Source organism: Rhinoraja longicauda, chromosome 8 (genome assembly GCF_053455715.1).
Source record: "Rhinoraja longicauda isolate Sanriku21f chromosome 8, sRhiLon1.1, whole genome shotgun sequence".
NCBI classification, from domain to species: Eukaryota; Metazoa; Chordata; class Chondrichthyes; order Rajiformes; family Arhynchobatidae; genus Rhinoraja; species Rhinoraja longicauda.
In genome coordinates this window covers 11,014,408-11,591,123 of record NC_135960.1, presented here as the reverse complement: position 1 = coordinate 11,591,123, position 576,716 = coordinate 11,014,408, and the positions used below count along the sequence as shown (strand labels likewise).

At 44.6% G+C, this 576,716-nt stretch overlaps 8 protein-coding genes across 13 annotated transcripts; 3 read left to right on the top strand and 5 right to left on the bottom strand.

Moving 5' to 3' along the window:
• Positions 1–55,237: 55,237 nt before the first annotated feature.
• On the top strand, positions 55,238–106,592 carry klhdc3l (kelch domain containing 3-like). 2 transcript variants are annotated; one of them, XM_078404384.1, is made up of 8 exons: positions 55,238–55,287; positions 70,562–70,849; positions 91,191–91,273; positions 93,260–93,338; positions 97,078–97,127; positions 99,507–99,627; positions 102,043–102,229; positions 105,352–106,592. In XM_078404384.1, exons 2-8 carry the CDS (start codon positions 70,663–70,665, stop codon positions 106,115–106,117), a joined length of 1,473 nt encoding a protein of 490 aa, XP_078260510.1. In that variant the 5' UTR covers positions 55,238–55,287; positions 70,562–70,662; the 3' UTR covers positions 106,118–106,592. The 2 variants fall into 2 exon arrangements, with proteins under 2 accessions (XP_078260510.1, XP_078260509.1); XM_078404383.1 differs by lacking the exon at positions 55,238–55,287 and adding an exon at positions 65,388–65,450.
• Positions 106,593–121,757: 15,165 nt separating this feature from the next.
• Positions 121,758–271,771, bottom strand: epb41l5 (erythrocyte membrane protein band 4.1 like 5). Of its 2 annotated transcripts, none has more exons than XM_078403326.1 (24): positions 271,522–271,771; positions 221,376–221,480; positions 214,139–214,181; positions 211,447–211,525; positions 206,097–206,141; positions 202,361–202,413; positions 200,362–200,482; positions 199,817–199,904; positions 192,769–192,857; positions 190,486–190,555; positions 187,724–187,893; positions 184,464–184,570; positions 182,989–183,019; positions 178,378–178,417; positions 176,279–176,394; positions 154,331–154,500; positions 151,907–152,010; positions 149,807–149,908; positions 147,878–147,939; positions 145,066–145,173; positions 141,297–141,396; positions 130,519–130,596; positions 127,274–127,422; positions 121,758–124,401 (listed from the first exon to the last, which is right to left on the bottom strand). In XM_078403326.1, the coding sequence occupies exons 1-24, from the start codon at positions 271,699–271,701 to the stop codon at positions 124,347–124,349; spliced, it is 2,265 nt and encodes a 754-aa protein (XP_078259452.1). In that variant the 5' UTR covers positions 271,702–271,771; the 3' UTR covers positions 121,758–124,346. The 2 variants fall into 2 exon arrangements, with proteins under 2 accessions (XP_078259452.1, XP_078259453.1); XM_078403327.1 differs by having other exon boundaries at positions 145,066–145,170.
• A 9,307-nt stretch (positions 271,772–281,078) lies between these two features.
• On the bottom strand, positions 281,079–431,739 carry ptpn4a (protein tyrosine phosphatase non-receptor type 4a). 4 transcript variants are annotated; one of them, XM_078403321.1, is made up of 28 exons: positions 431,360–431,739; positions 405,310–405,380; positions 371,749–371,903; positions 350,786–350,893; positions 349,599–349,665; positions 349,432–349,510; positions 346,304–346,348; positions 344,720–344,772; positions 343,397–343,517; positions 343,194–343,281; positions 341,680–341,768; positions 336,386–336,449; positions 330,194–330,366; positions 328,973–329,041; positions 322,262–322,396; positions 312,734–312,892; positions 311,553–311,712; positions 308,157–308,240; positions 307,505–307,561; positions 305,903–306,059; positions 305,549–305,715; positions 304,112–304,202; positions 300,902–300,969; positions 299,899–300,045; positions 298,954–299,082; positions 294,285–294,433; positions 289,331–289,466; positions 281,079–286,004 (listed from the first exon to the last, which is right to left on the bottom strand). In XM_078403321.1, the coding sequence occupies exons 2-28, from the start codon at positions 405,344–405,346 to the stop codon at positions 285,918–285,920; spliced, it is 2,874 nt and encodes a 957-aa protein (XP_078259447.1). In that variant the 5' UTR covers positions 405,347–405,380; positions 431,360–431,739; the 3' UTR covers positions 281,079–285,917. The 4 variants fall into 4 exon arrangements, with proteins under 4 accessions (XP_078259447.1, XP_078259448.1, XP_078259451.1 ...); XM_078403322.1 differs by having other exon boundaries at positions 349,599–349,641; XM_078403325.1 differs by lacking the exon at positions 328,973–329,041.
• A 39,385-nt stretch (positions 431,740–471,124) lies between these two features.
• On the top strand, positions 471,125–473,283 carry LOC144596140 (fibrinogen-like protein 1-like protein). Its single transcript, XM_078404317.1, has 2 exons — positions 471,125–471,299; positions 472,640–473,283. The coding sequence occupies exons 1-2, from the start codon at positions 471,125–471,127 to the stop codon at positions 473,281–473,283; spliced, it is 819 nt and encodes a 272-aa protein (XP_078260443.1).
• A 9,533-nt stretch (positions 473,284–482,816) lies between these two features.
• On the top strand, positions 482,817–486,050 carry LOC144596192 (fibrinogen-like protein 1-like protein). Its single transcript, XM_078404382.1, has 2 exons — positions 482,817–483,003; positions 485,359–486,050. The coding sequence occupies exons 1-2, from the start codon at positions 482,817–482,819 to the stop codon at positions 486,048–486,050; spliced, it is 879 nt and encodes a 292-aa protein (XP_078260508.1).
• A 10,385-nt stretch (positions 486,051–496,435) lies between these two features.
• tmem177 (transmembrane protein 177) lies at positions 496,436–504,145 on the bottom strand. The gene is made up of 2 exons (XM_078404381.1): positions 504,029–504,145; positions 496,436–498,582 (listed from the first exon to the last, which is right to left on the bottom strand). Exon 2 carries the CDS (start codon positions 498,565–498,567, stop codon positions 497,629–497,631), a length of 939 nt encoding a protein of 312 aa, XP_078260507.1. The 5' UTR covers positions 498,568–498,582; positions 504,029–504,145; the 3' UTR covers positions 496,436–497,628.
• A 1,886-nt stretch (positions 504,146–506,031) lies between these two features.
• On the bottom strand, positions 506,032–509,857 carry LOC144596190 (fibrinogen-like protein 1-like protein). Its single transcript, XM_078404380.1, has 2 exons — positions 509,671–509,857; positions 506,032–506,681 (listed from the first exon to the last, which is right to left on the bottom strand). Exons 1-2 carry the CDS (start codon positions 509,855–509,857, stop codon positions 506,032–506,034), a joined length of 837 nt encoding a protein of 278 aa, XP_078260506.1.
• A 15,187-nt stretch (positions 509,858–525,044) lies between these two features.
• LOC144595739 (fibrinogen-like protein 1-like protein) lies at positions 525,045–561,553 on the bottom strand. Its single transcript, XM_078403318.1, has 3 exons — positions 561,516–561,553; positions 530,302–530,498; positions 525,045–525,733 (listed from the first exon to the last, which is right to left on the bottom strand). Exons 2-3 carry the CDS (start codon positions 530,486–530,488, stop codon positions 525,087–525,089), a joined length of 834 nt encoding a protein of 277 aa, XP_078259444.1. The 5' UTR covers positions 530,489–530,498; positions 561,516–561,553; the 3' UTR covers positions 525,045–525,086.
• Between the last annotated feature and the right edge of the window lie 15,163 nt (positions 561,554–576,716).

Genomic DNA, 576,716 nt, shown 5'->3' with positions numbered 1-576,716 from the left:
AGGAGCCAGGTATTTCGGGAACGTTATATTTTATTGTACCTCGGTTATCAGACGGGTCTAGTCTGCCGGAATGGCTTGGCGCCCAAACCTTGTCCTTATATACCTGGTCCCGGACCACCTCCCTGGACTGGTCCATTCCCGTGCCGAGGGGTCGGTAGAAGTATGGCCCGACCCTTGGGAGCCGCCACAACACCCTCAATAGCAAGAATATCCTTCCTCAAATTTGGAGACTAAAACTGCACACAGTACTCCAGGTGCGGTCTCACTAGGGCCCTGTACAACTGCAGAAGGATCTCTTTGATCCTATACTCAACTCCTCTTGTTATGAAGGCCAACATTCCATTGGCTTTCTTCTCTGCCTGCTGTACCTGCATGCTTCCTTTCAGTGACTGGTGCACTAGGACACCCAGATCTCGTTGTACGTCCCCTGTTCCTAACTTGACACCATTCAGATAATACTCTGCCTTCCTATTCTTACCACCAAAGTGGATAACCTCACACTTATCCACATTAAACTGCATCTGCCATGCATCCGCCCACTCACACAACCTGTCCAAGTCACCCTGCAACCTCATAGCATCTTCCTCACAGTTCACACTACTACCCAGCTTTGTATCATCTGCAAATTTGCTAATGGTACTTTTAATCCCTTCATCCAAGTCATTAATGTATATTGTAAATAGCTGGGGTCCCAGCACCGAGCCTTGCGGTACCCCACTAATCACTCACTGCCTGCCATTCTGAAAGGGACCCATTTATCCCCACTCTTTGCTTTCTGTCTGTCAACCAATTTTCTATCCATGTCAGTCCCTACCTCCAATACCATGTGCTCTAATTTTGCCCACTAATCTCCTATGTAGAACCTTGTCAAAGGCTTTCTGAAAGTCAAGGTACACCACATCCCTTTGTGGATGCTGTCTTTGTGGAGTTTGCATGTTCTCTCTGTGACCGCATGGATTTCCTCCGGGTGCTTTGGTTTCCTCCCACATCCCCAAAGACCTATGGCTTTGTACATTAATTGGTCTCTGTAAATTGCCCACAGAATGTAAAAAAGTGGATGAGATCATGGCATGACACAGAACTAGTGTGATCAATGGTCGGCATCAACTCAGTGGGCCTGTTTCCAAACTATCTCTCTAACCTAAACTGAACCGAACATGCCTGAGAACAATATAATCCCTTAGCTCTGCATTTCTCGTCAGCTATGTTCAATGGGAAAGAAACCATATGATTAGTACATAACACAAAAATGATGTGGTACAATTCATCTCTCTTCATGGAGATTTGTGGCTGGTTTGTAAAACATTGAAAATATTTACCAATCCACCTACCCACCAATATGAAATCCAAAAGTTAGATGGGTGCATTTCATCTGTAACTCAAAACCACATCAGTGTTTCCAGATAGAGACATAAAGAACTGCGAATGCTGGTTTGCAAAAAAAAAAGACTCAAAGTGCTGAAGTAACTTAACGGGTCAGCCAGCATCTTTGGAGAGCATGTTTGGAGTACAAGGTCGGGGACCCTTCTTCAATCTGATTGTGGTGGAGGAAGAGTAGAAACCTGGAAGAGAAACGGGGGCAAGCCAAAGCCTGGCAAGTGATAGGTGGATACGGGTGAGGGGAGATTGGCAGATGGTTGGACAAAGGCCAAAGATGAAAGGGCAAAAAGGGGGAGATAAGGATAAAGAAAGTGCGAATTGTGAAGCCAGAGGATGGAATCTAGGTGGAAGGGGGCTGAGCGCGAGGGAGAAATGGTTGCAGATACAGGTTTCAGGTGGAACAGGCGGGGCACAGAGAAGAGGTGGGGGGGGGGGGGGGGGGGGGGGAGAGGATATGTCCTGTTATTCTGCTTCATTCATTAATCTAAATGGTCGGTGGAGAAATGTCAACCACGATGGTGGTATTTTTGCCACCATTGTCAAATCCTGGAAAAGAAGGTAAAGTACCACCATATGCTTTTATGGACTTCATTTTAGGAAATCACCTCAAGGTATATTTTAGGAAAGGTGGGGGAAGGAAATGGGGTGAAAAGGCATTAGCAGAAATTGGGGAGAGTTGCTGTTCGGTTTAAAAGACCGATATCATATCATATCATATCATATATATACAGCCGGAAACAGGCCTTTTCGGCCCACCAAGTCCGTGCCGCCCAGCGATCCCCGCACATTAACACTATTCTACACCCACTAGGGACAATTTTTACATTTACCCAGCCAATTAACCTACATACCTGTACGTCTTTGGAGTGTGGGAGGAAACCGAAGATCTCGGAGAAAACCCACGCAGGTTACGGGGAGAACGTAAAAACTCCTTACAGTGCAGCACCCGTAGTCAGGATCGAACCTGAGTCTCCGGCGCTGCATTCGCTGTAAAGCAGCAACTCTACCGCTGCGCTACCGTGCCGCCCATACCGATATCAATACCGATATCTATTAACAACATAGTGTCAACATGTCTGAAGAAGGGTCTCGACCCGAAACGTAACCCATTCCTTCCCTCCAGAGATGCTGCCTGTCCCGCTGAGTTACTCTAGCATTTTGTGTCTACCTTTGGTGTCACCAAATACAGTGTTTGTTGGAGGATTGATAATTTTTTATGTATTAATCACAGTCACTTAAGATATCTCATCAACAGCCCTTTCCCCTGAATCTCAGTCTGAAGAAGGGTCTCGACCCGAAACGTCACCTATTCCATTTCTGCACAGATGCTGCCTGACCCGTTGAATTACCCCAGCATTTGGTGTCAGTCTTTTATTTCATCAAGAGACTTGATTGAAGTAGAATTTCCTAATTTTGCTCATACTGACATGAAATTGTCACCGCATGCAGCTGTTATTAAATCTCTCCTGACTCCCAACCTACCACACACCGCCCATTGATAGGCACAGGTTGCTGGAGTAACTCAGCAGGTCAGGCAGAATCTCTGGAGAAAAAGGATGGGTGACGTTTCGGGTCGGGACCCTTCTTCAGCCTGATGGATGACATTTCGGGTCAGTCTGAAGAAGGGGCCGGCAAAAAATGTCATCCATCGTTTTTCTCCAGAGATGCTACCTGGCCCATGAGTTACTCCAGTTGTCAATCTTCAGTGTAAACCTGCATCTGCAGTTCCTTTCTACACACACCACTCCTTTTTGTCTTAAGCTCCCAACCCCCCCTTCCCCCCCTTCCCCCCCCTTCCGCCCCCCCCTTCCGCCCCCCCCCTTCCGCCCCCCCCCTTCCGTTCCCCCCCCTTCTCCCCTCCCTTTCCCCCGCCCCCCTTCTCCCCCCCCCCCATCTCCCCCCCCTCACCCCCTCCCCCATTGCTTGTCTGTGTCCCAAGCAAGCAAATTGGGTTAACCTCCAACCATTTCCAATTCTGATGAATGCTCAGTGATAATCATTCTCTGTTTCTCTGTCAACGGGCACTGACTGGATTGCTGAGCAATTTTGCAGTCTTTTCTCTAGTTGATTATATTTGCTAAACTTGTTAAAACCATCAATTACTTTGACAGAAGTTTAGACAATGAAGCAATGAAATAAATACTTGAAAATGCAGGAAATATTCAGGAACTTGATCAATTTATAACCATTTTGTTTAGAATTTTTTTAGCAAACACTGATGAAATATTGAAGGCAAGATTTATTTTTCAGGGCATCGTTGGATTTCCAGCATTTTTTTTGTATTGCTAGAAAAAAATGTCTCTCATTGCATCCCCACCACATAAAATGATAGTTTTAAAATTAAGAGTTAATTAACCTTCATTGCCTTTGCGTTTCAATTATTTCATGGGCCATTGAATTTCACCTCAGCTGGCTACTAACTGATAATTCCTAATTAATTCCAGTTGTTTTTAGTTGTAGAATGTAACCCTTGTCAACTTGAATTTCTACCAACTGGATGAAGCAAACCAGAAGAAAATAGCCAAACCCAATGTCGCTTGGGTAAGGTTAAAGCACCACGAGGGTGGCCAAGAATGTAGTTATAATTGTGCATGCTAGTTGCAAATCATATTCCTCGCCAGGGAAAGAACCTTGGGAACTCAGTTCAGTTCACTTTAGTTTATTGTCACGTGTACCGAGGTACAGTGAAAAGTTTTTTGTTGCGTGCTAACCAGTCATCAGAAAGACAACACATGATTACTATCAATCCATTTGCAGTGTGTATAGATACATGATAAGGGACTGACGTTTAGTGCAAGGTAAAGCCAGCAAAGTCTGGTCAAGGATAGTCCGAGGGATATCAAAATGGTAGATTGCAGTTCAGCGCTGCTCTCTGGTTGTGGTAGGACGATTCAGTTGCCTGATAGCAGCTGGGAAGAAACTGTCCCTGAACCTGGTGGCGTGCGTTTTCACACGTCTGTACTTTTTGCCCGATGGGAGAGGGAAGAAGAGGGAGTGGCCAGGGTGCGACACGTCCCATGCTCGTTGCAAATCATGCTCCTAGCCAGGGAAAGAACCTTGGTAACCGAAACCTTATCCATCCCCCAAAAAGGGGGAAGAATTTCTGCTCATTGACGTCCAGAGGAAGTTGTTCATTAAGGAGGAAAACCAGAGGGTGGTGTGGACGTTAAACATGCAGATTCTTGAACTACTGGCTTGAACTTGAGTTGGAACATGGAACATAGAACTTTAGACTTTAGAGATACAATAGACAATAGACAATAGACAATAGGTGCAGGAGTAGGCCTTTCGGCCCTTCGAGCTAGCACCGCCATTCAATGTGACCATGGGTGATCATTCTCAATCAGTACCCCGTTCCTGCCTTCTCCCCATACCCCCTGACTCCGCTATACAGCACGGGAACAGGCGCTCCAGCCCACCGGGTGCGCGCCGACCAGCGATCACCCCGTACACGGTCATTAATCTACACGCTGGGCACAATGTACAATTTTACCGCAGCCAATTATCCTATAAAACTGTAAATCTTTGGAGTGCAGTCACAGGAGGAACATACAAACTCCGTACAGACAGCATCCCTAGTCAGGATTGAACCTGAGTCTCCTGTGTTGTAAGGCAGCACCTCTACCGCTGCGCCACAGTGCTGCCCCTGGGACCCCACAGTACAATAACAGACCATCATATTGGGCACAATATCTGTACCGAACATGATGCCATGAGAACACTAATCTCGCCTGCCTGCACATGATCGATATCCCTCCATTCCCTGCGAATCCATGTGCCAACCTAAAAGCCTTTCAAATACCACTGTATCCACTACCACACCCTGGCAGCACGTTCCAGGCACCCACCATCACTGTAATAAAGGTTGCCCCACTCATCTTTAAATTTTGCCTCTCTCTTCTCAAAGCTGTGCCCTTGAGGCCCTTTAGTCTTTGCCATTTCCACCCTGGGGTAAAGTATTCTAATCGCCTACCTTATCTATGCCGCTCATATACCTCTATCAGGCCCCCTCTTCACCCTACGGAGCTCCAGAGATAACAATTCTAGTGAGTTTAACGTCTCCTTGTGGCTAACACCTGCCTATTGCAGGCAGCATTCTGCTAAATCTCTTCTGCACCCTCTCCCAGGCCTGCACATCCTTCTTGTAATGGGGTGACAGTGGTAGACAATGGCCTCCTCCATTGTCAGAGTGAGGCCAAACGCAAACTGGAGGAACAGCGCCTCATATTTCGCTTGGGCAGCTTACAACCCAGCATTGATTTCTCTAACTTCAAGTAACCCTTGCATCCCCTCTCTCTCCGTCCCTCCCACCCTAGTTGTCGTACTAGTTTCACTGTCGTCCTGCTGAGTTTCACTATTTGAATCACTCATTATCACCTTCCCCACAACTCACAATGGACTCCAAGGTGGACTCCACCTTTCCTCGATCACCGTTGTTGGCTTTGATTTGTCATTTTGCATATCTTGCATTCATTTGTTCGATGTACCTTTTCATATCTCTCATTTCCCTCTCAGTCTGAGGAAGAGTCTCAGTCTGAAGAAGGGTCTCGACCCGAAACGTCACCTATTCCTTTTCTCCAGAGATGCCGCCCGACCCACTGAATTACTCCAGCTTTTTCTGTACTGTTCTATGTTCTATGTTTCTGTCTTCCTTGATTACCTTAATAAAAGGGCAGCACCGTGGCATTTTTGTTATAACTACTGCCTTACAGCGCCTGAGACTCGGGTTCGATCCTAACTACGGGGTGCTGTCTGTACGGAGTTTGTACGTTCCCCCCCCCCCCCCCCACCCGACCCGCGTGGGTTTTCTCTGAGATCTTCGGTTTCCTCCCACACTCCAAAGGCGTACAGGTTTGTAGGTTAATTGGCTTGGTATAAATGTAAAATTGTGTAATATTATCCCTTGTGTATGTAGGGTAGTGTTAATGTCCGGGGATGGCTGTTCAGTGCGGACTTGATGGGCTGAAGGGCCTGTTTCCGCGCTGTATTACTAAACTAAACTAAACTAAACTAAAAAAAATTAAAATCCCCGTGCCATCGGTCTGAAATAAAGGCAGAAACATGGGAGCAATGCTGATGTAAAGTGTTGAAAAATCACTTGCTTGGTATGTCTTCCTTCTGACTTGCTTTGAATCTTTCCAGTGATTTCTACTATTATCCCTTCATTCGCTCTGTGCCCCAAAATCCTTTCCGACTGAGCTTCCTGTGGTGGAGAATTCCAAAGACACACAGCTTTCCAATTCAATAAACCATTTAAGATGATATAGTCCATTCAAATTCTTGCCAGTTCTGTTTCAATTGCACTCACCCCAAAGCATAGATGTGGGATTAATTTGTTTGGCTTGACCTGATTCTCATACATGTGGGTCTTGTGAAATTTTATAAAGGATGATCCTTTTTCGATGACAATGAAACTCAGACATGCTGAGCTTTCCAAATTATAAATTAAAATCTTGGCAAGTACGTTTGCAGCAAACTTTATGCCAACATTCCTTCATGTGAAGCAGTACTTTACATGAAAATGGCACAGAATGGCACTTTATTTGCCACATGTACCGAGGTACAGTGAAATTCATCATTGTATGCGGTGGCGTACAAGTATAAGCACTTAGATGCATATTAGATAAGCATCTCAGAGAGAGTACAAGTGTATAGCAGTGGCACACTGAGACAGCATACAGAGTCAAAGATAGACACAAAATGCTGGACTAACTCAGCGGGACAGGCAGCATCTCAGGAGAGAAGGAATGGGTGATGTTTCGGGTTGAGACACTTCTTCAGACTCGCTAGCTTTCCACCATTTGGGCACCACAGCCCGAATACGGCCATATCGCCTTGTGTTTGGCTCAGGCCACATCCATCCAGCAGCTGGAGGATCAGCAGCATCCCACATCTGCCTGGCCCAAAACCTCCAGAGACATTCAGGGTTCTCATGTTCAGTTGAGTGTTCAATTGCCGGAATCCACACTAATCCTTTTAATTCAATTCCTAGCCACACAGGGTTCCAACTACCTTTGCAAATGATTTATGAAGCAATCGTCATACTTCCTTTTATCATTCATGACAGTTATTTTCCGCTCCGTGTGTACATAAAATATGTTAGGATCCAGCAGTGCAGCCCAGTGAATGCAACGCAGATACTTAATCCTTGAAAACTGGGCGGAAACATCTGTTCTTATATTGAAACTGAAGTAACTTTGGAGACTTCCAAATACAATCATTTCAATTTGGCTTGAAATCTGCAGATTGTCCAGGAATTCCTCAGTTATCCTGCATCTTGAAGCAGTTTCCTCCGTCATGTATGACTTAATCACTATAATATAAAATCCATGCACAAAACTAACCTTTCGTACTTACTGAAGGAGCTCTGGAAAATGTTTTATGGAGTTCACCGAACACCTGGGACGTTTGCAAATCCTAAACAAACAGTCCACAGGATGCAAAGGGCTGAGGCCAGCGGATGTTCACTGCCGAAGATAGACACGGAATGCTGGAGTAACTCAGCCAGGACAGGCAGCATCTCTGGAGAGAAGGAACGTCTGACCTTTCGGACTGAGACGTCCTTCTTCAGACTGAGAGTCAGAGGACACTGAGTCTAGAGATATGGAAGGGTAAGGTGTGAAAACGACAGATCAGAGCAGACGGTGATAAGGAAATGTAGAATGGTTCATTGTTAGCCAATGGGAAGGCGACACAGAGGCGTACAATCAGTAAAACTAATCAATAGAGCTTTATTTGTCATTCGGTACCAAGGTACCGAACGAAACTACATAGCAGTCACACACAAAAAAGAACACAAGACACATGACCCCAACACAAACGTCCATCACAGTGACTCCAAACACCCCTCACTGTGATGGAGGCAACAAAACTTCCACTCTCTTCCCCACGCCCACGGACAGACAGCTCGTCCCCGACCGACCCGCACAGTCCCCGCAAGGGGATGGAAGTCCCCGCGGCCGAGCCGCACCGGGCGCTGAAATGTCTCGCGGCCGAACCGGGCGGTGGAAGGCCCCGCGACCGAGCCGTGTGCAGCTAAGTCCCGCGGCCGAGCCTCACCGGGCGATGTTAGGCCCCGCGGCCGAGCTGCACCGGGCGATGGAAGGCCCCGCGGCCAAGCCGCACCGGGCACTGTTAAGTCCAGCGGCCGAGCCGCACCGGGCGATGTTAGGCCCCGCGGCCGAGCCGCACCGGGCGATGGAAGGCCCCGCGGCCAAGCCGCACCGGGCGATGTTAAGTCCAGCGGCCGAGCCGCACCAGCGATGAAAAGTCCCGCGGCCGAGCCGCGCCGGGCGATGTTAGGCCCTGCGGCCCGGGCACTGTTAAGTCCAGCGGCCGAGCCGCACCAGCGATGTTAGGCCCCGCGGCCGAGCCGCACCGGGCACTGTTAAGTCCAGCGGCCGAGCCGCACCAGCGATGGAAGGCCCCGCGGCCAAGCCGCACCGGGCACTGTTAAGTCCAGCGGCCGAGCCGCACCGGGCGATGTTAGGCCCCGCGGCCGAGCCGCACCGGGCGATGGAAGGCCCTGCGGCCAAGCCGCACCGGGCGATGTTAAGTCCAGCGGCCGAGCCGCACCAGCGATGAAAAGTCCCGCGGCCGAGCCGCGCCGGGCGATGTTAGGCCCTGCGGCCCGGGCACTGTTAAGTCCAGCGGCCGAGCCGCACCAGCGATGTTAGGCCCCGCGGCCGAGCCGCACCGGGCACTGTTAAGTCCAGCGGCCGAGCCGCACCAGCGATGTTAGGCCCCGCGGCCGAGCCGCACCGGGCGATGGAAGGCCCCGCGGCCAAGCCGCACCGTCAGGAGGACAGTCGGAGAATGAGAGTGAGGGAGGGAGGGAGAGAGAGAGAGGGAAAGCCAAGGTTACTTGCAGTTGGAAAAATCAATATTCATAGTGTTGGGTTGTAAACTACCCAAGCGAAGTATGAGGTGTTGTTCCTCCAATTTGCGCTGGGCAATCATTCTGACAGTGGAGGTGGCCCAGGACAGAAAGGTCAGTGTGGGAATGGGAGGGGGGGTTAAAGTGTTTAGCAACCGCGAGATCTCGTCGGCCTAGGCGGACTGAGCGGAGGTGTTCAGCGAAAGGATCGCCGAGCCTGCGCTTGGTCTCTGCTGGTAGCAGTGAGCCAGTGGGGAGATGTTCGACTTTTCCTTGACCACCTTTCGAAATTGAAGCATGATTGAAGAAATTTCTCTTTGGCTAGAAAAAAATTAGGTTGGCTCTCAAATCATCATTTTTAAGCATGTGCGGAAACAATAAAGTTATTCTTGCCTTCAAGGGATGCAAATAATTGGACAGTCAGAATCTTTTTCCTCAAGTTGGAAACGTCAAGGACTAGATGGTTTAGTTTATTTTATTGTCACATGTACCGAGGTACAGTGAAAAGTCTTTGTTGCGTGCTAACCAGTCAGCGGGAAGACTATGCACGGTTACAACCAAGCCATTCACAGTGTACAAATACAGGATAAAGGGAATAAGGTTTAGTACAAGGTAAAGTCCATTAGAGTCTGATTAAAGATAGTGTGAGGGCATAGCTTTACGGTGAGAGGGGCAAAGTTTAAAGGATACTAGACCAAGTGGACCCGTTGGGCCCAAACCTCTCCTGCATTGGTACAGCACCCTCTCCTCCCCCCTACCCCCTCCCCTCCCCTCCCCCCTGCCCCTCTCCCTCCCTCCTCCTCCCCTCTCCCCTCCCCTCCCCTCTCCCCTCCACCCTTCCCCCTCCCCCTCCCTCCCTCCTCCTCTCCCCTCCCCTTCCCCTCCCTCTCTCCCCCTCCACCCCCTCCCTCCCCCTCCTCTCCCATCCCCCTTTCCCTCCCCCCCACTCCATCTGCCTCAATCCCCCTTATCCTCCCTCCTCCCCCTCCCTGCCTCACCCCCTCCCTCCACCCCCTCCCTCCCTCCCACACCCTCTCTCCCTAGGAAATAGATTTAAACTTTAAAATGTGAATAACTTTAAAAATATAACACCGATTTCAATGAAACTTCTTCCATCAGCACCAAAGGGACGACGGTGAGTAAGGTGGACCTAAAATTGTTGCGCTATCGTGTACCGTTTCGGCTGTAGTTCAGGAACAAACAAACAAACAAACGAGAGTTTTAGTACGTAGATGTACGGGCCAGTGTTTTGTGAGAGGGGTAAAGTATAAAGGCGATGTACGGGGCATGTTCTTTGCACAGAGGATAGTGTTGGAGACAGCCATGATAGTGGAGGTTATGAGGCTTTTAGATAGGCACATGTATATGCAGAGAATGGAGAGATATAGGTCGTGCGCAGGCAGAAGAGATGAATGTATCTTGGCAACATGTTCTGCCAGACATTGTGGGCCGGAGGGACTGTTCCAATGCTGTCCTGTTCTATGTTCTATGTTCTAAGACAAAAATACAGGATGTACTTGGTAAGTCAGGCAATTGATTTTGGGGGGATAGAGCAAGAGGGAAAGGGAGAGAAAAAGAATTCACATTCCAGGTCAATGGCCTTTCATCAGAACAGTTACTCTGGCAAGTGTGCCAGAACATGTAAAATAAATTGGAAACACTGCACTTTGTTGATGTAAAAGCAAAATATTGGAGTAAATCTGAAGATGAAAGGTCACATTGAACTGGAACTTTAACGGTGCCTCTCCACAGATGTTGCCAGGTCTTTCTGTTAAAATCTGTTCTCCTAAATCCAAGGATCAAGTTAAACTGCTCTCCAAAATGCCTTTGCACAGTTAATGCAACCAAGCAGGTCATCTGATTTATCATGTGCATTTCAGTGCCATAGCACTGAGCCCAATAGTGCACATGCTTGTCCTTCATAATGCAATTATATTCAAATTGAATAGATACAACAGAGGTAATTTCCAGCGAATCTATGGATTTCCATGAAAGTCAATAGAATTGAGCATTGGATGAAAAACAAATTTAAAGAGTGATAGACAATAGACAATAGACGAAAGGTGCAGGAGTAGGCCATTCGGCCCTTTGAGCCAGTACAGCCATTCAATGTGATCATGGCTGATCATTCACAATCAGTACCCCGTTCCCTTCCTCTCCTATTAATTGCACAATTATTTTTGGATGGACACATGGATATGCAGGGAATGGAAGGATATGGATTATGTGCAGGTCAATAAAAGTTGTCTTGGTACCATGTTCAGACACAGGCGTTGTGAGCCAAAGGGCCTGTTCTGTGCTACCTTGTTCTATAGATGGACACAAAAAGCTGGAGTAACTCAGCGGGTCAGGCAGCATCTCTGGAGAAAAGGAATAGGTGATGTTTCGGGTTGAGACCATTCCTCAGACTGAGAGTTAGGGGAAAGGTGTATTAAAGTTATAAATACTACTTAGGACAAATGAGTGGAAGATATGCAGAAAGCAACAATAATCAAGGAAAGGTGGAGCCCACAATGGTCCATTGTTGGCTGTGGGATAGGTGATAATAGTTAAGAGGTCCTTCTGCAGTTGTATAGGGCCCTACTGAGACCGCACCTCGAGTACTGTGTGCAGTTTTGGTCTCCAAATTTGAGGAAGGATATTCTTGCTATTGAGGGGGTGCAGCGTAGGTTTACGAGGGTTAATTCCCGGAATGGTGGGACTGTCGTATATTGAAAGACTGGAGCGGCTAGGCTTGTATACACTGGAATTTAGAAGAATGAGAGGGAATCTTATCGAAACATATAAGATTATTAAGAGGTTGGACACGTTAGAGGCAGGAAACATGTTCCCAATGTTGGGGGAGTCCAGAACCAGGGCCGAATGGCCTACTCCTGCCCACCTATTGTCTATTGTCTATTGTCTATTAATGCAAATAGTGGAACTCAACAGGACGACAGTAAACTAGTACAACGACTAGGGTGGGGGAGGGACGGAGAGAGAGGGCAAGGGTTACTTGAAGTTAGAGAATTCAATATTCATACCGCTGAGTTGAAAGCTGCCCAAGCGAAATAAGAGGTGCTGCTCCTCCATTTTAAGTTTGACCTGACTCTGACAATGGAGGAGGTCCAGGACAGTTCCAATGCTACACTGTTCTATGTTCTAAGTTCTATGTCACTGAGTCAAAAATACAGGAAGTACTTGGTAAGTCAGGCATTGATTTTTTGGGGGATAGAACGAGAGAGAAAGGGAGAGAAAAATAATTCACATTTCAGGTCAATGGCCTTTCATCGGAACAGTTACTCTGGCAAGTGTGCCAGAACATGCAATATAAATCTATACCATGCATAGATACAATCAGTTCAAACTCAAGTACATTGGATAGAGCAAAGGGGAAGATACAGAGTGCAGAATATAGTTCTCAGCTTTTAACTACATTGTAGTACTTCAGTTTCTTCGACAAAATCCAATGTCCTCAATGGGGTAGAGGTGCATCAAACAGTACCCTAGCTTATGGAAGAATCATTCAGAAGCCTAATAACTGAGGGGAAGAAGTGGTACGAGTCTTTCAAGCTTCTGTACCTTCTGCTGGACGGGAGCAGGGAGAAGAAGGAATGATTGGGGTGGAACAAGTCTTTGATTATGTTGACTGCTTTTGCTTAAATTTGCCACCCATGGGCCTGACCTCAGGCAATTACAGAGCTACATTCCAAGGTGTAGTAAGAATAAATCACATAACCAGAAATGGCATTTCGAAATAATTTATGAAGGCAATTAAGATTTCCTGATAAAAAAATTGCATAGCCGATCAACTCCTATGTGTGATGCAGGCTGACATTGAAAGCATGGACAGCCACCTAAAAGGCACGAGACGGGGCATTAAAGTTTTCAACTTTAATTCCCCACCCACTCTGATTCTGATCTCCTTGTCCTCAGCCTCCCACGCTCTTCCAGTAGAGTCAATGTTGGTTTGACGAACAGCTTCTCTTCTCTTGGTAATGCACTTCACAGCTCTCCTGGCTCAACCACCAGACGAGCAATAGCAGATTGCAATCCTGCCATTTCACCGACACTTCTTCTGGAGCTGCGTGTGAAGACGCCCGGCGGAGCCGAACGATCGCCGCGAGAAGGTAAGGCTGTACTGAGAACCTTCGAAACTTTGTCAGCGCCAGAAATGTGGCCACATGGTCACAAGGGATAGGAGTAGAATTAGGCCATTCGGCCCATCAGGTCTACTCCGCCATTCAATCATGGATGATCTTTAGTTTCAGTTTTAGTTTTAGATACTTTCAGCGCGGAACCAGGCCCTTCGGCCCACCGGGTCCGCGCCGGCCAGCGATCCCCGCACATTAACACTATCCTACACCCACTAGGGACAGTTTTTACATTTTTCAAGCCAATTAACCTACAAACCTGTATGTCTTTGGATTGTGGTCACGGGGTCATCACTTCAGTCATCAATCTGAAGAAGGGTCTTGAACAGAAATGTCACCCGTTCCTTCTCTCCAGAGATGCTGCCTGACCTGCTGAGTTACTCCAGCATTTTGGGTCCACCTTCGGTTTAAACCAGCATCAGCAGTTTCTTCCTACACTGTATTATGGCCCTTCCCATTTGTCACCTCCCCCTGTCACCCCTTCACTTGCAAGTTAAAAATGGTTTTATCTCTAAGTTTTTTCCATTCCGATGAAAGTCAATTGAAAAGCCTACTTTTTCTCTGAGCATTTGCAGCATCTTCTGACTTTCTATGAGACATGGCAAAGTTTGTTTTGTTGGATTGTCCGCTGAAGTGCATTCAGTGTTGCTGTGATGGAGGCCTGAAATGTGCCAGCTGTTGGACCAGATCTGGTGACATGGTACATCAATTGATCTGTGCAGCGTAGGTTTACTAGGTTAATTCCCGGAATGGCGGGACTGTCATATGTTGAAAGATTGGAGCGACTAGGCTTGTATACACTGGAATTTAGAAGGATGAGAGGAGATCTTATCGAAACATATAAGATTATTAAGGGGTTGAATACGTTAGAGGCAGGAAACATGTTCCCAATGTTGGGGGAGTCCAGAACAAGGGGCCACAGTTTAAGAATAAGGGGTAGGCCATTTAGAACTGAGATGAGGAAAAACCTTTTCAGTCAGAGAGTTGTGAATCTGTGGAATTCTCTGCCTCAGAAGGCAGTGGAGGCCAATTCACTGAATGCATTCAAGAGAGAGCTGGATAGAGCTCTTAAGGATAGCGGAGTCAGGGGGTATGGGGAGAAGGCAGGAACGGGGTACTGATTGAGAATGATCAGCCATGATCACATTGAATGGCGGTGCTGGATCGAAGGGCCGAATGGCCTCCTCCTGCACCTATTGTCTATTGTCTATTGTATTCATTACAGGTGACCATTAGCATTTATTGCACCATCCAGTCAGTCAAAGATCATGAAATAGTCCGTTTTGGGCAGCAGGGTGAAGCAGCTGTTGAGTTGCTGCCATACGGCGGCAGAGACCTGGGTTCCATCCTGACTACGGGCGCTGTCTGTATGGAGTTTGTACATTCTCCTTTTGAATCTGTGGAATTCTTTGCCACAGAAGGCTGTGGAGGCCAAGCCAGTGGATATTTTTAAGGCAGAGATAGATAGATTCTTGATTAGTACAGGTGTCAGAGGTTAGGCAGGAGAATGGGGTTAGGAGGGAGAGATAGATCAGCCATGATTGAATTGCAGAGTAGACTTAATGGGCCAAATGGCCTAGTTCTACTCCTATTCCTTATGACCTTATGACCTTATGACCACGTGGGTTTTCTCCAGGTGCTCCGGTTTCCTCTTTATAGTTGGCTTTGCCAGTCTCTGTCTGGAGGCAAAAAGAAAAAATGCAGCCAGATGGTCAGATATTCCAAAATGCAGTGTTCCTGATGGAGGTACAGCATGTGTGTCGGGTGCCCTTGTGTTGAAGATGGTGTGTTGATGGTGGTTTGGCAGATACTTCTTCAAGAATGCCTTGTTAAAGTCCCCAGGGAAGATGAGGATGTTCTTTATTGAAAGAAAATAACTGCAGATTCTGGTACAAATCGAAGGTATTTATTCACAAAATGCTGGAGTAACTCAGCAGGTCAGGCAGCATCTCAGGAGAGAAGGAATGGGTGACGTTTCTGGTCGAGACCCTTCTTCAGTCTGAAGAAGGGTCTCGACCCGAAACGTCACCCATTCCTTCTCTCCTGAGATGCTGCCTGACCTGCTGCGTTACTCCAGCATTTTGTGAATAAATACCTTCGAGGATGTTCTTTATTTGTTGATCCCAGTGCCCAGTTCCTCAATTACCAGCTTCGTATCTACTTGCAGCCAGGATGATGCCAGAGATCTCTCTCGGTAGGTAGAATGGTTGGCACTTAACACTCAGATGTTCCAGGTCTCGGGAGTGGGGGGGGCTGGAATGGGACAAGACCTCCACATCTGAGCGCCACGATGAGTTTATCACGAAGTTCATAAGTTCATAAGTGAAAGTAGCAGAATCAGGCCATTCAGCCCATCAAGTCTACTCTGCCATTCAATCATGGCTGGTCTATCTCTCCCTCACAACCCCATTCTCCTGCCTTATTCTCATATCCCTGACGCCCGTACTGATCAAGAATCTATTTATCTCTGCCTTAATGAAGTGGACACCACCACCTCCTCCTTTGCCTGACGAGCTGTCCAGTCCATGAGGAAACCTCAGGCTGGAGCACCTTGTCTGGAGAGTTAGGACTGAGATGTGGCTCTGTGAAGGCAGAGCGCACAGCAGTCCGTCATGTCTCTCTGACACAGTAGTCTTGCACTCAGGTTTTCCATCGTGCTCTTCAGCAATTGTACATTGGCCATTGGGCCCCACGGTGTGTGCAGCGATAGAGTTGCTGTCTTACAGCGCCAGAAACCCGGGTTCGATCCTGACTACGGGTGCATGTCTCTACGGAGTTCGCACGTTCTCCCCATGACCTGCGTGGGTTTTCTCCAGTGCTCCGTTTGCCTTCCACACTCTAAAGACGCCCAGGTTTGTAGGTGAATTGACTTGGTAAAATTGTAAATCGTCCCTCGTGTGTGTAGTATAGTGTTAGTGTGCGGAGATCGCTGGTTGGCGCGGACTCGGTGGGCTGAAGGGCCTGTTTCCACGCTGTATCTCTAAACAAAACGAAACTAAAGATGCTGGGTGGTGGGTGGGAGAGAGGGTCATATGCCTTGATGCTTCAGTCTTACCTGGAGACCTTCTCGGTGACCATGCTTTCTAGCACTCTGGAGGCTTTCCCATTGCTTCCAGATGCTGTGCTTTCTATCCGGGCAGTCAGGTCTGCCGAGTCCATTGAGTCGGGCGGCACGGTGGCGCAGCGGTAGAGTTGCTGCCTTACAGCGAATGCAGCGCCGGAGACTCAGGTTCGATCCTGACTACGGGCGCCGTCTGTATGGAGTTTGTACCTTCTCCCAGTGACCTGCGTAGGTTTTCTCCGAGATCTTCGGTTTCCTCCCACACTCCAAAGATGTACAGGTATGTAGGTTAATTGACTGGGTAAATGTAAAAATTGTCCCTAGCGTGTGTAGGATAGTGTTAATGTGCGGGGATCGCTGGGCGGTGCGGACTCGGTGGGCCGAAGGGCCTATTTCCGCGCTGTATCTCAAAATCTAAAAAGAAATCTAAAATCTAAATCCGTCGAGTATTCATAATATCGCTAATGCATTTAAGTGCCTTCAAAACCCGCTTCCTACTGCTGTCATTCTGGATTTCACCATAAAAAGGGCAGAACATGAGTATACTCCTGCATGCTGTCTGCAAACTGTTGCCTCTCTCCAGTGCTCTCCATCCAGATTTGATAAACATTTCCATTCTCTGTTTCCTTACTTGGCCATGGACAGCTTTCGTGCAAATGGAAATATCCTTTTTTTAAATTGTGGAACAGGAGCCGTTGTGCAGACTTGACACAAATTGGAAGCTCTGCATTTGGAATTCCTGAACTTCTGCCATAATTTCAGGAGAGGTTTCGCGGAAGAATTCTGGAGGAGGTGTTGCAAAGACCTTCTGTGCATCTCCACTGAGAAACGTGCTAAAATGTCATCAAATGTTCAAATAGATGACAGAGAACCTTTGTGGCAATTTAACCTTAAAGCCATCAATTGGCACCTGACAGTTGGCTGGTTGTGTACTGTCTCTTTTCAGATTTTCTTGCCTCCCTTGAGATGGATACAATTCAACATGCGGTACAACACACCCAATTTTATCTATTACTAGACCAAGTGGACCCGTAGGGCCCAAACATCTCCTGCATTGGTGCAGCACCCTCTCCTTCCCCCCTCCCCCCTCCCCCTTCCCCCTCCCCCTCCTCCTTCCTCCCCTATACCCCCTCCCCTCCCCCCCCTCCCCTTACTACGAGTGTCAGGGGTTATGGGGAGAAGGCAGGAGAATGGGGTCAGGAAGGAGAGGTAGACCAGCCATGATTGAATGGCGGTACAGACTTGATGGGCTGAATGGTCTAATTCTGACCTGAAATCACTTTTCCTATTGTATACAAAGTAAAATGTGCTTGTCTTAAAGCAGTTGTGTAACAGTTATGGGCTGTTACCTAACTGTCCATAACTGGACACTTAAATAACAGCCTGTCCATATGATGGGCTCCATATGATGGTGCATGTTGTGGCCATAGACAATTCCATACACAGGCACTCCCCGACTTTACGTAACTTTACGGGTAAGTTACGTAAACAGAGAATGGTGACAAGTGGAGCATTTTCAAGGTTAACAAGCTGCAACATGTGGGTGTCATCTGGATTATTATTGTGGCCTCGTTTATTTATAATCCGCATTCATGGCTTAGATTAAGATCCTGAGAGTTTTGCAGCCACATTTGCTGATAATAAAAATGATAGGTGGGAAAGCAAGTTGCGAGGGCGACACATAGAATCTGCAAACGGATAGAGACACGGTAAAATTTGGCAGATGGAGCAATGGAGCCATGTGAGAAGTGAGAGGTTTCCACTTTGATAATAAGAATAGAAAAGAAGAATCATGTTAAATGAAGAGAGTAAGGGTGTCAGGGATGATGGGGCGAAGGCAGGAGAATGGATTTGAGAGGGAAAGATAGATCAGCCATGACTGAATGGCGGAGTAAACTTAATGGGCCGAATGGCCTATTTCTGGTCCTAGAACCTATGAACCTATGAACTTGTGAGACTACAGAATATTGCGGTACATTGGGATTTAGATGTTCTTGTACATTTAACACGGAAAGCTACCCGACAGCGAGAAATATATATTTAGGGAGACAAATGGAAATTTGGCTTTCATACAAAAGGGGAGGGATATAAAAGTGTGATAGCTTTGTCGCAGCTGTACAAGACGTTATCAGGCCGCATGCTTGCTGTAATGTACACACTTTAGGTCTCCGTTTGGCAAGTGTCGTACTCTTGCCTTTTGGAAAACCTGGGAATTTGTTCAAATTCAGGGAACTACATGACTCAAGATGTATTTCGAGTCATGTAGGCATCAGGGCAGCACGAGTGGCACAATGGTAGAGATGCTGCCTTACAGTTCCAGAGACCCGGGTTCGATCCTGACTATGGGTGCTGTCTGTATGGAGTTTGTACAATCTCCCAGTGTCCACGTGGGTCTTTGTCCGGGTGCTCCGGGTGGCCCCCGTTTCCACCCACACGCCAAAGACGTACAGGTTTGTAAGCAAATTGGCTTTGGTAAATTGTAAAATTGTCCCTAGTGTGTGTAGGTTATATACAGGATGATCGCTGCAGACTCAGTGGACCAAAGAGTCTGTTTCCACTCTGTATCTCTACAGTCTGAAGTATCCGTTTCCAATTTTTTCACTTGCATTTACATTTTTACAACATTTGGAGCTTAATTTTAAGATGAGTGAGATGGGATGGATTTGGGTTCAAGTGAAGTTAAAGTTTTTAAAATGACAAATCTGATCCTGACCCGTACTAAGGAAGCAACTTTTGGTTTCTGGGAGGAAGCACATTGATCAATCTGCTCTCAAGAGGGTTAGTCAGTGAAAGCTTTCAAGAAGGTTGCATGTCCAAATTGAAACAAACTATTTTTATTTTTAACCATTCCCACAGATTTCACTTGTCTTGAGACTTAAAGGAAGCAAAAAGATTCAGGTTTACAAATAAAATGTACTTTTTAAAAATGGCGGCACAATTGGACAACTGGTAGAGTGCTGCTTCACAGTGCCAGAGATCCAGGTTCAATCCTAACAACGAGGTACTGTCTATGTGGAGTTTGCACGTTCTCCCTGTAACCGCGTGGATTTCCTCTAGGTGCTCCAGTTTCCATCAGGTCATATGGTCATAAGTGATAGGAACAGAATTAGGCCATTCGGCCCATCAAGTCCATTCTGCCGTTCAATCATGGCTGATCCATATCTCCCTCCTAACCCCATTCTCCTGCCTTCTCCCCATAACCCCTGACACCCATATTAATCAAGAATCAATCTATCTCTGCCTTAAAAATATCCATTGACTTGGCCTCCACAGCCTTCTTTGGCAAATAATTCCACAGATTCACCACCCTCTGACTAAAGATGTTCCTCCTCATCTCCTTCCTAAAGGTATGTCCTTTAATTCTGAGGCAATGACCTCTAGCCCTAGACTCTCCCACTAGTGGAAATATCCTCTCCACATCCTCTCTATCCAAGCCTTTCACTATTCGTTAAATTTCAATGAGGTCCTCCCTCATCTTTCTAAACTCCAGCGCGTACAGGCCCAGTGCCATCATATGTTAACCCACTCATTCCTGGGATCATTCTTGTGAACCTCCTCTGGACTCTCTACAGAGCCAGCACATCCTTCCTCAGATATGGTGCCCAAAATTGCTCACAATGCTCCAAATTTGACCTGGGCAGTGCCTTATAGAGCCTCAGCATTACATCCCTGTTTTTGTATTCTAGTCCTCTTGAAATAAATTGCATTTGCATTTGCATTTCTTACTACCAATTTCCGCCCATATCCCAAAGACGTGAGAATTTGTAGGTTAACTGGCCTCTGTAAATTGCCCCTAATGAGTTGGGAGTCGTCAAGTCAAGTCAAGTCAAGTCAAGTTTATTTGTCACATACATATACAAGATGTGCAGTGAAATGAAAGTGGCAACGCCTGCGGATTGTGCTAAACTACAAAACAGAATAGATCTTTTTTTTTTTACACAAAAAATAAATGAATACAGTAAATTAAATTAGTTCCTGGTGATATGAGAGTTAACAGACCTGATGGCCTGTGGGAAGAAACTCAGTCTCATCCTCTCTGTTTTCACAGCGTGACAGCGGAGGCGTTTGCCTGACCGTAGCAGCTGGAACAGTCCGTTGCTGGGGTGGTAGGGGTCCCCCATAATGTTGCTGGCTCTGGATCTGCACCTCCTGATGTATAGATCCTATACATCCTATAGTGGATGAGAAAGTGGAATAACATAGAAGTATTGTGAACGGGTGAGTGATGGTCGGCGTGGAACTGGTAGGCAGAAGGCCCTGTTTCCATTCTGTACAACTAAACTAAACTAAACTAAACTAAACTAAACTAAACTAAACTAAACTAAACTAAAATGTCTTTAGAGTTGGCTTGTGTACCAAGAGTGGATCCCCAGCACATCTTATCTACTTCTCGTTTCACCTTCCCTCAGTCATTTTCTCTCCCACGTCTCGTCCCAGTCATATATTCTTTCACATTCTCATCTGCTCCTACAATCGTTTTTCCTAATACAAATTTCTTGCTCCAAACTGCAAAACCTGTCTCCCTTTCTGTGACATTTCCTCTATGACCACGATCTGCACCTCTCCAAACGGCAAAACACTCTAACACATTTCCCGCTCCCCCCCCTCCCCCCCCCCCCCCCCACCCTCATCATGATCTGCACCTCTAACCACAAGATACCTCCTAATATTATTACCTCCCCTCAACTGCACCCTTCTTCTCCGATCTTTGCCTCTATCCGGCCAACCAGTTTGCCAAATCCAAGAGTTCTTCATGCATTTGATACTTGCTCATCGTTTATTAATTGTTTTGTTTTGTGATTACAGCATGGAAACAGGCCCTTCGGCCCACCAAGTCCGCGCCGCCCAATGATCACCGTGCGCTAGTTCTATCCCACACACTAGGGACAATTTACGGAAGCCAATTAACCTACAAACCTGCACGTCTTTGGATTGTGGGAGGAAACCGGAGCACCCGGAGGAAACCCACGCGGTCACAGGGAGAACTTACAAACTCCATACAGACAGCACCTGTAGTCTGGATTGAACCTGGGTCTCCGGCGCTGTAAGGCAGCAACTCTACCACCACACCACTGTACTCCCACCATTCAAAGAGCAAAAGACAAAGCTTATTCAAGGAGCAAAAGATAATGTGAAAGAAGAACCCAATGAGTCAGGGGGCATCTGTGGAGGGAATGGACCTGTACCACTGCGCCACCATGCTGTCAATGTGTCGAAAGTTTTTCTTTTAGCGTTGTGTGATTTTCATTTTATTTGCCATTCTCCTGTTGCCTTCTTCCCATAAGTCAGTAAGACAAAGTCAATTTGATGACTCAAACACATTATCTCCATCTATTGAATCACAAAAAGGAAGTTTGAGGTAATTGTCATAGAGGTACGATAGTCTAACTCGTTGCAACACCAGTGGGGCTTCCACTGGCTAACAGTGCTGAAAAATGATACTGCTCCACTTTTAGGCTTGATTCCAAATCTGTTCAATGAGTTATAGTAAGTTGCCAAGTATACTTGTTCTTTTCTTTAAGTGTAGCCAAGAATTGTTCTGGCCACTATGTAGAACATCATCATAATTACATTCAGAAAGGATGTGTTTATGTGAAATTTGATCCCTGGTCTGCACTCAGTTAGTTGATCCTAATTAAGTCACAGTCAGGGAGTTATAACAGACCTCAGAATCCTTGGCCAGAGTAAAATAAATTAGCTCGAACTTTCTCCGCTGAGGCCTAGCAAGCGATTGCTGCAGATGAATATGACTGAAGACAACAATGGCCTCAGTCAACAGCCATTATCTATCTATTTATATTACTAAAACACTCATCTTGTATGTATGTATGCATGTATGTATGTTGTTCCCGAAATACAGCCAAAACGGTACATGATAGTGCAACAATTTTAGGCCCACCTTACCCACCATTCGCCTGCGGTGTGCTGTAGGAAGTTTCGTTCAAATTGGTGTTATATTGTAAAAGTTATTCACTTTATAAAATGTTATACTGTGAAAGGGCCCGGCAGCCGCCACTCCTGCGCAGTTGGGACCCGTTGATCTAATACTTATGTGTTCATCTTGCGTTACAATGGTAAGATGGCCGCCGGATCCGCGTGCGTGCTGTTGTGGGAGGGCTGCCGGGGAGGTCCGCCGCCCGTCCTGGCGTGCCCTGCGCCTGACCGTCCTCCTGTGGTGCAGCGCGGCATCAGAGAGAAGGCCGCCTGCAGGATGATCACGTGGCAGCACCTTGCGGCCGCTCTCCTGCTGCAAGCCACCGCAATGGCCGCCCGGGGTCGGGGTGAGTGGCTACTTCTCCCCTTTCCTATCCCCCCTTGGCCGCCCCTGGCCCACCACGGGGACCTGGCCGCCATGATGGCCGCCCGGGGTCGGGGTGAGTGGCTCCTTCTTCCCTTTCCTATCCCCCCTTGGCCCCCCCTGGCCCACCACGGGGACCTGGCCGCCAAGATGGCCGCCCGGGGTCGGGGTGAGTGGCTACTTCTCCCCTTTCCTATCCCCCCTCGCCCGCCCCCAGCCCTGGGGGAGACTTCCCAGCCGGCAACGGGTCCACGGGTCGTCTAGTCACCCATAAAATGTGGCCACTAGCATGAGGTATCGGTTAGTGCGGTTAGTGTCTTAGAATGGGAATGAGAAAAACTGTGCGTGACAAGACTTACAAAAAAAAAAAAAAATAACTGAAAATAGACAAAAAAGTGCTGGAATAACTCAGGGAGTCAGGCATGAGAAAAATGCCTGGAGACATTTTTCTGGAGACAAAATTTGCCTCCTGGAGGCAAAAGGTATGGAGAAAAAGGTATGTATGAAGTCTCGGGTCAAACCCTTCTTCGGGCTGAAAGTATAGGGGTAAGAAAAGGCCAGAACAATGCAGGGCCGGCAACAGATGACCATGTAAGGGTGGAATGCTCTGTATTTGTTGAGATATCTCAGTTTTTGAATGCTTTGAAAATAGCTCACTGTTATAGATTACAATTTGTTTTGCTTCAGAAGCATTATAATGACCATTTAACAGTTCAGGACGGACGAAGTTTGATTGGCTTAGATTACAAATAGATACCAGTTTGAGCACTGTTTCAAATATAGCTCTGCATACCAAATGTTAATAGAACCATCTCCATTCAATAAGCCTGTTATGTCTTTTAAATGCGAAATATCCCATTGTTTCATGTTGCGGTGAAGCAAAATAACATATTATCATATCATATATATACAGCCGGAAACAGGCCTTTTCGGCCCATCAAGTCCGTGCCTCCCAGCGATCCCCGCACATTAACACTATCCTACACCCACTAGGGACAATTTTTACCTTTACCCAGCCAATTAACCTACATACCTGTACGTCTTTGGAGCCCACATTTGGAGCCCATATTCAGCCCACAGCATTTGGCCTCACAAATTAGGTTTTGGACTCAAGTCGTAATCCATGTATTTCATGCATCCAATCCAACCTGACGGTTATGGTGCAGTGGTGCAGCGGTAGAGTTGCTGCCTCACAGCAAAAGAAACCTGGGCTCGATCCTAACTGCAGGTGCTTTCTGTACAGAGTTTGTACGTTATCCCCGTGATCTGCGTGGGTTTTCTCCGGGAGGTTCGGTTTCCTCCCCCACTCCAAAGTCGTACAGGTTGTAGGTTGATTGGCTTGGTAAAATAGCAAATTGTCCCTGTTAGAAACATAGAAACATAGAAAATAGGTGCAGGAGGAGGCCATTCGGCCCTTCGCGCCAGCACCGCCATTCAATGTGATCATGGCTGATTATCCACAATCATTACTCCATTCTGATTTTTCCCCATATCCCTTGATTCCCTTAGCACTAAGAGCTAAATCTAACTCTCTCTTGAGCACATCCAGTGAATTGGCCTCCCCTGCCTTCTGTGGCAGAGAATTCCACAGATTCACAATTCTCTGGATGAAAAAGTTTTTCCTCATCTCAGTCCTTATTCTTAAACTGTGACACCTGCTTCTGGACTCCCCCAACATCGGGAACATTTTTCCTGCATCTACCCTGTCCAATCCTTTAAGAATTTTATGTTTCCATAAGATCCCCTCTCATCCTTCTAAATCCCAGCGAATACAAGCTCAGCGTATTCTTTCATCATACGTCGGTCCCGCCATCCCAGGAATTAACAAGGTGAACCTACGCTGCACTCCCTCAATAGCAATGATGTCCTTTCTCAAATTAGGAGACCAAAATTGCACATAATACTCCAGGTGCGGTCTCATCAAGGCCCTGTACAATCTGCCGTAGGACCTCCTTGCTCCTAAACTCAAATCCTCTTGCAATGAAGGCCAACATGCCATTGGCTTTCTTCACTGCCTGTTGTGTGTAGGGTGGTGTTAATGTGCGGGGATCGCTGGTCGGTGTGGACTCGGTTGGTCGAAGGGCTTGTTTCCGCACTGAATATCTAAACTAAACTAAACTGGCGCTCCATTTGCAGTACTGATAGTGTTGCCTTGTTGGAGGTTTCAGATGAGACAGAATCTGGCAATGTCTCTCAGGTTGATGTGAGACATTTTGAAGAGGGAGTGATTCCAGGTAGAAATAATCAGCAGGCAAAATATAAATCATCTGGCCATATTTTCAGTGTTATTTCACTGCCGACTCCAACCAGGGATTATGCTTTGCAATATTATTCAATTTTCTGAAGAAAGATGCCATATAAGCCCTTACCATCAGAGCCTTTGAGTCATAGATTTATACGGCATGGACGCAGGCTATTTTAGTTTAGTTGACTTTAGAGATACAGCACAGAAACTGGCCCTTTGGCCCACCGAGTTCGTGCTGACTATCGATCCCCATACACTAACACTATCCTACACACACTAGGGACAATTTACAATTTCACCAAGCCAATTAACCTACAAACCTGTACTACTTTGGAGTGTGGAAGGAAACCAGAGCTCCCAGAGAAAGCCCACGCAGGTCACGGGGAGAATGTACTAACTCTGTACAGACAGCACCCGCTGTCAGGATCGAACCCGGGTCCCTGGCTCTGTAAGGCAGCAACTCTACCACTGTGCCACCGTGCAACCCAACTCATCCATGCCAACCAAGCTGCCTCATTTAACTTGTCCCATTTGCCTACATATGTCCCATATCCCTCTCAACCTTTCCTATCCATGCACCTGTCCAAGTGCCTTTTAAATCCTGCTATAGTATCTGTCTCAATTCCTTCACTGGCAGCTCGTTCCATATATCCACAAGTTAAAAAATATGCCTCTCAGGTTCTTATTAAATCCCCTCTCACATTAAACGTATAATTCTTGATTCCCAAGCCCTGGGTAAAAGGTTCTCTGTAATCACCCTATCTACCCCCCTCGTGACTTCATACACCTTTGGTGCAGCTTAGTCCAGAATCGAACTACAATCCAAAAGAAACATGAGTCCCACACACAAAAAGATCTGTCGATTGCATCGTTGAGTTTTTCACTTTCAAAACAATAAGTGCAATTGCAAGCATAGTCCCAGTTTTTCTGAGCCTTACCTCACTTGCAACTGGGGACATTATATCTTATGGAAAAAATGTATTTCAGAAGGTTTCCCGGCAGTTTATATTTATAATTTGGTATTTTAACTTTGGGCCACATTCATTTCAGTTTGGCATTGACGCTAAACTTACTGGGACAAATCGGAAAAAAACGACAAATCAACTTGGTGAAACAACCCTGGAAAATGTTGATCACTTTCGTTACCCGTGGAAGTCACCTCTCCTCCAACGTCGACCTTGATGACGAAATCCAACATCGACTTTAAGTGTGCTGGAACGGCTTTTGGACGTCTTCGAACGAGAGTCTTTCAAAATCGTGACATCCGAACAGACACCAAAATGTTAGTGTACAAAGCAGTGGTGATTCCAACGCTCCTGTATGCTCAGAAACCTGGACGAATGAAGGAAAAACATCAAGCATCGAAGCCTTCGTCATCAAGAAACAACTAGGATGGAGCAGTCACGTTGCTCGAATGGAAGATGAGCGTCTACCAAAACAAACCTTCTCCTCCCAGCTTGAAGAAGGCAAACGTAAAAGAGGCGGACAAAAGAAGAGATTCCAAGATGCCTGAAAAGCCAGCGTGAAGAAGAAATGTGAAATCAACAATGGGGAAACCAATGGCAAGGACAGGAAACTCTGGCCAACCATCATCCAAAAAGGAACAGCGACCTTCAAAGCCAACCGATGCGCAGAATTAGAAGAAAAGAGAAGTAAGCGGAAAGAGAGGCAGCAACAACCAAAGTCCGATCTGACATCTGGAATTACCTGCCCTGAATGCCGAAGAAATGTTCAAAGCCAGGATTGGACTCATAAGCCACCTGAGAGTTCTTAACAACAACGGAACGTAGATCATCATCCTCGACCTCAAGGGATAGCCACGACTGGGAGACCTGGAGTCCGGATCCAACGTCACACCAGGAAAAGAGTTTTGCAGCCCTTGAGTTTGACACAACAAACACATGTTTTTAATAAGAATCTGAGGGGTAACTTTTTCACACAAAAGTTGGTGGGTGTATGGAACAAGCTGCCAGAGGAGGTAGTTGAGGCTGGGACTATCCCAACATTTAAGAAGCAGTTAGACAGGTACATGGATAGGACAGGCTAGGAGGTATCTGGACCAAATGGGGTTTGGAAAGAGAGATAGATCAGCCATGATTGAATGGTAGAGTGGAGTCATGAGTCCAGAGCGATATCCAAGGCAATTTGAAATGTATTTAGGGAACTTTTTTTGTAAATGCCCACACTAGTTTTGTTTAATTGTTAGGGAATGGGTCTAAACGTTTTACACAATTGCAGAAAGTGAACACATTGCGTGTGTGTGCCCATGCAAGCACAGAATTCAGCCCGTTGGGCAAGGCCAAGCACACTTACAGCCAGAAAGGTGCCAAGTGAAGTAAAAAGCTTCCTGGCACTAAACGCACTTTTCCACAAACTGAACCAATTCGGAATTAATGTGCTTTCTATTTTCGCTAGCTGTAAGAGACAGCACTGCAACTGCAAATGTATAACATACAGCATGTCCAGAATTATAAAATGAACAATACCATATTTATCCTTTTAAGGCACCTATGGCGTTCTTTTTAAAGGATCCAATAAATTCTGATGTGAGATCATTCATCCGATGGCCTCAAGAATCTACTCAAATCCAAAGATAACCAAATGCAGGCAGGACATTAACGTTAATAGAAAATATCTGCTTGCCATTTCCTTTGAGTTCAGTAAATCACTACACAAGGTCTGAAGAATGCCAAGTTTACACAAATAAAAGTCTGAAACTTTTATACACAGAAAGACTGTCACAATATTCTTAAGCAGAATGCAGATGTGTAAATATCACCATATAATCATTGATATTTATGCAGCCTGTAAAAGGCATCTACTCTATATTCAATGCATTTGGTACCATTCTACACAAATGACATAATGCTCACGCCTGGATTATAAATTCTGGCTTACAGTCCTGATCAACAGAAGTTTGTTATTATACATACTTTGATTTTGCAAACAAAAGTGTTTTGGAACTGTGACATTCTGCAATTCATTTAACCATTTTTTAGCTTTCTAGCATGCAATAATTTCCACTGGATAATTTTTTTTTCCACATATCACACGTTACACTTCTGTGTCATTGAGAACAAAGCTAGACCACATCAGATTGATTTTATAGCCCATTTTCCTGCATTGGTTTGCAGAGATTTCTTTAATGATTCCTTTTTGACCGGGATCCTGACAAATTTTGTGCAAGACAAACAGGCCTTTGAAGAACAAGGATTCCATAAAGGCAATTGCGCGGTGCAGCCTGTTTTTCATTGAGCTTTATTCAACCCCCTCATCAGATTTAAAGCTCTTTCCATTCTACTCACACTTCAAAATAATTACACTGATCTCCATTGCGATTTGTACCTCCATCTTCATCCATCCAAATATCTTGAGTACAGATTGCAGAGAAAATCAAGTAGATACAAAGTAAATTCTTTTTTCGGACCAGATAAAACAATCACTAAAAGCATGGGGACGAAACAAATTTATCTCACTTAGTGAAATGCTCCAGGTTTTCTGGAGCGGGAATTTGTTGTAAAAACTCTTAACAGCATAATGACCCAGTTAATTATTACTATTTTGTTTACTGTTTTATTCGTTTCCACACTCCACGCCTAATCCACTCCAAGCAACAAGTCATAGCCAGTATGTTAGAAGGTGGACATCTGTAAGGGCAGCATGGCAAGGTGGTGCAGCGGTAGAGTTGCTGCCTTACAGCGCCAGAGACCCGTGTTTGATCCTGACTGCGGGTGCTGTCTGTACAGAGTTTGTACGTTCTCCCCATGACCTATGTGTGTTTTTCTCTGAGATCTCCGGTTTCCTCCCACACTCCGAAGACATACAGGTTTGTAGGTTCATTGGCTTGCTATAAAATGTAAAATGGTCCCTATTGTGTGTAGGGTCATGTTAATGTGTGGGAATCGCTGGTCGGCACGGACTCGGTGGGCTGAAGGGCCGATTTCCGCGCTGTATCTCAAAACTGAAATCTAAACTAAATGAATGGCTGTGAGGAAGTTTACAAGACAATTAGACTCATTGCGTCATAGAGTCTTACAGCGTGGAAAGAAGCCCTTCGGCCCATCTACACTAGTCCCACCTGCCTATGATTGGCCCATATCCCTCTAAACCTGTCCTTGTTTGCGAATTTTCTCTTTGGACTAAGCGAGAGACCTTTACAGTAGGCCTCATACAGAAACTATATTTAAATTAAATGACACCTGTCGTATTTGTGCTGGTGTTAGTATTGGTTTGTTATCATCATGTGTGCTGGGATTCAGTTAAAAACTTGTTTGCTTGCTATACTGTATGTACATGACCCATGTTTGGGTACAATAAGACCATATATGAGTACAACAGGTAGTGTACAAAGAGAAAGGAATCAGTGCTGAATATAGTGTTACAGCCACAGAGAAAGTGCAGGTAAAAAAATTGCAAGGGTCACAACATGGTAGATTGGGAGGTTGGGAATATATCTTTTGCTTATGAGTGGTTCGTTCAAGAGCCTGTTAAAAACAGGGCAGAAGCTGTTCTTGAATCTGGTGGTACGTGCTTTCAGGTTTTTGTATCTTCTGCCCAACGGCATGGAGGAGATGCAGAAATGAATAGGGTGTGAGTGGTCCTTGATTATTTTGGCTGCTTTCCCAAGGCACCTTGTAGTGTTGATGGAGTTCATCAGGAACAGGGATGGGGGGGAGTTGGGGGAGAGGGGGGGAGAACTATGCCTAGTTTCAATGAAAATTCATTAACTTGGTTTCTCTAACCAGGGATGACATCTGACCGCAAAGCGTTCCCAGCATTTTCTTGTGGTGGAAGGAACTGCAGATGCTGGTCTACACCGATGATAGACACAAAATGCTGGAATAGTTCAGTGAGTCAGGCAGAATCTCTAGAACTTCTCTCCGGAGATGCTGCCAATTCCGCTGAGTTACTCAAGCATTTTGTGTTCATTCCCAGCATTTTCTTGTTCATTTTCATCCATCACAGCTATGTATATGTTTAATGCCTCAGCATCCATGGCTGCTTGATATTTAGGGTCTCAATCATATTCATTATTCTTGTTAACTCATTCTTTGATCCTTAATTGGTTTTATCCCAACTCCCAGCGGAACGGTGGCGCAGCGGTAGAGTTGCTGCCTCACAGCGCCAGTGACCCGGGTTCGATCCTGACTATGGGTGCTGTCTGTGTGGGGTTTGAACGTTCTCCCCGTGGCCACGTGGGCTTTGTCCGGGTGCTCCGGTTTCTTCCCACTCTCCAAAGACGTACTGGTTTGTAGGTTAATTGGCTTCGGTAAAAATTGTAAAGTGTCCCTGATGTGTAGAATAGTGCTAGTGTACGGGGATCACTGGTAGGCACGATCTGAGTGGGCCAAAGGGCCTGTTTCCGCGTTGTATCTCTAAACTAAACTAAACTAAACACAAATGGATTGAATATTTATCAGAATTATTCAATTTCAAGAATAGGAAATAATTGTTTAAGATTCAAGATAATTGGTAACTAAGCTGAACAAGAAATTGGAAATATAGCTATACCACAAATGTTTATTAGCTAGAATGCATTGATGAGTGGCGTGGCAGCACAGCTGGGTAGAGCCGTTGTCTCACAGCGTCAGAGACCCGGGTTCAATCCTGCCCTCGGGTGCTGTTTGTGTGGAGTTTTTTTTTTCTCCCTCTGCCCGCGTGAGTTTTTTCTGGGTACTCCCGTTTCCTCGTACATCCTAACGATGTGTGGGTTTATAGGTTAACATATAACATATAACAACTACAGCATGGAAACAGGCCTGTCCGGCCCTACCAGTCCACGCCGACCATTCTCCCTGACCTAGTCTCATCTACCTGCACTCAGACCATAACCCTCTAATCCCCTCTTATCCATATACCTATCCAATTTACTCTTAAATAATAAAATCGAGCCAGCCTCCACCACTTCCACCGGAAGCCCATTCCATGCCCATTAATTGGCCTCTGTAAATTACCCCTAGTGTGTAAGGAGTGGATGAGAAAGTGGGATAATGGGTGTGATCAATATTTGGCGTGGACTCAGTGGGCCAAAAGGTCTCTTTCCATGCTTTTTCTAACTAAACTAAACTAAACTAAACTAAACTAAACTAAACTAAACTAAACTAAACTAAACTAAACTAAACTAAACTAAACTAAACTAAACTAAACTAAACTAAACTAAACTAAACTAAACTAAACTAAACTAAACTAAACTAAACTAAACTAAACTAAACTAAACTAAACTAAACACTAGTTCTAAGTTATCCCAATTGGGATGTGGTACGAAACCGGAGCATCCAGAGGAAGCCACATGGTCACAGGGAGAATGTGCAAACTCCACACAGACATTACCTGAGGTCTGGATCAAACCCAGGTCTCTGGGACCTCTGAGAGGCAGCAGCTTTACCAACTATGTCAACCATATTCCCCTTCCCACCCCTACCAGCTACCCCTCCTCCCCTTTGCTATCAGACTTTTGAAAAGTCCTTCCATACACTATGGTACTACCCGATTCACCTCTACCCCATTGTAGGCATTGGACTTTGTCTATGGAACTGACGCACCACAATACTGAGAACAATATTCTACACTCTGTATCTTCCATACATTTGTATCTCCGTACCTTCTATACCACAGATATTTGCTCTACCTATGGTAATTGAGTCTGAACTGATTTTATCTAGATCTGCTATATCTGAATTGAATGGATTAGCATGCAAAACAAAGCTTGTCACTGTACCTCGGTACACATGAGAATAATAAACCTAAAACCTGATTAAAATGTGAATCTCTTCTATACTACTATAATCAACTTAAGAAAAAAAAAATGCACTGGAATTTAAAATAAATTGTATGCTTGTGATCCATTTTTCTCTGAGCTTTTTTTCATTTCGTTAGTTGTGTAAATATTGAAGCTGAGGAAGAAACAAAAGACACATTTTATAATTACAAAGTGGATCACATTTGAAGATTGTTTGATTGGAAATTCCAGAATCGGATTTGGTTGAGTCGGATGCAAAATGATTTCTACATTACCAGCTGAGTGCAATGTTAAAGATTGAACATGTGGACTGGAATTTTATGCTGATTATTTTTGGGTGCAAGAAAACGTTTAAGTTAATTCAACGGTAGCATTGATTTGTAGATATTGCCCTACGAATTCTCTTTGTCTTCTTTAGTTCCTGTGAAAGATTTTGGTCCCTGTGTCTTGCATTTATGCATAATTGTTGAAAAGTACTTTCAAATTATTTGTTTAATTTTCATGCAATAATAGTGGCAACATCTACATGTTCCTAATCTAGTTATTTTTTTAAAAATCACATAGAAATTATTAAAAGATCAACACTTAATGCTGTCAAAGAGAGTCAAGTCAAGTCAAGTCAAGTCAATTTTATTTGTATAGCACATTTAAAAACAACCCACGTTGACCAAAGTGCTGCACATCTGATTAGGAAAAAAAAGAAACATACAGTGGCAGACTCTGCCCCCTTCATAACTTCATAAGTTATAGGAGGAGAATTAGGCCATTCAGCCCATCAAGTTGTATCTCTAAACTAAACTCTGTCATTCAATTATGGTCTGTCTGTCTGTCTGTCTGTCTGTCTGTCTGTCTGTCTGTCTGTCTGTCTGTCTGTCTGTCTGTCTGTCTGTCTGTCTGTCTGTCTGTCTGTCTGTCTGTCTGTCTGTCTGTCTGTCTGTCTGTCTGTCTGTCTGTCTGTCTGTCTGTCTGTCTGTCTGTCTGTCTGTCTGTCTGTCTGTCTGTCCCTCTCAACCTCATTCTCCTGTTCTACCCATAACCCCTGACACCCTTACTATTCAAGAATGTCAATCTCCGCCTTAAAAATATCCATTGACGGCCTCCACAGCCGTCTGTGGCAATGAATTCCACAGATTCACCACCCTCTGACTAAAGAAATTCTTCCACACCTCCTTTCTAAAGGTACGTCATTTTATTCTGAGAATATGGCCTCAGGTCCTAGACTCTCCCACTAGTGGAAACATCCTCTCCACATTTCAGAAGTCAAATTTGAGTGTCAGCCTCATTTCTCTTGGCCAGACTGGATAACGGGTGGCAAAATCTCTTCTCTAAAGGTGGCAAGTTAAGGACAGTATCATTAATAATGGCTATGTGCCTACAAGGTTGTTGTAAAAACCTCTCTGGCCTATTAATGGCCGTCAGGGAAGAAAATAAAATGTCAAAGAAAAAGACACAAAATGCTTTGACTAACTCAGCAGGCCAGGCAGCATCTCTGGAGAACATGGATAGGTGATGCTTCAGGCCAGGAGCCTTCTTCAGAGCCTCACCCATCCATGTTCTCCAACGATGCTGCCTGGCCCGCTGAGTTACTCGAGCACGTTGTGTCTTTTTGTAAACCAGTACCTGCAGTTCTGTCTCTAGGGAATCATGGAGTTGTACAACACAGAAATAGGGCCCTGAGCACTGTTTGTCAATCTCAACCCTTTTACCCATCTACGCCAATTCCATGATCACGAAATCTGCCATCTTTATCTGCTCTGGTCTGAATGCGACTTAAAACTCATCGACGTGGTTCAGTCTGAACTGCATTCCTACATGGCTTGCTTAATGGTGGGCAATTAAAGATAGACAATGACTAACATTCTATGTCTGCAGCCTATGAATAAAAAAAAGATGGAGTTTTACATCCAATCTAATATTTTCACAGACTTTGCTATCTTTTAGTTCCAGATCATTTAATGAACTCAAGTGAAATTGCCGTGGAGAATTCAAAGCTTTGTGCCTGGATAACCAAGTTTGGTAATTTAGTTACCATGTTACCTGAATGTCTTGAAAGTCAGGTCCAACTTGGAGCTCAAATTGTGGACTCGCTATTAAGTTTTTATTTTTCAGCCTAAAGAAGATGGAAAACATGTACTCAAAGGGCCAATTATGTTTTATTTTTATTTTTAACAAACGTTATAAGGTATTTCTGCGATTACATTTGTTATTTTTGCTCTGACAATATGGTTTCATTAATGGCTGGATTATTCGGGGGAAACATTGTTTTTTAAAATTTATTCAACTTCTGTTCTTGTTTGTTTCATTATTATGTTATCTAATGAGCAGTATGTTTACAGACCAGTTACACTGTGGCAAGTACGAATTTCTTTGCTTCCGTTTCGGTACAGATGACAATTAAACACTCTTGACTCTTGAAATATGAAAAGAATAAGGTTGCGTGGAATTTGGCAAATTCTGCACAAAATGCTTCGTTTTTTTAAAAACTTGAGAACAAGGATTGTTCAGAGTTGGTTTATTGTGAGTGCCTGGGAAGGCTACTTTGGGTTTGATCATTCGTGTGATCCTGATTAGCTTTAGTGATTGAAAACAAAAACAGACACGGGGTACAACCTCAGGATGATCATTTGATATTAAGGAAGCTGTAAGCCACAACTTCTGAGGGAGAAATTAAACCTTGATTATAACCATATGGCCTTTAAACTATTATTTTCCCTTTGGTGTGGCCTGCCCTTGTACTAGTCTGGGAACCGCAGTTGCAAACACATTATTTAAGAGACGTGTTGAGTATTTACAGCCATTTGTGAGTCTGTCCTGCAGGGCGGAGCTTAATGCTGGAAACTGAAATCAAACGTGACTTTTCGGATTGTTTAGCCCGGGTGTGGAATTTCACCTCACCTCCCACTCAACTATTATTAAACTCAAGCCACCCATACAAGGCTGCGTCCAGCCAGAGGCAATACTGAGTAGATGAGATCCCAATGAAGCCCGGTCATTGCACGCTCTGACTTGTTCACGGCAATTCCACTCCCTCAGCAACTCATTTCCAACTGAGGAGAGAAGAAGGAAATGCCCCCATTGTCCTCTTAAAAAGAAATGGCTTCAAGTTTTTTAACTTCCCTTGCTTCGGTGCAAGTATGGCTTCGCAGAGTTATACCAGAGATGGGACAAAGTCGAAGTAGTAGATGGTGACACGGGCGACTGCAGATACTGAAATCCTGAGCAAACGACAAAGAGCTGGAATTCACGAGTGTGGAAAAACGGATGGAATTCATTGCCGCAGATGGCTGTGACAAATGTGGGTCCCTTGAAGGCAGAAACGGGTGAAATTATTATGGGTGGCAAGGAAATGGCAGAAGAGTTGAACAGGTACTTCGGATCTGTCTTCACTAAGGAAGACACAAACAATCTTCCAGATGTACTTGAGGATGGGGGATCTAGGGAGACAGAGGAACTGAAAGAAATTTGCATTAGGCGAGAAATAGTATTGGGTAGACTGATGGGGCAGAAGGCTGATAAATCCCCTGGGCCTGATGGTCTGCATCCCAGGGTACTCAAGGAGGTGGCTGTAGAAATCGTTGATGCATTGGTGATCATTTTCTAATGTTCAATTGATTCAGGATCAATTCCTGTGGATTGGAGGGTAGCTAATGTTATCCCACTTTTCAAGAAAGGAGCACAAGAGAAAACGAGGAATTATAGACCAGTTAGCCTGACATCGGTGGTGGGGAAGGTGCTGGAGTCAATTGTTAAAGAGGTAATAATGGCGCATTTGGATAGCAGCAAAAGGATTTGTCCAAGTCAGCATGGATTTATGAAGGGGAAATCCTGCTTGACTAATCTTCTGGAATTTTTTGAGGATGTGACAAGTAAAATGGATGAAGGAGAGCCAGTGGATGTAGAGTATCTAGACTTTCAGAAAGCCTTTGATAAGGTCCCACACGGGAGATTGGTGAGCAAAATTAGAGCACATGGTATTGAGGCAAAAAGTTTGGCGGCAAAAACAAAGAGGCAGATTACTATCTCAATGGTGTCAGATTAGGTAAAGGGGAAGTGCAACGAGACCTGGGTGTCCTTGTACACAAGTAAGCGTGCATGTACAGCAGGCAGTGAAGAAAGCTAATGGCATGTTGGCCTTCATAACGAGAGGATTTGAGTATAGGAACAAAGAGGTCCTTCTGCAGAGACCATCTGGAGTATTGTGTGCGGTTTAGGTCCCCTAATTTGAAGAAGGACATCCTTGCTATTGAGGCAGTGCAGCGTAGGTTCACGAGGTTAATCCCTGGGATGGCAGGACTGTAATTTGAGGAAAGATTGGAAAGAATGGGCTTGTATACACTGGAGTTTAGAAGGATGAGAGGTGATCTTATAGAGACGTAGAAAATTATAAAAGGATTGGACAAACTAGATGCAGGAAAAATGTTCCCATTGTTGGGGGAGTCCAGAACCAGGGGCCACAGTCTAAGAATAAGGGGAGGCCATTTAAAACTGAGGTGAGAAGGAACTTTTTCACCCAGAGAGTTGTAAATTTGTGGAATTCTCTGCCACAGAAGGCAGTGGAGGCAAATTCATTGGATGAATTTAAAAGAGAGTTAGATAGAGCTCTCGGGGCTAGTGGAATCAGGGGATTTGGGGAGAAGGCAGGCACAGGTTACCGATTGTGGATGATCAGCCATGATCACAATGAATGGCGGTGCAGGCTCGAAAGGCCAAATGGCCTTCTCCTGCACATATTTTCTAAAAAGAAAAGGCCAAGTAATTGGGTATTTTTAAGGCAGAGATTGACCAATAGTTGATTGGTAAGGGTGTCATGGTTATGGGGAGAAGCCAGGAGAATGGCAGTGTCAAGGTTGTGTAGTGGAAGTTGCTGCCTAACAGCACCAGAGAACCGGGTTCGATCCTGACTATTATCTATATAGAGTTTGTACATTCTCCCCGTGACCTGCGTGGGTTTTCTCCGAGATTTTCGGTGTCCTCCCACACTCCAAAGATGTACAGGTTTGTAGGTTAATTAGCTTGGTGTAGATGTAAAAAAATTGTCCCTAATGTGTGTAGGATAGTGTTAGTGTGCTGGGATCCCTGGTCGATGTGGACTCAGTGGGCTGAAGGGCCTGTTTCCACGCAGTATCTCTAAATTAAACTAAACTAAATGGGATGTTGACACAAAATGCTGGAGTAACTCAGCGGGACAGGAAGCATCTTTAGAGAGAAGGAATGGGTGACGTTTCGGGTCGAGACCTTCTTCTAAAGAAACGTCACCCATTCCTTCTCTCGAGAGATGCTGCCTGTCCCGCTGAGTTACTCCAGCACTTTGTGTCTACCTTTGATTTAAACCAGCTTTCTTTCAGTTCTTTCCTAAACGAAATGGAGTTGACTGTGAAAGATAGATCAGCCATGATTGAATGGGGGAGTACATTTGATGGACCGAAAGTCCTACTTTGCTCCTATGACTTATGAACTTAGGAACTTACAGTATGAACTGGATGAACTCAGCATCTGCAGAGGTAAATGGACGGACAACGTTTTGGATTGGGACCCTCCTTCAGACTCAAAGTGTTGTTTGTCCACTTCCCTCCACAGATGCTGCCTGACCCTCTGAGTACTTCCTGCAGATTGTGTAGGAAGGAATTGCAGATGCTAGTTTACACCGAAGATAGACACAAAATGCAAAATGCTAACTCAGCGGGTCAGGCAGCATCTCGGGAGATAGGGAATTAAGGGGTTGGACACGTCAGAGGCAGGAAACATGTTCCCAATGTTGGGGGAGTCCAGAACCAGGGTCCACAGTTTAAGAATAAGGGGTAGGCCATTTAGAACGGAGATGAGGAAAAACATTTTCAGTCAGAGAGTTGTAAATCTGTGGAATTCTCTGCCTCAGAAGGCAGTGGAGGCCAATTCTCTGAATGCATTCAAGAGAGAGCTAGATAGAGCTCTTAAGGATAGCGGCGTCAGGGGGTATGGAGAGAAGGCAGGAACGGGGTACTGATTGAGAATGATCAGCCATGATCACATTGAATGGTGGTGCTGGCTCGAAGGGCCGAATGGCCTCCTCCTGCACTTATTGTCTATTGTCTATTGGAACGGGTAAAGTTTCGGGTCTATTATTTGTACTTTGTATCTTTTCATACCTCTAGTTTCCCCCACCCCCCCGGATTCTCAGTGTCTTGACACATAACGTCACCTATTCCGTTTCTCCAGAGATGCTGCCTGACCCACTGAGTTACTCCAGCATCTTGTGTTTATCCTGCTGCAGATTGGGGTTTTTTTTTTTGACCAAGTCGTAAATGACGACAACTCGACAGGATGCATGAGTAAACCACATTGTTAACCTGTGCTCAAAGAACTTCCTCATCCCAATATCCAATTTACGTTCAATTAGCACGAGTGGCGTGCTGTTCTCACAGAATCAGGTTACTGGAAGAATGATGGAAAAATTCACAGAGGGATTTGAAATCTGTCCTTGTGTGGGCCAGGAAACCGGACGGCATTAAGACACAGGAAGCAGTGGTTAGCGTGAGCTCTTTCATGGAGTGTAGGATGAGGAGGGCAGCCACTAATGCGTTGAAGCAAGACATTTAGAGAACAAAGGCATGGATGAGGTTCTTGCACCGAATTGGCCTGAGACAACGGCAGCACTGAGCAGAGGTGGAAAAGGGAGGATTACTCACACCTCGAGTATTCAGTTCTAAGCCCACCTCGGGCAAGGAAAGGAATTTTAATTTTTCTTTGAGCAGTTTGCCATCCTTCTGTTCAGGTTAGATTTTCAAGTTGATTATCCCAGACAATCTGGTGTCAGGGTGTCAGGACTGAGAGGTAGTTGAGGGGGTAGTTGAGGCAGGTACATGTCAGAGAAGATAGTTGAGGCAGGTCCAAAAACATTTAAAAGAAACTTGGACAGGTACATGGAATAGAGGAATATAAAGCAAACATGGGCAAATGGATAGGTTAGATTGGGCATGGATGAGTTGGGCCAAAGGTCCTGGTTCTGTGCTGGTTGACTCGATCACTGTGAAGGAATAGTCCCCATTTGCTGGTACGACTTTTAAAAGACATTTGGACATTTTATCTTGATTGGAAATGGTTTGGAGGACCATGGGTCAAATGTTTTCAAGGGGAATTGAGGATGGGGGAACCAAAGATGTCAACATCTCAAAACATAAATAAAAAGTGGTCATGCCTGTTAAATGTGTGCATATTTCACAGCTGGTTGATCGATTGCTCTGAGGCTGGAAAGCACAAATCCATAACGTGCAGTCCAAGGTTGGTTGGGTACCCTACTGCTTTATGCTGTATCTCAAACTACTTCGAAAGGCGTGTGGGGATCCTGATCCAGACCTAAAAATCCAAATAAATCAACAAACTTCTAAAACTTGCGATTAAACCAGGATTTTTTTTTTGTTGTAAACTCTACAATTGCATCCTGTGATTCGAATAATCAGCCATTAAATCGACTGGATAACAAATTAGCCAACAGCAAATGTGTCGTTCACATGACTTCACGTAAACGTTTCAGCAGCAAATATTGAGGGTTTCACGTTTAGTCACAGATGCTCCGTTTGAATTGGTGTTGCAGCATCTAAAGTCTATTAATGTTGTGTTATTTTCAATTACAGGGAGGCGGCACTTGCGAAGAAAATGTAGCAGAGAAGGATGTTGTTCATACCGTCAGCTGACCCAGAGATATCGCTCCCCATTTAATTGAGGCGGAGGTAGAAAGATGGCACGGCTGTTTATGTTAACACATCCCACAGGGGGAAAAAAAATTGACAATAATTTCATCTCCCAATGTGTGAAACTTCACATTCAATTCTTGCTGCTTAATCATAACTTCCAGTGTCAAAATATTGTATAATGTAAAAATAATTAAATACTTTTGAACCTGGAAATCTGAAACTTGCAACAAAGGACTTCAGAGAGTGGTGAAGGTGTGGAATTCTCTGCCTCAGAAGGCAGTGGAGGCCAGTTCGTTGGATGCTTTCAAGAGAGAGCTGGATAGAGCTGGATAGAGCTCTTAAGGATAGCGGAGTGAGGGGGTATGGGGAGAAGGCAGGAATGGGGTACTGATTGAGAGTGATCAGCCATGATCGCATTGAATGGCGGTGCTGGCTCGAAGGGCTGAATGGCCTACTCCTGCACCTATTGTCTATTGTCTATTGTCTATTGACTCACCGTAACTCGAATTCATGAAAAGACATTAATAGACAATAGACAATAGACAATAGACAATAGACAATAGGTGCAGGAGTAGGCCATTCAGCCCTTCGAGCCAGCACCGCCATTCAATGCGATCATGGCTGATCACTCTCAATCAGTACCCCGTTCCTGCCTTCTCCCCATACCCCCTAACTCCGCTATCCTTAAGAGCTCTATCCAGCTCTCTCTTGAAAGCATCCAACGAACTGGCCTCCACTGCCTTCTGAGGCAGAGAATTCCACACCTTCACCACCCTCTGACTGAAAAAGTTCTTCCTCATCTCCGTTCTAAATGGCCTACCCCTTATTCTTAAACTGTGGCCCCTTGTTCTGGACATATAGGCAAGGTACGATGGAGAGATAAACCCCTGTCCCACTTAGGCGATTTTTTAGGCGACTACAGGCGACTAGGCTGTCGCCACACGGTCGCTGGGGTGTCGCCTGTATGGTCGTGAGTCGTCTCCAAAGAGTCGTAGCCTTTTTCTGGTCATCGCAGGATTTTGAAATGTTAAAAAAATTTTGGCGACTGTAGGTTTGACGCCAATGATCGTAGCTTGACATCTCCTGACGGGGGCGCTGTCGTAGGTTGTCGCCTGGTGACGTAGGTTGTCGCCGGTGCTGACTTCGGTGAATTCCATTGGCGACTACCTACGTCAACCGGCGACGGGTACCGGCGTCAAAACCGGAGGCCAAAATGACGTGAATTGTCTTCAGTTGTCGCCGACAGGGCCATAGCTTGCCGTAGCTTGTCGCGGGTAGACGTAGGTTGACTTCAGTTGTCGTAGGTTGTCGTAGGTGCAGTCGTAGGTGGACGTCCTAAGTCGCGACGACTGGGTCGCCGGTTGTCGGTACCTTGCCGTAGCTTGACGTCGACTAGGTGGTAGGTTGTTGTAGCTTGTCGTAGACATTATCGTAGTGGGGGGGGGGGGTCCAGTCATCGGTTTTTGGGCGACCTGCTACGACTATGACAGTCGCCGACAGTCGCCTAAAAAAACGCCCTAACTGGGACAGGCCCCTTAGTTATCTTTACGGGTAAAAATTCCATATCCCCAATTCACTAAAACAAAAAAATATTTTATTGCATTAGGTTTGGTTGCCTCTGAGGTTTTATTGTTCCATTGTCTGTCTTCTAGTAAAATAAAAATCACATTATACTTTGCCAAGGTGCATTCTTTTCTGCGTTTGTCCACAGTGAATTATTAGCAATCACTCCAGTTACATGGGAATCCCCTATTACACTGCCACCTACTGTTTTAACTGATATCGCAGGCACATGAGGACAATTAAATATTTTTCCAAAATTCAGATTCAGGTTAATTCACTGTCAAATACACCAGGATGCCATGATGTTCTGGTTCGCATGAAGCTCATAGCATAAATACAATAAGCACACAGTAAATACAAAGACAAATGCAACAAAAACAACAGAATGATGCAAAGATTGTCGTGCAAAGTTGTGCAAAAAATAAGACTGAAGGTTTCCGACCCGAAGCATTGCCTATCCATGTTCTCCAGAGATGCTGCCTGACCTGCTGAAATAATCCAACACTTTGCATCCTTTTTTTTTACTAAATAAAAATAAAGTGCAATAACAGAATAATGAAATGAGGTTAGGTTAAGCGAAAGGGTGGTGTGTAGGAAGGAACTGGATATATTCACAAAATGCTGGAGTAACTCAGCAGGTCAGGCAGCATCTCGGGAGAGAAGGAATGGGTGACGTTTCGGGTCGAGACCCTTCTTCAGACTGAAGAAGGGTCTCGACCCGAAACGTCACCCATTCCTTCTCTCCCGAGATGCTGCCTGACCTGCTGAGTTACTCCAGCATTTTGTGAATAAATCGATTTGTACCAGCATCTGCAGTTATTTTCTTATACTTAAGGAACTGGAATTGCTGGTTTAAACCGAAGATCAACACAAAATGCTAGAGTAACTCAGCGGGACAGGCAGCATCTCTGGAGAAAGGGAATGGGTGAAGTTTTGGGTCATTCATTTATTCTTTGTACCTTTTCATACCTCTAGTTTCTCTCTCCCCGGATTCTCAGTGTCTCGACCCGAAACGCCACCTATTCCTTTTCTCCAGAGATGCTGCTTGACCCGCTGAGTTCCCCCAGTATTTTGTGTCTATATTAAGAGAAAGAGTACTTGATAGCACCACCTGGAAGGGAATGTGAAAGAGGTGATTGGCTCATGAACCTGATAGCCATGGGAGAGAAGCTGTTCTTAAGTCTGGACATCTGAGCTTTCAAGCTCCTGCATCTACTCCCATGAGGTAGAAGGGAGAAAAGGGAATGGCCATGATGGCAGCCATCCTTGATGATACTTCCAGCCAACTTGATGCAGGACACCATGAAGATGGACCAAAATGACAAGTCAGTGATGGACTTGGCAGTGTTCTTGGTCTCAACTATATCCAAACCCATTATGTGGTCTAGTCTTAACTACCCTATGGTAACACTGTTCAAGTGTAATTGTGAACAGATAATAAATATTGCCCCTGGACCATGAAAATGAACTCAAAAGTATTTTCAAAGGTTGTCATCTCCAATGGAACTCACTCCCTTTTTATCATCAGACCGAGCAATTCTTGTTTCTTTCTAATCTGACAGGAGTAGTAAAGATAAATTAACAAATTAAAAGTAGAGAGTCCGTCTTCAAGAAATCTTGACCTTCCTGGACTCGTTTGTATTTTCAATAATCAAGAAAACCAGTATCTGGTGAACAATCAAAGATATATTTTTCTCATATAAACTTGCCATTTTAAAGAGGTATAAGAGCATTGGCAAGGAGCAGCACAGTGGCACAGCGGTAGAGTTGCTGCCTCAAATGCCAGAGACACGGGTTCGATCCGGACTATGGTCTGTACGGAATTTGTACGTTCTCCCTGTGACCACGTAGGTTTCTTCCAGGAGCTCCAGCATCCTCCCACATTCCAAAGACGTGCAGGTTTGTTAGTTAACTGGCTTCTGTAAATTATCCCTAGTGTGTAGGATGCAAAACTGGGATAACATCGAACTAGTGTCCGGGTTGATTGTTGGTCAGCGAGGTCTCGGTGGCCCGAAGGGTCTGTTTCTACGCTGTATCTCTAATCTAAACTAAACTAAGAAAGAGAATATAACCAGGAATAGCCCATCTGGATCTTAGAGCTAGCTCTGCCAATGATCAAGAACATGGATGATCTTCTACCCCAGCACCATTTTCTTGCACTAACACCATATGTCTTGATTCCTTCATATCCAGATATCTATCAATATCTGATTTGAATGAAGTTATTGATTGAACCTCCAGTGAAAAATCCAAACGTTGACACATTCTCCTGAAGAAATTCTTCCTCACGTCGTCGGTCTTAACTCATTGACATACCCACTTCAAAACCTTGTCTCCAGACTCCTAAGTCAGAGGAAATCACTTCTCTGCATCTACAGTGAAACTCTTTCACAACTTTGTGAGTTTTTATAACATCTCCTCTTATTTACTTAAACTCCAAATAAAGTCTCACATTACTCAATCTCTCCCACACAGTAAACATAAGATTCTTGGAACCAATTGAACGAATTTTAACTGCCCTTGCTCACTGACCAGTAGTTTACAAGGCGATCGATGTTCCAGGTTGTGGTTTTTTAGCAATTGCGATGAAACCTTCTTCAAATCCTGGTGCTTTAAAAGCAAATATACCAATTTCAGTTTGAAGAAGGGTCTCGACCCAAAACGTCACCCATTCCTTCTCTCCAGTGATGCTGCCTGTCCCGCTGAGTTACTCCAGCATTTTGTGTCTAAATTCAGTTTAAACCAGTATCTGCAGTTCCTTCCTCTACCAATTTCAGTCCTAAACGTTTGATGCACCTTCACACCATCCTTCAATGCCTTGATTTTTGAAGTGCACCTAGACCTTTTGAATATCAATACTATCCAGTCTTTTATGTAGAAAGGAACTGCAGATGCTGGTTAATACTGAAGACAGACACAAAGTGCTGGAGTAACTCAATGGGTTCGGCAGCATCTCTGGAGAAAAAGGATGGGTCACGTTTCGGGTTGGGACCCTTCTTCAGACTGACTTCTTAGGTGTAAAGAAGGGTCCCGACCAGAATTGTCACCCATCCTTTTTCTCCAGTGATGCTGCCTGACCCACTGAGTTCCTCCAGCACTTTGTGTCTATTCAATCTTTAGCTATTTTAAAAAGTACTTTCCTTTTTTTGTCATGTGCAACCAAGTAGATAACTTCACATTTTTAAACATAATATTCAATCTGTCATGCTCTCCCCCATTCAGCTTGCCTATACCCCCTTAAAGCCTCTTTACATCATCTTCCCCATTCACAATCCGAATTGATTTTGTATCATCAATAAATCTGGAAATGAAAGATTTACGAGATCATAATAATAATAATAATAATAATAATACTAATACATTTTATTTGTCATATGTAGGTTGGCACAGGGTCAACGATACAATGAAATGTATTTGACAATACAACGGTCACCTCAGCAGTAATATTCCAAGGATAAATAAGATTAAAAAATGACATTAGGAAGGTAAAAAGACAATATTAAAAATAGTTAAAAAGGCAATATTAAAAAATAATCAACATATATGATTTGAAATGTGTTTATGAGTTCAGAAGCCTGATGGCCTAATGGTAGAAACTGTTCTTAAGTCGGGTGGTACACGCAGCCATACTCCTGTATCGTCTGCCTGACGGTAACAAGGAGAACAGCCTGCGTGCTGGGTGGCTGTGGTCCTTGATGATGCTGCGTGCCTTCCGCAGGCACCGCCGGTAGAAAATGTCCTGAATGGCCGGGAGACAGTTGCCAGTGATGTGCCGTGCCGTCTTTATCACTCTCTGTAGTGATTTATGGCTGTGGGCAGAACAGTTCCCTAACCAGACTGTAATGCAGCCCGTCAGCAGGCTCTCGATGGTGCATCTGGAGAGGTTTGGAAGGATGCTGGCGATATGAAAATCAGAGATATTTATACATTTTTCTTCCCGATAATGTTTCTTGCAACGCAATTTCACTGGGGTTTATCCTTAATCCACAGCTGCTTGGGAAAAGAAAAGTACTACATTTATATGGCACCTTTTACATACTTTTAATGAAGATCTTGAAATGTTTGACAGCCAGTGAGATACCTCTGGAAATTTAGCCTTTGTTGTACTGAGAAAAATATGGCAGCTCATTTGTAGACAGCGAGCTTGCTCGAACAATATCATAACAATGGCGATCTAATATGCTTTCAGACATATTGGTTGGGGATGAATATTGGACATGACACTGGGAAAATAACTCCTTTGTTCTTCATCAAAGTAATGCCGAATGCACTTTATCTCTCTCTCTGAGAGATCGGGTAGTTGCTTAATGTCTCCATTTGTCAAGCAATGTTTCAGTCCCTCAATACTGTACTGAAGTGTCAGCCGAGACGTTTGAGCTTACATTTCTGGAATGAGATTTGAATCCAGAGATGACTAACCAAGAACAATAACATATTGTCAAAACAAATAAAAATATAATACTACCTAGCAAATTGGATGAAAGATGCACTGTAGAATTAGTTACCGGCTGCAAATGCTTTTAAATGAATTGTAAGTACAAACATAAATTACAATAATATAATGTAATATAATAACATAGGTTGACAGATCAGGGACATTGTAAGCATAAATAAAGTAGAACACAATAACCAGTAGGTTATTAGTCTACTTTTTAAATTAAATTTCTTTTCATTGACTGCTGATTGGCACAATATCAAGGGAGTAATCTTAAACCAGAAAATACTATAATTTGTTTTGAGTTAAATGAAAGTTTAAAACTACTTATATTATGATTTCATTTCCCTTGCCTTGAACATTTAATGTGAATGAATGTCTTTTAATGCACCTTATTCGCCAACAATTAATCTTGAAAAGTGAGATGTTTCTGAGTAGGAAGGAATTGCAGATGCTGGTTTAAACCGAAGATAGAAACAAAAAGCTGGAGTAACTCAGCGGCACAGGCAGCATCTCTGGAGAGAAGGAATGGGTGGCGTTTCTGCCTATTCTTTTCCCAACAGGGCTGCCTGCTTTGCTGGGATGCCGCCAAATGGCCATGAAATGAGATGGTTCTTGGAAGTCTCTGTCCCAGGACTGTTCAAAGTGGAAGCAGAGCAGCAAGTTGGTAGAGGACCTTTGCCTTGCAGACACAGATACAGAGACACAGCGTGGAAACATGTCTGCTAAGATTATTAAGGGGTTGGATACGTTAGAGGCAGGAAACATGTTCCCAATGTTGGGGGAGTCCAGAACAAGGGGCCACAGTTTAAGAATAAGGGGTAGGCCATTTAGAACTGAGATGAGGAAAAACTTTTTCAGTCAGAGAGTTGTGAATCTGTGGAATTCTCTGCCTCAGAAGGCAGTGGAGGCCAATTCTCTGACTGCATTCAAGAGAGAGCTGGATAGAGCTCTTAAGGATAGCGGAGTCAGGGCGTATGGGGAGAAGGCAGGAATAGGGTACTGATTGAGAATGATCAGCCATGATCACATTGAATGGCGGTGCTGGCTTGAAGGGCCGAATGGCCTCCTCCTGCACCTATTGTCTATTGTCTATTGTCTTCCGTGCTGTATCTCGAAACTGAACTAAATGAAAAGGTCCTCTCCCAACCTGCCCCTTCAAGGTTCACAGCCGGGATCTAGGAAGTGTGAACCACTTGCTACATCTTGGAAGCCACCTCTTGGCAAAGACAGACGTCTAAGATAAAATCCATTACCCCTTCATTGCACTAACACAGCCTTTGGTTAATTGAGAAAAAGTATATTCGAAGATCAAGAGATCAAATCTTGTCCAACATTCATATCCTAACCGGTAGCAGTGGCAACCGGCTACATCCTTCTGATTCAACCATCAAGTTGTTGAAACAAACCTCATATCCCTAATCTTATTTCAGCAAAGGAACACTGCATATCACCCCTTGCACTACCATGGACTTGCTCTCTAATTGTGGTCTGCACTAATGTCTTGTTTTTGCACAGTCTTCTTTTTTGGTGTCCTGTATAATTCAGCTGTTATTTATGTATTTAGACAATAGACAATACGTGCAGGAGTAGGCCATTCGGCCCTTCGAGCCAGCACCACCATTCAATGTGATCATGGCTGATCATTCTCAATCAGTACCCCATTCCTGCCTTCTCCCCATACCCCCTGACTCCGTTATCCTTAAGAGCTCTATCTAGCTCTCTCTTGAATGCATTCAGAGAATTGGCCTCCACTGCCTTCTGAGGCATTGAATTCCACAGATTTACAACTCTCTGACTGAAAAAGTTTTTCCTCATCTCCGTTCCAAATGGCCTACCCCTTATTCTTAAACTGTGGCCCCTTGTTCTGGACTCCCCCAACATTGGGAACATTTATGTTTTTCTGTGTTGTCTGAGTCTATGCACCTGTGCTGCTGCAAGTATAGTACCTGTACCTCACCGTATTTGTGCGTGTGATAATAAACTTAACTCGACTTGAGTTGAGTTGACTTGACTTGAGACCTGGACCACCTACTGGAGTGATCTGGATAATACCAAATCCTCCAAAATTATTTGATAAGCTAATGCTAACGATCTCATTTGGACCACAATCTTGAGACATGGGACCAGTACTTCGGGCAGACTTCATCATTTAGATGCCTGACACCAGTCTCCCAAAAAATACATCCTATTCTGTGCTCATGGAAGAAGTTAGTTTAGTTTAGTTTAGTTTAGTTTAGTTTAGTTTAGTTTAGTTTAGTTTAGAGATACAACGAGGAACCAGGCCCTTCCATTCACTAAGTCCAGCGATCCCTGCACACTTACACTATCCTACACACACTAGGGATAATTTACAATTATACCAAGCCAATTAACCTACAAACCTGTACATCTTTGCTGTGTGGGAGGAAACTGAAGCACCTGGAGAAAACCCACGCATGTCACAGGAGGAACATACAAACTCCGTACAGACAAGCACTAGTAGTAAGGATCGGAAGCGGGTCTCTGGCGCTGTAAGGCAACAACTCTACTACTTCACCACCATGGGGCCTAGCAGGTGGATGAAAGAAAGGATTCAAGGATGAAATGCAACATCCCCATTGATTCTTGGACATCTCTGGCCCATGACGGCTCAAAGAGGAACGGGACCATTCTGGATGGTCCTCAATGCCAAATACCATGAGCACACAGAAACCCTGTGTTAAGGGGGGAAGTAGTGGACAACCTCACAATGGACCACTTCCCTGTTCATCCCAAAGGCTACCACCTGCCCTCTACGCGGACAAGTCTATGTAACCCACCATGGCCTCATTGACCATCTTGAGAACCACAAAATCAGAGTGGAAGTAAGCTATCCTCAATCCCAAGTGAGAAGAATATTAGGAGATCACAGATACACTTGCACCAAACACATTTCAATCTGTAAAATTGTGACGAACTATCTACCAGCTGAACAATATCTATCATCTTTTTTTCCTGGCAGTAGTACAAGGATACAAACATACGAATTTTCGGTTAGAATACAATATGCGTATTCCCCAACCATGGACGAGCCATAAGGTTCACTCCCAGGCAAAGTCCAAGCCTGCAGTATTCAAGTCAAATGATCCCAAGCAGTGTGAGAAATCTATCCATGATCTTGGCGGAGCCATTGAGATTGCCAAGAGGAAATTGCAAACTAACCTGGAGTCTCGAGGCAATAACATGAATATCCGTAGTAGATTGTGGCAAGGCTTGCAAGCTGCAAAGTGAAGGAGGGCAGCATCACTGGCAACAATAGAACCCTCCCTGGTGATCTCAATGCATCCTAAGCCCGCTTTGAACAGAAGGTCGGTGGTGAAATGCCACCCGCCCCACCAGTCTCGGGTGCACCTGTACCAATGCTGACTGCAGCAGACACAAGATCGGCCTTCCTGAGGGTGAATCCGCAGAAAGCAACTGATCCGATTGGAGATCCTGGCCGTGCATCCTCAAGACCTGTGGGAATCAGCTGCCAGAGTTATTCACAGACATCTTTAATCTCCTCTCTATATTGGAAGACCAAGCGCAGGCTCAGCGATCGTTTCGTTGAACACCTCAGTCAGAGTGAGGCCCAACGCAAATTGGAGGAACAGCACTTTATATCTCACTTGGGCAGCTTACAACCCAGTGGTATGAATTTTGATTTCTCTAACTTCAAGTAACCCTTGCGTTCCTCTCTCTCCGTCCCTCCCCCAGAAAAATAAGGAAGCGTGCCTTAATGACTACCATCCCGTGGTTCTGACATCCACCATCGCAAAGTGCTTTAAGAGACTGGTGATGGTGCACATTAATTCCAGCTTGCCAGCCAGACCTGATCCACTGCAGTTTGCTTACTGTCACTGCTGGTCCGAGCAGATGCCATCACCCTGGTCCTAAACTCATCCCTGGAACACCTAGACAACAAGGGCTCCTATGTTAGACTCCGACTTATCAACTATAGCTCTGCTTTCAACACCATAATCCCACTCAAACATCGCCAAACTACTGTACACAAAATGCTTGAGTAACGCAGCGGGACAGGCTGAAGAATGGTCTTGACCCGAAACATCACCCATTCCTTCTCTCCAGAGATGCTGCCTGTCCCGCTGAGTTTCTCCTGCATTTTGTGTCTATCTTCGGTTTAAACCAGCGTCTGCAGTTCCTTCCTGCACACTACCGGACCCAGGAATTAGATCCTTCCCCTCCCATTAGACCCTTGACTTTCTGATTCACAGACCTCATTTAATGAAGATAGGTGACAACATCCCCTCCACAATGACTCCCAACACAAGGATGCATTCTTCTATACCTCCTATACATTCATGGCCAAATTCAGCTCTCATGCCAGCTACAAGTTTGCAGTTGACACCACCGCAGTGGGCCGAATCATGAACCTTTCATCCCCTTACCTATTAAGAATCTAGCTATCTCTACATTTGTTTCTTCTTATATGGAGCAACTTCTTCCTCATTTCCACACACTTTGGCTGGGTCAAAGGTGCAGCCAGTACTTTATTCGTAGACAGAAAGTTCCAAGCATGCAAATAACAGTTAACGCAATGCTATTGTCTGCTGGACGTCAATCTACATTTCAACCTTTTCGAAGTGCTGGTACGTCATACCATCACAAAAAAGGCACTGGGTGGAGCTGTGTAAACTTTCATGTGCCCAAGCTATGTCTGACTTTTTGTGGGAAAAGTGGACCAGTATTTTTTTTTCTTTCTTACTTGGGGCCTTTCCCTCAACCCTATTCCATTACCTTCATGACTGTAATGGATCTGATTCCTGCACTCATGTCGAACCATTCATTATCTTGACCGCCAATTTTCAACCTGCTTTCACTCCTATAGGCCCACAGCTCGCAAAGTTATCTCGAATGGTTGTCAACAATTGCAGCAGGATCTTGATCGGTTGGAATGGTTGGTGGCATTTAATACAAAGAGAAGTTAGGCGTTGCATTTCAGGAGCGCAAACATGGGCGGAACATACACAGTGAACTGTAGGGCTCTGGGGAGTGTTGTGGAGCAGAGGGATCCAGGTGTACAGTTAGATAGTTTGGCACATTGGCCTTCATCAGTCAGAGCATTGAGTACAGACGTTGGGTGGTCATGTTGCAATTGTATAAGACGTTGGTGAGGTTGCATTTTGGAATATTGTGCTCAGTTTTGGACACCACGTGATAGGAAAAATGTTGTCAAGCTAGAAAGGGTGCAGCAAAGATTTACAAGGATTTTGCCAGGACTCGAGGACCTGAACTATAGGGAGAGGTTGAGCAGGCTAGGACTCTATCCCTTGGAACGCAGGAGGATGAGGGGTGATCTTATAGAGGTGTACAAAATCACGAGGGGAATAGATCGAGTTGACGCACATAATCCTTTGCCCAGAGATGGAGACTCGAGAACCAGAGGACATGGTTTTAAGGTGGAGATTTAATAGGAATCTGAGGGATAGCTTTTTCATGCAAAGGGTGGTGGATGTATGGAACGAGCTGCCAGAGGAGGTAGTTGAGGCAGGTACTATTGCAACGTTTAATGAAGATTTACACGGGTGCCCAGAGGGATATGGGCCAAATGCAGGCAGGTGGGACTACGATAGATGGGACATGTGGGCAAGTTGGGCCAAAGGGCCTGTTTCCACGCTGTAAGACTATGTGACTATGACTGCCCATCGTAAGATCATAAGTCATAAGGTTATAAGTGATAAGCCATAAGCCATTTGGCCCATCAAGTCTACTCCGCCATTCAATCATGACTAATCTATGTCTCCCTCCTAACCCCATTCTCCTGCCTCCGACACCTGTACTAATCAAAAATCTATCTAACTCTGCCTTTAAAATATCCACTGACGGCCTCCACAGCCTTCTGCTGCAAAGAATTCCACAGATCCACCACCCTCTACCTCAAGAAATTTCTCCTCATCTCTTCCAAGAAGAACGTCCTTTAATTCTGAGGCTATGACCTCTAGTCCTAGACTCTCCCACCAGTGGAAACATCCTCCCCACATCCTCTCTCTCCATGCCTTTCAATATTCTGTATGGTTTCAATGAGGTCCCCCTTCATTCTTCTAATCTCCAGCGAGTACCGGCCCAGTGCCGACAAGTGGTCATCGTAGGTTAACCTACTCATTCCTGGGATCATTCTTGTAAACCTCCTCGGGACCCTCTCCAGAGCCAGTACATCCTTCCTCAGATATGGCCCAAAATTGCTCACAATATTCCAAATGCGGCCTTACCAGCGCCTTATAGAGCCTCAGCTTTACATCCCTGTTTTTGTATACAAGCTCTCTTCATCCACTTCATCCTCCCAGGTTGCCACCTATAAGGACTCAATTCCATTCCAGACTAACACTGAATCTTGTACTCCGAAAGCTGTAAACATCTGAAGCAAAACCTCCCTACGTTTTCCCTTGCGATGAACAATAACATCCTGTTGCTTATCCTAATTGCTTGGCTTTGGAAGATCCTGCATGAGGCCACCCAGATTCCTCTGCATCTCCGAGATCTCCAATCTCTCACCAATTAGACAATATCCTTCTTTTTTTTCTCTGGCCAAAATTAACAACTTCACAATTTCCTTCAATTTATTCCTTTTGCTAGATATTTGCCTATTCATTTAACGCATCTGTATCCCTTTGTGTAGGCAGGAACTGCAGACCCTGGTTTAAACCATGGATAGACCCAAAAAGCTGGAGTAACTCAGCGGGACAGGCAGCATCTCTGGAGAGAAGGAATGGATGACGTTTCGGGTCGAGACCCTTCTTCAGGCTCTATCCCTCTAGATCCCTTTGCAATCTGCTTTCATCCCCTTCTTTAAATTAGTTTAGATTCGTTTAGTGTCACGTGTACCGAGGTACAGTGAAAAGCTTTTGTTGCGTGCTAACCAGTCACTGGATAGGCAACACATGATTACAATCGAGCCATCCACAGTGTGCAGATACATGATAAAAAGAATAATGTGGATACCAATTAGTGCAAGATAAAGTCCAGGAAAGTCCGGCCAAAGAGTTAAAGTAGGCATAAATGGATCAATGGATATCTTTAATGCAGACAGAGATAGATTCTTGATTAGTACGGGTGTCAGAGGTCATGGGGAGAAGGCAGGAGAATGGGGTTAAGAGGGAGAGATAGATCAGCCATCATTGAATGGCGGAGTAGACTGATGGGCCGAATGGCCAAATTCTGCTCCGATCACTTATGAATTTATGAACTTATAATAATAATAATAATAATAATAATAATAATGCATTACATTTATATAGCGCTTTTCAAACACTCAAATACGCTTTACAGGGATTTCTAGAACATAGAGAAGTGAATAAATAGATAAATAAGTAAACGAACAGAGAAAGGAGACAGAAGATGAGGTGACCTTCAGTGGTTGAAGGCAGTGCTGAAGAGGTGAGACTTCAGTGATGTTTTGAACTTATATTCCAGTGATGGGGAAAATTGGTGATCTCAGCAAAAAGGTGTTAATTCCTTTGTAGTGTAGTTCAGCAAATGCTAGGAGATCATACGATCAGTCCTATTTTTGTACATAATCAGAAAATGTTGGAGTCACCCAGCAGATTAGGCAGCATCTGTGAAACAAGAAGCAGTTATTGTTTTAAGTCGGAGGGATGCTGGGTGCTTCCAGCCTTTTCTGTTTTTATTTTGGATTTCCAGCATTTACATTTTCCTTAACGTCCATTTACTGTTTGCGTAATTAATTTAAAGTTTTTCATCCATTTCTGGCATTTCAAAGAGGTCGGTGTCATCTTAAACAAAATGTATTGCTTAAAAAAAATGATTTTTGGTAATTTATTTCAATTGAATATTATTAGACCTGAAGAATAACTTATCTTTGGCACTTCATAGTTTAGTTTAGTTTAGTGGTACAGCGCGGAAACAGGCCCTTCGGCCCACTGAGTCTGCACCGACCAGCGATCCCTGCACCTTAATACTATCCTACACACACACACACACACACACAGGGATATAAGAAAATAACTGCAGATGCTGGTACAAATCGATTTATTCACAAAATGCTGGAGTAACTCAGCAGGTCAGGCAGCATCTTGGGAGAGAAGGAATGGGTGACGTTTCGGGTCGAGACCCTTCTTCACTAGGGATAACTTTTACATTTATACCAAGCCAATTAACCGATAAACCTGCACGTCTTTGGAGTGTGGGAGGAAACCGAAGATCTCGGAGAAAACCCACGCGGTAATTGGGGAGAACGTACAAAATCCCTACAGACAGCCCCTGGAGTCAGGATCGAACCCGGGTTTCTGGTGCTGTAAGGCAGAAACTCTACCGTTGCACCACCGTGCTGCCCCATGCAAGATTCATGGAGAGTTTCAGTTCAGTTTATTGTCGCGTGTATTGAGGTAGAGTGAAAAGCTTTTGTTGCGTGCTCTCCAGTCAGCAGAAAGACAATACATGATGACAATCGAGCCATTTTAGTGTAAGGTAAAGCCAGCAAAGACTGATCAAGGATAATCCGAGGGTCACCAATGAGGTAGATAGTAGTTCAGCACTGCTCTCTGGTTGTGATGGGTTGATTCAGTTGCCTGATAACAGCTAGGAAGAACCTGTCCCTGAATCTTTAGGTGTGCGTTTTCACACTTGTATACTCTTTGCCTGATGGGAGAGGGGTGAAGAGGGAATGGCCAGGGTGCGACTCGTCCTTGATTTTGCTGCTGGCCTTGCTGAGGCAGCGTGAGGTATAAATGGAGTCGATGGAAGGGAGGCTGGTTTGTGTGATGGTCTGGGCTGCGTCCACAATTCGCTGCACCTTCTTGCAGTCTTGGATGAAGCTGTTCCCAAACCAAGCTGTGACACATTCTGATAAAAAATGCTTTCTATGGCACATCTGTAGAAGCTAAAGCAGAGGCATGAGTTTGACTTTAGTTTATTGTTTATAGCTTTTTATATTGTTTATAGCTTTTTATGATTCATTCTCATTTAAGCAGTCATGTCGCCAGGAAAGTAAAAGAGATGAAGCTGTGTATTAATAGTCTGCACTGGGAGAGCTCCGAAGAAGGGTCTCAATATACAATACAATACAATATATATCTTTATTATCATTGTACAGGGGTACAACGAGATTGGGAATGCGCCTCCCATACGATGCAATAAATTAATTAGCTAGTCAGTATTAATTTATACAACCCAGTGAAACAAATTAGAACAGTTTTAAACAGAATAAAGTGCAAGTACGTCTGTGCCGGATCACTGAGCGATATGACCATCCGGCTCAGCAGGACCGGTTCATAGAAGCTATGGCCCTGGGGATGAAGCTGTTCCTGAGTCTGGAGGTGCGGGCGTAGAAGGCCTTGTATCGTCTGCCCGATGGTAGAAGTTCGAACAGACTGTTGCAGGGGTGTGATGAGCCTTTGTGGATGCTGGTAGCTTTTCTGAGGCATCTTGTGTGGTAGATGCCCTCCAAGGCTGGTAGCTGTGTTCCGACAGTCCTCTGAGCTCTATGGACTACCCGCTGAAGAGCTTTCCTCTCTGCCTCCGTGCAGCTGAGGTACCACACAGGGATGCCATGCGTTAGGATGCTCTCTATGGTGCAGCGGTAGAATGTCGTCAGCAGCTGTTGGGGTAGACCAGACTTTTTCATTGTTCTTAGGTAGAACTCGCCCCCAGAAACGTCACCCATTCCTTCTCTCCAGAGATGCTGCCTGACCCGCTGAGTTACTCCAGCATTTTTTTTGTGACACCTTCGATTTGTTACCAGCGCCTGCAGTTATTTTCCTGCACTCTTGGCCTGACATTTTGGTGAGTTGTTAACCATCCGGTGCAGTAGAAGGCAGCACTGAACAACCCACGGTGGAGGCAACTCAGCAACCAACAGCTAGCAGGGCGGTGCCTGCGAAAGTGTTCAGAAGCTCCTTGGCGGATGTTGGGTGAGTGAAATGTTTATCCTCAACTTATGGCATGGCACCGTCTTCTGCGTTTCTTGCAATGAGAGTTGAGAGAGCAGCGGGAGAGTGTGGTCGCAAGGGAGGTGGGGGTGGGGGGGGGGGGGGGAGGGGGGAATAGAATGCAACTTTGCCCCAGATGGATACACTGCGAAATGTAGCAACTTTGTCAAAGGCAGCGGCGGTAGCAAAATTCCGTCAGAGACTGGAACTGTTACTTTATATCAAACCGCTGATATTATTATTATTATTATTATTATTATTATTATTATTATTATTATCTTTTAAATGCTGTTCGCATACATTCTGCCGACTTCCACATTAGGCTGTATTTGAGAGAGAAAAAACAAACATATAAAATGGCATAAACTACTTAATTAATTCAAGTCTGGGAAGGTTTTAACGGGAGGTTTGGGGGGAGTATTTTCCTCTGATTGTCAAGTTGTGTTCTCGGATGTCTCTGTTGGTTCATTGTTAGGCTCCCTGGCGCTAAGTTACCAAAGCACCGTTTGCACTTCACAGTCAGCAGCAGGTCCGGGCGTGCTGTCGTGTAAATTGATCCTCAATTAAGACGCGCTTGCAAAATAAATGTACGTGTGTCTGCTTGCAACAAAACAAAACGAAAAAAGACCCCAAAAAAATCCGTTCAGGGTTTTCTCGTACTGTGCATTTAACATGATTCAATTCTTGATCACAAGGCATTTCAATCCTGGGATCATCTATCACACATAGTGGTAGACTTGGCCATGTAAAGTGAAATTGACCGAAACCTCAAGCAAAATGTTGGGTTGAAATGGAAAAACAAAAATCTTAAAAGGGACGGAGGTTTGGGAAGGAATTGCAGAATTGGCAGCTGAAGGCCAATGTGGAGAAATCAGATTGAAGGGGGAGTCGAGAGGGTGGAATTGGGGCCACTCCGTGTATCTCAGAGGGCAGGAGGAGTTGGCAAAGACTTTTAGGGAGGTGTAAAACTCACAGTGTCAATTTTGTTTCGCGGTGGATGCAGCCAGCGGCGACAGTGGGAGAGAAACTGGAAGGATTACCTGATCCTCACTCAGTAGTTGTGGAAACCTAGATAGCCCTGGTATATGTGGAAAAGGGCCATTGCTCTGTGTTGCTTGCCCAAGCGACGAGAAGCTGCCTGTTGACTTATGAGCGAGAGTCCCAATAGCAAGTCTAATCACGTTCTTGCTTGAGCCTTGTATGCGTTTACGACCGACTTTGGGCATCGGCATTCTGCGCCCATCAGGCTTTACTTTTAAGAACTGCATATGATTTTCTTTTATGTTTAATGGCAATGTTGGGTATCAGGTGAAAGCAACAATGGGCTTGCGTGAACAGGGAGGGCTGTTGCCCAAGACAAACCCCATCCATCTCCTGCTTACACAATCGGCCGGGACACTTCGTACGTCAGTGTGACTCAGTCCAACATTGTCGACATAATTATGACTGTTCACATGGACAAATATCAGTTATGGTAAAATTCCACTGCTGGAAGTAGCAGAACTTGTTCTTGGTATTGGTGGTGCCTGGAGCATATAGAAGGGAGAGCAGGAACAAACCCTCCCTCCTTCCCTCCCCAATCTGTGTGCTCAACATGATACCAAGCTCAACATGGTACCAAGTTTAAACTAATCTCCTCTGCCTGCATGTGTCCCATATCTCCCCCCCCCCCCCTTTCCTGCATATCCATGTCTCTGTCTAAAATGCCTCTTAAACACCGCTATCATTTCTACTTCCACCAGTACGTTTGACAGCACATTTCAGTCGCCCACCACTCTCCCTGTTTAAATAAAATCTGCCCCAAACATCTGGCTTAAACTAATCTATCTGCCTGCAAGTGATCTATACTCCTCCATTCCCTGCGCCTATCAAAAAGGCCTCTTGATCAAATGCCACTATTGTATCTGCGTCCACCACCATCCTAAGCGGCATTTTCCAGATACCCACTACTGGGCACTCTCTGTAGGGGAAAAAAAACTGCAATTGATTTAGAATTTACTAATTTACTAATAGATATAGGGTGGAAACAGGCACTTCAGCCCACCGAGTCTACGCCAGCCATCGATCACCCCATCATACATTAACCCTATCCTATACACTAGGGACAATTTACAATTTACCAAAGCCAATTAACCTGCAAACCTGTACACATTTGGAGTGTGGGAGGAAACCGGAGCATCCAGAGAAAACCCACCCTGTTACAGGGAGAACGTACTAGGGTCGATGGGCATGTTGGTCGATGTGGGCCTGTGTCCAGGCTGTTTGACTCCATGTGGGGGGGAGGGGGGGGGAGAGAGATTTGGCTGACCTCAACCTTTCAATGAGTAGAAAGGGAGAATTTGGCCAAGAATTTATTGAAATAGTGACTTTGAGATGGGGTTGCACAAAGTCACATTGCCGGATGATGAATAGAAGCGGTTGTAGAGTCAGGCGATGTTATGTAACAGGAAATAGGCAGTCTTGGCTCAAATTTCTGGTTCAGTTTGGGACACTTGTCAGTGAGAGGGATGGTATCAGTGGCTGTGGGAATAGTTCATGAGAGGACCTGGGATGATTGTTTTACACTAAGCATCATTTACTTGATGGAAATTTAAAGTCAGAGGGGGAAAGTTTAAAAGAGATGTTCAGGGCACTTTTTTTACACACAAAGAGTGGCTAAACAGTTTGAAGAAAATGGCAGAGATGAGAGTAATTGAGACAGAGTGGTTGCTGTCAGAGTAGATAAATAAATTGACTTAGGGAAAATGTGAGGTAGATATTTTTTTATTTTTTTAAAAATGTTTTTTTGTGTGTACGTGTGTGTGTGTAAATATACATACACACATATATATATATATATATATGTGTGTGTGTGTACATATACACACACTGACATTTTTTCCCTCATTTATTATATGTACAGTGTACTATGTTTACATATTCTGTTGTGCTGCCGCAAGTAAGGATTTCATTGTTCTATCTGGGACATGTGACAATAAAACTCTCTCTTGACTCTTTCGACAAGGATGACTGCTGAATGAATGGCTGAACTTTAGCTTTTAGAGATACAACACGGAGTCTCGGTCTGAAGAAGGGTCTCGACCCAAAACGTCACCCATTTCTTCTCTCTGGAGATGCTGCCTCAGAGGTCCCGCCGAGTTACTCCAGCATTTTGTGTCTATCTTCGACGGAAACAGGCCCTTCGGTCCACCGAGTCTGAGCCGACCAGCAATCACCCTGTACGCTAACACTATCCTACACACTCGGGACAATGTACAATTCTACCCAAGCCAATTAACTTACAAACTTGTACGTCTTTGGAGTGTGGGAGGAAACTGGAGCCCACGCGGTCACGGGGAGAACATATAAACTCCGTACAGATATCACCTGTAGTCAGGATTGAAACGGGGTCTCTGGCCCAGCAACTCTTACCGCGTTGCCTCCCTTTGTCCAGCTCACTGAAGGCTGAGGCTATGTGAAGAGCCAAAGCTATCTCGTCTCCCCCAAGGAAGCCTGGTTGTTTCTTGAGCTGCCACAAACCACACATCCACTCCGACCCTTCCCAAATTTATGACACAGGAGAAGGCCGTTCAGCCCATCTACCCATCCACAAGCGAATTGCTGGGCATGGTCCCACTTACTAACATCAGCTGCATAGGCCTACAGATTTCACCACTTTGAGTAGACAGCCATGTTTTTAAAGGTAGACAGAAGGTGTTGGAATCTTGAGCAAACAAACAGCAACGTGCTGGATGAACTCAGCAGGTCAGGCGGAATCTATAAAAGAAAATAGAGTGATGATGTTTCGGGTTGGGACACTTCGGCAAGACTGGACTTGAAAAGGGGAACCAACCCAAAATGGCAACAGTCTATTTCCCTTCACAGTTGCCTACTCCTCACTGAATTCCACCAGCAGTTTTTAAAAAAACTTTTTAGATGCGTTGAAAAATTCTGCTTCTTCGGTCTTCTCAGGCAATGGTCTCCAGAGTCTCACCACCCTCCAAGTGAAAACTCTTTACTCCATTTCCCTTTAACCCTCATGTAAATTATTTTAAACCGAAGATGAGACACAAAAAGCTGGAGTAACTCAGCGGGACAGGCAGCATCTCTGGAGAGAAGGAACGGGTGACGTTTCGGGTCGAGACCTTTCTTCAGACTGAAAGTCACGGGAAAGGGAAACGAGAGAAATAAATAGTGATGTGGAGAGATAAAGAACAATGACTGAAAGATATTCAAAAAAAGTAATGATGGTCAAGGAAACAGGCCATTGTTGGCTGTTTGATGGGTGAAAACGAGAAGCTGGTGCCACTTGGGTGGGGGAGGGATAGAGAGAGAGGGAATGCCGGGGTGACTTGAAGTTAGAGAAATCAATATTCATACCACTGGGCTGTAAGCTGCCCAAGAGAAATACGAGATGCTGTGCCTCCAATTTGCATTTAGCCTCACTCTGACAATGGAGGAGACCTGGGACAGTAAGGTCTGTGTGGGAATGGGAAGGAGAATTAAAGTGTTTAGCAACCGGGAGATCTGGTAGGTCCAGGCGGGCTGAGTGAAGGTGACCGGGAGATCAGGTAGGTATCGGTGTAAAGAGACATGAATGTTTTATTGTCATATGTCCCACAACAGAACCATTAAATTCTTGCTTATAGCAACATTACAGATATGTAAACATAGTACTCTGTAAATGTGTAGGAAAGAACTGCAGATGCAGGTTTAAATCGAAGATGGACACAAAATGCTTGAGTAACTCAGCGGGGCAGGGAGCATCTCTGGAGAGAAGGAATGGGTGACGGTTTGGGTTGAGACCTTTCTTCAGACTGATGTCAGGGGAGTGGGCGGTACAGAGATACTTTGTAAATATATACACATATACATGCACACACTGATCTTTTTTATATATTGAGGGCGTGCAGCGTAGGTTTAAAAGGTTAATTCCTGGAATGGCGGGACTGTCATATGTTGAAAGACTGGAGCGACTAGGCTTGTATACACTGGAAGGATGAGAGGAGATCTTATCGAAACGTATAAGATTATGAAGGGGTTGGACACGTTAGAGGCAGGAAACATGTTCCCAATGTTGGGGGAGTCCAGAACCAGGGGCCACAGTTTAAGAATAAGGGGTAGCCCATTTAGAACTGAGATGAGGAAAAACTTTTTCAGTCAGAGAGTTGTGAATCTGTGGAATTCTCTGCCTCAGAAGGCAGTGGAGGCCAGTTCTCTGAATGCATTCAAGAGAGAGCTAGATAGAGCTCTTAAGGATAGCAGAGTCGGGGGGTATGGGGAGAATGCAGGAATAGGGTACTGATTGAGAATGATCAGCCATGATCGCATTGAATGGCGGTGCTGGCTCGAAGGGCCGAATGGCCTCCTCCTGCACCTATTGTCTAAAGTAAAAACAAAAAAATAATGCCCACAAGTCTATATCATTTGGAGTCTATTTGGAAGGTATAGTGTTTAATACCTTGTGGGTGTAGGGAAGAAGCTGTTCCTGAACTTGGACGTTACAGTTTTTGGGCTTCTGTACAATCTTCCCAATGGCAGTAATGAAATGAGAGCATGGCCAGGGTGATGTGGGTCTCTGATGATGCTGGCTGCCTGGTCTCTGGTTTTCAACTCTTCTCCTACACTGGATGGATCCTTTCTATTCACCACCTCCGGATCTCTCTGAATGTTATGGTCGTTTCCTCTTTGAAATCTGTCGCCAACCTGATGGACAGAGTTTCTCACAGGTGTCGGTATAGGTATATAGGAAAAGTATAAAAGTGGAATTGCCAATAATTCAATTAGCCCTTTCGGACTGGAAGACCTTTAGGAAACCATTGAGGGATGTGAGCATGTTCTGTGTAAATGCAGGCTTCACGTGGATGGTCCGATTGCAATCATGTATTGCTGTTCCGCTGACTAGTTAGCACGCAACAAAAGCTGTTCACTGTACTTGGGTACACGTGACTATAAACTAAACTCCCAACACGTTGAAGCGTTTACTATCTCCTCCACCTGTGGCAGCCAGGTTTAGTTTTTAGTTTAGTTTAGAGATGCAGCGTGGAAACAGGCTCTTCAGCCCACTGAGTCCACGCCGACCAGCGTCCCCACACACTAACACTATCCTACAAACACCAGGGTCAATTTACATTTATACCAAGCCAATGAACCTACAAACCTGTACGTCTTTGGAGTGTGGGAGTAAAGCGAAGATCTTGGAGAAAACCCACGCAGGTTACGGGGAGAACGTACAAACTCCGCACAGACAGCACCCGTAGTCGGGATTGAACCCGGGTCTCTGGCGTTGTAAGGCAGCAACTCTACCACCATACCCTTGTTTCAAATCACCTTTTATTTTCACAATGTCACAAGGTCATTTACATCATTAAATAGTTATTCCCATCTGTTTAATGTTTCTTTTGGTTGTTCCCGACACGATTTGTCAGATCCACATGGGATTATATTACACAAGCAGATAGGTACACATGCCAAATCTCCCTGGTGCTCTCCCTCCTCTCTCTCTCAGGCTATCGCTGTGTCGACATGACCGCGGGCGTTGTCTCCCCGGCAAGGGTGGATTGTATTCCAACAGGGCAGATGCTGCAGCGTGTAATGTTCATTGCTTTATGCTGTGAACAATAAACTTCATAAACAATCCATGTTTCTATTTAAGCATCCCTCCCCTCCCCGTGTACAGTCAATTTGTGCAACGAACTGCTGCAAAAAAACTAAATAATACATGCACCATAGCACGGCAAGTGAACCGTTACTAATATAAAGAACAAAATTTATTTAGTCATTCATGACCCCACACCGCTCAATGGCTAATTAAGAATTTTGTGAAGTGCAGTCAGTGTGACTATCATAAGCCATTCACCACTTGTACACTATGACAGATGGTCCTTTACAGTCCAGTCAAGAGTGTTTAATTGTCATCTGTAGCTTGTTAACGTAATAAGACCGATAAGATATAACAGATCAAAAATACAATAAACCGATAACTAATATAATAGCATAACCATAATAGTGCAAAAAAGTCTGTAGTACAATTTAAAACACAGTCCGCAGAAGATCATAGTTGCTGAGGTCACTGTTGTGTAGTGTTTAAGAGTCTGGTTGTTATAAAGGACTGAGCAATTGGCAGAGTTGTCTGCTTTTTGTCCCCCAGCAGTTTATGCTGGTGTAACGATTTCAAAATTAGGTTGACAAGAAACAGGATGTTGTCAATAAATGTGAATTCAAAAGGGAACGGAGGGCAAAGGGAAGCAAGTCGTTTTGTTTCCTTTTGTTTTAGAGATACAGCGCGGCAACAGGCCTTTTGGCCCGCCGAGTTCGCACCGCACAGCGATCCCCGCACGTTAACACTATCCTACACACACTAGGGACAATTTACATTTATACCAAGACAATTGAACCGCCAATTAACCGACATTTGGAGTGTGGGAGGAAACCGAAGATCTCGGAGAAAACCCAGGCAGGTCACGGGGGGTACGTCCAAACTCTGTCGAGACAGCACCAGTAGCCAGGATCGAACCCCAGTCTCCGCCGCTGTAAGGCAGTAGTTCTACTGTTAAGCCACTGTGCCTGTTGAATTCCTTACCAGAATGGAAACGTGTAAGCCCTTCACTGCACATAACGTGCGGTGTAGATTGGGGAAGGGAAATTAGATCTACTACCAAATTTCCTTTCTACATTGTATCTCGTGCATTCATGATTTCTAGGAGCAGAATTAGGCCATTCTGCCCATCTTCTCCGCCATTCAATCATGGCTGATCTATCTTACCCTCTCAACCCCATTCTCCTGCCTTCTCTCCATAAACCCTAACACCCGTACTAATCAAGAATCTGTGAATCTCCGCCTTAGAAATACCCCATGACTTGGCCTCCACAGCCGTCTGTGGCGACGAATTCCACAGATTCACCACCCTCTGACTAAAGAAATTCCTCCTCATCTCCTTTCTAAAGGTACGTCCTTCTATTCTGAGGCTATGGCCTCTGATTCCTAGACTCTCCCACCATTGGAAACACCCTCTCCACATTCACACTATTAAGGGATCTATGTTGGTAGATTTATTTAAATAACTGAAATCCAATTCCCTTGCCACAGGGCATTTGAACTCCAGTCTTAGATTATTGGTCTAGGCTTCTGAATTTCTAGTCTGCCAAGAGTGTTTCGTTGTCATAAGTACCAAAATAGAACAACAAAATTCACACTCGCGGGAGCAGCACAACAGGCTTGGAAACACAGCTCTCAATGGATAATATACAGTGCCCTCCATAATGTTTGGGACAAAGACCCATCATTTATTTATTTGCCTCTGTGCTCCACAATTTGAGATTTGTAATAGAAAAAAAATCACATGTGGTTAAAGTGCATGTTGTCAGATTTTAATAAAGATAATTTGTAAACATTTTGGTTTCACCATGTAGAAATTACAGCAGTGTTTAAACATAGTCCTCCCCCCCCATTTCAGGGCACCATAATGTTTGGGACACAGCAATGTCATGTAAATGAAAGTTGTAATGTTTAGTATTTTGTTGCATATCCATTGCATGCAATGACTGCTTGAAGTCTGCGATTCATGGACATCACCAGTTGCTGGGTGTCTTCTCTGGTGATGCTCTGCCAGGTCTGTATTGCACCCATCTATAGCTTATGCTTGTTTTGGGAGCTAGTACCCATTCAGTTTTCTCTTCAGCATATAAAAGGCATGCTCAATTGGGTTCAGATCGGGTGATTGACTTGGCCACTCAAGAATTGGCCATTTTTTAGCTTTGAAGAACTCCTTTGTTGCTTTAGCAGTATGTTTGGGATCATTATCGTGCCTTACAATGAACCGCCGGCCAATTAGTTTTGAGGCATTTGTTTGTACTTGAGAAGATAGGATGTGCCTATACACTTCAGAATTCATTATGCTACTACCATCAGCAGTTGTATCATCAATGAAGATAAGTGAGCCAGTACCTTCAGCAGCCATACATGCCCAGGCCATAACACCCCCACCACCGTCTTTCACAGATGAGGTGGTATGCTTTGGATCTTGGGCAGTTCCTCCTCTCCTCCATACTTTGTTCTTGTCATCACTCTGATATAAGTTAATCTTCGTCTCATCTGTCCACAAGACTTTTTTTCCAGAACTGTGGTTGCTCTTTTAAGTACTTCTTGGCAAATTGTAACCTGGCCATCCTATTTTTGCCACTAACCAGTGGTTTGCATCTTGCAGTGTAGCTTCTGTATTTCTGTTCATGAAGTCTTCTGTGGATAGTGGTCATTGACAAATCCACACCTGACTCCTGAAGAGTGTTTCTGATTTGTCGGACAGGTGTTTGGGGATTTTTCTTTATTATAGAGAGATTTCTTCTGTCATCAGCTGTGGAGGTCTTCCTTGGCCTGCCAGTCCCTTTGCGATTAGTGAGCTCACCAGTTTTCTCCTCTTAATTATGTTCCAAACAGTTGATTTTGGTAAGCCTAAGGTTTGGCTGATGTCTCTAAGAGTTTTATTCTTGTTTCTCAGTCTCATAATGGCTTCTTTGACTTTCATTGGCACAACTTTGGTCCTCATGTTGATAAACCGCAATAAAAGTTTCCAAAGGTGATGGAAAGACTGGAGGAAAGACTAGGTGCTGAGAGGAGACTACCTGCATTAAGGAGGCAATGAAACATACCTGAGCAATTACAAATGCCTGTGAAGCCATGTGTCCCAAACATTATGGTGCCCTGAAATGGGGGGACTATGTATAAACACAGCTGTAATTTCTACATGGTGAAACCAAAATGTATAAAAATGGCCTTTAATCAAATCTGACAATGTGCACTTTAACCACATGATATTTTTTCTATTACAAATCTCAAATTGTGGAGTACAGAGGCAAATATATCAATGATGGTTCTTTGTCCCAAACATTATGGAGGGCACTGTAAAGAGCAAATAAAAATCTCATCAAATAAAAAGCCAATATAGTGTGTAAAAAAACAAAGTTCAAAGTCCCTAGTGCAACGCAAGACTTTCGTAATTCAGAGTTTAGTTTGGAGTTCGTAGTGTTCAATAGCCTATAGGTCATTGAGAAGAAGCTGTTCCTGAACCTGGACATTGCAGTTTTAATGTAACTACCGTGCAACATAAGGATCGTGCGTTGAGAGTTACAGGGAGAATGAAGCACTGGAACACTGGCATTTGAAGTTGGTAAGTTCTAGAACATGGAAGGCTGGATGTGTGAGGTTGGGTGGGTGGCAGTTTGAAAGGACAGGCAGCAGACTTTCCAACCCGATGGTTCTTGCCCACCCACCTCTTGCCTGGAAAGCCAGAGCCGATCACAACACACACCTGCCTGAGGCGGCGGGGATGCTGCTTGGTTGGACCTGCCACTGCTACATGGGGGAGAAAGCCGAGAGGTGGGCCGAGCAGCATTTGCCAGCTTCAGAACCAATTCAAAGTCTTAACTGTCTAAACTAGGGCAACACCACACGCAGCTGGTAGACCTGCTGCCTCACAGCGCCAGAGCCCAGGGTTCGATCCTGACCTCCGGTGCTGTGTGTATGTGTGTGTGTGTGTGTGTGTGTGTGTGTGTGTGTGTGTGTGTGTGTGTGTGTGTGTGTGTGTGTGTGTGTGTGTGTGTGTGTGTGTGTGTGTGGAGTTTGCACGTTCTTGTGACCGCATGGGGTTCCGCCGGGTGTCATAGAGTCAGGTGCTCCACTTTTCTCCCCCATCCCAAATGGGTGCAGGTTTGGTAGGTTAACTGGGCCTCTGTGAATCGCCCCTAGTGAATAGGGAGTGGATGAGAAAGCGAGATAGCATAGAACTAATTTGAACGGGAGATCGATGGTCGGCGTGGACTCGGTGGGCCGAAGGGCCTGTTTCCATGCAGTTTATCTAAACTGCACACCGCTCCTATGCCAACAACATGTGAGGGGTGGGGAGGGTTATAGACGAGGGTAGCAGTCCCAGACTATTACAGACAGGTTGTATAAAATGTTGTGGGATATGAATACTGTTAATCTGTTAGGATAGACCAATCTAATGTGGAGAGCAGATTGAGAAAAATAATCCCCAGTGACAAGCTGCTCAAAATAGTTTGCTGGTAGAATTAATAGACATTGAACAGCAGAGCACAGGACCAATCCCTTTGACCCACATTGTGTGTGCCAAACATGATGGCAAATTAAACTAACCTGATCACCCTGCACGTGATCCACATTTCTCAATTCCTTGCATATCAGTGTGCCTATGGAAAAGCCTTTTTAAATGCCACTGTCGTATCTGCTTCCAACACCAGCCTTGGCAGTATGTTCCAGTTACACACCACTCCCTGTAGCGGGAAATAACATTGCCCTAGATATCTTTAAAATGTTCCCCTCTGACCTTGTAGATATGTTCTGTGGTTTTTTAACGTTTTCGTCCTGGGTCTACCCTATCTATGCCTCTCATATAATATTATAAACTTCTATCTGGTCTCATAAGTTCATAAGTGATAGGAACAGAATGAGGCCATTCGGCCCGGCAAAAACAAGGAGGCAGATTATTATCTCAATGGTGTTTGGTTAGGTAAGGGGGAAGTGCAGCGAGACCTGGGTGTCCTTGTACACCAGTTACTGAAAGTTGGCGTGCAGGTACAGCAGGCGGTGAAGAAAGCTAATGGCATGTTGGCCTTCATAACGAGAGGGTTTCAGTATAGGAGTAAAGAGGTTCTTCTGCAGTTGTATAGGGCCCTGGTAAGACCACATCTGGAGTATTGTATACAGTTTTGATCTCCTAATTTGAGGAAGGACATCCTTGTAATTGAGGCAGTGCAGCGTAGGTTCACGAGATTGATACCTGGGATGGCGGGACTGTTATATGAGGAAAGATTGAAAAGACTAGGCTTGCATTCACTGGAGTTTAGAAGGATGAGAGGGGATCTTATAGAAACATATAAAATTATAAAAGGACTGGACAAGCTAGATGCAGGAAAAATGTTCCCAATGTAGGGCGAGTCCGGAACCAGGGGCCACAGTTTTAGAATAAAGGGGAGACCATTTAAAACTGAGGTGAGAAGAAACTTTTTCACCCAGATAGTTGTGAATTTGTGGAATTCTCTGCCACAGAGGGCAGTGGAGGCCAAATCACTGGATGGATTTAAGAGAGAGTTAGATAGAGCTCTAGGGGCTAGTGGAATCAAGGGATATGGGGAGAAGGCAGGCACGGGTTATTGATTGGGGACGATCAGCCATGATCACAATGAATGGCGGTGTTGGCTCGAAGGGCCGAATGGCCTCCTCCTGCACCTATTTTCTAAGTTCTATGTTCTAATTAAGAATCTATCAATCTCCACCTTAAAAATATCCATTGACTGGGCCTTCACAGCCTTCCATGGCAAAGAATTCCACAGATTCACCACCATTACTCCACTATTAAATCAAATTATGGCTGGATCTGTTAGATTAGATACACACATTTGGAAATTCCAAATTTGGAATATGTGTCTGTATTGATGCTACATCTGCGAACAGGGGAAGTTTCTTTAGATATTTAAGGCTGTTCTGCCATTCAGTTAGATCATGGCTGTTCTCTGATCCAATGGTAAAAATCCTCCCCATATCCCAGTTTGGGTAAAAAGTATCTTTCAAAACCAGAATTTAAAATTACTGATTTACTCAGTTTCGACAGTACGTACTGGACTTTTATCTCTACTTGTTTGCCAAAGTGTTTCCATAACATCACATCTTAAAGTTCAGCTCTGATTGACTCTGTGGGGACTATAAACAGCAACATAGGACATGAACATGCATTCCCTTGAGCATTTACCTCTGTTGCTAGTGGAGAGTGCAATAATAAGTTGGCTACGCTATAGATGTGCAGGAAGGAACTGCAGATGCTGGTTTACACCGAAGATAGACACAAAATTCTGGAGTAACTCAGCAGGACAGGCAGCATCTCTGGAGAGAAGGAATGGGTGACGTTTCGGGTCAAGACCCTTCTTCAGACAATGTCTGTATTCTGCTCCTATCATGTATGACCCAATGAGACCTGATAGAAGTTTATAATATTCTTCTTTAATATTAGAAGGGTCTTGACCCGAAATGTCACCCATTCCTCTCCAGAGGTGCTGACTGTCCTGCTGAGTTACTCAGCATTTTGTGTCTATCTTCTAGTTAAGCTATAGAACTAGTATCTAAAAAGCCTGGACTGTTAGTTTTGTAAACTGCACTGTTGACCTGGACTGTTGATCTTGAGAGATGAAGGCCATGTTCCACCACTGGCGGGCCTATGGAACGAGCTGCCAGAGGAGGTAGTTGAAGCAGGTACTATAAGAACATTTAAAAGACATTTGGACAGGCACATGGATGGGAAATATTTTGAAGGATAGGTGCCAAACATGGGCAGGTGGGACTAGCGTAGATGGGCATCTTGGTCAGCATGGACAAGTTGGGCCAAAGGGCCTGTTTCTGTGCTGTATGACACTAACTTTGACTTTATGCTAGTGGTTGGGCAGCAAGGATAGACACAAAAAGTTGGAGTAACTCAGCGGGTCAGGCAGCATCTCTGGAGAAAAGGGAAAGGTGACGTTTCAGTTCAAGACCATTCTAGACAAGGCACAGGCACAGAACTAATCACAGCCGGCACTGATGACTCAATAGAGAGCTAGATAGAGCTCTTAAGGATAGCGGACTCAGGGGATATGGGGAGAAGGCAGGAACGGGGTACTGATTGAGAATGATCAGCCATGATCACATTGAATGGTGGTGCTGGCTCGATGGGCCGAATGGCCTACTCCTGCACCTATTGTCTATTGTCTATAACAGTGGAGTCCACAATGGTCCATTGTTGGCTGTGGAAGAGGCAATAGTGAAGGGATTCAAACAGTGTATGAGCAGCTAGGATTTTATTCCTTGATGTATGGGGAGGCTGAGGGGTGATCTAGTAAAATTATGACGGACATTAGGTAAATGCACAGTCTTCTTCACAGGGTAGAGGATTCAAGATCTAGAGGGCTTAGGTTTAAGATGAGAGGAGAAAATTTAATAGGAACCTGAGGGTCAATTTTTCCACACAGAGGGTGATGAGAACATGGAATGAGCAGCCAGAGGAAATTAGTTGAGTCGATAAAATAAGAACATTGAAAAAGGGTCCCGACCCAAAGCATCACCCATCCTTTTTCTCCAGAGATGCTGCCTGACCCGCTGAGTTCACAAGTTATAGGGGTAGAATTTGGCCATTCGGCCCATCGAGTCTACTCCGCCATTCAATCATGGCTGATCTCCGCCTCCTAATCCCATTTTCCTGCCTTCTCCCCATAACCTTTGACACCCTTTCTAATCAAGAATTTGTCTATCTATGCCTATCCACTGACTTGGCCTCCACAGCCCTCCGTGGCAATGAGTTCCACAGATTCACCACCCTCTGACTAAAGAAGTTCCCCCTCACCTCCTTTGTAAAAGTGCGCCCTTTAATTCTGAGGCTATGACCTCTGGTCCTAGACTCTCCCACCAGTGGAAAAATCCTTTCCACATCCACTCTATGCCTTTCATTATTCTGTAAGGTTCAATGAGGTACTCCAGCATCTTGTGTTTATCTTTTAAGAACATTTAAAAGTCAGGTTTCTCAATAAGAACACTTTCGAGAGATGTGCGCCAAATGCAGGCAAATGGACTAGCTGAGATGTGGGATCTTGGTCAGCATGGACGAGTTGGGCTGAAGGACCTGTTTCCCCTGCTGTATGGCTCTATGATCCTAAAGATTGGTATCGGGGGGGGGGGGGGGGGGGGGGGGAGATGCTCAGAGATTTGCTGATGAAGCCAGAAGCTTTCAGAATATAGAAAGTATGTCTTTAAAATGTTTTATTCAGATTGCGAAACAAAATCTTGGCACAGAAGTGAAGCACAAAATCTATTATCTCTGCTGCGTTTGATACAGAATATTTTTAGGAAAATTCACATGGATGTTTGTGCCCAGTTTTTTTGTGCCATTGTGGTGTTGCTGCCTTACAGCGCCAGAGACCTGAGATCGATCCTGATTACAGGTGCTATCGGTACGGAATTTGGACGTTCTCCCCGTGGCCTCCGTGGGTTTTCTCCGGGAGCTCTGGTTTCCACCCACGTTCCAAAGACGTACAGGTTTCTAGGCTAATTGGCTTGGAATAATTGTAAATTGTCCCTATTGTGTGTGTGTGTGTGTGTGTGTCGGATAGCGTTAGTGTGCGGGGATCGCTGGTCGGCGTGGACTCTGTGGGCCGAAGAGCCTGTTTCCACACTGTATCTCTAAACTAAACTAAACTAACCCGATGCAAAAAATTAATAACCGCCTTCTTTCATTTCTAGATCATCGTATGGTGCTCATCCAGGGCTTTTGCAACTGACCTAGAAGTACAGCGCCCCACGCAAGTCATCATGATTGTTCCATCTTGGCCGTTCATAGCTGAATGACCTGGCTACAGCAGAACGTTATGTATAAGGGATTTGGCCAGCCTGTATGGAGACATCTCTCCCAGACCAAAGCAGCTCCAGTGGAACGGTATAAACATGGATGTTGCATCTACATGGGATATATTTATCTTTACGGAGGCCGAAGGCAAAATGGGCTGAAGGATTTCTGGAGATACAGCATTGGTAAGATATTGCAAGTTTATTTGATTTTAATTTAACTTGTCCTTGGTGCTTACTCCCAATGTTCCCAATGTTGGGGGAGTCCAGAACAAGGGGCCACCGTTTAAGAATAAGGGGTAGGCCATTTAGAACGGAGATGAGGAGGAACTTTTTCAGTCAGAGGGTTGTGAATCTGTGGAATTCTCTGCCTCAGAAGGCAGTGGAGGCCAATTCTCTGAATGCATTCAAGAGAGAGCTAGATAGAGCTCTTAAGGATAGCGGAGTCAGGGGGTATGGGGAGAAGGCAGGAACGGGGTACTGATTGAGAATGATCAGCCATGATCACATTGAATGGCGGTGCTGGCTCGAAGGGCCGAATGGCCTCCTCCTGCACCTATTGTCTATTGTCTATTACTCAACTTATTCGTTCATGGGATGCAGATGCCGCTGCTGTTAATTCTCTCCAACTGCACTCTGAAAAGAGCAGCAGCTTGTGGGCGGCACAGTGGGGCAGCGGTAGAGTTGCTGCCTTACGGCACCAGAAACCCGGGCTCGATCCTGGCTACGGGTGTTGTCTGTACGGAGTATGTATGTTCTCTCCATGACCTGCGTGGATTTTCTCCAGGATCTCCGGTTTCCTCTCACACTCCAAAAACATACAGGTTTGGAGGTTAAGTCAAGTCAAGTCAAGTTTATTTGTCACATTTATTCACAAAATGCTGGAGTAACTCAGCAGGTCAGGCAGCATCTCGGGAGAGAAGGAATGGGTGACGTTTCGGGCCGAGACCCTTCTTCAAGTTTATTTGTCACATACACACACACGATGTGCAGTGAAATGAAAGTGGCAATGCCTGCGGATTGTGCACAAAAAGGAATAACAGTTACAGCATATAAATAAAGTTAATAAGTTAATATAGAGAAGACAAAATTTAGTCCCTGGAGTTATAAAAGTTAACAGTCCTGATGGCCTGTGGGAAGAAACTCCGTCTCATCCTCTCCGTTTTCACACCGACCAGCGGTCCCCACGCCTTAACACTATCCCACACACACGGGACAATTTACAAATATACCAAGCCAATTAACCTACAAACCTGTACGTTTTTGGAGTGTGGGAGGAAACCAGATATCATGAAGAAAATCCACGCATGTCATGGGGACAATGTACAAACTCCGTACAGACAGCACCCATAGTCGGGATCGAACCCGGGTCTCTGACGCTGCATTTGCTGTAAGGCAGCAACTCTACCGCTGAGCCACTGTTCCGCCCGTTCTGCGCTTAAACTAAAAAAACAAAAAATCTAAACTATGCCACCTCAGAATGCAATCAAGAATCAACCATGTACAAGCCATCCTCGGGTAACGAACTGCTTCTGTTTTTACAGGCTCTGTATGTTGGTTTTGTCCATTAGTCAGGAGATGGAGGAAAAATCATTAAGTTGCTCCAGCACTGTGTGTCTTTTTTGTGGGTTTACTTTATTGTCACATGTAAGGTTCCTTGTTTCTACAAAAAAAATCACGTTGTGATAATCATGCCTCCACAGTATTATGAATGACAGAGAGAGAGAGAGTGTTCTGCTTTCCATAGGAATGAAAGTATGTACATATATTGAACTTTTGAACTCGGTAATATTAAGGGAGCTTGTATGTGGATCTGAACACACGCAGAATTCACAATGGGTAAGGTTGGCAGATAAAGGAGCATTAAATTATAGTGTTAATACTTTCAAATCAGCATTGACCGTTAACTAATGTGCCGCCTGCCGGCCATTTTAATTCCACTTCCTCTTTGCACACCGGGTTCTCTATCCTCCGCTTCCTCCTCTGCCAAGGTGAGGTCAAATGCAAACTGGAGGAATGGCACCTCATTCAGCCTGAGCAATCTCCAACCCAACAACATAAACACTGAATTCTCCGATTTCAGGTAACCTGCACCCCTTTCCCCATCTCTCCGATCCTCTCTCGTAGCCCGTTCTTCTCACCTTTCCCCCCAGCTCTCTATCGTTCCCCCTCCCCACACACTCCCTCTTCTATTGCTCACCCCTCCCGTCCTTCATTTGTTCCCGTCTGTCCTCCCCTCTTCCCCCCCCCTCCATTCAGTTCCACTCTTCACCTCATTTTCCCATCAGATTCAGAATGTGCACCCTTCTGTTCTGCACTGATCACCTCCCAGCCTCTGTTCCCATCTCCACCCCTCCCTCCTGCACCCCAATGTTGTCTGCCCATCATGCACCTGTTAACGGCAATATGCAGGAAGGAACTGCAAATGTGTAGGAAGGAACTGTCGTTTCCCTTTCCCCCGACTCTCAGTCTGAAGAAGGGTCTCGACCCGAAACATCACCCATTCCTTCTATCCAGAGATGCTGCCTGTCCCGCTGAGTTACTCCAACATTTTGTGTCTGTTTTTGATGTAATGCAGCATCTGCAGTTCCTTTCTACACCGAAACGTCACCTACTCCTTTTCTCGTCCTCCCCTAGCAAACGGCTCACAGTGGCTTGTTTCCTTTATCATCGCTACTTTTTTGTATATCCACAGGCACACTCCCACCTGCACCCTCCGCTCTGCCGCTGCCAATCTCCTATCCCCCCACATCCGGACCAAACTCAGATCCTGGGGGGACAGGGCTTTCTCCATCGCTGCTCCCACTCTATGGAACTCACTACCCCAAACCGTTAGAGACTCCTCCACACTCACCACATTCAAAACATCACTGAAGTCTCACCTGTTCAGTACTGCCTTCAACCACTGAAGGTCACCTCACCTTCTGTCTCCTTTCTCTGTTCGTTTATTTATTTACTTATTTATCTATTTATTCATTTCCCTATGTTCTCTAAATCTCTGTAAAGCGTCTTTGAGTATATGAAAAGCGCTATATAAATAAAATACATTTATTATTATTATTATTATATCTCGACATCACCGCCTATATCTCTCGTTCCCCTTTCCCCTGACTCTCAGTCTGAAGAAGGGTCTCGACCCGAAATGTCACTCCTTCCTTCTCTCCAGAGTTGCTGCCTGACCTGCTGAGTTGCTCCAGCTTTATGTGGCTACCTCTTAGCTGTATCTACATGTAGCTTCCCTTTCTGAAGAATGCGTCATCTGTCTACTTTACCTCAACAGATGCGGCCCAACCCGTTGAGTTCCTCCAGCTACTCTCTTTTCCATTGTAACTAAGTGCCTCACACCACTAACTATGGATGTCTAAAACTGAAGTGGTGGGCAGAGTACTGGGAGATAAATAGGTTCACAAACGGAGAGCTGGCAGAGCTACTCCGAGACATATGAAGCTGCTGGAGTTTGATTTCCGACGTGGTGTGGGATGTGGCTGGGCTAAAGAGGGGGTGTATTTTAAATCTACTGGATGATTTGCTCAGTCGAGTGCTCTACTGATTAGACTGTAAAGTTCACTGGGTTCTGTTAGCGCTCCTGATTGAACCATGAAAATTGAGGTTGGCGGCAGGGAAAAGTAGATCATGGGCGTGTTTTAACACCGATGCACAAAGCAAGCATTTTTACACAATTTAATTCTCAAAAGTTTACTAGATGCTCTTGCATGGAGGTACAAAATGGGAAGCGGATGTTCATTTGCACAGCAGTGGAGTTGCTGCCTTAACAGCTCCAGAGACCCTGCGTTTGATCCTGACCACGGGTGCTTGGATTTTGTACCTTCTCCCAGAGACCGTGTGGGTTTTCTCTGGGTGCTCTGGTTTCCTTCGACATTCCAAAGACGTGCAGGTCTGTAGGTTAATTGGCTTCCGTAAATTGGCCCTGGTGTGTAGGATAGAACTAGTGGACGGGTGATTGTTGGTTGGCACGGACTTGGTGGGCCAAAGGGCCTATTTCAACACTGTACCTCCGAATATCAATAGTTTAGTTTAGAGATACACGCGGAAACAGGCCCTTCGGCCCACCAAGTCTGCACCGACCAGCGATCCTCGTACACTAGCACTATCCTACAGACTGGGGACAATTTACTATTTTTGCGGAAGGTAATTAACCTGCAAAACTTTGGAATGTAGGAGGAAACCAAAGCACAAACTCCATACAGACCGCACCCGTAGACAGCCAAACCCGGGTCTCTGGTGGTGTGTAAGGCAGCGATTCTGCCGCCACAGATTGGTTAAATAAAATGACCATTCTCAGCAATTGGAGAATTGTTCTCTGACATTTTTCTTCCTTGTTTCCTTCTTGTAAAGATTGAAAGACGCTCCTGGGGCGTGTTAACATCATTTCACGAATCGTTAAAACATTTCTCCTCGGTTCCTACTACGTGATTTTTATGAGTCAGAGGCACCAGAAATGCATGGAATTTAATTTACCATCTGATCTTTCAACAGCTTTCATAGAATTGCAATTGTTGTGAAGTATCAGATGGGAAGCAATCTTGTCCAGTTAATGACTTGAGTGGAGAAGGAATTGTGAAGTAAAATGGGATTAAAAGCAGCAAATTGGTAAAGATTAGATTTGCACTGTTCAGATTTGGGACACGTTAAAAATAATTATAAAGTACCTTTACTGTCATCCAAAAACATGTTTTTGGACGAAATTACGTTACCCACAGTCAACAATGAGAGGCAATAAAAAAGAAAGCAATAAAACACACAATCACAAAGACCAACATAAAACAAAAAGCATCCATCACAGTGAGTCTCCCCCAGTCACCTCCTCCTCTCTTCCCTGCCGTCATTATGTTGGGAAACCAGTTTTAGGTTTCCTACTTCCCTGTCACATGGAACTGAACAGATGAGACGGCTAGAAGTAAGGCCCATCAATTACTGTGAACTAATGTGACTAATCGTTCTTCAATAACGTCCACAATGTGGTAGAGCAGACTACTGGTTTAACATGCGTAAGTGCATTTCTTTGAAGGTAGACAGCAAGTGCTGGAGTAATTCAGCGGGACAGGCAGCATCACTGGAGAGAAGAAATGGGTGACGTTTCGGGTCGAGATCCTTCTTCGGGAGTTACTTTAACGGGCTGTGGACAAATTTGTCACCTTCTGCAAAAGGATTGCTCATTTGAGTCTTCATCTGAGGTTTTTGATCATGGGGTCGTAAGGAAGAAGAGTAGAATTAGGCCATTTGGTCCATCAAGTCTACTCCGCCATTCAATCATGGCTGATCTATCTCTCCCTCCTAACCCCATTCTCCTGCCTTCTCCCATAACCTCTGACACCCTGTACTAATCAAGAATCTATCTATCTCTGCCTTAAAAATATCCACTGATGGCCTCCATAGCCTTCTATGGCAAAGAATTCCACAGATTCACCACCCTCTGACTATAGAAAATTCTCCTCATCTCCTTTCTAAAAGAATATCCTTTAATTCTGAAGCTATGACCTCTAGTCCTAGACTCTCCAACTAATGGAAACATCCTCTCCACATCCACTCTATCCAAGCCTTTCACTATTCTGTATGTTTCAGTGAGGTCCCCCCTCATTCTTCTAAACTCCAGCAAGTACAGGCCCAGTGTCGACAAATGCTCATCATAGGTTAACCTATTCATTCCTGGTGTGGCGGCTCCCAAGGGTCGGGCCATACCACTACCGACCCCTCGGCACGGGAATGGACCAGTCCAGGGGGGGCGGTCCTTGTACTACATATATAAGGACAAGGATTTGGGCGCGAAGCCATTCCGGCAGACTCGACCCGTCTGATAACCGTGTAATAAAGCATAACGCCCCCAAAATACCCGGCTCCTTGCCTTTATTTCGGGCCTCTCTCGACGCGCCACATTGGTGACCTCGACGGTCCATTCACAGTAGGATGGACACAAGATCGAAAGCCGACGCGTTGTCTCGCCCCGCCATCAATGCCGTTTTAGAAGTGGCGCCCGGCATTGATTATTCTGCCCTGGCGGAGGCCCAGCTAACGGACGGGGAGATGCCCGCCTACTGGACTGCCATCTCTGGCCTCCGCCTTGAGGATGTCCCCCTCGACCCCGGAGGAGCGACGATACTGTGCGATGTGTCAGCAGGTCAGCCGCGCCCCATCGTTCCGGCCACGTGGCGACGGAGGGTGTTCGACGTGGTCCACGGGCTGGCTCACCCATCCATCCGGGCGACGACCGCTCTGGTAGCTGCGTGGTTCATGTGGCACGGTCTGCGCAAGCAGGTTGGCCACTGGGCCCGCACCTGCATTCCGTGCCAGACGGCGAAGATTCAACGCCACGTCCGGGCGCCACTCCAGGTGATCGGTCTACCCTGCCGGCGTTTCGACCACCTGGACGTGGACATTGTGGGCCCTCTCCCGCCGTCCAGGGGTATCACCCACCTCCTCACGGTGGTGGACCGCTTCACGTGGTGGCCGGAGGCCATACCGCTGGCCGACAAAGCCACAGGCGCTCGTGCGTTGGCCGCGCACTGGATCGCTCGCTTTGGGGTGCCGGTGGTCATCTCGTCGGACCGGGGGCCACAGTTCACCTCTGAGCTGTGGTCGGCCATGGCCCACCTGTTGTGCGTGCGGCTGCACCACACCACGGCCTATCACCCGCAGGCAAACGGCCTGGTGGAGAGGTTCCACCTGCAGCTGAAGACAGCGCTGAAGGCGCGACTCTCCGGCCCCGACTGGATGGACGAGCTACCATGGGTCTTGCTGGGCATCCGGACTGCGCCCAAGGAGGACCTGGCTTCGTCATCAGCGGAGCTCGTATACGGGTCCCCGCTCACGGTGCCCGGGGAGTTCGTGCCCTCGTTGCCGGGGCGAGAGGAACCGCCCTCATCCACCCTACAGCGCCACCGAGAGCGAGTTGGCAAGCTCGCACCCGTGCCGACGTCCCGCCATGGGACATTCCGCCCTTACGTGCCATCGGCCCTCCGGGACTGCGCCTTTGTGTTCCTGCACCGTGACGCCCACCGGACGCCACTCCAGAGGCCGTATGATGGCCCGCACCGGGTGATGGAGCACGGACAGACAACCTTTGTTTTGGACATGGGGGGCCGGCCGGAGGCCGTGTCAATTGACCGCCTGAAGCCGGCCCACTTAGACATTGACCAACCTGGTGCGGGTTGCCCAGCCTCGGCCACGAGGTTGCCCACCTTTGCGGGTCCCACCACCTGTCCAACTGTGCCTCCGCCGGCCCCTCTGTCGACCGATTACCGTACGCGGTCCGGTCGGGTTGTGCGACCACCAGTGTGCTTCGTGCCTCCGGTTCTGGGGGGGGGGGGGGGTCCTGTGGCGGCTCCCAAGGGTCGGGCCATACCACTACCGACCCCTCGGCACGGGAATGGACCAGTCCAGGGGGGCGGTCCGGTACTACATATATAAGGACAAGGTTTTGGGCGCAAAGCCATTCCGGCAGACTCGACCCGTCTGATAACCGTGTAATAAACCATAACGCCCCCAAAATACCCGGCTCCTTGCCTTTATTTCGGGCCTCTCTCGACGCGCCACACTGGGATCATTCTTGTCAACCTCGTCTGGAACCTCTCCAGAGCCAGCACATCAGATATGGTGCCCAGAATTGCTCACAATATTCCAAATGGGGCCTTACCAGCGCCTTATAGAGCCTCAACATTACATCCCTGTTTTTGTAAACAATCCCCCTTGAAATAAATGCTGGCATTGCGTTTGCTTTCAGGAGATTCCAGGACAATATATTGCTTTGCCTGCAGATTTAAAAAAATTAACACGACTAAACATTAAATATACAAGAAAAACAATCACAGCATTTATTTTGTTTGCAACTAAGAGATAAAACGATTTATTCTCTGAGTAGTTATGTAGATGAAGGAACCGAGATGAGAAAACATTTCTTCACACAGAGAGTGGTGAGTCTGTGGAATTCTCTGCCACAGAAGGTAGTTGAGGCCAGTTCATTGGCTATATTTAAGAGGGAGTTAGATGTGGCCCTTATGGCTAAAGGGATCAGGGGGTATGGAGAGAAGGCAGGTACAGGTTACTGAGCTGGATGATCAGCCATGATCATATTGAATGGCGGTGCAGGCTCAAAGGGCCGAATGGCCTACTCTTGCACCTATTTTCTATATGTTTCTATGTTAACAACATAGCACACTTTAATATATAAACCTTGTGATTTGCGTAACAAAGAAAGAATTATTAACAACGGGATCAAGAGAATTCTTTGCGGGATCTTTCAATTGTTAAACAGTAACATCAACTCTAATTAAATTGAACACACTGCTGGGGGTTGCCGTTAAAGTATTAGCGGGACATAGATCAGCTAGAGGAATAGGCGGAGAAATGGCAGATGGAGGTTAATCCAAGCAAGTGTGAGGTGAGATGCTGCCCGGGTGTCATTTCGGGTCAAGACCCCTCTTCAGACTGGTTAGGGATAAGGGAAATGAGAGATATAGACAGTGAAGTGGAGAGATAAAGAACAATGAAAAGGAAAACAATCTAAAGGGACCCCTACTGTACTCCCTGTACACACATGACTGTGGGGCCAGGTTCAGCTCAAACTCCATCATCAAGTTTGCTGATGACACTATGGTGGTGGGCCGGATCTCCAACAACGATGAGAAGGCCTACCGGGAGGAGGTGGCTGATCTGGCACTCTGGTGTCAGGACAATAGCCTCCTCTTGAATGTCACTAAAACAAAGGAGCTGATTGTGGACTTCAGAAGGGCTAAACATCCAAGGACGTACACGCCACTGGAGATAAATGGGTCTATTGTGGATAGGGTGAGCAGTTTTAAATACTTGGGAGTCCGCATCGCAGAGGATCTGACGTGGGCAACGCACATTGCCGCACTGGTGGGTAAGGCTAAGCAGCGCCTTTACCACCTTAGACAACTGAGGAAATTCAGAGTGTCTCTGAGGATCCTTCATTGCTTCTACTCTGGGACTGTAGAGAGCATCCTGTCCGGCAACATTACAGTCTGGTTTGGGAACAGCTCTGCCCAGGACAGGATGGCCCTGCAGAGAGTAGTGCGTTCGGCAGAACGCACCATGGGAACTACACTCGTCCCCCTGCAGGACCTATACATCAGGAGGTGCAGATCCAGAGCAAGCAAGATCATGAGGGACCCCTGCCACCCCAGTAACGGACTGTTCCAGATGCTACGATCAGGCAAACGCCTCCGCTGTCACGCTGTGAAAACGGAGAGGATGAGATGGAGCTTCTTCCCACAGGCCATCAGGACTGTCAACTTTTATAACCCCAGAGACTAAATTTTTGTCGACACTAATAGTAACTTATTAACTTTATTTATATGCTGTAACTGTAATTCTTTTTGTGCACAACCCGCAGGCATTGCCACTTTCATTTCACTGCACATCGTGTATGTGTATGTGACAAATAAATTTGACTTGACTTGACTTATGGGTTGATGGCAAAAACCTTATCAGCATTGATGCGCAGAGGGATCTTGGGGACAAGGTCCATAGCTCTCTGAAAGTGGCAACAGAATTAGAGAGAGTAATAAAGAAAGCATGTGTAAGAAGGAAGTGCAGGTGCCGGTTTAATCCGAAGATAGGCACAAAAAGTTGGAGTAACTCTGGAGCTCTGGCAGTATCTCTGGAGAGAAGGAAGGGGTGACCTTTGGGGTCGAGATCTTTCTTCAGACTGGTTAGGGATAAGGGAAATGAGAGATATAGACGGTGATGTGGAGAGATAAAGAACAATGAATGATAGATATGCAAAAAAGTAACGATGATAAAGGAGACAGGCTGTTTGTCGGGTGAAAACGAGAAGCTGGTGCGACTTGGGTGGGGGAGGGATAGAGAGACAGGGAATGCCAGGACTACCTGAAGTGAGAAAAATCAATATTCATACCACTGGGCTGCAAGCTGCCCAAGCGAAATATGAGATGCTGTTCCTCCAATTTGAATAATGAAAGCACATAGTATGCTCACCCTCATTGCTCAGGGTCTTGAGTCAGTATTGGTCCAGCTCTATATGACTTAGGTTGGCTGCATTTGGTGAATTACGTGCAGTTCTGGTTGCCCCATTACAAGAAGGATGTAGAGGGTGCAGAGAGGTGCAGCAGAATGACGCCTAGATTAAAGGTAGATACAAAATGCTGGAGTAACTCAGCGGGTCAGGCAGCATCTCAGGAGAGAAGGAATGGGTGACGTTTCGGGTCGGGACCCTTCTTCAGTCTGAAACGTCACCCAATCCTTCTCTCCTGAGATGCTGCCTGACCCGCTGAGTTACTCCAGCATTTTGTGTCTACCTTCAATTTGAACCAGCATCTGCAGTTATTTTCCTACACACCTAGATTAAAGGGATCAGCCGCAGAGAGAGAGAGGATGGACAAACTTGGATTGTTTTCTCCAGAGCACTGGACGTTGAGGGAAGACCCGATGGAAGGATATAAAATGATGTTGGGCCTCGGTAGGGTTGACATCAGAACCTTTTTCCGAGGGTGGAAATGTCAAAGACTAGAGGGCATGAGAGGAGAAAAGGTTAAAGAGATATGTAGGGCAGGTTTTTCTTTTACACAGAGGGTGGTGGGTGCCTGGAACAAACTGCCATGGGCGGTGATGGAAGTTGATATGATCGTGGCGTTTAGGAGGCCTTCAGTTGGGCACATTGGATATGTAGGGCATGGAGCGATACTGATCATGTGCAGTATCACTGGCCTTCCATCACAGTGAGGAGGGACTGGAGGAGACTCACTGTGATGGATGTTTCTTTTTGTTTGGTGTTAGTTGTGATTGTATGTGTTATTGCATTTTTATTGATTAATCTTATTGGTCTTATTGTTCAACTGCGGGTAATGTTTCATTTTACTACACATTTATGTGTATGTAACAAATAAACGACTATTGACTATTGACTATTGGCAGATGAGATCAGTTTATTTTGGCATGTTTGGCACAGGCAGTGTGGGCCAAAGGGCATGCTCCTGTGATGGAAGATAGATACAAAATGGAAGAAAGATACAAAATGCTGGAGAAACTCAGCGGGTCAGGCAGCATCTCAGGAGAGAAGGAATAGGTGACGTTTCGGGTCGAGACCCTTCTTCAGACTGAGAGTCAAGCCTTTCACTAATCTGTATGTTTCGATGAGGTCCCCCCTCATTCTTCGAAACATGTGTGTTCAGTGATGTTGCCCACATTACGCGAAGGACATTTATGTCCTGGTAATGGTGTAGTGGGTGGCAAATGAGTCGGGCTGGGAAATGTGAGGAGCCTTGTAATAGAGAATGTTATCTTACGGGTGTGATGAATATCTATAGGGCAAGCATTGTCTGCACGTGTTGTCATTCCTGAGATTGCTGTCACAATAGGGGCTGCCAAGCTGCTCCCCCGTGCTTCCTCTTTAGTTTGTGAAATAAAGTTATAGTTTTAGATCGAGGGCGGCTCGGTGGCGCAGAGGTAGAGTTACTGCCTTACAGCGCTTGCAGCACCAGTGACCCGGATTCGGTCCCGGCTGCGGGTGCCCACGCCAGCCAGCCAGCCAGCGTGCCCTGTACTCCCAACACTATCCTGCACACTAGGGACAATTTACAATTTTACCAAAGCCAAATAACCTACAAATCTGTACGTTCCTGGAGTGTGGGGGGAAACCGGAGCACCCGGGGAAAACCCGCGCAGGTCACGGGGAGAGTGTACATTCTACGCACGGACAGCACCCGTAGTCAGGATCGAACCCGGGCCTCTGGCGCTGTAAGGCAGCAACTCTACCGCTGCGCCACCATGCTGTGCCATGAGGGCGTGCAGCGTAGGTTTACTAGGTTAATTCCCGGAATGGCGGGACTATCATATGTTGAAAGACTGGAGCGACTCGGCTTGTATACACTGGAATTTAGAAGGATGAGAGGAGATCTTATCGAAACGTATAAGATTATTAAGGGGTTGGACACGTTAGAGGCAGAAAACATGTTCCCAATGTTGGGGGAGTCCCGAACAAGGGGCCACAGTTTAAGAATAGGGGGTAGGCCATTTAGAACTGAGATGAGGAAAAACATTTTCAGTCAGAGAGTTGTGAATCTGTGGAATTCTCTGCCTCAGAAGGCAGTGGAGGCCAATTCTCTGAATGCATTCAAGAGAGCTGGATAGAGCTCTTCAGGATAGCGGAGTCAGGGGGTAGGGGGAGAAAGCAGGAATGGGGTACTGATTGAGAATGATCAGCCATGATCACATTGAATGGCGGTGCTGGCTCGAAGGGCCGAATGGCCTACTCCTGCACCTATTGTCTATTGTGAATCTGTGGAATTCTCTGTCTCAGAAGGCAGTGGAGGCCAATTATCTGAATGCATTCAAGAGAGAGCTGGATAGAGCTCTTAAGGATAGCGGAGTCAGGGGGTATGGGGAGAAGGCAGGAACGGGGTACTGATAGAGAATGATCAGCCATGATCACATTGAATGGCGGTGCTGGCTCGAAGGGCCGAATGGCCTCCTCCTGCGTCTGTTGTCTATGCCACATCATAGCATTATGGTAGATCTTTTCTGTCATTATTGTTCCTACGGGCAGTGTAACACTGTGTGTTCGTCTGCTTGCTGCCTGGGCGGGGAAAGGCAATGACTCACCTCGGCCTGCACTCCTCGAAGAGCCTCTCGACCACAAGGTGCCCCCTGTGTGGGGTCCATGTCCATCCTGACTGAGGAAGAGCCGGCACAGGTCTATGCGGCACCAGGTGTCAGATCGAGAGAGGACAGTCTGTACAAATGAGCACACTCGGCGCACATGGAACAAATTGCCAATAATGAGTCTGAGGCAGGGTCTCGACCCGAAACGTCGCCCATTCCTTCTGTCCAGAGATGCTGCCCGTCCCGCTGAGTTACTCCAGCATTTTGTGTCCTCCTTCGATGTAAACCTGCACTTGCAGTTATTTCCTACAGATTGACAATAAATGCAGCTGCGTGTTTGATTTCAGGAGACTGTTGTGTGAAAAAAACCATCTGATGGCGAGATATTCAAGCCATACTGGCATCTGATGAATCTCGCTTTGGTGACTGACTCATGGAGTCACAGAGTCGTGAGCAGATGACCTGCAGCAGTATTTCCTGATCCTCTACATTCCTCTATCTGAAAGCTACTGAGTTTGTTCGTGGTGAAGACGGTCTTGTCATTCCAGCACGGCCAATTATATCACACTCAACTTACTTTTAAGTGCTGGCGAACCTTCACCTGATGAAACTCGTGTCGTACAGTGTTGGTGGCTGTTGTCACAGAGGTGTACGCCCATCGAAACAGGCCCTCAGGCCCATCGGAACCACGCCAACTATTGCACCCGTGCGTTGCTAGCCCAATTGCTCACGTTTGGTCCATAGCCTTAGGTTCCTTGGCGATTCAAGTGGCTGCTCGTTAAGTGCTGCAGGAGCACCGGTGGCGCAGCGGTAGAGTTGCTGCCTTACAACGCTTGCAGCGGCGAAGACCCGGGTTCGATCCCGACTACAGGTGCTGTCTGTGTGGAGTTTGTACATTCTCTCTGTGACCACGTGAGGTTTCTCCAAGATCTTCGGTTTCCTCCCACGCTCCAAAGACATACAGGCTTGTCGGTTCGTTGGCGTGGTATAAGTGTAAATTGTCCCTAGTGTGTGTAGGATAGTGTTAATATGCAGGGATCGCTGGTCGGTGTAGACTCGGTGGGCCGAAGGGCCGGTTTCTACACTGTATTTCTAAACTAAACTAAACAACCTGCCTCCACTACATCCGCAGGCTCTCTCCATTTCCCTTTCTATTCCTGGTTTACCTGGGCCAGCAGGATGATTTGTTTTGAATTCTCTAGGAATTGCCCTTCTGGAGGCATGGCACAGGTCCCAATATTAAACTGCTTTAAGTTTAGTTCGGAGCACCCGGTGAAAACCCATGCAGTCACGGGGAGAACGTACAAACTCCGTACAGTCAGCACCCGTAGTCAGGATCGAACCCGGGTCTGGCGCTGTCAGGCAGCAACTCTACCGCTGCGCCACTGTGCCAACCAAAACTCTTACCTGTTCCTCTGGGAAGATGACTTCCACGGTGAAATTGCACAAATCAACTTAAATGCCCTGTTGCTGCACAGAAGCATGCCAATTGATTGTCTAATTCTACATAATAAGACCAGCCTCGAAACAAAAATAAAATACTGCAGATGTCCAAAGTCTGAAATAAAATCAGAGACTGATGGAAACACTCTGCCAGTCAGGCAGCGTCTGTGGAGAGGCGATGAGAGACTGCGGGCTGAAATGGACCAGATTCTGCCTGGCACCTGCAGCCCCTGAGCAACCCACAGTTACCAGGTTAAATGCAGGTGGAGGAATGAGGTGCAGCAAGTTCTCTGAGTCAAGTAGTCCTTGGGCTGAGATCCTGACCCTAGAACCTCGAGCAAAAAAACCAAGTGCTGGAGGATCTCGGCGCGTCAGGCAGCATCTGTGGAGGCAATGGACAGGCGATGCTTGGGTTGGGTCCCTTCTCCAGACTGATTGAGAAGGGTCTCGACCCGAAACGTCACCCATTCCTTCTCTCCCGAGATGCTGCCTGACCTGCTGAGTTACTCCAGCATTTTGTGAATAAATCGATTTGTACCAGCATCTGCAGTTATTTTCTTATATATAAGATTATTAAGGGGTTGGGCACGTTAGAGGCAGGAAACATGTTCCCAATGTTGGGGGAGTCCAGAACAAGGGGCCACAGTTTAAGAATAAGGGGTAGGCCATTTAGAACTGAGATGAGGAAAAACTTTTTCAGTCAGAGAGTTGTGAATCTGTGGAATTCTCTGCCTCAGAAGGCAGTGGAGGCCAATTCTCTGAATGCATTCAAGAGAGAGCTAGATAGAGCTCTTAAGGATAGCGAAGTCAGGGGGTATGGGGAGAAGGCAGGAACGGGGTATTGATTGAGAATGATCAGCCATGATCACATTGAATGGCAGTGCTGGCTCGAAGGGCCGAATGGCCTCCTCCTGCACCTATTGTCTATTGTCTATTGATTGTACAAGTACACCACCGATTTTCTGGCAACTGATGGTCCGGCACCCCCTTTAATCCGGACAAAATTCCAAGAACATTGCGTGTGGGGCAGGCTCTTTAGGGACATGTGCCTACTTGCTGTAAGAGTTGATTGTTTACTTCTTCGTCAATTGTTAATTCTTCAACAATTCAATAATGCTTTATTTAACTTTACAGCAGTCCTATGGTGGTTTAGAGAATCAGGAGGGGTATAATTAGTGGTCGGAAGTGTATTGTTGAATTATTATTACGTGTTCCGACAAGGCTCTGAAACCAAGGTTGCCGGAAAATCGATGGTGTGCGTGTAGTCGTGGGGTAACAATATCTGCAGTATTTCCATTGGATGAACTTAGAGTCGTAGAGTGATACAGTGCGGAAACAGGCCCTTCGGCCCAACCTGCCCGCACCGGCCAACATGTCCCAGCTGCACTAGTCCCGCCTGCCCGCATTTGGTCCAAATCCATCTAAACCTGTCCTATCCATGTACCTGTCTAACTGTTTTTTAAATATTGGGATAGTCCCTGCCTCAACTACCTCCTTTGGCAGCTTGTTCCATACAGCCAACACCCTTTGTGCGAAAAAGTTACCCCTCAGATTCCTATTAAATCTTTTCCCATTCACCTTAAACCTATGTCCTCTGGTCTTCGATTCACCCACTCTGGGCAAGAAACTGTGCATCTACCCAATCTATCCCTCTGATGATTTTATACACCTCAATAAGATCACCCCTCATAAGATCACCCCTCATCCTCCTGCGCTCCCAGCCTACTCAACCTCTTCCTATAGCTCAAAAGCTCTAGCCCTGGCAACATCCTCGTAAATCTTCCCTGCACCTTTTTTCGGCTTGCCTTCTCTGTGCCCTTTCCAGTCTGGGCCTTTCTGTGGAGATCCGTAGCAATCCATCAGACACAAGGCCATATACCCACCACCCTTTGTGTGAAAAAGTTACCCCTCAGATTCCTATTCAATAATTTCCCCTTCACCTTAAACCTAAACTTTAAAAAAATAATCAGCTTAAAGGTGGGTTTACATGGACTGGTATAAAATTGTGGCACAGAAGTTGGCCATTCAGCCTGACGAGTGAATGCTGGCCAAAAATGGTCTCTTGACACAAACCCATTTTTGAGCTATCAGTGTCTAACCAAGCAAGTTCCAACTCTTTGGATATGCATCCAGATACCTTTTTTAAAAATGACAAGGGTTTCTGCACTAATCTTTCAGGTATTGAATTTTAGATTCCAATTACACGTTGAATGAATAAAGAAATCCTCCACTCCTCTCTAATCCTACTAATCCGCTTAAGTTTATGCCCTTAGTTACTGGCTGTTCTGCTAATTATTCATGTTTTCACTAACTAAACAAATAGAAATCGCCAGGGCATTATTTCCTCTGATATAACAGGCTAATTAACCAGTTTTTTAATGGACGATTAAAAATGCACAGAGTTTGCAGTTGAAATATTTGTTGACGGTATTGCAAATGTGCAAGGTTTGTCCAAGGTGAAGCAACATTGATAACTTTGGACAGACGTTTACATTTTGGTACAGTTGGACAACAGTAAGTTTTTTTTTGGTAAGTGTATACCCTCGTAAATCAACATTGCAGTTGATATCTCCAGCCCATATAGAGCCATACAGTGTGGAAACAGCCCCTTTGGCCCAACCCGCCCACACCGGCCAACAATGTCCCAGCTACACTAGTCCCACCTGCCTGAGCCTGCTCCATATCCCTCCAAACTCGTCCTGTCCATGTACCTGTCTAACTGTTTCTTACATGTTGGGATAGTCCCAGCCTCAACTACCTCCTCTGGCAGCTTGTTCCTTACACCCAACACTATGTTGAGTCACCGCAGTAAATTAGGATATCCCAAGAAGATGGGGGTGCAAATGTCTGCTGTTTGGAGTTGAGAAGGATGAGGGCGACCTTATTGAGTCAGATAAGATGCGCACGGGTATCTCAAAGGTAGATGTTGAGATGTTTCCACTTGTGAGAGAGCCTCGTTGGACACAGTTGCAAGGTAAGGGGGTGCTCATCTGAAAATGAAAATAAGAATTTATTTACACAGAGGATGGTGAATCTCCAAAATTATCTACCTCAGCGGATTGTGGAGGCTAGATTATTAGAAGTATTTAAGGTGGAGACAGATGCATTTTTGTTTGAGTAGTTGAGGGTGCTGAGGTACTGGCACAGACGAAGAGTTGAGGCCAACAAAAGTCGGCCATGATTATATGATACTTGACCAAGTGGACCCGTTGGGCGCAAATCTCTCCTGCGGGCCTCTCCTGGGGCAAACCTCCCCCAACTGACGATTCTGCGGCCCGGCAACCCTCTCCAACTGACGAAGCCCATTGGCGGGCGGGGAGTGTCTCCTGGGGCCGTAAGCGAGCGAGGGTGGGCTTGAGAAGGGGGTAACAGCGCTGCAGACAAAGCGAGCCATGGACCCAATGCCTGTCCTGCATCGACGTAGCACCCTCCGCTCTCTCACTCCCGCTCCACCCTTCCCTACTTACCCCTACTCGCCCCCACTCCTCCCCTCCCCAAACCCCACCCCCCCTTCCCCCCCACTCCCCCCACCACCCTCCCCTCCCCAGCCCTATTTGCCCCCTTCCCTCATTAAATGGGCGGCGCTCCCCCCACGTGGGACGTTACTCTGGCGGGTCCCGCCCCCGGCCGTCATCTCGAGGACCCCCCCCTCATTGGCCGTCACTCGGGCGGGTCCCATTGTGACGTCACACTCTGTACTTGGCAAGAAATTGTTTTTATAAGGGAATTTTAAACTTTAAAATCACTGTGACATTAAAAATATAAGACCAATTTGAGTGAAACTTGGATGAAAGGGTCTCCATGACGAAGGTGAGTAAGGTGGTCCTAAAATTGCAGCGCTTTCATGTGACGGGGGCACTAAAACACAGCCGATAACAAACATCCTAACATATGATGTTACATCCTACATCGACCCTCATAACAAATGACAAACAGAGAGTTTTCGTAATATATATATGTATTATTATATATATATATATATATATATATAGATGGAGGGCAAGCCCAAGGGCCAGGTGGACTACTCCTGTTCCTATTTTCTCATGTTGTGTGCAATGGATGATTGTTCGTGACCGTCACCAGTCCCAGGCTTAACGGCATTGTGTGGATTGTGTCAAATTCATTCACAAAGGGCAACTTTTTTCACAATCTCGTTTGATCATCGGGAATTGGATCATCCCAACGTGAGGGCTTGGACAGTCGGCAGCGGCGACCGCGGTGGTTTAACCGTGGTTCAACGGTGGTTCAAACCGCGGATGAACAAAGAGGAAGATGATTGAACATTGTAATCTTCAATCACAGTGAGGAATGTGGAGTCCGGCTGTGGTGGATGTTCATGTTAAATGTTATTTTATGTGGCTGTGTGTCTTGTTGCTTTTTACTTTGTATAGGCTGTATATTCAGTCTGAAGAAGGGTCTCGACCCGAAACATCAACCATTCACTCTCTCCTAGATGCTGCCTGACCTGCTGAGTTGCTCCAGCATTTTGTGATACCTTCGATTTGTACCAGCATCTGCAGTTATTTTCCTACACTAGTATGGCTGTATGGTAACTCAAGTTTCACTGAATCTTAATTGTTACATGCGACAATTAAATTGAATCTTGAATCTTGAATCTCGTGATCGTGTCCAGGTCAAGTAATAGCCAGTCATGATTAATCAATTGCATAACAACAGTTTTATGAGGCCACTGCAGTTAAAAGTAAAACCACGTCAACAAGGATTTCCTTCCCCAAACTGCAGCAGTTAACCTCAGCAGCACCGCAGTAATTTTTACTGATATCAGATTTCCTCTTCAAATTCTCACACTGCACAGCTGAGAATTTAATTTGTCATAAGCAGGGAATGGAAGACTTATATTCACTGGAATTTAGAAGGATGAGAGGGGATCTTAGAAGCATAGAAACATAGAAAATAGGTGCAGGAGGAGGCTATTCGGCCCTTCGAGCCAGCACCGCCATTCATTGTGATCATGGCTGACCGTCCCCAATCTATAATCCGTGCCTGCCTTCTCCCCATATCCCTTGATTCCATTAGCCCCTAGAGCTCTATCTAACTCTCTCTTAAATCCATCCAGTGATTTGGTTTCCACTGCCCTCTGTGGCAGAGAATTCCACAAATTCACAAGTCTCTGGGTGAAAAAGTTTTTTCTCACCTCAGTTTTAAATGGCCTCCCCTATATTCTAAGACTGTGGCCCCTGGTTCTGGACTCGCCCAACGTTGGGAACATTTTTCCTGCATCTAGCTTGTCCAGTCCTTTTATAATTTTATATGTTTCTATGAGATCCTCTCTCATCTTTCTAAACTCCAGTGAACACAAGATATATCTCTTAGGGCCAACTGAATCAGGGGATCATGGGGAGAAATCAGGAATGTGGTATTAATTTTGGATGATCAACCACGATCATTTTGAATGGCGGTGCTGGCTCGAAGGGCCAAATGGCCTACTCCTGCACCTATTTTCTGTGTTTCTATGCGCATCATATGCAGGCAGAGGAGATTAGTTTAACAGAGCATCATGTCTGGCACAGACATTGTGGGCTGAAGGGCCTGTTGCTGTGCTGTACTGATCCATAAGATACCTGAAACATTAAACCAGACACCCGGTTTGCTAATTCACTAATATAGTTGTACTTTATCTTGTGGGTTTGTGGGGTTAATGGCCTCTGCTGATTACCCCTTGTGTGTAGTGAGTCAAGAGTGTTTTTATTTTCCTACTGGACCAAGTGAACCCGTTGGGCCCAAAACTCTCCTGCATTGGTGCAGCACCCTCTCCTCCTAAACTCTCTCACTAGTGGAAACATCCTCTCCACATCCACTACATTATGTTAATCAAATACGTTAATTAATTGGATGCTTACTTGTTACTTCACTTCATTCCTTCTTTCAAGTTGTGTTTATTGTCATGTGCACAGTGAGCTATGCACATATGCACTAGTCAAGTGAGGTACAGGTACGATGAAAATCTTGCTTGCAGTGGCATCATAGGCAGAGAGATTACGAAGGGTCTCGACCCAACACGTCACCCATTCCTTCTCTCCAGAGATGCTGCCTGTCCTGCTGAGTTACTCCAGCTTTTTGTGTCCGTCTACGTTTTAAACCAGCATCTGCAGTTTTTTCCTACACATGATTCAAGAACATGATTGTTATTGGAAAGTAGCTGTTCATGAAACTGGTCTTCCATTGGCACCTGTAATGCACTAACATCATGGTTGTAGGAAAATGACTGCAGATGCTGGTACAAGTCGAAGGTATCACAAAATGCTGGAGTAACTCAGCGGGTCAGGCAGCATCTCAGGAGAGAAGGAATGGGTGACTTTTCGGGTCTCGACCTGAAACGTCACCCATTCCTTCTCTCCTGAGATGCTGCCTGACCTGCTGAGTTACTCCAGCATTTTGTGATAACATCATAGTTGTAGTCATGTCAAAAACACATCCCCTGACGGCGGTGCATTGCAATACCAGTTGATGTCTTTGTATTTTGCAGCTCAAAATGAATGGGAAGAACTGGACTATGCAGAGGGAACTCCACCGGAAGAACTAGAGGAGCCCTCACTAGTAGCTCACAATGTAAGTGCACGTGATCCGATGCTCTTGTTAGAAGTGGAGCAATTTCAAATAGGATTCAAAGCTATTGGAATGGGACATCAAAATCCTAAGGCGTTATATTTAAAATATGTCGATGTTTCAAGATTACCTTTTTGCTCGTCAATGTAAATGGGAACGGCGTCGAGCCAGCACGGTGGCGCAGCGGTAGAGTTGCTGCCTTACAGCGCAAGAGACCCGGGTTCGGTCCTGACTATGGGTGCTGTCTGTACGGAGATTATATGCTCTCCCCGTGACTGCGTGGGTTTTCTCCGGGTGCTCCAGTTTCCTCCCACACCCCAAAGACGTACAGGTTTGTAGGTTAATTGGCTTCGGTGAAGATTGTAAATTTGTCCCTGGTGCGTAGGATAGTGCAGTGTACGGGGATCGCCGGTCAGCGTGGACTCGGTGGGCCGAAGGGCCTTTTCTCTGCGCTGTATCTAAGCAAAGCTAAAACTAAACGTGATCAGACAACATACCTGTCTGATGGTATGAAGAGATAAGAATTGAAGGGATATAACACGTGCTCAGGGAGGGGGGCAGGGAGGCAAACAATAGTCTGGGGCAAGAGGGTTGTTCTCACTGTCTCTCATGATTTCAGAATAAGCTGATGGATGGCTCGTGTTCAATTCCCCCCCCCTTGCTTGTGTTCACCTATGACCTGCCAGGCTTTGTCCTGCCCCCTCCAGTCTTCCAGCATTCTCTCCACCCCGACCCACTGCAAGCTGTCTCAAGAACGGTCCTGAGCCCGAAACGTCACCTAGCCATGTTATAGACAATAGACAATAGGTGCAGGAGGAGGCCATTCGGCCCTTCGAGCCAGCACCGCCATTCAATGTGATCATGGCTGATCATTCTCAATCAGTACCCCGTTCCTGCCTTCTCCCCATACCCCCTGACTTCGCTATCCTTAAGAGCTCTATCTAGCTCTCTCTTGAATGCACTCAGAGAATTGGCCTCCACTGCCTTCTGAGGCAGAGAATTCCACAGATTCACAACTCTCTGACTGAAAAAGGTTTTCCTCATCTCAGTTCTAAATGGCCTACCCCTTATTCTTAAACTGTGGCCCCTTGTTCTGGACTCCCCCAACATTGGGAACATGTTTCCTGCCTCTAACGTGTCCAACCCCTTAATAACCTTATACGTTTCGATAAGATCTCCTCTCATCCTTCTAAATTCCAGTGTATACAGGCCTAGTCGCTCCAGTCTTTCAACATATGACAGTCCCGCCATTCCTGGAATTAACCTAGTAAACCTACGCTGCACGCCCTCAATAGCAAGAATATCCTTCCTCAAATTTGGAGACCAAAACTGCACACAGTACTCCAGGTGCGGTCTCACTAGGGCCCTGTACAACTGCAGAAGGACCTCTTTGCTCCTATACTCAACTCCTCTTGTTATGAAGGCCAACATTCCATTGGCTTTCTTCACTGCCTGCTGTACCTGCATGCTTCCTTTCAGTGACTGATGTACTAGGGTGTTGTTGTACGTTCAGATCTCGTTGTACGTCCCCTGTTCCTAACTTGACACCATTCAGATAATACTCTGCCTTCCTATTCTTACCACCAAATTGGATAACCTCACACTTGTCCACATTAAACTGCATCTGCCATGCATCCGCCCACTCACACAATCTGTCCAAGTCACCCTGCAACCTCATAGCATCCTCCTCACAGTTCACACTACCACCCAGCTTTGTATCATCTGCAAATTTGCAAATGGTACTTTTAATCCCTTCATCCAAGTCATTAATGTTCCCCAAGGATGCTGCCTGTCCCAGTGCTCAGTTACTCCAGCACTTTGTGTCTTTCCTTAGCGAAGCAGGAAGGAGCCCCTGCACGTGCTGCCGAGTCGATGATGTGACCGTGGCGAGAAGTGGCTGTAATTTTAAAATGTTAAGATAGGAAAATGCGATATTTTTGTGAAATTTTATTTCCAGACGTAATTTTAGTTTTTTTTAAATTTTGGAAGGGAATAATCTACGTGTATGGTGGAATGATGGACTCTGCTTATACCCAGGGGAAAACCCCCCTCTGGATCTATGATATCGGTAAGAGAAATATGTTTCAGGAGCTGCCGTGGGATTGAGTGGTTGGATATCCTGTATTCCTTATGTATAGAAATTTGTGATCAGTGGCAGAGTTGCTGCCTTACAGCGCCGGAGACCCGGATTTGCTACTGACCGTGGGCGCTGTCTGTGCAGAGTTTGTACGTTTTCCCTGTGAGCCCTTTCTTTGGATTAAAGACACCAGTTGCTAAAGACACATTTTGGCTGCCTTAAGTTCATAAGCTATATGAGCATAATTAGGCCATTCGGCCCGTCAAGTCTACTCCGCCATTCAATCGTGGCTGATCTATCTTCCCCTCACTGCCCCCACTCTCCTGCCTTCTCCCCATCACCCCTGACACCCGTACTAATCAAGAATCATTCTATCATTTAGGAACGTAGAAAACATAGAAAATAGGTGCAGGAGGAGGCCATTTGGCCCCCTCGAGCCAGCACCGCTAGCTTTAGGAACAAGAGGCTGCCAGGAAGAGGGAGGGGCTCCAACGTCCACTGAAAGGGACCCAGAATTATGGAACCTCCATCATGGTGGACCTCAGATGGAGTCCCGAGAGTTTTTCATTGCCCGTGCACTTCACTTAGTCATTGCCAACATTCCTGAGATTACACGCCTGAAATAGGCACTCCTTTGAGACCGCTGACATGGCCAAAGACTATTTGGTGGACCAGCTAACGGTTCATGGCTTTAGTTTTAGAGATACAGCGCAGAAACAGGCCCTTCGGCCCACCGAGTCCGCGTCGACCAGCGGTTCCCGCACATTAACGCCACCCTCCACACCAGGAACAATTTACACTTACACCAAGTCAATTAACCTACAAACCTGTACGTGTTTGGAGTGTGGGAGGAAACCGAAGATCTCGGAGAAAACCCACAGGGAGAACGTACAAACTCCGTACAGACAGCACCCGTAGTCAGGATCGAACCTGGGTCTCCGGCGCTGCAAGCGCTGTAATGTAGCATCTCTACCGCTACGCCACCGTGCTGCTCTTCTTTACAAATGTGTGATATGTGGGTGGCACAGCAGTAGAGCTGTGGCCTCACAAAGCCAGAGACCCGAGTTCGATCCCGACTACGGGTGTTGGCCTTACGGAGTTTGCAGGCTCTCCCTGTGACCACCTGGTTTCACTCCGGGTGCTCCGATTTCCTCCCACATCCCAAAGATACGCAGAATTAACTGGCTTTTACAAATTGCCACTTGGTGTGTAGGATAGAAATAGTGTAAAGGGTGATCGCTGATCGGCCTGGACTCAGTCGAGTGAAGGGCCTGTTTTCACGTTGTATCTCGAAACTAAACTGAACTAAACTTCATGAGAATTTGTGGGCCGAGTTAGTCCAGCATTTCGTGTCTACGTACAAAAGTGTCATGTGCACCATCTCCGGAACAATGAAATTCTTACTTGTGGGAGTGGAAGCAATTCATCCTCGATCCCAAGAGACCGCTTAACAAGGTTGGCCCGGGGGGAGTGGAAGCTCTCATTTAGCATGTCCACATGAAAATCATCATTCCTGTGCGAAAATCCCTTGTTTACTGTCGAAGTTTCCCCTGTAAACTTCCTGAGCTTCCCCTCTTGCATGCTGGTGAAAAGCACACGGGGACATCCAATTAAACCAGGTTTCTTTTACGAAAATAAACACGAAACGATGGAGTAACACAGTGGGTCAGGCAGCTTCTCTAGAGAAAAGGAGTAGGGGACTTTTAGCTTCGAGACCCTTCTTCAGACTGAGAGTCGGGGGATGACAAACAAGGAAAAGGGAAATGAAAATGCACCGATACAAAATACATGGTTTCTGCAGTACTGTGAACCTTGAAAGATCTGTTTGAATTGCACACACAACTTATTGCACAACTTGATATTCGGAAATAAATTTCTTCTTTCTCTGGGTCATGGTCCAACGGCTGATAAACAAAAGGAGAATTCTTCCAGATTTGAGGTAGCATGCTGTTTTGTGGTAATTGAAAATGGGAAGAAGGCTCCTTTGTAGATTCAGTCATGGGTTAGTAGTATATCAGCCGCCATATCATTTTACTGTTAACCTGAGAGTAAACCGTCAGAGCTGTAGAATCTAGTGAAATTATTGTACTGTGTGGGAAGAAACTTCAGAAGCTGGTTTAAACCGAAGATAGGCACAAAAAGCTGGAGTAACTCAGCGGGACAGGCAACATCTCTGGAGAGAAGGAATGGGTGACGTTTTGGGTCGAGACCCTTCTTCAGACTGGTTAGGGATAAGGGAAACGAGAGATATAGACGATGATGTAGAGAGATAAAGATGTGCAAAAAAGTAATGATGATAAAGGAAACAAGCCATTGTTAACTGCTTGTTGGGTGAAAACGAGAAGCTGTTGTGACTTGGGTGGGGGAGAGGGAGAGAGAGAGAGGGAATGCCGGGGTTACTTGAAGTTAGAGAAATCAAATATACCACTGGGCTCTAAGCTGCCCAAGCGAAATATGAGATGCTGTTCCTCCAATTTGCATTTAGCCTTACTCTGACAATGGAGGAGACCTAATACAGAAAGGTCAGTGTGGGAATGGGAAGGAGAATTAAAGTGTTTAGCAACTGGGAGATCAGGTAGGTTCAGGTGGACTGAGCGAAGGTGTTCATCGAAACGATCGCCCAGTCTACGTTTGGTCTCGCTGATGTACATGAGTCCACATCTTGAACAACGGATACAGTAGATGAGGGTTGGAGGAGGTGCAAGTGAACCTCTGCCTAACCTGAAAGGACTGTCGGGGTCCCCGGACAGAGTCGAGAGAGAAGGTATAGATAGGGCCAGGCGTTGCATCTTCTGCGGTTGCTGGGGAAGGTACCTGCGTGGTTTGGGTGGGAAGGGATGAGTTAACCAGAGAGTTGCGGAGGGATCGGTCTCTGCGGAAGACGGAAAGGGGTGGAGATGGGAAGATGTGACTAGTGTTGGGATCCTGTTGGAGGTGGCGAAGATTTTTGAGGATTATCTGCTGTATGCGACGGCTGATGGGGTGAAATGTAAGGACCAGGGAGAGACTGTCCCTCTTGCAACTGTGCTGATTGTGCTGATGAGAAAAGGACTTCATTTAAAAAATGTTCTGATAGTAAAACACAAAGTACATTTTAGATAATCAGCGATATGCAGTTTTTTTCAAAGTGACTTTTTTCTTTCATTTTTTTAAAACTAAATTCGCAATGAAAGATTTCATTCAGAGGTGAGTAAACAGTTAAACGCCCTCTGGAGGTTCACGAAAGTAATAGCACGTAACAACAGCACAAAAACACATTTTCCTTGAACCATATCTCTTTTGATGTCTCGTTTTCTTACCTGACACTCCATTATCTCTGTGTCTTCATCTCCCCTGACTCTCAGTCTGAAGAAGGGTCTCGGCCCAAAACGTGAGGTGAGAAGAAACCTTTTCGCCCAGAGGGTTGTGAATTTGTGGAATTCTCTGCCACAGAAGGCAGTGGAGGCCAATTCACTGGATGAATTTAAAAGAGAGTTAGACAGAGCTCTAGGGGCTAGTGGAATCAAGGGATATGGGGAGAAGGCAGGCACAGGTTACTGATTGTGGATGATCAGCCATGATCACAATGAATGGCGGGGCTGGCTCGAAGGGCCAAATGGCCTCCTCTTTCACCTATTTTCTATGTTTCTAGGTCACCCAGTCCTTCTATCCAGAGATGCTGCCTGTCCTGCTGAGTTACTCCAGCATTTTATGTCTGTCTAGTACTAAAGGAATGTTTTATTTTTAATAGGTGCGGCAAGATGGGCTTGGTGGCATGAGACATTTTCTTGTGAGCCGGCGGTAAGAAATTCTACTCATTTTGCGTGTGTGAAGGTGCAGAAGTTTACATGTCTCTTTCAGATTAGACATTAAACCAAAGCTCAAAGTGTGGCACTGCTTTGAAAACAAGATATGCCACTTGACATTGTCAAGTGATCGCTTCAATATTTAACCTTCAGCTCAGCCCACTTTACTAAAATACAGATTATTGCTCATGATTGTATTGCATGTTATGGTGCTTGTTTGCAGACTGATTACTATGTGCGTTACCAGGTACAATAGTGGCATTTTTAGATATAGATTTTAGAGATACAGCGCGGAAACAGGCCCTTCGGCCCACCGAGTCCGTGCCGCCCAGCGATCCCCGCACACTAACACTATCCTACACCCACTAGGGACAATTTTTACATTTACCCAGTCAAACTCCAAAGACGTACAGGTTTGTAGGTTAATTGGCTGGGTAAATGTTTAAAAAAAATTGTCCCTAGTGGGTGTAGGATAGTGTTAATGTGTGGGGATCGCTGGGCGGCACGGACTTGGTGGGCCGAAAAGGCCTGTTTCCGGCTGGATGATGAATTAACCTACATACCTGTACGTCTTTGGAGTGTGGGAGGAAACCGAAGATCTCGGAGAAAACCCACGCAGGTCACGGGGAGAACGTACGAACTCCGTACAGACGGCGCCCGTAGTCAGGATCGAACCTGAGTCTCCGGCGCTGCATTCGCTGTAAGGCAGCAACTCTACCGCTGCGTCACCATGCCGCATTGAGGCTTTTTAAGAGGCTTTTTGATAGGCACGTGGATATGCAGTGAATGGAGGGATGTAGATCACGTGCAGGCAGATGAGATTAGTTTATCTTGGCATCATGTTTCACCACTGAATCTGGAGATGTGCGTTTTCACACTTCTGTCCCACTCGCCTGATGGGAGAGGGGCGTAGAGGGAGTTACCGGGGTGAGACTGGTCCTTGGTTATGCTGGTGGCCTTGCCGAGGCAGCGTGAAGTGTAAATGGAGTCAACGGGAGGGAGGTTGGTTTGCGCGATGGGCTGGACTGCGCCAAAAGTTATCTGCAATTTTTTGCGGTCATGGATGGAGCGGATGCAAACATTGGCCCAGAATCTTGCTCGGGTGCCTTGCGCAGGGACTTTATCAGAGGATAGATGCAAATGCTGGAACTGGTCAGGCAGCATCTCTGGAGAGAAGGAATGGGTGACGTTTCGGGTCGAGACTCTTCTTCAGACTGAGAATCTGGGGGGGGGGGAAGGAAGAAAACGAGAGATATAGATATATGCATTCAAGAGAGAGCTCTTAAGGATAGCGGAGTCAGGGGGTATGGGGAGAAGGCAGGAACGGGGTACTGATTGAGAATGATCAGCCATGATCACATTGAATGGTGGTGCTGGCTCGAAGGGCCGAATGGCCTCCTCCTGCACCTATTGTCTATTGACCGGGATATAGAGAGATATAGAATAAATGAATGAAAGATATAATACAATACAATAAATACAGAGCTTTATTGTCATTCGATACCGAGATACCGAATGAAATTACATTTTCCAGCAGTCACAGAACACAACAAAAAACAAAAAGAACACAGGACACACGACCCCAACACAAACATCCATCACAGTGACTCCAAACACCCCCTCACTGTGATGGAAGGCAACAAAACTTCCACTCTCTTCCCCCCACGCCCACGGACAGACAACTCGACCCCTACCCAGGCGACCGACCCGCACAGCCCCCACAAGGGGATGGAAGTCGCCGCGGCCGAGCCGCACCGAGCGCTGAAACGTCCCGCGGCCATACCGGGCGATGGAAGGCCCCGCGGCCGAGCCGCACCGGCGATGTCAAGTCCCGCGGCCGAGCCGCGCCGGGCGATGGAAGGCCCCGCGGCCGAGCCTCGCCCCGAGGAAGAGACCTAAAAAAAGAAAGGTTTCCCCCACCCCACCCCCCCCACACCCCCCACACATACACAGCCAAAAACAAAAACCACCCCAACACCAACACACAAACAAAAAGGGAAAAAAGACAAGCAGACTGCCAACGAGCCGCAGCCGTTAGGCGCCGCCACACGTGTAAGATATGCAAAAATGTATTGATGATAAAGGAAACATGCCGTTGTTAGCTGTTTGCTGGGTGAGAAGGAGAAGCTGGTGCGACTCGGGTGGGGGAGGGATGGAGAGAGAGGGAATGCAGGGGTTACTTGAAGTTAGACAAATCAAAAATGATACCACTGCGCTGTGAGCTGCCCAAGCGAACTATGAGAGGAAAATATGAGGAAATCAGAGGAACAGGCATTAGGTACTGTGCCTTTTCTGCCAGATTACTGTGCATGGCATAAGATGATTGAAAAGAAAGTGTAAAAATAATGAATAATGGTTACCTTTGCTTCTTCAGAAACAGGCACCCAAGAATCGGAAGGGGCACACTGCGGTGGTATTTGAGGCTCAGATGTTCGTGTACGGAGGTTATGTTGATATAATGGGACCCTCTCAAGAATTCTGGAATTTTGGCTTTGGTGAGTAGAAGTTGTAGAAGGCTCAGTGCTCAGAGCAGAGACTGATAGATGTTTGAACTACAAGGGAATCAAGGGTTCAGGTGCGGGCAAAGGCACATTGAGGTCAGGAATGGATCAATTTTATTAAATGATGGAACAGAATCAATGGGTGACCAGCTCCCTGCTGTTCCTGTCCCTCGTGTTCTTATGAGACATGGAATTGTCCTCCCATGGAAGGAGGACACCTTCAAAGATCAGAAGAGTGGGAAACTAAATTAATTGTCACGTGCCAAGGTGATAAGACAGGTTTTAAGGCGCAGAGCCGGGAGAGTTATCTCTCGGTTATCGATGTGATCTCCTTTTGAGAAAGGGTCTGTAGAAGGGTCCCGACCTGAAACGTCACCTATCCATGTTCCCCGGGGATGTTGCCCGACCCGCTGAGTAATTCCAGCGCTTTGTGTCCTCCTCGCGTAAAACATTGATCTCTCAAGGAAATACGTGAATTTGGGAGGCCTATTTATTTTTACAGCCGGTGAAGAAAACCAAAAAGCCACCGTTAGTGACTTTGGGGTCGGGACGGTGCTGCGAAAATAATTAATTGTATGATAGCCTTTGGAATTGGCAGTATTTGTGCAGCAGAGGGCCTGTGCTGAGCCTTGCGTTGCACAAACATGGCCAAAGTGCAGCAGCTGTGGGGATAGTTTCAGCTCATGGTCTTATTTTAGGACGTCAGGTGTTCATTTTCACCACTTGCTTTCTCTTAATTAATGGTTTGAGCGTGCGGACTTGTTTGTGCATTGTCTGGGAGCAGATTAAGGGGCCAGCTGGCGCCTCAGGAGGTCACCCTTTGGCCAAGGCCTCTGTTGGGTTGGCATGATAAGAACAGAAGTTAGGAGCATTGTGGAAATGGTCAATGTGAAATTAAATGAAGCTGTTGCCAGGAAGAGGCAGGAGAGCATTGAAAGAGGGTTTTGACTTTTCCAAAGTCGGGAAGCTCTTCATGTCAGGTCTGCACGTCGTGTCAGGCGAGGACCACAGAATTGGTCAAGACCCAACCCTAGGAAGTAAGTTTGGGTGACAGTGGCACAGCCCGTACCAGCCCGGTGTAGAAATAAGGAACTGCAGATACTTGTTTTACAGAAGAAGACGGGCACAGCGGTAGAGTTGCTGCCTGACAGCGCCAGGGACCCGGGTTCGATCTTGACCAAGGGCTCTATTTGTACGGAGTTTGTACCTTGTCCCTGTGACCTGTGTGGGTTTTCTCCGGGTGCTCCGGTTTCCTCCCGCACTCCAACGACGTACAGGTTTCCAGGTTAATTGGCTTCGGGTGAAAAATTGTGAATCTTATCAAAACGTATAAGATTATTAAGGGGTTGGGCACGTTAGAGGCAGGAAACATGTTCCCAATGTTGGGGGAGTCCAGAACCAGGGGCCACAGTTTAAGAATAAGGGGTAGGCCATTTAGAACGGAGATGAGGAAAAACATTTTCAGTCAGAGAGTTGTGAATCTGTGGAATTCTCTGCCTCAGAAGGCAGTGGAGGCTAATTCTCTGAATGCATTCAAGAGAGAGCTAGATAGAGCTCTTAAGGGGGTATGGGGAGAAGGCAGGAACGGGGTACTGATTGAGAATGATCAGCCATGACCACATTGAATGGCGGTGCTGGCTCGAAGGGCCGAATGGCCTCCTCCTGCACCTGTTGTCTATTGGCTATTGTGAATTGTTCCCGTTGTGTAAGATGATGCTAGCGTATGGGATTGCTAGTCGGCGTGCCGAAGGGCCTGCTTCTGCTCTATATGTCTAAAGTCTAGAGTAAATTAAACTAAAACCCTCTGATTTTATAAAATGAGCAGTCGTTCTGTGAGCAAAGTAGACACGGAGCAGAAAGACGATAACACCCACCAAGTCGGCAGGAGTGGGAGAGATTCTGCATTGTTAAGGTCATAAGGAATTTCGATTTTTTTTAGAGATACAGCGCGGAAACAGGCCCTTCGGCCCACCGAGCCCGCGCTGCCCAGCGATCCCCGCACATTAACACTATCCTACACACATTAGGGACAATTTTTACATTTGCCCGGCCAATTAACCTACATACCGGTACGTCTTTGGAGTGTGGGAGGAAACCGAAGATCTCGGAGAAAACCCACGCAGGTCACGGGGAGAACATTCAAACTCCGTACAGACAGCGCCCGTAGTCAGGATCGAACCTGAGTCTCCGGCGCTGCATTCGCTGTAAGGCAGCAACTCTACCGCTGCGCCACTGTGCCGCCCACAGAATAGAAGTGGAATTGGGCCAATCAAGCCTACTCCACCATTCAATCATGGCTGATCTATCTCTCCCTCCTAACCCCATTCTCCTGCCTTCTCCCCATAACCTCTGACACCCGTACTAGTCGGGAATTGTTGTTTCAAGGTTGTGATGTTTTCTCTGCACCAGATGCCAAGGACTGGTGCCCAGTGTTGTGCTCTGCTGGTGACGTGGGGCCTGGACCACGATACAGTCACTCTGCAGTCGTCTACTGCAGCGGGATGTACTTGTTCGGCGGACTGGTTGGACTTGTGGAGCAGAATGACTTTTGGAAGTGGGATTTCATCGGCAGCACCTGGTCCAAGATCAAAACACGGTAAGTGAAATCAGAGCGGTGCGGTGGCGCAGCGGCAGAGTTGCTGCCTCACATGCGCTCGCAGCTGCCGGAGACCCGGGTTCGATCCCGACTATGGGCGCTTGTCTGTGCGGAGTTTGTACGTTCTCCCCAGTGACCCACGTGGGTTTTCTCTGAGATCTTCGGTTTCCTCCCACACTCCAAAGACGTACAGGTTTGTAGGTTAATTGGCTTGGTAAATGTAAAAAATTGTCCCCAGTGTGTGTGCATGGGATCGTGCTAATATGTGTGGATCGCTGGTCGGCACAGACCCGGTGGGCCGAAGGGCCTGTATCTCTAAACTGAACTGAAACTATACATCAACCAAAGCATATTATCCCAGATCAAATGGTGCTTTCATTGTTACATGTGCAAATGCACAGTGAAATTATTTTCTTGCACGCAGTCCTGTACAGTATTCCCATACCTAAGCATATCCCCGATTAGCAAGTGTACAGGAATAGTCTTCTGACCAGTGCTAAGTCTGTGAAATATATCACTGAGTTAATTCGTACCAAAATGTATGCAACACTGACGTAAAAATCATGTTGGCAAATGCGATACCTTTTTCAGTTGTTTAACACCATTTGTGGTTTTTTTAAAAATGGGAAACGCACGTAGTTACTAAAAATATATTTGCATACTCTTGATTCAGTGGCCTTTACTACTCGGTAATGTGAAAGGCCTTTTGGTTCTTTTAGAAATCGGTTCTGCCTGACTTTCCTTTCTAAACTTTCATTTTCATACTTTTAAAAGCTGTGTGATGTTGGCTGTGCTTCATTCTCACTCATTCCTCGTGGTTAGAAGGCTGATGGTTTCTGTCACATTTCAGAGCAATAAGCACAAAACCCATAGGCTGATAGCCCGGTGCAGCACTGCTGTTTTGTAACCTATAGTGGAATAATGGTAGGTGCAGGAAGGAAGGAACTGCAGATGGTGGTTTACACCAAAGATAGACACAAAGATAGACACCATGGGCGGTCACAGTGGCGCAGCGGTAGAGTTGTTGTCTTACAGCAAATGCAGCACCGGAGACCCGGGTTCGATCCCGACTACGGGTGCTGTCTGTACGGAGTTTGTACGTTCTCCCCGTGACCTGCGTGGGTTTTCTCCGAGATCTTCGGCTTCCTCCCACGCTCCAAAGATGTGCAGGTTTATAGGTTAATTGGCTTAGTAAATATTTATTTTAAATTGTCCCTAGTGGGTGTAGGATAGTGTTAATGTGCGGGAATCGCTGGTCGGCGCGGACCCGGTGGGCCGAAAGGGCCTGTTTCCGCGCTGTATCTCTAAACTGTAAAATGCTGTAACAGTGGGAAAGGCAGCATCTCTGGAGCGAAGGAATGGATGATGTTTCGGGTCGAGACTGAAGATGTCGAGACTCTACTCGGATGTTAAAGCATTTTATTTCTTAGTTACAAACAAAATAAATGCTGTGACTGTCTTCCTTATATATTTAATCTTTAATCAGCCTGAAGAAGGGTCTCGACCCGAAACCTCACCCATTCCTTCTCTCCAGAGATGCTGCCTGTCCCGCTGAGTTACTCCAGCATTTTGTGTCTATCTTCGTTGAAAAGCGATATGCTTGCATTGCAACGGGATTTGACTATAAGAGCAGTGGGCATCTGGAGGAGGATGGATGGGGAGACATGCCTTGAGTAGTGTGAAGTTTGTTTCATCTTGTCTAAGGAAGGAGCAGCCCTGGAATGGGTTTAACAAGGGTTCTCGGGAATGGTTCCTGAGCTGAGAGACAGTTTGAGAGGGCAAGAGAGTGAGCTGAATATTCTCTGGAGTTTGAAAAGAATGCAAGATGACATTAAACACTCACAGAGTGGGCTTGCTAAGTCAAATTTGAAGAGGCTCTTTCCCAAGACAGGAGAGTGCAGAGGTCAGGGGCATTGTTGTCAGAACAGAGCAAAGAGATTTCTTTACTCGGGAGTTGTAAATCGTTGGAACTCAACCACCCAACGGACTGAGAATATTCAAAGCTGAGATTGATAGACCTTTGGATGATGGGGAATCATGTTCGTAAGACACAGGAACAGAATTGGGCCATTCGGCCCTTCGAGTCTGCTCCACCATTCAATCATGGCTGATCTATCTTTCCCTTTGAACCCCATTCTCCTGCCTTCTCCCTGTAACCTTCGACGTTCTTACTAACCAAGAAACTATCAATCTCCGCTTTAAAAATACACAAAGACTTGGCCTCCACAACCAGCTGTGGCAATGAATTCCACAAATTCACCAGCCTTTTTTCTAAAAGTACATCCTTTTATTCTGATGCTGTGCCCTCTAGTGCTAGACTCAGCCACTACTGGAAACATCTCCACATCCACTCTATCTAGGTCTTTCATTAAGGGATCAAGGATATAAGAAAGCAGAGTTGTTTGGCAGGAAAAGATTACCCATCATTTAATAGAGGCATACGGCACGGAAACAGGCCCTTTCGGCCCAATTTGCCCACGCCAAAAAACATGCTCCATCTGCACCAGTCCTACCTGCCTGCATTTGGCCCACATCCCTCTAAAACTGTCCTATCCATATGTTTCGTAAATGAATGACTGACACAACAGGACCATTTACCCCTCTCCATTTGTTTAGTTTAGAGATAAGCGCGGAAACAGGCCCTTTGGCCCATCGGGTCTGACGCACGCACGCACGCACGCACGCACGCACGCACGCACGCACGCACGCACACACACACGCAAACACGAAATCGGAGCCCCCGGGGAAAACCCACGCAGGTCACAGGGAGAACAGAAGGTAGTTGAGGCCAGTTCATTGGCTATATTTAAGAGGGAGTTAGATGTGGCCCTTGTGGCTAAAGGGGATCAGGGGGTATGGAGAGAAGGCAGGTACAGGTTACTGAGCTGGATGATCAGCCATGATCACATTGAATGACGGTGCAGGCTCGAAGGGCCGAATGGCCTACTCCTGCACCTATTTTCTATGTTTCTATGTACAGACAAGCACCCGTAGTCAGGATCGAACTTGGGACTCTGGCCGCTGCGCCACCATGCTTTCCCAGGTTCTTGTACTAATGCAGCTTCTGGTTGTGCTGCCATCTTTGCTGTAAATAAGCTGACGAGTTCTTTTCCTTCTCACAGTTCTGGGCCTCGCCAGTTGGTCGGGCACTCTGCCGTCGTGTATCAGGACAGCATGCTGATCTTCGGAGGAGGGAGGAACCACAACTGCTCCAGCAACAGCCTGTGGAAATTCCGACTGACGACACAGGCGTGGGAGAGGCTGAGCCCAGGAACGGAGACGGCCCCTGCCGCCAAGATTTACCACTGCACGGTGGGGGTCGGTCCCAGCTTCCAGGAGACGCGTCCCGACGGCGCCCCTCCCATGACGGCGTCTCCCAGCTGCACCTGCGTTGAGAGCAACACCCACCCGTGCGACCAGTGCAGCGGGCAGCAGCAGCAGCAGCCGGTGGGGCTGAAGGGCGCCTGCTGCTTGAACTTCTCCACGCCGGACGTCGCGGAGCGCTGCAGCTCGTCGCCGGTCAAGCGAAGCGCAAACCACGACAACATTGAGATGATGACCTTCAGCGTGCAGTCCTCGGAGAGGAGCGAGAGGCTTCAGGGGTCAACGTGGCCCTTGCCCGGCACGCCGGAGGTACTGTGGCCGCGCCAAAACGCGCACCACCTCTCGAAGCCGCCTCCTCCTCCGCAACACAGCGCCAAGGAGCACGGCGAGAACGGGGTTATAAAGGATGCCCAGCCAGTGAGCACACACTATGGGGGCCCATCACCCTTATCAACTGACCACCTTCCAGAGGTTCTTCTGGTAGTTGGTGGTAAACCGATATCTGAACAGAGGTACATTTCATTGTGGCAGATGAAACTCTGTGAAACATTTTTAAAGTGCTAAGAAGTCTATGCGTGCGTTAACAGACAGTTTTGGACAAGCTTAGTTACAGAGTGATCTAACATATTTATTTTGTACTTTGTGCCAATAATGCTAAATTTAAAACAAACATTTTCTAAAGAGCTTTTATTTTTATGGATGTGTTCACGCCTTAAGCTAATATGTGCCGATAAACTAGTTGTACATTTTTAGAATATTTTTCTCATCAAAGCATTTCAGGGCTACCCAGTGATGTGATTTGTTCTATCAGTTCACAAATCTTTCACTTGTGGAGGTCGCTGCCAGCTGGAGTATGCCGTAGACGGACACAAAATTCTGGGGCAACTCAGCAGGACAGGCAGCATCTCTGGAGAGAAGGAACGGGCAATGTCTGAGAATCATCGCTCCTGCAGCAGGCTCAACTCCTGCCACAGTGGCTCTAACACCAGTGCAGCGCAGTGGCGCAGCTGGCAGAGCCGCTGCCTCACAGCACCGGAGACCCTGGTTCGATCCTGACCTCAGGACGGTGGGGGGTGGGGGGGGGGGGGAGCTCTGTGTGGAGTTTGCACGTTCTCCCTGTGACTGCGTGGCTTTCCTCTGGGTGTTCCGGTCTCCTCCCACATCCCAAAGACGTGCAGGTTTGCAGGTTGCTTGGCCTCTGTAGATTGCCCATCCAATGTGCAGAGAGTGGATGTGAAAGTGGGATAACATGGAACCGGTGTGAGAGGGTGATTAAAATGGTCAGCGTAGACCTGTTGGGCCACAGGGCCTGTTTCCATGTTGTATCTTTCCATCAATCGATCAATTAAACTCAAATGAGTTGTCTCCGATGTGAAAGCTAGCACACGTATATTTAATTTGTGAACGGGATCTAGAGGAATTGGGGTAGCTTTTGGCTGGTTGTGTAGAGACCAGCCAAAGTGCGTAAATGCAGAGTTATTTCTTGGCAAAATACTCAAGGTACCAAAAATCCCACTAACCTTTGTGTTGTGAGACAACCTATGCTGGTCAATAATATCAAATTTTAATGCAACATTTAAATGAGTTTAATTTTGATCCCTAAGTGTCCCTAAAGCTTAATAATCGTAGGATCCGAGTGATACAACACAGAAATAGACTCTCTGGCCCACGTGTCCATGCTGGCCATTGGGTATCCTACACTAATGCCATTAGCCTGCCAGAGAAGGTCCATAGCCTTCTGCAGCATGGCGTTCAGGTGCTCGTGCAGAAACCTCTTCAGTATTGGAAGATTATCTGCGTTCACCATCCTCTGTGTCCCCAGTGTCGCATAGTTACTCTGACTTCCAAATAGCACCAGGAATTACCTGATGGCTTCCTTGGCATCCCGTGGTAGCGCCAGGAGTGATTGGGTCGGAATTCTTTGATCACAAGGCCTAAGACTTCTGATAGGCGAAGGATTTGATTTTTCTCTTCGTAGCCGATGCCATTTTCTAACATTGACATTTTCATTTGGCAACGGCATCGACAAAACTGATTATATTCTACTCACAATTTTAAAGTCCTGTACGAAGCAGGTATGTTTGGATTAGCTGGCATGTTTGCACTGTAATATTCATCTCACGGTGCAGGTGCTCAGTTTAGAATGCTCGTCGTGGATGAGGGGTCAGAGGCAGTCTTTGTCTTTAAGATAAAGACGTCAAAAGAGGGCGGCACGGTGGCGCGGCAGTAGAGTTGCTGCCTTACAGCGCTTGCAGCGCCAGAGACCCGAGTTCAATCCCGACTACGGGTGCTGTCTGTACGGAGTTTGTACGTTCGGCCCGTGACCTGCATGGGTTTTCTCCAAGAACCTCGGTTTCCTCCCACACTCCAAAGACGTACAGGTTTGTAGGTTAATTGGCTTGGTATAAATGTAAATTGTCCCTAGTGTGTTGCAGGATAGTGTTTGCGTGCGGGGATCACTGGTCATTGCGGACATGGTGGGCCAAAGGGCCTGTTTCCGGCTGTATCTCTAAACTAAGCTAAACTAAACTAAAGAGCGCTCATTTGATTTGGAGTCAGCATTGCAGTAGCTGTTCTCAGGTTTGAGATGGCAAAAGCACTTGTGCTCCAGCGGGGGAGAGATGGAAAAAGCCCATGTAGAGAAGCATAGACATAGCGACTGTTTTACATAGATAGATACAAAGACAATAGGTGCAGGAAACATAGAAACATAGAAAATAGGTGCAGGAGTAGGCCATTCGGCCCTTCGAGCCTGCACCGCCATTCAATATGATCATGGCTGATCATCCAGCTCAGTATCCTGCACCTGCCTTCTCCTGCCATACCCCCTGATCCCTTTAGCCACAAGGGCCACATCTAACTCCCTCTTAAATATAGCCAATGAACTGGCCTCAACTACCTTCTGTGGCAGAGAATTCCACAGACACCACTCTCTGTGTGAAGAAATGTTTTCTCATCTCGGTCCTAAAAGACTTCCCCCTTATCCTTAAGCTGTGACCCCTGGTTCTGGACTCCCCCAACATCGGGAACAATCTTCCCGCATCTAGCCTCTCCAACCCCTTAAGAATTTTATATGTTTCTATAAGATCCCCCCTCAGTCTTCTAAATTCCAGCGAGTACAAGCCCAGTCTATCCAGTCTTTCTTCATATGAAAGTCCTGCCATCCCAGGGATCAATCTTGTGAACCTTCTCTGTACTCCCTCTAAGGCTAGAATGTCTTTCCTCAGATTAGGAGACCAAAACTGTACACAATACTCCAGGTGCGGGGATCGCTGGGCGGCGCGGACTCGGTGGACTGAAGGGCCTGTTTCCGCGCTGTATCTCTAAATCTAAATCTAAACAAGATAAAACAAATATTCCTTCACTTGCCAGGGCAGGCTTTCTGAACAGAAGAAACTAGTGTTTCCATTCTAAAATTTCTCGTTTATAACAGAATTAGGCCATTTACCCTATTCTCCTGCCTTCTCCCCATAACCCCTGACACCCGTGCTAATCAAGAGTCTTATCTATCTCTGCCTTAAAGTGCTTGATATTGCTGTTATAGATTTGGTTATCATTTGTATATCTGTATCTGGTTCCACGGGTTTCAGAGGACAGATTGAGCTCAGCCTGTGTAGCCACATTTGCATTAACATAGAAAATAGGTGCAGGAGTAGGCCAATCGGCCCTTCGAGCCAGCACCGCCATTTAATATGATCATGGCTGATCATCCAGAACCAGTACCCCGTTCCTTCTTTCTCCCCACATCCCTTGATTTTGATGGCCCTAAGAGCTATAATTAACTCTCTCTTTAAAACATCAAATGAATTGGCCTCCACTGCCTTCTGTGTCAGCGAATTCCTCAGATTCACAACTTTCTGGCTGAAAGGAGTTTTTCCTCATCTCAGTCCTAAATTGTGAACCCTAGTTCTGGACTCCCCCAATATGGGGAGCATTATTCCTGCATCTAGCCCGTCCGATCCCTTAAGAATTTTATATGCTATTTCATATGTTTCTCTAAGATCCCCCTCATCCTTCTAAATTCCGGTGAATACAAGCCCGTCCAGTGAATATTAAGTCTGCCCACTCTGCCCTACATCATGTTAACACTCAAGAGAAACGTAACAATACAATGTGGAGACTTGAGCAGGTTGTTTCTGGAAATGCCCTCAACATATACTGTAGTTCATCAATCTTCAACCCATATGTCAGTGACAGTTTTTCACCAGAATACACGACAAAGGGGCCAGAATCCAGTTGCCATAGTATCCTGTCAAGTGCACTTTGTAACTAGCGAAGAGAAATGTGATTAAAAAAATCTATTGTGATGAAACCCGGCTGATTAGCAGAGACATTGTGGGCCGAAAGGGCCTGTTCCGTGTTCTAAATCTGCTTTGAATGATGACAAAAGACAAACGACAAAACCCATTGTAGAAACGAGGAGCTGCAGATGCTGCTTTACTCAAAAGAACACCAAGAGTCGGATTTACTCGGCAAGTCAGGCAGCATCATCTCTCTCCCAGCTTTCTTCCACCCCCCCCCCCCCCCCCCACAATCAGTCTGAAGAAAGGTCCTGACCTGAAACATCACCTATCCATGTTCTCCAGCGATGTCGCTTGACCCGCTGAGTTACTCCAGCACTTTATGTCCTCTTATAACCCATTGTTGTTTTGACAGAACTCAAACTGCACAAAAAGATTGAAAATATATAAGGAAAATACCTCGAAATATGAGGGGGGTTTGTCAGGGCCTTTGTGAATAATTCTGGGTTAATAACTCGGAATAATTCTGGGTGTATAGGATAATGTGTTGCTTCTATAATGTTATAACGTATAGATAAATAGCTGGTACCTAACAAATGGCTGGCAGTGGGTTACAAACTTCTTGTACCAATGGTTTAGAGCAAGTTGGAATATTTCTCCTGAATATTCAAGACCTGAATATTTCTCATTCAAGTCAGTTAAACCACATGTCTGCATTTTGTGCCTACTTGTAAATTAGGTACAACAGTTCCTTTTAGAAGAGATAGTTGGCCCGTTTGGCATTCAGCGTTACATCTGGGAAACTTTCCCTCTCTCAACATGGTGGACTTTGCAGAATCAAGTGGGCACGAGGTTTGCAAAGATTGAAAATACAGGCAGGAAGATTCACACCCCAGCAACTAACTGCATGCCAAGAGAAATTTTTTTTTTTTTTTAAAACAGCATTGATAAATTTCTTTTCAATAAAGAGTTGGGGCCCAATGCTCCTTCGAATGAAGGATCAACCATTTTCAGGGTCGGGGCCCAGTTTAGTTTAGAGATACAACGCGAAACAGGCCCTTCGGCCCATCGGGTCTGCACTAACCAGCAATCCCTGCACATTAATACTATCCTACACACACACACACGCGTACAAGCGACAATTTTACATTTTTATACCAAGCCAATTAACCAAGAAACCTGTACGTCTCTTTGAAGTGTGGGAGGAAACCAAAGATCTCGGAGATCGCAGTAAAATCGCAGGATTGACTTGAGTGATGTTGAACTGCGATTCATTTTGCCAGTTGCAGTAACACGGAGCTGCAAGATCGAACATTAATCGCGCTGCTACGTTAAATCCACAACGACTTGTTCAGCAAAGCCCTGCACGAGGTATCAACCTTGGTTTTAGACATTTGCCCTCCTTATGCTAACATTCATCGCAATATTCAAACGGTTTAAAATACTAGAAGGAATGTTTGGCACATTACCACGACGGGTACAGATTTAAGGGAAACCACTCCTTTGTTGTAACCTGCCGGTGCACAATCCATATCACACACCAACCCAAGTATCTCGTCCTCAGTCACAAGCTGTGCTGATAGCAGATCCCTGTTGGAGTTCAGTGAATGCTCCTGGCATTTCTCAGTAGCCTTCATTAGTGACACACAGAAACAAAGGCAGGGATCAGGCTGGGTGGCACCTCAGCACAAATGACCTATCCTTCCTAGAAGACTTGCGGGCCTTCGTGGTCAGATCAAGATCCCTGCACTTACAACAACTGGGACTTGAAAATGGCGCCAGATACTGTGTAGGAAGGAACTGCAGATGCTGGTTTAAACCGAAGATGAACACAAAAAGCTGGAGAGGCAGCATCTCTGGAGGGATGGAATGGGTGACGTTTCGGGTCGAGACCCTTCTTCAGACTGCTATATACTGTCTCAGTGTACTACTGCTATACACTTATGCTGCATCTGAGTTACTTATCTAGGATGTATCCAAGGGCTTTTGTATAGTGATACTTGTGCTGAACTGTATACAAAAATGAATTTCACTGTGCCTCGGTACATGTGACAAATAAACTTACCATGCCATTCTCATTTGCCCCCTTGCAACTTTCTTCCTTAACCATTCCCTTCAGGGTCGAAGTTGGATCTATTTCCACCACACTTTCAGCTAGTGTGCCCCAGAACCTGAAGCTGGATTGCTGCATCTGTGAGGGGTTGGAAACATGCACACAGTGTTAATATAATCACGTGGAATAATAGTTACACGAGCTGCGAATTCAGATTAAACGAAAACCTTCGTTTAAACCACTAACGCACAGTGCAAAACCTACCAATCTCTGATCCATGAGGTCTCGTTTCTGCAATGTTGTAAACTCCTCCAAGACGTAAGAATGCATGGAGGGTTGCTGCCAGCACATACCAGTGCCTTGGCATTGACTCCATGATAGATATTCCGGTGCTGGTATCGAATCCCTTAGATGAAGCATTTCCAAAGAGCCACGATTAAATGTGACGCATATCTACATCTGTGGCACACACACACTGTTCCAGCACACAAATACAAATCAAAGTTTACATAGAAACATAGGAAAATAGGTGCAGTAGGCCATTCGGCCCTTCGAGCCAGCACCGCCATTCAATATGATCATTGCTGATCATCTAAAATCAGTACCCCGTTCCTGCTTTTTTCCCCATATCCCTTGATTCCTTTCACCCTAAGAGCTAAATCTAACTCTTGAAAACATCCAGTGAATTGGCCTCCACTGCCGTCTGTGGAACATTTTTCCTGCATCTAGCCTGTCCAATCCTTTAAGAATTTTATATGTTTCTATAAGATCCCCTCTCATCCTAAATTCCAGTGAATACAAGCCCAGTCGACCCATTCTTTCATCTATTCCTCCAAGCTACATTGAAAAGGGGAGCAATAATCTCACTGTGAAAGTTTGACAAAGAAGTTTAAACTTAGTAACAGCATAAACTGAAATGGCCTGTGTTATAGTCTTGGAGGGCCGAGGGCCGAAAAGGCCTGTTTCCGGCTGTATATATATGATATGATAGTCAGTGTTCTCATACTGGGCCAATGTACAAGTGTAATATGACTAAAATTAACACACAGCCCTGGTTACTTATCACGTATAGTTCCATTTGCTAATTAATGCTTTATGTAATCTATTTGTTGTGAAATAATGCACACACAATTTACAAGTTGCTGAGATCAGTTCCCAGCAGTTCTCAAGCTCATGGTTAAGGCAAGGGCTCCATTTTAAACGTCAGCGTGTCCACTAAATAATGTCAATATTTGTACCTTGTGTTGTTGACCGAGAGATGTGGGTTTTTCTCTCATACAACATAGAAACTTTCTTTCAGGAGGAACACATTTTCGAAGTATATTCAGTATACTCGTACGTAAACATATCAATAAAAGCAGGTGATACGGGATATGCGATTAAAGAGATTTGAAATTATTCTCACAAGCTCTGTGTTCTCTGGCTTGTCCCCAAGTTGAAACTCTTTGTGTTTTTGCTCATTTGTTTGACATTATCTCCTTTTAATAACCAATTATGCACCTTTATCATATTGAAAATAAAGTATGTTTACATTAAAATTCACTTTGGACCATTTTCTTTAAAAGCTTCAAAAATATTTCATTTACCACCAATTCTTTCAGAGCTCAGTCTCAAAGAATTTGCAAGTTGCATCACTGAAACCTATTGCTCTCACAATATGAACTGGGACATATTAGTTGTGGGAGAAGGGGGTCATTGACTTGACACGTTTCCCTTGACCCTGTCTTGACGGTGTTTTTTTCCAGCGTTTCCCATTTTTACTTCAGATTTAAAGGCTTGCCTGCAATTTAGTAGGGCCTAGGCTTATGTACTGGACTAGACTCATAGAAACATAGGAAATAGGTGCAGGAGTAGGCCATTTGGCCCTTCATGCCAGCATTGCCATTCAATATGATCATGGCTGATCATCCAAAATCAGTACGCCGTTCCTGCTTTTTCCCCATATCCCTTGATTCCGTTAGCCCGAAGAGCTAAATTTAACTCTCTCTGGAAAACATCCAGTGAATTGGCCTCCACTGCCTTCTGTGGCAGAGAATTCCACAGATTCACAACTCTCTGGTGAAAAGGTTTTTTCTCAACTCAGTCCTAAATGGCTTTTCTGTAGAAAGTGCATTAGGTAAACAGGAATTCTGCATGATAATGGTTTTTTTTTCATTATCTTAACTTGAAAACTCTTAAGATTGATTGTGTGGTTTTGTTTAGATGTTCAAATAATTGACTGGTGACAAAGGGGGGCAAAAAAACCGAGTTAACACATTGCTCTTCAGTTTGGGAGAAAGCACTTCTAACACTTTTACTTAAATACTCATCGTCAGGAAACAAAGCTTTAAAAATCCAAAGCATAATTCACAGGTACCACTGATGGTAAATGAGGCATAGGTTCTAATAATGAACACATTAAGTGTTTCCTTCAGAAATTTCCCAATTTATAATTTTAAATGTACAAAAAATTAATTTGCCACACATCAAATGATTTAATTGGGCGAACCCAATTGAGAGGTGATGAAGAAAGGAAACTAGGATTTTTTTTTATAACACGTTAACTCCAGCTTTAGGAGGAAAGCTGGAATTTAGAAGACTGAGAGGGGATCTTATTGAAACATATAAAATTCTTAAGGGGTTGGAGAGGCTAGATGCGGGAAGATTGTTCCCGATGTTGGGGAAGTCCAGAACCAGGGGTCACAGCTTAAGGATAAGGGGGAAGTCTTTTAGGACCGAGATGAGAAAACATTTCTTCACACAGAGAGTGGTGAGTCTGTGGAATTCTCTGCCACAGAAGGTAGTTGAGGCCAGTTCATTGGCTATATTTAAGAGGGAGTTAGATGTGGCCCTTGTGGCTAAAGGGATCAGGGGGTATGGAGAGAAGGCAGGTACAGGTTACTGAGCTGGATGATCAGCCATGATCATATTGAATGGCGGTGCAGGCTCGAAGGGCCGAATGGCCTACTCCTGCACCTATTTTCTATGTTTCTATGTTTACAACCCAATTATGAGATGCTTGAAGGTTCAAAAACCTAGATGGATATCACGTTTCCAGGAATGCTAATGGCTGTAAATTAATTTTAAAATCAGTCATAATTCACAGCAATTTAAATAAGACTATGACTTACTGTTCTGTAGCAATCTAAACATAAAATGGGCTATTCTGTTGTAATAACACATAAAATTCTTAAGGGATTGGACAGGCTGGATGCAGGAAAAATGGTCCCGATGTCGAGGAGTTCAGAACCAGGGGGTCACAGTTTAAGAATAAGGGGTAGGCCATTTAGGACCGAGATGAGGAAAAACTTTTTCACCCAGAGAGTTGTGAATCTGTGGAATTCTCTGCCACAGAAGGCAGTGGAGGCCAATTCACTGGGTGCATTCAAGAGCGTGTTAGATATAGCTCTTCGGGCGAACGGAATCAAGGGATATGGGGGAAAAAGCAGGAACAGGGCACTGATCCTGGATGATCAGCCATGAACATATTGAATGGCGGTGCTGGCTCAAAGGGCCGATTGGCCTACTCCTGCACCTACTTTCTATGTTTCTACATAACTCTAAGGATAGTTGTTGCAGATTTTACACCTGGGCAGCCTGCAGGGATAAATGGGATCATCAGCTGGCCATCCCTGCCTTATACTGAAACGATCTAAAACAGGTGTAGAGAGATCTTGGGCGAATAAAATAAAAGCTCCACTTAACTTTGTCCAGTAGCTGATTTCTCCCACACTGGTGACTGGGGCTGCTGTATTTTAACCGGGAGGACTGTTTGAGAACAAGGCTAAGAATGTTAAAATTAACATAGTATTGGAACAGGATCCATTACAGGTCAGTGTGACAGAATATGGTGGGACAGGTGGGCTAGCACAGGGTAACAGAGTTTTAGATGTGTTTCGGTTTACAGAAGTCAAAGCTATAAAGGGTCAGAGTAGAAAATGAAGCCAAACGAGCAGAACCTTTTTCCAGGTGGATCAAAGTACATTTTTATTGCATGAGGAAAATAAAATCACAATGTATAAATGTACAAAAGACTATTTAAACTATGAACCACAACGTTTAAGCAATGGCAATGTCGTGCCTTTAATACTGGTCTATACATAAACTAATCGTGAAGATGCCGCAAAACGTGCACTTTAAAATCAAAAAATAAATTACAGCTCAGGACTAGTGAAAATTGTACTTTAACATAGACGTTCTAGAGCTATAAATTAACAGCAAATTATATTTGGAGACAGTGGGTCCTACCTTGTGCACTATCTAATAAATACATGTATACTTCTTACAACCTTTTTCTACTTTAATCCCCTCAAGGGTATTGACACAGGAAACATCCAGCACATTAACCAAGTGATAATCTTACATGAGTCATATGAAGTGGTGTAGGTTGCCGTTTAATTGATTTATGCAGGCATCAAAAGCAAGATTGATTTTAGCTTAGCTTAGAGATACAGCCTGCAGACAGGCCCTGTGGCCCACCCAAGTCCACGCCGACCAGTGGTCACCCTTCCACACTAGTTTAGTTTAGTGATACAGCGCGGAGACAGGCCCTTCGGCCCACCAAGTCCATGCCGACCAGTGATCCCCGCACATTAACACTATCCTACACACACACCACGGACAATTTACACATACACCGAGCCAATTAACCTACATACCTGTACGTCTTTGGAGTGTGGGAAGGAACCGAAGATCTCAGAGAAAACCCACAAAGTCACGGGGAGAACGTACAAACTCCGTACAGACAGCATCCAGTCGGGATCGAACCCGGGTCTCCAACGTTGAAAGCCATGTAAGGCAGCAACTCTACCGCTGCGCCACCGTGCTGCACGTATAACACTGGTTCTATGTTACCTCACTTTCGTGTCCACTCCCTACGCATTAGAGGCAATTTAAAGAGGGCTAGCTAATCTACAAACCAGTAGGTCTTTGGGATGTGGAAGGAAACCAGAACACCCGAAGGAAACCCACATGGTCACAGGGAAAATGTGCATTCTCCACACGAGGCAGCACCCGAGGTCAGGATTGAACCTGGGTCTCTGGCGCTGAGGCAGCAGCTCTACCAACTGTGCTGCCCTCAGCTCCCAACTCACACCAGCTTTCAGCAACTGGGGATTTCCATCTAATGGCAAAGATAAATCCCTTGTTATTTTGTACCAAAGTCCAGATTGTTCATTCTTCACAGAATCTTACTGATTTACAGCTTACAACCTGGAAAGGTTGCAGAGAAGATTTACGAGGATGTTGCCAGGACTCGAGGGCCTGAGCTACAGGGAGCGGTTTAGCAGGCCAGGACTCCGTACCTTGGAGTGCAAGGGGATGAGGCGGTGATCTTAGAGGGTTGTACAAAATTATGAGAGGAATAGATTGGACAGATGCACAGAGTCTTGCCCAGAGTAGTGGAATCCAGAACCAGAGGACATAGGTTTAAGGTGAGGGGAGAAAGATTTAATAGGAACCTGAGGGGTAACTTCTTCACAGAGAGGGTGGTGTGTGTATGGAACGAGCTGCCAGAGGAGGTAGTTTAGGCAGGTACTAACGCAACGTTTAAGAAGCAGTTAGACAGGTACATGGATAGGACAGGTTTAGAGGGATATGGCTTAAACGCAGGCAGGTGGGACTAGTGTAGATGGGACATGTTGGTCGGTGTGGGAAAATTGCCTACCCATTATTCTTAAACTGTGGCCCCTGGTTCTGGACTTCTCATACACAATGAAACAGGCCTTTCAGCCCAATTCGTCCATAACGAACATTATGCCCCATAAAAATGGCTAATCCAGCATTCCTAAAAGCCAATCCCAGCTATGAGTTTAGGATATTCAGTGATGATGGTTGCATGGAGGTTAAAGTACTGGATGAGCAGTCGAAAATCGGGAAAAATGGATTCACAGATTAATTCAATTCCCCCTGTGAAGGCTGCGAAATTTAAATGCACAACAAAATTTGGAATGAAAATATGCTAGATCGGAGGGCAGTGGTAGAGTTGCTGCCTTACATCACCAGAGACCTGGCTATGATCCTGACTACAGGTGCTGTCTGTACGGAGTTTGTACCTTCTCCCCGTGACCTGCGCGGGGTTTCTCTGGGGGCTCCTGTTTCCTCCCACACTCCAAAGACGTACAGGTTTGTAGGTTAATTGGCTTGGTGTTAAAATTAATTTAAATTGTCCCTAGTGTGTGCAGGAGAGTGTTAGTGTGCGGAGATCGCTGGTCGGAGCAGACTTGGTGGACCCAAGGGCAGGTCACCACGCTGTATCTCTAAACTAAACTAAACTACTAAAGTAAGGTTCGGGATGCAGCGTAGGTTTACTAGGTTAATTCCCGGAATGGCGGGACTGTCATATGTTGAAAGACTGGAGCGACTGGGCTTGTATACACTGGAATTTAGAAGGATGAGAGGAGATCTTATCGAAACGTATAAGATTATTAAGGGGTTGGACACGTTAGAGGCAGGAAACATGTTCCCATTGTTGGGGGAGTCCAGAACAAGGGGCCACAGTTTAAGAATAAGGGGTAGGCCATTTAGAACTGAGATGAGGAACAACTTTTTCAGTCAGAGAGTTGTGAATCTGCTGAATTCTCTGCCTCAGAAGGCAGTGGAGACCAATTCTCTGAATGCATTCAAGAGAGAGCTGGATAGAGCTCTTAAGGATAGCGGAGTCAGGGGGTATGGGGAGAAGGCAGGAACGGGGTACTGATTGAGAATGATCAGCCATGATCACATTGAATGGCGGTGCGTACAGGCTCGAAGGGCCGAATGGCCTCCTCCAGCACCTATTGGGTATTGGGATTGCTCTTAAAGATTTCAAAAATATGCAGCAGGGAATCGTGAAATTATGGCTTCAGCGAGCATTTAATTCACATTGCTCAGTTCAATGGTTAATTGGAAACGCACAATAGGTTCTGGCTGAGCCCGTATCACATGGAGCCCAGGAACAATTCTTTTGAAAAATCAACAAGCTCAGCAGATTAAATCTAGGCCTCTCCCAAATTCTCTGGATCAGTATCTTGTTAAATCCACACAGCAGTCTCTCAATATTTACTAGCCTGGTTCTTTTCAAATCCAATTTTCTAATTTAATTTTGCTTTATACTTACTGCATCATAAATTAATTGTACGTTGGTGCTTGCTGTAATGACAGCATTATAAAGTAACTGGAAACATAGTCCCATATGAAGTGAATTGGTAACCAAAAGACATGGTTTAAGGTCCAGAAAAAAATATAAAGTGCATAGATAGGATGAATGCACACAATCTTTTTCTCCAGGTGTGAGGAATCAAGAACTAGAGGTCATAGGTTTAAGATGAGAGGGAAAAGATTTAATTGGAACCTGAGGGGCAACCTTTTCTACGCAGCAGGTGGTAGATACATGGAACAAGCTGCAAGAAGAAGTAGTTGAGGCAGTGACATTTGGGCAGGTACATGGATTGGAAAGGTTTAGATGGCTATGGGTCAACTGTGGGTCATGGAATATATTCAACCGCACTTTTCAGAAGAAAATTGGACAGATATTCAAATAGAAAACATCAAAGAGCAAGGAAGTGGACAGCACTGTTAAATATCCCAGCACGGGCCCAATGGGCCAAATGGCCTCATTCATTACTGCAAGTTTCCATGAAAACTAAACAATCCAGTCTTATTTCTCTGCTTTTACCCGTGTGATTTGTGTTGCATTTTGGAGCTAGAAAAGTAATTGAGAGCTCACACCTGTGTGGTGTTACTCGATGATTAAGTATGGCACATTGGCTGCAAGAAAAATCCCACACGCCTGCAACCAACACCAGGATTTTATCAAATAGATATAATCAAGGGGCAAGCTATTCAGCCTTCAAGTCTGAACAGTTCATGGCCCATAGCAACGACTTTTCTCAGATTTTAGATCACATCCTTTGATATTTTTAGCTGGCAACAATCGAAAGATTCCCAAGGCTAAATTTTGCTGGTGTGCACACTATTCCGATTTTGAAGGCGGTGTAAAGGCCAATTCTCATTTTCCACTGTGTAAAAGGATATTCTAAATAGCATCACACTGTTTGTTCTGCATATTCGCTCTGGAGAAAGCTTATCCTTCAGCCTACCCTACAGATTGCTTTTATCATGTTAATATATCTTGACTCAAGCTGCATTTTCTGCGTTTGTGAGATTGCACATCACAATCAATGAAATCTCTGCTTCATGCTCGAAGCCATAATTATATTCAGGTGAATTAGTCGAGTTTTGTTTAGAGACACGGCGCGGAAACTGGCGCTTGGAGTCCGCACCGACCAGCGATCCCCGCACATGGACACTACCCTACACACACTAGGGACAATTTTGCATTTACACCCAGCCAATTAACCTTTGGAGTGGGGGAGGAAACTGAAGATCTCGGAGAAAACCCACGCGGGTCACGGGGAGAACGTACAAACTCCGTACAGGCAAGTACCCGTAGTCAGGCTCGAACCCCAGTTCTCTGGCTCTGTAAGGCAATAATAGCTCTATCGCTGCGCCACTGTGCTGCCCTTTACAACGCTTTAAAATGATGCTTGAAAATGTTCACGGTCGGTGTGTCAGTAGGATAAACTGATCATAATATACTGGATGGGGACTGAGCAAACATTAACAGTCTGAGATCCATTTTAATGGACTGGGGTATTTCTCCATGTACTTGCTGTAGATAACAGTACTGGAAAGTGCTCCCTGTTACTGGACTTTAGGGCAGCGCAGGGTTTTCTCCGGGTTTTCTCCCAACACTCCAAAGACGTACAGGTTTGCAGGTTAATTGGCTTCTTTAAATTGTCCCTAGTGTGTTGGATAGTGCTAGTATATGGGGTGATTGCTGGGCAGCCCGGACTCGGTAGGCTGACGGGCCTGTTCCCACACTGTATCTCCAAAGTCTGAAGTCCAAAAAGCCTGTGAAGCAAGTGGTCTGGAAAGTTTGCAGCCCCTGCTGGCTGCATTCAACCACTGCAAGCCCAGGAGTTAAGGAGGTTTAGGAAACATTTAGACAGGTACACGGATAGGACAAGTTTAGATGGATATGGGCCAAACGCAGGCAGGTGGGATTCGAGAGGATGGGACATGTTGGTCGGTGTGGGCAAGTTGGGATGACGGGCCTGTTTCCACGCTGTATGACTCAATGGCTGAGAGTAACGAGCAGCAAATCTCAGGCGGATTTCCGAAGCTGGGTGGGATTGATCAAAACAAAACTTCCCCTTTACCACCCACCACACTCAATAAACAGTCTGAACCTGGACGGGTTGGGAGGGACAAAAACATATCTGTTATCGTGCAGCGGATGCTATCATTAAAAAAGAAAAATCACGGCACCAGTGAGACAAGGTGGTAATTAATGTGGAGACCGTGTGGGGTTTCCCTTCCCCACCCTCCCCCTTCCCACCCAAAAGAATGGGAGGTGAAGCATATTCCTGCCTGTCAACCTGGGATATGAAGTGCCAGTCCCGGCAGGGAAAGGAGCTGCCTGACTAAAGAATTATTTTATAAATACTATAAAGCACTATCTATATACTTAAACTCTCGTTTGTTTGTTTGTTTGTTCCTGAACTACAGGCAAAACGGTACACGATAGCGCGCCGATTTTAGGCCCACCTTACTCACTTTTGTTCCTTTGTTGCCAATGGAAGATGTTTCATTGAAATCGGTGTTATGTTTTTAAGGTTATTCACATTTTAAAGTTTAAATCTATCTCCTAGGGAGGGAGGGGGGGGGAGGGAGGGAGGGGGAGGATAAGGGGGGGGTTGAGGGGGATGGAGTGGGGGGGAAAGGGAGGGAAGGGGAGGGAGGGAAGGAGGGGGGGAGGGAGGGAAGGGGGGAGGGAGGGAAGGGGGAGGGTAGGGGAGGAGGGAGGATAAAGGGGGGGGTTGAGGGGGACGAAGTGGGGGGAAGGGGGAGGGAAGGGAGGGAAGGGGAGGGAGGGGAGGAGTGAGGGGGAAGGGAGGGGGGAGGGGAGGGGGGAGGAAGGGAAGGGAAGGGGAGAGGGAGGGAGGGGGAGGAGGGAAGATAAGAGGGTGAGTGGGGGGAAGGGGAGGGGGAGGGAGGGAGGGGAGGAGGGAAGGGGGAGGGAGGGGAGAGGAGTGAGGGGGGAGTGGGGGAGGGAGGGGAGAGGAGGGTGCTCTACCAATGCAGGCTAGGTTTGGGCCCAACGGGTCCACGGTCTAGTAAATGTATAAAAGTATGCAACGATCCATTTATACATACACGATTGATCTCAGCAAGACTTTTAGTTGTGGTCACTATCCTACCGGGGACAATCAACATGGGACTGTAGAACATAATTATGTGGTGAAACAAGGAACTGCAGATGCTGGTTTACACTAAAGGGCACAAAGTGCTGGAGTAACTCAAAGCGGATCAGGCAGCATCTTGGGAGAACATGGGTAGGTGACGTTTCGAGTCTGAAGAAACATAATCTATCCACAGAGTTCTGCAGAGATGCTGCCAGACATGCTGAATTAGCACCACACTTTGTGTCTCGTCTTTTCTATGATTGCAAATTGAGGTTTCCTCTGTAACCTCTATACTCTAAGTGTTCATGTCTTATGTGATTCCCAGTTAAGGAATCCCCTAGCACGAAGCTAGGTGCAGTTCAGTGGCACAGTTTGTAGAGTTACTGCCCACACCCTCCAGTGACCCAAGTTCTATCCTGACCTCTGGTGCTGTCTGTGTGAAGTTCGCACGTACTCCTGGTGACTGCACGGGTTTCCTCCTGGGTGCTCTGGTTTCTACTCATACTGCAAAGACATGCAGCATCATAGGTTAATTTGCCCGCTAATGAATTGCCCTTAATGTGCAGATCAGCGGTAGATTGGAATCTGGGAAGAATTAAAATGGGATTAACATCGGATTGGTGTCAATGGGTGGCTGATTGTCAGCACAGACTTGATGGGCCGAAGGCCTGGTTTCTGTACTGTGAGACTCCATGATACCAATGCACCATCAACATTTTCTACCATGATATGAATCAGAAAGTGATTAGAATACGTATTCTGGATAGATATGAAAAGACAGTAGCTCACAAGATAAATTAAGACATCTCTACCACTTAAAACAACCCCAGGCTTGTAAAGAATAGGCTGCCATAATGACAGTGGAGGGGAAATCCTTCTGAACGCAGGAGGGTGCATGAAGGGTTCTCCAGTTACTCTTGGGTGTCAGATGTTATGGGGAGAATGGGGTTAGGAGGAAGAGATAGATTAGCCATGATTGAATGGCGGAATAGACTTGATGGGCTGAATAGCCTCATTCTGCTCCTATCACTTATGAACCCTCCCACACAAAGACAACTACATGCTCCAGGCTTTCTTTTGGGGGGGGGAGGGAGGATTTGGTGAGCCATCCAAGGCAATGAGTTGTGGAGAGAGACCATCAGGAGAATATACAAGATTAAGGGAAAATAAAAATCTACAAGGAATTGGTTCAAAAGACGTCATGACATTACAACTATTATAGGCTGAAATCTTCCAGTCACAGTGAGAATTCTTTTCTAGTCTTCTTCACAAGCCATGTTGGCCACTATGTTTCGAGTTTGAGGCACCTTATGAAGGATCCCATTCACCTCTTCCAGATACCTTCCCAGGATGATCCACACATTTACTGATTCTGAACACTTTGCATTGACGTCGAAAGCAATTATCAAACATATAAATCTTATATATGACTAGGCTCAAGCCCTTTGAAAGGGCTCCGATCTAAAGGTACCACCTTGGAAAGTTGTTAGAACCACTTTGCAACAGGACAATCAGTGTAATCCAATGGTGGTGCCATCTTTCCATTCCCAAAGCAGCCTTCCCCTCCACACCAATGCTCTGGGTTTGAAGGCAAAGCCTCCAGAGGTTGGTTGCAGAGCATCTCGATAACCTGATATCATGTTGAGGTGTGGATTGTACTAAAAAAAATGACATCCCAAATAGTTCACGGATGATCGTGGCCCCAGTGGAAAGCCATACTCAATAGGTTAGCTTGCATTGAAGAGCTGAAGCCAGAACATTTGTGACGTGATCCCTACTCTTTGTTTCCACCAGGTCTAGTTCTCTGTTCGCAACTCATGATGACCCTTTAATGTCATTCCGGCATCTGACAGTAGTTCGCCTTGTAGGATCAGTAGTCGACGCAAAGTTATCTCCAACCCAAAGGATTGTATCTATGTTTCTCTCGAGATCAAATGATTGTGGTTGTTCCAGTTTTGATGCCCGCTTTGGACATCTCTGTTTCTCCAGTGGTCTTAATTCACCAGCAGCTTAGAGGAATTTACATTCTCTGTCTCAGGAACTAGAACCCATTGGGTTTTTTTTTAAGCTTGACACGGGCTGATGAAGCAAGACCCTACCCTGATGACGATCAGCTCCTTCTTCTGGTCCACCTGAATGGAGGAGAGGAGCTGGAATCTTGTACAAAAGGAGGGTATCGGGGGGTCTGGGTTATGCCTTGCAGAGTGTCTCTCGTCTTGCACTCAGACTGCTGGCAGCTGAACGTCTGCCTTGTTCGTTTCCCACACAGGACAAAGGCAATTCTTGCACAGTTTTCACAACTCCGTCGTCAACAGCCCCTTCGGCCTCACCGTCCTCTCAGCGGAGATGCTGCAGGAGTAACGAAAAGCATCACAAAAATAAAACTCAGCAGGGTTCATTCAGAGGTAGAGTGCAGAAACAGGTCCGTCAGCCCACCGAGTCCGCCCCGACCAGCGATTCCCACACACTATCCTACACACACACACAGACATTCTAGCCTTAGAGGGAGTACAGAGAAGGTTCACCAGATTGATCCCTGGGATGGCAGGACTTTCATATGAAGAAAGACTGGATAGACTAGGCTTATACTCGCTGGAATTTAGAAGACTGAGGGGGGATCTTATAGAAACATATAAAATTCTTAAGGGGTTGGAGAGGCTAGATGCGGGAAGATTGTTCCCGATGTTGGGGAAGTCCAGAACCAGGGGTCACAGCTTAAGGATAAGGGGGAAGTCTTTTAGGACCGAGATGAGAAAACATTTCTTCACACAGGGGGTGGTGAGTCTGTGGAATTCTCTGCCACAGAAGGTAGTTGAGGCCAGTTCATTGGCTATATTTAAGAGGGAGTTAGATGTGGCCCTTGTGGCTAAAGGGATCAGGGGGTATGGAGAGAAGGCAGGTACAGGTTACTGAGCTGGATGATCAGCCATGATCATATTGAATGGCGGTGCAGGCTCGAAGGGCCAAATGGCCTACTCCTACACCTATTTTCTATGTTTCTATGTTTCTACTAGGGACAATTTTACAAAGCCGATTAGCCTACAAAGCTGCACGTCTTTGGAGGGTGGGAGGAAACCGGAGCTCCCGGAGAAAACCCACGCAGGTCTCGGGGAGAACGTACAAGCCCCATACAGACAAGCACCCATAGTCAGGATTGAACCCGGATCTAAGGCGCTGTAAGACCAGCAAGTCTAGCACTGACCCACCGTGCCACCTTGACAGCAAGTCAGGTGAACATGGGTAGGTGAGGCAGAAACAAGGAACTGCAGATGCTGGTTAATAAACAAAAGGATACAAAGTGCTGGAATAACTCAGCGGGTCAGGCAGCATCCCTGGACAACACGGATAGGTGACGTTTCAGGTCATCTCTCTAACAAAATGTCACCTATCCATGTCCTCCGGGATGCCGCCTGACCTGCTAAATTACTCCAGCACTTTGTGTCTTTTTTTTTGTAAACCAGCATCTGCAGTTCCTTGTTTCTACATCTTCCCTCTCTACCACCCCCACTAGCTTCAAACCCTCATCCCTCAACATCCACCAATTCACTCCCTGCATAACCCATCTACCTTGCACTAAATGATAGGGACAGTGTCTTCCCAGCTGTTATCAGGCAACAGAACCATCCTATCGACAACTAGAGAGCGGTCCTGAGCAACTATGCACCTCATTGGGGACCTTCGGACTATCTTTAATTGGCCCTTACTGGACTTTATCTTGCGCTAAACGTTATTTGCTATATCACGTATCTGTACACTGTGGATAGCTCAAGTGTAATCATGTTTTGTCTTTCCGCTGGCTGGTTGGCACGCAACAAAAACTTTTCACTGACCTAGGTACACGTGACGCTCAGATAATTATAGCTGGTTTCACAATTCAACAGATCGTAAAGAAAATGAACATTTAATAAACCGCACATATTCTCTCACCCTCACTTTCATACGCTTTGTGAAATTAAAGGAGCGTTAAAGCAGCAACACTGTGGTGTCAGCAGAACAGTAATTTCTGTGTGTGTCTCTCAGACACACAAACAGACAAAGCACAGGCCTGAACAGCACGATAGAAATTTCGTTTAGTGTCACAGTCTGAGATTCGATACAAATCCAGCCGCAGACCCTCAAGACATATGATGAAAGGATGGGTCGACTGGGCTTGTGTTCACTAGAATTTAGAAGGATGAGAGGGGATCTTAGAGAAACTGATATAATTCTTAAGGGGTATAAGAAAATAACTGCAGATGCTGGTACAAATCGATTATTCACAAAATGCTGGAGTAACTCAGCAGGTCAGGCAGCATCTAGGGAGAGAAGGAATGGGTGACGTTTCGGGTCGAGACCCTTCTTCAGACTGATGTCAGGGGGCGGGACAAAGGAAGGATATAGGTGGAACCAGGAAGATAGAGGGAGATCTGGGAAGGAGGAGGGGAAGGGAGGGACAGAGGAACTATCTAAAGTTGGAGTAGTCGATGTTCATACCACTGGGCTGCAAACTGCCCAGGCGAAATATGAGCTGTTCCTCCAATTTCCGGTGGGCCTCACTATGGCACTGGAGGAGGCCCATGACAGAAAGGTCAGACTGGGGGGAAAGGTTCACCTGCACCTCCTCCAACCTCATCTATTGCATCCGCTGCTCTAGACGTCAACTTATTTACATCGGCGAAACCAAGCGCAGGCTCGGCGATCGCTTCGCTGAACACCTGCGCTCGGTCCGCATTAACCAAACTGATCTCCCGGTGGCCGAGCACTTCAACTCCCCCTCCCATTCCCAGTCTGACCTTTCTGTCATGGGCCTCCTCCAGTGCCATATCAAAGGCTTTCTGAAAGTCCAGATACACTACATCCACTGGCTCTCCTTCATCCATTTTACTTGTCACATCCTCAAAAAATTCCAGAAGATTAGTCAAGCAGGATTTCCCCTTCATGAATCCATGCTGACTTGGACCAATCCTTTTACTGCTTTCCAAATGCACCATTATTACTTCTTTAATAATTGACTCCAGCATCTTCCCCACCACCGGTGTCAGGCTAACTGGCCTATAATTTCCCGTTTTCTCTTTCGCTCCTTTCTTGAAAGGTGGGATAACATTAGCTACCCTCCAATCCACAGGAACTGACCCTGAATCTATAGAACATTATGATTCAGCAATCTTTAACCAGAGCAGAAGGATTGCTTGAAGGATGTCCACTTATCCCACAGTGACAGACATTTTGAAGCACACTTTACCTGCTGGATAATGTTGAACCCAAGGAGCTCTGAGCTGTGGTAGAAGATGGGATGGGAAAAAGTGTAGGCTCAGGAACTGGTTTTACTGCCTTCATGGCAGAAGAGGCAGAGGCTTCACGATTGAAAACTCCATTTGCAATGACCCCTCCCTAAATTAAATCCAATAATCAAAGACAAACACAACAACCTGGTGAACATTTTATCCATGACGTTAACATGACATTTCAAATTTACCGGAAATATTTACTGCAAACATAACATTACACCACAGTGGTCAAAGAATTAAACAAACAGCTCAGAAATAACTCTGTGGCATTTAGTCATCTGCTCCCTGCAGCAATTAAACTGAAAACACTCTGGGCTAGAATTCTATTTCAGTCTGCAATATTTTTTAATGCCCTGTGCAATGTTTTTTTTCCCCCACAAGATTAATAAATTGGTAACTCTGCATACATGCAGTGCTCTTTTAGGAATTGTGCTATGGACTAGTTTCATTTAATTTAGAGATACAGTGTGGAAACAGGCCCTTCAGCCCACCAAGTCTATGCCGTCCAGCGATCACCTGTACACTAGTTCTATCCTACACACCGGGGACAATTTACCAATGAACAGACCTCCCAACATTTGATTTTACAAATTCATCATTTTGATGTCCAAAATTCAGAATTTTACATCGAAATTCCTAATATGGCATGTAATGCAACTTTTCAGCAAAGAAAAAGTATGCACGCCAAATGCGCATACGCGTTGCGCTACATTCATGTGTGAAAAATGACTATTATTTCCTACAGTCTGTAGTTCCTGGACTACATGTACAATGTCAGGCCTATCATGAGTATATTCTGTTATTTATAGAGAGGTTATTGAACAGAGATACTTTTTGCAACAAAGAAAAAATTGTTTTTTCTTGTTTTTTCTATTTTGCTTTTTCCTTACACATCCCAATTCTCTTGGTATTGAATAAAAGAACAATGGTCATAAAATGTATGACTAGGTTATGAAGAAAAAGTTGATATATGCGACTCGACTAAGCATTCGCATGTACTTGTTGAAGTAAATTCGCACATTAATTGATAATCAGCCCAAAAAGGTGGTAATTGGCTTTTCTGCTGTGTTTTATATGTTAACCCCATCTTAATTAATTAATATAGTTATATAATCTTGCATTTAAATTTAATATTTACTCATTACAGTTCCACCACTGATTTTCTGGCACTCTTGGTTCCAGAGCTTTGCTGGTTTATCCAGCTGGCCAAGGAAGTCGGCTATGGGGATAGATGTGCTGGCTCCAGCTGGGCCCCGGCCGCAGGTTGCCAATTCAACCCACCGATCGGTCATGGAAGTCCCGATGAGGTCGAGATTGGCTGCCTTGTCCAGCCTAGGTGCCACATTTTCGGGGAGACTTCCAGGGCGCGGGGGATTTCTCGTGGTACCCCTAGCGACCTCTAGCGGCCGAATTGACAAATTGCATTTACATACTGTTTTGCGGAAAAACGTGAGGCGAAATCGGAATGGCGGAAATGAAATAAGAAAGCGGAAACTTTCCACCAAATTCGGAAGGGTTGGGAGGGGTAAATTAACCTACAAACCTGCACATTTTTGGAGTGAAGGAGGAAACTGGAGCACCTGGAGAAAACCCAGAAGATAGTTTTGTCTAGATAGGATTATCTTAGTAGGATAATCTTCCATATTTCACCATTGGTGAAACCTATTGAGAGCTTCCATGATAAGTAGTCTTTACTTGTCAGGATGAGTATAGTTCCAATGATCATGCACCTTGACATCCAAGGTCTAAGTGACCTGGTTGATTAGCACCCCACTCACTATCTAAAATATTGTGGAATTCTTTGCCACAGAAGGCTGTGGGGGGGCAAATGAGTGGATATTTTTGGGGCAAAGATAGGTAGATTCTTGATTAGCACAGGTGTCAGAGGTTATGGCGAGAAGGCAGGAAAATGAGGTTAGGATGGAGAGATAGATCAGCCATGATTGAATGGCACCGTAGACTTGATGGGCCGAATGGCCTCATTCTACTCCTTGTGACCTTATGATATTCATTCACCCCATCACTAGTGCACTATGGGGCTGCAGTGAGTGGTGTTCACAAATTGTACAATTATTTGCCTAAGTGACTCTAATAGCACCTCCCCAAACACACATCCTTGGCACGGTGGCGCATCGGTAGAGTTGCTGCCTTACAGTGCCAAAGACCCAGGTTCGATCCTGACCATGAGTGCTGTCTGTACAGAGTTTGTACATTCTCCTGTGACCATGTGGGTTTCACCCGGGTACTCCGGTTTCCTCCCACACTCCAAAGACGTACAGGTTTGTCGGTTAATTGGCTTTGGTAAAAATCGTAAATTGGCCCCAGTGCATAGGATAGTACTAGTGCACGGGGTTTGCTGGTTAGTGTGGACTCAGCAGGCCGAAGGCCTGTTTCCATGCGGTGTAATCTAAACTAAACGGCTTTGTGGGACTATAGCCAAAAGCTGTGGAATAGAAGACAATAGACAATAGACAATAGGTGCAGGAGGAGGCCATACGGCCCTTCGAGCCAGCACCGCCATTCAATGTGATCATGGCTGATCATTCTCAATCAGTACCCCGTTCCTGCCTTCTCCCCATACCCCCTGACTCCGCTATCCTTAAAAGCTCTATCCAGCTCTCTCTTGAATGACCTCAGAGAATTGGCCTCCACTGCCTTCTGAGGCAGAGAATTCCACAGATTCACAACTCTCTGACTGAAAAGGTTTTTCCTCATCTCAGTTCTAAATGGCCTACCCCTTATTCTTAAACTGTGGCCCCTTGTTCTGGACTCCCCCAACAATGGGAACATGTTTCCTGCCTCTAACGTGTCCAACCCCTTAATAATCTTAATCTTAGTCCCAAGTGCCTGCTTCCGTGCTGTATCTCAATACTAAACTCTACCATCCAAAAGGACAAGGTGTTTGTAAATACCGCCATCCATAGGTTCTCTGCTCCTTACTTAATAAATCACCCGTCCCTCAATGCTACTGGGTCAAAATCCAGGAAATGCCCACTCAAAAGCATTGTTGGCATTACCTCCACCAGCAGGGTTTTGGTGAGGGTAGTGGGGGATGGAAAAGGAACAATGGCCTCATGGGCAACACCAACCACCCATGAACATTTCTCACTGCATCTCGGGACTCGTGACAATAATAAACCAACATGCACATCCCTGGCACCAATGAATTGCATGAAGAAAAAGAACCGCTTGTTCTTACCAGTGGGCCGGGATCGGTGAAGTCGATCAGATTCTCACTGAGTGCTGACAGCAGGTTGTCCAGGTCTTCAGCAACGTCCTGCAGAAACAATAAAAAAAAGGTTTTGTGGTCACCTGCCAACCAACACGTCCTTGGGAAGAGAAGATTTACGAGGATGCTGCCAGGACTAGAGGGTCTGAGCTATAGGGAGAGATCGAGTAGGCTGGGACTCTATTCTCTGGAGCCCAGGAGGGTGAGGGGTGATATTGCAGAGGTGTACAAGATCATGAGAGGAATAGATCGGGTAGATGCGTAGCGTCTCGTGCCCAGAGTAGGGGAATCGAGGACCAGAGGACATAGGTTCAAGGTGAAGGGGAAAAGATTTAATAGGAATCAGTTCGCACAAAGGGTGGTGGGTGTATGGAACACTCGACCCGAAACGTCACCCATTCCTTCTCTCCTGAGATGCTGCCTGACCTGCTGAGTTACTCCAGCATTTTCTGAATAAATACCTTCGATTTGTACCAGCATCTGCAGTTATTTTCTTATAGCTACCAGAGGAGGTAGTTGAGGCTGGTACTATCCCAATGTTTAAGAAACAGTTGGACAGGTACATGGATAGGACAGGTTTGGAGGGATATGGACCAAATGCTCGCAGGTAGGATTAGTGTAGCTGGGACATGTTGGCCGGCGTGGGCAAGTTGGGCCGAAGGGCACGTTTCCACACTGTATCACTCTATGTGGGAGCACTCGGATCAAACCAACATGAACACAGGAAGAACAGACTAACTCCACACTGATGGTACCCATGCCAGGAGTGAACCCTGGTCTCGAGCACCGTGAGGAAGCGGCTCTACTCGCTGTGCCGCCAATTGTGGAAAGTAAATGGCGGCAGGTTTCCAAAGACCGAGTGGATAAAGACGGCTTGGAAGAGCAGGATGTGTAAGAAGGAACTGCAGATGCTGGTTTACACCGAAGATAGACACAAAAAGCTGGAGTAACTCTGCGGGTCAGGCAGCATCTCTGGACAGAAGGAATAGGTGATTCGGGTCGAGACCTTTCTTCAGAAAGAACAGAAGTTGGGACCGGACACAGCCAAACTATGATCATTGTGGCTTCTACTTGCCCTTAAAAAAAGGCACAAAGGCACAATGGATCAGGCAGCATCTCTGGAGAACATGAACAGGTGGTGTTTCGGGTCAGGACCCTTCTTCAGATTGATTGGGGGGTGGGGGAAGAGAGCTGGAAGAGAGGAAGGGCATGACAAAGCCTGGTGAGTGACAGGTGGATACAGGCGAGGGGGAGCTCTGGAAAGGCAGATGGTTGGACAAAGGCCAGAGATTAAAGACAAAAGGTGTGAGATAAGGATGAAACTGGTGTGAAAACTGGTGTAAAACCAGGGAAAAGAATGTAGATGGAAGAGGAGGTCGAGGGGAATAATTAGTGCAAATCCAGGTAGGGTACAGGGAAGAGAGGGGGGTTGGGTAAACATAAGAAACTGCAGATGCAAGAATGTGGACATTGAGTTACTTTAAAACAGCAGGTGGGACCAGTGCAGATGGTCAGTTGGTCAGTGTGGGTCAGTTGGTCAGTGTGGGCAAGTTGGGCCGAAGGGCCTGTTTTCATGCTATATGACTCCATGACAATGTTAAGATGGCAGATGTAGATGTAACACCTCATGATATCACCTAAACATGTCAAAATGCTTCAAAGATAAACAGTGTGAACTGGGCTGAGACACCATTGCAGTTCACAGTTTATGTCTACATGGGACTAAAAGACTAATTACACAGTAATTGACTATCCCCTCAATTGATCAGAATTATAGTCCGTATTTTTTTGATGCATGCAATCATGGACCACATTTTAAAATATCATTCCGCGATAGTAAATAAGTAACCCTAGTTAGTCAAAATTACATCGTTAGACTGCACATCACTGGAAAAAGAACATAACGTGAACAAGAAATTAGTAACAGGAGACTGAGTTTAATGCTGAGGTTGTGTTCAGCTTTCATGGAGGTACTTTTCAGGGCCTTTCTACTGCTCTCGTGGATATTGTTTTAGTTTTAGAGATGCAGCATGGAAACAAGCCCTTCGGTCCACTGAGTCCACGTCGACCATTGATCACCCCTTCACACCAGCCCATAGGGCGGCACGGTAGCGCAGCGGTAGAGTTGCTGCTTTACAGCGAATGCAGCGCCGGAGACTCAGGTTCGATCCTGACTACGGGTGCTGCACTGTAAGGAGTTTGTACGTTCTCCCCGTGACCTGCGTGGGTTTTCTCCGAGATCTTCGGTTTCCTCCCACACTCCAAAGACGTACAGGTATGTAGGTTAATTGGCTGGGTAAATGTAAAAAAAAAATTGTCCCTAGTGGGTGTAGGATAGTGTTAATGTACGGGGATCGCTGGGCGGCACGGACTTGGAGGGCCGAAAAGGCCTGTTTCTGGCTGTATATATATGATATGATATGATGATAAGTTCATAAGTGATAGGAGCAGAATTAGGCTATTCGGCCCATCAAGTCTACTCCGCCATTCAATCACGGCTGATCTATCTTTCCCTCTTAACGCCATTCTCCTGCCAACTCCCTATAACCCCTGACACCCGTGCTAATCAAGAATCTATCTTGGAGTGGCTCCGCACTGTATCTCTAAACTAAGTAAAATGGAACTCGTATACGGTGTAAGGTAAATGGTGTTTGATGGTCCATGGATTCAAAGGGGCCGAAGGACCTGTTTTCTGACTTAATGCCAGTCATTTAGAAATTTTCAATTTTTTATGTGACAGGATCGAAGGGATTAAAACAGGACTCAAAAAGGCAGCCGGCATCATCAGACCCACACACACTCATTTCACTCCTGCCATCGGGAAGAAGGTACTAGGAGTCTGAAAACTGTCACGTCCAGGTTCAGGAACAGCTTCTTCCCTACAGCCATCAGGGTGTTAAACACCACAACTTCCAAATAAACTCTGAACATAGAAACATAGGTGCAGGAGTAGGCCATTCGGCCCTTCGAGCCTGCACCGCCATTCAATATGATCATGGCTGATCATCCAGCTCAGTAACCTGTACCTGCCTTCTCTCCATACCCCCTGATCCCTTTAGCCATAAGCCATACATCTAACTCCCTCTTAAATACAGCCAATGAACTGGCCACAACTACCTTCTGCGGCAGAGAATTCCACAGACTCACCACTCTCTGTGTGAAGAAATGTTTGAAGCACCACAATAAACTATTATTATTATTATTGCGCTACCATTGTTTGATTTTATTTGTATTTATGTGTATGAAAAACTGAACTTTTTTTTCTCGTATGTGTATGCTTTTTTTCTCATTTCTTATATTATTTACAGTGTACTATGTTTACATATTCTATCGTGCTGCTGCAAGTCAGGATTTCATTGTTCGATCTGGGACATGTGACAATAAAACACTGTTGACTATCTCTTGAAATACTCAGGAGAGAAGGAATGGGCGACGTTTCGGGTCAAGACCCTTCTTCAGTCTAAAGAATGGGGCCCCAACCCGAAACGTCGCCCATTCCTTCTCTCCTGAGATGCTGCCTGACCTGCTGAGTTACTCCAGCATTTTGTGAATAAATACCCTTCGATTTGTACCAGCATCTGCAGTTATTTTCTTACATCTCTTGAAATACTGTAATTTCAAAACAACTCCAGCAGAGGGAGCCCCTTTGCCTCGAGCTAAAGTTGATTGCTTAGCAACACGCAGTTTATTTGAAGTTACAGCATTTTGTGGAGGCTTATCATTATTTTCATTAAAGAGGATTCTTGTGCTAAATCTCGATCCACAAAAGATAAACATGTCTGAATTTATCGGATGACTGCACTAAACCTCGGGAGCTCCACGTCAAAATCGTCAATCTTGTACTTCCACGGAAAAGGTGTGGCACAAAGTGCTGGAGTAACTCAGCGGGTCAGGCAGCATCTCTGGAGAACACAGGTAGGTGATGTAAGGGTCAGGGGCCCTTCCCGACCTGAACCGTCACCTATCCACGTTCTCCAGAGATCCTGCCTGACCCGCTGAGTTACTTCAGTTCAGTTCAGTTTTAGTTTATTGTCATGTGTACCGAGGTACAGTGAAAAGCTTTTGCTGCGTGCTAACCAGTCAGCGGAAAGGCAATAGGTGATTACAATCGAGCCATTCGCAGTGTACAGCTGCATGATACGGGGAATAACGTTTAGTACAAGACAAAGCCAGTAGGGTCCGATCAAAGGTAGTCCGATGGTCACCAACGAGTTAGATAGTAGTTCAGGACTGCTCTCTAGTTGTTGGTAGGATGGTTCAGGTGCCTGATAACAGCAGGGAAGAAACTGTCCCTGAATCTGGAGGTGTGCGTTCTCACACTTCTATACCTTTTGCCCGATGGCATCAGGTAGTTAATAATGAAGTAGAGTTTCAAAGTCTACAGAGAGACTTGGGCCTTTTGGAAGGGTGGGCTGAAAGATGGCAGATGGAGTTTAATGCTGATAAGTGTGAGGTGCTGCATTTTGGTAGGACAAATCAAAATAGGACGTACAGGGTAAATGGTAGGGAATTGAGGAATGCAGTGGAACAGAGGGATCTGGGAATAACTGTGCATTGTTCCCTGAAGGTGGAATCGCATGTGGATAGGGTGGTGAAGAAGGCGTTTGGTATGTTTGCCTTTATAAATCAGAGCATCGAGTATAGAAGTTGAGATGTAATGTTAAAATTGTACAGGGCATTGGTGAGGCCGAATCTGGAGTATGGTGTGCAATTCTGGTCGCCAAATTATAGGAAGGATGTCGACAAAATGGAGAGGGTACAGAGGAGATTTACTGGAATGTTGCCTGGGTTTCAGCACTTAGGCTACAGAGAGAGGTTGAACAGGTTGGGTCTTTATTCTTTGGAGTGTAGAAGGTTGAGGGGGGACTTGATAGAGGTTTTTAAAATTTTGAGAGGGACGGACAGAGTTGACGTGGGTAGGCTTTTCCCTTTGAGAGTGGGGAAGATTCCAACAAGGGGACATAGCTTCAGAATTGAGGGACAAAAGTTTAGGGGTAACATGAGGGGTAACTTCTTTACTCAGAGGGTGGTGGCTGTATGGAATGGGCTTCCGGTGGAAGTGGTGGAGGCTGGCTCGATTTTATTATTTAAGAGTAAATTGGATAGGTATATGGATAAGAGGGGATTAGAGGGTTATGGTCTGAGTGCAGGTAGATGAGACTAGGTCAGAGAGAGTGGTCGGCATGGACTGGTAGGGCCGGACAGGCCTGTTTCCATGCTGTAGTTGTTATATGGTTATATGGTTATATGGATAAGAGGGAGTGGCCAGGCATTTACCCCTCCTTGATTATGCCTTGCCGAGGCAGCGTGAGGTATAAGTGGAGTCGTTGGAAGGGAGATTGGTTTGTGTGATGGTCTGGGCTGCATCCACAATTCGCTGCAATTTCTTGCAGTCTTGGATGGAGCTGTTCCCAAATCAAGCTGTGACGCATCGCAAAATGCGTCTCAACACTTTGTGTCTTTTTTTTTGTCTAAACCAGCATCTGCAGTTCCTGGTTTCTATACGAAAAATGAGTGAGTGGGGTGAGCAGTGGGATTATTTTGACAGCTCCCTGCAATTGTCCTGAACTTGCAAGCAATCCAGCAGACATTTGGGAAATTTCTTGTGTGGATTTTTGTTATTTGAATATTTTACCACAGGTTTATGTTTGATTAGAAATAAGGCAAGGTGTCAGGCAGAAGCAGTGGAATTTCGTGTAAAGAACTGTAACATCCTTTGTCTGACCGAAACTTGGCTGACCCCGCTGGTGCCTGACCACGTGATCTGCCCATCCGAGTCCTTCACTGTTTTCCGGGTGGACAGAACGGAAGAATCCGGGAAATCCAAGGGCGGAGGGGTCTGCTTCTTGACCAATAATAACTGGTGTAATCCTGGGAATATTAAGACGCTTTCTCGTTCCTGCTCGCCGGACCTGGAACATCTAACTATCTTATGCCAACCATTCTACCTACCCCGGGAGTTCAGCTCGGTGATCATCACAGCCATCTATATCCCACCGCATGCGGACACCGACGTGGCACAGTCCACCCTACACGATGTGTTGTGTCAACACCAAAACAAGAACCCTGATGTGGCTGTGCTGGTGGCTGGAGACTTCAATAGGGGAAATCTCAAAAAGGTCATGCCCAACTTCTACCAACACATCACGTGTGTCACCAGGGGGGAAAGAACTTTGGACCACTGCTACACGCCGTTCAGGAAAGGCTACAAGGCCGTTTCTCTCCCTCCTTTTGGGAAATCTGGCCACGCTGCCATTTTCCTGCTGCCGGAGTACAAACAACGGATAGTACGGGAAGCGACAGTGACGAGGGACGTAAAGCGGTGGGCTGACCATTCAGAGGCCATGCTGCAGGATGCACTGAGCGAAGTCGACTGGAACATGTTCCAAGAAAGTTCCAGAGACGTAAATGAGTTTGCGGAAGCGGTTACGGACTTCATTGCCACAATAGCCGATTCCATCATCCCCATGGTAAGGGTCAGTATCTTCCCTAACCAAAAACCCTGGGTGGACAGGTCTATTCGCGTGGCCTTGAATGCTCGCACCGCTGCTTACAACTCTGGCCTGGCATCCGGCAACATGGACGACTACAAGGGAGAGTCCTACCGACTGCGAAGGGCAGTGAAGGATGCAAAAAAGAGGTACCGGGACAAGATGGAGTCACAGATGGAGCAGCAGGACACCAGGCGCCTTTGGCAGGGGCTACGGACTTTTACTAGCTACAGGTCCAGCACCCCCTCAACCGGAAGTGCCGGCTCCTCCTTAGCTGATGACCTGAACTCTTTTTATGCACGGTTTGAGACGGGTAACACCACCAGCTCGCCGTCTAAAAACAGCACCGAAGGGGCGCTGGCTAGCGAGGCTGGAGGGGGATCCACCCCCGGGGATGTGCACACATTCTCGGTGTCCGAGCATGAGGTGAGGTGGGCTCTGACGCGTGTGAACACGAGGAAAGCTGGAGGCCCAGATGGTGTATCTGGGCGAGTACTAAAGTCTTGTGCTACTCAGCTTGCTCCAGTGCTCACCACAATAGTCAACCTCTCCTTGGCAAAGTCCGTGGTCCCTGCATGCTTCAAAAGATCCATCATTGTACCGGTGCCAAAGAATGCCTCTCCAGCGTGTTTAAATGACTACCGACCGGTGGCCCTCACCTCGGTTGTCATGAAATGCTTTGAGAGGCTAGTCAAGAAGCACATCTGCGCCCTCCTTCCTCGCAACATGGACCCACTACAGTTCGCATACCGTCCGAACAGGTCCACGGATGATGCGGTCTCCCAGGTTCTACACACCGCTCTCTCTCATCTGGACAGCCAGGGGGGCTATGTGAGGATGCTGTTCATTGACTTTAGTTCAGCATTCAACACAATAGTCCCCAGCAGACTGGTTGAGAAGCTGCTGGAACTGGGGCTTAGCACCCCTCTGTGTGCCTGGGTCCTGGACTTTCTCACAGCCAGGCCCCAAGTGGTCAGGATGGGGGAACACACATCTAGCTCCCTCACCCTGAACATAGGATCCCCCCAGGCCTGCGTCCTTAGCCCCCTACTCTACTCCCTGTACACACATGACTGTGGGGCCAGGTTCAGCTCAAACTCCATCATCAAGTTTGCTGATGACACTGTGGTGGTGGGCCGGATCTCCAACAACGACGAGAAGGCCTACCAGGAGGAGGTGGCCGATCTGGCACTCTGGTGTCAGGACAATAGCCTCCTCTTGAATGTCACTAAAACAAAGGAGCTGATTGTGGACTTCAGAAGGGCTAAACATCCAAGGACGTACACGCCACTCGAGATAAATGGGTCTATTGTGGATAGGGTGAGCAGTTTCAAATACTTGGGAGTCCGCATCGCAGAGGATCTGACGTGGGCAACGCACATTGCCGCACTGGTGGGTAAGGCTAAGCAGCGCCTTTACCACCTTAGACAACTGAGGAAATTCAGAGTGTCGCTGAGGATCCTTCATTGCTTCTACTCTGGGGCTGTAGAGAGCATCCTGTCCGGCAACATTACAGTCTGGTTTGGGAACAGCTCTGCCCAGGACAGGATGGCCCTGCAGAGAGTAGTGCGTTCGGCAGAACGCACCATGGGAACTACACTCGTCCCCCTGCAGGACCTATACATCAGGAGGTGCAGATCCAGAGCAAGCAAGATCATGAGGGACCCCTGCCACCCCAGTAACGGACTGTTCCAGATGCTACGATCAGGCAAACACCTCCGCTGTCACGCTGTGAAAACGGAGAGGATGAGACGGAGCTTCTTCCCACAGGCCATCAGGACTGTCAACTTTTATAACCCCAGAGACTAAATTTTTGTCGACACTTTTTGTGCTATGTTTAGTAACTTATTAACTTTATTTATATGCTGTAACTGTAATTCTTTTTGTGCACAACCTGCAGGCATTGCCACTTTCATTTCACTGCACATCGAGTATGTGTATGTGACAAATAAATTTGACTTGACTTGACTTGACTTGACTTGATGTGAAAAATCATCGAGTAATTATGTCGGACCAGAGTTGTTAGCCATCTCTTCGTTAACCTTCTCACTGGAAACACCAGGGATCTGGAGAATTCCCACAGGATCCAACATTGACTGTTTGTTCATCTCGTTGCCACCTTCCCACCAGCCATCAATGAACCATTGTATCTCCTTGTGCAGCATCTGCTTTGATCTGTCCTTTTCACACCTCTCCTTGTACCCTTCCATATCTCTAGTCACCCATTCATTCACTCCAGAGATGCTGCCTGTCCCGCTGAGTTACTCCAGCATTTTGCATCTATCTTCGGTGTCAGCCCTTCCGACTTGGGAATGTATTGTTATTCCTTTCTGCTAATTGCAAACACTGAACTCACACCTTGGCAACGTAGTGGGAGTGTCTCCATGAAGTAGACTGTTTTTGTTCAATGTGCTGGCTCAACATGCACTTTCAAGGGCAATTAGGGAAAGAGATGGCAATGAATTCCACAGATTCACCACCCTCTGACTAAAGAAATTCTTCCTCATGTTTGATAAGTTCTAGGAGCAGAATTAGGCCATTCGGCCCATCAAGTCTACTCGGCCATTCAACCATGGCTGATCTCTCTTTCCTTCTCAACCCCATTCTCCAGCCTTCTCCCCATAACCCCTGACACACAGACTAATCAAGAAATAAACAATCTCCGCCTTAATAATATCGATTGCCTTCTGTGGCAATGAATTCCACAGATTCACCACCTTCCTCATCTCCTTTCTAAAGGTACGTCCTTTTATTCTGAGGCTATGGCCTCTGGTCCTAGACTCTCCCACTAGTGGAAACATCCTCTCCACATCTACTCTATTCAGGCCTTTCACTATTCGGCAAGTTTCAATGAGATTCTCCCTCACTCCTTCTAAACTCTGGGTTAACAGGTTCTTTATTAGTAAGAGTGGGGTTGAAAGGGAAAAAATAGATCAGCCATGATCAAATGGCGGAGTTGACTCGATGGGCCGAATGGCCTAATTCTGCTCCCGTGTCTTATGGTAAATGCTGGACTTGCCAGTAACGATCACATGCCGCGAACAATTTAAAATTTGAGATGTTTTCTTTGCAATGGGTTTGTTGCCAAATACGTTAGTCTGCCTCATGCACTGAAAATAAAATGTTAATATTTCACTGGCTTCTACTGCCCCCTGGTGATGAAGCAGAGGATGCCGAACCAGTAGGGAACTCCTCCAATTAAGTTATTAAGCCGCTGGAGCCTGTTGGTCAGATGGTTGGAGATGCCCAGAGAACCATAGCTGGATCTTTTAGTTTAGTTAGTCCGCACTGACCAGTTTCTGGAGTATTGTGTGCAGTTTTGGTCTCCTAATCTGAGGAAAGACATTCTAGCCTTAGAGGGAGTACAGAGAAGGTTCACTGGATTGATCCCTGGGATGGCGGGACTTTCATATGAAGAAAGACTGGATAGACTAGGCTTGTACTCGCTGGAATTTAGAAGACTGAGGGGGGATCTTATAGAAACATATAAAATTCTTAAGGGGTTGGAGAGGCTAGATGCGGGAAGATTGTTCCCGATGTTGGGGAAGTCCAGAACCAGGGGTCACAGCTTAAAGATAAGGGGGAAGTCTTTTAGGACCGAGATGAGAAAACATTTCTTCACACAGAGAGTGGTGAGTCTGTGGAATTCTCTGCCACAGAAGGTAGTTGAGGCCAGTTCATTGGCTATATTTAAGAGGGAGTTAGATTTGGCCCTTTTTGCTAAAGGGATCAGGGGGTATGGAGAGAAGGCAGGTACAGGTTACTGAGCTGGATGATCAGCCATGATCATATTGAATGGCGGTGCAGGCTCGAAGGGCCGAATGGCCTACTCCTGCACCAATTTTCTATGTTTCTATGTTTCTATGATCCTCGTACACTCGCACTATCCTACATACTAGGGACAATTTATATTTATACCAAGCCAACTAGTCTACAAACCTGTATCTCTGGAGTGCGGGTGGAATCTGGGGCTCCCGGAGAAAACCCACACAGGTCACGGGGAGAATGTACAAACTCCGTACAGACAGCACCCGTAGTCAGGATCGAACACGGGTCTCTGGCGCTGTGAGGCTCCAGCTCTGCCGCTGTGCCACCGTGCTCACCAAAAGTATATCAGGGGTCTTCCTGTATTCACATTGGCTTCTACAGAGCCATTCACAGCAGAACTTTGGAACCACAACACCTTCCAGACTCAGGAATACGTTCTTCCCCTCTCTTGAAGATAAGAAATACTATAGAAATGAAAGTTTGTCTTACCTTTAGAGCAGGAAACTCACTGGCTGATTCGGTTGTTGCGAAAGCAGGAGTGGTTGGAACGTCACAGTTTGGACCCGTATCCTCCTCATGTAGATCATCGCTATGAAGAAGATTGTATAAAATCATGAGGGGAATAGATCGGGTAGGTGCACAGAATCTCCTGCCAGAGTGGGGGAATCGAGGACCAGAGGATATAGGTTCAAGGAAGGGGAAAAGATTTAATAGGAATCCGAGGGGTAACGTTTTCACACAAAGGGTGGTGGGTGTATGGAACAAGTCCAGAGATGCTGCCTGACCTGCTGAGTTACTCCAGCATTTTGTGATACCTTCGATTTGTACCAGCATCTGCAGTTATTTTCCTACGTCCAAAGACGTACAGGTATGTAGGTTAATTGGCTGGGTAAATGTAAAAATTGTCCCTAGTGGGTGTAGGATAGTGTTAGTGTACGGGGATCGCTGGGCGGCACGGACTTGGTGGGCCGAAAAGGCCTGTTTCCGGCTGTATATATATATATGATACACAAGCTGCCAGAGGAGGTAGTTGTGGCTGGGACCATCCCAACATTTAAGAAACAGTTAGACAGGTGCATGGATAGGACAAGTTTGGAGGGATATGGACCAAACGCAGGCAGATGGGACTAGTGGAGCTGGGACATGTTGGCCGGTGTGGGCAAGTTGGGCTGAAGGGCCTGTTTCCACGCTGTATCACTCTATGACTCTAAATGGGGAGAGGAGAGTAAATAGTGACCCGTGCTCGATTCTTTGGGACCACAACACAGACTCAGGATCACATTCTTCCCCTCTCTTGTGTAGGAAGGAACAGCAGATGCTGGTTTACCCCGTCAATAGACACAAAACGCTGGAGTAACCCAATGGGTCGGGCAGCATTTCTGGAGAAAAGGAATAGGTAAAGATTCTCGACCCAAAACGTTATCTATTCCTTTTCTCCAGAGATGCTGCCTGACTCGTTGTGTTACTTCAGCATTTTGAGTCTATCCTCCTCTGTTGTCAGACTACTGAACATAGCTAGGGTGTAGTCCCAATCTTCCAACCACCTCAATGTAGACATTGCACTTTTTCTCTGGAATTCTACAATGCTGTAAACTATATTTTGCACTCTGTTAATTTTCCCTTTGCACTACTTGTTGCACTTGTGAACGGCTTGGTTGGACTCGTGTATAGTATTTTCCGAGTTATTTGGATGGCATGCAAAAGCATTTTGCTGTACCTCGGACAATTTTTGATGAGTCTCACCCCTTCTCCTCCCCTCTCTCATCAGGCAAGAGGAACAGAAGTGTGAAAACGCACAGCTCCAGATTCAGGGACAGTTTCTCCCCAGCTGCTATCAGGCAACTGAACCATCTTATCATCATCCCGAGAGAGGTCTTGTATGTACCTCATTGGAGACCCTTGGACTATCTCTAATCAGACCTCACTGGACTTTATTTCACACCAAATGTTATTCCCTTTATCATGTATCTGCACTGTGTGGATGGCTTGAATGTAATCATGTATTGTCTTTCTGCTTTCTGGTTAGCATGCAACGAATGCTTTCACTGCATTCAAGAGAGAGCTAGATAGATCTCTTGAGGATAGCAGAATCAGGGGGTATGGGGAGAAGGCAGGGACGGTGTACTGATTGAGAATGATCAGCCATGATCACATTGAATGGTGGTGCTGGCTCAAAGGGCTGAATGGCCTACTCCTGCACCTATTGTCTATTGTCTACCTCGGTACACGTGACCATAAACTAAACTGAACCAATAAACTAAAACCAATAAATAATTGGCCTTTCTCATTGAAAAGTCCACATTTAGATGGACCATCAGATTAAAGTTCAGTTTCCTTCCCCATCATCCTTAGCAATCCATGCCGCAGATAAAATCCACTTCATCCAAGCCAACAATCTAACTTAAAGATAGGAATATGGTGAAGAGTCAGCCGAGATCCAGATAAAGGAGAATAATCTACTTCACAACTGGACTAAGCAATTCCTACACTATTAACCTCCCCATTATATTATCTCAGGAGGCCAGCAGCATAATCAAGGATAAGTCGCACCCTGTCCACTCCCTCTTCTTCCCTCTCCCATCGGGAGAAGGGGCAAATTGCAGGCAGACATCACACACTTTTAGACTTTAGACATACAGCGCGGAAACAGGCGCTTTGGCCCACCGGGTCCGCGCCGACACCAGCAAATCATATTGCAGAACCGCCGTGGGGGAGGGGGAAGAACAATGAACAATGGAGGACCCAGCATGGGAGGACTGCCGTGAGGGGGGAAGAACAATGGAGGACCCGGCGTGGGGGGGACCACTGTGAGAGACGGGGAGGAAGAGGGGGAGGGGGAGAACAAGGGGGAACCTGATGATGGGGTACTTTGTAACTTTGCACGCGCCCTCTATGTGGCGGCTATTTGTATACCTTTGGTATGCACGCAAAGAATTTCACTGTGACTTATTTGCAAGCCCTGTCTTCGTGGCCCTTCTATGAACTGTCATCACTCGCACAGCAGCTGGCAGATTGAGTTACAAAGCCAACCTAGCCAGCTCATGCCTGGATTTGCTCTGCATTTCAGAATGTAAAACATGACTAGCAAAGTCCTCTCATCTTAAAATATTATTTATATGCAAAGGTCGTTTAGTAAGTGCCAATGAAATGTGGTATAAAGCTGTATTTCTGTTATCACACCCTGGTTATTACTGTTTAACTTTCAACAAGAATACGTTTCTGTCAGCTTCAAACTGATGGGTATCAAGCAGTATTATTTAATCTTAAATATAGGATCGCGTATGATTTGGTAGGAATTTGCTCATGGTGTCAGGTTTAAGTCATACATTAAAACCGGGTGTCTTGCTTTTTGCTGTTCATTTCAACACGGGGTGAGGTTGTAATTTAAATGCAGATTAGAAGGAGTCTGCTAATATCGGGCTGCAAACTAATAAGCAACCTCCTGCTCCCTTTATTGAAGTTTCCCTTTCCACCTGTTGACACCCTGAACTGTGACGCCAGGTGGATGAGACACACAGACTGGATTTTTATTTCGAGTTGCGGGTTATAATTCAAGAGAGTGAATTATAACCCAAGAGTTTGAATTATGATTCATGAGGCACGGTGGCGCAGCGGTAGAGTTGCTGCCTTACTGGTACCAGAGACCCGGGTTCGATCCTGACTAAGGGCGCTTGTCTATACGTTCTCCCCCGTGACCTGCGTGGGTTTTCTCTGGGATCTCCGCTTTCCTCCCATACTCCAAAGATGTACAGGTTTGTCGGTTAATTGGCTCGGAATAATCGTAAATTGTCCCTCGTGTGTGTGTGTGTGTGTGTAGGATGGTGTTAGTGTGCGGGGATCGCTGGTCGGCACGGCCTCAGTGGGCCGAAGGGCCTATTTCCATGCTGTATCTCTAAATTAAACTAAACCAAAAAAAACTAAAGAAGTTGCAACCACTTCAGGAGTCAGGGAGCTGAGGAGCTGTGCGAATTGCCATCTATATTGGAAAGGTTGTACAGCAGAATTGATTTTATTCTCATGCCTGCACCTAACCAAATATCTGCATTCTACATTCACATGGGTTGCATATAAGTGCCAGAATGGAAGAGTTGGGCCAAATGGCCTGCTGCAAATGCTATACCATCTATCTATGCCCAGGTAGTTTGTCGGTGAGCTGCGGGCTATGGACCAAGCGGTGGAAAAGCCGGATTGTTCGGGCGGGTGATATTGGCTTGCTTTCCAATACTGTTTTTGCAGTTAACATCCTAAAGGGACTTACGAGGTGAAGGGGCCATAGGCTGGCATGTTTCTCCATAGGTCTCCAGCTCCTGGCCAGTTGAGAATTCTGCTCGGAAATATGTCGGTGTCTGTGACTCCCAAGCTCCTGCTTGAAACGGGAAAAATGGGATCATCGTGATTTATTATACTGCTGTCAAAAATGCACAGGAGTCCACTCACAGTCACAGTATGCCCAAGAATGTACATGTCCAAACAGTCCATGTTGGCATTTACATTTCACTCAAGTCATTCCTTGATCTTCCTTTACGCTCCACCTTCTCCATATCCTTTGCCAACCTCTCCACAACATGAATCAACAGTGTCACCCTCAGCCCATCCAGTGCTGGTGCATTCCCCACTCTCACGAGTATAGGAGCAAAGAGGTCCTTCTGCAGTTGTACAGGGCCCTAGTGAGACCGCACCTGGAGTACTGTGTGCAGTTTTGGAAGGATGAGAGGAGATCTTATCGAAACGTATAAGATTATTAAGGGGTTGGACACGTTAGAGGCAGGAAACATGTTCCCAATGTTGGGGGAGTCCAGAACAAGGGGCCACAGTTTAAGAATAAGGGGTTGGCCATTTAGAACTGAGATGAGGAAAAACTTTTTCAGTCAGAGAGTTGTGAATCTGTGGAATTCTCTGCCTCAGAAGGCAGTGGAGGCCAATTCTCTGAATGCATTCAAGAGAGAGCTGGATAGAGCTCTTAAGGATAGCGGAGTCAGGGGGTATGGGGAGAAGGCAGGAACGGGGTACTGATTGAGAATGATCAGCCATGATCACATTGAATGGCGGTGCTGGCTCAAAGGGCCGAATGGCCTCCTCCTGCACCTATTGTCTATTGTCTATTGTCATCACTCACCCTGCTCAGCAGTGCCCTCTGAATTCCCCTTTTTGGACTCTCCTGATTACTACCCTCTGTTGGCTGCCTCAGATTCTCAAAAAACATGTGCGTTTTGAAGGCTAGTTGATCAGTGAATTGCCACGAGTCAGAGTCATACAGCGTGGAAACAGGCCCTTCGGCCCAACTTGTCCACACCGACCAACATGCCCCATCTGCACTAGTCCCACCTGGCCACGATTAGCCCACAACTATCTAAACTGTCCTATCCATGTACCCGTCCAATTGTCTCTTAAATGTTATCATAGTTCCTACCTCAACTCCCTCCTCCGGCAGCTTGTTCCATATACCCACCACATTTTGTGTACAAAAGTTATCCATGAGGTTCCTATTAAATCTTTCCCTCCCTCACCTTAAACCTATGTCCTCTGATTCCCGATTGCCCTACTCTGAGCAAAAGACTGTGCATTCACCTGATCTATTCCTCTCTTGATCTTGTATACCTCTATAACATCACATCTCATCCTCTTGTCTTCCAAGGTATAACCTGCTCAAGCTCTTCCTATAGCTCACGCCCTCGAGTCCTGGCAACATCCACGTAAATCTTCTGTGCACCATTTCCAACTTGGCAACATCTTTCCTACACACATGTTGACCAAAACTAAACACAATACTCCAAATGTGGCCTCACCAATGTTTTGTACAACTGTGACATGTCCTCATGTTGCAATTAACTACACTACAATAAACAATTAGCCGATGAATATATCAAATATTGAACAAAACATTCGTCTGAAGAAGGGTCTTGACCCAAAACATTCCTTTTCTCCAGAGATGCTGCCTGGCCCGCTGAGTTACTCCAGCATTTTGTGTCTATCCTCAGTGTAAACCAGCATCTGCAGTTCCTTCGTACATCTAATAATATTCAGTGATAGTTTAACCTGAAACATGCTCAAACCTTAATTGAAGATAGACACAAAATGCTGGAGTAACTCAGTGGGACAGTCAACATCTCTGGAGAGAAGGAATGGGTGACGTTTCAGGTCGAGACCCTGTCAGGTTTTAATTGAAGACATACTTCTTGCATTCTCTTGAACAATTTGGGGCTGAACAATGAGATTTCAGCTATACGACAGGCAAATTAAACAAAAAAAACACTAAACCTGCCAAGGCACATCCCATCACACAGAGCTACCACATAATTTTCATCTTGCTAGGTATTAACAGGACTACCGAACATTAGAATGGAAACTTGATATTGTAATGGAAAATGCCCAGCAGAGCAATGGAATAAATCAGTCCTTCAAGTTTAGCATGAGACCACAGCGCGACGATATTGCTTCCACAGATAGGGGTAGGTTTTGAGCACCGGGGTATTGTTTCTATGAGCTGCTGGGTTTCATACACCTGCCCTTTGCTGGGGTATATTTATCAACAGCAGTAAACAGATGTTGGTTATCAAATACACCTGTTTATGGCCGCCTTCTAAAGGGGTCAGAGTTTGAGAGAATGTGCAGAGTCAGAATGTGGTGGGTGCCGGCTTAAACTGCACACAGACAAATAATCTTCTAACAAACCTTGTGTAGGAAGGAACTGCAGATGCTGGTTTACACCAAAGGTAGACACAAAATGCTGGAGTAACTCAGCGGGACAGGTAGCATCTCTGGATAGAATGGGTGACGTTTCGGGTCAAGACCCTTATCCAGAGATGCTGCCTGTCCCGCTGAGCTATTCCAGCATTTTGTGTCTATCTAATGTCTACAGCATTTTGTGTCCATCTGTGTCTATAATAAACCTTGTCTTGGTTGGAGTTGTGACTGTAATATTAGCAGCCTCCCAATGGACTGTGAAAATATACCTGCGGTGTAGTCATGTTTCTAGAGACAGGCAAGGGCACAGAAAATATATTGTTTGGAAACTACATTTTGACTAAAAAGAACCTTCTCCATTTAAAAAGTTCTAGTCTGCATCTCACCTGAATTCTGTGTCAAATGGATTAGAATTGTTACCATTCATTCCAGCATCATTTTGAACCACCTGTAAAAGAAAACAAAACTCTTTCACAACAAATCCAGTAGCAGAATCCAGATTACAAGTCAGTTATTAACAGGTTATTTTATAACTTAAATTCTAATATTATTGCATACTCTCATATTATCACCAGGGCAGCACAGTGCGAATTGCTGCCTTGCAGCGCTTACAGTGTCATAGACCCGGGTTCGATCCCGACTAAGGGTGCTGTCTGCACAGAGTTTGTACGTTCTCCCCGCGACCGCGTGGGTTTTCTCGGAGATCATCGGGTTCCTCCCACACTCCAAAGACATACAGGTTTGTAGGTTAATTGGCTTGTTATAAATTTAAAATAGTTCCTAATGTGTGTGGGATAGTGTTAGTGCTCGGGGATCGATATTCAGTGCGGACTCGGTGGGCCGAAGGGCCTGTTTCAACGCTGTATCTCTGAACCAAAAGGTTTAAGAAGGTTTTGATCTGACTTATGTCACTCGACTGATGTTGTATTTCAAATATCATTTTCCTGCCTTAATATTCCTTATTTCCTCCAACATACAAGATTCAATCTACCTCAGTTTGGAATGAAATTACAACATAACTTCCCCAGCCCTGCAGAATGCATGAAGATTTTGTTCCATTTCAACCCTCAGTGGCCTTCTGCTCATTTGGAGACCATGACCCTTGGTTCTCGACTCTTAACTTGTCAATCTCTCAAAGAATTTAAGGGTTACCTCCTTGGAGTGGGACTTGAACTCACAACCTTCTGACTCAGTAGCAAGAATACTACCAATTCGCCACACCCAGCACCTACTCTCAATGCCTTATCAGCCTCATAAGTTAAGACCATTTCATGGACATTGGAGAATCTCTGCATCATATTTATTATTTACTTTCAGCCCACCGAGTCCGTGCTGACCAGCGATCACCTGTATGCTATAATGTTATAGCATTATAACCTGGAATGTTATAAAGAAAGATTTAAAGAAAATAAAGGAACTCGGCAAACATAGACTCCGCCTGTTTACCAAAAACATCGCCTCTTGCAAACACTGTATAAGAGGTCTTATCCTATATACTAGGGACAATTTAGAGAAGGCACATAACCAACAAACCCGTACATCTTTGGAGTGTGGGAGGAAGCTGGAGCCTGGAGCACCCGGGAAAACCCAAACGGTCACAGGAAGAACGAGCAAACTCCGTACTGACAGCGCCTATAGTTAGGATCGAACCCGGGACTGTTAGGCAACAACTCTACCACTGTCCTGCACATTTATTTATGAGGTAAAAATCAGTAACATTAATAACATGTCAATAATAGTAATTGATCTACCATCAGTTTAAAACTAGGAAGGATTTTTTCAGAAGGAACAGAGTCATAGAGTGAAATAGTGTGGAAACAGGCCCTTTGGCCCAACCTGCCCACACTGGCCAACAATGTCCCAGCTACACTAGTCCCACCTGCCTGCGCTTGGTCCATATCCCTCCAAACCTGTCCTATCCATGTACCTGTCTAACTGTTTCTTAAATGTTAGGATAGTCCCAGCCTCAACTACCTCCTCTGGCAGCTTGTTCCATACATCCACCACCCATTGTGCGAAAAAGTAACCCCTCAGATTCCTATTAAATCTTTTCCCCTACACCTTGAAACTATGTCCTCTGGTCCTCGATTCCCCTGCTCTGGGCAAGAGATTCTGTGCATCTACCCGATCTATTCCTCTCACGATTTTATACACCTCTACAAGATCATCCCCCTCATCCTCCTGCTCCCAAAGGAATAGAGTGTTGATTCTTCTGTGTTGAATCCCTGTTCTCTGCTTAGACTTTTCCCATTTAAAAATTGTCATTTTTCCAGCAGCCCAAACATTTAATTAAAAAGCCTCGCAGAAGATTCTACCTGTGCTTTCAAAATGTTGCCTTTCGCATCTTCAGGAAGCCCAGCGCAACTGTTATCTGCGGCACTCTTCAGGCAAAAGTCCCACGGTTTCACAATCTCTTCCTGCCGTGAAAAGGAAAACATCTTCAGTCAGAAGGTCCTCCCTCAAATGCACTTGTCTGAACAGCAATCAAGTCAACGGTGCAATGATCTCCCTCAAACCCTTAACCAAAGAAACATTCAATAGGTAGCGCGTCTTCCCCAGTGCCGTTATGCAGCCCAATACGTTTGGACAAAGCATTTTACAAGAATGATCCCAGGAATGAGTAGGTTAACCCCAATGATGAGCATTTGTCGGCACTGGGCCTGTACTCGCTGGAGTTTAGAAGAATGAGGCGGGGAGGGGGGACCTCATTGAAACGTACAGAATAGTGAAAGGTTTGGATAGAGTGGATGTGGAGAGGACGTGTCCACTAGTGGGAGAGTCTAGGACTAGAGGTCATAGCCTCAGAATGAAAGGGCGTTCTTTTAGGAAGGAGATGAGGCGAAATTTCTTTAGAGGGTGGTGAATCTGTGGAATTCTTTGCCACAGAAGGCTGTGGAGGCCATCAGTAGATATTTTTAAGGCAGAGATAGATAGATTCCTGATTAGACTCCCCATAACATCTAATAGGGTTAGGAGGGAGAGGTAGATTAGCCATGATTGAATGGCGGAGCAGACTTGATGGGCCAAACGGCCTAATTCTACTTCTATTCCTTAGGACTTTAATGTAGGAATTCCAATTTGGGATAGTAACAATTGAGCACCACAGTGGCGCATCTGACAGAGTTGCTGCCTCGCTCGACCCCAGTTCGATCCTGACCTCGGGTGCTGTCTATAAGGAGTTTGTATGTTCTCCCTGGGATTTCTCTGGATGCTCTGGTTTCCTCCCACATGCCAAAGATGTGCAGTTGGTAGGTTTTAGACTTTACCTTAGGCTTAAGAGACTTCGGCCCACCTAGTTTGCGCTGACCAGCGATCTCTCCGTACTCTAGCACTATCCTACTACACGCTCGGGACAATAATTTTTTTTACCGAAGCCAATTAACCTACAAACCTGTATGCCTTTGGGATGTGGGAGGAAACCCACGCGTTCAAAGGGAGAACGCACGAACTCCGTACTGACAGCACCCATAGTCAGGGTCGGACCCGGGTCCCTGGCGCTGTAAGGCAACAACTCTACCGCCTCGCCACTGTGCTGCCCTAGATATGGAAAGGTTCATTGGCTTCTGTAAATTGTCCTGCGGGTGTAGGATAGAATTAGGGGTCGCTGGTTGGCACATTTGTTCGGCCGAAGGGCATGTTTCCATGCTCTATCTCTAAACTAAACTACCCAAGATCACAAGAAATCTCAGAAAGTCATGGATGTAGCCCAGTCCATCACACGGACCAGGCTCACCACCGTAAAACCCCCTCCCCGCCCCCCCCCCCCCCAACCCCTTACAAAATGGACTTTATCTCCAACCCCTCGAGAGAGCACTGGCTGGCTTTGATTTGTCCTTTTGCATACCAATCATTCATTTGTTCCAGCTGCCTTTTCATTTCTCTAGTTTCCCTCCCCCCCTGGCTCCCAGTCTGAGGAAGGGTCTCGGCCCAGAACGTCACCCATTCCTTCTCTCCAGTGATGCTGCCTGTCCCGCTGAGTTATTCCAGCATTTTGTGTCTATCACTTTGCACTTGATGGCTTGATAAACCAATAACTAGTTCTTTAGTTCATAGACAACCACAGATAAACAAATTCAGAATTAAAGGGCACTCTTTTGGAAAGGAGGCGAGGAGGAACTTCTTTAGTCAGGGAGTAGTTCATCTGTGGAATTCATTGCCACAGAGGGCTGTGGAGGCAGTTAGTGGATATCTTTAAGGCAGAGATAGACAAATACTTGATCAGAACGGGTGTCAAGGGTTATGGGGAGAAAGCAGGAAAATGGGATTAGGAGGCAGAGATCAACCATGATTGAATGGCAGAATGGACTCGAATGGCTTAATTCTACTCCTACTACTTGTGAATTTGTGAAACAATAAATGTAGGCCAAGGTCAAGGATGTTTGATATTGGTAACCCGTTCAAGTGCTCATTCTTACCTGGCTACTGGTGTTTGCAGTAAAGCTCATCTCAGGCCTTCTCACAGCCACGGGACTGCTCTCTATCTGGAGTTGCTTCAGTCTTGCCACCACTTCATCCAGTGCTGAAACATGAACCAAAGCAAAGGCTGTGAGGAATTGGCACTGACATCAATAAATATCGCAGGTATCACAAAATGCTGGAGTAACTCAGCAGGTCAGGCAGCATCTGGGAGAGAAGGAATGGGTGATGTTTCGGGTCGAGACCCTTCTTCAGAAACGTCACCCATTCCTTCTCTCCCAGATGCTGCCTGACCTGCTGAGTTACTCCAGCATTTTGTGATACCTTCGATTTGTACCAGCATCTGCAGTCATTTTCCTACTCAATAAATATCGCCCATCTTTGTATTTTGGCATTTACCATCAAATACATGACAAATCCAGAGATAGACACAAAAAGCTGGAGTAACTTCAATCTGAAGAAGGGTCTCGACCCGAAACGTCACCCATTCCTTCTATCCAGAGATGCTGCCTGTCCCGATGAGTTACTCCAGCATTTTGTGTCTATCGGTTTAAACCAGCATCTGCAGTTCCTTCCTACACATGATATATCCAACCAGTTAACAACAACCACCCTCTATTCCTGAGGAATCTCTGGCAACAAATTGCTGTTAATTATTGATATCTTTATTGTTTTTCATAAATGAGTGAAAACGATATATTTTTAGTAAAAAATTCATTTATACAAATCTGCATAGAATTTACACAACACAATTCATTGTGTAGAAAATAATGTGCAGATGCTGGTATATACCGAAGATGGACACAAAGTGCTGGAGTTCCCTCCCCTCCGCCCTTTTCTTACCTCCAGTTCCTTCCCCTCGAAGCCTGAATAAGGGCCCTAACTCGAAACATCACCCATCCTTTCTCTCCAGAGATGCAGCCTGTCCCGCTGGGTTACTCCAGCACTCTGTGTCTCTCTCTGAAGTATTAAGGTTCTTGCATTAAAAAGCCTATCCACATGTTGGGAAGAAAGATGTGTACTCCAAAAGACAAAAATGATTGGAGGCCCGAAATCAAGGCAGCCTGAAAAACTATTACACGCTGTATTAAAATAATGCGCCTGATTAGCAGAAACAAGCTGAGGTGCTAATGTGGCACTTGATACTGAGCCATGAAAGATGACCCAAATGCAGGTCAAAGAGATACGTTTTAAAGAGCATCTTTAAGGGGAGAGGTAACGAGCTGGGCTAATTTCGGTAGGAGATTTCAGTACTTGGAACATTAGCAGTGTACAGAATGGCTGCCCTGATGAAGTCATGGAAGAAACAAATAACTGCAGAGGGTCAGGCAGCATCTCTGGAGAGAAGAAATGAGTGGCGTTTCGGGTCGAGACCCTTAGAAGGGTCACCCATTCCTTCTCTCCAGAGATGCTGCCTGACCCGCTGAGTTATGTTGTGATATTGCAGGGACTACTTTGTTGTATCACAAGGACTAATTTGTTTGCCTGTGTAGTAATGTCTATATAAGAGAATGAGGTGATTGGGTGGGCACTCTGGTTCCAGGTGGCCACGGAATAAACAGCCTGGATTTAAGCTCCAGCATTATAACCTTTTAAACTCCTGTACTTGTGGTCCATCCAGAGTCACAACAAAGGTACAACAGATACCGGACCACGAAGTACAACAAGTTACTCCACCATTTTGTGTCTACCTTCGATTTAAACCAGCATCTGCAGTTTTCTTTCCTACAAATAACTGCAGATGCTGGCTGATACAAAAAAAAGGGCACAAAGTGCTGGAGTAACTCAGCAGACCAGGCAGCATCTCTGGAGAACATGGACAGGTGACGTTGTGGGCGGAGACACTTTCTGCAGTCGTGGAAGCTGGGGATGCAAAAATTGGAGGAATGCAGATCTCAAAGAGTATTTAGCTGATGAAGCAATGGGCTGCTTTCAGAATTCAAACACACAGAAGTGGGGCAACATGAAGGAGAAATTAAATAATTGATATTTAAGACGCTTAATTGTAAATATACGTTTGCAACAGTGGGTGGTCACCTACATATGTGGGAGGGAATTTACAGGAAGGAAATGTTTGGAATACTGAAGCAGTAAGCACAGACTTTCACCATTGAGATTAAGCTGGCTTCACAGAAAGTCTTTATAAGCCTCCTTCTGTATAACAACAGAGCACTCCATGAACAGAGCAGATGCCCTTTGATATTAAAATGCTCTCCAAGTAAAGCTTGCATCAACAACAGTTACATGCATTCAGAAATATCGCGCCATGAAAGTGATTTACATTTTACTTAATGGGTGGTTTTGATGTGATATATTTTGGGAAGTCCAGTTTGTTACGTTGTACAGGCGAAAAGTTTAAAAACGACTGTCTTATTGTCATGTAAGTGGCGCACTACTTCCACATAAACCAGGCCGCTTCTTACCAGTTGAATCCGGTTTTGCACGTGCACTCTCGTACGTCTCGGCTGAGGTCAAACTTTGAACGGACTCTTCCGAGATTCTTGGCGCTGTCATGGCAACGGGCACTCCAATGGCCTCATCCACTGAAGTCTCCACCAGCTCTTTGGTGTCCAACAAATCCGCAATCTGTAGGCTGTGAACGACATCATGGGCGGCCCCAGTTTAGGCAACATTTCAAGGCACCCTGGCAAAGCTGCATTTACAGACGCACTGGCATGCATGTGAGCAAGAGGAAGCATTCTGGAGGCCAAAGCCATGAATTTATCAGCCAGCTTAATTCAAGTACAATTCTTTCCTTTAACCCTTTGCATACTGAATGGAACCGTTAAGCAAGTGCACGAGCATCACAGTTGTACACCTTGCTGAAAGGCAGACCAACTCCAAGCTCAATCACATTGCAAAATACACATTTCAAATAAATGTAACAGGTCAACCCACTTGTTTTCTAATTATGGGTCATTAGCCTTTTCCATTTTGAGAGTTTTTAAATTTTTATTTCAAATTTTCAGCATTTAAAAAAACAAATATGCCTTCACAGTACCCAAAGGGTTAGTTTCAATTAAAGGTGTACCGCCTTCAAAATAAAAATTGCCATAAACGTTTAACACAGACCTCAAGAGTCAGGAGAGTTTTTGTGCATTGCACGAACAATTCTGCACTGTACGATCTTACATAAATTTGATTGCGGTAAGCGTTTAGCAAACTATTTTTTAATGAAGGCTGAATCAAAAAATAGAATTATTGATTTGATTGCATTCATTGACCTCCTGATGTATTGATGTATAGCAACACAGCGAATCAACATGACCAACTGTTGCATGGTGGCGCAGCGGTAGAGTTGCTGCCTTATGGCGCCAGAGACCCAGGTTCGATCCTGACTACTGGTGCTGTTTGTAATGGAGTTTGCACTCTCTCCCCATGACCGTGTGGGTTTCTCCGGGTGCTCCGGCTTCCTCCCACCTTCCAAAGACGTACAGGTTAAAGGTTAATTGGCTTTGGTAAAAATTGTAAATTGTCCCCAGTGTGTAGGATCGTGCTAGTGTACGGGGATCGCTGGTCTCGGTGGGCTGAAGGGCCTGTTGGGGATCGCCGGACTCGGTGGGTTGAAGGGCCTGTTGCCGCGCTGTATCTCAAAACTAAACTAAACTAGAGTGTACATAGGGAGTTCAGAAAGCAATTCCCTCAAATCCTTGGCAAAAGCTCGAGGTATCCCTTATAAGAATAAGAACACCCAATAAACAGTTGATCAATTCAACATCAGCTAATAGCACTTGATTGAAGCACAAATCTGAGGCAGCCACAGAAAGACGTTCCATCACCAGTTAGCCTCACAAGCAAGGCAGCAGTTCGGTACTTTATTAGTTGCATCAACGGCACAAAAAGGTAGCAGACGCCCCATTGTAAAGCATTCCCAATCACCATCATGCCATGAACCAAGAGTTATCCACCTATGCAATCTCCCTCCCGGTTCCCCCTCCCATTCCCATACTGACCTTTCTGTTCCGGGCCTCCTCCACTGTTAGAGTGAGGCCCAACTCAAATTGGAGGAACAGCACCTCATGGTAAGATTATAAGTGATAGGAGTAGAAAGAGGCCATTCGGCCCATCAAATCTACTCCGCCATTCAATCATGGCTGATCTATCTCTCCCTCCTAACCCCATTCTCCTGCCTTCTCCCCATAAACCCTGACACCCGTACAAATCAAGAATCGCTGCCTTAAATATATATCCACTGACGTTGCCTCCACAGCCTTCTGAGGCAAAGAATTCCACAGATTCACACCCTCTGACCCTATGCAATCATATTTCGCTTGGGCAGCTTACACCCCAGTGGTATGATTTTGATTTCTCTAATTTCAATTAACCCTTGCTTTCCCTCCCCGCCCTAGTTCTCTGACTTGTTGCAATGTCCTCCTGTCTAATTGTACTGTTTGTATGCATCCTTGTCACCTTCCCCTCAGCCAACAATGAACCATTCTACATTTCCTTTATCACCATCTGCTTTGACCTGTCATTTTTCACACCTTGCCCTTCCATATCTCTTTTCCCTCTCCCCTGACTCTCAGTCTGAAGGAGAGTCTCGACCCAGAACGTCACCCATGCCTTCTCTCCAGAGATGCTGCCTGCCCCGCTGAATTACTCCAGCGTTTTTTGTCTATCTTCGGAGTGAACCACACTAGATGAATCTGATGACCTTACGCCTTGCTAGTATATTTCTGCAGAGTAGGGCGGACGAACATCCTTACCTGCTTCAGTGAAAGCAGACGATCACACTCTCAGCACCCTTTACAACATTTGAGAAAATGAGATGTTAAAATCTCTAAAGTTTTCCCCTGTGTGAAATCCAAAGAATGTAAACATGTTTGCAAGATATTAATCATCGCCATGTGGTGCCAGCATTAGGGCACAGCTTCGTGCCCGCGTGCTGCCAAGTAACACATAAGACAAGAACAGAAGAAATTAATGTCCCGTCTTTGATGTACAAGATGAATGTGGAGCACAAACTGGAAAGAGGCCAGGTTCAATACCAATTTCCTGTGCTCCCACTGTCCAGCTACAGGAGACTGGATTACAATAAAATGAAGCAACCAACGACAATTCTGGATGTAGTTTGCTTATTCAATGAAAATAAACACTGCCATTAAAAACCAACAGAAAAAAAATATTTTTTACATGATTCTCAAGCCTCGTTTATTGTCACGTGCACAAGCATAGCGAGGTGCAGGTACAATGACAATCTTGCCTGCAGCTACGTCACAAGCACATTGACTCAGACAGCACACAAAATATAAATGACGTGTGTGCACAGGGAACTACAGACGCTGGTTTCAAGAGTCCCGACCCGAAACGTCACCTATCCGTGTTCTCCAGAGTTGCTGCCTGACCCACTGAGTTACTCCAGCACTTTGTGTATAAACTATACAGGACAGTGAAAAGAAACAGCCTGCAAAAGACAAGATGTTCGTGCAGAACGCAATCAGAAAACAAGTCCACGGCAGTGCAAAAATGGTCCATTGTGTGTCTGTTGCTGTCGCTGTCGTAGGATTAGGGGTGTGCAGGGTAATTCAGAAACCTGATCGTTGCAGGAAAGTTGCTGTTCCTGAACCTGGCGGTGTGGGACACCAGGTTTCTGTCCCTCTTGCCTGATGGTAGGGAGCAGTGTTGAACTACTATCTACCTCATTGGTGACCCTCGGACTATCCTTGATTGGACGCTGTGTAGGAAGTAACTGCAGATGTTGATTTGAACCGAAGATCGACACAAAAAGCTGGAGTAACTCATTGCTGTTACACTCAACTAAACCCATGCTGGCAGCATCTCTGGGTAACATTTTGGGATGACTGAAGAAGGGTTTCGACCCAAAACGTCACCCGTTCCTTCTTTCCAGAGATGCTGCCTGTCCCGCTGAGTTATTCCAGCTTTGTGTGTCTATCTTGATTGGACTTTGCTGGCTTTACCTTGCACTAAACCTTGTTCCCTTACAGGACACTGTAAATGGCTCGATTGTAATCATGTATTGTCTTTCTGCTGACTGGATAGCACGCACCAAAATCTTTTCACTGTACCTCGTTACACGTGACAATAAACTTAACTGAAACTGGTAGCTGTGAGAAGAGGGCTTGGCCCAGATGGCAGGGATCCATGAAGATAGAGACCGCTTTCTTGAGGCAGCACCTCATGTAGGTGCATTCAGTGGAGAGGGCAGTCCCCATGTCGGCTGAAGGGCCTGTTCCTGTGCTGTACTGGTCTATGCGCCATGTCCCATGCCAAATCTCTTTAAACTTCTAAGAAAGTAGAGGTGCTGGTACTCCTTCTTTGTGAAGGCATCTATGTGCTGGGCCTAGGACAAGTCATCCAAGATATTAATATCCATGAATATTAATATCCAAGAATTTGAAAATTAGAAGCAACTAGACAGGTACATGGACAGGACAGGTTTAGAGGGGTAAGGGGCCAAATGCAGGCAAGTGGGATTAGGGTAGATGGGACCTGTTGGTCGGTGTGGGCAAGTTGGGCCGAAGGGCCTGTTTCCACACCATATGACTGTATGACTCTAATTTGAACGTTAATTTTCTCCGATGCCAACTCACCATCTTCCCGCTAACTCGATTGCATGCCTTTTCACTGCGCCTCGGTACATGTGACAATAAACTAGACTGAACCGAACCATTGGAAACAAGCAGGTAATCTCCCAACTTCCCCTTTCTGAAGTCAACATGTCTGTTTGCAATGGGCGCTATTCAAATTTTTTTTATTTAATCGCCAATCTTTTTAAGATGCCTCATCTTCCCCATCCAGAATGATTGGAAGGGATATTGTGTCCAGACCTCCACTTGGCCTGATCCCACTTCTGACATACACTTTGAGAGTTAGATTTAGCTCTTAGAGCTAACGGAATCATGGGGAAAAAGCAGGAAAGGGGTACTGATCTTGGGTGATCAGCCACGATCATATTGAATAGCAGCGCTGGCTCGAAGGGCCGAATAGCCTACTCCTGCACCTATTTTCTATGTTTCTATGGCCTGATCATCACGGAAACGTAGCAGGACCTCCAGCTTTCAATGCTTTTGGTTTGACTGGAGAACTTTCAGTCCCAGTGCTCCTTGGTCCACCAATGCCTACTGGTTGCTAACCATTTTAACTCCCCTTCCCATTCCTGCACTGACCTTTCTGACCTGGGCCTCCTCTATTACCAGCGTGAGGCCATACACAAAGTGGAGGAACAGCACCCACCCGGCTAGCTTACAACCCAACGGAATGAACATTGAATTCTCCAATTCAAATCTCTAACTAACCCTCTCTCCAAAAAACCCAACCCAACCCAACCCTCCCCTACCCTACCCTACCCTCCCCTCCCCTCCCCTCCCCTCCCCTCCCCTCCCCTCCCCTCCCCTCCCCTCCCCCCTCTCAGCAGGGTGGGGGTTTTTTTACACACCAGCTGGTGATTTTATGTTAATGAGACACATTACAAAAACCCATTCACACTTAAGACAAAACACTGATTGCAAATTAGCTCAAACATACCTTCAAACCTTAACATAAAGCACTGCTCACAGCCAAGGAGCTGACAGTGTGATCCTAATAGGTGTAAGAAGGAACTGCAGATGCTGGTTTACACCCAAGATGGACACAACATGCCGAAGCAACTCAACGGGTCAGGCAGCATCTCTAGAGAGACGGAATGAGTGACATTTCGGGTCGAGACCCTTCCTCAGACTGAGAGTCGGAAAGAGGGCAATAGCTCCTGTTGCCCTCTCCCACGTCTCTCAGTCTGAAGAAGGGTCTTGACCCGAAATGTCGCCCATTCCTTCTCCACAGAGATGCTGCCTGTCCCGCTGAGTTACTCCAGCACCTGCGTCTATCTTCAATGTGATCCTGATAATCCAGCTCGCAGGTGCCAGGGAAGTACACATCCCAATCGGTTCCCATCCACCAGCATGCCATGATCAATATTTGTGGCCTTGAATGGTGGAAATTGCAATGATGGAAATTGTAAATACCAAGATCTGTGTACGACAGCCTAACGCTTCCAAGAACTTATTTACCAGTGCACAAAAAGAGCAAGTTGACATGCTTCAATGACTCCAGACCGGTGGCATTCACATGCATTGATGTTTTGAAGAGAGTTAGATATAGCTCTTAGGGCTAACGGAATCAAGGGATATGGGGGAAAAGCAGGAAGTAGGGTACTGATTTTGTATTATCAGCTATGATCATATTGAATGACTCGAAGGGCCAAATGGCCAACTCCTGCACCTATTTTATACGTGTCTATTGCGACAATGTACTTCAAGAGGTCGCTTATGACCCTTGCCTAAGTAATAACCTGGACCCACTTCGATTCAAGTCTACTCCACCATTTAATCATGGCTGATCTATCTCTCCCTCCTAACCCCATTTTCCTGCCTTCTCCCCATAACCCTTGACACCTTTGTGTCTATCTTCTGCCTATCAAACCCCCCCCTTGCCCATGTCCAACTTTAACCTGCCCCACTTTGTCCTGCCTCTCTCCCTTTACAGCTTTCTTCTCCCCGCTTGCAATCAGTCTAAAGGGTCTCAAACCAAAACATCACCTACCCATGTTCTCCAGAGGTGCTGCCTGACCTGCTGAGTTACTCCAGCACTTTGTGCCATTTTGCAGTCCCAGCTCATTGACTTTTTCAAGTACAAAGGAACTGCAGATGCTGGCTCACACTGAAGATAGACACAAAATGCTGGAGTAACTCAGCGGGTCAGGCAGCATCTCTGGAGAAAAGGATTAGGTGACGTTTCAGGTCACCTATTTCTCAGAAGGGTTTTGACCCAAAATGGTGCCTTCAGTCTGGAGGGTCTCGGATTGTTCCGAGTCAGCATGGATTTACGAAGGGGAAATCATGCTTGACTAATCTTTTGGAATTCTTTGAGGATGTAACCAGGAAAATTGGCAGGGGATAGCCGGTGGATGTGGTGTACCTTGACTTTCAGAAAGCCTTTGAGAAGGTTCCACATAAGAGATTAGTGGGCAAAATTAGAGCACATGGTATTGGAGGTAGGGCACTGACATGGATAGAAAATTGGTTGACAGACAGAAAGCAAAGAGTGGGGATAAATGGGTCCCTTTCAGAATGGCAGGCAGTAATTAGTGGGGTACTGCAAGGCTCGGTGCTGGGACCGTAGCTATTTACAATAAACATTAATGACTTGGATGAAGGGATTAAAAGTACCATTAGCAAATTTGCAGATGATACAAAGCTGGGTGGTAGTGTGAACTGTGAGGAAGATGCTATGAGGTTGCAGGGTGACTTGGACAGGTTGTGTGAGTGGGCGGATGCATGGCAGATGCAGTTTAATGTGGATAAGTGTGAGGTTATCCACTTTGGTGGTAAGAATAGGAAGGCAGAGTATTATCTGAATGGTGTCAAGTTAGGAACAGGGGACGTACAACGAGATCTGGGTGTCCTAGTGCATCAGTCACTGAAAGGAAGCATGCAGGTACAGCAGGCAGTGAAGAAAGCCAATGGAATGTTGGCCTTCATAACAAGAGGAGTTGAGTATAGGAGCAAAGAGGTCCTTCTGCAGTTGTACAGGGCCCTAGTGAGACCGCACCTGGAGTACTGTATGCAGTTTTGGTCTCCAAATTTGAGGAAGGATATTCTTGCTATTGAGGGCGTGCAGCGTAGGTTTACTAGGTTAATTCCCGGAATGGCGGGACTATCGAAACGTATAAGATTATTAAGTGGTTGGACACATTAGAGGCAGGAAACATGTTCCCAATGTTGGGGGAGTCCAGAACCAGGGGCCACAGTTTAAGAATAAGGGGTAGGCATTTAGAACTGAGATGAGGAAAAACTTTTTCAGTCAGAGAGTTGTGAATCGGTGGAATTCTCTGCCTCAGAAGGCAGTGGAGGCCAATTCTCCGAATGCATTCAAGAGAGAGCTGGATAGAGCTCTTAAGGATAGCGGAGTCAGGGGGTATGGGGAGAAGGCAGGAACGGGGTACTGATTGAGAATGATCAGCCATGATCACATTGAATGGCGGTGCTGGCTCGAAGGGCCGAATGGCTTCCTCCTGCACCTATTGTCTATTGTCACCCATTCCCTCTCTCCTAGATGCTGTTTCGGGTCGAGACCCTTCTTCAGACCGATGAATGGGTGGGACTAGTGTAGCTGTTGGTGGGTGTGGGCAAGTCGGGCCGAAGGGCCTGTTTCCGCGCAGTAAGACTATGACTAAGCAACAATTCCATTGTTTTGGTTTATATGACAAACATAAACAGACCTGACTCTTGGCGGGCAGTTTTTGAACGTAACCATGACCCTGGTAACTTTGGTCTGCATCCTATCGTGGACATGCCTTCTGTTCTCTCGGCTCTTCACTTCCCCGCAATGTAAAACTTGATGTGGCGTCCTTAACCCAAAACATGCACTCTGATTTCCTTCCCTATTAGTGCCGCTTGACCTTATTTTGCACATCCAGCATTTATAACTTTTTTAAAAATCCTGCTCCATCAACTGGATGGGAAGGACATCAACTGGTCTTTTAATACAAAATCCTGAGAGAAGGTTTTGAGTCCCCAAGCAGAGATTTTGATCCAATTATATTGAGCACTGATGGACCAGATAGTGAGTGTTCCACATAGACACGGTCTCCTTAACAGAAAAAAAGATAGAGGGGGTGCAGCAAATTTTATTTAATTCCTTTAATACTAGTTTAATCGTGGCTTTGGTGGAGAGTGGTCCATGCTCTCTGGAGTCGCAAAGAATGCGAGATGATTGAAAGATATAAACTTCTTAAGGGGATTGATAAGATTGATGTGGAGATAATGTTTGCCCACGCTGGGGTATTAAACTCGGAGTCTCAATCTCAAAATAAGTGGTCAACCATTTAGTTAAGTGACAAGAAACAGCTATCAACTGGTGGGTAATTGGACATTTTAATGTCATAGAACGAAGCAGCATGGCAACAGGCCCCATTACCAACCCATTTGCCAGCTTTTGGCCAACGTCCTTCTAAACCGTTACTATCTATGTCCCCGTCTAAATGTCTTTTGTATGTTCTACTGTGCCCGTCACCACAGCTTGTTACATACACCCACCATTCTCTGCGTGAACTTGCCCTTCAGGTCCCTTTTAAATCTTTTCCCTCTCACCTTGTATCTTTGCCCTCTAGTTTTCGACTCCCTTCCCTCGGGGGAAAAAGACTGACCATTCACCTCAGTTACACCCCGCACGATTTTATACAACTCTTTATGCCCACTTCTCAGCCTCCCTCTCTCCACTCTCTCCTTGAAACTCATATCCTCCAGTCCGATTACATGCTGGTGAATCCTTTCTGCACCCTTTCCAGTTTAAGGCCACCCTTCCTATAGCAGGGGAAACCAGAAAAGCACACAATGCTTCAAGTGCGGTTTCACCAACAACTTGCACAGCTGGAACACGATGTCTGAACCTTTGGGATTCTGTCCCGAGAGGGCTGCAGGGCATGTTCAAGGTGCAGAACTGCAGCAGATTGTGTTGCTGCCTCACAGCTCCAAAGACTAGGTTCTACCCTGATCTCTGACACTGCCTATGTGGAGCTTGCAGGTTCTCCCTGTGAGCAGGTGGACTTCCCATCCAGCGATTCACTTTCCTCCCACCAAAGAGGGTTTGGCTGGCCATTTCATTGAATGCCAAGAGATACCCCGAGTACAAGTGTGTCGATGGTGAGTTAAGGGAGAGGGAAAGTAATGGGCAGCAAGAGTGGATGACCTATAGGGAAATATGGATGCACTGGGATTGAATTGTTCCAAGAACTAGTATGGACTCAGTCATAGAGTCATACAGTGTGGAAACAGGGCCTTTGGCCCAACTTGCCCACACCGACCAACATGTCCCATCTACACTAATCCCACCTGCCTGCGTTTGGCCCATATCCGTCTAAACCTTCCTATCCATGCACTTGCCCAATTGCCTCTTAAATGTTATGACAGTTCCTGCCTCAACTACCTCCTCCGGCAGCTCGTTCCATACACCCACCACCCTTTGTATCAAAAAGTTACCCATCAGATTCCTGTAAAATCTTTCCCCCTTTCACCTTAAAACTATGTTCTCTGGTTATCGATTTCCCCCACTCTGAGCAAGAGACTTTGTGCATCTACCCGATCTACTCCTCTCATTACTCAATGGACCAAAAGGGCTCCTTCTGTCATCAAGAAAAAATATGGAGATAATAACCAAATATCAATTGATTTTTATGAAAGGATTCCAGGGACATGGGATTTGTGCAGAAATGTGTCATTGATATCAACCATGAGCCTTGATTGAATGTGGGGACAAATCACACCCTGGCCACATGTCCCGTCTTCTCCTCTCTCCCATTAGGGGCAAGTGGTATAGAAGTGTAAAAATGCACACCTCCAGATTCAGGGCCAGTTTCTTCCCAGCTGTTTTCAGGCAACTGAACCATCCTATCGACAACAAGTGAGCAGTCCCGAGCTACTATCTATCTCATTGGAGACCTTTAATCGGACTTTACATGGCACTAAACATTGTTCCCTTTATCACGCATCTCTACACTGTAGATGGCTTGATAGTAATCATGTGTAGCCTTTCCGCTGACTGAGTAGCGCTCAACAAAAGCTTTTGACTGTACCTCGGTAAACGTGACAATAAACTAAACCAAAAAAACAAACTGCCGGAGGAACTCAGCAGATCATTCCAGTGTCTTCCTAGTTGCTTCCAGCATTATCTTATGCGCCTATCAGACTGCATTAATGAAACAGTGATTAACAACACTAGGATTGGGACTGTGGACAAAACACCTTGCATTAGTGCAAGCCTGCCTTCAAATCCCAAGCAACACAATCCAATTTTCAGATAAAGTTTCCCAGTAACTGGTTCGTGCTGAAGAGTTTCTGCCCCGCGATGTCTTTGTGTACATTGGAGAGACAGTAATCAAAATGCTGTTATCGTGGATGCGTAAACCATTAATCTAAATGTCGTGAACTATTAAGAGTCAATAGTCTTGAGGCGCGGGTATTATTACTAAAATAATGCTTTACTAATAAATTAAAAAATGCCTCCAAAAAAAATTAAAGCTTGTTCCAAAAGGCACAGTTATGCAGATAAAGAAATACAATGCAGGGGTAGATGATGGTTTTTAAAGGCACTTTATGAATGTGGCACAATGTCTCAATGCTGGAAACAGAAATAAGCAAGGCAAAACAGTATTAACTTGATTTACAATTCTAAACATCTTGAAAAAGACAATATCAATAAGAATAAAACAGAGTCAATTTTGAAAATTTGAGCTATAAATATCAGGCACAGTTAATGCAATCTCGAACAATGCACTTCATCACCATGGATATGCATCATCCATTTCCAGTGTTTTGGTTTTTAAGAAAACAAATCTTTATTTCCTTATTCCCTGGGCCTTGTAACGACCGTTATAAAAATAAAAAAAATCAGTAGCAAAGGGAACGAGAATTCAACTGAGGTGAAAACAAGTGGTGGCTTCCCAAAAGTACACAGGATTAGATGAATGGTTTGCATTGCTGCGTGTGAGTCGTGCATTTCTGCAGAGGTCCACCGCAGCTGGCTTCTCGTCTGAAGTCTGAGGTCTTGCAGGTGCAATCACTGTGCAACATTGCCTGCGTCAATAAACACAGCCTCCAGTGGGGGAAAAAAAAAAAAGAGGAAGAAGCAGAACACACTGCATTCTCACTCAGAGGTTTGTGGTTCAAGGAAAGAAAGGGGAGAATCCAATTCCTAAATGCAAGTCGACTTTTCCCTCCTACACTTTCTTAATGTAAAGGAGCGATGCATTCAGAAATCAATTTAAAAAGAAGAAGAAAAAAAATACCGGACATTTTAACTGAACAAAAAGCAGCACCTAATTTTAGGCAAAACAGTGGAATATCGGTTTCTAATTTAAAACAGAATACATGCACAATTAAAGCGGGCATTAACCCAGTACTGGCATGGTGCCAACACTTGTTCTACTCAGTCCACACATCTCTCCCGAGTCGACCAACAACCAAAGGCACCAGCTATTCCGCGCAGATGTGAACATTTGGGATAAACTAGATCCCTTTTCATCTTTTTGAACACAAGGGAGTGCGTTGTTAGGGCGTTCGACTTCGGGTGCAAGAGATGTAAAGACGGAGGGGATTGAAGTTATTTGGTCGTTGAAAACAACCATCTTCAGATGGTTGTGTTCAGACTTGTCCTGGTTTTGGAATGGGGGAAGGGGAACGGGATGTGTAGGAAGGAACTGGAAATGCTGGTTTAAACCGAAGATAGACGCAAAAAGCTGGAGTGAGTAACTCAGCGGGTCAGACAGCATCTCTGGAGAAAAGGAACAGGTGACATTTCGGGTAGAGACCCTTAAAAGGAACAGGTGACGTTTCAGGTCGAGTGCTCTCCCCTCCAGACTCTCAGTCTGAAGAAGGGTCTCGACCCGAAGCGTCACCTATACCTTTTCTCCAGAGACGCTGCCTGACCCGCTGAGATACTCACTCCAGCTTTTTGTGTGTGTGTCTAAGAGGAAAGGGATGGTAGATTGGCAGTGTGAGGGGTTGCCATTATTACAAATGGGCAAAAGTCACTTTATACAGAAGAAAACGTTACTTCCTGATCGCCTGGTTTGTCGGTAAATTGACAAGGAAACTGTACACGGAGCACATCACTGGTGAACATCCCTCATTCCCACCTGCCATTACCCAGCCCCTGTCACCAACCCCGTTCAAAGAACAAGACTCCTTACTGCACGAACAGTAGCTCCACTCTCCCCCCCCCCCCCCCCCCCCCGCCAATCTTCATTCACCACATATTTATCATCGAGCAGCGATAACTCAGTGTCCATTCCTTGGGTTGAGATTGAAACAAAGGCTGGCATTGTGTGCGTTTTTTTGTTTTGTTACTGTGCTCCAGCATTCTTCAGATTGTGCGCATAGACAAACTCAGTGTAGGTCCTGTCGGCGGCAGCGGCCTGCGGATTCCACGCACGTTGGAGGAGCAGGGAGCCATCAGCGCAGGGTAGCCTGGACCATGGGGCAGAGTTAGTGGTTAGCAGTCAGCCGTCTAGGAAGGGAGTGAGTCACAAGGTTGATAGAAGCCCAGAAGAAGAAGAAGAAGAAGAAGAAGAAGAAGAAGAGGAATGAATATGTGTGTTGGGAAGAGGGAGACAGGAAAGATTTAAAGCACTGAAATCTCTTGTACCAACTCCATAACCTCCAGTTGGAGTGTGTAGGGAGCTGCTGCTGATGCTGGTTTAAACCAAAGATAGACACAAAAAAGCTGGAGTAACTCAGCGGGTCAGACAGCATCTCTGGAGAAGAGGAACAGGTGACGTTTCCCTCCGTCTGAGGAAGGGCCTCGACCCGAAACGTCACCTATTCCTTTTCTCCAGAGATGCTGTCTGGCCCGCTGAGTTACTCCAGCTTTCTGTGTCTATTTTCTGGCTGGGGTGCTCAACTTTCAACTGCACAGTAAATAATTATTAACTGGCATTCGCTGGATGGTAACTATTTCAAAATATCAAGCACGCTATCAGAAAAATGTAGCCTTGAAGGTTATCTTTTATTGTTTTACTGGCTCTGGAAATCCTCCCCCCAAACCCCTATCTCTCCATTCTCCTTCAGAAGCTTGTTTCAAACCTACTTCTTTCACCATGTTCTTTGGCTCAACGTCAATTAGTTAGTCTGACTGTGAAACAACTATTTTCCCATGCCAAATGGCATAGTTGTGTCACATCATTTAACATTGCTCATTTTAAGTTTACTCGGCATTTCTAACTTCACCTCGGCAGAGCAAAGTGGTTATCTGATGAAACTCATTGATCCACTCATCATTTTAATTTCATGTTTCATGGATTTTGTGGGGTTTTTTATTGTTGGAAGATCAATTTCCCTTCTTGGATAAATAAAGTTCTATCGAATCGTATCGTTTACATGCAGGAAGGAGAAAGTCTGTTTCTAATCTTCTATGTGACTCGAGACACACAATAACATGGTTAACTCAACTGGTGACTGAAGTGTGCAAGAAGGAACTGCAGATGCTGATTTATACCGAAGATAAACACAAAGTGCTGGAGTAACTCCGCAGGTCTGGCAGCAACCCCGCAGAAAAGGAATAGGTGACCTTCCGGGTCAGAAACCTCTTTCAGACTCTGAGGTCTGAAGTCCCTGTCTGAAGAAGGGTTCAAACCCAAAACATCGCCTATTCCTTTTCTCCAGAGATGCTGCCTGACCTGCTGAGTTTCTCCAGCACTTTGTGTCTATCTTGCTTATTGAAGTGACATGGAGATCCATTTACTACGTATTGTGACACAGAAAGAGGTAATTTATCCCCTTGGGTTCATGCCAGCTCCCAAAGTACCTCCATCATTCCCATTCTCCCTTCTTATTTCCCTGCGGCTTTGCAAATTATTTTCTCTCGTATTCCGACAAACTCTAGAGTCATGCAGCATGGAAACAGGCCCTTCGGCCCAACTTGCCTGTGCCAACCAAGATGGCCCTTCTATGCTAGTGGCATCTGCCTGCGTTTGGACCATATCCCTCTAAACCTTTCCCAACTATGTACCTGTCTAAATGAACCTGTCCGACCTCTCCTTCAATTCTTTTGCCACTTATCTACATGAAGGCGGAATTAACCTACCAGCAGCTTTTTGGAGGATAGACACTGACTTGGCCACCACAGCGACTAGGCTTGTATACACTGGAATTTAGAAGGATGAGAGGGGATCTTATCGAAACGTATAAGATTATTAAGGGGTTGGACACGTTAGAGGCAGGAAACAGGTTCCCAATGTTGGGGGAGTCCAGAACAAGGGGCCACAGTTTAAGAATAAGGGGTAGGCCATTTAGAACTGAGATGAGGAAAAACTTTTTCAGTCAGAGAGTTGTGAATCTGTGGAATTCTCTGCCTCAGAAGGCAGTGGAGGCCAATTCTCTGAATGCATTCAAGAGAGAGCTAGATAGAGCTCTTAAGGATAGCGGAGTCAGGGGGTATGGGGAGAAGGCAGGAACGGGGTACTGATTGAGAATGATCAGCCATGATCACATTGAATGGTGGTGCTGGCTCGAAGGGCCGAATGGCCTCCTCCTGCACCTATTGTCTATTGAGAGAAAAATAGTGGGAGGAGACTTCATGCAAGTCCTGAGTAAACACGGATACATTGGTCACCGACTGCTACTCTTTAGTTAATTAGTTAGCAGCCTCCATATTGAACACTTGGAAACACTGAGTTGCAATGTAACAGATTATTCTCTGAGTGGGGGAATCAATGCAATGTGGGTATAACTGTGGTACCATTAATGCCTGAGCTGGCTGGGTCCTGATGGGCACAATTGCTAGACTGTGCCCATGGTAGATGAGGAACAAACTAACTTTTTGAAACAAACTGGAGAACCCGGAGAAAACTCACACGGTCACAGGGAGAACGTACAAACTCTGTACAGACAGCACCTGTAATCAGGATCAATTCCAGGTCTCTAATGCTCCGAGGCAGCAACACTACCGCTGCACCACTGTGCTGCCCATGAGGGCTAAACCTCTCCAAATCAGTCTTCATCAATCTACCCATTAAAGATCAGTTGACTATGAAAGTACCAGCAGGAGTGAAGATCACACAGTCCTTGGAGTGACAAAGTCCCATCTTCACATTGAAGGGACTCTGGTCATTCTACACAACACTACACTAATGTTAAACATGTTCAACAGAACCGACAAATGGATGGTCCTTTTTGCCGTTGCTCTGGAGATTAATATCATGCTCTATGTTCAGTGGCGTCTGCTCTACCTTTTGATCATGGCTAAACTACTTGTCCCTCTCAACCCCATTCTCCTGCCTTCTCCACGTAACCTTTGACGCTCCAACCTAACAAGAACCTAGCAATCACTGCTTTAAAAATACCCAATGACTTGGCCTCCACAGCCGTCTGTGGCAACGAATTCTGCAGATTCACCACCCCCTGTCGAAATAAATTCCTCTGTTACTCCATTCCAATGGTACGTCCTTTTATTCTGAGGCTGTGCCCTCTGGTCCTAGACTCTCCCCCTACTGGAAACATCCTCTCCAATATCCACTCTATCTCGGCCTTCTGTTTCCTCCTGCTAAATGTTTCCACCATGCCAGGACATTTTGTGTTCTGTCCCTGAGTAATAATCATAGAGTGATACAGTGTGGAAACAGGCACTTCGGCCCAACTTGCCCACACCGGCCAACATGTCCCAGCTACACTAGTCCCACCTGCCCGTGTTTGGTCCATATCCCTCCAAACCTGTCCTTTCACGTACCTGTCTAACTGTTTCTTAAATGTTGGGATAGTCCCTGCCTCAACTACCTCCTTTAGCCGCTTGTTCCATACACCCACCACCCTTTGTGTGAAAAAGTTACCCCTCAGATTACTTTTTAAATCTTTTCCCCTTCACCCTAAACCTATGTCCTCGATTCCCCTACTTCGGGCAAGATACTGTGCATCTACCCGATCTATTCCTCTCATGATTTTATACACCTCAATAAGATCACCCTTCATCCTCCTGCACTCCAAGGAATAGAGCCCCATCCTACTCAACCTCTCCTGACAGCTCAGACCCTCGAGCCCGAGCAACATCCTTGTGAATCTTCTTTGTACACTTTTCAGCTTGTCCTCTCTGTACCCTTTCCAGTCTGGGCCTTTATGTGGAGATCTGTTGCAATCTGTCAGACACAGGTTCTTAGACATGCTATATGTATTCAACACAAGGGCGGCACGGTGGTGCAGCGGTAGAGTTGCTGCCTTACAGCGAATGCAGCGCCAGAGACCCGGGTTCGATCCCGACTCGGGGTGCTGACTGTACGGAGTTTGTACGTTCTCCCCGTGACCTGCGTGGGTTTTCTCCGAGATCTTCGGTTTCCTCCCACACGCCAAAAAACGTACAGGTATGTAGGTTAATTGGCTTGGTAAATGTAGAAATTGTCCCTGGTGGGTGTAGGATAGTGTCAATAAACGGGGATCGCTTATTCCGTGCTGTATCTCTAAACTAAACTAATCTTCCGAACACTAGAGATAACATTGCTTTAAAAAAAAAGGTAACATAAAGATCAAGTGCAGGATTATTGAAAGATAGTAGTGACAGGCTCTAATGCAAGAAACAATATGAGACGCAGACAACATTTGCAGAGCTCAGTGTGATAACTAGGCCATAACTATAGTGTTTTCCTTACAACCACTTAACAGAAAATATTATCTTTGCATGACCTCATATAGCTATGGCTCCAACTCTGCCCCTCATTCTTCAGCACAGTGGGGACAGGAGGCCAGTTCATCTTCATGCTGTAACCATTTCAGAACAGAGCAAGCAGAAGCAACATGCAATGTTAACCACAGCCATCATCACCTTCTCAAATGCATCTAGGATCAGAGGAACCGCTTATTTCTCAGTGTGATATAACCCCCCCCCCCCCCCCCCCCCCTTCCACCAGGGGAGATAAGAGGAATTGACCCTGAAATGTTATCTTAATTTACTGCAGAATCTACCATTAATTTCTCATGTGCAAAGCACCATCATTGGTATACGGTTTGGGATTAAATTGGTTTACGATTACCTACTCAATAATGGAACGTATAAAACACCAGCTTTGAGGCATTGGAACAAATGTCTGAAATAGCTCAGTTTCCAAGACAGAATTGTTCTATTTTAAATTTTACAACACATTAATTAATAAGGATGTCAGGGGTTATGGGGAAAAAAGCTGGAGAATGGGGTTGAGAGAGAAATATAGATCAGCCGTGATTGAATGGTGGAGTTAAGTTTGATGGGCCAAATGGCCGAATTCTGCTCTAACAATTTATGAACTTATGAACAATTACATTCATTTGGCACAAGATTATTTGGATAGTATGGTGATATTTAAAGAATACAATTTAATTTGGGTCAGGAAGGCAATGAGAAAATACAGCATTTTAGTGATGATGCTGCAGGGGAGACAGCTATAATATTGCCAATGAAAAGTGTGGAACATAATGACTTGAATTCACTCCACATAATGCCCAAAAAGGTGGTTCGGTACTCTGTGGGAGGGTTTGTGTTTCACATCTTCCCAGAGAAACCAGCCTGCCAAGAGAATGGGTGACAAAGCTTCAAGGAAGCAGGTTACAGGTTGTTTGTTCTGTTTAATCATCCACACTAGCTGGTGGCACAGTGGTAGAGTTGCTGCCTTTCAGTGGCAAACACCCTGGTTCGATCCTGACTACGGGTGTTTGTCTGTACAGAGTTTGTACATTCTCCCTGTGACATGCGTGGGTTTTGCCCGGGAGCTCCGGTTTCCACCCCAAATCCAGGTTTGTGCGCTAATTGGCTTAGAAAAATTGTAAATTGCTTCTAGCGTGTGTAGGATAGTGTTAGTGGGCAGGAATCGCTGGTCGGCGCGGACTCGTGGGCCAAAGAGCCTTTCCGCGCTGTATCTCTAAACTAAACTAGAATTAGCTCTTGGAACAAGTAACTTGGAGAAAGCTTTGGGCATTTACTTTTCCTCAAATCACTTCCAGTGGAATATTGGATAACTGGTCAGAGTCTGATGAGTGACGTGCAAGTTTTAGGTCAAGCTTTCACCCTTATGTTATATTACCCAATTAGAGAGTGTATTTAGAGCTTGTTCCTTTTGATGCTTTGTCAGCATTTAATGGTGTCCAAATTTCAACATTAATGCACATTTTACCCCGCAGTTTTTATAATGTGACAAATCTTTTTTTTTAATTCACAGGTGTTGTAAAATTCATGATATATAATCTCTCTTTCCTGAACATTCCCTCACTGATACTGGTTCCAATTGGCCCATCTTATTTCCCAAAATCAAAACCAACAATATGCCCTTTATAAGGATCTGCAGATGGTGGTTTACACTGAAGATGGAGACAAAATGCCAGAGTAACTCAGAGGGTCAGGCAGCATCTCTGGAGAAAAGGAATAGGTGACGTTTCGGGTCGAGACCCTTCTACAGTTCAGGGGTGATGTCTGAAGAAGGATCTCGACCCTAAATGTCACCCATTCCTTCTCTCTAGAGATGCTGCCTGACTCATTGAGTCATTCCAGCTTTTTATGTCTTCGGCAGATTCTCTGTGTTAATCTGAAGAAGGGTCTTGACCCGAAACGTCTATTCTTTTTCTCTAAAGAAACTGAATTACTCCAGCACTTGATGTTGATCAACAATATTTCCTTCCTGGTTGGTCTGGACAAGTTTTGAACAGAAACATTTTTCCAAGTGAATTTTAAAAATTCATCCCCTTTGCATCTTTTAAATAATTAGTTCTCCTATTTATATTAAGCCAATTCAGCATCACCATGATCACAACATCCATGTATTTTAGCTGCTAATCTTTGAAAATCTCCATCTGCAATAGCTGTGGATGTTCGATCACTGTGTATAATTAAGACTGAGATTGACAAATTATTGGTCATAAAGACAAGAACAGCAATGGATATGAAGATATGGAAATACTACAGTGGTGATGTGATGCAAGATAAGAGGCGCAAGCCTATCAAACGGAGCAGCACAGTGGCGGAGCGGTAGAGTTGCTGCCTTATAGCGTCTGAGACCCAGGTTTGATCCTAACTATGGGTGCTATCTATGTGGAGTTTGCACGTTCTTCCTGTGACAGCGCGGTTTTTCTCCGGGTGTTCTGGTTTCCTCCCACATTCCAAAGACAATCAGGTTTGTTGGTTAATTGGCTTGGGCAAAACAATTTGTAAATTGTCCCTAGTGTGTGGGATAGTGTTAGTGCACGAGATGATCGCTGGTCGGCGCAGACTCGGTGGGCTATTCTACGCACACCAGGCACAATATACAATTATACCAAGCCAATTAGCCTACAAACCTGTACATCTTTGAAGTGCGAGAGGAAACCAAAGCATCCAGAGAAAACCCATGCAGGTCATGGGGAGAATGTACAACCTCCATACAGACAGCACCCATAGTCGGGATCAAACCCGGGTCTCTAGCGCTGTAAGGCAGCAACTCTATCGCTGTGACACTGTATCTCTAAGCTAAATGAAGATTAGGTTCAAGGGCCTACGTCTTCTATTCCCTTTGCATCTCGAGGCTAATCTCACACAGCCACGTAAATTAATCAGATGATTTTGCAGGAAAAGCGAGCCTTTACTTTAGTTACAAGCACAAATTGAGGCATGCAGAAAATGGTCCTTCATGGAAGCAGAAAATTAATTCCATTATGGCCAGCCCATCCCATGGCACAGCCAGCAATCAGACCAAAGAGGAAAACCATCACCCACCAACAGAAGGAACACAACTGCATTCAACGGCTTCGCATTACGTCAACCTCCGGTGAGTTCCACCACCTTGACCACACACAGATTCCAGAGACAGAGACAAAAATTCAGAGAAGCCAGTTGATTCAATGACTTTGATCAGAGCTGCAGAGCTTACAGCGTACACAGTAGCACAGGAAAACAGAATGAAGATCATCACACCTTTGAGCAGCAGACAAGCACTTGCAGTCGTTAGCAGCGCCCAACAATTTAAAACCCTTTCAACTGGTATCATTGTCAAACCTGTACAACAAACGAGATTTGGAAAGGAAAAGGTTTATGGAGCAGTGAAGCCTCATTGTTACATGGTCTTGGATTATAAATACAATTGCTCTCATTGTCAATGCTTGTTAGACAGCTGAAATCTTTCAATGGACAATGAGGCTTCACACAAACCAACGTGGCATTATTGAAGTTCCACGTGCTAATTAGGGCTTATTTTAATTACAACCCAGAACGTCCAGGACTGATCTGAAATGGCGATCATTCCAGCCCAGGGTCTGGTGTAAGGGACCATCTCAGATTCAACCCCTTGTTGATTTTGTACCATTCTGGTATATTCTAACCATAAATAAGTCCCATGGTAGGACAATCATCGCACCTTACCGCGGTATATTGCATCCAAACATTGTGCTTGGCCATGAAAAGTTCAAATATGATAGCGGCAACTTTGGACCCGGGTTCGATCCTGACTACGGGTGCTGTTTGTACGGAGTTTGCATTTTCTCCTTGTGACTGTGTGGGTTTTCCCCGGGCGCACTGGCTTCCTCCCACATTCCCAAGACAGACAGGTTTGTGGTTAATTGGCCTCAGTAAAAATTGTACATTGCCCCTACTGTGTAGAATAGGCCAAGTGTATGGGGAAATGGTTGATGGAATTTAACTCTGGCAAGTGCAAAGTGATGAGGTTTGGGGAAGTTGAACCAGGCCTGGATTCACTTAATAAATATCAGGGCCATGGGGAGTGTTATTGAACTGAGAGGTCTTGAGTTACAGGGACATAGTTCCCCGAAAGGTAACACAGGTAAACGAGTAGTGTAGGAAAATAAATGCAGATGCTGGTACAAATCGAAGGTATTTATTCACAAAATGCTGGAGTAACTCAGCAGGTCAGGCAGCATCTCAGGAGGGAAGGAATGGGTGACGTTTCTTCAGACCCTTCTTCAGACTGTAAACGAGTGGTGAAGACAGCATATGATGTGCTTTCCTTTACAAGTCAAGTCATTGAGTATTGGAGTTGCGATAACAGGTTACAATTGTACAAATTGTTGGTTAGGCTATAATTGGAGTATTGTTGGCAGTTCTAGTCATAAATGCTGTAGGAAGAGTGTGATTAATCTAGAGGGCTGTAAAGAAGGTTGTGTTTCCTGGACTGGAGGGCTTGAGTTATGAGGTGAGACTGGATAAGCTCGGACTGTTTTCCCTGGAGAAAAGGAGGCTTGGAGCTAATCTTAGAAAGGTATTCTAAAACGATGAGGACCTTTATCTGGGTCCATCATCCATTCCCTTGCCCAATATCCCAGTCGAGCTTGTAGGGGACTTGGTAAATCTGCTGAGGTGGAAGAACACACAAATTTCATTCTTGCCTACAATATATTCTGGGCAACTATCCCCATTGTTAACTATCCCCAGGATATCAGGGAACAAATAATGGAAGAAGCCTAACGGGTCAAATCAGTTCGCAAGTTCACAAGTTCAAGGAGCAGAATTAGGTCATTCGGCCCATCAAATCTACACTGCAATTCAATCATGGCCGATCGATCTTTCCCTCTCAACCCCATTCTCCTGCCTTCCCCCCATAACCCCCGACACCCTTATTAATCAAGAATCTGTCAATCTGTGCCTCACAAATATCCAATGATGGCCTCCACAGCCGTCTGCAGCAGTGAATGGCAGAGGCACAGCTTTGTGCTATTAAAAGAACCTGGTAAATCATTGTAGGCAACAATGAAAGAAAATATTTCAACGATCAGCCATATCATATTTGACTTTTCAAATCACCAATATGCCACCAACATATATTATCGGACACAATCTTAAACTAAGCTTTAAGTGCATTTGTACGGTGAAATAACAATCAAAATTCTTCTGACAAACTCACACGCACACATAACGCTAGTTGTTGAACAATAAATCATCCTTACCTCCTCTTCTCAGATTGATTGTGTCCCGGGCTTCTGGGAAGATTTTCTATTTCAATTGGCACAGGGGCATTGGGCAATGCCGTCACAACAGGGATCATCGATCTCATAGTTACGGTCTTAAAAGACAGGAACGACAGTTGTGTGAATATTCGTAAAGAGCAATCTGAAGTGACTTATATGTTGGATATGAACATGCATCTCTCCCCATCCCATCCAATGTGAGAACCTCATTTAATGCTAAGAGTTTAAATTTGTCTGCTAATTACACCAACTCCCCTATTTCCTTAGACTACTGAGGAGGTTTGGCACCTACTTCTACAATTGCACCAAAGAAAATATCCTATGCGGATTGCCACACAGCTTGGTTTGGCCACAGCTCTGCCCAAGACAACAAGAAATTGGAGAGAGTTATGGATATATCCCAGACCATCACGTAAACCAGCCTCTCCTCCCAACGGCTCCATCTACACTTCACGCTGCCTCAGGAAAACAGCCAACACAATGGAGGACCATTGACACCCCATTCCGGTCATTCCATCTTCTCCTCTTCCTTCAGGTACAAAAGTTTGAAAACATGCATCACCAGATTCAGGAACAGCCTCGTCCTTGCTGTTATAGGACAACTGAACAGTCCTCTCATAAACTAAAGGTGTAGTTCCATCTCCCAACTGACTTAATTGCACCCTTTGCACTTTTTAAAATGTATCTCATAAGCCAAGGATGTATTCCTAATCCTCCAGCCCACCTTGATGCAAACCTCCTTTATCAACACTTTTTCTGCAGCTGTAAAAATATATTTTACATGGTTTGATTGTATTGAAATATGGAAGATTTGACTGGATAACATGCCAAACAAAGTTTTCACTGTATCTTGGTGTGTGTGTGTGTGTGACCATAATAAACCAATACCTTGCATATAGTGGTACATAAAATCCTGAGGGGTCATTGATAATGTGGACAGCCACAGTAGTTTCCCCAAAGTAGGAGAATCTAAAGCTACAAGGCTTAAGGAAAGAGGGGGGTGATTTAATGGGGACCAAAGGGCAATATTTTCACATGTATGGAATGAGCAACCAGAAGAAATGGTGAAGGCAGGTACAATTACAACATTTGAAAGATATTTGAACAGGTACATAGGAGAGGTTTGGAGGAACATTGGCTAGGTGACGGGTATTAGATTAGTCGGTTAGGCAAGTTGGCCAGTATGGACAAATTGGGCTGAATGGCCTGTTTCCATGCATATAACCATATAACAACTACAGCACGGAAACAGGCCCGTTCGGCCCTACCAGTCCATGCCGACCACTCTCTCTGACCTAGTCTCATCTACCTGCTCTCAGAACATAACCCTCCAATCCCCTCTTATCCATATACCTATCCAATTTACTCTTAAATAATAAAATCGAGCCTGCCTCCACCACTTCCACCGGAAGCCCATTCCATACAGCCACCACCCTCTGAGTAAAGAAGTTACCCCTCATGTTACCCCTAAACTTTTGTCTCTCAATTCTGAAGCTATGTCCCCTTGTTGGAATCTTCCCCACTCTCAAAGGGAAAAGCCTACCCACGTCAACTCTGTCCGTCCCTCTTAAAATTTTTAAAACCTCTATCAAGTCCCCCCTCAACCTTCTACGCTCCAAAGAATAAAGACCCAACCTGTTCAACCTCTCTCTGTAGCTTAAGTGCTGAAACCCAGGCAACATTCTAGTAAATCTCCATTGTACCCTCTCCATTTTGGGGGGGGGGGGGGAACAGCAGTAGAATGGGCTAATTGAGTAGCGTTAAAGAACCATCACAGGCAAAATGGGATAAATAACTTCCTCGTTGTGCAATTCTGTGAATGCAGTGTGATTATGACTTTCACAGAATGCCAGAAGCTAAGAGTCACACTTTCATCAATTAAGTTCAAGCAGATGGAAGTGTGTTGTCAATTATTTAAATGACTTTCAAGGAGAACCCCATTTCCCGCAAGATACAGCTGTTGCAGTCTCAGCTCAGGGACTCCTGACCAAAGTGCACTGCGGGGCGTAGCATTAGACAATGCAACCTGTGAATGAAGCAAGCAGTGAACACACTTAACACACATTCGGAAGACATACCTGAGAGGCAAGTTTCTGGCTTGCTGTGTTAAAGAGCAAACTGGTTGGAGGAGAAAAAGAACAATGGCCTCAAATTAGTTTTAAATGAAGTACAATACATTTTAACTTTCCTGAAAAGAAAATTCTGCATCAAGTTCTCCAAAACAATGTAAATAATCTCTCTGTTTGTCCAACTGGGAACATTTCATCATGAATAAAATGGAAAACAAAACACAGAAACAGGTTTGCAGCCAGAAAACTAAAGGTTAGTATCTAAGAGTATTTTACAAAATGTAGTGTTCATTTTTAAAAGCCCGCCCAATAATTTAACGAAATTTCATACAGTATAATAGGCTACCCACCCCCCACACAGAAAGTAGTGAAACTTGCAATTTACTAAAGAAGACAGCCTAAAAGATTCTTGGAAGACCCACTTCGGCTTCAACTAACAAGCTTTGTTTGCACGGTCCTAACATCATCCCTTCCAACTGCAACTCCCACCTGCCCAGGGACTTGGCTTGAAAGACCAAAAAGTTTATTTTGGGAGCTTTTGGCGTTTCATAAATCACTGCACTGTTGAAAGATGCCCCTGTGTATTAACATCAAGTAAAGCTGGGATTAGAATTTGGGATATCTCAACCTATCTCACAGGATAAACAGCCCGACGGACTTTCTGCTCAACTTCGCATAGGAATAATGGGTAAATATCAGAAGTGAGGCAATAATTTTAATAACCTACCAAAAGATTTATATAATGACCAGGGAAGAATGCAGAATTCAGTTACAGCGGCCTTAATTTATAATTACAGTGAAGCTCTGACAATACAGAACTTTCACAACATTGAAAGTTGGGCAGATTTTCTAGACTTCTAGATAGTACCCCTCCTAATGCCCCAATCCACGCTTAATTCTCCTTTTGCAAACAGATGCTAGCTAGTGGAATAATACATTTTCCAATTGATCTGACGACTTTAAAAAGAGCACCAAAAACAGAACCCTAGGGAGGTTAAAAGGACTGCGACAAAGAGGGCCTTGTTGTGCTTGAAGGGAGTGTGGGAAACTGGGTCCCGGTAAGTTTAAAGGGACTGCAAGAAAGAGGGAGTTTAAAGGAAGTGTGGAAAACAAGGTCCTGGTGTGTTTAAAGGCTGTGCGGGAATGAGGGTTCCAGCCAGTTTAAAGGGAGTGTGGGAAACAGAGAGCAGCTGATTTTAAAATGGGATTCAGGGCACTGGTTAGTCTAAAGGAAAGCAAGAAAGATTACTCAGATGCTAGATCAAGGGAGTTTCTAAATAATCGGATACAAGGAGGAAAAGAGGGGAGAAGGAAAGTGATCACAGAGAAACAATCCATCCCCAAAAGGCAGAAGATGCCTGTAGCAGCTGATGAATCATCCCCTTCATCCCACAGGTGCCCTACTAGGCACAGTGGTGCGCTAGAGACGCGGGTTCGATCCCGACTACGGGTGCTGTTTGTGTGGAGTTTGTACATTCTCCCCGTGACCACGTGGGTTTTCTCTGGGTGCTCTGGTTTCCTCCCACACTCCAAAGACATACAAGTTTGCAGGTTAATTGGCTTCGATAAGACTTGTAAAATATACCTAGCGTGTAGGTTATGTTAGTGTACGGGGATTGCTGGTCGGCACGGACTCGGTGGGCTATAGGGCCTGTTTCCGCGCTGTATGTATCTCTGACCTAAATACGCTCAGTCATATTTATTGGGCTGTCCGTAAGTCAAGCATTCTTAACCTGGAGGGGACGTATGGTGTGTTAATTTGGTAATTGCAGCCGATCAATTAGAAAACTACATTAGAATTGTCTGCTCCACTTCAAAAGGTTGGTCAATTTATCAATGAGTTCAGTTTTGTAGGAATGGAAAGTCTGTTGATCTGTGAGGGATAAAGTCAACATTTACTGCCATAAATTCCAACTCGACTCAACACAGAGTGTTCATTGTTTGTGTACAAAAATAGTCGCAGTAAGTCCAAGTGATGTGAAGCGTAGTCATCAGTCTGAGACAACCCCACTTCAATGACTAGGCTTCACTCGAGGTGCTTGTACATGGGTATTGTTCCTCCAGGAGTTTTGTATTCAGGGAAAATTCAAGATGCACCTCAAACTGCGGAGCATGTGGACAATACAGCTCACCCCCTCCATGAACCACTGGTAAACCTGAGGAGTACCTTCAGCAACAGACTGGTTCCACTAAGATGCAGCACAATAATATATTCCTTTATTATTACAGTGTTACAGCAGCAAAATGGAGAGCAAGAGATCGTTCATTACAAATAAAAGTAAAGACAAGGATAAATTGTCATCAGTTTACTGTGTATTCCTTAACTGTTACTGTTAACTCGTCCGCTGGGAGCAGTGCTGGTTGTGCAGTCTCACAGCAGCGGGAAGGAAGGACCTCCTCTTTCTCTCCTTCACACACTAGGGGTGAAGGAGTCTGTCACTGAAGGAGCTACTCAGTGCATGGGGTGGGAGTCGTCCAGCAGCGATGTTAACTTTGCCATCATCCTCCTCTCTCCCACCGCCTGCACTGAGTCGAGGGGGCAACCCAGGAAAGAGCTGGCCTTCCTGACCAGCTTGTCAAGTCTCTTTTCGCCGCTGAGATGCTGTTGCTCCAGCAGATCACTCCATAGAAAATGGCTGATACATTTAGAAGGTCCTTAGGAGTGCCCCCTGCACTCCAAAGGAACTGAGTCTCCTCAGCAGATAAAGTCTGCTCTGGCCCTTTCTGTATAATGCATTGGTGTTTTCGGTCCAGTCCAATTTATTATTGAGGTAAACACCCAGATACTTATAAGAATCCACCCTCCCGATATCCATTCCCTGGATGTTCACCGGTGTCGGGGGGATCTGGCTGTGCCTGCGGAAATCTACCACCATCTCCCTGGTTTTCCCCGCATTAATCCGGAGGCGGTTCCGCTGGCACCAGTCCACAAACTCCTTGATCAGTTCTCTGTACGCCCTGTCATCGTCGCCTGTGATGAGGCCGATGATGGCAGAGTCGTCAGAGAACTGCTGTAGATAGGATCCTTCTTCCCTGTGGCTATCAAACTACACAACTCCTCCCCCTTCTGTAGTGGGGTAGACTGACTCCCCTCCAACCCCCCCTCCCTCCCCTCCACCCCCCCCCCCCCCCCCCCCCACCATCTTTGCACATCCTCAATCCTTTCCACTGGTCACTTTAATTTCATGTTTCATGTATCTTGTGTTTTATGACTGTTGGCAGATCAATTTCCCTCCTGAGATAAATAAAGTTCCATCGTATCGTATGAATCACATTCCCTTCGCTCGGTGTTCCGTCAGCTTGGCCAGGGAGTGCTTTAAAGATTGAGACCCACCCCTGCATTCGCTACAATAGCATGCTGTGCTTCACTGGGCAGGAAGTACAACCACAGCATGACTGATAAACGAGAACAAATTGCATTCTTGGGAAGAAAGGTTTCCACTTCACCACAGGCGAACTGGAAAGAAATTGCATTTTAAAAAGGGACGCTATCGTCGAGAGAGAGGGGAATGCAAGTGGCTTTGCAAAGCTTTAGAACATAATGCCTTTGTTTGGTGCTGTCATAACATAAGATCATAAGTGACAGGAGTAGAAATAGGCCATTCAGCCCATCAAGTCTACTCCGCCATTCAATCATGGCTGATCTATCTCTCCCTCCTAACCCCATTCTCCTGCCTTGTCCCCACAACCTCTGACACCTGTACTAACCAAGAATCTATCTATCTCTGTAACATATCTACCTATTTTGTAAAACAAGGCATCAATTTCAGTAACTCTGCAATGACCACTGTGTGGGGAGGGACAGTGATGGGTTGAGACTATAAAGGCTCAGGAGACATCTGTATGGGAGCAACATCTGTTCAGAAGGGAACACAGAATGGGACAGGTCAGTGGAACAGCTGGTAAAGCAATTGCCTCTCAGATGCAGTGACTCAGGTTCAATTCTGACCTTGAGTGCTTGCACTTTGTCCCTGTATCAGCATGAGTTTCCTCCCACTTCCCAGAGGTGTGTAGTTTAGTAGGTTATTTGGCCACTGTAAATTGCCTGTATCATGTGGCATAGTGATTAAATCCAGAGATTGGAGGTGGAGGGGGGGGGGGGGGGTGAATGGATCATAGAACATAGATAAAATAAAATGGAATTAATCCAGAAAGGACATCATCTCAAAGGGCCAAGGGGATGCTTCCATATTTCATGACTAAGACCCTATTGGAGAAATTATAGATAATGTGCAGAAATAATATCAATAAGAACCTCAAGTGAGGTTCTCCTCCTCAAACAATAGATATTAGTGCAAAAAAAATTATAATATTTACTTCAAAGTTATATGAGTGGCACCTTTTAAATCAAATCTGTTTCCAGTCTGTGCAAATCTACTCCTCCCACAACACTGCCAAGACCACATCAGCAACATCAAGTCTATTCCTGTCTCACCTCAAGTACCTCAAGTTGCTTGTGGTAACTCCAACTTACCACAGGTTTTCCGAGCACTGCCCACCTGCACGACGGCCACATGGGCTGAACAAACAATCTATTGCCATTATCCGTCCCAATAGACGTCAACTTGGCAGCAACCCTGTCGTTCATTAAACCTCCAATTCAGCAAAGTGTTCACCTACCTTGGCTCCAAGTTTTTGTTGAAAGGATTGGCTGCAAAACAAAATGGAGGAGTAGTGGTCAGAAACATTCTTGGTGAACATGTAGTTTAACAGGTAATGGTTATTGTAGAATTATAACGTTTATATTAATAATCTAAAAATCAGGATATAAAAGAATTTGTTATGTAGCTGCACTTCGAATAAGGCAATTATTCGAGAAGCATCTATGGAAGGTCATTAAAGCTAAGGGATTAGCCAAGAAATTTGGGCTGAAATTTTCCATGCCATAAGACTCTGACTCTCATCTGTATACTAAAATTCTCGTTTGTTTATTTGTTTGTTTGTTCCTGAACTACAGCCAAAACGGTACACGATAGCGCGACAATTTAAGGCCCACCTTACTCACCATCGTCCCTTTGGTGCTAATGGAAGAAGTCTCATTGAAATTGGTGTTATATTTTTCAAGTTATTCACATTTTAAAGTTTAAATCTATCTCCTAGGGAGGGGGGGGGAAGGGGTGGAGGGAGGATAAGGGGGGTTGAGTGGGATGGAGTGGGGGGGGAGGGAGGAGGGGAGGGGAGGGGGAGAGGTGGAGAGGAGAGGGTGCTGCACCAATGCAGGAGGTGTTGCCCAACGGGTCCACTTGGTCTAGTTGATTATACAATCGCTAATAATGTCAAAAGATTTCTTGCAATTAGTTATAAAAGCACATGCCCAATTTTTAGGGGATTGATCTACCTGCAAATTTTATCAGATTTTTTTTTAAAATCCCCGATTTTTAATTAAAAAAATATTAAAAATGCAGGAAACACTCAGCAGGTAAGGCCACATCTGTAGTGAGAGAAACAGAGTGAATGTTTCAGATTAACGACCTTCCATCAGGCATTCAGTCCGTTTCTCTTTCCACTCCCTGACCATCTCTCATAACTCTGGTTCCTCTCTCCCCTGACTCTCAGCCTGAAGAAGGATCTCGACCCAAAACGTCACCTATTCCTTTTCCCCAGAGATGCTACCCAACCCGCTGAGTTACTCCAGCATTTTGTGTCTATCTTCGCTGTAAACCAGCATCTGCATTTCCTTCCTACACCTTTCACATTTTCTACTTTTATTTGTGATTTCTAACATCCGCATTTCTTTGCTTTTTATTTGAATCCCTTGCACTTTCATAAGTTCATAGGTGATAGCAGCTGAATTAGGCCATTCACCCCATCAAGTCTACTCCGCTATTCAATCGTGGCTGATCTATCTCTCCCTCCTAACCCCATTCTCCTGCTTTTTCCCCCAATAATCCCCCACACCCTTAATAATCTAGAATTTATCTATGCCTTAAAAATATCTACTGACTTGGCCTCCATGCCTTTCTGTGGCAATGAAGTCCACAGATTCACCACCCTCTGACTAAAGAAATGTGGCCATTGTAAATCCTCTCCACCTCAGGCCTTTAGAAACCAGTCCAATAATTTAACATGCGTCACGTCATTCACTACAGTATTACCTCGCTGCTGTGTCGACCGTCTTGAATAACGTCTGCTCGGTCTACGTTCAAAGGACACTTGCCGCCGCGGTTTGTTGGTTTTGGTGGTCTGGTACTCCGTTCTGCCACTGGAAATCAAACCAATCCAGAAAATAACTTTGGAAGTTTCTACAGGCAAGCTCACGATTTTGTACCTTTGTCGGCGCCAAAAGGTGGCAACACTTGCCTAGGTGAGGTTTGTATGACTTGGATGAAGGGATTAAAAGTACCATTAGCAAATTTGCCGATGATACAAAGCTAGGTGGCAGTGTGAACTGTGAGGAAGATGCTATGAGGTTGCAGGGTGACTTGGACAGGTTGTGTGAGTGGGCGGATGCATGGCAGATGCAGTTTAATGTAGATAAGTGTGAGGTTATCCACTTTGGTGGTAAGAATAGGAAGGCAGATTATTATTTGAATGGCGTCAAGTTAGGATAAGGGGACGTACAACGTGATCTGGGTGTCTTAGTGCATCAGTCACTGAAAGGAAGCATGCAGGTACAGCAGGCAGTGAAGAAAGCCAATGGAATGTTGGCCTTCATAACAAGAGGAGTTGAGTATAGGAGCAAAGAGGTCCTTCTGCAGTTGTACAGGGCCCTAATGGGACCGCACCTGGAGTACTGTGTGCAGTTTTGGTCTCCAAATTTGAGGAAGGATATTCTTGCTATTGAGGGCGTGCAGCGTAGGTTTACTAAGTTAATTCCCGGAATGGCGGGACTGTCATATGTTGAAAGACTGGAGCGACTAGGTTTGTATACACTGGAATTTAGAAGGATGAGAGGGGATCTTATCGAAACGTACAAGATTATTAAGGGGTTGGACATGTTAGAGACAGGAAACATGTTCCCAATGTTGGGGGAGTCCAGAACCAGGGGCCACAGTTTAAGAATAAGGGGTAGGCCATTTAGAACAGAGATGAGGAAAAACTTTTTTAGTCAGAGAGTTGTGAATCTGTGGAATTCTCTGCCTCAGAGGGCAGTGGAGGCCAATTCTCTGAATACATTCAAGAGAGAGCTAGATAGAGCTTTTAAGGATAGCGGAGTCAGGGGGTATGGGGAGAAAGCAGGAACGGGGTACTGATTGAGAATGATCAGCCATGATCAATAGACAATAGACAATAGGTGCAGGAGTAGGCCATTCAGCCCTTCGAGCCAGCACCGCCATTCAATGCGATCATGGCTGATCACTCTCAATCAGTACCCCATTCCTGCCTTCTCCCCATACCCCCTCACTCCGCTATCCTTAAGAGCTCTATCCAGCTCTCTCTTGAAAGCATCCAACGAACTGGCTTCCACTGCCTTCTGAGGCAGAGAATTCCACACCTTCACCACTCTCTGACTGAAAAAGTTCTTCCTCATCTCCGTTCTAAATGGCCTACCCCTTATTCTTAAACTGTGGCCCCTTGTTCTGGACTCCCCCAACATTGGGAACATGTTTCCTGCCTCTAATGTGTCCAATCCCCTAATTATCTTATATGTTTCAATAAGATCCCCCCTCATCCTTCTAAATTCCAGTGTATACAAGCCTAATTGCTCCAGCCTTTCAACATACGACAGATCACATTGAATGGCGGTGCTGGCTCGAAGGGCCGAATGGCCTACTCCTGCACCTATTGTCTATTGTCTATTGTTTGCTGCATGATTTTGCCGGGTTGAACGCAAGGTAAAGCATTTCACTGCACCCAGCTGCATGCGACAAAGTATCAAGTCAAGTCAAGTTTATTTGTCACATACACATACAAGATGTGCAGTGAAATGAAAGGTCGACCCAAGGCCCCGCGACTCGGGACTTGAATGGAGGGTGACCGCTAACACTGAACTTGAGGAAAAACTGCTTTATCCAAGTCAAGGATAAAAGCTCAATAGCCCTTGGATTACTTTAGACACAGTACAGATTCTATATTAAAGGAAAGGCAAGTGATGGAGAGAAGGAAAACATTGATGACGTGAGACCCCGAGGGGTGAGGATTCCCAAAAGGTGAAAAGGGTGGAGCACATGCACGGTAGTATTTCTGTGCTGAGGTAAACAAGTGGGTTACTTTACGTAAACAGACATTTTATACATCTGGGAACTACAGTTATCAACGCCTGCATGGATTATAATCCAAAATACACTAAACAACTAATCATATCCCTCTTTCATTGAAGTCTTTCAAGTTCCAGCCACTAATTACATAAGGCTGCCTGAGCAAGTTGCCAGCAGTATCAACCTGCTCTTCACCCCATTCCCAGGCACTGCCAAAGTTTCACTGACAAAGCTACCTAATACAATAGACAATAGACAATAGGTGCAGGAGGAGGTCATTTGGCCCTTCGAGCCAGCACAGCCATTCACCGTGATCATGGCTGATCATCCACATACCCGATAGCTCCCCATATCCCCTGACTCCGCCATCAATAAGAGGTCTATCTAACTCTCTCTTGAAAGCATCCAGGGAATTGGCCTCCAATGCCTTCTGAGGCAGAGAGTTCCACAGCTTCACAACTCTCTGAGTGAAAAGGTTTTTCCTCACCTCCGTTCTAAATGGCCTATCCCTTAATCTTAAACTGTGGCCCCTGGTTCTGGACTCCCGCAACATCGGGAACATGTTTCCTGCCTCTAGCGTGTCCGATCCCTTAATAATCTTATACGTTTCAAATAAGATCCCCTCTCATCCTTCTAAATTCTAGAGTATACAAGCCCAGTCGCTCCAGTCTTTCAACATACGACAGTCCCGCCATTCCGGGAATTAACCTCATCAACCTACGCTGCACTCCCTCAATAGTAAGAATGTCCTTCCTCAAATTTGGAGACCAAAACTGCACACAATACACCTGGTGAGGTCTCACTAGGGCCCTGCACAATTGCAGAAGGACTTCTTTGCTCCTATACTCAAACTCCTCTTGTTGTGAAGGCCAACATTCCATTGGCTTTCTTCACTGCCTGCTGTATCTGCATGCTTACTTTCAGTGACTGATAATCTAGGACACCCAGATCTCGCTGTACTTCCCCTTTTCCTAACTTGACACCATTCGGATAATAATCTGCCTTCCGGTACTTACCACCAAACTGGATAACCTCACATTTATCCACATGAAACTGCATCTGCCCACTCGAAAAACTTGTCCAAGTCACCCTGCATCCTCCTCAAACTTCACACTGCCACCCAGCTTTGTGTCATCTGCAAATTTGCTAATGTTACTTTTAATCCCTTCATCTAAGTCATCCATTTCCAAAGTTTGCTGGGGCCTGGAAATAATTACCTGTATCTGAAGCGTGACCCCATCCGCACAAATGCCAGCTGGTTGGAATTCTTTTGGACAGGTCCCCTCAATCGGAAAAAAGCGTGATGCTCCACAGCACACTTCCAGAGGTGTTTGCAGGCCTTGGGATGGTCCAGCCGGAATACAAAGGTGTGTTCTTGCTCCTTACCCTTGCGGAAACAGCAATGCTGAGTCATCGACCTGGCACTTCCACCACCCTTGCCTCACCCCACACTTCATCCAGTTCTGGCTGTCCGCCTTTCCTCAGGATGCAACTCGGGAAAGCAGTCAGAGCGCTAATGCAGTAATTATCACCAATCCAGCTCCAGGGTGGCCCTGTAGTGTAGCGGCAGAGTTGTTGCCTTACAGTGTGGGTTTGATCCTGACTACACTGGCTTGTATACACTGGAATTTAGAAGGATGAGAGGAGATCTTATCAAAACGTATAAGATTATTAAGGGGTTGGACATGTTAGAGGCAGGAAACATGTTCCCAATGTTGGGGGAGTCCAGAACAAGGGGCCACAGTTTAAGAATAAGGGGTAGGCCATTTAGAACTGAGATGGGGAAAAACTTTTTCAGTCAGAGAGTTGTGAATCTGTGGAATTCTCTGCCTCAGAAGGCAGTGGAGGCCAATTCTCTGAATGCATTCAAGAGAGAGCTAGATAGACCTCTTCAGGATAGCGGAGTCAGGGGGTATGGGGAGAAGGCAGGAACGGGGTACTGATTGAGAATGATCAGCCATGATCACATTGAATGGCGGTGCTGGCTCGAAGGCCCGAATGGCCTCCTCCTGTACCTATTGTCTATTGACTATGGCTGCTGTCGGTACGGAGTTTATATGTTCTCCCTGTGACCACGTGGGTTTTCCCCGGGTGCCCTGGTTTCCTCCCACACTCAAAAGTCAAGTTAATTGGCGGCTTTGGTTAAAAAAAAATGTAAATTGTCGCTGGGGTGTAGGATAGTGTCAGTGCACGGGGATCGCTGGTCGGCGTGGTATCTCTATACTAAACTAAAGCCAAAGTGTTTTACAGCAGTATTGTACTGTCATCATTGCTGCTGTTACAGCAATGTGAGACATTGGGATATCTAGATCCAGAAGGCTCTTGGTTCATTCTCTGCCGGTTAGTTGAAGGATCACTAAATCAATAATGAACAGCACATTCACAAATATATTGGGAAACTTACGGAGGATATGATCACAGTTTTGTTGGCTGCTCCCATGAATACAATGAAACCCTCTTCCACTATTGCTAATTGTACAGAAAGAACGAACACAGTGCACAATAGATAATATTCAGTGACACTGAAATGTAGAACCAATTGACCAAGGTCGACACAAAATGCTGGAGTAACTCAGCGGGTCAGGCAGCATCTCTGGAGAGAAGGAATGGGTGACGTTTCGGGTCAAGACCCTACTTCAGACTGATGTCAGGGGAGGGGGGGGACAGGGCTTTCTCCATCGCTGCTCCCACCCTATGGAACTCACTACCCCAAACCGTTAGAGACTCCTCCACACTCACCACATTCAAAACATCACTGAAGTCTCACCGGTTCAGTACTGCCTTCAACCACTGAAGGTCACCTCACCTTCTGTCTCCTTTCTCTGTTCATTTATTTATTTACTTATTTATCTATTTATTCATTTCCCTATGTTCTCAAAATCTCTGTAAAGCGTCTTTGAGTATATGAAAAGCGCTATATAAATAAAATGCATTATTATTATTATTATTAAAGATAGGATGTAGTCGGAGACAGGAAGACTAGTGGGAGAACTGGGAAGGGGGGATAGAGAGGGAAAGCAGGGACTATCTGAAGTTAGAGAAGTCAATTGACCAAGGTCTTCTAGAGAGACAAACACAAATTACAACAGCTTTTAATAACCAGAACCTACCTTTTTTTTTTACTCAAAAGATTCACGGAAAATTTCTAAAACTGAAAGCTATTTGACCCATTATGTTTCTGCTCAAAAGAGAGCTACTAAAGCTATTTCTACCTTCCAACACGATGAGTTGAGACCAGTATGGCCATGGATCAAGTGCAGATCCAGGCATGTTGCTAAAATGTTTTCACGTTGTTAAAATGTGTTGTACTTCCTGCCTCTGCCACATTTTCAAGATCCAGATCCCTAGATAGAAGATCTAGAGATCCCTCCAAGTTTGGTTTAGTTTAGAGATACAGCATGGAAACAGGCCCTTTGGCCCACCGAGTCCACGCCGACCAGCGATCCCCACACACTAGTCTGTCTTCGGAGTGTGGGAGGAAACCGGAGCACCCGGAGAAAACCCACATGTTCACTGGGAGAGCGTACAAACTCTGTACGGACAAGCCACCCGTGGTCAGGATCAAACTCGGGTCCCTGTCGCTTTCAGGCAGATATAAGGAGTGAAAAATAAATTTCCTCGTCTTCCTCACAATCCCACAACTTTAAATCCATATGCCTACAGCTATCAGAAGTACATTCTCCCTGCTAGTGCGTTCTATAACTCAGCTTATAAAGGGAAATATCCTGTTTAAGTAAGGAAAATGTTGGACACATTCACGAGGTCAGGGGCTGATCTTCAAACAGAAAAGGCTTCTCTGTTTCAGGACCAATGCCAATGATCAGAAAGATGGAACGCGAACCTAACACCTTAACCCTGTTTCTCTTCCCACAGATGCTGCCCGACCTGCTGAGTGTTCCCAACATTTTGTTTTTCATTTTCAGCATCTGCAATATTTTGTTTTGATTGTCAAATCATCTCCAAGGTCTCTTTGCCTTACCTGCTCATCATCCTCCACGACCACAAGAGTGAGTTTGCTTTTCTTAAATTCCAATTTGATGATTTTCGGCCTAAAAAAAAAAGTAAAAACGCAGAGCTTTTAATTTCCAAAATTGTAAATAATGCCAAAATATTTTAAGAAACTGAAAGCTCCTACTCATTGGATACAAACACGTTTTTTTTTCAACATCTACTTAACTACGAAATTGCTGAGCATTTGGATAGCAGTAACAGGATCATTCCGAGTCAGCATGGATTTACGAAGGGGAAATCATGCTTGACAAATCTACTGGAATTTTTTGAGGATGTAACTAGGAAAATTGACAGGGGAGAGTCTGTGGATGTGGTGTACCTCGACTTTCTGAAAGCCTTCGACAAGGTCCCACATAGGAGATTAGTGGTCAAAATTAGGGCACATGGTATTGGGGATAGGGTACTGACATGGATAGAAAATTGGTTGACAGACAGAAAGCAAAGAGTGGGGATAAATGGGTCCCTTTCGGAATGGCAGGCAGTGACCAGTGGGGTACCGCAAGGTTTGGTGCTGGGACCCCAGCTATTTACGATATACATTAATGACTTAGACGAAGGGATTAAAAGTACCATTAGCAAATTTGCAGATGATACTAAGCTGGGGGGTAGTGTGAATTGTGAGGAAGATGCAATAAGGCTGCAGGGTGACTTGGACAGGTTGTGTGAGTGGGCGGATACATGGCAGATGCAGTTTAATGTAGATAAGTGTGAGGTTATTCACTTTGGAAGTAAGAATAGAAAGGCAGATTATTATCTGAATGGTGTCAAGTTAGGAGGAGGGGCAGTTCAACGAGATCTGGGTGTCCTAGTGCATCAGTCAATGAAAGGAAGCATGCAGGTACAGCAGGCAGTGAAGAAAGCCAATGGAATGTTGGCCTTCGTAACAAGAGGAGTTGAGTATAGGAGCAAAGAGGTCCTTCTACAGTTGTACCGGGCCCTGGTGAGGCCGCACCTGGAGTACTGTGTGCAGTTTTGGTCTCCAAATTTGAGGAAGGATATTCTTGCTATGGAGGGCGTGCAGCGTAGGTTCACTAGGTTAATTCCCGGAATGGCGGGACTGTCGTATGTTGAAAGGCTGGAGCGATTGGGCTTGTATACACTGGAATTTAGAAGGATAGAGGGGGGATCTTATTGAAACATATAAGATAATTAGGGGATTGGACACATTAGAGGCAGGAAACATGTTCCCAATGTTGGGGGAGTCCAGAACAAGGGGCCACAGTTTAAGAATAAGGGGTAGGCCATTTAGAACGGAGATGAGGAAGAACTTTTTCAGTCAGAGAGTGGTGAAGGTGTGGAATTCTCTGCCTCAGAAGGCAGTGGAGGCCAGTTCGTTGGATGCTTTCAAGAGAGAGCTGGATAGAGCTCTTAAGGATAGCGGAATGAGGGGGTATGGGGAGAAGGCAGGAACGGGGTACTGATTGAGAGTGATCAGCCATGATCGCATTGAATGGCGGTGCTGGCTCGAAGGGCTGAATGGCCTACTCCTGCACCTATTGTTTATTGTCTATTGTCTATTGTCTAATGTGACTTTATCCACTTTAAAATATTCTGCTTCAGTAGCACCTGATAGGCCTGCATAAGAGTGGATGCGGAGAGGATGTTTCCAGTAGTGGGAGAGTCTAGGACCAGAGGGCACAGCCTCAAGAGCAAAAGGACGTACCTTTAGAATGGAGATGAGAAGGCTTTTCTTTAGCCAGAGGGTGGTGAACCTGTGGAATTCATTGCCACAGACGGCAGTGGAGGCCAAGTAATTCGGTATTTTTAAAGCAGATATTGATAGGGTTCTTCATTAGTAAGGGCGTCAAAGGTTACAGGGATAAGGCAGGAGAATAGGGTTGAGAGGGAAAAATAGATCAGCCATGGTTGAATAGTGGAGCAGACTCAACGGGCTGAATGGCCTAAATCTGCTCCAATGTCTTATGGTCTTATGTCTGGCAGTTTTGATCATTGATTTTGATTAAAAAATGAGTAATACTAGCCAACCTCTGTGCCACACGCAAAACTGATAAGCTGCAAAAAAAAATTCAGATATGACACCGTCAAAGAGATCAGGTGACAACTAAACATCACCTCAGGATATCAGCCGAACATCACAATTACATTACAACCGAACGGTTGCTTCATTGGTGAAGCAATTAAGTACCAACGTAAAATCTTCAAAGCAACAACCTCCACAAAGAAGTGGAGACTATTGCTAACAGCATTGTCAGATAATGTCAACAACAGGAAGATGGAGGAACCAACTGACCAGAAGAAAAGTCCAATCTTGGTTTCTCCTTCAAAGACCAGCACTCCTGTTGGGGTCAGACCCAAGCTGTATTCGTTTCCATCTCTTCCCTAAGAACACAAATAGAGCCATTTAAAAAAAAAAAAATCACAATTCAGAAAAAGTACTCAAACTCTTCCATAGTATGAATGCATGACTATTCAAATCAAGTCTGGTTGGGTCTGAAGAAGGATCCACAAAAAACCCATCACCTATCCACTTTCGCCAAAGATGCTGCCTGACCCGTTGAATACTCGGTGCTGTAGGGACATAGGGATTGGTTGGAAGGGTTCGAACCCTCGGATTGGCCAGCGAGGTCACGAGGTGGGTTAGCGCGGTAGATTCGTCAGTCTAGCGTTGGTACCCTTTTAGGTAAGACGTTAAGTAGTAGTCTAGAGCTTTGAGTGTTGCGAATTGTCACGGGGTTTTTAGAGCTGTATAATAAACTTTGACTGCAGCATCCATCGCTATCGGACTCACTACATTGGTGACCCCGAACGTGATCCGAAGATCACAGGAGCATGTCGCAGGTAGGAGCGAACGGTGGGCGGCAGAGCGCGAGCGGCGTTCACCTACCCCCGTTCTGGGCCCATCAGCCGCACCTGTGGTTCATGCAGGCAGCGTCCCAGTTCCACCTCAAGAAGGTGGAGGAAGACCTAGAGAAGTTCCACCTGCTGGTAAGCTGCCTACAGCCCGAGGTGGCCGCGCGGGTGGGAAGGTACTTGACCAACCCTCCCCAAACCGAGAAGTACGAGGGGCTCAAGAGGCTCCTGCTGAGGACTTTTGGCTTTAGCCAGAACCAGCGGGCTCTGAAGCTCCTACATTTGGAGCTCTGAAGCTCCAAAGACGTACAGGTTTGTAGGTTAATTGGCTGGGCAAATGTAAAAATTGTCCCTAGTGGGTGTAGGATAGTGTTAATGTACGGGGATCGCTGGGCGGCGCGGACTTGGTGGGCCGAAAAGGCCTGTTTCCGCGCTGTATATATATGATATGATATGATATGATTTACCGGAGCTGGGGGATCGGCTACCATCGGTTTTGATGACGGAGATGCTAACCTTGATTGGCGACCATCAGCCGTGTATGATGTTCGAAGCGGCATTCCGGGAGAAATTGCCCCGGGACGTCAGGTTAGTGTTGGCGGACGTCTCTTTTGAAGACCCGGTAGCGTTCGCAGAAAAAGCCGACGCACTCGTCACGGAGGCCTCCACTCGGGACGACTCGGTAAATCGGGTTTCGAGGCCCAGCAGCAGCCGGCCGCGCGGCCAAGATGGCGGCACATCGGCCGCCATTTTGCAGTCAGCCCGCCAAGACGGGGCTGCAGCACCCGCCATTTGGCAGCGGGCCCGTGCAACAGAGCCGCACAGGCGTGGCTGGTGCTTTTTTCACAAGCGGTGGGGCAGTGAAGGGCCCCTTGTTCGTTTCCGGGAAATGCCTCGGCCGATCGAATGTAGAGGCAGTTTCGATCGGCCGCAACCGCCGCCTCTACGCCACTGATCAAGGTACCGGCACCGTTTTTTTTGTCAATACGGTTGTTAGCATCGTGCCTCCCTACGACTGCGAGGTGCGAGCAGGTAGGAAGGGTCCATCCCTCATTGCGGTCAATGGCAGTCCCATCCGCACCTACGGCAAGAGGGTCATATCCCTGTCCTTCGGGTCCGGGACCTACCGTGGGGATTTCATTGTTGCCGACGTGGGCCAGGCCATTCTGGGCGCGGATTTCCTCTGGGCTTTTTCGTTGGTCACAGACGTCCGCGGGAAGGGCCTACAACCCTCGGCTAGCAGTATGGAGCCTGCTACTCCTCCACCTGCCACCCCACCCTGCCCGTCGATCCAGGCCATCACCACGGCTCCCGGTCAGTTCCCTGCGGTCCTCGCCGACTTCCCGCAGCTCCTCGTTCAGCGGTTCGATGCACCTTCCGATAAGCACGGTGTCGTCCATTTCATCCCTACCGAGGGGCCGCCTGTATTCGCCCGGGCGCGGCGCTACCTCCCGACAAGCTGGCCATAGCTCGGGAGGAGTTCCTCAATTTGGAACGACTGGGGATTGTTCGACCTTCAAATAGTCCGTGGGCCTCCCCCTTGCATATGGTCTCTAAAGCATCTGGGGGGTGGAGACCATGTGGAGATTATTGGCGTCTTAACGCTGCCACCCGGCCTGACCGCTATCCGTTCCCTCACATACAGGACTTCTCAGCCAGCCTCGAGGGGGCTACGTTTTTTTCAAAAATCGATTTGGTGCGGGGATATCATCAGATCCCTGTCCACCCACCGGACATTCCCAAGACGGCTACGATTACCCCGTTCGGGTTATTTGAGTGGTTGCGGATGCCGTTCGGTCTCAAAAACGCGGCTCAGGCATTCCAACGTCTTATGGACCATGTGGGTCGCGGATTATCTTTTGTGTTTATTTATCTCGGTGACTTCCTGGTAGCTAGTCGTTCGGTCCCAGAGCACCTGCTCCACCTTCGCACTGTGTTCCAGAGGCTGCAAGACCACGGTCTGATCCTCCACCCGTCCAAATGCCTATTCGGCCTGTCCGCGGTGGATTTCCTGGGTCACCGGGTCACATCGGCCGGTGCCACTCCTTTGCCCGCTAAGGTGGACGCCGTCCGAGCCTTTCCCCGCCCTACCACCATCAAGGGTTTGCAGGAATTCGTGGGCATGGTGAATTTTTATCACCGGTTTGTGCCTGCGGCAGCTCGGGTCATGCGCCCCCTTTTTCAATGCCTCGCGGGTAACCCCGCTGAGTTGGTTTGGTCCGCAGCTGCAGAGGCGACTTTTGCCGCGGTTAAACAGGCCCTTGCCAACGCCACCATGCTCGTGCACCCCCATTCCTCTGCCCCCACGGCCCTGACAGTGGATGCCTCAGACGTGGCGGTGGGTGGGGTTTTGGAGCAGTAGGTCAATGGTCACTGGCAGCCTCTGGCATTTTTCAGCCGGCAGCTCGCAAAACCTGAGCTGAAATACAGTGCCTTTGACAGGGAGCTCCTGGCCCTCTATTTAGCTGTTCGCCATTTCCGATATTTTTTGGAGGGCCGCTCTTTTGTTGCCTATACGGATCACAAACCACTCACGTTTGCTTTTTCTAAGGTTTCTGATCCGTGGTCGGCCCGCCAGCAAAGGCACCTCACCCTCATTTCTAAGTTCACCACCGATGTTCGCCACATCGCGGGTAAGCTTAACGCCGTGGCTGACGCCCTGTCCCGGCCGGCCACTTCCTCTGTTGCTGCGGTGGGGGGCGAGGTGGATTTCCAGGAGCTAACAGAGGCTCAGCGCCTGGAAGGAACTGCCTCAGCGTACGCCTCTGCAGCCGCGGGGTTGCGGTTGGAACAGGTGGCGTGTGGCCCCACAGGTACCACACTTTTGCGCGATGTTTCCCTTCCCCGCCCTCGCCCGGTGGTGCCGACCGCCCTGCGGCGTAAGGTTTTTGAGGCCATTCATGGCCTGGCACACCCGTCCATCCGGGCGACCTCGGCCATGGTGGCCGCCCGATTTGTCTGGCACGGCCTGCGGAAGCAGGTGGCCGCCTGGGCCCGCGCCTGCATCCCGTGCCAGACCTCCAAGGTCCACCGCCACGTCCAGCCCCCGTACCAGACTTTTGTGGTTCACCCCGTCCGTTTTTACCACATCCACGTGGATTTGGTTGGTCCATTGCCCTACTCTAGGGGCTACACTCATCTACTAATGGTGGTCGACCGTTTTACTCGTTGGCCAGAGGCTCTTCTGTTGTCGGACACCTCGGCGGCCTCCTGTGCACGGGCCCTGGCGTTGCATTGGGTGGCCCGTTTCGGCGTCCCGGCTATCATCACTACCGACCGGGGCGCCCAATTCACCTCGTCTCTCTGGGCCGCGCTTGCGCAGTTGTATGGGTCCCACTTGCAGCAGACCACCGCCTACCATCCCCAAGCTAACGGGATGGTAGAGCGTTTCCATCGACAGCTGAAGGCGTCCATCTGTGCCCGCCTGACCGGCCCTGATTGGGCCGACCAGCTGCCCTGGGTCCTCCTTGGTATTCGCACGGCCCCTAAGGCTGATCTGGGTACCTCCTCGGCGGAACTTGTCTACGGTTCGCCCCTGCGGGTGCCGGGTGACATTATTCCCTTGTCCTCCCCCTTGCCGTCGTCCGTCCCGTCGGTTTTGGCTTCTCTCCGGGCGCGGGTAGGTTCCCTGGCCCCAGTCCCAGCCTCCAGTCACGGGAGTACAGCAGTGCACGTGCCGGCGGACTTGCAGGATTGCGAGTTCGTTTTCCTCTGGCGGGACTCCCACCGCCCCCCTCTACAGCCGGTCTACCAGGGCCCGTTCCGGGTGCTGAAAAGGGGGACGGTTACCTTCGCGTTACAGGTGGGAACCCGTCAGGAGCTCGTTTCTGTCTCCCGGCTCAAGCCGGCCCACTTGGACCCGGACCGTCCCGTGCTGGTGGCCCAACCTCCTCGCCAGGACCGACCTCTGGCCGGCACACCTGTTTCCCCAGCTGCGTCTCTTCCCTCACCCCTCGTGCCTCCACCGCCCTCGGTTGGGTTCACTCTGCCTTTTCTAGCTACGCCCCCATCGTCTACACCGGCGGGCTCCACCTTCCCTCCCCCTCCAAAGGAGTCCCCATCGTCCCCATCGGCGGTGCACTCCCCGCCTCCTGCCACGCTGGCGGTACCGGCCTCCCCTCTTCGTACGCGTTCGGGTCGGGCGGTCCGGGCGCCCGTGCGGTACGGTATCGAGGGTTCTGGGGGGGGGTCATGTAGGGACATAGGGATTGGTTGGAAGGGTTCGAACCCTCGGATTGGCCAGCGAGGTCACGAGGTGGGTTAGCGCGGTAGATTCGTCAGTCTAGCGTTGGAACCCTTTTAGGTAAGACGTTAGGTAGTAGTCTAGAGCTTTGAGTGTTGCAAATTGTCACGGGGTTTTTAAGAGCTGTATAATAAACTTTGACTGCAGCATCCATCGCTATCGGACTCACTACAGTGCCTTGTTTAAGTTTATATTTGCCTAAACATGGGGGGAATAGATAGGGTGAATGCCCACAGTAGGTGAATCAAGAACCAGAGGACATAGGTTTAAGGTGAGAGGGAAAGATTTAATATGAACCCGAGGGGAAACTTTTCTTTTGTTTGTTGTTTTACACAAAGGGTGGTGGCTATATCAAACAAGGTGTAGAGGAGGTCGTTGAGGCAGGTACTATAACATATAAAAGTACAAGTATACTATTTAAAAATCATTGGACAGGTACATGGATAAGATAGGTTTGGAGGGATCGTGGCCAAATGCAGGCATATAGGATTAGCATAGATGGGGCATCTTAGTCTGCAAGTTGGGTCAAAGTTTTTGTCCTAGATGACTCTATGAATCCAAGAACTGGCCAGCCAGCTCTAGTTACACAATGTATTTAAAAGCAATGGGAACACAGCCACAGACATTTCTTTCCAATCTTGAATCACCTGAGGAAAGCTTGAGATGTTTGTAGTCATTTTCTTATAACACTAATATAGAAAGTGTGACCACATGGCATTGTTTGGCCATCTCCATTCAACAAAACAAGTCTGTGTATCATTGTCAGAAGCTATAGATGATCGATGTACAAGAGAAATAACTACATAGAGATGATACAAGCTTGAAACATGCAACACCAGATTTAGGAATACTCTTGTCAGGAGTTAACAACTAATCATGCTTAGAAAAAGCATTTAACAGAAGTGATTTCCTTTGAAACATTACTTTCAACACAGAAGGTTGTGTGGTCAGATTAGCAACTGAAGTGAAGATCTCAACAACATTTCATGCAGGTGACAGGAATAATTGGGGCTGCACAATGAAACAGACCACGTGCACAGAATTGACATAGAGAACAGCACACTACGGGAAGCGAACTTCCAACCCACCATGTCTGCTCAAACCATAATGCCAATCTAACCTAGTCCCATATCCCTCTGTTACCACCCCATTTTGCTGCGTAAATGCCTCTTAAATGGTACTCGAGGGCGAGGACATAGACAAAATAATGCATGTGATGCGAAATACAGAGCAGGAAGACTAGCCCTGGTGTGTGAGCCTGAGCATGTCCACCACTGATAGAGAATTAAAAAGGGACAAAAAACAAAATAACAACCAGACGGTGGGGCTGACAAGTCTTCGGGTATTATTAAAGTGGAGATTGATAGATTGTTGATCAGTAAGGGCGTCAAAGGTTACAGGGAGAAGGTAGATGAATGGGGCTGAGAGGGAAAAATAGATCAGCCATGATAGAACGTTGGAGTAGACTGGATGCCTATTTCTGCTCCAATGTCTTATGGTCCTATGAACTAACATGGCAGAGGATTGAGTAATACAGACAGGTAAGGATCTTATAGAAACCTACAAAATTCTTAAGGGGTTGGACAGGCTAGATGCAGGAAGATTGTTCCCGATGTTGGGGAAGTCCAGAACAAGAGGTCACAGTTTAAGGATAAGGGGGAAGTCTATTAGGACCTAGATGAGAAAGTGTTTTTTCACACAGAGAGTGGTGAATCTGTGGAATTCTCTGCCACAGAAGGTAGTTGAGGCCAGTTCATTGGCTATATTTAAGAGGGAGTTAGATGTGGCCCTTGTGGCTAAAGGGATCAGGGGGTATGGAGAGAAGGCAGGTACAGGATACTGAGTTGGATGATCAGCCATGATCATATTGAATGGCGGTGCAGGCTCGAAGGGCCGAAAGGCCTACTCCTGCACCTATTTTCTATGTATCTATGTTATCTTAATTTGTAGAATCGATATCACGTTTGACCCGAAACGTTAACCGTTTCCTTTCCCACAGATGTGGTCTGATCTACTGAGGATTTATCACATTTTTCTGTTTTCATTTTAAATATTTCAAAACGTTGGTTCACACGGAGGAACCAGAAATTGTAACTATTTTCACTCCCCACAAAAAGCTGGCAGAAATGACCAGGTTTTCCGATATCAATAGCACATCCGTAACTAATTTACCACAGGAAACAATGACTTAATTGTGTTCACGTCAACATTATTACAAAAATGTTACGTTCACTCCGATCCTTACCTTGACTTTGTGCATGTCAACACCATACATCTCCAGCCACTTGGCTTTGTTGAGATAGTTGATTTCTGCTTGAGATGGTGTCTGCCCTCTGCAAAGAGAAACGCTTCGATAAAATTCATCTGCTCGTTGTAGCTCCGCAGGTGGCAGCCATGCCTCCAAATTGGAGGTCTACACCTCTGTGTATATGACAATGGGGCAGCTCAGTGGTCGAGTTGCCGCCTCACAGCGCCAGAGACCTGGGTTCAATCCAGACTACGGGTGCTGTCTGTACGGAGTTTGTCCGTTCTCCCCCCTGACCTGCGTGGGTTTTCAACCAGGATCTCCGGTTTCCTCCCACACTCCAAAGACCTACAAGTTTGTAGGTTAATTGGCTTGGTATAATTGTAAACGGTCCCTGGTGCGTGCAGGATAGCGTTAGTGGGAGAGGAATCGCTGGTCGGCGCGGACTCGATGGGCCGAAGGACCTGTTTCCGCGCTGCCTCACGAAACTTAAAACTGAACAATAATAAGCCTAAACCCAGGCCCACAGAATGAGAATGTCAAACCTGCATTCTTTCCACTTCTCAAAGATCGCAAACTCCACCTCCTCGCCCTGATTTGGCACAAATCTGAATTCCGACACCAAGTCTGGTCCATGGTCCGAAGGATCGCAGTCACCTATTTCAGCTACATTGAAGTAATCAGAAAATAACCCAAAGAAAATTAGTAACTCTTCCTCTTCTCCACAATATCACATTTTAAAAAGAGAAACTTTGCAAACTAAGCAGATAATCTCTCAATGACTCTCCTAAGAATGGTTCAGAAAACGTGTGTGAGAGTTTTGAGTTGAGTTGAGTTGAGTTTATTGTCACATGTACCGGGATACAGTGAAAAGCTTTGCGTGCCAACCAGAGTGTGGAGAAATAGGTGCGAGTTCCGGTGGGAGGATTGGTTCGTTACCCAAAATCGGAGAATTCAATGTTCATACCGCTGGGCTGTAAGCTGCCCAAGTGAATATGATGTACTGTTCCGCCACCTCCTCCAACTCCAGCTCCTGATGTGGCCTCCTTTACATTGGCGAGACCAAGCGTGAACTCGGCGACCATTTCGCCGAACATTAGCGCTCCGTCAACCAAGGCCTACTGGATCTACCAGTTGCGAATCATTTTAACTCCTCTTCTCATTCCCTCACTGGCCTTTCTGCCCTGGGCCTCCTCCATTGCCAGAGTGGGGCCACATGCAAACTCGAAGAACAGGACCTCAGTCTGCTTGGTAGCTTACAACCGGAAAAAGTATGGCCGTTGAATTCTCCAATTTTAGGTAACTAATTAACGCTCTCCTCCTTTTCTCCCAACCATCTTTCTCTCCCCCATCCCATCCCCATCTCCCCTGTGCTCCATCTGGACTCACGCCTATTCCGCCCCTCCCTCAATTTCTTCCTCCAGTTTCACAATTCGCAACTCTTCAATTCTTATCTCAGATCTTTTGTCTTTTCATCTCCGGCCTTAATCCAACCATCTGCCTATCAACAACCCCCCACCCCCACCCTCACCCATATCCACCCATCACTTGCCAGGCTTTGTCCTGCACTTCTTCTCTTCCATCTTTCTTTCCACATCACACCCTCACCACGACGTGAAACCTGCCCTATCCGTGTTCTCCAGAGACGCTGCCTGGCCTGCTGAGTTACTCCAGCACAATGTGACTATCACTGGAAATTAATTTCCTAGACATTAACTCACACACAATTGTTCCCACTCGCCACTCATGCTCACCAGTCCTGGTTCAGAAGTCGCCAGGATGTTATGTTTTAAATTGACTGAGTCTACATGCTAAAAAGGCGCCAAACTGGTGACTCTGGATACTCTCTCAGTGTACTACTGCTATACACTGGTACTGTATCTGAGATGCTTATCTAATATATATCTACATACTGATGTGTAGTGATACTTATTCTGAACCGTATGCAAAAATGAATTTCACTGTACCTCAGTACATGTGACAAATAAAGTGCCATACTATACCAGGGGGGAAATTAGAGATGAGTGGAAATAAAATATATATGGTTTTCTCCGAGATCTTCGGTTTCCTCCCACACTCCAAAGACATACAGGTCTGTAGGTTAATTGGCTTGGTATAAAAAATGTAAATTGTCCCTCGTGTGTGTAGGATAGTGTTAATGAGCGGGGATCGCTGGTTGGTGCGGACTCGGTGGGCCGAAGGTCCTGTTCCCGCGCTGTATCTCTACACTAAACTGAAAAATCGGTTATCTGTGTGATAAAACACCGGCCACAAGCAGTTTGCAAACAAGAATCCAACGTGTTGACCCTCTGCTAAGGTGATAAAATGTCATGCTCCCCATTTCCTACTTTGAGGCATTTAAGGAAAGGTTTCCAGATGTGGCATTTGATGAGCTGACATGCTTTCTAGGTATCATCTAACCAAGGAGCACCGGGGCTGTCAAAGCAGCAAAGTACATTCAATGCAGTCTAGATGGAACTTTAACCTGAAAGCATCAAATGGCTTTCATTACTTTAATGCAAACCCGCAATAAACAAAACAAACCTTGGACGGCATATGCTGACAGCTGCACCGATGTGTCGTTAGGGCATTCTAACCTGGATTGTTGGAGGGAAAAGAAATAAAAGAATTTAGTTTAATAACGTTAATCTGCGGATAAACTCACTCCAGGCAGCACACCACTGGGCGACAGGATGTGGACCTCTACCCAGAATTCCCCACTCAGTGTGAGCGCCATTGCAATTTTACCTTCAAGGAAGACGGGAAATCTGTTCTAACAGAGTCTGTTTTTAGTGGTTTGCTGTAACAGATCAAGTTACATTACAATTATACTTGTTGACATTGTATTATAAAACCGATAAGATTCAGATAGTAACTTGCTAATTCTCGAAGAACGGATATTATTTAAACAAATTTGTAAGCCTGCAAAAAACCACGTTACAGGTGCTTTTGTATCGTTACCGCAGATTTTTATGTCAATAATATTTGGCACTATTAAGTTTGGGCTGTATTTGTAGATATTTGTGGGGTTGATTGATATTAATCTTGAAGACGAAGTGCCAGGTGGAACCGTGGCGTAGCGGCAGAATTGCTGCCTCAGTGTTTGCAGCGCTGGAGCCACGGGTTCGATCGCGACTACGGGTGCTGTCTGTACAGACTTTGTACGTTCTCCGCGTGACCATGGGGGTTTTCTCCCAAGATCTTCGGTTGCCTCCCACGCTCCAAAGACGCACAAGTTTGTAGGTGAATTTTGAAAGACTGGAGCGACTAGGCTTGTATACACTGGAATTTAGAAGGATGAGAGGAGATCTTATCGAAACATATAAGATTATTAAGGGGTTGGACACGTTAGAGGCAGGAAACATGTTCCCAATTTTGGGGGAGTCCAGAACAAGGGGCCACAGTTTAAGAATAAGGGATAGGTCAGAAAGTTGTGAATCTGTGGAATTCTCTGCCTCAGAAGGCCGTGGAGGCCAATTCTCTGAATGCATTCAAGAGAGAGCTAGATAGAGCTCCTAAGGATAGCAGAGTCAGGGAGTATGGGGAGAAGGCAGGAACGGGGTACTGATTGAGAATGATCAGCCATGATCACGTTGAATGGCGGGGCTGGCTCGAAGGGCCGAATGGCCTCCTCCTGCACCTATTGTCTATTGTCTATTGTCTAATTGGCTTGGTATAAGCGTAAATTGGGAGTGTGGGATAGTGTTGGGAGTGTGGGATAGTGTTAATGTGCGGGGATCGCTGGTCGGTGCGGACTCGGTGGGCCGAAGGGCAGGTTTTTGCGCTGCATCTCTGAGCTAAAAAGTAACCAGACATAGCTGGCAAAATCTCAAGCAGAAGAACAACAACTCTCTGGGAGCAAGGTCTTTCCAAGCAACACCTTGGCTTAGAGGTGTTGCCTTTTAGAAAAAAAATTCATTGGCGTGTTATGCTCTGGAATTCGCTACTAACAGCAACCTCTGATCACCATCATAAGAGCTGCGGAAAGAGAATGGGGTTGAGAGGGACAAATAAAACAGCCATGATCGAATGGCGGAACAGACTCGACGGGCCGAATGGCCTAATACTGCTCCTATGTCTTGTGAACTTATAAGGTGAAGGAGAAACTTGACTTGTTCTCATCCAGGGCCATTAATGCTGGGTAATAAATGCAACCTCCTCAGCATCTCCCCACTTGCTGAAGAAAACATTTTATTGAAAATACCTGGATGCCAGACTGAAAGAAACCACTGAGAGAAAAATAAGAGGGATATCCAGAAAGTGTGTGGGAAGGAAGTGCAGATGATGGTTTACGCCGAAGATAGACACAAAATGCTGGAGTTACTCAGCGGAACAGGCAGCGTCTCTGGAGAGAAGGAATGTGTGACGTTTCAGGTCAAGACCCTTCTTCAGTCCGGATTCCTTCTATCCAGAGATGCTGCCTGTCCTGCCGAGTTACCTCAGCATTTTGTGTCTATCTTCGGATTTCCAGAAAGGCAGTCAATGAAGTCCTAAACATTTTTAAAGTGATACAATGCAGCTAAGTGACAGGAGCGATGCAGAATTAAGGCAGCGTGTACGTTGCTCCATTGGTTGCACAAGGTGTGGTGGACAACCATGTACATTTTGCCCTCTGTTCAGGAGGCAGGTACAAAGAGGCTGGCAGGTACAAACACCTCACCTTGAGGTGAAAGAAAATTTGTGGAATCAACCCCACAAAAACAGGTCTTTTATCACAACTGGTTCAGAAGATCCTACGGTCATAAGTGATAGTAGAATTCGGCCCATCAAGTCTACTTTGCCATTCAATCATGGCTGCTCTATCTCTCCCTCCTAACCCCATTCTCCTGCCTGCTCCCCATAACCTCTGACACCTGTACTAATCAAGAATCTATCCATCTATCTCTGCCTTAAAAATATCCACTGACTTGGCCGCCACAGCCTTCTGTGGCAAAGAATTCCACAGATTCACCACTCTCTGTTCAATGCACATGCTTCACACCATTTTCTTCTCAAATGCACTGAATCATTCCTATTCCGGCATGTCTATTTATTCCATTCTCCTTCTCATTGAATCCATATGCCTTAGAACACTGCCATAGAAATCCATATTTCAGCGACATTTTGGATTATCCATTTTCTCCCAAATTCCCTATTGATTTATTACAGGTAACCTCAAGTGAGGATATTAATAATTAATAATCCCTTTCACCCCTACTTGCTAAAGGCACTGAACACAAAATGCAGCTTTGAGCATTGGTTGTCCTGCCATCTGCAAGATCGTGCAGAAAGAATCTACGGGCTAATCGACAATGGAAGTAATCACAGTCTACTAGCCTCGCCATGATCTGCAGGTACACAACATCAATGATTGGGGAGTAGACTCGATGGGCCGAATGGCCTACTTCTGCTCCTATGACTTATGAATGATGGTGGCAAAATGCACCAGTGAAATCTACCAGTTAAAGACAGATGGAGGAAGTAGGACTGGTATGAAGGATCCTTAGTCCCACCATTAAAAAATATCATCTTAACCCCAACCCAGCCCCTCCTGCCTTCTCATTTCATCTTTTCTTTGACTGCTTCCTCCTATCACTCACCTGCCTCCATCTCCCCACTCCACAACTCATCCTCTCGCTGTGTATCTTCCTTCTCCAGTCTCAGCACCAATGCAGCTTCTCAATCCAAGACATTAACAATTCCTTTCCCGCAAAAGATGCTGATCGTGTCGCTGAGTTCCTCAAATAAATCATTTGTTCGAGATGAAAGAGCACATACTTGCTCAGAAGACAGACACAAGGCAGCACGGTGGTGCAGCGGTAGAGCTACTGCCTTATAGCGCCAGAGACTCGGGTTCGATCCTGACTACCGGTGCTGTCTGTATGGAGTTTGTACTTTCTCCCCGTGACCTGCGTGGAGTTTTTCTCCGAGATCTTCGGTTTCCTCCCACACTCCAAAGGCGTTCAGGTCTGTAGGTTAATTGGCTTGGTGTAAATGTAAAATTGTCCCTCGTATGTGTAGGATAGTGTTAATGTGCGGGGATCGCTGGTCGGTGTGGACTCGGTGGGCCGAACTAAACTAAAACGAAGAAAAGCCTGGAGTAACTCAATGGGTCAGGCAGCATCTTTGGGGAATAGGAATAGGTGATTTTTGGGGTCGAGACCCTTCTTCAGTCTACTTACTCAGCCATCTTTCCATCACATAAATAAAAGGACATTGCCATCTAATCACTTGCAAAGCAGGTTGAACTTGGGCCATGCTAAGCAAGACTCCAGTAAAATGTAAACCAAGCATTACTTACTTGCTACTCAGAATATCTTGCTTTAACTGTAGCACAAACAAGTATCTGCAAATATAGAAGGATTCAGACATGAGAAATGACCGAAAGTAGAAAAGTACATTACATTTATTTTATTTCTGATAAACAGCAAATTGTGATCTGGAATGTACTTAAAATAATGGGAGATGAGAGATCAATATTTTATGAAGGAAACGGTTAAATTTTCATGGCCCTTCAGCCCACATTGCTGTGACAACGACGAGGCCAATTTACCCCACACAACTGCCTGCACATGGTGTCTCTCTGTCTCTCTCTCTCTCTCTCTCTCTCTCTCTCTCTCTCTCTCTCTCTCTCTCTCTCTCTCTCTCTCTCTCTCTCTCTCTCTCTCTCTTAATTCCACGCCTGTTTATGTATCTATTCAAATACCACTTAAATGTTGCTAAAGCATCTGCTTCCACCACTTCTCCTGACAAAACATTTGCCTACTGCCCAGCACGGTGGCGCAGCGGTAGAGGCAGAAACCCGGATTTGATCCCGACTACGGGTGCTGTCTGTACGGAGTTTGTACATTCTCCCCATGACCTGCGTGGGGTTTCTCCTCGATCTCCGGTTTTCTCCCACGCTCCAAAGACGTACAGGTTTGTAGGTTAATTGGCTGTGGGTAAAATTGTAAATTATAGACAATAGATGCAAGAGTAGACCATACAGCCCTTCGAGCCAGCACCGCCATTCAATGTGACCATGGCTGATCATTCTCAATCAGTGCCCCGTTCCTGCCTTCTCCCCATACCCCCTGACTCCGCTATCATTAAGAGCTCTATCTAGCTCTCTCTTGAAAGCATCCAGAGAATTGGCCTCCACTGCCTTCTGAGGCAGAGAATTCCACAGATTCACAACTCTCTGAGTGAAAAAGTTTTTCCTCATCTCTGTTCTAAATGGCCTACCCCTTATTCTTAAACTGTGGCCCCTGGTTGTGGATTCCTCCAACATTGGGAACATGTTTAAAATTGTCCCTAGTGTGTGTAGGATAGTGTTAATTTGCGGGGATCGCTGGTCGGCGCGGCCTCGGTGGGCTGAAGGGCCTGTTTCCACGCGGTATCTCTGAACTAAACTAAACAGGCTCTCAACTGCTTTGTAGGAGCAGGAAAGCGAATAGGATTAATTAGATATTCTTTCATGCAAGATCGACCAGCCAACTTATTTGGTGTTGTTTTATTCTCTAACTTTAAATATAACAAAAAAATATATAAGGTCAACAACTATTTTTTTTAAAAAGCAGCACATGAAAGAAATGTCTCTAAAATGAAAAGCAAAATAAAAATAAATCCATACTCTGACAGGCATCGAGCAAAAGAATGCCCTTAAACCAGTGCAAACATGGAAAGGTTTTTACCATTTAAATTGATAATATGCTTGCTCAGTCACATGGCATGTCATCAAAGGTCAGTGTGTGACAGTTTTAATACCAGCTCGGCCACAGAAGCAGATAGAAAGGTCACAAGAAATCGGGAACTCAATGCTAGTCAGGTCACGGAGGTGAATCAATCAATTTCACACACGTCCAATTTACCCCAAGAAATGCAAACACACTGGCTGGTGTTAGAGACAGAAGGAGTCGGAATGGGAGCAAGCATAAACAAAATAGTGTATTCCCAACACAAAATGCCCGATGTTCTGGGTCATTAGAGGACAGTAGTCAATGGATTAATAAGACATCAAAATGCAACATTTTTATAAAGTTCTTTCGTCCAATAATTTAAATGCCACAGTTCAATCACTGATCATTGACAATGTTAACCGGACATATACAATAAGTGGCGGGGACTTCAGAAATGCTGATGTACACAGGAACTTTGGGCTGCAAGTTCAAAGCTTCCTGGAAATGGCAACACAGGTGGAGAGGGGAGCGAAGGTGGCCCTGGGCCTTTTTATTGGTCAAGGCACTGCATATACGAGTTGGGATGTCACGTTGCAGCTGTACAAAACACTGGTCAGGCTGCACTTGGAGAATTGTGTGTAGTTCTGGTCGCCACACTACAGATAAGACGGGGCAATATTAGAAAAAATGAGAAATAATTCCCAGAATTTTGCCTGAAATTAAGGACTTTTACTTATAAACAGGGATTAGATAGGCTGGGTTCGTTCTCTCTGGAACAAATGGAGTCATATGTTGAAAGACTGGAGCGACTAGGCTTGTATACACTGGAATTTAGAAGGATGAGAGGGGATCTTATCGAAACGTATAAGATTATTAAGGGGTTGGACACGTTAGAGGCAGGAAACATGTTGCCAATGTTGGGGGAGTCCAGAACAAGGGGCCACAGTTTAAGAATAAGGGGTAGGCCATTTAGAACGGAGATGAGGAAAAACTTTTTTCAGTCAGAGAGTTGTGAATCTGTGGAATTCTCTGCCTCAGAAGGCAGTGGAGGCCAATTCTCTGAATGCATTCAAGAGAGAGCTAGATAGAGCTCTTAAGGATAGCGGAGTCAGGGGGTATGGGGAGAAGGCAGGAACGGGGTACTGATTGAGAATGATCAGCCATGATCACATTGAATGGCGGTGTTGGCTCGAAGGGCCGAATGGCCTCCTCCTGCACCTATTGTCTATTGTCTATGGAAGTTGATGGGTTGTCGAACAGGTTTTATAAAATGTTGAGGATAGATAGCATAGATAGAGGTTTTTTCAATAGTCAAGAGTATTCATTGCAATGGGAATGGAACAATGAAATTCTCTCTTATGGAACAATTCTTACTTAATAGAACCTTTAAATTCTTACTTTAATCGGACCTTACTGGACTTCATCTTGCACTATACATTATTCCCTTGATCAGTACACCATGGACATCTTGATTGTAATTATGTACAGTCTTTGCGATGACTGGATAGTACGCAACAAAAAGCTTTTCACTGTACCTCGCTCGGTACACGTGACAATAAACTCAACTGCTTGCTGTGGCTTTATGAGCATATTAACGCCACAATATAGCAAATAAATATGCAATGATCAATTATGAAAAAACCCATTATTAGTACTAAATAACCAGGCTACAATAGTACAACCTTTACAAAGTCCATAACAGTTCACTACTGAGGTAGGGTTGTGCAGTGTGAAGAGTAGATAGAATAGAATTAAAGTGATAGGGCAGAAATTTTAAAGAAATCTGAGGGGAAAATTTTTCTCCACACAGGTGGTGGTTATATGGCATAAGGTGCCAAAAGAAGTGGGATAGGCAGATAGATTTACAATTATTTAAAAGGCATTTGGGCAGCTACTTAGAAGTAGAAAGAGAGAGGGTCCAATGAGGGGGAGGGGATTTTCATTGAACGGCATCATGGTGAACATGGATGAGTTGGGCCGAAGGACCCATTTATATTGTTCCGGAAAATGACTGCAGATGCTGGTACAAATCGAAGGTATCACAAAACGCTGGAGTAACTCAGCAGGTCAGGCAGCATCTAGGAGAGAGGGAATGGGTGACGTTTCGGGTCGAGACCCTTCTTCAGTCTGAAGAAGGGTCTCGACCCGAAACGTCACCCATTCCCTCTGTCCTAGATGCTGCCTGACCTGCTGAGATACTCCAGCATTTTGTGATACCTTCTATTTATGTTGTTCGGTCATTCTACTGGTTCCACTGTTTGCATCCTTTTATCCCTGTCGTGAGCACATCTTCCCAAGCCAACAAAGGGACATTATGCACTCCACCCTTCCTGAGGTATATATAAGTATAAGACAATAACTGCAGATGCTGGTACAAATCGAAGGTATTTATTCACAAAATGCTGGAGTAACTCAGCAGGTCAGGCAGCATCTCAGGAGAGAAGGAATGGGTGACGTTTCGGGTCGAGACCCTTCTTCAGACTGATGTCAGGGGGGCGGGACAAAGGAAGGATATAGGTGGAGACAGGAAGATAGATGGAGATCTGGGAAGGGGGAGGGGAAGATAGGGACAGAGGAACTATCTAAAGTGGGAGAAGTCGATGTTCCTGAGGTCATCTGTTGCCGGCCCCATTTTTTTTCTGGCCTTCTCCATCTTTCAGTCTGAAGAAGGATTCCGACCCGAAACGTCACCTACTCCTTTTCACCAGAGATGCCGCCTGTCCCGCTGAGTAACTCATAGCCATCTTTTGTCCATCTCCGGACCTATTTCTGAGCTGTACAACTCTGTTCAATGGAACTCTACTTTCAACACCAGGTTGGGTTTTCAGTGCTTGCCAAGACATTCCATGTTGTTAATCAATCCACAGAATAAAATATTGTACTGCCAGGACTTCTACTTTGCTGAGAAATAAGCCAACTAAACATCAGGCGCATTATCGGCCAAGTAACCCAGCAGGTATGTGTTGCTGATTAGATTTACATGCGTTTTGAACTCTGGCTCAACAGGCTAACAGGTTGCAGCATGCCTTTCTTTCAAGAGCCGTAGAATTATTGCCCAGCACTGAACATACTGTGCACCCACCTTGGGGAACACCGACTGCTGAATTAAACACATTCCTGGCAACAACTCTGCCCCCGCCCAGTTCACGCTGGAATTTAAAAGCCATCAGATCCAACAATGGATCACAAAGAGTTTTACAATCCAATGAGTAGAACAAGAGCTGGCTGGATTTTGCAAATGAGCTTGATGAACGCGCCTGGTGTTGGCATTATTTCCACCGCAGATGATACCAATTCTGATTGATCAACGTCGACCGGTAATCATTCATGCAAACCGATAGCGGAAGACTCAGGCTCTGTTCGTTGAACAGCTCACAAAGGTCTCAGGTTCAATACCCCCCGTGTGGTTTAGAATTGGTTGGTGGCTGTAGGTTGGAAAGATGGGAAAATGGACATTTAGGACTGATGCAGGAACGTAGATTGCAAGAAAAGGTCTGGACTTTGGTGATATCTGCTATGCCATGGGTAGCCTCGACTCCAATTGAAGAGGGACATGGAGAAGCAGGGAATGGAGGGATATGGAATATGTGCAGGCAGATAAGAGTCGGTCTTGGCATCATGTTCAGCAGAGACACTGCGGGCCAAAGGGCCTGTTCTATGCGATCACTTCCACCGTTGCAATCTTGGTACTTCAACCTGCAGGCAATCGGAGGGAGAGAAGATGGTCTACATCCCTCTATTGTGCACCAACCATTCAGTCTGAATGACCGCAATGGAACCAAGTGGCAAGAGTGCAACACACAACGTCAATATTCCAGCGCTCGTTCACTACCTGCGGCCAAATTCCAATTTCTCCTCCAATTTCTTTACCAGTGTGTGAAAAAGAAGCTGAGAAAATAATGCATAGGTTACCAATAACCTTGAATACATCACGCACACCGGCCTGGAACAGGTGCCACTCTCAAGGGGAACAAGACAGAAACATTTTCTTACCTGGTTAATTCTTCATGGAGATTGTTCGGCTCAGATGAATAAAATTTAACCCGGAGGTGAAGACAGTACGGTGGGCCAACTTTAAAAAGAATTAAAGCCAGAGTCAATATATACACCAGGATAGAGTTACTCAGTGTTCTGATTCTTTTAAAATACATTAAAGCACATGCCCTGATTTCAAGCCAACCTTGTCAAAACCTGGCTTCCTCTTCTCACTGTGAACATTCTAGGTCATGTTTCCACTTATTTCCGAGTTATACCAGTGAATATACCATTCTATTCCAGCTGGGTTGAAAAAAAGGGACACGAATAAAAACGAAGATAGACACAAAAAGCTTGAGTAACTCAGTGGGTCAGGCAGCATCTCCGGTGAAAAGGAATGGGATAACCAATTGGATTTAGATCCAAAATTAATAATTTTAGGATTATCAGAACACATTACAAACTTTACGCTAAGTCAGAGACGCTTTCTTGACTACAGTTTTAAAACTGTGAAAAAATTAATACTTAAATTTTGGAAAAAACAGTAACCCCCACAATTAAAATGTGGATTACGGAAATGACCGAGACCTTGCATTTGGAAAAAATAAGGTTTGCCTTAATTGACAAACCATGGTCTCCATTTATTGAATTTAAAAAAAAGTAAATGGGTTTGTCACAAAACTAAAATTTATCATCATCATCATCATATATATACAGCCGGAAACAGGCCTTTTCGGCCCACCAAGTCCGTGCTGCCCAGCGATCCCCGTACATTAACACTATCCTACACCCACTAGGGACAATTTTTACATTTACCCAGCCAATTAACCTACATACCTGTACGTCTTTGGAGTGTGGGAGGAAACCGAAGATCTCGGAGAAAACCCACGCAGGTCACGGGGAGAACGTACAAACTCCTTACAGTGCAGCACCCGTAGTCAGGATCGAACCTGAGTCTCCGGCGCTGCATTCGCTGTAAAGCAGCAACTCTACCGCTGCGCTACCGTGCCGCCCTAACTTAAAACTAAAGTTAAAACTTGAGTTTAGGGTTGGATGTACAACTATACTCACTAACTCCCGGATCTATCCCCATAATCTTTATGTTAGTAATTCTCTTTTTTCTTTGCTCTCTCTCTATTAGTTTATAGTCTTTTTTTCCAGCCTCTTTTCATCTTTATTTTTTCTTTAAAAATTTAAAAATTGAAGCAATGTAAGGACTCTATAACCAGTTTGTCGTTTATTATTATTTGTACATATGCTTTAAAAAATTAAAAATTTAAAAAAAGAAAAGGAATGAGGAGCGTTTCGGGTCGAGGCCCTTCTTCAGACTAATGTCAGGGGAGTGGGCGGGACAGAGATAAAATGTAGGCGGAGCCAGTAAGACTGGTCGGAGAACTGGGGAGGAGGAGGGGGATGGAGGGAGAGGGAAAGCAAGGGCTACTTGAAGTTAGAGAAGTGACTGTGCATACCGCCGGGGTGTAAGCGCCACTATCTGGTTCAGTTGGAATAACTGATCATTTATTATCATATCATATTATATATATACAGCCGGAAACAGGCCTTTTCGGCCCACCAAGTCCGTGCCGCCCAGCGATCCCCGCACATTAACACTATCCTACACCCACTAGGGACAATTTTTACATTTACCCAGCCAATTAACCTACATACCTGTACGTCTTTGGAGTGTGGGAGGAAACCGAAGATCTCGGAGAAAACCCACGCAGGTCACGGGGAGAACGTACAAACTCCTTACAGTGCAGCAGCCGTAGTCAGGATCGAACCTGAGTCTCCGGCGCTGCATTCGCTGTAAAGCAGCAACTCTACCGCTGCGCTATTGTGTTGCTGTGTTTAATACAGCTGCAGCAAGTACTAATCTCTACCCACAGTGCAATTCCATACATTGTGGTCACAATATAACGTGAACAAACTGCAAACTCAGTGCTCCTGCCATCATCCTTCCAAAGGGTCTTAATCTTCCATTATATTCAGCACTGATGCGATTCCCGAAATCGTCCCTCTCTCCCACCGTTCCTAGATGCCCACCCACTGGAGTTGCTGAGTGACCAACTCTTTCAGCAAGCATCGCAGCAAAGTCCCAGGCCCCGCAACAACTTCAACTGCCCTCCAACGAGCCATTCAATAGATCTGAACAATTCTATCAACAACTAGAGAGCAGTCCTGAGCTACCATCAACCACATTGGAGACCCTCGGACTATCTTTAAATCGGACTTTACTGGATTTTATCCTGCACTAAACGTTATTCTCTTTATCATGTATCTGTACCTGTGAATGGCTCGATTGTAGTCATGTACTGTCTTTCTGCTGACTGGTTAGTTTCAGCTTAGTTCCTTTTAGTTTCATAAGAAAATAACTGCAGATGCTGGTACAAATTGAAGGTATTTATTCACAAAATGCTGGAGTAACTCAGCAGGTCAGGCAGCATCTCAGGAGAGAAGGAATGGGTGACGTTTCGGGTCGAGACCCTTCTTCAGACTGAAGTTTCATGTTCCTTTTAGTTTCATGTCACTAAACTGAACTAAACAGATACTAGCCAGTCGGCAGAAAGACAATACACACTTTTTTCAGCACGCAACAAAAGCTTTTCACTGCACCTCGATACTCATGACAAGAGGCTAAACTAAACATCAGAAGCCCGGAACACTTTGCAGATGTTACTCGTGGAATCGAGTGGATGCAAAGACAACTTACTTTTCACTTGCTTCTTGATACTCTTGGTGTTGTCCAACCAGTGCTGCAATACAAAACACCAAGGCACGTTATCCTGTGATAAGCCTGAGAGACCACGTTAGCCAGCAAATAGCAACGACTTCCCCATTATCCACTCAAACCAGAGGACAGTTAGTGCTCTTGCACTTCAGTAAATGTGCCGCATTCCACGATTGACCAAAGTGTTGACTACACTTACCGAGTTCTGCGATACCAACATGTCGCATGTCATAGCCAGCAAGTTTGGAGCTGGAGAAACAAGGAAATGCAGATGCAAAAGGACATATAGTGCTGGAGTAACTCATCGGGTCAGGCAGCATCTCTGGAGAAGGACACAAAAATGCTGGAGTGACTCAGTGTGTCAGGCAGCATCGCTGGAGAAAAGGAATAGGTGGCGTTTCAGGTCGAGACTCTTCTTCAGACTGAGAGTCAGACTGGAGAACATGGACAGGTGACATTCTGGGTCTGAAGAAGGGTCCCGACCCAAAACGTCACCTATCCGTGTTCTCCAGAGATGCTGCCTGACCCACTGAGCTACTCCAGCACTGTGCGTTTGAAACTGCAAGCACAGTCGACCTCACGAGACCGAATGAGACTGGGATGACGTAAAAGCAACTTCAGATCTGTCCTCCTACAGACAAAATGGAAAGGCATACCCTAATAAAATACTCGTAACGAAAGATCAGGGACTTGAAAGGAGCTCTCTCTCCATAGAAGTCCTGACCTATTCAGCGTTTGCTGCATTTCATCTTTTGATATTTCCAATATTTTGATTTTGACTTGCAAACATTCTTGACTTTTAAATTATTCACCTCTCCAGATTTCTGGATTCTTTGCCTGGTCTAACATAGCAGATTTATCATTTTCTTTTGTGAAAAAAGGATTTTATTTGAGCCAAAGTTGGAAGCTTTCCAAAGTATCAATGGAAACAAAATTTATATTGGGATCAGAGAGGCAAGCTCTCTCCACTGATTTACCTTTTAAACCACAAAAGTAGAAAAATTACACCCCCAGTTAATCATAGAGTGTTACAATTTCATATAATTGCTTGAGGGCTTGGCTTTATAGCAAATGACCGAGGGCAGGTAGCTTCAAGACATGAAGTGTGGCACTGTGACGCAGCAGTAAAGTTGCTGCATTACAGCACCAGAGACCCGGGTTTGACTACAGATGCTTGTCTGTACGGAGTTTGTACGTGACCTGCGTGGGTTTTCTCCGGGAGCTCCGGTTTCCTTCCATGCTCCAAAGACATACAGGTTTGTAGGCTAATTGGCTTGATATAATTGTCCCTCGCGTCAAAATGTGCGGGGATCGCTGGTCAGCGTGGACTTGGTTGGCCGAAGGGCCCGAGCCGCATCCACGCTCTCTCTCTCGAAACTAACCTAAACATTTGAATAAATTGCTCATTGCTCCATTGGTTGCACAACCATGGACATTTTGCCCTCTGTTCAGGAGGCAGGTACAAAGAGGCAGGCAGGTACAACCACCTCATCTTGAGGTGAAAGAAAATTTGTGGAATCAACCCCACAAAAACAGGTCTTTTATCACAACTGGTTCAGAAGATCCTACGGTCATAAGTGATAGTAGAATTAGGCCATTCGGCCCATCAAGTCTACTTCACCATTCAATCGTGGCTGATCTATCTCTCCCTCCTAACCCCATTCTCCTGCCTTCTCCAAATAACCTCTGACACCTGTACTAATCAAGAATCTATCTATCTATCTCTGCCTTAAAAATATCCACTGACTTGGCCTCCACAGCCTTCTGTGGCAAAGAATTCCACAGATTCACCACCCTCTGTTCAATGCGCATGCTTCACACCATTTTCTTCCCAAATGCACTGAATCATTCCTATTCCGGCATGTCTTTTTATTCCATTCTCCTTCTCATTGAATCCATATGCCTTAGAACACTGCCAAAGAAATCCATATTTCAGCGACATTTTGGATAATCCATATTCTCCCAAATTCCCTATTGATTTATTACAGGTAACCTCAAATGTGGAAGTGGCGGCGCCTAACGGCTGCGGCTCGCTAGCAGTCTGTTCGTCTTTTTTCCTTTTTTTTTGTTGTGTGTCGGTGTTGGGATGTTTTTTTGCTGTTTTTTTGGTTGTGTATGTGTGGGGGGTGGTGGTGTGGGTGGGGGGCGGTGTGGGGTGGGGTGGGGGAAACCTCTTTTAGGTCTCTTCCTCACGGCGCGGGGTGCGGCTCGGCCGCGGGGCCTTCCATCGCCCGGTGCGGCTCGGCCGCTGGACTTAACATCGTCCGGTGCGGCTCGGCCGCTGGACTTAACATCGTCCGGTGCGGCTCGGCCGCTGGACTTAACAGTGCCCGGTGCGGCTCGGCCGCGGGGCGCAACATTGCCCGGCGCGGCTCGGCCGCGGGACTTTGCATCGCCGGTGCGGCTCGGCCGCTGGACTTAACATCGCCCAGTGCGGCTTGGCCGCGGGGCCTTCCATCGCCCGGGGCGGCTCGGCCGCTGGACTTAACATCGCCCGGCTCGGCTCGGCCGCGGGGCCTAACATCGCTGGTGCGGCTCGGCCGCTGGACTTAGCGATGCCTGGTGCGGCTCGGCCGCGGGGCCTAGCATCGCATGGCGCGTCTGGGCCGCGGGACTTAGCTGCGCATGGCTCGGCCGCGGGGCCTTCCGTCGCCCGGCTCGGCGGGGGATGTTTTAGCGCCCGGTGCGGCTCGGCCGCGGGGACTTCCATCCCCTTGCGGGGACTGTGCGGGTCGGTCGGGGACGAGCTGTCTGTCCGTGGGCGTGGGGAAGAGAGTGGAAGTTTTGTTGCCTCCATCACAGTGAGGGGGTGTTTGGAGTCACTGTGATGGACATTTGTGTTGGGGTCATGTGTCTTGTGTTCTTTTTTGTGTATGACTGCTATGTAATTTCGTTCGGTACCTTGGTACCGAATGACAAGTAAAGCTCTGTTGAATCTGTTGAATCTGTTGAAATGAGGATATTAATAATTAATAATCCCCTTCACCCCTACTTGCTAAAGGCACTGAACACAAAATGCAGGTTTGATCACTGGTTGTCCTGCCATCTGCAAGATTGTGCAGACAGAATCTATGGGCTGATCGACAATGGAAGTAATCACAGTCAAGCCTGTAGCTGGCCTCGCCATGATCTGCAGGTACTCAACATCAATGACTGGTGAATAAACTCGATGGGCCGAATGGCCTACTTCTGTTCCTATGACTTATGAATGATGGTGGCAAAATGCACCAGCGAAATCTGCTCATTTATCATAGGCCTGGCGGAGATTCTTTTTGAAAGCCAGCTTCTTTCCAAGTTCAGGATTAAAACCAAGGAACACCAGTGGCCCTTCGATTCTGCCGCTGCAAGGAAGTAAAGTAAACATGCACGTTGTTCCAAGCAACGCACCCTCACAAGAGCAATAAAACATTGCCCTGCCTTCCCGCTGCAGTCAGTATTTCAGAAGAATGAAGCTGGCCCCATGGTTTGGCATTCTCACAAAGCAAAATTAACGACATCAACCTTTGCAAGCAGCTTCATCTATAAAGGCTAGAGTAATCAAAGGAGCAACGCCCAGATTCAAGGAGTACCCTTTAACATCTTTTTCAATTCATTCAAAACCAAGCAAGGCAATACGAGAAAAAATAAGCTAACAATTTAAGCCATCAGTCATTTCTGCTTCGGAGTAGTCTTGGCATTAGTGACTGGGCCTGATACTCCCTGTCTTTTCTCATCTCAGGACTGTTTTCCTTCAGCTCCTACACATTCCAGCGCTAGACATTTAGCAGCACTTGGCCGAGCCATCGATGCGCACTTTGTTTAGAGAAATGTCGAGCTTTCAGCCTTCTCACATGAAGCAGCTCTTGGGATTAACCAGGCAAATACAAAGCAGATGTCAAAACGGACTTATCCACATTGGGTGGGAGGTTAAAATAATCACTTATTAAAATTCCTTCCAAATGCAGACCCTTGTTTCTCAAGAGTGCATCGTTTTAAAATGTTATATGTCACAAGAACATAGAAACATAGAAAATAGGTGCAGGAGTAGGCCATTCGGCCCTTCGAGCCTGCACCGCCATTCAATATGATCATGGCTGATCATCCAACTCAGTATCCTGTACCTGCCTTCTCTCCATACCCCCTGATCCCTTTAGCCACAAGGGCCACATCTAACTCCCTCTTAAATATAGCCAATGAACTGGCCTCAACTACCTTCTGTGGCAGAGAATTCCACAGATTCACCACTCTCTGTGTGAAAAAAAACTGTGACCCCTTGTTCTGGACTTCCCCAACATTGGGAACAATCTTCCTGCATCTAGCCTGTCCAACCCCTTAAGAATTTTGTAAGATTCTATAAGATCCCCCCTCAATCTTCTAAATTCCAGCGAGTGCCTCTGGAGGCATGGAGGCATGGGTTATCAAACCAGATCTAAAACCACTGAAACTCCATGTTCAACTCCAATCCTTTGGTCGGGTTCAATAGAGAGCAAGAATTTGATTGGTGAGAGAACTGGAATTTCCACGTTTCTTCCTTGGTTAATCAGCAATAGGAAGGATATGACAATGGGGGGGGGGGGGGGGACAAAGTGCTGGGTATTCCCTTGATGTGTAGGAAGGAACTACTGATGCTGGTTTAAACCGAAGATAGACACAAAAAGCTGGAGCAACTCAGCGGGACAGGCAGCAATCTCTGGAGAGAAGGAATAGGTGACGGGGTCTCGACCCAAAACGTCGCCCATTCCTTCTCTCCAGAGATGCTGCCTGTCCTGCTGAGTTGCTCCAGCTTTTTGTGTCTATTCCCTTTATCATGGCTCGATTGTGATCACGTGTTGTCTTTCCGCTGACCTGTTAGCAAGTGACAAAACCTGTTCACTGTACCTCGGTGACAACAAATCAAACTCAACTCAAACTCAGCAGGCCAGGCAGCATCTGTGGAGGGCAAAAGGACAGCAAAGTTTTGGGTCAGCACCCAGCTTCAGACTGTAACCGTTTTCTCTCCACATTTGCTGCCTGCCGATTTCTCCCAAGCGCTGTTTTTTTGCTCAGGATTACACCATCTGCAGTCTCGTGTCTCCAGTTAATAACAATGGGTTAGCTTGTCTGGAGTCTTACCTTGAGAGGAAAATTATCACCTTCACAATCAGAAGCACCCAATTATTAAGTCCTAGGAAGAGTGGGATTATCGACTTTTGTATTTTCTTTCTCTTCTACTGTCCACGGATCAACTAAAACAGAGTTTCAACCCAAGAGAACTTTAAACAGACTTAAAACACGCAATCTAATAAGGGACAGATGAGACTGCAGGTACTGGAAACTGAAGCAAAATGCTGGAGGAACTCAGTGGGTCAGGCAGCATCTGGGGAAGGAATGGACGGAGGATGTCGCAAGTTTAGATTCTTCTTCAAAGTTAAGAAGAGATTTTGTTCTTCCTTCATACCCCAGGATCTTGATCAGCTGGGTAGGTGGGCTAAGGAATAGTTAATGGATTTGTAGAAAGGAACTGCAGATGCTGGTTTAAACCAAAGATAGTCATAACATGGAGTTAATGGAGTTTAATGGGTCATGGAGTTTAATGCAGATAAGTGCTAGGTGTTGCTTCTGGGGAAGTCAAACCGGGGCAGGAGCTTCACAGTGAGAGGGAAAAGATTTAATTGGAATTTGAGAGGCAACTTTTTCCACACACTGGGTGGAGGGCATATGGAACGAGCTGCCAGAGGGGGTAGATGAGGCAGGGACTACACTAACATTTAAAAGACAATTGGACCGGGACTTGGATAGAAAAGGTTTAGAGAGAGATACGAGCCAAATGCAGGCAGGTAGGACTAGAATAGATGGGGAATCTTGGTCGGCATGGGCAAGCTGGGCTTACGGGACTGTTTCCATACTGTATGACTATGACACAACTATAGAGACAAGCAAAATAGGAAGAGTTTACCAATTCAAAGAAATGATCAAGGATCCCAGAGAAGATCCCTTGCAATATAAGGTAGTTGAGGCCAGTTCATTGGCTATATTTAAGAGGGAGTTAGATGTGGCCCTTGTGGCTAAAGGGATCAGGGGGTATGGAGAGAAGGCAGGTACAGGTTACTGAGCTGGATGATCAGCCATGATCATATTGAATGGCGGTGCAGGCTCGAAGGGCTGAATGGCCTACTCCTGCACCTATGTTTCTATGTTTCTATAATGCTTTAAATGCTGCCAGTTGTACAAAGTATGAAGTTTTTTATTTTTGTTGTTTCCTACACTTCTTTATACATAGAGAGTCGCCCAAGGCGTGCTGTTCTTCCCAAGCCATTTCCTACATAAACAAATTCAGCTGCATGGAGGCAGAGAGGAAAGCTCTTCAGTGGGTAGTCCATAGAGCTCAGAGGACCATCGGAACACAGCTACCAGCCTTGGAGGGCATCTACTACACACGATGCCTCAGAAAAGCCACTAGCATCCACAAAGACTCTTCACACCGCTGCAACAGTCTGTTCGAACTTCTACCATCGGGCAGATGATACAAGGCCTTCTCTTCTACGCCTGCACCTCCAGACTTAGGAACAGCTTCATCCCCAGGCCCATAGCTGCTATGAACCGGTCCTGCTGAGCCGGATGGTCACATCGCACAGTGAACCGGCACAGATCTACTTGCACTTTATTCTGTTTTAAAACTGTTCTAATTTGTTTCATTGGGTTGTTTAAATTAATACTGACTAGCTAATTAATTTATTGCATCGTATGGGAGGCGCATTCCCAATCTCGTTGTACCCTGTCAAATGACAATAAAGATATATTGTATTGTATCAATAACATACCCACCTGAATACCAGTAAAACTAATTGGAGATAGACACAGAATGCTGGAGTAACTCAGGCAGCATCTCTCAAGGTAACTCAAGGTACAGGCAGCATCTCTGGAGACAAGGAATGGGTGACGTTTTGGGTCTAGACCCTTCTTCAGTCTGAAGGAGGGTCTCGATCCGAAATGTCACCCATTCCATCTATCCGGAGATTCTGCCTGTCCCGCTGAGTTACTCCAGCATTTTGTGCCTATCTTCGGTTTAAACCAGCATCTGCAGTTCCTTCCCATGCATAAAACTAATTGGGTATCTCTCCCCTCCCAACAGAGACCAAAAAAAAAAATTACTGTAATACATTTTAACATATCAAGTACAATACAAACAAGACGTGTCAAGTTGAAGAGTTCCACGCCATTACCAGTATTAAGTGTACATTGGATGAAGAAGACATCTTACCGCAACTTGGGCAGAGTCCATGAATCGCAGGCCAAAGTAATCTTTCTCAATGATGTCAAGATGGTACATGATTTGCTCAAACAATTCCTGGCCTTTAGCTTTTTTCTAAACAAAAAAGACAAGAACATTTCAGTGCTATTAATACTATTTAAATCATTTTGCACACATTCAAAAGGAATGTTTGCCGTTAAAAACAGATTCAAATCTGTTGCCGTCACTGATCAATATTGCAATTTCTCTGAAAGTCAAAACGTGCTCGATTCTAACTTCTCTTCATAGTTCTGACAGACAGTCATTGACATATAAAATTTGTTCACCTCTTCACGGTTTAGTTTTAGCTTTTAGTTTTTCCGTTTTTTAGAGATACAGGACAGAAACAGGCCCTTCGACCCACCGAGTCCGTGCCGACCAGCGATCACCTCACACAATCCAACACAGTGGGGACCATTTACACTTCTTACCGAAGCCAATTAACCTACAAGCCTGTGTGCCTTTGGAGTGTGGGAGCAAACAAGAGCATGTGGAGAAAACCTATGTAGTCACAGGGAGAATGTACAAACTCCGTAGAGACAGCACCCATAGTCAGGATCGACCCCGGGTCTCTGGCGCTGTAAGGCAATAACTCAACTACTGCATCACTGTGCCGTCTGGCCTGGCCTGGCCTGGCCTGGCCAGTTGTAGCCTGACCTGCTGAGAATTTCCAACGTTTTGCCTTTTTTTTCCAGATTTCCAGCAGCTGCAGTTTTTTTTGCGATTAGATTCCCCAAAATATCCAAGATTTTGCCTTTTTTTTCCAGACAAAACTTGAGCCACACAAAGAGATCTTCAGGATAACTAACGTCTGAACAAAAAGGTAAATTATAAGCATTACCTTAAAGGAGTAGAGCATGATAGGGAAGGGCAGTGTAAAGAAATTTCAGTACTCAAGAAATCACGGCGACGCAGCGGTAGAATTGCTGCCTTACGGCGCCAGAGACCCGGGTTCGATCCTGACTACGCGTGCTGCCTGTACAGAGTTTGTATGTTCTCCCTTTGATCTGTGTGGGTTTTCTCCGGGTGCTCCGGTTTCCTCCCACACTCCAAAGACGTGCAGGTTTGTAGGTTAATTGGCTTGGTATAATTGTAAATTGTCCCTAGTGTGTGTAGGATGGTGTTAGTGTGTGGGGATCGCTGGTCGGCGCAGTCTCAGTGGGCCGAAGGGCCTATTTACACACAGTATCCCTAAACTAAACTAAGTTGGCAGCCGGGATATGGCTGGGGAACAATTTAAACTAGGGGGTGCTTCGAACAAGCTCTTCCACATTGGCTAAAAGGGCTGTTTCTAAACCCTTAAAATCATGCACATCGCTTAAATAGACCATGGCTTATCTGCACTCAAACAATACTTACCCTGCATTAGCTCCACATCAATAATACAGACATACTACGTATATGGAGCTTTGCACAGAGAGTGGTACATATATGGAATCAGTGCCAGAGGAAACTTAGAACATAGGTGCAGGAGGAGGCCATTTGGCCCCTCGAGCCAACACTGCCATTCATTGTGATCATGGCTGATCATCCACAATCAGTAACTCGTGCCTGCCTTCTCCCCATATCCCTTGATTCCGCTAGCCCCTAGAGCTCTCTCTAACTCTCTTTTAAAATTCATCCAGTGAATTGGCCTCTACTGCCTTCTGTGGCAGAGAATTCCACAAATTCCCAACTCTCTGGGTGAAAAAGTTTTTTCTCATCTCAGTTTTAAATGGTCTCCCCTTTATTCTTAGACTGTGGCCCCTGGTTCTGGACTCCCCCCAACATTGGGAACATTTTTCCTGCAAATTGTGGAGTAGCGGAGGTCGTTCCAGCTACAGCATTTAAAAGACATGTAATGGATAGGATATGATTGGAATGGTATGGGCCATGGGCAGATAAGTGGGACTAGTTCAGTTGGGCAACTTGGTCGGCATGGATTGGCTGGACCAAAGTGGCCGTTTCCCCGTTGCATCACTCTATGTCTTTATGACTCTATCCTAAAATCAACAAAAAAAAATATTGATCTCCATGTTGAATATTTCAATCCTTCCAGTATCCAAAGGGACCGATTCCAGATTTCCACCACATTTTAACTGGTGAGAGAAGGCACAAAATGCTGGAGTATCTCAGCAGGGCAGGCAGCAGCTCTGGATAGAAGCAATGAGTGACGTTTCGGGTCGAGACCCTTCTTCAGACTCCGAAGAAGGGTCTCAACCCGAAATGCCACCCAGTCCATCTCTCCAGAGATGCTGCCTGTCCCACTGAGTTACTCCAGGAATTTGCGTCTATCTTCGATCCAAACCAGCATCTGCAGTTCCTTCCTAAACATTTTGACTGGATAAACGGCTTTCCAATTACCTACGCCGTTATATTTTTAGGTGTTTTCTCCAGAACTGGAGGTGGTTATTACATTTGATTCAAACAGAAATATTCAGCAAGTCAAGTAACATCAATAGAAAGAGAAACAGGGTTTCATGCATCAGGTTAATAACCTGTCAAATCATCCAACATTTGCAGAATTTGCTGTTATTTAAAACTGGATTCTAATCAATGTGATACAAGTTTCCTTACACCAATATGCCCAACATCTGCTTATTTGCTAGGCCTGTTGACATTCAGAAAAATAGCAGGCATGAAATTTAGATTCCCAAAATGTCAGACTGATTACAAGTTCATTCATATTTTGGGAGTTAGGCGAGAGTGAGAAAAACAAAATGAGTGGGAAACTGCAGGACCTATACATCAGGAGGTGCAGATCAAGAGCAAGCAAGATTATGGGGGACCCCCTACCACCCCAGCAACGGGCTGTTCCAGCTGCTACGGTCAGGCAAACGCCTCCGCTGTCACGCTGTGAAAACGGAGAGGATGAGACAGAGTTTCTTCCCACAGGCCATCAGGACTGTTAACTATTATAACTCCAGGGACTAAATTGTTTTTTCTGTATTAATTTTAATTTTCATGCTGTAATTGTAATTTTTTCTTGCACAATCCGCAGGCATTGCCACTTTCATTTCACTGCACATGTGTATGTGACAAATAAACTTGACTTGACTTTGAGAACAATGGAGAGATCTGCAATTTACTCCACCCTCCTTGACGTAGCCATGTTCCTCCTTGGGCCGCTGCAGTCAGAGCACGGAAACAGGCCCTTCAGCCCAACTCATCCATGCCAACCATGGCGTCTTCCTGAGCGAGTCCCATGTGCCTGGATTTGCCCCATTTCTGCCCATGTACCTGTACAAATGCCTTTTAAGTGTTAAACAGCAAACCCTCGCAATAACAGACCAAGAGGCTGTGTCCGTTGTTGCCGATTGTCCGCTGTAACCAAGTGAGGGGGGGGGGGGGTAAAGTTTAACCCAAGGCCGGGAGGGAAGAAACGCAATGGAGGGTGCGGTTAAACAAGAAGGAATTCACAGGCCGGGTTGCAGCAGGCCCCCATTACCCACACGTGGTGGACCACGGACGGGCCCGGTACTCAGGCCTCCTTCATGATGCTCACTCTCTCCACTCCCACGCCACAACCACAAACCACAACACAAATACAAGCAGCAATGCACTCTTCAGCGACCTGCGGTGCATTACTGACAACTAGGTCAGCAGGAGGCATCAGCAAACATATGACAAACCAGGTTTCCAACCTGCCTCTATAAAGCGGCAGGTGAAGCACAGGTAGGTGGAGCGGCACGGTGGCGCAACGGTAGAGCTGCTGCCTCACAGCGTCAGAGACCCGGGTTCGATCCTGACTACAGGTGCTGTCCCTACAGAGTTTATACGTTCTCCCTGTGACCGCGTGGGTTTTATCCGGGTGCTCTGGCTTCCTTCCACATCCCACAAAGACGTGCTGGTTTGGAGGTTAATTGGCCTGTGTAAAATTGCCCCTAGAGAGTAGGATAGTGTTGGTGTACGGCTTGATCGTTGGTCAGCGTGGACTCGGTGGGCCGAAGGGCCTGTTTCTACACTGTATCTCCAAACTAAAGTAAACAAAGTCATGTCAGAAGCCAAGTAAAAACAATATTTTCAACCCTGAATTCAGAAGTGGCCCAAAAAATATTTCCAAACAAAACAACTGTCCCAAACGAAGTCATTGCATAATCCTATTTAGTCTCACCAAAGCGTTATTCTTTTATGTAATCCAAAGACATTTGTTTAGGTTCATTGAGCATTCAAAGTCTGCTCTTATTTGTCCAGTCCATAGAAAGTCTAGTTAAGCCATTGAAGGAGACACAAAGTCCTCATTGTAAGACCTTAATGAACTATGGCCTAATGCTGGAGCATGAACAGGCAGGGGAGGCTGGTTTTCTTTGCGCCTTAATAAAAAGAAATCTCAAGTTCTATTTCTTTCCAGCCACCCACAAGTCACGCCAACAATAAAAAGACAAACAAACAAAACTGGGTGGTTTTAACCCACCAGGCCCCAGCTCAAAGTAAAGCTGTGAGCACAAGGGAAAGATACAGGTGATGCCAGTCTGCTTCTCAGTTTAATTTATTGTCACGTGTACCGAGGTACAGTGAAAAGCTTTTGTTTCAAGCTATCCAGTCAGCGGAGAGACAATAAATGATTACAATTGATCCATTTACAGTGTGAGAATTCACATGATAAGAGAATAACATTGAGTGCAAGGTCTGATCAAGTACAGTCCGAGGGTCATCAAAGAGGTAGATAGGAGTTCAGCACTGCTCTCTGGTTGTGGTGGGATGATTCAGTTGCCTGATAACAGCTGGGAAGAAACTGTTCCCTGGATCTGGTGGGTGTGTGTTTTCACACCTTTTGCCTGATGGGAGAGGGGAGAAGAGGGAGTGGCCAGGGTGCGACCCATCCTTGATCATGCTGTTGGCCTTGCCGAGGCAGCGCGAGGTATAAAAGGAGTCAAGAGAAGGGAGGTTGGTTTGTGTGATGGTCAGGGCTGCGTCCACAACTTGCTGCAATTTCTTGCGGTCTTGGATGGAGCTGTTCCCAAACCAAGCTGTGATGCATCCTGATCAAATGCTTTCCCTGGTGCATCTGTGGAAGTTTGTGAGAGTTTTAGGGGACATGCCAAACTTCCTAAGCCTTCTAAGCAAGTATGCTTGGTGTGCTTTCTTGGCCATTGCTTCAATATGGGTGGTCCAGGAGAAGTTGTTGTTGATATTGACTCCTAGGAATTTGAAGTTTTCAACCATCTCTATAACTTTTAACAAATAGTTAGTCAGGTCTGACCCAAATAAATGTGTGTTCGATTTAAAAAATATAGCATGGAAACAGGAAAATATTAAGTCTCAACGTGGTAACTTGACCAATATGGGTTTAAATTTAAATAATTTCTGGACGTTGACAAAAATTGATTTGGCTTGTCAAAAATTGGTGGTTCTCTCAGGTTCTTCAGAGAAGTTGATCTTACACACGCAGCCATGGTGTAGATTCAATTGTACACCAACAACCTTGACCCATAGGGCAGGTCATTGAACTGTATCAAGTGAAACAGAGAAAGTTACTCAACTGTGACTTAGTTTAGTTTTGAGATTGAGCTCAGAAACGTGCCCTTCGGACCGCCGAGTCCGTGCCGACCAGCGATCACCTGTGCACTATCACTATCCTACACTCGAAGGACAATTTGCAATCTTTACCGAAGCCAATTAACATACAAAACTTGTAGGTCTTTGGAGTGTTGGAAGAAACGGGAGCACTCGGGGAAAACCCACGTGGTCACAGGGAGAACGTTCAAACTCCGTACAGACAGCGCCCTTAGTCAGGATCCAACCCGGGTCTCTGGCGCTGCAAGTGCTGGAAGGCAGAAACTCTACCGCTGCGCTACCATGCCGACCTACGTGTATATGAAACCAGAATCATTAGTGCATCATGAGGAGCCATTCATGATACCTGCCTACCTGCAAGTTCTTTGGATCTGATGCACTGTCACTCCTAATTCCAGACTGCCCATGTTACATGCTTGCATACAGCCAACAAAGACCCCTTGGACACATAAAGCTGGAGCAACTCAGTGTATCAGACAGCATTTCTGGGGAAAAGGTATAGGTGACGTTTCGGGTCGAGACCTTTCTTCAGACTGAGAGTCAGAGGAAAGGAAAATTAGAGATATGAACGGTGATATAGAGAGATACAGAATGAATGAAAGAAAGGCAAAAAAGTAACAACGATAAAGGAAACGGTCCATTGTTAGATGGGGGCAAGGTGTTAATGAGTTATGCAGACAATGAAACTCACCAGACGACATTGAAACTAGTACAACAACTAGGGGGGAGGGGGGACACAGAGAGAGGGGGATGCAAGGGTTACTTGAAGTTAGAGAAATCAATATTCACACCGCTGGGTTATCAATATTCATACAGCTGCCCAAGCCAAATGCGAGGCCCTGTTCCTCCAATTTGCGTTTGGCCTCACTCTGAACAATGGCGGTGGCCCAGGTCAGAAAGGTTAGTGTGGGAATGGGAAGGGGAGTTAAACCAGCATCTGGAGCTCCTTCCTACACAGGGAAGTTGAATTGAATTGAATTGAATTGGATTGAATACATTTTATTAGCCAAGTAGCGGAAGTGGCGGCGCCTAACGGCTGCGGCTCGCTAGCAGTCTGTTCGTCTTTTTTCCTTTTTTTTTGTTGTGTGTCGGTGTTGGGATGGTTTTTGTATTAACAGTGCCCGGTGCGGCTCGGCCGCGGGACTTTTCATCGCCCGGTGCGGCTCGGCCGCAGGACTTTACATCGCTGGTGCGGCTCGGCCGCTGGACTTAACAGTGCCCGGTGCAGCTCGGCCGCGGGACTTAACATCGCCCGGTGCGGCTCGGCCGCGGGACTTTACATCGCCCGGTGCAGCTCGGCCGCGGGACTTTTCATCGCTGGTGCGGCTCGGCCGCGGGACTTAACATCGCCCGGTGCGGGGACTGTGCGGGTCGGTCGGGGACGAGCTGTCTGTCCGTGGGCGTGGGGAAGAGAGTGGAAGTTTTGTTGCCTCCATCACAGTGAGGGGGTGTTTGGAGTCACTGTGATGGACGTTTGTGTTGGGGTCATGTGTCTTGTGTTCTTTTTTTCTATGACTGCTATGTAGTTTCGTTCGGTACTTCGGTACCGAATGACAAATAAAGTGTTTAAGTATATTTAAGTTTAAGTTTAAGTACAAACAAGGAATTTGCCTTGGTGTTTTGCTCACAAGTAACAACACAATATACAGTAGACAATTAAAAATAAAACTTTACAATTTAAACATATGACGAATGAAATAAAATACCAGAGCTACAGACTTTTGGCTGTTGAGTAGAGCTACTGATCTTATTTTTATGTCTGGCTGTGGCTGCTTTTCAGAGTCTCCCTCCAGAGGGAAATGCTTCAAAGAGTTTGTGGCCATCGTGCGAGGGGTCAGAGATGATCATACCCGCTCGCTTCCTGGCCCTTGCAGTGTACAGTTCGTCAATGGGGAAAGGTTGCAGCCAACCACCTTCTCTGCTGATCGAATGATGTGCTACAGCCTCCGGATATCGTGCTTAGTGGCTGAGCCAAACCAGACCATGATGGAGAAGGTGAGGACAGACTCTTTGATGGCCGTATAAAACTGGACCATCATTGCCTGTGGCAGATTGTGTTTTCTCATCTGCCGCAGGAAGTACATCCTCTGTTGGGCCTTTTTGACTGTGGAGTGAATGGTGGCCCCCCATTTAAGGTCCCTGGAGATGATGGTTCCAAGGAAATTAAATGACTCCACAGATGTGACTGTGGTGTTGTTGATGGTTAATGGTGGGGAGGGGGGGGGGGGTTGTAGGAGCAGAATTAGGCCATTCGGCCCATCAAGTCTACTCTGCCGGTAGAGACAAAATGCTGGAGTAACTCAGCGGGACAGGCAGCATCACTGGAGAGAAGGAATGGATGACATTTAGGGTCGAGACCCTTCTTCGGACAGCCTAGGCAGGTTGCTATGGCAACGGCCTTGGGCATAGTCTACTCCGCCATTCAATCACGGCTGATCTATCTCTCCCTCCCTCCTAACCCCATTCTCCTGCCTTCTCCCCATAACCTCTGACACCCTTGTGCCAGTGACAAAAGAGAATAAATCCAAATATGCTCAGACGAAATTATCTTTTTTCACAAGCAATTAGAAATGAAAGCAACGAGCTGTTTAAACCTTCTGCACAAATGCAAACGTTGCAACATTAGCAGGAGGAATTTTGTTTAGTTTAGAGATACAGCGCAGAAACAGGCCCTTCAGCCCACCGAGTCCGCACCAACCGCACATTAACACTATCCTCCACACACCAGGGACAATTTACACTTATACCTATCCAATTAACCTGCAAACCTGTACGTCTCTGGAGTGTGGCAGGAAACCGAGGATCTCGGAGAAAACCCACGCAGGTCACATGGAGAATGTACAAACTCCCCACTTGCTATTGAGGGCGTGCAGCGTAGGTTCACTAGGTTGATTCCCGGAATGGCGGGACTGTCGTATATGTTGAAAGGCTGGAGCAATTAGGCTTGTATACACTGGAATTTAGAAGGATGAGGGGGGATCTTATTGAAACATATAAGATAATAAGAGGATTGGACACATTAGAGGCAGGAAACATGTTCCCAATGTTGGGGGAGTCCAGAACAAGGGGCCACAGTTTAAGAATAAGGGGTAGGCCATTTAGAACGGAGATGAGGAAGAACTTTTTCAGTCAGAGAGTGGTGAAGGTGTGGAATTCTCTGCCTCAGAAGGCAGTGGAGGCCAGTTCGTTGGATGCTTTCAAGAGAGAGCTGGATAGAGCTCTTAAGGATAGCGGAGTGAGGGGGTATGGGGAGAAGGCAGGAACGGGGTACTGATTGAGAGTGATCAGCCATGATCGCATTGAATGGCGGTGCTGGCTCGAAGGGCTGAATGGCCTACTCCTGCACCTATTGTCTATTGTCTATTGTCTATTGACAGCACCTGTCGTCAAGATCAAACCCAGGTCTGTAGCGCTGTTAGGCAGCAACTCTACCCACAACACCACCGTGACAACTTATTGTTATAGGTATCCACATGGAATCAAATATTCTGAAATAATACCATGAATAATATGCCCAAGGGAATAAATTTGAGCCACATTCGCCAGCATAATGGGTCAAAAAAGCAATAAATGAAAAAAACTTGCTGACTGAAATGCACTTCTTTATAAAAGAAATGCCCAAGGCCGTTGCCATAGCAATGTGCCTAGCGACATTGTGAAAATAAATAGTGACCCTCAATTTGTTGCTGGAATGTAAACAGTGATTACAATGTAGAAGGGAGGGGTGGAAGGCAAGGAGGGAACACTAACTCATGGTGTTCCAGTGCCTCAAACCGTTAAATATTAATCAACATTTGGTGCACTTAGTCACGGGAATAAAGACCAACTGCCCTGAAAACTGCCAGAAGTCATCAGACCGAAGAAGGGTCTCAACCCGAAACGTCACACATTCCTTCCCTCCAGAGTTGCTGCCTGTCCTGCTGAGTTACTCCAGCATTTTGTGTCTATCTTTGGTGTAAAGCAGTATCTGCAGTTCCTTCCTATTCATAAGCATCTACATTCTGCTTCAAAATAAGTTTGCTTTACTACTCTATGGTATCCAGTAGTTATCTCGAAAACTTGGTTAAAATGGTCTTATACATTTACAGTACTTACCTTTCATGTTTCCATTTTCCAATTCATGCATTCATCAAATTAACTGGCCCAGCCATTAATTCCCAATAAAAAGATGTTTCCACTAGTGGGAGAGTCTAGAATTAGAGATGACAACCTCAGAATTAAAGGACGTACTTTTAGGAAGGAGATGAGGAGAAATTTCTTTATTCAGAGGGTGGTGAATCTGTGGAATTCTTTGCCACAGAAGGCTGTCAACACCAAGTCAGTGGATATTTTTAAGGCAGAGATAGATAGATTCTTGATTAGTACATGTGTCAGAGGTTATGGGGAGAAGGCAGGAGAATGGGGTTAGGACGGAGAGATAGATCAGCCATGATTGAATGGCGGAGTAAACTTGATGGGCCGAATGGCCTAATTCTACTATCACTCATGAAAAGTGTGTTGGCATCAGTGTTCCCCAGGTGACCCTTTATTTTGAAGGCAGTGACCCTTGTTCTATATTCTCCCATAAGAGGCAAAATCCTCTCCAAATTCATCAAAAATTGTGCTTAGTGTCTTGTTGTTGAATCAAGTGTTCGTTCAACTCTTCTGAACTACGGCATATACAAGACTAGCCTGTCCAAACTTTCCTCAAAAGATGACATGTCCAATTCAAGTACAAATCCAGTCCACCTTCTCTGAGAATAGACACAAAATGCTGTAGTAAATAGGGGTTCAGTCTGTACGGAGTGTGTACGTTCTCCCCGTGACCGCGTATGTTTTTTCCGAGCTCTTCGGTTTCCTCCCACACTCGCTGTACTGTAAGGAGTTTGTACGTTCTCCCCGTGACCTGCGTGGGTTTTCTCCGAGATCTTCGGTTTCCTCCCACACTCCAAAGACGTACAGGTATGTGGGTAAATTGGCCTGGTAAATGTAATAATTAAAAGTGTGTGTCGGATAGGGTTAATGTGCGGGGATTGCTGGTTGGCGCCGACCCGGTGGGCCGAAGGGCCTGTTTTTGCGCCCTTTCTCTAAACTAAACTAAACTCAGCGGAACAGGCAGCATCTCTGGAGAAAAGGAATGGGTGAAATTTCAAGTCGAGACCCTTCTTCAGACGGAGGGTCGGGGGAGGGGTAAAACTAGAGATATGGAAGTGTACAAACATAATGTAAGGTGTGAAAAGGACAGATCAAAGCAGATAGTGATCAAGTGAAATGTAGAGTTGTTCATTGTTGGCCGAGGGGAAGGTGACAATGACGCGTTCTTTCCTACACCTCCTCTGAACTGTTTCCATGCATTAATATCCTCATTTAAAAAGAAACTCATACAAGAAAACAATACCTCAGGCATGTTCGTACTTATATTATCAGTATCACCATACAGTTCAGTAAAGCTCCCACTATTTTTCCCTTTATATTCAGTTCCACAATGTGGTTTCCATTAAGAGGCCTCCACACCACGCCCACAAACAATTCTCCCACATTTTCACCCAAACGTCTACGGTTTTCTGAAATTGGTTTCTGAAAGAGCTCTTTGCTCTTAGACCATCAGTGTTAGATGGAGCCACTCTCCGCCTTTTCTTATCTCCCAGTCATTCCTAAGGCCATGCACCACTCAACTTGCAGGTGACAAACTATCATCCTGTAGCCATTCTCTGAATGAATATCAGATCATACCCACTTATTTCTAGTTGCACCCTCTGTTCATTTATTTTCTTTCGAATCCTACATGCATTCAAATACATACCCTTTAATTCAGGAGAGAGATAGATATATCTATTAAAAGTGTGTGTAGGATAGTGTTACTCCGTACAGACAGAACCCCTATTTCCTCCAGCATTTTGTGTCTATTTTCAGAGAAGGTGGACTGGATTTGTACTTGAATTGGACATGTTATCTTTTGATATGTAGATAGATATGTAGTGAAATGTAGTGTGGTTCATTGTTGGCCGAGGGGAAGGTGACAATGATGCATCTCGTTCTTTCCTACAACTTCTCTGAACTGTTTCCATGCATTAATATCCTCATTTAAAAAGAAAACTCATACAAGAAAAAACACCTCAGGCATTACCGGTCCATCACAGGTACTGACCTCCCCACCATCGAAGAGATCGACAGGAATAACGGAATCAAGGGACATGGGGAGAAAGTAGGAACGGGGTACCGATTTTGTATGATCAGCCATGATCATATTGAATGACTGTGCTGGCTCAAAGGGCCAAATGGCCTACTCCTGCACCTATTTTCTATATTTCTCTGTTTCTAATTTGTCCATGTTTTTTTTAAACTACAATATCTGGCGCTGTGAGGCAGCAACTCTACCAGCTGTGCCTCTGTGCCACCCAGTGTCTGGCACTTATTTTTAATTTCTTGAAAACCAATTCTTTAAATTGGAAAATTGATTGGCAAGTAAGTATTCTAACAGATCTACACCCTCCCTTGATTTTATGCTGTCCCTAAACTGATTGCACCAAGTACCAAACTCAGTTAATGCATCACTAACTGCCAACACTTCATTGAGCACTGGCTTTCATTTTTGAAAGATATACGTTTCCCCACAGAACATTTTTAATGCTGATGATCTCTCTGGAGAAAGAAACTCTACAGGCAGAAAAGACAATAGACAATAAGTGCAGGAGTAGGCCATTCGGCCCTTCGAGCCAGCACCACCATTCAATGTGATCATGGCTGATCATTCTCAATCAGTACCCCGTTCCTGCCTTCTCCCCATACCCCCTGACTCCGCTATCCTTAAGAATTCTATCTAGAATGTATTCAGAGAATTGGCCTCCACTGCCCTCTGAGGCAGAGAATTCCACAGATTCACAACTCTCTGACTGAAAAAGTTTTTCCTCATCTCTGTTCTAAATGGCTTACCTACCTCTTATTCTTAAACTGTGGCCCCTGGTTCTGGACTCCCCCAACATTGGGAACATGTTTCCTGCCTCTAACGTGTCCAACCCCTTAATAATCTTATATGTTTCGATAAGATCCCCTCTCATCCTTCTAAATTCCAGTGTAAATTTATGGGCAAAGATGATACAAGAACCTTGGTATGCAGCAGGCAATAGCAATAGCAATGTGCGGGATCAGTCAAGATAACAGGGCATTTAACATTCCAGTATTGTGCTACAACCATCATCACTCACAACTGAACTGAACACAGGCACAGAGAAGGAAAAAGGTCTCAACTCTGCTAACACCATTTGAAGAGCTGACTTCGCAACAGGAGACACCCAATACATTAACAAACTGAGAAAGCCAACTGGCTTTCAAATTGCCATCCAATGTACTTAACTTTGAAATATTGAAATCTAATTGTGAAAGAAAAGCAAAGCAAGTTATATGAAATGTGCAAGGGTGATAGAAAAGGAAGAAAAAAACGGGTCAAGATGTAATTAATGATGGCAACCAAAGAGCAATTCTGGTGAGAATGCTGATACACAAATCAGTCTGAAGAAGGGTCTCGACCCGAAACACCACCCATTCCTTCTCTCCCGAGATGCTGCCTGTCCCGCTGAGTTACTCCAGCATTTTGTGTCTACCACAAATCCACAAAACTGTTTTCATCAACGGGAGTGAGAGTCTGGTGGCGAGAGTCAAAAGCTTCAAATTCCTAGGCGTCCACATCTCTGAAGATCTGTCTTGGATCCCAGCACATTGATGCAATCAACAAAAGCCCATCAACGCTTCTACATCCCGAGAAGATAGCGGAGATTCGGTACGTCGGAGAAGGCTCTCTTGAACTTCTACAGGAATACAGTGGTGGGCATATAGACTGGTTGCATCGCGGCCTGGTTCTGTAAATCGGACCGCCCAGCAACGAAGAAGATTGCCAAAAGTGGTGAACACGACTTCACCGGTCCATCACAGGTACTGACCTCCCCACCATCGAAGGGATCGACAGGAGTGACTGCCTCAAAAAGGCAGCCAGCATAATCAGAGACCCACACCCCCCTGTCCGCTCTCTCATTTTACTCCTGCCATCGGGAAGATGGTACAGGAACCTGAAAACTGTAACACCCAGGTTGAAGAACAGCTTCTTCCCTGCAACCATCAGATTATTAAATACCGCAACCTCCAAATAGGCTCTTATTGTCTATTTATTTTTTATTTATTTTTTAATGTGTATATATACTGAACTTTTAAAAAATTATTTATTATGGGTTTTACAGACCACTATGTTTACACATCTGTTGTGCTGGTGCAAGTAAGAATTTCAGCACTCCGTTTCAGGATTTATGACAATAAAACACTCTTGACTCACAACTTACTCACAATTTACGGGATGTGAATGTCATGAGCAAGGCCAATATTTAATGCGCTTTCCTGATTGCTCTTAGTGGCAGCAAGATGCTTTCTTGAGACCACTGCCGTCCTTCTGGTGGTGGCAAGTCTTGTGTTGGCTTATAGGATGCTTGGTGATGTATTTAGCTAACGTACGAACGATGCGGATTGGCCTCCAGGACAATAAGCACGAAGCTCCCGAGATGGTAGCTGCAATAGCTCCAGGGGCTTGGAGGTGAGGCGATTAATTTCCTAGTTTAATAACTGGTACTCGAGAACAGTATAGAATATAGAAGTTGGGAGGTCATGTTGCAGTTGTATAAAACGTTGGTGAGACCGCATTTAGAATATTACTAGACCAAGTGGACCCATTGGGCCCAAACCTCTCCTGCATTGGTGCACCACCCTGTCCTCCCCCCCCCCCACCCGTCTCCTCAACCCCCCCTCCACTCTCCCTTCTCCCCCACTCCCTCCCTCCCCCCTCCCCTCCTTTTAAACTTTAAAATGTGAATAACTTTAAAAATATAACACCGATTTCAATAAAACTACTTGCATTATTACTAAAGTGACAATGGTGAGTAAGGTGGGCCTAAAATTGTCGCACTATCGTGTACCGTTTTGAAGGGTGAAGTTCAGTCACAAACAAGTTAACAAACGAGAGTTTTAGTATATAGATGTTCAGTTCTGGGCACCATGTTATTGGAAAGATATTGTCAAGCTTGAAAGGGTTCAGAAAAGATTTACAAGGATGTTGCCAGGACTAGAGGGTGTGAGCTATAGGGTGAGGTTGAGTAGGCTGGGTCTCTATTCCATGGAGCGTAGGAGGATGAGGGGAGATCTTAGGGGGGTGCATAAGATCATGAGAGGAATAGATCGGGTAGATGCACAGAGTCTTTTACCCAGAGTAGGGGAATCAAGAACCAGAGGACATAGGTTCAAGGTGAAGGGGAAAAGATTTAATAGGAACCCAAGGGGTAAGCTTTTCACACAAAGGGTGGTGGGTGTATGGAACAAGCTGCCAGATGAGGTAGTTGAGACTGGGACTATCCCATCATTTAAGAAACAGTTGGACAGGTACATGGATAGGACAGGTTTGGAGGGTTATGGACCAAGCACAGGCAAGTGGGACATTGTTGGCCGGTGTGGGCGAGTTGGGCCGAAGGGCCTGTTTCCACACTGTATCAATCTAGGACTCTAACATTGATCCAGGGGCATGAGTTTGCATCCCACCTGACAGTTGAGGAATTTAAATTGCTGTAAATGAATAAATCTGGAACTTAACAATAAGCCCGCTTCAGCAACACTAACCAAGAATCCTCGGGTGGTTATAAGACCCATCTGTTTCATCAAAGTCCCATAGCAAGCCAACCAGAACTATATACAGTACTCCAATTGTACATCTTGTACAGTTGTAGAAGGCACCCCAACTCCTGTACTCAGTGCCCTGTCCAATGAAGGCAAGCATGCCAAACGCCTTCTTCACCACCTTGACCTTTAGTGTCGCTACCTTCATGGGACTCTGGGCGGTCGTTTCGCTGAACACCTTCGCTCAGTCCACCTGGACCTACCTGATCTCCCGGTTGCTAAACACTTCAATTCTCCTTCCCATTCCCACACTGACCTTTCTGTCCTAGGTCTCCTCCATTGTCAGAGTGAAGTTAAACACAAATTGGAGGAACAGCATCTCATATTTCGCTTGGGCCCCCGGCATTCTCTCTCTCTCTTTCCCTCCCCCCACCCAAGTCACACTAGCTTCTCGTTTTCACCCTACAAACACCTAACAATGGCTTGTTTCCTTTATCATTGTTACTTTTTTGCATATCTTTCATTCATTGTTCTAGACCTCTCTATATCTTCGTCTATATCTCTCATTTCCCTTTATTCCTAACCAATCTGAAGAAGAGTCTTGACCCACGAAACATCACCCATTCCTTCTCTCCAGAGATGCTGCCTGTCCCGCTGATTTACTCCAGCTTTTTTAGTCTATCTCCGTCTGTACGGAGTTTGTACGTTCTCCCCGTGACTCTCGTGGGTTTTCTCCGAGATCTTCGGTTTCCTCCCACACTCCAAAGACGTACAGGTATGTAGGTTAATTGACTGGGTAAATGTAAAAATTGTCCCTAGTGTGTGTAGGATAGTGTTAATGTGCGGGGATCGCTGGGCGGCGCGGACTCGGTGGGCCGAAGGGCCTGTTTCCGTGCTGTATCTGTATCTCTAAACCAGCACCTGCGGTTCCTTCCTGCACATTTCGTTTGCACCATATTTTGGCCTCCCTGTTCTTCAACTCTTCCCGGGATCCTTCCATCTACAGTGAAAGTCTAGACAAAGGTTTCTCCTCTCAAAATGCAACGCCATCTCCCAGTCCTCAGCCTATTTGAAGGATGAGGGGGGATCTTATTGAAACATATAAGATAATTAGGGGATTGGACACATTAGAGGCAGGAAACATGTTCCCAATCTTGGGGGAGTCCAGAACAAGGGGCCACAGTTTAAGAATAAGGGGTAGGCCATTTAGAACGGAGAACTTTTTCAGTCAGAGAGTGGTGAAGGTGTGGAATTCTCTGCCTCAGAAGGCAGTGGAGGCCAGTTCGTTGGATGCTTTCAAGAGAGAGCTGGATAGAGCTCTTAAGGATAGCGGAGTGAGGGGGTATGGGGAGAAGGCAGGAACGGGGTACTGATTGAGAGTGATCAGCCATGATCGCATTGAATGGCGGTGCTGGCTCGAAGGGCTGAATGGCCTACTCCTGCACCTATTGTCTATTGTCTATTTGCCCAGATGAACCAGAACCAGAAGCCACAGTCTAAGAATAAAGGGGAGGCCATTTAAAACTGAAATGAGGAAAAAAATTCACCCAGAGTTGTGAGTTTGTGGAATTCTCTGCCACAGGAGGCAGTAATAGACAATAGACAATGGGTACAGGAGGACGCCATTCGGCCCTTCGAGCCAGCACCGCCATTCAATGTGATCATGGCTGATCATTCTCAATCAGTACCCCGTTCCTGCCTTCTCCCCATACCCACTGACTCCGCTATCCTTGAGAGCTCTATCTAGCTCTCTCTTGAATGCATTCAGAGAATTGGCCTCCTCTGCCTTCTGAGGCAGAGAATTCCATAGATTCACAACTCTCTGACTGAAAAAGTTTTTCCTCATCTCAGTTCTAAATAGCCTACCCCTTATTCTTAAACTGAGTAGAGGCCAATTCACTGGATGAATTTAAAAGCGAATTAGATAGAACTCTTGGGGCTAGCGGAATCAAGGGATATGGGGAGAAGGCAGGCATGGGTTACTGATTGTGGATGATCAGCCATGATCGCAATGAATGGCGGTGCTGGCTTGAAGGGCCAAATGGCCTCCTCCTGCACCTATTTTCTATGTTTCTTTGATTCTATGATTGAGCTCCCATTGTAATCACAGATAATCTTCTTCACGGTCTACTATACCACAATTATAGTACCCCCCACATGCGTGTGGACGAAGTTGAGGACATACAAAAAGATTAGCAGGGTGTAGCCACACAGCACAAGGACAGGCCCTTCGGCCCAACCAATGCCAACCAAGATATCTATCTGAGTTAGACACAAAGTGCTGGAGTAACTCAGTGGCTCAAACAGCACCTCTGGAGAAAAATGATAAGTGGCGCTTCAGGGGTGGGAGGTGAATTGCTGGGGGCAAAAAAAAAAACCAGGAACAAGCAGAGCCAGCCACAAACGACCTCAGGCTTAATCAGGCCCGGTAAGGTAATTGTTAGCTGGGGAAGGTGTGATCTCAAGAGAAACAATGTGGAGAACTGTGGAACTGGTAAAACGACTTGGGTGGAGGAAGGGGGCAAGGGGGTGTAAGGTGAAGTTACTTAAAATTAGAAAATTCACTACTCTGGGTTGTAAGCCACCCAAGCGAAATATGAGGCGAGCTCGTCCTCTCTGCCCATGTTTGGTCCATATACCCTCCAAAACGTTTCTATGCACGTTCCCATCCAAATGGGTAAATAGAATTGAGGCCAAGAACGGATGAGCAATGTTCGTAATGAACGGCCTGGCAGGCTTGAGGGCCAAATGGGCAACTCCTGCTCCCATTTCTTCTATATATAAGAAAATAACTGCAGATGCTGGTACAAATCGATTTATTCACAAAATGCTGGAGTAACTCAGCAGGTCAGGCAGCATCTCGGGAGAGAAGGAATGGGTGACGTTTCGGGTCGAGACCCTTCTTCAGACTGATGTCAGGGGGGCGGGACAAAGGAAGGATATAGGTGGAACCAGGAAGATAGAGGGAGATCTGGGAAGGAGGAGGGGAAGGGAGGGACAGAGGAACTATCAGTCTGAAGAAGGGTCTCGACCCGAAACGTCACCCATTCCTTCTCTCCCGAGATGCTGCCTGACCTGCTGAGTTACTCCAGCATTTTGTGAATAAACCCATCTCTTCTATGTGAATAAACCCATTTCTTCTATCTTGTGCTCATTAGGGATGGCATCCACTCTCCTTTCTATTGTCGCCTATCTGACTCTATAAAACCCTATGTGATTACAGCAAGTACACTAGGATGGGGGAGAGACAGAGAGACAGAGAGAGTGAGGGAAAGCAAGTGTTAGAGAAATCAATATTCACACCTTACCCATCGATATCTCTAGACTCCCTCTCCCCTGACTCTCGGTCTGAAGAAGGGTCTCGACCCAAAACGTCACCCATTTCTTCTCTCCTGAGATGCTGCCTGTCCCGCTGAGTTACTCCAGCATTTTGTTTCTATTATCAATACACGGGCACTTTTGTAACCTTGTTACGCCAATTGGACCCAATGGAGTGATTGCATTTCAGACGAATTTCAAGGGGTCCATGGCGACTCTCGAAAGTCATGGGTTTATAAAAGGTAATAGGAAGATGTTGATTTTTAGTTTAGTTTAGACTTACAGCGCGGAAACAGGCCCTTTGGCCCACTGAGTCTGCACCGATGAGCGATCCCCGCGCATTAACACAATCCTACGCACACGGGGGACAATTTACATTTATACCAAGCCAATTAACGTACAAACTTACACGTCTTTGGAGTTTGGGGGGAAACCAAAGATCTCGGAGAAACCCCACACAGGTCACAGGGAGAACATACCAACTCCATATAAATAAGCAGCCATAGGCGGGTTCGAACCCGGGTCTCTGGCGCTGTAAGGCAGCAACTCTACCATTGCACTATTGCGCTGCCCAAAATGTTTAGGATTTCTATTTTAAAGAAAAACCGACACAAGTCAGTGTGGTGCAATAATCTAGTCGGTGGTTTAAAATGGATGCATCCTGCTCACTGTCAGTAGAAACAGGCAACGTGAAGCTGACAGATTGGCCAGTGTTTCAAATTCCACAAAAACTCATTGTCTTTTCTAAATTTGGACTCCAGGTTTTCTTTTAATATATATATATATAACTTAGATGGGTTCAAAGCAATATACAAACAAACACATCTTTACACCGATCGGCAAATATGGGGCTAACCAAGAGGCCAACTAACTTCAGCTTTGACAGCCAGTTCATAATTAGAATGTTTGAGGCACTGAAAAGGTTACTTAGATGATGAGCTAAAGCCCATAAATCTAATGCCTTATGTTACGGATGAGATGGTTCCTGGAAGATCTCATTCACAAAGTGCCACATTACTCAAAGGAAAACTATTTTCTTTCCTTAGAAAAAAAAAACTCCTTCATAAATTGCTTTCTCACCTTCTCCCCTTAAACAAGACACAGGAGAAAATCATTCAGGCACAGGGGGACTGATATTACAATAGACAATAGGTGCAGGAGGAGGCCATTCGGCCCTTCGAGCCAGCACCGCCATTCAATGTGATCATGGCTGATCATTCTCAATCAGTACCCCGTTCCTGCCTTCTCCCCATACTCCCTGACTCCGCTATCCTTAAGAGCTCTATCCAGCTCTCTCTTGAATGCATTCAGAGAATTGGCCTCCACTGCCTTCTGAGGCAGAGAATTCCACAGATTCACAACTCTCTGACTGAAAAAGGTTTTTCCTCATCTCAGTTCTGGCGATCAGTTCTCAATAGATGCTGGACTGAAGAGGGAATAGGGAAAGAAGGTTCAGAGGGGACAAACAAAATTTGTTTACAGGGGACCCACGGACACTGCCCCAGTTGGAGGTAGTGATCCAGTAAGGAGGCACAGTGGTTAGAGAGGTCATACAATGTGCAAGGGGCAACACAGTGGTGCAGCAGTAGAGATGCTGCCTTACAGCACCGGAGACCCGGGTTTTGATCCTGACTGCTATCTGTATGGAGTTTGCACGAACTCCCCGTGACCTGCATGGGTTTTCTCCGGTATCTCCGATTTCCTCCCACACTCCAAAGACATACAGGTTTGTTTCTAGGCTAATTGGATGATAGGTTAATTGACTTGGTATAAATGTAAATTGTCCCTGGTGTGTGTAGGATAGCGTTAATGCGCGTGGATCGCTGATCGGTGCGGATTCGGTGGGCCGAAAGGCCTGTGTCCGTGCGGCATCTCTAAACTAAACTAGAAGGAACTTAATATCTCTCGTCAATATTCAACACGCCCAGTGTTTTGAAAATTGCTGGAAATGGAACTGGAATGGCTCCAATGAAGATTCATACGTTGAAAGACTGGAGCGACTAGGCTTGTATAGACTGGAATTTAGAAGGATGAGAGGGGATCTTATCGAAACATAAAAGATCATGAAGGGGTTGGACATGTTGGATGCAGGAAACATGTTCCCAATGTTGGAGGAGTCCAGAACCAGGGGCCACAGTTTATCAATACTCGTACCACTGGGTTGTAAGCTGCCCAAACGAACTATGAGGTGCTGTTCCTCCAATTTGCGTTTGGCCTCACTCTGACAATGGAGGAGGCCCAGGACAGAAAGGTCAGTGTGGGAATGGGGAGGGGAATTAAAGTGTTTGGCAACCGGGCGATCAGGTAGGTCCAGGCGTACGAAGCAAAAGTGTTTAGTGAAACGATCACCCAGTCTACATTTCATCTCTCTGATGTATTATATTCCATACCTTGAACGAGGGATACAGTCCATTTGTATCAATTAATGAAAGATTATTACCGATCCCCATTTTGACCCAATCGACGATGAAGTTGCAAAGAGGCTGCATCTGAAGCTCGTGTATATTGTGCACTGTAATGCACTTGAAGTAAAATGTTCAGATTGTATCAAACACTCTGATTTTATTTGAGGCACTCAATATATTAATGTATGAAGATGTGCAACAGGTTTAATTAAGACCATTGTGCACAGAAAAACTGAGTGAATGTGTCAGGTCAATGATCTTAGACAATAGACAATAGCTGGAGACTCAGGTTCGATCCTGACTACGGGTGCTGTACTGTACAGAGTTTGTATGTTCTCCCTGTGACCTGCGTGGGTTTTATCCGAGATAATAATAATATAATAATAATAATAATAATATAATAATATAATATTCATTTATTGTCATTACAACGAGTACAACGAAATTAAAAAATAGCCAATCCTGACGGTGCGTACAAACATATATGCAATAAATGCAAAAACAAATAAATACATAAATACAATTAAATACAATTATATTAAGTACAAGATTTTTTAACGGTGTTGCCTAGTGCAAAGGTAGTGTTCAGTTCTCGTATGGCCCTGGGGTAAAAACTGTTCTTAAGTCTGTTTGTTCGGGATTTGATCGACCTGAAACGTCGACCAGAGGGCAGATGAACAAACAGACGGTGGCCGGGGTGGGATGGATCTTCGGTTTCCTCCCACACTCCAGAGACGTACAGGTTTGTAGGTTAATTGGCTTGACAAATGTAAAAATTGTCCCTAGTGGGTGTAGGATAGTGTTAATGTGTGGGGATCGCTGGGCAGCGCAGACCCAGTGGGCCGAAGAGCCTGTTTCTGCGCTGTATCTCTAAATCTAAATCACCTTTCAAACAGCTAACAATGGCCTGTTTCCTTGATCATCATTACATTTTTGCATATCTTTCATTAATTTGTTCTATTGTTCTCTACATATCTAGTTTCCCTTTCCCCTGACTCTCAGTCGGAAGATGGATCTCGACTCAAAACGTCGCCTATTCCTTTTCTCCAGAAATGCTGTCTGACCCGTTGAGTTACTCCAGCTTTTTGTGCCTATCTCCGGTTTAAACCAGCATCTGCAGTTCCTTCCGACACAAGTGGCAATTTTGCATTTCAAACCAGAACGAAATGTAGCAAGTGGCATGGGATGCAAGAGGTATCCTTGGCAGAAATAAAAGGAGAACATAAAACAGCACGACGCAAGACCAGCCCACAATGTCAATGCTGAACATGATGCCAAGACCATCACTTATGTACCTGCACAATGCCTCTGTTCCCTGCAGATCCAAATGTCTTTCCAAAAGTCCTTTAAATGCCACTAACATATCCGCTGCCTATCTGTATCTCTTACGTGGGTTTCAGGGCACGGGGAATGGTGATGGTGTAAAGAGTCCTATTGCAATAAGTTAAAATAAGAGCAATTTAGGGGCGGAACGGTGGCAGGAATGGATAGGCAACTTTTCAATCTTAAGCAGCGTCATCTATCCATTTCCTCCACAGAATGTGGACGTTAGAATCAAATCACAGAGTCATAGAGTGACACGGTGTGGAAAGGGGCCCTTCGGCCCAACTTGCCCACACTGATCCCATGCGATCTGACCTTCCAGAGCAGCCTACCAGGTCTTGTCGAATGCTTTACTGAAATCCATGTACGCAACAGGATAACAGATTGCCCGATAACAGCTGGGGAGAAACGGTCCCTGAATCTGACCACTCAAGAATAAAAAGAAATGTCACAAAATGCTGGAGTAACTCAATGGAGCGGGCAGCATCTCTGGAGGACATGGATTGACCATATAGGCGGACAGTGTACAGAGTGTGAAGACGACTTTAGACACTGAAGAAGGGTCCTGACCGGAAACATTGCCTATCCACGTCCTCCGGAGATGCTGCCCAAAGCACCAAGTTACTCCAGTACTTTGTGCCTTTTTTTAAACCAGCATTAGCGGTTTCATATGTCTACATTTCATCTGGATGAAAGCATTTCCAATAACACCATGTTCCCACGATACTACAATCCAGGGGCCTGTTGCTCGAACGACATGATACAATACGAACTTTATATATCCCAGGAGGGAAATTGGTCTGCCAACAGTCTTAAAACACAAGATACCTCCCAAAGTTCAGTACAGCTTATTATTGTCACGTGTACTGAGGTACAGTGAAAAGCTTTTTATTGCGTGTTATTAAGGTATCAATTTTTTTTTACATGATTGTACTCAAGCCGTCCGCAGTGGACAGATACAGGATAAAGAGGAAAACATTTTGTGCAAGATAATGTCCACACATCCCTCCCGACCAAGGGTGGAGTGCCGCACCACCGAACAGCCTGATGAGATTTGATCTGTGCCAGCAAAGTCCCCATTAACCTGTTCACTGCCAATTTTCACTGAACAGGTTAAAAACAGCTTTTTGGAAAGGAGGCAAGGAGAAACCTTTAGTCAGAAGGTAGTTAATCTGTGGAACTCATTGCCACAGAGGACTGTGGAGGCCAAGTCAGTGGATATTTTTAAGGCAGAGATAGACAAATTCTTGATTAGAACAGGGGTCGAGGGTTATGGGGAGAAGGCAGGAAAATGGGGTGAGGAAGCAGAGATCAGCCATGATTGAATGGCGGAGTAGACTCGACCACGAGCTGGGAATTTATAAACTTCACATCAATCTTTATAACAGACCTTGGTAACCCCGGCTTTAAATAGCCAGTGCTGACATTTCAAAGTGGAAGTATTGATTTCAAAACCAGCTCTTATTAAACCAGTGGGATTTCTGAGTAATTTAATAAAACGGTCAATGCCAGAGATAATATTGGTAGCAGTGCTGACATTTCCTTTTTGTACTGAAATGAAACTGCAAAGGCTTTGAAATTGATACATAATTTGGAGGCCAATTTCTCATCAACCACAAACCCTTCAGATATAATCGAAACACTAGTCTTACTGTGTGGTCATTTGCAATTTTAATGTCTCTTTCTCCCCACGGGTGACCCAGTGGTGCAGCGGTAGAGTTGCTGCCTTACAGCGATAGGGACCCAAGTTTGACCTGGACTACAGGTGCTGTCTGTGCGGAGATCGCACGTTCTCCCACTGACCGCGTGGGTTTCCTCCGGGTGCTCTGGTTTCCTCCCACTTCCCAAAGACGTGCAGGTTCGTAGGTTAATTGGCTTTGGTAAGATTGTAAATTGTTCCCAGTGTATAGGATTGTGCTGGCGTTGGGGTCATCGCTGGTCGGTGCGGACTCGCTGGGGGAAAGGGCCTGTCTCTGCACTGTATTTCCAAAGTCTAAACATAGAAACATAGAAAATAGGTGCAGGAGTAGGCCATTCGGCCCTTCGAGCCTGCACCGCCATTCAATATGATCATGGCTGATCATCCAGCTCAGTAACCTGTACCTGCCTTCTCTCCATACCCCCTGATCCCTTTAGCCACAAGGGCCACATCTAACTCCCTCTTAAATATAGCCAATGAACTGGCCTCAACTACCTTAAAGGAGTTATCCTCAACTAATAAAGGACAGTTATTCTTGGCAGATCTTCAACGAGTTCACCAACATTTAAGAAACATTTAGACAGGTACATGGATAGGATTGGGATATGGACCGAACGCAGGCAGGTAGGACTAGTATAGATGGGACATGTTGGCCGGTGTGGACAAGTTGGCCCGAATGGCCTGTTTCCACACCCTGAGATTCTATGACCAGCATTCTGGTACCCGTTACTTCTGGGCAATGCGCAAGAGGGCTTGTTCAATTAATGCGGTGCTGAATCCATTTCATGACACTCCTGTAAGCCCTTCATGCCAACTCAATGCACTCCAAGTAACTTTCTGGCTAAGAAACTGTGTCATGGCCAGGGTGCAACATCCTTGATTATGTTGCTGGCCTTGCCGCGGAAGTGTGAGGTGTAAATGGAGTGTGAAAGGCAATCTTGGTTAAGTACTTTCATTTTATCAGGATGCATCACAGCTTGGTTTGCAAACAGCTCCATCAACGAACACAAGAAATTGCGGAGAATTGTGGACGCAGCCCAGACCATCACGCAAACCAAGCTCCCTTCCATTGACTCCATCTACACTCCCTGCTGCCTCGGCAAGGCCAGCGGCACAATTAAGGACCAGTCGTGCCCCAGTCCTCTTCTCCCCTCTCGCATCAAGCAGGTGGTACAGAGGTGTGAAAACACACACCTCCAGATTCAGGGACAGTTTTCTCCCAGCTGTTATCAGGCAACTGACTGTCCTAACAATAACAAGAGAGCAGTCCTGAACTACTATCTCCACACTGGAGACCCTCGGACTATATTTGATTGGACGTTACTGGCCTTTATCTTGCACTTAATGTCCTTCCCCCTATCATGTATCTGTACACTGTGGATGGCTCGATTGTAATCATGCATAGTCTTTCCACAGACTGGTTAGCATGCACCAAAAGCTCTTCACTGTACCTCGGTACACGTAACGATAAACTAAAGGCAACATATTGGTATAGTTAGTAGAGCTACCCCCTGAACTCCTGCGACGCAGGTTCAATCCTAACCCCTACTGCTGCATGTGTAGTTTCTAAATTCTCCCAGTCACCTAGTTGGGTTTCCTCCACTGCTCTGGTTTCATCCTACGTACATACCAAAGGCATGCGGGTTGATAGGTTAATTGACCGCATATCTTTTAAGTTTTTATTTGAGTTTAAAGATACTGTGCGGAAAGACGTCCCTTCGGCTCACCGAGTTCGTGCCGGCCAGCGACACAGACACACACAGAGACACACACAGACATCACAATTTTAGCAAGCCAGTTAGCCTACAAACCCCTACAAATCCTTTGGAGTGTGAGAGAAAACCGGAGTTCCCAGAGAAAACCCATGCAGTCACAGAGAGAACGTACAAACTTCGTTTAAACAGCATCCGTGGTCAGGTTCGACCTGGGTCTCTGGCGCTGTAAGGCTGCAACTCTACAACCATGCTGCCCATCTATGATGTGCCATGCAAATACTTGCTCTGTTAAAATTCATGCAGGTCATAATTTGCAGAAGATAAAAGGCCAACGTTTATTTTTCCTCCCTAATTGCCCCAGCCTTAAAGTGGCTTGCAGTGAAATTTCAGAAGGCAGTTAACGCAGTCAATTGAATTAGTAGATCCAGTCATATTTATACCAGACAATGCCAAGATGGCAGCTTGCCAAATGACAGAAGACAGTGTGTCCGCCAAGGCCAATTTTGCCTTCACAATTTTTGGTTTTTTTTTCAAATTATGCTGCCCAGAACAATTATGAATTAAATACTTTAGACAGAAACAAAGATTATTTCCACAGTAAGTCACTGTTACTAACCATCTCTCAGAAAAGTGTTCCAATTTTTTTTGGCAAGGCCAGTGCTGGTGATGGGAGGACTGAATGTTCTGAACAGGTTTTTTGATTAATGAGGTCAAGCAAACATTAACAGGAGCATCTCTTTTCATTTACAAAACTTATTTTATGCTCTACTGAACGCAACAGCAATGACTTTAATCATTCGAGTTTGCTGGTACCTTTAGTTTAGAAATACAGCATGGCAACAGGCCCTTCAGCCCACCAAGTCCATGCTGACCAGGGATCACATGTACACTAGCTCCATCGAACAGACAAGGGAGCAATATATAGAAGCCAATCAACCTCTACGTCTTTGGAATGTGGGAGGAAACCGGAGCTCCGGGGAAAAAAAATCCGCAAGGTCACAGGGAGATTGTACAAACTCCGCACAGACGGCACCCGTGGTCAGGATCGAACCAGGGTCTCTGGCGCTGCCAGGCAGCAATTCTGCCTCTGCGCCACTGTGCTGCCATTCAGCTGTGGAGAATCATCGCATAGATATGCTGCAAAACATTTGACCACCTAACCTTGGTATTGGGATACCATTCCAAAGCCATTTGTAACTATAGGGGCTAGTGGAATCAAGGGATTTTGGGGAGAAGGCAGGCACGGGTTACTGATTGGGGATGATCAGCCATGATCACAATGAATGGCGGTGCTGGCTCGAAGGGCCAAATGGCCTCCTCCTGCACCTATTTTCAATGTTTCTATGTTTCTATTGATATCAGTTCTGGATAGCCGTGAACCTTGCCCTCCAAGCAAGAAAACATGAAAATAAATGAATGGGGTGTTGCAAATCAGTGGTGTATTAATGCTCATATTTTAAAAGGTAAATTTGTACTCCAATGAATTGAAACCAAACTCAGTGGGTCTGGCACCATCTCCAGAGAAAAGGAATAGGTGGGTCAGTGGGGAGGGAACCTAGAGACATAAAAAGACGCAACGCAGATCAGAGCAGGCACCGATGACCAAAGAGCCCACAATGGTCCATTGTTGGCTGTGCAGGAGGTGATAACGAGGGGGTGCAAACAGTAACGCTCGTAGGCCTACTAGGGTGGGGGATGGACCGAGAGTGGGTAGTTTTGTGAATAGGTGGTGTAATTGGTGCAAGTGGGGCTAATTTCACTCAGCCCCACGACAATTAATGAAAACTAGTGACACGATGCAACTTGATATTTAGATACAGCGGTGAAACAGGCCATCTTTTTTGTTGTTTTTTAGTATGCGTTAAATGTATGTTTTAGTGTTTCTTTAGTTTAGGGATTAGGGGAAACTTTTTTAAATCTCTTGCCTCGACGGAGATGCGATTTTTTTCCGTATCATATCTCCATCCGCACGGCGGCCTAACATTGTGGAGTTGGCGGCCTCTTGCTGGGGATCGACCGTGGGAGCTCCAACTGCAGGAGCCTGCGGACTTAACATCGTGGAGCTGGCGGTTCCTGTCGGGGATCGACTTTGGGAGCTCCAACCGCAGGAGCTTGCGGACTTTAACATCGTGGAGCTGGCGGTCCCTCAGTTTGGGACCGACTTCGAGAGCTCCAGGCTGCAGGAGCTTCGACCGACCCGACACGGGGGTTTCAATCACTGGCTGCGGAAGCTTAGATCGCCCTGACTGCGGGTGGTTCGACTGCCGTATCCGCGGGAGAATAAAGAATAAAGAGTGAAGAAAATTAGACTCTATTGTCTTCCATCACAGTGAGGAATGTGGAATATGCTGTGGTGGATGTTTATGTTAACATTTATGTAGTTGTGTGTTTTGTTGCTTTTTTTTAGTAAGACTGGATGGTAAATCAAGTTTCACTGTACCTTAATTGGTACACGTGACAATAAAATGCCCTTTAAACCCTTAACATTACCCGACACATACTAGGGACAATTTACATTTATACCAAGCCTACGAACCTGAACATCTTTGGAGATCTCGGAGAAAATCCACGCGGTCACGGGGAGAACGTACAAAATCCGTACAAACAGCACTCGTAGTCAGAATCGAACCAGGGTCTCTGGCGCTGCAAGGCAGCAACTCTACCGCTGCGCCACCGTGCCACCCGATTGTAATTGTAAATCCACCAAAGGAATGAAGCTAGAACCCAAGATGCACATTGCTCTGTACAGCAGCAGTATTTTAATCCAAGAGCTTGCAGCTCATCCATTTGGCAACTGACAGCCAGCACAACAATCAAATGCTTACACCAGCATAATTAAACCATAACCAAGGTAGTAAGCTAAATTGTTTACCTATTATTTCTGCCATCAACCTCCAGAAATCCTGAATTACTTTGCATGAAGAAATGAACCTCAATTACCTCAAAAATACACAACAGGCCAAGCTGGATGGGAAACAGTTAACATTCAGGCTCTTTGATCTTCCTTCATCCGATCTCAAATGTCATCGCTTTGAAATATGAACTGTTTCTCCCCCCACAGAGAAGATTTACGAGGATGCTGCCAGGACTCGAGGGCCTGAGCTATAGAGAGAGGATGAGTAGGCTGGGACTCTATTCCTTGGAGTGCAGGAGGATGAGTGGTGATCTTATAGAGGTGTACAAAACTATGAGAGGAATAGATCGGGTAGATGTACTGTTGCCCAGAGTCTCTTGTCCAGAGTCGGGGAATCGAGGACCAGAGGACATAAGGTGAAGGGGGAATGGTTTAATAGGAATCTGAGGTGTATCTTTTTCCATACAAAGGGTAGTGGGTGTATGGAATGAGCAGCCAAAAGGAGAGTTGAGGCTGGGACAATCCCAACATTTAAGAAACAGTTAGACACGTACATGGATCAGACAGGTTTGGAGGGATATGGGGCAAACACAGGCAGATGGGTCTAGTGTAGCTGGGATATGTTGGCCGGTGTGGGCAAGTTAGGCTGAAAGGCCCTTTTCCATACTGTATGACTCTATGACACAGATCCAGCTTCTGCAGTTCCTTCCTACATGTCATTTTTCTCCCCCAGGTTTGAGCTTTCATGACTCAAGGTCTTATTGGCGGCAGATGCATAGGCATTGCTGACATCCTTGCTTCATGGGCTGGCAATGGAACTCCAGGTTTTCACTGAACATAGTGCCTGGCTTTTCTTCAACATGACAATTCACCTTAATCTACCCCAAGTGCACATTCCAACACGAGTGACAGGGAAAGCAATTGGCGGCTAGATATAGTGTGATTTGTCCCCTCTAACGTCCGACAGGTCAAATGTCCAAACACCCACTGCATACAACATCAGCTAACACAGACCAGGGAGCTAACATAGGATCTGGCCAACAAACCAATCTGCAAAGCCTCACAGGACCAGAAAGCATCTCCCGTCACTTCTCTCAAGCCCAAAGCTTCAAATGCACGTTAAGGGCCTATCCCACAGGCGATTTTTTTAGGCGACTAGGCTGTCGCCACACGGTCGCCGGGGGGTCGCCCGTACGGTCGTGAGTCTTCTCCAAATAGTCGTAGCGTCTTTCTGGTCGCCGCTGGATTTTCAAAATGAAAGATGTTTGGCGACAGGGAGTTTGACGCCAATGGGTGTAGCTTGACGTGGCCTGATATAGGTGCCATTGTAGGTTGGCGCCAGGTGACGTAGGTTGTTGCCGGTGCTGACTTTGTTGAATTCCATTGGAGACTACCTACGTCAACCTACGACAGGTGCCGGCGTCAAAACCGGAGGTGAAAATTAGGCGAATTGTCTTCAGTTGTCGCCAACAGGGTCGTAGCTTGTCGCGGACGGACGTAGGTTGACTTTGGTTGTCGTCTGTGTGGTCGTAGGTGCGGTCGTAGGTGGACGTCCTAAGTCACGACGATTGGGTCGCCGGTTGTCGGTAACTTGGCGTTGCTTGACATCGACTAGGTGGTAGGTTGTTGTAGCTTGGCGTAGACATTGTCGTGGAGGGGGGGGTCCAGTCGCCGTTTTTTCGGCGACCTGCTACGACTATGACAGTCGCTGGCAATCACTTAAAAAATCACCTTAAGTGGGACAGGGCCTTTAGAATTCCACATGGCATGTACACAAATCTCTCTTGCAAAACTGGTTTCAGCATGGAGAAAATGTGTGTCGCAGTGGTTAAATCACCTGACAAGTTATTCCAAGATGTTTCGGGTTGAGACCCTTCTTCAGACTGTAGAAGTAGTGTGAAGAAAGGTCTCAACCCGAAACGTCACCTATTCCTTTTCTTCAGAGATGCTGCCTGTCCCGCTGAGCTACTCCAGCTTTTTGTGTGTGTCTTCGGTTTAAACCAGCAGCTGCAGTTCCTTCCTCCACAAGTAATTCGAAGACTTGAACAAATGATGCAGAGAAAAAAGTTCTAATTTAATTAATTAAATAGATCTAGAATAAAAATATGATTCTCGATTCTCAAATTTCTGACCTATGGACCCCAATCAGTCAGGATAGGTGACAAAACTCCAAAGATGTTGGGCGAGTCCAGAACCAGGGACTTAGAATAAAGGGGAGGCCATTTAAAATTGAGGTGAGAAGTTCACCCAGAGAGTTGTGAATTTGTGGAATTCTCTGCCACAGAGGGCAGTGGAGGCCAAATCACTGGATGGATTTAAGAGAGAGTTAGATAGAGCTCTAGGGGCTAGTGGAATCAAGGGATATGGGAAGAAGGCAGACATGGGTTATTGATTGTGGATGATCAGCCATGATCACAATGAATGGCGATGCTGGCTCGCAGGGCCGAATGGCCTCCTCCTGCACCTATTTTCTATGTTTGTAGGTGAATTGACTTGGTGAATGCGTAAATTGTCCCTAGTGCGTGTAGGATAGTGTTAATGTGCGGGGATCGCTGGTTGGCACGAACTCGGTGGGTCGAAGGGCCTGTTTCCGTGCAGTATCTCGAAACTAAACTAAGCATCCTCCACAATAATTTGCAAAGCCATTGCCACAACAAGGATACGCTCTCAGCACCTTACCAACTGTACACTCATGAGTGTGTGACGAAATCCTGCTGCATATCCATCTGCAGGTTTGCAGATGACACCACTGTGGTGGACTGGATCTCCGACAATTGACGAGAGAGAGTTCCGGAAGGAGATCGCAAACACAGTAGCATGGTGTCAAGACAACACTCTCTCACTCATTGTCAGATTTCAGAAAACGTTGTGGAGTCCAGGTCCCAATCAGCATCAATGATGACAATCACCTGTACACTAGTTCTATCCTACACTAGCCAGAAGACAATGTAGAGAAGACAATTAACCTACAAAACCTGCACGTCTTTGGAATGTGGGAGGAAACCAGGGGCACCCAAAGAAAACCCACGTGGTCACAGAGTGAACCTACTACTCCATACAGACAACACCCTAGAGTCAGGGTCAAACTGTCACTGTAAGGCAACAACTCTACCGCTGTGCCACCGTGCCACCCTCACAAGATGGTTCAGTGTTTTGCTGAGTATTTGGGATTTCCAAAACCTAGAAATTTCTTGACGTTGTACCTCACAGCTCTTCATTCTCATTCCCAGGAGAACATTACTGCCAAGCCATGAGCTTTGGGAACACTTGATGCATTCATTAAATTCTATCATCTACTCAGAAGGATCCTTCTGAACCACTGTGCAGAACAGAAGTCCATGCTATTGAGTACAACCCAAATGGCAGTTCAACGCATGATGTTAGAAGCATGCCAAGACTTGTTCAGACTGTTAAACAAGCACACATTGTTTAAAACGTGCATCATAAGAGCAACAGTGCACAGGTGAGTCGCATAATGTTTGCCTGATTGATCTTTGCGATAACTCGAGTGGGACTGCAAGAGAAATTCACGGCGATGTTGCCCGGGCTGGAGAACCAGAATGTACCTTTATAAAAGAGAGAGGGAGGAATTGCTTCTGTGGAATTAATCACCACAGACGGCTGTGGGGGCCGTCATTGCCTTCATCTGCAGTAAAGTCTGTAGTCCCCTCCTTGGCCAATTAGAGTCATAGAGTGCTACAGTGTGGAAACAGGCCCTTCGGCCCAACTTGGCCAACATGTCCCATCTACAATAGTCCCACCTGCTTGCGTTTGCCCATATCCCTCCAAACCTGACTTATCCATGTACCTGTCTAACCGTTTCTTAAATGTTGGGATAGTCCCTGCCTCAACTGCCTCGTCTGTCAGCTCGTTCCATACACCCACCAACCTTTGTGTGCAAAAAGTTACCCCCTCAGACTCTCGAGACCTGGCAACATCCTCGTAAGTCTTCTCCGTGCCCTTTCTAGCTTGACAACATCTTTCCGGAAAACGTGGTGCCCCGAGTTGAACACAATACTCTGAGGCCACATTTAGAGTATTGAGTACAGAAGTTACAGAGCGCAACTTCTGTACTCAATACTCTGACTAATGACGGCCAATGTGCCAAAAGCCTTTTATGACCAGCGACTCCACCTGAAAAGGAACTATCTACCTGCACTCTATAACACTCCCCAGAGCCCTAACATTCACTGTGGCAGCCAGCTCAGAATGTGGGAAACAGAAACAAGGCAAATACCAAAATGCTGGTGGAACTCGGCGGGAGGAGGACAGGCGACATTTTAGGTCAGGCGCGAGTCATCCTGGCTAAAAAGATGACGTGCATTGTTGGACTGCACGCGTGCAGCAATGCACACCTGCACGTCTCCTCTGAAGCAGGGGTGTTTCGAATCATCAAAAATGAATGTGAAACTAAAGATTCACAGCCAGAACATCCTAAATTTAATGGCTCAAGTCTTTCTAAAATACGATACCACTGGTTACTGACTGCAAGAATATCTCCACACGTTCTTGTAACGCCTCAGTGACCACCAGCTCTCAACCTCTCAGGGTGAAGAAACACCCTTTGAAATATGTAATAGGATGCATTATTAAAAACCTCTTATCCCTTAAAGTTTCAGCAGAGACAGACATATCCAGCCGCACCGGATACAATGATCCGACTGTGATAATCAATTCTCCATGGTGCTGCTAAGGGATTTATTCACACAGGCATTCTGGCATTCGTATGGCATTTTCCCCAGTCGGACTTGCCCACGTTTTGATTGAGGAGCGGCATTAAACCTTGCGGGAATAAGAACAAAGAGATTGAAGATTAAAAATGCATCCCTGTGATTTTAAATGGAGCCCTGTTTTTAAGGGCCGAGGATTAGATTGGTTTCCCTGAACATTCACTAGGCAGGTTCCCTGTGTGGGAAGGAACTGCAGATGCTGGTTTAAACGGAAGTAACTCAGCAAGTCAGATAGCATTTCTGGAGAAAAGGAATGGGTGACGTTTCAGGTCGAGACCCTTCTTCAGACTGATGTTCAGGGGTGATGTCTGAAGAAGGGTCTCGACCCTAAACGTCACCCATTCCTTCTCATAGAAACATAGAAACATAGAAAATAGATGCAGGAGTAGGCCATTCGGCCCTTCGAGCCTGCACCGCCATTCAATATGATCATGGCTGATCATCCAGCTCAGTAACCTGTACCTGCCTTCTCTCAGTGGAGAGTCAGTGGATGTGGTGTACCTCGACTTTCAGAAAGCCTTCGACAAGGCCCCACATAGGAGATTAGTGGGCAAAATTAGGGCACATGGTATTGGGGGTAGGGTACTGACATGGATAGAAAATTGGTTGACAGACAGAAAGCAAAGAGTGGGGATAAATGGGTCCCTTTCGGAATGGCAGGCAGTGACCAGTGGGGTACCGCAAGGTTCAGTGCTGGGACCCCAGCTATTTACGATATACATTAATGACTTAGACGAAGGGATTAAAAGTACCATTAGCAAATTTGCAGATGATACTAAGTTGGGGGGTAGTGTGAATTGTGAGGAAGATGCAATAAGGCTGCAGGGTGACTTGGACAGGTTGTGTGAGTGGGCGGATACATGGCAGATGCAGTTTAATGTAGATAAGTGTGAGGTTATTCACTTTGGAAGTAAGAATAGAAAGGCAGATTATTATCTGAATGGTGTCAAGTTAGGAGGAGGGGGAGTTCAACGAGATCTGGGTGTCCTAGTGCACCAGTCAATGAAAGGAAGCATGCAGGTACAGCAGGCAGTGAAGAAAGCCAATGGAATGTTGGCCTTCGTAACAAGAGGAGTTGAGTATAGGAGCAAAAGGTCCTTCTACAGTTGTACCGGGCCCTGGTGAGACCGCACCTGGAGTACTGTGTGCAGTTTTGGTCTCCAAATTTGAGGAAGGATATTCTTGCTATGGAGGGCGTGCAGCGTAGGTTCACTAGGTTAAATCCCGGAATGGCGGGGCTGTCGTATGTTGAAAGGCTGGAGCCATTGGGCTTGTATACACTGGAATTTAGAAGGATGAGGGGGGATCTTATTGAAACATATAAGATAATTAGGGGATTGGACACATTAGAGGCAGATAACATGTTCCCAATGTTGGGGGAGTCCAGAACAAGGGGCCACAGTTTAAGAATAAGGGGTAGGCCATTTAGAACGGAGATGAGGAAGAACTTTTTCAGTCAGAGGGTGGTGAAGGTGTGGAATTCTCTGCCTCAGAAGGCAGTGGAGGCCAGTTCGTTGGATGCTTTCAAGAGAGAGCTGGATAGAGCTCTTAAGGATAGCGGAGTGAGGGGGTATGGGGAGAAGGCAGGAACGGGGTACTGATTGAGAGTGATCAGCCATGATCGCATTGAATGGCGGTGCTGGCTCGAAGGGCTGAATGGCCTACTCCTGCACCTATTGTCTATTGTCTATTGTCTATTGTCTATTGTCCATACCCCCTGATCCCTTTAGCAAAAAGGGCCACATCTAACTCCCTCTTAAATATAGCCAATGAACTGGCCTCAACTACCTTCTGTGGCAGAGAATTCCACAGACTCACCACTCTGTGAATTCTCTGCCACAGAGATGCTGCCTGACCCGTTGATTTACTCCAGCATTTTGTGTCTATCTTTGGTGTAAACCAGCATCTGCAGTTCCTCCATACAAAGGTTCCCTGTGTTGTCAGTCACTCACAGAGCCAGGGGTGATGTCTCCTTCAAGAAATGTGTGAGAAAATCCGCACGGCGTTTACAAACTCCAGCCAAAGGAGTTAAATGATCAAACCACTCAACAATGAAGGTTGGCCCACATCAGAGAAAAAACATAGAACAGTACAGCACAAAGACAGGCCCTTCGCCCACTATGTCTGTGTTGAGCATGATGCCAAGACCACCACTTATCTAAGATGGACACAAAATGCTGGAGTAACTCAGCAGGACAGGCAGCATCTCTGGAGAGAAGGAATGGGTGACGTTTCAAATGGGGAATATCATCCATTCCTTCTCTCCAGAGATGCTGCCTGGCCCACTGAGTTACTCCAACATTATGTGTCTATCTACGATTTAAACCAGCATCTGCAGTTCCTTCCTGCACATTTCCACCACCCACACATAACCCAGATTTCTCCATATCTATAACTGTACTGAACCATCCTATCATCAACATTCACTGGATGTTTTCAAGAGAGAGTTAGATTTAGTTCTTTGGGCTAACGGAATCAAGGGATATGGGGAGAAAGCAGGAACAGGGTACTGATTTGGGATGATCAGACATGATCATATTGAATGGCGGTGCTGGCTCGAAGGGCTGAATGACCTACTCCTGCACCTATTTTCTATGTTTCTAGGCCCTCAGACAATCTTTAATCAGACTTTACCTTGCACTGAACGTTATTGGAGGAAAGAACTGCAGACGCTGGTTTACACCGAAGATTGACACAAAATGCTGGAGTAACTCACCGGGACAGCCAGCATCTCTGGAGGGAAGGAACGAGTGACGTTTCGTGTTGAGACCTAACTTCAGACTCGGAAGGGTCTCGACCCGAAACGTCACCCATTCTTGCTCTCCATAGATGCTGCCTGTCCCGCTGAGTTACTCCAGCATTTTGTGTCTATCTGTCTGTACGCTGTGGATGGTCTGATTGTAATCACGCGTGGCCTTTCTGCTGACTGGATGGTACGCAACGACAAAAATGCCACTAGTGTATCTGTTTGAAATCACTTTCGCTATTCCAAAAATAGATCAACCAAGAGGCTGTGGTCTAGTGAGTTTGATGTCCACTATTGGTGCAGTTAAAGATCCCTTTTATAAAGGAAATAATTAGGGAGCAGATTTCATAAAAGGTACAAAATCATGAGAGGAATAGATCGGGTAGGTGCAGTCTCTTGCCCAGAGTAGGGGAATCGAGGACCAGAGGACATAGGTTCAAGGTGAAGGGGAAAAGATTTAATAGGAATCCGAGGGGTAACCTTTTTCACACAAAGGGTGGTGGGTGTATGGAACAAGCTGCCAGAGGTGGTAGTTGAGGCTGGGACTATCCCATTGTTTAAGAAACAGTTAGACAGGCGCATGGATAGGACAGGTTTGGAGGGATTTGGACCAAGCGCAGGCAAGTGGGAATAGCGTAGTGAGGACATTGTTGGCCGGTGTGGGCAAGTTGGGCCGAAGGGCCTGTTTCCACACTGAATCACTCCATGACTCTAACAGCTTTGCCAAATAGCAGAGATGTACACCACAGAAACAGGCCCTTCGGCCCACATCGTCCATGCTGATCTTGAAATGCCAATCCATACTTATCCCATTTAGCTGTATCCCTGTGTCAAGTTAGGGGTGGCACAGTGGTAGGGTTGTTGTCCTACAGCGCTGGAGACCCAGGTTCGATCCTAACCACGGGTACTGTCTGGTCAGAGTTTGTACGCTCTCCCTGCGACCATGTGGGTTTCCTCCCACACTCCAATTGTAAATTGTCCCTAGTACGTTAGGATAGTGCTAGCGGTCGCTGGTCGAAGCGGACTCGGTGGGCTTAAAGTGCCCACTTCTACGCTGTATCTCTAAAATCTATGGTCTAAACTGCCCAAGCATTGTAACAACTTTAATTATTTTCTCTGCAGGTGTCACAAAGGAGGTGGTTAGAGCCAATGTAGAGTGCAACAGCTCTTCGCAAAATCTTTTTCATACTTGCCCAGAAAGGGCAGGCACTGAAAAATAAAGCAGGCAGGAAATTGTGAAAATATTTCACAGTGGGTGCAATGCATTTTGGGCACAGACTGGCGATGCGAGGATCCTCACTCACTCAGCAGTACGTTACCAAAAGACCTCCACTGTGATTCTGCTTGGGGCCTCATTGCAAAAATATCTTCCGGGGGCAAGGAGCATCAAACACATCAGACAAACGGTCCAGGATGGGATTACATGTCATAAGGTCAGTGGTAGAAGCAGAATTAGGCCATTCAGCCCATCAAGTCTACTCCACCATTCAATCATGGCTGATCGATCTCTCCCTACTAACCCCGTTCTCCTGCCTTCCCCCCATAACCTTGGGACTCCCAAAATGTTGTGTCCTTTATCTGTGGGCGGCTTGATCGCATTCATGTATTATAAGAAAATAACTGCAGATGCTGGTACAAGAAGGGTCTCGACCCGAAACGTCACCCATTCCTTCTCTCCCGAGATGCTGCCTGACCTGCTGAGTTACTCCAGCATTTTGTGAATAAATCGCATTCATGTATAGTCTTTACTTTGACCCGATAGCGCGGCAAACCTACGTTTTTCACTGTACAATGGTACATGCGACATTAAAAAATTAAACTCACACTATGCATTGCATTTGTGTGGGAAGGAACTGCAGGTGCTGGTTTACCCCGAAGATAGACACATGTGCGAGAAAATTGTGCGGACGGAAAATGAGAGGATCTGGGAGCACTGATTGACTATATGCGGAAGTAATCAGCAGAATGCTCTACGACACCCAGATAGCACCAACAATGAGTTGAGATAACGAAGGATTCCAGCTGCGTTTTATAAAGTATTAGTGAGAGCACACTTAGGAATGTAGCATGTAAGAGTTCAGTTTGCTTCAGTATAAACAGGTCATCACCGCAAGTGCCGACAGCAGATCTGAACCCAGCCAAGAGTCAACAATGGGAAATAACTGAGATAAATATCCAGTCGGCTGTGGGAGGCTCCCCCCCCCCCCCCCCCCCCCCCGGGGCACAAAGGTGGAGGGGTGAGGAGAGGACGTTGGTTGCTGGGCGACCGAGGGACGTGATGGCTGGAAAGCCCCGCGGCAGCCTGGGGCTTGCCTGATTTGGGCACTGCTCTTAACAATAGACAATAGGTGCAGGAGTAGGCCAATCGGTCCTTCGAGACAGCACCGCCATTCAATGTGATCATGGCTGATCATTCTCAATCAGTACCCCGTTCCTGCTTTCTCCCCATACCCCCTGACTCCGCTATCCTTAAGAGCTCTATCTAGCTCTCTCTTGAATGTATTCAGAGAATTGGCCTCCACTGCCCTCTGAGGCAGAGAATTCCACAGATTCACAACTCTCTGACTGAAAAAGTTTTTCCTCATCTCCGTTCTAAATGGCCTACCCCTTATTCTTAAACTGTGGCCCCTTGTTCTGGACTCCCCCAACATTGGGAACATGTTTCCTGCCTCTAACGTGTCCAACCCCTTAATAATCTTATACGTTTCGATGATCCCCTCTCATCCTTCTAAATTCCAGTGTATACAAACCTAGTCGCTCCAGTCTTTCAACATATGACAGTCCCGCCATTCCGGGAATTAACCTAGTAAACCTACGCTGCACGCCCTCAATAGCAACTGGAGCGTGGACTGGACTTGGAAAATGGCACCAAACATGATGCCTCGTAAGGTCATAAGTGATAGGAGTAGAATTCGGCCATTCGGCCCATCAAGTCTACTCCGCCATTCAATCATGGATGATCTATCTCTCCCTCCTAACTCCATTCTCCTGCCTTCTCCCCATAACCTGACACCTGTACTAATCAACGACACCACGAATGATGGTAGATCTTACTCTCCCCACTCTCTCTCTCCCCCCCCCCCACTCTCTCTCCCCCACCCTCCCCCCCCTTACGTACACTCTTTCTGTAGAACTGCTAATTTGGGGGAGGGGGCTGGGGGGGGGTTATGGTGATTACTGCAGGGATCTCCAAACTATGGCCCGCGGGCCACATCCGGCCCGCCACGTGGTTTTATCCAGCGTGCAGCAAGCTCTTAGGCGGAGGGGACTGGAGGCAGAAGCTGCCGGCGAAGGTTCACCGGAGAGCAGATCGCCACCGACCCAGAGCCGGGACAAGGCGAGAGATCGCGGCGCCCCCTCGCAAACAACAAACCCAAGGAAACTTCCCTCCTCGCCGCCGATGCTCATCCCGGGGATGCGGGGCTTCTGCTCAACAACTGCACTTGTGTTTGTTCTTATTTTGCTGCGTTAGAGGGAGACGGGGCCGGGGAAGAGAGTGGAGGAGCGGCGCAGATTTCGCTGGCTCTGGGAGAGAGGGAGGGAGGGAGGGAGGGAGGGAGAGAGGGAGGAAGCAGACCCCGCAAGTGGCGGCGATCCTTCACCGGACCCTCTGACACCCTCCCCCTCCCCGCACTCCCGCTCTCACCTGCTGCTCCCTCTACCACGACTCTCTCCCTCCCCACTCTCTCTCCCCCTCCCCACTCTCTCTCCCCCCACCCACTCTCTCTTCCCCCCACTCTCTCTCCCCCCCACTCTCTCTCTCCCCCCCACTCTCTCTCTCCCCCCCACTCTCTCCCCCCCACTCTCTCTCCCCCCCTCTCTCTCCCCCCCTCCAACTCTCTCTCCCCCCCACTCTCTCTCCCCCCCCACTTTCTCTCCCCCACTCTCTCTCCCCCCCTCCCACTCTCTCCCCCCCCCCACTCTCTCTCCCCCCCACTCTCTCTCCCCCCCCACTCTCTCTCCCCCCCCCCCCCACTCTCTCTCTCCCCCCCCCCCCACTCTCACTCTCTCCCCCACCCCTTTCTCTCACCCTGTGGTGGTCATGGTATTTCTTCTGTTTTATAAATAATTGTATACCCAAGGTATATCTATATATATATATATATATATTCCAATATTTCAAGCTCTTTTAAAAAATTGATTATTATTTATTTGTTGTCATATGAACCTAGTGTAAACTAACCTAATCTAACCTAACCTAGTTTAACCTTTCCTAATCTAATCTAACGTAACCTAGTCTAAACTTTTTTGAGTTCATTAATTTTATAAAACTCACACTTCTTTATTTTTTCCTGAGGCCCGCAAAAACGTGCCAAATATATAATGTGGCCCTCATGCTGAAAAGTTTGGAGGCCCCTGCTCTACTGGACTGTTTGAAAGAACTTCACATGTGACAAGACAGCAGCATTGAGCTCGTCAATTTTAGCGGTGTTTATTGAGGGTTGACTCTTAAGCAGTAGAATTTTCCTTCAAACAGTACCAATAGCCAAAGGTGCAGGAGGAGGCCATTCGGCCCTTCGAGCCAGCACCGCCATTCAATGTGATCATGGCTGATCATTCTCAATCAGTACCCCGTTCCTGCCTTCTCCCCATACCCCCTGACTCTGCTATTCTTAAGAGCTCTATCTAGCTCTCTCTTCAATGCATTCAGAGAATTGGCCTCCACTGCCTTCTGAGACAGAGAATTCCACAGATTCACAACTCTCTGACTGAAAAAGTTTTTCCTCATCTCCGTTCTAAATGGCCTACCCCTTATTCTTAAACTGTGGTCCCTTGTTCTGGACTCCCCCAACATTGGGAACATGTTTCCTGCCTCTAACGTGTCCAACCCCTTAATAATCTTATACGTTTCGATAAGATCTCCTCTCATCCTTCTAAATTCCAGTGTATACAAGCCTAGTCGCTCCAGTCTTTCAACATATGACAGTCCCGCCATTCCGGGAATTAACCTAGTAAACCCACGCTGCACGCCCTCACTAGCAAGAATACCATGGAAAAGTTTGGCTTGCATCCAACTAAAGTTGATAAAGCCTCAGTTTATCCCTCCAACATCTCAAGCCACAAGACACTGTAGCAACTGTGTGCTCCAAGCCTGCCTTGGAGCACACAGTTGCTAGAGTGTCTTGTGGCTTGAGATGTTGGAGGGATAAACTGAGGCTTGAACCCTCAGCCTTTTAACAGACTGGACCCCGAGTACAATCTTGAATGCAGACAGACTAGATGGAATCAGAAGATAGACACAAAAAGATGGAGTAACTCAGCGGGACAGGCAGCATCTCTGGAGAGAAGTAATAGGTTCACCCATTCCTTTTCTCCAGAGATGCTGCCTGTCCCGCTGAGTTACTCCAGCTTTTTGTGTCCATCTTCGGTTTAAACCAGCATCTGCAGTTCCTTCTTACATAGATAGAATTTAGCCATTTAAAACTGAGGCGAGAAGAAACTTTTTCACCCAGACAGTTGTGAATTTGTGAAATTCTCTGCCACAGAAGGCAGTGGAGGCCAATTCACTGGATGAATTTAAGAGAGAATTAGATACTCTCGGGGCTAGCGGAATCAAGGGATATGGGGAGAAGGCAGGCACGGGTTACTGATTGTAGATGATCAGCCATGATCACAATGAATGGCGGTGCTGGCTCGAAGGGCCAAATGGCCTCCTCCTGCACCTATTTTATGTTTCTATGGTTCTATAGAATCAGAGTTTTATAGCATGGAAACAAGCTCTTTGTCCCATCTCATCCATGTCGACCAAGTTGGCATTAAGGCTCATCCCACTCTCCTACATTTGTCCCTTTGCTCTCTTAACCCTTTCAATCCATCCATCTGTCCAAATGTCTTTTGAAAGAGATAATTGAATCCACTTCTGTAGCTTTTTCCCACAGCTCGTTCCAGATACAGACTAGCCTCTCAGTGAAAAAGTTGCCCAAGGTCCCTTGTAAATATCTCCCCCAACCACCATAAGCCCAAGTCCTTTTGTTTTATCCTGGAAGTTTTATCCATTCCTCTCATGATTTTGCTCCCAAACACATTAACTCCACTTTCCCATTCCCATACTGACCTTTCTGTTCTGGGCCTCCTCCACTGTCAGAGTGCAGCCAAACACAAATTGGAGGAACAGCACCTCATCTTTCGCTTTCCAGCTTGCAACCCAGCAGTATGAATATTGATTTCTCTAACTTCAAGTAACCCTTGCATCCCCCTCTCTCTCTCTCTGTCCGTCCCTCCCCCACCCGAGCCATCGTACTAGTTCCACAGTCGTCATGCTGAGTTTCACTGTTTGTATCACTCGTTATCACCTTCCCCGCGGCCAATAATGGACCATTGTGGCTCCACCATTCCTTGATCATCGTTACTGGCTTTGATCTGTCTTTTTCCATTCATTTGTTCCATGTACCCTTTCATATCTCTCGGTTTCCTCTCCCCTCTCAGTCTGAAGAAGGGTCTTGACCGGAAATGTCACCTTTACCCTTTTTTCCCCAGTGATGCTGCCTGACCCGCCGAGTTACTCCAGCTTTTTGGGTCAATCTTCAGTGTAAACCAGCATCTGCAGTTCCTTCATACCCCTCATGATTTTGTCCCCTTCAATAGGTTCACCACTCAGCCTTCTATACCAAAGAAAAATGGCCCAGCCTCTTCCTATAACCCAAGCCCACAAATCCAGGTAATATCCTCATGAATCTCCTCTGCACTCTTTCCAACAATTACATCCTTCTGATAGCTGAGCATCCAACACCAACCACAGTTAGGTGGTACAATATTAAGGCACAGCCATAGCAAGAGTACAAATGAGTAACAGCAAAGGATGCAGTTTAATGCGTGCAACATTTATTATGAGTGCAGTTAATTGGTTAACAGCAAATGCATCAACTAAATCAGTAATCTGATTAGCAGCCAGCAATCCATTGAGCGCACTTTAAAAATTTTATACACCCACACAAAACTATTGTTGCACCAGCAAAAGGAAGCAATCAATTAACTTCCAATTTATTGCAATGATTGCAGTGAGTGAACAAATATTGACATAATTATCTGCATCTAATAATCTACATCACGGTAGCGCAGCGGTAGAGTTGCTGCTTTACAGCGAATGCAGCGCCGGAGACTCAGGTTCGATCCTGACTACGGGTGCTGCACTGTAAGGAGTTTGTACGTTCTCCCCGTGACCTGCGTGGGTTTCCTCCGAGATCTTCGGTTTCCTCCCACACTCCAAAGACGTACAGGTATGTAGGTTAATTGGCTGGGTAAATGTAAAAATTGTCCCTAGTGGGTGTAGGATAGTGTTAATGTACGGGGATCGCTGGGCGGCACGGACTTGGTGGGCCAAAAAGGCCTGTTTCCGGCTGTATGTATATGATGATGATGATGATGATGAATTCATAAATCCGGAGAAGCTATCTTTAGTCAGGGAAACAGCACCTAGTTTAGTTTAGAGAAACAGGCCCATCGAGCCCACACCGACCAGCGATTCCCGCACACTAACACTGTCTTACACATACTTGGGATGATATACAATTATACCAAGCCAACTAACTAGCCCACATACTTGTACGTCTTTAGAGCGTGGGTGGAAACCAGAGAACACCCACGCGGTCATGGGGAGAACATACAAACAACACCCGTCGTCAGGATCGAACTCGGATCACTGGCGCAAGGCAATAGTCAATAGTCAATTTATTTGTCACATACACATAAATGTGCAGTGAAATGAAAAATTACCCACAGTCCAACAATAAGACCAATAAAAATAAGCAATAAAAATAAGCAATAACACACACAATCATAAACCAACACCAACAAAAAGAAACATCCATCACAGTGAGTCTCCTCCAGTCCCCCCCTCACTGTGATGGAAGGCCAGAATGTCTTTTTTCTTCCCCTGCCGTCTTCTCCCGTGGTCAGGCTGTTGAAGTTGCCACATCGGGGCGGTCGTGGCTCCCGACATTGAAGCCCCCGCCGGGCAGAGAAAATCCCGCGGCCTATTCCAGGCCGTGCCGGACGGTGAAAGGTTCGCGGCGGGCCGACCCAACCTCTGCAATTCGGGGCGGGTGAAGACGCTGCCGCTGCCGGAGCTCCCGATGTCGGCCCCCACCCAGGGGCCTGCGAGCTTCCAACGTCCACGCGGCCTACGCCCGAAGAAGCCTCCGGAGACGAGTCGCAGCCGCTCCCTCAGCACCACAACCTCCGAAGGCAGCCAGCTCCGCAGGTGGTAAGTCCGGTCCGCGGGCTCTGCGAACCAGAGCCCCAGGTGGTCCCAGCTGGAGGCCGCCAGCTCCAGGTGTTTGGCCGATGGTAGGCCGCAGCGGAAACGGAGACACCACCCAGAAAACAAAGGTCGCGTCTCCGTTCGGAAGAGACAATTTTACAGTCGTCCCCCCCACATAACACACAACCTACATCATATCTAAACCCTACAATTAAGACAAAAAACACAAAAGACAAACGGACTGCAGGCAAGCCGCAGCTGCTAGGGCAGTGCGTGCACCAGAGAGGCAGTGTACGGCAGCAACTCTACCGCTGCGCCACCGTGTCGCCCACTGGTTCTTCATGAGCAGTATTTGGTGGAGGCCACCAGCAAATTTCCTCCTGAAGTGGCACCATTGCATCTTTTGTTACATACGCTCCATCACTGCATGCAGAAGGCTCTGTGACTGCTGTCTTCTACCCAACAAAGCAGTGCCTCCCCCCTCCACTCAAAAACAAACATCCAACCTTCTGACTCAATTGATGTTAATAAAAAAACATCCTGTGCTCATCCTAGTTAAAGTCGCTAACTTACACCAACTTGGAGGATGCTTCACGTTCAGATCCTATGAGAAAATAAACATTGCACCACAATCAACGCTGGACAATTTCCCTTGTCACACATCACGCCACTTCACCCATGTAAACACCGCATCAATGATTTACCACGAACACAAGGATTTTGCTGACAAAACAAAATAGCGCATCAAACACAAAATGTTTACTTTGTCCTGCACATGAAGAATTACACCATGGTCCAGTATAAACAACCCCATGGAACTGTAAGAAGGGCAATGGAGATCACCACTGTGTCCACACACAACGTTCGTCCTTTTGGTCCACACCACCGGATCGCACTGCATTTGCAGTTGGTCTCGGCTGTCTGTAGATTTTCTGCATGCACTCTAAGTTCAAGTATCATGAGACACCAAATGAGAAGTCCATTGTTCAGAGTCAAGAGAATGTTATCATCCAGACAGAACAATGAAATTCTTACTTACAGCAGCACAACAGAAGATCCAAACAGAGTACACTGCAAACCATATCATTTTTTTTGCTTAGTTTAGTTTAGAGATACAATGCGGGAACAGGCCCTTCGGCCCACCAAGTCCGCTCCGAGCAGCAATCCCTGCACATTAACACTATCCTACACACACCAAGGACAATTTACACTTGGTCTTGCTAATGGAAAAGAAAAAATGCATGTGTGTGTATTTATGCATATACACACAGAAAGAAAAACATTTTTTCTTTTCCATATAGCTATAAAAACATAAAAGACAAATAATAGTGCTAAAAGGCAAAACCAATGCCCCCAAGTCTTTGCAGTTCAGAGCTTATTTGGAGGTTGTAGTGTTTAATAGCCTGATGGCTGAAGGGGAGAAGCTGTCCCTGAACCTGGATGTTGCAGCTTTCAGGCTCCTGCACCTTCTTCCCGATGGCAAGAGTGAAATGAGTGTGTGGCCCAGGTTGTGTACACTTGTATCTGTTCTGCCAGTGAATTAGCCCATGCCTGCACAACTCCAGTGACCTAGGTTTGATCCCGACCTTGGGTGCTGACTGTAAGTTGTCTGTACGTTCTCCCTCTGAGTAAGCGTGTGTGTGTCCCCCCCCCAGGTTTTACAGCTTCCTCCCCTGTCCCAAAAAGTGGTGTTGGTCAGTTTATGGCAATACTTTACTGAACTCGATGCAAAAAGGAATTTCACTGTAGGTGTTATTACAAAGAACCGTTGAACCATTCATTAATTGTTTATTTAGACTACCCTGGTGTACGTGTGTGGTAGGAGAATTCGAGTGGCGTTGAGTGGTTCAGTGAGTAGGCAGTACAGTGGTGCAGTGGCCACATAGCAGAAGCATCCACGTCGCGAGGCTGGAAACTGGAAGCATCCTGAGCTAATTCTGCTACCACCATCGTCGACTGTACAAGCGATGGCTCCCACTGATTGTCGCCGGAAGCTTGCTCCCTTGTCAGGACGGACGATGATAGTGAAGCAACATTTGAACGATGGACACGAAAGAAAGAAGTGGTGCAGCGGTAGAGTTGCTGCCTTACAGTACCAGAGACCTGGGTTTGATCCTGACTACAGGTGGCGTGTGCAGAGCTTATACGTTCTCCCTGAGACCACACGAGTTTTCTCCGGGAGCTCCGGTTTCCTCCCACACTCCAAAGACGAACAGGTTTCTGGGTTCATTGGCTTCTGTAAAATTGCCCCTAGTGTGTAGGAACGTGTTAGTGTATGGGGATCACTGGTTGATGCAGACACTGTGGGCTGAAGGGACTGTTTCCGCACTGCATCTCCACAGTAAAAAAAGAGTTCATGTGGACTGGAAGACAATTTGAGAATGGATTGATAAGATTGCTCCAAGACCATTATCGACACCAAGGACTGAAAGGTCTCCCATTTGAAAATAAACTCAATTGTCCTTATTACGCAAAGTCTATCGATCTCTGCCTTGCATTTATTAACTGAGCTTTCTTGGTTGAGAATTCTCCTGGTTTCCCTACCCTAATGCTGGAAGCATTCTTATCTCTTTCATACGAGCATCAGAACTTACAAACATCTGTCAATCTTTGCCGTAAAAAATATACATTGATTTGGCTTCCACAGCGTTCTGAGGCAATGAATTCCACAGATTCACCGCCCTCGGACTAAATAAATTCCTCCCCGTCTCCTTTCTAAAGGTACGCTCTTTTATTCTGAAGTCATGGCCTCTGGTCCTAGACTCTCCCACTAGTGGAAACATCCTCTCCACATCCACTCTATCCAGGTCTCATCAAGTCTTGAGATAATGAAAGGAACTACAGAAATGTAAAGGCACTGGGACCCATTTCCAACAACAACATGTTGAAACTTTCCCAGTAAACACTGCTGGGTAACTGCAACATTTTCAAGTGCTATTTCACACATTCTCGTCATTCACAGGGTGCCGATGAACAGTCAGAACTTTTAACCCCCAGGGTGGAAATGTCAAAAATCAGAGGGCATGGCTTTAAGGTCGGGGGGGTGGGGGCAAAGTTTAAAATGTAGGGCAAGTTTCCTTTTTACACAAAGAGTGTGGATGTCTGGAATACACTGCCAACCGTGGTCATAGAGACATGCAGTTCTGAAACAGACTCTTCAGTCCAACTCATCCATGCCAACCAAGGTGTCCATCTAAGCTAGTTCCATTTGCCTATAATTGGCCCATATCCCTCTCACTCTTTCCAATCCATGTACCTTTAAATGTTGTTAGTCCATGCCTCAACTCTCCCCTCTGGCAGCTCATTCCATATACCCACCACTCTATGAATGAACAAGTTGCCCCTCATGCTCCTGTTGAAAGTTTTCCCTCTCTCCTTAAACCTATGTTCTCTGGTTCTTGATTACCCCTACCCTGGGAAAGACTCTTTGCATTCACCCTATGTTCGGCGATGGAAACAAATACAACCGTGACATTTAAAAGACTTTTAGATCGGCACATGGAAAAGCAGGGAATGTAGGGATATGGGTCATGCACAGGCAGAGCAGATTATTTTAACTTGGCATCATGTTCGGCATGGACATTATGGGCCAAAGGGCCTCTTCCACTGCTGTACCGTTCTATATTCCATGAACACAAACCTTGTAGCATGCACTCACTTCGGTCAAGAGTGTATTATTGTCATATATCCCAGATAGAACAATGAAATTCTTATTTGCAGCAGCACAACAGAATATATAAACATAGTACACTGTAAACAATATAATAAACAAAAAATAGTTCAATATACATGTGTGTATAATATCCACACACAAATACATATACACACATATATACATATATACATACACACACATACATACATATATACACACATACATATATACACATATATATACATACACATACATATATACCCATATATACACACACATACATATATACCCATATATACATACACATACATATACACCCATATATACATACACATACATATATACCCATATATACACACACATACATATATACACATATATACATACACATATATGCATGCATGTACATGTATACACATATATGCATACATACGCATATACGTATATGCATACATACACATATACACATATATACATACATACACATACATACACATACATACACACATACATATATACACACATATGCATACATACATACACATATACATATATACATACACACATACATATATACACATATATACATACATACACATATACACACATATATATACACACCCAGATACATATAATACAAATAAACAATAGTGCAAAAAGACAAAACGACAAAACCAATACCCCAAGTCATATCGTTTGGAGCATATTTGGAGGTTGTAGTGTCTGAAGAAAGGTCTCGACCCAAAACGTCACCCATTCCTTCTCTCCAGAGATGCTGCCTGTCCCGCTTAGTTACTCCAGAATGTTGTGCCTATCTTTGTGTTTAATACCCTGATGGCTGTAGGTAAGAAGCTGTTCCTGAACCTAGCTAGTTTCCAGGCTCCTGTACCTTCTTCCCGATGGCAGGGGTGAAATGAGAGCATGTATATATTATGTATGTGTGTATATATGTATGTGTATATGTATATGTGTATATGTATAGGAGAGGTGGTGTGGGTCGCTGATGATGATACTGGCTGCCTTTTTATTTGAGGCAGGGACTCCTGTGGATGCCTTCGATGGTGGGGAGGTCAGAAACCGTGATGGATGGACTGGGCAGTGTTCGCTTTCTTACTTTGCAGTCTATCGCCGGGTTTAAAGGACTGGTAATCATTTGACAAAACGCAGGGCTGGTTTTTGTTTTTAAATGCAAGGCTGACAGACATACATACGGGAGATTGGATGGCCATCCCCACTCGACTCCAGCACCGGGATGGGAGGAGATTTTAACTATCATCTGGCTCACAAAGCCTTTGGGTTTGAGAAAGAATTATTTTTTTAAAAACCCATAATGAACAGGATGCGGGGACAAATAACATGTCATTGGCGCGAATGAACAGCGACCGCCCAAGTTGACTGAGAAACCCACTCAACATATTGATACCTAAACATCATTGGCGTCATTTTTTTTTTCACACGAGGCGGTGAAATAATTTCACCCACTTTGTTCTGTCTGCCGGGTTTAAACACGTTTCTTTCACGCCAAAGGTAGACACAAAAAGCTGGGGGGGGGGGGGGGGGACACATCGGGACAGGCAGCATCTATGGGGAGAAGGAATGGGTGACGTTTCGAGGTCGAGACCCTTCTTCTTTCTCGCCCACTCGGTGGGCATGGGCGAGTTGGGCCGAAGGGCCGGACGATTCAATAGTATCCTGATTTTTTTAATGCAGAAATAAGCCTTGTATAAAGACCCCCCCCCCCCCCCTCAATTGAGAGCAAGTCAGACTGAATGAGGCACGAATTAAGCTGAAGTCACTGTAAGAAAATAACTGCAGATGCTGGTACAAACCGAAGGTATTTATTCACAAAATGCTGGAGTAACTCAGCAGGTCAGGCAGCATCTCAGGAGAGAAGGGATGAATAGGTGACGTTTCGGGTCGAGACCCTTCTTCAAGGGTCTCGACCCCCCACTTCTTCGAGGGTCTCGACCTGAAACATCACCCATTCATTCATTCATTCATTCCTTCTCTCCTGACATGCTGCCTGACCTGCTGAGTTACTCCAGCATTTTGTGAAATCTCCTGAGATGCTGCCTGACCTGCTGAGTTACTCCAGCATTTTGTGAATAGACACCTTCGATTTGTACCAGCATCTGCAGTTATTTTTCTTACACAACAACTGGCCGCAGGGTATCACAAAATGCTGGAGTAACTCAGCAGGTCAGGCAGCATCTCAGGTGACGTTTTCGGGTCGAGACCCATTTCCTTCTCTCCTGAGATGCTGCCCGACCTGCTGAGTTACTCCAGCATTTTGTGAATAAAAAGCTGAAGTCACACTGGTCAGAAAACAACAACTCCTTTCTCCTTACCGGTAGATCGACGCTGACATCGCTCCCGTCCAGCAGCGAGACCCTGCAGGTGATTATTGACCTGCTGTCTCCGGCCGCCGGGATGTGAGTCCCTGAGCGTTGAGCACCTCTCTGTTTTTCCTTCTCGGTGTGTCGCCGCACAGTCCGACGACCCAGGGTCCGTCGCAATAAGCCCAGCATCTCCTCCTGCTCCCTCTCTGATCACTTGGAGAAAGAGGGAGGGAGAGAGAGAGAGGGAGGGGGGGAGAGAGAGAGAAAGAGGGAGGGGGGGGGGAGAGAGAGAGAAAGAGGGAGGGGGGGGGGGGAGAGAGAGAAAGAGGGAGGGGGGGGGGGGAGAGAGAGAAAGAGGGAGGGAGAGAGAGAAAGAGGGAGGGAGAGAGAAAGAGAGAAAAAGAGGGGGGGGGGGGAGAGGGAGAGAGGGGGGAGGGGTGAGAGGGGGGGAGAGAGGGGTGGTGAGAGAGGGGGGAGAGAGAGAGAGGGGGGAGAGAGAGAGGGGGGAGAGAGAGAAAGAGAGAGAAGGGGGAGAGAGAGGGGGGGGAGAAAGAGGGAGGGTGGGGGGGGAGAAAGAGGGAGGGTGGGGGGGGGAGAAAGAGGGAGGGTGGGGGGGGAGAGAAAGAGGGAGGGGGAGGGTGGGGGTGGGGGGAGAAATGAAGGTAACAGGCGCCCGATACAATGTATCGAGGAGCGGCGCGTATCAATTGCTGAAACTGACACGAAATTGCAGCCGCGTCCTCTCGGCAACACAGAGCCGGGTCGGGTCGGGTCTGGTCTGGTCTGGTCTGGTCTCGTCTCTCCTCTCCTCTCCTCGTCTCTCCCCACCCCCAGCATCAAATGATCTAAATCCCTGCTCCAGCCTTGGGCATGCGTGAGTCCAGCCCAGGAAATGGCGTCAGGCGCTTCCAACCTGCACGGTTTAAGGATGTGAGGGATGGAACTGCAGATGCTGGTTTCAAACCCCAGGATATAATAGACGCAACAAAAAATGCTGGAGTAACTCAGCGGGACCAGACATCTCTGGGGAGAAGGGATGGGTGACGTTTCTCCAGTCTGAAGAACCGAAATGTCCCCCCCCCCCCCCATCCCTTCTCTCCAGGGCTGAGTTACTCCAGCTTTTTGTGTCTATCTTCGATCTTGGGGATGCGAAGCAGTGTTACAATGCTACAATTGCCACAATGTTAACTCGCTCTCCCCCCCACCCCACCCCACCCCATCCCATCCCATCCACCCCACCCCATCCCATCCACCCCACCCCATCCCCCTCCACCCCATCCCATCCCCCTCCACCCCATCCCATCCACCCCATCCCATCCATCCCATCCCATCCACCCCATCCCATCCACCCCATCCCATCCACCCCATCCCATCCACCCCATCCCATCCACCCCACCCCACCCCATCCCCCTCCACCCCATCCCATCCACCCCATCCCATCCATCCCATCCCCCTCCACCCCATCCCATCCCATCCACCCCATCCCATCCACCCCATCCCATCCCATCCCCCTCCACCCCATCCCATCCACCCCATCCCATCCCATCCCCCTCCACCCCATCCCCCTCCACCCCATCCCCCTCCACCCCATCCCATCCCATCCCCCTCCACCCCACCCCATCCCATCCCCCTCCACCCCATCCCATCCCCCTCCACCCCATCCCATCCCCCTCCATCCCATCCCCCTCCACCCCATCCCATCCCCCTCCACCCCATCCCATCCCCCTCCATCCCACCCCACCCTAAATAAGACAACCGTGCACCCCGAATTTGTTCATTTGCCCTGTCCAGGGTTTCAACGCGAGTGCTTTCAGCAAAATCGTCCCTGCTTCGTTATTTAATCGATTTCGCGCTTGAAAGACCTCTTGAAATTTGACACGGTTGAGTTCTCTTGAATCATTGTCAACAGACCGGTCAGGGCGGTGAAAATCGCTCCTTCGACTCCCTTGACATATATTTCACTCTCCCCGGGATATAGTTGGACTTTTTTTTATTATTCCCTAAAAGAAAAATCGTTGCCAATTAACTTTCCCGTCCCACACTTTAGTGGTAATCACATCCCATACTTGAAATGTTCAAACTTGCACGTGAAGTGCTTCAACAAACCACAATTAGATGTTTTTGTCTTTTGTTTATTCATAACATATCATATCATATATCTGCCGCCCAGTGATCCCCGTACATTAACACTATCCTACACCCACTAGGGACAATTTTTACATTTACCCAGCCAATTAACCTACATACCTGTACGTCTTTGGAGTGTGGGAGGAAACCGAAGATCTCGGAGAAAACCCACGCAGGTCACGGGGGAGAACGTGCAAACTCCTTACAGTGCAGCACCCGTAGTCAGGATCGAACCTGTGTCTCCGGCGCTGCATTCGCTGTAAAGCAGCAACTCTACCGCTGCGCTACCGTGCCGCGTAGTTTTATTTCAGTAAAGAGCATGTTGTATAGTGTAGTAGGGGGAAAAAACTGCAGATGCTGGTTTAAATCGAAGGTAGACACAAAATGCTGGAGTAACTCAGCGGGTCAGGCAGCATCTCGGGTGAGGAGGAATGGGTGACGTTTCGGGTCGAGACCCTTCTTCGTCGTACAGCCGTTCGGCCCAACTCGTCCATACTGACCCAGTTGCCCTGTCTAACTTGTTCCCATTTGACCACACCCATCCCACGTCTGCGTAAACCTTTTGTATCCATGTGCCTGTACAAATGTCTTTTAAATGTCTTTATTGTCCCTGCCTCAGCTACCTCCTCCTATCTCCTCATTCCATATACAGTGCAGGAAGGAACTGCAAATGCTGGTTTACACCAAAGATGAACACAAAGCGCTGGAGTAACTCAGCGGGACAGGCAGCATCTCTGGTGAGAAGGAATGGGTGATGTTTCGGGTCGAGGCCCTTTTTCAGACTGATGTCAGGGGGGGCTGGACAAAGAAAGGATATAGGTGGAGACAGGAAGACAGTGGCAGAACTGGGAAGGGGAGGGGAAGGGAGGGACAGAGGAGCTATCTAAAGTTAGAGAAGTCAATGTTCATACCGCTGGGCTGTAAGCTACTCAAGCGAAATATGAGGTGCTGTTCCTCCAATTTATGATTGGATGGCATACAAAACAAAGCTTTTCACTGTACCTCGGTACAAGTGACAATAATAAACCTAAACCTAATATGATGGTGCAAGGTTGTTTGGGATGGGGCGATGTTAGATGGAGTGGAGAAGCAGTGAAGGATGAGGAATGAACCCTGGAAGCAAGTTCCATGTACCCACGACACTCTCTGTAAATAACTTCCCCCACATATGTCCTTTAAACTTTGCCCCTTTCGCCTTAAAGCTCTGCCCTCTAGCCTTTGCAGTTCCACCTGGGAAAAGCTCTGATCGTTTACCCTCTCGATACTTCCTCTGACATTATTTATCATCCTTGACCATGCTAATTAGTAAGGGCAGGTTTAAAAATATATACTTTTGTATGTACTTTAAAATTTTCCAGATTGCATTTCGAATACTTGCTGCACTTTTGACCAAAAAGCTTCTCCAATGGTCTTAAACCTACCATTAAAAAATGTTAATGCAGGAATCTAATTCTACTCAATTATTTTTCTTTGGGGAATACAGGAGTTTCCTGAAATGAGAGAAATTAACTTTCGTACCGCTGGGTTGTAACCTGCCCAAGCAAGTGTCTCCACTCTTCCTGAGGTCATCGGTTGCTGGCCCTGATTTGTTCTCGCCTTTTCTCACCTCCAATTTCCCCGCCCCCTCCTCTATCTTTCAGTCTGAAGGGTTCCAACCCAAAACATCACTCATTTTTTTTCTCTAGAGATGCAGCCTGACCCGTTGAGCTACTCCAGCATTTTGTGTCTATCTTTGAAGAAAGAGGTATAGTTGTCACTGGAGTGTAGAAGGCAGAGGGTGTCCTACAACTGATCAAGGGATAAATATTGGCCAAAATCTTAATCGAGGAGGCAGGGCCTTGATTCAACATTTCATCATCCAGTAGCTCTCACCATGCATGCATTTCAGTGTCAGCTTGGATGTTGTGTACATGTCGGATTTGAACACTCAATGAGGCATTTTGATCATGACCAAAATGCTGGTAAAAGCTAAATATTTAGCTAAAGCTAAAGATTCAATCTTTATATTGCAAAAAAGAGCTATAAGAATTGTCAATAAGGCTGGTTATAATGATCCAACCAACCCATTATTTATGAAATCATCATATGCCCCAAAATTTATGGACCTAGTAGACTTTAAAACTCTACAAATAATGTTTAGAGCAAAAGAAAGAACACTTCCTGACTGTATCCAAGGTTTGTTTTCAGTGAGGGAGAGCAGGTCACTCAGGGGTAATTATATATTTGAAAAAATTAGGTTAAGAACAAATGTGAAAAATAGATGTGTGACTGTTAAAGGGGTCAATTTATGGAACAGTTGCAACAATGAATTAAAAGTGTGTCGTAATATGTGTAAATTCAAGAAAATGTTCAAAAATATTATATTTGAAAGGTACAAAATATGTGATCAGCACTGAGAAATGACCAACATGATAGAAGACGGCAGGGAAGAGAAAAGACATTTTGGCCTTCCATCACAGTGAGAAGGGACTGCAGGAGACTCACTGTGATGGATGTTTCTTTTGTTTGGTGTTAGTGTATGATTGTATGTGTTATTGCATTTTTATTGATTATTCTTATTGGTCTTAGTGTTTCAACTGCGGGTAATGTTTCATTTCACTACACATTTGTGTGTATGTGACAAATAAACGACTATTGATTGATATTGAAATGATGTAAGAAAATAACTGCAGATGCTGGTACAAATCGAAGGTATTTATTCACAAAATGCTGGAGTAACTCAGCAGGTCAGGCAGCATCTCAGGAGAGAAGGAATGGGCGACGTTTCGGGTCGAGACTCTTCTTCAGTCTGAAAAAGGGTCTCAACCCGAAACGTCGCCCATTCCTTCTCTCCTGAGATGCTGCCTGACCTGCTGAGTTACTCCAGCATTTTGTGATAGAAATGATGGTCCTTGACTATATTTGTGTTTCTTTCTATGTTTTGTTTATCTGCTTCTGACTTATGTTGTGTTTAAAAAAAAATATATATTTTGTTCATTATTAAGGGTAGGCACAATAAGTTTTGGCTTCTGCCTACACCTTTTTTTTCGGTCATAAAATATCATGTGTGATTATATTGTTTTATTTTTTATACAATAATTTTGCGCTAATTAACTTTCACAACTGTATGGTCAATCTGTTGTATTGTATTGACCAGAAAACAAACAAACAAATAAATAAATAAATATTCTCCTACGGTAATAAAGAACAGAACATGGACTTATGACACGAAATAACTTTATTTATCCCAGGTAGGTAACAGTCATAAAACACAACAAGATACATGAAATTAAAGTAACGAATGGAATAATCAGGATTGGGGAGATGCAACGATTTGGGAAGGGTTGGGGAGTTGGTCTACCCCATGACAGAAGGGGAAAGAGTTGTGTAGTTTGATAGACACAGGGAAAGGGGATCTCCTGTGGCATTCTGTGCTGCATCTTGGTGGAACCTACATGTAAATTTGTGCAGGAACTGCAGATGCTGGTTTAAACCAAAGATAGACACAAAAAGCTGGAGTAGCTCAGCGAGACAGGCAGCATCTCTGGAGAGAAGGAATGGGGGGGGGGGGGGGGAAGTCTTTTAGGACCGAGATGAGAAAACATTTCTTCACACAGAGAGTGGTGAGTCTGTGGAATTCTCTGCCACAGAAGGTAGTTGAGGGTAGTTCATTGGCTATATTTAAGAGGCAGTTAGATGTGGCCCTTGTGGCTAAAGGGATCAGGGGGTATGGAGAGAAGGCAGGTACAGGTTACTGAGCTGGATGATCAGCCATGATCATATTGAATGGCGGTGCAGGCTCGAAGGGCCGAATGGCCTACTCCTGCACCTATTTTCTATGTTTCTATGTGCCGTTTCGGGTTGAGACTCAAGGTCTGAAGAAGGGTCTTGACCCATTCCTTCTCTCCAGATGCTGCCTGTCCCACTGAGTTACTACAGCTTTTTGTGTCTATCTGCATGTATTTTTATTTGGTACAAGTTTTAAACATGCTGTAGATATTCTCACCTCGTTATGCAATATTGATTACTCCTGAGGGAGTGCACAAACTTTATATTCCCTACAAACTACTTACTGTAGGGGTCTCCACAGTCAACAGATTAACTCATTTACTACACATATTACTCCAACTGTGAAGTCACTTGCTACACCCTAATCTACATTTACAGCTTGACTAAAACGCACCATCTGCTGTTTTCCCTGGAGCGACCATAACTCTGGATAGATGCCAAATTGCATTCCTAAGTGTGAAGCAACAGAAAGCCGAGTGCGAAGCATTTTAACGGGACGCATCACAGCTTGGTTTGGAAACAGCTCCGTCCAAGACCGGAAGACATTGCTGCAAACTGTGGACGCAGCCCAGACCATTACGCAAACCAGACTCCCGTCCATTGACTCCATGTACACCTCACGCTGCCTCGGCAAGGCCAGCAACATAATCAAGGATGAGTCGCACCCTGGCTACTCCCTCTTCTCCCCTCTCCTATCAGGCAAAAGGTATAGAATTGTGAAAAAGCGCACCTCCAGATTCAGGGACAGTTTCTTCCCAGCTATTATCAGGCAACTGAATTATCCTACCTCAACCAGAGAGCAGTGCTGAATTACTGTCTACCTCATTGGTGACCCTTGGACTATCTTTGATTGGACTCTGCTGGCTTTACCTTGCACTAAACATTATTCCCTTATCTTGTATCTATACACTGTAAATGGCTCAATTGTAATCATGTATTGTCTTTCCACTGACTGGTTAGCAGGCAACAAATGCTTTTCACTATATCTTTGGAATTTAGCCTCAACTTAGTGTCACGCCCCCCAGCATGCCAAATGGCCATTTGTTATGGTTAAAAGTTAGGGTTAAAGATTGGAAATTACTTTACAATATGGAAAGTAAACCTCAAAATGTTGAGAATTAACTACTGCGAGCAATTCTTAAAAACAGGAGTGCTACAAGTAGATATCGTCAATCATTTGGCCAGTCATGCAATTCAACACATCTGGGAAGAGTCTCAAGTCTCTGGGTGATACAAAGGATGGGGCTTCAGCCATGAAAGAGATGGGAGAAATTGGGACTATTTTCAGGATAGAATAAGTACAGGGATTTTTAACGGAAGTACTCACCGTAATTTTCAATAGAATAGAGAGAATAACCTAAGAGTCAGAGTCATACAGGGTGGAGACAGGCCCTTCGACCCAACTTGTCCACATGGAGCAACATCTACACTAGTCCCACCTGTCTGCATTTGGCCCATATTCCTTCCAAACCTATCTGTCCTATCCATGTACCTGTTTCTTAAATGTTGCGATAGTACCTGCCTCAACTACATTCTCCAGCAGCTTGTTCCATACACCCCCTACCCTTTGTGTGAAAAGGTTACCCCTCAGGCTATTAAATCTTTCCCCCCTCAACTTTGATACAGGAGAACAAAAAAAAATGGTTGCAGCTAAAAGGAAAACACAGTTTTGGCAAGAAGGTGGGTAATCTAAAGACCATATTTTTGTTTTAAAAGGACAGAAGGTGCTGGATAACTCAGCAGGTCAGAGAGCATCTCTTGAAAACATGTATTGGTAACATTTTGGGTCAGGACCCTTCTTCAAACTGATTGTAAAGTGTGGGGGGAGGGGGGGTGGTGAGGGGGAAGGGAAGAGGGAAACTGGGAGAGAAGAGAGGTAGGACAAAGGTGAACACATGCAAAGGGGGGATTTTGATTTGCAGATGGTTGAAACAAAGGCCAGAGATTAAGACAGAAGATGTGAGACAGAATGGTTGAAGAGTTCCAAACAGTGAAGACCGAGGAAGGAATGAAGGGGGGGGGTTTATAAGTTGGGAGGAATAGGTGTAAATCCGGGCAGGGGGAGGGGGGGGGGGTGAAGAGGGAAGATGGGGAGGGGGGGGGGGGGGGTGAGAGAAGAGAGGAGGGGTTGTTCGATGTTACCTAAAATTAGATTTATGTTTCACCATAATTAAAAAATTCACAAGAGGGGAGAAACAAATGTTCTCTTTTCTCTCTCTCCCACCCCCCCTCCAAGTACTCCATACACCCACTGACAGGATCAGGAACATGATCCTGCAGTGGCACCTAAACTTGTACTTGGAAGATTTACTTTTGGGATTTATGGGTGGAAAGCTCAGTAACTGGACCAGACTGAATGGTCTCATGTGCTGCAAGATTCTGTTATTTCAACACATGGGGCTGCATGAACGATCAAGAATATCAAGTATACCCCAATAGATATTATTTATTCCTATTCACTGGATGTTTAGGGATGGAAAGGCTGCTTATAAATAGTTTGGTTTATTGTCACGTGTACCAAGGTAGAGTGAAAAGCTTTTCATGCGTGCTAACCAGTCAGCGGAAAGACAATACATTTTTACAATCGAGCCATCCGCAGTGTACAGATACATGACAAAGGGAATAATGTTGAATGCAAGATAATGTCCAGTAAAGTCTGATTAAAGATAGTCCGAGGGTCTCCAACGAGGTAGATAGTGGCTCAGTAACGATCTCTAGTTGGTGATAAGATGGTTCAATTGCCTGATAACAGCTGGCAAGAAACTGCCCCTGAATCTGGAGGTATGCGTTTTCACACTTCTATACCTCTTGCCTAATGGGAGAGGGGAGAAGAGAGAGTGGTCGGGATGCAACTCGTCCTTGATTAAGCTGCTGGCCTTGTCGAGGCAACACTTGTTGTAAATTGAGTCAATAGAAGGGAGGTTGGTTTGTGTGATGGTCTGGGCTGTGTCCACAATTCTCGGCAATTTCTTGCGGTCTTGGATGGAGCTGTTCCCAAATAACGCTGTGATGCATCCCAATAAAATGCTTTCTGCGGTGCATCTGTAGAAGTTGGTGAGAGTTGTTGGGGACATGCCAAACTTTCCAAGTTCCATTGATACAAATGAAGTATTCCTACCAATAGTCACCTTATCTAAGGGATCATTTAAATTTTTTTACCCTGTAGTCTATTGAAAATCTAAAGCTTTTTTTGGTACAATAAAACCCTTCATTTATTGAACTGGAACAGATTAAATTCCCCCTCGAGTCTTACAAGCAAGCTCCACATAACCTGATAAACTTTCTCCTCATGAAGTGGAATTATAAGTTGACAGAGACCTGATGGGAGTACATAAAATTATGAGAAGCACACATAGGATACCAATCAGAACCTTTTTCCCCCAGGGTGGAAATATTGAAGAGTGGAGGGCATATCTTTAAGGAGAGTGGGGCATAGTTTATAGCTGATGTGTGTGGTAAGTTTTATTTTAAATAGTGAGTGGTGTGTACCCGAGACACCCTACTAGGGTATGGTGGGGGCAGATAGTAGCATTTAAGGGGCTTTTAGATAAGACATGGATATGCAGAGAATGGAAGGATATGGACCATGTGCAGAGTTGAGCTTAACTTTGTGTTTGGTAGTCCTATTCCTATATTCAAAGGAAAGCATTTACAACCTTACAAAGGTCCATTTATACCTGGATATTTCCTTAAATGCTCTTCATACATTTCAAACCACGATATATCCGATCTTAAAGTATATTTCTGGTCATGCAATGCAGCTGTTTGAAATTCACTTGTATTTCTTAAGTAAAAGAGAATACATTACATTACTTCCTTTTAGACTCAGAATAAGAATATTCGAAAGGATCAGAATAGGAGTGAGAGCACACGACTAGCCAGTTAAAACAAAATTGCAACAACTACAGATTGCTGTTAAAACCAGATTTTTACTGTTATAAAGAAAAAGATTAACTGTACATGCTGTAAATGAATTATGTACAGAATTAAATCAAACCTGATTCAAATGTACAGAAAAATATCTCTTGAATCTAACGACCTCAAGTACCAGCTAAAACTAAAGTTTTAAACACAAATTTACAAAATTTTAGTTAAATGTAAGTACAGCTGCTACTCCAAACAAACTCACAAGTGCTACACTTTAAATTATGTAAGCATATTTTTATTGTAACAGAGCAATTAAGAGTCACAAGTAAACTATTAAGTTTGTACCTAATTGAGACAATTCTGGTCAAGTGAAATTAAATGCATATGCACGAAAAATTTAGAAGAGAAAGTAAGACATAGAATTTAAAATTCCCTTTCCTCTGACACTACCCCCACCCCCAACCAAGTGACTGGTCACGTTGGTACTGCATCAATGAATCCTTTTTACACTTGATATCCTACAAGCAGGTAAATTGTTGGATATCAGCAAAAGGCATGAACTACTTCAAATTTAGAAATGAAATGAATAAGGCCTTCTTAAAGCATACAAGCTATAAAAGCTTACTTCTTTTTCACATTTTGTCCAGTGTCAATAAAATTCAAGTGGAGGCTTAAAAAAGCCAATGAAAAATAGGAAAAACATTCCTAATTAAATCTGTACAGTACCAACAGTATTTTCAGGCAGTTTGAAAGCAGCACAAAATCAAATTTGTCAGAAAATTTGTAATTAGATTCCACTAAAATTAAAATTGTGTTCAGTTCAAATTGCAAGATCAGGCACAGTTTTACTTTCATTGAGAAAAAAAACATGTAATTGATATTATTATGCATATTTATTCTGATACTTCTAATCTGCTTCTTTATCACAATTGGTCATCCTAGGCATAAAACTCACATTTTGGAAGTTGTAAAGATTAATTAGAATCAAATTATGTATGGGAAATGTAGAATCGACCAAAAGTATATTTCCCTTTTAGGTACTTTGGAGTGTTTTGTGTAAATTGTGGGGGAATAAATCACAGCAGTAGGAATGACTCAGACTTTATGCAATCTGTCACATTTACTTAAAACATTAAAATATGCATTCAAGGCTGGCAGCATATTAGTCATTACTATCATTTTTAAACTTCATAATCAGAAGCATTAATGGGAGTTTCAAATAAATCATTCTTAAATTAATAGTATTCATTCTACTAAATAAATTGTCCACAGTGGTTAAAATATTCATTCAGTTCAGCTCTGCCCTCGAGATCCCTCACACCACATTATTTTCTCACTATATTTTGAAGGAGCTCTGACTTGAGCTAAATAAACAATCCTACCTTTACAGATGCTGCCTTGCTAATATGTAATGTTCTTAAAAGATCGGCTGCTAAGACCACAAACTACAATTCTGCAAGAAGTTGTATTGTCCAAAAAAACTTTAAAATACATGTTAACCTTGTGCCCAGTCAAGTGGTTTGACCTACAATTGCATTTAACAGGTATTGAGAATAAAGGAGAGGAACAAGGTGACCTTTTTGAACAGTCAGATTGGTAAGGAGTGACTGATGCAAGTTACTGCCAGCAAATTATGCTGAAATAGCAATGCTATCAAACCACTCACTTTTCTCTGAGCCTTGAGAACACTAGATTTTGGACTGTTGGTGCAATGCTTAAATTACACGACTACACCACTTTCAGCAAATATTAAATCTATGTAGTACCATGGCCAGGTGCATATTTCTTTAAAACAACCCTTTTAGATCTAATTGCCTAATCCAAAGATAAATCAACCAGTGTGCACTCTTTTAAGTTCCATTCACAAAGCAAAAGATTATTAGGGTTTAGCATCCGTGTGAAATCAAATAATTTGATAATTCAGTCAGTAGTATATTGTAATATAAAGTGCCCTTAATATTACTTAAGGAAATTTGTAATTTACTTCCAAATGCTTAAACCGTAAAATGATCAAAACATTGAACCTGCATAATTACAGTCAGTAAGCAATAGAAAAATCAACCTGTACAGCATGAATTGGCACTGAACTGAGTTTCAATAGTATTGCTCTTATTTACATTTTTAAACCTGCAAAATTTTCTTCAATGGAAAGTTACAAACTTTTTAATTTTTAGTTTTTTATACAAACGGTATGAAAAATATTTATCCTTAAAATCCAAGTCATTCTCTACCGCTTGCAATTCTGCATGGTTGATGGATACATTCACATTCATTTTACAGCATGACACAATAACGAAGACCAAATCACATGCCTCCTTTTAGGTAAATCCAACAAAAAAATAACACTGCAGTTATGCACAACCAGGAGAGCGGAGAAAATGAAAAAGGAAGTTCGCGAGGTTTCGCTACTAACATTTATTTGTTGGTTGTGCGTGGCTTAAACCTTTTTTTTCTTGCCATCCCAATTGCTTACTTGCTACCGCAACCCCAATGAGGTGAATGGAATTGCATTGTGCTAATAGTATGAATGGCACTCAAGTCGACAGCATTATTTACAGCTGCACAGAGTAAAACAAGTTAATACACACAAGTGCAGATGTGCAGATATTTAGACAGGGATAAATTAAACAGTCACTCATCCATTTTAATTATCTGGCAAAAAAAAAAGTCTGATTTCAATGGGTTTCATTCTGCTCATTAACACTATGCTTTTGGAGGCCTCAATCTCCTCTGGATCCTGCAGAGTCAAAAATATACAGTATATCCATTTTCCTTTTCAAGTGTCTTACTTTATCTATCTATATGCCATAAAGTTTTTTTTTTAAATTTGTGTGTGCAAGTTTTACTATAGAGAAAAGTAGTGATGTGCTGAATTATGTTTAACTATTAATTTTAATTAAATGCTATCCTAATTATGTGCAGGTACACATATATAGTCATCAAAACTCAGTTATTAACACAGGGCTCTAATTTCATGTAATTAGCATTCTATATGGATCTTTCATATTCTTGCATATATATTGAACATTTCATTTTAATCATTCAGACAGCATATTTGTCAACAAGATATTTCCACTACCTGAAAGCTCCCCAACTCTCTCTAAAAGATACATAATTAGGGTGCAACACAGGGAGAGGGAGTGGGAGTGGGAGAGGGAGAGGGAGAGGGAGAGGGAGAGAGAGAGAGAGAGAGAGACCATGTCAACTTATACACAGTCAGGTGAGCAAGTGACCATTGGAATAACAACCATCAAAACTACAGCATCCATCAACATTTCATAAATTAATTAATTTAGTATTAAATTTACAACTCTATTGTGCTTTGTACTGTTCAGTACTTTGATTTAGTGTCTTACTATAAAAATTACCTTATAGCAGCTCCCCTGTGCATTTCTTTGGGTGCAAGACTAGTGCTGATTACAGAAGTAACATTAAAATGGCACACAATAAGGCAAGCTTATACGTAGGACTGGTAGGATAGGTGCGCACCCATCACGAAGTGCCAAGGAAACAAATGCTTTAAAAAACTCCAGGCACACACCTTTCCCTGGGGGAAGGTTCACTGCAGGATCAGACCTGTGGAGAATGAGCACTGAATATATTTGGTGTACCTTAAAATCAGGTAAATCTTCGCTACCTGGGCTGGATGCGAATTCAAGTCTTTGGAGTAGATTGTCCTAGCCAGTAAGTAATGTAGCTAACTAGCAACCAGCACTTGGATTCTAATATCCTGATAGGAAGAGGGTGGTTAAGGCTGAATTTCCTAATAATTATTTACATTTTAGGTTCCAATGCTTAGTGTAGGTCATGGATCACTGCTGGTCTGAGAAAGTAGTCAAAATTCTTGACACCCATACGAATTTAGAAACATTGGCACTCAAGTGCAGGAAGAGCAAGATATTTTGATCAGGGAAACAGAGGAGAATACATACAGAGTGACTGCTCGAGGTTCATCATAGGTTAAACAACTGCACATCAAAATCTGAAGGTGAGACAATTTGGGCCAATTTGACTAATAAGTGCTCACTAAACCTTATTTTTGATTATATTCTATATTACAGAACACAACCTAGGGATGAGAGTTTTATTGTTAAGTTAGTCAAGGCAGCATGAAAACAGTTGCTAATTTAAAAAAGGTAATTCTACACCAGTGCATACTTTCATGTTCGTGAATGCCACTGCAAAGGGTCTAATAAAGATAGTTAAGTCAATTTCATGAACAGAAAATGTCTGTTTTAAAAAGTGGCCATTTGAATAGGCTCTGTCAGTTAAACCAGCAAGCAAGAGGACATATTCATAGGCAGGTGAGGGAAGAGTCGTGTAGGTAGTTCTCCCTCTTGGCACTATAGAGGAATCCAAAAGCTGACAATCTCTCTGAACAAAACCAGAGCAGTGGACACAGCATTTCAGAACAGAGGGCAGCTGCGATCATGGTATTTGTCGTCAGTATGATCACACACGCAGAGACTATTATTTCTTTTTTGAACATAAAGTGCAACAGTGCTTAGGTTCTCAATGTCCATGCTCGTTTGCCGGTCTTCCAAACTTCAAACTCACATCAGGGCAGCATGTTGTGCAAGCACATTATGACACAGTAAACGCTCCCAGCAAACCAGTTTCAACAACAAGGTCTTATCCTTGGATTAATTATACAGTGTTGACTGCAATGGTTTCACAATGCCTTCTTCGTAAACCCTCATAATAGCTTCACAAACAAACTTGTATTGGCTCTGCGAGAAGGGGAGAGAGAGAGAAAAAAAAAAACATTAAATAAATGCATACTCAACATATATTTCAATTGGTTCTGGCTAAAAAATTTGGATTTCATTGTTGGATGTCCGGAATCTTAATTATATTGCACAATCTTCCCATCTAGTACTTTGAGAATGATTTAATTCCTTGCCTCCTGATCTCGATGCAAGTAAATGCTTATGGGGTCAGTCTCTGGAAGTCTGCCAACATACATCGTTTCACTACTTTTCCGCCGACTGCATGAAAAGAATGCCTGACAACCATCCAGACTTGGAGGAGTCGCCATTATTTGCAGCTGAACATTGAAGAATGTTGTTTTCTTATCTCTGCACTCTACAACAAACTTTTCTTTTGTTATCATTATCATTCCCTTTGAGGGAATTATCATTCCCTTCCGAGTCTCGATTTGAATTAGGATGTTTGAAACATCAGCATTGCACCTGGACACAAGGCAAGTTTGTAATAATCTCCTTAAACCTTAAAACTTTCCTCCCAAATAGGGTCCTGCCAAAGCAAACATTGTTTCCCTCAACCTGACCACCACTGTGACTTGATTCAATTCTCTGACATTTCCTCTAGAAATAATAGATCATAAGACACAGAAGAATTAGGCCATTCGGCCCATCAGGTCTGTTTCTCCAGAATACTGTCTCTCCAACTCCTCCCAATTGAAAATCCCCAAAAAACACCTTATTTATTTATTAGTCCTTCCTTAGTCTATCATTTGTGAAGTGACTTCAGATATTTAGTTCATTAATGATACGTAAGTACATGCTGGTTGCTACATTTTAATATTCTTTATACAATATGTCTTTCAGAGGACACTACCATTTATTGGAGTGCAGGCAATATGCCAGTTTATTAATGTTAAGAACATCGGCACTGTTTTTTTATTACTCAAGAATGTTCTCTACTTTTGGACCCCATTCAACTTCCTTTCAGGAACCAACGTATGTTGTGGTGCAAAGAAATCAAAAAAATATAAGAATACTCAGAAAACTATCATCAATCAAGATAAAATCTGCAACCGAATTCATGTGCACATAACAGGCACCAGATGGCAGTCTCAGCAAATTAATATTTAACGTGTGCATCAGACTGTGCTCGAAGACAATAATACTTTGTACTATACTGTTTAGCAAAAATGTTCTTGGGATGCAGGAAATGCAGTAAAGGGGGCAGATCAATAAAGGACAAATGGGGCAAGAATGCAGCAGCTAGCTACATTAAAAAATGTGTTATGTTTTAATCTATAAAATTTGATTTGTGCGGCAAAATTGAAAGTGTTATTTAAAGTTCAACGTTAAACTGCTCAGCTGAGTGAAATAGTGGTAGCACTTTTCTAAAGGGTCTAATTTTAGCCCAGTTAGTTACATCAGCAAACCATTCTAAAGGTTCCTAAATGCTTGAGTTGCATGAAACAATTGTAAATTTAGCTTTAATTATTTAATTTACATGTATATACAAGTTAACAAAACAATTACTTTTAATGTATTTAGATGGATACATAAACAGGTCAATGTAGGAGCCATTTACGCTTAAATTAGCTACTGTCATTGTTTTATGGCTATATTCAATATTTCTAGTTTCTGTCTTTTTTGCATGCTTGTGGGTGTGATTTGATACGTAATGGGGAGTGTCTACATCTGAGGAGGCTAGCGTAGCCACAGAGATTGTGGGTCAGTTTAGTCTCGGAGGATGAAGAGAATAGTTTTTTACCACAACCACGCCGACCACGACCACACGGCAACGACTACACGATCGTTACTGTATTGTTTGAAGAAGAAACAGTTGACAAGAACGAAAAGTTATGAATTCCTCTTTTGATTTGTGCTACTTTAATAAAGACCAATTAATCAAGAAACAGCATTTGGAAGATTCGTTTTTGTTATCTCAGAGTGCGGTGTGTACATAAGCTATACCTTCATTCCATCCCCGAGCAGTAATGGCTATCAAAGCTGGACTTTGAGAAGGTATTACATCTAAGACAAGGAAGGATATGATTCCTAATGCAGGGAAATGGGTTTAGCATAGATGGGCAAAAGTGGGCCAAAGGGGCTGTGATGTTTGACTCAATGACCCAGGGATAAATGACTAAACTTTTCCATTCTATCTTCGTGACCATTAGAGTTTGTCCTCATTTCCAACAGACACAATGGTCTTGACCCCTTTTTCTGGACGTTTAAAAGGAAAGGGTGGAACTGTACAAACAAAAAATCTATGTCCTCTCTATTGAGAGGCAATATTTTATCCCAGTCTAATGAGCCTCGTGTTCTTTAAAAACACTTCATGCTAGGGATACAAAATATTCTAGAGTATCTCGCAGTGGCCAAGTTTAGGAAAATGCTGACAAATGGTCGATGAGAGCAAAGAAAAATTCAAAATATTTAACAAAAATGTTATATTCATGCAAATGCAGGGAATGGCCTTCAATTTAAAGGAAAACTAAGTAAAATAAAAATCTCAACATCAATTATATTAGATTTGCGGCTGAGATAGTTATTTCAATTATTCATAAGTTCATAAGTGATAGGAGCAGAATTAGGGCATTCGGCTCATCAAGTCTACACCACCATTCAATCATGGCTGATCGATCTCTCCCTCCTAATCCCATTCTCCTGCCTTCTCCCTATACCCCTGACACCCGTGCTAATCAAGAATCTATCTATCTCTGACATAAAAATATCCATTGACGTCCTCCACAGCCTTCTGTGGCAGAATTCCACAGATTCACAACCCTTTGATGAAGGAACTTCCTCCTCATTTCCTTCCTAAAGGAAAGTCCTTTAATTTTGAGGCAATGACCTCTGGTCTTAGACAAGTGGAAACATACTCTCCACATCCACTATATCCAGGCATTTCACAATTCATTAAGTTACTCAGGATAATTACTCACAGGGAAAGAAAATGAAAGAACGTTCACTGAGATGCCATGGGAAGTTATAAATAGGCTTTAGCAGAAGTCTGACTGCTTAAATTTTCAACAGGAAAACTGCATTTAGTGCAGCAAAATGCATAATTCGCTTTAAAAGTTGCAAACCGTAAATCATAAATTATATATCCAAGGGGAACCAAACAGCAAATGATAGCTGCAAAGATGAGATGCAATTTAAAACCCTGTTGTGTAAAGCCATGCTCCCAGAAGTGATGATAATCTAAACACAAACCATGCAAAGTATTCATTTTGGCAGTATCCCAAACCAACCAAAATTGATTAAAGAGCCATCTGATCCCATTTACTGAATTTAATGCCTCAGTGCAGACAAGTGTGATGGCAAGTGAAAAATAAGTAATCAGTACTCACTGGTGTTTGAATCATCATGGCTCTCTGGTCTCGCATTGTTCTAACAATGTCCAGTGGATACACTGGCTGATTGCACTCAATTAGACACATTGCTGTCTCCATAGTCATAAGAACACCAGTTCGACCTATACCAGCACTGCAACACAAACAGTAAACTACAAGTTGCAATGGAATCAATAACCTGATTAAAGCAACTTTAATTATTAAATAGCATGAGCAAACATAATAAATTGTTCATTGTTCCATTCAAATTGCAGGATATTCATTCATAATTCAGATGAATTTTCACTTAATGAAGTAATATATTTTGGCACATACTACAGACCCTCCATTCTTTAGTTAACAACCTCCCCCCTCCCCCCACTCCCATAAACCCAACAGGTTTTCACACCCAAAAGCAGTGATTTATGTATGCAGACAGTTTCAGACTTGAACAACACACTGATATTCCTCCAAACAGCCAATTATCACATGAACCTCAATAATCGGAGTTGGCAAGTCACAATGGCATGAAGAATACAACTTTGGTCCAACCCTGTTATCACTTGGATTTCACACATGAAAACGCTCCAGCAGGAACGATGCAGTGCATTAGATGACAAAAAAAACTTGGTTATTTTCTCCACATTTTAACAGGATCTTTGCTTGGTACATGAGCAGTTTGTTCCCCCCACAATTACTGAGGATTATTTTTTCAATAATCTCTGAAATCTAACGTCAGCAGTTACCCAAAAATGGATAAGCCTTCACTGAAAAAAAAATTGTCGTTGCCCACACACTCATTTATCTTCACCTTGAATACACTGGGCGGCACAGTGGCGTAGCGGTAGAGTTATTGTCCTACAGTGCCAGAGACCCGGGTTGGACCCTGACTAAAGGTACTGTCTGTACAGAGCTTGCACGTTCTCCTCGTGATCATGCAATGGGTTTTCTCCGAGATCTGCGGTTTCCTCCCACACTCCAAACTCGCAAAGATTTGTAGGTTAATTGGCTTGGTATAAATGTAAAATGATCCCTAGTGTGTGTAGGGTACTGTTAATACTGTTTCGGCGCTGTATCTCTAAATACTAATAATTGCTCATAAAGTATTTCAAGCTCCACAACACAACAAATTTCTTTCACTGTTAAACTTGCAGCCACATGCATGCCTGATACCAGACTCCCAAAACTAGATACTCTATTCCTAGATCGCACATGGGAAGAGATTACTAGATAGACTGAGAAAATGATTCAAGGATGTTCTCAAAACCTCCTTGCAACAAAAAACATCGTCCAAGGATCACAAATGCTCAAAATAGAGAAGGAAAATTGATTAGTATGGGTGTCAGAGGTTATGGGGAGAAGGCAGGAGAATGGAGTTAAGAGGTAGAGATAGATCAGCCATGATTGAATGGCAGAGTAGACTTGATGGGCAGAATGGCCTAATTCTGCTCCTATTCCTTATGACCTAAAATTCAAAGTGAGATTGAGAACTGCATGTGGGTTTTCAGAGGACGTAAAAGCCTGGTGTGAATAGTGGAAAGAATGTGCCACCTCACAAATTACTTGCCCATCCCATCAAGCAGCTCCTGCCTCATCTGTGATCTCACTTCAATGAAACATAAAAAATAGGTGCAGGATGAGGCCATTTGGCCCTTTGTGCCAGCACCACCGTTCATTGTGATCATGGCTAATCATCTACAATCAGTAACCTGTGCCTGCCTTCTCCCCATATCCCTTGATTCCACTAGCCCCTAGAGCTCTGTCTAACTTTCTTTTAAATTCATCCAGTGAATTGGCCTCCACTGGCCTCTGTGGCAGAGAATTCCACAAATTCACAACTCTCTGGGTGAAAAAGTTTCTTCTCACCTCAGTTTTAAATGACCTTCCCTTTATTCTGAGACTGTGTCCCCTGGTTCTGGACTCCCCCAACTTTGGGAACCTTTTTCCTGCATCTAGCTTGTCTAGTCCTTTTATAACTTTATACATCTCTATAAGATCCCCTCTCATCCTTCTAAACTCCAGTGAATACAAGCCTAGTCTTTCCAATCTTTCCTCATATGACAGTCTCTCCATCCCAGGAATTAACCTCGTGAACCTACAAAGGAACAATAAAATATTTCCTGGACAGGCTGGTGATTGAATTGGAGGGAAAATGACAAATAGTGCATGTGGTGGTGGTGACTCAAGAAACTGTAGATGCTGGAATATTGAGCAAAATTCAGTGCTGGAGGTACGCAGTGGGCCAGGCAGTATCTGGAGAGGGAATGGTGGTATGTGGTATGTGCCTGTTGCCCTGCTCCTTCTTGGTTAGTGGTCATGGGTTTGGCAGGTACAGTGCATAGTGTGGATTGCACAAACTACTCCTCCAGTCGAGTATTCCACTCTACTTTTGATTGTCCTTTATTATTGATGAAAAGGCATCAAGGTATTGGGATGCAAGTCATTTGCTCAGCATGCCCGGCACCTGACCATCCCTTGTTGGCAGAAGATCTTTTCAATTGTTCCAGGTAAATTCTTGCTGAATGGTGGCCCTCAGGGTGTTGTTGGCAGGGTATTCACCCATGGAAATGTCATTGAATGTTAAGGGTATGTGGGGGGCTCACGTTGTCGACCTCCCCGTGGTGAGCCCTGTCAACTGCCCTCAGTCAGGCGAACGACAACAAACAGAGGCAGCAGAAGCAGAAGCAGCTTCATAACTTTTGCTGCCTCAAACGCAAGAAGAAGAAGAAGGGTATATGGCAAGACCCTCTATCTGAAGATGATTACCACCCTGTTCGGTAGACTTTGGTAACCTTGTCGATGCCAGAAACGTGGCAACTCATGTGTACTGCCGAGGTGAGGTCTGCTGTATGAATTTACCAGGCTGTATGCAAAACAAAGCATCTAGGTACACGTGACAATATAGTATAATTGAATTCATTGGCCTAGCACTTTTGGCCCATACCCCAAACCTGTCCAAGTCTTGCGGCATTCACTTACTGAAGAGTTGTGAATGGAATTGAACAAATATCCCGACTTCTGATCTCCTGAGAGAAGGAAACTTACTGAAGCAGATAACCGAATGAACTCCGGCAGCCATGACCTGGACCGGGGATAATTGACCATGCGCTGCTTCTTTACTGTAAACACTTTTAATACAAGCAACCCTCAACATTACTGGGGAGCGGGATGCAATGCGAGGAAACAAACCTGCGTCTTCTGCGCACATATCAAGAAACGAAAATAGAAAAAAATGGGAGTTGATTTCCTTTCTATCTCGCGTAAATCCCACGAGCATAAATTTCATACTGTATATCAAAAATGTGGGTAGAGTTTTGTGAATTCTGTAAGGGTGAAGTACAGTTACCCTCAGAGGGTAATGCAGAGGTCATCTGCAGCTGCTCATCTATCATTATTATTCCTGCAGAACACTTGGATACTGAGGAATGGCAGATGGACAAGCACTCTAAATGTGGTAAACACAGGGTGTGTTGTAAAATAGATACCCAGGGGTGCAGGTACGTAGTTCCATGAACGTGGCAACATTATTTGGAGTATTGAGTAGAGGAAATGTTCCAGCTGCACAAGACGTTGGTAAGGTCACATCTGGGGCATTATGTGCAGTTCTGGTCGCCTGCTACAGGAAGAATGTAATTTAACTGGAAAGGTTGCAGAAGAGATTTCGATGGAAGAGGCTGAGGGGTGACTTCATAGAAGATTATAAAACCGTGAATGGCATAGATAAGTCAGTCTTTTCTCTGAGGTTAGGACTAAAGTGCACAGGTTTAAGGTGAGATGGCAAAGATTTAAAAGGGACAAGATGGACAACTTTTTCCACACATAAGGTGGTGTATGTATGGAACCAGTAGTGGTTGAGACAGGCACAATTGTAACATTTAAAAGGCTCTAGGACAGGTACATGAAAAGGAAATATTGAGGGATTTGGGTTAGGTGGAGGTGCAGGTGCAGAATGACTAGCTCGGTTAAGCAACTTGATCAGCATGGATCAGTTGTGCCGAAGGACCTGATTCTGTGCTGTACAGCTCTATGGCGCGACAAAAACAAATAAATTGTGAAAATACTCAAGTCATGCCACATCTGTGGGAAGACAAACAAGTTAACCACGTTGTCAGAACTGAGAGGAAAGAAACGAGCTGCAGGGAGATGGGCATGTTTCTAAAGGAGGTGAAAATGAGGTGCCCCTGCGGAAAAGCTGTAAACACAAGTGAATGGAAGCATATTAGAGGGGGAGAACATAGAAAAAAAGGAATGTAAGAGTTGTGAAATGCAGATCAGGTTGGGCATGTCCTCCACTAGGAGAAAAAAAAAACCAAGCTGAGCCAATTCTCAGACATAGGCAGAAATCCCACTGTAACAGTGCAGGTGGTTGCTGACCAAAGTGTCAGAGTGGGAATGGGATGGAGAATTAAAGGGGTAGCCTGCAGAAAACCCAGGGTCGCCTGGCAGACTTAATGCAGGTACTCTGCAAAGCAGCCACCCAATCTGCATTTGGTTGCTACAGTGTAGAGGAAGAACACAGGGAACACAATGCAAGGGACAATCAATCTCTAATGCTCCAGAGTACCTCCTAGTGGAGAAATCATCAACACGTTTAGGAAAATGCCAACTCTTTGTTCAAAAGAGTGAATTAAAATGCAGTGCCTTTAACAGCCAAGTTACATTTATGTGTATAGAAACACAAATGTGCTACTTTAATTTTCCATCCTATTTCTAATTGGTCTCTGATCTGCACTTTTACAACAAGGTGCAATGCACGCTTGATGAGTAGCACCTCATCTTCCATCTGGGCACTTTGCAGCTTTACGGACTCAATACTGAATTCAACAACTTTAGGTAACTTGATTTCTCAGTCTGTATTAGTAAACCATCTGTGCAATTGTCTCGGTGTTTATTGCTCTCCCCCCCCCCCCCCCCCAAGTTCTGAATACACTGTTCCTTTGATTAGTTTGTAATCAGCTTTAACAAGATTTACCTGCAGTGTACCACAACTGGTTCATCTTTGCCAACTCGTGTTTCTCGAACAAGCAACACAAACTTCAGGAAATCACTTGAATCATCAGGAACACCATGGTCAGGCCAGGCAACATATTGGATCTGTGTGAGTGGACGGCTTTCATTTATCTGTGAAGTTGCAACACATTACAGTTCATTCAGGGTATGCCCTTTAATTCCTCCAAGTTTCTTGACTCAAAATTGAACTTACAGACAGCACAGTGGCTCAACTACTCGAGCTGCCGCCTCTCAGTCCCAGATACCAGTTTCAATCCTGATATCAGGTTGGGTGGAGTTTGCAGATTCTCTGTGATCGCGTGGGTTTCCTCTGGATGCTGCAGTTTCCCCCTACACCCCAAAGACATGCAAGTTTGTGGGTTAATTGGCTCACTGCAAATTGCCCACAGCGCCCAGAGGCGGAATCTCAGTGGAGTCGAGAGAACAGGGGGAGAATAGGATTTATACCGAACTAGTGTAAATGGGCGGTTAATGGTCAGGGTGAAATCAGGGGTCAGAGGACCTGCTTCCGTGCAATGTTTCACCATGACTATGACTCCAGGAGTTGTTGATGCTGAAGATTTGTATACGGCTGCTAGGTTACTAAGCAACCAAACTCTATCAAGTATTCGTCTGGCAAATTGGGCAGAAATTGTAAAATGTATCATTTAAAAATATGTAGAAATAAGGAACTGCAGATGTGGGTTTATACCAAAGATAGAAACAAAGTGCTGGAGTAACTCAACAGATCAAGCAGCATCTCAGGAGACAAATGATGGGTGACGTTTCGGGTCAGAACCCTTCTTCTGGAGAAGAGTCCCGATTTAATACATGCCTCTTTCAAACCTTTGCAAATGTCAGAACAGAATTTGACTTCACTGGTGGCAATAGGCTACAATGTCAAATTTGCTTCAAGTTAATTTGTATTTATTTTTAATATGCATCTAGGTATTTTCAGCAGTGGTTTCAGCAGTCAGGAGGCTGAGTCTTAAAATGTAGAGTGCCACTTCAAAATTAGTCAGCAAGTCTGCTTCATGGTCACTGGGAAAGGATGTGTGAACTAGCTCCCACTGATACCCAATAATAATTCTCAAGAATTTTCTGATGTCAGAGTTTACTTCCCCTCTAACAGGGATACTGAAAGGCGATGACGACTTAACGTTATTGTCCACCAAACTATATTGAGGCTTTGAAAATTAAAGGTTGCTGACCCTGGAAGTCTGAAATAAAAACAGAAAATACTGGAAACATTCAGCAGGAAAATAACTGCAGATGCCGGTTCAAATTGAAGGTAGACACAAAATGCTGGAGTAACTCAGCGGGTCAGGCAGCATCTCAGGAGAGAAGGAATGGGTGACGTTTCAGGTCGAGACCCTTCTTCAGACTGAAGTCAGGGTTGGATAAAGTACAGTTGGGGTTCGTTGCAGGTATGGGTGAGTGAGGCCCGGAGCTGTAGGAGTTGGATAAAGTATAGTTGGGGTCCGTGTTGGATAAAGTACAGTTGGGATCCGGGTTGGATAAAATACAGTTGGGGTCTGTATTGAGTAAACCAGGATGCATCTGTGGTAAGAGACAGAGTTAACCTTTCAGGATGAAGAATGTTGATGGGTCCATAATTGGAGTACTGCGTACAGTTCACGAGCACCCTTTGCAGGTAGGATATCATTAAGCTGGAAAGGGCGCAAAACAAATTGAGGATGCTCCCAGATTTGGAGAGTCTGAGTTGATGAGGTAAGCCTCGCCTTTTATCCATGGGACATCGTTTTTTTTTTAACCCAGAGAAGTCTGAGGAATATAACTAAACTATTCAATGCAAGCCAAGTGTTGACACTGACTTTATACAACCTTGTGGAATGGGGTAAAAGTCTGGCAAATACAATAAAGGTGACTGTCACAAAAGCTCAATGGGGAGAAAACAAAAGTGTGCCTGTCTCCATTGTACAAAAGCCAAAAGGAAATTGGAGAAAAAAAATGTTGGCTCTGTCTGCCTTGCATTGTAGTTTCCTTCATTCATTTGGATCCAAAACACTGGCTTTACTATTAAATTTGAGAAGCTATTCACAGGAGATTTAAAAATAATAGCTGCAGAAAGAAAAACAAATGAAACTGCATAACAATAATTGGCAAGCCAATTTCAACAAATGTAAATGTAATGAGACAAAGCTGTACAAAAAAACCCATCACCACAAAATAGTAGGGGCTGTAGTTTTTTAATTTTTAGAGACACAGCGCGGAAACAGGCCCTTTGGCCCACTGAGTCCGTACCGACCAGCGATCCCCGCATACGAGCACTATCCTACGCACATTAGGGACAATTTACACTTATACCAAGCCAATTGACCTGCACACCTGTATGTCTTTGGAGTGTGGGAGGAAATCGATGATCTCGGAGAAAACCCACGCGGTCACGGGGAGAACGTACAAACTCCGTACAGAATGAGTGAGTTTTTTTCCGGGTGTTCTGGTTCCCTCCCACAATCCTAAGACATGCAGGTTTGTAGGTTAATTAGCTTCGGTAAATTGTCCCTAGTGTGTAGGATAGAATTAGCATATTGTCAGTGCAGACCCGGTGGGCAGAAGGGCTTGTTTCATGCTGTTTCTCCAAACTAAACAAAATTTAAACATTGGGGGATCCATGGACGTTATTTTTCTGAGAGAATGTTTTGTTAAAAAATTGCTATGATTTACAAAAACAGTCAGGTTAAAACAGCTTTTCTATTTTTCTCCCTCCTCCCAAAGAGTCCTTCCTTCTTGTTGGAATAGAGTAATAGAGTTTCACAGGTAACTGTGGGATAATTATTGAATATGGTACTCAGGATATCTATTCTTCAAATTTATGATTTTTAAAATATTCATCTCAAGAGACAGACACGGTTTAAATCTTTTCTGAAAGATCGCAGCCCCAATATTGCTGTGCTCCCTTGGCATTGAATTGAAGCTACAACTTAAGTTTGAAAACTCAGCCTGACCCGAGGTTAAAATCTAGGGCAGTTGAAAATACCAAAATACTAATAAAATTTGAGAAAGATAATTAGGAATTTTTGAAAGGGCTATGGTGTATTCTACTGCCAGCAGTAAAGTTAAATTATTTTCTTGAATATATAAGCACATAAAAACGGTATTTTAGCGGTTAAAAAATTGTGAGATGCATCATTTAACAAAAACACAAAAGCAGTATTTTGTTACATGATGCATTTCACAATTTCTGTCTAATTAAAAACATCAGTTGTCATCATAAGACACAAATGTTTACAAACAAGAATCTTTATTCGTACCGGAGATTCTGAGGCACAAAAGACATCTTAGAGAAGTTTAATAATTTGCAACTCCTGCAGGGCACCATTTTTTTGCATCTGCAAAAGTTAGTGGTTTTGCAGATAGTGAAGATGGTTGTGAAAGATTACAGCAGGCTCTAGATTGATTGGCCAGGTGGGCGGAAGAATGGTTGATGAAATTCAATACAGAAAAGTGTGAGGTGTTACATTTTTGGGACGTCGAACAAAGGCAGGACCTACACAGTAAATGGTAGGCCTCTGGGTAGTGTTGTAGAGCAGAGGGATCTAGGAGTACAAGTGCATGGTTCCTTGAAGGTCGAGTCGCAGGCAGATAAGGTGGTCAAAAAGGCTTTTGGCACTTTGGCCTGCATCAGTCAGAGTATTGAGTACAGAAGTTGGGAGGTCATGTTGCAGTTGTATAAGACGTTGGTGAGACCGCATTTAGAATATTGTGTTCAGTTCTGGGCACCATGTTAGAGGAAAGATATTGTCAAGCTTGAAATGGTTCAGAAAACATTTACAAGGATGTTGCCAGGACTAGAGGGTGTGAGCTATAGGGAGAGGTTGAGTACGCTGGGTCTCTATTCCATAGAGCGCAGGAGGATGAAGGGAGATCTTAGAGGTATACAAAATCAAGAGAGGAATAGATCGGGTAGATGCACAGAGCCTTTTGTCCAGAGTAGGGGAATCGAGGACCAGAGGACATAGGTTCAAGGTGAAGGGGAAAAGATTTAATAGGAATCCGAGGAGTAACTTTTTCACACAAAGGGTGGTGGGTGTATGGAACAAGCTGCCAGAGGAGGTAGTTGAGGCTGGGACTATCCCATCATTTAGGAAGCAGTTGGACAGTTACATGGATAGGACAGGTTTGGAGGGATACGGACCAAGTGCAGGCAAGTGGGACCAGTGTACCTGGGTCATTGTTGGCCGGTGTGGGCAAGTTGGGCCGAAGGGCCTGTTTCCACACTGTATCACTATGATTATGACAAATACACACTACAGGGTGGGGGTAGTGTCCCAAGAAAACCATTCATATCCCAATATTAGATAACAAACAAATACTGACAATTTGTTTGTTTCATATATTGTGTTTATTTTTCTCAGTTGAATTCCGTAAGAGTGAACTTTTATCCCATATCCAATATATTTTGGCTGTGTTTGTGAATTACCGAAGGGCGAATGTCCGTTACTCGGATTGTCACAATGCTGTTCACAGGTTTCCAAACCATTCCTATGTGTAAACATTGTGGTTACTACTCAGAACTGGCAAACATAGTAACACAAGCCTCTATGGCTGGAGGATTAGTAGGTGATAAAGACACATACGCAACATACTTGTATGGGTCACACAGAAAGGAACATTCCCAGTTGCCTTACCTCTAAATTAGTTAAAGTCAATTCTCTGAAGACATATGCAGGGTTTCCTTCTTCCAAATGACAACCAACTTCAAAATTCCCATAAGATGCATTTTTAGAAAGTTCAGGCCAATACTGGTGACACTTGACCTACATTGGGAAGATACATCATGTAAATGTCATTTAATTCCCTGAATAGGAAGAAAACTGCTTTCAAATTTGACTTTCTATTGGAAATGATACCGCCTGACCTCGACAGGAATGGCAAGGATTGAACTCTACATTTAAAGTGATTTTTAAAAAAAATTCAAAGTGCAAAATCCTACAGATGTAGTTTTTTTGGAAAAGGAGTAGGTTCTGGAGTGGCAGCCAACTCCATCCAAATACAGGAGAAACACCACCTGCTTTTTCACATCCAGGAACACTAACGACTTTCTGGCAACTGGTGATCCGGCACCTCTTCTTTAGTCAGATGGTGGTGAATCTGTGGAATTCTTAGCCACAGAAGCCCAAGTCAGAGGTAGATAGACTCTTGATTAGTACGGGTGTCAGAGGTTACGGGGAGAAGGCAGGAGAGTGGGGTTAGGAGGGAGAGACAGATCAGCCATGATTGAATGTCGGAGTAGACTTGATGGGCCAAATGGCCTAATTCTACTCCTATCATTTATGACCTCTTAATCCACTCAAAATTACCAGTGTGCATTTGAAACCCCCCCCCCCCTGGAAGACCCCCCAGAAATGTGGCGCCTTGGCCGGGTGAGACAGCCGATCTCAACCTCATCGGCACTTTTGCGCCAAATGGCCAATTTGCCCGCTGTGGATGGAGCTCTGGAACTCCGACCCTGCCAGAGCCGACAGATCCATTCCCGACCGACTGGGTTTCTCACCCCACCGACATAAGTACAAAATGACAGCACAAATTATGCTTTTTATTCAATTCAGAAACAATCCATGCAATGTACTTACTCTGCCTCTTTCTACTTGAGTGGTTAGCATCACAACCAGAGAGGATTCTTGTTCCCAAGTCATCTGCCAAAAATCTGGACAAGTATTGGGCAAGGGCCCCTGACAAGCGATGTACTGATTTATTATACTGGAAGAAGGGATTTCCATCTGGAAAAATGTAACATGACTAAATTAATGCTGATAATTTTACGCACTCTGGTCCAAGTTCATCATTAGAATGTGAAGTATTATTTCAGTGCCATGTCAGAACAGATACTCAAAAGGCAAAAGCAATCTATTAAAAACTCATACTGCACAATGCACAAAACTCAAAACATCCAATCTAAATGAGATTTAAGAAGCCATAAAATAATTCCATCATTGCATTCCGAAATAAATATCTATACAGTGAAAGGAGAAAGATTTAATGGGAACCCGATGGGCAGTTTGTTCACATAGAGGGTGGAACAAATAGGGAATGAACTGCCAAAGGAAGTGTTTGCAGCAGGGAGTTAGATGTGGCCCTTGTGGCTAAAGGGATCAGGGGGTATGGAGAGAAGGCAGGTACGGGATACTGAGTTGGATGATCAGCCATGATCATATTGAATGGCGGTGCAGACTCGAAGGGCCGAATGGCCTACTCCTGCACCTATTTTCTATGTTTCTATGTCCTATAACATTTAAAATACATTTGGACAGGGACATAAATAGGAACTGTTTAGAGGGATGTGGGTCAAACACGGGAAAATAAGATCATCATAGATGGACATCCTGGTCTGTACAGTATCACTATGACTTTATAACAGTTCTAACAAGAGCTTTTAGGATTCATTGAGCACTAAGAGGATAATACTTCTTGGTGGGGAACTGCAAGAAATGTTCTTGTAATTTACGGGCAAGATTTTAAAACGCTGTATCATTGGCAAATATACTGCTCCATTAGCTTTATATATATAGTATGTAGCTTCTTCACAATGGCTCATTGCTATGTAGAATACAATTTCAAGAGGACATTTCTACTTACATTTATATAATTTGCATTGATGTAGTCATCATCTAAAGTACCCTTTAGAAGAACCCGTGTTGCATCATCTGCAAGGGGAACAAAGAGGTTGGTAATTCAGGCAATGGGATATTTAGACTCAATTCAATTAAATCACTTAATACCACAATTGTGGTATAATAGCATCGATACATTCTAAAAACAGAATGAAATAAAGTTGTATAAAATACAGAAAAAAATGCTCAAAATATTTGGAGTTGTAACCCTTGACAGTCAGCCAATAAATAATCAATAAAATAGATGCACAATGCTGACTATTTGCCTGGACATTTCGGAAAATTATTATCGTTATCATGTATTTTGTTGATCTTCAGTATTGGCTCCACAGCCCTGAATCAACCCCACCCCATTCTGTCCCAACACGTGGCTTTAATTGCCAACAGCTTGGAATTAAATGAGGGTTGGAGGGAGGGGGGTCAGCGGCAGAAAAACCTACACATCAGGAGGTGCAGATCCAGAGCCAGCAATATCATGGGGGACCCCTACCACCCCAGCAACGGACTGTTCCAGCTGCTACGGTCAGGCAAACGCCTCCGCTGTCACGCTGTGAAAACAGAGAGGATGAGACGGAGTTTCTTCCCACAGGCCATCAGGACTGTTAACTCTCATATCAACAGGGACTAATTTAACTTACTGTATTAATTTATTTTTTGTGTTAAAAAAATAATAATTTCTATTCTGTTTTGTAGTTTTAGCACAATCCGCAGGCGTTGCCACTTTCATTACACTGCACATCTTGTATATGTATGTGACAAATAAAGTTGACTTGACTTGATAAGTGATTAGTGGGGCCTTGGGCGGTACAGTTAATATTGATAAAGGTGGACAAGATGGTCCAAAATGGTCATGTGAGTAATGGATTAGTTTAGTTTACTGTTATGTGTACTGAGGTACAGTGGAAAGCATGTGTTGTGTGCCAGCGGAAAGATAAGACGTGATTATAATCGAGCTATCCACAGTGTACAAAGTGTAAAGGGAATAGCATAGTTAAAGAAAAAGAAATGCTGCTATTGGAGTAGAGATTTTAAAAAGAGTGGATCGATTTTAAGGCGCGATTGCAGATCCAGCTATGACTAGCACACAAAGAGTCGCCTGGCTTGGGCTCCCTTGGATAGAGATGGTTTAGATAGAAATTAGTTTTGATACACAAAGTTGCTTTTGGTGCCTCCTAGCCAGATAAGGCTGTGGTAATCTGTGGGCTAAAACAGCCATCTCAGAATAGAATAGTATGTTTCGTTTTAACTAGTACCTGGACATAAATATGTACAAAGGTGGTTAATTTAAGAGGTCAAGAATAAGGCCCTAACTAAGTGATGGGGTCTATTGATTAAACATATGCAAGGTCCGTGAATGAGCTCAAGACCAATCAGTTCCATGCTGCTCAATACCAGTTTAGTTCAGTACAGATAACTGTGATGCTGCACAGTTGAGGTGGAAAATGGAAGTGATACTGTGGTAATTAATAGTCCAACAACGATGGTGGACAGATGAAAGATGGATGACCCACGTTATGCTCTGGAACATTGTTTCACCTCACACGAGAAGAACAGGAAGAAGTAGGAGGGAAATAGGTTATAGAAACAAGATGCAACTGTTGTCTACACCCTGGAGCAGTTCAAGATGCTAGGACTGCAAAGACATTTTACACCAAACACTTGCAATGAAGGAGCCTGGAAGCCACAAGTCAGATCAAGGCTGATCACCTCTTTATTGACAGAATGCACAGCAAACTGAATGTTTGTGCACTGACTTGGCAATTAAGATATTAGATAAAGCCAAGTATACTTTCACCAGTTGTTAGTGGTGTGTACAAATCAGTATATAGAAATATCTTGGGGCACAGAGTACTGAAAAGAAACCCGGTTAACAAGCAAGGTAAATAAAAACTCGAAGCAAAGCAGTGCATTGAGTTACTAAGAATCAATGAACAGATAAACCTTAATAGAATTGGTTAGATCACATTGAAGAATATTCTACACAGAACAGGCACTGTTCTGTGTATCTCAACAATAATTGCTCACGGTGTAAGATGGTGTAGAGGTGGCACAATGGTGCTAGGGGCTGCATAATGGAGCAGCAGGAGAGTTGCTGCCTTGCACCGCTAGAGACCTGGGTACGATCCTGACTACGGGTGTTTTCTGTATGGAGTTTGTACCTTCTCTGTGACCGCGTGGGTTTTCTCTGGGTGCTTCAGTTTCCTCCCACACTCTAAAGATGTACAGGTTTGCAGGTTAATTGACTGCTGTAAATTATCCCTAGTGTGTAGGATAATGTTCGGGTATGGGGTGATTGATGGTTGGAATGGACTCGGTGGACCGAAGGGGCTGCATCTCTAAAATCTAAAGTAAAAGATGCAAAATATTGGACTGGATGGAAGATTGGCTGGCCAACAGAAAAAAATGAATTGGCCTTTTTTCCCTCACTGGCAAGAGTTAATAAATGATCTGTGCTGTATCCTCAATTTATATGATGACTTGGATAAAGGGACCATACTTAATAAATCTGATGATAATGCAAAAATGGATAGAAAAATGGGAAGGGATCAGGAGGATACAAAGGAATTTCGATAGGTGAACTGATGGGGTAAAAATTCTAAGGAATGCAGTTGAGCCTTTGCTTAATTTGGTTGGAAATGTGGAACCGACCATCAATTGAAGTAAATAGGAGTGATACATTCGAAGGACAGTTACAAGTGGCAAGATGATGTTTGGAACAAACACTGTCACACATCAGATAGATTGAAAGGACAGTTTGAGTGTTGGAAATTTTTATAGATGATAAAATCAGAACAAGTGGTAGTTCCATTTCATCCAAGCTAAGAAATGACCTACAATGCATTTTCAGAAGAAGCGCTAGAAATATTTGCTCAAATGTAATAAAATCATAGTACCTTATTTGCAAGGTGAAATAGAACAACAAAAAATCCATATTTCCAAAGAAATTAGTTCTAAAAATGATTTTCCTGTGTGTAAGCAGTCTGTGACAAAATTCTGCAAGATTACGAGATTTGCTGATGTGTTGCAGAACAGAAGCACTTTGTCTTCCTTAGAGATTACAAAAATAAAAAACGGATTGTGATACAAAACCATAAAAGCCTACACCGTTACAAGATTTTGTTGATTATAAATTCCTTGGTTGAACCATTGCCATAAAGATAAAAGCTTTACTTACAAGGTGAGATGTCTCGGTATCTGTTTTTGGAAATATTGTGAGGTAACTTGGCACACAACATTGTCATACCAGGCTTTTTTCTGTACAGTTGCTAAAAAAAGAAGTTTTATTTTCAATGACGACACAGGAACATAACTTGCTAGACAAAAACCCCCCCAAGATAAACCTAATGTACATTTACAATTCAGATCCAATGATAAGGTACTTGACAATGCATAAAAGGAGCAATTTGCACAAGCTTACTTTAAATATCAATAGTTTTGGTTAACACTTCAGGCAATTCAACTGGAAGATTTAGTTTGAAGGAAGACACAAAATGCTGGAGTAACTCAGCGGGTCAGGCAGCATCTCAGGAGAGAAGGAATGGGTGATGTTTCGGGTCGACACCCTTCTTCAGATTTAGTTTGGCTACCTTCTCTGACCAAGTGCTGCATTTTCTTAGGTGAATGAATTAGATGCTACTTAGTTTGCTGTCTGTTCAGGTGGATATTAATGATGTCATTCCACTTGAAGGTAGACACAAAAAGCTGGAGTAACTCAGTGGGTCAGGCAGTATCTCTGGAGAGAAGGAATGGGTGATGTTTCGGGTCGAGAAGGGTCTCAACCCGAAAAGTCACTCATTCCTTCTCTCGAGAGATGCTGCCTGACCCGCTGAATTACTCCAGCTTTTTGTGTCTACCTTCGATTTAAACCAGCATATTCTGTTTTCTTTCCTACACATCATTCCACTTGTAAATTGTTATTCATTATCCTCACAATTCTCTCATTATAACTGCAACATTATTTCAAAATCATGAATAATGGTGGAGTCACGTTGGTGGAAAATAACTATTTATTCTTATTTAACTATTTATCGCTAACTTGAAGTCATATATCTAAAGGTAAATAGCGAAGTAACAGAGGCTACACAAACACAGATTTTTTAAAATCTGGAATTCATAAAGAGGAAGATGGAGCAGACTCAATAGATTCAAACTAGCTGAATACTTGAAAGAAAGTTAAAGAGGTAAAGGAAAAGAGCAGAGGAGTTGGATTAATTGGTTAAATAGCGCAGGCAAAAAAGATCAAATGGCCTCCTTCTCTACCACAATTATTTATCAACTGACCTCATAACACAACAGCCAAATTTTCAGAGATTGCCGAGTTACATGCACGCATGATATATTACTTGTACCGATTCAAGTCATAGTGTGGGAAGCAGGCCCTTCGGCCCAACCTGCCCACACCGACCAACATGTCCCATCTACACTAGTCCCACTTGCTTGCGTTTGGCCCATATCCCTCTAAACCAATCCTATCCAGGTACCTGTCCAAGTGTTTCTTAAATGTTGTGGTATTACCTGCCTCAACTATTACCTCCTGCAACTCATTTCACAAAGTGTGAAAAGGTCTGTTAAAATAAACTTTATGCATTTTCATGCTGAAATCGCTTCTTACATCAAACTGCGCAAGAATTGTTCCAGTCTCAAGACCATCCCGTAAATGTATCATCGACTCGCTTAAGGCATCATCATCCTGGTGGGTTACATCCAAAGGAGACTTCTCTGGAATATACTGAAAATCAGGTTCACTTTCTGCCTTCTCTTCCACAACATCATAAACAGCTGAGAAGATACGTTTCACACAATTACTTAATGAACTTCAACAACAATGTTTATATACTACTTGGGGGAAATAGGGGTCAGAAAGCTCAATCACACATTCCAAATATTAAAAATCCTTAAGAGCTTGAACGGTGGTTAATCTGCTACTTACAAAGTTGCAATCACATTTCTGAAGATCCACACTTACCATTTGGCCGAACTAGTAATAATAGTTCTTCAGAGCGAATCTCACAGCTGGCTTTGATGAATGCAACAACCTGGTCATGTGTGTAATCGGATATATCGCTACCATTGATCAGTACAACCTGATCACCCTCATTGAGCCGTGGAACACAGGTATCAGCCTTGAGAAGAAAAGATGACAAAAACATTGATAGCCATTTACGTCTGTTAATATTGCCACATTCTACAGTGAACAGACTACCACACTAATTTAGTGCTAGATTTACAGCAGAGCTTAATTTCAGCAATATCCATGCGTACAAATTTAGTGAACCAGAATCTGATGCTGGATTCTTCAGCTTGCACGTATAGATTTGAGGGGGGGGAGGTGGCGGATGAGGAATAAAAGAGTTGTGTGGAAGAGAATGTGCAGGGGAGTAGTCTTTGGACACTCACTGGGTTAACAAAATAATACGTGGAAGTGAAAACAGAAAATACTGGAAACACTTAACAGATCAGGAAGCATCTCTGGAAAGCAATCCACCAATACTGCCTGACCTGCTGTTTCCAGCATCTGCATTTATTTTTGCTTTTCATTGAGCATTTCCTCAAGTTCACTGGTGGTTTAAAAAAGTGTTTACATAGTACTTTCAAATTACTAAAATGTCCCAAAGTTATCTTTATCTAAATAGGATTTGAGACATGGTAGTTGATTTTCTCTTATCAAGGGTCATAAGAGTGTGACCAGTAACCAGCAAATTATAAATCACAAAAAATGAGGATAAATCATGGTTAATAGATCAGAGTTTTTTTTCAGTATAAAATTAATCTGAAGTGAAATGAAATCAGCAAGATATTTTCATATTGCATGCAAAATGTAGTAGGACTATCAATGAATCGCACTTGCATTACTGTAGTGAGTCTATAGATTGTGCACTTGGGTTGTATAATGGGATTCAAACCTGTAACACATTGCTGCTTCTGCGATACACTGGAGAACCACAAATTATATTTCTCAAGTGTTTCATATACTATGTTTATATGCAATATCAAGGTGATTTAAGTCGGGACTCTCATTAGCAGAGATTTAAGAGCTAAAGTTTTCATTTTTTATTAGCCCTTTACATTGTTCCCCGGCTTTTTGCATCTTGTGATACATCAAATATTGCCCTTTTTCTCCCAAAATTTATTGAAGGTGGTTGGGTGAAAAATAGTAAAATGTTACAAGCTGTAAGTGAGATTTATTCTTTTAGATGAGCTGTACTGAAAATGCCACAATTTCCACAGAAACATCTTCCAGAGCAACTTGTCTACTCTCAATTATTGCTGACCTATACTCAATTAAGACTCATTGTAAAAGGTCAGGATACTTAAACAGGCCTAGACCGAGCGAAGATTTCCTTACTTGAATAAGAAAGTTAGTGGGTTTTATGACAATGCAGTAGTTTCATTGCCGACCATGTTGATAATTTTTTATTCCAGATTTTTTAGTAATTAAGTTTAATTGCTCCACTGCTGTGGTGGAATCAAAATGTTATATTCTGATCAGCGGTCAAGGTCTCTGAATGTTACTGTGTCACCCATACCGAATATTACCTCATATAAATCTTTATGCAGCATTACTTACGGGTGTTCCAGGTGCCACTCGCGATACTATTACCGGCATTTTCTGATCAATGCCTCCCTATGAGAAATGAGACAAAGGATTAATGAATAATACATTTTTAACATGATCAATTTAGCACAATTTAATAGGACATATTGCTAATAGCCAATTAAAACACTGCAATTAAACAGAGCCTACTGACAAGATTCCACTGATCAGTAATAGATTGTTATTGAGATAACCCTAACCCAAAACAAAATATTATATCTCAATTTCTGTTGTCCAAGTCAAGCTGATGAGAAAACTTTACAAATATGGATCTACTGTAGATGGGACAATGCTGCTCATTGCTTAAAATCAATAACTTCCACAACTCTCCTTTTATACTAGTCAACTCAAAAAAGCCTATAATCTACTTTTTCAGAATTACCCAATTCTAGTTAATGCTCATCATCACGAGGCTCAGTAAACCTTTATTTAACCATCCTTCAATTAGCTTTGAGTAATGTAGTTTCAGTTTAGTTTATAGTTGTCATATGTACCAAGGTACAGTGAAAAGCCTTTTTGTCGCTGAAAAATATTTCCTTCTACACCAATTCCTACAAATAATTCCAAACGAAAAATGATTTCATAATAGGCGGATCACATTGTTTGCAAATACAAAGTGTCCTACCTTAACATTGAAACCAAATCTCCCATTCTCATCTGCTTTCATTCTTATTAGAACTAGATTGTCGTGAGGAACAATACCATTCGGCTGGAAAAAAAGAGGCGTTAAGCAAAGGATTAGACAAAGGATTAATGAATAATACATTTTTAATGTCATTACATGTTACATGTTATTACATTTACATGTTATTTCTAAACATAAGACATTTTTCTGAAACATTACAAGGTTAAGAAGTAATGGCCGAATGTTCATTACTGAAGATCCAATGGACAAAATCAGGTCTAAAGTAAAAAGTGCCATTTGAGAATCAAGATTCCCCATCTCCTTTTCTGTGAAAAAACCCCAAAACTCTTTCCTAGATAGAACTCTTTCCTCTTTCCACAAAATGCTGGAGTAACTCTGTGGGACAGGCAGCATCTCTGGAGAGAAGGAATGGGTGACGTTTTGGGTCGAGACGCCCATTCCTTCCCTCCAGAGATGCTGCCTGTCTCGCTGAGTTACTCCAGCATTTTATGCCTATCTTCAATTTAAACCAGCATTGCAGTTTTTTCCTACACATAAACCTCTTCCCTGTTTCCTTTTTCAAATATACAGGCTTTTACAAAAAGGACAAATTGAAGTAACTAGGTATGATTTTCCTATTTACTTTGAGTCACCTCCTGACTTCTGTGGTAACGTCATCTACAGCTATTTATTCCATTTTAAACAAAAGATCAGATAACAAAATGCAACAGACATGCGCCGAGAAAGAAGGGTCCCATGTGCGAAGGAAGAAATGTCACCTAATCCTTCTCACCAGATATGCTGCCTGACCTGCTGAGTTACTCCAGCATTTTGTGTCTATCCACAAGTGTTTAAATTGTCAGATGCACTGGGAACAGAAATAATGCAATTCTTATTTGCATAGATGTTCTCCTAAGATGCTGCCTGATCCAGTGGGCTACTCCAGCACTCTCTTCAGATATAGATGTATACCTACTGAACAATATGATTTAAAATATAAATAACTTCTCGACAAGGATGTCAAATGACTTGATATAAAAAAACGATTCACTGGATTTGAGAATCATTCAAAAGATATGTTTTGGCTTCTTTCAGGGAATCTGTGATCTACACCATTTATTTTCAAGTCTCTATGGGTGCTTCCTCATTGATGCAATCCATAGTTAATTTGGAAACTGAATCAATCTTTCCTTGGTAACAAGAGGCTCGGATCTTTGCATGTTTGGCATTTTTCTTCCATTTGCCTTCTCTTTAAATAGCTGAACATAGCATTTTATCCACAGGATGCAGCCACATTGAAGCCGAAAGTCCATGTCCATGGGTTTGAGAGATAAAATTTGATATATTCTGATCAGAAGTAATTTTAATTTGAATATTCTCTAGCCTCAAATAAGTCAGTTGATATTACCTCTAGATTGTCTGCAGAATAAAATGCTACAGAAACAAGTTTCTCAAGTGTAAACACTCATTCTTAATAAACCCCTTTTAAAACTGCTCAACAGTGCCCGCGTTCATAAATCTACAAGTTAAAAAGAACGAGACGATATGAAATCAAACCAGGAATAGGCTATTTAGCGATTTGTGCTTGCTCCACTATTCAGTGAGATCTGGACGGATACTTTACTTCAGTACTTCTCTCTGTGCGTGCTAACCCCATTTCCTTGATTCCCTTAATAGTTACAAATCTCTTAATCTCTTAAATATATATTCTGCGACCAATGGGCCTCTTTAGAAAATTCCCACAGATACACTGCATTTTTAGTTCATGAGTGTTCTTCATAACTCTGTCCTGAATGGCCGATCCATTATTTTGAGTGAGACACGTGGTTTCAGATAACCCAGCAAGTGGAAATCATCCCCGTACCTAAACTGTCCACGACATGTCAGAATTTTGTTTCATAAGATCACCTTTCATATTAATAACACCCTCGAGAGCATAGGCTTGTGGCCCTTCCCTAGTAATCAATCTGTTGAACTGTATTGCATTCCTGCTACTTAAGGGAATAGACAATAGACAATAGACAATAGGTGCAGGAGTAGGCCATTCAGCCCTTCGAGCCAGCACCGCCATTCAATGCGATCATGGCTGATCACTCTCAATCAGTACCCCGTTCCTGCCTTCTCCCCATACCCCCTCACTCCGCTATCCTTAAGAGCTCTATCCAGCTCTCTCTTGAAAGCATCCAACGAACTGGCCTCCACTGCCTTCTGAGGCAGAGAATTCCACACCTTCACCACTCTCTGACTGAAAAAGTTCTTCCTCATCTCCGTTCTAAATGGCCTACCCCTTATTCTTAAACTGTGGCCTCTTGTTCTGGACTCCCCCAACATTGGGAACATGTTTCCTGCCTCTACTGTGTCCAATCCCCTAATTATCTTATATGTTTCAATAAGATCCCCCCTCATCCTTCTAAATTCCAGTGTATACAAGCCTAATTGCTCCAGCCTTTCAACATACGACAGTCCCGCCATTCCGGGAATTAACCTAGTGAACCTACGCTGCACGCCCTCAATAGCAAGAATATCCTTCCTCAATCAGTAGAAAATATTCCAGGTCCTGTCTACTAAAGGCACAAAAACTTTTGTTCTTGCAAGCGCAAATAAGCTATTGACTTCCCAACTCCTTGCTTTACATTCATGTTAATACGATTCATGTACACGGACAAATGGATACTCTGAACATCGACACCTTTCATTCTTTCATGCACAAGTTACTGCATGCTGTCAGGTTTGTTCTGACTTTTCTTTTCAATTTAAATTCTTGAATAATAAAAGGGAATGGTGGAGGTTGCGGGGAGACCTGACAGAAGTATATAAAATTACGAGAAGCATAAATAGGGTACACAGATTTTTTTCCCAGGACGGAAAAATACTAGAGGGCATAGCTTTAACGGTGAGGGGCAAAGTTTAAAAGAGGATGTCGGGGTGGTGGCTGAAGCAGATACGTTAATGGCATTTAAGACTTTTGGATAGGCATATGGATATGCAGGGAACGGAGGGATTTGGGTAGATAAGTTATGGCCTTGGTATCAAGTTCAGCACAGAGATTTTGAGTGGTCTTGATAGAGAGCATTACAGACAGTAGAGGGAAACTATTTGAAGAAGGGTCGAATCCAAGGATACAGAATTGAAGTGATTAGCAAAAAATCAAAAATGAGAAAAACATTTAATAAAGTATAGCAAGTAGTTCTGAATGTACTGCTAGGGGTAATAGTGAAGACAGAAACAATTGCAGAATTCAAGAGAGCGAGATAGGAATCTAAGGAAATTCAACGTGTGACAATAGGAGAGGGGCAAGAGAATGGTACAAACTAGATTTCTTTGGATGGGCCAAATGGTCTGCATTCATGTTGTATGTTGAGAGTTTGTAAAATGCTGTATTCAAACATTACTTACTGTAGATTTTTCTGAAGCGAGTGGAACATCCAAGAAGTCGTGGTAGTGGGTGCCCAGTTCCTGCTGGCAAGTGTTAGCCTGATGCGACAGGACTGCTGTATTTTTCTTTTGTTTAGGTGGCAATGCAGGTGGCTGCCCTTCTCCAGCCGTTTCCTGACAACTAGGAGAAAGTTAGTTTTAGTACGCTGCAATTTAAAATAGATGCCTCTTTGTTAGCATAGTTAAGTTGAGTTGAGCAAAATTTATTTCATTGCTCTATTGGGATAGATACTTGACAAGGAGAGATTTATTGGTTGCATTCTCCATTTAGAGCATGAATATTAAAGACAAACTACAATAACAAAAATTCTGAAACAAAATTACAATGTCATAAAGACTCCTCGGGTCATTCAGCACAGAAGGAGGGATAACAAGGACTAATAACACTCTTCTGGCCAAAGATGCAGACTCTTCCACAGCATGTCTCCAGCAGTTTCCTTTCATCAGTGGTGGAAAAGCAAAGCAGCATTCTGAAGATTGAGTCTCTTCCACAAATGATTTGGCTATGGATGGGTTTCACCTCCAAATAAGATGCTGAGAATTTACTCTATCATTATTGTAAGAAATCACGTCAACTAAGTCAACAATTTATCGTATTAACAAATTGCATCCAGGGCCCCAAGTATAAAAATCAGTCCAATTGATTGGGTATGGATGTGCCAATTCTAATCAAAACTGGTTTCTATACACGATAAATCAAATTAGAGTGATACTTGTTCAAGATATAAAGCAGACATTTCACCTCAGTAAAAGTACAGCCACCACTAAGTGAAACTAATTCAATTGAATTTAACGAAACTTATCTCAAACATCTCATTATCTTACACAAACTGCAATTTAAATCCTGAACAAACTGCAAGAAAAGTAGCTTCAATTTAAAACGTCTCCCATTCCAATTTAGCGACAATTCAAATGTAGCTATATGGAGAATTCTACCTCTATGTTATAAAGATTTAACATGAAATTACTGTTAGCATGAGACAAGGTAATTTAAGAGACAAAATGAATGAAGATTTTTTTTAAATCAACCTCCCGTTTTAACTCTTACTGACCACAATAAAGACTCCAACTAATAACTCGAATGGTCAAGATAAAGCTAAATCTCCTGAATAGGTATCTCAAATAACAGATAAGGAACTTACGGAGATGATTCCAGAATAATACTGTTTGCTTGTGTGGAGGAAGGAGATTTGTGGTTAGCAAAGACTTCACTTGATGAAACGTGCACTACGTGGTCAACCAAGTGCCCTACAGATGAAGGTCTCAAACGACTTCCTTCCTGAGTGAATGTTGCGCTCCGACTTTGGTCCAAAGATTTATTGGCAGTTTTAGTTACAGATACAAAGGAGAAAAACAGTAAATTAGATACACAATCACCAAATTAGCTATCACAACATATTTTCACTAATTCTCAATGACAATTATGTAACCATTTTAAACACTGGATAAAACCCCTCTCTGCTACCCTAACCTCCTCCAAAACCTCAACATTACATATTGGTTTATTGACCCATGTCATAAAGTCATACAGCATGGAAATAGGCCCGTTGTTCCACACGTCCATGCCGACCAAGATGCACAATATAAGCTAATACAATTTGCCTGCGTTTGGCCCATGTCCCTATAAACCTTTCGTATCCTGTACCTGTCCAAGTGTTCTTTATCTACCTGAATGACATCCCTTGGCAGCTCGTTTCATATAACCACCACCCTCTGGGTGAAGAGTTGCCCCTCAGCTTTGCATTAAATCTTGTCTGTCTCACCTAAAACCCGTGTCCTCCTGTTTTTGATTCCCCCTCTACTCTGGGTAAGACGACTACAATCATCCTATCTATTCCCGTCTCTCCTATCATGGGGAACAGATGGAGATGCATTGAAAAGCTTTTGTTTGCATGCTATCCAGAAAAATCAAATCATACTACACACGAGTCAAACCAAAAAAAAGTAGCGCAGAGAAAATTACCGGAGTGCAGAATATGTTACAGTACAATGTGTTATAAAGAGAAAACATCTAAGGTCTGCAATAAGGTAGGTTGAAGATTGGCATACTGAACATATACACCGATGAGCCAAAACATTATGACCACTGACAGGTGAAGTGAATAACATTGAATATCTTATTACAATGGCACCGGTCAAGGGGGGAATATATTAGGCAGCAAGCGAACAGTCAGTTCTTGAAGTTGATGTGTTGGATGCAGGAGAAATGGGCAGGAGTAAAGACCTGAGCGACTTTGACAATGGCCAAATTGTTATGGCCAGACGATTGGGTCAGAGCATCTCTGAAACGACAAGGCTTGTGGGGTGCTCCCGGTCAGCAGTGGCGAGTACCAACCGACAGTGGTCCGAGGAGGGACAAACCACAAACCGACGACAGGGTGTTGGGCACCCAAGGCTCATCAATGCACGAGGGCAGTGATGGCACCAGGATGCACCTACCTAAACAAGCCGGTGAAGGGAGTGTGATGCTCTGGGCAACCCCGAGTCTGGCCATTCACGTAGATGTCAATTTGACACGTGTCACCTACCTAAACATCATTGCAGACCAGGTACACCCCTTCATGGCAATGGTATTCCCTGATGGCAGTGGTCTCTTTCAGCAAGATAATGCACCCTGCCACACTGTACACATTGTTCGGGAATGGTTTGAGGAACATGCAGTGTTCACGGTGTTGCCCTGGCCTCCAGATTCTCCAGATCTCAATCCAATTGAGCATCTGTGGGATGTGCTGGATCAACATGTTCGATCCACGGCGAATCCGCCCTGCAACTTACAGGACTTGAAGGATCTGCTGCTAATGTTTTGGTGCCAGATACCACAGGACATGTTCAGGGGTCTTGTAGACTCCATGCGTCGGCAGATCGGCGCTGTTTTGGCGGCACACGCAGGACCGTGTATTAGGCAGGTGGTTATAATGTTTTGGCTCTTCGGTGTATAGTGCTTTTTATATAATAATAATAATAATAATAATCATTTATTTTATATAGCGCCTTATCGTGTGCTCAAAGCGCTTTACAAAGACAATCATAACATAAAAACAAACAGACAAACTATCCTAACGGAAAAGCGGCGAATAAACAACGCCAGCGTCCTCTCACGTCAGGGTCCGGCAGTAGTATATCCCCAGTGTAGGAACCATTTTGTGTTTATTAGCTATCTTAGCAAATTATTGTATTATTTTTGGACTCCAGGGGGTTGTCGTGAGATAATACTAGGCTTACGTATATGGACTGGGAGGAGCCATGGGAGGGGCCAGAATTATGAGTATCATTCACCCAGCACTGACATAATGCTTCAGTGACACCAAGAGCCTGTTAGTCCTTGGGGTTTAGCAGGCCATACAAGATACACCAGGGGCTGCAAAGACATAGGATTTTAGCAAGCCACACAAGAGAAGTCAAGCCTACTAAACATGGGGTTTCAGTAAGTCAGTAACAGGATACGAAGGAGTGACGGTGAGGTACTAAGTTCTTACCAAACAAAGTAAACAACGGGAGATATACTAATCTGTTTGTATTGTTACTTCAATAAACGACTAACTAAACTGCAACGTCTTGAAGATCTCTCTGTTGTTGTTATTTGCGTCATGAAATATCGCTCCCCTCCTTCGTCAATGGTAAGCGTAAGGACTTTATTGGGAAGGACGAGGTTGCCGCTATATTGTAAGAACTTATCTTAGCCGGAGTGCTATTGTAAAAACTTCTTCAGCCAGAGTGAATAGATCAAGAGCTATCCTTGGTGAGAGAAGATAAGGTAACTAGTCTCTAAAGAGTCATTTAAAGTTATAATTGGCTCTAGGAAGGAGACTGGAGCTTGTGTATCGACTGCATGGAACAAAGGATTGGAACAAAGGATAACAGACCGATGTCATTTTCTGTGTTAATCTGACTACGGAGAAAGGAAAACTTCGAAAGCCAAAGTGTAGCATTAAGCTTTATTGGAAAGCTGTTTTTCAGAAGTTGTGCAAGAAAGCTACGACTGAAAGTTGTTGGAAATGCTAGAAACAAAGAAGTGACCTTGTGCAAGCTTGCTATCAGTTTTGTTTGGAATTTCTTTGAAGATATCATTTTGCATCAACACATCAAGGGATATTGACGTACAAGTATGCTTGTACGTAAATCTGATGTTCAGCCAGCAGGTGGCAACATCAGAATGGATTCCCAAAGGGAAAATGGTTTTTCTTCATTTGGTTCAACATCTAAGTTCTCTTATATCTCGCTACCCTGAAAGGACAGCGTGAGATTGAAGAGGAAAAACAGAAAAACTCAAGATATAAACAAGCCACATCTCGTGCATCTTGGACGCACTCTGCTCATATGAAGGCTAAGGCAGACCTGGCTGTTCTTGCAGAACAGGCAGCCTTCATGGAAGACAGGCATGAGATTGAGGCACAGGAATCGGAAATGGAAGAGCAGAAGAGAAGACAATTGGAAATGGAGGAAGATTGGAAGAGCCAGAAGGAACAGCTGAGAAGACGATTGGAACGATTGGAACTAGTTGCTGCAATGACAGCAACCAAGATACAACTCAATGTACTTGAGGCTAGGAAATCAAGATACAGCTCGACAGTAGCTGATGAAATGAACTCTTATTTGAAAAGAGGAACTGCCAAAGGCCCTATCTTTGCGAAGGCAAGAGAAAAGATGCAAACAGCCAAAAGCAGTTTGGCAACTACTACAGAACCTATAGAATCACAGGTGCAAGAAGATCATCCTGAAATACTTCACAGAGAACAAAAGGACAAAGAAAAGAAAACAGAACAGAATGAAAAGCCAATTGCGGTTGATGCTGCTCTTCCATCTCAGACGTGTGACCATATTGGGGCCGGTGATGAAACCTCCATCTTCCCCATTGTACCAGTACAAGAGCCACAAGGGGAGTACAGTGTTGCAAACATATGCATTTTTGGATCATGGAAGTTCATCTACCTTCTGCACTGAAGGCTTGATGAGAAGGCTGAAAGTTTCAGGACCAAGGATTGAAATTCTCTTGCGTACCATGAATCAAGTGAAGCCTGTGACCAGTTGTCTTATCTCAGGTTTGGAAATATCTAGTCTGGATAAAGATGATTTTATTCAACTATCTGATGTGTTTACACACAAGACCAACAATGTTTCTCAGTTAAACATTCCCAGACAAGAAGACCTGAAGCAATGGCCTTACTTGAAGGATGTCAAGATTCCCAAAATTGACTCTTGCACTGACCAAGTAATCGGGGCAGATGCTTCAAAGGTATTGGAACCTTGGGAGCTGGTCAATAGTCAAGGAGATGGACCGTACGCTGTGAAAACCCTTCTGGGATGGGTCATCAATGGTCTCCTGAGAAGAGACCATGACCGGGATGGGAATGGCTGCCCTGCCGCTGCTGTCAATCGAATATCCATTGCAAACCAAGAGGAGCTTCTGGTCAAGCAATACAATCACGACTTCATAATGTGAAAATCCAGAGTTGACACAACGCTGCGAAAAGAATTACAGCTTCAACTGGACAAATCCATTTTCTGGACCAATAGCACAACAGTGCTTAAGTACATCAACAACGAAATCAAACCCTTCAAACATTTGTAGCAAACAGAATCTCTTTTGTAAGGGATGTTATTGACGTATCACAATGGAGTTATGTTGGCACAAAGGAAAATCCTGCAGATGAAGCATCAAGAGGACTGACACCAGGCTGCTTAAGCTGGAAGAGAAGAAGATTGAAGAAGATCCTGTCTAATGGTCAGAATATTGGCGACCATACCAGATGTACAAGGGTTTGTGTGCGCAGTTCAACTTCACACTAAGGGCAACATCCTGGAGAGACCGATAACGAAGATATGTCTGCTCCTGGAAGCTGATACCTGTACAACAAAGACTGGTGGTCTTGAAGATTGAAGAATCACTACAGTAGATTAGATGCCAATATATAGTGCATGCTTTTTTTGATTAAGTATGAAGTTTTCATGGCACCTTTTAATGTTTATTAGTAATTGTTTCATTATATACTTAGAACAATTAGGGGCTGGTGTGTAGGAGCCATTTTGTATTTATTAACTATCTTAGCATATTATTATATTATTTTGTATCCTGCTGTATTATTTTTGGACACCAGTGGGTTGTCGTGAGATAATACTAGGCTTACATATATGGACTGGGATGAGCCAGACTTGAGTATAATTCACTTGTGAGTATTTGTGGAAGCAGCAGAATTTCTTCCAGTCGATGGTAAAGAATGACACTGCGATTAAAAAAACTCTTCTTATTGCCTCTCTTCAAGTAGCACGTGCTCATGAACGAAAAAAAAAGCCATTCACAGAGGCTGAGAAAGTGTTTTAAAATCGCTGCCAATCTACTACATGGTGGAAAGCAAGCAGTGGATAAAGTAGTGCAAAGTCTGGAGCGGCTAGGCTTGTATACACTGGAATTTAGAAGAATGAGAGGGGATCTTATCAAAACATATAAGATTATTAAGGGGTTGGACACGTTAGAGGCAGGAAACATGTTACCAATGTTGGGGGAGTCCAGAAACAGGGGCCACAGTTTAAAAATAAGGGGTAGGCCATTTAGAACGGAGATGAGGAAAAACCTTTTCAGTCAGAGAGTTGTAAATCTGTGGAATTCACTGCCTCAGAAGGCAGTGGAGGCCAATTCTCTGAATGTATTCAAGAGAGAGCTAGATAGAGCTCTTAAGGAAAGCGGAGTCAGGGGGTATGGGGAGAAGGCAGGAACGGGGTACTGATTGAGAATGATCAGCCATGATCACATTGAATGGTGGTGCTGGTTCGAAGGGCCGAATGGCCTACTCCTGCATCTATTGTCTATTGTCTAATTGCCCCTTCAACCACTAGTAATGATGACAACAACTTTCCTGTCTGAACAAGGATTTTCGACCTTGGTAGAATTGAATTCCAAAAAATGCAATTCACTTGTTAATTGTATGTTGATTCGGTAATGCCGGTTGCTTTGGAGAAGGAAATTGAACCTCGGTTTGAGAAGCTTGTCACAGGAGTACAGGAACATCCTAGTCATTGATGATAAGTGTAGAAGTATACTGCTTGTCATTTATTTGTGGTAAGCATACACAATAAGAAAACACTGTTTTTAAGAATCTAATTCTAAGTTCTAAGACAGTTGTTTACTAACTTTAATTTATGTAAACTAGAAAAATTTGAATAATTTTTCTGTTCTTAATTTTTTTGTCACTCCTAGTTGGGAGGTTGCCAGCTATTCAGAACTGAGCAACAGACAATGTTGTGATGATGTTTTGAGCATGCATGAGACATATACATGTCAGTACACATGCACAACGTTTAAAATATATCTGGATTTGGAAGAGCCAGCTTCTGGAGAGAAGTGTACCAAATATGGCACGTTGATATTTGGTGGTATTGTGAGCTTTCGTCAGGGAGAGTTATAGAAAGTTATATTAGTTGGACACTAATATATTAAATCACATACTCCATGGTTTTTTGTGCTAGTTTTCCAAGAAAATATTACTTTTCCAAGTAATCAAAGCCCAAAAGGGTAGGATGAGGCTGTTTAGACGTTGGAATGGTTTTTTATCATTCTAATAGAATGATTTTCCAACTCCAATGGTAATTAAACTTCTTTTTTTTCACTCCTTGTTTTCTTTACATATTTTTAGGATGTTAAAAAAGTTGAATAAAATAAACACATAAGAAATGAGTTGATTTATGTTTTTTACTCATGTGACAAAATAAATAAATGATATATAAAATTATACACAACAGGAGAGTGTCTTCTACTCCTAAGGACCTTCTACAACACGGTGATTGCATCAGCCATTTTCTATGGAGTGATCTGCTGGAGCAGCAGCATCTCAGCGGCGGAAGGGAAGAGACTCGACAAGCTAGTCGGGAAGGACAGCTCTGTCCTGGGTTGCCCCCTCGACTCAGTGCAGGTGGTGGGAGAGAGGAGGATGATGGCAAAGTCAACATCGCTGCTGGACAACGACTCCCACCCCATGCAGGACACTGTCACTGCACTGAGTAGCTCCTTCAGTGACAGACTCCTTCACCCCAAGTGCGTGAAGGAGAGATATAGGAGGTCCTTCCTTCCCGCTGCTGTGAGACGGCACAACCAGCACTGCTCCCAGCAGACAAGTCAACAATAACAGCTAAGAACACACAGAAAACTGATGACAATTTATCCTTGTCTTTACTTTTATTTATAATAGAAACATAGAAAATAGGTGCAGGAGTAGGCCATTCGGCCCTTCGAGCCTGCACCGCCATTCAATATGATCATGGCTGATCATCCAACAGTATCCCGTACCTGCCTTCTCTCCATACCCCCTGATCCCTTTAGCCACAAGGGCCGCATCTAACTCCCTCTTAAATATAGCCAATGAACTGGCCTCAACTACCTCCTGTGGCAGAGAATTCCACAGATTCACCACTCTCTGTGAAAAAAAACGTTCTCATCTCGGTCCTAAAAGACTTCCCCCTTATCCTTAAACTATGACCCCTTGTTCTGGACTTCCCCAATCTTCCTGCATCTAGCCTGTCCAACCCCTTAAGAATTTTGTAAGTTTCTATAAGATCCCCCCTCAATCTTCTAAATTCCAGCGAGTACAAGCCGAGTCTATCCAGTCTTTCTTCATATGAAAGTCCTGCCATCCCAGGAATCAATCTGGTGAACCTTCTCTGTACTCCCTCTATGGCAAGAATGTCTTTCCTCAGATTAGGAGACCAAAACTGTACGCAATACACCAGGTGTGGTCTCACCAATGCCCTGTACAACTGATCTCTTGCTCTCTTGCTATCCACTTTGCTGCTATAACACTGTAAATTTTCCCGGTGTGGGACGAATAAAGGAATAAGACGAAAATTACCAAGATACATAAGAAAATTTAGTAGAGGGTGAATGAAATTTTGTGACAAAGACTAAAAGGTGAATGACACTGAAAAGGTCTAAGAAGCACTGGCTTAGCTTATGGAAGGAATTTAAGTAATCATGAAGTTGAGACAAGTAAATGGGATGAAATTATCCACAATCTAGTTCTCAGACAGTTCATTAGCAAAACTGACACAATACTCCAAATGTGACATCACCAACATCCTCACAACTGTAACATAACGTCCCAACTTCCATACTCAATACCATGTCTGATGAAGCCCAATCTACAAGAATCTTCTTAACCAATGTCTACCCATGACACTACTTTCAGATAATTATGTCCCTGCACTCCTAGATCTCTCTGCTCTGCAACACCCCCAGGGCCCTTTCATTCTGTGAAGTCCTGCATGGTTTGAATTTTCAAAATGCAATGCCTCACACTTATCTACTTTAAACTTACTTTTAATATTTTATTTCAGTAAAATAAGTGTTGCAACTGATTTCTGTGCACACGTTTGAATGATATTTAATAGGCCTAATCAGAAAATTTGAAAAGTTCAGCAAACTACACACGTAAGCTCACACTTCCTGTCACTATCCCAAAACGGAACCATTGATGGCCGAGTGAAAAAGCAAACAAAACAAGTTCTTGGTGGTGATACTCCTGTTAACAACTGTACACAAATTGGCTGCTACATTACTTACAATACAATTGGGCCTATACTTTACACTTTATGCTGCAGAAGGTACCATGACTACAAATGATTAAAAAAATCAGGATAACCCCTGCGCCATGCATATACTAGGATAATCTGTTATGCTGAAGGATTTACATTCCGCTTGAAAATTAAAATGTATTCTGTCTATAAAATGAAGTTTGTAGAAACTACAACATTAATTTTAATGGGAGTATAGGAAAAATAATCTATTAATCTCTTACCTCACCACGGGGGAGCTAGCAATTTTTTCCTCTAATTTATAACTTGCAGGTTATTTACAAGAGTAACTAAAGACCCTTTCTCCTGACCTCCATGATCATTGTTGAACAACCTTAGGAAGAATTTAGAGAACAGCACAGTTCCTGTTCTGATATCTTACTCGATTTTTTAATGATTCTGAATGAGATCATCAATTAAACAGAGGCATAATAAACAGTTGATCAACCGAGTTCATGGTCCTTTATTTGCCATATCCATCCCAATGCCAAATGAATCATTTGCTTAAGATATTGTGTTTATTAGTAGTTCATTAAAAACACAAATTAAATTGGGAAGTCTTTTCAAAACAATGTAGAACAATTCAAAATCTGTGCAGATGAACCAATAGCTTCAACATTTTTATGCACTTCTTTGTTGCATGCTATAATGTGCTGAAAATTAAGTGTTCAAAGTTAACTCAACTAAGTTGACGAGAGGACATAGGTTTAAGGTGAATAGGAAAAGGTTTCATAGGAATGCGAGGGGAAACCTTTTCACACAAAGGGTGGTGGATGTATGGAACAAGCTGCCAGAGGAGGTAGTTGAGGCTTGGACTATCTCAACGTTTGAGACTGTTAGACAGGTACATGGATAGGACAGATTTGGAGGGATATGGACCAAACGCAGGCAGGTGGGACTAGTGTAGCTGGGACATGTTGGGCCGAAGGACCTGTTTCCACACTGTATCACTCCATGACTCTATAACTGTGTTAAGATAGAGTGCATTTTATGGTGATGTACACACAGAAAGAACAGCATATAACCAGAGGTAGAAAATATTTGCAATAGAAATAATGCCATCAAACTTTATTACCCAGCCATTTAAGTAAAAGCTTGCATTTGCTACTCACTGATTTGGTGTTCCAGGTGGGGAACGAGAAGGGAGACTTTGCGTTTCAAGTCGGTCTTCTGACAGGGAATTTCTGCTGACCGATTCCCAGTCCAGCCCACTCATCATCTTCCTTGTTAACGGTTTACTGGGTGACCTGAACCGATGAAAAGGAAAATAGAACATTTTAAAATGCTTCACAATTAGATTTCAAGCAGAAGGGTTATGAATGTAATTGGATGGACAATTGAAAACAAATGACATTTAGCCCCTCGAGCCAGTTGAGCCATTACTTTAGATCATAGCTGATACATGACAAGAGCCAAATGCATTTACTTGGATGTTTGCTATCACGCCAATTTGTTCATAAATTGAGCTTGCAACTTGCACAAAGAATTTTCAAATTCCATTCTACTGAAGTCCAGCGGGCTTTTCTAACTTCAGTTCTAAAAGATGTGGGTTTAATTTCTAACAATAACGTCAAGGAATTTCCCTCTTCAAAGGCCTGAAAATTTCCGATAAATTCCAATAGATTCTCAATAAGTATCAGTCACCAAATCCCAAGTCACATTATAATCCAGGGCAGATCAAACAACATTATAAAATTATTTTATAACTTTCAAGCCACCATCTGTACAAATGTTAAAAACCACCACAGCCCAACTTAAAACAGGAAAATAATCAATTTCCACACACTACAAATACTGAATGGCAGTTACCAACACATCTACAACTCAACCAATACATTATATTGCCAAGCCTCAAACTAAACACAATCAATACCACTTCTGATACAACCAGAATTCAAATGTAATTAAAAGTTACCTGCAATACATGGGCATGAAGTTATTTAATCTAGATCTATTAAAAAGGCTGTGCAGTTTTCAGTGTTATCTTACAACTGAAGGAAAAATATCTCAACAATTTTAACTTGGTGGTCCCACCCACTCTCAAACTGGTTTTGATGAATTTCCTGTGCATAAGGGCATTTCGCAGAAAATGTAACCACATTGCATCAGTGAGCTGTTCTCAGCTGTGGTTTATCTGACCACCATAGTTATGCCTGCAGTCATGTGGCCAGTCAAAGATTGTATGCCCCAAAAAAAGATGAAAAACTGAAACGTACAAAATTTCTTCCACTTTGTGGAAGGTTTCATTTCTTGTTTTTTTCATGCACCAATATACAGTGCCCTCCTTAATGTTTGGGACAAAGACCCATCATTTATTTATTTGTCTCTGTACCCCAGAATTTGAGATTTGTAATAGAAAAAAAAAATCACATGTGGTTAAAGTGCACATTGTCAGATTTTAATAAAGGCCATTTTGACACATTTTGGTTTCACCATGTAGAAATTACAGCAGTGTTTATGCATAGTTCCCCTATTTCAGGGCACCATAATGTTTGGGACACAGCAATGTCATGTAAATGAAAGTAGTTATGTTTAGTATTTTGTTGCATATCCTTTGCATGCAATAACTGCTTGAAGTCTGCGATTCATGGACATCACCAGTTGCTGGGTGTCTTCTTTGGTGATGCTCTGCCAGGCCTGTATTGCAGCCATCTTTGGCTTATGATTGTTTTGGGGGCTCGTCCCCTTCAAACATATAAAAGACATGCTCAATTGGGTTCAGATCGGGTGATTGACTAGGCCACTTAAGAAATGACAATTTTTTAGCTTCAAAAAACTCTTTTGTTGCCCCAGCAGTATGTTTGGGATCATTGTCTTGCTGTAGAATGAACCGCCGGCCAATTGAAATTGAGCAGATAGGATGTGTCTATACACTTCAGAATTCATTATGCTACTACCATCGGCAGTTGTATCATCAATGAAGATAAGTGAGCTAGTACCTTCAGCAGCCATACATGCACAGGCCAAAACAACCCCACCACCATGTTTCACAGATGAGGTGGTATACTGGGCAGATTTACAACTCTGAGTGAAAAAGTTTTTCCTCATCTCCGTTCTAAATGGCCTACCCCTTATTCTTAAACTGTGGCTCCTGGTTCTGGACTCCCCCAACATTGGGAACATGTTTCGTGCCTCTAGCGTGTCCAATCCCTTAATAATCTTATATGTTTCAATAAGATCCCCTCTCATCCTGCTAAATTCCAGTGTATACAAGCCCAGTCGCTCCAGTGTTACATACAACAGTCCCGCCATTCCGGGAATTAACCTAGTGAACCTAAGCTGCACTCCCTCAATAGCAAGAATGTCCTTCCTCAAATTTGGAGACCAAAACTGCACACAGTACTCCAGGTGCGGTCTCACTAGGGCCCTGTACAACTGCAGAAGGACCTCTTGGCTCCAACCCAACTCCTCTTGTCATGAAGGCCAGACTTATTCAACTTTTAAAATTGAAGTCAATAGACAATAGGCAATAGAAAATAGGTGCAGGTGAATTCCGGGAATTAACCTAGTAAACCCACGCTGCACGCCCTCAATAGTCTCAAAAGCATGCAGGAAGGCAGAGATTAGTACTTTTCAGAAGTCTATGAGTTCTGTGCGAAATTTTTGGTCTTCAAATACATGTACCAACATATAGTGGAAAAACTGTGTAGGAAGGAAATGCAGATGCTGGTTTAAACCGAGGATAGACACAAAGTGCTGGAGTAACTCAGCCGGACAGGCAGCATCTCTGGAGAGAAGGAATGGATGACGTTTCAGAAGAAGGGTCTCGGCCCCAAATGTCACCCATTCCTTCTCTCTAGAGATACTACCTGTCCCGTTGAGTTACTCCAACACTTTGTGTCTATGCTAGTAGAAAAACTGTTTGCTAACCAGTCAAATCAAATTATAAATGAGTACAATCAAGCTTTGCACAAGTGTAACAGGTAATGCAAAGAAAAAAAATACTGGCGTGAAGCATATAGTTACAGCGTTACAATGTTAGATGCATAGAATGTGCAGATTTAAAAATTACAACAGTCGCAATGTGGTAGGTTGGGAGATTGTGACTCCACCCTTTGCTTCAGAGAGGACCTTTCAGTAGCCCTGATAACTGCAGAGAAGTAGCTGTTCCTGAATCTGGTGGTTTGTGTGATATGTGCCATCAAGGTTTGACATCTTCTGCACAACAGGATAGGGGAGGGGAGAATGGCTGGCGAGTAAATGGTCCTTATCTAGGCTGCTTTTCCGAAGCAGCATGAAGTTCATATGGAAACGATGTGGGGTGGAGGGCTGGGAGCAGGACTGTGAGATTGTTTGGGCTACTTCCATAACACTCTGTTGCTCTCTCTGGGCAGAGCTGTTACTAAACTAAGTTGTGATGCATTCTGAAACAATGCTTTCTACAGTGCAGCTGTAGAAGTTGAGGGACATGCTAAACTTCCTCAGTCTTCTGAGGAAATAGAAGTATTGATGTGCTTCCTTGGTCATCGTTTCAGTATTTTTGGCCCAGGATAAATTGTTGTGGTGATATTTATGCCTATTAACATGAAGCTCTTGACCATCTCCACTTTGGCACCATTGATGCCACCTGGGTTAATAATTGTGGGTTAATAATAAGGAAGTCAAGGATCCAGTTACATAAGGATGAGCATAGACTCAGGCTCTGAGTTTGATACATTTTGAAGGGACAATGATGTTAAGCAACGCTGAGCTGTACTCTATGAACAACAGCCTGACGCACATGTCCTTATTGAAGCACGAGGTTGAAGATGTTGATAAAGACCTGATCAGTTGAATAGCGCACAATTTCAGAACCTGCCCAGAGACCACCTGGATTAGCCATCGTCCGAGAATTAACCATCATGAAAGCAGATCTAACCAGTCAAGATGTCCAGGACAGAACGAGCCCTGCATGGAGGCAACGTGCCCTGGCGGAACTTTGTTTGGCTGCTCAAAACAGGCGCAAAAGACATGAGCTCATGTTGTAGAGATGCATTGTTTGCCAGAGATTGCCCCCAATTTCAGCCTGTTGCTCATGATAGTATTCAGGCTCTGCCACAGTCACTTGGCATCCACTTGAATGAATTGATCCTCCAGCTAGTTTTGGAATTCTCTCGACAACCCCGATAGCCAGGCAGAGATCATACTTCATCACTTTAGCAGAGAGTGAATCACCCGTTCGTACAACGTCCCTGGTTAGGACAGACTCTGAATGTATTGGTCAGAACATTTGTCAACATATCTAAATGAAACCGGTGATGACTGAAGTATACTCATTCGGGCTGGATAAAGTGGTCTTTATCACACTGCATTACTAGCTTTGTTGGTGCTTTGTGCTCAATCTCTGTCTGTGAAGCAGAAGGAACAGCACTGACAGATGATCAGACTAGTTCAAAGTGAAGCTGAGAGATGGAGCAACCAGCATACTCCATGACAGCATAGCACTGGTCAAAGTGTTAACATTATGCGTGGGGAAGGAGACGTGCTGATGGTATTTGGGGAGTATGTTCCTGAAGTTTGCTTGATTTAAGTCATCAGCGACGATGAATGTGGGATCAGTGTTTGCCATCACAAGAGTTGACGACAAAGTATAATTCATCAGTGGTACCTTGGGCTGGTATGTAGATTGCTGTCAAGATGGTAGAAATGAATTCCCTCGGTAGCTAAAAGGGACGGCATTTTATGATCAGGTTCCATTTCAGGGGAGCTAAGAACTGTCACATCAGTACGCCACGAAGTGTTGATTAAAAAGCAGATGTCGCATTTCCCCTTATCCCAGGATTCTGTAAGATCCGTATGATAAATTGACAACCCCTCAGATTGGAGTGCAGGGGAAGGGGCGTCATGGGTGGACCATGTTTCAGTGAAACAAAAGAACACAACAGTCACTGATTCTCCCTTTGAAATAAAAGCTTTGCTCCAAGCTCTTCAAGCTCGTTCGAGTGATTGAACATTGCTAGAAGTATGTGAGGACAGGGGGGCCAAAATCCCAGCTATTTCAGTCATACCTGGAGTCCACACATTCCCTGAATGCCATGCTTCCATGGTTTGTGCTTACTCACAGCTATGCTGGTAGCATCAGCTCTAATAAAGATCGGTAGTTGAGAGCCGTTCTGATTTAGTGACGATTGTCAGAAGAGTTTCAGTGCTCTAATGACTCTCTCAGTGCTGGAACAAATAGATAAGGAGAAACGATCATAGAAGGCTGTTTCAACAGGAGGAGCATGCAAAGTGTCACCACTCTCTGATGCCTTTTTTTGTACAAAAGGGACTTTTTGGTATGAATGTAACAATGAGTTAATACTATTTCACTTTTATCCAGCAATAAGGACATAGGGAAACTCCCAGTCTGTTAAAACATCTCAGAGTAAAAACTCAGATCCTCACAATATGTAGCCCATGCTGCTGACACACATCCTGCCCAGGGCACAATAGCCACAAACAACCTGGCAATCCCCCTTGGTTTAGTTTTGTTTGCTTGAATTTCTACCCAATGCTACAAATTTTAATCAGCGCACTTCATTATAACCTTTCGATGAGCAATTTCGGAATTCACTAAAGATGTGCAAGACTTATCTGCAAGTGAACTAAATCTCTTACCAATTTCAACGAATAAATTGCCATACAGACAAATTTAACAGCATAAACTAAACGTCTAGCCTGGCCTTCTTGGAAGTGGTGGAGGACGGAAAATTGTGTACATGTGAGGAAGCGAATATGCAATGGAGTGACAAAAAAAAAAGTTTTGGCACAAATAGTAAAACAAGTTGTTTACAATCTAAAAAATCCAAAAATAACATGCAGTGCTCAAAATGGGCTTCAGCTGAATTCTACCTCATGGCTAGACACAAAATGCTGGAGTAACTCAGCAGGACAGGCAGCATCTCTCTGGAGAGAAGGAATAATAGGTGACGTTTCGGGTCAAGACCCTTCTCCAGTGCCATTGAAACCAGCAACATTATGAAGGGGAAGCAGTACAGTTATGGTAGTGGGCAAGAATGGCAGATAAATTACCAATCAAATGGTCTCCAGTCTGAAGGAGGATCCTGACCCAAAGCGTCACCTATCCATCCCTCCACAAATGTCGCCTGACCCTCCGTGGTATGCCAGCATTGTTTTTTACTCAAGTGGTCTTCTTCGTCCTTCTGAACTTGTTATCCTGGATGGTATTGTTGGAACTGCAGTAGTGATCATGGGTTTTGGAGATGGTGAAAAATATTTAGGACCCATGATACAAGTCACTCAGAGAGCCATCCATTTGTCCAAGTAGCCGCAGTGTTAATCTGGTTAGTCCATTTACAATGCCTGATAAATAGTGACCCCCCCCAGATTGCTCAAGTGAGAATTCCAATTATGGTAATGTCTTTTCCATGTCAAAAGGAGGAAATTCAGCCATATTTTTCAGGGTTCTGCCATCATTGTAGTTAAGGGATATTCTTGAAGCTGCCACCACTTTCCAATAACTTTGTACTTGTCCACCCACGTTCCTACGGAATGTGGCAGGACTCCAGTCCATTGCTTTTGGAACTTCTTATCCATCTGTACCAGGCTGTTTAGTGCTTACTTAAAACATTTCATCACTTCAACTTTAACTTAGGAACATCTGCATCTGTTCTTGACATCCTCCTCTATATGCATTTCAGAGTTCGCATCAAAGTTCTTCCCAACGAAACATCTTGCATACCAAATGTTCATTTTATGAAATTAGCAAATACAAGTATTTCATATGGAGGAATCAGTACAGATTTATTGCAATTACTAATTTTTTTAACTGCAGATTTACTGCAGAAGAGTTACTCAATTTTAAAACTCCCATGGCAAAGAACCATATAGATGTCCCATACCTGGCAAATACCCTGTCTTTGTTTGCTTTCTCTTTTCCATATTGCACGGACTGAACTTCTGTCCTCCCACTACAAATTAAAATCAAATTAAAATTTAATTACCAATTTACTTTATAAATATACTGTGACAAAGATCTCAATTACTGTCACTTATTCATATAAAAAGGAGTAAGCCTGGGGCACAGAACTGTTGCATTTGACATGGGACAGTCAGAATATACAAGCATTTGTCAAAATGGGTTGTAAACTAAAATTATATGGCAAATTTTAAATGCCAGTTTCCATCCAAGGTTAATTTTTGGATTAAAACCCATACATAAATGTCATCAATTTCCATTCAGAAAAAAACGACTGCATTCTTCTATAATATTTTAGTGCAATACTCGCAGTTCACAAACTTTCCTGTGTGAAAGTTACAAATATAATGTAATATAAATTAATTACCAAAAGTACACAAGAGGAACATATAAAACCTGGTGGTGCGGAGAGATGAAAGATTCTACATTTGACTCTTTTTTTCTATTGCACATTACATATTGTACCTGTTCATCCTCTTGGTTCATATTGCAATATTTATTACAAGCCTGGAATTCAACACGGGCTAATATTGAAATCTGGTCATCCAAATAGATAAATTTAATTTAAAAACTGTTGATTTTGGTCCATTATAATTTTTAAAAGTTAGGTAAGCAGGAAGTGGCAACTACAACTTTTAACAATTGTCAATTGTTTTGCATACGAATATACAAGTTGAGGTGGGATGGACACCAAAAATGTGCTGAATTTGGTTTAATAATGACATGCATTGGCCGATGAAGCAGTTACATCCCCAGAGTAGAGCCAAACGGCGGAGAATTCTGAATCAGACTTAATGAAAATGATTGGCACTACTTTCAAGGCAAGCCCAGAGAAAGTGAAATATTTGAAGCCTGAAGAAGACCTCATTCTGAAGATTGATGCAAGTGTATGGTTGTTTTAGTGAAAAGCATATGCTTTTGGTTATTTGAAAAGAAAGCTGAAAGATTAAAATCTTAATGCAACAAAAAACTGCCCTAATTTATATTAAGACCACAGACTACAACAAATGAATGTTAGCCTAAAAAATATGCTAGGCAAATCATAACTGAGGTTATAGCACCATTTTACACATCAAACAATACTTTTATACCCAAATAAAAAAACCATTAATTGTAATAAAAGCAATGTGCTTTATTGACCTACCAGTATCGGAACTTTGACCCCAATGTAAAATAATGTGCAAAAAAGTTCTTCTGTGGAGGTACTGGTCTTTCTAGTCGGAAGAATGTATGATGTTCCACACAGGATTTCCATAAATTCTTACAAGCTCGGTAGTTCCCCATATTAAATCCTAGTAATGTTTCTCTCGAGTCAAGCTGAATGGAGAGAAATTTAAGGAATTTAAGGTCGTTGATTAACTGCAAATATTTCTTTAGATTTCCAGAGTAACTAGAAATATCTAAAACCAAAGACAATTGTATAATTTGCTTTTAATCCCACTGGTACAATTTCATCAATGAGTAAATAAACAATTATATTAAATACCTTCGAGTAAATAAACAATTATGCTTTCTGCTATTTTTATTAGAAGTCAATGGACCACGATTTGCAAAACTCTTCATAAATTTATGCATAGGAAGGAACTGCAGATGCTGGTTTATACCAAAGATAGACTCCATCCTTCCTGAGGTCATCTGTTGTTGGCCCTGCTTTGGTTTGGCCTGTTCTCACCTCCAGCCCTCACACCTCCATCTTTCAGTCTGAAGAAGAGTTCCAACCCGAAACGTTACCTATTCCTTTTCTCCAGAGATGCTGCCTGACCTCCTGAGTTACTCCAGCATTTTGTACGTCTCCATAAATTTATATTGGCAAAGCCTAAACATAGAATGTAATCCCCTGGCCTTAAAGGCTGAAAAGATTGGTGCGAACGTAAACTGATATACTGATTCAGCACCTTTGAGGAGCACGAATTACTGAGCATCCTTTGAGGAGCACGAATCCCCAACATATTGGAATTGCGCAGTAGGCATCAACTCGAGGTTTCTCGACAAATGCAGCCTGGCCGGCTAAGCATTTCTGTAATTTTGTTTTTGTTCCCAGATTTCCCGCACTTAGATTTTGCTTCCGTCCAATGTAAATGTTGTTTAACTCAGAATGACCTTAACCAGTTTTAATCAATGGTAAATTGTCGTCAGTATTTAAAGTCTCAATAGTCAGCAACCAGCAGCAATTGTGCCTAAAACCAACAATGTAAATTGAAAACAAAAAAGTAATAATGTAAAAAGATCTGAAGAAGGGTCTCGACCCAAAAAGTCACCCATTTCCTTCTCTTCTGTCTGCCTGTCTGTCTGTCAGCCTGTCATGCTGAGTTACTCCAGCATTTTGTGTCTATCTTCGATTTAAACCAGCATCTGCAGTTCCTTCCCACACAATGCAAATTGTTCAGCATCCACGGCACAAAAAGATTATTTGGTCAACACCCTGTACACAATGTTGATATTTCACAATCCCACTACCTCTTCCTAACCTCTTTCCAGTATTTATTTCCCAAATACAACAATCCTAAAACTTTGGTAAAGCTTAGTTCATCAGAAAATAAAGGAAATATGAGAATAGCAAGCAAAAGGCCAGAACACCAGTACAGTTTGAGTTCTACCTGACATCCAGATGCTATAAAATTATCAAGAACTGCTGTAATTATTTCTCTTAAAGGGGCACTTTTATCTGCAAAAGTCAAGATAATTACTGCCCAACTGGTTGTAATGTAAAAACAGGCTAATGTTAACAGGTTAACCTGTTTTATGTATTACTGTACTCAATGCACTCGATTAAAAACATGGTTTTAATTTCAGATTTCCTAATTCCGAATTAAATTCTTCTCCCTGCAATGGAATTTTATTCCATAAAATTTATGCGCAACTTTATACACTTCAAAATACTAGATGTTGGTCACAACTACATGGACAGCAGTTTGATGAAATAACACTTCTCACGTTACTCTGAAATAGGCAACATCTGATCTACATTTTTATGGCAACGGACTACCTACTTGTTAATTTCCAATCAAAAAACCTCCCTCGTCTATCACTTGCCAGGCTCAAAAGTCAAAGTTTTAAAAAGTCAAAAGTCAACTTTATTGTCAATTTTCAGTTAGTTTACACAAACAGAAGATCGAAATACCGTTTCCCACAATCCCGAGGAATAAAGTGCATTAAATTAAGTTAAAATTAAAAAGGCACAGCAAACAACAGTCAATATATACAGTTTAATAAAATATAGTCACTTCAATGAAAAAAAGATGAAGATGAATATATTACAATAAAAAATAATGAACAGTAGTGCAAAGCCTGTCCATAGCAGCATTAAAAAAAAAGTGTCTGGTGCTGGATGTGCGTGTGTGTGGGGTGTTAAAGTCCAGGTCCAATGGGAGCAGGGGAGAGAGGAGGGAGGGAGGGGAGAGAGTTCAGCATCCTGACAGCCTGGTGGAAAAAACTGTTCTTTAGTCGGATGGTGCTCGACCTCAGGCTGCGAAACTTTCTCCCTGAAGGCAGGAGGGTGAAGAGGCTGTTGGAGGGGTGGGAGGGGTCACCCACAATGCTCAATGCTTTGCGGGTGAGGCGGGTGGTGTAAAGGACCAGGAGTGTTGGGAGTGAGGCGCCAGTGATCCTCTCAGCAGTGTTCACTATGCGCTGCAGGGTCTTGCGGCTGGAGGCTGTGCAGCTTCCGAACCACACAGTGATGCAGCTGCTGAGGATGCTCTCGATGGCGCCTCGGTAAAAAGTGTACATGATGGGTGTGGGGGGGCCTTGTCCCCACCTCTCTTCCAGCTTTTCCCTTCTACCACAGTCTGAGTCGTCTTGACCCAAAACATCACCTATCCCATTCTCTAGATTTGCTGCTGACCTGCTGGGCGACTCCGGCAGTTTGTGTCTGCAGTTCCTCGTGTCTCGATTAACTTCCTGCTCTTTCTTTAGTGTATTTGAAAGATTGTACAATACGATACGATAAACTTTATTCATCCCCCGGAGGGAAATTAGTCTGCCAACAGTCACAACACACAACAAGGTACACAAAAACTTGAAATTAAAAGTGCTCCTTTCTCAAAACTATGTTATATGTGGTCTCTGAACCTTTAAAGTCTTGGGTTTATTTAGTTCTAAGAATAAATGGATGTGCAGAAAATAAAAAAAAGATTTTAAAAGCAGAACATCGAACAGTACAGAAGATAGACATAAAAAGCTGGAGTAACTCAGCGGGACAGGCAGTATCTCTGGAGAGAATGGGTGACATTTCGGGTCGAGACCCTTTTTCAGACATCTTCAGACCCGTCTTGAACCGGAAACGTCACCCATTCCTTCTCTCCAGAGATGCTGCCTGTCCCGCTGAGAAGACATTCTTGCTATTGAGGGAGGGCAGCGTAGGCTAACCAGGTTGATTCCCGGGATGGCGGGACTGACATGTGATGAAAGAATGGGTCGACTGGGCTTGTATTCACTGGAATTTAGAAGGATAAGAGGGGATCATTTAGAAACATATAAAATTCTTAAGGGGTTGGACAGGCTAGATGCAGGAAAAATGTTCCCGATATTGGGGGAGTTCAGAACCAGGGGTCACAGTTTAAGAATAAGGGGTAGGCCATTTAGGACTGAGATGAGGAAACACTTTTTCACCCAGAGAGTTGTGAATCTGTGGCATTCTCTGCCACAGAAGGCACTGGAGGCCAATTCATTGGATGTTTAAGAGTTAGATTTAGCTCTTAAGGCTAATGGAATCAAGGGATATGGGGAAAAAGAGGGAATGGGGTACTGACTTTGGATGATCAGCCATGATCAGCCATGATCATGCTGGCTCGAAGGGTCGAATGGCTGACTCCTGCACCTAGTTTCTATGTTTCTATCCGCAGATGCTCGCTACGTAGAACAGTACAGCACAGGAACTAGCCTTTCAGTCTACATGTATGCCAAATATAGAGCAAAGACCAACTCTTATCTGCCTGCATATAATCCATATCCCTCCATTCCCTGCATATCTATGTGCCTATCCAACAATCTCTTAAATGCCACTGTAATCTCTGCCTCCACCACCAAACCCAGCAGCCGATTCCAGGCACTCACCACCCTCTGTACCCCCCCCCCCCCCCCCCCACACATTTCCTTTAAACATTGCCCATTTCACTTTCAAGCTATGCCTTCTCGTATTTGCTATTTCCATCCTAAGGTATCCCCCTCAACCTCCGATGTTGCAGAGAAAAAATAACGTCTTTTCCAATCTCTCCTTGTAGCAAATGGCCCCTAAATCAGGCATCTTTTTGGTAAACCTCTCCTGCACTCACTCTAAGGCTCCACATCCTGGTTTGGGGTGATCAAAAATGCACACAATATTCCAAATACAGCTGAACCAAAGTCCTACTAGGCTGTTTCATGACTTATTCACTCTTCTACTCAATGCATCGATCAATGAAGGCAAGCATGACATATGCCTTTTTACCATGATGCTGAAATTTATCTGGGGAAGCAGTCTTTCATATAATTTCCTGTTTGACAGTTCTTCAGATATTCTAAAGACTAAAAATACAACACTTCAAGATATTTTAAGAATTCAGTTAATATTCCACTTTTAAGATAATGCTATCTAGTGACTCAGAAGTGCTTCATATTCACTTGCCTCTATTCTTTAAGCCACTGCCATGCAAGAGTAACAATTTCCCCTCCACACAAACTATCAACACATAACAGAACTGCAGAGCTGAAAAAAATACACCATTTACACTGATGACACCAAATTTAATTTTACTGCCAATGTATTCTGATTGCTAAATAATGTCTGAAGTACATCACCATGAGAAAAATATCATGCAAATAAATGGTCTTTCAATAAAGTTCATAATAACGATCCCTTGCTTAAGCTATTGCCTAAACTTTATCCCTCAAAGTATATTCAAATAGTTCAACCAACTAACCAACTGTTTTCACCTTATTTAAATAATGTGTATTAATAACCTCTGTCATCGTGCCAGCAGCCAAAATTGTCTGGAAAATTAAGTCTTTGCCTGTACAATTTAATGATTTGCTTCAATTAAGAGCCTTTTACTTAATTTATCCATTTGAAAGAATTTGCAAGTCATCTCCAAGTCTACCATTTGCAGTACTTTACATTCTCCCTCGATAATATGAATGATTGTGTCATTCCTCTTTTAAGACACCAGACATATGCAGTACCCTGTTCTCCATCCCTTCAAACATTAACAAAACATCCAAGGATTTCCAACAAGATAAAACATTAGCCATATTGTAATAATGAAGCAGGTGTAAGGGTTCTAATAGCCTGTTCCTGCTTCCACTTCTTATACTCTTTATGCTTAATCTTTTTAAACACCACCTCTAGCATTCCAATTTCCTATTTAATTCCACCATTGCTTGTTCTATAGTCCTCTTGGCTTTCTGCAATGTTGATGCGATAGAGATTACAAGGTGACCTTTTTAGATTTAAAACAAGGCATTTTCAGTGTAACAATTCACATCAGGTGGTTAAAAACTCCTTTAAACAAATTCAAATAACACCAATACTAATAGAACCATGTGAAAATAATGATCTAAGCAATGATAATTTTATTATACGTATTAAATATATAATTTGTGTGTCTATCTTCGGTTTAAACTAGCATCTACAGTTCTTTCCTACACTCTGCATAGTACAGGTCCACCACCAATTTTCCGACAACCCTTGGTTCCAGAGTCTTACTGGATTATTTGTTTTGCCAGACCAGAGATCACAGCCTCCGAGAGGAATCAAACGGTGCAGACTGGACCGCCTAGGGGCCGAGATACCGGCCTGCAAAGTCGGCCTCGGAAGGCGGTTACAGGAACAGATCTGCCGACTCCGGCTGGCGTTCAAGAGCCCCGTCCGCAGGGGGGCAAATTCGAACCGCAGATCAGCTGGGATAGTCCCGATTGGCCGACTGACCCAGATTTGAGGGGAAGGGGGTTTCATGTGCGCTCTTGAAACTTTGTCCAGATTAATGGAGGTGTCGGACCACCAGTTGCCGAAACAAAAAGGTGGTGGACCTGTACAGGATGCACAAGGCATTGTAACTGCACAGTACATAGAGCATGCATCAGCTGGTTAGTCGCTGCCTAGTGTTCGTTGCAAGTACTCATGATAGTGTGCAGTCTGCAGTCCTTTCATCCCTTCCTCAATGATAATTTACCCATCGAGTGCCCAGAGCATTGCAATTCATCACAAGCCTTTTAAACCAGTGCGAACTACAAAGCAATACACAAGCGGAGCCAAAATTGTTTCTTATTTAATGGGGCATAAAACACTCGCTGTTAAAATCTAATTTTAAATTCTTGCATAAAATATTTTAAATTAAAACAATGCGCAAAGGTTACTTACCAATTCTCTTCTCAGCTGAATGAAGAACTGTTTGCATTTAAATGATATTTTTACAATCTTCAACCTGTGTAAAAGGAATAACAGTAATAACAGTAATTATCAAATATTTTAATGGGAGCATCATTAAAATGTTGGAAAGAAAAACTTGTACACAACATCTTTCACATAATAACCTCAAGATATTCCAAATGATTTCTTCAACTAAATAACTAAATGTTGTCGACCCATGTAATGTATGAAATCTGGAAGACAATTTGCAATGACTTTCATACTAAAGACATTGGGGGTGTACTGCTGCTTTTAAAGGAGGTATGGGATTTTTCACATCAATGCCATAGGGTAGATAAGACCTTGAGCTCACCTGACAGTTTAGCATCATCCTAGGATTGCAATGTAGTATCAACCAAGATACTCAATGCAATCCTACCACCTCCTGAATCAGATGACAATGTCAGCAAGTCAGTTGACCTGTTGGATTAACTTTCTTTTGGAAACTTTTCTTAAACAAACCTGTAATTAGGATGGAAATTACTGAAGGGAGAAAGCAATTGAACCTGCATTATAATCATCAAAAAGCTCTGGTTCGAATATTGACCTGTTCCTTTTACAAATTAGTAATTCAGCACAGTTTCATCCAGATATAATCATGAGGACTACCTTTGGTTTCCTCTTTAAAATGGATATAATTGCCATTATTTGCAATACACTAAGGGAAACTAAGATTTTTCTTGCTTTAAGCACTTCCACTTCAGTCAAGGGACAGATCAGAATTCTTCCCATTTATCACTATGATGTAGCTGGCAGTGTCACAGTCCCTTTGCTGTTGGCTGTGTACGCAGCACAACTCCATGTGTTAATGGAATACTGGTAAGCCTAGAGATCTGTGGCAATAAAAGTGAAAATTTAGAGAAGACTCATATAAAGGGTAGATATTCATAGCCAGTGTTTGTGTACTGAACTGCTAAGAATAAAAACTTGGTTAATTATGTGCACTTTGCACAGTGATGCAGTTAATGGTAAAAGGGCACACTCGAGATGAATATTTGGCTGGTAATGTGGAGGAGTTTGGAAGGAGTGGACGAATCCTTGAACAGAGTTACACTGTATCTGACTACACATAATTTGAATTACACTTACGAAGGTAGTTATTGTTTGTAACCAAAACCTGAAACTAATGCCAATTACCTCACATCGGTTTAAATAAATACAAGTGGGCACAAAGATTGAAAAGGGTGTGGTACAAAGATTTCTATGATCAGAAAATTATGACACCAAACAACCATTTAGCCTATTATGCCTGGAGCAATCAAAAATGTTATTACCAAACCTAATTTCACATTTCATCACTTAGTCCTGTCATGGTTTTTCAAGTACACATGTAATTACTTTTTCATAGCTTCTGACATTTTCAGTCTGAGCTTTTTCTCATCTCTGGTCTAAAGCTTCTACCAATTACTTTATATCTATGCTCCTCAATTTTTAAAACCTGTTAAAGTGAATAAAATCTTCATTTTGCATATGATTAGACCACTTGTTATAGATAATATAGTGGATAATTTGTCATGTCATCAACATTAATGCAGTGAATTACCAATTCTTATTTTCCCTCAAGTTTAAAATATCCAAAATCATCTTTGGTGTGTTAATGGTTCTAACTGATGGCTATTAAATATATTAAGATTAGTCTCTCCCTCTAACTACATTTCAGCGTGTGGCTCCATGCGGTTCTGAACATCTATCCACTGCATGTTATGCTGCCCTAATAAGTCACTTAATTTTTAAAGCTTTATATATATTTTATTTGAATTATTTTGCTTAATTTATGCACAGATCTTTTTATAGAGCAGATTTAAAAAATATCATTCTAGTTTAATTTTACAAGCAGCAAGAGTGTAAATGGAGGCAACTCGTTATATGTCTCTTTTCTTGTCACCTTCTCCATTGACAACCAATTCATCTTTTCTAGTGCCAAAGCCACCTTCAATCACATTACTTTGTCAAAGCCATGGCTATTTTGCTTCCAAGCTTCGGCTAGAAATCTTATTGAACACCCAAGGAAAATCCATATCCTGATCTACTGAATAGTGCTAATTTTTCAACTTTATGGCTCATGAAAATTAACTCTTCATTGATCAAGAAACAATCTTCATAATAAGCAGGCAAGGCAAATTCTAAACTGTTAACTCTAGAATATTAATAATGTACAACTTGCTATTTTTAGGAATGGAGGAAGTACACTGACAACATAATTCAAGCATTCTAGGATACTCCTTCCTCCAACCCAAGAAGAACAATGAATTTTCCAACTTCAGGTAACCCTAACCTCCTGCGTTTTCCTCATCGTTTCCTTCCAATCCACCTCCGGCCCTCCCATTTTTGTTCCCTTTCTCTTATGCCAACCTATAATATAAGGGTTAGAACTGGCTTTTCAGCCAAAATAGAGTTGACTGCTATCAGCACTCAGCGTAAGCGGGTTCACTTAGAAAACCAATAGGGTCTTAGGAAAATAATTTTGTTCATGTGAAAGGAATTTGTTCATGAGGCCGCAGTTCATGCAGTCCCAAGGGCATATAGTAGTAAGACAAGACACATCCAAGGTGTAGCTTGACCTAATATTTCCCATTGTCATGACTAAGGAGGATGCCTAGTTTTAAAAATATAGTTGACTTTTGTTTAAATATTAAGGAAGCAGCATGGGCTTATTAAGTAAAAGAGTATGGTACGAGTGAGCTTATGGGACTTCACGTTGGACTGGGATCCAGAAATGTGCCAGGATCCTCAAGTTCTCCAAACCGGCCATCGCAAGGCAGAGTCCCTAATGGGCAGAAGGCCACAACGTATTGCCACCAGCAGCCACTCGTATCAGTGAAGATTGACGAGCAGTAGGATGTGAGATTTGATGCTTTATTAATATTTTCCTGTATTTTACTATAATAAATAGTGCTTGTAGCCTTAAAATGTTATTTCTCCAATCATTGATCCAAATCCTCAAAAACCTGTTTATATCATTACATTTTTGGAGTAAGCAGTGTTCAGTGAAAACATGGACAAAGAAGATTGGAGAGCCAAAACCAGAGACCCTTTCTGGGGTTCCAGGGTGAACGGAAAATTCTGAAGGGCATGGTAGTTTGGCTAATGTATTAAGTAAATGGCAACCAACTATGTATTGGGAGAGAGCGTTGAAAAATAAACCAGAAAAGCTTGAGTACTTGATTATTATGTTTGGAGGGAACAGGCTTCACCAAAAAGTAGTGTAAGAAAATAACTGCAGATGCTGGTACAAATCGAAGGTATTTATTCACAAAATGCTGGAGTAACTCAGCAGTCTGAAGAAGGGTGGGCGGCACGTCTGGGCGGCACGGTAGCGCAGCGGTAGAGTTGCTGCTTTACAGCGAATGCAGCGCCGGAGACACAGGTTCGATCCTGACTACGGGTGCTGCACTGTAAGGAGTTTGTACGTTCTCCCCGTGACCTGCGTGGGTTTTCTCCGAGATCTTCGGTTTCCTCCCACACTCCAAAGACGTACAGGTATGTAGGTTAATTGGCTGGGTAAATGTAAAAATTGTCCCTAGTGGGTGTAGGATAATGTTAATGTACGGGGATCACTGGGCGGCACGGACTTGGAGGGCCGAAAAGGCCTGTTTCCGGCTGTATATACATGATATGATGATATGAAGGGTCTCGACCCAAAACGTCACCCATTCCTTCTCTCCCGAGATGCTGCCTGACCTGCTGAGTTACTCCAGCATTTTGTGAATAAATATCACCAAAAAGTAGGATCGATACTTGTTACTGCACAAAGGCAGCAGTGTCACGATCAAAAACTTAAAACTGAAAGATTAAAAAGTGTTAGCAATTCAGGAAGAATACTTGAAGTGTTCTTTCTCCAATCATTTATTTGAATCCTCAAAAATCAGCCTGTATCAATACACCCGCTCCAGCTCACCACTCACTTTTGTCATCCTGCAGCTTCAAGAAGAGTTCTTAACTGTGCTGTTGCGGGCTCTTCAAAGGACCTTTCTTATGTCAAGGATGAATTTCTGATCTTCCAATCTATTTCATCAAAACCTTTTTATTTGTAATCTGCACATTCTGTGTAGCTGCAACACAATATTCTACATTCTCTTTTACACCATCTGATGGACAATATGATTTGCCTGGGTAGCACATAAAACAAACTGTGCCTCAATACACGTGACAATAATAAACCAATACCATATGGGCCATGCCCCCTTTTTGCTGCTACCATCAGGCAGGAGATACAGGAGCCTGGAGTTCAACATCACCAGGTTCAGAAACTTTCCTACACCATCACATTCTTGAACTGGTAACCCTGATTCTACCTCAACAACGGAACATCACAGGCAGCATTTGCACTATCATGGACTTGTTTTCTAATTGTGCATTTATTTATGACAGTGTCCTGTTTATAATCTTTTTTTACTAACATGATTAAATTGTTTTGTGTGTTGTTCGAGTCCGGTGTCCATGGATGCTGCTACAAGCAAGATTTTAATTGTATTGTACCTCATCGTACTTGCGAGTATGAAAATAAACGTAACTTGACCTGAGGTTTAGACACCAGGCAGGAGAATGGACTTGAAGGAAGATCAGATTAGTTACGCTTTATTGACAGAGCAGGTTTGAAGGACAATGACTTCAATATGACACCCTAACATTATTTAATATTAACCTCCACGCTATTTATAAGTCATAAAAGTTCTTAATTTAGAGATACTAACAAATACAATGAACACCAGATATAACACTTGAAACTGAAGCTATTTCAGCCATGAAACATGCAATGGAGAAACATAGGATTTCTTTGTCGCTTTAATAACCGTAAACATTTTAATCCAAAGTTTTGCTGACACACAGCCAAAAAACCTTTTGACAAGATTTGTTTATGACACTTTGGGATTTAATTGAATCTCAAATTTGGTTACATGCTTCAATACTGAAAAAGAATTTCACTGTGACAACTGAGAATTATCAATTTGATTTTGATTCTACTCAATTTGAAATCTGTGCAAATGTTTCGAAATCTTGCCAGGAAAACCTTATTTCAAAGCGTATTTATTATACAAATTATTATTTCAAAATGTATTATATAAAAAGCTTTTTCAAAATCAACATTATTGCACAATTTCTTTCAAGCAGAAAAGTGTTCAAGGGGCTTCAAACTGGCATAAAGGAAATGGACATCAGCCTAAAGAGGAAAGATTATCAAGGACGATCAAAGAACTTGGTCAAAAGGCCATTTTAAGTCTCAAAGAGGCAGAGAGAGCTCTTACCATGGGAAGTAGTTAATTCGTACCCTGCTCTTGTAAATTACAATCCCACTTGACAGCACACCAATCATAATTTCTGTGTTACTTTGATCCTAAAAAGGAGATAATTTCATATCAAACTTAGGTTTATATATGCTGGTAAAGATTGAAGGCATAAATCTACAAACCCAGCCTTCTCAGCATTTACCTCCACATGAAAGATCTTCAATTCCCAAACTTTAAAAAAATCATGAAATTACCAAAATAACCTAAAAGCTAAATCAGTTTGAAATGCAATATTCTTCAGTTGATGAGCCACATAGTCAATTGCTTATTAGAATATTGAAGCTTGCAGAAACCTCCAACTATTTTCTGATAGATTGGATTATTTGATGCTCCATATAACTCAAAAAAAGTTAAACAATAATTTAGTGAACTTCAAGTACATGGTTAAGAAAGCTTATTGATTTCTCTAATTTCAAGTAACCATTGCTTTCCCTCTCTCCATTCCTCCCCCACCCTAGTTCTCTCGTCTAGTTTAATGTTTAATGTTACTGTTTGTATGCCTCGTTGTCACCTTCCCCTCTACCCACAATGAATTATTCTATATGTGTAGGAAGGAACTGCAGATGCTGGTTTACACCAAAGGCAGGCACAAAATGCTGGAGTAACTCAGCGGGACAGGCAGCAACTGTGGAGAGAACGCATGGGTGACGTTTCAGGTCGAGACCCTTCTTCAGATGGTCTCGATCCCAATGAACTATTCTACATTTCCTTGATCATCGTCTGCTTTGATACGGAGTTTTCACAACTTCCCCTTCCATATCTCTAGTTTCCCTCTCTCCTGTCTCGCACTCTGAAGAACGGCCTCGACTCAAAAGTCACATATTCCTTCTCTGCATAGATGCTGCCTGTTCCGTTTAGTTACCCCTCCAGCATTTGTCTATCTTCAGTTTCAACCAGCATCTGCAGTTCCTTCCTACACACCTGACTACTTTAGCTTGATTTAAAGGCTGATCTGCACCTGACCCACACTCACTAAGATCATGGCTGACCGTTCTCGTTTTCTTGTGCTATTGCCATTTCCCTTGATGTGAAAAATTCCATCATTCTTTTCTTTAATATACTCAGTGGCCTCTTGAACTGAAAATTCCAATGATTTATGAACGCTTTAGCTTAATCATGAACCGATGACATCTGATTTTGTGTGACACCTCAGTTATGGATATACCAGCCATTGGGAAACATCTATCCAATTTAAGTTTTCTATTGGATTTATGGCTCACAATCACCTCATTCTTCTAAGCTTTCTTGGAATGGTGTTAAATCTCAGCTTTTGAGTTATCTGAAATTTGGAGTATAAAGGTCATTTTGTGATTTCACTCAACATCTTTATAGAGCATCTGAGGATTTAGAACCGATGCAGAATATTTAAACATTTACTTAAATTCTAACAATGAATGGAAGAAGCAAAGAAGAACTTTATTTTCTGACATCTAACGTAATTTCCAGTTTTAACGTACCAGATTTAAACTTACCCTTGCATAGTGCAATTCAACTCCATAGAGTTCTAAGCTACGGGCTGTGTTTAAGTAATTAAATTCAGATTCTGCTGGAGAGAGTCCTCTGTTTGAAAGAAACAAGCAATTAATAAAGAGAAACAGCATCTAATAAACCAATGCTTTAATCAAAAGAATAAAAAAATCGAGCAGAATTTTCTCGATTTATGTTGCTAACTCACTTATGTTGCTGATGCAATTTTGCTATCTCTTTTTCAAAATCTTGAGGCTGGTTGGAGATGAAAGAATAATCGGCGAGGTAACCTGGCAAGTGCTCTGAATTGTTGGAGTCTCCCAGTTCCGCTTTAGAAGAAAATCAATGGTAAAGTTAGAAAGGTGTAAAGGTGACATCTTTCCTGCTCTAAAAAAACACTAATGTTGAACACATTTTAGATGAAGTATTTTCCTTTAACTTCTCTTTCCCTTCCATAGGCATTAGTCATACAAATTCTCACAGATTTCATCATTGATGGAACATTTACTGTACTGTTTTAATACCAACCAGTTACTAAGTTGAAAACTTCCAGTTTCAATGTTTACCTAATCTTTCTGCATGGAAGACAAAACTCAATTTTTGAGCAAGTTTTAAAGCTTTTATTCTTATAAGGTGGGGATATGTGAACACTCTATTTTAAAAAGCTGGCTCCTGATTTTATATTAATAATCACTATCCAGTCAAATGCAATATAGAATGTTACTTGTGTACCAGAACCCCATTGTTTGTCACATATATTAATGATTTGGATTAGAATGTAGGTGGCATGATTGGCAAGTTTGCGGGCAACACCAAAATTGGTGGTCATAAGGTCATAAGTGATAGGAGCAGAATTAGGCCATTCGGCCCAGCAAGTCTCCCCCACCATTCAATCATGGCTGATCTTTCTCTTCCTCCTAACCCCATTCTCCTGCCTTCTCCCCATAACCCTTGACATCTGTACTGATCAAGAATCTATCTATCTCTGCTTTAAAAATATCCATTGACTTGGTCTCCACAGCAAAGAATTCCACAGGTGTGGGATAAAGTGAGGAAGTTGTCCAACGTTACAAAAGGATCTAGATCAAGCAGGAAAAAGAGCAAAGGAAAGGGAAATGTAATTTAACTCGAACAAATAACAAAATATTGCATCTTGCCAAGTTAAACCACGGCATGGTAAATTACAGGACTCTCGTGATTGTTGTCGAACCTGGGAAAGACCTGGGGGTACCAGTAGATAATTCCCTGAAAGTGGAGCCAAAAGGTCATGAAGGCAGCATATGGAACACTTGCCATCATCAGACAAGGGACTGGATAGAAGAGTTGGGACCTCATATTAAAGCTGTACAAGAATTTGGTGAACAGTACCTAGAGTACTGTTTGCATATATGGTCCCCACACTATAGGAAGGGTGTGATAAAGCTAAAGAGAGTGCTGAATATTTCAGAAATAGTCAAAATGGGGTAATAGAAATTAGACGGAAAAGCAAAATTGCCTTGCAGAAGGAACTATCTGTTAAGCCCATACTTACACTGAACAGAATACGAGGCCAGAAGGGCTGCAATGTTGTATGGACACGGCAACCTGCAACAAAATATAAAGTGATGGAGTTAATCCAAAACCGATATGAATACCTTGACCCATTCCTTCTCTCCAGAGATGCTGTCTGTCCCATTGAGTTACTCCACCATTTTGTGTCTATCTTCGGTTTAAACCAGCATCTGCAGTTCCTTCCTACACATGAATACTTTGACATCTGAACATTTTGGCTGGACAAGGTTCCAACCTAAAGCCCCCGTTTTGAAAGTTATTACTTTTCATACACTATTATGACATTTTTTTCAATTGCCAACCAGTTTGTAATAAATGTGGAAGGTTGTGAAATGTGAAGGAATATGAAATCTCTACTAAAATCCAGCAAGGATCCCAACACCCCACAATACTGTGACTGCTCTATAATGCACCTCCTCTAAATGACGCAATGCAATATTAGTGACCATTTATGGCCAATATTTCTGCCACACAAAAGGATACAAAGTGCTGGAATAACTGAGTGGGTCAGGTAGCATCTTTGGAGAACATGGATAGGTGACGTTTCAGATTATGACCCTTCTTCTGACATTTCTCCAGAGATGCTGCATGACACGCCGCGTTACTCCAGCACTTTGAAGCATGATATTCATGAAGAATGGGCTATTTTGACAAGTGATGTTATTTCCACATGCCATGCTTATTCTGCAATTGACAAAAAATATGAGTAGGTGGTTTGAATTTTTAAAAATTCTGAATAGCTTTTCATTGCCAAAGGTGTAAAATACCTTAGCTTGTGAAGGACATTTTTGGCCAAAGTTTTCCTTTCCTAAAGAGAAAATTATTTCTAGGAAATTGTATAAAAGCTAGTCCATATCTAAATAGACTGATAGATGGATAGGAAGTGTTTAGAGAGACATGGGCCAAATGCAAGCAAATGGGACCAGCACAAAATGCTAGCTTAGTTAACATTTGGTAACAATGCTAACCTGGAGAACATGGATAGATGACATTGCAGGTTGGAACTGTCTGAAGAGTCCCGACCCAAAACTTCACCCATCCACGTTCTCCAGTGATGCTGCCTGATCCACTGAGTTACTCTTGAATTTTGTGAACCAATTTACTAAATTGGGTGAAAGTTAACCAATACCTATAAACTAATACTTGTACTAAACTTGACATGTTTCCAAATAGAATACCAGAATTCAACCACGTCAGGAGTCTATGTTTACAGCACCACCCATGACACAGGATCTTTAAAATAGTTAAAGTACAGACGGATTGTATAGCAGCATGAGGAACAAAAGAGACATTAAATGTTTAGGAGTCATAATTGAAGGTCTTAGGAAAAAATGTGTTTTAATTGATTTTTAAAAGGGAAAGAAGTCGACTTAAAAGGAGATATTAAGAGCTTAGAGACAGTAGGACTAATTGCAAAATTTCATTACCCATGTAGAGTGGAATTTTAAACTGAAAAGTTCTAGCCTGCAGCATCCAGTTACATCGATTGAAAATTCTCTATTGTGTGCCAACCAACAGGATTTATTATTGAAATAACTAACAAAGTTACAGAAATGATACTCACCTTCCACTAAGGATATCCTGTTTAAGTTGTAGGAAATATTGGTACCTGATTAAAAAAAAAACAATCCATATATTATAAAATATAGTGCAAGATACAAAAGTCCTTTCAACATTGCTGATGCTCAATAGTTATCTATATCTTAGGTACAAATATCTATTAGCTAATTTACCTGGGAACTGGTCTTATTAAACTTCACATATCTTCATATGTAAGGTGAACAAAAGTGCACACAATATTGCAGGTACAGGGTCATCAAAGCCCTACACAATTACACCAAGGAGTGTTAGTCTTGTACTCAAATTTTCTCAAGAAGGCTAACATATTGTTTGACCTCTTAATTATTTGTTACATCCGAATGTTGGCTTCCAGTTACTTGGGTACAAGAACTCCCAGATCCCCTTGAGTATCAATACAACCCAATTTCGAAGTATTTTATAAACATTCCACTTTCCTGTTACTTTCCAAGTGTATGTGTACGGATTTGCCCATCTGCCCATTCTCACCCATTCACTTAGCATGACCATATCCTCCTAAATTTCTCTATGTCCTCCACCGTACTACTACCTAAGTTAATAACTTCTAAACTTGGAAATATTAAAAAGTTGAGCTTATACAACTTTGATATACAGAAATAACCCATTCAGCATATTGCAGCTGTACCAATCTTAAAGTGTCACATTCCTATTTTCTCTCCCTGAAGATTTTCTTCTCTTTCAAAACCATTCTGAAATTATTTCAATTGTTTCCACCAGCCATCATTCCACCAGCCATTCAGTGCACAAGTGCAGTAGAAAATTGTTTAAATGATCTTCAAGATAATTATGACAGAAACAAGTCACCAGCACCAGTGTAATTCCTTCATTACATTTTGTCTTACACTTGTAGTTCATCTCCTGGTCACATGGTGGCATAAGCACCAAAACAAAGCACTCTACAAGACCAGATGTGTTTATGAATCAAATGCAAAATCAATTGTTACTGTTAACCAATTGAAAATATCAGTTTAGATCAAAAGGATCATAATTTCTATATTTCTTTGTAATTGTATAACCTGCCTTTGGAAGAAAGTTCACTTTAAGATGACTAACTTCATGGTGCTGATAGAAAATAATGATAAATGAAGGATACAAATATGCATCAGATATTAAGAGCACTTCATATTGTTTTATATACATTGGTTGTCAACTTAGGTCACTTGTGATAACTAATATTATGAGAAGACAATTTCTTGGCTTAAATGTGTTGGACCTCATTACAATAGGGTATGAAATTAAATTTGTAATTGCACACTTGCATTTAAATATCACATTGATTAAAAAAGTGGTAAAGGGTTACCAAATTGAGGAATCTTTGTGCAAATAAAGATATTTGGCCTTCTTGACAACATCCTTATCAAACTCTTAACATGCCTGATAGTTTATCCCCATTTTCTATACAGTGGTCAATTCCTATCATTCAGATTGCCTCCAGGCACAAATAGAAGCCAAATTTACACAATTGAGACTGCAGTAATTCATTGCTGTGACTCAATTTAACTGACCTTGCTTGAAATAACCACATCAAGAAATAAAAATCTTAATTATTTTCAACTTAATCCCTGGTTTCCATCCAGTAAATTTGTACTGCATCCATTCCACATATTTTGAGATGTGATGCCCTAAACCACTTGCAACATACCAGATGGAATTTGACCAGATTTATACATAATTGGAACAGAATTTCAATTCGCAGCACATTCTATTTTTATGTAACTGAATGACTTTGGAAACAGTTAATTACATAATTCCAACACATAAAATTCCAGACCCAGAACAGTTCATTGATGGTGAAAGACATTTACATGCCAAATGTGGATTTGAATCGCTCAAGTTCAAAAAGATTGGCTCCGTACAATGTGAAGTAAACATTGACAATCCATAAAAGTTCCGGGGATATCTATGAATTAATTTATTATAATGAATTAATAATTTTATGCAAGAACACAAACAAGGGGTAAATAGGAAGTTGCAGAAACAAGGAACTGCAGATGTTGGTTCACAAAAAAAACTCTGCGGGCCAGGTAACATATTTGGAGAACACAAAATAGGAAGCTACAAGGCTAAAAGAGTTCAACATTTTTGCTTTCAGTGTAGTCTTGAGGAAAATATTCATTTTACAAAATGTGCCTATATATTCCAGTCCCTTTCACCAGGTGCCCCATCCCTAAAATATACCGAACGGTTGTTGGCTCAAGAACCACAATTTTTATATGAAAATCAAAAATTGCTAAAGTTGGAAAGTCAAACAAAAAACACTGCACACTCAGCAGGATCATCTACATTTGTGGAAAGAGAACCAGAGGTAATATTTCTGAACTCTGAAATGTTACGACTATTTCTCTTTCCAAAAATGCTTCCTCATCCCATTGTTTATAGAATTTACTTTATTTTAATTTTGAGTGACAACTTTATTGCAGTACAAGGGTCATTGTAGGGATTTTAGTCTTTCGGATAAATTGCATAATCAGTGCTTATTTCTTGTGTGGGCTTGTTGATCTGGTACACAAATTAATTGCCACCCACACCTCTGTAACAGTGTAAACTAAAGTATTTGGTTGAGAAACACCTTGGATAACAATGAAAAAGTGAAAACTATCAATGCTTCAAAAAACTCCTATAGGAGCTTAGCAGGTGAAGCAGCACTCGTAAAGGCCAAAGGATGGTCAACATTTCTTGTTGAGTTCTGCATTAGGACTGAGTGCATGGAGGGTAGTTAGTCAGTATGCAAACAGGTGGAACCAGTTAACAATGCTTCCTTTTCATTCTTTGTAAAAAAAACGATTTATGTTTTGACATTTAAAAACAATTTTTTTTTAATGCAACCCGCCCAAATGGAAAATAACAGAATTCGGCCAGTTTCCAACAGTTGCATGATCTGCAAGATCTCATCTGTGTGACTGAAACAACCAACACTGAAATGTCAATGTAAGGAACAAAAATGCAGGCATACAGCATTAAAAAACTGATAAACAATCAACTGATAAACTGGTAAACAATGACAAATAAAAGGGATTGGTAATTGATCATGTATTCAACACTAACATCTTCCACAGTGCCCCCCCCCCCCCCCACCTTAAGAACTTTCTTTACCTTGTGTATTCTTCTTGTAGCTTATTGAGATCAGTTACAAAAAACTTGACTCTAAAATTCAAGTTGTATGGGGATCCTCCTGTAATGAATAGAACAGCATTATACTCAGGAATTACATGGTTGAACCAATTATTTCCAGTAAAAAAATATTGAATGGGTTAACTTACTTTTTAGCTGCTTTCTGATGGATTTATTTGGATCTAACCATCGCTGCAAAACATTTAAGAAAACAACCTGAAATGGGGCAATGCAAAATTTTCCATTAAATTTAATTAGGGAAACTCAGCAGCAAATTGAGTTTGCAGAAAGCAAAGCACAAATTGATTTAATAAAATTACAACATTTGCAAACGTCCAACAATGGCACGACATAAAGTATCTGTGTAACACGAAGAGTGTGCGATTTATTTTAATAGCACAACCATGTGTGAATATAAGTTAGATGACACCTCTAACAGAGTTTGTCTTGCAAACAGTTCACCAGTGGCATGTACAAAAAGAACCTACAAGATCTGAGGGCAGAAACACCAATATTTACCACTATTCCTTTCCCTAAAGTGTTGGAGAAAATGCAAAGGGCATACTGTTGCGAGTTGCATGCAGTTGTTTCAAAATAGAATTCAGTGCAGTAAAATAATTTTTTTAAATTGATATTGAAATATTAATATTTCATAAATTGTTTATAAACTTTTATGATTTTTATAATTTTATAAAATTTCATAAATTAATATTTCATAAATGCATTTTATGAACAGCATGATCTTTTAAGAATTCAGATTTTTTTTGTAGCATGTACTGCAGTTTTACTATAAATAAGCAAGCTCTTACTCCCAATTTGCAATTCTCTAGCCACTTTTCTAAATAAATTAACTTACTTTGCCCTCTGCAAGAAACCTTTAGCTTCCAGTTAGCACTTTTCCCAAGATTACATGGGAAATATAACAAAAGCAGGCTATCATGCCCAACCTATCCACACCAGCGCCAGTGTAAAATGTCCCTTTTAAGCTTTCAATTTTTCTCCTCAAAGATACTAGCAGATTCCCCAACTCTCCCCTTCTCTCCTCAAATAATCTACAACATTCATTTTTTTTACCATGACAGCAAGTTCAAGATCCTCATCACTCTTTGGATTAAAATATATTTTCCAAATCATTTGATGAATCTCTTGGCAAGCAGAAACATTTTCTTTGTGACCACTCTACCAAACTTTTTTTTTCCCCAATGATCATCCCTTAACCTTCAAGAAAGTAGAAACCATCCAGGTTTATCCTTTTCTGATGTGCACTTAATCTGAAATTGAAAATATCATGGTGTGCAAAATATTGCAAATTTACACGTCAGAAAGGAATACTCACAGGGCTGTCTGTTGCATCATCTGCCAGTTGTAAACCAAAGTAATCTCGTTCTGTTAGATCAAGGTGCCTGAAGACTAAATCCAATAGAACATTTCCCTGATCGTGTTTCTAGAAAACAAAGCCATAAATTTAAGTCTCACAAAAAATTAGTTACAACTAAATTACATCCAATTTGAAAACCATGTATTCCTTGGGAATGAAACACATCTCTAGTGTGTATTATGCACTGTTAAAATTTCAAAGTGAGATATTTCATTCAATAGTTCACACAATACACAGATGCCATATTACGGTAATAAACCTACTGCAATTATTTCTTTCTTGATAGCATCTAAAGGATTACTCTGATCATAAAATCAGTTCAAAAATCGCATCTATTTTTAATGTTCAATTAACAAATTGTCCAAATGTATTCCTTCCCTATATCAATGCATCTCTGCATTATAGCAGTATAGTAGGTGGCCTGAATACAGCTCTCCCCCTACCACATGCAGCCAGAATATTCATTTACTCAGACAAAATATCATTCCTCTGACACCAAAATTACATGTTTCCAATTTTACATTGCAAGGAAGAATAGCTTTCTCTTGAACTAGACCAGGTTGGACTTTATGAAGTATAAGAAAATAACTGCAGATACTGGTACAAATCGAAGGTATTTATTCACAAAGTGCTGGAGTAACTCAGCAGGTCGGGCAGCATCTCGGGACTTTATGAAGCATTTTCAGAAAGAAAAAAAACCCAGCTCGTGCAACTCCATTTAGTCCAGAGGAAGGGTTTTGACCCAAAATGTCAATTCCCTTCACACGTACTGTCTGACCTGCTGAGTTCCTCCAGCTGTTTGTTTTCTGCGATGAATGTTGAAGTTTACATATATGGGCTGGGAGGTGCCATGGGGGAGGCAGAATTAAGAGTATAACTTGCCCAGCACTGACATAATGCTTCGGTGTGACAACGAGGAGCCTGCTGACATAGGGTTAGCAGGCCATACAAGTCAAGCCTGCTAAGATAATAGGGTTTTAGCAAGTAACAGGACACGAAGGAGTGTCGGTGAGATACTAAGTTCTTACTACAAACAAACAAGTTACCGACGGGAGATATACTAATCTGTTTTGTATTATTACTTCAATAATTGACTAACTAAACTGCAACGTTGTGAAGATCTTTTTGTTGCTGTTAATTGAGTCAAGAACCACCTTCGTCAAACGGTAAGCTTTGGGGCTTTATAGGGAAGACTAAAGTTGCCGCTATACTGCCAGACTTAGCTTTGTAACGCATCATCATATGTAAGCCTTGCCACAATCAATGGGTCTCCACATGGTTATTCTGGGTTTAGGATTATCTCTTGGCATTTCAGATGACTCTGCGAAGGTTATACCTAGCTTTCCTGCAGATGGTTGGAATCATCTGACTTGAATGCCATAGGCTTGGACGTCACCCAGTAGTTTACCTCACGTTACGGGAATACATTGATCTACTTTTTTGGCACTTAGTCCTCTACACTTACTGATGCATCCTGTTTAGGCTACTGTTACCCGCCTTAGTATACGAGAATCAATTTTCCTCATTTGTAAAAGAACTGAATTGTCTATTTGTCACGTTATATATTAACAGCAGGTTGGTGACCCAAGAATCTACCCCTTGCCAAAGCCATGGAATGTTAAAAATAGAGACATACCATTTTAGATTGAAGAACAAAACCTATTGGACTGCTTTATAATGTTGGCATCAGTGCGTGTTATAGGAAACCATTCATTAACGTGATGAGCTTCAGAAGTCAGCTCAAAAACTGCACTTTTGGCAAATTGAAACCTTTCGTTTTGAATGTCGAGATTAATAAAGGAAGCTTTGAAAATCAAATGAGCACAATCACTTTCAACCTTCATGAATTCATATCCTGTCAGCCAGTTATCTACTCATAAAGGAGATAATTACTTCATGCATTCATGACGATGAATACGTAGAAAAACTGATTCCCGAATGCTGTCTATGTCCTCGCAGCATCAAAAGAGGCCAAGGCCAGGACAATCTTCCCATCATTGTGGGGAAAAATGTGGGATGTGGCACGGGGGGGATCATATGCAAGAAGAAAGCATAAAATTAATGGCAGGACAGTGTTGACTTAGAGTTTTTGGACCTTGAAAGCAGCAACACAAGTAGATAGAATGATAAAGAAGGCATATGGCATATTTGTCTTCATCAACCAGTATTATAAGAGTGAGGATGTCATGTTGCAGCTTTCCATAACTTTGGTTTGGTTTGGCTGCATTTCTAACATTACCCTATTACAGGAAGGCTTTGGAGACACTGCATAAGATGCTTACCAGGATGCTACCTAAATTAGAGGTCATTAGCTCTAGGGAGAGTTGGACAAACTTAGCCTGTTTTCTCTGGAGTGTCAGAGGCTGAATATCAAATACATTGTCAAATATAAAGTCAAAAAATAGCTTTTAGGTGAGAGGGGGGAAATTTAAGAGATGTGGATCACATGCAAGCGGAAGGATTTAGTTTAATTTGGCATGACTTTCAGCATAGGCATTGTGGGCCAAACAACCTTTCTTGTACTGTGTTCTAATTATCCATCTCCAACATTGCTATATGTTGAATAACACATGGTAGTTCATTGCACTAAATGATTCAGTGGCAAAGTTAAAATTGTATTTAAGCTAAGGAAGGCAGATTCTGATGCTGACTACAACATTACTTCTTTTCTGACAGCTGTCACTAAATGTTGACAGAATCTTACTTTTAAATTAATCCCCTTGACAATCCACATAAATACTAACATGGATAGCCAAATGTATATCGTACATTCATTTGATGTAACAGAAAAAGTAGCATGTGGTGATAGAAAATGTTTGTATTTCAGATCGCATCAGAACTGAAATGTTGTCAATCGATATTAACTCTTTTCAACATCTAGTTCAAGGATAGCTCGCAATAAATAAATCAAAAATAAGATGGAGATAAAGAGTTGCAGATGATGGGATCCTGAAAAAAAAAACAAAGGATCGGAGGAACTCAACAGGTCAGGTAGCATCAATGGAGTGAATGGACTGTTGATGTTTTGGGTCGGAACCATGTTTATTGAAGAAAGAAGCCGTCTCAGATGTCCTAGAGAGTTGAAATACTTTTCTAGGGAGCAGATGTGGCAGAGGCAGAGAAATTGAGTGGAAGGGATGGTGTTCTTGCAAGAAACCGGGTGAAAGGTTTAGTCATGGTAATTGTGCGAGTCAACAGGTCTGTAATGTAATGTAAACCCATTTTGCCCACAATTCCACTCCTTTCTCACCCCATTCCTGTTCATTTCCACCTATACCCCTCCCTCTGGCTTTACAATTCTCTTCTTATCTGACACCCATTTCACTTCTAGTTTATCACTTACTTCACCCACCTGCCAATCAATCCCTCCTCACCTGTATCCATCTATCAATTTTGAGCAAAAAGGATAGACCTAGTATAAAACATTCAGAAAGCACAAAGTCCTCTACCAATGCACCCCAGCATTCAAAATCTACAGTGATTCTATGGAAACATTTCAGAACCTAGCAAGTGCTAATCAAGGACAATTTTACAGCTGCTTCCAACGCACCAACAGATCCTCTGCCAACCTCTGCCCCTGCTGTACCACATTGCCTATCAATAATGATCCAAGCAAGCAAAATGTGGAGGAAGGAACTGCAGATGCTGGTTTAAACCAAAGAAGGGTCTCGACCCAAAACATCACCCATTCCTTCTCTCCAGAGATGCTGCCTATCCCGCTGAGTTACTCCAGCTTTTTGTATCTATCTATGATCCAAGCAAGACTGTGAAACAAAGTGACTTTCCATATCTAGTGAGCTAACTGATGGCAGACCCACGTTAACTGTTTCTCATAATACTCTAATGCCGATGGACTCAAAATACAATGATTTGCATTCTTGGCAACACAATTCCAAAGATAAACCTGCAGAGAAATGCCTTTCTTTGGTCTTAAATAGTTTATCCTTACTCCAAGACCATGCTCCCAGATTTGGATTCCTCCACAGGGAAAACAATCGCTCAGTATCAACCTTGTCAAGTCTCTTCAATTATATTCTTCAGAAGAATCACCCTTATTCTTCAACTCTCCAAAGGAGCATACAACTTTGCTCAGCATTTCGCCATGAGAGAGCCTCTACATCCCAATAATCAACCGAGTGATTACCACCTAATGCAAGTAAGTTTATTGCTCAAGATAACCTGCACTCAGGAGCAATATCTCTAAAACCCACTATAGCATAACTTTATTATACTTCATTCCATTTCAAATAGAGGCCAAAATTCCATTAGCCGTCCGAATAACTTTTTACACCTGCATATTAACTTTAAATTTAAAGTAGAAAATCATCCAAATCTGCCTGTACAACAGCATACTGTGAATTTTTTCCCACTTAAACAAAACTCTACATTTCTACTAATCTGGATAACTTCCCATTTCAGCACATTATATGACATCTGCCAAGTTTTTATCAACTTTCTTCAATTACTATATTGTTTGCTTCTTACAACTTCCTTTCTCGTCTCCATTCCTTCAGCTTTTAATTCACTCAAGGTTTGGGACTTCCCAGGCTGAGCCGGCATTTAATGTTCCATCTCTGATTGCCCTTGAAAAAGTGGTGGCAAGTTGCTTTTTCGAACCCTTGAAGTGCTGGTACACTCAATGCTGTTAGATAGAATCCAAGTCATTAACATAGGTTGGTCCTTGTAGCATCACACTGTTTACAGCTTGCAACCTGACATTTAGACCAACTGTTTTATTTTAGACAATCCTCTGTCAACGCCAATGTGGATTAATTTCAAATGGCAAGATCTATCATATTTTTTAAAAAAATAAAAGGACACAAAGTCTGAGGTAATTCGGGTCAGGCAGCATCTCTAAAGAACATGGATTGGTGAATTTTTTTTGTCAGGACCCTTCAGACTAATTTTATTCTTTTACATGGTAGTTCAAGAAATGTCCTGGGCTGAGTCTGCAGAAACAGCAAGAGACAGCCATGTCAAAGCAAAGAATTGTATTACAAGCTAGTCACCTGTGACCATGGGGTACTGCCCAATAAAGTCCTGCAGACCCAAGTCCTGTGCAGACTTACTGAACAGCTTTCATAACTGAACGTCTTAGCTAGGGTGAAGATAGTTACGGAATACAGAATAGGAATAGATAGACAATAGACAATAAATAGGTGCAGGAGTAGGCCATTTAGCCCTTTGAGCCAGCTCCGCCATTCAATGTGATCATGGCTGATCATTCATAATCAGCACCCTGTTCCTGCTCTCTCCCCATACCCCCTGACTCCGCTATCATTAAGAGCTCTATCTGTGATGCTGTGATATAGTGTAATTTTATAACACAGCACAGAAATTGGCCATTCAGTCCATTATGCACCCTGTATCTGTACAAATTCTGTTTACCCATAATTAGGCTTTAGCCATCTATGATTCAAGGGTCACGTAGATACTTAAATCTTGATAGCATCTACATAACAACCCCCCACCCCCTGATCTATTTCACTGGATGCAAAAATATTTTCTTTTATGTTGTTTTCTTTTTAATGTTCTGTCTGGCACCACCTCAAGCTAGGCATCACTCCTGGATGAACGATCTCTACGCGTCCTATGCACGCTTCGAAAGGGAGAACACTGTTGTATCTTTTTGGGGCCCTATTACTACCTATGACGTGGTAATTGGAGTCACAGAGGTTCATATCAGAAGATCCCCTTGAAGCACCTTGACCTGATGTGGAACTTGGCTGTGCTCTTTAAACCTGCGCGGACCAACTTGCTGGAGTTTTTAAACTGACATCTTCAACCTCTCATTACCCATAATTTATCCAACAACAGTGGTGTCATCGGTGAACTTAAAGATGGCATTGGACAGATTGGCGTGGAGAATGTCAACAACTTTCAAGTTCCTGGGTGTGCATATCTCCTGAAGATCTGTCCTGGGCCCAGCACACTGATGCAATTAAACAGAGGTTCTTACCTGCTTTAAAAGGGCATCAATAATTCTGGCGCCCAAGACAGCATGCCTCAATATCAACCAGTGGCACTCATGACCGTGGCTTTGAAAGGTTGGTTTTAGCCATATCAACTCCTACCTTAGCATGAACCCTCAACAGTGCTCTACTCACTCTATACCCAGTTAGACAGTGGAGTTAGTTCCAATGCCATTTTTAAGTTCGCTGATAACGACACTGTTGTTGGATAAATTATGTGTAGTGAGTCATAAACGAGTCATACAATGTGGAAACAGGCCCTTCGGCCCAACTTGCCAGCACCAGCCAACATGTCCCATCAATACTAGTCCCACCTGCCTGCGTTTGGCCCATATCCCTCCAAAGCTGTCCTATCATGTACCTGTTTAATTGTTTCTTAAACATGGCAAAAGTTCCTGCCTCAACTATGTCCTCTGGCAGCTCGTTCCATACACCCACCACCCTTTGTGTGAAAAAGTTACCCCTCAGATTCCTATTAAATCTTTCCCCCTTCACCTTAAACCTATGTCCTCTGGTTCTCGATTACCCTACTCTGAGCAAGAGACTGTGCGTCTACCCAATCTATTCCTCATGATTTTATACACCTCTATAAGATCACCCCTCATCTTCCTGCGCTCCAAGAAATGGAGTCCCAGCCTACTCAATCTTTCCCTATAGCTCAGATCCTCGAGCCATGGCAACATCCTCGTAAATCTCCTCTGTACCTTTTCTAACTTTTTACTGTAACATGGTGTCCAGAACTGAACAACACAATACTCTAAATGTGACCTCATCAATGTCCTATATAACTACAGCATGACCGCCCAACTTCTATACTCAATACTCTGACTGTTGAAGGCCAATGTGCCAAAAGTCTTTTTGACTGCATTATCTACCAGTGACACCACCTTCAAGGAACCATGTACCTGCACTCCTAGATCCCTCTGCTTGACAATGTGTTGGACTAAAGGAGGGAGATTGATCATCTGATTGAATGGTGCTCACAATGTTAGCAGGATCAATCAGCCCCTGTTGACTTTAGAAGGAGAAAGTCCAGGATCCATAAACTTGACCGACAGGTTGGCATGGTTCCTGGGGTGCATATTTCCTGAAGACCTGTCCTGGGTCCAGCACACTGATGCAATCATAAAGCAAACCCATCAACATCTATTTCCTTAGAAGACAGAGATTCAGTATGTCAACAAATTCTCTCTGAGGTGTAGGGTGGACAGCAAATTGACTGATTGCATCACGGCCTGGTTTGGCAACTCCAAAACCCAAGAATAAAGAGGATTACAAATGTGGTTGACTTTGGGTGGACCTGTCCTTCAAGGGCACTGACCTCCCCATTGAAGGGTTCAATAGAAAGCACTGCCTCAAAATGGCAGTCAGCAAAGACGCACATCACCCTGAAATCAGTCTGAAGGGTCTCGACCCGAAACGTCACCCATTCCTTCTCTCCAGAGATGCTGCCTGTCCTGCCGAGTTACTCCAGCATTTTGTGTGTACCTTCAATTTAAACCAGCATCTGCAGTTCTTTCCTAGCCAAATCACCCTGACCACACTCACATTTCACTCCAAGCACCAGTAATGTGGTTTAGGAGTCTGAAAACTGTGGCCACCCAAGTTCAAGAATAGCTTCTTCCCAGCAACCATCTTGACACTAAAACACTAACTTATCTATGAACTCAGGTCTATGATTGGACTAAGGATTTTGAGCTTTTTCTCCCTGTGGTATACGGGTTATTAATTTATTGAATTTTGAGTTATCTTTGAGTATTGTGTTTGCAGGCCTGTTATGCTGCCGCAAATAAGAATTTAATTGTCCAGTTGTCGGTACATATGACAATTAAACACTCTTGACTCAACATCTGGAACAAAGAACTACAGAGATTCCCTACCCACTGAGAACAGAGTTTTAAATCTTTATCCTGTAGCTAAGCAACCTTGCTTATGATTCTCCAAATCATGAAAATATCTATTGTAAAGCCCCCTTTGGATCTTGTACGTGTGAATAAGGTCAGCCCCATTCTTGTAAACTCCATTGACATTAAGTCTCATTACTGACTTCAAGTCTTAGACTTATTTTAGAGTCCACAGGTCATCAAGCAGTTAACAAGTGACAAATTAAATTTAGAATACTCGATTCATTTTATAATCACTGCCGAAAATAAACTACAATCACGCCACTTTAGTCAGTTTAAAAGTAGCACACAGTGGCAAAGCTAAATACATGACAACACAGCAGGATCGAATATTTGAACGAGTTACCCATCACCTTGGAGAAGTTCACCACAAAGGATGCAACAGTTCAAGATGGTCATTCACCAACATCAAGGGAAACTACTGATAGGAAGTACATACTGATCAGGTCAGTGCTTCTCATGTCACATTAGTGGAAACAAATGCAACTGTGGAGAGGTACAAACAATGGCCCACCTACTGACTTGCGGCAGAGAGGCATGCACTGCGGACGATCTCCGCAGAGGCACAGATGTGGCACAGGCTGTGGCAAAGCGACGGCAGAACGTCGTCTGACACACGAGCGAGCGAGTGGAAATAATAAATAGGAATACTTGCAGCTTTCAATGTGAAACTATAGCTTTGTGTGTATCCTCCACACAGAGTGCAACTGGACTGTTTCCATAAACCAACAAGCTTGTTTACCCAATGGACAATCAATACATTTATGAACTAGAGCTCATTATTAGAAAGTAATTTTCTGATCCAGAAAAGCACAGTAATCACTGAGTAGAATGGAAAAATAAAATCACAGAAGAAATAGGCAAGCAGAGCACACATATGGTATTGAAAAATCAAATGATTATACAATAATGAGAGCTGAGATAATATAATTGCACAAAGTCTCAAAAAGGACAATGACAGTCATGAAGTTATTGTATTGTCATTAAAATTATTTTGTTCGTAGGCAGTCCTCCCAACATTTGATTTTACAAATTCAGAATTTTGATATCCAAAATTCAGAATTTTACATCAAAATTCATAATATGGCATGTAATGCAACTTTTCAGTAAAAAAAGTATGCACGGCAAATGTGCGTACGCGTTGCGCTACATTCATGTGTGAAAAACGACTATTATTTCCAACAGTCTGTAGTTCTTGGACTACATGTACAATTTCAGGCCCATCAAGAGTAAATTCTGTTATTTATAGAAAGGTTATTGAACAGAAATACTTTTTACAACACAAAGAAAAAAATGTTTTGTTTTCTCTATTTTGCTTTTTCCTTACACAAAATGTATGACTAAGTTATGAAGAAAGAGTTTCATTTAAAAATGCACATACCTAATTGAAGACATACTTGCTCCAGTGGTCTTCAACAGCAAATCACAACAGTCCATGTCCCTGCCACTCCTCCCCACTACCCTCCCCGCTCAAGCTCCCACTCTACCCCCACTCCCGACGCTACCCCCACTCCCGACTCCCCCCCTACTCCCCTCCACCCTTTCCCCCGACTCCCGCCCTCGCCCCCCCACTCCCATCTACCCTACTCCCGCCCACTCCCCCCCACTCCTGCCCTCCCCTCCCCACCTTTCCCCTCACCTCCACTCCCCCTTCTCCCCACCCCTCCTCCTCTCCCACCCCCACCCCCACTCCCCTCCTCCCCACTCCCATCCTCCCACACCCCCCCTCCCTTCCTCCACCCCCCCGACCCCCCACTCCCCTGACCCCCTCCCCGGCCCCCTCCCCCACACCCTCTCAACATCAACGGGCCTCGAGCTACGCGGCGAGGCCGGGCCAGCGGCGAGGCGAGGCCGGGCCAGCAGCAAGCGGCGGGGCAGAGCAGGGCGAGCGGCGACGCATGTGTTTTGCGGAAAAATGTGAGGTGAAATCGGAATCGCGGAAATGAAATAAGAAAGCGGAAACTTTCCACCAAATTCGAAAGGGTTGGGAGGTCTGCGCGGGTGTTTTCAGGGAACAAAATCTGATCTCTTTTTTGATCTGGCCAAAATGCAAATCCTAATGAAGTTCATGGACAATTGGAAAATAGACAATAAAAATTGGCATTGCAATCATCTATCTAGGGACTGAACCAACGTGAATTTATGAATGGGAAATTATGATCGACAAATCTGTCATGAGCTTTGGGGCAGCAATTAATAGGGGGGAACCAGTGGATGCAGTATATCAGACAAGCTCAATACATTCTATAATCGCTTTGAATTGATCGTCAGTGAAGCAACATCCTAAAACCTCGGGTGAATCTCTACGCATGGTGAATATCGCAAAGGTCAGATCTGCCTTCCCTAGAGCGAACCAACGGAAAGCTACTGACCGGAATAGAGTCACAGGCTGTATGCTCACAACCTGCACTGACCAGCGGGCAGAAGTATTCAACAACATCTTTAACCTCACCCCACTCTATTCTAAGGTTCCTACCTGCTTTAAGACCATTATCATCTGGTATCAAAGAAAAGCAAGGTAGTATAACTTAATGGCTTCCATGCATTGATTCTGACACCCACCATCATGAAGTGCTTTAAGATGCCAGTCATGGCATGTATTAACTATAGCTTCCAACAATGCCATGATTCACTGCGATTTGTTTACCATCACAACAGTTCAATAACAGACCGCATCTCCCTTGTCTTGTACACATCCCTGGGATATCCCAACAATGACAACTACATCCAACTCCAATTTAATGGTTATAGTTCCACTTTCCATACCAAAATCCCAACCAAACTCTTCTCCAAACTCCTGAACCTCAGGGTCAGAACCCCTTTCTGCAACTATACCTCGGAGCACGTGACAATAATAAACTAAATTAAACTGCATCCTCGACTTCTTTTAGAGCACAATCAGTAAGGATAGGCAACAAAACATCCTCATGATAATTCTCAACACTGGTTCCCCACAAGGATGCATTCTCATCATCTTTACTCTACTCCTGTACATTCAACCATGCAACCAACCTCTATTTTAACTCCATTTACAAGTTGGCAGATGACACCACCTTGGTGGGCCAGATCTCAAACAATGATGTGACAGAGGAGAGGAAGGAGCATAATATCATAGCATCAAGACAACAATCTCTCGCTCAAGATAGACATAAAATGCTAGAGTAACTCAGCGAGACAGGCAGCATCTATGGAGAGAAGGAATGGGATACCCGTTAAATTACTCTAGCATTTTGTGCCCAGCCCATCTTCGGTTTAAACCAGCATCTACAGTTCCTTCCTGCACAATCTCTCCCTCAGTCTCAGCAAGACGAAGGAACTCGTCTGTGATTACAGGAAACTGAGTGGTGTACATGCACCAGTCAGCATCAACAGTGCTGAGATGGAATTGGTCAGGAGCTTCAAATTCCTGGACATAATTACCAACAATCTACCCTGGTCCAACCACATTTACACTGTGGCCTCAGCATGGTAAAGGTCAGTTTGCCAGACTACAAATGGCACGGCCTTGGTCAGTGAATCTGATGCCAAGATTGGGATTAGTGCTGAATGAGTAGACTGTTGCGCACTTGGAGGTGGGGCCACCTTCAAGGGACCAACTCAAGAACAGACCATCTTAGGTCCCAATGCAAAGGCTGAGATGCAAAGATGTGAAGCATCTTTTACTTCACATAAGTCAATATTCCCAACCAAATGAAGATACAGTTTGTACGCTCTCCTTGTGACCACATGGGTTTTCTCCAGGTGCTACAGTTTCCTCCCACATTCCAAAGACATGCAGGTTTGTAGGTTAATAGGCTTCTGTAAATGGCCCCTTGTGTGTAGGAAGCACAAGTGGGATAACAAAACTAGTATATGGGTGATCGATGGTGGGGGTGGACTCAGTGGGCCAAAGGCCTGTATCCATGCTGCATTTCCAAACGAAACTAAATATATTTTTAGGAATTACCAGATCGTTGAGGCTCTCAAGCATGACAGCAATAGGTGCCCTTTGAATCCAGCATATTGAAGGTTTTTCATTTAAAGAGTGATAATTACTGATGGGTGATGGCCTAACTGATTAAAATGCTCATCTTCCTGATAAACCCCATTTTCTGTTGCACAAATAAAATCGCACTGTATTAAATAAAAATATTTGAAGCAAAGGAATGAGTAACATTCATGACTCCACAGATAGCACATGCTGGAGAAGCAGAATCAAGTCAGTTATAGTTCCCTTTCAGAGACTAGAGCAGAAAAATGTAGACTGTCACCATGCCAACAAATTTTCTTTTGTTGGAGGCATTGCCACATCGATGAGATGTCAAACCAACATAGCTTCAGATGAACGCAAAATATGCCAGTTCATTGGCTATATTTAAGAGGGAGTTAGATGTGGCCCTTGTGGCTAAAAGGATCAGGGGGTACGGAGAGAAGGCAGGTACGGGATACTGAGTTGGATGATCAGCCATGATCATATTGAATGGCGGTGCAGGCTCGATGGGCCGAATGGCCTACTCCTGCACCTATTTTCTATGTTTCTATGCCATGGTCGTATTGTTGTCTAGGATCTTTGGGAAAGAGTGACAATGGTATGTTTGAATTTTACATTGAATTTGAAAGTGAGGTGGTTCAATGTGAAACTAGGGCCTTAAACTTAAACAAAGCAACTTATGAAGGTGCAAGGAGAGAATGACTGTTTGATTGAGAGTATACCTTAAATATAGTTAGCTATGGCTAACAAGTGGCATTAAATCTGAGTAAAAGGGGTTTTTGCACTGCATGACTGGCAGAGTGGTGCAGCGGTAGAGTTGCTGCCTTACAGCACCAGAGACCCGGGTCTGATCCTGACTACGGGTGTTGTCTGCACAGAGTTTTTATTCCCTCCCTGTGACCTCGTGGGTTTGCTCCGGATACTTCGGTTTCCTCCCACATTCCAAAGAAGTGAGCACGCCTCAGGAGGCTATGAACAGGTGTTCATGGATAGTTAGTATCTTGCCATTTGGTCTGTGTTCCCTTCCCTTATTTTCCTTTAAATAACCTTAACTTTACATAGAACAGAAAAGTACAGCACACGAATAGGCCCTTTGGCCACAATGCAGACATATGGGAGTGCAAGTACTGGTTTACACTGTCTCTGCTGAACATGCCAAACAAAACTAATCTCATCTGCCTTCACATGATGCATGCCCTCCATTCTGTGCATATCCGTGTGACTATTTTAATGCCGCCTAAATGCGACTATCGAATCTGCCTCTGCCACCTGAAAGCACCCACCAGACACCCACCACTCCCTAAAAAGTTGCTCAGCAAATCTCCTTTAAACTTTGCCCCTTTCACCATAAAGCTATGCCCCCTAGTCATAAACATTTCCACTCTGGGGAAAAAGTTTCTGCAATTTCATTTTACACCTTTGAGCCAACCTAGCAGTTAATTATTAAGAGCGTGCTTCCTCAATTGATCACATTGCAACCTTGGTATCAACTACAAAGTTCAAAATCATTGTGCCATCACACATCCAAATCTTTTGCATATACCAATAGAAGGGCCTAGAACCGAGCTCTGTTAAAGTCCAGTAGATAGAAATGTCAGTCTCATCAACTGATACCCTTAGCTTTTTGCTATGCAGCCAAGTTTAAATTCAACAAGCAGAATGATGATGGAAGTGAATTTTGCAAAGTGCTAACAAAATACTTTTCAAATACTACGATGTTCTAGTCTTTGCTGGCTTTTGTAGTCTGCGTATGGATATTTTGTTAGAAAATATCCTAAACAGGAAAATTTGAGATAAAATCTGCGAACTTCCTGATGGGAGTGTTAGCTATTTTGATTATTCAAAACCATTACATGGAAGGTGATGACCAAGTTTCTGGCATGTCGACTGATCGTGAAAGGATGTCGCAGAAAACATCCTTTCTTTTGTCAAAACTGCTCACTGCACAATAACCTAATTCACATATGTAATCTTCTCAGAACAGATACATGACTTGGTGATTAGCCACACATCAATCTAATTTCTTTACTAAAATCTGCACCAGTTTCAGCACTAACAAATATTTCTCCAGGTTTTCAATATTGCACATCCTGCCATAAACTACATTTCTGTTACGTAGCAGCTTTTGCCACCTACACTTCAAAGATTTTATTCCTTACAATTGCAACACTGCATCTAAATAGTGTAATTACCAAAATGTTTTTTTTTCCAAATGACTAACCACAAGAACAACTCTAAGCAAGAGAAAGCAAGATAACCCCCAATAATCTACTCTACCAAGAGCATCATGATTCAAGAGTATTCGTCATTTGCACTGGATATGGATCGGAACAATTAAATTCTTGCTTGCTGCAGATTTACCGGTACATTAAACGCAACAATAAATATACAATAAATTCAGTTATTCCAAATAGAAATATTGCTAATATTGCACCATTCAAGTAAGGTGAACCCAGAGTCAAAACTAGTCCAGCTAAGATCTCAAAAATGCCATTGAGAATGTAGAGACACTTCTGGATTAAACGCGAGAGTCAGAGGGTGGCAGGGCTTGCATGCCATCACTTCCAATGGAGGCCTTGCACGGTAGGTCATAAGGTCAAAGGGCGTGACGTACGGAGTCGCTCAAGCGTTCTGGAGGACAAGCAAGCCTCCGGCATACACTCGTCATACATGCAACACATACGTCCCGCTGAGTTACTCCAGCATTTTGTCTACCTTCAATTTAAACCTCTGACGAGAGAGGAGGAGAATGCACCGAGTTAGCAACAAGCTGTGCCCGGGAATTGATTGGAGAGAAGGATGAATGAGATGACTGCGCGTTACAAGTTGGCTTTGTATCAGTCCAGCGGTGCCACACTGACAACGCCGAACACTTGTGCAGGGAGGAACTGTAGACGCTGGCTTCAACCTTTGGTGAGACACAAAAAGCTGGGTCAGGCATCTGAAACGCTGAACACTTACTGTATAGTGCGCCTTCAGAGTTCATTAAAGCTCCTCCTTGCCTACATTCCAACTCCCTCCCCACCCCAGCTCTATAGTGTGCCGTGGGTCACCAGGTGTCGGGTTTACACTGCGTTTCTCATCACGATGATTTATCTAGTACTTTATCGGCACCGTGGTCGCCACTTTGGAAACGGCGCCAGTGGAAACGGAGATGCGAGAGAGCAGAGCTTAACTTCCACGCAAAAACAACGACTATCTCTGCAGTACAAGACGTGGAACATTTTCGCTCCTATTCAAAATAACTCGGGTTTACACTCCCTCTGGGCTGCCAATGCCCTTCCAGAGCTGGTTACACCATCATTACATGGCGTGTCCTGGAGCAAGACAGCCAGGTCCAGAGTGTGTCTGACCTCTTCCCTCTCGTGTCTCCACAAGGTGTAGGGAGGACAAAATGTGCAGATGCTGGTGCAAACCGAAGATAGACACAAAATGCTGGAGTAACTCAGTGGAACAGGCAGCATCTCTGGAGAGAAGGAATGGGTGAGGCCTCGGGTCGAGAAGGATCTGGACCCGAAACGTCACCCATTCCCTCTCTCCAGAGATGCCGCCTGTCCCGCCGAGTTACTCCAGCATTTTGTATCTAACGTCTCCTCCACAGCTTCACCTCAAGGGGAATGCGATGTCAACCATTGCATTGTAATGAGTGGAGAACCGATCTGCCTTTTGTGGCCAGAGAGACTTCACTTCATGCACTGGTTTCGGCCACAGATACAAGTCAGGGCACATTTATGACACGGAGGGAAACAAGTCAAGTCAAGTCCATTTTATTTGTATAGCACAGTTAAACACAACCCTCATGTCCTCAGACTTGCTCTCGTTTAACTGAAGGAAGTTCTGTGCCATCCAACATTTTATGTCCTCAAGGCAATGCATGGGGCTGATTAAATTTGACCGGTTGTTGGGTTTCAGGGGGAGATAAAGCTGTGTGTCATCTGCATAGCAGTGGAAAGAAATGCCGTGCCTTTGAATGATTTGGCCGAGGGGGAGCATGTACAGAGAGAAGAGAATGGGGCCTAGGATGGAGCCCTGTGGAACCCCGCAGTTAACCCCGCAGTTGGAACAACAGTTATTTATTCACAAAATGCTGGAGTAACTTAGCTGGTCAGGCAGCATCTCAGGAGAGAAGGAATGGGTGATGGTTCGGGTCGAGACCCTTCTTCAGACTGATGTCAGAGGGGCGGGACAAAGGAAGGATATAGGTGGAGACAGGAAGATAGAGGGAGAATTGGGAAGGGGGAGGGGAAGAGAGGTGTGATGTGGAGCTCTTCCGTCTCCTCCGCCTCCAAGCCTTTTTCCATGGAAAGGAGTCCTCACCCCCCCAGTGATGACCCCTTCTCCCGTCTCCAGTGGACCCCTCCTCTTGGACCCCCCCGGCTGGCCAACTACCCTCACTAGAACTTTTCATCTCCAACTGCCGGCGTGACATTAACCGCCTCAAATTCTCCACTCCCCTGACTAACTCTAACCTCTCCAATCCTGAATGTGCAGCCCTCCACTCACTCTGCAACAACCCTGACCTAGTCATCAAACCCGCTGACAAGGGAGGTGCTGTGGTAGTCTGGCGTTCCGACCTCTACCGGACCGAGGCCAGACGACAACTCTCAGACACCTCCTCCTACCTATCCCTGGACCATGACCCCACCGACGAACACCAGACCTTAATCATCAACACCATCACGGACCTCACCATTTCCGGCGCTCAACCTTCTAATGCTTCCAAACTTATTGTTCCCCAGCCCCGCACGGCCTGATTTTACCTCCTACCTAAAATCCATAAACAGAACTGTCCCGGCAGACCCATTGTCTCTGCCTGCTCATGTCCCACCGAACTTATTTCCACCTACCTCGACTCCATCCTATCCCCCCATGTCAAATCCCTCCCCACCTACATCCAAGCCACCTCACATGCTCTCCGTCTCCTCAATAACTTCCAGTTTCCAGGCCCCTACTCCCTCATCTTTACCATGGATGTCCAGTCACTCTACACTTCCATCCCCCACAAGGATGGTCTTGAAGCCCTCCGTTTCTTCCTCGACCGTAGAACCAGCCAATCCCCATCTACTAACACTCTCCTCCGCCAAGAAGAGCTGGTTCTTACCCTTAACAACTTCTCCTTTGACTCCTCCCACTTCCTCCAAACCAGAGGCGTAGCTATGGGCACTCGCATGGGCCCCAGCTATGCCTGCCTCTTTGTCGGGTACGTTGAACAATCCCTGTTCCGGGCGTGCACTGGCCCCATCCCCGAACTCTACCTCCGCTACATCGACGACTGCATTGGTGCTACCACTTGTACCCATACAGAACTCACTGACTTCATACACTTCACTACCAATTTCCATCCTGCTCTTAAATATAGTTGGACTATCTCCGACATCTCCCTAACGTTTCTGGACCTCACCATCTCCATCACAGGAGACAGACTAATGACTGACATCTACTATAAACCCACTGACTCACACAGCTATTTGGACGACACTTCTTCCCACCCTGTCTCCTGCAAAAAGTCTATCCCCTACTCCCAATTCCTCTGTCTACGCCGCATCTGCGCCCAGGATGAGGTGTTTCACATTAGGGCATTAGGGCATCCCCCTCGTCTCACCTTCCAACCCATCAGCCAGCGTATCCATCAAATCATCCTCCAACATTTCCGTCACCTCCAACGGGACCCCACTACTGGCCACATCTTCCCATCCCCTCCTCTTTCTGCGTTCTGTAAATCCCAGGTCCACTCGTCCCTTCCTATCCAAACCACTCCATCCCCGGGCACGTTCCCCTGCAACCATAGGAGATGCAACACCTGTCCCTTTACCTCCCTCCTCAACTCCATCCAAAGACCTAAACAGTCTTTCCAGGTGAGACAGAGGGTCACCTGCACCTCCTCCAACCTCATCTATTGTATCCGCTGCTCTAGATGTCAACTTCTTTACATCGGCGAAACCAAACGCAGGCTCGGCAATCATTTCGCTCAACACCTTCGCTCAGTCGGCCTTCACCAACCTGATCTCCCGGTGGCTGAGCACATCAACTCCCCCTCCCACTCTGACCTTTCTGTCATGGGCCTTCTCCAGTGCCATAGTGAGGCCCACCGGAAATTGGAGGAACAGCACCTCATATTTCGCTTGGGCAGCTTGCAGCCCAGTGGTATGAACATTGAATTCTCCAACTTTAGATAGTTCCTCTGTCCCTCTCTTCCCCTCCCCCTTCTGAGTTCTCCCTCTATCTTCCTGTCTCCACCTATATCCTTCCTTTGTCCTGCCCCGACAGTCTGAAGAAGGATCTCAACCTGAAACGTCACCTATTCCTTCTCTCCCGAGATGCTGCCTGACCTGCTGAGTTACTCCAGCATTTTGTGAATAAATACCTTCGATTTGTACCAGCATCAGCAGTTATTTTCCTACATTACCTGGAACAACAGTTAAGCAGCCTGATGTGATTAAGCACTGTAATTATGTGGTGCCATTCATAAAGATTTTTGGTTGGAACTGAGGTGTTGCAAGTTTAGTGGCGATTTTGACTTCAGTTTCTGGCAGAATTCTGGCAAAAAACTGTGACAATTCAACGGCTTCTGGGACCGAAAACGGCCCCGCTGCACTGGCAGCCATAGAAACATAGAAAATAGGTGCAGGAGTAGGCCATTCAGCCCTTCGAGCCTGCACCGCCATTCAATATGATCATGGCTGATCATCCAGCTCAGTAGCCTGTACCTGCCTTCTCTCCATACCCCCTGATCCCTTTAGCAAAAAGGGCCACATCTAACTCCCTCTTAAATATAGCCAATGAACTGGCCTCAACTACCTTCTGTGGCAGAGAATTCCACAGACTCACCACTCTCTGTGTGAAGAAATGTTTTCTCATCTCGGTCCTAAAAGACTTCCCCCTTATCCTTAAGCTGTGACCCCTGGTTCTGGACTCCCCCAACATCGGGAACAATCTTCCCGCATCTAGCCTCTCCAACCCCTTAAGAATTTTATATGTTTCTATAAGATCCCCCCTCAGTCTTCTAAATTCCAGCGAGTACAAGCCCAGTCTATCCAGTCTTTCCTCATATGCAAGTCCCGCCATCCCAGGGATTAATCTGGTGAACCTTCTCTGTACTCCCTCTAAGGCAAGAACGTCTTTCCTCAGGTTAGGAGACCAAAACTGCACACAATACTCCAGGTGCGGTCTCACCAAGGCCCTGTACAACTGCAGCAGAACCTCCCTGCTCCTAAACTCAAATCCTCTTGCTATGAATGCCAACATACCATTCGCTTTCTTCACTGCCTGCTGCACCTGCATGCTTGCTTTCAATGACTGGTGCACCATGACACCCAGGTCACATAGCATCTCCCCTTCTCCCAATCGGTCACCATTCAGGTAATACTCTGCTTTCCTGTTCTTGCCGCCATAGTAAGTGCTTGCCTCCAGTACACCACTTGTCCTCCAGAAGGCGTTGCGTGGCAACATTTCAGGTCAGGGGTCGTGACCTCACCTGCCGCACAAGAGCCCTATAGGACGAAACTGAGTAGCTTAAGTGACAGAGACATAACACTCCTGGATGAACTCAATGCTTTTTATGTAGAAAAAAGGAATGGCAGATGCTGGTTTACAAAATACAGACTGCTGTAGTTGTTCAGCGTATCAGCTTATCATCACAGAAGAACAAGGATAGGCGGTGTTTCAGGTCGGGGCTCTTCTTCAGACTGGATTAAGGGTGAAGGTTTTAGTCTGAAAGGTCTCAACCCAAAATGTCACCTATCCATGTTCTCCTGAGATAATGCCTGATCCGATGAGCTACTCCAGCGTTATCTTTTCAATACTTTTAATGTTTGCTTCGAAAAGTAGAAAAAACATTCTTCCACGGGCCCCACAATCCCCAACAACCCTGTAATCGCAGTCTCCAAGGCCGATGTTTGCATATCCTTCAAGGGTGAACCCTCAGAAAATATCCAGCCTTGACCGCACTTGGCTGCCTTCTGAAAACCTAGACTAAATAACTGGCTGTCTTTTCGCAAACATCTTAAATGTCTCACGCCCATGGTCTGAGGACCTCAGCTGCTTTCAAAGGATATCCATAATTAGCAAGATTAGCAAGATGACATGGCTCAACGGCAGTCCATTGTGAAGTATTTTGAGAGGTTGGTTATGATGCAGATCAACTTCCGTCTCGATAATGAACAGGACCCACTTCAATTTGCCAACCGCCACAACAGAATGACAGTTGATGTAATCTCATTGGCTCTCCACTCTGCATTGGACCATGTGGACAACATGTCAAGCTGTTGCTCTTTGATTACATCTCAGCATTCAACACCTTCGTCCTTCCAAACTCAAACCCAGGCAACAGGATCTCTGTTCCTCCCTATGCAACTGGATCCTCAGCATCCTCACCAGCAGACCTCAATCAGTATAGATTGGCAACAATATCACCTCCTCCCTGATCATTAGTATAGGGGCACCTCAGGACCGTGTGCTCGGACTCCTGCTCTATCCCTCTGTACCCACGACTGTACAACTTCAACACCGCCATTAAATTCACCAATACCACCATCATTGTAAGTTTAACGGGTAATGATTCATCTTACAGCAGGGAGATTGATAATCTGGTTGAGTGGTGCAAGAAACACAATCCTGCTCTCAATGTAGGCAAGACCAAGGAGCTGTTTGTTGCATCAGGAAGTGAAAGCAGAGGAACCATGCACATGTCCTCATTGGTGTGACAACAGTGGAGAGAGTCAACTGCTTCAAATTCCTAGGCATACGCATCTCTGATGAACTGTCGCCATGAGATCATGTACATAACTCCACATCAATGCTGATACTGTTTTTATATTGCAGCAGGAGAAACTAAAACAAAACTAGACCTTCAAGTAATCTTCTTTGTTCTGAACTAGACAGAAACGGCACACTCATCCCATTCCCTTCCACACCATACCAGATGAAGGAACAAACTGCACATTCACCCAGTCACTATACTGTTAATTATTTTGTCTCTTATACCTCAAAATCCACCAATCCCTAGCAGGTTTGCCAAAGTTAAGAATTCAGTCAATTAAACAAACCTGCTTAAAATTCAAAAAGTTATCAACTTACATTAACTTTGAAAGCTTGAACAGTATTATCCAGGAGAAGTACGTTGCACACCACTTCTGTGTGTTGTCTATCCCTAGCCAGTTCAGATGCTCGTACATTGTAAGTCCTGCCAGCTGGCAACCGGAAGCGTGATGTCATTACTGTCCACACGGGATCTATGTAAATAATAAAATCAATAGTTAATAAGAAAATCTTCATATAATCGAGGATTTTCGAGATAGCTAAAAATGCAATTTGACCAAAAATATAGCAAATTGACTGGAATTAGATGGAAATGAACAAACATTGTTGCCGATTACAATAAAACATTGCTACCACATAGTTCCAGTGACAGATTCAATCAGGACCTCAAGTACTGCTTGGAGATTCCACTTTATGACCACTTGGCTTTCCTCTGGGAGCTCATTTCTTCCCACATTCCAAAAATGGGCATTTTGAAAGGATAATTGGCCACAGTAAGTTGCCTCAAGTGTGTAAAAGGGGAAAAAGAAAATTGGTTTGGGTAAAATTAGTTTAAAAATGGGTGCTTGGTGATCAGCATGGACTTGGTGGGTCGACAGCCTGTTTACATGCTGTAGCTTTGAGCTATTAAAATTACACATGTTTTGTGGCAAAACAAGATCACATTGCATTTTGGGAAAATGCAGAGAGCCACCCCCATTTTGGGTTCCCCTGAAACTCACTACAATAAATGTACTATGCATTGAAGATCCCAGGCCGGGTCATAATATATGCCATGTTGGATTATTTCAGTGAACATTAACATGAGAAGAAAAAACAACAACTGGAAAGGAGCCAACCTGGTAGAATCGAGGAAAATACAATTTAGATTATCAGAATATTTTGCATGCCATTTTTAAATTGGTCATAAAACATGCAGAGTAATTAGGAACGAATGTTTTACAGTTATAAAACGAATCCAAAGCCTTCATTAATAGTTATTCCCTATGCATAAACAGAAAAATCCAATTGGTCATTCAAATTTAATGGATAAGCAATTGTTCTTTATATTGGTAATATTAAAACTAGAACTGAAAGCAGATGCAACAACCATAACAGATTAATATTTTAAGATGCAGGAAATTCCTTCTGTAATACATCCTGCGATCTCTCAATGAAACACTCAAGCCCAATAAAAACAAATGCTGGAAATTGTTAGGTCAGGCTATTTATAGAGGAACAATTAGCATTTCAAGTTATCAACCTGTAACATTATCTGGAATAAGGTACAAACAAATAATGATTGGCAATCAAAATACATCTCCTTTGAAGTTTTTAAAGGACAGTAGATATGAACATGGAAGGTTGTTTAAAAAAATATATTCAATGGATAGCCACCGGTAATTGATGGCATTTATTGCTGATCTGAACTGGAAGAAAGCAAAAGTAAATTCTTCAGCATTAACTGTTTTGAATAAATCAATTTCAAATGCATAAAGGTCTGGATGGCTACTCAAACTTAAACACCTTCATACTCCACAGCTGCTACAAATATTTCTCACATTTTACATTTTTATTTTAGATATCTGACTTTTGCAATTTTCTGTTTCATGTACAATGTCCTGTTCAGTAAATTTAAAATGCTTTCTTCCTTTTTATGAACCTAGTCCATAGTAACGCACCACAAACTTCCACAGATGGTGGCCTTTTGGTCTTTCAAGGACCTCTGCTGTTCTCAGAAGTTCAAAATTTGCTCTCAATCATTTCTCCTAATCCCTCTTCAATTCCTAGAAACAGCGTGGAGATTACTGATAAATGAAGGAAGTGGTTCAATGGGGATAGGCCAATGGATTGGAGAATTTTCTGATTGTACACGTTGCTGTCAATAACATTATCTCGGTTTATCAGCATTGATAACTTGCATCACAAGTAAATAAAATGAATCAACTTTAACATAAGCACATGCTGGTCATTCCACAAAACTAAACCAAAATATTTCCTCTGACAAAATAACACTGCGTACCATCATATAGGATGCAGCATATCTGACTGCAACTGAAAGTAGTGTACAAAGGACCTGAATTTTGTATTCAGAGAGGTATTCAATAAAAAATATAAACAGACTACAAAACATGTAGCTTCCTCTGTGGAATAAAACTGCACTTTTCCAGCATTTCCTCATTAAGATGTATCTGGTATAAAACAAGGGTAATGTTATGAGCAAACTTTCCCAAATCAGAAAATTTCAATGTTTAAAAAAAAAACATTTTTGTGCTCAAAGTAAACTGGAGCATTCACATGCCAATGTGGAAACTGATTTACACTTTTGTTTTAATTAAGGGAATTAATAAATTCACATTCAATCAGGTTAAGACCAGAGTTTGCCAAGCCATCAAAAGCCGCAACTATTTTCAAGTAGTTTTTTTTCAATAAACACAGCTGGTATATACCTCAACTTTTGATAAATTGCTGAAAGTTGCACTGAAGATTGCATCACAGACAGTAACTTCTGATGTTTTACATTTAATTGCAAAGATTACAATTTAACTGAAAATTCTGACCCAAACAATCTGGGATTTAGTCAACCTGCCCAAAACAGATTCCTGGAATAAATTCCTTAGTGCACTAACCAACACTAAATCAAAGAGTACTGTTACTTTGACAATGAGTTCGAAATTATGGCTTCCAAATTAAATCTTTAAAATCTTTAAAATTTCACAGACATTGAAAGCAGTAGAAGCCCAAATCAAAGAAAGTACAGATTTTCAACAGCCAAAAACAAATGCTGATTGCTTATTGTGCTCTGCTTTACTAAGTAACCAACAATGCTCAAAATAGAAACAGAAACAGATGTTGTATTACACATTTGTTACCCATCCAAGGATAAAGTACTGCCTAATATCAGCAGTACTCAAAAGAACATCAAGCCAATTCTAAACGTCCCCAAGCTGCTTTACAAGTTTTACTCAGACATCAAACTAACTGTGTTAGGCCCGCCACTCCCATGCCACCATTTTTGCCCATTTACATTAATCTGATTTGTTGCTTGAAGTCTGTCACCTTTTATGCATTGTCAATTTAAGTGCCTCGTTGTCTCTTAAATGCAGAGTATATCTAACTCCACCACTTCCTCTGGCAATAAGTTGTAGAAATTCAACCACTGTGTAAACAAACACTTTGCCCCTAGATCCCATTTTACCATTGATCTGTTGTGCCCTACCACATTGAAACAACAGCCAGGATGACACACCAACTTATCTCCTTCCCCAGGAAACAGAGGATATTCAGCATGTCTCCAATGACTCTTACAGACTTCGACAGATGCACCTGAGAAAACATATTGTGGGGTTGCATCACAGATTGGTTTGGGAACAGCTTTGTACAACACTGCAAGAAATTACAGAGAGTTATGGATGTTGCCCAGTCCATCACACAAACGAGACTCACCACCATTAATTCCATCTACATTTTTTGCTATCTCGTGAAGGCAGCCTGTGTAGACGAGGTACATTGGTCAGCATGGGAAAACTGGGCCAAAGGTCCGTTTCCATGCTGTAACGTTATCAAAGCCCTTTCCGACCCTGGTCATTCCTTCTCACAACTCCTGTCAGAAGATGCAGAAGCTTTAAAAGTGTGTGTCACCAGACTCAGGAATAGCCTCTTCTCTTATCAGGTTTCTCAACAATCCCTCCATAAGCTAGGATCCAGTCAGATTCTCCTCTACCTTATTGGCGACATTGGACTTTGCCTCTGGAATTGTTGTGCTGTAATGAGAACTATGATCGACATTATCTTTTCCTACATTCTCCCTATTGTATTTGAGTTCGGCTTGATTGTATTTATGTGTAGCTTAATCTGATTTTGATTGGATAGCATGGAAACCAAAACCTTTCACTGTACCTCAATATACATTAAATCTTCCAAACAACACCTGGTTCCCTTACTTTTATTCCTTTGCCCATATTGCCCATATTTATTGTTATTTACTTTTATTATTTACTTTTAATATTTACTTTTATTCCTTTGCCTGTCTCCACTTGCGCCCACCTCTCCCACACCTGACTTTATTTGCCTACCAGCCCTCGCCCCCTCCTCAGTCCCTCTCCACTCTGATTTTAAACTCAGTTTGAAGGAGATTTGTTTTTTTAGCAAGTTGTTTTTTTCACTCTCCAGATTGCTAGGTGCCTGGATTGCACTGCCAGAGGTGGTGGTAGATGCGGATACGATAGCAACATTTAACAGGTATTTAGTCGGACATGAGCAGGCAGGGAATAGATAGATGGGGTTAGTTTAATTTGGCACCATGGTCAGTAGACCAAAGGATTTGTTCTGTACATGTGTGTTTCCACATTTCACAAGGCTTTAAGTAAACAAAGACTCTTAGCTCATTTGACATCAATTTCACCAATTTCCACACTGAACACTCCCATAGACAAACATGTACGCCCAAGGCCACATTTCTCTAAACGAGTAAGCGTGATCCAACATGCCTGCTTTAGTCATCGCCGTTTTGATATTATGCTATAAATTCCTCAGCTGGACTGTTGTGGGATGTTTACGATATTATTAAGCAGAAAGGAATTGCTGGCTTCTTTAAAAGAAAACTCTGGAAATCTGGAGATCTTGCCAACTACATGGATTGCTGTTTAAAAAGAAATGCACTTGGGCTTCAAAATGGCTTTTAAAGTTTCAGCTCTAACTTCTGACACATACTGCTAAACTGAGCCCACTGCAGAGAGTCAGTGTCCAAAGTACAATGGTCTGTTGTGTGCCTCAAAAGTGTTTCAATAAACCGTTTAATTAGTATCCTACCGAAGCTCCACAGCATCTCCAAAATTGCAAAGTCTCATGCCTGAGAAAGGAGGGGGGGGGGGCGGGGGAGGGGATTAATCTGGAGTTCACAGTTACACTCAGTAACTGAATGCTTGCTGCGTATAGGATGGGTCACAGTGCTGAAACAACCCAGCAGCCAGATGCCTGCTTATTAGAGCACAAAAAGGAAACCTATCAGCCAAGTGCACCATTACCCAAACCACCTCTGAAGTTCGGCCGTAACCATAGATTTGGAAGAGCAGTCACGAACTGAAAAGTAAAATTTAAAAAAATCTGTTTTAAATCTTCAATTCCACATGAATGCAAATATTTTTCTTTTGAATTAATGATAATGGAATTTGGCATTCTACGAGCAGGATTTCTAAACGATTGTTTGCAGAAATATTTATAATTTAATCCTGTGGTAGGACTACTCACTATAATGTTCAAAGTTAAGCAGGGCAAACTGAATAGCATTACAAATCAGCCTCTGAATATTTACAACTATCCTTCATATTAAATTACAAGTATCGGCGATTACATAAATTTGGTTCACTTTCCACAACAAGCACCCACACTCCATTTAACACTGTCACTGGTCTTTGACAATATGCTAGGAACAGATGACTTGATTCAGCATTATTCAACAGATCAACAAAAGCCAACATCAAACTCTTGTTGTAGACAGTCAATGATGATAACTTATTGCTGCCATCAACAAATGAATGTAAATGGGACAGTCATTAGGTATTTGACCATTTAATCTGGCATTTGCTTTTAAGGCATCCTTTCTACATTACTGCAAATATATAGGACACTGACAACTATGGAGAAATTGGAACATTTTATCCAAATTGAACTCCGCTAATTAAATAAAATAAGAAAACCATAAAAAATTATAGTCTGGAAATGCAAGGCAACCCCATTTTACTGGTGAGACTTGCATCTCGAGACAATGGTCTGTATCCCAATTTTCTGTGCGTAAAGCCACTTCATCTGCACATACATTAAGAAAGTTTGTTGAAAGAATGAGGGGTGGCCTAATTACAACAAGATTCGGGGCAGATGCAGATGTTTTCACGAGTAGGAGTCAGAAAGAAGAAAATTTAGCTATGAAGGAAGGAGCTGGGCATTTAAAAAGATGCTGAGAAATTTATTTTCCAAGACTATAGTGGATTTTGTGGTGGTGGAAGCCAGATCATTTGACATATGGATAAAGATAATTAGATCATCTTTTTGAAAGATCAAGGAATTAAGGGTTCTGAGGAAATAGAAAAGGAGCCGAGAGCACCAAAAATCAGCCTTGATCATTAAGTTATGGGGCAGATTTGAGGGGCCAAGTACCCTATCCCTGTTTCTTCTTTGCATTAAGGTAGCAAATTCAAATTTAGCATGAGAATGTGTTTGTTAAAGATTATGCTTCAAGAGGAAGATTCCACGAAACTTCCACAGCTCTTTACAGCTACAATGCAATCAGTGAAAGAATTATGAATCTGTCTTGTAATTGGCAAAAAATTAAATCAAAATGTACAAGTGGAAACATCAAGTTGCAGCTCTAAGCACAGGGAATCCCCAAGTTACAGCCATTCTGGTTACAGATTTTTAGCCCAAACAAAAGTCACAAATAACTAGCAGAAAATATAAAATATGGAATTTACTCTCACCAAGTCAATAAATAACTATTTTGTTTCAGTCTTGCGTTTCTTAACGTATGTACAGATAATACGGCCCCATTCCTGGGAATACAATCCCTCTATAATTAATGGATATTGATTGGATGATGTTGTTGGGGTAGGGAAGGAGTTGGCCTCTGGAAAAAGCAACAGTAGCAGCCAAATCAATGGCCCGTGTGCTGTGAGAAAGATCAGTCTCGGACAGTGGTGTTGATAGGGGACTCTACAGTCAGTGACAGGTAGATTTTTCTGTGACTGCAATTGACACTCCAGGATGGTACTTTGCCTCCCTGATGCCAGGTGCAGGACATTCAGAAATGGACACGGGTGGTACCTACTGGTGTTAACAATGGACATGAGATCCACTGATGTAAACACGCTTGGTAGTATTAAGAGGCAGGGCCTCCCGTGTTTAGTTTAGTTTAGTTCATTGTCCTGCCTACTCAAGAGTGCTCACATTAGTGAGGAATAGGATAATATGGCAAATGAATGCATTTATTGAAGAGCTGGTGCAGGGAAGAGTGCTTCAGTTATATGGACCATTGCGATCTCCTCTGGGGCTGAGCTGACCTGTCTGTACAAGAGTGACAAGTTGCATCTGAACTGAAGAGGTACCAATTCCCGTGAGGAAGATTGGTAGTATACCAAGGGAGGGTTTAAAATAGCCTGGTAGGGGGGTGGTTCCCAAAGTAGCATTGCATCAGATGATTAAAGTCCTGAAGGTTATAATATATGGGATCCAGGGTGAGCTTGCCAAATAGATATTAAATTGGCCTGATGACAGGAAGCACAAGGTGGTAGTGGGAGATTGCTTTTCAGATTGGAGGCCTCTGGCCAGTGATGTGCCACAGTAATTGGTGCTGGGTCCGAGAAACATAGAAAATAGGTGCAGAAGGAGGCCATTTGGCCCTTCGAACCAGCAACACCATTTATTGTGATCATGGCTGATCATCCACAATCAATAACCTGTGCCTACCTTCTCCCCATATCCCTTGATTCCGCTATCCCCCAGAGCTCTATCTAACTCTCTTTAAAATTCATCCAGTGAATTAGCCTCTACTGCCTTCTGTGGCAGAGAATTCCACAAATTCACAACTCTCTGGGTGAAGAAGTTTTTTCTCATCTCAGTTTTAAATCACCTCCCCTTTATTCTTAGATTGTGGCCCCTGGTTCTGGATTCCCCCAATATTGGGAACATTTTTCCTGCATCTAGCTTGTCCAGTCCTTTTATAATTTTCTAGGTTTCTATAATATCCCCTCTCATCCTTCTAAATTCCAGTGAATACAAGCCCAGTCTTTCCAATCTTTCCTCATATGACAGTCCCGCCATCTCAGGGATTAACCTCATGAACCTACATTGCACTGCCTCAATAGCAAGGATGTCCTTCCTCAAATAAGGCAGATGGAACTTAACAAATACGAAGAGATGCTTTTGGGAAGTCAAACCAGGGCAGACCATACAAAATTATAAGAAGCGTGGTAAGGGCAAGGAGCCAGAGTCTATTTTCCTGGATATGAAGTCTATGCAAGTGGGATTAGTACACATTGGCAGATGGTCAGTATGGACCCACAGGTTTGAACTGCTTGCTTCTATGATGTATAACGATGACTAAGTTGCATTTTAATTGAATACCATACAATACAAACCCAGTGATACATTTTTAAAAAAGTTTTATCACAATAAATCTTTGCCTTGTGCAATGACCTATTTCACAGATGAATATTGATTATCTTTGTCCATAATTCAGCGCTTCTCAATCTGGAACAAAACCAGCAACTGGCAAACATATGTTTGTGAACCTTCAGCTGGTGAAAGGATGCAAGAGTAGCTGAGACTGAAAATGACAAAGAAAGAGATTAACCAGAGATAAGAGAAGTTAAGTGCAATAAGTGAGGCAAGAAACAAGTAGATTTGTATTATTCCATAATCTAGTGTATTTAGTTTAGTTTAGAGATACAGTGCAGAAACAGGCCCTTTGGCCCATCGTCCGCACTGACCAGCGATCCCTGCACATTAACACTACCCTACACACACGAGGGACAATTAACATTTTTATCAAAGCCTATTAACCTACAAAGCTGTATGCCTTTGGAGCATTGGGGGAAACCAAAGATCTCGGAAAAAACCCACGCAGGTCACGGGGAATACATATAAACTCCGTCCAGGCAACACCTGTAATTTGGATCGAACCCGGTTCTCTGCTGCCATAAGCTCTAAGACAGCAACCTCTACCGCTGTGCCAACTTGCCACCCACTGCGCCACCGTGTCGCCCACCTCAAAGGATATTTACTTTGTCTATATTTGATTTAATATTACAAATTTGAATACGTTAGCATAAACCAAATTTATCAAGCATAATGGCTGCTGCAAAATGGGAGATTGATAATTCATGACTAGGTTTAATTTATTTGCATTATAATTTGCTTCATGTTCCCCTCATATTTGATCAACTGAATATGCAGATACAAAATCAAATATCCACCAGAATTAAGGAAACTCCACATCAGGCACTTTCATAAAACAGTACAGATAACATCAAGAGATAGAATCTTTTCAAATGAAAATTCCAAAATCCTGAATTAAAACGGGATGGCGGAACGGTGGCACACTGATAAGGTTGCTGCCTTATAGCGCCAGGGAACCTGATTACGAGTGCTGTCCGTATGGTGTTTGTACGTTTTCTCCGTGACCATCGTGGGTTTTCACCAGGATCTCTGGTTTCCTCCCACACTCCAAAGATGTACAGGATTGTAGGTTAATTGTCTTGGTAAATATGTAAAATTGTCCCTAGTGTGCAGGATGGTGTTCATGTGCGGGGGATCACTGGTCAGTGCGGACCCGGTGGGTCGAAGGACCTGTTTCCGCGCTGTATCTCTAAACTAAACCAAAACTAGAAAAACAAAGACAGTAATTTGTTAACCACAAGTATGCAAGGGCTAATCCCAAAGACTATTCTTGCAGGTAGAAAAATCTATCTTGATTTGAAAAACCAGATGCAGAGCTTCTCAATGCCTTTCTCAGAAATGTTGCTTACTTTACAGCTTTTGTAAAGCAGACTTTTCTCAAAGTAACTGGTCTGCTTAAGGATATCTTAGTTAATTTTGCTGCATTTCCATACTTCAAATATCTTTCAAACCTCCATTTTAATTGCTCAGCCCTTGTGTGGGATACCCAGGAATTTCTTTTTTACAAAACACATCTGCATGGACTGAGTAGTGAAATTAATGTTTCATTTGAAAACCTCAACCCATATGTGACAATGACTTCACTCATTCAGTTTTTGCCTGAACAGAGGTTCTATAGAGTGTAAGTACCAATTGTGGTTTCAGAACACATTGAAGAATTTATCAGCAATGTATAATTTAAGCTTCTTAAACATTCTGAATATAGTACATTGTATGCAATTATCATCGTAACTGCTCATTCTTCCATTCTAAATCAATAGAATAATACAATTTGCTTTGCTATGAGTATGTTTAAACTTGTATGAGACAGTAATTATTTGTAGTACTGAAATGGCTTAAACTTTTCCATACATCCCATTATGACCAATCAGTTAATACCAACTTTAATAAACATATGCATATTGTTCTTTTCCTCTTCCCAAATCTTGCTATTTTCTTTCCCTAAATCTACTCTTTCCCACAAATAATGGAAAATGAAGTCATGATCTGCCCAGAGCAACTGGCAGATTGAGGAAGACACTCACTGATGCACAGCGACATTAATATCAATGAGCCGATCACACAATCTTTTTAATAAAATGAGGCAATGAATTATTAAAACTACAGAAGCGAATAAAATAGCTGGCCATTTGTTTATCCTTTTTAACAAAAATGAACTTGGTATTTAAGCAAATTCCTCGATGCGTTAACCAATAAAATGTTCCGCACATTTGCACCTAAATGTCAGCGCGGCAAAAAGGAAACAAGCAAAACTGCAAAAATGTTCCTAAATGTTATGTGTAATGAATGAATCAAAAAAGCCATAAAACCTTACTTCTAAAGGCACCGATCAACATAAAATGGCAAGTTACAGCAAGCAGTTTTATTAGCAACTAAAACTAATTTTCAGTATATTAACAATTTTGTTTGCAAGCTTGAGCAGAACAAAAAAAAAACTGCTGGAGAAACTCAGCGGGTCAGGCAGCAGCTGTGGAGGGAATGAACAGATGACGATTGGTGTTGGGACCTTTCTTCAGTCTCATTGGAGGGGGGGTGGAGTTCGAAGAGAAGTGGGGAGACAAAGCTTGGAAAGTGATAGGTGGGTACAGGTGATGGGGGTTGTTTTGCAGATGGGGTAGTGACGGAGGTTAGGGATGAAAAGGATACAAGGAGGAGGAAGTGGTAAAAATATAAAGATGGAGGGAGGTATATGGTTGGACGAGGACAGAATGGGAGGATAAGGGGGAATGGGAGTTGGCATCCTTGCAGAGGCAAGGTGGGAGGATGTGTAGTCCAGGTAGTTGTGGGTGTTATTGTTTGTACAAGATGGCAGTTGATAGTCTGTCCCATGTTGGAAATAGAGAAATTGAGAAACGGGAGAGTTGTCAGAGATAGTCAAGGTGGCTGTGGGATTCAGTCAGCTTGAGTATACTCAAAATTCCAGCATCTACAGTTACTTATGTCTCTTAAGATAGACACAAAATACTAGTGTAACTCAGTGGGACATGCAGCATCTCTGGAGAGGAGGAATTGGTGACATTTTGGATCGAGATCCTTCTTTAGACTCTCAGTCTGATGAAGGGGCTCAACCCAAAGCATCATCCATTCCTTCTCTCCAGAGATGCTGCCTGCCCCGCTGATTTACTCCAGCATTTTGTGTTTATCGTCGGTGTATAACCAGCATTTGGAGTTCATTCCAATACATACTTATGTGCCCTATTTGATGCTAAGCTTGCAAAGTCATAAGCACTTCTGCACTGCATATTACTACCCTGGAAACAGGATCTATAGAATCAACAACGTTAAATCAATAGAATGCTGTGTAATAATCAAAAACAATTTAGTGCAAAAGTGTCGTAAAACCAGTCTCTGGAAATATCTAAGGAAGTAGGATCAAGGATAAATAGACTTCAATTCTGATAACTATTTAAAAGTGAGGAAGAAAACTTAAAAGGTAAGCATTAAAGCACTTTCACCATCGTAATCTGAATGGAAACCCCAACTAAACTCCGAACTACCTTGGTTGCACTGAAGACTTTGGGCTTCTGTTTTGTTTTGCACTGTATTGGAGCTTTTATTTATTGAATTTTTGTTTATTATGTTATCTATTGAGTCCTGTGTTTATAAACCTCTTGTGCTGCTGCATATAAGAATTTCATTGTTCCGTTTCGGAACATATGACAATTAAACAGTTTTGACTTTCTTTTACCGATAATTAGATGCTCGATACCAGACATCACTGTGGTGTAGTGGTAGAGATACTGCCTTGCAGCGCCTGAGACCCGGGTTCGATCCTGACTATGAGTGCTGTCTGTAAGGAGTTTGCAAGTTCTCTGCGTGACTGCATGGGTTTTCTCCGACTGCTCCGGTTTCCTACCACATTCCAAAGAGTGCCGGTTTGTAGGTTAATTGGATTTGTTAAAATTATAAATTGTCCCCAGTGTGTAGGATAGTGTTAGTGTATAGGGTGATCGGTGCGGATTCAAAGTCCGCCCAAAGGCCCATGAAGTCTAAAGTCTAAATACCAGACTTTGGAAATGATAGAACACTGAAGTCATAGGAACATTTTAGAATGCTGCTAATCCCACTTGTTTGCACTTCCAAATGCATTGCAGTTATGTACAGGTGCACAACTTCCCCTCATTTCCATCACAGATCAGCATCAATCTCTGAAGTAAGTTCGTCACAGAATAATTGGATAATTTGCAATCCAAATGAATAAACTATTTTCAAACTAAAGAACAGTAACTTAAAACACATACAAGTTAGAGGTCACCATACATTACTGCTGTTAAATCCCATTCACTAAAGATAAAGGATACAATAAGACCAGATTTCCAACCAGTCACTTTGAGAAAGTTATTGGCCTATCCTTGATCAGACACTGCGGCTTTATTATTTCCTTATTAAGCATCTATAATGGCTCAATTATAATCATGCTTTGTCTTTCTGCTGACTGGTTAGCAAGCAACAAAAGCTTTTCACTGTACCTCAGTACATGTGACAATAAATTAAACTGTACTGTAGGCTTTGCATTCTGGGAAGTCAAACCAGAGAACAGAGTACAGCTTGTACTCGCTGGAATTTAGAAGATTGAGGGGAGATCTTATAGAAACTTACAAAATTCTTAAGGGGTTGGACAGACTAGATGCAGGAAGATTGTTCCCGATGTTGGGGAAGTCCAGAACAAGGGGTCACAGTTTAAGGATAAGGGGGAAGTCTTTTAGGACCGAGATAAGAAAGTTTTTTTTCACACAGAGAGTGGTGAATCTGTGGAATTCTCTGCCACAGAAGGTAGTTGAGACCAGTTCATTGGCTATATTTAAGAGGGAGTTAGATGTGGCTAAAGGGATCGGGGGTATGGAGAGAAGGCAGGTACGGGATACTGAGTTGGATGATCAGCCATGATCATATTGAATGGCGGTGCAGGCTCGAAGGGCCGAATGGCCTACTCCTGCACCTATTTTCTATGTTTCTAGGACCTTCAGTGAATGGCAGGGCCCTTGGGAGTTTAAGCGGCAACTTTTTCACACAGTGGGTGAATGCTATATGGAACAAGTTGCCAGAGGAGACAGTGGAGGCAGGTAATACGACAACATTTAAAAGATATTTGGACAATTACATGAATATGCCAAATTATAGGAAGGATGTCGACAAAATGGAGAGGGTACAGAGGAGATTTACTAGAATGTTGCCTGGGTTTCAGCACTTAGGCTACAGAGAGAGGTTGAACAGGTTGGGTCTTTATTCTTTGGAGCGTAGAAGGTTGAGGGGGGACTTGATAGAGGTTTTTAAAATTATGAGAGGGACGGACAGAGTTGACGTGGGTAGGCTTTTCCCTTTGAGAGTGGGGAAGATTCCAACAAGGGGACATAGCTTCAGAATTGAGGGACAAAGGTTTAGGGGTAACATGAGGGGGAACTTCTTTACTCAGAGGGTTGTGGCTGTATGGAATGGGCTTCCAGTGGAAGTGGTGGAGGCTGGCTCGATTTTATTATTTAAGAGAAAATTGGATAGGTATATGGATAGGAGGGGATTGGAGGGTTATGGTCTGAGTGCAGGTAGATGAGACTAGGTCAGGGAGAATGGTCGGCGTGGACTGGTAGGGCCGGACAGGCCTGTTTCCATGCTGTAGTTGTTATATGTTAATATGAAAAGTTGAGAGATATGGACCAAGCGCAGGCTAGTGGGACTAGCAAGGACAGGGCATCTTGGACAGTATGGGCAAGTTGGGCCGAAGGACCTGTTTCTGTATGACAGTGGCACAATCAGGTTGGTCGTCAGTCCTCCTACAAAGACGAGATGCTGTGCAGGAATAATGTAAGCAACCAGAAATGGAGATCAGAGTGGAAGTGTATTGGAAAATTAATGGGAAAGGCAATTGAAAGCCCATGGTTAGCCTTGAAAAACAGAACAGAAAGACAAACGATCAGCTACGTGGGCATAAAATGCAAAACACTAAAGTAAATTACTCAGTATTTCTAGCTGTAGAAAGAAAAACCCGGTAGCATCCGTAAATCAGCGTGCATCACATGATGATTGGAATACAATCTCCCTATTCTGCCACCCAACCACCCCCCACTAATGCCAATCTGTTACCAAATGCAGGGAGTTAGAGTGGAAGGCTGCCACTTAAAAATATGAAATATAGAAGAGGGGCAAATTCCCCAATCTATCATGCGATCAATCCAAATAACTGTCACCCCCAGTTGATTATCAGCATTCTCTGCTCCAGAACCAGTAACACCAGAACCAGTAACTTCTGACAAATTGAAAGGCCTGGTTAACTGAACATATTGAATGCAACGTGGTGCCCCAGTGGCTGAAGGACATCTATTCCAAAGACAAGATGCTGTGCAGGAATACTGTAAGCAGCCAGAATGGAGGTCAGAAGTCAGGATTGGAGAATTCAAGGGAAAGCCAAATTAAAAGCCAACGGTCATCCTTGAAAACAGAAAGGAGCTGTTTTACAAAATGGTCATAAGTGATAGGAGAAGAATTCGGCCATTCGGCCCATCAAGTCTACTCCGTCATCCAATTATGGCTGATCTATCTCTCCCTCCTAACCCTGTTCTCCTGCCTTCTCCCCATAACCTCTGACACCTGGATTAATCAAGAATCTATCTCTGCCTTAAAAATATCCACGGCCTCCACAGCTTTCTGTGGCAAAGAATTCCACAGATTCACCACCCTCTAACTAAAGAAATGTCTCCTCATCTCCTTCCTAAAAGAACGTCCAGTTGGGTCATCCACTTGGGTTTTGTTTCTCCAATGTAGAGGTTGTTACACCTGGGCACACGATGCAAAACACTAAAGTAAATTACTCCTCTACTTGGAAGATATGTTGGTCAATAGATTATGGAAAGGGAAGATATGCTACATCTCCCCTGGTTCCATGGTAAGAATGATTGAGCAGGGGAGTGGATGCTGGAGGTGGTGGAAGACTGAACCAAGGAGTGTCAGAGTTAAAAGGTTCCTTTGGAATGCTTGGAGAGGGGAGAAGGACCAAAAAGAGCTAATTTGTTTAACATATCTTTGAAAAGGAGACATCAAAAGTACCATTTTCACTTTTCATTATTTAATGTTTAAACGACAGAATCAGTAGCAGACAGCGTGAAATCAAGCCGACAGCCCAATTCGTCCATGTCAACTAGGATGCCCCATCTAAGTTAGTCGTTAGTCCCGGTAGCTCCATTTTGTCCATATCTACACCACCAGTCCACCCCACTAATGCCTGAAATGTTTCCTATCCATGTACATGTCCAAATGTCTTTTAAATTGAATCTTTAAAAGCAACTGAAGTCAATACAAGGTTATATTATCACAAGATTCTACAGGCTCTTCTTTCAATCACAATTATGAAACAGCTTCCATTTGCTCAGATTTTTTTTAATTGAAGCGCAAATACTTCAAGTCAGTCCAACAAAAAACACTGGCACATTTGATGGAACAGTTCCCTTTGTTCAACACCATTATACTCAAACAGTAACAGCTTTGTTAATATTCCATACGGTAATAAGTTCAACTTGAAATGAGCACTGGCCAGTGAAAGAATGTTCACTTATTGCTCAAACAGAACAGCTAAATAGTAGCAATAATGGAATGCTGCATACTGGTTCACAGGGATATGGCTTAACCCCAATCTTCAGACACAGCCCTCCAGTCCAAAGGTTCTTTTGATCATCGCATGAACCGATGGCATCATCGGGAAAAGAAACAAGCAACGCCTACCTCATGGTAAACTCTTCAATGTGCCTGGACTTGTCCTACCCCTGGTCCCCTCCACTGGAACATCTAGCAGTGAAATGCCATCCCTTCTACCTGCTGAAGGAATTCATCTGAATTCTTATTGCTGCAGTCTACATCTGCCCCAGACAGACGACCGGCTAGCACTTGAGGAACTATATTCATTGGTAAACACCAGTGTACCCTATGCATTCTCCATCATTGCCAAGGACCTCAACAAGTATAGCAGCTGCGGCTCACCGGCAGTCTCTCTGTATTTTTTTTGTCTTTTTTTAGTTTTTGTCTTTGTTATCGTTTAAATGTTTATTTTGATTTATTTTCAACTCTGTATATGTGGGGGGTGGTGGGGAACCTTTTTTTCTAATCTCCTCCTCAACGGAGATGCGACCTTTACCGTGTTGTGTCTCCGTTCGTGTTACGGCCTAACACCGTGGAGTCGGAGGCCTCCAGCTGGGATCGACCTTGAAGACTCCGGTCGCAGGGCCTGGACTTACCATCTCGGAGGCTTCGGCCGTGGGCCCTGCAGACCGCAACATCGGGAGCTCGCAGGTTCCTGGCTGGCGAACGGCCTTCGGGAGCTCCAGCCGTAGCAGCTTTGACCGCCCCGGAGCGCGAGGTTTGATTGACCCGCTCGCAGGCCCTTCATCGCCCTGCGTGGCCTGGCCGCGGCACTTTCCATCGCCCGGTGGGGGCTCAGGACTTTCATCGGCCTGCTCGGCTCGGCCCTGGGCCTTTCCATCGCCCGGTGGGGGCTTCAAAAGTCGGGAGCCTCGATCACCTCGTGGCACCACGGGAGAAGAATGAGGAGGAGATAAGACTTTTCTTTGCCTTCCATCACAGTGAGGGTGTGCCTGGAGCAATCACTGTGATGGCTGTTTGTGTTAAAAATTATAATTGTGTGTCTTGTGTTCTTTATTGTTTACTGCCGGACCCTGACGTGAGAGGACGCTGGCGCTATTTGTTCGCCGCTTCTCCGTCAGGATAGTTTGTCTGTTTTTATGTCTTGACTGTTTTTGTAAAGCGTCTTTGAGCATTTGGAAAAGCGCTATAAAAAATAAATGTTTATTATTATTATTATTATAGTATTAAGAAGCAACTGCCAAACTACCATTAGCACATCTCTGGCAGCATCAAACACCCAACAACTGTTACTCCAGATATCCATCACAGATGCTCATCCCTCCAATTCTCATCCAAAATACTTTACTCCTTCGTCCTGCATAAAGGCAGCAACTGAAAATCATAGCTCTGGCAAAGAGGATTGTACAGAGCTGGTCAAGGGAGGCAAAGGAGTAATTTTGCGAGTACTTAAGCTCAGCAGACAGGGTGCCGTTCAAGGTATCCACAAAAGGCCTGACATGCAGCATTCAAGTCAAGTGAAGCAGAATCATGCAAATCCATGCAAGGCCTACACAATGCTATCTGCGAACTCAAGAGACACTTCCGGACTAAACTGGAAGCTCTGACCTCTGGACAACATTGGCATGGCCTGCACACCACTTCCTGCAAGATGAAGCGGCATAGCCCAAGTGGCAACAATGCATCACACTTAGCTGAGCACAACACTGTCTGCGCTCTCTGTGAATTTAACTTTAAAAATATTTTAACTCTCACATTTGTTCTGTCATTTTATAAATTTGCACAGAGAAATTGCTTTAATCAAAGCTTAAGGTACATCTAATTGGTCTTCTGCCATCTTGGAAATCACTTGAAACTGTGGAATTGTGAAATTTCTATTTTCCAATTTTAAGGTGCAGTGTTGTCATTTTTTAGATTTTTAGTTTTCTATAATATATAAATAAACTCAAGTTTTATTTACATTGACACAACATTACCTGCTAACATTCAAAGTATTGTACGACAGTTTATGTTAGTTTTCATACACAAAACATGAACATTTTGGTTATATTACAGAATGTGTGTAGGCCAACAGATCCAATTTACTCAAAATAGAGATCTTTCCTTATCCCTGATACATACAATCTCAAAATGAGTGAAAATTAGCGATTCACTCACTAATTTATAGATTTTATCGAAAATAGGTGCACGAGGCGGCCATTTGGTCCTTCGAGCCAGCACCACTATTCATTGTGATCATGGCTGATCATCCACAATCAGTAACCTGTGCCTACCTTCTCCCCATATCCCTTGATTCCACTAGCCCCTAGAGCTCTATCTAACTCTCTTTTAAATTCATCCAGTGAATTGGTCTCTACTGCCTTCTGTGGCAGAGAATTCCACAAATTCACAACTCTCTGGGTGAAAAAGTTTCTCATCTCAGTTTTAAATGGCCTCCCTTTTATTCTTAGATTGTGGCCCCTGCTTCTAGACTCCCCCAATATTGGGAACATTTTTCCTGCATCTAGCTTGTCCAGTCCTTTTATAATTTTATATGTTTCTATAATATCCCCTCACGTCCTTCTAAATTCCAGTGAATACAATCCCAGTCTTTCCTCATATGATAGTCCCGCCATCCCGGGGATTAACCTCGTGAACCCATGCTGCACTGCCTCAATAGCAAGGATGTCCTTTCTCAAATTAGGAGACCAAAACTGCGCACAATACTCCAGATGTGGTCTCAACAGGGCCCTGTACAACTGCAGAATGACCTCTTTATTCCTGCACTCAAATCCTCTCGTTATGAAGGCCAACATGCCATTAGCTTTCTTCACTGCCTGCTGTACCTGCATGTTTACTTTCAGTGACTGGTGTACAAAGACACCCAGGTCTCATTGCACTTCCCTTTTTTCTAATCTGATACCATTGAGATAATAATCTGCTTCCTTGTTCCTTGTTCTTGCCGCCAAAGCCCACCTGCCTGTCCTTTCTATAGGAAGTATAATGCTGAATATTCAGTTCCCAGTTCCAATCCTCCTGCAGCCATGTCTCTGTAATCCCCACAATGTCATATCTACCAATCTCTAACTGAGCCTCAAGCTCATCCACTTTACTTCTTATACTTCATGCATTCAAATATAATACCTTTAATCCATTACTCACCTCACCGTTCACACCGTTCACTTGGCCATACTCTCCTATCCCTTCGTGAGCTTTCTGCCCCGTTAATTCTGGTGTCTTTCTTAACTTTTCCTACACTCTCTTTCCAGTTAACTCCATCCTTGTATTTCCAATTTGACTCCTCCCCTCCCCCCCACTATTTAGTTTAAAACCACCCGTGTGGCAGTGGCAAACCAGCCTGCCAGAATACTGGTCGCCCGCCTATTAAGATGCAACCCGTCCCTTTTGTACAATTCACCCTTACCCCAAAACAGATCCCAGTGGTCTAAGAATCTAAATCCCTGCCCCCTGCACCAGCTCCTCAGCCACACATTCAGATCCCCTATCTCCCTGTTCCTGCCCTCACCAGCACGAGGAACTGGAAGCAAACCGGAGATAACCACCCCAGAGGACCTACTTTTCAGCCTTCTTCCGAGCTTTCTAAAGTCACGCTGCAGAATCTCTTTCCCCTTCTTCCCGATCTCATTTGTGCCGACATGCACTACCACTTCCAGCTGCTCGCCTTCACCCCTGAGGATGCTCTGCACTCGTTGCGTAACATCCTGGGTCCTGGCACCAGAGATTTACAGACATGCAAGATCATCCATCCTTTATACTAAGCAGGTCAGGCAACATCTCAGGAGAGAAGGAATGGGTGACGTTTCGGGTCGAGACCCTTCTTCAGACTGATGGCTGAAGAAGGGTCTCGACCCGAAATATCACCCATTCCTTCTCTCCTGAGATGCTGCCTGACCTGCTGAGTTACTCCAGCATTTTGTGAATAAATACCTTCGATTTGTACCAGCATCTGCAGTTTTTTTCTTATACATCCTTTATACTAACATTTTCTGATCCAAGAAAACACTAAAGTATTGCTTAAGATAGACAAAATGCTGGAGTAACTCAGCAGGACAGGCAGCATCTCCGGAGATCTCCAGACTGAATTGCTCAAGTATTGCATTTGCTGTGGTGCACGTTGAGACAAAAGCAGAATATACTCATATTCATGAAAAGTTTTCTGCATTCTAAACATGTACTCATCCCAGGTTAAATCTCATAAGAGTCATACAGCGTGGAAATAGGCTCTTTGGCCCAACTTGCCCACGTCGACCAACATGTCCCATCTACACTGGTACCACCTGCCTGCATTTGGCCCATATACCTCTAAACCTATCCTTTTCATGCACATGTCTAAATGTTTCTTAAACGTAGCAATAGTCTCTGCCTCAACTATCCCCTCCAGCAGCTTGTTCCATGCACCTGCCACCCTAATTCTCTACAGAGGTCGACCAAACCTGGACATACAACTAAAACTTCACAATGGAACAGAACTGGCCTTTCTGCCCCAACTCTCCTCCACTGCCAGAGTGAGGCCACTTGCAAACTGGAGGAACAACACCTCATTTCGCTTGGGTAGCTGACAATCTAGAGATGAACGTTGAACTGTTTTTGTTTCAACGTCTGCCTGCCAAAAAATCCAATTCACCTGTCTTGACACATTAATTGCCTGCCATGATTTGTTCTTCCTCTCCCCATTTTCAGCTTTCTTCTCCCCACCAATAATCAGTCTGAAGCATCCCGACCCAAAACATCACCTATCCCTTCTCCAGAGATGCTCCTTGATCAGCTGAGTTACTCCAGCACTTTGTGCCTATGCTACCTGACCTGATGAGCTACTCCAGCACTTTGTGCCCTTTTGTTTCTCCATAATATTCACTGGGTTGACAATTTAAGAGCAACTTAGGAACAATCACAAGTGATACCTAAGAATGACACTTAAACTAAAAGACATGCAGAAGTCATGCTGACTACAGTACTCATGAAGATTGCAAACTATAATTTCGTAAGGTTATGTTATGGGAGCAGAATTAAGCCATTTAGCCCATGAAGTCTACTCCGCCATTCAATCATGGCTGATCTATCTTTCCCTCTCCACCCCATTCTCCTGCCTTCTCCCCATAACCCCTGACACCGTATATTCCAATAGCACACAAACAAACTTGGATTGTTTTCACTGGAACATCAGAGGCTGAGGAATGACCTGACAGAAAGATCTAAAATTGAGAAGCTTAGATGGGGTAAATGTAACAGGCCCTTCGGCCCATCACATCCGCACCGACCAGTGATTCCTGCACATTAACACTATCCCACACACATTAGGGACAATTTTACATTTTTATACCAAGCCAATTAACCTACAATCCTGTATGTCTTTGGAGTATGGGAGGAAACAGATCTCGGAGAAAACCCATGCAGATCACGGGGAGAACATACAAACTCCTTACAGATGGCACCCTCAGTCAAAATCAAACTGGGTCTCTGGCGCTGTAAGGCAGCAGCTCTGCCGTTATGCTAGCATGCTGCTCTAAAAAGGTGGAATAACTCAGCGGGACAGGCAGCATTTATGGAGAGAAGGAATGGGAACGTTTCAGGTCGAAACCCTTCTTCAAACAAAGTTTAGTTTAGATATAGTTTGGGAACAGGCCCTTTGGCCCACCGAGTCTGTGCCGATCACCCCGTATCCTACACACTAGGGACAATTTTACAATTTACAGATCTACAATTAATCTACAGTTACAGACATCTCCCAGTCAGGATCGAACACGGGTGTCTGGCGCTGCAAGGTAGCAACTCTCCCACTGCTCGTGCCGTCCATTTTGCGTTTAAGGTGCACTTTATTCCACTTACAATGACTAAAATACAAATTCTTGTAACTTCGACTCATACAGCTTTATATACAACCTTTATGTCACAGTGCCAAAATATCCTTGTGTAAAATATAAGTAAGTCCAAAGGATGTTAAGTTAGAAATTTAAATAAATTGGTTCAGTTGTTATCCTCTAGATGTCTCGAGCCAGGTCTATTCCTGTCTGTAAAGAGGGATGCCGTGTTTATTTCTCTGTAATTCAATCTTGCTTAATCTCAGGGAAATAATCACCTCTGCCTTCCCCTCATCCTCACCCACGCCAATCCCACATATCAATCTGGCCAACCTTCATTCCAACCCCTCTACTGCAGACTTGTACACATTGTTCCAAGTGCAGTCGCGCCAGTGCCCAACACAATTTGAGTAAAATGTCTTTATTTTGTGGCCAAATCCACTTTTAATAAAATGCAACATATCATTTACTTTCTTATTAAAGGCTCTACATGCATGCTAACGGCACGATGCGTGTACAAGGACACCAAGTCCCCTAGAACACGACTCAGCATTTTAAAAATTCTATTTTTCTAATTTTCCTATCAAAGTGGATGACATCAACCAGGACTGCAACACTCTTGCATGTGTTGTTTATCACAGCACGTACAATACAAGGCGCACAGAGATATTACTCTAGTCGGCCAATCCCCCAATGAATCATTAAAATGCTGTTAAATTGAGGCAACATAGCAAGTAATTAAAAACTTGACATCAGCGGGACTTATGGATAAGGAGCATATTTTAAATAAAGGTATTTAAAATGAAGGAAAGATAAAACTACTGACACATTACTCTGCAATATCCGCATTTGTGCATTACAAGTTTCAAGATCTCTGACACACTGTCTAATAAGCATTTGTCCTGTGGAGTGTGTTTTTAAATACCAGCTGCCACATAGAAATGGAGGAAATCCTGGCAAAAAAGCTATTTAGCCAACTTTTCTTTGCTTATATTAAGCGTTTTTTTTTTAGAGTAAATCATTTAAAATTCGGTTTGCAGTTAATAAAAGCACGAAAACTATATTTTTAAAAGCTCTTTTCAGCAGTCCCCATGCATTTTCCCTTCAATGTTATGCAGGGAAAGAAGAGTTGCTGTGCAGTCTTTGGGTTTTATTTTAATTACAATCCTAAAGGTGGATTGCAGAGTAATTACAGACCAGGACTACAGAGCAGCAAGTTATTTTTGTCCACCAAAGAATCTAAAATAAAATAGTGCTGGAAAGACTGAGGTCACACAAATATCAAACCGAATTGATTTTATAGATTGGTGACTTTTAAATCGATTAGAGATCAATAGGTTCTGAGGGGGAAAGTAGATCAGCCATGATTGAATGACAAAGCAGACAGGATGGGCCAAATGGCCTAATTCTACTCCTGTATCTTATGAACTTATTAGAATTGGCCATTGAGGATATAAACTGGAAAGGCTAGTTGTCTGAAACTGTTTAGTTCAGTGTCTAGTCCTGGGGATTGCAACATACCAAGTTGGAAGATGAGTTATTCTTAGATTTAAGAGCATTAGGCAAAAGACAAGTTTTGGGTAGGAGTAAAATAAATGATGCGCTAGGCAATAGAAAGTTCAGGGCGTTCCTTATAGATTAAACAGTTTGGCTTCTTAAGTGCTGTGCAGTTTTCAACCAAATACAGCATTTTAAATTGGAAGTAATACAAGTGAAGCCTTATTTCACCTGGAAAGCACTGTAGAGGTCCAATGAAAAATCAAACATGAAATACACTCTCCATAGATGCTACCTGGCCCACTGAGAATTTCTAGCATTGCTTCTAACAGACACAAATAAATGTTTTGACTAGAATTTCCATTGTTCAATTGTAAATGAATTAAATTCAGATTCTGATAACCAATACTTATCTGTCAAATGAAACTAATGTTACGAAAAAGGTAGTGCACAATCAAATACAAATTTGGGATGTAATTTAATAGCTATACATAAATTGGGCAATGCATACAAAATTTTGGTATCAAAAATTGTCTGAAGCAAAATGCATTTTTGTATTGTGACTAGCGCATGTGAAGTCTTGCACCATTAAAGTATTTAAAAAAATAATTATTATCAAGTCAATCATCGCAAAATTTTGGAGCACAATATCAGAAACCAAATTACGTGTTACCTGGAAGTCAGAAAATTGCTTTAAAAATTACTTTTACAAATCCACATTAATTTTCTCTTGTTCACCTGATCAGAAGTTGTATTTTTTGCATAATATCCAGCTCCCCAGACAATTTATTGGATCGAACAGTTTCATTCCGGCATGCATTAAAGCTTGTGAAACATGCAGAATGAATTGTGCATAACAGTCAATGGTCATCTCTGATCACAGTGCACCAAACTATCTCCCTTTGGCATCCAAGTTTCAAACATCTTGAGAGTTACCTTGAACAGAAATTTAACTGGATTAGCCACATTAATGCTGTGCCCATTAGAGCAAGTCAGAGGTCAAACATCTTTAACACTACTCTTCCTGATTCTACACTTCAGCATTAACTGGAGTCTCACAAAATATTCTCCACTTGAGTGCAGCTGCAAATCAACCAGCCCCTTAACAAGAAATTCATTTTTGATTGGCATCTTATCAACTAGGGCAAGCATTTACTTCCTCCACCACTGACAAGAGTATACGAGTATAGCCATAATAGAGTTAGAGTCATAGAGCCATGCAATAAGGAAACAAGGCAACTGTTGCTGCGCACCCCCCCCCCCCCCCCCCCCACCCCAAAAACCAGGTCTTAAATCCTTTGCCTCATTTTAAACCTTAAATCTAGTTTTTGACTCTCCTACACTGTAAAAAAGCTGTGGCTATTCATCTAATTTACAACCTTCAGCGGTAGAGTTGCTGCCTTACAGCGAATGCAGCGCCGAAGACTCAGGTTCGATCCTGACTACGGACGCCGTCTGTACGGAGTTTGTACCTTCTCCCCGTGACCTGCGTGGGTTTTCTCCGAGATCTTCGGTTTCCTCCCACACTCCAAAGACATACTGGTATGTAGGTTAATTGAGTGGATAAATGTAAAAATTGTCCCTAGTGTGTGTAGGATAGTGTTAATGTGCGGGGATCGCTGGGCGGCGCGGACTCAGTGGGCCGAAGGGCCTGTTTCCGCGCTGTATCTCTAAATCTAAGAAAAATAACCCAGCTTATTCAACCTCTCCTTATAATGCAACCCCACCCCTGGTAACATACCCAAATCTTCTATGCACCCTTCTCAGGTTAATGACATCCATTCAATAGAAGATGGACCAGAACTGTACTCAAAATGTTGCCTTACCAATGTCTTGTACAGCTGTAATACGACAACCCAACTCATGTGCTCAATACCTTGACCAATTAAGACAAGCATGCCAAATATCTTCTTCACCTGCCTGTCCACCCTTGTTGGCAAGGCAAAAAATTTAGGTACAGTTAACTGGGAAGAGTGCAATGAAGATTTATGTTACTGGGGGGGGGGGTTGCATTTATAAGTATCCTTACAAAATCTCCGAGGTCCAACTATTTACTGTGTATTTTATCGATAAGAGGCACTGCAGTAATCTAGATAATTAAACAGAAATAGGACACTCAGCTCCACTTTGCCTCAGCCATTCAATAAAACCAACATTTCTTATTGCTACAGTGCCACTTTCCAACACAAAATCCATATCTCTTCAATCTTTTTGTCTTACACCTTCTGTCTTTTCATCTCTGGCCTTTGTCCAACCATCTGTCTATCAAAAACCGTCCTCGCCTGTTTTGACCTATTACCTGCCAGGCTTTGTCCTGCCCCTCCTCTCTTCAAGCCCTCCCTCCCCTTCATAATCAGTCTGAAGAAATCGAAACATCCCCTATCCACGTTCTGCTGAGATGCTGTCTGACCCGCTGAGCTACTCCAGCACTGGCTTTTGTAAACCAGTATCTATAGTTACTCGTTTCAATGAAATCTATCCTTTGTTGGCCTTGTTTAAAATGAAAACTTCAGGCTACAATTTCATTCTCAGAATGTATTAAATAAAGAAGCCAACAAAATAATCATACTGCAAGATTATACAGGCCGGTTTCTTCAAATGCAATGATAGCAAAACTATACAGGCTTTACCACACCTGAAAATTATAGCATCTTCTGAAGATTTTATACACAAATACTGAAATCCAATAATTGTCTCAACAACTCCCTGCTCCCCCACAAGGTGCATTATTATTTTTACCCTTTACGGTTCTGGCCCTATACTTGCTAGAGGTTAAAAAGATTGGGGGGGGGGGGGTTGAATGGCAGAGTGCATTCGAGGGGCCGAATGGCTTAATTTTGCTCATGTGACATAGCACATAAGCACTACTTACATCTTCAGAATTTCAACTATTCCTACTGCAAAATACATCAATATTCAACTGTTACATGCTACAATTACATTTTTAACAGGGTAATTACTAATTACGTATGGAATCTGCTGGGAAAAGCAGTGCCTTTACCTCAACCTCACTGTTAAAAATTGTTCTTTTCACTTTCTGGTATGCTGTGGGAATTCAATGACCTAGCTCTGGGGGAATCTGCTGCCCACTTCCACCACTCCCGTTCCCCATCACATTGGCCCAAACCTCTTTATTAGATTGAGGAGGCTGATTTTATTAATCTCAGCACCCTAATGCCAAGTAGCAAGTGCCTCAACGGCAGCAGACCAGAGCAATTTTTGAAATGTGGGTGGTCCCCGATTGCTAAAAAAACCCTTCAAAATCCAGCAAGTCACATCAGCTTTGCCGCCAGTCAGTTAAATTTTAATGCCTTAGAATGCAAAATTATAAACATGACCCATAACAAAAAGTACAACTTAATGTTATTCTTTCACATAGCCTACAATCCTCATTCATTTCCATGGCTAGTGGATCCTGTGTCAGCTTTAATCAAAGGATTCCAGAAATGATGCGATCAACTTAAAGGCTGGGGAAGTGATTCTCAAAGTGAGAGTGTTAAGCAAAATTACAAAAATTATGCTTGGTAAAATGCAATATGAACATTTTGATTTATTTTGATGCATGGACGTGTACCCCAAAAAGTAAATGGTGCCATAATTTGCAACTGATGCACAAGTTGGCTGCTGCTTAGACATTGGACTCCATGAAGATTCCAGAGGCAGAACAGTATGTGCATGTGGTAAGTAACTTCAGGAAAAAGACAACCAAGTGCTGATGTAGCACAGTGGGTCAGGCAGCATCCTGGAGAACATGGATGGGTAACTTGCTGAGATACTTCAGCACTTTGTGTCTTTTTTTTGGTAAACCAGCATCTGCAGTTCCTTGTTATCACAAGTAACTTCAGAACTTGGTTTGCATAGAAATTTTGACATTTACTAGCATTTGAGCTAAGAAACGGTGGCAAATCGCAGGCCAACTGCACAAACAATGTGATATTCTCGCTGACTACCTGTTTTTCTTCGACTTAATATCAACCACCAATTCTATTAGAAATCCATCTTAATGAGATCTCAAGACTCGAGATCAAAGCAAGGTATCATTTTGCTGGTAATGCAAAATCCAAGCATTTGTTTGCTTAAACAAAAAATGTCTTGCATGGACATTAACCTGGTAACAGTATGCTGGTTCAAATGGTTAAATTGTCTGCTGGTGGTACAGATACCTCGTTTGATGTTGAAAAGCAGATAACCAATCAGAATTAAGTTCATACAAGTTTGAAGTTATGGATTAGGCACTTGGAATATTATGATTCTGAATCAAAGAATGTTAGAACAGATGTAAAAAGACAACATAAAATTACTGAAATTTTTAGGAAGAATTCCATGTTTCCACTAACATGTAGGAGGAAAAAAGGGGTTTCTGAATTCATTTCCAGATGCTCTAATGTTAAGATCTCAATCCCTTGTTCTCATTGTAAATTGTAAAAAAAATTGTAAAAACCTTTATTGTCACTACACAAAGTACAGCGAAATTAAAGCAGTCCAGATGATGCAATCACACACAGCAGACAGTACAAAGGATAAACCTTTATCCATAACAAGCTAAACCTAATCTACTGAATTAAACAAACTGACCTCTAATACAATATAGACAAAACAATTACAATACGGTCGAGGCAGTGTACAGTGCAATCAAGACAGCAAGTTATTGCACAGCAATGAGAGCTAACATATTGCAAGTGCCGTTTAAAAAAAAAAAAAAAAAAAGAAATAATGTAATTAAATATAAGGTGCGGTCGGTTGTAACATGTAATAAGTTTAGCAAATGTTAACAATATAAGTGCAGTAGAATGTAAACTTGTATTAAATTGAGGCTTATGTTTTCTGACAAGTAACTGACAGTGTTCCGATCAGTTCCGTTCCTTCCCTTCAGTTTTATGTGAGTGTCTGGCAGTGTTCAGCTCACGTATGACACTGGGGTAGAAACTGTTCTTGAGTCTATTAGTCCGTGATGTAATGGACCTGAACCGTCTACCAGAGGGCAGCAGTTGGAGCAGCTGATGACCAGGGTGGGAAGGATCCCTCAGGATGTTGGCTGCTCTGCTGAGGCAGCGGAGGGAGTAAAGTTCCTCTAGAGAGGGCAGTGGGCAACCAATGATTTTCTTTGCAGAGTTGATGACCCTCTGAAGGGCTTTCTTGTTTGCCTCTGAGCTGCTGGTGTACCACATAGAAATACAGTACATCAGCACACTCTCGATGGTGCAACGGTAGAAAGTCACTAGCAGCTGCTCTTGCAGGTTGTTCTTCCTGAGGATCCTCAGAAAGTAGAGCCGCTGCTGTGCCTTTTTGACTGCCGCTATGGTGTTTGTGGTCCAGGAGAGATCCTCAGCAATATGCGTGCCCAGGAACTTGAAGGCAGGGACCCTTTCCACACAAACCCCGCTGATATGCAGTGGTGTGTAGCCCATATTGTGTCTTCGGAAGTCTATTATGAGTTCTTTTGTCTTGGAAGGATTCAGAGCCAGATTGTTTTCCGCACACCATCCTATCAGTTTTTGGACTTCATCTCTGTAGGCTGTCTTGTCATCTCCTGAGACGAGTCCAACCACAGTCGTGTCATCCGCAAACTTGATGATGGCGTTGGTAGGATGAGTGGGGGTGCAGTCATGGGTGTAAAGGGCGTAGAGAAGAGGGCTCAACACGCATCCTTTTGGGCAGCCGGTGCTGATTGTGAGAGTGGAGGATGTGTGAGGGCCTAATCTGACCATCTGGGGGCCGATTGGTCAGGAAGTCCTTAATCCAGTTACAGATAGATTGCAGTAAGGAGAAATAATTTATTTCTGCACCTGCCATATTGAAAATGTACCTTTATTAGGAATACACACTGCTGCCCAACACCCCAACCATCCTTTAAAATCAAGTGGGCACAAACTTTTCTACAACGTACACCAAATTTAAGTTTCAGGATTCTGATGAAATTAAACTGCTTATCACTTCAGTCCAACAATTTTTCCCAGAATAATGCCCAAAACTGAGCAGAATCCATAACTGAGCAGTACTCCAAACCCACCAAAGCTTTAGTTTAGTTTAGAAATACAGCGAGGAATCAGGCCCTTCAGCCCACTGAATCCATGTCAACCAGCGATCCCCGTACACATGCACTATGCTACGCACCAGGAACAATTTACAATCTTTATCATAGCCAATTAAACAACAAACCTGTGTTGGAAGGAGTCTCAGATGCTGGTTAAAACCGAGGATGGACACAAAAAGCTGGAGTAACTCAGCGGGTCAGACAGCATTTTTGGAGAAACGTCACCTATTTTATTTTCTCCAGAGATGCTGTCTGATCTGCTGAGTTACTCCTGCTTTTTGTGTCTATCTTCGATATAACCGACAAACCTGTATGTCTTTGGAATATGGAAGGAAACCAGGGAAAACCCACTTGGTCATGGGGAGAATGTACATGCTCTGTACAGACAGCCCCCACAGTCAGGATTAAACGCAGATCTCTGGCACTGTAAGGCAGCAAGTCTATCGCTGCGCCACCATGCCTCTCCAACAGTTTTCTCTCAAGTCACAACCACTTACCCAGTGTTTTTAGAGAGCCCACTCCTGCATAAAAGTGGATGCACCCATGAGTAGCCCTGATCCAGATATTTACTCTGGTTCGCTTACCATAGTTGCAGACTAACCTGCCGAGCATTTTGTTTTTGCTTTATTTTTCCAACGTCTGCAGTTTCTTTTGATTTTCAATTGCAGATTGTTGACTGGTTCTGCTCTCCACACATTTCGCTTTATCAGCTGAGTATCTGCAGGATTGTTTTTTTTCCTTTCACATTTTCAGCATTTGCAGTTGTTTGCTTTTAATGAATGAAAATTAGTTTAAGTGGCTTATGTATAGGGACATAATTTACTCTTTCACATTTGGGAGTATTTTACCATTTAGAAGACTGATTTATCAAGTGGATGACCTCATCTTCCCACACTGAACACCATCTGTCAGTTTTTCTATTCATTTAACTTGCCACTAGGCAAATTCTCGCTTCATTTCCACCGAGCAGAGATCTGCAACCTGCATGTAGAATTCGTTATTCTGCAAGCCAGTACAAACAAAAAGGGAAATATTGGGATTACAGCTCATTTCATTGTTCAGTCTATTCCAAAGTTCCCTGTGACACAACTCTTAATTAACTAATAAAAATTGCTTCAAATTCCAAGGCCTACTTTTTGCCTTCTGCCAAGTCAGTTTTTTTAACATTTAAAAGATTACACTAAAATAACCAAGAGATCTACAGTGATGTGGCTATTTGTATCTGTCAAATTACTCAGGTACAGGCAACTTGAGTTTCACGTGGGGACAACGTTCCGAAAAGCAGCACGTAATGTAAATTGAACATTTAAACAGGCGTAAATCTGGGCACACTATTACAAAAACACAGCTCGTAAATTCAGGTTGGTATTAATTACTTTTGTATTTATTACAAAAACGCATAAATCAAACACATAAAACGAGCAGTGTCTTGTATTGGCCCTCAATGCAGTTGAATGTAAATTAAATTCTTAACTGATGTTAAATAGGCTGTTCTGTAGCTGTCCTGAAATAACCCATTAAAGTTTTTCAAGGCTAATCCTCCTGCAATTACAATCCATTTTAGAGTAAAAACAGTGTAAATCTCACAATTATTTTAGTTCTACTGCTTTAATTACTTTTTTTGAAGTGAGTTAAACATTTCACATCAGACCTTGGATTTCTTTGCACGCAGCAATTGATTCGTATACATCATAGAATATACAGTACAGCACAACAGGTCCTTCAGCCCACAATGTCTGTGCCGATCAAGATGACTAGACCATCTCTTATCCATCTGCACATAATCTATATCCCTCAATTCACTGCACATCCATATGCACATTCAAAAGACTCAAATACAACTATCGGATCTGCCTCAACCACCAATCCTGGCAGTGCGTTCCAGGCACTCACCACCCTCTGTATTAAAAAAATGTTCCCTGTACATTTCCTTTAAGCTTTGTTCCTCTCACCTTAAAGCAATGTCCTCTAGTGTTTGATTTTTCTATTCTGGGAAAAAGGTTCTGACTGTCTACCCCATCCAAGCCTCAATTTTATATACTTCTATCAGACACAACCTCTAGCATTGCAGAGAAAACAATCAAAGTCTGTCCAACCCCTCCCTGCAGCCAAACCCCCCTGAGTCATGAATTATTGTGGTAAACCTCCTCCACACCATTTCCAAAGCCTCCACATCCTTTCTGTAATGGTGCGACCAGGACTGCACACAACACTCCAATGCGGCCTAGCCAAAGACCGATCATGACTTCCTGACTCATACTTAATACCCCAACCTATAAAAACAAGTTTACCATAAACCTTCTTTACCACTCTAGCTACTTGTGTTGCCATTTTCTGGGAGTTATAGACTTGGACCCCAAGATCCCTCTGTACATCAATGCTGTATACTTGCCTTGAATTGTATATTTCCCCTCACATTTGACTTTCCAAAACACAACATGACACACTTGTTCGCATTAAATGCCATCTGCCAATTCTCAACCATTTTCTGTAGCTGATCTATATCCTGCTGTATACCTTGACAGCCTTCCTCAGTCTACGACCCTGGCAATCTTGGTGTCATCTGCAAACTTATTAACCAACCTAACCACATTTATGTGTGTAGGAAAGAACTACAGGTGCTGGTTTAAATCGAAGATAGATACAAAATGCTGGAGTAACTCAGCGGGACAGGCAGCATCTCTGGAGAAGGAATGGGTGGCGTTTCTGGTCAAGACCTTTCTTCAGACTGATCTGAAGAAGGGTCTCGACCCGTAACTTCACCCATTCCTTCTCTTCCGAGATGCTGCCTGAGTTACTCCAGTTTATGTGTCTGCCCACATTTACATTCAAGTCATTTATGTATATCAAAGGTCCCAGCACAGATCCCCACGGAACCCCACAGGTCACAGACCTCCAGCCTGAATAATATCCAAGTCCAAGTCATTTTTAACACCATGCATCTTAATTTGCTGGATCAGCCTATCATTGGGGATTTTATTAAATGCCTTACTAAATTCCATGTAGACAACATGCCCCACCCTTATCGATCATCTTTGACACCTCCTAAAAAAACTATCAAGTTAGTAAGACATAACCTGACATGCACAAAGCCATGCTGACAGTCTCTAACTAACCTATTCGTTTCCAAATGGCAGCAAATCCTATCCGGAAGAATCCTCTTCAATAGTACCCCAACCTCTGATGTGAGACTCACTGGCTTATAATTCCCTGGATTTGCTCTACTTTTTCTTAAATTAAAAAATAGCTACTCTCTTGTCCTTTGGAACTTTGCCTCTGGTTAGAAAAGGCACAAATATATTTGTTAAGGCCCCCATAATCTCCTCTCTTCCCTCTCTCAATAACCTGGGATATATCCCATCAGGTCCTGGGGATTTATCTACCCCAATGCTCTCCAAGAGCCTCAACGCTTCTTCCGTAATCTCAAGCTGCCCTTGCATATTAGTATTCTCCACAGATCTCATTGTGCTCCATGTGCTTCTCCTTGGTGAAAAAAGATGCAAAAATATTTGTTTAGTACCCCGCCTATATCCCCAGACTCCAGGCACAACTTCCCTTGATCCTTGAGTAGTCCCACCTTCTCGCTGGTTACTCTCTTGTTTGGAAAATATATGACTATGTATAAAAAGTTGAAGGGTTATCTTTAATCTGACTCAGCCTTTTTGTCCCCTTTTGGCCCTTCTAATCGTAAATCTGTGCATCCTAATTAAGACCGTCATAGAAACTATTATCGCTCCCCTACCCCGTCGCTCTTTTACAATGTTTATTAATGTAAATCTGTTAATTACTGCTTCCCAATTTATCTTGTAGTTCACCGTTTTAACTATTGTATCAGTTTTGGTCTTGGCTCTCAGTTACAGTTTCCATGAAATGAAATAGACAGTACTCTCAACAGAGAACCTTTCAGCTTCTAGAAAATCAATGACTATTTGAAGGGTGATAAGAGGACCAGGTTATATGCAGAAAGGTGCAGAAAAATAACTTTGTATACATTCCTGAGTTGCAACAAAACATGCAATTGTCGCTGAACTGGCACAGCACACACTTCATTTCAAGCCAATTAAGCACTCATGCACACCCATCATCTCAAATTCAAGTAACATCGGTTGCATTTCATTCCACCCCAAATATAATGAACGCATTGTATTCTCAGATTCTCCATTGCACAAAATGTTAAATCTTCACATTGATAAAGTCAATTGATTTTCAATGCAGTTATGTTAAAACCATGAATTTCTATTTCATGGTAAATTCTTAATATCATTAAATTTGGGTTTTCCGCTTAAAAATAAGATTAAAGTATTTGTGGAGAACACTGAAAATAAATGCATACAATCCAACTGAGATACATCAGAACATTTGTTCCTTTCCAGAAAGGAAAGGATCACTTTATTGTGCTTGCAATACAGCCTTTGAATGAAGCCCAATGGAAAAGCAGGAAATGTTACAGTTTAACTGCTCAAAATATCTGCACATTCTGAATGGTAGCCACCCTCTTAGAGCCCCTTATGCAAGCGGGCATCAAAAGGCACATACCTAGTGTAGGAGAGCACCTCTCATTTTTCTGTCCCATGGTTAAAGAATCGTACTGGAATGAGTGCAGAAACCTTTCAGGGTAGAACAAAACCATAATTGGAATAAACATGCCAGAGGGGTCATCCCTAGATTACATATATTATTTCTTAACTCAAACCACACCAACACTCAGTTGACATGCCATGTCATTTCCACAGTCTGGCTTGATCTTAGGAGAATGTCACTTTTATTTTAACATCGATCAGAAGTCAGCAAAACTTTATAAATTAATATAGTATTTTTCATAAGAGGTGATAAACTACATTTAAAAATATTGAACCTACAAGTACAAAGAAAATTATCAATTGTGTTTAGGCTGCAAAGTAGCCATACCTAAGTTTATAACACTAATGCTGCACTGCACGTAAATACTGATCTTAACAGTTTATCATTGTTTTGGCAAATAACCAAGAGAATACAGTATTATCACATAATAAGTAGGGGAGGGGAAGTGTGTGGGGGGGAGATGGGGAAGTGGGGGGGAGATGGGGAAGTGGGGGGGAGATGGGGAAGTGGGGGGGAGATGGGGAAGTGGGGGGGAGATGGGGAAGTGGGGGGGAGATGGGGAAGTGGGGGGGAGATGGGGAAGTGGGGGGGAGATGGGGAAGTGGGGGGGGAGATGGGGAAGTGGGGGGGAGATGGGGAAGTGGGGGGGAGATGGGGAAGTGTGGGGGAGATGGGGAAGTGGGGGGGAGATGGGGAAGTGGGGGGGAGATGGGGAAGTGGGGGGGAGATGGGGAAGTGGGGGGAGATGGGGAAGTGGGGGGAGATGGGGAAGTGGGGGGGAGATGGGGAAGTGGGGGGGAGATGGGGAAGTGGGGGGGAGATGGGGAAGTGGGGGGGAGATGGGGAAGTGGGGGGGAGATGGGGAAGTGGGGGGGAGATGGGGAAGTGGGGGGGGAGATGGGGAAGTGGGGGGGAGATGGGGAAGTGGGGGGGAGATGGGGAAGTGGGGGGGAGATGGGGAAGTGGGGGGGAGATGGGGAAGTGGGGGGAGATGGGGAAGTGGGGGGGAGATGGGGAAGTGGGGGGGAGATGGGGAAGTGGGGGGGAGATGGGGAAGTGGGGGGGAGAGGGGAAGTGGGGGGAGAGGGGAAGTGGGGGGAGAGGGGAAGTGGGGGGAGAGGGGAAGTGGGGGGGAGAGGGGAAGTGGGGGGGAGAGGGGAAGTGGGGGGGAGAGGGGAAGTGGGGGGGAGAGGGGAAGTGGGGGGGAGAGGGGAAGTGGGGGGAGAGGGGAAGTGGGGGGGAGAGGGGAAGTGGGGGGGAGAGGGGAAGTGGGGGGGAGAGGGGAAGTGGGGGGGAGAGGGGAAGTGGGGGGGAGAGGGGAAGTGGGGGGGAGAGGGGAAGTGGGGGGGAGAGGGGAAGTGGGGGGGAGAGGGGAAGTGGGGGGGAGAGGGGAAGTGGGGGGGAGTGGGGAAGTGGGGGGGAGTGGGGGGGGGGGAGGAGAGGGTGCTGCACCAATGCAGGAGAGGTTTGGGCCCAACGGGTCCACTTGGTCTAGTTTGTTTTAAATGCATCAATACTATCTGCCTCAACTACTCCCAGTGGTATAAGAAAATAACTGCAGATGCTGGTACAAATCGATTTATTCACAAAATGCTGGAGTAACTCAGCAGGTCAGGCAGCATCTCGGGAGAGAAGGAATGGGTGACGTTTCGGGTCGAGACCCTTCTTCAGTGGTATTGAGTTCACATTCTGATCAGATATTTTCTATGAGTTCCTATTGGATAGCGTTGACCTCGAATTATGCTCTTCCTCAGAAACAAGCCTTTTTTTAAAATTTACACCCCTTTTCTTTCAAGAACAAGATAACCTAGCCTGTTTTATCATGCTTATCTTTACATTTTTGGTATCATCCTTTCACATTATCTCTGCATTCACTCCAGTGCCAGAAATGGAAGTGGGCTACAACGTCTGAACCTTATTTATGGCAAACTCAACACAAATGTCTTCATTGGAATCAAAGACATGACCCAAGAAAAAAACATCCAAGCTGTAGATATGTTGAAATGTATTGGTAAGATTGTATTACTACCTTTAGATACAAATATAAGTAAAACGATCTCACAGCTTGAATGGAACACTAAACTATTGCATTTAAAAAAAACCATAATATTCCAAATTATTTTTGCAGTTGAGTAAAACTTAGTAGCACCAAACAAACTAAAATGGTCAAAGTGCTGAAGTAACTCAGCGGGTCAATCAGACTGATGGTGTCTTAAATGGTGAAAAAATAAATAAAATGGTGTCTTCGAATTAAATTGTTACTTTAGCATTCAACTATTAGAAATATGTGCCTTGTGCATTCCGTTTGAAAAAAAACCTACAAATTTTAGCATAAACTCACCAATCTCGTGAACCATTGTTTTCATAATACCTTCTAATTGTAATGGCTTTGACACATTTTCCTACAAGATGGTTATTTTAGGAACTACAAATTAAATCTGGAGACAATCTCCATCGGGGTTTTTTTCGCTACAGTAATTGTATACTTGAAAATAAAACAAAAGATGCTGGAAATATGAGATTCAAAGCTTAGTCAGGCAGCATCTGTGGAGAGACACGAAGTTGACATTTCAGATCAATGACAGTCATCAGAATTACCTGATCTGTGTACCACTACCTTCTGGAATGTTTTATTTCACATTTACAGGTATTTGAAACTGATCTTAAACATTCAATGTTGCAATGGTTACTTTTCAGATAATTGAAACATTTATATTATTCAAAATACTACACATGCTAAAGCAAACAATTTCAAAGTTTAATACTATCACGAACAAAGACAAATGTTTGCATTTTTATATAATCGTAATCTAAACAAATTTATGGCCCAGTATCTGCTATCAAAATAAATTGATAAACGTTACTCATTGCTACCTAACCTCAAAACAAAGACACCGCAAGTCCAGTGCAATTTCTGAAATTGAAAACTTGTCTTAGATTTTTCTCCACCACAAACTTTGTGAAAATGGGATCAATAACATACTCACCATTCAAAAGATATGGCATGGAATTAAGCTGATTCAGTGCATGGAAGACAGGAACTAAACTCAAAGTGAACCATTTCAGGGACAAGTTAATTAGCATTATACTATTACTACCAATCACAATGCCACTGAAAACTGTCAGATGTGGAGTCATGTTTCTTCATGTTTAAAGCTGTCAGACATAAAAGCAACAAAATGCAATTTTCACCAATTAACATCCAATCTCCCCTTTAAATTCACCATCCCTATAACTTCCCCATAAGTTTTTACTGTATTTATTGATTAAGATATACTTTCAAGACCATTCCAATTTAAAATGCCCTATTATTAAACATTTTCACATTAGCTATTTAATCCCTGTATTGTGCCAATTGGTCATGATAAAATCTGGGCAATGGATGGTCTTGATGTTTTATTAACCTTTGCTCAGATAGCAAAAGTCAAACCTTTGAGTGAAAGTATTTGCAAATATACTTTCTGGGATGATATCAACCAGGCCCTTCGGCCCAACTCGCCCACATCGGCCAACAATGTCGCAGCTACACTTGCCTGGGCTTGGTCCATATCCCTCCAAACCTGTCCTACCCATGTACCCATAGTCCCTACCTCAACTACCTCCTCTTGCTACTGAGCTAATTTTTGATGGTCTTTGCAAATTTTTTTTAGCCTTTTACTTCTACGACCAGTCTTCACTGGAGTTTAGAAGGATGAGAGGGGATCTTATAGAGACATATAAATTATAAAAGAGCTGAAAAATGTTCCCAGTGTTGGGGGAGTCCAGAACCAGGGGACACAGTCTCAGAATAAAGGGGCTAGTGGAATCAAGGGATATGGGGGCTAGTGGAATCTAGGGGCTAGTGGAATCAAGAGATATGGGGAGAAGGCAGGCACAGGTGATGGATTGTAGATGATCAGCCATGATCACAATGAATGGCGTTGCTGGCTCGACGGGCTAAATGGCCTCCTCCTGCACCTAAATTCTATGTTTCCCATCCAATTAACACAAATTTCTAGTCCAATGTCTAGAGCGTCAGGTGGGCACAGTGGTTATCCTGTGATCCAGAGATTCAAATTCAAATTCCATCTGTGAAATTTGAAATCAGTTAATAATTGAAATTTTAAATGGAGCAAATAAACTGCAGACAATTTTCTGGAGGAACGTGGCAAATCCAGCAGCTCCTAGAAAGAAATGGTCAATGTTTTGGATCAAAATCCTGCATCAGGACTCTTACCACTCTCGGTCTTAATGCCGGGTTTTGATCCGAATCATTGACGATAACAATAGACAATAGGTGCAGGAGTAGGCCATTCGGCCCTTCGAGCCAGCACCGCCATTCAATGATCATTCTCAATCAGTACCCCGTTCCTGCTTTCTCCCCATACCCCCTGACTCCGCTATCCTTAAGAGCTCTATCTAGCTCTCTCTTGAATGTATTCAGAGAATTGGCCTCCACTGCCCTCTGAGGCAAAGAATTCCACAGATTCACAACTCTCTGACTAAAAAAGTTTTTCCTCATCTCTGTTCTAAATGGCCTACCCCTTATTCTTAAACTGTGGCCCCTGGTTCTGGACTCCCCCAACATTGGGAACATGTTTCCTGCCTCTAACATGTCCAACCCCTTAATAATCTTATACGTTTCGATAAGATCCCCTCTCATAACCCATGGGAGAGTTGTGAATACATGAATCGCAACATTTAAGAAATGTTGCAAAAGGGCAGAACGGTGGCACAGCGGTAGAGTTGCTGCCTTATAGCAATTGCAGCGCCAGAAACCCAGGTTAATCCTGACTAGGGGGCACTGTCTGTATGGAGTTAGTACGTTCATCCTGTGACCGCGTGGAGCTTCTTCCTCCCACACTCCAAAGACATACAGGTTTTGTAGGTTAACTGGTTTGGCACAAGTGTAAAATTCTCCCTCGTGGTGTTAAGTGCGGGGATTGCTGATCTGTGTAGATGGTGGGCTGAAGGGCCTGTTTCCGCGCTGTATCTCTAAACTAAACTAAACAATTAGACAGGATCCATGGAAAGGATGTTATTTCTGTTAATACTCCAATGCTTTAAATTCACTTTTTTTTTTTAAACAAAAAAACATGTTCCACAGCAATATAAACACAATTTCCAAAATTTAAAGAGTGCACAGGAACCAAAATCCCAGCGGAATTCAGGGGAGTATGGGAACTTCACCCCTGAGCCAGATGCTGACCATTAGGATTTCCAAATAGTATGTTTTGCTCTACTCCTTGGAAGACTGACATAACAATGATTCAGATTGTTGTCTCCATCAATTGGCATCAAGAGTACAAAAAAGCTGTCACAGATTTGACAACGGTTTCTAAATGAGACATTTATTTCAACACAAATGACGTTAGGTGTAAATCATCTTGATTCTGCAAAGCAGATGCTAGAAGTTAAAGGGCTAATTAGGATGAAAAGGAAAGCAAAATTACATTCTTCATCTGCCTCTGCATCCTATTTCAATTTACAAAGTTCTTTCCAACGCTGGAGTACCGAGTTTTATAACAAACTGATGATCAAAATGGTGATGTCTTCAATAGACATTAAATTGTGTGGCTGGGTTTTCTCTCGATGGATAGCAATCATTCCGGCTGACGAATGTCAGGGGTTTTGGGGAGAAGGCAGGAGAACAGGGTTAGAAGGGGGACATAGATCAGCCATGATTCAATGGCGGAGTAGACTTGATGGGCCGAATGTCCTAATTCTGCTCCTATCACATGACACAACCGAGTTTGGTACTTGTACAAGTATCAGACTATTTTGGCACGCAAGCCGCTTACAATTTTTGCCCCAGAACTAAGGCTACCAATTCTCTGAGGGCAGACCAATTATATTTAGCAATATTACAGAGAGAGTGTAAGTTGTTTCAGACATGACAGCCGTATCACCTGAAAGGAGAGCCCAGAGCCGTTTAAAATATTGTGTGCCTAGAAGGACTTTAAGCCCATTTTTAAGCCTGACAATCTCAGCAGAAAGGGAGTCAGACTCTAGAAGAGTGGTCTAAGAAAATAACTGCAGATGCTGGTACAAATCGATTTATTCACAAAATGCTGGAGTAACTCAGCAGATCAGGCAGCATCTCGGGAGAGAAGGAATGGGTGACGTTTCGGGTCGAGACCCTTCTTCAGACTGATGTCGGGGGTGGGACAAAGGAAGGATATAGGTGGAGACAGGAAGATAGAGGGAGATCTGGGAAGGAGGAGGGGAAGGGAGGGACAGAGGAGCTATCTGAAGTTGGAGAAGTCGACGTTCATACCAGTGGTCGCTGTGAGAGGAGCAAGGTTTGCTAATGCTACATGGGAGGGTTTAAACTAGACTAGACGGGCATGGACCCGTTGGGTCCAAATCTCTCCTGCGGATCCGCAACCCCCGTTGGGTACAAACCTCTCCTGCGGGCCGGGCAACCCTCCCCAACTGACGACTCGTGGACCCGTTGCCAGGCGGGGAGTCTCCCCCAGGGCCATGGACGGGCGAGGGGGGAAGAGGGAGCCACTCACCCTGGCCCCGGGCGGCCAGAGCGAGCCATGGACCCTTTGGGTGGAAACCTCTCCTGCAACGGCAGCTCGACGGCCATCTTCTTTGACACTCTGCCGCTGCGCTGCACAATGGGAGGAAGGTCAGGCGCGGGGGGGGGGGGGGGGGGGAGGGGGAGTGCATTTATTAAAGTTTATTACCTTAATTGTTTTTAAAATGTAACAAAACTTGATCAATTGAGACCGCAAGGGAATGGTGAGTAGGGTGGGCCTAAAATTGCTGCGGTATCGTGTACCATTTTGGCTGTATTTCGGGAACAAACTGATATACGAATATACAAGGTGAGAGTTTTAGTAATACATAGATTAACAGGGGGTGGGATCTCGTGCAGAACAGAGGCACATGAGAGGCTAGAAGTTGGTATGGAGGGTGGTGTTGGAAAGGTTAGTGGACAGAATAAGCAGGTGAAAGGTGGAGAGCGAGGAAGTTGGGTTGGTTTAAACTGCACGTATTTTAATGCAAGGGGCCTGATGGGTAAGGCAGAGTAGCTTGGGGCATGGATAGGTATGAGCGACTGGGACATTGTAGCCATGACTGAAACCTGGTTAAGGGAGGGGCAGGACTGGCGGCTCAATGTTCCGAGTTACAGGAGCTTCAGGAGAGACATGGGCGAGGGAAAGAGGAGGGGGGGTTGCATTGTTGGTTAAGGAGGATGTCACAGCTGTGTTCAGGGGTCGGCACGGTGGCGCAGCGGTAGAGTTGCTGCCTTACAGCGAATGCAGCACCGGAGACCCGTGTTCGATCCTGACTAAGGGCGCCGTCTGTACGGAGTTTGTACGTTCTCCCCGTGACCTGCGTGGGTTTTCTCTGAGATCTTCGGTTTCCTCCCACACTCCAAAGACGTACAGGTTTGTAGGTTAATTGACTGGGTAAATGTTGTTTTTTTTTAATTGTCCCTAGTGTGTGTAGGATAGTGTTAATGTGCGGGGATCGCTGGGCGGCGCAGACTCGGTGGGCCGAAGGGCCTGTTTCCGCGCTGTATCTCTAAATCTAAATATTATGTTCAGTTCTGGACACCATGTTATAGAAAAGATATTGTCAAGCTTGAAAGGGTTCAGAAAAGATTTAAGAGGATGTTGTCAGGACTTGAGGGTGTGACCTACAGGGAGAGGTTGAGTAGGCTGGGTCTCTATTCCATGGAGCACAGGAGGATGAGGGAAGATCTTATGAAGGTATACAAAATTATGAGACGAATAGATCAGGTAGATGCAGTCTTTTGCCCAGAGTAAGGGAATCGAGGACCAGAGGACATAGGTTCAAGGTGAAGAAAAGATTTAATAGGAATCCGAGGGGTAACTTTTTCACAAAGGGTGGTGGGTGTGTGGAACAAGCTGCCAGAGGAGGTTGTTGAGGCTGGGACTATTCCATCATTTAAGAAACAGTTAGACTGGTACATGGATAGGACAGGTTTGGAGGGATATGGACCAAGCGCAGGCAAGTGGGACTGGTGTAGCTGGGACATTGTTGGCTGGTGTGGGCCAGTTGGGCGGAAGGACCTGTTTCCACACTGTATCACTCTATGACTCTAAGTGTAGCTGGTAGATCAAAAGGCAGGCTTTAGGTGAATACTGAGCTTTAGTGAAGAAGGCACAAACAAAGTAAAAACATGGCACGGTGTTTAAGGTTTATTTCTCAAGTCTGCTAGATTTACTTTTGTTTTATGTGGCCATTTATGGGTGTAGGTGGAGGGACATGCTTCTCCTGTCAGATGTGGAAATATCAGGGAGCAGTCAAGTGTCTCTGACAACTGCGTCTGCAGGAAGTGTGCCCAGCTGCAGATCCTCTCAGTCCGCATGAGTTGGTTGGAGCATACAGGAAGTAGAGAGGGTTATGGACAGCAATTTTAGTGAGTAGCTACACCAAAGTTTTAACCTGATAGATAAGTGACAAGGAGAGGCAGGCAGCTAGTGCAGGAGTCTCCTATAGCTATTTCTCGCTCAAACAAGGACACCATGTTGGATATGGTTGAGGGTGATGGCCTCTCCAAAATTATAGGAAACTCCATAGTCATGGGCACAACCAGAGGCTACAAGTGCAGCTCCAGGATCCTGTGTTGCCTCCCTAGTGCCAGGGTCATGGATGTCAAGTGGGCACAAGACATTGTGTCGGGGGGGAATGGGGGAGAACTGTGCAGCCAGAGGTCATGATCCATGTTAGTATCAAAGACATTGGCAGGAATGGTAGTGAAGTCCTCCAATGAGAATTTAGGAAGTTAGATGGCAGTTAAAACAAAACAGGACCTTCAAGGTTATAATCTCAGGATTATTACCCATGCCGCAAGCTCGTGAAGCAAGAAATAGAAAGATAGTGCTGTCCAATACATGGCCAAGGAGATAGTGCTGGAGGGGGGGACATCAGATACATCTGTCATCGTGTTCCCTTCCAGAACAGGTAGGACCTGTACATGAGGCTTGGGTTGTACCTGAACTGGAAGGGAACCAATAAACAGACAGGGAGATCCACTAGTGTTACTTGGGATGGTTTCAACTAGAGTGACAGGGGAGTTATGAAATATTCTTGGCACGTAGGATGAAAAAGCATTTTATACATTCATCAAAAAATAAGGGGGATTGTTGGGAGAGTGCAAGATTGGGTAGTAGTCAACTTTGATCCTTTGTTTTAGGGAAATAGGGATAATCCAGAAAATTAAAGGCTGGCGAGTCACAGTGGCAGGGAATCGCACTCTTAGAGAAATGATTTACTCGCATTTGTTGGGATTGTGTCATACACACCAGATATGAAACAGAACAATAACATTTATTTGCTGCAGCTTTACAGGCACATTGTATATTTATTGTTGCTGCATCTAAATTCGATTATTCTAAGTAAACTAAACTATGGCGCAAACTCGCACATTGAGTAAACACAGTAGATTTGTCCAGTGATTCGGCAGGCTTGAGGCAGGATTGTGATTTGAGTTAATCAGGGTGGTTTAAGAACCTGGTGATTGAAGGGGAAAGCTGTTCTTGAACCTGGAGATGATGGTTCTCAGGCTCCTTCTTCCCAATGGAAGCAGCGAAGAGTGTGTGGCTCGGGTGTTGAGAGTGTGATATCAGCTGCTTTATTGAGGCGGTACTTCCTGTAGATCCTTTCAATGGTGGGGAGGTCAGTATTCATTATGGAGCCTGGCAAGGCTTTAGACTTTAGAGATTAGAGGGGTCAATGCCAAACACGTTTTATAGTCTCCTTTGTTCTTGAGCATTCAATTTTTTAAATCATGGCCATGATGATACCAGTCAGTCTGCTCTCCACCATACACTTGGAGATGTTTAGAATATTCCATGACATGCCAATTCTCCTCAAACTTGGGAAAGTGGAGGCATTGGTGAGCTTTCTAATTGCCTCAAAATCCAGACTTAGGACATCAGAAATGTGTACCTGAAAGAACTCGAGTTATGACTCTCTCCACAGCTGTCCTGCTAAAGGCTACAGGTGCATGGTCCCTTGGATTTCCGCTTCCGAAGTCAATCAGCTCATTAGTCCTACTATTGCTGACAATAAGATTTTTATGGCACACCTGAACCCAATTGTCGATCTCCCTCCTGTACTCCGTGCCTCGGGTCAGCAAGGAAGAGGGGTTGCTGCCATTCATATTGTGGTCCTGTGGCATAGGAAATAACAGAGTCCCAATTTCCTAAGATTAACGATGAGTTTGGATGGGATGGTAGTGTTACACGCCAAGCTGTAGTTGTACAACAGCCTAACATGTGTTCCTGTTGTCCCAGGAGAGTGACTTAATTTGGAAAAGAATGAACTATGGTTTTGCGTGGGGCAGGCCATATCTTACAAACATGATTGGGTCTTTTGAGGTGATGAATGTAAATCAGGCAGTAGATGTTTAGTAAGGCATTTGACCAAGGTCCCTCATAATATGCTGGTTCAGAAGATTAAGATGCATGGGATCCATAGTGATTCAGTAGCTTGAATTCAGAATTGGCTTGCCTATAGAAGACAGAGGGGGTAGTGGTGGAAGGGTATTATTATGCCTGGTGGCCTATGAACAGTGGCATTCCGCATGGATCAGTGCTAGTACTTTTATTGTTTGATATACTTACATGACTTGGACAAAAACTTAGATGGGTTAGTTAGCCTCTTTACAGACCACACCAAACTTGGAGTTGCAGACAATGAAGTAGGCTTTCAAATGATACGGCATGACAAAGATCAGTGACAGAAATGGAGAGTGAAAAGACAGGTGGAGTTTAATACAGACAAGCATGAAGTGGTGCACCTTAGAAGGTCAAATGCAGGGGGAATGTATGCAGTTAATGGCAGAACTATTAACAGCATTAATGCTCAGAGGGATCTTTGCGTCAAACTCCGCAGCTCCCTGCAACACACGAAGATAGAATGATAGGTGTATGGTATACTTGCCTTCATTAGTCGGGGCATTGAATACAAGAGTCAGGAAATCAAGATGCAGCTTTGAAAAGCTTTAGTGAGGTTGCTTTTGGAGGACTGCATGCAATGCTGGTTGAAATGTTGCAGGAATGATGTGGAAAGGGGAAAGAAGAGGTTTATCAGAATGCCTGGAATAGTATTAGCTATAAGGAGAGGTTGGACAAACCGGCATTATTTTCTCTGGAATTGAGACAGAGGAGAAACCTTTAGAAGTTTATAAAATTATGAGGGGCATGGATAGGTAGACAATCAGTATGTTTTCCCCCCTGGGTGGGTATGTCAGAAACTAGATGGCATAGCTTTAAGGTTAGAGGGGAAGGTTTAAAGGAGTGCGCGGGGCTAATTTTTCTTAAGACAGTAATAGGTGTTTGGAACGTGGTATCAAAGATAGACACAAAGTGGTGGAGTAACTCAGCGGGATAGGCAGCATGTCTGGAGAGAAGGAATGGGTGACGTTTCAGGTCGAGATCCTTCTTCAGACTGACCCGAAACGTCACCTATTCATTCTCTTCAGAGATGCTGCCTGTTCCGCTGAGTTACCTCAGCATTTTGTGTCAATTTTCAATTTTAACCAGAATTTGCAGTTCTTTCCTACACATGTGGTATCAAAGATGGTGGAAGATAGTGCATTTAAGAGGCTTTTGGAAAGACATAAATATGCAGAGATATATATAATGTGCAGGTGGAAAGATTAGTTTAATTTGCCATCATGTCCAGCAAAGACATTGTGGCCCAATGGGCTTGTTCCAGTGTTGGAATGCTCTGTGCGTGGCATTAAGTGTACTCAATACAATACAAACCATAGCATGCACATATTTTTGTTTTGGCCAAAAGCATACTGTTCTATAAAAGATCAAATTATAAACCCCAAGAACAATTTCTGTACAATTTCTGGAACATTACAATTTCAAATTCTAGGTACATATTTGCATATTTCAAATTCTGTGATTAGAAATATTTAGATAAAACATCTCCAGCTCAATGCAGGTATTGCTGACTATTAAACATCCCAATACAAAAAATCAAATGAAGATTGATAACAAATGGAGATGCAGCCAGTGATATTCACATCATAGGAACACCTTAAAAAGTAATTTTACCCAAAATATAAAATGTGAAAGAAACAAATGCCAGTTCGAGCCATAAAAATATCATATTTTGCTATAGATAGGCTATTCCAGGCACCAATTCTGTTCTAATGTAAACTTTGACTTGAAATGTCACCTTTCCAAAGATGCTGCTGAACCTGATCAGCATTTCCAGCATTTTTCAACTTTACTTCAGATTTCCAGCTTCTAGTTATTTTTCATCACAATAATAAATGCTTATTTAGTAGATAACAGATACAAATCTCTCACTTTTATAACAAATTTGCCACTTTAGATTTCCTTGGGAAATGTCTTAGTCACCCAAATTCAGATTTACTTTAACAACCAGGAATTATTTGAAATTTAATTGATAGCTAATTAACCTTCAATTCATCAGAGAACATTTTGTAAATCTGCCTTGACATTAACAATCTGTTATTTTTCTTTAATCAAGCCCCGAAAGAAAGCCTGTTAGATTCTCAGATTGTGTTAGAGTACAGAAATTGAATCCAGTGAAAAATTTTGGCTTGACCAGTTTTTAATTTTTTTTAACTGCAAATTACTCCAGCACAGCTAAGTGACAAAAGAATCAAAGGGGAGCTGATGGGTGTGACAGAAATGAGGTGACAGAAATTAAGGGAGAGGAACCTGTGAGATTGCTCTGCTGGGGGCATGCTTAGATCTGGTGGGTCAATCTTTTGGATGGAATCAGTATAAGGTTGGAAGGTCACCATTATGCATTTGATTTCCTACATTTGTCCTTTTTGCAGGAAACGTGATAAACAAATAACGACTACAAAGCCGCTAGTTCACAATTTCTTCCAACTCCCACATGACCCCACCAGTCCCTTCTTCCCCTCTCCTCCCTTTTTTGTATTTCTCAAGGACCGCTCACTATTAGACTCTCAGATCTGCTCTGTCATTCAACACCCATCACTCTTGTCTTACGACACTCTCCCATGCAGCCAGAGGTCCAACCTCGGTGTTTTCCCCTCTTGCCTTCTTGCTGTCCAAGGATTCAAACAACTGCTCCAAGTGAACCAACAGTTCACTTGCACTTGTTCCAATCGAGTCTAGGGCTTTCTGCATTTACAACATGGTCTCCCCTATATTTGAGAAAGTAAATACAGATTGGCTGATTGCTTTGCAGAGCGCTTGCACTAATTCCAGAAGGGGTGATCCTAATTTTCCTGTTGCATGCCACCATATTTCTCAATCCCCCTCCCTTTCCAATCTTTGTGCAGCCTTGTCCATTGCCATTGTAAAGGTCCAACGTACGACAGAATAACATTTAATCTTTTGTCTAGGCACTTTGCAATCCTTTGCAATAGATACTGAATTCACCAACTTTAGGTAAACTGCTTTCATTTTTCCCCATATCATATTTATGTCCCTTTTGTTCTTTTAAGTGCCTTGCTAATGATCAGTACACAGGCTCCTCATCAGTATTAACCTATCTCCATATTGCCTTTTATCTTGCACCTCATTCCTTCTCCCCACTCTGCGTTTAAACTATAAACCGTCCACTACTCAGCTAGTGCCGAGGAAGAGTTGAAACGTTAACCGGTTTCTCTTTCCGCAGATTGTGGTTAAATGGTTTTCCACCATTTACATTTTTTGTTTCAGATTCCAGCAACTGAGGGGTTAAGTAGATGTACACAACTATTGTAGTCATTTTCTCAATTTGCTCATAGCTTCCAATATGATCACCAACCCCAGAATCACAGGACATTGTTATAACAAAAATATACCCACCTGCTTCAATATACTCTCAATTTAAATTTTCACCCTTTGAAAATGTATTTCTTTAGAACATAAGGCTAAATAGTATGTTTCCCCAGATAAACACTCTAAAGCCATAAAAGGTGGCTCATCTAATATGAGAGGTTAAATGACTCATGCTCCAAACCATTCATTCTGAGCAAGGTTCTTTCTCATCAAAATTAGTAGAAATACCTGTAAAAAGGACAACTGCAAGAAATCAAATGCATAATGTTGATCTTCCAACCTTATACTGATTCCATGCTCAAAAATTAAGTAGAATTAGTTACAGCCAGAGCACAACTTTAGATTCCCACGTTAAAATACATTATGGTAAAATAATTATCTCAGATCCAGAGTGGCTTAACAGACTGAATGTAGAAAAGCATGTTTTCTCTTGTGGGGGAATTGAGAAGTGAGAGGCTCTTTAAAAATCAGGGTCACCCCTTTACAGCAGATGAGGCTAACCTTTTTTTTCCAGAAGGCTATGCACCTTTGAAATTCTTCCAAGGGTTGAATAGAAAGCTTTGCACACCTTTGAGGGCGAGATAGATTCTTGATAAAGGTGAAAGAATACCACAGTAGTGGGAAGGTGAATTGAGGTGTCAATTGGATTAATCACGATCTTATAAATTGGCATAACAGACTTGAGAAGCTGGATCACTTCCTTCTGTTACTAATCTATGATCTTATGAAATGAATTATAGGAGAGAACAGATATCCTGCTTTCAGAGTCTGCTGCTGACCATGCAAACATGACCTGCCCAAAGGAGCATAGCAAGTGTGCTTTGGACCTCAATACCAGGGATGACAGACTGGAAGAGGGCATTCTTGTTTATCCTTCCAGCAAATATGGAGAATCTTACAAAGATAGCACTGGATATCCTTTTGATATACTTTTATTACTTGAGATGCCTGCTGTTGGTTTAGGTAACCCAGATTACATCCATGTGGTGCTGAAATACAGCTCATCTGAGGTTTGGTATCCTTGACTCTGGAATGTAGTCAATAGAGGTAGAACAGTTTCCCATGTGTCCTAAATATTAACTTCACTCCTACGGGTACATGTGGAGAGAGGTGAAATGTTGTGTGAGAAAGATTGAGAAAACCATCGGGGTAATAATATGGTCTTATTTGACACAGGTCTAGAGTTCGGAGAAAACAATATTTTAAATAGCTCCGGACTTGGAAACACAAGACAGCAAATATTGGAATTTTGAGTGAAAAAACAAACTGCCGGAGGAACAGCAGATGGGCCCTCCTTTGGGTTGTTGGAGTGGAGGGGCAATAGCTAGTAGAAAGGCAAGGGGAAGGAATGGGGCAAGAGCTACAAAGTGATAGATGGTTTGAGGTAAGGAGGGTTGATTGGCAAATGAGTCAGGTGGGTGGGGAAGAAATGGGTAACAATAGTAATCAGGGCTGGAAGTAACATGAAGACAAAAAGGAACAAATAGTGCAAAAGATAGCTAACATCACATAACATAAGACAGCAAGTCTGAAGAAGGTCCTGGACTTAAAACGTAACCCATTCCTTTTATCCGGAGATGCTGCCTGTCCTGCTGAATTATGCCAGCATTTTTGTGTATATCTTCAGCTAACATCACACTCTCTTTTGCTATTACCATTGGAGAGATGGTGAAGCAGCGCAGGAATTATTACTTCTGGGATCAAGAACAGCTCTCTCCCATCAACCAGCAGGTCCTTGAACCACCCTTAACAACCCTAACCACCAGCCAACTACAGTACTGAATCACGATGGACTTTGCACTATCATGACTGTTCTGCCTACTTTGATTTTGCACAATTATCTAGTTTACCTCGAATAACTGATAATTTATTCCATATTTATATCTTGTTGCGTATAATGTGCCAGCATGGCTGTAGCAAGAAATAATTTTATTGCTCCAGTTCATATCCGGTGCACATGACAAATAATCACTTTTGACTCTTATCATATCTGGGAAAAGGAGTTCATGACAGGAACCTTTGATAAACTTGTGGTAATCTTCAAGAAATGTTTTGACTAACTACAGAATCTAGTAACAGCTGTCAGCAACAAGGAGAGTCATCACAAGAGCTCTTTTCCATCACCTCAGCTCTTGGAAAAGTTGGTCTCCGAAGTGTAGAGGCACCATGCACATCTGACATCAACATCAAAGGAAATGGAGGAATCACAGATGTAACCTATTTTGACCTCACAGAAGTCTTTAATTCAATTAAGGCAGCCGTTGGAATATTCTTCTCAAATATACCTGGGCAAAAATTAAACTAACCTAAACCCTGCCGTATGGTGTACAAGGCATGATCTTAACTGATGGGCCCACAGGAGAGCCAATATCAGAGGGCAAACACGGCTTTATCAATACTTTTCTTAAATCTTTCTCACCACAACAATGACCCCCTTTGAAAATCATGTTACATTTGAGCTAATTTACAGAACAAGTGGAAAACAGCTCAACTGTATCATATCTATTCCAATCTCAAGATAATGCCAACCCTAATCACTGCATGATAAGGCCAAGGACCTGGAGATCAAGACTCTCAAGAAAAGATGGGCATTAATTATGAAATTCACCACCACTTTGTGAACCAGCACAGCCTTTGCCGAGCTGAGATATGTTTGATTACCAATATTGTAAAGTTACTGGTCTATTAGACAGCAGTAACCCCCACCTTCCTGTATACTTTTGAGACAAATGCATAAAGCCCAGAGCACTAGAGAGGTAACACCATGTTGCTTTGAACATCTTCCAAATTAACTGACTGATTAAGTAAACCAGAAATCAGCATTCTCTCTCAGGATAAGATCTCCAATATTGAAGTTCTGAATTCAATCAGCAAGTTACTACAGGCAGGCCACATAGTTTGCATGCCTGACACAAGACTTCCGAAGCAGACACTTTACTTCATGCTCAAGATCATCAGCAAGGCAGATGAACGAAGGATGGTCATAAGGTCATAAGTGATAGGAGTAGAATTATGCCATTCGGCCAACCAAGTCTACTCTGCCATTCAATCATGGCTGATCTATCTCTCCCTCCTAACCCCATGTTCATGCCTTCTCCCCATAACCCCTGACACCTGTACCCTTTGAACATTTCACCTGATTTAAATGAATCCCCAATTCAACACTGCTCAAAATTAAAGAGCAGCATTCAGGGTGGTACTGATAGAATCCCTTCCTCAGAAATGCAAAGCACCCCAGTATGACCAGCAGAGAAGACCCAACACCAACTGACATACCAAGCCATTGCCATGTTAAGCAGACAGTCCCAACACGGAGACTAAAGATCACTGAAATTATAGTGAAAATAGCCTAAAAACAGTCCGTCTCAACATTTATCAAATGTCTTCTGATCACAAATGGAGCAACAAGGAGGATTTGTGATTAATTATAACCCCAATTTAACAGATTAATGGGGAAATATTAATTGATAAATTCTCAGCTTAATTTCACAGGAATTAGAAATGGCTCCAGCATCAGAGAAGGAAAGTGAAGAGGTGAGGAAGAAATGAGTCCAACTGGAACTGAAATTTTGAATAAAGCAGATTGAAATAGCCTAAAAATTTAAAAAACATACTAGTACTTTTTGGCACGAGATTTGGGGTGTGGGGATTGAGGAGAAATACAAGCAGGATTTACAGCATTTAAGCAGTGTCTGCATGATCTAGTGTTTAAATCCCTTGGGCACAGTGGACCATGGACCCAGTGCTGAGTGATAGGATTAAGGAAGGGTGCCCACGGGTCAGTGTTGTTAGGCCTAATGGTCTGGATTCATTCTGCATATTTCTATGACTCTAATAGGCGACAGTGGAATACAACTTTGCAAACTCTATTTTTTTTGTTACATTTGTTGCATTTGATATTGTTAGCTCAAATGAAGGAGTAATCTGTTTTGTGACATCATCACAATACCACGAAAGAAAATTTGATATATTAATCCACTATCAGTTTGAAGATCCCGTTTCTCAATTTGAGACTATTTGTCCTCGTGCAGATGCTATCCGGACAAATGTTTTTAAACATTTTTCAGATTTCATTCAGTGGCTTTTTATGTCACTAATTGATAGAGAAAACCAAAACAGTTGGGGGCATCAGCTCGTCATTATGTGACTGGATCCTGGACTTCCTGCTGGAACGACCGCAGGCAGTGAGAATGGGCCCGCACCTGTCCTCCACTATCACCCTGAGTACCGGCACACCACAGGGCTGTGTTCTGAGCCCCATGCTCTACTCCCTCTTCACACACGACTGTGTTCCTGCATTCGACACCAACACCATTGTCAAGTTTGCAGACGACACAACGGTGATCGGGCTTATCACCAACGGGGATGAAACAAACTATAGAGCGGAGGTGCAGAACCTGGCGGACTGGTGCTCGGACAACAACCTGTCCCTAAATACCACCAAGACCAAGGAGCTGATCATCAACTTCCGTAGGTCACATAACGGGGAATATGCCCCGATCTCTATCAACGGGGACAATGTGGAGAGAGTGTCCAGCTTCAAGTTTCTGGGCACTCACATTCGGAGGACCTAACATGGTCCAATAACACTGCTGCGCTGGTCAAGAAGGCACAACAAAGACTGTTCTACTTAAGAACACTGAAAAAGTCTGGTCTACCCCAACAGCTGCTGACGACCTTCTACCGCTGCACCATAGAGAGCATCCTAAAGCATGGCATCCCTGTGTGGTACCTCAGCTGCACGGAGGCAGAAAGGAAAGCTCTACAGCGGGTAGTCCATAGAGCTCAGAGGGCCATCGGAACACAGCTACAACACACGATGCCTCAGAAAAGCCACCAGCATCCACAAAGACTCTTCACACCCCTGCAACAGTCTGTTCGAACTCCTTCCATCGGGCAGATGATACAAGGCCTTCTACGCCCGCACCTCCAGGGCCATAGCTGCTATGAACCGGTCCTGCTGAGCCGGATGGCCACAACGCATAGATCAACTTGCACTTTACCCTGTCTAAAAACTGTTACAATTGTTTCGTTTCGTTGGGTTGCTGTTAATTACTTAAATCATTGCATCGTATGGGAGGCGCATTCCCAATCTCGTTGTACCCCTGGGTACAATGACAATAAAGATATATTGTATTGTATTGTATTGAAGTGAAATAAATTTGCAGCTCCAAATGCAGATCTTGATCTATAACATCCATATGGTAAATTCATTGAATTTGCAAACAGACTGCCTGCCACCACACACGTTAGTCAAATCATTCTTTGCCCAACCATTGGCAGCTGAGCCTTCACTTGTCTATGGTCCATGCTTTGAAATTCCTTCTTAATCAATCCTCTTCTCCTTTAAGACCTCCCATAAATGCACTGCTGATCAGCCTTCTTAACAGCATGTGTACCCAGCATTCATTTACAAATATGATTACACATGAAATTTCTTCAGAGATTTCCTGGTATTGAAATGCACACAAATACAAAAAGCAATTCTCAAACAAGATTTTTTTTCCTTTTTAATATACAATACTTAGTTGTTATTTATTTCAGCGTTTTTGCAAAGACACCACTCAGAATGTTTTCTAGTTTTACCCACCCAGTAGGCCAAATTGGCTTGAGGCCCTGATGCATGGGCTACATAATAAAACATGCTTTCAAGTGAATTCCACGATTCTTTTCCGTATACAATAAATTGCAGTAACATTACAAATATTATATCAGGACCACCATCAGAACGGACTCACTATGGATGTTTTTTTGCCTCTGATCAATCCTCCTTTTTCCTCTCCCCAATTCCTAACAAATGGTCACATCAATATCTAGTTGAGGTATTCTACATCAGTGAAGTACAATACAAAATATAAGAAACAACTTGAATGTACCCTGTTTACCAACAATCATAAATTTAATCTGGTTCTCAAGAAGTTACCCTTCTGATCGATCATACTCATTTTAAACTTCCACCATCCACAAGAAACATCCAAGGGAACCAAGTTTATTATTTATTTAGACCATTCTCACAACAAAATATCCTGGTAAACGGAGTTTAAAAATATAGCACAAATGTTTCCGCAAAATTAATCTCTCTGGTAATCCAGTAACAGTTCTCCACTCAAAATTGATAACTATATTTCCTAAACCAGTCTAAAAGGTTCAAGTTACAGAATGTGCATGTTCCTGGCAATGTCCATTCCAAATGCCGTTGGGAAGCTGATTGTGCGCAATCTTCCTGAACCCTTGCAAACTTTCAAGTAAATGTACTGCCATGTTTTATTTAGTTATGGGATTTAAATAAGAGGAAAAAAAACATATGAATGTTTGTACACAGTCACACAGCCGACTCAGAACAATGAATGTTTAGGGTGGTGGATTAGATTCCAATTAAGAAGGTTGCTTTGCCCTGAATGGGGATGAGTTAAATGAGATAAAATGAGATAAATAAAGTTCTATCGTATCGTAGTTTCTGAAGCATTGTTGGACTTCCATTTATCCAAGCATGTGGAGGATACTCTATCAAATTTGTATCTTACACACAACAGCAAGCAGCTCAGGAAGAGTTAAGTCATTCACTGCAGAATATTGTATATGCAGTGTTGTATTTGAATGCGTGAAGTATAAAAAATAAAGTGGATGAGCTTGAGGCTCAGTTAGATATTGGCAAGTATGATGTTGTTGCAATTACAGAGACATGGCTGCAAGAGGACCAAGCCTGGGAGCTGAATATTCAGAGGTATACATCCTATCGAAAAGACAGAGGGGATGGGGTCGCTCTCTTGGTAAGGAATGATATTCAGTCCCTTGCAAGGGGTGACATAGAATCAGGAGATGTAGAGTCAGTATGGACAGAACTGAGGAATTGTAAGGGTAAAAAGACCCTAATGGGTGTTATCTACAGGCCCCCAAACAGTAGCCTGGACATAGGGTGCAAGTTGAATCAAGAATTAAAATTGGCATGTCGCAAGGGTAATGCTACGGTGGTTTTAGGAGATTTCAACATGCAGGTAGACTGGGAAAATCAGGTTGGTACTGGACCCCAAGATGGATTCTTAGAGCAGCTTGTACTGAAGCCTACCAAGGAGAAGGCAATTCTGGATTTAGTGTTGTGTAATTAACCGGATTTGATAAAGGGAACTCAAGGTAAAAGAGCCATTAGGAGGTAGTGATCATAGTATGATAAGTTTTAATCTACAATTTGAGAAAGAGAAGGGAAAATCGGAAGTGTCAGCACTACAGTTGAGCAAAGGGGACAATGGAGGCATGCAGTTTAATATGGATACGTGTGAGGTTATCCACTTTGGTGGTAAGAATAGGAAGGCAGATTATTATCTGAATGGTGTCAAGTTAGGAAAAGGGGACTTACAACGAGATCTGGGTGTCCCAGTGCATCAGTCGCTGAAAGGAAGCATGCAGGTTCAGCAGGCAGTGAAGAAAGCCAATGGAATGTTGGCCTTCATAATAAGAGGAGTTGAGTATAGGACCAAAGAGGTCCTTCTACAGTTGTACAGGGCCCTAGTGAGACCGCACCTGGAGTACTGTGTAGTTTTGGTCTCCAAATTTGAGGAAGGATATTCTTGCTATTGAGGGCGTGCAGCGTAGGTTTACTAGGTTAATTCCCGGAATGGCGGGACTGTCGTATGTTGAAAGACTGGAGCAACTAGGTTTATATACACTGGAATTTAGAAGGATGAGAGGAGATCTTATTGAAACATATAAGATTATTAAGGGGTTGGACACGTGAGAGGCAGGAAACATGTTCCCAATGTTGGGGGAGTCCAGAACCAGGGGCCACAGTTTAAGAATAAGGGGTAGGCCATTTAGAACAGAGATGAGGAAAAACTTTTTCAGTCAGAGAGTTATAAATCTGTGGAATTCTCTGCCTGCGAAGGCAGTGGAGGCCAGTTCTCTGAATGCTTTCACGAGAGAGCTAGATAGAGCTCAAAGGATAGCGGAGTCAGGGGGTATGGGGAGAAGGCAGGAACGGGGTACTGATTGAGAATGATCAGCCATGATCACATTGAATGGTGGTGCTGGTTCGAAGGGCCGAATGGCCTACGCCTGCACCTATTGTCTATAATCACAAACAAGATCAAGTTAGTTTCCTCTTTTAAGCAGTTCAAGTTTGTTAATAAGCTTAGTGGGATCGTGGTTTCAGCTCTGCTTACATTTACGCCCAATAGGAAATTATTAAAATCATGTTATTATTATTAACAGTCAACTTCAATTACCATATTATCTAAAAATATGTAAATAATCATAGTTCAACACCGAAGGCAAGTTCTAAGCTTTAAAACATGCTCAAGATACTGTAAAATCTGATCAGAATGGCATTGCAAAATTTCTTGCATGGAAACATTGTAATGTTTTTCTTACTATATTGCTCACACAGTGGTCCCTGAATCTCATCTGTTAAATAGGCCTTCCCAATTCTTTCCAAAACATATAAACTACTCAAACCTCTAACTGCAAGACAAGTATAAAAACCAGCACAGCATTTTTCTTATTTCGTTTTGTCTTTTGGGAACATATTATAGAGCAAGAAGGTTTGGGCAGAGAATCGCAAGCAAGGTCTCTTCTGCTGCCCCGGGACATTTCCATAAAGTTATTTGAACACCCTCTCCTACTGATGTCTCGTTCATAGACTCTTTCTGCAGCTAACACCATGAGTGCAAGGTCATCCCACTGAACATTGAGATCCGAGCTATCAATGTTGTATCCTGTCATAAACTATGCTGCAGGTACTGACCCCATTCACCATTGCCTGAACCAAAATAATGTCACAGACATATCCACCTTCATAATGACACCGATTCCCATCAACTACTGCAACCCTTATTCTTTTATTACTTATAGATGTGACTATGTCAATGTTATTCCTGGCTGGCCACCATTTCTGCCAATTGAGGTCAATCAAAACTCTGCTGCCCACATCCTGTGTATAAGAATGCCCACTATATCATTCTACCCTTCTCCCTTGTACTTGCTGAGCCTCAGGCTGCAAATGAATTGATGCTTGGATTAAAAAATAATAATTCTTGGTTTTATATACCTCAATGGTCTCTTTCATGAGATCCAAATCTCTAAACTCTTCAATCTTATAACATATATGCATATTACAATATTACAATTCTGGCTGTTTGAGTGCCCAAATGTTTTAATCACATTGATTGCAATCTTCATTGCCATTGCCTGCAACTCTGGCATTTTCTCCTAAAACGTATCCATCACAAAACTAAATATTTATTAAACAGTCTAGTCTCTGCTCTATGACAAAGTTTAGACAATAGATGCAGGAGTAGGCCATTCGAGCCAGCACCGCCATTCAATGTGATCATGGTTGATCATTCTCAATCAGTACCCCGTTCCTGCCTTCTCCCCATACCCCCTGACTCTGCTATCCTCAAGAGCTCTATCTAGCTCTCTCTTGAATGCATTCAGAGAATTGGCCTCCACTGCCTTCTGAGGCAGAGAATTCCACAGATTCACAACTCTCTGACTGAAAAAGTTTTTCCTCATCTCCGTTCTAAATGGCCTACCCCTTATTCTTAAACTGTGGCCCCTTGTTCTGGACTCCCCCAACATTGGGAACATGTTGCCTGCCTCTAACGTGTCCAACCCCTTAATAATCTTATACGTTTCGATAAGATTCCCTCTCATCCTTCTAAATTCCAATGTATACAAGCCTAGTTGCTCCAGTCTTTCAACATATGACAGTCCCCCCATTCCGGGAATTAACCTAGTAAAGAATAGCAAGAATATCCTTCCTCAAATTTGGAGATCAAAACTGCACACAGTACTCTAGGTGCGGTCTCACTAGGGCCCTGTACAACTGCAGAGGGATCTCTTTGCTCCTGTACTCAACTCCTCTTGTTATGAAGGCCAACATTCCATTGGCTTTCTTCACTGCCTGCTGTACCTGCATGCTTCCTTTCAGTGACTGATGCACTAGGACACCCAGATCTCGTTGTACGTCACCTTTTTCCTAACTTGACACCATTCAGATAATAATCTGCCTTCCTATTCTTACCACCAAAGTGGATAACCTCACTTTGCCATGCCATGCATCCGCCCACTCACACAACCTGTCCAAGTCACCCTGCAACCTCATAGCATCTTCCTCACAGTTCACACTACCACCCAGCTTTGTATCTGCAAATTTGCTAACGGTACTTTTAATCCCTTCATCCAAGTCATTTACCTAGAATACTTCTGTGAAATACCCCCGAAAGACTAATTACATTGAAACTCGAACAAGTAGAACACGAATCTCTCCGCAATTTTTCTTGACCAATTAATTCTCAATAATTAGGGGAGAGGCATGAAAGATAAACAAAAATAAAATCATTGGTCTACCATACAAAACATTTTATTGGAGATGTACCAAATAAAATCAAAAATGCCTGCCCATATTTAATGCAAGAAACAAAAAGATCAGATGGCATGTGGTCCAACTAGAGGTTAAAGCCATCAGCAAATCAATTTGAAACAATAGAAAATTTGTGAATTTTATTTTTAAAAATCGAACCTACTCTGTTTCATCTACAAATGCACACTTGTTCCCAAAAACTTCAATATGCCAGTTTTCCGTTGCCAAAGTCTGCTCTTATCCATTTCCTCAAAACATAACAACCAGTCTTGCATAGATTTCTGCTCTCAGATCTTCCACAAAAATAAAAAAATCATAACCTGCCAAATACCTCTATCCTTCATCTGCAATTAGCACAACAATATTGTGTTTTGATTTCTTCCTTTTTCATTCTTACCCAGTCGTCTCACTGTTTCATTCAGAAAAACAACATCTCATTCATACAATTTCAAATGCCCCGTTTCCTTCCCACGATAGTCAATCGGCCTTGCAGTCCCAAGAAAATCCTGGTCGCTATTTAATGATAAACCATTTTTGGTTTGCCTGTCTCCTACTTCTGGCTCTTAATACAGCTGTGTTTCTGATTTTACTATGAATATACATTAGTTCACAAATTTGCAGTTCCCATCTTCAGTATTTCTCCATTGCAATATTTATATTTCTATGACAAACAAACTAGCTGAATCCCTTGCAGCAATTCCCTCTTATTACCTTACGCCTCCCCCATGATTCAGGTGCAACTCCATGACTGTACTTGCATTTTCTGCCAGGACCTCCCACTCTCATTCATACATTTAAAATCATTTCCTTCCTGTTAATGTATCAGAATTATTGCAACCCCATGGCCAAAATTCAGAGTTCATTTTCCTCTATAAAACTATACTTACTCTATTTTTAAAATCCAGAATGTGCTTTCTTGCCTTGGATTTTACTGCAGTTTTATTGTTGTCGGCATAGCTATTGTATTGCTTAATCTTTCATTCACTCCAGAAATACTGTGCAATTTGTACATTAGTGATCCACTGCACTTAATTACATTCTGTTGCTGACTTCGCTTAAAATTATCTCCGACAATCCTTTATCTAACTGTCAATGTTACTATACGACACCCATTCATATCGACACAGCTGTAACAGTACATTACAGGTTTTATACCATATTGCAGGTCTTTTCCGACTGTACCACCCCTCACACTTTTACTGGCAGCAAAATGCCACTCGGATGTATATTTACATTTTTCCTCCTCACAAATTCCACATCACACATTGGGGGGAAAAAAACACAATTTGACATGAGATTCCTCCCACACCATCACTCCTCCAAAGAATAATGTCCCATGCTTTCCTCCATTGCACCATTATTCCTGCTGTGAATAGTATCAACATGATCTCATTCACTGATTTCGTATTCAAGTCTTTAGCTCTCTCCCAGAACTTGCAACACTGCAGCACATATAAAAAAAACTATGCACATTCCGAACGCGCACGGATCTCAAAGCCATTATTTCTGCACGATTAACCCGTGCTATTTGCAATGCCAAGAAGAAGAAAAATAAGACTTTCTCGCAGCGAATACACGCCAGCCAGCGATGTTTGGTGTTGCACGCGTGCTGCTGGCTCTGACTAGGGCAACGTGGGGGAAGCCTGGCACTGACAAGCTCCAAGGCATATTTGTACCGGTTTCTAAGGTTGCTCTGTCGCCTCCAGCCATGATAAACAGCCCGGTGTAAGGGGCGACACATCGCCCCTCCAACACCACCATCACTCCCCTCCCCCCCCCCCATCCCCCATTCCATCCCCCGCGGTCCTCCCCGGGGGGGGGGGGGGGAGCCGTTCGCAGCCTCGGGCCGCCGCCGGGATCGGCCAAATCCCCATCCCATTCCCTCATCTCATGATACCTGTTCTGATTCACTCTCCGTCCGTTCTTCCACCTCCTCTTCACTCTCACATCATGGCTCCCCCGTTAGCTGGCCAAGGGGAGTGGGTGGGGGGGGGAGAGGGAGGGGAGTGAGGTGGAGCGGGCTGAGGAGGGGGGGGGAGGGGAGTGAGGGGAGCGGGCTGAGGGAGGGGGGGAAGAGGAGGAAGGGGGGGGGGACACGGCCGCTTCGCAAACGGGGGCTGGATCCGTTTTAATTTTTCTCTGTCTCTCTCTCTTGTCTCTGTGTGTGTGAGTGTGTGTTTCACACCCCACCCACCCCCCACCTCTCCCACTCGGACATCAACTCGCTGCTGCTGCTGCGGCTCCGCGGCCTAAACGATGCCGTCGCCGCTCTCCACCCGCGAGCCCCGCCGCCAAGGGCGCCTGCGCGCCGCCCCCCAATCGGCGAGCGAGGGGGCCGGAGCCGGCACGTGACCAAAGCGAAGAAGGGGCGGAGCCCTGGATAGGACACGTGACTTAAGCGAAGAGGGGCGGTGCCTGGACCCCCACGTGACCCCAGCGAGGAGGGGCGGTGCTTGGACCCCACGTGACCCCAGCGAGGAGGGGCGGTGCCTGGACCCCCACGTGGACTCACAAGTGACACGCGCGAGGAGGGGCGGTGCTTGGACCCCCACGTGACCCCAGCGAGGGGTGGCGGAGCCTGGACCCCCACGTGACCCCAGCGAGGAAGGGGGCGTTGCCTGGACGCACAAGTGACACGCGCGAGGAGGGGCGGTGCCTGGACCCCCACATGACCCCAGCGAGGAGGGGGCGGCGCCTGGACCCCCCACGTGACCCCTGTGAGGCGGGGCGGTGTTGGAGCCACCACGTGACCCTTGCGAGAAGGAGCAAGGCGGGGCTGGCGGTCGGCTGAGCTGACTCCGATGACATATGGGGCGGGGCTTGATAGCGAGAACGTGATCCTAGTAGAGATGGGCGGGGCCTGAATGGCACTACGCGATTCCCATAGTAAGGGGCGGGGAATGGAGTAACACACGTCATATCTCTGGCATGGGGGCCAGGGCGGGGCTTGAGTGTGAGTACATGACCCCTGAGGATAGAGGGCGGGTCCTGTGGAATTCTCTGCCTGAGAAGGCAGTGGAGGCCAAATCTCTGAATGCATTCAAGAGAGAGCTAGATAGAGCTCTTAAGGATAGTGGAGCCAGGGGGTATGGGGAGAAGGCAGGAACAGGGTACTGATTGAGAATGATCAGCCATGATCTCATTGAATGGTGGTGCTGGCTCGAAGGGCCGTATGGCCTACTCCTGCACCTATTGTCTAAAATACCAGAGTAACTCAGCGGGTCAGGCAGCATCTCTGGAGAGAAGGAATGGGTGACGTTTCGGTTCAAGACCCTTCTTCAGTCTGGGAAATGGAAACATTTCGACAGGTACATGGATAGGACACGTTTGGGGGGATGTGGGCCAAATGCAGGCAGGCAGGCGGGACTAGTGTATCTGGGACAAGTTGGTCGGTGTGGGCAAGTTGGGCCAAAGCCAAGGGCCTGTTTCTACGGTGTATGACTGAGTAAAAAGCTGGAGTAACTCAGCGGAACAGGCAGCATCTCTGGAGAAAAGGAATGGTTGGCGTTTTAGGTTGAGACCCTTCTTCAGACTGAGAGTCGGGGGAAAGGGAAATGAGAGATGTAGACGATGATATAAAGAGAAATAGAACAGCTGTCGCATAAAACACATTAATAAAAGATTAATAGAATAAATTAATAGAACAAATTAATAAAAGATATGCAAAAGTAACAATGATCAAGGAAATGTGGGGCCCACAATGGTCCATTGTTGGCCGTGGGCTAAATTATAATGTGTTATAAAGACAGTGGAACTTAACAAGATGACAGTGAAACCAGTATGGTGAGTAGGGTGGGGGAGAGATGGTGCTGTTCCTCCATTTTGCATGTGGCCTCTAACAATGGAGGAGGTCCAGGCCAGAAAGGTCAGTACGGGGAGCGGGGGGGTTAAAGTGTTTGGCAACTGGGAGATCATGTAGGCCAAGACAGACTGAGCAAAGGTTTTCAGCAAAACCATATGTAAGAGTCCACACATGGAACCGTGGATACAGTAGATGAGGTTTGAGGAGGTGCAAGTGAACCAATGCTTAACCTGAAAGGACTGTCGGGGTCCTTGGACAGAGTCGAGGGAGGAGGTATTGAGACAGATGTTGCATCTCCTGTGGTTGCAGGAGACGGTAACTGGGGAGGGAGGGGTTTGGGTGGGAAGGGATGAGTTAATTAGGGAGTTGCAGAGGGAACGGTTTCTGTGGAAAGGGATACAGATGGGAAGATGTGACCAGTGGTGGGATCCCGTTGGAGGTGCCGACAATGTCAGAGGATTATGTGTTGTATGCGACAGCTGTTGAGGTGTAATCTGTTGAGGTGACGAGGGGGAATCTGTCCCTGGTGTGACTCGAGGGAGGGGGAGCCAGAGTGGAACTACAGGTTGCCGAGGAGACGCGTGTGAAGGCCTCTTCCCTCTCCCACAGTTCCACGAAGAATGAGAACATCCCAGATGTCATCTTGAAATTCTTATAACGAGATGAGGCTTGAGTATGATCTTGCAGCAAGTGGCGGGGCCTGAGCGTGAGCACCTGGTGCTTATAATGAGGCTGGGTTTGTGTGGAATCAAAGTACTTTTATGGGACGGGGCTTGATTGTGAGCACGTAGTCCTTATGACGAAAAGTGTGCTGGTGAAGAGGGGTGGATATAAATATGTGGGCTATGAGCCATAAACATGAGTGTCACTTTTTTGTTTAAAGGTATTTCTTGGAATGGAAGATGTCTGGCTTCAGTTTGCTCAGTGGTTTTCCTTGCACAGGACAAGGATAGAGTTGTGTAGGAAGGAACTCCAGATGCTGGTTTACACTGAAGATAGACACAAAATGCTGGAATAACTCAGCGGGACAAGCAGCATCTCTGAAGAGAAGGAATGGGTGACATTTCGTGCCGAGACCCTTCTTCAGACTGAAGAAACGTCACCCTTTCCTTCTCTACAAGGACAGAGTTCTCCTAGTCCATATCTTTTATTCCACCAACCACCACATCCAACACATAATTCTGTGACATTTCCACCACCTTCAATGTGAGGGGAAAGCTTTAAGGAACCAAGAGACATCTTTTCACACAGAAGGTGGTGTGTACATGGAACAAGCTGCCAGAGGAGATAGTCGAGGCAGATACTATTGCAACATTTAAGGCAGCACAGTGGTGCATTGTGGTGCAGCAGTAGTGTTGCTGCCAGGGGCCAGGGTTCGATCCTGACTACCGGTGCTGTCTGTACGGAGTTGAAACATTCTCCCTGTGACAGCGCGGGTTTTTTCCGGGTGCTTGGGTTTCCTCCCACATTCAAAAGGCGTGCAGGTTTGTAGGTAAATTGGCTTCTGTAAATTGTCCCTAGCATGTAGGAGAGAACTAGTGTATGGGTGATCGTTGGTCAGCGCGGAATTAGTGGGCCAAAGGACAAGTTTCCACACGATATCTCTAAACTCAACTGACAGTTAAAAGACATTTGGACAGGCACATGGATAGGAAAGGTTTAGAGGGATATGGGCCAAATGCGGCAGGTGGGAATACTACTATCTTGTTCAGCATAGCCAAGTTAAGTCAGAGGGCCTATTTCCATTCTGCATGACTTGGACTCTCATGGAAATTTCTACTTATGATTAAACTGCTGAATTAATGGATTTTACTAATTAATTTAGTTATCACTACCTGTTGCATGTACTCTCTCTTGACAGTGTCTAAATGTATTGTTCCTTTCTAAATCCTTTTTAAACTGTTAACTGAAATAGATGGAAGCATACATTTTTTAAATTGACAATTGCTCATAAAATATTTATGCCAAAGGATGACAGATTGTTACTAAGAATATCATTGAATCTACACTAAGGAAGGACAGTTAGTTCTGGTTTGTGATCTGTTAACTAATTGTTGCTTCCAGCCATTGCTTCAAATTGCAACCAGTTAGTGAATCTTAGCAAAGAATGAAAGCTTATGCAGCTTACAATCCTACGGTATGATAAATGATTTCTCTAACTTCAAGTAGCCCTTGCATCGCCTCTCTCTCTGTCCCTCCCCCACCCAAGTTATTGTACTAGCTTCAAAGCCGTCTTGTTGAATCTCATTGTCTGTAACTTGTTTTCACCTAGCCGGTGATATAGAGCTATCACAGCTAACAATGGCCTGTTCCCTTTATCATCGTAACTTTTTTGCATATCTTTCATGCATTTGTTCTATCTATATCACCGAGTATATCTCGCGTTTCCCTTTCCCCTGACTCTCAGTCTGAAGAAGGGTCTCGACCCGAAACGCCACCTATTCCTTTTCTCCAGAGATACTGAGTCTATCTTGAATTTATTTTAAAGTTTTGTAACCTGTTACATAAACTTCGTAATCTTACCTAAATGCATCATAGTAAATTAATAACTGGCTGAACTTCCTTCAGAATAAATACAGACATAAAATGCTGGGATAACTCAGCAAGTCGAACAGCACGGTGGCGCAGTGGTAGAGTTGCTGCCTTACAGCGAATGCAGTGCCGGAGACCCGGGTTTGATCCCGACTAAGGGTGCTGTCTGTACAGAGTTTGTACATTCTCACCGTGGCCTGCGTGGCTATTCTCCGAGATCTACGGTTTCCTCCCACACTCCAAAGAAGCACAGGTTTGTAGGTAAATTGGCTTGGTAAATGTAAAAATTGTCCCTAATGGGTATAGGATAGTGTTAATGTGCGGGAATCGCTGGTCGGCGTGGACAATCAAAGCCTGGTAGATAGATAAGGTGAGGGTGGGGGGGGATTGGAGGTGGGGGTTGATAGACAAATGGTTGTACAAAGGCCAAAGATGAAAAGTCAAAATGTGTGACATAGGTATAGAAGAGATGTGAATTGTGAAGCCAGTGAAGGGAATTTAGGTGGAAGGGGTGGGGGGGAAAGGATAAATAGGTGCAAATGCAGGTGGGGCACAGGACCGGGGGGGGGGGGGGGGGAGAGAAGAGTGAGTGGTTAGGTTAGTTAACTAAAATTGGAGAATTCAATGTTCAGACCATTTACAAAATACCCTCGCCCCTATCCACCTAGAGTCTGAAGAACGGTCCCAATCTGAAACATCACCTATTCTTTTTCTCCAGAGATGCTGCCTGACCCGCCGAGTTACATAGGAAAACATAGAAACATAGAAAATAGGTGCAGGAGGAGGCCATTTGGCCCTTCGAGCCAGCACCACCATTCATTGTGATCATGGCTGATCGTCCCCAATCAATAACCCGTGCCTGCCTTCTCCCCATATCGCTTGATTCCACTAGCCCCTAGAGCTCTATCTAAGTCTCTCTTAAATCCATCCAGTGATTTGGCTTCCACTGCCCTCTGTGGCAGAGAATTCACAGTTATTCCAGCATTTTGTGTCTATCTTCCACCTATCACTCGCCAGTCTAGGTCCTGCCCCTCCTCTCTTACAGCTTACACTGCTATTCAATCATGGCTGATCTATCATTTCCTCTCGGCCCCATTCGCCTGCCTTCTCCCCATAACCCCTGACACCCATACTAATCAAGAATCTGTCAATCTCCACCTTACAAAATATCTATTGATGGCCTCCACAGTCTTCTGTGGCAATGAATTCTGCAGAGTCAATACCCTCTGACTAAAGGAATTTGTCCTCATCACCTTTCTAAGTGTACGCCCTTTTATTCTGAGGCTCTGGCCTCTGGTCCTAGACTCTTCCCCCTAGTGGAAACATCCTCACCACATCCACTTTATTCAGGCCCTTAACCATTTGGTAAGTTTCAATGAGGTCCTCCCTCATCCTTCTAAAATCCAGCGAGCACAGGCCCAGTGCCATCAAAAGCTCATCATACGCTAACCCAATCATTCCTGGAATAATTGAAACTGGAAAAATGGGAAAGACGTACATATTAAGTTTCAGAGAGAGGTCAATAACAGGTTGGTGATAGAGCACGCCCAAGCAAAATAAATTATTAAATGCCAGAAGGCAATCAAAAATGTGTTCCCATCACAATCCGTCTGAAAAAGAGTCCTGACCTGAAACATCACCTATCCATGTTCTCCACAGATACTGTCTGACTCACTCCAACACTTTGTGCCTTTTTTTAATCAACATCATCTGCAGTTCCTTGTGTCTCCATTTTTCTATAGTATAACATTTCCCTGAATCAACAGTTCCTTCCCCATGAAATATCCACCACTTTAGGATCTACTGGAATCGACTCGCATACAAACTAATTTCAATTGTTCCCATCCTGATCTAGAGCTGGTCCAATTTGTTTTAGTTTAAAGATACAGCGTGGAAACAGGCCCTTCGGCCCACCGAGTCTGCACCAACCAGCGATCCCTGCACATTAACACTACCCTATACACAGTAAGGACAATTTTACATTCACACCAGGTCCATTAAGCTACAAACCTGCACGCCTTTGGAGTGTGGGAGGAAACCAAAGATCTCATTAAAAACCCACGCAGGTCACGATTCAACGTGCAAACTCCGTACAGACAAGCACCCATAGTTAGGATCTAACTCGGCCAATGGCGCTGTAAGTCGGTAATTCCACTACTAGGTCACCATGCTGGTATTTAAGGTCATGAGGAATAAGAGTCGAATTAGGCCATTCGGCTCATTAGGTCTATCTGCCATTGAATCATGGCTGATTTATCTCCCCCTCCTAACCCCATTCTCCTGCCTTTTCCCCATAACCTCTGACACCTGGACTAATCAAGAATCGACCTATCTCTACCTTAAAAATATCTACTGATTTGGACTCCACAGCTCCCTGTGGCAAATAATTCCACAGATTCGCTACTCTCTGACTAAAGAAATTTCACCTCATCCCCTTCCAAAAAGAATGTCCTTTAATTCTGAATATGATTATGATGCCCATCCTGTGAATATGCCAGAAAGCATTAAGATAGGTAACCAAAAATCTGTTCAAAGTGGTAGGCTTTAAGGAGCATCCTAAAAGAGGAGGGAGGTAGAGAAGAGATTTTTAATAAATAAATGCTGAAGATTAATAAGCAAATCCCAAACCATAGATCAGTCATGATTAAGCTAAGGCATGACTGAAAGTAGTAGAACAATGAAAATCTAGAATGCCACAAGAGGTCACAATTGGCAGCGCACAACGGTTTCTATGAGTTGGAGATTTGGAGGAGATTACAGAGAAAGGAAGGAGGTGGATCGGAAATAGACACAAAATGCGGGAGTAACTCAGCAGGTCTGGCAGCATCTCTGGAGAAAAAGAAAAGATGACGTTTCGGGTAGATACCGTTCCTCAGTCTCAGTCAGGGGAGAGGGAAACTAGAAATATGAAAAGGTGTAGAACCTTTTAAATTCTGTACCTTTTCATGCCTCTAGTTTCCTTCTCCCCTGACAGTCTGAAGAAGGGTCTAATCTGTTCTTTCCTCCAGAGATGCTGCTGGGAACCGTTGAGTTACTCCAGCATTTTCAAAGGTTTCAAAGGTCATTTATTGTCACACGTACCAATTAAGGTACAGCAATATGCAAATTACCATACAGCCATATGAAAAAAAGCAACAAGACACACAATTACATAATAATTAACATAAACATCCACCACAGCGGATTCCCCACATTGCTCAGTGTGATGGAAGGCAAAAAAAGTCCAATCTCCTTCCTCTTTATTCTCCTGCGGACGGGGCAGTTGAACCATCCGTCACTAATCCCACCTGCCCGTGTTTGGTCCATAACCCTCCAAACCTGTCCTATCCATGTACCTGCCTAACTGTTGGGATAGTCCCTGCCTCAACCACCTCCTCTGGCAGCTTGTTCCATACACCTATCAGCTTTTGTGTGAAAAAGGTACTCCTCAGATTCCTATTAAATCTTTTTTTTTTAATCTTAAAAAAAAAATCTATGTCCTCTGGTCCTCAATTCACCTACTCTGGGCAAGAGACTGTGCATCTACACAATCTACAGTATTCCTCCCATAATTTTATACACCTCCAGACGATCACCCCTCATCCTCCTATGCTCCAAGGAATAGAGTCCCTACCTACCCAACCTCTCATAGAAACATAGAAAATAGGTGCAGGAGTAGGCCATTCGGCCCTTCGAGCCTGCACCACCATTCAATATGATCATGGCTGATCATCCAGCTCAGTAGCCTGTACCTGCCTTCTCTCCATACCCCCTGATCCCTTTAGCGAAAAGGGCCACATCTAACTCCCTCTTAAATATAGCTCCCTCTCCTTATAGCTCAGATCCTCTAGCCATGGTAACATCCTTGTAAATCTTCAATTCCAGCTTGACAACATCTTTCCTATAACATAGTCCCCAGAACTGAGCCTAATACTCTAAATGCTGCCTCACCAATGTCTTTGATGCTAATATAACTTTATTTTAATGTATAATAGTTCAGAAAAATAAAAAGAAATAAGGAACATAACTTTGTTTCTATTACTTCCCCCTCACATCCCTCCTCCCCATCCCCCAGCAACCACTAAAAAGTACAAGCCAATGCCAATATTATCCAACGGAATAGTTTTTGCCAATAAGTTCAGGTTGACTGCTGATTAATGCAGTGGACTGTGTAAACTCTTGTACTGTAACCTTTGGACTGTCGATTGGCATAGTGTCCAAACGCATATGCCCGTACCACGTGCTCTGATGAATGAGTTTGCACTATTCTCCATTATTTTACAGGAGACCTGTAAAATAAATCCGAGATGTCGCTGCTTGTAACAGCACCATCCAGTGGTAAAGTAACTCATCTCCATAAAATAGATAAGAGTTTTAAACCTGCATGAATCATGAAAAAAATGGGAAATATTTTCAATTACAATTAGATTGTATATTTAACTTATTGGTTTCCTTTCATTTTATACCAGCTTATATTATATATTTTCGTAAGCAATCCAAATGCCTAATGCATTGATTACCTTAATGGATATAATGTCATGTAAATAGCCCTTGGTCACATGTGCCATGATATTGAATAACAGGAACCTACTCTAGTCATGAAAGGCATCATACCTAAGCCCAACTTGTCTTGTTTCAAATTAGTTTTTAATTTAGAGATGCAGCAAGGAAACAGGCCCTTCGGCCCACTGAGTCCACGCCGACCAGCGATCCCCGCATTCTAACACTATCTTACACACACTAGGGAAACTTTACAATTATACCAAGCCAATTATCCTACAAACCTGTATGTCTTTGACATGTGGGAAGAAACCAGAGATCCCGGAAAAAACCCATGCAGGTCATGGGGAGAACGTACAATCTCCGTACAGTCACGCACCCACAGACAGGATCAAACCCGGGTCTCTGGCGCTGTAAGGCAGCAACTCATGCTGCACCACCATGCGGCCCAAATGCTGCAAATACATGAATCCAACACGAAGCATCAACAGTTCAACAGAGTGGGCCAATTGTACTTTTTTTGGATGAAGATGCAACTTCATTAATGGTTTGTCTTCCCAGCTAGGCACTATTCCCATCCAGAGTCTCTGTAGGATCTTCTTTAGGCCTCCGATTTTCAATAACATGTTGACATTTGCTGAATCTCCATGACCACATCCACCACTGCATTCATATCTCAAGCCATCCATCGTGTCTGTTTTGTCACAATGCTTGTTAAACATCCTGTATTTTCCTCTCGCTAGACTTTATCATCTTTCCCACAAGCACTATCATTCTTGTGAATTGGAGCCATATAGAGTCATGCAGCATGGAAACAGGTCCTTTGGCCCAACTTGCCCATGCCATCCAAAATGCCCCAAGTATAGGTGATGTCTATAGAAACAATTTCCTATAGACTTGAAAGGGGTTTTAGTTGTAGAGAATTCTCACCACACACATTTAAAGATGTAAATGTTGGAAATCAAAACAAAATCTGTAGATGCTTAAAATCGGAAATCCTGGAAACAAACAGAAGATCAGGCAACATCTGCGGAAAGGAAAACAGTTAATATTTCAGACTGAAGAAACAAACACTTGATATACTCTGCATAATCTTAAATTGAAAGAAATACCAAATGCTATGCTGATGCCACTATGAATTTATAAATTGATGAAGAGTCTTTAACCTGAAATGCTAATTCTGTTTCTCTTTTCTGACCTGCCAAATGTTTTTAGGTGCAGCGGTGGCACGGTAAAGAAAGGGGCGCAGCTGGTGGAGCTACTGCCTCACAGCGCCAGAGATCCGGGTTTGATCCTGACCTCGGGTGCAGTCTGTGTGGGTGTGCATGTTCTTCCTGTGACCATGTGGGTTTCCTCCTAGTGCTATAGTTCCCCCCCCCCCCCCAACATCCCCAAAACATGTAGGTTTGTAGGTGAATTGGCCTCTATAAAAATTGCCCCTAGTGGATGCGAAAGTGGGTAATATATAACTAGTGTGAATGGGTGATCGATGGTTGGCATGGGCTCGATGGGCTGAAAGACTGTATCTCTAAACACTTTGTGTTTTTATATAAGGTCATAAAGCTTGATTCATTGTGAATAATTTTGAGTGGAAGGAAACATTAGGTGTTTAAATGATGCCATGACTGAGTTTATGAATTCACATAAAATCTATAACTTGAATGTGTTTTGCATAATGTATTAAATAAAAAGGAATCAAAAGTGTTTCACTACAATTTGTTATACATAGATGTGTAGCTTTTTACCTTTTGTTTAATGCTTGTTCTGTATTGCCTGATTATTTTTTTACCATTTACGATATTGAAGGCTGAATAAAATTATTTTAAAATAATTCAGCGCTTGCTTTGAGATAGGTTGCTATGAATACTCTCTCTGTATTGTGGATATAAAAGTAATTAGTCCTTGGGATCGATCTATGTTGCTTTCAAATTAAATTATGTCATTAGCAATGGTTAAGGGGTATTAAATTTTTGGCAACATGTTTCCTGCATGAATCCAGGTCGACCTGATAGAAACTCAAATACAAGGGTAGTGAATCATGGTAGTAAACATGACTGAGGCCAATATACATTTCCCTGGAGTGCAACATTTATGACCTGGAATTAATTGGTTGGCTGCCATCTGCAAAGCCAACCCCCCTTTAAGTTGCCACAAAGGACTCTATTGAATTTAAGTATGCTAATTTGGATGCAATAGTGCTTCACAGGAAGCCTTTCCTAATTTATTCAATGGTCTCCTTGAAATTGCTGAAGAAAATTAACCGGATTAACACCCAATGCACAATATTTGATGAACCTTTTCAGACTAAACATTCCTTGGCAAATTTGCGTAGAACATTGGTTATTTCTCATGTGCAATTCATCTCAGTGTAACAACTTTACTCAAGTTGGTCCCTATGGATAAGATGTAATTATTCTCCTCAGGAATAAAACAGGTCCTCTGAATTTGGCCATGTAAAGTGCTTGAAGATCTTCGGTTTTCTATTTTTATTTTATTGTCATTAATTAGACAGACGTGTCATTGTTTACAAAGGATTCTGTGCAAAGTTATCCTACGCAGTGCATTTGTTTGCCACAGCACTTTCATTTAAGCTGTTTGCGCAACGATTTTGAATCCCTATGACTACGTTTTTGTATGTTGTGGGGACTGGGGAACCTATCATAGAGGTGTAACATCATCCACAGCAGAAACAACCCCATTCATTAAAGGACAATGGATGTTCTTCTGGGAGATAGATGGCTGAAAGGGTTTCTTAAGACTGTAGAAATGGCATCTTTTCGATTTTAGAACAATCCCATGGAAACTATTAGCAAACTGGGTTCTGTATGAGCATTTCCTAGCTTAACTTGCAGCTTTCTGTCATGTTCCTGTCAGTGTCTAACGGAGGGAGCACCTTTGAAGGCCAATGCTTCTTTGACCTTTCCACAAAATGTAGAAATAAAAGATGTTCCGTTCATTGGGTCCTTGCCAATATTAACAACAGATAACATGGCCAAAAAGAGATTATCTGGCAATTCATGTCCTTGGAATTAGTAGAATCCATGCAACTTGGTGTTTGCATGTGAATCCATAATAGTGACACCGTTTTAAAGTAACCTATTAGTTGCAAATTTTGCAACTTCTTCGTAGGATCTTTGAAAGTGCACAGAAGATTCACATGGATGTTGCCAGGACTTAAGAGCCTGACCTATAGGGAGAAGTTGAGCAGGCTAGGGCTTGATTCCTTTGAGCACAGAGGGATGAGAGGAGATCTTATAGAGGTGTATAAGATTATAAGGGGAACAGATAGGTTAAAAGTATTTACCCAGAGTAGGAGAATCAAGAACCAGGGGACATAGATTTAAGGTGAGAGGGGAAAGATTTAATCATAACCCGACGATATATGGAACAAGCTGCCAGAGGAGGTAGTTGAGGTAGAACTGTACTATAACTTCTAAATGTCATTTGGACGGGTTCATGGATAGGAAAGGTTTAGAGTGATATGGGCCAAACATGGGCAAATGGGATTAGTGTAGATGGGACATCTTGGTCGGCATGGGAACGTTAGGCCTGTTTCCATGTTCAATGACTATGAGATTATGCCTGTTGCAACCACTGTTTGTGCAAAGCAGGAAGAAAGCAACAGTTTTCAAAGGGAACTGGATGAACAATTGGATAAATAAAAGGTATTGTGACAAACCTGTTGTAAATTGTAAATTGTAAAATTGTAAAAAACCTTTATTGTCACTACACAAAGTACAGCGAAATTAAAGCAGTCCAGATGATGCAATCACACACAGCAGAAAGTACAAAGGATAAACCTTTATCAATAACAAGCTAAACCTAATCTACTGAATTAAACAAACTGACGTCTAATACAATATAGACAAAACAATTACAATACGGTCGAGGCAGTGTACAGTGCAATCAAGACAGCAAGTTATTGCACAGCAATGAGAGCTAACATATTGCAAGTGCCGTTTAAAAAAAGAAAAATAATAAAAAATAAATAAATAAATAAATAAATAAATAAATAAATAAATAAAGATAAATAAAAATAAAAATAAAAAATAAAAGAAATAATGTAATTAAATATAAGGTGCGGTCGGTTGTAACATGTAACAAGTTTAGCAAATGTTAACAATATAAGTGCAGTAGAATGTAAACTTGTATTAAATTGAGGCTTATGTTTTCTGACAAGTAACTGACAGTGTTCCGATCAGTTCCGTTCCTTCCCTTCAGTTTTATGTGAGTGTCTGGCAGTGTTCAGCTCACGTATGACACTGGGGTAGAAACTGTTCTTGAGTCTATTAGTCCGTGATGTAATGGACCTGAACCGTCTAACAGAGGGCAGCAGTTGGAGCAGCTGATGACCAGGGTGGGAAGGATCCCTCAGGATGTTGGCTGCTCTGCTGAGGCAGCGGAGGGAGTAAAGTTCCTCTAGAGAGGGCAGTGGGCAACCAATGATTTTCTTTGCAGAGTTGATGACCCTCTGTTCTATGGAAAGAGCATGTTCCATGGAAAAGGAGCTGGAATGTACCCAGTCCATTACAGGTATTGACCTCCCACCATAGCACTGCCTCAACAAATATCAAAGACCCACATCACCATGACTACACTCTCATTCCACTGCTACCTACTGGGTCCTGGATCGACTGGGCTTATATTCACTGGAATTTAGAAGAATGAGAGGGGATCTTATAGAAACATATAACATTCTTAAGGGATTGGACAGGCTTGATGCTGGAAAAATGTTCCCCATGTTGGGGGAGTCCAGAACCAGGGGTCACAGTTTGAAAATAAAGGGGTAGGCCATGTAGGACTGAGATGAGGAAAACATTTTCAGCCAGAGAGTTATGAATCTGTGGAATTCTCTGCCACAATAGGCAGTGGAGGCCAATTCACAGGATGTTTTCAAGAGAGAATTAGATTTAGTTCTTGGGGCTAACGGAATCAAGGGATATGGGGAGAAAGCAGGGACAGGGTACTGATTCTGGAAAATTAACTATGGTTGTATTGAATGGCGGTGCTAACTCGAAGGGCCGAATGGCCTACTCCTGCATCTATTTTCTATGTTTCTATTATCGGGAAGAAGGTATAGGAGTCCGAAAATCGGGACCACCGGATTGAAGAATAGCTTCTTCCCAACAACCAACAAGTTCTTGAACAGTCCATGATGAACTGTGGATTGTCTTTGGCTGCACTGAGGACTTCAGTCTTTCCTTTGCACTAATATTGGGGTTATTTGTTGAATCCTTCTTTATTATATATTATCTATGTGTATCGTGTTATGCCGATACACGATACACATAGATAATATATAATAAAGATTTTGTTGTTCCGTTTTCAGTGCATAAAACAATTAATCAGTCTTGTTTCTTGAGAGGTCTTGAGGGTGCTCCACTTTCCTCCCACACTCCAAAGACACACAATTTTTTGGTTAGTTTGGCTTCAGTAAAATTGTAAATTGTCTCTAGTGTGCAGGATGGTGTTAGTGTCCGGGGATTGCTGGTTGTCACGGACTCTGTGGGCCGAAGTGCCAGTTTCCACGCTATATCTCTAAACTAAACTAAACTACATTCACTGGAGTTTAGAAGGATGAGAGGGGATCTTATAGAGACATATAAAATTATAAAAGGACTGGACAAGCTGGATGCAGGAAAAATGTTCCCAATGTCGGGAGAGTCCAGAACCAGGGGCCACAGTCTTAGAATAAAGGCGAGGCCATTTAAAACTGAGGTGAGAAGGAACTTTTTCACTCATAGAGAGTTGTGAATTTGTGGAATTCTCTGCCACAGAGGGCAGTAGAGGCCAAATCACTGGATGGATTTAAGAGAGAGTTAGATAGAGCTCTGGGGGCTAGTGGAATCAAGGGATATGGGGAGAAGTTGGGCACAGGTTATTGATGTGGATGATCAGCTATGATCACAATGAATGGTCGTGCTGGCTCGAAGGGCCGAATGGCCTCCTCCTGCACCTATTTTCTATGTTTCTATGTAAACTAAAAAGGTCCAATGGACAGCTGATTTTGTATCGACAGACTGCAAATTTCTGCCTCTCAGTTTCTGAAACCAAGTAAGTGTAACTTGCCTTCTGTGGACCTGGATTCCTGTAAGTAACATCTCTCTGGTGGTACCCTCTGTAGGTGGAAGTGGTAGGTTGGTGAGAGGCTGGCATCCACAGCTGCCTCTGTTCATCCACTTGTTGGTGCTGGTACACGTGTTAGTCCTGTTGCTGCTGCAGCTGCTGCTGCTGATGTAATTCCTGAAGGTGGTGCAGTCCCTGCACATGGCAAGTGCTAGAGTCATACAGCTCTGAAACAGGCCCTTCGGCCCAACTCCTCCTTGCCAAACAGCTCCTTGCTGCTGGAGCTAAATCTGATTCTGGTTCTTTTGCTACTTCTGCAGTTGATGATGGTGTTAGTTATGGCTGTCCCCGAACATGTTTCTGGTCATAGTCATTGAGACATACAACACGGACACCAGGCCTATCAACCCACTGAGTTCATACAACCATCAAGCACCCATTCATACAAATAATAATAATAATGCATTACATTTATATAGCGCTTTTCTAACACTCAAAGACGTTTTACAAGGTTTACTAAAACATAAAAGAAAATAAATAGATAAATGAGTTAACGAAGAGAAAAGGAAAAAGAAGGTGAGGTAACGGTCAGTGATTGAAGGCAGTGCTGAACAAATGAGACTTCAGTGATGTTTTGAATGTGGTGAGTGAGGAGGAGTCTCTGATGGTTTGGGGTAGTGAGTTCCAGAGGGTGGGAGCAGCGATGGCGAAAGCCCTGTCCCCCCAGGATCTGAGTTTGGTCCGGATGGAGGGGGGGGACAGGAGGTTAGCAGCAGCAGAGCGGAGGGTATGGGTGGGAGTGTGTCTGTGGAGGAGGTCAGTCAGGTAGGATGGGGCCAGGTTATGGAGGGCTTTGTATGTCATGAGGAGGATTTTGTACTGGATTCTCTGGGGGATGGGGAGCCAGTGGAGCTTGTAAAGGACGGGGGTGATATGGTCACGGATCGGGGAGTGGGTGAGTAGACGGGCAGCGGAGTTCTGGATGTGTTGGAGTTTGTTGATGATTTTTGAGGGTGAACCATAGAGGAGGCTGTTGCAGTAGTCCAGACGGGAGGTGATGAAGGCGTGGATGAGGGTTTCAGCAGCTGTGGAGGAGAGGGATGGACGGAGACGGGCGATGTTTTTGAGGTGGAAGAAGGCTGTCTTGGTGATGTGTTTGATGTGTTTGTCGAAGGAGAGGGTTTGATGAAGGATGATTCCAAGATTCCAGATGTGAGGGGAGGTGGATACTGGGAAACCATCAATATTGAGGGTGAAGTTGTGGGTGGATTTGGTGAGGGTTTTTGGTCCAATGATTTCAGATTTCAGATTTATCGCAATTGAGTTTGAGAAAATTGAATTGAAGCCAAGATTTTATTTCAGTGATGCAGTTTGTCAGGGTAGAGTGCGTAGTGGTGGAGATTGACTTGGTGGAGATGAGGAGCTGGATATCATCGGCATAGCAGTGGAACTTGAGACCATGACGGCGGATTAATTGACCAAGGGGGAACAGGTACAGGATGAAGAGGAGGGGGCCAAGAACTGAACCTTGGGGGACACCTTGGGGGAGGGGAGCGGTGGGGGATTTGCAGTTATTAATCTTACACTAATTTATTTGTTCCCACATTCTGAGCAATTTGTCCTAGTTTCTACCACAGCACTCATCTACACACTAGGGGGGACTTACAGTGGCTAATTCACTTACCAAATTGCAGGTCCTTAGGGATGTGGACAGAAATTGTGGCAACTGAAAGAAGCCCACAGTGACAGGGGAATGTGCAAACTTCACACAGACAGCAATGAATGTCAGGACTGAACCGGGGTTTCTTAAGCTGTAAGGTTGCAGCTATGTGATCTATGCAACAGTGGGCGGAAGGATGGTATATAATTGGTTTGGTGGTTTCATTGCAATAATTCTAAATTCACATTAAAATGATCGGAGACACTATGAATTGAATACTTTATTCTCACATGTGACAAGTAACAATGAAATTCTTTGCTTGCATACCCAAGGTATGCAAATAGTCGCCACATAAAGGGCGCCTGCAAAGTTTCCCACGCCAAATCCTCCTTTGTTCTGAAATAGTACATTCACTTTTATTATTAGCTGGCAAGAAACATTCAAAATCAATTTTTTTGTTTAGGAGCAGGGAGGTTCTGCTGCGGTTGTACAGGGCATTGGTGAGACCACACCTGGAGTATTGCGTACAGTTTTGATCTCCTAATCTGAGGAAAGACATTCTTGCCATAGAGGGAGTAAAAAAAGACACATATCACCGTAGTAGGAGAGAAGAGAACTTTTAGTTTAGGTTAGTTTAGTTTAGAGATACAGCGAGAAAACAGGTCCTTCGGCCTACCTAGTCTGCGCCAACCAGTGATCCCCATACACTAGAACTGTCCTATACACCGGAGACAATTTACAATTTTTACCAAAGGCAATTAACCTACAAACCTGTACGTCTTTGGATTGTGGGAAGAAACTGGAGTACCCGGAGAAAACCCACATGGCCACAGGAAGAACATACAAACTCGGTAAAGACAGCACCCGTAGTCAGGAATGAACCTGGGTCTCTGGCACTGTAAGGCACCGACCCTAAAGCTGCAACCCTACGTGCTGCCCAAGGTATGCCTACAAAGCAGGCATATCTTGAGATCTCCTGCTGTATGATTCCTCCTCCCTTCTGTGAGACCCCCTCTCACTGCTCCCCATCTGTGATTCCTGCTGTTCCCCTGCTCTATGACCATGTTATCAATTCCCCCTCCCCCCTCAGCTGTATCCACCTGTTACTTGCCAGGCTTTGTCTGCCCCTCTTCTCTTCCTGCTTTCTTTCCAAGCCCCTTCCTCCCACCCCTCTCATCAATCATTGTGAAGGAGGGTCCCGACCCGAAAGGTCCCTTATCCATGTTTTCCAGAGATACTGCCTGACCCACTGAGTTACTCCAGTACTTTGTGTCTTTTGTTTTGTAAACCAGCATCTGTAGTTCCTTGTTTCGACTTATTTGATAACCTCTATTTCACCAAGTGTATTGTTAAGCTCTTACGTGAGACAATATTTTAAGAATGTACTATTTTAATGTTCCTGTTACAATCGATGTGATGCCATGTATACAGTTTAGTTTATGGTCATGTGTACCGAGGTACAGTGAAAAGCTTTTGTTGCGTGCTATCCAGTCAGCGGAAAGACAATGCATGATTAAGCAAAGTAGGCATGCAGGTGCAGCAGGCAGTGAAGAAAGCGAATGGTATGTTGGCATTCATAGCGAAGGGATTTGAGTTTAGGAGCAGGGAGGTTCTGCTGCAGTTGTACAGGGCATTGGTGAGACCACACCTGGAGTATTGCGTACAGTTTTGATCTCCTAATCTGAGGAAAGACATTCTTGCCATAGAGGGAGTAAAGAGAAGGTTCACCAGATTGATTCCTGGGATGGCAGGACTTTCATATGAAGAAAGACTGGATAGACTCGGCTTGTACTCGCTGGAATTTAGAAGATTGAGGGGGGATCTTATAGAAACTTACAAAATTCTTAAGTGTTTGGACAGGCTAGATGCGGGAAGATTGTTCCCGATGTTGGGGAAGTCCAGAACAAGGGGTCACAGTTTAAGGATAAGGGGGAAGTCTTTTAGGACCGAGATGAGAAAGTTCTTTTTCACACAGAGAGTGGTGAATCTGTGGAATTCTCTGCCACAGAAGGTAGTTGAGGCCAGTTCATTGGCTATATTTAAGAGGGAGTTAGATGTGGCCCTTTTGGCTAAAGGGATCAGGGGGTATGGAGAGAAGGCAGGTACGGGATACTGAGTTGGATGATCAGCCATGATCGTATTGAATGGCGGTGCAGGCTCGAAGGGCCGAATGGCCTACTCCTGCACCTATTTTCTATGTTTCTACGTTTCTATGATTACAATCGAGCCATTTACAGTGTACAGATACATGATAAGGGAATAGAGTAAGTAGTGTTGCTGTAGGAAGAGAGATTTAAGAGCGTGGAGTGATTGCAATATGTGACTGTAGATCTGTTTCTCTGGTCAGCACGCAAATAGTCGCCTGAGTTGGGCGCCATCTTAAGGGTGACCTGAATGTGATTTCAACCTTTGTGCAAGATACCACAAACTAAAACACATACCTACCACAATTACAAGGAATACGCTGCCCCATCCCTCTCCACCACAATCACCTGCATACATTCCCATTTCCTTCTCTTTAACTTAACCTCAGTCATCTTGAAGTCAAAGGTAACACAGCATGAAGAGAATAAAGAGCACCCATGCTGATCTGATCCACTAAAGTGCATGTCAGATTACTGAGATGACCTCCATTCTAACTAAGCACAAGTACACAAATTGAGGCAGGTAAGAAAACATGTTTTCATCCTGTTTAATCAGTGTTTGTCTGTCTCTGTTTTCCGGGATTTCTAGGAAATCTGGAGACCCTTAGTTAAATTACAATATTCCCTCAATATTACATTATAATAGACAATCACACCCTCCCAAGGTGACTGCTCACATCCAGCCTAAAGAGATAGAATTTAATCTAGGAATCTGGAGCACTCTCAGTTCACTGTCATTAGCTCTCCATTCAGTCACACATCCACACAGGCTGCACATTGAAATTGCAGCACAATACGTCAAGGGGCTGTTCTTGCGGCACTCCAAGAGGTCACTTCAGGATACTTTTGACACTTTCATGCCTGAAGAGGCGTTCCTGCTAAACCTTGTCATCAACAATCGGAAGAGGAGAGGGGACCGGGGTCCGGCCAACTGAGCCCTTGAGGTTGACTGTTGGAGGCAGCCCCGGGGAACAAAGATGGACGGGCGAGCAGAGGAACATGGCGTCGAAGGAAGGAGATGGCTGGAGGCCTGCAACAGCCTGGGACTTGCCTGGAACAGGCACCGCTCATAAGAACTAGAGCGTGGACTTTGCAAATGGCACTAAAACATGGCGCCGTGGGCTCAGAAGGCTACTTCTGTACACTTGCTAATCGGGGATCAGGGGTATGGCAATACTCGACTGGACTGTTTGTAAGATAAAGAGTTTCACTGTGTTAGCACTTTGCACATGTAACAATAAAAGCAGCATTGAATCATTGAACATGTAGCTGTGGATATCCTTTGTAATTTTGTTTCCTGGGATTAGTATGTTTTAAGGAGAGTATTTGCAAACAAAAATCAGATGGGGTTAAGGCATCAATAAGGAGGGATTGATCAGAGTAGTCTGCACTTAATATGCAACAGTGAATATGCCCAAAAAATAAAATAATATGATGCTAAGCTGCTCCACCAGGTGGCAGAATTCACCTGAACTTTGCAAAAAGCCAACATCAAGAGTTAAGAGTGTTTGTTTAATTATTATATGCACCAGGAACAGAACAGGCAATCTGAAGCACAGGATTCAAGCTCAAAACCTATTTCTACTCCCTAGCGTTTGAGGCTCATTGAGGAGGCGCTGTGAACTGTTTTGTATGTGCTGTTATGTTTGCGTGCTACTGTCTGTTTCATTTTTTCCTTAGTACCTAATCAGATGTACAGCACTTTGGTCAACGTGGGTTGTTTTTAAATGTGCTATACAAATAAAATTGACTTGACTTGACTTGACACAAAACCTCGTTGCCTATTCTTTTTCTCAGATGCTGCCTGTCCCACTGAGTTACTCCAGCACTTTGTGTCTATCTTCGGTGTAAACCAGCATCTGCAATTCCCTCTCACACAATGAAATTCTCACTTGCTGTAGCTTTACGGGCACATTAACACAACAAATAAATACACAACAAACAATAATACAATAACTTATCAGCTACACCAGGTAGGCAGATCACAACAGTGCAAGCCGACATACACAATGCAACCTTGCACAAAGGGTTTAGTAGTTTGGTGCATCTTAATTGAATTAACGCAGAGGTATCAACAGGAAAATGTGACCCTGAGGATTCTCTGTGTAGGAAGGAACAGCTGATGCTGGTTTAAACCAGAGATAGACTCAAAAAGCTGGAGTAACTCAGCGGCACAGGCAGCATCTCTGGCGAGAAGGAATGGGTGACGTTTCCCATTCCTTCTCTCCAGAGATGCTGCCTGTCCCGCTGAGTCCCTCCAGCTTTTTGTGTCTATCTGAGGATTTTCTGATCTTCCCAGAGACCCGTGGGGGCATCGAGCCAAGGTAAGAGGACAAGTTATTGCCCCAACTGAATTGATGAGTCAGCACTTCCCATATTAAACATGATTTAGGGGATGCACCAAGAGCAGAACGAGCACAGAATTTTTTTCTGGACGGCGATCTGACAGCTAGGATTTTTTACATTGAGAGTGACTGATACCTGGAACGTGCTGCCAGAGAAGATGTTGGAATCAGATACAATTACTCCATTTAAGAGGGATTCAGGCAAACACTTAAATAGGAAAGGCAAACTTTGGGCTATTTGCAACAGCTTTCTAGATCCATGGTGTCTACTCTTCGAAAGGACAAGGGTTGTTGACGCATGGAATCACTACCTCCTGAAGATTTTCTCCCACTGGCATCATGTTGAATTGGAAATACGTACCATTCTTTCAACCATTTACAGGTGACACACTGGAACTCTCTGTGGTACACCTGTCTGGTGTCTTTCAACACAAGGATTGCAGCGGTAAAAGAAGATGGCTCAACATCATCATCTCATTAGTTTAGTTTAGAAATGCAGGGGCATCTTTTTAACACAAAATGTGATAGGTAAATGGAATGGGGTGCCTGAAGAGGTAATTGAGGCAGGTACTATCACAACATTTAAGAAACATTAGGACAGGTACATGGATAGGAAAGGTCTCACAGTGAATGGCGGTGCTGGCGCGATGGGCCAAATGGCCTGCACCTGCACCTATTTTCTATTGTCTATTGTCTATTGTCTGTTGTTTGGAGAGATATGGGCCAAATACAGGGAGATGGCATAAGTGTAGATGGGACAAGTTGGATGGCGTGGGCAAGTTGGGCCAAAGGGCCTGTTTCAACGCTGAATGACTCTATGGATCTACAGCATGGAAACAACCCAAAATCATTGAATATTACGCCTTGTGTCTCTCCATGTTAATCAACCTATTGGTGGAAGATCATTGCAAGCTCCTTGACAATAAAGTCAAGAAGGAAATGGGTTGTAAACTGCCCTCTTTTCAGAATATTAAAAACAGGTAACATTTATCACCTGGGCCTTGAGTTCTGGAGTCACAAAGACCGACTCTGCACTGGGTAACAACTTTATTAGTTGGATTATCTCTGGCGGGGTATCAGTGTTTTGCTCCCTCCTTGTGCCTGCCTGACTGATGACTGCTCTACCTGTGCAGTAGCCCAGTTCTGTTTGTCTGAGAGCCTGTGCCAGCTATCTGCTGCAGAGTCCAGCAGTTAGTTTGTTTGCCATGGGGAGAGTTCTTCAAGGATTTGACATGGTTCTCCTAATCTGCAGCAGCAATGACATATCAGTTATGATCTTTGCGGGCAGTAGCGCAGCGGTAGAGTTGCTGCTTTACAGCGAATGCAGCGCCGGAGACTCAGGTTCGATCCTGACTACGGGTGCTGCACTGTAAGGAGTTTGTACGTTCTCCCCGTGACCTGCGTGGGTTTTCTCCGAGATCTTCGGTTTCCTCCCACACTCCAAAGACGTACAGGTATGTAGGTTAATTGGCTGGGTAAATGTAAAAAAAAAATAATAATAATTGTCCCTAGTGGGTGTAGGATAGTGTTAATGTACAGGGATCACTGGGCGGCACGGACTTGGAGGGCCGAAAAGGCCTGTTTCCGGCTGTATATATATGATGATGATGATGATGATGATGATGATAAATGCTGAAAGCAGGCAGTTCACAGTAGAGCATACCAAACTTCTTCCCAGCTGTTATCAGGCAACCAAACCATCCCATCCCATCCTATCCTATCCTATCCTATCCTATCCTATCCTATCCTATCCTATCCTATCCTATCCTATCCTATCCTATCGGCTGCCATCACAGGAGATACTCGGACTATCTTTACTCAGACTTTACTGGACTTTAGAACTGAGATGAGGAAAAACTTTTTCAGTCAGAGAGTTGTGAATCTGTGGAATTCTCTGCCTCAGAAGGCAGTGGAGGCCAATTCTCTGAATGCATTCAAGAGAGAGCTAGATAGAGCTCTTAAGGATAGCGGAGTCAGGGGGTATGGGGAGAAGGCAGGAACAGGTACTGATTGAGAAAGATCAGCCATGATCACATTGAATGGCGTGCTGGCTCGAAGGGCTGAATGGCCTCCTCCTGCACCTATTGTCTATTGTCTATTGACTTTATCTTGCACCAAACGTTATTCCCTTTATCCTGTATCTGTACACCATGGACGGCTCGATTGTAATCACGTATTGTCTTTCCACTGACTTTCCACATAACATCGCCCGGTGCGGCTTGGCCGCTGGACTTAACAGTGCCCGGTGCGGCTTGGCCGCTGGACTTAACAGTGCCCGGTGCGGCTCGGCCGCGGGACTTTTCATCGCCCGGTGCGGCTTGGCCGCGGGACTTTACATCGCTGGTGCGGCTCGGCCGCTGGACTTAACAGTGCCCGGTGCAGCTCGGCCGTGGGGCCTAACATCGCCCGGTGCGGCTCGGCCGCGGGACTTTACATCGCCCGGTGCAGCTCGGCCGCGGGACTTTTCATCGCTGGTGCGGCTCGGCCGCGGGACTTAACATCGCCCGGTGCGGCTCGGCCGCGGGGCTTTACATCGCTGGTGCGGCTCGGCCGCGGGACTTAACATCGCCCGGTGCGGCTCGGCCACGGGACTTAGCTGCGCAAGGCTTGGTCGCGGGGCCTTCCATCGCCCGGCTCGGCCGCGAGACGTTTCAGCGCCCGGTGCGCCTCGGCCGCGGGGACTTCCATCCCCTTGCGGGGACTGTGCGGGTCGGTCGGGGACGAGCTGTCTGTCCGTGGGCGTGGGGAAGAGAGTGGAAGTTTTGTTGCCTCCATCACAGTGAGGGGGTGTTTGGAGTCACTGTGATGGACGTTTGTGTTGGGGTTATGTGTCTTGTGTTCTTTTTTGTGTGACTGCTATGTAGTTTCGTTCGGTACCTTGCTACCGAATGACAAATAAAGCTCTGTTATACTGTTATACTGTTATAAATTAATACCTTTACCACCAGAAAGAAGCCAAGAATCACTTTTTATGGGCTGTCAATGCTTTTGGTCAACAAACGTTCGAGCTTAATTATCAGGTAAATTATTAATTTACAAACTTTACACTGTACTAAATTGTTTAATTTAACTGAGCAATTCTACTCTTGTTATATTGTAGCAGAACTGATATGCACGTTATCATATATGAAACCGAGATAGCTTTTGTTATTAATTATCACGGAAGCAATTTATTGAGGCAAGCAGGAATGTTGACGATGTTCTGAAGAATTTCATGAGAGTGAAAGCAAAAGGCTCTAATCACATTAATTAGCCTAATCTACAATTCATAGATTACCTTAATCTAGCCAACATTTGGTATACTAATAATGTAAATAATACAATGATAACACTCAGGATTGTTTTACCTGTTGGCACGATAGAAATCTTCAACTGTCAACCACACGCATAAGTCAATCAGTTCACGAGAAGTGGCTTAGTTAATTCCTTTTCAAATATATTAGTTGTTGCTCAATATATCAGTTGAATTTTGACAGGAATTTGCTTGACATATTCTTGTGTTCTGACCCTTACCAGTTATTTTACTAGTGTTCTCTTTTCAGTTCTCCAGTTGAACTTTCAAAACTTTATCTTTGTTTAGTTCAGTTTAGTTTAGTTTACTGTCCCGTGTTCTGAGGGTACAGTGAAAAGCTTTTTTGTTATGTGCCATTCAGTCAGCAGAAAGAATATGCATGATTACTGCCAGGTCGTCCACAGTGTACAGATACAGGTAAAAGGGAATAACGTATCGTGGAAGATGAAGTCAAGAAAAATCTGATAAAAGATTAAGTCTAGGGAAGGGTCTTGACCCGAAATGTCACCCATTCCTTCTATCCAGAGACACTGCCTGTCCCGCTGAGTTACTCCAGCATTTTGTGTCTATCTTCTGATTAAAGATGGTCTTAGGGTCTTCTCGAGGTAGATGGTAGCTCTAAGATGGTTCAGTTGCTTGATAACAGCCGGGAAGAAACTGTCCCTGAATCTGGAGGTGTGCATTTTCAAACTTCTGTAGTCTTGCCTGATGGGAGAGGAGAGAAGAGGGAATGGCCGGGGTGAGACTCATCCCTGATGGTCTGGGCTGCATCCACAAATCTCCGCAATATCTTGCAGTCTTGGATGAAGCTGTTCCCAAATAATGCTGTGATGCATCCCGATAAAATGCTTTCGACGGCGAATCTGTAGAAGTTGGTGAGAGTTGCTGGGGACATGTCGAAATTCCTAAGCCTTTTATGGAAGTAGAGGCGTTGGTGTGCTTTCTTGGCCATTGCTTTCTATATGGCTAGTCTAGGACAGGTTGCTGGTGATATTTACACTCTACGAAGGAGGTAAACAGCTATCTAAAGCTTGAAAATGAAATTAAGATTATTTAAAACTATACGGGAAGTTAATCTATTTGCAGTGGAGAACAATAAAAATTGGCAGAATCATTGCACCATGGGCACTGAGAATTTCCATAAACTAGTATGTGAAGAACAAACTAAAGGTATGTATTATAAAGAGAAAGAAAAATCAAAAAGATTAAGTAACATACTGGGAGAAAAGTGTTGGATAAAAGAAAGATTGAACATAAATGAGTGATAGACATTTCAGGAGAAGATCATTTTGTTCTCAGACAGCTCCGTGGCATTGAGGATGTCTTACTTTCAAAGATACTTTAGTTTAGTTTAGGGCGGCACAGTGGGGCAGAAGTAGAGTTTCTGTCTTACAAAGCCAGAGACCCAGGTTCGATCCTGACTACAGGTGAAATCTTAATGGAGTTTGTACATTCCCCCTGTTTTCTCAAGTGCTCAGATCTCCTCCCACACTCCAAAGACATGCAGGTTTGTTGGCTGATTGGCTTTGGTAAATTGTAAAATTGTCCCTAGTGTGTAGGATAGTGCTAGTGTACGGGGTGATCAATGGTCGGTGCTGAACTTGATGCACTGAAGAGCCTATTTGCACGCTGTATTTCTAAAGTCTTAATAGACAATAGGCAATAGGTGCAGGAGGAGGCCATTCGGCCCTTTGAGCCAGCACCGCAATTCAATGTGATCATGGCTGATCATTCTCAATCAGTACCCCGTTCCTGCCTTCTCCCCGTACCCCCTGACTCCGCTATCCTTCAGAGCTCTATCTAGCTCTCTCTTGAATGCATTCAGAGAATTGGCCTCTACTGCCTTCTGAGGCAGAGAATTCCACAGATTCACACTCTCTGACTGAATTTTTTTTTCCTCATCTCAGTTCTAAATGGCCTACCCCTTATTCTTAAACTGTGCCCCTTGTTCTGGACTCCCACAACATTGGGAACATGTTTCCTGCCTCTAACATGTCCAACCCTTTAATAATCTTATACGTTTCGATAAGATCTCCTCTCATCCTTCTAAATTCCAGTGTATACAAGCCTAGTCGCTCCAGTCTTTCAACATATGATAGTCCCGTCATTCCGGGAATTAACCTAGTAAACCTACGATGCACGCCCTCCATAGCAAGAATATCCTTCCTCAAATTTGGAGACCAAAACTGAACACAATACTCCAGGTGCAGTCTCACTAGGGCCCTGTACAACTGCAGAAGGACCTCTTTGCTCCTATACTCAACTCCTCTTGTTATGAAGGCCAACATTCCATTGGCTTTCTTCACTGCCTGCTGTACCTGCATGCTTCCTTTCAGTGACTGATGCACTAGGACACCCTGATCTCGTTGTACGTCCTCTGTTCCTAACTTGACACCATTCCGATAATACTCTGCCTTCCTATTCTTAACACCAAAGTGGATAACCTCACACTTATCCACATTAAACTGCATCTGCCATGTATCCGCCCACTCACACAACCTGTCCAAGTCACCCTGCAACCTCATAGCATCTTCTTCACAGTTCACACTACCACCCAGCTTTGTATCATCTGCAAATTTGCTCATAAGTTCAAAGATACAAAGTGTTGGAGTGACTCATGCAGCATCTGTGGAGAATATCAATTGGTGAGATTTCGGGTCCAAATATCCATGTTCTCCAGAAATGTTGCCTGACCTGCTGAGTTACTCCAGCATGTTAAGTTAAGTCTTTTTGTTTAGTAAACCAGTCTCTGGAGTTCCTTGTTTCTCTCTGTCTTACTTGCACTCTGGTTTTGTGGGTTCTAAGTGGTTGATGAGACTAATGCCGGCACAGTAGGCTCTTCTGTGGGTAGGGCAGATGGTCACTGGTAGTTTTAAGAGTTGGCCCATGGGTTGTGGGGATTTTAACATCAGGATTACACATTTAACATTGTAACGAAACATTACAAATGTCAAAAAAAAGGGCAGTACCGTGGTGCAGCGATAAAGTTGCTGCCATACAGTGCCAGAGACCCGAGTTCGATGCTGATCACGGGTGCTGTCTGTACGGAGTTTGTATGTTCTCCCTGCGACTGCGTGGGTTTTCTCTGGGGAGTTCTGGTTACCTCCCACACTCCAAAGACGCATAAGTTTGTAGGCTAATCGGCTTGGTAAAATGACAAATAGTCTTTAGTGTGTGTAGAATAGTATTAATGTACGGGGATCATTGGTCAGTTCAGACTCGATGGGCTGAAGGGCCTGTTTCCACGTTGCATCTCTGAACTAAACTCAAACTAAAATCTGCAGTCAAATTGAGTGCCTGCTGCTAAAAGCAAGAGATTGTGTTATTGCTATATCAAAAATAAATATGTGCTGTTGACAAATATCCATCTCCTTGTTCTTGGATAAGTAGAGGTGCCCTTTTTTAAGTGTAGGAAGGAACAACAGATGCTGGTTTAAACCGAAGATAGACACAAAATGCTGGAGTAACTCAGCAGGACAGGCAGCATCTCTGGATAGAAGTAATGGGTGATGTTTCAGGTCGAGACCCTTCTTCAGACTGAAGAAGGGTCTCGACCCGAAACGTCCCCCATTCCTTCTCTCCGGAGATGCTGCCCTTATTTTTACCACTGGCATAATCAGAATGCTGATCCATCTAGTTTATTAATGTATTGGGATGGCTGGGCTAAATGCAAAATCCCATTCTAAATAATTTTGTCCTTGGCTCAACACTGGATGAGCAATAAATGTTGCCAAGTTAATGTCGCCCACATTTCAAGGACAAATATATAAACTCGTTATCAAATAATTACGATTAATCAGACACTTGCCAACAGCAGCTTGTCAACTGTAGTCGCAGCAATGTAGCTGTCCAATCTTGTTTTATTTCCAAGCAACAGTAATAAAAAAGATAAAACTGCGTTGATTCTAATCTGTTCAAATAAATACACAACCATGTATGGTGACAAGCCTTGATTAGCCGTAACAATGGAGTCACTGTAGATAGACACAAAATGCTGGAGTAACTCAGCAGGACAGGCAGCAGCATCTCTGGGTACATCGAATGGGTGACGTTTCGGGTCGAGTCCCTTTATCAGACTGAGAGTCAGGGGAGAGGGAGACACAGAGATAAGGAAGGGTAAGGTGTGAAATTGAGACATCAAAGGGGATGTAGCTTAAAGGAAAAGATAGAAAAGATCATTGTTAGCTAGGAGAAGATGACAACAAAGCAAACAGAGATAAAATTTAGTCAGGGAGACAGTCAGACTGGTCGGAGAACTTGGAAAAAGGAGGGCTGGGGAGAGGGAAAGCAAGGGTTACTTGAAGTTCAATAATCATACCGCTGGGGTGTAAGCTGCCCAAGCGAAATATGAGGTGCTGTTCCTTCAATTTGCGTTGGGCCTCACTCTGATGGTGGAGGAGGCCCAGGACAGAAAGGTCAGTGTGGGAATGGGAGGTGGAGTTAAAGTGTTTAGCAACTGGGAGATCAGGCAGGTTTAGGCGGACTGAGCGGAGGTGTTCAGCGAAACGAACGCCGAGCCTGCGCTTGGTCTCGCCGTTAGTTGGTTCACTGTACTCAAGCTGAACTTTTCTTGTTGAATTTTGAATTCCTGATTTCTGTATCAATTTCTTAAGATATTTGTGGAGTTTCATAGAACATAGGTACAGCACAGGAATAGGACCTTGTGCACACTCTATCTATGCCTGACATGATGCCAAGATAAACTAATCTCAATTGCTGGCACATGATTCTCCATGCTCCTCCATTCTGTGCATATTCACCTGTCTATCTAGAAGCCTCTTACAAGCCAATATTGTATCGATGGTATCTATTTCCACCACCCTCTGTGCATCTACTTGCATTGCCATTTTCAGGGAGCTATGGATTTGAATCGTAACATCCCTCTGTACATCAATGCTGTTAATGGTCTGACCATAAATTATATACTTTCCCCTTACATTCTTCCTCCCAACGTGCGACACCTCACACTTGTTCAGATTAAACTCCATCTGCCATTTTTCCACCTGATAAAATCTGGAGAAATGTATGAATGGATAAATATTGGGGCAGAAAAAGAAGAAAAGTGAAAATCCCAAATCCGAAAACTGTTTTTCTTTTATTTTAGTCATTAAACTGTTGCATTTAACACCAAGGCTGCGTTACCTACTGGTAAGCATATTGACAACGACATATGCTGACAATGTGTGCTAGGATACTGGAAAGCATGTCAGGTAAAGTCATACAATACAATACAATACAATACAATACAATATATCTTTATTGTCATTGTACCCAGGGGTACAACGAGATTGGGAATGCGCCTCCTATACGATGCAATAATTTAAGTAATTAACAGCAACGCAACAAAACGAAACAATTGTAACAGGTTTTTTTTAGACAGGGTAAAGTGCAAGTTGATCTATGCGTTGTGGCCATCCGGCTCAGCAGGACCGGTTCATAGCAGCTATGGCCCTGGGGATGAAGCTGTTCCTGAGTCTGGAGGTGCGGGCGTAGAAGGCCTTGTATCGTCTGCCCGATGGAAGAAGTTCGAACAGACTGTTGCAGGGGTGTGAAGAGTCTTTGTGGATGCTGGTGGCTTTTCTGAGGCATCGTGTGTTGTAGATGCCCTCCAAGTCTGGTAGCTGTTTTTTCCGATGGCCCTCTGAGCTCTATGGACTACCCGCTGTAGAGCTTTCCTTTCTGCCTCCGTGCAGCTGAGGTACCACACAGGGATGCCTGTTTGAATTGTATGGCTCTGTCTGTTGTCAGTTAACCCCCACTAATTTGTAGTCAATGATTGTCACTTGTTGGTCATCAGATTTCTTTTCCCAGTGGTTATGCTTGGACCATGTCAGAAAATGGTGGAAAGTCAGGCAGCATCTGTGCTCAGAGGAACAGAGGAAACATTTCAGTCAAAACTCCTTTGGCAGCCGTGATATGCTTGCACTAATTGTCTTGTGTTAACCTCTAAATTATTTAGCTATTTAAACGGTGAGAAATGGTTTAGTTTAGTTTAGTTTAGAGATACAGTGCGGAAACAGGCCCTTGGGCCCACCGGTCCGCGCCAACCAGCGATCCCCGCACATTAACACTATCCTACACACACTAGGGACAATTTTTACATTTACCAAGCCAATTAACCTACAAACCCGCACGTCTTTGGAGTGTGGGAGGAAACCGAAGATCTCGGGGAAAACCCACGCAGATCACGGGGAGAACGTACAAACTCCGCACAGACGGCGCCCGTAGGCGGGATTGAACCTGCGCCTCCGGCGCTGCATTCGCTGTAAGGCAGCAACTCTACCGCTGCGCCACCGTGACCGCACCCTCAAGTTTGGCTGCGGGAGGCGCCTCCGGGGAACAAAGGTGACGGGCAAGGAGAGAACTTTGGTTCGCTGTACCGTACCCACAGCAACGACTGTTCTACCTAAGAACACTGAAGAGGTCTGGTCTACCCCAACAGCTGCTGAGGACATTCTACCGCTGCACCATAGAGAGCATCCTAACACATGGCATCCCTGTGTGGTACCTCAGCTGCACGGAGGCAGAGAGGAAAGCTCTTCAGTGGGTAGTCCATAGAGCTCAGAGGACCATCGGAACACAGCTACCAGCCTTGGAGGGCATCTACAACACACGATGCCTCAGAAAAGCCACCAGCATCCACAAAGACTCTTCACACCCCTGCAACAGTCTGTTCGAACTTCTACCATCGGGCAGACGATACAAGGCCTTCTACGCCCGCACCTCCAGACTCAGGAACAGCTTCATCCCCAGGGCCATAGCTGCTATGAACTGGTCCTGCTGAGCCGGATGGCCACATCGCACAGTGAACCGGCACAGATCTACTTGCACTTTATTCTGTTTTAAAACTGTTACAATTTGTTTCATTGGGTTGTTTAAATTAATACTGACTAGCTAATTAATTTATTGCATCGTATGGGAGGCGCATTCCCAATCTCGTTGTACCCCTGTACAATGAAAATAAAGATATATTGTATTGTATTGTATTGTATTGTATTGTATTGTATGTCTAAGGGGGCAACGGCTGAAGGCTCGCTGCAGCCTGGGGCTTGCCTGGATAGGGCACCGCTCATAACAGCTAGAGTGCGGATTGGACATTGAAAATGGCGCCTCTTGCTTGCGGTCTCAGTGGACTATTCCTGTACAATTTACTAATCGGAATCAGGGATGTGCCTACGTATGGCAATACTCTACTGGACAGCTTGTAAGAAAATAATTTCACGGTGCATTTGCACATGTGGCAATAAAAGCACCATTGAACCATCGATTGGGCTTGATATTAGAAAACTGAAGCTTGCAGAATTGCAGAATGAAGAGAAAACTGCAAAATAAATAAAACGGAGTGGTTTTGAGATCTTAAGAAACAAGCAAAGGATTTTAAGGTCTCCCTGGTGCCTTAAGCAAGTGATACTGAAACGCATCATGAGTTCCGGCCAATTGCCTTAATGGACTTTTGATAAAAGTAATGTACATATGACCATTTAACAATGCCAGGATAATAGGAAGTTGTTACATTTTTGATGTTTTGCTATTTTTCCATATTTCCAAAATGCTGCAAAGAGGAGTCCAAAGGCAACAAAATGTTTTAGTTAGTTTGAGATAGTTTAGTTTATTGTCACATGTACAATGAAAAGCTTTTATTGCGTGCTATCCAGTCAACAGAAAGACAATACATGATTACAATTGAGCCATTTACAGTGTAGAGAAATATGATAAGGGAATAAGGTTTAGTGCAAGGTAAAGCCAGGAAAGTCCGATCAAGGATAGTCCGAGGGTCACCAATAAGGTAGATAGCACTTCAGCACTGCTCTCTGGCTGTGGTAGGATGATTCAGTTGCCTGATAACAGTTGAGAAGAAACTGTCCCTGAATCTGGAGGTGTGCGTGGGTGCTGTTGGAAGGAACAGCACCTCATATTTTACAGCCCAGCGGTATGAATATTGATTTCTCTAACATCAAGTAACCCTTGCTTTCTCTCTGTCTCCGTCCCTCCCCACCCTAGTTCGCTGAGTAGTTTCACTGTCCGCCTGATTAATTTTACTGTTTGTATGCCCCATTGTCACCTCCCCCTCAGCTAACAATGAACCATTCTACGTTTCCTTAGTCATCGTCTGCTTTGATGTGTCATTTTCACACCTTACCCTTCCATATCTCCACTTTCCCTCTCCCCTGACTCTCAATCTGAAGAAGGGTCTTGACCTGAAATGTCGCCCATTCCTTCTCTCCAGAGATGCTGCCTGACCATCTGAGTTACTCCAGCGTTTTGTGTCTATCTTCCATGAAATGTTGGCATTGGAATTGTAATTGCTGGACAAATAATGAAGCAGACTGTTATGAGAGATAATTATCAGGATTGCATCAAGCAGCTGGTGATGGCAAGCCAGATGTATTGTGTCAATAACTGCAGATCCTGGTAATAAATGTGGGAGAAGGTCACGTATTATAAGAAACACAAAAGTGTAATGTACTTGGTTAAGAGTGTAAGATTGCTCACTGCTAACATTTTTCTTCAATGTTTCCCAAGTGTACTGGTCGTCCATGCAGTTTTTCCAGTCAAATAATAAACTTGGAGAAATAATCGCAGGTCTATGAGGGACCAGGTGGGATTGGGTTTTTATGGACGTCACACATAGCCAGCACTAAATGCTGCAAATTCCACAGAATATCTCTGTATCTTCCTCTCCCCTAACCCAGTCTGAAGAAGGGTCTCGACCCGAAACATCACACATTCCTTCTATCCAGAGATGTTGTCTGTCCCGCTGAGTTGCTGTGCCTATCTTTGGTTTAAACTAGCATCTGCAGTTCCTCCCTACAACACTAAGTGCTTGATTTCTTCTGTGCTGTAAAAGACCTCTGATTTCATTCATGAGTTCATAAGTCTTAAGGACAGAATTAGGCCATTCTGCCCATCCAGTGTCATTCAAACATGGCCGATCTATCTTTCCCTCTCAACCCCATTCTCCTGCCTTCTACCCGTAACCTTTGACACCGTTCCTAATCAAGAACCTGTCAATCTCCGCTTTAAAATGACACACTGATGGTCTCCACAGCCGTCTGTGGCAATGAATTCCACAGATTCATCCCCTTTCTAAAGGTGCGTCCTTTTATTCCGAGGCTGTGCCCTCTGGTCCCACTAGTGGAAACATCCTCTCCCCATCCACTCGACCCAAGCCTTTCACTATTCGGTAAGTTTCAATGAGGTCCCCCCCTCATCCTTCTAAACTTCGGCAAGTACAGGCTCATTTCAGGGCACTTATTCAAATTACATCTTAAAATAGGAAGTCTTGCTGATGCTGTGCCTTTGAAGCATCTCACACATCAAACCACTGCAACATAAATGCGACCGATTACTTACGCCCAGGATAAACCAGCCTTTAACAGCCATCATTGAAGTCTTGGGTTTTTCCAAAACAAAACAATTTGGTGACGTTGGGCATCTAAGTTCACTGGGTGCACGAATTTGAATGTGTGCTAGTTCGTATTACTATTGGTATTGGTTTCTTATTGTCACCTATACCAAGATACAGTGAAAAACTTTGTTTTGCTCACTATCCAGGAAAATCACACCTTATGAGGGTACAATAGGTAGTGCAAAAGAAAACATAAACAGAGCAATATGTAGTGTTACAGCTGCAGGGAAATACAGTCAAAAAAAGTGCAAGGGCTGCAATGAGGTAGATTGGAAGGTGAGTCCATCCCCATATGAGAGGTCTATTCAAGGATCTGTCAACAGAGGGGGAGAAGCTATTTTTGAATCTGGTGGTACCTGCTTTCAAACTTTTGCATCAGCTGCTCGATGGAAGAGGAGAGAAGAGGGAACGATGGGATGTGAGTGGTCCTTGATTATGTTGATTGCTAACCTGAGACAGAGGTAACCTGGGGGAGAGGGGGTGGGGGGGGGGGGGGGGGAGTTAAGTTTGTGTGATGGACTGGGCTGCATTCACAACTCTTTGCAATTTCTGTAATCTTGGGCAGAGCAGTTGCCATACCGATACACAATGCAAACGGATAAAATAATTTCTATGGTGCAATTGGGGAAACCGAAGAGTAATTGGTAACTGGCTGAAATTCCTTCACGTGTTCAGGCACGTGTTTGAGATGTGAAACAGATGATGTTGCACACTGCACAACATGTACACCAACTCCTGCATAATCAATAGGTTTGATCTCTACAACAGCTGTCCCATCAGCTGGCCGCCGGCCCACGTGAGAGTTAGGATGGTTCCAGAGAGAACTGCAAACAAATACGGTGGCGCAGCGGTAGAGTTGCTGCCTTGCAGTGCCAGAGACCCGGGTTTGATCCTGACCCCGAGTGCTGTCTGCACGGAGTTTGTACGTTCTCCACATGACCCCGCGGGTTTTCCCCAGGTGCTCCAGATTCCTCCCACACTCTAAAGACGTACGAGTTTGTAAGTTATTTGGCTTCGGTGAAGGTTATAAATTGTCCCTTGTGTGTAGGATAGTGTTAGTGTGCAGAGATCGCTGGTTGGCACGGACTCGCTGGGTCGATGAGCCTGTATCCACGCTGTATCTCTAAACTCTAAAGTTTTATAGACAATAGACAATAGACAATAGGTGCAGGAGTAGGCCATTCGGCCCTTCGAGCCAGCACCGCCATTCAATGTGATCATGGCTGATCATTCTCAATCAGTACCCCGTTCCTGCTTTCTCCCCATAGCCCCTGACTCCGCTATCCTTAAGAGCTCTATCTAGCTCTCACTTGAATGTATTCAGAGAATTGGCCTCCACTGCCCTCTGAGGCAGAGAATTCCACAGATTCACAACTCTCTGACTAAAAAAGTTTTTCCTCATCTCTGTTCTAAATGGCCTACCCCTTATTCTTAAACTGTGGCCCCTGGTTCTGGACTCCCCCAACATTGGGAACATGTTTCCTGCCTCTAACATGTCCAACCCCTTAATGGTTCTTCTTTTAAACAAACACTGTGAAAGATTCTTGGGTTGTGGGTGTCTCTGGCAAGACAAACATCAGATTGGTGATTGGAGGAGGTTATGTCAACTGCATCAAAATTCAAGAGTGTTTAATTGTCATATACATCAGGACAGGAACAATGAAATTCTTGCTTACTGCAGCTTTTATAGACATTTACATTGGTATTAAATGAGTGAATCCTAGATTAACCTGAAGGGCAGTTTTAAAATATTGTTCATCTCTACTGATATTAGCTATTTACTTACAGGTATTTTAAAATTTGGTGTGATTTTCTTCACTATCTCTGGCACATAACCTCAAGGTACTAAAGTGGGTGTATGGAACAAGCTGCTGGATGAGGTAGTTGAGGCAGGTACTAATATTGCAATGTTTAAGTAACATTTAAACAGGTACATGGATAGGATAAGTTTAGAGGGATATGGGCCAAAAGCAGGCAGGTGGGACATGTGTAGATGGGGCTTTTTGACTGGTGTGGTCAAGTTGGGCCCACGCTGTATGACTCTAGTGAACTTAATCAAGATGATTTTTGTTTAAGGTCTTTATACAATGCCTTATCAATGCCAGTGGCACCGTGGTGCAGAGGTAAAGCTACTGCTTCACAGCACCAGATATCCGGGTTCGATACTGACCTCAGGTGCTGTCTGTGTGAAATTTGCACATTCTCCCTGTGACCTCGTGGGTTTCCTCTGGGTGCTCCATATTTCTCCTACATTCCAAAGACATGCAGGTTGGTAGGTCAATTGACTTCTATAACAAATTGCCCCTAGTGTGTAGGAAGCGAGAGTGGGATAACATAGAATGGGTGATTGCTGGTCGGTGGTGACTCAGTGGGGCAATGAGGCCTGTATCTGTAAACTAAAAAGGCATTACACCTGATTATTTGCAGAAAGGTGGGATTTCAATAACATTTACCCCACGGCTCATTGAACATGTACATTTGGAGGACTCGGCCGGTTGGGCCCTTGATCCTCACGATTCTTCAAAAGATTATGGTTGATGTGATGGTTCTTCTTTCCCCTGATATGCTTTCCTTCCCTTCCCTCTCACAAATCTACCTCATATAATATTTCTTTGTCTGCTTTCACTGTCCTTTGATCACTTTGGCCTTTGCAAACATGTTCTTCATGTTGTCTGTCACCTTCCTGAACTCCAGTGGATATAAGGCTATCCTGTCCAACTCTCCTCATTAGACAACTCGCCCAATTCAGCTGTTAGTCCAGCAAGTCTGCTCGGAACCACTTCGAGTGAATTTACTTCCTTCCTGAAATAGAGATCAATAATGTACACAATGTTCCAGATGTGATCTCAGCAATGCTCTATTTCTTATTTCCTTATTAACCTTCCTTATTTTCAATTCGATTTGCAAAGTAATAAACAATATTGTTTTAGATTCTCTAATTCCTTGCCCTAATACCTTTCGTGAGTTGTGCTTAAAATTCCTAGATGCCTCTGCATTAGCAGACCTCCGCAATGCCTCACTATTAGATAATATGCTTCTTTTTTCCCCCCGCCAAAATGGACAATTACACAGAGAGAGGGCATATGCAAGGATGGCATTTCTACTAGCTAGCTAGACTGTCTAAATTCACATATTCAAAATAAGTTTCCTACGTCTCTTAAGTTTCACGTCAGCAGCTGACATGTGAATTATTCCCTTTGTATCCAAGTTTAGGTTACTAAAAACAACGACAGGCGTTGTGACACCATCACTGCATAATCAACCATTTAAACAATCATCAGCCACTGCTCGAGATGGACTCAAAGTGCTGGAATAACTCAACGGCTCAGGCAGCATCTTTGGAGAAAACAGGTGAGTGACGTTTCGGGTTAAGACTCTTCTTCAGACTGAAGGAGTCTGAAGAAGGGTCCTGACCCGAATCGTCACCCATCCTTTTTCTCTCCAGAGCTGCTGCCTGACCCGCTGAGTTACTCCAGCACCCTGTGCCGATTTTTGGTATAAACCAGCACCTGCAGTTATTAGTTTCTACATTTGCCACTGCTCTATGGTCTCTTCCCCACAACCAATTACTCATCCTGGCTGTCATTTTTCCTGTAAAATTTATTAATGCGGTATTTTATCCATTTTTTTGTGTAAGTCCATAAACACAACACAAACAGCAAAATGGTTCCCAATTGCTCTCCTACTGGCCTCTCTCCACTGGCTCCCTGTACGGTACAGAATCAACTTCAAGAGCTCCTCCTATTCACATATAAAGCCCTAAATGGACATTCCCCCCCCCCTACATCAAAAATCTTCGAACCCACCTCTCTAACTCCAGGTCCTTCAGGACGGCCGACTTGGGGCTACTCACTATCCCGCGGTCTAGGCTTAAGCTCAGGGGTGACCGCGCTTTTGCGGTTGCAGCTCCTAGACTGTGGAACAGCATCCCTCTCCCCATCAGAACTGCCCCCTCCATCGACTCCTTTAAGTCCAGGCTCAAAACCTATTTCTACTCCCTAGCGTTTGAGACTCATTGAGGAGGCGCTGTGAACTGTTTTGTATGTGCTGTTATGTTTGCGTGCTACTGTATGTTTCATTTTTTTCCTAACAGCACTTTGGTCAACGTGGGTTGTTTTTAAATGTGCTATACAAATAAAATTGACTTGACTTGACTTGACTACTGAAATATTAAATTCTTTCAAAGAACATCCAGCATGTGGAACTGCTGAGGAAAGGTTTTCTGAATGCAAGAACGTGATGTACAGCAACTGGAATGGGGTGGGAGCTGCTTTATGTCCTCATCGTCCACCCTGGGTAGTTCTACGGAAATGGCAAAATTTGCAGCAAGGCATCAATTGCCACTTTTGATTGTTGTAGTTGACATACGAAAGAGGCAACTGGAACACCGTGTCCAACAGGCCAGTTAGTAAGGTCATGACTGATGTAATCATTGGCCATGATTCCAATTCCCTGTCTTATCCTTACCACCCTTGGTTCCTCTGTAAGTTGACATATCTACTTAGTTCAATCTTGTGCACACTCAGTGTTTAGTTTCGAGATAGCTTAGAGACACAGCAAGGAAACAGGCCCTTCGACCCACCCTGTCCATGCCGACCAGCGATTGCATCCTACACACTAGGGTGAATTTACAGAAGCTAATTAACCTAGAAAACTTGCACGTCTTTGGCGTGAAAGAGGAAACAGCAGCAACCCATGCGGTCACAGGGAGAACGTACAAACTCCGTACGGACGATTTCTGTAGTCAGGATTGAACCCATGTCTCTGGCGTTGTGAGGCAGCAACTCTACCGCTGTGCCACTGTGCTGCCCTAAATAAAACATTGCCAGCTCCTTGGGCATGGAAATCCTCCAGCAATCCTCCACCCCCCTCTCCCCACTGAGAGAATAATTCAATTTTTGATTCCGTTCTAACTCTTTATCTCTCTTTGTCTTTATGAAGACTCTTAGACTTTAGTAAGTTGGCTTAATGTAAGAAAGAGTCTACTATCTAAAGTCTCCTTATCTGGTCTCTTTATCTTGTTCGAGATTCTCCCACCCGCAGGAGCGCCCTTACAACATCTACCCTCTCAGGTTCCCTCACGTTCTAACATAATTCAGTAGAATGATCTCTCTTTCTGAACACTTGGGGATATCATATCATATCATATCATATCATATATATACAGCCGGAAACAGGCCTTTTCGGCCCACCAAGTCCGTGCCGCCCAGCGATCCCCGTACATTAACACTATCCTACACCCACTAGGGACAATTTTTACATTTACCCAGCCAATTAACCTACATACATATGCAGCTAATATACTCAGTCTTTCCTCATAAAATATCCCCTTTAGTTCAAGAACGCATCTAATAAACCTCATCTGTTCTCTCTCTCCTTCTCCACAACAAACTGTATTCTTCCATTCACAAACAAGCCAGAGTTTAGAACTGCAGTCTGGATTAAGAGTATTGAAGGGAATCCCATTGATCTAAAATCAGCGGCGTTTTAATGTGACATCTCCACCCATTGTTTGGTTCAATGCCCCAACAGCACCATGACTCCTACTTTGCCGTGGCTCCCTTTTTGCATATTGCTTAATATCTATAACTTTTTTAAATGCAAGGGAATTATTATATCTTACATTCCAACAGATAGGCATAAATTACCAACTGCTATATACAAGCTGTTAAGATGTGTACTTGACAATAAAACTTGCAGATTGCTCCATAAAACGAGTGTAAATAATCATGACGTTAATGATTTTACATCCAATCTACTTACAGTATAAAATGCAGCAGAGTTGCACCGAGCTTCTATATTTCAGTCAGTTCCTTCAATAAGGAATTCACTTCAGTAAGTTGTCTTAATTTTAAAAAGGGTCTATGTTAGCTTAAGAATTAACCGTTGCAATGTTTAATGAAAGATATTTACCTTTTTTCAGCCGTTGCAGCATGCTTTCCCACGGAATACTGGGCTCGTTGCTCCTCACCATCTTTGCGATTGGAAAATGTTCTGCTGTGACGAATGAATTTCGTACCTACTTCAGTGGAATTGGAAATGGCCATGCGTTGACAAATGAGCAGAAAATGAAAATTGAGAATCTAAAGACATGGACAAATGGACATGGTAAATAACTAGGATCTGTTTGGTCTCAGTGTACGCTTTCTGCATCTGAACTATTCAATCACCTGAACAGTGGTTTCAAATCTCTGTGGCGATACCAAATATTTCTGATTGTTCCTTTGAGATAAAGTTGGGTGATATACTGTGTAGAGTCATAACTTGATCTCAAGACAAGCAGTGACGTTTTACCATTGGAGGCTATTACATAGATCCCAGCCATGTCTAGTGTAAGACTTTGGCAGGTAGATCAATTGAAAGTTATTTTGTTCGGGTTGCATAAAATGTGGTTGTAGTTCTAGTTTGTAGATGGTGTCTAATGGCCAGATCGGTAACATAGGCTTGACATCAATAACAAATCAAATGGATTTGATTTGTCTGATTTCAACCTGCACTAGGGTTGATACACAAAAATATCTCTTTAACACATGGACTTTTCTTCATAAGTTCTAGGAGCAGAATTAGGCCATTCGGACCATCAAGTCTACTCTGCCATTCAATCTTGGCTGATGTATCTTTCCCTCCCAACCCCATTTTCTTGCATTCTCCCCATCAGCCCCGACACTTTATTTTCGTTACCAAATCAGCATTATTGGACAAATAATAGTTTGCACTATTCGTGACCAATGGCGAGGAAAATTGATTCGAGAACTTGAAAGGTGTTTTTTTTAAATGATTTTACAATTACTGACCATATTTATAAATGTTTTGCACTTTGATGTAAAACCTTTGGCGACACAAAATTAATTTGTGTCCTTTGATACTTTTTATATGTAAGCAAAGCTCGCTGGAAATACTCAGCAGATCGGACGGTAGCTATGCAGATAGAAAAAAAGTTATTTGGAGGTGAGATTACCTTCCTTCAGAATAGTCAGATAGAGTATTTTCCAGGTATTTATTCACAAAATGCTGGAGTAACTCAGCAGGTCAGGCAGCATCTCGGGAGAGAAGGAATGGGTGACGTTTCGGGTCGAGACCCTTCTTCAGACTGAAGAAGGGTCTCGACCCGAAACGTCACCCATTCCTTCTCTCCCGAGATGTTGCCTGACCTGCTGAGTTACTCCAGCATTTTGTGAATAAATACCTTCGATTTGTACCAGCATCTGCAGTTATCTTCTTATACTACAGAGTATTTTCCAGTATTTTCTGCTTTTATTTTTTACCTCCATTTCCATTTCTTTCTCCACAGACGTTTTGAGCATTTCCACCATTTTCTCTTTTCATTTCAGGTTTCCGGGATCTGCAGCACTTTTCTTGAGCTTGATTGCTTTCCGCTGTGCAGAATTATTATAATTCCCCAAGATGCGAACGGGTATAACTCTGTATTCTCACCATTGATTTTACAGTGCATCTCCACCAAGACTGCAAGGCAATAAACCGTTTCGGAAATAAGGCCAACGGCATCTATGTTATCAAGCCAAAGACCAGTGCACCAGTGTTGGTATACTGTGACATGAAAACAGAAGGTGGCGGCTGGATCCTGCTGCAGAAAGTCAAGAAAGGCAGCAACGTATTTTCCCATAAAACGTGGGAAGATTACAAAACTACCTTCGGCAATCTCGAAGGCAGCTACTGGCTTGGAAACGAACATATGCACTCCATCACAAAGCAACAGCGCTTTGAAGTGAGATTTGTCATTCAGAACGGTACGCAATTTGTGGATGTTGATTACTCCAGCTTTAATATTGACGGGGAGGAAAATAACTACGCACTAAGACTTGGTTATCCCCTCAATTATTCTAAATATCATGATGTGTTGACTGAAAGTGATAACATGATGTTTTCCACTGCAGATAATGACAATGACAGAGATGCCCAAAAAAATTGTGCAATGATACATGGTAGTGGGTGGTGGTTTAATAAATGCTCATCCTCCATGTTCATTGGGCAGCGCATTAAATGGCCCAGAATCTGTGACGATTGTGAGTCTGCTGCCATTCTCATTAAACCCACTACTGAAAATTGCATTAGTAATCACCCAGGTGCTTAACAAATAATGTTGCTGAATGGAGAAGCTGTGTTAAGCTTTTGATTTGCTCTCGTCTGCAATAACTGTGTACTCTGTAGTATAGTAATAAAATCTTCAAAGCGATAAAAAAAAACCTTGTTTTTGTTTGAGTGACTGCAATAATAAAATGGAAAATATCTACTTGCACATTGAAAAGACCTGCTTTCTATCTTTTAGTTTAGTTTCATTTAGCTTAGAGACACAGTGGGAAAACAGGCCCTTCGGCCCACTGAGTCCTCACCGACCAGCGATCCCTGCACACCAACATTCGTGTGCACATACACTCGGGACAAGTGTGGCTTATACTAAGCCAATTAACCTACAAACCTGTACGTCTTTGGAGATTGGGAGGAAACCCAGAGAGTTGTGAATCTGTGGAATTCTCTGCCACAGAAGGCAGTGGAGGCCAATTCACTGGATGTTTTCAAGAGAGAGTTAGATTTAGCTCTTCGGGCTAACGGAATCAAGGGATGTGGGGAGAAAGCAGGAACGGGGTACTGATTTTGGATGATCGACCATGATCATATTGAATGGCGGTGCTGGCTCGAAGGGTCGAATGGCCTACTCATGCACCTATTTTCTATGTTTCTATCTCGGGCAAAACCCATGCAGATTACGGGGAGATCGTACAAACTCTGTACAGACAAGCACACACAGTGCGGATCGAACCCTGGTCTCTGGTGCTATTAAGCAGTAACTTTACCGCTATGCCACCTTGCTGCCCATATCTCTGAGATATATATGGACTGCAAGATACTTTACATTGTGTTGCACAGAGCTGTCTGCATAAACATGGGTGCCTAACCTTTACCATTCTTAAACTTGAGTATAGAACATAAAATTATGGGATTCTTCACTCTAAATGGTAACCATCATAAAACAATATAAGGTTTGTTCCATGCAATAATTGTATGGTATTCAGCTTTTTGGTTTAGTTGATTTGGATGAGGGTTTACGAGAAATAGAACTACATTTGTTGATGACAAAAGGGCTAGGTAGCTGTGTGTGTGTGTGTGTATGTGGAGAAGAGGATGCAAAAGACAAGAGATCATTTGTAGATTAGGTGAGAAGGCAAGGAGATGGCAGCTAGAATACATCGTGGAAAAATATTATGTTTAGTTTAGTTTTAGTTTAGAGATATAACGCTGAAACAGGCCCTTCGGCCCACCGAGTCCGTGCCGACCAGCGATCCTAGCCCACTTACACTATCCTACACACAGAACGGACAATTTACAATTATACCAAGCCAATTAACAGACAAACCTAGATGTCTTTGGATTGGGGGAAGGGGGGGTAAACTGGAGATCTCGGAGAAAACCCACGCAGGTCATGGGGAGAACGTACAAAATCCGTACAGATTAGCACCCACAGTCAGGATCGAATCGGAGTCTCTGGCGCTGTAAGGCAGCAACTCTACCAACTGAGCCACCAGGCTGCCCTTTTTGCACGATCTTCAAGCTGGTGTATTTATTAATGTATCACACTCTCTGGGGAACAGATGAATGTGGAGTAACCTTATTGAAACATTTAAGATATTGAGCAGCTTTGGTCGACAAAATGGAGAGGGTACAGAGGAGATTTACTAGAATGTTGCCTGGGTTTCAGCACTTAGGCTACAGAGAGAGGTTGAACAGGTTGGGTCTTTATTCTTTGGAGCGTAGAAGGTTGAGGGGGGACTTGATAGAGGTTTTTAAAATTTTGAGAGGGACGGACAGAGTTGACGTGGGTAGGCTTTTCCCTTTGAGAGTGGGGAAGATTCCAACAAGGGGACATAGCTTCAGAATTGAGGGACAAAGGTTTAGGGGTAACATGAGGGGGAACTTCTTTACTCAGAGGGTTGTGGCTGTATGGAATGGGCTTCCGGTGGAAGTGGTGGAGGCTGGCTCGATTTTATTATTTAAGAGTAAATTGGATAGGTATATGGATAGGAGGGGATTGGAGGGTTATGGTCTGAGTGCAGGTAGATGAGACTAGGTCAGGGAGAATGGTCGGCGTGGACTGGTAGGGCCGGACAGGCCTGTTTCCATGCTGTCGTTGTTATATGTTATATGTTATGTTATATGGTCTGAGAATATTTCCCCTGGTGAGCAATCTAGGAAATTTAGGGAGCACGGCCCCAGCAAAAAGGACCTCTGAATTAAGACTGAGGCAAGTAGGACTTTCTTGTCCCTCCAGCGGGCTATGGATCATTGGATTTATTTAGTCGAGAGGGCACAATGCTGTATCATTAAGAAAAATTAAGGCTTAGAAACATGGATTTTTAGACCTTTACAAAATGAAGGAAACCCCAGACCATCAATTAAGTTACTTACATTAATGTGGTTTAGTTTATTATTGTTGTCAAGTGTTCTGAGATATGGTGGAAAACGTTGGTTTGTATGCTGGCCCAGGTTGCAAAACAGAATAGAAGCTTAGTGCAGTAAATAGTTTTAGTTTTACAATGCACAGAAAGTGCAGATTTTTTAAAAATGTGCAAAGGCAGCTACAAGGTAGATTGGCAGATTGGGAATTCATCCTGAGCAAATGGGAGGTCCACTTAAAAATGGGGAAGGAGCTGATCTTGAATGTAGTGGGACATTCTTGCAAGTTCTTGTGTCATCCGCCCGACGGGAGAGGGGAGAAGAGAGAATGACGAGGGTGTGATGGTCCACGACAATGCTGGCTGCTTTTCTCAGGCGGCATGGGGTAGATGGAGTTAATGGGGGAAGGATAGGAGGAGGAGGAGGAGGAGGGAGAGGCTGGTTTATGTGATGGACTGAGCCGGGTTCAAAACTCTCTGCAATATCTCGTGATCTTGGGCAGAGCAGTTGCCATACCAGGCAGGGCTTTCTATGCTGCATCCATAGAAATTGGTAAGAGGCATCGGAGAGTCGTTGGAGACAGGCATCCTCTGCGGAGGTAGAGGTGTGATTTCTTGGCCATGGTGCCAATGTGGTTGGACCAGGACAAATTGTTGGTGAAATTTAAACCAAGGGATTTGAGGTTGTCTACCATCTCCACTTCAGTGCCACATTATGCGGACAAGGGACCACAGTTTAAGAATAAGGGGTAGGCCATTTAGAACGGAGATGAGGAAGAACTTTTTCAGTCAGAGAGTGGTGAAGGTGTGGAATTCTCTGCCTCAGAAGGCAGTGGAGGCCAGTTCGTTGGATGCTTTCAAGAGAGAGCTGGATAGAGCTCTTAAGGATAGCGGAGTGAGGGGGTATGGGGAGAAGGCAGGAACGGGGTACTGATTGAGAGTGATCAGCTATGATCGCATTGAATGGCGGTGCTGGCTCGAAGGGCTGAATGGCCTACTCCTGCACCTATTGTCTATTGTCTATTGTCTATTGTCTAAGGTGTGTACACCCCTCTTACTGAAGTTGATGACCAACTCCTTCATTTTATTGACATTGAGGGGAAGGTCATTGTCTTGACACCCTTTAGACTTTTGACTCCAGAGGCACATTGAGTCTGCACCAATCACCCAATACATTAGCACTGCCCTACACACCAGGGACCAATTTTATTCTTTTAATTAGAGTCATAGAGTCATAGAGTGATGGCGCTATGGAACCAGGCCCTTCGGCCCAACTTGCCCACTCTAGCCAACATGTCCCAGCTACACTAGTCCCACTTTCCTTCGCTTGGCCCATATCCCTCTAAACCTGTCCTATCCATATACCTTTTTAATTGTTTCTTAAACATTGCGATAGTTCCTGCCTCAACTACCTCCTCTGGCAGCTCATTCCATACACCCACCACCATTTGTGTGAAAAGGTTACATTTCAGATTCCTATTAAATCTTTTCCCCTTACTGTAAACCCATGTCTTCTGGTTCTTGATTCCTCTACTCTGGACAAGAGACTCTACCCAATCTATTCCTCTCATGATTTTATACACTTCTATAAGATCACCCCTCATCCTCCTGTGTTCCAAAGAATAGTGTCTCAGCCTACCCAACCTCCCCCTATAGCTCAGAGCTCTCCCTAGAGCCCAGACATCCTTGTAAATCTTCTCTGCACCTTTTAAGCTTGACAACATCTTTCCTTTAACATGGTGCCCAGAACTGAATACAATAATCTAAATGCAGCCTCACCAACAACTTATACCACGGCAACATGACCTTCCATATATACTTCTATACTCAATACTTCTAGAGTATATACTTCTACACTCAATACGCTGACTGATACCCTGCCAATACTCTGAAGACTAATATGCCAAACGCCTTTTTGGCCACCCTATCTATCTGCGACTCCACCTTCAAGGAACCATGCACCTGCTCTCCTAGATCCCTCTGCTCAACAACACTACCCAGAGCCCTACCATTCACTGTGTAGGCCCTGCCCATGTTAGATTTCCCAAAATACAGCACCTCACGTTTTTCTGCATTAAATTCCTTCAACCATTCCTCAGCTCACCTGGCCAACCGATCAAGGTCCTGATGCAAATTCTCACAGCCATCATCACTATCTGCAATCCCACCTATTTGTGTATCATCTGCAATCTTGCTTATCCTGCCATGTACGTTCTCATCCAAATCATTGACATAGATATCTAGATATTCCCTATAAATTTGTATAGATATTCCCTCCACATCTGTGGAGGTAATGGAAAGGGGGTATTTCAGGTTGAGATCCTTCTTCATTCTGGAGGGTCATTTCCTCAGGTTAGCCTCAGATGTATTCAGTATCAATCCTGTTCCACCATGGGTGCTTCAACATAATTGTCTTCATAACTCTGAATTCATTATTTTACATATCCGGGATCACCATCTCCCCATCGTCATCCAAATTAATTCAACTAAAAATAGTTTGCAATAGTAGGGGCAATACTATGGAGATCCCGACTATGGAGTTTGTACGTTCTCCCCGTGACTGCGTGGGTTTTCTCCGAGATCTTTGGTTTCCTCCCACATCTCCAAAGACGTACAGGTTTGTAGTTTAATTGGCTTGGTATTAGTGTAAATTGTCCCATGTGTGTGTGTAGGATAGTGTTAATGTGTGGGGATCGCCGGTTGATGCAGACTCGGTGGGCCGAAGGGCCTGTTTCCATGCTGTATCTCGAAAAAAAATAGTCTATCTTTGAAATTCCTGAACAATTGTAATGTTCTGAAAAGGCTGACTGGGACTGTCAATTTTTTCAAACATCCTTAGACTGTAAAAGCCCTTCAAGAGTCACTTTCAGTGACAGCTCGGATAGCTGGAGAGCCTGAGACATCCCTCCCTATAAAGACCACGCTAGAAGAAGCAGCCTGGGCCAGAAGCAGAGGAGCCCATTAGTTGACTTAAATCTTTATCACCAACTCTGCTGACCAGTTGTAATTTCCCTCCCTCTGATGGACATTGGTTTGAAATCAAACATCAGAAAGCAAGAGTTTAAAGTAGCAATCATAGTCAGCCATGTGGTCCTTGCAGCTTGTTTTTTTAATTTTAGTTGAGATATAAAGCGTGGAAACAGTCCCTTGGTCCCACCGGATCCACGCTTACTATCGGTCACCCGTACACTAGTTCTATGTCCTACACACTAGGGGCAATTTACAGAAGCCACTTTACCTACAAACCTGCATGTCTTTGGAATGTGTGATGAAAACGAGCTCCCGGAGAAAACCCACTTGGTCACGGGGAGAACGTACAGACTCCACACAGACAGCACCCGCAGTCAGGATCGAACCCGGGTATCTGGAGCTGTGAGACTGCAACTCTGCCGCTGCGCCACTGTGCCGCCCTTACATGTTCTTTACATCCTCGAAGAAATCCATCAAATTAGTCACACATGATTTCCACAAATTATGGAACAGTGCCGGAGTGCCCGTGAATATAAAACTGGCAACCTTGGTCCCAGGGAAGTTTAAGATTAGTGGCGTTTCAGTGTTCACAGCTAAGCACGTACGTGGCACTGCAAGCTTTTCTTCCCATTTACACAGGTGCCAATTCGTGCAAAATAGGGTGGATGTAATAGGTTGACTGTAGTTATTACATTTTATGGAGATGTCTCAAGTGAGATGCTTTCATGATAAGCGCTGAATCACACGGAAGGCACATGAGGAGACCAAATATTTGCAAGAAAGTAATGACAGTCAAGGACAACTATTGACAAATAACTTCTAAAGCAACACCATTCACCAAATGTTTAATATTGTTAGTTGGGCTATAAACAAGGTTTGCTTTGGGTATATGACAAATAGTTATCATTCCAAAATCTAACATGCGGCATACGCAAAGCTGAGGTTCCTCCCATAACTTATGATTTAGTCACTTGATCATCATGCTTATGTCCATAACCTTTGTTTTATCAAACATTGTTTTACTTTATTGATTTTAAGATAATGAACTGAAATCTGCAAATCTGCTTCCTTGTTTCCTTAAACGCGTCCTTTTACCACTGATTTGTTGAAAGCTAATTAAGTTTCAGTTTTTTTTTGTTGCAAAATAGGGAATAAAATGTGAGTTTTGTGGTAAACAGGGACTTTCAAAAGGCATTTTGAATATCATATTAATGTCTCTGATGATGTGTCTTTTAATTTAATTTATAGATACAGCGTGGAAACAGGCCCTTCGGCCCACCGAGTCTGCGCCGACTAGCAATCACCGTACACTAGCATTATCATACACACTAGGGACAATTTATAATCTTTACTGAAGCCAATTAACCTACAAACCTGTACGTCTTTGGAGTGTGGGAGGAAACCGGATCGCTCGGGCAAAACCCACGCAGTCGCGGAGAGAGCGTACAAACTTCGTACAGACAGCACCCGTAGTCAGGATTGAACCCGGGGTCTCTGGCGCTGTAAGGCAGCAACTCTACCGCTGCGCCACCGTGCCGTCCCTTCTGCAGTCAGGGACGTTCATTCTCCTGTAATGTTAATCCTGTATGTCCCACCACAAAAGCTGCCCCACTTTACTGCATTTCTGCCATGTTCTGTTTCTGTTTGAAGAATTCCAGCCTTTCCAGCATTTTGGCAGCAATGTCGCCACTGTAAGTGAGGAAGGTTTGTGGCTAGTGGAGGCAGATGCATTACACAAGAGGTGGATGAGCGCTTGAAAGGAAAAAGATATACAGGGCGGTGAGGAGGGGGGGTGGGGGGGGGGGGGTGGAGGGAGGTGAGATGAGGCAGGGGGCAGTGGAACTAGTTGAATTGCTCTTGCTTTGAGTTGGCAATTCCCACAGATTCCCTTCTTTGTCGTAACCTTTCCATGGTTCAGGGCAAAATACTGAAGGGTATGGTAATGGGCTTGGTAATGAGGAGATGGGGAGCTGAAGCCATAATTATAAAAATAGTCACGAGAATGTAATTCTCATCTGGAGGGTGAGAATTACTTCATCTAGAGGGTGGTGTTAATGTGCAACTTGCTGCCATGTGGAGAGGTTGTAGTGAAATTCAACAATTTTTAAGAGAAAATTAGATCAACGTGAGATAAAAGCTGACGGGTTCAGATGGACATAGGACATAAAGTCTAAGTGGTTAGTGCTGATCTCCAGAGACATCTTGTGATGCAAATCCAGGGTTCCCTGAAAGTGGCAATACAGGTGAAAAGGCATTTGGTCTAAGTATCTCCATAAGCCTTGGCATGCTGCAACTTGGTTAGACCACAATTGGAGTAGTTCTGGTCACCAGTGTATAGGAAGGATGTGGTAGCAATCGAGAGAGTGCAGAAGAGATTTACCGGGTATAATGACTGGAGTGGAAGACTGTAGTTATAACGAGAGATTGTCGAGATCGGGTTTATTCTCATTATTCTCATGAGGCTAAGGGGGTGACCTTATTGAGGTTTAGAAAATTAAGAAGGCATTGATAGGATAGATAGTCACAAACTTTTTTGCAGGGACTCTTAAACTGGAGTGCACAGATATAAAGTGAAAGGAGGAACATTTGAAGGAGATCTGAAGGGCAGGTTTTTCATACAAAGGGTGGTGAATATTTGGAATGAGCTGCCGGAGGAGGTAGTGGAGACATGCACTGTTATATATTGAAAAGACATTTCGACAGATATTTTAATAGGAATGGAGTAGGATTTGGGCCACATGCCGGCAAATGGGATAGGCCGTGATAGGTAATATGGTCCATGTGGACAAGATGAATCATAGAGTCATAGAGTGACACAATGTGCAAACAGGCCCTTCGTTCCAACTTGCCCACATCGGCCAACATGTCCCAGCTACACTAGTCCCACCTGCCTGCATTTGGTCCATATCCCTCCAAATCTATCCTATCCATGTACCTGTCTAACTGTTTCTTAAATGTTGGGATAGTCCTAGCCTCAACTACCTCCTCTGGCAGCTTGTTCCATGCACCCACCACCCTTTGTGTGAAAAAGTTACCCCTCAGATTCCTCTTGAATCTTTTCCCTTCACCATTAACCTATGTCCTCTGGTCCTTGATTCACCTACTCGAGGCAAGAGACTCTGTGCATCTACCCAATCTATTCCTCTCATTTTATACACCTCTACAAGATCACCCTTCATCTTCTTGTGCTCCAAGGAATAGAGACCCAGTCTACTCAACCTCTCCCTCTTGCTCAGACCCTCTAGTCCTGGCAACATTCTCGTAAATCTTCTCTGTACCCTTTCCAACTTGACAACATATTTTCTATAACATGGTGCCCAGAACTGAACAAAATACTCTAAATGTGGCTTCACCAACGTCTTATACAACTGCAGCATGACCTCCCAACTTCTATACTGTACACGAGCCCATCTCAATAAGAGCACATTTCTGTGCTGGCAACAAGGAATGGCGGATGCTGATTTACAAATAAGGACACAAAGTGCTGGGGTAACACAGTGGCTCAGGCAGCATCTCTGGAACATGGATAGGTGATGTTTCGGGTTGCCAACCTGCTCCAGGCTTTGTGCTGCAGGTTTTTATGAATAGATGAATAAATCATTGAAAATATCTCACTCTTATCTCTGCCTGAATTATATTATAAGTTCAATTTTGAATATATTGGGTTTAAAAAGATTGCAACTAATATTATAATCTCATTTAATATTAGCTATTACAAGAAGTGTGTATAACGATGTAGCATTGAACTAGGCAACTCAGAATGACTAATGCTGGCATGTTAGCTCCAAAGAAAATAAATGAGATCATAAACGTGAAGAATAATTGTTAAACTTGAGGTGATGCAACTCTGCATGGTTTGAAAACAATTTAACAGAATTGCCAAAATAATTAAATATAAGGTCACTTTATTACCTCTGTAAACATCTGCAGAATGTTTTGATAGCTTACTGAAAATGCACATTTACCTGCAAGTGAAAGATCGCAGTTTATAGTCCCTATCATATGCTCCAGCTGTTAAAGACATTTACAATACATTCAGGACATTCACAATATAAACATAGTTAATATTTAATAGTTTGCGACAATTTAAATTCGGATCTCCTGTATAAAAACCCAACGGGTTCATATGCTGCTTAATCTGCTCCCTGCAAGACTCCCAGTAAGTCTGGAGACATTTACGGCAAATTGAAAATTTAAATTATAAGATTAATTCATGTACTTTATCCTTTTTTGCAGGAACCCAATCATGAATTTCCATGATAAGTGGTTGCTGTTCTCAGTCGTGATACTGTCTGCTCAAAGCCTCACCAGCTATGCAGTTCCAGAAGCCATGACCTACAAGGCCCTCCAAGTTCAAGTGGGTAATGCAAAAATGGTGCCCGAAGACAAAGTGAACATGATCATAAACGTGAGGGATCTGCTTTTGAAGAAAGGTAAGCTGTTTCAATGGCATTTTGCTTAAGATTTTATAGACAATAGACAATAGACAATAGGTGCAGGAGTAGGCCATTCAGCCCTTCGAGCCAGCACCGCCATTCAATGCGATCATGGCTGATCACTCTCAATCAGTACCCCGTTCCTGCCTTCTCCCCATACCCCCACACTCCGCTATCCTTAAGAGCTCTATCCAGCTCTCTCTTGAAAGCATCCAACGAACTGGCCTCCACTGCCTTCTGAGGCAGAGAATTCCACACCTTCACCACTCTCTGACTGAAAAAGTTCTTCCTCATCTCCGTTCTAAATGGCCTACCCCTTATTCTTAAACTGTGGCCCCTTGTTCTGGACTCCCCCAACATTGGGAACATGTTTCCTGCCTCTAATGTGTCCAATCCCCTAATTATCTTATATGTTTCAATAAGATCCCCCCTCATCCTTCTAAATTCCAGTGTATACAAGCCCAATCGCTCCAGCCTTTCAACATACGACAGTCCCGCCATTCCGGGAATTAACCTAGTGAACCTACGCTGCACGCCCTCCATAGCAAGAATATCCTTCCTCAAATTTGGAGACCAAAACTGCACACAGTACTCCAGGTGCAGTCTCACCAGGGCCCGGTACAACTGTAGAAGGACCTCTTTACTCCTATTTTGAAGTGCATATAATTTATATCCTCCTCTATCCTAGTTTAATAAAATAAATACCTGCTTCTATCTTGTGCAAAGATGTTCCTGTCTGATCTAGCATTGCTGGCAAAGGAGTGATAGGATCGGAAGGGTTGCTCTGAGAACCAGGATATTCTCAATGGGCTGAATGTCAGCGCATTTAAATCAAAAATAAATCTGACTTCTTTGCACAGAAATGTAGGGTTTACTAACATCTTACATTCGGTGAAGAATTCACCAGTCGTGACCCACAACTAATGGACAAGGCCATCGGCAATAATGCTTTCACATCTTCAAGATGGTCCAAAGTGCTTCAGATAATATAACAGTTGTCATGACGTATTTTGTTTGGAAGTGAGCTAAATGTTTTGTGCATAAAAAGATAAGTAACTACGACCTGTGCTTGAAGAATTATAATTGGAATAGCACCAGGAAATTTTAGATATACTTTTTTAGCTGGATATCAGCTCCCTGCTCAAGTTACTGGCATGGTGGGGCAAAGGTTGCGCTGCTACATTACAGCACCAGAGGGACCAGCATTAAACCCTGACAACGGGTGCTATTTGTATGGAATATGTATGTTCTGCTTGTGACCGCGTGGGTTTTCTCCGTGTGCTCCCATACTCTAGACGGACAGGCTTGTAAATTGCAAATTGTCTCCAGTGTGTACGATAGTACTAGTGTACGGGGTGATCGGTGGTCGGCACGGGCTCGGTGAGCCGCAGGGCCTGTTTCCGCGCTGTATCTCTAAAGTCTGAAGTAAAGTTTAATCAAAACTAATTAACTCTGAGAATAAAGCACTCATCTCAGAAGATAACTAATCTGTCAGTCTGGTTTTTGATTGAAGCTTGATTCTAACTCTCCTAACTCTAACAGCCAACAAAGCAACAGGAATTGTATTTCGCCTCATATTTCGCCTGGGCAGTTTGCAGCCCAGTGGTATGAACATCGACTTCTCCAACTTTAGATAGTTCCTCTGTCCCTCCCTTCCCCTCCCCCTTCCCAGATCTCCCTCAATCTTCCTGTCTCCACCTATATCCTTCCTTTGTCCCGCCCCCCTGACATCAGTCTGAAGAAGGGTCTCGACCCGAAACGTCACCCATTCCTTCTCTCCCGAGATGCTGCCTGACCTGCTGAGTTACTCCAGCATTTTGTGAATAAATCGATTTGTACCAGCATCTGCAGTTATTTTCTTATAGGAATTGTATTTAACTGAACTATGGTGATATACCTGAACCGCCACTAGGTCCTGGCTTGAAGGAATATAGCAGCCTGTGAAATTCTACTGGGATCTTCCTAGGAAAGTGGTATTGCCATTTTGCGTAGCATAGGAGGTTTACTTGTAATTGTTAAACAAAATGAAAAGTAAAAAATTCTTCCAAATTAAACTGCTTTATATTGAAAGAAATTAGAGTAGTACAAGCAAGACTGAGGTAGAAACAGACCAAATCTGAAGAAGGGTCTCGACCCAAAACATCACCCATTCTACAGAGATGTTGCCTGTCCCGCTAAGTTACTCCAGAATTTTGTGTCTACCGTTAAATATTAAATTTCATTTTAGATTGCATTCATTATTCAAATGATTTGTAAATACAGTAAGATATTGTTAAAATTATGCATGGATATTAATGAAAAAATGTACATTAAATGATACGGGAAAAAGTAATTAAATGCTTTATGTCACAGCAAGATATGCCAAGGACTGCAATGAACTCTTACGACTAGGTTTCAATGAAAGTGGCCTCTACGTCATCCAGCCAGAACCAGTACAAAGTACACCCTTAATTGTGGTGAACTGTGAGATGGAATATGACTGTGGTGGATGGACAGTGCTGGAGCAGAACTCCAGACAAAGCCTGCTGACATGGAACGAAACTTGGACCACATACGAGTTTGGGTTTGGGAATGTTCTGGGTGACCATTACCTTGGCAATAAGTACATGCATTACATCACCAGCCAAATGTGGTATAAAGCAAGAGTAGTTTTGGATCAGGCGAACCAGGCAAATAAAATCATTCGGAGATACGCAGAGTATGACATATTCCGGGTCGGTTCACCGCTTTCTGGCTATAAACTGTATCTTGGTGGCTTTACAGGTAATGGTGGGGATGGTATGACCGTTTTTAATAACCTGGTTGATAATTTGCCTTTTAGCACAAGGGATAGGGATTCAGATCAGGATTCAGCGAACTGTGCACTGAAGTACGGTGGGGGGTGGTGGTTTAATACTTGTGCTACTGATACCCCCTATGCTATGTTGACCCAGAAAGAGGCCATTCATTGGAAGCCCTTTTGCACCAACTGTATTAGAGTCCAATTCCTGGTCAGGTCTGTCAACATGTATTGCCTCAGGAGAGGAATGGTGAACAGATACTAATTTTATTTCAACATGCGATGATCTGTGCATTTAGTTACTGGAACGATACAATGCTTGATTCTCTTGGTATCGTATAGAAATAAACTTCATGAAAGCACCTGTGAATGTTTCGGTTACTGAAGCTACTTTTTGCCTTGTTGACTAATGTGTGTGCAAGATGCCCTACAAGGACAAAACAAAATTTATGAGATCAGGCTCGCAGCTATCAATCTTGATCGAAAGATGTTTCTATGTTTCTATGTTTCTATAAAAGGGAGATCAATTTTCGCTCTGCCAGCCTCAGTTTTCTGCCCCAGCGAGAATGAAAATAAATGACTGAGGGCCCCGAACAATAGCCAGGATGCAGGGTACAAGTTGCATCAGGAAATAAAATCGGCGTGTAGGAAAGGCAACGCTACGGTGGTCAAGGGAGATTTCAATATGTCACACAGAATCTAACATCCTATTGCAAGGACAGACAGGTGTGTAGAGGAGGTGGGGTAGCACTGCTGCTAAGGAATGAAATCCAGTCCTTAGCAAAGGGGGGCATAGGATCAGAAGATGTAGAGTCCATGTGGGTAGAGGTGAAAAACTGCAAGGGTAAAAAGAGTCTAATGGGAGTTATTTACAGGCCCCCAAACAGTAGCCAGGATATAAGGTACAAGTTGCGTCAGGAAATAAAATCGGGGTGTTGGAAAGGCAATGGTCATGGGAGATTTTAATATGCAGGTAGACTGGGAGAATCAGGCTGGCACTGGATCCCAAGAGAGAGAATTTGTAGAGTGCCTCCGAGATAGTTTCCTAGAGGAGTTTGTAGTGGAGCCTACCAGGGAGAAGACAATTCTAGATTTATTGTTGTGCAATGAACCAGATTTAATAAGAGAACTTGAGGTAAAGGAACCACTAGGAGGTAGTGACCACAATATGACAAGATGTAACCAACAATATGAAAGGGAGAAGGTGAAATCGGATGTGTCGGCATTACAGGTGAGCAAAGGGGACTACCAAGGCAGAGGGAGGAGCTGGCAAAGATTGACAGGAAACGGGCTTTAGTAGGAATGAAGGTAGAGCAGCAATGGCAGGAATTTCAGCTGATAATTCAGAAGGTGCAGGATCATTTCATTCCAAAGAGGAAGATCCCAGGGGGAGAATAAGACGACCATGGCTGACAAGGGAGGTCACGGACCACATAAAAGCAAAAGATAGGGTGTATAACATTGCAAAGATTAGTGGGAAGCCAGAGGATTGGGATGTTTTTAAACAACAAAAGGTAACTAAAAGGGCAATACGTAGATTATTTTCTAAATGTCGAGAATCCAGAAATCAGAGGTGCAAAGGGACATGGGAGTGCTGGTGCAGGACTCCTAAAAAGTTAATTTGCCAGTCGAATTGGTAGTAAGGAAGGCAAATTCAATGCTAGCATTTATATCAAATTTGTGAGCAAATTTGGGGCCCTACCCGAAGAAAGGACGTGTTGGCTCTGGAGAGGGTCGAGAGGTTTACAACAATGATTCCAGGAATGAGTGGGTTAGCATATGATGAGCACTTGACAGCACTGGGCCTCGACTCGCTGGAGTTTAGAAGGTTGAGGAGGGACCTTATTGAAACGTACAGAATAATGAAAGGCATAGATAGAGTGGATGTGGAAAGGATGTTTCCACTGGTGGGAGAATCTAGGACCAGAGGTCATAGCCTCAGAATTAAAGGACGCTCTTTTAGAAAGGAGGTGAGGAGGAACTTCTTTAGTCAGAAGCTGGTTAATCTGTGGAACTCATTGCCACAGAGGGCTGTGAAGCCCAAGTCAGTGGATATTTTTAAGGCAGAGATGGACAAATTCTTGATTAGAACGGGTGTCGAGTGCTATGGGGAAAAGGCAGGAAAATGGGATTATGAGGCAGAGATCAGCCATGAATGAATGGCAGAATTGACTCGATGGGCCGAACAGCATAATTTTATTCCTATAACTTGTGAAGATAGGCACAGAATGCTGGATCAGGCAGCATCAGGCAGCATCTCTGGAGAAAAGGAACAGGTGACATTTCGAGTCAAGACTGAGAGTCAGGGGAGAGGGAAACTAGAGGTATGTAAAGGTGCAAAGACCGAATGAATGAAAGGTATGAAAAGAACAAATCAAAGCTGGCAGCGAAGACTAATAAATTGTAGAACCCACAATGGTCCATTGTTGGCTGAGGAAAAGGTGATAACGAGTAGATACAGTGAAACTAAGCGGATGAGTGAAACTAGTGGGGTGTCTAGCATGGGGGAGGGACAGAGAGGGAAAGCAAGAGTTACTTTAGAGATATCAATATTCATACTGTTAGGTTGTAGGCGGCACGGTGGCGCAGCAGTAGAGTTGCTGCCTTGCAGCGCCGGAGACCCGGATTCGATCCCGACTACGGGTGCTGTCTGTACGGAGTTTGTACGTTCTCCCAATGGTTTTTTTTCTGAGATCTTCGATTTCCTCCCACACTCCAAAGATGTATGTAAATTGGCTTGGTAAATGTAAAAATTGTCCCTAGTGGGTGCAGGATAGTGTTAATATGTGGGGATCGTTGGTTGGTGCAGACCCGGTGGACCCTGTTTCCGCGCTGTATCTCTAAACTAAACTAAAGCCTAAGCAAAATATGCGGTGCTGTTCCTCCAATTTGCATTTGGCCTCATTCTGACAGTAGAGGAGGCCCAGGACAGAAAAGTCAACGTGGGAATGGGAGTTGAATTGAATTGAATACTTTTTATTAGCCAAGTGTGTATGCATACAAGGAATTTGCCTTGGTGCTTTGCTCGTAAGTAACAACACGACATACAGTAAACAATTAAGAATAATACATAAAACATTAAGAATAAAACATTATAGTTTAATCATGTTGAAAGTGTTTGCAACCGGGAGAGTGTGTGGGCCAAGGCGGACTGAGAGAAGGCATTCAGCGAAACGAACGCCCAGTCTGCTCTTGTTCTCGCCAATATCTCCTTTTCTCCAAAGATGCTGCCTGACCTACTAAGCTACTCAAGCATTTTGTGTCTATTTTCAGTGTAAATCAGCATTTGCAGTTGCTTCTCACACATAGTACTAGCATCCATTGTATTGTACTGCCACAGTTCCGAGACCATCAACTGAATACCGGGTTGGGAGATCTAAATTGTACTATGACGCCTAACACGATAGTATTACACTACACAGAAAGTTTCCCAGGGGGCTAAGAAAGAAATTGACGGAATACCGACAATGTCCTATTTTCAAACCATTAAATATCAAATTGACAAAATGCCCAAAGGTTTCGCATTAGTTATATCACATCTTAAGCAATACCTTCTCTGAAGGAGTACCTGGGTTGGGAGCCTACTTTAAAAGTAATCGCTGATGGCCATAAACATCACAAAATTCCCACACTTACCTGACCGTCAAACTGTCGCCTCCAATCTACCTGTCCTGACGGTAAATAAATTGATTAAACAAAACTATCTTCTGGTATCTTCAAATGCCTTTTCTTAATTCAATATGACGTGCTTCTAAATGCATCTGCGACAACCTAGCAAACCTGGGGACAGCATGCGACAGCACCCGCAATAAGCTACGATACCTGGCGACAAGCCAGCTGTCTCCGAGAAATTTCTATCTGGAAAATGTTTCCGCGGCGCGCGGAGATCTGCTACGATTCATTGAAGACTCCTCACGATCATGCCCACGACACCTCGGCGAATATTCGGCGACAGCCTAGTCGCCTTAAAATCGCCTAAGTGGGACAGGCCCTTTAGTGTACGGGTGATCGATCATTGGTTAGCATGGACTCAGTGAGCCAATGGACCTGCTTCCACCCTGTATCTCTAAACTAAACCAAACAATGGCCATCATTTATTCACATTATTCAATAGTTTTCTTCAAACTTATTTTACGAATTCAGATTGCACCCCAACACATATCGCCGTTTTAAAATATTCTGATTTGATATTCTTGCTGTTGAGGGCGTGCAGCGTAGGTTTACTAGGTTAATTCCCGGAATGGCGGGACTGTCATATGTTGAAAGACTGGAGCAACTAGGCTTGTATAAACTGGAATTTAGAAGGATGAGAGGGGATCTTATCGAAACATATAAGATTATTAAGGGGTTGGACATATTAGAGGCAGGAAACATGTTCCCAATGTTGGGGGAGTCCAGAACCAGGGGCCAGAGTTTAAGAATAAGGGGTAGGCCATTTAGAACGGAGATGTGGAAAAGCTTTTTCAGTCAGAGAGTTGCAAATCTGTGGAATTCTGTGGCTCAGAAGGCAGTGGAGACCAATTCTCTGAATGCATTCAAGAGAGAACTAGATAGAGCTCTTAAGGTTAGCGGAGTCAGGGGGTATGGGGAGAAGGCAGGGACGGGGTACTGATTGAGAATGATCAGCCATGATCACATTGAATGGTGGTGCTGGCTCGAAGGGCCGAATGGCCTACTCCTGCACCTATTGTCTATTGATGGAAAAATTAGTAAACAACTACATTGAATCGCCTCTGATACGTAGCATAAAAGCACCCTCAGCATCACACTGTGCTGGACTGCAGGGGCTTTAGTGGCACAGCTGTTGACTCACAGTGCCAGACACAGATTCAATCTTGAGCTTGGCTGCTGTCTGTGTGGAGTTTGCAAGTTCTCTCTGTGACTGTGTGGGTTTCCTCAGCGTACTCCGGTTTCCTCCCACATCCCAGACCCGTGAGGGTTAGTGCGTTAATTGGTCTTTGTGAATTGCCCCAAGTGTGTGGGGGAGTGGATTGCTTTACCAAAGGCACATGAGGGAATATTGCATTCTCCATTTCAGACATAACTTGCCCCCCGCTCTCCAGATTCAGAACTCCAAGCCAAGGGTTTCTCCATCCATCGCATGGCTCGGAATGTGCCATCGGAACAAGAGGCGGCGGCGTCTGCCTCATGGTAAACTGATCAAGATTCTCGGAAGTGCAAGTCTGGTCCAACCCCTGCTCACCCACCTAGAACATTTAAGAGTGAAGTGCCGTCCCTTCTACCTCTCATGTAACCTCACCTCCATCATCTTGACTCCAGTCCACATTCCGCCCCATCCAGACATTTGATTAGCACTGGAGGAGCTGCACACCGTGGTCGACACACTCCACATTATGTGGCCTGATGTCTCCTTTAGTTTTGTTTGTGGTCACGTGTACCAAGGTAGTGAAAAGTTTTTTGTTGCGTGCTATCCAGCCAGCAGGGAATATACATGATGGTCTGTCTTCACCAAGGCTAACCTCCAAACCACAATCTGCATGTCTCCTCCAGCACCAGAGGATCAAGCACTTAACCACTGGAGAACATGGACTTTAACATCGTGAAGCCCGCGGTCTCTGGTAAGAGGCCGACTCAGGAGCTCCATGCCGTGGAGTTTCAACTGCACCGACGTGGGAGTTTCGATCACCCCGATGGGGGCTTCAATCGTCGACTGTGGGGACTTCGATCGCCCCGACTGCGAATGGTTTGACTGCGGGAGAACAAAGAGGAACCTGATTGAACTTTATTGGCTTCCATCACAGTGAGGAATGTGGAATCCACTGCGATGGATGTTTATGTAAACTTTTATTTTACGTGGGTCTGCATCTTGTTGCTTTTCACTTAGTATGGCTGTAGGGTAACTTAAATTTTACTGTACCTTAACTGGTACATGTGATAATAAACTGACATTGAAATCTTGAAACCTCCTTAGATTTTTGAGGAAATTCAGCATGTCGCTGAATACTCTGATGAACGTCAACAGGTTCACAGTGAAGAGCATACCAGTTGTATCCCAGTCTGGCTGATTCTGTAATTTGAATGTTCAAGAATCTGGGAGAATGGTTACCTTTTCCTTTAATAAAGTTTTGATCAAAATTTGCTTCCTCATGTTTCTTTCTACATTTTCTCATTTGGTCTCAGATACCCACTTTATTTGACACAAACCGTCCCACCTTCTCTGCAACTGAAACTAAATTGTTTACTCTTTCCTAGTTCTGATGAATACCCTGAAACCCAATGTATCAACGCTGTTCCTCTTTCCAAAGATACTGCCAGATCTGCCGAGAATTTTCAGCAATTTCGGATTTTATTGTAGATTTTAAGCATCTGCAGTTGATTCCCCTCCCCCCCCCCTAAATTTTCATTTATTGTCAAGCTATCATGAATATTTTAAAACATTACCATCGGCCCATTTCAGATTGAGACATGGCAAATTATGTTGTGGGATAAAGAATTCACACAGATGACATAAAAACACTGATAAATATCACAGAACAATAGCTCAAAATTACATCAGCATTAATTTGAAAAAGATACTGAACAAATTAATCATATGGGAACCAGAATGATGACAGTATTTGAGTAACTCTGTAGGTCAGGCAGCATCTCAGGAAAACACGAATATCTGACATATCAGGTCGGAGCCCTTCATCAGACTGTGGTGTGGGGTTTGGGGGGGGGATAGAAAGCTGGAGAAATTAGAGTAGTACAAGCAAGACTGAGGTAGAAACAGACCAAATCTGAAGAAGGGTCTCGACCCAAAACGTCACCCATTCTACAGAGATGTTGCCTGTCCCGCTAAGTTACTCCAGAATTTTGTGTCTACCGTTAAATATTAAATTTCATTTTAGATTGCATTCATTATTCAAATGATTTGTAAATACAGTAAGATATTTGTTAAAATTATGCAAGATAATGTTTGGCAAGTGATAGGTCGATATGGTTGGGGGGGGTCGATAGGCAGATAGTTGGACAAAGGCCAGAGATAAAAAGACAAAAAGGGTGAGATAAGTATAGAAGGGGTGAGAATTGTGATGCCAGAAAAAGGAATATAAAGGTGGAATTGGACTGGGGGAGGGGGGGGGGGGGGGAATGGGTGCATATCCAGAGGGGGTACAGGGAAGAGAGGAGGGAAAAAACCCAATCTATATACTAAAACTCTTGTTTGTTTGTTCTTGAATTACAGCCAAAATGGTACATGATAGCCTGACAATTTCATGCCCACCTTACTCACCATCGTCCCTTTGGTGCTAATGGAAGAAGTTTAATTGAAATCGGTGTTATATTTTTAAAGTTATTCACATTTTAAAGTTTAAATTTTGGGAGGGCGGGGGTTAGAGGTTGGGGGGATGGAGGTTGGGGGGGAGAGGGAGGGCAGGGGGGGAGAGAGGCGGAAGAGGGAGGGGGAGAGGAGAGGGAGGAGGGGGTAGAGGGGAGTGGGAGAGGAGAGGGTGCTGCACCAATGCAGGAGAGGTTTGGGCCCAACTTGGTCTATTAAATAAATAAAAAGAGTTGTTTGTAGGTTAGTTACCTAAAATTGGAGCATTCAATGTTCATACTGTTAGATTGCAAGCTACCCAAGCAGAATATGAGGTGCTGTTCCTCCAATTTGTGTGTGACATCATTCATGCGCAGAGGCCCAAGATAGAAAATTCTTAATTGCAACGGCTTTACAGACACATTAAATAAACATAATACAAAATATACAGTAAACTATTCTGAGTAAATCAAGGGCCAAGGGTGTTATTTGCCGTATGCAATGGATAGGAACCAGAATAATTACATTCTTGCTTGTTGCAGTTTTCCAGGCATATTAGACACAGCAATAAATACAAAATAAATGATCAGTTATTCAAGTAAACCAGATCATGCATGGGAGTGCACAAAAACAATGTGCACAGAACAATCATGATACAAAGTCCACAGTGGTTCAGTGCTGAGGAAGGGTTGTGCATCGTGATTCAAGGACCTGATGGTCAAAGAGAGCAAGTTGTTCTTGAACCCTGGGAGATTGTGATTCTCAGGCTCCTGTGGCAGCAGTGAGAAGAGAACGTGACCATGCTGGTGCGGGACTTTGATGATGCTATCTGTCTTCTTGAGGCAACGCTTCCTATCGATCCCTTCGATGGCGAGGATGTCTGTTCCCATGACGGATTGGGCAACGTACACCACTTTCTGCAGCCTCCATCATTCTTGAACGTTCAAATTCCCGAACCAGGCTGCAGTGCAATCAGTCGGCGTAGTCTCCGCTTTTGGAAGTTTGATAAGAGTATTCGGTAACGTGCTGAATCTCCTCAAACCTTTGAGGAAGCAGTGGAGTTGTCTGAGCTTTGTGATTGCATCAGTGTGCTGGGCCTAGGATAGACCAGCAGAGATGTGCACTCCCAGAACTTGAAGCTGTTGACTCTCTCCATTGCTGTCCAGGCAAGGAAGATAGATGCATTGTCCCTCAGCTTTCCTTTCCTGACGTCAATAATCAGCCCCTTGATCTTACTAAAGTTGAGAGCAAGATCGTTGCTCCGGCACCACTCAACCAATTTGTCAATCGCCCTCCTGTACTCTGACATGATGTTGCCCCTCATTCCTCCAACAACAGCGGTATCCGCAACAAATTTAAAGATGGAGTCGTAACTGGCTGCAAAATCATGGGAGTAGAGAGAGAAAAGCAGGTGACAGAGCATGCAGCCCTGAGGTGCCCCAATGCTGATGGTCAATGAGGAGGTGGTGTTGTTTGATAAACCTGCCGATTCTGCACCCAAGATGCTGTGTAAGGCTGACATGTAAGCATGGAAGAAATCACCAATTGTTTTGCATCCTCAGGAAGCATAGAATATGGGGGATCATGAGGATGGGAAGGTGGCTTCAAGGAAAACAATTAGACACTGTCTTACTGAATGGCACAGCAGTGTGAAGGGTTACATAGTTCCTCCTGCTTCTATTTCTTACATTCTCAAGACGTCAATGTCAAGATGGGAAGTTGTACCTGGTGCAGGACCTTCAAAGTGAATGGTAGGGCCCTGGGGAGCAGGGGGTGCAGGTACATAAACATAGCACAAAAAGTAAGGAAATTTGTGTTTGGTAGATTATTTCTTTGTTGTAACAATGCTATTGGCAATAAATCTTATACCGTTGGAAAGCCTGTTTATTTCCCTTTTAAATGGTGCCACATTTGTAAGGAACATGCATTTGTGGGATGAGCAGCAGAGCTGAGTATATGGGTTGCGCCCATGAAAAATCTGCCAAATCTTCTCTGCCAATGCCAAAGAACTTATTCAGCTGTTGCTATTGACTCTTGTTTTGAGCTTCTGGTACCCCCAGGTGCTGACAATCAGGTGCCTGATTGGCAGCATCTGTGAGCATGGGCCCTGCTACAGTGGTCAGTAGGTGTCTGCTCCAAGAATCGGCATGAAACGTTTGACTGATCTGGATAGGGCCCGTGCGATAGGGCAACTTCAAGCTGGTGTTCCGCAAAACCAAGTTGCGGCATTATTTGGAGTGAGCCCTAGTACCATCTCCAAAGTGAAGGCCAAGTTCCATATAACGGGGGATGTCAGAGACAGGCCGCGAAGTGGGCGTCCCAAGAAGATGAACACCCGAAGAAAACCGTTTCCTCACCCTGTCAGCACTTAGGAACCGTAGGCTGTCTTCTACAGATTTGCAGTCAAGGTTTGCAGGACGATATGGCCGACGGCTCTCTGCCCAGACAATTCGGAACAGACTGCACGCAGCCGATCTCCGGTCTCATAGGGCTGCCAGGAGGCCTGCCATGACTGCCCTTCACCGTCAGGCCCGTTTGCGCTGGTGACGGCAACACGTGCACTGGAACCTGAACATGTGGAGGAACGTTATGTTCAGCGATGAGTCCAGATTCTGCCTACGGTAGTTGGATCATAGGGTCAAAGTGTGGAGAAGACGCGGAGAACGCTATGCTGATTGCTGCACCGATAGAGTAACATCTTTTGATGGAGGCAGTGTGATGGTGTGGGGCGGCATCTCCCTCACTGGAAAAACGAGGCTTGTCATCATTGGAGGCAATCTCAATGTAGAGAGATATCGAGATGAGATTCTGCAACCAGTGCCAATCCCATATCTCCACAGTCTGGGACCGAACTCTATCCTCCAAGATGACAATGCTCGCCCCCACAGAGCAGGGTTTCTCAGAGACTACTTCCAGAATTTGGGAGTGGAGAGGATGGAATGGCCTGCCAGCAGACCTGACCTCAACCCCATTGAACACTTGTGGGATCAGCTTGGGCGTGCTGTTCGTGCCAGAGTGACCAACACAACCACGTTGGCTGACTTGCGACAAATGCTGGTTGAAGAATGGGATGCCATCCCACAACAGTGTGTGACCAGGCTGGTGACTAGCATGAGGAGGTGCCAGGCTGTTGTGGCTGTGTATGGTTCTTCCACACGCTACTGAGGCTCCTGTTTATTAAATGAATAAATTGTTAAATTGCCAATATGTCTTGTTTCTTCAGACTTCAATCATCCAATCCACCAAGCAACACCGAACAAGAGTCAATGGCAGAATAAGCTGTTTGGCATTCGCAGAGAAGATTTGGCAGATTTTTCATGGGCGCAACCCACATACTCAGCTCTGCTGCTCATCCCACAAATGCATGTTCCTTACAAATGTGGCACCATTTAAAAGGGAAATAAACAGGCTTTCGAACGGTATAAGATTTATTGCCAAGAAGCATTGTTACAACAAAGAAATAATGTACCAAACACAAATTTCCTTACTTTTTGTGCTATGTTTAGTTCCCTGAAAGTGGCTTCATGGGTAGATAAGGTGGCCAAGAAGCCTTTTGGTATTTAAGCCTTCATCAGTAAAGGTGAGATGGGCAAGATTTATTACGAACCTGAAGGTGGTGTGCATATGGAACAGGCTGTCAGAGAAGGAAGTTGAGGCAGTTACTATAACATTTAAAAGACATTGGGACAGGTACATGGATAGTTCACAAGTTATAGGAGTAGAATTAGGCCATTCGGCCCATCGAGTCTACTCCGCCATTCAATCATGGCTGATCTCTGCCACCTAATCCCATTTTCCTGCCTTCACCCCATAGCACCTGTTCTAATCAAGAATTTGTCTATCTCTGCCTTAAAAATATCCACTGACTTGGCCTCCACACCCTCTGTGGCAATGAGTTCCACAGATTAACTACCTTCAGACTAAAGAAGTTCTTCCTCACCTCCTTTCTATTTCTCCATTCACTTGCCTTTCACTCTGCAATCTGGAGATTATCTCCATTTTCTCCTCCAAAATATTATTCTGTCATCAACATAGCATGAAAAACCATACCAATTTATCAACTTTACATATTCTGAAAGGTCACATAATTTCCACAATATCATAGTCATGGTTATTTGCGAATAATCAAAATTAAAGTGAAATTGAAGATTCCCCCCTCCCCCATAATCGGACATATAAAGCTTCGGGATATCCAATAGGTAACGTGTGTATATTTTGCATTTAGATTTCATGACATTCAATATGCGCTTTTGGAAATTTTGTCAATTAACAAGAGTTCAGTCTCGCACGGCACAAGACAAACGGTAGTTTTAGAAACACTAGCAGTTGAAAAGCAAGTTGAGGATATCATTGATTTTTGACATTGCGGCCGACAGTGGAATATTTCACTTTAGCTCTGTTTTACTGCTTTTAAACTGTGTTTTTGCAATGATGGGAGGAAGTAGAAAATGGTTCCCACAAAGGTTGAGAAAGCAGATGGCAACGCGGTTCAGTTCAGACACAAAATCTGGATGAGAGTCAAGTAAAATCGAGGACGTTTTACATGATACATGGAGATGTGCAAATAAATATCGCCAAATCAATTTTACATCCAACAGTCTTTCAGTGTGTTTTCAATCATCTCCTTCCTGGACGTGTAAGGGGCATGTTTTAGTCGGAACCAATGCTTAGGGAAAAGGTTGCCATTTGTTGCATACATTTCCACCCCCTTCTTGCCAAGGAGCAAACGGAAAGTTCGGTTTCGTGCAAGAACTTTATCGTAAAACTCAATGCCCCCCTTGGCGTAATTCTTTGATATCGTAGCTGTCCGGCGGTCCGATCGGTAGTCGAGCCAGTGACTGAGTGCATCAGAAAAGAGAAAATAACCCACCAAGCCCATTGCTGCCGCCGCCAGGTTAAAAACGCCACGTAGTAAAAAGGGTCCCGAGTAAAGGCCGAGGGCTTGCTTCGAGGCCACGCCTATGATGTACGTGCCTGCCAAGCAAGCTGGTGCAAGCACTGACTGAAGGACAGGGCCGCTGCTTTGCAAATACATTACCTCCCTTGCGATGGCAAACCTCTGCGCATCGGAGGAAAAGGTGAGGGATTCTCTCAGGGATTTCCCCACCTCACTATCCCACTTGACGTCCCTGCCATTAATCATGACAATTCGGTTGGTTATTCCTTGCCCTTCCGGCCCTGTGCTGTTAAAATTAACTGGAATGCCAATGAAAGCTCCATTGGGCAACCAGGGAACACCCGCACTCACGGGTTGAAAGCTGAAGGCAGCGAACCCTGTATAATTCTGCGTTGAATCCACGCCGGCATCTTGAAGCACCTCTTGGAAGGTAGCTTGCAACCTCTCTGGAAGTTCAGCCGGATTTCCCTTGGACCAAGCTTGATACAACGTTCCATACGTCCGTTGGGGGAAGACATGACAGAAAGCATTGGTGGCAAATAACCCTCCACAGGAAACAGCTAACAACTTGACTCTATGTTTGCTGCCAAATAGAGTAAGTTTCTTAAAAATCTGACTTGCCATCATCAAAATGGATCTGGTCTGTGAATCAAAACACATATTCAGTTGCAGTAAACCCCAAATACATTTGATCAAAAAAATTTAAAATACGTGTTTCTGCTTATGCTGAGGTAAGTGAACTCAAAGGCAAGTGAGAAGCAAAGATGGATGTCATGATTAATTTAGACAATAGACAATAGATGGAGTAGGCCATTCGGCCCTTCGAGCCAGCACCACCATTCAATGTGATCATGGCTGATCATTCTCAATCAGTACCCCGTTCCTGCCTTCTCCCCATACTCCCTGACTCCGCTATCCTTAAGAGCTCTATCTAGCTCTCTCTTGAATGCATTCAGAGAATTGGCCTCCACTGCCTTCTGAGGCAGAGAATTCCACAGATTTACAACTCTCTGACTGAAAAAGTTTTTCCTCATCTCCGTTCTAAATGGCCTACCCCTTATTCTTAAACTGTGGCCCCTGGTTCTGGACTCCCCCAACATTGGGAACATGTTTCCTGCCTCTAACGTGTCCAACCCCTTAATAATCATATATGTTTCAATAAGATCTCCTCTCATCCTTCTAAATTCCAGTGTATACAAGCCTAGTTGCTCCAGTCTTTCAACATATGATAGTCCCGCCATTCCGCGAATTAACCGAGTAAACCTACGCTGCACACCCTCAATAGCAAGAATATCCTTCCTCAAATTTGGAGACCAAAACTGCACACAGTACTCCAGGTGCGGTCTCACCAGGGCCCTGAACAACTGCAGAAGGACCTCTTTGCTCCTATACTCAACTCCACTTGTTATGAAGGCCAACATTCCATTGGCTTTCTTCACTGCCTGCTGTACCTGCATGCTTCCTTTCAGTGACTGATGCACTAGGACACCCACATCTCGTTGTACATCCCCTTTTCCTAACTTGACACCATTCAGATAATAATTTGGATTCCTATTCTTACCACCAAAGTGGATAACCTCACATTTATCCATATTAAACTGTATCTGTCATGCATCCGCCCACTCACACAACCTGTCCAAGTCACCCTGCAACCTCATAGCATCTTCCTCACAGTTCACACTACCACCTAGCTTTGTATCATCTGCAAATTTGCTAATGGTACTTTTAATCCCTTCATCCAAGTCATTAATGTATATTATAAATAGCTGCGGTCCCAGCACCGAGCCTTGCGGTACCCCACTAGTCACTGCCTGCCATTCTGAAAGGGACCCATTTATCCCCACTCTTTGCTCTCTGTCTGCCAACCAATTTTCTATCCATGTCAGTACCCTACCCCCAATACCATGTGCTCTAATTTTGCCCACTAATCTCCTATGTGGGACCTTGTCGAAGGCTTTCTGAAAGTCAAAGTACACCACATCCACTGGCTCTCCCGTCAATTTTCCTAGTTACATTCTCAATAATCTTCATCCTCAATATTGATGGTCTCCCAGTATCCACCTCCCCTCACATCCGGAATCTTGGAATCATCTTTGATCAAACCTTCTCCTTCGAGAAACACATCAAACACATCACAAAGACAGCCTTCTTCCACCTCAAAAACATTGCCCGTCTCCGTCCATGCCTCTCCTCCACAGCTGTAGAAACCCTCATCCACGCCTTCATCACCTCCCGTCTGGACTACTGCAACAGCCTCCTCTATGGCGCACCCTAAAAAATCATCAGTAAACTTCAATACATTCAAAACTCCGCTGCCCGTCTACTCACCCACACCCTGATCCGTGACCATATCACCCCCGTCCTTTACAAACTCCACTGGCTCCCCATCCCCCAGAGAATCCAGTACAAAATCCTCCTCATGACCTACAAAGCCCTCCATAACCTGGCCCCATCCTACCTGACCGACCTCCTCCACAGGCACACTCCCACCTGCACCCTCCGCTCTGCTGCTGCCAATCTCCTATCCCCCCACATCCGGACCAAACTCAGATCCTGGGGGGACAGGGCTTTCTCCATCGCTGCTCCCACCCTATGGAACTCACTACCCCAAACCGTCAGAGACTCCTCCACACTCACCACATTCAAAACATCACTGAAGTCTCACCTGTTCAGTACTGCGTTCAACCACTGAAGGTCACCTCACCTTCTGTCTCCTTTCTCTGTTCGTTTACTTATTTATCTATTTATTCACTTCCCTATGTTCTCTAAATTCCTGTAAAGCGTCTTTGAGTATATGAAAAGCGCTATATAAATGTAATGCATTATTATTATTATTATTCTCAAAAAATTCCAGAAAATTAGTCAAGCATGATTTCCCCTTTGTACATCTATGCTGACTCGGAATGATTCTGTTACTGCTATCCAAATGCTCTGCAATTTCGTCTTTTATAATTGATTCCAGCATCTTCCCCACCACTGATGTCAGACTAACTGGTCTATAATTTCCCGTTTTCTCTCTCCCTCCTTTCTTAAAAAGTGGGATAACATTAGCTACCCTCCAATCCACAGGAACTGATCCTGAATCGATAGAATATAGGAAAATGATCACCAATGCGTCCACAATTTCTAGAGCCACCTCCTTAAGTACCCTGGGATGCAGACCATCAGGCCCTGGGGAATTATCAGCCTTCAGTCCCATCAGGCTACCCAACACCATTTCCTGCCTAATGTGACTTTCCTTCAGTTCCTCCGTCACCCTAGGATCTCTGGCCACGAGAACATCTGGGAGATTGTTTGTATCTTCCTTAGCGAAGACAGATCCAAAGTACCGGTTCAACTCGTCTGTCATTTCCTTGTTCCCCATAATAAATTCCCCTGCTTCTGTCTTCAAGGGACCCACATTTGCCTTGACTATTTTTTTCCTCTTCACATACCTAAAAAAGCTTTTACTATCCTTCTTTATATTATTGGCTAGCTTACCCTGGTACCTCATCTTTTCTCCCTGTATTGCCTTTTTAGTTATCTTCTGTTGCTCTTAAAAAGAGTCCCAATCCTCTGGCTTCCCATTCTTCTTTGCTATGTTATACTTCTTCTCTTTTATTTTTATGCTGTCCTTGGCTTCACTTGTCAGCCACGGGAAGAACATGCAAATTCCACAAAGACAGCACTCAAGGGCAGGAGATTGGACCTGGGTCTCTGGTACTGTGAGGCAGCAGGTCTACCAGCTGCTCCACTGCATCACACTGTGTCATGGTGGGATCTTCTGGGGTCAATGGGCAAGCAGCGGGGTACTTTCGAGTGGGGGTACATTTGTGGAGGTGGGACCATGGCAAGTCACCAGGGAGGTCAAGGCCGTCACGGTGGGTGGGGGGAATGAGTTGTCCTAGAGGGGTCTTTGAGGAGTGTTTTGCCGGGGGAGGGTGGGGAGTTCTGGAAGGCCAGTGATGGGATGAGTGACCCTGCTAGTCTTTGGAGGGATCTGAGGATGGGGGTCTTTGAGTGGTCTGGGACCCTGACATCTCCTGGGGAGGGGGGCTGTTCTGGTGGGGTCTTTGGAGACGGTTTTGGGAAGGGGGGGGGCGTGGATGGATTATTGCAGAGTCAATGAGGGACTAGTGGGGTGAGGGGGACCTGGTAGTTGTTGGTGGGGTCTGGGGGTGGGGGAAGAGACATTGATGACTGTGGGGCTGTGCCATATCAGTTTGGGGGAGGGTGGGATGGGGTCTCTGGAGAGGGATCCTGGTAACTTCTTTGGGGGGCGGAGGGTATCTCTGGGGAGGGTAATTAAGGTCGGTGAGCCGAGGTGTCTATGGGGTGGGGTCTCTGGGGAGGGAGGGGGCAATTAACAACAGTGAACCACGATGTGTCTGTGGGGATGGTGATTAAGGGCAGTGAGCCCTGGTAAGTCACTGGAGAGGCAGGGGGTATTTAAATGCAGTGAACCTTGATGTGTCCGTGAGGAGGGGGTAATTAAAGGTGGTGAATCCTGGTACGTCATTGGGAAGGGAGAGGGCATTTAAAGGCGGTGAACCTTGAGATGACTATGGGGAGGGGTAATTAAGGGCAGTGAATGTTGTGGTGTTTGTGGGGAGGGGTAATTAAAGGCGGTGAACCTTGTTTGTGGGGAGAGGGCATTTAAAGGCACTGAATCTTGAGGTGTCTGTCGGGAGGGGTAATTAAGGGCGGTGAATGTTGAGGTGTTTGTGGGGAGGGGTAATTAAGGGCGGTGAGCATTGTTTGTGGGGAGAGGGCGTTTAAAGGCGCTGAATCTTGAGGTGTCTGGGGGAGGAGTAATTACTGGGGGTGAGCCTTGTTTGTGGGATGGGGTAATTAAGGGCGGTGAATGTTGAGGTGTTTGTGGGGAGGGGTAATTAAGGGCGGTGAATGTTGAGGTGTTTGGGGGGGGGGTGGTAATTAAGAGCATTGTTTGTGGGGAGAGGGCGTTTAAAGGCACTGAATCTTGAGGTGTTTGGGGGAGGGGTAATTAAGGGCGGTGAATGTTGAGGTGTTTGTGGGGAGGGGCAATTAAGGGCGGTGAATGTTAAGGTGTTTGGGGAGGAGTAATTACCGGCGGTGAGCCTGGTTTGTGGGGTAATTAAGGGCAGTGAATGTTGAGGTGTTTGGGAGGGTGGTGGTAATTAAGAGCATTGTTTGTGGGGAGAGGGCGTTTAAAGGCACTGAATCTTGAGGTGTTTGGGGGAGGGGTAATTAAGGGCGGTGAATGTTGAGGTGTAATTAAGGGCGGTGAATGTTGAGGTGTAATTAAGGGCGGTGAATGTTGAGGTGTAATTAAGGGCGGTTAATGTTGAGGTGTAATTAAGGGCGGTTAATGTTGAGGTAAATGTTGAGGTGTAATTAAGGGCGGTTAATGTTGAGGTGTAATTAAGGGCGGTTAATGTTGAGGTAAATGTTGAGGTGTAATTAAGGGCGGTTAATGTTGAGGTGTAATTAAGGGCGGTTAATGTTGAGGTAAATGTTGAGGTGTAATTAAGGGCGGTTAATGTTGAGGTAAATGTTAATGTTGAGGTGAATGTTGAGGTGTAATTAAGGGCGGTTAATGTTGAGGTAAATGTTAATGTTGAGGTGAATGTTGAGGTGTAATTAAGGGCGGTTAATGTTGAGGTAAATGTTAATGTTGAGGTAAATGTTGAGGTGTAATTAAGGGCGGTTAATGTTGAGGTAAATGTTGAGGTGTAATTAAGGGCGGTTAATGTTGAGGTGAATGTTGAGGTGTAATTAAGGGCGGTTAATGTTGAGGTAAATGTTAATGTTGAGGTGTAATTAAGGGGGTTAATGTTGAGGTGTAATTAAGGGCGGTTAATGTTGAGGTAAATGTTAATGTTGAGGTGAATGTTGAGTTGTAATTAAGGGCGGTTAATGTTGAGGTGTTTGGGGGGGAGGGGTAACTGAGGGCGGTGAGCGCCGGTCTCCTGGAGCAGTCGCTCCATCCTTCACTCCCACCCACCCACCTTCAGGGACAGGCGAGCGGCCACCCGGGCCTGAGCCGCAGCCTCCCCTCCTACCCCCTCCTCCTCGCCCCCCTCATTCCCCAGTCCCTCCGCTTCACCGACCGACCGACCGCCTTTACCTCCGGCTCCACGCTCGCAGCAAAACGCTGCGGTAGAGAGGATACGTCGCAAAATATAGCGACTTCACGCCACCTCTCTGCCGCAGCAGCACAAAGTACGGCTGGAGTTCGACCCCGTGATTAGCGGAGCGTCGCGGTCTATTTGCTCAGGATCTCCACTGAGTGGAAGGTGCCGTGAAGAGCCATTTTTGCGAGGTCAGGGCGTTCAGCGGCCATCTTTGTACAGTCAGGTGGAGCCAGCGGGAATTGCCAGGTCGCTCGGCGGCCATCTTTGTAGTCAGGTGGAGCCAGCGGCCATGTTTGTAAAGCCAGGTCGCTCGGCGGCCATCTTTGTAAGGTCAGGTCGCTCGGCGGCCATCTTTGTAAAGTCAGGTAGCGCCAGCGGTCACCTTTGTCAGGTCAAGCCGAGCAGCAGCCATCTTTGCCAGGTAAAAGCCAATTAGCAGCCAACATGTGTCGCAAGGAAATGCAGATACTGATTTTAAATTAGATAGACACACAAATGCTGGAGTAACTCTGCAGGTCAGGCAGCGTAAGGTCGTAAGTAATAGGAGGGGAATTAGTCCATTTGTCCCATCAGGTCTACTCCGCCATTCGATTATAGAAACATTAAAAAATAGGTGCAGGAGTAGGCCATTCAGCCCTTCGAGCCAGCACCACCATTCAAAAATATCATGGCAGATCATCCAGAATTAGTACCCCGTTCCTGCTTTTTTCCCCATATCTCTTGATTCCATTATGTCCAACTCTCTTGAATAGATCCAGTGAATTGGCCTCCACTTCCTTCTGTGGCAGAGAAATCCACAGATTCACAACTCTCCAGTTGAAAACGTTTTTTCTCATCTCGGTCATAATTGGCCTACCCATTATTCTTAAACTGTGACCCCTGGATCTGGACTCCCCCAACATGGGGAACATTTTTCCTGCATCGAGCCTGTCCAGTCCCTTAAGAATTTTATATGTTTCTCTAAGATCCCCTCTCATCCTTCTAAATTCCAGTGAAAATAAGCCCAGTTGATCCATTCTTTCATCTTATGTCAGTCCCACCATCCTGGGAATTAACCTGGTGAACCTACGCTGCACTCCCTCAAAAGCAAGAATGTCCCTCAAATTAGTAGACCAAAACTGCACACAAAACTCCAGGTGCGGTCTCACCAAGGCCATGTTCAACTGCAGTAGGACCTCCTTGCTCCTCTACTCAAATCCTCTCGCTATGAACGCCATCATGCCATTTGTTTTCTTCATTGCCTGCTGAACCTGCATGCTTAGTCAATCATGGCTCATCTATCTTTCCCTCCCAACCTCATTCTCCTGCCTTCTCCCCATAACCTCTGACACCCGCACTAACCAAGAATCTAACTATCTCTGCCTTAAAAATATCCATTGACTTGGCCTTCTGTGGTAAATTCCACAGTTTCACCACCCTCTGATGAAAGAAATTCCTCCTCATCTCCATCCTAAAGGAACATCCTTTAATTCTGTGGCTCTCGATAGATAGATTCTTGATTAGTACAGGTGTCAGAGGTTATGGGGAGAAGGCAGGAGAATGAGGGAGGGATGGATCAGCCAAGATTGAATGGCGGCGTAGACTTGATGGGCCGAATGACCTAATTCTATTCCGATCACTTATGACCTTGCTTTTCCTCTCACTCCGTCCTTCCTGCACCCGAGTTCTCCGACTAGTTTCACTGCCCTCCTGATCTTTGTACGTTCAGGTCTATTCGCAGCCTTCTTTATGATCAAGTCAATGTGAGGTCCATTCAATTAGCAGCCATCTTTGTGTAGTCATATCAATGCATACCCATCTTTTTTTGTTCTTGTAAGCAATGCACATGCACACACATTAGTCAACAAGGCAAAGTTCAGTAACCAAAACCCTCACAGGTGCTTTAATGAAGTTTATTTCTATTCTACACCAAGAGAATCAAGCATTGTATTGTTCCTGTAACTAGATGCACAAATCAACGCATGTTGAAATAAAATTAATATCCGGACATCTTTCCTCATGTGGGGCAAGGCATGTTGACAGGTCTGACCAGGAGTTGGACTCGAGTACATTTCTTGCAAAAGGGCTCCCAATGAATGGATGCTTTTTGGGTCACCATAGCATAGGGGGTCTCAGAAGCACAAGTATTAAACCACCACCCCCCACCGTACTTCAGTGCACAGTTAGCTGAATCCTGATCTGAATCCCTGTCCCATGTACTAAATGGCAAATTATCAACCAGATTGTTAAAAACAGGCATTTCGCCACCAAAATCTAGTTTGTAGCCAAAAAGCGCTGAACTGACCCGGAACATGTCATACTCTGCGTATCTACGAATAATTTTATTTGCCCTGTTCACCTGATTCAAAACTACTCTTGCTTTATACCACATTTGGCTGGTTATGTAATGCATGTACTTATTGCCAAGGTAATGGTCACCCAGAATATACCCAAACCCAAACTCGTATGCGGTCCAAGTTTCGTTCCACATCTGCTTGCTTTGTCTGGAGTTCTGTTCCAGCAATGTCCATCCACCACAGTCATATTCCATTTCACAGTACACCACAATTAAGGGTGTATCGAGTAATGTTTTTGGCCGGATGACGTAGAGGCCACTCGTATTGTAACCTTGTTGTAAGAAGTCATTGCAGTCTTTTGCGTAATTTGCTGCGACAAAGAATATTTAATTCGTTTCAGCGTATCAATTAATGTATATTTCTGCATTCATAATCATGCATCATAGAATCATAGAGTCATAGAGTGATACAGTGTGGAAACAGGCCCTTCGGTCCAACTTACCAATACTGGCGGACAATGTTCCAGCTACATTAGTCCCACTTGCCTGAGCTTGGTCCATATCCATGCATCTGTCTAACTTTCTTAAATGATGGGATAGTCCCAGCCTCAACTCCCTCTTCTGGCAGCTTGTTCCATCCACCCACCACCCTTCGTGTGAAAAAGTTACCCCTCAGATCCCTATTAAATCTTTTCCCCTTCACCTTGAACCTCTGTCCTCTGGTCCTTGATCCCCCTACTCTGGACAAGAGACTCTGCGATCTACCCGATCTATTCCACTCATGATTTTGTACACATCTATAAGATCACCCCTCATCCCCCTGCGCGCCACTGATGAAGGCCAAAGTACCAAAAGCCTTTTTGACCAATTATCTAACTGCGACTCGACCTTCAAGGAAGCATACACCTGTACTCCTAGATACCTCTGCTCTACAACATTACCCAGAGGACTACCATTTACTGTGTAGGTCCTGCCCTTGTTTGATGCCCCAAAATGCAACACCTCACACTTCTCTGTATTAAATTCCATCAACCATTCCTCCGCCCACCTGGTCAATCGATCCAGATCCTGCTGCAATCTTTCACAACCATCTTCATTATCTGCAAAGCCACTAACGTTTGTATAGGAAAATAACTGCAGATGCTGGTACAAATCGAAGGTATCACAAAATGCTGGAGTAACTTAGCAGGTCAGGCAGCATCTCAGGAGAGAAGGAATGTGTGACGTTTCGGGATGAGACCCTTCTTCAGACTGAACGTTTTGGGTCGAGATCCTTCATCAGTCTGAAGAAGGGTCTCGACCCGAAACATCACCCATTCCTTCTCTCCTGAGATGCTGCCTGACCTGCTGAGTTACTCCAGCATTTTGTGATACCTTCGACTAAACTTTGTATCATCAGCAAACTTGCTAATCTTGCCCTGTATGTTCTCATCCAAATCATTTTAACAAATATCTTAATATACTTACAAATCGTTTGAATAATCAAAGCAATCTTAATATATTTACATTTCATTTGAATAAGCAATGCAATCTAAAATGAAATTTGCATTTGTAGATCTGTTTTACTACCTCAGTCTTGCTGGTACTACCCTAATTTATTTCAATTAAAAGCCGTTTAATTTGGAAGAATTGATTACTTTTCATTTTGTTTAACAATTTCAAGTAAACCTCGTGGGCTAAGCAAAATGGCAATACCACTTTCGTAAGAACATCCTAGTAGAATTGCACAGGCTGCAATCTTCCTTCAAGCCAGGACTTAGTGGTGGTTCAGGTATACCACCTTAGTTCTGTTAAATACAATTCCTGTTGCTTCGTAGAGTGTTAGAGTTAGGTGAGTTAGAATCAATCGATCAAAATCCAGATTAGTTAATATCTGACGTGAACGCTTTATTCTCAGAGTTAATTTGTTTTGATGAAATGTTACTTTAGACTTTAGAGCGGTACAGCGCAGATCAGGCCCTTTGGCCCACCGAGTCCGTGCCGACCACCGATCACCCCGTACACTAGCACTATCCTACACACTTTTACACGACAATTTACCTTTTTGTTTTACCGAAACCAATTAATCTACAAACCTGTGGGTCTTTGGAGTGTGGGAGGAAACTGAGCATACGTAGAACACCCATGCACAAACAAACAAACAAACTCCGTACAAACGGCACCCGTGGTCAGGATTGAACCCGGGGTCTTTGGTGCTGTATGGCAGCAGCTCTACCTATGAGCCACTGTGGCAGGGAGCAGGGAGCTGATATCCAGCTAAAAATGTATATCTAGAATCTTCTGGTGCTATTCCAATTGTCATCCTTCAAGCAATAGTACTAGTTACTTGTCTTTTTGTGCACAAAAGATTTAGTTCCAAACAAAAGGTCATGACAACTGTGACATTATCTGAAGCACTTTGAAGATGTGAAAGCATTATTTTCAATGACATTGCCTCCAGTGGTTTGTGAATCACTACTGGGAAATTCTTCATAGAATGGAAGACGTTAGTAAACCCTGCAGTTCTATGCAAAGAAGTCAGATTTATTTTTGATTTGAATGCTTTAACATTAAGCCCATTGAGAATATGCTGGTTCTCAGTCACCCTACTGATCCTATCTCTCCATTGCCAACTATGCTGGATCGGACAGGAGCATCTTTTCACAACACAGAAGCATGGTTCCTTGAAGGTGGAGTCAAAGGTAGATAGGGTGGTCAAAAATGCTTTTGGCACTTTGACCTTCATCAGTCAAAATATTGAGTATAGAAGTTGGGAGGTCGTTGCAGTCGTATAAGAAGTTGGTGAGGCCACATTTAGAGTATTGTGTTCAGTTCTGGGTACCATGTTATAGGAGAGATGTTGTCATGCTGGAAAGAGTATAGAGAAGATTTATGAGGATGTTGCCAGGTCTCGAGGATCTCTGCTTTGGAAGAGGTTGAGTAGGTTGGGACTCTATACCTTGGAGCGCAGGAGGATTAGGAGGGACCTTATAGAGGTGGAAAAGATCATGAGTGGGATAGATCGGGTAGATGCACAGAGTCTCTTCACCTAGAGTAGGTGAATTGAGGACCAGAGGGTTTAAAGTTTAAGGTGATGGGGAAACTATTTAATAGGAATTTGAGGGGTAACCTTTTCACATGAAGGGCGGTGGGTGTATGGAACAAGCTGCCAGTGGAGGTAGTTGAGGCAGGGACTATCCCAACGTTAATTAAACAGTTAGACAGGAACATGGATAGGACAGGTTTGGAGGGAAATGGACCATACTAGTGTAGCTGGGACATGTTGGCTGGTGTGACATTTTAAAATTAAAGTTAGGAGCGAATGGACATTATATTCACATCAAAATCACATCACAGCGAAATGCCATTGAAACAGCTTACCTTTTTGCCAAAGCAAATCCCTCCCATTTATGATTGTGTTTACCTTGTTTTTAGGCACCATATTCGCGTTAGCCACTTTAATTTGGAGGGCCTTGTAGGTCAGTCTTTCTGGAGCTGCATAGCTGGTGAGGCTTTGAGCAGAAAGTATCGCGACTGAGAACACCAACAACTTATTGTGGAAATTCATAATTGGGTTCCTGCAAAAGGATAAAGTACATGAATTAATCTTATAATTTAAAATTTCAATTTGCTGGGAGCAGATTAAGCAGCGTATGAAAAGGCAGATTACCGTTAGCTTTTATATCAGAGATCTGAATTTAAATTGTCACAAACTATTAAATATTAACTGTTTATATTGCAAATGTCCTGAATGTATTGTAAATGCTTTAACAGCTGGAGCATGTAATAGGGACTATTAATTGTCATCTTTTACTTGTAGGTAAAAGTGCATTTTCAGTAAACTATCACGTTTAATCTTACACGTAACGGTCTCTCCATTCTCCCTGACATACCCGGTTAGTCTTTCAGTTTCCCTGGGGCACCACTCCGGCAACCGCACCTCTGTGAGGTTTAAAATCACCGAGGCTACCGCGTAGTGCACCCCCTGGTACAATACCTGGTCAGTCGGTATCAGTACCAGGCCATTCCCGGGCCCCTTAGTGGTTTTTGGGCACTCACCCTCCTGTGCTACTGCCAGCGGAACTGTGGGAGGTGTCATGCGTGGCCGTGTGATGAGTTCAGTGGCGTTTACCGGGATCGGGGAAAGGGGGGACCGCACAAGCCCGCGAGTTAACATCCCACCTCATCCCCTTACCGTCATCCTGCCACTGTCTCTGGAAAAATATGCTGTTGCCCATGGGGCAGCGATACCTCGAACCCCACATACACATATAAATCCCCTCATCCGGTTCCCACCATTTGTCCCAACACACACTCAACTGTTCTTTAGTCCCAGAAATAGTTCTGTGAGTGTCGTTGTCAAGTCTCTCCCACTCAACAGTGGAGTTGACCATTGTCTGGCTTGTTTTCCTCAGCCACCACCGCCTGCTCATGGGGACCTTCCCCGTGCATACCAGGCAGATCCTTTTTCCAACGGTGGCGCTTACCCTTTGGGCGACGATCTTGACTCTCGGGCACAATAATGAGGTGTCCCGATAAGCAAAACCTGGGGCGCTGGAATACTCTGAAGAGTTCGATCCCAGCCACCCCGGCCACCGGCCTTCATGGAAGTAAAATGCGGTCTCCTCCGCTTCTCTCCTTCCAGTCCCATCGGTCGCGATGGGAGCCGTGTCCCCGGAGCAGCCGTAAATGATGATGTCCTTGGTTCGGCCCCGATAGGCCCACCCACATCCGATCGCCGTGGCAAAGATCCACCATACGAGTGCCTCCTTCCACTCCAGAAAACAGATAAAGAAGAATGGTATAGCCAGCCTCTTGGGGAGCGCTTGGCTTTGTTAACGCCTCTGCGGGCGGGTCTCTTGACCCCCAGCCTGCACCCCACACCCACACATCCTGGATGCATCAACTTTATTTAAACTCTAACTATCCCCACAAAACTTATCTAAAATAGCTTATCCTTATCTATATTACCTAAAATATAATACAGCGCCGCCTTCCCAGGGCGGCTCAGCTAATCCCTGTCAGGGCTGCAGCGGGTCGTCTCCTGCGGCTGCACCACGCTGTCTCCCACCTTTGATCCTCCGCAGCCTGTCGCTGCCTGGCGGGGGCTAGGTCCCCTCCGAGACGTAAGCTCCCTCCTCCCTACTTGGCTCCCGTACCTCGGGGCGTGATTGACCTCTGGCCAAAACTTTCTACGTTGGGGTTTCCTGCTGGACCTACGGAGGATCACCTTAGACACTGCCCCCTGGACAGCCTGGCTGAGGACCAGTTCCTGCCGTGCCGCAGCTCGGGTACCCCCCGCAGCTGCCGACCCTGGCCCCGCCTCATCCAGCTCTGCCCCCTTGGTGCTGGGTATACCCGCGGCATCCGGCCTCACCCTGCCTGTACCTACAGGTGGTGAGCCTCCGCCCGCTACCCCCGCCTTCCTGGTGCTTGAGTCGGGGATGTTACTGTCGTCCCCCTCCGACTCCTCTTCCTCCGTAATGGGATCCAGCCCCTGTTCGAGCTGATCAGGCTCTTCCTCGTCTGAATCCCACCCAAAACGGGAGACCCTCCATTCCTGGAGAATTTCCTCCCCCCTCACGCAGGCAACCTTGCCTGTCTGCGTGACCTGCCTCATCCTTGGCTGTGAACGCGCGCCAGCCTGTTCCTTCCCTGTGAACCCCGCCAGTGCGAAAGGGACCCCCGTGGACAGGGGAGAGTCAAAGGGTTGCTCTGTGTGGACCACGGTGCATGAAGCCCCCGTGTCCAACAGGTAACTGCCCCTTTGCCTCTCCACTACCATCTCCACAAGCGGCCTCTTCCACGCATCGTAGCGGAGAGGACACAGATAGGCGGGCTGCGCGGGCTGATGTCATTGGGGAATGTCCAGTGCCCCCCTCACACCCGGGGAGCCGGTAGCGACTGCCACCTTCCCCTGGGCGGCCATGAGGGACTGCATCACCTCGATCATCGTTTCGATGATCTCGGGCTTAACTGGGACCTCGGCGCGCAGGGTGGTGCCAACCCTATCTTCCTTGGTGTGGACCCTGCAATCCTTCCGCCAGTGCCCCACCTTACCGCACCTGAAACACTTGGATTGTGCGGTAGGGTTACCCTCCTGTCGCCACTCCTTTTGGGCTGGTGTAGTAGCCTCCGCTACGTGCACCTTCCCTTTTACGAGTCGGGTAGACGTGCTCCGGGTGTTTCTATACCCTACCGTGAGATGGTCCAAAACCGCCTCCTCCGTGCTATTTGTGGGATCAAACCAGGCTTTCGCCTGCTCCCTGACGGCTGCCAGGCTGTTTGACACCAAGCATCGGAGCCACTGGGCTCTCCCATTCCCGACCAGGTCATCCCGCGCGGGGACGTGCGGGCAACTGCTCTGGTATACTGTCCACAGTCGCGCCGCAAAAACCCTTGGGGGTTCTCCCTCCATCTGGAGGGTCTTCCCTAATCGGGCAAATGGACCCTCATCGCCCATCCCCAAAACTTCCAGGACCTCGTCCCGTAGGAGATCGTAGGTCCTGGTCCCTCTTTTACTCTCATCTGAGAGGCATTGGAGGATCGAGCTGTCCAGGGAGAACAGCAACAATTTTGCCCGTTCTCCATCGTCGCAACCGTTGATTGCGGCAGTCTGTTCTATCTCCCTGAAATGCAGCGACGGGTCCCCTGATCCGGACAATTTTGTTACATGCCCGATCATAGCTCTTAAATGCTGGGAGTTGTGGGGCACCGGGAACTCCTCTCTCTCTCTCTCCCCTACACTACCCCTTTCCCAGGATGCCTCGTAGCTAGGGGGATCGTGGAGTTTGGGGGCTGAAGCCACCACGGTCTTTCTGGGGACCTGAACCGGGACCTTCGCACCCGCTAGTGACTGGCCCGCGGGGGGGTTCATCAAACAGACCAGCCCGCTTGCTTTATTTAAAGCACCCCGCAGACCCTCTATCTCCTGCAGGCAGGCCCCGTGGTCAGCCCCTTCCGACCTGTCCTCTAAAACCATTTTGTAGGCTGCCCTAACCCCCTTGAGGTTCTCTTCCTGGGTCTCCAGCTGGTGGCTCAGGGAAGCGCACTGCTCCCGGAGCCTGCCCTCACTGAGCATAGCCTCAGTGGCCTGACACTCCATCAGCTCTACCCTGGCTTCGTGGCGGTTGGTCACGACCCGGCGCTCCTTGTTTAAAGAGTCCAGAGCCTCGATCAACTGGTTCCCACCCGCAGCCTTCTCTTCTACCTCCTCCTGAAGGTCCCTGATCTGGGCTGCCTGTGCCACAACCATGCGGTCCAAAAGCTGGACCTGCCTTTTATAGCAGGTCAGCCAGACCGCCTTTTTCACAGCTTTCTTATGGGCTTTACTGGCCGTCCACCGGATCGCTGCATCCAGTGGGCGCTTGTCATCTAATAAAACACACATCCATTGTTTGGTGATATTCACCTTGCTAAACATATAGTCCGCAATGCGCTCATCCATTATGTCCCTAGTTTTCAAATCTTTTTCCGGCACACTATCATCCTGCTGCCAGTGTCCCTTCGTGGTCGCCATTATCTGTAAGGGGTTTCTGCGCCGAGCTTTCGCCCGACCTAAGGTCCCCGTGCCTTGCTCTGATCCCTTGACCAGGCCGCGCACACTGGTTCCCCCTGAGTGGTTCGACCCACTCACCCCTTACGGTTCTAGACACTGGACTTAGATGCAGGAGCGTTTATAGTGCAGAAAAATTCAACCAGACCAGATTTGAAAACCAGGGTTTAAATGAAAAAGGCTTTTATTTAGCGCTTGGGACTATTGTCCATGAATACTTATAGTTCTATAATACATGTCTATAAAACACATACCGAATCACACGAATACTTATAACTATGAATCATAAAACACACACAGTTCTACAAGACATATACACGACTGTAAGATGGGGAACGTACGACACATCGCAAAATTGACCAACACACACTCCTTTACACACCCATGTTTATTCAAACCACCCTCCCCTCTACACTAAACTATGTCCAGGATATGCAGAATTGGGGTACCTGCTCACCACGGGGCTATTACTGGGGTTACTGGCTGTTCGTCTTGCAGTACTTCTTCTCGAGTTGCGTGCCTGTTCCTCTTTCTTGCACTTCGCTTCTTCTTGCCTGTCTTTTCTTCCTCCTGCATCCGTTTGACTTGCTTCCTTGCATCCGTTTTCTTGCCTGCTTGTGTTCCTTGCAGGTTTTCTTCTAGCTTCAGCTTCTTCTTCCAGTATTTCTTCTTGAGTTTAAAACCCAAAAGTCGTGGCCAGTTATACTATTCTGACCCGTCCTATCTCCCGCCAGATCTTGGAATCTCTTTGTTTAAAAAGATATGTATGAGTTTTCTCTCTGATCTGCGCTTATGTCCGGGGATACCGGGGATGGCCAGACGGTGTTAATTGGTATTTCGTTGCAAGGTGATGGGTTTAACTGGTTTCCCATCACCTACCAGGTAGTTTTCTATGGGCTATTGTGCCCCCTTAACGAGATTAACTGTGCAGGTCGGCTTGGGGCATTGTGAGTATGCTGATGTCAGTGCCCCAGTGTCTGGACTTCGACCTGGTTTCGCAAGCTTCTGCATGGCCAATACCCATCCATTGTTCTGGCCGTGGCTTTGCAGAAACCTAGAGACTGGGCTGTAAGGTTTTTGCTTTTCTGGCTGGTCCCTTGGAAAAAACCGACCGCAGCCTTTCTCCGCTATCAGCCCCAGTCTCCCGTTTAAAATGTCCAAACTGCAGCTCTTTGGTTTTGTGTTGCTTTCAGAATGAGGGAAAACTTCTCAAACCTTACAATAGTAAGTAGAAATAGAGACATTATGTTGCAGTTACACATGACATTGGCGAGTCCACACTCAGAGCATTGTATTCACTCTGTTATAGGAAAGAAGTCATTAAGCTTGAAAGAGAGCAGAAATGAATTACACAAATGTTGCCAGGACTCGAGGGACTGTATTATAAGGAGAGGTAAGGCAAGCTGGGACTTTATTCCTTGGAATGTACGAAATTGAGGAGCGATCTAATAGAGGTGTAGAGGGATATGGGACAAGCACAGGCAAATGGGCCAAGGTAGATGGGAATCTTGGTCGACATAGACGAGTTGGGCTGAAGGGTCTTTATCCATGCTCTCTGGCGCTCTGCCCTGCTGTGCCTTGAAGCAACCTTCTTCGCTGTTTGCGACCCCCACCAATTGAGCCTGAATGACTGGCCGATGATTCTTATTCCTAACTGGTGCCCTTGATCTGGGTCGGTGCTGGGGCTGCTTCTCTTCACGTTGTGTATCAATGATTTGGATAAGGGGCTTAAAGGCTTTGTGGCTAAGTTTGCAGACGATACTAAGATACATGGAGGGGCAGGCAGTGCAGAGTAAGCAAGGACTCTGCAGATGGACTTGGACAGGTTAAGAGAGTGGGCAGAGAAGTAGCAGATGAAATTCAGTGTAGCAAAGTGTGGAGTCGTGCATTTTGGTAATAAGAAAAAGGAGAGAGAATCCAGAATGGAGAGAGAATTTCTAAATGGAGAGAGAATCCAGAAATTGCTAAATGGAGAGAAAATCCAGAAATTGGAGGTGCAAAGGGACTTGGGAGTGCTGGTGCAGGACTCCAAAAAAGTTCATTTGCAAGTCAAATCGGTCCTATGGAAGGCCAATTTATATCAAGAGGACTGGAATACAAAAACAGATGTAATGCTGAGGCTCTCGAAGACACTGGTAAGGCCGCATTTGGAGTACTTTGAGCAAATTTGGGCCCCATTTCCGAGGAAGGATGTGCTGATTCGGTAGAGGGTCCAGAGGAGGTTTACAAGAATGATTCCAGGAATGAGTGGGTTAGCAACTGATGAGCGCTTGACAGCACTGGGCCTCTACTCGCTGGAGTTTAGAAAGTTGATGGGAGACCTCATTGAAACTTCCAGAACAATGAAAGCCACAGATAGAGTGGATGTGGAAAGGATGTTTCCACTGGTGGGAGAGTCTAGGACCAGAGGTCATAGCTTCTGAATTAAAGAGCGCTCTTTTAGAAAGGAGGTGAGGTGGAACTTCATCAGTCAGAGGGTAGTTAATCTGTAGAACTCATTACCACGGAGGGCTGTGGAGGCCAAGTCAGTGGATATTTTTAAGGCAGAAATAGACAAATTCTTGATTAGGATGGGTGCCAAGTGTTATGGGGAGAAGGCAGGAAAATGGGATTAGGAGGCAGAGATCAGCCATGATTGAATGGCGGAGTAGATTCGATGGGCTGAATGGCCTAATTCTGCTATAACTAGTGAACTTGTGATTTACTGGTGAATATCAAGCCCACCAGAAGGCAATCTCGGATTGGCATGTGGTCTCATTATTCCTTGGAACACAGAAGGAGGAGGGGGTGATTGTTATAGAGGTGTACAAAAGCGGAATAGATGGGGTGATTGCACAGAGTCTTCTACCCAGAGTAGGGGAATCAAGAACAGGAGGAAACAAGTTTAAGGTGAAAGGGAAAAGATTTAATAGGAGCATGAGGGGTAACATTTTCACACACCAAAGGCGAGGGGGGTGTACATGGAACGAGCTGCTAGAGGAAGTATAAGAAAATAACTGCAGATGCTGGTACAAATCAAAGGTATTTATTCACAAAATGCTGGAGTAACTCAGCAGGTCAGGCAGCATCTCAGGAGAGAAGGAATGGGTGACATTTCGTGTCGAGACCCTTCTTCAGACTGATGTCAGGGGGGGCGGGACAAAGGAAGGATATAGGTGGAGACAGGAAGTTAGAGGGAGATCTGGGAAGGGGGAGGGGAAGAGAGGGACAGAGGAACTATCTAAAGTTGGAGAAGTTAATGTTCATACCGCTGGGCTGCAAGCTGCCCAAGCGAAATATGAGTTGCTGTTCCTCCAATTTCCGGTGGGTCTCACTGTGGCACTGGAGGAGGCCCATGACAGAAAGGTCAGACTGGGAGTGGGAGGGGGAGTTGAAGTGCTCAGCCACCGGGACATCAGGTTGGTTAAGGCGGACTGAGCGAAGGTGTTGAGCGAAACGATCGCAGAGCCTGCGTTTGGTTTCGCCGATGTAAAGAATTTGACATCTAGAGCAGCGGATATAATGGATGAGGTTGGAGGAGGTACAGGTGAACCTCTGTCCCATCTAGAGGAAGTAGTTGAGGCAGGTTCTATTACAACATTTAAATGCCATTTGGACAGGTACATGGATAGGAAAAGTTTAGAAGGATATGGGCCAAATGTGGGCAGGTGGGACTAGTGTAGACGGGGCATCTTGGTCGTCATGGGCAGGTTGGGCTGTAAGACCTGTTTCCATGTGTAGGAAGGAACTGCAGATGCTGGTTCACACTGAAGATAAAGACAAAATGGTGGAGTAACTCAGCGGGTCAGGCAGCATCTCTGGAGGGAAGGAATGGGTGACGTTTCGGGATGTGACCCTCCTTCCGACTGAGTCAGGGGAGAGGGAAATGATAGATGTGGAAGAGTAAGGTATGCAAACGAGAGATCACAGGGGGGCAAAGATCAAGGAAAATGACCTCATGACCTTATATCCTTATGAAAATGTAGAATATATCATTGTTAGCTTGGCGAAGGTGATAACGAGGCAGTCAATCTAAAATGTAATCGGGAGGACAGTCAGACTGGTCGGCGACCTTTCTCTCCCGAGCCTCCTCTACTGTCAGAAAGAGGCCAAATGCAAACTGGAGGAACAGCACCTCATATTTCGCTTGGGCAGCTTACAACCCAGCGGTATGATATTGATTTCTCTAACTTCAAGTAACCCTTGCTTTCCCTCTCTCTCCATCCCTCCCCCACCCAAGTTCTCTGACTAGTTTCACTGTCCGCCTGATGAATTCTACTGATTGTATGCCTTGTTGTCACCTTCCCCGCATATAACCATATAACCATATAACAACTACAGCACGGAAACAGGCCCGTTCGGCCCTACCAGTCCACGCCGACCATTCTCTCTGACCTAGTCTCATCTACCTGCTCTCAGACCATAACCCTCTAATCCCCTCTTATCCATATACCTATCCAATTTACTCTTAAATAATAAAATCGAGCCTGTAGATTAGTGTAATGGTGTCACTCATGTTATGTGTCATGCTGTTGTAGTTACGCCCCTTTGGGCTTTGGAGTGACTGCTGTTGGCGTGACTCGAGTTAGTGTAAGTACGACATGCAGGCATAAGGTCGTACCTGCCAAAGTAGTTAATAAAGACTAAGGTTTACTATCTAGGTGTACGGCTTCTGTTATTATACAGCACACACCAACATGGTGTCAGAAGTGGGATTATCTTAGTTTGTTATTTTTCTACTTTGTGCGATGGCTTCTGCTCTCAGGAAACCGGAGATCTTGGTGTTTGATGCAGATCTTGCGGAACGGTATAGCGTTTTTGAAGAGGATTTTTCAATCTACATAGAAGCTGCATACCCTGCGGCTGTCCCTGCTCTTCGTGCGTCAATCCTTCTTAATTTGGCGGGCACGGAGGCTGCTCGTCGTGCCAGAAGATTTCACTATGCACCGGCTAGAGTTGATGCCAATGGTGTCCAAATTGCTGCGGAATCTATCCGTGACCCTGAATGTCTCCTGCGTAAATTCCGACAATTATGTGAGTTACAAATCAATGTGAGCATTGAACGCCATAAATTCTTTTCAAGGAATCAAAAAACAAGGAGAGCCAGTGTAGTTATATGTTAGTGCGCTCAAGCATATCTCTAGTCGATGTGAATTTGGAGATATTCACGATGGTCTTGTTCGCGATCGTTTAATCCATGGCATACTGAATGATAAGGTGCGCGATGAATTGCTGCGGGAAGTTGACCTAACCTTAGCGGCTGCTGAAAACCGCTGTCGCATAGCTGAATTGACTGATGTTCACATTAAAACTCTGGGACATTCTGCTGCTCGTGAAATTAATGCAGCCAGAATGTCTTATCAAGCTTCTACGGGTTTATCTCAACTGCCAGTCACCAAGTTAAGATTGATCGATAATTGCTTCAACTGTGGAGGTTCACATGTCGCGGTTCGTGATCGTTGCCCTGCGTATGGAAAAATATGTCGGCTTTGCAACAAACGTAACCATTTCATTAGGTGTTGTCGAGCTCGCAGTAACAGATTTCAAACGAGACAGTCAGTTAACTTGCTTGCCCATAATGAAGGTTCAATCTCTGAGTACACTGAGTTCTCACACCCAGAGAACAGCATGTTCTCACACCATCAACGAACTGCTAGCGAAAGTGCAGAGATTGATATACATGCTTTGTCTAAGTCAGTGCACCAACAGCTAGATCCCAAGGTCGCATTGCTCATTAATGGTAAAACCCTTTATCTCAAAGTCGACTCGGGAGCGCGCTGCAACGTTATCTGTTTGGCTGTCTTCCAGAAGCTGAAAAACACAGAAACCTTATTTCCAACAGTTACATCACTTGTCTCATTTGCGGGAACTTGAGTACACCCCATCGGCCAAGTTGAGTTACGTTGCTGTCTCAACTCACGTGCCCACATCCTGGATTTTTACGTGGTACGTGAGAATGTACCATCCCTACTGGGTGCTGATGCATGCCTAGATATGGGTTTGATCGCTTTCAGCCCTTCTGTCTGTCCTCTGACTACAGACTGTGATTTTACACGTCAAATTCTCACGCAATACAAAGATTTGTTCAACGACAAGCTGGGCAAGCTGCCTGTCAGGTACACAATTACCATTGACCCTGAGGTCATCCCAGTTGTTCGTCCAGCTCATAGGATTCCCCACGCTATGCGGGATCGTGTTCAAAGTGAACTAAACAGAATGGTGTCTCTGGGTGTGCTTACTCCCGTATCTGACCCCTCAGACTGGGTCTCCACAATGGTTGTCGCTGCTAAGAAGAACAAAGACGAGATACGGATTTGTATCAACCCCAAGGACTTAAACGCAGCGATCAAACGACCACATTATCCCATGCGCACTGTGGATGAGATTGCTGCGCAGATGGCTGAAGCAACTGTATTCACGGTGCTAGATGCCAAGAGCTCATTTTGGCAGATCCCACTGGAACTCAACTCCTCTAAGACTTCAGTGAAATTTCGGCCCCATTACGCCAGCTTACGCACAAGGACACTGCTTGGACTTGGCACGAGCAACAACAGACAGCATTTGACACTCTTAAAAGGCGGATGTCTAATGCTCCGACTCTGGCTTACTTTGACCCTAAACTACCGATTACTCTTACTTGTGATGCCTCACAACACGGGCTGGGCGCTGCATGCCTTCAGAATGATGGCAATGGCAATAAGCCTGTTGCCTATGCTTCACGCACCATGACTGACACAGAACAACGATATGCCCAAATTGAAAAAGAGCTGTTAGCGGTTGTCTTTGCCTGCAAGAAATTTAACGATTTTGTCTTTGGCCACACTGTCACAATTGAAACTGACCACCAACCTCTAATCAGCATTGTCAAAAAACCTATCCACACCTCTCCAGCGCGCCTACAACGAATGTTACTGCAACTCCAGAAATATGACATGGTGCTGATCCACAAACGCGGTAAGGATATGTACCTGGCCGATACTCTTTCGCATGCACCCCGGAAGACCTGCGAGGATCCGCCCTCACCGGATGACGACTTTGTTGTGATGAGTGTGTCTTTTATCCCTTCGTCCTGCATGGAGGACCTGGTTGCCCACACTGCTGTTGACAGTACGCTACGGTCCCTAACCTCCGTCATTAAGCGCGGCTGGCCAGACAAGCACTACAATGTTCCGCTGCCAGTCCGGCCCTTCTTTGCTGTCCGAGATGAGCTCGTGCTGCAAGATGGCATCATTTTAAAAGGACACAAGGCCGTGGTTCCTGCCTCGCTGTACCACCGGTATTTTAACGCTGTCCATGCGGGACACCCGGGTGCTGAAGCCACTGTCTCACGGGCGAAAAGCATGTTTCACTGGCCTGGCATGGCTGAATACATCACCGAGAATGTGGCATCCTGTGCAGTGTGTAACAGTTTGGCCCCTCACCAACAAAAGCAGCCACTTCTTCCACATCCAGTACCTGAGCTCCCGTGGTCTACAGTCGCAGCTGACATATTTGATTGGCAGGGCAAACAATACCTGGTGCTCGTGGATTCTTATTCAGGATGGTTCGACATTGATTTTCTCAGCAGCCCCACTTCCAGCGGAGTGATTTCAAAGTTATCTCGCCACTTTTCAGTCCACGGATCCCCAGTCAAACTGCTAACTGACAACGGCAGTCAATTCACTAGCCAACAATTCAGGGAGTTCGCTGGACACTGGAATTTTCACCATATCACCAGCAGCCCCGAATATCCCCAGTCTAACGGGCTGGCTGAACGGGCTGTTAAAAGTGCTAAACAGCTCATGGAACGTTCGTAAAGAGCAAAATCGGACATATTCCTGGATCTGCTTAACTTACGCAACATCTCCCGTGACCCCATCTTGGGTTCACCGGCTCAACGTTTATTGTCAAGGCAAACCCGTGCCACAGTGCCTGTAGCCAATCAGGCTTTAGTCCCACAAGTGTTTCCACCGGAGGAGGTTCAATCCAGGTTGCAACAGAAGCGTGACATTCAGAAACGATGGTTTGACAAGACAAGTAGGCCACTGCCACCGCTGACCAAAGGACAGGTAGTCCGCTTACAGACTGACAGAGGCCATGACCGTATCGGAGTCGTTTCTGGAATTGCTTCAGAGCCACGCTCATATATCGTTAGTGCCGATGGTGGTACCTACCGACGTAACAGGCGACACATCCTGCCTGTGAACGAGCCAGTTCCTCCTCAATATAATCCAGATGGTACAAGTTCGCTTCCCTTTGCGCCTACTGGCACTCACATGCTTTTGCCAGCACGGCAATCCATGCCTGTAACAGCTCCCTTGCCTGTTCCATCTTCGCCTCCAGATTCATCGCCTGTTCCACAGTTTGCTGCTTCGTCTTCAGGGACATTGATTCAGTCTCCCTCGCCTGTGGAATCACCTGCTCTCTCCCCAGAGAAGAGGAATGGAGATGGTCTCTATCGTACACGTGCTGGTCGTGTTTGCAGGCCGGTTGTGAAGTTTCCGGACTATGTTTAACTTTCCTCCAGTTTGTCACCGATTGTTATACATGCTCAGTTTATGTGTCTGTATCGTTGTTAATTCTTTAAGAGGGAGGATGTAGATTAGTGTAATGGTGTCACTCATGTTATGTGTCATGCTGTTGTAGTTACGCCCCTTTGGGCTTTGGAGTGACTGCTGTTGGCGTGACTCGAGTTAGTGTAAGTACGACGTGCAGGCATAAGGTCGTACCTGCCAAAGTAGTTAATAAAGACTAAGGTTTACTATCTAGGTGTACGGCTTCTGTTATTATACAGCACACACCAACAGAGCCTGCCTCCACCACTTCCACCGGAAGCCCATTCCATACAGCCACCACCCTCTGAGTAAAGAAGTTACCCCTCATGTTACCCCTAAACTTTTGTCCCTCAATTCTGAAGCTATGTCCCCTTGTTGGAATCTTCCCCACTCTCAAAGGGAAAAGCCTACCCACGTCAACTCTGTCCGTCCCTCTTAAAATTTTAAAAACCTCTATCAAGTCCCCCCTCAACCTTCTACGCTCCAAAGAATAAAGACCCAACCTGTTCAACCTCTCTCTGTAGCTTAAGTGCTGAAACCCAGGCAACATTCTAGTAAATCTCCTCTGTACCCTCTCTATTTTGTCGACATCCTTCCTATAATTTGGCGACCAGAAATGCACACCATACTCCAAATTCGGCCTCACCAATGCCTTGTACAATTTTAACATTACATCCCAACTTCTATATTCGATGCTCTGATTTATAAAGGCAAGCATACCAAACGCCTTCTTCACCACCCTATCCACATGAGATTCCACCTTCAGGGAACAATGCACAGTTATTCCCAGATCCCTCTGTTCCACTGCATTCCTCAATTCCCTACCATTTACCCTGTACGTCCTATTTTGATTTGTCCTACCAAAATGCAGCACCTCACACTTATCAGCATTAAACTCCATCTGCCATCTTTCAGCCCACCCTTCCAAAAGGCCCAAATCTCTCTGTAGACTTTGAAACTCTACTTCATTATTAACTACACTACCTATCTTAGTATCATCTGCATATTTACTAATCCAATTTGCCACACCATCATCCAGATCATTAATGTAAATGACAAACAACAGTGGACCCAACACAGATCCTTGGGGTACTCCACTAGACACTGGCCTCCAACCTGACATACAATTGTCAACCATTACCCTCTGGTATCTCCCATTCAGCCATTGTTGAATCCATCTTGCAACCTCACTATTAATACCCAACGATTTAACCTTCTTAATCAACCTTCCGCAGCTGACAAAGAACCATTCTACATTTCCTTGACCATCGTCTGCTTTGATCTGTCATGTTCGCACCTTACCCATCTATATCTCTCGTCTCCCTCTCCCAAAATGGCGGCGCCGTCCTAGCCGCTGCGGCTTACCTGCGGTCCGTTTGTCTTTGTGTTTTTTGTTGTTTTTTGCCTTAATTGTAGTGTTTAGATGTGATGTAGTGTTTTTTGTGGTTGTGTATTATGTGTGTGGGGGGGGGGGAGAACTGTAAAATTGTCTCTTCCAAACGGAGACCCGACCTTTGTTTTCTGGGTCGTGTCTTCGTTCCCGCTGCGGCCTACCATCGGCCAAACACCTGAAGCTGGCGGCCTCCAGCTGGGACCACCTGGGGCTCTGGTTCGCAGAGCCCGCGGACCGAACACACCATCTGCGGAGCTGGCTGTCTTCGGAGGCTGCGGGAGCGGCTGCGACTCGCCTTCGGAGGCTTCGGCGCGGACCGCGTGGACGTCGGAAGCTCCAGCAGCGGCAGCGTCTTCGCCCGCCCCGGATCGCGGGGCTTGGGTCGGCCCGCCGCGGACCTTTCACCGTCCGGTGCGGCCTGGAATAGGCCGCGGGATTTTCTCCACCCGGCGGGGGCTTCAATGTCGGGAGCCACGACCGCCCCGACCGCCCCGACGTGCAGCGGCAGTGTCTTCGCCCGCCCTGAATCGCAGGGCTTGGGTCAGCCCGCTGCGAACTTTTCACCATCCGGCGCGGCCTGGAACGTGGCAACTACAACAGCCTGACCACGGGAGAAGACGGCAGGGGAAGAGAAAAGACATTCTGGCCTTCCATCACAGTGAGGAGGGGACTGGAGGAGACTCACTGTGATGGATGTTTCTTTTTTTGTTTTGTGTTGGTTTGTGGTTGTGTGTGTAATTGCTTATTTTATTGCTCTTATTGTTGGACTGTGGGTGACGAAATCTCGTCCAAAAGACTTGTTTGTTTTGGATGACAATAAAGGTAGTTCTGATTCTGATTCTGGTTCTGCTCTCAGTCTGAAGAATGGTCTTGTCCCAAAAGGTCACTCATTCCTTCTCTCCAGGGAATGCTACTTGTCCTGCTGTTACCCCAGCATTTTTAGTTATCCTATAGCAGCCATCTTTGTGTGGTCAAGACTATTAGCAGCCTTCTTTATAAGATTAGGTCAATTATCAGCCATCTTTGTAAGGGCAAGTCATTTCGCAGCCATCTTTGTAAGGTCAAGTCAATTAGCAGCCTCCCTTCCTTGTTAGGTCCAGTCAATTAGCAGCCATCTTTGTGCGCTCTTATCAACGTGCACCCATCTTTTTTGTTTTTGTGGGTCACACACTTGCACACACATTAGTCAAGAAGACGAAAAATAGCTTCAGTCACAGGTGCTTTAATGAAGTTTATTTCTATACTATACCAAGAGAATCAAGCATTGTATCATTCCAGTAACTAAATGCACAGATCATCGCATGTTGAAATAAAAATAGTATCTGGACATCTTTCCTCATATGAGGCAATGCATGTTGACAGGTCTGACCAGCAGTTGGACTCGAGTACATTTCTTGCAAAAGGGCTCCCAATGAATGGACTCTTTCTGGGTCAACATAGCATAGGGGGTCTCACAAGCACAAGTATTAAACCACCACCCCCCACCGTACTTCAGTGCACAGTTAGCTGAATCCTGATCTGAATCCCTGTCCCATGTACTAAATGGCAAATTATCAACCAGGTTAAAAACAGACATTGCGCCACCAAGATCTAGCTTGTAGCCAGAAAGTGGTGAACTGACCCGGAACATGTCATACTCTGCGTATCTACGAATAATTTTATTTGCCTCGTCCGCCTGATCCAAAACTACTCTTGCTTTATACGACATTTGGCTAGTTATGTAATGAATGTACTTATTGCCAATGTAATGGTCACCCAGAAGATTCCCAAAACCAAACTCGTATGTGGTCCAAGTTTCGTTCCATTTCTCCAAGCTTTGTCTGGAGTTCTGCTCCAGCACTGTCCATCCACCACAGTCATATTCCATTTCACAGTTCACCACAATTAAGGGTGTATTTTGTACTGGTTCTGGCTGGATGACATAGAGGCCACTTTCCTTGAAACCTTGTTGTAAGAGTTCATAGCAGTCATTTGCGTATCTTGCTGTGGCATAAAGCATTTAAGTTATTTTGCTGTATCATTTAATGTATATTTTTGCATTAATAATCATGCATAATTTTAACAAATATCTTAATATATTTACCGATCATTTGAACAATGAATGCAATCTAAAATGAAAATTAACATTTAAAGGTAGACACAAACATTCTGGAGTAAATCAGCAGGACAGGCAGCATCTCAGGAGAGCAGGTATGGGTGACATTTCTGGTAGAGACCCTTCTTCAGATTGATCTGTTTCTACCTCAGTCTTGGTTGTACTATTCTAATTTCTTTTAATATCGAGCAGTTTAATTTGGAAGAATTTGTTATGTTTCATTTTGTTTAACACTTACAAGTAAACCTCCTGTGTTAAGCAAAATGGCAATACCACTTTTCTAAGAATATCCTAGTAGAATTGCACAGGCTGCTATCTTTCGTCAAGCCAGGACCTAATGATGGTTCAGGTATACCACTGTTGTTCAGTTCAATACAATTCCTGTTGCCTCGTTGACTGTAAGAGTTAGAGTTAGAGTCATAGCTTCAAAGAGTGATACAGTGCGGAAACAGGCCCTTCGGCCCAACTTGTCCACACCGGCCAACAATGTCCCAGCTACACTAGTCCCACTTGCCTAGGCTTAGTTCATATCCCTCCAAACCTGTCCTATCCATGTACCTGTTTCTTAAATAATGGGATAGTCCCAGCCTTAACTCCTCCTCTGGAATCTTGTTCCACACACCCACCACCCTGTTTATGAAAAAGTTACCCCTCGGATTCCTATTAAATCTTTTCCCTTTCACCTTTAACCTATGTCCTCTGGTCCATGATTCCACTACTCTGGGCAAGAGACTCTGTGCATCTACCTGATCTATTCCTCCCATGATTTTGTACACCTCTATAAGGTCACCCCTCATCCTCCTGCACTCCATGGAATAGAGACCCAGCCAACTCAACCTCTCCCTACAGCTCACACCCTCTAGTACTGGCAACATCCTCGTAAATCTACTCTGACCCCTTTCTAGCTTGACAATATCTTTCCAAAAACATGGTGCCCAGAACTGAACACAATATGCGGTCTCACCAATGGCTTATACAACTGGGACATGACCTCCCAACTTCTATATTCAATACTCTGACTGATGAGTGCCAAAAGCCTTTTTGACCAACTGATCTACCTGCGACTTGACCTTCAAGGAATTGTGCACCTGTACTCCTAGATCCCTCTTGCTCTACAACACTCCCCAGAGGCCTACCATTTACTGTGTAGGTCCTAACCTTGTTCGACGGCACAAAATGCAATACCTTACACTTCTCTATTGAATTCCATCAACCATTCCTCCGCCCACCTGGCCAATTGATCCAGATCCTGCTGCAATCTTTCACAACTATCTTCACTATCTGCAAAACCAATAACTTTTGTATCATCGGCAAACTTGCTAATCTTGCCCTGTATGTTCTCATCCAAATCATTGATGTAGATGATAAACAGTAATGGGCCCAGCACTGAACCCTGAGGCACACCACTAGTCACAGGCCTCCAGTCTGAGAAGCAACCTTCCACCATCACCCTCTGCTTCGTTCCATGGAGCAAATTTGCTATCCATTCAGCTATCTCTCCTTGGATCCCATGCGATCTAACCTTCCAGACCAGCCTAGCATGCGGAACCTTGTCGAATGCCTTACTGAAATCCATGCACACAATATCTACAGCTCTGCCCTCATCGACCTTTTTGGTCACGTCTCAAAAATATCAGATTTGTGAGACACGACCTTCCACGTACAAAACCATGTTGACTATCCCTAATCAGCCCTTGCCCATCCAAATGCCTTGTATAACCTATCCCTCAGAATACTCTCTAGTAACTTTCCAACTACAGATGTTAGGCTCACCAGCCTATAGTTCCCAGCATTTTCCCTGCAGCCCTTCTTGAAAAGACGCCCAACATTTGCCACCCTCCAGTCTTCCGGCACGTCTCCTGTATTTGAGGACGACTCGTAAATTTCAACCAGGGCTCCCGCAATTTCCGCTCTAGTTTCCCGTATTGTCCTCGGATATATCAGATCCGGCCCTGGAGATTTATCTACCTTCATACATGACAGTACCTTCAGTACTTTTTCGACGTAACGCTGACTGCTCTCAAGACACTTCCATTGACTGCCCCAAGTTCCTCATCCTACTGCGTTTCTCCTCAGTAAATACAGAGGAGAAATACTCATTGAGGACCTTGCCCATCTCCTGTGGCTCCACACAGAGGTGAGCCTTCCTGAGAGGTCCCACTCTCTCTCTAGTTACCCTTTTCCCCCTTATGCTTTTATTAAATCTTTTGGCATTGTCCTTAATGCTACCCACCAGAACTATCTATCTCCTGGCCCCTTTTTGCCCTTCTGATCTCCTTTTTCAGTTTACTCCTTAGTTCCCAAAACTTATCCAGGGATGCACTTGATCCCAGCTGCCTATACCTGTCCCATATATCCTTCCTGTTTTTGACCAACGCCTCAATTTCTCTCGTCAACCAAGCTTCCTTGCCTTTGCCTGCTTTGCCCTTCACCCTAACGGAGACGTACATATCCTGAGCTTCCGTCAGCACACTTTAAAAAAAAATCCCACTTGGCCGATGTTCCTTTCCCCTCAAAGAACCTGCTCCAGTCAACTTGAGTGAGACCTTCCCTCATACCCTCAAAGTTGGCATTACCTCAGTTGAGCATTTTAACAGGTGGACCCTCACTGCCCCTATCTATAACTATCCTAAACCTAATCGAACTGTGGTCACTGGTCCCAAAAGGCTCCTCCACGAACACTTCATTAACTTGCCCTTCCCAATTTCCCAATACTAGATCCAGCATTGCCCGCTCACGTGTGGGGGCTGCTTAAGAACTTGCTGCTTAAGAAAACTGTGACCTGCGTGGGTTTTCTCCGAGATCTTCGGTTTCCTCCCACACTCCAAAGACGTACAGGTATGTAGGTTAATTGGCTGGGTAAAATGTAAAAATTGTCCCTAGTGGGTGTAGGATAGTGTTAATGTACGGGGATCGCTGGGCGGCACGGACTTGGTGGGCCGAAAAGGCCTGTTTCCGGCTGTATATATATGATATGATATGATATGAACACTTTTGGGGAATTCCACCCCATTTAAACCCTCGACACTATGATTTTCCCAGTCTATATTGGGAAAGTTAAAATCTCCAACTACAACAACCTGGTATAGACAATAGACAATAGACAATGTGCAGGAGTAGGCCATTCGGCCCTTCGGGCCAGCACCACCATTCAATGTGATCATAGCTGATCATTCTCAATCAGTATCCCGTTCCTGCCTTCTCCCCATATCCCCTGACTCGGCTATCCTTAAGAGCTCTATCTAGCTCTCTCTTGAATGCATTCAGAGACTTGGCCTTCACTGCCTTCTGAGGCAGTGAATTCCACAGATTTACAACTCTCTGACTGAAAAAGTTTCTCCTCATTTCCGTTCTAAATGACCTACCCCTTATTCTTAAACTGTGGCCCCTGGTTCTGGACTCCCCCAACATTGGGAACATGTTTCCTGTCTCTAACGTGTCCAACCCCTTAATAATCTTATACGTTTCGATAAGATCCCCTCTCATCCATCTAAACCTGCTGCTGTCTGCAATCTCCTGACACATTTATTCTTCTAATTCCCATTGACTATTCAGGGGTCTGTAGTACACCCCCAACAAGGTGATCATCCCTTCCTTGTTTCTCAGGTCTACCCATATAGCCTTACTAGACGAACCATCTGTAATGTCACCTCTGATCACAGCCGTGACATCCTCCCTAACCAACATTGCAACCCCCCCCCCCTCCTCTTTTTCCCTCCCCCCTGCCTCTCCTGAAGCTCCTGTACCCCAGGAGAGGTAGAATCAAGCTTCACGTCTTTGGAGTGTGGGAGGAAACCGAGCAACCGGAGAAAACCCATGCGACACAGGGAGAACGTACAAACTCTGTACAGGCAGCACCCGAGGTCAGGATCAAACCTGGGTGCTGGTGCTGTAAGGCGGCAGCTCTACATCTGAGCCACTGTGCCAGGGACTTGATCGGGCAGCTGATAAACCAACTGAAAATGTATATCAAGAATCTCCTGGTGCTATTCCAATTGTCATCCCTCAAGCAACAGTCTTAGTTACTTATCTTTTTGTGCACAAAACATTTAATTCACTTCCAAACAAAATAAGTCATGACAACTGTAACATTATCTGAAGCACTGAACTATCTTGAAGATGTAAAAGCATTATTGTCGAAGGCATTGCCTCCAGGGGTTTGTGAATCTGTACTGGTGAATTCGTCATAGAATGTAAGATGTTGGAAAACCCTACACTTCTGTGCAAAGAAGTCGGATTTCTTTTTGATTTAAATGCGCTGACATTTTGCACATTGAGAATATGCTGGTTCTCAGAGCACCCCTAGCGATCCTATCTCTGCTTTGCCAGCGAAGCTAGATCAGACAGGAACATCTTTTCACAACCCAGAAGCAGGCAGTTTTAAATTAAAGTTAGGAGTGAATATACATTATATTCACATCAACAACTTCAGACAAATGCCATTGAAACAGCTTACCTTTCTTCAAAAGCAGATTCCTCACGTTTATGATTGTGTTTACTTTGTCTTCTGGCACCATTTTTGCATTACCCACTTTAAATTGGAGGGCCTTGTAGGTCATGCTTTCTGGAGCTGCATAGCTGGTGAGGCTTTGAGCAGACAGTATCACGACTGAGAACACCAACCACTTATTGTAGAAATTCATGATTGGGTTCCTGCAAAAGGATAAAGTACAAGAATTAATCTTATAATTTAAATTTTCAATTTACCGTAAATTTCTCCAAACTTACTGGGAGTCTTGCAGGGAGCAGGTTAAGCAGCATATGAACAGGTAGATTGCTATTGCCTTTTATACAAGAGATCTGAATTTAAATTGTTACAAACTATTAAATATTAACTGTGTTTATATTGCAAATATAATGTATTGTAAATGCCTTAACAGCTGGAGCATACGATGGGGATTATTAATTGTTATCTTTCACTTCTAGGTAAATGTGTATTTTCAGTCAGCCATCAATACCTGGGAAGATAACAGCGTGTCTTTGCAGGATGCAGGGTGGGAAGAAGTGTAGTCTAGATAGCTGTGGGAGTCAGTAGGTTTATAATAGATATCAGTCGATAGTCTGTCTCCTGTGATGGAGATGGTGAGATCAAGAAACGGTAGGGAGATAGTCCAAGTGCAGGATGGAAATTAGTAGTGCATTTAATGAAGTCCATGAGTTCTGTATAGATATAGGAGGTAGCCCCGATGCAGTCGTCAATGTAGCGGAGATAATGTCCGGGGATAGGGCCAGTGTAGGCCTGGAACATGGATTGTTTGACCAACCCTACAAAGAGACAGGCATCGCTGGGAACCGTACGAGTGCCCATGGCTATGCCTTGGATTTGGAGGAAGTGGGAGGAGTGGAAGGAGAAGTAGTTAAGAGTAAGGACCAGCTCCGCTAGATGGAGGAGACTGTTGGTAGAGGGACATTGGCTGGTTCTGTGGTCAAAGGAGAAACAGAGGGCTTTAAGACCTTCCTGGTGGGGGATGGAGGTGTAGAGTGTCTGAACATCCATAGTAAAGCAGAAACAATGGGTCTCCCAGGGCATTCTGTTTATGGATTTTGGTGGAGAAGATAAAACTGGGGGCATATGGGGCGGGGGAACGATCAGGTTAGAGGCTGTGGAGAGCAGACAGTCGGCAGTGATAAAATCAGAAATAGTCTGTGAGATTATGGCCTGGTGCTTATCTGTGGGATCACGGTCCAAGGATAGGTAGCTGCAGAGTGAGCGGAGGGTTGTACGTTCAGAGGGGGTGGGGTTAAAGTAGGTAAGGGGAGTAGAAAGGTTGTGTCGGTTGATGTCATGCCGGCAGGTAGAAATGAAAAGGTCTAAAGAGCGTAGAAGGCCGTCCAGAGGAGTCCAAGAGGAGGGAGACCGGTGGAGATGGGAGGAAGGGTCATCACTGCGTGGTGAGGGCTCCTTCCCATAGGAAAAGGGACGGAGGCGGAGGCGACGGAAGAAAAGCTCCACGTCGTGGCGGACCCGGAACCTGTTGAGGTGGGGGCGGAGGGGAACAAAGGTGAGGCCTCTGTTGAGAACAGACCGTTCCGTATCGGAAATGGGGAGGTCGGAGGGGGATGGTAAAGACACAACATCGGTGGGGGTTAGTCAAGTCAAGTCAATTTTATTTTGTATAGCACATTTAAAAACAACCCACGTTGACCAAAGTGCTGTACATTTGATTAGGTTCCAATAGAAAAAAAAATGAAAACATACAGTAGCACGCAAACAGTTCACAGCGCCTCCTCAATGAGCCTCAAATGCTAGGGAGTAGAAATATGTTTTGAGCCTGGACTTAAAGGAGTCGATGGAGGGGGCAGTTCTGATGGGGAGAGGGATGCTGTTCCACAGTCTAGGAGCTGCAACCGCAAAAGCGCGGTCACCTCTGAGTTTAAGCCTAGACCGCGGGATCGTGAATAGCCCCAAGTCGGCCGATCTGAGGGACCTGGAGTTAGAGAGGGGGGTTAGAAGATTTTTGATGTAGGGGGGGGGAGTGTCCATTTAGGGCTTTATACGTGAATAGGAGGAGCTTGAAGTTGATTCTGTACCGTACAGGGAGCCAGTGGAGAGAGGCCAGAATCGGGGTGATGTGGTCCCTTTTACGGGTACCCGTCAGGAGTCTCGCTGCGGCGTTTTGGACCAGTTGCAGGCGGGACAGGGAAGATTGGCTGATCCCAGTGTATAGGGAGTTGCAGTAGTCTAGGCGGGAGGAAATGAAAGCGTGAATGATTTTTTCTGTGTCGTCGAATTGGAGGAAAGGTTTGATTTTAGCTATGGTTCGAAGTTGGAAGAAGCTGGCTTTTACCACAGCATTGACTTGCTTATCAAATTTTAATGCAGAGTCAAATATCATGCCGAGGTTTTTGACATGCGGTTTGACTAGGCAGGATAGGCTTCCAAGACTGCCTGTTATCAATTTGATGGAGTCGGGGGGGCCGAATAGGATGACCTCAGACTTGCTCTCATTTAATTGGAGGAAGTTCTGTGCCATCCAACATTTTATGTCCTCAAGGCAGTGTGAGAGGCTGGCAGTGTTTAAATTTGACTGGTTGTTGGGTTTCAGGGGGAGGTAAAGCCGAGTGTCATCGGCATAGCAGTGGAAAGAAATGCCGTGCCTTTGAATGATTTGGCCAAGGGGGAGCATGTATAGAGAGAAGAGAATGGGGCCTAGGATGGAGCCTTGTGGAACTCCGCAGGAGAGGCTAGCTGGAGCAGAGGAATAACTGCCTATGTTGATGGCGAAACTCCTATCTTTGAGGTACGAAGCGAACCAGCTCAGGGCAGTGCCATCAATGCCAACCGCGTACCGGAGACGGTCAATAAGGATGGTGTGGTCCACTGTATCGAACGCTGCGCTGAGGTCGAGAAGGAGCAGGATTGCACAGTCGCCGGTGTCGATGGCGAGAAGCAGGTCGTTGTGTACCTTCAACAAGGCAGACTCTGTGCTGTGGTGGGCTCTGAAACCTGACTGGAAACTTTCCAGGATGGTGTTTTGGTGCAGGTAGGGCACTAATTGGTTTAGGATTGCCTTTTCAAGGACTTTTGACAGGAATGGCAGTTTGGAAATGGGTCTGTAGTTGCTAGGCAAGGTGGGGTCTAGTTTAGGTTTTTTCAGTAGGGGCTGGACCACCGCGTGCTTGAAACTGGTTGGAACAGTGCCAGTGGCCAGAGAACTGTTGATAATAGAGAGGATGCTGGGACCGGCTATTGCAATGACATCCTTCAGAAGGGCAGTGGGGGCAGGATCAAGGGGGCAGGTTGCAGGTTTCATAGCGGAGACAAGCTTTGCAAGGGAGGATAGAGTGACGGGTTGGAAGCAGTCCAATTTAGATGAACAGACTAGTGAGACAGCTAGGTCACGGGTGGGAGGGGAAATGTTCATTCTAATATTCTCAACTTTGTTGGTGAAAAATTTAGCGAATTCTTCGCACTTAGCAGGGGACCCAACTAAGCTGGTACTGGGGGCGGGACATATGACAGAGGTAATTGTTCTAAATAGGACCTTGGAGTTATGAGAGTTTTTGGAAATAAGGTCGGAGAAGTATTGTGCTCTAGCAGATTTTACTGCTTCCTGGTATTTGAGAAGATTGTTTCTCAGAATTTCGAAGGAAATTTGAAGCTTGTCACATTTCCATCTCCTTTCTGATTTTCTGCACTCCCTTCTTAGGGCTTTGGTGGAGTCATTGAGCCACGGCCGACCTTTGGGCTTAGGCTTTTTCATTTTAAGGGGAGCGATAGAATCCAGGATGGAAGAGCAAGTGATATTAAATAAAGAGGCGAGATCCTCAGTGCTGAGATGGGGGGGAGAGGCCTCAATAGTGCAGATGTTGGGGGCAGCTGTGAGAGCCTCGGAGAATTTACTGGCAGTCAATGAATTTATGTCGCAGGAGTAGCGAACAGGGAGATGAGATTTTGCGGGAGATAAAGGCAGAGATGCGTCAAAAATGATAGCGCTGTGGTCCGATAGACAGGCTTCAGTAGTTTAGGGTTAGGGTCAGAGCGAGTTGTTGGAGGTTGAGGTAAGGTCTGGTGGGGGGATGGTGGGGGTTCAGAGAGGAGGGGGGCATGAGGATTAGTGTATGGGTGGGGTCCAATTGGGGTAACCTGTTTAAAAGAGGGGCAAGGAGAAGAGCCTAATGGAATCATTACTGAGGCTCCCTGTGGGAGGGTGGTGGGACAGTCGGACCTAGGAGAGTCAGACTCAGTGGTGTTTCCGTGCTGTACGACTCTATTTCACTTTCTTTACCTGATCCCATTCATTTCTCTAAGGGAACCTCTGCAAAATCGTGTTCATTGACAAATAACAGAAAACCTAAACAACTTTATCCATGTTCATGGCATTTTGTAAACATTGTGTTACTTTTCAATCATCAGTTTTATTTTGTACATAAAGGAGGATTTGATGGCGGCTTACACGCCAGCGGTATGAATATTGATTTCTCTAACTTCAAGTAACCCTTGCTTTCCCTCTCTCTCTCCATCCCTCCCCTTCCTAGTTCTCCGACCAGTCTGACTGTCCCCCTGATAAAACTTTTTCTGTTTGCTAGCTAACAATGATCTATTCTACATTTTTCTTGAACCGCATCTCTTTTGATGTCTCGTTTTCACACCTTACCCTGTAGTGAGTCCAGACGAGTGGTATTATCCAAATACTTTATTGGTATAAAACCCGTGACAAACGCAACAGACTTCTTTCTGGACGAACACTAACTTCACTCACTAATCTAATCTCTAATCTAACGTTTGGCGCCAAGCATTTAAATACCCCGCGCTTCCTCACCCCGTGACCGTAACCCAATCCGAGGGTTCTATTACCTGGCCAATCCCTATGTCCCTACATGACACCCCCCAGAACCCTCGAAACCATACCTCACGGGCGGCCGAACCTCCCGCCCAGAACGTGTACGGATGGGGGAAACCGATACCCCCAGCGTGACAGGAGGCGGGGTGGACGCCGCCGCTGGAGGCGATGGGGGGTCCACTGGAGCGGAGGGTGTAGGTGACGGGGGGCACTTGATGAACAACGGCAGCCCGGGACCAACCATAGGCGGCGGAGGCCCAAGAGGTGGTAAACTGGGCGCCGCTGACGGGACCAGTCGAGCAGCCACAGGCCGGCCCCGGCGCGGCGGCTGAGCCACCGACACGGGGAGGTCCTGGTCCAAATGGGCCGGCTTGAGACGGGACACTGAAACCAGCTCCTGACGATTTCCTACCTGCAAGGTGAAGGTTACAGTCCCTCTTTTGAGCACCTGGAACGGGCCCTGGTAAACCGGCTGGAGAGGGGGGCGGTGGCAATCTTTCCGAAGAAACACAAAATCACAGCTCCGCAATTCCGAAGGAACGTGAACTGCTGTGCTTCCGTGACTAGAGGTGGGGACTGGAGCCAGAGAACCCACCCGTTCCCGGAGGGAGCCCAAGACTGACGTGACGGATGGCGGCAAGGCGGGAGTGGAAGGGAGAATGTCGCCCGGCACCCGCAGGGGCGAACCGTAGACGAACTCGGCCGAAGATGTGCCCAGCTCAGCCCGCGGGGCCGTACGAATGCCGAGAAGGACCCAAGGCAGCTGGTCAGCCCAATCGTAGCCAGTCAGGCGAGCACAGAGGGACGCCTTCAGCTGCCGATGGAAACGCTCAACCATCCCGTTGGCTTGGGGATGGTAGGCGGTGGTCTGCTGTAATCGAGCACCATACAGCTGCGCCAGCGCGGCCCAGAGGGACGAGGTGAACTGGGCTCCCCGATCTGTAGTGATGATAGCCGGGACCCCGAAACGAGCCACCCAATGCAACGCCAGGGCCCGTGCACAGGAGGCCGCCGCCGAGGTGTCCGACAACGGGAGCGCCTCCGGCCAACGAGTGAACCGATCAACCACCGTCAGTAGATGAGTGTAACCCCTAGAATAGGGCAATGGACCCACCAAATCCACATGGATGTGGAAAAAACGGGCGGGGGGAACCTCGAATCTCTGGTATGGGGGCTGGACATGACGATGGACTTTGGAGGTCTGGCACGGGATGCAGGCGTGTGCCCAGGCTGCCACCTGCTTTCGCAGGCCATGCCAGACAAACCGGTCAGCCACCATGGCTGAAGTCGCCCTGATGGACGGATGTGCCAGGCCATGAATGGCCTCAAAAACCTTGCGCCGCAGAGCGGCAGGCACCACCGGGCGAGGGCGTGGGAGAGTAACGTCGCACCACAACTTGATACCTGTGGGGCCACACACCACCACCTGGTGAGCTGTCTGCAGGCGGAGGTGGCTGCGCGGGTCAGCCGATACCTGACCAGTCCACCCCAAACGGGCCAGTACGTGGGGCTCAAGAAGCTCCTGCTGCGGACCTTCGGCTGGGCCCAGAGCCAGCGGGCTCTGAAGCTCCTCCATTTGCCAGACCTGGGGCAGCGGCTGCCGTCGGAGCTGATGTCCGAGATGCTGGCTTTGGCAGGCGACCATCAGCCGTGCATGATATTCGAAGCGGCCTTTCGGGAGAAGCTACCTGGGGACGTCAGGTTGGTGTTGGCAGACGTCCCTTTTGAAGATCCGGTAGCGTTCGCCGAGAAGGCCGACACGCTCGTGAGGGAGCGCAACGCCCGAGACGGCTCCGTTAACCGGGTCTCGAGGCCCAGCGGCAGTCGGGGGTGCGGCCGGGAGAGCGACGCATCGGCCGCTATTTCGCAGCCGGCCCGCCAAGAGAGGGCGGCGGCGCCTGTTCATTGGCAGCGGGCTCGACCAACAGAGCCGGATAGGCGTGGCTGGTGCTCTTTCCATCGGCGGTGGGGCAGCGAGGCACGAAGCTGTAGATCCCCGTGTTCGTTTCCGGGAAACGCCTGGGCCGATCGACTGTAGAGGCAGTCTCGGTTGGCCGTAACCACCGCCTCTACGCTACGGATCAGAGTACCGGGATCGTTTTCCTAGCCCCCCTATGACTGTGAAGTTCGAGTGGGGGAAAAGGGACCGCCCCTAATTGCAGTGAATGGTAGCACCATCCGTACATACAGTAAAAGGACCATGTCCCTGTCCTTCGAGTCCAGGACTTACCGTTGGGAATTCATCGTTGCGGATGTGGGCCAGGCCATATTGGGGGCAGATTTCCTATGGGCGTTTTCCTTGGTCGCAGACGTCCGAGGGAGGGGCCTTCAACCCTCGGCTGATGTACGGCCTCGGGGTACTGGGCCAGAGGCTTCTACAAGCGCCGCCCCACCCAGCCTAGTTATCCAGTCCATTACCACGGCTCCCGGTCAGTTCGATGCGGTCCTAGCCGACTTCCCGCAGCTCCTCGTCCAGCGTTTTGATTCACCTTCGGAGAAGCACGGGGTCGTCCATTTCATCCCAACCGAAGGGCCGCCGGTTTTTGCCCGGGCACGGCGCCTCCCACCCGACAAGCTGGCCAGGGCGCGAGAGGAGTTCCTAAACTTGGAGAGGTTGGGAATTATTCGGCCTTCGAGTAGTCCGTGGGCCTCCCCCTTGCACATGGTTTCCAAAGCGTCTGGGGGGTGGAGACCATGTGGTGACTTCCGTCGACTCAACGCGGCAACACGGCCGGACCGCTATCCGATTCCACACATTCAGGACTTTTCAGCTAGCCTGGAGGGGGCGACAATATTTTCAAAAATTGATTTGGTGCGGGGATACCATCAGATCCCGATCCACCCGCCGGACATTCCGAAAACAGCGACCATCACCCCGTTCGGACTGTTTGAGTGGTTGCGTATGCCTTTCGGCCTTCAAAATGCAGCTCAGGCATTCCAGCGTCTGATGGACCGGGTGGGTCGAGGGTTGCCGTTTGTCTTTATTTATCTAGACGATATTTTGATTGCCAGCCGTTCGGTCCAGGAGCACTTGGTCCACCTACGCACGGTGTTCCAGAGGCTGCAAGACCATGGCCTGATTCTCCATCCGGACAAATGCCAATTCGGCCTGTCCGCGGTGGATTTTTTGGGTCACCGGGTTACTCCGGCCGGTGCCACTCCTTTACCAGCTAAGGTGGACGCGGTCCGCTCTTTCCCCCGCCCGACTACCATCAAGGGCTTGCAGGAATTCGTGGGCATGGTCAATTTCTATCATCGGTTCGTGCCTGCAGCAGCTCGGGTTATGCGCCCCCTTTTTCAATGTCTCGCAGGTAACCCCGCGGAGTTGGTATGGTCCGTAGCTGCGGAGACGGCTTTTGTTGCGGTCAAACAGGCTCTCGCCAACGCCACCATGCTGGTGCACCCGCGCTCCTCCGCCCCCACAGCACTGACGGTGGATGCCTCAGACGTGGCGGTGGGTGGGGTTTTGGAGCAGCAGGTCGACGGTAATTGGCAGCCTCTGGCGTTTTTTAGCAGGCAGCTCTCTCGAGCGGAGCTCAAGTACAGTGCGTTCGATAGAGAGCTCCTGGCCCTTTATTTAGCAGTCCGCCACTTCCGTTATTTTTTAGAAGGCCGTTCTTTCGTGGCCTACACGGATCACAAACCTTTGACATTCGCTTTTGCTAAGGTTTCTGATCCGTGGTCGGCTCGCCAGCAGCGGCACCTAACCCTCATTTCGGAGTTTACGACCGATGTCCGTCATATTGCGGGTAGGCTGAATGCCGTTGCTGATGCCCTGTCCCGGCCGGCCATTCCCTCCGTAGCCGTGGTTGGTAAACATGTGGATTTCCAGGAGCTAGCGGAGGCTCAGCGCCTGGAAGGGACTGCCGCGGTGTACGCCTCCACAACCTCGGGACTGCGTTTAGAGCAGGTGGCGTGTGGCCCCACAGGTATCAAGTTGTGGTGCGACGTTACTCTCCCACGCCCTCGCCCGGTGGTGCCTGCTGCTCTGCGGCGTAAGGTTTTTGAGGCCATTCATGGCCTGGCACATCCGTCCATCAGGGCGACTTCAGCCATGGTGGCTGACCGGTTTGTCTGGCATGGCCTGCGAAAGCAGGTGGTAGCCTGGGCACGCGCCTGCATCCCGTGCCAGACCTCCAAAGTCCATCGTCATGTCCAGCCCCCATACCAGAGATTCGAGGTTCCCCCCGCCCGTTTTTTCCACATCCATGTGGATTTGGTGGGTCCATTGCCCTATTCTAGGGGTTACACTCATCTACTGACGGTGGTTGATCGGTTCACTCGTTGGCCGGAGGCGCTCCCGTTGTCGGACACCTCGGCGGCCTCCTGTGCACGGGCCCTGGCGTTGCATTGGGTGGCTCGTTTCGGGGTCCCGGCTATCATCACTACAGATCGGGGAGCCCAGTTCACCTCGTCCCTCTGGGCCGCGCTGGCGCAGCTGTATGGTGCTCGATTACAGCAGACCACCGCCTACCATCCCCAAGCCAACGGGATGGTTGAGCGTTTCCATCGGCAGCTGAAGGCGTCCCTCTGTGCTCGCCTGACTGGCTACGATTGGGCTGACCAGCTGCCTTGGGTCCTTCCCGTGTTCGTTTCCGCCTGCGACATGCTGCTGCTTTCTTCCTACGTTCGAGGTCACCAATGTAGTGAGTCCAGACGAGTGGTATTATCCAAATACTTTATTGGTATAAAACCCGTGACAAACGCAACAGACTTCTTTCTGGACGAACACTAACTTCACTCACTAATCTAATCTCTAATCTAACGTTTGGCGCCAAGCTTTTAAATACCCCGCGCTTCCTCACCCCGTGACCGTAACCCAATCCGAGGGTTCTATTACCTGGCCAATCCCTATGTCCCTACAACCCTTCCTTATCTCTGTGTCTCCCCTGACTCTCAGTCTAAAGAAGGGTCTCGACCCGAAACGCAACCCATTCCTTCTGTCCAGAGATGCTGCCTGACCTGCTGAGTTACTCCAGCATTTTGTGAATAAATACCTTCATGGTAATTACATTGTGTTCCAGTGTTTACAACATAGCATGTTCCAAACATCTGATGAGATCCATGCCAGATTCTGTGTCCCGTACAAATCTCCTCCTAATTTCTTCATCTGAACCCATCAGCTTTTATCCCTCATGTTCATCTAAATTTCTTTGACACATTGTTGAATTTCACCACAACCACGCCATAAGGCAGCAGGTTGCACAGTAACACCACTCTCCAGGTGAAGAAATTGCTGCCGACCCCTATTACATTCTTTTGACTATTTTATATTTATGGCTCCTGCTCCCCATCTCCTCATTACCAAGCCATTTCTGCAGGTCACCCTTCAGTATTTTAGACAATATACAATAGGTGCAGGAATAGGCCATTTGGCCCATCGAGCCAGCACTGCCATTCAATGTGATTCCTTCTCTCCTGAGATGCTGCCTGACCTGCTGAGTTACTCCAGCATTTTGTGATACCTTTGATTTGTACCAGCATCTGCAGTTATTTTCCTACGCTTCAATGTGATCAAGGCTGATTTTGCATGGAACCATGGAAAGGTTACGACACGGAAAGGAATCATTGACACATTGGTGTCTGCTAACTCAAAGTGAGAGCAATTCAACTAGTTCCACTGCCCCCTGCCTCATCTCACCCCCTCCCTCTTCACTGCCCTGTATATCTTTTCCTTTCATGCCCTCATCTAGCTCCTGTGTAATGCATCTGCCTCCACTAGCCATGATCCATCCTCACTGACAGTGGCGACATTGAAGCCAAAAAGCTGGAAAGGCTGGAATTCTTCAAACAGAAGCAGAACATGGCAGAAAAGCAGTAAGGTGGCAGCATTTGTGATGGGACATAAAGGATCAACATTACAGGAGAATGAACGTCCTTATCCAGTTTAATGATATCTTTCCTATAACAGGTGGGGTAGCGGTAGAGTTGCTGCCTTACAGCACCAGAGACCCGGATTCGATCCTGACTACGGGTGCTGTCTGTACGAAGTTGGTACGTTCTCTCTGCGACTGCGTGGGTTTTCCCTGGGTGCTCCGGTTTCCTCCCACACTCCAAAGGCGTACAGGTTTACAGGTACTGAAATAAAATCTTGGCTTCAAACCAATTTCCTCAAACTAAACTGTGACAAATCCGAAATCATCATCATTGGACCAAAAACGCTCACCAAATCCACCCACAACTTCACCCTCAACATCGACGGTTTCCCAGTATCCACCTCCCCTCACATCCGGAATCTTGGCATCATCTTTGATCAAACCCTCTCCTTCGACAAACACACTAAACACATCACCAAGACAGCCTTCTTCCACCTCAAAAACATCGCCCGTCTCCGTTCATCCCTCTCCTCCACAGCTGCAGAAACCCTCATCCACGCCTTCATCACCTCCCGTCTGGACTACTGTAACAGCCTCCTCTATGGTTCACCCTCAAAAATCATCAATAAACTCCAATACATCCAGAACTCCGCTGCCCGTCTACTCACCCACTCCCCTTGTGACCACATCACCCCCGTCCTTTACAAGCTCCACTGGCTCCCCATCCCCCAGAGAATCCAGTACAAAATCCTCCTCATGACCTACAAAGCCCTCCATAACCTGGCCCCATCCTACCTGACTGACCTCCTCCACAGACACACTCACACCCGCACCCTCCACTCTGCTGCTGCTAACCTCCTGTCCCCCCCCATCCGGACCAAACTCAGATCCTGGGGGGGACAGGGCTTTCTCCATCGCTGCTCCCACCCTCTGGAACTCACTACCTCAGACCATCAGAGACTCCTCCTCACTCACCACATTCAAAACATCACTGAAGACTCACCTGTTCAACACCGCCTTCAACCACTGACCGTCGCTTCTCCTTATCCTTCCTTTTTGTTTGTTTATTTATTTATTTTCATGTTTTACTTACTCTGTAAAGCGTCTGAGTTTCCAGAAAAGCGCTATACAAATGAAATGTATTATTATTATTATTATTATTATTGTTAATTGGCTTTGGTAAAGATTGTAAATTGTCCCTAGTGGGTAGGATGGTGTGTGTGCGGGGATCGCTGGTCGGCGCAGACTCGGTGGGCCGAAGGGCCTGTTTCCGCGCTGCATCTCTAAATTAAAGTAAAAGACTCGTCATAAGAGACATTAATATGATATTTAAAATGCCTTTTGAAAGTCCCTGTTTACCACAAAAGTCACATTTTATTCTCAGCTTTGTATTTTTTTTAAATTGAAACTTAATTTGCTTCCAACGAATCAGTGGTAAAAAGACTTGCCCTTAACGAAACAACGAAGCAGATAGGTGTGTCTTGCAGACTTCAGTCAATATCCCAAAATTAATATCATAAAACAATGTTTGATAAAACAACGATTATAGACATAAGCATGATGATCAAATGATTAAATCATAAGTTATGGGAGGAACCTCAGCTTTGCGTATGCCGCATGTTAGATTTTGAAATGATAACTATTTGTCATATACCCAAAGCAAATTTTGTTTATAGCCCAACTAACAATACTTAAACATTTGGTGAATGGTGTTCCTTTAGAAGTTATTTGTTAATGATCGTCCTTAATTGTTATTACTTTCTTGCAAATATTTGACCTCATCATGTGTCTTCCATGTGATTCAGCGCTTATAATGAAAGCATTTACATCTCCATAAAATGTAATAGCTACAGTCAACCTATTACATCCACCCTATTTTGCACGAATTGGCACCTGTGTAAATGGGAAGAAAAGCTTGCAGTGCCACGTACGTGCTTAGCTGTGAACACTGAAACGCCACTAATCTTAAACATCCCTGGGACCAAGGTTGCCCGTTTTATATTCATGGGCACTCCGGCACTGTTCCATAATTTGTGGAAATCATGTGTGACTAATTTGATGGATTTCTTCGAGGATGTAAAGAACATGTAAGGGCGGCACAGCGGCAGAGTTGCAGTCTCACAGCGTCAGATACCCGGGTTCGATCCTGACTACGGGTGCTGTCTGTGTGGAGTCTGTACGTTCTCCCCGTGACCAAGTGGGTTTTCTCCGGGAGCTCGTTTTCATCCCACATTCCAAAGACATGCCGGTTTGAAGGTAAAGTGGCTTCTGTAAATTGCCCCTAGTGTGTAGGACATAGAACTAGTGTACGGGTGACCGATAGTAAGCGTGGATCCGGTGGGACCAAGGGACTGTTTCCACGCTTTATATCTCAACTAAAATAAAAAAACAAGCTGCAAGACCACATGGCTGACTATGATTGCTACTTTAAACTCTTGCTTTCTGATGTTTGATTTCAAACCAATGTCCATCAGAGGGAGGGGAAATTACAACTGGTCAGCAGAGTTGGTGATAAAGATTTAAGTCAACTAATGGACTCCTCCACTTCTGGGCCAGGCTGCTTCTTCTAGCGTGGTCTTTATAGGGAGGGATGTCTCAGGCTCTCCAGCTATCCGAGCTGTCACTGAAAGTGACTCAATGACGGGCTTTGACAGTTAAAAAAGTGACAGTCCCAGTCAGCCGTTTCAAAACATTACAACTGTTCATGACTTTCAAAGAAAGGCAACCCAGAGGAAGATGGCCATGCCCTGACAACCCAGCATATTGATTTGAGGTATAAGAAGCAAACAGAGATTGTCATCACTGAGTTCATGGTATCCAGTCAAGTAATAATAGAATGTAAAATTGTTTAGTTCAATGAATTTGGATGATGGCAGGGAGATGGGGATCCAGGATATATAAAACAATGAGTTCAGAGATTTGAACACAATTATGTTGAAGCAACAGTGGTAGAACAGGATTGATACTGAATACATCCGAGGCGAAGAAGTTTGGCATGTCCCCAACAACTCTCACCAACTTCTACAGATAAGGTCATAATGATAGTAGGATTAGGCCATTCGGCACATCCTGTCTACTCCGCCATTCAACCCTGGCTGATCTATCCTTCCTAACCCCATTCTCCTGCCTTCCCCCCATAACCTCTTACACCTGTACTAATCAAAACTATATCTACATCTGCCGTAAAAATATCCACTGACGTGGCCTGCACAGCCTTCTGTGGCAAAGAATTCCACAGATTCACCACCCTCTGACAAAATAAATTCCTACTCATATTCTTCCTAAAAGAACGTCCTTTAATTCTGAGGCTGTGACCTCTAGTCCTGGACTCTCCCACTAGTGGAAACATCCTCTCCACATCCACTCTATCCAAGCCTTTCACTATTCTGTACATTTCAATGAGGACCCTCACCCCCCCCCCCACCCTTTTGATGTGTGTTACAGAGAAATTAAACCGAAAGTCCACCCTTAGTCACCAGTGTTAAACACGGACACAGGGATCAGTTTCCAGTTGTACTCACTTTCAATTCTACTGATACCAAAAGAGACAAATGTGTACTGATGTGTCTAATCAGCAGCCAGGATGATCTACATTAGATTTTGCTACTCACAGTCCTGGTGAAATTTTCCTTCAGAGAATCGAGGAGATACGATAGGGGAAAAGTAAATGGATTTCCTAAGTTATGCAGCTGATTTTTCCAGGAAATATTATTTCTTTCCTCTGATCCTCATTTCCCACTCTCGGTGGAGATGCTAGCACACAGTGGAGGCCAAATCACTGGATGAATTTAAGAGAGAGTTAGATAGAGCTCTGAGGGCTAGTGGAATCAAGGGATATGGGGATAAGTTGGGCACAGGTTACTGATTTGTGGACGATCAACCATGGTCACAATGAATGGCGGTGCTGGCTCGAAGGGCCGAATGGCCTCCTCCTGCACCTATTTTCTATGTTTCTATGTATGAAATTGCAATCCAGTACAAATCGGTATCTTCGGGAGAAAGAGAATTAAAAATTAGAAGGCGCTGAAGACTTCTCACAGCCACTTACATTGATAATTATATTGCAGAAAATTTAAAATGCTGCAGACTCAACACCAAAGTACTGTGGAAACAAGGAACTGCAGATGCTGATTTACGATGGAAAGACACAAAGTGCTGGAGTCACTCAGCGGGTCAGGCAGCATCCCTGGAAAACATGGATAGGTGATGTTTCAGGAGAGGATCCTTCTTCAGACTGTTAGCAGGGGCCGGAGGAAAGAAAGAGACTAGGAGAGTGGATGGGCGGGACAAGGCAGGGCAGGTCACAGGTAAACACAGGCGAGGGTTTTTTGTTGATAAGCAGATGGTTGGACAAAGGTCAGAGATGAACGCACACACACAAGGTGTGAGACAAAAGGATTCGAGAGTTGTCAATTGTGCAGCTAGAGGATTGATGAGTTGCGAATTGTTTAAGAATGCAGGTGGAGAGGGTGGGGAAGGGAGAGATAGGTGCAAGGTCAGCCAGAGTTCAGGGGAGGGGGTGGGAAGAAGGGGGGGGGGGGGTGTTTATGGGGGATAGAGGGGAAGGAGAGGTGTTTTGTAGAGGTTACCTAAAGTTGCAGAATTCAATGTTCATACCATTGGGTTATAAGAAAATAACTGCAGATGCTGGTACAAATCGAAGGTATTTATTCACAAAATGCTGGAGTAATTCAGCAGGTCAGGCAGCATCACAGGAGACAAGGAATGGGCGACGTTTCGGGTCGAGACCCTTCTTCAGACTGAAGAAGTTTGGGTTGTAAGCTACCCAAGCAGAATATGAGATGCTGTTCTTTGTAGCCCTACCTTGCCAATGGAGGAGGCTCAGGACAGAAAGGTCAGTATGAGAAAGGGAACTGGAAAAAGAAAATAATTCGCAGGATTAAAGGGAAAGATGTGGATGGGATTGTTCTCGTGGATAGAATCAACTCAATGGGCCGAATAGACCTCCGTGATGTAGTGATACCATTATTCTGATAGTTACCATAGCAACGAGGTATTATTGCAGTAACAAAAATCTTTCATTTATAAAGAAGTAACGCATGTCCTTTAATTAGCTTTGAAATGCCAAATTGAATTGCTAAGCGGAGTGAATCAACTGGAAATGTCAACCATTCGGGAGAAAATGTTCAGTTGACATTGCCCTCCTTTATTGACGAGAAGCATATCGGAGGGAAAGAATTACTGCTGCCAGTTAATCATGAGTTTTGTGCTGGGTGAGAGGGCTTGATTTTAAAATATTCTCCACCTCAACAGGGCGTGCAGCGTAGGTTCACTAGGTTGATTCCCGGAATGGCGGGACTGTCGTATGTTGAAAGGCTGGAGCAATTAGGCTTGTATACACTGGAATTTAGAAGGATGAGGGGGGATCTTATTGAAACATATAAGATAATTAGGGGATTGGACACATTAGAGGCAGGAAACATGTTCCCAATTCGATTTATTCACAAAATGCTGGAGTAACTCAGCAGGTCAGGCAGCATCTCGGGAGAGAAGGAATGGGTGACGTTTCGGGTCGAGACCCTTCTTCAGACTGATGTCGGGGGTGGGACAAAGGAAGGATATAGGTGGAGACAGGAAGATAGAGGGAGATCTGGGAAGGAGGAGGGGAAGGGAGGGACAGAGGAGCTATCTGAAGTTGGAGAAGTCGACGTTCATACCACCGGGCCGCAAACTGCCCAGGCGAAATATGAGGTGCTGCTCCTCCAATTTCTGGCGGGCCTCACTATGGCACTGGAGGAGGCCCATGACAGAGAGGTCAGACTGGGAATGGGAGGGGGAGTTAAAGTGCTGAGCCACCGGGAGATCAGTTGCGTTAATGCGGACCGAGCGCAGGTGTTCAGCGAAGCGATCGCCGAGCCTGCGCTTGGTTTCGCCGATATAGATGAGTTGACATCTAGAGCAGCGGGGCTTCCCCTCCTCCATTATAGATGAGGCTCTCACTAGGGTCTCTTCTACATCCCGCAGCTCCGCTCTTGCTCCCCATCCCCCCACTCGCAACAAGGACAGGATCCCCCTCGTTCTCACCTTCCACCCCACCAGCCAGCGGATCCAACATATCATCCACCAACATTTCCGTCACCTACAACAGGACCCCACCACTGGCCATATCTTCCCATCCCCTCCCCTCTCTGCATTCCGCAGAGACCGTTCCCTCCGCAACTCCCTGGTCCACTCGTCCCTTCCTACCCAAACCACCCTAACCCCGGGCACTTTCCCTTGCAACCGCACGAGATGCAACACCTGTCCCTTTACCTCCCCCCTCAACTCCATCAAAGGACCCAAACATTCTTTCCAGGTGAGACAGAGGTTCACCTGCACCTCCTCCAACCTCATCTATTGCATCCGCTGCTCTAGATGTCAACTCATCTATATCGGCGAAACCAAGCGCAGGCTCGGCGATCGCTTCGCTGAACACCTGCGCTCGGTCCGCATTAACGCAACTGATCTCCCGGTGGCCCAGCACTTTAACTCCCCCTCCCATTCCCAGTCTGACCTCTCTGTCATGGGCCTCCTCCAGTGCCATAGTGAGGCCCGCCGGAAATTGGAGGAGCAGCACCTCATATTTCGCCTGGGCAGTTTGCGGCCCGGTGGTATGAACGTCGACTTCTCCAACTTCAGATAGCTCCTCTGTCCCTCCCTTCCCCTCCTCCTTCCCAGATCTCCCTCTATCTTCCTGTCTCCACCTATATCCTTCCTTTGTCCCACCCCCGACATCAGTCTGAAGAAGGGTCTCGACCCGAAACGTCACCCATTCCTTCTCTCCCGAGATGCTGCCTGACCTGCTGAGTTACTCCAGCAATTTGTGAATAAATCGATTTGTACCAGCATCTGCAGTTATTTTCTTAAACATGTTCCCAATGTTGGGGGAGTCCAGAACAAGGGGCCACAGTTTAAGAATAAGGGGTAGGCCATTTAGAACGGAGATGAGGAAGAACTTTTTCAGTCAGAGAGTGGTGAAGGTGTGGAATTCTCTGCCTCAGAAGGCAGTGGAGGCCAGTTCGTTGGATGCTTTCAAGAGAGAGCTGGATAGAGCTCTTAAGGATAGCGGAGTGAGGGGGTATGGGGAGAAGGCAGGAACGGGGTACTGATTGAGAGTGATCAGCCATGATCGAATTGAATGGCGGTGCTGGCTCGAAGGGCTGAATGGCCTACTCCTGCACCTATTGTCTATTGTCTATTAAAGACTGTGCTGGGCACTCAAAGTGATTGTGAGTTACATCATCAATGTATTCCTTCGTCGAAAGGTAACAGGAGATAGAGGAAGGAATTGCAGATGCTGGTTTACACCGAAGATATGAGTATGGAGTAACTCAGTGGGACATGGTCTTGACCCGAAACGTCACCCATTCCTTCTCTACAGAGATGCTGCCTGTCCTGCAGAGTTACTCCAGCATTTTGTGTCTATGAACGGGTGATCGATGGTCGGTGTGGACTCAGTGGACCAAAAATATATATATACTCGACCAAGTGGACCCGTTGGGCCCATTCCTCATAGAGGGGGAACAGGGAAGGGGAGAGGGTGTGACTGAGTGAGCCCTGGACCCAAAGCCTCTCCTGTATTGGTGTAGCACCCTCAACACCCCACTCAAGTCAAAGTCAAAGTCAAAGTCAATTTTATTGTCAATCCTCAGCCAGTTTACACAGACAGAAAATCGAAATACCGTTTCCCACAATCCCGAGGAACAAAGTGCATAAAACAAAAGGCACAGCAAACAACAATCAACATAAAATATAAAATATAAAATATAGTCACTTCAAATTTTTTTAAAAAAAGTGTCTGGTGCTGGATGTGCGTGTGTGTGGGGTGTTAAAGTCCAGGTCCCATAGGGGCAGGGGAGAGAGGAGGAAGGGAGGGGAGAGAGTTCAGCATCCTGACAGCCTGGTGGAAAAAACTGTTCTTTAGTCGGGTGGTGCTTGACCTCAGGCTGCGAAACCTTCTCCCTGAAGGCAGGAGGGTGAAGAGGCTGTTGGAGGGGTGGGAGGGGTCACCCACAATGCTCAATGCTTTGCGGGTGAGGCGGGTGGTGTAAAGGACCAGGAGTGTTGGGAGTGAGGCGCCAGTGATCCTCTCAGCAGTGTTCACTATGCGCTGCAGGGTCTTGCGGCTGGAGGCTGTGCAGCTTCCGAACCACACAGTGATGCAGCTGCTGAGGATGCTCTCGATGGCACCTCGGTAAAAAGTGTACATGATGGGTGTGGGGGCTCCCGCTCTCTTCAGTTTGCGGAGGAAGTAGAGGCGCTGCTGGGCTTTCTTGGCGATGGAAGCCCCTTATCCCCCCCTCCTCCCCCCACTGATCCACTCCATCCCCCTACCCACCCCCACTTGCACCTCTCCTGCCCCCAGCCCCACTCCCTCCAGCCCTGCCTCCACCCCTATTCCCCCCTCCCCACCCCTATTCCCCCCTCCCCTCTCCCCACCCCACTCTCCCTGCAGCACCCCACTCTCCCCCACCCCAATGTTCCCTCCTCCCACCCCCTCAATTCCCTCCTCCCCACCCCACCCTGCCCTCCTCCCCAGCCCCACTCTCTGCCCCACCCCCACTCTCCCCTCCCCCACCCTCCCCCACCCCCTCCTCCCCCACTCTCTCCTCCCCCACTCTCACTCTCCCCCACCCCCCCTTTCCTACCCGCTTTCCCCCCCACTCTCTCCTCCCCCACACTTCCCTCTTCCCCATCCCCACTCTCCGCTGACCCCCACTGTCCCCTTCCCCCCCACCCCCACTCTCTCTACCCCCACCACCACCCCCCTCCCTCCACCCTACCCTGCCCCCCCCACCCCCGCTGTCCTCCTTCCCCCACCCCTCCTTCCCCACCCCCACTCTTCCCTCCTCCCCACCCCACCCTGCCCTCCTCCCCAGCCCCACTCTCCCCCCTCCCCCACTCTCTCCCCCCCCCCCCCCCATCTTACATAAGTGTAGGTGCTGGTCTGGCGGCCATCTTACGTGAGGACCAGCCCCGATTACGCTTGCGCTGGTTTTTAAAAACTTTAAAATGTGAATAACTTTTAAAATATAACACCAATTTCAATAAAACTACCATTTTTGCCATTAATGCGACGACGGTGAATAAGATGGGCCTAAAATTGTCACGCTGTCTTGTACTGTTTTGGCTGAAGTTCGATCACAAACAAACAAACAAACAAACGAGAGTTTTAGTATATTGATATAGGATGCAGTTAGTAAACATACCACCAGGGTGTGTACCAAGACATCAGGTGTTTTGGTGTGTGTACTTATTCTATGAATCAATGCACATGGATTATTCTGTGCAGATATCACCATATCACACTATTATTATATGTAGAATACTGCATGCAAGTAAATATCTTTACAGTTCTATACAATCTATACAGTTCCTCCCCATGTTGTGAAACGGTTCCATTCCTGAGAACAGTCTGTAACCCGAACAGTTCGCAAGTCAGGAATGTGACCACAATCCAAATTCTCACATGGCAGAAGGTGTTTGCAGCAGTGAGTTACCCCATGGGAATAGGTAGTTTAGTTTAGCAATATAGTGTGGAAACAGGCCCTTTTGCTCACCAGGTCCATGCTGACCAGCGATCCCCGCATCCTAACATTATCTTACACACACTAGGGGCAATTTACAATTATATCAAGCCAATTAGTCTTTCGTCTTTCTAGTGTGGGAGGAAACCAGAAGACCCTGAGAAAACTCATGCAGGTCCACGGGGAGAATGTACAATCTCTGTACAGTGAAGCAATCATGATCAAACCTGGTTCTCTGGCACTGTTAGGCAGCAACCCTGCTGCTATGCCACCGTGCCACAAAGTCCAGAGAATAATTTAAATCTTGCTTGCCATTCTTTATAATAAAGCCAATATTATCAAATTTAATACAGTAGACGAGGGTTTAAGTACTATTGTAGAAACAAGGAACTGCAGATGCTTGTTTATAAAACAAGACACAAAGTACTCGAATAAACTCAGCAGGTCAGGCATCATCCCTGGGGAACATGGATAGGTGATGTTTCACGTCGAGACCTTTCTTCAGACTGAAGAAGGGTCTCGACCCGAAACGTCACCCGTTCCTTTTCTCCAGAGATGCTGTCTGACCTGTTGAGTTACTCCAGCTTTTTGTGTCTATCTTCGGTGTAAACCAGCATTTGCAGTTCCTTCCTTCACCAGGATGTTACCAGCGATGGAGTGTTTCAGTCATGAGGAGAGATTGAATAATGTGGGAATGTATCCCTTGAAGTGGAACAGTAAGGGGGAGCTGATAGAACACACGATCATACGACAGGTCCCATTAAGTTCTGCCTCAACTGAGTCAGAGACCCGCTGGGATTTCTGTTATGAATTACTCTCTTCAGATACGGAAAAGCCCAAAAATGAGGACCCTTCTTCAGATTGTGTCAACTTCAGACTTTAAGTAGTATTGACAGTTTTATAAAGGACACTGCTTCTAGCCCAGATTGCAGGTATCTAGATAAGATTCATAACTGAGATATTAACAAGTTAACTAGAATGTAGACAATCGAGACTGCAGATTCTTGAATCTTGAGTGAAACATAGAAACATAGAAAATAGGTGCAGGAATAGGCCATTTGGCCCTTCCAGCCAACACCGCCATTCAGTATGATCATGGCTGATCATCAAGAAGCAGTACCCTGTTCCTGCTTTCTCCCCATATCCCTTGATTCCATTAGCCCTAAGAGCTAAATCTAACTCTCTCTTGAATACATCCAGAGAATTGGCCTCCACTGCCTTCTGTGGCAGAGAATTCTGCAGATACACAACTCTCTGGGTGAGAAAGGTTTTCCTCATCTCAGTTCTAAACGGCCTACCCCTTATTCTTAAACTGTGACCCCTGGTTCTGGACTTCCCCCAACATGGGGAACATTTTCCCTGCATCTAGCCTGTCCAATCCCTTAAGAATTTTTAACGTGAGAAACATTGTGCTGCTCCCGGCTAACTGTGAGGGGCGGCAGAAGCTCCCTGCGAGCTGTGGCCATACCTCGGCAGTAGGCCTCAGTCACCCCTTGCCAAACCACGAACCCACTAGGAGTCATCCGAGGCTCGACTCCTGCACGACCCCGTAGACCGGGACCCGGTGAGGAGGAGTGCGACGGCGGCAGACGCTGGACAAAGGGCCATTTTCAAGATGGTGGCGGACGGAGGAGAGGATCGGTGTCGCCAGGACAACGGGCCTTCATGGCCAAGATTAGACTGGACTCTTAGGAACTTTGAAACTCTGTTGGCGCCAGAAATGCGGTGACTCTTTGAGTGCTGTCGATATTCTACGCCTCACCTGCACATAGGGGCAATTTACAGTGGCCAATTAACCTGCTTGTCTTTGGGATGGACACAAAAAGCTGGAGTTACTCAGCGGGTCAGGCAGCATCTCTGGGGAAAAGGAATAGGTGACGTTTCGGGTCGAGTCCCTTCTTCAGGCCAGGTCTCGACCGGAAGCGTCACATATTCTTTTTCTTTAGAGATGATGTGCGACCCGTTGAGTTACTCCAGCTTTTTGTGCCTGTCTTGAATATTCATACCGCTGGGTTTAGTTTACTTTAGTTTAGAGATACAGTGCGGAAACAGGCCCTTCCGCCCACCGAGTCCGCGCCGACCAGCGATCCCCACACTATCCTACACCCACTAGGGACAATTTACACATACACCAAGCCTACAAACCTTTATGTCTTTGGAGTGTGGGAGGAAACTGAAGATCACGGAGAAAACCCACGCAGGTCACGGGGAGAACGGACAAACTCCGAACAGACAGCACCCGTGGTCGGGATCGAACCCGGGTTCTCTGGCGCTGCAAGTGCCATTAGGCAGCAACTCTACCGCTGTGCCACCATGGCACCTGTGCCAGGTTGTAAGCTGTCCAGCGATAAATGTGGCGTTTTGGGATTTTGATGTGAAACCGGAGCACCCGAAGGAAATTCATGCAGTCGTAGAGAGAACGTGCATTCTCCACACAGACATCACCCGAGGTCAGGACTGAACCTGGATCTCAGGTGCTGTGAGGCAACATCGGTTTCTGCTGTTGAATTTTAATCATTCTGGTATTCGTAACGATCCCAAGTATGATATAATGATGTCTAATCTTAGTTTCAAAATGTGGTTAGCAGGGAAAGGAAAGAGTATAGTGAGAAATTTATCATGTCATATCTGCACAGAAAGTCAGTCCACATCAGATAAAGTTGGAGAGAGTTTCAGGATAGAGCATTCAGGTCTGGGAAAAAAACGTGAAGGTCAATGGTGATATTAGCTGGTGTGAATAACAACTTGGCTGAAGCATTATGAGGCATGAGTTAGAAGATGTTCAAGTATGTTCAAGTCCCAACAATAGAACCTGAGAATATAAATTGAAGGAGTGTCAAATTTCAAAGTTGTCACTGGTAGGATGTTGTTCCCTGTCGCACGTCTGAACGTGAGCGTGCTGTTTTTTGACTGACTGCAAGACACAGCATGGAAACAGGTCCTTTGGCCCATCAGGTCCACGCCGACCATCGATCGTCCGTTTGCGTAGTTCTGTGTCATCTCACTTTCTCAACCACTCCTTCAGATCCAGACCAGGGACAATCTCGCGGCCAATTAACCTACAAATCCACACGTCTTTGGGATTATGGGAGGAAACCGGAGCACACGGACAAAACCCATGTGGTCACAGGGAGAGCTTGCAGACTGCACACAGACAGCACCTGAGGTCAGGATCGAACCCGAGTCTCTGGCACTGTGAGGCAGCAGCTCTACCAAATGCGCCACCGTGCCTTCCCATTTTAAGACTAACTTTGTTATTGCTAGCCTGAGACTCTCTCTAACTCCTAACCCCTTTCCCTATTTCTCTAGAAGAATGAGGAATTATCTAGGTTCCCTGGTTAAAATTCAACCAAAATTGGCTAAAAACAATTTATGGGATCTTTCTGTGTTGAAATGCACGACGTATCACAGCAGTGGATGCACTTAAAAAAAGTGATTCCTTGGTTGTGAAGTGCATCAAACTAACTAAATATCTATGGGCGGCATGGTGGCACAGTGGTAGAGTGCTGCCTTACAGCGCCAGGGACCCTGGTTCGATCCTGAACACGGGTGCGGAGTTTGTAGAGACTTTCAAGAGAGAGCTAGATAGAGCTCTTAAGGATAGCGGAGTCAGGGGGTATGGGGAGAAGGCAGGAACGGGGTACTGATTGAGAATGATCAGCCATGATCACATTGAATGGCGGTGCTGGCTCGAAGGGTCGAATGGCCTCCTCCTGCACCTATTGACTATTGTCTATTGTACATTCTTCCCATGACCCCATGCCTTTTCTCCGGGTGCTCCAATTTCTTCCCACATTCCAAAGACATACAGGTTTCTGGTTTAATTGGCTTCATTAAAAATTATAAAATTGTCCCAAGTGGCTGGGATAGTATGGGAGTGATCGCTGGTCGGCACGGACTCGGTGGGCCGAATGGCCTGTTTCCGCACCGTATCTCTAAAGTCGAAAGGAAATTAAATGAATCAAATCCATCTTCGAAAGTGAAAAGTGGATACAGCACGAGTCTGTTTTCTGTCTTTGTGCAGTTATCGATGTCAAAAATATCTACTTTTTAAAAAATGACCGAACATGCAGAAATGCCCATTTAATGTTGAACTGTCTTGAATTATGTCAACATAATTTATGATTTATGTTAAATATATGTGCAGAGTAATATTTTCTCAACAAACCGAAATATCCCTATTTGTTTGGAATGATGGATAAAGAAATAGTGTTTTAATTCAAGAAGAAACAATATTCCTTTGTGGGCCACATGAAGTTCCTTTCTAAAATATTTCTCTTTTGCATGTCTCATCCATCAAAAGATTGAAAGTAAGTAAGTAAATGAAATCTGAAATCTTTAGCCTAAAACAAAACACTGCTCAATGTTATAGGGGAGGTTTGAGTTGTTTTTAATTAAATGTGATTGAACGGTTTTTGGTTCTTTCTTGGCAGAACAAGATGCTATTGTTCGGTTGTTTAAAATATTTAAGGCCATCACTAAGTCCAAGTTGGGAGTGTAAGGAAACAAGGGGGTTTTCCATGACCCCTCAATGATCCGCCAACAATTTATATTGCACAAAAGCCCATTTAATCCTTGCTAAGTTATGGACTATTCGGGAAAAAAATAAATGTTTCCTGTTTTTAAGCTACAACTCGATTAGGTCTTGATACTTTTGTAGAGCTGCTCTATTATAGGCTTAGGATTCATTTGTGCAACATGCAAATTATAAGCCATGTTCTTCTCCTCTCATGAAAGATGACACTGAATAATTACAATGTGCCATATGGAGGAGTTTGCTCTCAAAATAAATGCCAAGATGATTGTGTTAATTCTGATGGTTGGCACCAACTGTCAGCCCAGCATACCATTTCTCCGAATGCATTGTTCCGCCACTAATCCTACAGTTTCCATTATATCCAAAAAATATCACCATCCTTCCACATTAAATCAGCATTCTTGATGTCTTGGGAGAGGCACTCCCTTGTTTGTTTTGTCGATTGAAAGACACGGCATGGAAACAGGCCCTTCGGCCCAGCGAGTCCACGCCGACCTATCGATCACCCATTTACTCTTGTTCTACCTTATCCCACTTTTTGCACCCGCTCCCTGCACATTAGGGGCAATTTAAGGGGCCAGTTAACCTACAAACCCGCACGTCTTTGGGACGTGAGAGGAAACCGGGGCACCCGGAGGAAACCCATGTGGTCACCGGGAGAACGTGCAAACTCCACACAGCCAGCACCTGAGGTCAGGATCCAACCTCGGACGCTGAGAGGCAGCAGCTCTACCAGTTGTGCCACTGTACCACCCCTAAATATTGGTTATTCGAATAATCAATTTCCTCTAGCGAGGAGACCAATAACTAATTGGCTCAGATTTAAGGAATCCATGTTGATTGAAAAATTGGGGACACTACTGCATCACTCTTTGCATCACTATTTAGACAATAGACAATAGGTGCAGGAGGAGGCCATTCGGCCCTTCAAGCCAGCACCACCATTCAATGTGATCATGGCTGATCATTCTCAATCAGTACCCCGTTCCTGCCTTCTCCCCATACCTCCTGACTCTGATATCCTTAAGAGCTCTATCTAGCTCTCTCTTGAATGCATTCAGAGAATTGGCCTCCACTGCCTTCTGAGGCAGAGAATTCTACAGATTTACAACTCTCTGACTGAAAACGTTTTTCCTCATCTCAGTTGTAAATGGCCTACCCCTTATTCTTAAACTGTGGCCCTTTGTTCTAGACTCCCCCAACATTGGGAACATGTTTCCTGCCTCTAACGTGTCCAACCCCTTAATAATCTTATACGTTTCGATAAGATCTCCTCTCATCCTTCTAAATTCCAGTGTATATAAGCCTAGTCGCTCCAGTCTTTCCAACATATGACAGTCCCCCCATTCTGGGAATTAACCTAGTAAACTTACGCTGCACGCCTATTTCTGACTATTTCTCTCCCCTTTTTTTTACAAATACCTGGTTTATATGCAGTTTTATATATGCTTGCTACATGTATATTTGACGTTGTCGTCATCCAACTGTTGATGTCCACCTCCAAGCTTAAGGCAGGAAGTCTACCATTCTCACCCATTCTTGTCCATCTGTGACAGTAATTTGATAGTTTCTAAAGTGTTCCAGGCACTAAACTAAACTATAAAGAATGATAATATGTGCATATAGGGTCTGTTTTTATGGTTTGGGGGATTGTGAAGGCCTGACTTAAGGACTGGGTTTCTTCAAACCTTTAGTTACACTTCACTCAACAAATCCTAGGATTGTCAAGGATTTTAATACTGCAAGAATTATTTCATAATCATGCTAAGTTCTCATTAATATAATGATTCTGTGGGTTATATTGAAAAATACCATCTATATCTCTTAGATAACACAACTCTAGAGGCATGGATGGGATAGGCAGTACCTTTTTCCCAGGGTGAAAATGTCAAAGACGAGAGGGCATAGTTCTAAGGTGTGTGGGGCAAAGTTTAAAGGAGATGTGTAGGCAATTTTCTTTTTACGCAGAAGGTGGTGGGTTCCTGGAACGCGCTGCCAACAATGGTGTTGGAGGCAGATACAATAGTGGCATTTTTGAGGCATTTAAATAGGCAGGTGGATATGCAAGGAACGGAGGGATATGTATCATGGGCAGGCAGATGAGATTAGTTTATCTTGGCATCATGTTCAACACAGGCAACGAAGGGCATATTCCTGAGCGGCACGTTTCTATAGGTGGACACAAAAAGCTGGAGTAACTCAGCGGGTCAGGCAGCACCTCTGGAGAAAAGGAACAGCTGACGTTTCGGGTCGAGGCCCTTCTTCAGACTGAGAGTCAGGTGAAAGGGAAACAAGAGAAAAAGATGGTACATAGAACAAGTGAATGAAAGATGTGTAAAAAGCAACAATGTGTAGAGCTAGAGGGCAGGAGAAATCACAGAGGGGGAGCAGTTAGAGAGGGTGTTGCAGAACTCGTCGGAGAGTGGAGGAGAACTTCTTCAAAGTAGTTCACCTTGAGGAGATTTTGCAGTGGACAGAACTCTCATCTATGTTCTGTATTCTATGTTCCAACCTGCGGAGAGGCAGGGAGTCATTTACAACAATGACTAGAATAACATGGTTAACTGTACACTAGTTTCTAGCAATATCACAATGTAATGTGTCACAAAATGCTGGAGTAACTCAGCAGGTCAGGCAGCATCTCTGGAGAGCAGGGATGGATGACGTTTCGGGTCGAGACCCTTCTTCAGACTGATATCTCCAGAGATGCTGCCTGACCTGCTGAGTTACTCCAGCATTTTGTGAATAAATACCTTCGATTTGTACCAGCATCTGCAGTTATTTTCCGACACAATGTAATGTGAGTGCGTTTTGACTTTAGAGTTTAGAGATACAGCGTGGAAACAGGCCCTTCGGCCCACCGAGTCCTCGCTGACCAACGATCCGCACACATCAACACTATCCTACACACACTAGGGACAATTTGCACTTATACGGAGCCAATTAAGCTACTAACTTGTACGTCTTTGGAGTGTGGGAGGAAACCGGATGCCTCGGAGAAAACCCACGTGGTCACAGGGAGAGCATACAAACTCCGTAAATGCAGCACCCGTAGCCAGGATCGCATCCGGGTCTCTGGCGCAGTTAGCGCTGCAAGGCAGCAATTCTACTGCTATGCCGCACCTTCCACTATTTTAATAGCCACAAGACCTATGCTTTTGTTTATCCCCTTTACACACTTGCATCGCGCACTATGAGATGCCAAAAGTGCACTGGACATCAGCGTACGTGGCAAAATTTGAAATGGTGGTGTCCCCCACTGTTCATTGAGCATAAAGGAATCAATTGTGTCCAATCCACAAAGCCTATCAATCGAAATAACACATGGATCATTATTCCATCACAAAGTATTACCTACCGGAAAATTTAAGTGCGTTGTGTTACAGTCATAAGTTATAGTGGAGAGCTGATGTCAAATCTGAAACACTGAGAGAGCAAGGAAATTATTGTTGGTAGTGGAAATCTGACATAAAGCCAGAAAGCGATGAAATTTACTCAGCTGATTAGGCAGCTTGTTTGGAGAAAGGGACAGAGTTCAATATTTTTCATGTAATGAAATTTCTTTAGGATTGTTTCTGAAACTTTTTCTTTCTCTATTTCACAAAGTGAGGTGGAACACATGCCCCAATCAGCAGCAGCGGTGCTGATGTGAAGATGGTTGGGAGATTCACGTTTCTTAGCATAAATAACACTAACGATTTGTCATGGACCAACCACATTGAAGTTACAGCCAAATAAAACACACTAACACCTCTCTAACCTAAGACATTTTGCATGTCTCCAACAATTTTGACCAGCTTCTAGGAGAGCTTGGCTTGGTTCAGGAACAACTCTGCCCAACTCTGGAGTACTGTGTGCAGTTTTGGTCTCCAAATTTGAGGAAGGATATTCTTGCTATTGAGGGCGTGCAGCGTAGGTTTACTAGATTAATTCCCGGAATGGCGGGACTATCATATGTTGAAAGACTGGAGCGACTAGGCTTGTATACACTGGAATTTAGAAGGATGAGAGGAGATCTTATCGAAACGTATAAGATTATTAAGGGATTGGACACGTTAGAGGCAAGAAACATGTTCCCAATGTTGGGGGAGTCCAGAACAAGGGGCTACAGTTTAAGAATAAGGGGTAGGCCATTTAGAACTGAGATGAGGAAAAACTTTTTCAGTCAGAGAGTTGTGAATCTGTGGAATTCTCTGCCTCAGAAGGCAGTGGAGGCCAATTCTCTGAATGCATTCAAGAGAGAGCTGGATAGAGCTCTTAAGGATAGCGGAGTCAGGGGGTATGGGGAGAAGGCAGGAACGGGGTACTGATTGAGAATGATCAGCCATGATCACATTGAATGGCGGTGCTGGCTCGAAGGGCCGAATGGCCTCCTCCTGCACCTATTGTCTATTGTCTATTGTCTAAGACTTCAAGACATTTCAGAGTTGTGGATGTAGCCCAGTCCATCACATAGTCATCATCGTCTCTATCTAAACTGCATGCTGCTTGAGGAGAGCTGCCAACATAATCAAGGAGCTTTCTTCATCCCGGTCATTCCCACTTCTCCCTTCTCCCATTCAGCAGAAGATACATAAGCTTGAAAGCACCTGCCATCAGATTCGGGAACAGCTTCTTTCCTGCTCCGAACTTATTAAAGCTCTGAACGGTCCACCCATAAGTTAGGATGTAGTCCTGATCTTCCAATTTTCCTCAATGTGAACATTGCAACTTCTTCGCTGAAAGAATGCTGCAATGAGGGTGTCCAAAACCAGGGGCCACAGTCTAAGAATAAAGGAGATGCCATTTAAGGTGAGATTTCTTTTTTTCACCCAGAGAGTTGTGAATTTGTGGAATTCTCTGCCACAGAAGGCAGTGGAGGCCAATTCACTGGATGAATTTAAAAGAGAGTTAGACAGAGCTCTAGGAGCTAGTGGAATCAAGGGATATGGGGAGAAGGGAGGCACAGGTTACTGATTGTGGATGATCAGCCATGATCACAATGAATGGCGGTCCTTCTGTAGTTGTATAGGGCCCTGGTGAGACCACATCTGGAGTATTGTGTACAGTTTTGACCTGCAAATTTAAGGCTTTGCAGCGTAGGTTCATGAGGACAATCCCTGGGATGGCAGGACTGTCATATGAGAAAAGATTGGAAAGACGGCTTGTATTCACTGGAGTTTAGAAGGATGAGAGGGGATATTATAGAGACGTATAAAATTATAAAAAGACTGGACAAGCTTGATGCAGGAAAAATGTTCCCAGTGTTGGGGGAATCCAGAAGCAGGGGGCACAGTCCAAGAATAAAGGGGAGGCCATTTAAAACTGAGGTGAGAAGAAACCTTTTCATCCAGAGAGTTGTAAATTTGCAGAATTCTCTGCCACAGAAGGCAGTGGAGGCAAATTCACTGGATGAATTAAAAAAAAGAGTTAGATAGAGTTCGTGGGGCTCGTGGAATCAAGGGATATGGGGAGAAGGCAGGCACAGGTTACTTACTGATTGTGGATGATCTGCCATGATCACAATGATTGGCGGTGCTGACTCGAAGGGCCAAATGGCCTCCTCATGCACCTATGTTTTTATGTTTCTAATGCTGTGACGCTATATTCTTCACTCCGGTATTTTTCTCTTTGCACTACTGTTGTACTTGTGCACGGCTTGATTGTACCCATGTACAGTACGATTTGGATGACTGAATAGCACGCAAACCAAAACTTTTCACAGTATCTCGGTAACAAGTGACAACAATAAACCAACACCAATTTCACTTTACCGGTTAGTGAAAGGCCTGGATAGAGTGGGTGTGGAGAGGATGTTTCTGCCAGTGGGAGAGTCTGGGACCAGAGGCCATAGCCTCAGAATAAAAGGGCATATCTTAAGAAAGGAGATGAGGAGGAATTTCTTTAGTCAGAGGATAGTGAATCTGTGGAATTCATTGCCAGAGAAGGCAGTGGAGGCCGTTAATGGACAATTTTAAGGCAGAGATAGATAAATTCTTGATTAGCACGGGTGTCAGGGGTTATGGGGAGAAGGCAGGAGAATAGGGTTGAGAGGGAAAGACAGATCAGCCATGATTGAATGGTGGAGTAGACTAGATGGGCCAAATGGCCTAACTCTGCTCCTTGAATTTATGAATCTTAGGCATGTGAACTGACAGTGAACTTGTGAAAAAAGAATGCTGGCTTTGGAGATGTGCTCTCAGTACTGATGCACAAGACTGCTTGTCTGGTTTATTTTATGTGTCTGCAGGGTAGGGAATTAAACCTCTTCACTTTCTCTTCCAGACTGAAACACACTTGCGGCCATTTGTTTTATCATATCATATATATACAGCCGGAAACAGGCCTTTTCGGCCCTCCAAGTCCGTGCCGCCCAGCGATCCCCGTACATTAACACTACCTACACCCACTAGGGACAATTTTTACATTTACCCAGCCAATTAACCTACATACCTGTACGTCTTTGGAGTGTGGGAGGAAACCGAAGATCTCGGAGAAAACCCACACAGGTCACGGGGAGAACGTACAAACTCCTTACAGTGCAGCACCCGTAGTCAGGATCGAACCTGAATCTCCGGCGCTGCCTTCGCTGTAAAGCAGCAACTCTACCGCTGCGCTACAAGAGTGTAAAGCTTTTGCTTTACAAGAGCTTTGTGGTTGGCCTGCTGCAAAAATAGATGCAACCAGTCCTGCCTCCACATGCAAATATTTGCATGTTTTAGAAATGCAGCAAAACTTGGCAACTCCTTCTTGGTCCGACATCAATCAAAGTGAAGCAGTACGATCTGGACATTTTGGTGCAACAACGCAATGTTTGTTCATCAATGGGCTATTGGTATTCCTGGCAAAAACAGGAACAATTCAAATCCCTTAGTGCACTTGAAAAGGCATTGCCAAGTTACTGTGGTGCAGGAAATCCCATTGTGTTATTATAGAGTTGTAGATTTCTCAGGCCACAGAATCCATGTTGATCTTGAAAAACTCATCTACACTCCATCCAAGATTGCAAGAAACTGCGGCGAATTGTGGACGCAGCCCAGACCATCTCACAAACCCACCTCCCTTCCATTGACTCCATCCGTACCTCACGCTGCCTCGGCAAGGCCAGCAGCATAACCAGAGGACGAGTCGCACCCTGGCCACTCTCTCTTCTCCCCTCTCCCATCGGGCAAAAGGTAGAGAAGTGTGAAAACACACACCTCCAGATTCAGGGACTGTTTCTTCAAGATGTTATCAGGCAACTGAACCATCCTACTGCAACCAGAGAGCAGTGCTGGACTACTATCGACATCGTTGGTGACCCTCAGACTATCTTTGATCAGATTTTACTGGATTTATCTTGCACTAAAAGTGATTCCCTTTATTCTGTATTTATACACTGTAAATGGCTCCATTTTAATCATGTATTCTCTTTCCACTGACTGGTTAGCATGCCACAAAAAGCTATGCACTGTACTTCGGTACATGTGACAATAACTAAACTGAACTGAACTGAACTTAAACCTATGTCCTCTGGTTCTTGATTCCCCCACTCTGGGTAAAAGGCACTGTGCATCCACCACTATCTATTCCCCTCATGATTTTATACACTTTTATAAGATCACCCCTCATCCTCCTGCGCTCCAAGGAATGAAGTCCTAGCCTGACCAACATCTCCTTATAGCTCATGCCCTCAAGTTCTAGAAGCGTGACTGGGCAGTTGTTTACCTGATTTCCACTGAAGTTATTATAGGAGATTGGAACCACTGCATGAAAATTCAAGGCCCGTGTCTTGTGTTTCAGAGAAGAGATGCAGCAATAACTCTTAATTGATTGATTGAAAGATACGACATGGAAACAGGCCCCCGTGTCCACGCCGACAATCACGCAACCTGTTCACACTCGTTCTTGGTTGTCCAACTTTTGCATCCATTCCCTGCAAGAGTCAGGAGTCAAGAGTGTTTTTTTTGTTTTATGTCCCAGTTAGAACAATGAAATTCTTACTTGCAGCAGCACAACAGAATGTGTATCTATAATACACTGTAAACAATATAATAAACGAGAAAAAAAGTTCAGTGTGTGTGTATATATATATATATATATATATATATATATATATATATATATAACGCACGTACACACATACACACGTACACATAAATAACAAACATACAATAACAGTGCAAAAAGACAAACGCCAAAGCCCCCAGGTATACATAGTTCAGAGCACATTGGAATGTTTATTAGCCTGGTGGCTGTAGGGAAGAAACTGTTCCTGAACTTGGACATTACAGTTTTCAGGCTCCTGTACCTTCTTCCTGATGGCAGGGGTGAAACGAGTGTGTGGGCAGGGTGGTGTGGATCTCCGATGATGCTGGCTGCCTTTTTGAGGCAGTGACTACTGTAAATCCCTTTGAAGGTGGGGAGATCAGAACCCGTGATGGACTGGGCAGTGTTCACCACTTTTTGCAGCCTTCTTTCGCTCCTGGGCATTCAAAATAGGTATCACACTAGATATCCTATTGGTGATGGCAACATATGGAGATAGGAAAATTGGTGATGCATATTTCATGCTGAACAGTTATCAGCAGTGGGCATTGCATTGGTGTCGTAAGTGGAGACCTGACTACAGATCAAAGCCCCACTCAATGGTGAAGATTGCAATGGGACAATGGTTGAACACTACAGGGACAATGGGACAATGGGACACGGTAGTTCATAGCCGACCACAGATTAGTGCTCTCGCTGTGAAGACACCAATCCTCAGAGGTTGGCGGAAACGTAATTGTTACATTTCCAACAAAATGAGTGCACTTCCAGCACTGTACAATCAAATTAAGATATTCCACTTAAAACATTTGTTACCCATTAATAAAATATGCGGCAGTTTCCAAAATTGAGCTGCTATGGAAACCAGAGGGATAACTATTAAAAGAAAACATTTTGCGGGATATATTGTGTATTTTTCCCTTCTTGCTGCTGAATTTCCAGATGAGCACACCACAATAAAGGCACTTGGATTTCTGCCAATTAGTTTGGAATGGATTTACATCATCTGGAATAAATTTGCATATGAGACAATCATTTGCTGAGCATTTGTATGTAATTAAGGTATGCCAAGCTTGACACTCACTCAACAAGACGAGCTTTTATAATACCAGCAGGGAGCTTAATAGATAAATGTGGGTTGCATGCATCTACTTGACTGGGAATATGGGTGGAAAAAGTGTTCCCAGGCACCTGCCAGTCATACGTTTGAAACTAGGGGAAAACAGCAACCCCATGGAAACATTTCATTGTTCTTCAGTGGAGCATGAATAATACTAGTAATTTGCTGTGTGAAAATTCTTGGTACATGCAAAGCCTGAATATAAATGTAAAACCAGCTGCCAAAAAAACAAAATATTACTTGATTATTTGGTCTGCCAGTGGGGCAACACAGTGGCCCAGCGGTAGAGTTGCTGCCTTACAGCACCAGAGACCCGGGTTCGATCCTGACTATGGGTGCTCTCTGTACTTTTTCACCCAGAGAGTTGTGGAATCTGTGGAATTCTCTATCACAGAGGCAGTGGAAGCCAATCCATTGGATGTTTTCAAGAAAGAGTTAGATTTAGCTCTAAGGCCTAACAGAATCAAGGGATATGGGGAAAAAGCAGGAATAGGGTACTGATTTTGGATGATCAGCCATGATCATATTGAATGGCTCAAAGGGCCGAATGGCCTACTCCTGCACCTATTTTGCTATGTTTCTATGCATGGTACGTTTGTACGTTCTCCCTGTGACTATGTGGGATTTCTCTGGGTGCACCAGTTTCCTCCCACACTCCAAAGACAGGTTAATTGGCGTTGGTAAAAATTATAAATTGTCCCAAGTGTGTAAGATAGTGCTAGTGTACGCGGTGATCGCTGGTCGGCACGGACTCGGTAGGTCAAAGGGCCTGTTTCCCTGCTGCATCTCTGGAGTAAAGTATTTAATCCTGTGTCTTAGTGCCTGGAGGAGGGCTCTAAATAACAAGAAAATGCCCCTAACTTCAAGTATATCAGAATTTTCTGGACTTGAAACCCTTTCATTGTCCTTGTATGCTAAACCTTTCATTCTGCTATAGCGAGGTGCATCTGCAAACTCAGAGCACAATTGTTAGATGTAAAATACATATCGTGTGAAAACTTTGTGCTGAATTCACGAAGTATTAAGAGTGTTGCAATGAAAACATGCCACATCACAAGAATGCTAATAAGTCAGTGAGCTGAGTATATACCACATCTGACAAAGTTGTGCTTTATTCAGACACTCGCAATCCATCTTCTCCTCCAGCAAATAACATTTTTAATTCATTAACCTGCTTGAACTTTGTAAAGGATTTTGTAAATTACCCCTTAAGGTAACGTAGTAACCATTTTTTCACTTGTAGTTTGTGGTTAAGGTGAGAATTCACATCATGAGACGAGAGTTCACATCACATATTCAGTCACAAAATGCTGGAGTAACTCAGCAGGTCAGGCAGCATCTCAGGAGAGAAGGAATGGGTGACGTTTCAAGTCGAGACCCTTCTTCTGAATTCCTTCTCTCCTGAGATGCTGCCTGACCTGCTGAGTTACTCCAACATTTTGTGAATAAATACCTTCGATTTGTACCAGCATCTGCAGTTATTTTCTCACATATTCAGTGAGACAATAGCACAGATCAATCGACACACCCATCAATAATTTGTCTCTATATATAGATAGGGAGGGGGCATTTGATAAGTTGCTCAGAGCTTCAACAGTGATGCTTTGTTTCACAACTGGCTGCTGTAGAATACCGAGAACTTTTATCTAGCCCACTCCCTTCAGTCACCATTAAAGATTGAGAAAATTCAGTTTGCACAGAACATAGTATTTAAAACTGTACAGCACAGGAATGGGCTCTTTGGCCCACAAAGTTATTGTTGAACACGATACCAAGTTCAACTGATCTCACCTGCCTCTACACGATCCATATCCCTCTATTCCCTGCACTCCCGTGTGCCATTCTAAAATCCTCTTAAAGACCACTATCGTATCTACCTCCACCACCACCACCTCTGGCAATGTGTTCCAGGTCCCCCACTACACTCTGTGTAAAAAAACGCCCCACACATCTCCATTAAATTTTCCCCCTTCCCCCCTCATAGCTATGGCCTCTAGTGTTGTACATTTCCACCCTGAAAAAAAAACTGACTGTCTACCCTGTCTATGCCTTTCATAATTTTACATACTTCTATCAAGTCTCCCTTCAACCTCTGACGTTCCAGAGAAAACAATCCATGTCTATCCAAGTTACGAAATAGCGCGTGGTGCCAGCAAAGAGGAAAAGTAAATATTGTTTCTCCAACTGCTGTTGAAAACTGACCGCCTTGGAACAATGTTAGTTATCTTATTTGCAAAGGGCCACATACAGTATGTGATCCACAGAAATATTTCAAGTGTTTAGTTTAGTTTAGTTTAGAGATACAGTGCGGAAACAGGCCCTTCAGCCCACCGGGTCCGTGCCGACCAATGATCCCTGCACATTAACGCTATCCTACACACACTCAGGACAATTTACATTTATATCGAGCCAATTAACCTACAAACCTGTACGTTTTGGAGTGTGGGAGGAAATCGAAGATCTCGGAGAAAACCCATGCAGGTCACGGGAAGAACGTACAAACTCCGTACAGACAGCGCCCGTAGTCAGGATTGAATCCGGGCCTCTGGCGCTGTAAAGCAGTAGCTCTACCGCTACACCACAGTGTCACGCTAAGCAGGTGTTTACTGGTCTCAAATTTTTTGAACTTCGCCTGCATCAATCCTAACCGGAGGTCCCATTTTATTGTCCTCCAAAATAATATCTGTCCTCTCTTTGTATCAGGGAAATGACTCTTAACAATAAAATCGTCTAATCTCTGAGGTCTTTAAACTAAACATTCCTTGTGGATGGGGAGTAGTTGCAAACTTCTGAAGTCTGATCTTTATCTCCATGCCTCTGGTCTGCACCTTTAATGCAGGAGCTATGTTTGAGTGGAAGAAGGTGATAGCAGTAGAATTAGGCCATTCGGCCCATCGTCTACTCTGCCATTCAATCGTGGGCCATCTATCTTTCCCTCCTAACCCCATTCTCCTGCCTTCTCCCCACAACTGACACTTGTATTAATAAAGAATCTATGTATCTCTGCCTTAAAAATATCCATTGACGGCCTCCACAGCCCTCTGTGGCAAAGAATTCCACAGATTCACCACCTCTGACTAAAGAAATTTCTCCTCGTCTCCTTCCTAAAAGAACGTCCTTTAATACTGATGAAACTCATGCTGCAAATAACTGAGATAAATATGTGCATCAAATTTGTAAATACCCTCCACTCACTGCATTTTCCTGATGTCGGGGGTTATGGGGAGAAGGCAGGAGAATGGGGTTAAGAGGGAAAGATAGGTCCGCATGATTGAATGGTGGAGTAGACTTGATGCGTTGAATGGCATAATTCTGCTATTATCACTTTTGAACTCATGAAATGATTCTGCCTTTCTTAGGAGAAGCCAATATATTTTCTATTACCTCCAATTTGTAAATGGAGTCTAGTTACTGAGTGAACTGACTTTTTCTGTATGATATAGGTGACCCTTACTTCACTGTCATTTGGGAAATCAACCCTTACAGAATTCACAAATCACCACTCAAAAACTTGAGAGATGGAATGAAACTTACTCTTACAGAATTTACGTTAAAAAAAATCCAATACATAAACACAACATTTAATTTATATTAAACGTGTGTTTCTTGGTGCATGTGCAGATGGTGCAGGGCAGATCCCTTGTGTTACCGTGGTTCCCTACAGATTCTTTATTAAAAATCAGTTATATAACCTGCCCCACCTCCAGTTCAACAAAACTGAACACCCTGCAAAAAGAACCCTGCGATATTACAGCAGCAAAGAAGATGGATAAAGGACAGGGAACTGGGGTGTAAAATCACAACCATGTGAAAAATGGGAGCATTCTGTAATTATGATCTGTATAGGGAGTATAGACCCCAACTGTAAACCCTGTACACCCACGATTGTATGGTCAAATGCAGCTTTAACTCCATCTACAAGTTTGCAGATGACACCATTGTGGCAGGCTGAATCACGAGATGGAATACTGGAAGGGTATAGAGAACTTGGTGACATGGTGTCAGGACAACAACCTCTCCCTGAATGTCAGCTAGATAAAAGAGCTAGTTATCAACATCAGGAAGCCTGGTGGAGTACATATCCCATGGTGCTGAAGTGGAAATGGTTGAGACCTTAAAGGTCCGCGACGTTAATATTACCGATGATCTATCCGCGACCAACCAAATTGATTCAACAGCCAAGAAGGAGACCGAGGACATTTTGGCATGTCTCCAAACACTCTTCCAAACTTCTACAGATGCACCATAAAAAGCATACTCTCAGGGTTGCATCGTAGCTTGGTTTGGGAACAGCTCTGCCCAAAAATGGCAAGAAATTGCAGAGAGTTGTAGCTGTAGCCCATTCTATCATAGTTCCCACCATTGACTCCATCTACACTCCCAGCTGCCTCAGAAAAGCAACCAACATAATCAAAGACTTGTCCCACCCTGTCCTTCTTCTAGATTTTAGATTTAGATTTAGATTTAGAGATACAGCGCGGAAACAGGCCCTTCGGACCCCGGGTCCGTGCCGCCCAGCGATCCCCGCACACTAACACTATCCTACACCCACCAGGGCCAATTTTTAAAAAAAAATTTGCCCAGCCAATTAACCTACATACCTGTACGTCTTTGGAGTGTGGGAGGAAACCGAAGATCTCGGAGAAAACCCACGCAGGTCACGGGGAAAACGTACCAACTCCATACAGACGGTACCCGTAGTCAGGATCGAACCTGAGTCTCCGGCGCTGCATTCACTGTAAGGCAGCAACTCTACCGCTGCGCCACCGTGCCGCCCTGCTCCCTGCTCCTGTCCAGCAGAAGGTACAGAAGCTTGAAGGACACACCACCAGACATAGGAACAGCTTCTTCCACTCTGTTATCAAGCCTCTGAATGGTCCTTCCATAATCTAGGGTACTGTCCTTTGCTCTGCCTATTGTTCTTGAGTTTGACTTGATTGTATTGATGTATGGTATATCTGATCTGTTTGGATAACTGGCAACGTAAAGCTTTTCACTGTGCCTCGATACATGTGACAATGATAAACCTAAATGTTAATCTCGAGTTCAGTTTTGCTAATCCTTGAATTACTTACCTACCAGATCGTTCCAGTAATTCCCTCCCTATTTTTGAACAAAGGCCAGTTCTAGCTGAAGACAAACATGATGAATCTGTACTACCTCAGCCAATACACAGCTCAGACTTTGATGTTGTGAAGGGCTTGAATGTTTTGTTTTGAGTTATGTAACAGGAGTGCGGGGGTGGGATCCAAATACTGAAGTGGAAGAAGCTGAGTTATTTCTGTGTTTATTAGTCAACCTCTTACATTCAAGCTGCTCGTTAATCAAACTTATTTACAGCAATGATAGTGCCTATGGAGTATAAACCTGAGGGAGATGTTTTTATTGAGAATTACTGTAAGAATGTAACTCCTCCGTGCAAAGTGTATTTGCATTAGGTGAATTTATTAAGATTAAATTCTTTTTGCTGTAGGATTTTGAAACTAACTCAAAAGTCCAGGCATGAGGTTATAGTGCATTGTTTGACTGTTGGTGAACTTTTCCCAGTCCATCGTGGGCACTGCTCTCCAAGTCATCCAAAAAAAATAAAAATATGAGGTTCTGTTTCTAGAAGGTGGCATTTATCAAATTTGATCCTCACCTGTGTGCAGGAGAATGTTTTTTGTAGTCCAAAAAGGAGCAATGTCAGGAGTAAGATTCGAACCCACGCCTTCAGAGGAGACTGCGATCTTAATGTTAAAATCGTAAAATCGTTTCTCTATTCTTCTGCATCTATTGACATCCAAAATCCATTGGAATTTGCCTTTTTCCTTTCATTTTATTTTTCCTCGTGATATCCAAGGAGGCCATTCTGCCCATCAAGTCTCTGTTGACTTTCAGAGCAATCCCATCCATCCCCATTCCCTCACTTATCTCCCTGAAATCTGTTCCTTCACATCTCCTCATCAACACCACCTTCTTCCTAAACTCTCCTGATACACAGATGAACAAGGAAGGGGAAATTTCCATGGCCAATTTGCTAACAACTAGCAAATCTCTGGGATATAAGGTGAGGGAAAAAATTACGGTGAGAGGGGAAAGACTATGGTGATAAGGAAATGATTTAATAGGAAGATAAGGGGCAACTTTATTGCACAGTGGTGGGGATATAGAACGAGGTGCCAGTGGAGGTGGTTGAGGCAGAATTCCACAGATTCACCCCCCTCTGACGAAAGAAATTCCTCCTCATTTCCTTTCCAAAGGCACTGTAGGGACATACGGATTGGCCAGGTAGTCTAGAACCCTCGGATTGGTTTACGGGTCACGTGGTGTGGGAGCGCGAGGTATTTGAGTGTCTGGCGCCAAACTCGGGTTAGAGATTAGATTAGCGAGCGAAGTTAGTGAGTGTCCAAAAGTAAGTACGTTGCGTTTGTCACGGGTTTTATCGACAATAAAGTCTTTGGATAATATCGCTCGTTTGGACTCACTACATTGGTGACCTCGAACGTAGGAATTGAAGCAGCAGCATGTCGCAGGCGTGAGCGAGCGCGGGCGAGATTCATCTACCGCCGTTCTGGGCCCATCAGCCGCACCTGTGGTTCGTGCAGGCGGAATCTCAGTTCCATCTTAAAAGGGTGGAGAAAGACCAGGAGAAGTTCCACCACCTGGTGAGCTGTCTGCAGTCGGAGGTGGCTGCGCGGGTCAGTCAATACCTGACCAGTCCACCCCAAACAGAGCAGTACGTGGGGCTCAAGAGGCTCCTACTGAGGACTTTTGGCTGGAGCCAGAACCAGCGGGCTCTGAAGCTCCTCCATTTACCAGAGCTGGGGCAGCGGCTACCGTCGAAGTTGATGACCGAGATGCTGACCTTGGTGGGCGACCATCAGCCGTGCATGGTTTTCGAAGCGGCTTTTCGGGAGAAACTACCCCGGGACGTCAGGCTGGTGTTGGCTGACGTCTCGTTTGAAGATCCGGTAGCGTTCGCCGAGAAAGCCGACGCGCTCGTCAGGGAGCGACACACTCGAGACGACTCGGTTAATCGGGTCTCGAGGCCCAGCGGCAGTCGGTGGAGCGGCCGAGAGAGCGACGCATCGGCCGCTATTTCGCAGTCAGCCCGCCAAGAAGGGGCTGCGGAACATGTTTATTGGTCGCGGGCTCGAGCAACAGGGCCGAATAGGCGAGGCTGGTGTTTCTTCCATCGGCGGTGGGGCAGTGAGGCTCGAAGCTGCAGAGCCCCGTGTTAGTTTCCGGGAAATGCCTGGGCCGATCGAATGTAGAGGCAGTCTCGATTGGCCGTAATTGCCGCCTCTATGCGACGGACCAAGGTACCGGGATCGTTTTTCTAGTGGATACGGGAGTGGTTGTGAGTATTGTGCCCCCCTATGACTGCGAAGTTCAAGCGGGGGGGAAGGGGCCGCCCCTCATTGCGGTGAACGGTAGCGCCATCCGCACTTACGGTAAAAGGGCTATGTCCCTGTCCTTCGAGTCCAGGACCTACCGTTGGGATTTCATTGTTGCGGATGTGGGCCAGGCCATTTTGGGTGCGGATTTCCTATGGGCGTTTTCGTTGGTCGTAGACGTCCGCGGGAGGGGCCTGCAGCCCTCGGCTAGCGTACGGCCCCGAGGTACGGGGCCTGCGGCCCCTCCAAGCGCCGTCCCGCCCAGTTCAGCGATCCAGGCCATTACCACGGCCCCCGGCCAGTTCGATGCGGTCCTAGCGGACTTCCCACAGCTCCTCGTTCAGCGGTTCGATGCACCTTCCGAGAAGCATGGGGTCGTGCATTTCATTCCGACCGAGGGGCCGCTGGTTTTTGCCCGGGCACGGCGCCTCCCACCCGACAAGCTGGCCATGGCTCAAGAGGAGTTCCTGTACTTGGAGAGGCTGGGAATTGTGCGGCCTCGAGAAGGCAGGAACGGGGTACTGATTGAGAGTGATCAGCCATGATCGCATTGAATGGCGGTGCTGGCTCGAAGGGCTGAATGGCCTACTCCTGCACCTATTGTCTATTGTCTATTGTCTATTGTCTAGTCCGTGGGCCTCCCCCTTGCATATGGTTTCCAAAGCATCTGGGGGGTGGAGACCATGTGGGGATTTCCGACGACTTAACGCGGCAACACGGCCGGACCGCTACTCGATTCCGCACATACAGGACTTCTCAGCTAGCCTGGAGGGGGCTACAATTTTTTCTAAGATCGATTTGGTGCGGGGATATCATCAGATCCCGGTCCACCCGCCGGACATTCCAAAGACGGCTACCATTACTCCATTCGGGTTGTTTGAGTGGTTGCGCATTCCTTTCGGCCTTAAAAATGCAGCTCAGGCATTCCAGCGTCCGATGGGCCTGCAGCACGTCCTTTTATTCTGAGGCTAATATTTAAAGTAACATACGAGTCACATAGTGTTAAAGTGACATAAAGAGGCTTTTATTTAAAAGGCATTTAGACAGGTACATGGGCAGGAAAGGTTTAGAGGAATACTAGACCAAGTGGACCCGTTGGGCCCAAACCTCTCCTGCATTGGTGCAGCACCCTCTCTTACCCCCCACCCTCCCCCTCCCCTCCCCCCCCTCCTCCTCCCCACTTCCCCTTCCCCCTCTCCATCCCCCTCAACCCCCCTTATCCACCTTCCTCCCCCTCCCTCCTTCCCCCCCACCTCCCTCCGTCCCCCCCCACCTCCCTCCCCCTCTCTCCCTCCCTCCTCCCTCCCTAGGAGACAGATTTAAACTTTAAAATGTGAATAACTTTAAAAATATAACACCGATTTCAATAAGACTACTTGCTTTACCATTAAAGTGACGACGGTGAGTAAGGTGGGCCTAAAATTGTCACGCTATCGTGTACCGTTTTGGCTGTAGTTCGATCACAAATAAACAAACAAACGAGAGTTTTAGTATATAGATGGGCCAAACACGAGCAGGTTGGACTAATAAAGATGGGGCATCTTGATTGGCATGGACTAGTTGGGCCAAAGGGCCTGTTTCCACACTGTGTGACTCTATGACTTCATGATTCAATTACTTTATTTGGGTGAAACCCATGGACTCTAGCTTCTTTCATTGTCCAAGCTTCTTATGTACATCACTGGAGGTCACGATTGAACCTCAGTCGCTGGAGCTGTGAGCCAGATGCATTACCCACAATTTTGCTGCGGAAAATGATACTTTAAAAAAATCATCTTATGCAAAACCACAGCCGAGTTCCAGGATAGCTTAAATAAGCTTAGAAAACATCTCCAATATTTACCTCTGTCTTCCCGGTAATGGCTTCCTCTGATGTTCAGAATAGAGTGTCTGCTAAGGAAGTCTAGTGCAATTTTGGCAGTTGGTAGAGCTGCTGACTCACAGTGCCAAAGACCCAGGTTTACATAGAAACATAGAAAATAGGTGCAGGAGTAGGCCATTCGGCCCTTCGAGCCAGCTCCGCCATTCAATATGATCATGGCTGATCATCCAAAATCAGTACCCCGTTCCTGCTCTCACCCCATATCCCTTGATTCTGTTAGCGCGAAGAGCTATATCGAACTCTCTCTTAAAAACATCCACTGCCTTCTGTGGCAGGGAATTCCAAAGATTCACATCTCTCTGGGTGAAAAAGTTTTTCCTCATCTCAGTCCTAAATGGCCTACCCCTTAGTCTTAAACTGTGACCCCTGGTTTTGGACTCCCCCAACATGGGGAACATTCTTCCTGCATCTAGCCTGTCCAATCCCTTAAAAATGTAAGTTTGATCCTGACCTCGGGTGCTGTCTGCGTGGAGTTTGCGCATTCTCCCTGTGACCGTGTGGGTTTCGTCAGGGTGCTCTGGTTTCCTCCCACAGCCCAAAGTTGTGCGGGTTTGTAGGTTAATTGGCCTCTATAAATTTTGCCCCGAGTGTATAGTGAGTGGATGAGAAAGTGGGATAAGATAAAACCCGTGTGAATAGGTGATCGATGGCCGGCATCGACTTGGCGGGCCGAACGGCCTGTTTCCATGCTTTATCTCCAAACTAAACTAAACTGAATGGATACACATGGGACAGGTTGCGTAACAGCACGGACTTGATGGGCTAAATGGCTTCATTCTGAATAGAAAATCTCTGTTTCTGTGAAGATGAGAATTCCTCAAATGCTTACATCTTTGTTAAGTGTTTACATGCCATCTTGCCAGGAATATAAACACCCGAAGTGAAGATATTCTCAGGGAACTGGAATATAGTGAAGAATGTGACTCTGGTCAGAGTAGTGGTGATTCAGAATGTCTGCACTCTATTAACGAAGATGACAAGAAACCACTGCGTATCTGGTAAGTGACAGGAAATTCTCAAGGGTGGTCTGGCTGTTTAGGGGACAGATTTTCCCTGATCATGCATTGGATCAGATAATAGGGATTTTTTTTTAATCGCAAAAGCCTTTAGTGAAAATTTGTTAAGGCAGTAAAAGTGTTCCTATGGGATTCTTTAAGAGCTAGTGGCAGCACAGTGGTGCAGCCTTACAGCGCCAGATACCCGGGTTCGATCCTGACTAAGGGGGCTGCCCTTACGGACTTTATACGTTCTCCCTGTGACCACGTGGATTTTCTGCAGGCGCTCCAGTTTCCTCCCACTTTCCAAAGACATACAAATTTGCAGGTTAATTGGCTTCGCTAAAGATTGTAAATAGTCCCTAGTGTGTAGGATAGTGTACAGGGTGATCGCTGGTCTGTGCGGACTCAGTGGGCCGAAGGGCCTGTTTCCACACTGTATCTCGAAAGAAAAGTAAAGTAAACAAACTAACATTTTGCTTGGTCAAGTAAAACCCCAGTGGGGAATGAAGCTCACAAATACCATGGAATCATGAATGAGAGAAGGAGATCCATTCCCCCCCATTGGGCTTGGGCTTGTGCTGGCTTGTTGACAACGCAGCCAACATGCCTCACCACTGCGCTCGGTCCAGCGAACTGCAATATGTTCATTTCAAATGTATATCTTTTTGATTCTGAAAGTACAAGCAAAATACCGCCGGAAATCCGAATTGGAAATAAAACATCAGATTGGATAGTCAATGGAGAGAGAAACAATGGTCTAAAACTCGAAGGTCCAGTGCTCAGGCATAAACTGTTGTGTGTGGACTCCCTATTGCCATGCATCCAGTGGATGCAGAGGCCTGATCTCACTGGGCCACAGCAGCCCAGGCACCATCAGTATGCTCTGATAGGTGCCAGAACACAGTCCTGCCCTCGAAACATCACTAAAAGGCTTTAGCAGCTGGCGAAGTCCCTTCTCCTGCTTTGAAAGCAGCAGATGTTGTGACTACGGGTGCTGTCTGTACGGAGTTTGTTCGTTCTCCCCGTGATCTGCGTGGGGTTTTTTCCGGCATCTCCAATTTCCTCCCACACTTCAAAGATGTACAGGTTTGTAGGTTAACTGGCTTGGTATAATTGTAAATTGTGCCTCGTATATGTAGGATGGTGTTAGAAGTGTGCGGGGATTGTTGGTCGGCATGGACTCGGTGGGCCGAAGGGCCTGTTGCCACGCTGTATCTCTAAAAACGGAAAAATTAGGGTGGTATTTTTTTAATTCTTTAAATACCTCCAGTGTTCAGACATTAAAAAAATTTAAATTGAATGAAGGAACAAAAATGTATGTTATTAAAACACTAGCAAAATCATCCAAAACATGTGAATAAATTGTTTAAAAAAACATTAAGCTAAATCCACTTAATCCATAGACCTATAGCTCCCATTAAAATTTGAAGTGCTTCAGGTCCAATAGCCAGTCTCACCTGTGGAAGGGTCCAAAAATCAATCTCGGAAAGATTTCAGAAACAAGGAACTGCAGATGCTAGTTTACAAAAAAGGACACAAAGTGCTGGAGTAACTTAGCGGGGTCAAGCAGCATCTCTGGAGAACATGGATAGGTGACAATCTGGGTCCAATGATCTCCAGAGATGCTACCTGAACCAATATTTTACTCCAACACTTTGCGTCCTTCTCAGTAAGGCAGTACTCCTTTCATGGCTTCCATGTAGAGTTCAGAACCAATTCATGTGCCAACAAGATCAAGCCCAATGTTTTAGGTCAATAAACACTTTTCCTACATTTTTTCCGTACATCTACATAGGCTGGCTAACGTTGCAAATCTCAGAATTTTGTTTTTCTTTAAATTGCCTTATTGGCTTGGCAAACGTATTTTTGAATTTTAAATCGACTTAATATATTATCAAAGGAACACTCAAATACACGTTAATGACATTTAAGCATCAGGCAGAAGGTTGGAAATTGCATATCTTCAGATTCAGGAACAGCTTCTTCCCAGCTGTTATCAGGCAATTGAATGGTCCTCTCATCAGCTAGAGTGCGGTCCTGACCTCTCATCTCCCTCACTAGAGTCCTTTGAAATATCTTCAATTGGACTTCATCGGACTCCAATGTGATATCTCTGCACTAAATGTTGTACCCATTTTCATTTATCTGTGTACTATGAATGTCTTGATTATATTCATGTGTAGTCTTTCTTTGACTGGATAACATGCAAACAAAAGCTTTTCACTGTACCTCAGTACACATGACAATAATAAACTAAACTAAACCAAAGTTGCTATTGAGGGCGTGCAGCGTAGGTTTACTAGGTTAATTCCCGGAATGGC

Coding starts and splice junctions, on each gene's coding strand:
- klhdc3l (XM_078404384.1), top strand. CDS start 70,663: ATGACCTGGCTACAGCAGAACGTTATGTATAAGGGATTTGGCCAGCCT. Junction 91,274..93,259: donor CCTCACTAGTAGCTCACAAT/GTAAGTGCACGT, acceptor AAATTTTGGAAG/GGAATAATCTACGTGTATGG. Junction 93,339..97,077: donor CCTCTGGATCTATGATATCG/GTAAGAGAAATA, acceptor TATTTTTAATAG/GTGCGGCAAGATGGGCTTGG.
- epb41l5 (XM_078403326.1), bottom strand. CDS start 271,701: ATGCTGGGCTTATTGCGACGGACCCTGGGTCGTCGGACTGTGCGGCGA. Junction 200,483..202,360: donor GTCAGCATATGCCGTCCAAG/GTTTGTTTTGTT, acceptor ACTTCAATGTAG/CTGAAATAGGTGACTGCGAT. Junction 199,905..200,361: donor GAGAAGTGGAAAGAATGCAG/GTTTGACATTCT, acceptor TTCTCTTTGCAG/AGGGCAGACACCATCTCAAG.
- ptpn4a (XM_078403321.1), bottom strand. CDS start 405,346: ATGGGACAGAAAAATGAGAGGTGCTCTCCTACACTAG. Junction 344,773..346,303: donor CAGGATATCCTTAGTGGAAG/GTGAGTATCATT, acceptor ATTTTGTTGCAG/GTTGCCGTGTCCATACAACA. Junction 330,367..336,385: donor TTCAGCTGAGAAGAGAATTG/GTAAGTAACCTT, acceptor CTCTCCATTCAG/CTTGACTCGAGAGAAACATT.
- LOC144596140 (XM_078404317.1), top strand. CDS start 471,125: ATGCTTTCCCACGGAATACTGGGCTCGTTGCTCCTCACCATCTTTGCG. Junction 471,300..472,639: donor GACATGGACAAATGGACATG/GTAAATAACTAG, acceptor TTGATTTTACAG/TGCATCTCCACCAAGACTGC.
- LOC144596192 (XM_078404382.1), top strand. CDS start 482,817: ATGAATTTCCATGATAAGTGGTTGCTGTTCTCAGTCGTGATACTGTCT. Junction 483,004..485,358: donor GGATCTGCTTTTGAAGAAAG/GTAAGCTGTTTC, acceptor TTTATGTCACAG/CAAGATATGCCAAGGACTGC.
- tmem177 (XM_078404381.1), bottom strand. CDS start 498,567: ATGATGGCAAGTCAGATTTTTAAGAAACTTACTCTATTTGGCAGCAAA.
- LOC144596190 (XM_078404380.1), bottom strand. CDS start 509,857: ATGAATTTCCACAATAAGTTGTTGGTGTTCTCAGTCGCGATACTTTCT. Junction 506,682..509,670: donor GGATTTGCTTTGGCAAAAAG/GTAAGCTGTTTC, acceptor TCTTTGTCGCAG/CAAATTACGCAAAAGACTGC.
- LOC144595739 (XM_078403318.1), bottom strand. CDS start 530,488: ATGAATTTCTACAATAAGTGGTTGGTGTTCTCAGTCGTGATACTGTCT. Junction 525,734..530,301: donor GAATCTGCTTTTGAAGAAAG/GTAAGCTGTTTC, acceptor TTTATGCCACAG/CAAGATACGCAAATGACTGC.